Source organism: Spermophilus citellus (assembly GCF_964194105.1).
Source record: "Spermophilus citellus genome assembly, chromosome: 10".
NCBI classification, from domain to species: Eukaryota; Metazoa; Chordata; class Mammalia; order Rodentia; family Sciuridae; genus Spermophilus; species Spermophilus citellus.
In genome coordinates, this window is record NC_138197.1 from 111,580,331 (window position 1) to 112,157,046 (window position 576,716).

The window sequence follows — 576,716 nt, forward strand, 5'->3', positions numbered from 1 at the left end:
CAGATCTGGAGCTCAGAGCTCTGCAGAGGGCAGAGCTGGTTAGTTATTTCTAAATAAAGATAGTATATATCTATTATCACAGCACCCTGGATCATACGATCACACACACACACACACACACACACACACACACGCTTTACACACACTCAGAAAACTAATTATCAGAATCTGCCACGCGTCCCCCAGAGCTGAGACCAGTGGGGGCTGCGTGGCCACATCTCAGGAGTAACCAACAGTGACAGACAGCCCAGGAGAGGAGGCTGCGAACAGCAGGGCCAGTGGGAGAGCAGGTCTAGAGGCGGCGCTGGGAGTGCTGCCTTCCTCTCAGGGGTAAAGGGAAGTTGCTGGAGGCTCTTAGCAGAGGGTGGTAAGACTGGATTCAATCTGGAGACAAAGCATAAAACCAGGGCCAGGCAGGGCCAACCCACAGACTCAGGAAGAAGTTAAGGCCCCTCAGCAATGGAGCTCCAGGGCCTCCCTGGTCTGCTTAAGGCAGTTGGGACATGGGAAGAGCTGGGTGGTGACTTGAATGTGCTCCCCACTCAGAGCAGGTGCTGGGCGTGCACGTGTGCAGCTTGGAAGGGGGGTGATTCTCGGTGGGCTGGGCAAGCTGACCGTCCACAGGTTCAAGCGGGTGTCCTTCCTCACCCCCTTCCCTAAGCAGGTCCAGCTCCGGCCCAGCAATCCTGGAGCCACCTGGAGGACAGCGCGAGAGCCCTGGCTTCACAGATCCAGATGCAGAACCAGGCCCTCAGTAACCCATGGCAACCCCTAGAGGCTGCTCTAACCTCAGCAATGAGGAGCACCACACCCAAGGAGCCTGCAGGCTCCCCAGAAATGGCCAAAGCTGGGTGGCCACGGGCCAAGGCCAGGAAGGCTCTGTGAATTCAGGCAACGCTTGTGGGGGAAGTGCCCTCTCCTCTAACACCCTTCCCTGAGGCGGGGAAGGAGCTCAATTAGAAGAAATGACAGGAGCAAAAGATGCCATTTCTCAGTGGCCAATAACCATGGAACACTGTCTGTTCAAGGGCGGCTCTTCAGCTCTGAGACTGAAAACCATTTGTTGAGAAATAACTAACCAGCCATAATTAGTAAGGTCTCGTAAAGCCTGTCCGGGCTTTGTCATCAGAAGAGCCATGTCTGGGGCAGTTTGGGGAAGAGTGGAGGGGAGGTAGAGGACCATTATCTGTGGGGTCCAGTGATTATGATCTGGAAGATTCTAGGGACTGGTCCCAGGGATTAGTTCTTGGCGATATAAGCTGCATTCTCCATTGCCAATCCTGATGATGTGCAAACGTGCTAGGATGCCATGGGATCAGCAGCAAGTGCCTGAGGCCACCGGCACTTCCCGATGGGCATGTGGATGCTTCCAAAGGGGCCTCTGCTCTGCCTTGTCCCCCATCAGCTCCAGGATCCCTAGTCTCCCGCTGCTCTGAAATCCTCTTCCTGCCTCTCTGTGGGTGGTACCATAGGGACTCTATCTGATGGTTCCCCTAAGCAGCCCACAGTAGCCACTTAAACACACTTGACTTCCAGACAAGTCCCCAGCCCTGCTTCCAACCAGGTCCCTTGTCCCATACCTCCAGAGGGACTGTGGACCTCAGTGGCAAGAGATGCTCTGCTCCCTGTATGACATAGAGCTGAAAGCATGTCACCCACATAGTCCTGAAAGCAGAGGCTGGATGAGAAGGAGGCCAAGGACACCCCAGTTCAAGGGGCACCTCCACTTTGGAAAGAGGGGCTGCCACCTTTCTAGAGCCTTATGGGCTACATATCTTGTCCCCCTCTACTCTCCAGCCACTCTGGGTTCTCCCCCTCACCACCCACCCATTCTCAGGCTCAAGGGACTTACTGAACACTCACCCACCATAACATTTTAAAACGCCCACCACAAAATTTCTCAAAATGCAGCTTCATATTAAAAATTAAAAGTAGTGCCCAGTGAAAGAGACAAGCCAGGGCTTATATGATTTCTGTTGAACACATTCCTTAGAAACAACAATAAAAGAACCTTTTAGTCACTTGGATTTCCCCCTCCCATCCATCAAAAAGTGACCCTGACACTAAAACAGCTGCTTCAAAAATCACTGTGTCAACATGTCATCAAGTGGCTGCTCCCGGCCTGGATGAGGAGTGCTTTATGATACAATTCCTGGCACTGATTCCACCGCTCCACGGGGCTGACAGAGAGGCAGCTTCCATCCACCTTCCTGTTGCCATCCTTAGCACTTTGGCTTTTGGCTCTTACTCTAGTTACCTTGTGGTTACCAGGTGGCTGCCACTGTTCCAGGCATTCTATCCTCATACAAGGCAGGGAGAAAGGGAAAGGGGCAATAGGTAAGTCACTGTTACTATCGTCCTGGGAAAAACTGAACCTAGACCAATGTATTTCCAGTTGAGATGGAAAGATAAAAAATTCTAAGCCATATTTTGAAGGTAGAATCGACAAAACTGAATAGTGACAATGATGAGGGCGGGGGCTCTGATGTTCCAGGGTGGCTGACTAGGTAGGTAGGTGGTGGGGTGCTATCTTTAATGGAAATAAAATACAGAAAGAACAGATTTGGCAAAAGGGGAAAACAATGACCTAGATGTTTTAGTCTGATGCTCTGGGATATCGATATATAGATATCATAAAGGAATTTTTAAAAATATGAACGTATAGCTTAAAGCTAAAGAACTATCAAATTGTGGTAGTATTTGTCACCCTGGGACAGCTGAATGCATGGAGAGTGTGAAGAAAGGAGGAGGAGAGGCCAAATGCAGTGTGCATATCAGCAATCCCAGTAACTCAGGAGGCTGAGGCAGGAGGATCACAACTCAGACCCTGTTTCAAATTTTAAAAATAAAATAAAAATTAAAAGGACTGGTAAAGTACCCCTGGCTTCAATCCCCCATACCACAAAAATTTTAAAAAAATAAATAAATAAGATGGAATAAAGATAAGTGAGCCACAGAGCTCTGCTAATACCAAAAGGGGGAACAAAATGTCAAAGAGCAGGAAGAGGTCTATGATAATGACTGATCTAGAAATCGAGTAATTCCAGGGCTGTGAAATACATGCACCAGTTTGGACAATTAGGTAATCGATGACCTCATTGGGTGGGAGACACTATTCTAGATTATCACAGTTTGAAAAGTCTAAGGCAATAAGGAAGTGGAAACATTCAGGAAACGTGTTGGGAGGGGTGGTTATGTGACCCAGTTCTGGTCTATAGGACATAGGTTGGTCATAGGAGGCCTTCCAGAACAGATTTTTCTCTCTATAAAAGGCATGGAATGAGGAGAGCCTGCAACTCCCTGTTTTTATGTGTGAGGATGTGATGCCTGTATCTGGGGCAGCCATCTTGTGACCAAGAGGAGAGACATTGGTGCACGGAGGTCAGCAAGAGAAAGGATGGACGAACTTGGTCCTCGGCCCTCACTGAGCTGATGAACCAGCCCGCAACTACACACCTCCCAACCTCTTTTTAAGTAAGGAAAACAAATCCCTGTTGCTTAGGTCATGGTTACTTTATTTGAAAGTGGTATGATGAGCACATCACTCATGAGAGGTGAGAACAACGAACTTTCCTGTTGTTCCCATGGTCCCTGGGGGTGACTCAGGGCATACTCTCCCCCTACTTCCAGATGACAGCTCCGCCAGGTCCATGGCTTTGTCCACACCCTAGGTAACAGACAGTCTGAAGCTACTTCCAAAAGAAAAAATAAAAATAAAAACTAAGACAAATAAAAACCCTGAACATGATTTTCCATCACCCCGAGCCCTGCATCAGGCCCGAGGCCCGAAGTAGGAAGGACCTTCGGCTCCCTTCTCCTCTCTTCTGCCTCCTGCTTCTCCTTTTTCCATTCTTGCACCCGACTCTTTTCCCTACCAGCCCGCTGGGTGCGTTGGACCCTTGGGTCGGGACGTGGGGATGGCCAATGTCAAAGTGGAGGGCAGGGTCGTTCTTGCGTGGGGACTGCCATTCATGGGCACTGGTGCTCTAGCCCCAGAAGATGGGAGCTGACGTGGAGTGCTTCTGCGGGTTCTTGGGAGATGGCCACCCAGGGGATCCTCCCTGCGGCTCCTGGACCTGCAGGGAGGACAGGGTGTTGTGTCTACCTCCAACTCCCTCCTGCTGGACTCCCCCTTCCTTCAGCTACACCCCACCCCACTGGGCATGATCCAACTCACCCCACACAGCCTCTCTCCTGTGTGGCCCGTGTCAGCCCAGCAGGACACATGCAGCATCCTTGAGACTGTCCCCAACACAGGCCTCCTCGGTCCCTCTGCTTGGCGGCCACACAGGCTCTGGCTTTTTCACTTCCCTCCAGGCCCATCTCACCCCGACCTCATGGGGAGGGCGGCAGGACCCCATCCCTGCAGGACCCCATCCCTGTCATCTCAGCAGAAATCCACAGAGAGAAAGAAACTCAAGAATGCTTTCTCTCCCCTCCCCTAGTCCTTTTATGCTCTTTTCATTTTATTTTATTTTTGAGGTACTGGGCATGGAACTCAGGGCCTGGTACATGCTGGGCAAATGCTCTGTCACTAAGCCTCCTCATGGCCCCCTTGAAGAGGGTGAGGGGTTCAAGGACCCCGGGGGAGGTATCAGTCACCCTCTGGACATCCTACCTTTGATGACTTCACTTCAGAATTTTGCATTGTGGAGTCTTGCTCAAAGCTTGGATTTAACCACCCACCTTCCAAACGCCTCTTAGTACGAAAAACAAATCTCTATTGTTTTAACTCAATAGTCTATTACTAGCCATGGAAAATGGCTGAACTGCTTCTCCAAGCCAAGCTGGCTTTGTGACTTCCCTGGCACAGGAAGGCCAGAGCTGATCAACATGGCAGTCCTCCAACAACAGGAGATCATCCAAAGGAGACACATATTCAGTGATGAAAAATCATGCAGCCACTTACAATGATACTTTGGAAGAACCCAAGTATAGGAACATTTTTTAAAAGTATATATTTCGTTTAGTACGTGCAAGTGAAAAGACTCACAGGTAAACATATCAGCAAGGTAAAGGTCCAACTGGGTTGAGAAATGGAACCCTCACACGCTGCATACGCACAAAAAATAGCTGGAAGGGTCCACGAGACACAGATACCAGTTGTGGCAGGTGCAGAGGGGTCCAGGTGGGAGGGAGCGTTGCTTCTTGATTTTTCAACCATGGGCCTGTATTCCTTTTTCAAAAGACACTAGTTCTTTGTTTCTTTATTTGTTTTGTCTGCTTGCTTGAAACTTTTGGAGGGAAAAGGATAATGGTTTCCTTTTTTTTTTCAGTTGCAGATGGCCACAGTACTTTATTTATTTATTTTTATGTGGTGCCGAGGATCAAACCCAGGGCCTCACGTGTGCCAGGTGAGCGCTCTACCACTGAGCTACCATGCCAGCCCCAATAATGGTAGAAGAATTAATAGAGAGTTTTGATTCCTTGCCCCTTTATACTTCTTTATAATATTTCCAAGTCATTTTGTAGTACTAAAATAACAGAAAAAAAAAATCCACAAGAAAATTGCTCTTCCCAGCCTTGTTCCCTTCTTGAACAGTTTAGTTCTAAAGTCATCAGTGGTTAGTGGGGCAGAGCAAGCTGGGGACCTATGGGGGAGGGGTCGGTGGCCTGCCCCGGTGCAGTGCTCAAACAGCGGGACTGGAGGGAATCGGCCCAGGAGGGGGAAGAGGCCTCCCTTTGATGGCAGCAGAGCATGGATAAGCAGGGAGCGCAGGCCATCCACGCACTGGGCAACCCAGCTAGGGTGTCAGAGACCCCAGCAGGGTAGGGAGGGTGACCCAGTGGAGCAGCAGCCTGGGGACCCAAATACCACCATGCAGAACAGCTGTGGACAGCAGAGATACGACATATATGCTCAGAACGTTGAGCAAATGGGTAAATACAGATGGTCCCCAACTTAAGATGGTTCGACTTCTACTTTTTTTTTTTTACTTTGACAATGGTGTTCAATAGACACAACACTTCAGAGTTTGAATTTGGGTCTTCCCCTGGGCGGGTGGCATGTGGTATGACATTTCTGATGCTGGGCAGCAGTGGCGAGCCATGCGATCGCCAGGGGAACTCACCCATATTCCGCAGCGTGTGTGCTACTAAGCATGGCATTCAACAGGTTTGGAGTATTAAAATGCATTTCGACGTATGATATTTTCAGCTCAGATGTGCATTATATAGGGATCATTACCTGGGTCTGCTAGGCAGGCCTAGGAGCCCTTCTGGGATGTTCCAATAGAAAGAGCAAAGCTGGCACCAGACCTGGGCTTTGAAATACTGCTTTCCACTGAAAAGAACCTGGGCTCCTTGCAGGGACCCTCAGCTCCAGGTCTGGGGTGGGGAGAGCCTGAAGCACCTTGTGCCAAAAGGATGGTCAAGGATTAACTGAGGAAAGGTCGCCAAACACTGCTTGAGTGAGTTCCCACTGGACAGTCAAGGTGTCAAGCCCTGAAGGACAGGGAAGAGGGAATGCCAGAGAAGAGCTGTCATTAAAACGAATAGTAACCGTGGATTGTAACCCTTCGAATAAAACAGGAAACCACAAGTCCATACTGATACAAGAAAATAAACGAGTAAATTCAGGATAAGAGGAGGAAAGGGAGGTACAAAGGACCTCTCCAGAGAATACTTCTGCAGGGGAAATTGCCTTTACAGTAAGGGTGCTGGGCACACACCACCTTCGTTGAACAGTTGAGATTGTGCTGCATCTATGGGACACAATGAGAAGGTGGTGTCACTTCTGTGATTCTGGCCCTAGACGGATAACTTGAATTAATCCTGAAGAAATATCAGATTGAGGGGGCATTATGCAAAATAACTGGCTTCTAACTTCAAAAGTGCCAATATCCTGACAGTCAGGGAAAGAGGGAACTGTTCAGATAGAAGGAGAGAAAAGAGATAACTAAACGCAAGTAATTCTGAACAGAATTCTTTTGTTGCAAAGGACATTCTCAGGACAACCGTTGAAACTTGAAGGTAGTCTGAGCACTGAGTGTCAATAAGATATCTATTTAATTTCCCAATTTTGATGGCTGTGTTGTGGTTACATAGGAGACTGTTTTTATCTTTAGGAATTATACTGAAGTATTTATAGATGGGGTCTCAGATGGGCAACTTACTCCCCCAGAAGGATCAGGAAAAATATAATTCTTTGCACTGAATGTCCAAATTTTCTTTAATTCTGTGGTAGTTTTAAAATTTAGAAAATTTGAAAAACTGATAAACTCCAATTACATATATAAATCAAACACCCCTAAATATAGTACATGTGATCATACATTACATATTGGTCTTGTTTATACATTAATAGTGTCTAAATATATGATCTAGGTAAATATACAGTTCTGGCACCTGGGAACAGACCTGGACTTCCTTGTGCCAAATGGGAGGTGTCAAGCCCTGAAGTTCAACGAGGTTATAAGGAGAGCAGGATAGCTCTATGACTGCAGCTGGAGGCCACACTCCTGTCCCCAACATCTAGCCATCCTATTCCAAGACAATGGCTTCCGAAATTCAGAAAGTCACAATTTTAATATTCTCTCCCATTGTTCACATGACTCATTGAGATCTCATAAATGATACTATTTCAGGACCCCACACACACGTCACAGACTGTCTGGTGTCCCTGCAAGTGGCCTGATGGTTTGCAGGAGGGGAGGCTCTGGTTCCAACTCCACCATCTCTGTGCAGCCTGATCTTCAAGCGCACAAGGGGATGTGCCCAGGGTGGCTGGGGAGGAAGTGAGATAATGGGGAAGACCTCTAAGCAGATGGCAAATGACATGTTCTGTGAGTAGGAACCGTTTCTTATCACTTCAAAGTTCTCAGTAACTATGTCTCCTTGTTTTGATTCCAGAAATGTGGTCGCTGCTCTGATAAGAGTGATAAGTCGTAGGGTGACTATAGCTACCAGGGATGTCCTGGGTATTTCAAAGCAGCTACTAGAGAGGATCTGAATGTTTTCATCATGAAGAAATGATAATCAAGATGATGAATAGACTCATTCCCCCGATTTGATCATTGCACAATGTATACATGTATGAAAACATCACACTGTACTCCATAAATATGTACAATATGTGTCCACTAAAAATAAAATAAAACCTAAAAAGTTAAAAGCACCCAGAGCCGGTCTTGCTGGGCTCTGAGGTGTCTCTATTTTTAGCCAGGGTGGATCTTGAGCTTGTTCTATGAGACCTGTTTTCTGTCCTCAGAGTTCCTTCTAGTTCAGCGGAGAGAGAATGGGAAGGGCAGGGTGACATGGAGGTCAGTATCAGGGAAAGTGAAGCTGAAAGGAGACTGTTCCCAAGTGGAGGTGCTCTGCTAGAGACCTTTGTCCCTCTGCATTGGGAGGGGTTTGTGGAAGAAGGTTCAAGAACTGAATTCACATTAAATAATATCTGCTGAATACCAACTATCTCAGTATGGCAGATAAAGAAGAAAGAGACGGTCCCAGCCCACCAAGTGCTCAGAAGCCCATGGGGAAAGGAAAACAGCCCACTAGACATTGATTCTCCCAGGAAATGGCTTCTGTGTGCACTGCGCCTAGGGAACGCCACTTACGTGCCTGGCCCTCGGTGATGTCCTGGGAAGAGCCAGATGAGTAAGATATGACTCTAAGACACAAGGAACTCACTGTCTCTCACAGGAGCAGACAGAAAGCAAACACTTCTCCATCACTAGGACAAAGGTATTGTGAGAACCAGGAGGGGACACCCACAAGAGCTTCACAGAGGACAGCTGACTGGCCACAGGAGATGTATGACTGCAGGCACTAGCGTGTCCCCCTAGTTCAGTGGGCCAAGGGCTGGCTCTAGTACCTTGTGGGCTATGCCCCAATTCAGATTTGACTCTGGGCAGTAGGAAGCCACTGAAGGTATAGGAATGGAACAAAGTAATCGGATTTGCATTTTAGAAAGATCATGTGGGAGGTCACATGGGGGAGGTCACACTGGGTTAGGGCAAAACAGGAGAGCATGGGACCATTTAGGTGGCTGTTCCAACTGTCCTGGGGAGAAGCAATGGTGCCTCAAACAAGGTAATGGCAGGTGGGACAGAGTGAGCGGGTAGGTTTGGGGTTTATTTGGAAGAAAGAATTGACATGACTTGATGGTAAGATTTCTAGTTGAGTGGCTGAGTAGATGGCTGTGGAGTCTTCACTGGTAGGAGCTACAAATGAGATTGTAAGTAAGGGCAAAAAAAAAAAAAAGAGAGCCCCCCCTTTTTTTTTACTTTGAGGTGTTTTAAAAGATGTCTAGGTAGAGATGAAGGGCAAATAATTGTAACTGTGGGTCTACGGCTCAAAAGAGAGGCAGGTACTCCTAGTAGAGAGATGGTGGTGCTAGTCACAGATGATGGACAGATCCCGGGGAGTTTGTGCAGAGGTGGCGAAATGGAGATTATGTAGCAAAGAGGGGTCAAGAGGTGGCAGGAGAACCAGAAGAGGAGTGTCAGGATAACATCCAAAGAGAGCAAAATGTTTCAAACGCGAGGGGCATCGCAGTGACAAGGGATGTAGAATTTAAGACGCCTGGAAAAGCACACATTTGATAGGGAACATCAGATCATCAGTGACCCCACCAAGGATCCTTAGGGGAGTGTCTGGGGCTGATGCTGGTTTTTATTTTAGGGGAATGGAAACTATTTCTTTAAGAAACATGGTGGACTGGGGATGTAGCTTAATGGTAGAGCACTTGGTTAGCATGCTCGAGGCCCTGGGTTCAAAAAAGAAAAGTGATAGTGCCTGGTGCTGTGATGCACGTTTCTAATCCCAGCTGCTTGGGAGGCTGAGGCAGGAGGATGGGAAGTTTGAGGCCAGCCTTAGCAATTTAGCAAAACCTTATCTCAAAATGAAAAATAAATAAATAAATAAAGGACTGGGGATACAGCCCAGTGGTGGAGTACTCCTAGGTTCAATCCTCAGCGCACCCCCCCCCTCCCCCCAAAGAAAGAAACATGCTGGTGAAGGGGAAGAGGAGGAGAGTAAACTTCCAATATAGCAAATTAACTTCTTGGATCTTTTCCTCTTTTTTTTTTTTTTTTCAGTTTAATGACACACAGCCCGACAGCCACGTGGACAGGGCTGAGCGGAGCCATCTACCATGGAAATATTTCTAGGTCTCTTCAGAGACTCAGTGCAACAGCAGAGAGCCCTCTAAAGATCAGGGGTGGCTCTGTTTGGAAAGGGGAAGCAGCGATCCTTCTGATGTTCCTGTCCCTTTGGGCTTCAAATGAACAGCATGCAAATGAGCACCTGGCTGTGAGTCAGCAGTGAGTAACCCCTCTGCTCTGTGGGATGCTGGGCCTGTGGCATACAAGGCCTCCCTGGCTCCCCTGCAGCCGGGAGAGCTGCTCAAGGCAGCCTCTGTGCCCCGATCCTGGCCTTTGCGGGAGTCGCCCCTCCCAGACACTGCTCTTGGGTCAGACCAGCTGTTTGCTGCACCTGCCCAGGCTGGTGGGCTCAGTCGATGAAAACTGCTTTACCTGCTTCCTACGGCCTGGGTCCTCCGTGTCATACAGTAATTCAGAAACTTCAATGTTCATTTATTAGCCAAGTATGATGGCGCACACCTGAAGTCCCAGCAACTTGGGAGGCTGAGGAAGGAGGATTGCAAGTTCAAGACCAACCTCAGCAACTTAGTAAGGACCTATCTCAAAATGAAAAATAGAATGGGCAGGGGATGTAGCACAGTGGTAAGCACCCCTGAGTTCAATCCCTAGTACCATTACTAAAAAAAATATATATATATCATTTATTAGGTGACCCTGCCTGTGAAACTGATTTATGCTAACTCAACTGTGACAAGGACATCCCTGAAAAGAAAAAGCAAATGTAGTTATTTACATTCAAATATATATAGCTGCCAAGGAGCTGAATTGCTCTGACCAGCTGGGTAGCTCCGTCTGTTCCCAGGAGGGAGGGTCCCCAAAGGAAGCAAGACACACAGCCTACCACTTGGCTTGGAGCCTGAGCAGAGTGGAGTACCAAACCAGCTCTGGGAACTGGTACCAGGAAGACCCTTGGCAGCTGCCAGGCAGGATTCCTGCCTCCAACAGGACAAGGACATACTGCCGCCTAGCACACCCAGAAAGCCTGCCAGCTGCTTCATGTCCTTCCAGCCTCCTCGTCTCCTTCCAGCCTTTCCTTTGAGAATAGTTGCTGAATGACCCAATGGGTCTCCTCCATTCCTTCTCCACACAGGTTTTCATTGACTTTCTTAGATGACTGTTCCTTGCTGATGGGGGAAACCCTACACATACCAGGAAGCTACCCTGCAATAATTGCCAGGGTAACGTCTGGGGAAGGCCTCCTCCGTGTGAGTCCAGGCCTGTGTTGGGGTTCCTGCTGGCTTGAGCCACTGGGCACGGGCGTTTGTTCTGCCTGAGGCCTGTCTGGGGGTATGTCTTATAGGTCACTGTTCGGTGGAGCTACAGGGCCTGGGCTTTAAGCCACAGGGATGTATAATTTTAGAAGAGGAGTCAAAACCACTTTGAGAGAGGAAACAGCAGGTGGAAAGTTGGGTTAGCTCCACTGCTATGATGTGGGTGGTTCAGAATCAGAGAAGGATCTAAGCCTGGGGCAGAATTCTTTTTTTTTTTTTTTTTTTAAAAGCAAAAGGAGCCAGGCGTGATGGCACATGCCTGTAATCCCTGTGGCTCTGGAAGCTGAGACAGGAGAATCGGGAGTTCAAAGCCAGCCTCAGCAAAAGTGAGGTGTTCAGCAACTCAGTGGGACCCTGTCTCTAAATAAAATACAAAATAGGGCTGGGGACGTGGCTCAGTGGTTGAGTGCCCCTGAGTTCAATCCCCGGTACCAAAAAACAAAACAAAACAAAAAGAACAGCAAAAGGAGTCCCTAACTCCTAGTACAGCCCTCTTCCTACTACTCTATAACTTATTTTTAAGCAGAAGAGGGGGAAAAAAATCTCCAATTCCCAGTGCCTAGGCCAGAGTAGAGTAACCACCAACAGAACAGCTGTTAACACGGCTGACGCTGGTTCCTGTTAACTGCTTGAGTCAAGTTAAAGGCCTGGCAGGGAATAAATTCTGGCTGGCTTAGCAAGAAGAGAAATTTCAGAGGTAGCCACCACAGATGGTAGCAGATGTCATGGAGCTCTGAGCGGAATCCGCCAGGGACTCCACTGTCTCAGTTAAGCAAAAAAGCCAAGAAATATCCAGCCAAGCCAACTGCCAATTACATAGCCCAAGAATCCCAGGAAGCCAGGAAGGGTATAAAAGTTTCTTTAATTAAAATCTTCACTGCTTCATCCATAAATCTGTCAGCCATAGCTCTTCAACGATCTAGTATGTCAGCTCAAATATCTTTGCCTGGCCCAGTGTGGCCAGCAGAAAGTACAAATGTACCATTTGTAACTACAGTATTGACTGCTGTAGTTGTAGGACTCAAAGTAATTCCTTCTAGATCCCAGGGCAGCTATCTGCCTCGTGGGTGCTGGGAGCTACTTGAGAAGCTATTTACTCATTTCCTTCTATTACAGTGCAGGGTAGTGGTTACCAGTGTGGGCTTGAGTCACACAAGCTTGGTGCTGAATAAACAGCTCCACCGCTACCTAGTTACTTAACCACTCTGAACCCCATTTTCGTTATATTTTAAGCAGGGATAATAGTGCCTATCTTACTTGGAGGTTGAGATGATCACATTTGATATTGCATGTAAAGTAACAGTGCATGGAACCCAGGAATGCTCAAAGAATGTTAGGTGGCATTCCGTATCTACAAATGCCTAGAAGGGTACTGTTTGGTACTGCCATGATCCTTATGTGTCCCACAAATTTCTGTATCTCATGGCCACACTTATTAGCAGGCAACTCTATATGTGGGTTTGCAGATAATCTGCAATCTTATAGTTGCCAACTCATAAAAAAGTTATTATGAGATGCTGTTAGACTTTGTTACCTTGTCAAGTTGTGATTATGGACACTCTCAGATGTCCAAGGTAAGTTTTTCTCTTATATTAGGAGTCCATGTGTTACTCAAAATCAGAAAGTACTGCTTTATTCTAGAGCACTATCTTTCATTATTAGCTAGAAATCAACTATTAAACCCCCCTCCCCCCAACCCCAAGGGAAACCCAGACTTGATGTTTTCCCCCAAAGCAACATTTGGGAGTATGCTGGGCTCAACACACACACACAGCCAATCCAATCACTTCTATTTTCTGAATTTGCATCTTCAGGCATCAAATGACAATAGTGTCAAAATAACAGTTGTGTCCCATATGATTTCCAAAGATTCAAATATGCTCTATTTTCCAGGGCAGGGAATGGGCCAATGTCATTAAGAACGTTTCTGTCATACGAGAGAGTTTAGTTATTTTGTTTGTACACAATGGGTGATTAATGGAGAAAACTGCTCAGGACGTCGACTTGCCTGGAAACAGGGCTAAAAAGGCAGGATGGTGAGCAGGCAAAGGCACAGAGCCTGGAAGCCCCGCTTCACTGGCCATACCTTGGGGAAAGTGTGTTGGAGCTCCAATCATCCAGATAATGGTGACAACCTTAGACCGGTCCAGTTGAGTTCACATGCCATAAAATAAAGGTGCTTTGTAAAAACTAAAGTAGTACAAACAAGAACCCCACTGGTGACCTGCTCATTCTTGCCCTGCGTGGTCATGGGCCACCTGAGCCAGCACTGCATCCTTCTTCTCTCCCCGATCCCTGCTCATGAGCTCTGCAGTAGTGCTCATCAGCACTTCCCCTTTCCACAGCCTAGGACTTGTTTCCTAGCATTCCAAGTCTGACTATGAATAACCACCATCTTTCCCTTACCCCAGGGCTCAAGAAATGGACCATACATACATCACATCTTGCCAATGTCTATGGAACAGAGGACTTAAAATTAATTTAAAAACTGATTGGGGAGGACAGGGGTTAGGAATGAATAGACAGAGCACAGAGAATTGTTAGGGCAGTGAAGCTATTCTATATGATGCCATTATACATCTGTCCAAAGCCACAGAACCTGTAACATCATCAAGGTGAACTCTAACAAAACCATGGACTTTGGTTGGCTATGTGTGGATACTGGTTCATGGATTGTAACAATGCACTACTCTGGTAAGGAATGTTGATAACGGGGGAAGCTGTGCCTATGTGGGGGTAGGAGATAGAAATCTGTACGATTTTGCTACAAAATCAAAAACAATATATGTTTTAGGCACCTTTGTCTAAAACTTCTTCAAAAAATAAAGTACATTACAACTGATTTTATACACACATACACATTTGCTACTAAGATGAATCCGGACGAATGTGAAAATTTAAGAAAGCTAACTCTTTATTTAACACCAAAGCTAATGTCAAGTATTTAAAAAAATAATGGCACCTGCTTTGAATTCATTGATGACACCACCATGGGGTGGAGATCTACAGAGAAATTACAATTGTAGGCTGATGTGAAACTATGTAGTATTTCACAAAATGGAAATTCACAAACATCACAATCAACATTTCCAGTTTCTACTTTCAAAGCCGCTAAGTATTGCCTAAATGCATCTTAAACAGCACATTTTGTTGAAACATTTCTCTTAGGACAAACATGGCAGACATGCTTTAAATAAATTAAAACTGCAACACATAAATCATTCCTAGAACAATCAAGGTACATTACTTTCCAGCTTTTTATAAACGGAATTGTATTGACTTCAGAAAACCATAGGTTAGTTCTACCTCTACCTTAGGGGTTACCAAGCTCCTGTTGCCTGGAATTTTTTAAAACTTCTTACTCACTTTTGTTGTGAATAGACCAATCTTATATTGTTTTCAGATTTATCTTTTAGAGACTCACTCCCTTCTAGTGTGTGTGCTTAGCCTTCTTACCTCTCCAGATAAGCCTGAAATTTGAAACAATGCCATGTCTTCACAACCCCAGCCCACTCCTCAAAATTAAAGGAACAAGCAAAATGCGTTGTTTAATCACACATTTTCAGATTAGTATTTGTTTCAAACCAATACAACTCTATCTGCATTTAATGTAAAAAAAAATGAATAAATCGTTCCCATTCAATGCAAAATAATTTGGTATTTAAAATTCAACTGAAAAGGACACATGTAATTAGTTGCCTGAGGGAAACTAGTTCCTTCTTATTATTGAACTTATAATTAAACCTGATATGCTAGAAAAGTGACAGGGCAATAAATACACACTGGGGGCAAAATCTAAATGAAAGTAAGACTGACAAGGCAGGAGGAGGGCTAAAGCCAGGAGAATGCTGATCCACAGGATAATTACCAAGCATCTCCGGCCAAAGTGAAAGGGGTGTTTCAGAAGATTCCACCTTATCAGTGGGCTGTAGGGATCATGCCGGCCTGACACCTGTGTCTGCTGTCCAAAATCAGCCCTGGAGTGCTTTAGGTGCTGCTTCAGTGTGTGTGTGTGTGTGTGGGGGGGGGGGGGTTGTTTGTTTCAAGAAAAGGTTTTGTTCTGGCTTAATCATACCCCAAAGAGGAGCTGAAGTAATTCAAAACCCACAAGAGTTTTTTAAGTTTTTGTCTCTAATGAACCATCATTATCCCTAGTTATCATGATGATAATAGGTCGCCGAACAACCTGCCGCTAGAATCCCGCATCTTAAATGGCTCACTAAGGCTTATGCAGTGACAAGGTACTTCACCCAGCCAACAACCGGTGTTCGTCTTCAGACAGGCACAGGATTTTTACTGCCAAGGAAAGGTGTAAACAAGGGGCCAGTTGACTTAAATGTCAATTAAATCTCCGATTCCAGAATATGTCACAGCCATATCACTATTTTTTAACTGTATATTTATAAGATGTCATTTCATTAAGAGAACAAACAATAAGAGGTATGTTCCTTAAGAGGAGAATAAACCGCAGAGAGTACGGAAAAACATGAGAAAAAAGCTTCATGAGCTTTCCACGAGACATTAAAATAAATGTGCATGTAGGCAGAGCATATCCAAGTGAAAACAATGTTGTTTGACACTCTAATGAGAGTCAGTGGAAATATGAATTTTTAAAAGGAATTCACGATCAAGTCGGATGATTTAGGCCCTCCACTGTTTCCAAATGGAGCCAGTTCTAGGAGGTTCTGTTAATGGCTCCAGACTGGAGGGGGCAGAGCGTGCTGTTTCTCATTTTCTTCTCTCCTCTCTTTGGGGAGAAGACACACAGATTCTAGGTCTGAGATGTGTCAGTCACAGCAAGGGGCTGGGAGAGAGCGGTGTGTGCCCACACAGAATGGTGCTCTCTTCCTGGGTCCTTCCAGAGCTCTCAGCCTCAAAGTAGAAATCCCACTCATTCCCTCTGAACTACCAGCAGCATCGACACCCATCCCACCACTGGCATGTCCAAAGAACCCTTCAGAAAGATCCCCAAGCAGTAAGATGAGCTCAGCTCCACTTAAGGATAAAGGCTGATGCAAGCACACCATTCTTTCTCCTTCCCTGCTCTCCACCCAGAACCCTTGTCTGTCTGCTGGATTCAATGGATCACAGTGTATACAGTCAGCTTGGGAGCCCTGGGGGTGTCTGGCACAGAGAGGGGACATAACCATGCAATGGAGTGGGACTAGTAACTCCCTTGTCTCCGATTACAAAATACTTTATAACCAAAGATTTCATGAAACAATGTTTATTGTTTTAAAAAAGCTTCCGTCTGGAATCTGGGATTTCGGTTGAACAGTTTGTGAATTTACTAAAAACTACTGAATCTTACATTTAAAAAAATAGATAGGTTGAGTCGTGTCTCACGCGCACGTGCTAGTAAATGCTCAACTCTTTCATTCTTTCAAATCATGGCACTGTCACATTTTTTCCAGGAGATTTCCCTAAAAACAATTGTTAGCAAAATATTGCACTTAATTTAAATCCAGGAGAGCTGACGTCTTCTGGAAGAAAATCTACATTAATCTGCATCTTTACACCGGCCTTGGGAAGGTGGGGGTGGTTACAGGAGGAGGAGGAGGGGCTGAATAGCAGTTCTCATTAAAATCGCCTATGTCTTCCTTTTTGTTTTACAGAGAAACAGATTTAAAAAGAAAGTATTATCTGAGCTGAAGATAGAATCCTCCAAACAGGACGAAGATATTAACTTGTGAATGCTTTCCTTCAGTGGCAGGGTGGCAATCTATTACCCTGGAACTTTTCTCAGTGAGATCCTAAGAGACAGATGGCAATCTTGGCTCAAATTCTAGATTTAATTTATTCTATTCTTGCTGGCCTTTCACATCCTTAAAAGGACCCTCTCAATCTCCATCCAGGTGAATGGCTTCCACTCATCTGGTCACAATCCAAATAGACCAAATGTCATATCTTCCTCATGCTTTCAGTTTCAGTGTTCCTACCTCAGTGGATGTTAGCTTTGCAAACTACAATTTTGCTGTCCTTCAAGAAAACACCCTGCAACACAAGCATCATTTGATTTTACTTCCTGAGTAAGTATTGCCATCTTCATAGACCTGAGTAAAACCGATCCCACAAAAATCCCTTCCTCAAAGGGGATTTGTCACAATTAAGGTTTGCCAAAACACAAAACTCTGGAGTGGTTTTCACAGGGCCCAGAATTAACAAAGCCAGTTTGTTGAGGAAATGGAAATATTTCTGCATACTCCAAAGGTTATTTGCTAAGGAATTAAGACAAAATCAGGTGGTGGTTCCCTGGGAATAATCCTAGTGTCTTACCATTTAAAGTGCAACAAAACTTGTAAGAGAGACTGGTTGGATAAACAGGTGTAAGATTTCCACATTATGAGGTCACGTATGATTGACTACTGAACACTGAGTACATAGGGACATATGCTCATCTGTGCCAAGTGGGACAGATTATACAGAGATCTGCTATACTTCCACAGGCCACAAGTGTTCAGCATTGCCAATGCCTATATTTCTTCTCCTCCTCAAATCATGTCATATCCTTGCTGTTTACAGGACACCACACCCACCGAAAAGCTCAACTGTGACAAAAGATTTTAAGGGAAAATAGAGACAGAGGCCCCTTTTCTTCTGGGTTGCTAATAATGCCAAAGGCTCAAGAAATAGGGGTTCACCATGCTGGGCTCGTCAGGTGGGCAGGGAATCTGGTCTGATTAAGGCAGTGAGCCATGTGGGGAGAGCTCTGAAACAGATTCATGTTAACCAAGTACAGGGACTGAGTTGGCAACTGCTACCGAATTAAGAGAATTGTAGTTATTTACACCACACAGTTCCAGTCCTTATAATCTTCAGTCGGCACAACTGTTCATTTAAAAATTTGGTAGTTTGCACAGTTTTCATTAAAATAAAAACTTGGGAAAACATGAAGGCAGGAACCAGTGGCTTCATCTTGGTATTATTATCCTTTCTATGGCACACAGAATGTGGTCCCAGTTTTTGCAGAATATTGCAAGAATCGTCACAGCAAAGAAGGTGCCAAGAATGTGGAAGCGGCTCTTCATCATGGGTGAGACGAACTTGGCGATGGTGGACACGCACACCAGGATGACAGTCATGAAGGCCAGGACCACGTTGATGCACTTCCCCAGGAGCACCCTGGCGTTCACCGCGTCTGTCTGCAGGGTTTGCTGCTCTTGCTGGTGGAGCTCCAGCTTAGAAATGCGAGTCTGGCAGGATTCCAAGGCTTCCTGTGGGCAAGAGGACAGCGAGGATCAAACGCTGCTGAGATCACGGGCAAAACGTGTGCGCACATGCAGACGTGCACACCCCAGCTCAGAACCTCTTAGCGCCTGGGATGCCTCAAATCCCCATGCCAACAATGAGGACGATGACAGACAAAGCCGAAAAACAAGAATCCCAAGGCTTGTTTTATCCTGCTTTTCATGCATTGAATGAGCATGTGCATACAACCAGAAAACACCATAAATGAAGAACTGTGGTTGTTTTTGGACTACACCTGTATTTGAAAGTGAAGTGATTTGAAATTTGGCATCTGTTGGTATCATCAGGGACAAACCAGGGGTGGGAGAGGACTGCATTTTGTGATGGCAGACTGCTTCATTTCTGGCACCTGCGATCCCCCACTGCTAGTTCTCACGTCCACTGCTTAGTCTATACAGTGACTTTGGAGAAAAGTGGCAGGAGGGCGGCAGAAGGAGGCAGGCAGGACAGAGAGCGGGGCAGCTCTGCTCCCACTGGCTCTCTGAATGCTGTGCTCCTCAGGCCACCACCCCAAGCTACCTTCCTAGATGTTGTGCATTCCAAGGTCCAATACCTAAGACACGAGGACTCTGAGTGCACCTCCAGCTGGCAGTCCCCTCCGACACTGTCAGCTCCATCAGAGCTTCCTGAAAGCTCCTCCAATGCAACAGGTCAAGGTGCATTCATATACTGCACCTGCCCAGTGCCTGCACTGAACCCTCCCCTCTTCTTCTCAGACTGTGAGGCACCATGATCCTCACACCAGAAGCTTGAGAGGCACCAACACCCTCTCATCTAATCCATTGCCTGCTCCATCAATGAAACATCCATGTCTATCTCAATAGTCCATCTCTCTCCTTCCAGTTGCCACCCAATCTATGTCACCAGGATCTCCCACCTGCAATGACTATATACAAATCTCCCCACATTCACTCTCGTTTCCCAACCCCATGAATCTATCTTCCTTGTATCAGCCCAAGTGATCTCCTGAAGATCATATCTGTGACACTACTCTTCCTAATACCATTCAAATCTTCACCACAGGCCTTGGGCATCTACGTGCATGGCCAGGTTTGGTTACCCCCTCCTGCCTCACTTAATGCCAGTCACCTCCCTCCCCCCATGCTCTGGGAAAACTGGCTTTTCCCAAGTTCTGAGAAGGAGAATATACTTAACATCCGGGCCTTTATAAAATCTGTACACTCTGCTTGTAGTATGTGTCTTCCCAACTCCTACCTCTCTCTACTTGTTGATCTCCCACTGGTCTTTTAGGTCACATCCTGAAGGGAGATGTCCCTCCAACCAGGGGACATGAGCTGCCTGCAGACAGGGCCTAGGCCCACCACTCCAGCACAAAGCCAGTGCTCCACACAGCATGTCACCTGCTACACACTGGCTGAATATAAAAACCCTGGGTGTCAGGAACAGAATGTGAGGTCCGGGAGAGAAAAGCCAGTGAGTCGCTTGGGAGAAAAGGACGTCACTCTAGAGTAAGGCCCTTTTAGTTCACTAGCCTGATGTCTACATCATTTGCCAGTATCTTTATGCGATTAAAATGTCATCTTTGCAGGTTTTAAGCAAGCATAATGGCTTCAACGTTGATTTTCTTTTCTTCTGCTGAATATACGCTATGGGCTGAAGAACAGGGTTCTGTTACTATAGTAACTTTCATCATACTAGGCTACCAACCAAAAGGATAAAACTTCCTCAGATCTTCACATGCTAAACAGCACTGGCTTTCCGCAGTAGCAGGCACGTGCCCAGGAAGCAGGCATGCTTTCCAACAGCAGGCCCAAGGCTTCCCGCACTACAGACATGGTATAAAAAAGGTGACAGAATGAGGTGGAAAAAAAAATCAAAATTTCAGGCACAATCATTCATCTTTGACTGGGTTGATTAACTGCTTGTACAAATGAATTTTAGAATTGCCTGGAACCACTGTCAATTTTTTTTTTTTAACTAAAAGAAAACCCCAGAAAATTAAGTAGTGAATTGCAAGGAATTTTGATTACAGGACCTATAGATATGAAGCCCCACAATTTTTAGTATTTCTTTGGATCCAGTATTAAACTTACTGGGGATGAGAACACAGGGGTTATCTTTAGATAGTCTTAATTGGGAATTCAGGGCTAAAAGGACGGGGGGACTCTCAATTGCTTAAAACAATAAAACACTGTGTCCCTGAAGGTAACAGCCACCCTCATCCATCCCAGCTCACTCCTGTTACACGCCTGGTTAGAAGAACCAGGGAAACAGGAAGAGGTGAAGTTGGCAGGCCCAACTGCTGCAAGCCCTGAGGACTGTGGCTACTCAACAAGAAAATAAAGTCAGCCAGACGTCTATGCTTTAAATGTATCATCCAGTTTGATCTTCTTGGCCTTTTCAAAAATAGCTCATTAATATTCCGATTTTATAGGTGAGGAAACTGAGGAACAGAACATTAACATCCAGGGTCACACAGACAGTAAACAGTGGAGCTGGGATTTGGTGCCCTGCAGTTATTTACACAGGTGTTCTTTTTACAATTTCAAGCTAGAGCTGAAAACCAGAAAATGCTGAAATGAACGCTTGTGAATATCTCAGTTCCCTTTGTGAAGTCCCTCCCTTCATCTTTACCCCTAGCATGTTTCTTAGAAAAGAGAACAACATTAACTCAAACCATCCCCTAAACAAGGAAACTGAATGTTCAAGGTACAACCCAGTGATACTCCAGGCCTGTTCTAAAATAGAATGACCTAGTAAATGACTGTATCGTCCACTAGGCAACATTTAACAGTTAAAATGGGTTCATATCAAACCAGTGGGTGGTGAAGGTTCAACTAACCTAGGGCAGAGCCAGCAATCCCCCACATGTCTTTGGCACTGTGCTCTCTGATGCTTTGGTTTCCAGAACGGTACAAGCCGACATCTGGGACTGCACAGGCTCAGCCCTCCACACAGGGTAGAATAAAACCTGTGCAGTTGAAACTGCAGCTCGCACACTGCAGGAGAAATCACTATCTTCACATTTCAATTTTCTCCCTTGTAAAGTGAGGTTCACTCAAGACTGCTGGTGGCCACTGTCTCCAAAGAAGAACATTACTGTAAGGCTACATTTTTTTTTTTTTTTTAAAGAAAGGTGATCAAGAAGCCGAGGGCTGTTTCAGGACAGTGGTGGTATCACATTAGGAAATCCTGGATGGGCCTTTGTTCATACAGATCCAGTTATCCCTTTCTTCTATCCACTGGGACCCTACCTGGCCCTTCCAGTCCCACCGTCCTCAGGAGTTTAATTCACATTCATTACTCAGGACAATGTGCAAGACCTTACTCAGGTACTTCACTTCTCTGTGCCTCAGTCTCTATATTTAAGAAGTGGAGCCAATAATAGGAACAACCTTAACAGGCTGTTGAGTAAATGGGGGGAAAAGGAGACGTGTAAAGAAGGGCTTTGCTGACGGAGGTAAATGCCAACCGAGCCTTCATAGGTAGCGGCCACAGGTTTGAAACGGGGCTTGGGAGAGACAGTAAGGACCCACCCGTTGCATTGGTCACCTGGCAAAGGGAAACGAACGGTCACCATTTGCATGGGATACCATCATGGCAGAGAACTGACGTCACCAGACTGCGGCGGAGGAGATAACTTCATTGAAACCTGCGGCTACAGGTGTGTAATTCCCTAGCCTTCCCTCTCCACGCATCGGGGAAACCTTAAGAAAACTTAAGGAAACTCCCAGCTCTCCCATAAGGGCCCCTCCCAGCTCTCCCGTGAGCACGATAGCCAGACCGAGGGAATCAGACGTGGTGCGGGACCCACGGCACGGAACTCCCGGCTACCGCTCCCACCAGTGCCGACAACTGAGGTCTCTTGCACCAGCTACCGGGGGCGTGGCTACCGGGGGGGCAAGTAAAATTCGCTGAGGATTCTCAGCCCCAAGCTCTACAAACTTAGGGTCTGAGGGAATGGCAAACTGGGAGAGTATGCCCAGTCGTTCATGAAAACAGGGCTCCCAGGAGCAGCAGACCTGGCTTGTAGCCAGTATTGTGGTGAGCGGCACCCGTGAGAGGGGCCTGGCTAGAGGAAAAGTGGGGAAGTGACTAGACACAAGAGGAGGCCCTAGGCACTCAGGATTGGAGACTCGCCCAGTCTGGGAGGAGGAGCTGCTGCACAGTGATTGGTTCCCGCGTATTGACAGGGGAAACTTGGCCTGGTGGGCACAGTGCCACCTACTGGAAGAGAAGTTAATCAAACTCTAAGACTGCATTTATTAGTTTTTTTTTTCTCTTTTTTTTTGATTTGGGTTTTTTCTTTCATTTTCATTTTTCTTTCTTGTTTTTTAATTTTTTTTTACAATTTTTTTAAATTTTTTTCTTCTAATTTTAATTTTTTTAAAAAAAATTTTTTTCTTTTTTTATTTCCTATTTTTTTCTTCTTTTGTCTTTTCATTTCTTTTCAATTTTCTTATTCCCCCTTCCTTGAATTCTACCTGCTTACTCTCATTCTTTTTAGTGATTTCTTCCCTTCCCTTCTAATACCTTTCCTCCCAAGCATCAAATAAATTCATAGGAGTAAATAGTAACTCAGCAGTTAAACAGAACAAGAAGTAACATGAGCAGCTTGAAAAAGCAAGGAAGAAAAGGAGTACAAACAATGCAGGACAGCCGAAATACTCAGGAGGACCTAGAGTCATCAGAAAAATGGTCATATAAAGAACTCAAGGAACACCTTAGACAGATGGAATGGAACCTTAAAGAGGATACGAGACAGCAAATTCAAGCAGTGAAAGAACACATTGAGAATGAATTACATAAACAGATAAAAGAAGAAGGTAAGCATCTTTATCAGGAGATAGAGATTATAAAAAATAATCAAACAATAATTCTAGAAATGAAGGAAACGATAAACCAAATTAAAAACTCAATTGAGAGTATCACGAACAGAGTGGAGCAAGTAGAAGCCAGAACGTCAGATAATGAAGACAAAATATATCATCTTGAAAAGAGCCTAGCCAACTCAGAAAGGCTGGTAAAAAATCACGAGAAAAACATCCAAGAGTTATGGGATAACATAAAAAAAGCAAACTTACGAGTCATCGGGATAGAAGAAGGTACAGAGATTCAAACCAAGGGAATGAGTAACCTGCTGAATGAAATTATTACAGAAAACTTTCCAGAAATAAAAAAGGAAACAGATATACAAATTGAAGATGCATACAGGACACCGAGCACACAAAATCACAGTAGACCAACGCCAAGACACATTGTCATGAAGATATCCAATATACAGAACAAAGAGAAAATATTAAAAGCTACAAGAGAAAGGAGACAGATTACATTCAGGGATAAACCAATAAGGTTAACAACGGATTTTTTATCACAGACGCTGAAAGCAAGAAGGTCATGGAACAATGTATTTCAAACACTGAAAGACAATGAATGCCAACCAAGAATTCTGTATCCAGCAAAATTAAGCTTCAGGTATGACAACTCTCACCACTTCTATTTAATTTAGTCCTTGAAATACTAGCCAGAGCAATTAGACAGACAAAAGAAATTAAAGGCATAAAAATAGGAAAAGAAGAACTTAAATTATCACTATTTGCAGATGACATGATTCTATACCTAGAAGACCCAAAAGGGTCTACAAAGAAACTACTAGAACTAATAAATGAATTCAGCAAAGTGGCAGGATATAAAATCAACACGCATAAATCAAAGGCATTTCTGTATATCAGCGACAAAACTTCTGAAACAGAAATGAGGAAAAACACTCCATTCACAATATCCTCAAAAAAATAAAATACTTGGGAATCAACCTAACAAAAGAGGTGAAAGATTTATACAATGAAAACTTCAGAACCCTAAAGAGAGAAGTAGAAGAAGATCTTAGAAGATGGAAAAATATACCCTGTTCATGGATAGGCAGAACTAACATTATCAAAATGGCAATATTACCAAAAGTTCTCTATAGGTTTAATGCAATGCCAATCAAAATCCCAATGGCATTTCTTGTAGAAATAGATAAAGCAATCATGAAATTCATATGGAAAAATAAAAGACCCAGAATAGGAAAAGCAATTCTAAGCAGGAAGTGTGAATCAGGCAGTATAGCGATACCAGATTTCAAACTATATTACAGAGCAATAGTGACAAAAACAGCATGGTACTGGTACCAAAACAGGCGGGTGGACCAATGGTATAGAATAGAGGACACAGAGACTAATCCACAAAGTTACAACTATCTTATATTTGATAAAGGGGCTAAAAGCATGCAATGGAGGAAGGATAGCATCTTCAAAAAATGGTGTTGGGAAAACTGGAAATCCATATGCAACAAAATGAAACTGAATCCCTTTCTCTCGCCATGCACAAAAGTTAACTCAAAATGGATCAAGGAGCTTGATATCAAATCAGAGACTCTGCGTCTGATAGAAGAAAAAGTTGGCTCAGATCTACATATTGTGGGGTCGGGCTCCAAATTCCTTAATAGGACACCCATAGCACAAGAGTTAATAACTAGAATCAACAAATGGGACTTACTTAAACTAAAAAGTTTTTTCTCAGCAAGAGAAACAATAAGAGAGGTAAATAGGGAGCCTACATCCTGGGAACAAATTTTTACTCCTCACACTTCAGATAGAGCCCTAATGTCCAGAGTATACAAAGAACTTAAAAAATTAGACAATAAGATAACAAATATCCCAATCAACAAATGGGCCAAGGACCTGAACAGACACTTCTCAGAGGAGGATATACAATCAATCAACAAGTACATGAAAAAATGCTCACCATCGCTAGCAGTCAGAGAAATGCAAATCAAAACCACCCTAAGATACCATCTCACTCCACTAAGATTGGCAGCCATTATGAAGTCAAACAACAATAAGTGCTGGCGAGGATGTGGAGAAAAGGGTACACTTGTACATTGCTGGTGGGACTGCAAATTGGTGCGGCCAATTTGGAAAGCAGTTTGGAGATTCCTGGGAAAGCTGGGAATGGAACCACAATTTGACCCTGCGATTGCCCTTCTCGGACTATTCCCTGAAGACCTTAAAAGAGCATGCTACAGGGATACTGCCACATCGATGTTCATAGCAGCACAATTCACAATAGCTAGATTGTGGAACCAACCCAGATGCCCTTCAATAGATGAATGGATAAAAAAAATGTGGCATTTATACACCATGTAATATTACACAGCACTAAAAAATGACAAAATCATGGAATTTGCAGGGAAATGGATGGCACTAGAGCAGATTATGCTTAGTGAAGCTAGCCAATCCCTAAAAAACAAATACCAAATGTCTTCTTTAATATAATGAGAGCAACTATGAACAGAGTAGGGAGGAAGAGCAGGAAGAAAAAATTAACTTTAAACAGAGACATGAGATGGGAGGGAAAGGGAGAGAAAAGGGAAATTGCATGGAAATGAGGGGAGACCCTCATTGCTATACAAAATTACATATAAGAGGTTGTGAGGGGAATGGGAAAATAAACAAGGAGAGAAATGAATTACAGTAGATGGGGTAGAGAGAGAAGATGTGAGGGAAGGGGAGTGGGGATAGTAGGGGATAGGAAAGGTAGCAGAATACAACAATTACTAATAGGGCATTATGTAAAATTGTGGATGTGTAACCGACGTGATTTTGCAATCTGCATTTGGGGTAAAATTGGGGGTTCATAACCCACTTCAATCTAATGTATGAAATATGATATGTCAAGAGCTTTGTAATGTTGTGAACAACCAATAAAAATAAATAAATAAATAAATAAATAAATAAATAAATAAAATAATAGGTCTGTAAAATAAAGCATATGAAAATTAAAAAAAAAAAAAAGAAGGGCTTTGCTAGTGTTGTCACACAGGGTGCTCTTGAATGCCTGAAATTCTTACAAGCATGAAAGATACCCTACAGAGGAGCAAACAGGCTTGCTCAGGACCACACATCTGGTAATGGCCGACCTGGGACTGAAGCCTGAGGTTTACCACTGAGTCACCCACCTGCTTCCCTCTGCTGCATTTCTATGGCCTTAGGGTCCGTGCCACTCATCCTGGCCCTTGCTCACACGTCTTGGGCCCCTTGGTGTTGGGTTCTTCACCATCTTAGCATAAAGCTTCTTGAAGGCAAGGTCTTCAGTTAGTGGGGACTGAACTCACCAAGCTAAATTTTACCAGAGCTAAATTCTCAGCTCTTTTAATTTTTTGAGACAGGGTCTCACTAAATTGCAGAGGCTCTGGCCTTGAATGTGCAATCTGCCTGCCTCAAGCTCCTGAGTTTCTGGAATTACAGGTGTGTGCCACCATACCTGGCTTCATATTTTAATTTTTTTAAAAATCATTTTATTATCTTGAGTTAGATAATAAATACTTGTTAACTGAGTTAGGCAGAAAGTGTACAGGATACAGACTTAGCAATGTCTATAACATGCGCTAATGGGGTCAGCAGGTGGAGAAGAAATGTTGTGCAGAGAAAAGATTTTGTCCCCCACACCAGGAATCCCGTAAGCTTTAGGATAATTAGGTCCTCAACACTGAGCCCAGGGGAATTCAGGGGCATGTATGTCTAGCCAGGGGAGGGAAGGCACCTGGATGTCCCTGGAGCGCTCATAGGCCTGGTAGGCCACCTTCTCCTCGGCGCTAGCCAATTCCTGCTTCAGGTTGGCCGTCTCATGCTGGTGCAGGTCGGTCAGGTCATGCAGCTGGTCTTCCAGGCGCTCGTACCTTGACAGAGATGGGAACCCATTCTGAGCGAGGCATTTCACAGGTCTTCTAGCAGCACATTCTAGAATGACGTCCTTTCAATCTTACTGCTGTCAGGGCCCCTTGGCTTGTTTCCACCCCTTGGGAGACCATTTTTCCAAAAATTGTAAATATAGCTTGGGATAGCCCTGAATTCCAGCTCTGGAAAGAACTGGTCTCGGGTCTTAATGTGGTCTTCACCTTCGAGGTTTCGCCCAATCCCAAATCTGGCTTCTCCACCCATGTCACACTAGCACCTGAACTGGTGGCAGGGACAAAGGACAGAACTCATGGGCCCACACATTCACCAGGGCTGTGCAGGACCCTGCCCAAGGCAAGGACCCAGCACATTTGCAGTGGCTTCTCTGTCTTCTGGCCCCACAGTACCTGAGGGTTTATGGCCAGAGCCCACAAGGAAAGAGAGACCGTTACTATCAGCCTCTACTCTGCAGCTAAATTCATCCCTGCCCAGAGTATATACTCATATGGATACGCTTTGTGGCTCTTGGAACTTAAATGTCAATAAAAAAAATTAAACCTGTCACAAAGTACAGATTGGCTTAACAGGTGTCATTTACCAAAAGTCCAAATCTAAAGTAAGAGGACCACCAAGATTCCTGTTCCCATGCTCCGCCCTGTGCAGAGAGGACTTGTCTGTAGTTTGAAACCTTATGTCTGCTTTAAACAGGATGCACTGTTTGGGGAAGATGACTTAGCTTGGGATGACTGTGATCAATGCCAGTTCTAGACGTTTATGTGGGTCACCTAAGAGTTTTTTTTTTTTAAAAAGGAGACAAAAAAGTATGATTCAGATTTAATGATTTTCCTGGTATGGCTATACAGGTGCCAAATGTTGCAATTACTGTAAATAATCCTTTTAAAGGTCTCTTAAGTAATACACAAAGTGATTATATCATAGGTACCACAAACTTTTTTTTTTTTTTTTTTTGGACACCAGGGATTGAAACCAGGGGTGCTTAATCACTAAGCCACATCCCCAACCCATTTTATTTTTATTTTGAGACAGGATCTTGCTAAGTTGCTCAGAGCCTTGCTAAGTTGCTGAGGCTATCCTCAAACTTGTGATCCTCTTGCCTCAGCCTCCTGAGTTGCTGGGATTACAGGAGTGCACCACTGTGCCAAGCTTACGATTACTTTTGAAAACTCTTTATTTATGGTGAAAAAAAATTTAATGAATAAAATACAGCACATAAAAATACATGAAGACTTCAAGACCAACATACCAAATAAAACCTATCTTGTTGTACAATGATTAATTTTTTATATGACTGTTATAATAGAGGAAAATCAAATATATATCTCTGAATTAGTGCTAATAAAACTATAACAGAAGTCTTCTGAATAAGTATCTTAATAGGCGCATGAGTCAGACTGTATAGTGATATTTTAAGAGACCCACGCATGTAATGACTTTCTCCAATTGTTACAAATCATGAAAATTGGAATTATGAAAGATGGAAAGAACTATTGATCCCTAAATGCCTTCTGATCTATATCCATATTTATTGAAAACACGTCACTTTCAAGTAGACAAACTTTGAAGTTAGTAACTCGCACTTCCAAAGAATTCCAGCAGGATGCTTTGACATACCTGTACCTTTCCTCTTGCAGGGTCTGAGAAATGAAACCATATTCCCTCTTAAACTGCACCTTTAGTGCCTCGATGTCCTCTGCCAGCTGGGCCTGGGTGTCCTTGATCTCCCTCAGCTCCTCCAGGATCATGCTGAGCTTGCCCTGGCTGTCCAGCGTGCCAGCCCCACCAGCCCCGAAGGACTGGTTCCCATTGCTGTCAGCCGAACCTGATGTGCCGCTGGAACACTCGTCATCGCTGCCGTACTTGGACTTGTTCACGATGGTAGCGCTGCCCCCGTAGACCCGTGAACTGGCCTCAGGCCTAAACTCCTCTAAGGAATTTTTTAAGTGCGCGATGTTGTCGGCGCTGCCAAACTTATTTCGGATCAAGTTGGCAAACTCTCTGGACTTATTGAAAACGAACACAGGTGGAGTGAGGGATACCCCTGGCATGCCCGACTTACTGCTCTCCAAGCCATGGGGGGCAGTTCGAGACTTCACGTGGGCTTCTTTCAGAGAGTGATGTATGTCCTTCAGGTGGTCTTTGGAAATGTCCTTTGAGCCTCTGGAGGCTCCATTCTGTTCGATCTCTCGGAGCTTTCTGTGATACTGCTCTAACTTCTTCTGCAGCTGAGCAATGGAGTGAGCCGACTTCTGGTTCTTCTTCTCAAAGACCTGCTTGATGCGCCCCGCCTGCTGCTTGTCGGCGCTGCTGACTAGCTTCAAATATTCTGCGACATTCCCATCACGGGATGTTTGCTCAATTTTGATCTGTTCTGTTACCTTCAGAATTTTCTGTCTCAGGTTGTCTGCACTGAGTTTGACCTTGTGGAAGTCCAGGATGCCATCTGGGACGTCAAAGTTGAGGTTGGTGTCCGACCCCCCACGGCGTATGTTCAGGGGCAGGCTTAAGGTATTCATGTCATGACGTTCTACCTGAAAGAGACGGAGGCAAAGCCCTTTAAACCTTCATGTCAAGGAGGCAGTTACTGTGACAGGATCTGTGCACACACGACAAACATACTTTAAGTTTCAGATTTCCAAAGTGCAGGTTTTATGGGATCGACACTCTGTACCATCCAAGTTGAAGGCAGGACAGCCCAACTCTTTCTGACACCCCACGTATACTAACTAGACACGAGAATCATGTCTGCAGGGCATCCCATTTGCTGTCAGAAAATGCAGAATGGAATAAGGTCACCAGTCTGTCCTGGTTTCCAGGTGACTGGGAGGCCTGTCGTGCCCTGTCTCTGTTATGGGAAACGCATCTAATTTAGAAATTACTTGTTGGCCAAGAGAAGGAAGAAGGAAAAAAGGAAGTAAAGATCCAGAAGGTACATCCATCAGCACAAGAAAGTTATTTTTTTTAATAAATAGATGTGATTGGAAAACACAATGCAAGGTAAACTTTAGTCACGAGTAACACAGCAGAATCTAGAAACAGAAACAAGTAACTCCAAACCATAATCAGTGATTTTTTTTTTTTTTAAAGAAATAATGTCAACCCAAAGACCACACGAAATAGCTTTCTCACTCACAGGCCACGGAGGAAAAAGAACTGCAAAGAGCCCTAAGCACCCTCAAGGGGAGCAGGAGCCTACAAGGGAAAGATCATGCCAGGTGACATGGGTGTTTCAACAGACGTCACCTTGTTGGAACCTCATTCCTGTGCTAGGCCAAGGATGGCTAAATCCATAAATGTGTAGAAACTGAGGGTTCCAAGAGTCAGGATTTGAATCCAAATCGCCTAACCCGAGTCTTCTCACCAGTGAATGCACCCTACTCTGACTGTCCTCAGAGGATAAACACTAGGTCTCTGCAGAGTTTAAGCACAATCTCCAAACAACAGAAGATCTAAACTAAGCATCTCAGTTGTCAAGTTGACAATCCTTTGGTTAGAATAATGCCATGATACAGGGTCTTAAGAGAAACCCAATGGAAGACAAAGGAATATTTTCTTAAATTTTTTTTTTAGTTGTAGATGAACACAATACTTTTATTTTATTTGTTCTATTTTTCTGTGTTGCTGGGGATTGAACTCAGTGCCTCACGCATACTAGGCAAGTGCTCTACCACTGAGCCACAAGCCTAGCCCAGACAAAGCAATACTAAGCACAAGTTACTTTTTTTTTTTTTTAAAGGGACTAACAGACTGAGCAGCAAAAACTTAGCAAGGAATTAACTCAATAGACCTCAGAGTGCTTAGAATGAGCCCAATGTGGATACAGACCATTTTTAACAATGATATACACTACGTGATATATCCTGCCCAGTGCTTTGTCCCTCAGAAGGCGCCCAACAGTACAGCAGGATACAATCCCAAGCCAGCGGGTCAGGCCTCCTCCATAACTTAAAAAGCTTGTTAATGTCATTTCTTGGCTTCTCTTCCCATGTTCAATTTGCATAAATGACACTGGTTGCTTTATCTGTCAAAAGCACATCGTGCAGGAAAGGTAAAAGGAAATAAAAGCCAAACTGCTGTAAGCCTAGAAAACAGGATGTACGAAAAAAGTACAGAGGAACTGTGACTTCAAATAGTCAAGGCACAGGGTGAGTGTTGGGGACAAAAGGGTGATCTTCAAGTCCTAGAGGGAGGACCACAGGAAGCTCAAGGAGGCTGTGTACCTGTGGCTTATTAGTGGACCCAAACAGAAATGGGTCTAAGCAATATAACCAAAGAAAGCAGAAAACACAAAAAATGTTCATTTGGAGCAGACGTGGTAATTAACAGTAATAGTACCATCAGTGAACCTAGAAGTTTGATTTTACTAGAGATACCAGTTCTGATCATGCTGCTGCTTAGAAACCCTGGCTCCCTTATGCCTCTCAAATGAAATAATACAACCTGGCCACCGTATAGCTCTATCAACTTTCAGGCCTCACTTGTTTCTGAAGGATGCCAACCAAACCACCCAAAGTTCCCAGAATGAGGAAGAGTAGGAAGAAAAGATTAACATTAAACAGAGACATGAGATGGGAGGGAAAGGGAGAGAAAAGGGAAATTGCATGGAAATGAAGGGAGACCCTCATTGCTATACAAAATTACATATAAGAGGTTGTGAGGGGAATGGGAAAATAAACAAGGAGAGAAATGAATTACAGTAGATGGGGTAGAGAGAGAAGATGGGAGGGGAGGGGAGGGGGGATAGTAGGGGATAGGAAAGGTAGCAGAATACAACAATCACTAATAGGGCATTATGTAAAATTGTGGATGTGTAACCGACGTGATTCTGCAATCTGCATTTGGGGTAAAATTGGGGGTTCATAACCCACTTCAATCTAATGTATGAAATATCATATGTCAAGAGCTTTGTAATGTTGTGAACAACCAATAAAAAAAAAAAGAGAGGAAAAAAAAAAAAAAGTTCCCAGAATGAGTGAGATTTCCTTGTGCATACATTTGCATTGCCGGCCACTCATCTACTACTACTAGTACTATTTTTTTGTGTGTGTGTGTACCAGGGATTGAACCCAGGGTTGCTCAATCACTGAGCCACACTACCAGCCCTTTTTATTTTGAGACGAGGCCTCACTAAGTTGCTGAGGTTGGCTGTGAACTGTGATCCTCCTGCGCCTCTGGGATTATAGGTGTGCACCACCGCACCCAGCCATCTATTGCTTCTTATCAGCCCTTACACATTCTTTTAATTTCAAATGTCCCTTCTTCCAAGAAGCCTTTTCCAATCCCAGAAAACCTGCTTCTCCTTTCTGAGCTCCTCCTGCAGCCCTGGGCTCATCCTGAAGCACCTCTCACCTTCCTCTTATCCCTCATCTGTACTTTAACCCCCAGCAGATTGCAAGGGAGTGACCCAGGAGAGAGGGCATCAGGGCTGCACCCAGCCTGTAGTCGGCACTTCCCTCATCCACAGGAGGCTGTCAATAAATGTTTCAAGAGCTATAGTGATATCATTCTTTACTCCAAGGGGTCTACACTTGTTATAGTCTGTTTTTTTTTGCTGCTGTGACTAAAAGACCTGACCAGAATAATTGTGAAGTAGGAAAAAAGTTATTTAGGGGCTCACAGGTTTTCAGAGGTCTCAAGTTCATAGACCTCTGGCTTCATTCCTCAGGGCTCGAGATGAGGCTGAACATCACACTGGAAGAATGTGGCAGAGGGATCCAGCTCACATGATGATCAGGAAGCAGAAAGAAAGACTCCACTTGCCAGATACAAAACATTTACTCCAAAGGCACGACCCCCAAATGACACCTCTCCAGCAACACCCTACCTTCAGTTACTACTCAATTAATCCCATCAGGGAATTAACTCAATGATTGGGCTAAGGCTCTTATAGCCCAATCATTTCTCCTCTAACCCTTCTTGCAGTCTCACACATGAGCTTTTTGGTGAACACCTCATGTTCAAACCTTAACAACACTGAAGTTATTTAAGATGCATGTTCACAGAATAAAATACAAGGTCTGCCCAGGTAGCCCTGACAATTCCAGGTGGAGATTTCTCCCCAATACCCAGATAATGCATTCTACACCATTTCAAACTGATTCGACTAGAGATTTTTTTCCCCAAATATTAATGTGCAGCAAGCTATAAGAACATGAATAAGGACCTTAAACTTTAACTGAAGTACAACTTACACTCATAAAAAAGCACGTGTAAATAACGCAATGAATTTTTACAAACTGAACATACTGCGTAACTGGCACCCAATTAAAGAAACAGAGCAGAAGCCCTGGGTCCCCTTCAATCACAACTGTATCATCCCCACCACCAGGGTAACCATGATCCCGACCTTAAGAGGTGTACATTAGTTTGCCTGTTACACATATACTCTTATGCTCAACATTCTAAGCTCCATGAGAACTCATTCTTGTCCTCTTGGAGCACATAGATCAGATCAGATTAAGTTGTAAAAAATTTTTGAAAAACCTGTTTGACATTCTCTTTTGGTACTAGAAATTGAACTCCAGGGTGCTCTATCACTTGAGTTACATACTCAGCCCTTTTTAAGACATTTTTTACTTTGAGACAAAATCTTACCAATTTGCTGAGGCTGACCTTGAACTTGTGATCCTCCTGCCTCAAGCCTCTCCAGTCGCTGGTATTTATGAGTGTGTACCATTGTGCCTGGCACCCTGACATTCTCTACTAAGAAATTCTCTTCCCCGTTTGGAGATATAAAGGTTTACACACGTTACCTTACCAAACTGGACAGTAAGTCACCACCTGCTCTTCCTCCTTTAATTCCCTGCTGGGCTGGTCAGCCAACTGGGTGGTCTCCACGCAATGAGCCTGGTTCTCTTACACGCTGCGATCTGGCCAGCTCCTATACACACCAGGGCTTATGCAGAGGGCCGGCTGACTTTTGCCTTACTTCAAAGTCCTAACAATGCCTGGCATGTCCTCAAGAGACAGATTGGGGGAAGCAACAACATTTAAAGTCCAAATCATCAATCTTACTGCTTCAGCAAGTCTCAGTTAAAAATGTTCGATGTGGGTATAAAGGTAGAACTATTTAGGAGCTGTACCTTTCAGCCTTTTATAGCTCCAGCACTGCATGGATAATTGAGGGCCAGCCATAAACATTACTGTTCAATGCTCATAAATTCCTTGAGCACAAACTGAAATTAGCATATGTGCTTGGAAAAGCTGTGAGTTCTGCACGCTTCACCTAACCTGGGCTTGGCACTGGCTCCATACCGTGCACCTGGGCTTCCGCGTCAGGACATGGGGAAGAAGAACAAAGGTTCCCAGATCACCTGGCATCAGCATGCTTGTGGACTATGTGGTTCAGGAGACGTGGGTTTGTTTTGGCACTGACATTTACTAGTTATGTGTTCTTGGGTAAATCAAGTCTGTCAGTGGGCTTCTACTCCCTAATCCATAGAATCAGGAGACAGAACCAAACAAGTCAGCGTTAATACTTGTATAATTCTAGGAAATGTTAATTTAAGCTGTTTTACTATGTGACAAACTGCAACATAGTCAAGATCGCCTGCAATATAATCAAGACAGACTGCTTTGGTTTTCATTGTGCCACTACCTTTATGGGCTGTGTGACCTTGCAAAAATGACTTAACCTCTTTTTGCCTGAGTTTCTTCTTCTAAAGTTGGACATAATGATTTCTCAAAAAGAAACTGTGAGGAATAAATGAGATAATGCATGTAAAGTGATTTTAAGACCTCCCAGCATGTAGAATGATTTTAACATTTTTTTGACAATGATTTTGCTATTTTTATCCAGATTTCATTTTAAAATGTGCCTGTATGTGAAATCTTAAAGGGAAACACGCTTCGAAGTGTTAACAATAGTTACTTTTGCACCATGGGTTACAAGGTGTCATCTTTTTTTTTTCCAATATGCCTTTGTATTTTCCAATTTTTAAACATAAAATGTATTACTGCTTTGGCAGAAAAGATGTTTTAAAAAAATGACAGCTAGCCTCTTTCAGCCCTCCCAGAGCTCCTGATGTTATTACCTTGGATGACAGGCAGACCACCAGCACACCGGGGAAACACCATTGCTACTTGTAATTTCCTTCCGGCAGCAGAGACACTTCTACTGTCACTCAATGTTCTAGAACAAAGGCTGAGGAAGCCTACGTCCTGGACATACATCAAGAGCTGACCCTGAGTCATCCAGCCACAATCCCAGCTCCTGTGCCGCCCCATGTCAGCTTCCCTCCCACAGGGGAGACAGCACAACTCAGTCAGGTGCTGCCTGGAGCACACTGCTCAGGCTTCCAAAGGGGGTGTCTCGCCTCATACTCCGCACTCACCCCCACAGCCCCAGGGGGAACTCCACCATCAGGGATGCATGACCAGTGCAAACACACCACCCACAGCCCCAAGGGATGAACTGGAAGGGAGAAGTGGGGTTCCTGTGGACCCTTGCTATGGTGTAGATGTGGTTTGTCTCCCTCAAGTGCATGTCTAGAAGCCTGGTCTCCACTATGGCAGCATGAGGTGACAGAACCTTAAGAGGTGGGGCCTCGTGGAAGTGATGAGGTCATCGGGGCTCTGCCATAGTGGATGCTTGAATGCTGCTCTCACAGCAGTGTATGGCTTCCCCAAGAGCCAGTTGTCACCTCATACCCTTGGATCCTTCTACACATGACAAGTTCCCTTTCAGCTTCTCTGTAACGTTGTGGTGCAGGCAGGAACCTCACCAGGATGCTGATGCCATGCTTTTTGGACCCTCCAGCCCCCAGAATTATTAAATAAACCCCTTTATAATTTACCCAGTCTCAGGGGTTTTGTTATAGCAACAGAAATTGATAAAGACAGGGCTGGGGTTGTGGCTCAGTGGTGGAACACTTGCCTAGCACAGGTGAGGCACTGGGTTCAATCTTCAGCACCACATAAAAATAAATAAAAGTATAAGTAAACAAGAAATTTAAAGAAATAGAGATAAGACAGTCCTGAATGACGTGGACTGAGGCAGGGGTCCTCTGAGGTTCTGAGGGGCACAGGCAGCAAGAACATGCACAGGCACAGAAAGGTCAGAATGATGGAAGGTGACAACTGCTTGCTTAGTCCCAAGGCCATGTGATGAACCTCTGCCACTATGGCAGAGCCCCGATGACCTCATCACTTCCACGAGGCCCCGCCTCTTAAGAAGGCTGAGCTTAGACATGTAAGGAAGGATGAGGTCCTTCAAATGGCTCCGGTTCCAGGGCCACGGTGTTCCAGAGCACTAGTGGGTGCAGATTTACACACAGCCCACAAGGAGCTCCACGACTAGTATGTAAAGGCTTTTAAAGTCTCTGTGGCCTAGGTGTCCTCATCACTATCTCATTTCAGCTGAACTTTGCTTCAGGACTAGAGCCAAGGCTGTTCCTACAGCTGCCAGTGCCTTTTTTTTTTTTTTTTAAGTCTATTTCTTGCTTGTGCCAACAAGTGTGTGCTCGGCTGTAGGACTCAGGCTGGAGTTTCTGGTGCTGGAGGTGAATCAGTCATAGGATCCTAAGATTCTGCTCAAAGAGACACACCTGTGACTTCCTCTACACTATGCTACCCACTGACTCCCAGGGCAGTACACAGGACAGTACAGCCTCACTCCACGCCCAGGAGTGAAAGGTCACAGTAGTGATAAGTGCAGGATCTTACTATAAGATTAAACACTCTCTGAGGCAGGTTCTGCCATTTTACAAACAAGGAAATTAGGAACAGAGAAGTAAGTGGCGGGGGCGCAGAGCTAGTCAATGGCACAGCAGGATGGAAATGCAGGCCATCTGTCTCCAGAGCCTCTCTAACAACGGAGTGCTTTTATGATGAATCGGACACTATGACCAAGATTGTGGATGTGTTCACACTTTCTTCACATCTGTGTTCTGAGAACACAGAGGCTTGAAAAGAATGCATGTTTCTTGAAGTCCATAGATAATACACAGTTCGGCTGGAGCTCGACTGAGATTTATGACACACAAGACTGACCAAGTGAAAGCCCACTCTGCAGTGCCCCCAGCATGACTGTCCAGGCTTGTGTGGACATGCTGGGCCTAAGTCAAGCACTCTGTGGGAAACCCCCTCAGGCTGGACCAGGTGTCATCATCTCTGCAATGTCCCCTGCACAGCCTATGATTGCTTCCAGAAGCTGCCCCATCTCAGGCTTGATGGAGTCCGGATAGCCTATTCTTCTTGATCCATAGTCTCAAACACTGAGGATAAAAAGCTTACTGCTTTTATTGGAACAATGCCCAGATATTTATAATTGCTCTGAGAATGAGATTAAAAACAAGAGAAAGGACCCAGGGAGGAAGCAAGCCATGTCTAAGGACCTATCAAGGAAGACCTCCATGTGGCTACAGGACAGCAGCTTCCTACTAGTTCTCTACTGGTAACATACACAGAACTCTGAAACAGCTTCCTTCTTGCTCCCCTGTGGACATGTCCAGCCACGCAGTGAACACCTGGTTTTCCTGTTAACTTGGTCTGGAGCTAACCTGTACCGAAATAACTCTGAAGGCTCACCAAGCTGCCTCTCTCATCATCTTCTGATAGAGACGTGTCTGTGGGTTCCTGTGGACACCTGCTCAGACTCCCCAGTTGCTACATTCTTTGGAAGAAGAAAACCAGGCCTTTCCCCCACCATGTGCTAGAAAGGAACAATTTTAGGGATCTTCACCTAGCATTCCAAAGGACATTTTATTAGTGTCTTGGTCAAATGTTTGTTCTGATTTGTTTGGGCAAAGAACCCATTTCCTTGCAGTTCAGTAGCACACGCTGAGCTTTAAGTCAGTGCCCTGCGTGCTGTGGGGGAATGGAGCCGTTGGTTTTACCATGAGGCTTCATTTTGTCCAGCATCCTCCCCTTCCCCTCTCGGCATCACTCACTAAGGAAACTCTGGAGCATCCCAAGGTAGAGTAATATCTGGTTCCCCTGAAATCAAGAACATCTGGAACCAGGGCGAGAGGAGGTGCACCACTGACAGCCCATCCTATCTCTAGAGATGGTGGTGTGCAAATCCATAGTGTAAAGACGATGAGGCAGTGTTTCAGGGTCTCAAAAACAAATTCCTCAAACATCCTCAAGCACCCACACACTAGATACTGTAATTACAAATAATTATCTTCTCATTAAGCCTCTACCAGGTGACACCGATAACCTACTTTGAATTGTCTGCACCGGAAAATACATATTTCTTCAAAATAGCTTATAAGTCACACTTTGAATTAATACAAACTAATCCCTCACAAAATCAGTCTGACTCGGTAAAGACTCGCTACACATTAAATACACACAGGATTAAATGAAAGGGGGAAAGGGCCAGATCGTCCCTGGAAGCACAGCAGGGGTGGGCCATGGTAAGGAAGAACAACTGACCTTGTGCTGAGCACCAACAGCAGGTGAAGAATGGCCATGTCTCTCGGGAGGACACCCTGGAAAAATGACCCCGTGGGGCTGTCTCCAGGAACAGCTCTGGGAACTTGGGCACCTGGAACACGGGTAGTGTGGGAGAGGGACGCATCCTGCCGCCACTGGGCCCCCAGCTCTCCAGGCCTTCCTGAAGGGCGCCGGCTCCCTCCTGTGAGGACAGGGCGGGGCGAGTTCTGGGGAGGAAGCAGGAAGCCCACTTTTAGGACTAAACCCAGAACATATGTCCACTGAGGTTTTTGGCTCCTATCTCAGAAGGAAAGGGAGCCCCAGAGCCCTGGGTCCTACAGGAAAGCCTTGCAGGGGGGCTGCACCTTGCTCACCCACATTTGCTCGTTCCCACTGGTTTCCGGTCAGTCAACAAGATGGAGAGGGCAGCGAGGAAGGCAAGGTGGGAACACCATGTCTGCTCCCAGAGAACCACCCTCATATAATGAGGGAGTGGAGGTGGCTTGAAAGGGTGAGAAAAATGAGTCTCCAAGGCCCTGGGCCAGTAGGTAGAGAAAAAAGGCCAGCTCTGGGGCAGGTCTGCCTACTGCTGAGGACTGTCCTCCTTTGCCTCCCTTACCCCCAAACACACAGAGTGGGCACTCTTGGGAGGCACATGTGCTTAATAGAGATTCTGAAGGACAGACGCCCAGCACCTGTCCTGCAAGGTCTTTCAGCACCTTGGACCCCGAGGAGCTCCATGTGGGGTGCTTTGTATCCTCTCAGACACTATTAGGTTTGGATGTGATGTGTCCCCCCAAAGCTCATATTAGACAATGTAGGAATGTCCAGTTAGATTATGAGACCTGCAACCTAGTCAGTGGATCAATCCATTTGATAGATTAATAATCTGAAAAGACTACTGTGCTGGTGGTAACAGTAGGCAAGTAGGGTGTGGCTGGAAGAAGAGGCCACTGGGATGTGCCCTTGGACTCTATCTTGTCTCTCTGGTTGTAATGACAGCTTCCCTTTTTCCAGGCCCTTCCACCACGATGTTCTGCCTCATATTGGGCCCAGAGCAGTGTAGTTGGCCGATGGTGGACTGAGTCCCCTGAAGCTAAGCCCCAAATTAAAACTGTACCTCCTCTAAGTTGTTCTTGTTGGGTATTTTGGTCATAGTGATGAAGAGCTGACCGACACAGACACACACAACAGACCTGGCCATCGTGATGCTTGGAGCCTGTCTACGTACAACCACCAGAGTGAGGCTGGAGCTGCACACACCCTCCCATGCAGTCCCCACAGCTCCACAAGGCAGGGGTCATTAGCTGTTTTACAGATCTGAAAGTGGGAGGCCTCAAATAATTGTGGCTATAGCCTAAAAAGCAACAAGAGCCAAGAATTATACCAAAGTTTAGTTATCACCCTTAATTATATTCTGTTTGTCTGATAAGCCAGCCGCCCTGAATACTTCAAGAACTTTGTATTTCTATGTTAGCTCCTCTGCCCAGCCCAGGCTTCCAGATCTCCTTTCCAATGTACCTTTCAAAGATTCCCAAACTGTCTTTTCCAGGATGCTTGTGCCGAGCTGGAATCCATGGCTTCCTTTGTGCTTTTCTCAGTTTTGCATTTACCCTGCAGATTGCTTATTCTATTAGGTAAGGTAAGTATTTGCATAACGTTTGCTCCCCATTACTCAGGAGCCTCTCTAAAAAGGAGAGCCTAATAAGCTACCTGTGTCCATCCCATAGGCTTTCTCAATAGGACCTCAGTGCTTGCTGAATGAATTAGTGGTTGACAAACAGCCCACTGGGACAGCTCCTCGTCTCTCCTGTTTACATACTCTCAGCTGTTTGCAATGAAATCAAGAATCTGCAGCTGAAGTTGTGCTCGACTGTGCTCAGTCTGCTTTTCACAGACTGGACTGTGAACTAACTAACCTTTCATGGCTTTGGTTCATGTGAGAGGTCAAATATTCAGGAACTGGGATGTCCCATGGCTCTCCGAAGCTCCAAGCAGAATAAAAGTGATCAACTGCCAAATGATAAACATTAACACAACGTATAGAATATACAACGTATAGAATATGCAGGTGTGGTCCCTTCCTTCCTCAATGGCATTTTCCTCCCAGGTTCAACAGGATCACTACCAAGAACCCAGGTGTTTGCTACTTTATTTATTTATTTATTTATTTATTTATTTATTTATTTATTTATTTATTTTTAAAGAGAGATTGGGGGGGAGGGAGAGAGAGTGGGGGGGGAGGGGGAGGGAGAGAGAGTGGGGGGGAGGGGGGGAGGGAGAGAGAGTGGGGGGGAGGGGGGGAGGGAGAGAGAGTGGGGGGGAGGGAGGGAGAGAGAGTGGGGGGGAGGGAGGGAGAGAGAGTGGGGGGAGGGAGGGAGAGAGAGAGTGGGGGGGAGGGAGGGAGAGAGAGTGGGGGGGAGGGAGGGAGAGAGAGTGGGGGGGAGGGAGGGAGAGAGAGTGGGGGGGAGGGAGGGAGAGAGAGAGTGGGGGGAGGGGGGGAGGGGGGGAGGGAGGGAGGGAGAGAATTTTTCAATATTTATTTTCTAGTTTTCGGCGGACACAACATCTTTGTTCGTATGTCGTGCTGAGGATCGAACGTGGGCCGCAAGCATGCCAGGCGAGCCACATCCCCAGCCCTGTTTGCTACTTTAAACACATTAATATGTTTTGATTCAATCCATTATTTGTGAAGGCATAAAGAAGTCTTGTCTTGAATTAACTGAAAAACTCTGAATTTATCTAATGTACCAGCAAGATTATCAAATATGCTGCAACATGGATGGACCTAGAGATCTTTTTTTTTTTTTTTTTTTAAAGAGAGAGTGAGAGAGGAGAGAGAGAGAGAGAATTTTTAATATTTATTTTTTAGTTCTCAGCGGACACAACATCTTTGTTGGTATGTGGTGCTGAGGATCGAACCCAGGCCGCACGCATGCCAGGCGAGCGCGCTACCTCTTGAGCCACATCCCCAGCCCGACCTAGAGATCTTAATATTAAGTGAAATAAACCAGGCACAGAAAGATCAGTACCACATAATCGCACTTATTTGTGGAATTCTAAAAAAAAGCCGGGCTCATAGGTCTAGGGATCACAGCAGTGGTTATGAGAGGCCAGGCAGAGGAGAGATGGTTTAACAGGTAAAATGTCACAGTCAGATAGGAAGGATAAGTTCTGGTGTTCTATTATATAGAGGGTGATTACAGCTAGCAATTCTACAATTCAAAATACAAGAGTTTTTTTCTTTTTCTTTTTTGGCGGTGCCAGAGATAGAACCCTGGGCCTTGTAATCGCTTGCTAGGTCATCTAGAATATGGAATACATTGCATTATAGCACACAGGAACTTTTTGTCTTTTTGTCTGTGCTGGGGATCAAATCTCTACTACTGAGCTATATCCCCACCCCTAGAAGAGAGGATTTTGAGAGTGATTACCACAAAGAAATAAAATGATTCAGATGGTAGACAATCTAAGTACTGAGAGTCGGTCATCACCCGATTTATAAATGTAGCAACAGATCACACTGTAACTCCTAAAGATGTAAAATTATTATCTGTCAATAAAAAGATTCTCAAATACTTTCTTGTTCCTTAGTGAGGTGGGGTAGAAGAAACAAAAAACAGGTAAAAAGGAGACAAAAGAAAGGACCAGGAAAATCTAACTTTAATCCAACAGCCTTGAAAGTTCTGCCAACCTCTCCTCCACATCAGTGTCTCTCCCAGGCCCGTCACTCCCAAATTCCTGGGAACTATGTAAATCTTAAGAGTTGCTGAAGATTCCTGTCACCACGAGTGACAATTACCCTGTACACTATTAAACAGCCCACTAATACATGTAATTTTAGAACAGACTGGGCGAAGGAACATACGAGATACCCACATATCATATTTCCCCAAATTTCCTTTAAAAGAAGAGCCTAAGAACACCTAAAGCATCCCTCAAGACTGGCCACATTCTCCCCTGAATGTGTTTTTGTCTTCCTAAATAAATCTGTGTCCAATGCATCCTTAAATTTTTCTGCAATGTTTGTCAAGAACCTGACTCATCCTGAGTTTCCAGGACCCTCTCTGGGAACCCTTCTTACCTCCTGCAGTGACATTAGGAAATCACAGTTCAATATAACATGAGCTGAAAAATACAGGTATCCCAGGGCTGGAGGTGTAGCTTTGGTAGAGTGCATGCATGCATCAGCCCTGGGTTTAATCTCCAGCACAGCTCCCCCACAACAAAACAGTTTTCTGTTATAAAGCAATGTACTCCAAATTCTAGATGAGAGCCACAGTAAGAAACACACATTTATGGTGTGTGTGTGTGTGTATACATATATATATATATATATGTATGTATGTGTGTGTGTATACACACACATATGTGCACACATACACATGTAATTGAAACCACGAGTTTTATAAAATAATACTTTACTATATATACATATGTATGTCCTTTTATCTTTCAAACTAAGATGGAAATGACTTGTTTATTAGAAAAGGACAGACCTTAAGAAAAATGACACAAGAGAAAATAGGATCTGGGCAAGATAGTTCAAATTTATTAAAAATATGGCTAGGGATGTGGCTCAGTGGTAGAATACTTGCCCAGCATGTGCAAGGCCCTGGGTTCAATCCCCAACACCACAGAAGATAATAATTAACAAATAAAAGGACTTACTAGTTATTAAGGACTTTATATATAAGCATCAAATAGCTTTCTAAATGTTTCACATACATATATTTTATTTTCCTTTTCAAAAACCTGAGATTAGCATTATTACTCCCATTTTATGGATGGGAAAAGTAAGCGGCTTGTCTGGAATTATCAAGCTGGTAAGTGGCAGAGCTGGGATTCCAGGCTGGGTCTACCTGGCTCCAGGAATATCCTCCCTTTTATTGAGAGTCTACTGCATATGTCAAACCATGGACTAGACACACGTCATCAGACTTTTCTGCTTTAGGCAGTCTTGGTGCCACGAGGCAATTACTGGAGACGTTTTCAAATATGACATTGATGATAAGAGAAGAAAAAAGCTTAAAATCTCAGGATATCTTGCATAATGAAAAATGTAGGTTGCTTCTGTTTTAACCACTAATAATGATTCTCAGTGCCAAACTGTACATAAACTCCCTCCACTGGCTCAAATCCTAGCAGGTTCTGCAGTCACCAAATGCTCTGCTATCAAGATGCAGGTAAGAGGAGACTTCCTTCTCTCAGAGTCAGATTAAAGGCACCAGAGATTCATGTTTTAGGCAGACAGGCATGCTACAGGAACACATTGTTTTGTAGTCTGGGACAAAAGAAGTAAAAGGAACTTTGGACTGTAATTTTTAAGATAAAACACCGAATCACAACCTGACGTAGAACCCAAGTCTATTTTTAGGTTGACTATTTCCAAAACAGAGGGAAGAGCCTGCCAGGGCCCAGTTACAACTCACTACAGTAACCAGGCAGCTCAGATTTCTCAGGCTTCCACAGCCCTCTACACTACACAGAGTCAACTCCCTGGCGGGAGCATAACTTAGTGGCTAAGCGGCAAGAGTTCAGAGCCAGACGGCCTGGGTTCAAATTCCAGCTCTTCCATGTTCTTGTATCCCCTGGGGGAAGCTATTTCCTCTCTGCCTTAATTTCCTCATCTGTAAAATGAGGACAGCTTTCAGTACTTCACAGGGTGACTGGGAGGACTCTGTGAGCTGCTACTGGTGCAGTGCTTGGAACTGGGCCTTGTACAGAGTACGAGCTGTTAGTGATGGCTATCACTTATTAAATCTCACACACCCCAAGTAAGTGGAACTCGAGGACAGGCCAGACTCGAGAGCAAAGATGCTGCTGCCCCATGACTTGAGCGCCTCCAGCAGGAGCTCATCTCCACTGCCCCAACATTCACGGAACTTGCCTGTATGCCTCTTGCAGCAGAAAGGGGTGGGGGTGTGGAGAATGACAAACAGGTCTCAGACGACTCACAGCAGGATAAAGTTTCAATCAAACCTAATCAGTAACTTAAAAATTATTTTCTGGTGCTAGGGATTGAACCCAAGGCCTTGTGCAGGCTAGGCAAGCACTCCCCAGCTGAGCTACATCCGTTTTTATTTACTTACTTTTTATTTTTTGTTGTACTGGGGATTGAGCCCAAGGCCTTGTACATGCTGGGCAAGCACTCTATTACTGAGCTACATCCCTAGCCCACTACAGATAAGTTTTAAAAGAGGCTCTCATACCCAAAAAACCTAATGATAGTGCTTTACAGAAACTAATATTTGACTGATTGAATCTTTTAAAAGGGTTCAGTACATCAAAAGACTAAAATTGAATTCTCAGTATCTGACCCTTAACTTTTTTAAGTAGGTGCCATTGTCTATACTGATATTTTCAGTAAACCTAAGACCCTGGATTAAGACTCTAGACAGATGGCTAACACTTTGTATGGCCAAGACAAAGTAGAAAATCTTACCTAATGATCATACCTTGCTGCTTCCTCTAAAAAGCCTGACTACTTCTTGAGAGTATCAGTATTATGGCACAGAAGTCTGTTCTTTACAGATAATGTGTGGGGTTTTGGACTCGGTTACTCTTACTTTCACGATCTTACGTATCAATGACCTGTCCAGGCTCTCTTCACCCCTTATTCAAAACTATCACTAAATTCTGTTATCTCTGTCCAGTAGTTTTTGTCCAGACTGACCTTCCCTCCCTCTCCTCAGGCCTCCCCAGCTCAATCCAGACCCTCATTTCCTGTCTCCTATACAAAGGGCAGAGAGTTTAACCAGGTTTCATCACTTTCAGCCTTTCATTCCTTCAATCCATCCACAGAAAGTCATTACCCTAATCTAAGCTGCTTTGATGTTCAATGGTTCTTCCTTCAGTAAAGGAACTAGGCTTCTTCTCCAGCTGGTATTAAAGTCCTACATGATTTTCCCAACTGCCCAATGTCTTTTTCCTTCTTTCTCCACCCACCAGATTCCCCTTAGCATTTTAGTACAGCAGACATTAAAAACAAACAAACAAAAAACCTCGATTTTTAACATTATCCCTTTCTGGACACAGGATTTCCATGGCCTCTTATCCAAATCCTACTTTTCCTCCAAACCCTCTCCCATGAGGCCTTTCTCAAGGACTTCTCCTTCCTCACCCATTTTGGATGTTATTTGTACTGTTAAGTCGGTCCCTGCTTGTCTGAGCACACTTGTTGCTGAAAGCATTACTTTTTAAGGTGCCACACAACATTAAGCACAGAACTGACAGTTGTCACTGAGTAGCACTTACCCACTAACCATTTTCTTTATGATATATATATATATATATAGAGAGAGAGAGAGAGAGCAATATGTTGCAAATTCTGGATGAGGCCCACAGCAAGAAATACATATTATCAATGTATACATTCATATATATGCACAAGTACTGGAAATTGAAATGAAATTTTATAAAGTAGTACTTTGCTACATGCAATGTGTATGTATTTTTTAAATACATTTTTTGGGATAACAGTATATAAGGAAATTAATTTGTTAGAAAATTTTATTATGTAGAAAAATTCCTTATTTGCGGATACATATCAGAAGCAAAGTACCCTGGTGTTTGTATATAACTAACTTTGAAAGAGACTACACATATATAACGCAGACCAAATATGAAAATTTGCATTGTTGAATATGGATAAGTAGATGGGCATCTGCTGTGCTGTTCCTTCTATTTTTGTATGTGAAAATAAAATGATACCTGTTACTTATTAAACTTACTTCATGACCAATGAATGAGTTTCAATTCTATTTGAAAAATACTGTTTTATAATTAGGAAAAGGATAAGCCACTATTTCTATGTTTGCCAACTATATCTAAAGAACCTTAAGATTCTGAAGAAAGTTCTCTGGTTACTCCCTGGGCAGTGGGTCAAAGAAAGGCTTAATTTTCTATTGCTTTGTGTCCACTAAGCTTCCCTTCAAAAGTCTTCCTATGAAGGTTTCTATGACCTACTACCACCTTAATAGGAAGGTCTAAGATTAAGGACTAGTTTTTTACTTGCAAACATCACAGAATCAGAATTTACTCCCAGACTCCCCATCCTAAGAAAAATCCTTGTGGTTTTCATCAGGACCACATCTGGGAACACCAAAAGTTCAAGACAATGCCTGGAAACTAAAAATGCTCTAATAAACACTGTACTTGTGAAACTTTCCCCCTTCCTTCTTCAATAATTGGTTTTAATACTAAGTTCTATGAACAGAATCAGTTACATCTCATGAACTAACGCAAAGAGGGAAGTGTTCCAGATAATTTGAATTTTTAAGTCTTGCTGATTACTAATTTCTCAATTTCTAAATGCCAAAAACTGTGTTCCTATTTATTGATCAGGGTCATCCACAGGATCAAGTTTAAGTTGTGACACACAAGTGTCCTGAGGAAGATAACCAAGCCAGATCAACCAGGGGACCTCCGTTTCCGTTAACTCTCCAGAACCTAGGTCCCTGATTTGGGAAAACAAGGTGGCTGAACCCTATGACCTACACAGCCCTCACGGTTCTCATACTCAATAATCCTGTTATTGCTGGGTCTGTAAAGCCGGCAGCCCTCACACAAAATGCCAATGATCTTGTTAATGAACTAAATTACTAGCACATATAAACTGACACATATTGACTATTTATTTACCTTTCCTTCTAAAGAATCTTACCAAAATGAAAACTATGCAAATAGTAGTTAAAAATCAGCAGCAGCAAGTAAAAGGAACAACAAACACAACACAGATGCACATTATGTGTATAATACCTTAAAAAAAAAAGGAACCACACACAAGAATGTACACAAAAAATGTAGGATCATGGTAATTCAGCTGAGAGAAGAGTGGTTACCCTTGCAGGGTAGCGAGAACAATTCACCAGAAGGTGGCACCAGGGAGCACTGGGCACTGACAACATGGATGTAGGTGGTAGTCACCCAGTGCCTACGAAGGTGAGAGGTATGTAATTCCCTACAAGTTATATCTGAAAAAAGTTAAATATAAAATGAAAAAGACTTAGAAAATGAAAATGTAAGAGATGTCAAAATTATGACCTCATAGTACCTATAACATTGCAGGTGCTCAATAAAAAAATTAACATATAATTCAATTCTTCAGGAAAGGATTTGGATTTCATTAGTCTGTCAATTTTGCTGATTTTTTTCAGCTCTTTAACATTTTTAGTTTCCAAAACATTCATGACACTACCTCATAAATATTTGTTTTTAGTACCAGAACACAAAAGAACAAATTGAAAGAAAATGGAAATCTGTATATTAGCGAGCTAGTGGTATCTATGGTGTAATTCAATACATCAGATTTAGACACAAAAATATTTAATTTTAAATTCTGCAAAATACAGAAAAATCTTCAATACCATGCGGATGCAGACTTTTAATGCCTTGTTTCATTACATAATAGTTACTTGGAAAGCCAAAGTTTCTCTGAATTTAACTAAAAGCACACAAAGTACAATTAGGGCTTACTCACTTACTCAGACCAAATTGTTTTTATGATAGCTGACAGAACTGATATAAGTTACAAGCCAGGCCCACCAAAATACAGAATTTCCACTTTTTTTCCCCCAAAATGTTCTTTTGGGTATCTTTTGTGAGCCAGACACTGTGCTAAAAGTGTTGGGATGAGAAATAGGGTTATGATAAATTCAGCCCTAGAAAAGAGTTCACTGGGCAGAGATACGAGAACTACCTGTATATAGGAACACGGAGCCAGGCACAGCAGTGTGCACCACTGTGCACACTTGCACAGTGTGCAACTGTGAGGCTGAGACAAGAGGATCACACGTTCTGGGCAATCAAGCAAAGCTCTGTCCCAAGAGTTAAAAAAAAAAAAAAACACCTAAGACTGTACTTTAGTGGCTGAGTGTCTCTGGGCTCAATCCCAAGTACTGTGCAAAAAAAAAAAAAAGGATAAATGAAATCAAAGTACCACAGAAACGAAGCAGGGTGTCGGTGAGAAGGCTTCTAGGAAGAAGATATTTGACTTGGACTTGGAGGAAGAGGCTCAGACACCAGCCAAGAGAGCTGAGCAAGGAACACAACGCCAAAGCAAAAAAGTAGGCAGAATGTTTGGGGAAATAAAAGTTGCCTGGGGTGTCTAAAATTGAAAATCATTTTAAGTCAGGGCACAACTGAAGGATGAGGCGAAACAGATGTACAGGGAAGTATTTCTTTTTTAAAAAATATTTATTTATTTTTAGTTGTAGTTGGACACAATACCTTTATTTATTTTTATGTGGTAGTGAGGATCAAACCTAGGGCCTCACAGGCGAGCGCTCTACCACTGAGCCACAACCCCAGCCCTAGGGTAAGTATTTCTAAAAGGAAAAATAAGGTACTGAAGAACACAGCCGACAGCAGGTTCTGTGAACCATGCTACACTTGATGTTGATTCTGAAAATAAAACAATGAGAAATAGAGAAGCAGAAACATAAAAAAAAAGAGAAGAAAACAAAAGAACCCATTACATCCTATCTTAAATACAAGTCATTTAAAATATTTTTTGAGACCTGGGGGGTGGGAGTCAGGTCTCATGTTGCCTGTGCTGGGCTTCTAACTCCTAGGCTGAAGAGATCCTCCTGCTTCAGCCTCCCAAGTAGCTGGGACTATAGATGTATATCTAACTGAAACCAGTTAAATACTTACTAATTTTGTAAAATCGCAAAATTTTGATTATACTGTATTTAGGGATTTTGATTTGGTTCATGGGCTGTGCAAAGTCACAGAAGGATAACTAATGTATTTGCATGATTTGGTCAACATATTCCAGGACACTCATACTCCACTGAATACCAATACTATGTGAGTCTCTGTCTGGGATGCCAGGAGCATGCAACCTGATGTACTATTAGGAAAACACACTTGTAGCAGCAGCATCTGACACTAAGAATAATTGAGTTTTCGCCTAAAAGAATATTATCAATCACATGATGAGAAATCAAGCACTCTGTATCATAAATATAAGACTGGTAATCTATGTCATCCCCACTCATTTCTGGGGATCTAAAATCCTAAACAAATTCCAATCATTAGCTGGGTGCACTGGCGCATGCCTGTAATCCCAAGCAGCTTGGGAGACTGTTCAAAGCCAGCATCTGCAATGGCGAGGCACTAAGCAACTCAGTGAGACCCTGTCTCTAAATGAAACATAAAACAGGGCTGGGGATTGGCTGAGTGCCCCCCGAGTTCAATCCTTGATACCAAAACAAACAAACAAACAAACAAACAAACAAACAAAAAAAAACACCAAAAAACCCAAATTCCAATTTATTATCACATCCTTGGTAGTTTGTATCAGGTGGCTGGACAGATTACAAAGAGCAAAGTTTCCAGTGTCAGGAGGCTGGACAGATTACAAAGAGCAAAGTTTCCACCTGGGATGAAAGAAAAGGAAGGACAACCTCCCTGAAAGGTGCAGGTGTGAAAAGAGAAATCCCTGAATGTATGCTGTACATCATATTCTCCCCACAGTAAGCCACAGTTACAAAGGAGCTTCCAGATTGTTCCAGCTGCAGGAGAACACCACAGTGAACCGATTTAACTAAGTACTGTGACTCAAATTCTGTCTGGGGGAAAAAAAAAAACAAATTAGATTAATAAAAGGGGGGAAAAAGTGTGTGTAGGGAGGAGAGAGTAGGCAGTCTGGGAAAGTTTCGATGCCAGATGCTTTTTTCCCTCTTTACTGGGAATTGCAATAGACCAAATCATGGGTCTGTACCTGGCACAGAGCCCTAACTCCCCCAGAGACCATGAGAACTTTTAGATAGGAACACCTGCTCTGAGCTTATTACAGAAGTGTCTGTGTGCAGAATTACCACTTGAAAACATGCTGATTTTATGCCCAAAGGACAAAATGCCTTTCTTAAGAGACTTTATTCATGTTTAGTTCCCTAAAATAATATGAATGATAGAGTTCTTTTTTTTTCTTTGACTTGGGAAAGCTGACTCCAACAGTTGCTAACCACATAATAGTATCTATAATTTGGCACAATTCATTAATTTGACTCAGTCCATCTAATCAGCATTTCGAAATGTTAGAAAACCATCTGCTCAAGATTCACCAACTGAGAACATTATGAAACTTTGTGTCACTCAAGATAATACCCTGAACTTGATGAACTAAGATTTCTTTGATTTCTATACTTTGATGTCTCTGATGCCATTCATTACTTTAGAAGCTAGTATGATTGTTTTATTATTAAGGCCACCGTAACTATATCTGCAAACACTGAAATCTCTGTACCTGAAACACTTGGCTGGACTGATTTCATCCTGATTAAATACAAAGCCAACCACCAGTGAATATACACTTCTTGTTACAGCACTGACTCCAAGTGTTCAATCATACATCATTAGACACAAGGCATATTTATTTTATTAAAGGGAACATCCTTCAAAGGAACTAAACTATATATGTAAACAGAGGGAAAGTGGCAAGCATAATTAGGCAAGAATTAAAGGACAAACACACTTGGGTACAATCATTAACTTTCTACTTACACGGCATCTTTCATCAAAAATTTAAATGAACCAAACTATTCTTGCCCTAACCTAGGATATGATTATCTCAAAGTGTTAGAAATCTGTTCTGAATTTCACATGACAAGAGTGACAGCCATTCAGCCATTAGGACTTATCATGAAGTCTCTCCTCTCCCCTGCCTACAACATTCATGAGTTTTCTTTTGTCTTTCTAATGGATGACTCTTCTTTCTCTTGAGCATCTGACAACTGTCTGGCCAAGCCTTTAAAAATATTGCACATGGGATCATTGTAACAATCTCTCACCCACCTGTTTCCCAGCTGCCTTCTCAACAGTCACACAGACTGTTTTCAGGATGAGGATGAAATTCCTCAAGTTGGACGTCAAGGTCCTCCATGTCTTGGCCCAGTCTTGTCTCTGTCCAGATTTTGTACTCTGGCTTTCTTCCCTAGACCCACTGGTCTGACCCAGGTGAGCCTGATTCAGATCAAGCACAGCAGCCCAGATCACCTGCACCAGCCCCCTGGCCTCTGCTCACTGGCTGACCTTGGGCACAGTCCTTACCACTCCTTATCCTCCACCATGTACTGGATGCCTGCTATATGCCCATCAGTGTGACAGATGTTTGATGTATTTTATCTTTAATTTTCACCTCAATTATGCAAATCATGTTTACTGTATCAAAGAAAATTAAGGAACATGACAAGGTTGTAAATTAGGGAGTGCGAAGGCAGAGTCTGTGTCCAGGTCTGATTCCATAGCTTGTGTGTTTTTTTTTTTCAAAGTCTCAGGCTTCCTGGGATGCCATTCCCAACCTTCTACTTACTAAATTCTTAGGGATCCTTCGCTTATGGCTCAACTTAACCTTTTCCACACAAAGTATATTCTGATCACCCCAACCTAGTAATCAGTGTCGCTGAGAACTCTTGTAGCTAAATCATTTACTACTTCAGATTAATTTTATCTATTTATTTTGGCAGCCTCAGAGCCTCATATTATCTCTTGAACACAGTAGACATTTAATTGTCTTTGTAAATAAACCATTTTGCTACTTTACTATTATTTCCTATGGGTAAAATTCCTTATCAGGCTGATTTCAGTAAGTGAACAAAAGAAGATTCAACAGTAAGGCACTTATTACAATCTTACAAACTAAGATCAGAAAACAGGGCTAATTTGGAGACTTAAAAATATCAAATACCTAAAGTGCTTTCCTTTGTTTTTACTTCACTATCCTCGGAACATTTTATTTGTTCCCTGTGGAGGTACGAGTTCCAGGAATCATATGTAGACAATCCTGGCTATGGATGAAGACACTTCTCTTTATTTTATTAGGAAAGGAAACATTCTCCAGAAACTCAACAGATTTCCTCTTGGGTCCTTTTGGCCAGCACTGAGTCACATGACCATGCCCCAAGTGCAGAAGTGACTGGGGGACAGAATTGAACAGTTCCAATCTCTACTGCAGGAATAGGCTGGGCCAGCCAGGTAAAATTGGCATGTGGACCAGTAACCACTATTTGCATATTTGCAAATATGTCCATGCAATGATAAGCTCTGCACCAGGAAACCCTCCAAGTCCAAACAGGTGGTAATATCATGAGAAAAGTTTGCTAATGAGGTTATAAAAAAAGAATCCTACTAGAGGTAGGAGACAAGGGAACTGGAGCCTTTTGAGTCTTTGGCCACTAAGTTATAAATACAGTCCTTTTCCTCATAATTTGGGTTAAATATCACAATCTCCTTCTCTACCATCATGACCATCACAAGGAAAAAAGGGCGAGGAAGAAAAAAGTCTAGCTCTTCTGAATGTCCATATAGTTCTTAAGGCATCTTAAAACAAACAACTCCAAGACATTTAAAGAACAGAATTTGAGATCAAAGTACGTATGTCTTTTGCCTCTTTTTTCAATTCTTCTTTGCTGCTTCTAACATGATAGTCTGCCGCCACCATCACCATCTGCTTCCAATTCTGGAAACAGCACAGGCATCCATCAATAGTGAGCCACTTTAAAAACTCTAGTACGCTGGAAAATGATGCAGCCACTAAAATGGGAACGGATCTGAATGGGCTACCATGGAAGCTGGCCAAGCTAATCTGGTAAGAGAGAAAAGCAAGATGCAGAGCCATGTGCACAGTGCACATTCAACTGTGCTTTGAAAGAGAAGTGGGGTTTACTGTACTTTATTTGCACGGAATTTTCTAGAAGGATATCCTAAGAATTGTATATGGTAGCTATCTGCAGGAAATAGGACTGGAAATGTGGGAACAGTAGACATATTTTGTTTCATATTATTTTTGATATAATGTATTTGTACTCACTTTATTTTCTATTTTTAAACAAAGTCCCCAATGCCCGCATCTTCATAGTGAGACTAATATACAAACACTGGAAAAATTTCACTAGCACACGCAAGGTACTTGCTTGGCTCCTTTAAGGACCTGTGATTTTACTAATAGCAAAATAATTGGCCTCCTGGATAGCAGAAATTTTTGTAACTACACACTAACAATAATTTTGCTTGTGTGATTACTTTTAGAAAGGTAATCCTCTACTGAAGAGAGGGCTTTTAAATCCAGTTTCCCAAGGAAGTAAATCCAAGCCTTAAAACATAGGTCTTTAGACCTAACTGAAATTGTCAAGTCATAAACACAAGAGACACATAAAAAACACTGTATACTAATATTACTTCTTTCTTACAGAGCTCTTCCTAAAATATCATCTTCTCAAGGGACCAATGCTACTGAAACATTTCTATTAAAATCTAGGTTTCCCAGTGCTCACAGCATTGAATCCTGTACTGCATGGGCAGAGACATTTCTATACAGATTCTTCACCAGGAGCATACCAAGTAGTGTGTGGCTGGGGCATGCAGAGACATATGTTGTAAATGACATTTTTTGTCAATATGACCAAGGACTGCATGTATGCAGGAGTCCCATGGGATCATTCCCATCACCCAGTGATGTCAGAGCTGCCTTAACCGTAGCACAACATATTACTCACATCTTTGTGTTGATGCTGGTTAAACAAACCTAGTGAGCTGACAGTCATTTAAAGTATTGCACATATACTTAGGCACAATATATAACACTTGATGATAATAAAGAATTATGTTATTGGCTTATGTGTTTTTTTATACTTTGTGTGTGTGTGTTGTTGTTGTTTTGTGTGTGTGAATATATATTTATTCCTGGGAATTGAACCCAGGGCCTCCCACACGCTAGGCAAGCACTCTACCACTAAGCTACATTCCCAGCCCTTTATTTATTTTAATTTTATTTTACTTTGAGATAGAGTCCTGCTAAATTGCCCACGCTGGCCTTGAACTTGTGATCCTCTGCCTTGATCTCCTGAGGATTAAAAATATAATCCCCTGGGATTACAGATGTGCACCACCATAGTGGGATATATCTACTACACTTTTTATCATTATTTGAATCAGCTTTCATTTAAAAATGGTTTTCAGTTAAAAAATGGTTAACTATGAAACAATCTCAGGCAGGTCCTTCAGGAAAGACTCCAGAAAGCAGCACTGTTATCATAGAAGAGCACAGCTCCACAAGTGTGTTTGAACTTTTGTGTTAAAAGTTTAAAAGGTAAAAGATAAAAATTAATATTATAGGATAATGATATAAAGAAAATAATTTTGCTCAGCTACACAATGTTTGTCTTTTTATTACAAAAGTGAAAAAGCTTAAAATTAAAAAATTTACAAAGTTATAATAAGCTAAGATTAAATTATTACTGAAGAACAATATTTTTTATAAATTTAGCATTGCCGAAGTGTACAGTGTTCGAAAGTCCACAGTAGTGTACAGTGATATCCTCGGCCTTCACCCCCTCACCACACACGGAATCACCCAAGCAACTCCCAGTTCTGCATGCTCCATGTACGGTAAGTGCCCCACACAGGTGGACCCTTTTTATCTTTTACAGGTATCTTTTTTTGGGTACAGGGTACCGTGGACTGAATTCAGGAGCACTCGAGCCACATCCCCAGCCCTATTTTGTATTATATTTAGAGACAGAGTCTCACTGAGTTGCTTAGCGCCTCGCTGTTGCTAAGACTGGCTTTGAACTCCAGATCCTCCTGCTTTAGCCTCCCAAACTGCTGGGATTACAGGCTTGCACTGGGGTGTTTAATGGTCCACCGAAACAAAACATCTTCTGTAGGTAATATTTAACAGTTTAAAGACATTTTTAAACAAAAACTATGGAATAAATTACACTGTAAAACAAATTAAATGTGTATATCTGTCTCTAAGCTGTAGAATGAATAACATCTTCTTACAATCCTACTGCTCTATCTCTGGCTCTACCTGAACTCTTTGAGTCATAATGTTAAAATCTAAATTGTGACCTGCACTCAAAGGCCCTCAGGCCACCACTGCAATAAGTCCCATCTTCCAGGATCATTATCCTTATTGGGTCAAACTCAGGAATGTGAAGGATAGTCAGGAGAAAGCCCTGCCTTCCCCCCCAGGCCACAGTGCAGATTCCCTACCAGCAAAACCAATTCACTCCCCCTAGGCTGGCTCAGAGGAGAGGAGCCAGGGAGGAGGGCGAGCGCTTCCCCAGAATGGCCTGTCCACCAGTGGCTGGCCTGATGAGCCCTGCCTGCATCTTTATCAACAAGCTGGCACAGAAGGCAACTTCATAAGCAGCACTCCAGGAGTTTGGGAAGCAATTTTCCTTTTCATTCCAACCGAAACTGTACACATCTAACTCTGTCAACTGCTAAACCTACCAGGCTACAAGACTAGGGGATGAAATTTCTAAAGGCCTGGAATAGTGATCAACAATATGCTCTCCTTTGAAATATTCTAGACAAACCTTTGATACAGAATTGGGGGGAAAAAAAAAAAACCTCAGTTAAATGTTTTCAGATATTTCAATGACTAATGAATGAAAGATTACATTTATTATATATTAATTCATTTATTATATATTTATAAAGTAATTAATTAAATAACAAACATATATATTATACAATTTATATACACAAGTCTTCCAAGGCATAGACACACAAGAGGCCACAAGTTGAATACAGATTTCCCATGAGATCAGCAGCTCCTGGGGCAGAATTCACGCGAAACAGAACTTTCACCAAGGCAAGAGCCTCATTTCCCACTGTGAGTGTCCCTGGGATGGCCAGAGGTGCCCTGATTCATTACATGTTCCCCAAGGCTGCTTCCTCTCCACACCCACAGCTCGGCACCCACCACACCCTTCTTCCCCTCAGTGGCAAACAGTAGACTACAATGTAGCCCCATCAGTTTTATGGATGCTCACGTTTCCAGGGAAGGGGGGATCTTGAAGATGCAGCTTGCAGAAAGACCAGATGTTAAAAATACAAGGTTAGATTCCACCTCGGAGCCTGTAAGACCCAGGATTACTTTCCAGCCCGCAGGGAAGTGGGAGGAGAATTGGCTCTTTTCCAGCCAGTAGCTGGCACAGTCAAACCCAGATATTTGTCCATCTCTTAAATAACTCATGCTGGATTTACATTTTTAAAAAGACCAAACAACAAAGGAGTTTGGAATCTATTAGGAGTATAGGCAGTTTAAATACCTACAAACCCACAGAGAAATTAGGGAGGGATTTGGGCAAGCACAAGGATAACTAGGAAGAGTACCAAAATAATCTGTATTTCTTTCTAGCATCTCACAGGATATTAATTACCATAAAGCTCTATGGCGGTGAAGGCGGAGAAGAGACTTACCAAATGCCACACAACAAATCAGGAGCAGATCAGGAGTAGCAGCCAGCTCACCTTCTTGCCCGAGAGGCAGCTGGGTGTGTAGGGCAGAAGGCTAGATATTCTAAATAGCACCTACCAGTGACTCACCCTGGACTTTGGAGATACTGCTCACATTATCTCTGGGTATTCCTGTGTTTGTCTCAGAGAAACCCCACGCTCTGCACTGTGCCCAACACAACTGCCAGCAATAATGCCCTGTATTCATTCAGCACACTGGTGCACAAACAGGGTCTTTGTGCTGCTAGAAGAGGCGATCCACACTCTGGCAGGGAGGTCAACTGCAAGAATGAAGTCCTGCTAATCACACAACTCTGGGGTTGCGAGAGAACGAACCTTCCAACCTTCCACCTGGTATTCCTGGTTTACCAACAAGAAAAAGGGCTCAACTCAACAAACCAGGTTGGGCAGAGCAAATGAAAACAGCGGACAGAGCTGAGGACGCATGAAGGGAGAGTGGGCAGTGAAGTGGCCAGTCAGTGCTGAGGGAGGGCAGAGGCAGCAAGCAGTCAGGAGACCTTTTCCTCTGTTGAGCCTTTCATAGGACAGATGCTCCAGCGCCTCCATGTGCCAGGCGCAGCAAGGCATACTCAAGAGGCAAAGGGGCTCGGCCCTCTCTCAGTCTAGTGCTCAGAGAGGGGAAACAATGACAGCCACTGATAAGCCTGAGGACAGGCATAATTGGTGCTGAAGGAGCACCAGGGAGGGGCTATTGAAAGGGACAGGAGGTGGTTGGCTTCTTTCTAAAGAAGAAAATAGACTTGTCTATCAGAAGCAGCTCCAGGTAAACTGAGTTCTGAATCAAACGGGGGACAGGCAAGGATTTGGAGGTAGGGTTTAAGGCAAAGTTGCTAAGAAAGGAACTGGGAAAGCAGGCAGAGAGTGGACCTTGAACATGCCACTTAAATGACACTGAGGTGTTGGGACTTTATCCAGTAAACCACCTGGCAGCCTGGAGTCCTGGAGATTTAGATGGAAAATATATGTCAGTGCAGCCAACTGGAACTGCACAGCAACCCTGAGAGGAGCATCTGAGGCATAAGAAAAAGTGGTGGAATCGGACGGACCTGGCACCAGCTGAATGTGGGGCAAAGAGGGGGAGTGAGGAAAACCCCACTTCTGTGGACTTCCTTCAGGAGGTTGTGAGATCATTCACAAAGTAGGCCAGAGGATTTGGGGTTAGAAGAAGAAACTTGAGGTTCTCCTGAGACATTTAAGTACAGATGTCCTGACAAGTGCACTAAGAGAGAAAGAGCCTGGGAGCCATCAGGAGCAGTGCTAGGGGACACCTTACTCAGAGGACAAGTCTACCACGCGGCCTGCGCAGTGGTTTCATTAATGAGGTTCTAGGCATTAAGTTAGTTAGAAGAGATCAAAATAAAACACACAAACCAGTACCTTATTTTACATTGCTAGGTCTGAGACGGCTCGCCTCCCTGGTTCCCGCCTCTAGCCGCCCAGCAGGGCAGCGAGGATTACTCTGGGCTAGCAGGAGAGAGAGAGAGCGAACACGCCGGGGAGTAGCCTTTTATTTGGGGGACAAGAGATTTAGGGGAGAATTCCATCCAATGAAGGTTGAGGGGGGGCTGCACTCCAAGGTCAGGGTCAGTGATTGGGTCCCCGGGGTCAGTGGTCAGGCACACCCCCACACGGATGGGCTCTCTCATCAGGAAAGGGTCGGGATAGCTTCGACACAGCCAGAGCGCCTCAGGCCCTTAACGGGAGTCACCCCAGAATGGCTCCCCACAGACAAGCACAGATTTTAGGGTCAGCCAGATCTAATCAAATTTCAACTCTGTCTCTTGGTAGCTGCATGATCCTGGAGGCAAGCAAATTAACCTTCTAAAGACTCAGATTCCACCTACAGAAATTCCTCTTGGGATTTAATGAGATCAGAAAAGGACCTAATGTCACTGTAGTCAGAAGATATTTAATATTTTCCTCTTGCCCTTTTGTGATCATATATACTGCCTTGTATTATAATTTTAGTTCTTAAACTGTGCAGATTACAAGCCATCTTGCTGTCACTCATCTTTAAATCCTGTTTCACCTTTCTTGTATGCACAGATTCTCAAATATTTGAATTGCCACAAGTCATATGAAAAACTCAGGCCAGAGTGGTCCAGGGGACCAGGAATATCCTGCCCTTGACATTAAATAGCTAATGCAAAGATCTCAAAATTGCTATGTGGCTTCAGTGGTATTGATTTAACTCTGTGTTGAGGGTTGAGAAGGGGGGAAAAAGAGCAATGGGGGTTAGAAAAGAGAATTTTGTCAGTCTAATAAAGCCTAGTCAAAGCCACAGAAGTTTACTCTGTGTAAAAGTATGCTGTAATATTTAAGAGGAAGTGTCTACTGAAGTTAATATTGTATAGCCTCTGTCCTCTGGCTCATTTCAAGAACGGGTCTAAAATAATGTTAAATAATAAATCTAGCAAACAGATTTTGCCTTAAACCAAATGTTAAGTCTACAGTACACTTAAAAAATTTTTTTTGGTAGTTACCTTTATTTTATTTGCTTATTTTTGTATGTGGTGCTGAGGATCGAACCCAGTGCCTCACACATGCTAGGCAAGCACTCTGCCACTGAGCCACAACTCCAGCCCCCAACTGTACACTTTGTATATAAGAAATACATGCTTTATTGGGGTGGGGTGGGGGTGGGGCTAAGCTATTTGCTTATTTATAACTCTTAAAATGAACATTTTAAAACTATAGATGGTCTCTGACTTATGGTTTGACTTAAAGAGTTTTTTTTACTTTATGATGAAAACAGTGTGCTCAGTAGAAACAATTTTCAGACCTGGATCTTTTGTTGGGCTAAGGATATGTGACATAACACTCTTGTGATGGTGGGCAGCACAGCAAACTATAGTTCCCATCAGCCACTCTGTCACGAGGGAAACCACCTGTACTCTACAGTGAGCTGTACCAAGCTGATACCTGGTAGTTAGGTGTATTAAAGGCATTTTCAATGTAGGACACTTTCAACTTAGGATGAAAACCCCTCAAAAGTCACAGAGATCTATACATTAAAATTTAAAAGCCAATCTATTAATGTCCTACATAATTCAATTTTGTCTTCAAATTTGGACTCCAACTTGTCCTACCTACTTTATGGATGTTTTACTAATCTGAACTTGTCTTGGAGATTGGAAATTATATTTTATCTCCAACTTACTTGCTAAAACACATGAACAATTACCTCTTCCTTCTTGATCCTTCCATGGTAGCTTCATAAATTCACATTCTTTCACCTACTTTTAATTTTATATCTTGGTTATAAATCTCAAAAAAAAAAATCCACCCAAGTTTCTAATACGAAACTATTGACACTTGCTCTAAGGTCCCTAATCATTTGGCTCATGTAACTAAATTTGGATTAGATGTGGAGAATAATTCAATTTGCAGCTTTTGGTCTTTTGGACTTCTCTTACTCCTGGCCACCCTCTTCCTGGCCACATGTAATGGGGCTCAAACATGACTAGTGTGAGGGCACTTTAGTCCCTAAGCATCAAGGAAAAATATGCACCGTTCACCTCACACTCGTGACTCGTGGTCCTAACTTGAGGTCCCTGCTGTTCCCAGATTGTTCTGGACTCTGGGTAGTTCCCCTTAAACTCACAATATACCTGTCCACCTCTTTCAACCAACCCCTAAGATTTTTGACTGCCCCATGCTATGGTGGAATTCTTCCCTGCTTTCAAAAGACCTAAACTTCCCAGATTTGAATAACAAATGTTTCTGTGTCCACAAAATCCTTGTCTCTTCTGCTGCCAATAGGGGACAAAATGAAGGCAGATAAATGATCAGATTAGATGGTATCTGTGACTAAGCCAGCAACATTCCCATAAGACCAGGCATCTGGTCTGCATTAGTTATTCCTTGGATGCCAAGGTGATGCATGCAGCCTGAATGACAGACTACTGAGTTATAATTCTTTCAACTTAGACATTACTTTGAAATAAACATTTAAAACACACACACACACACACACACACACACACACACACAAAGGTGATAAACCATGACTCACATTAAAGGTGTTTAAAATGAAGAGCATGTCATTACTAAAATGCCTCGACCAAAATAGCCCAATGGCTTCTAATAAAGGATTGGGTCACACCTGGGAAACAGTTCAGCATAATTCAGAGCACAATATTCTCACTATCATATTATACTACAGGATGTTATCTCTCTCTTCAGAATCCAGTTTAGGTCTTACTTTCTTCAGAACTGAGGCTAGGATCTGTGACCTCTGTGACACTAAAGCATTTTCCTCGAAAATTCTACCAAGTCATTATCTACCCCCCTCCCCCATCTCCCTTTGAACATTTAAAATATTTTAAATTCTTTCTTCTCTTTCTCACAGGTATGTCACTTAATTCCTTTAGCCAGAGATTCTTAAATGGGTCTCAGGTCTTGGGTAAGTAGACAGGGATAGGTACCTGCCTGCTTTCTCCATCAGCATCAGCTGAGCCAGGGAAGCTATCAGAAAGTGAAAAGATTTCCCCAGCACACTGGTGCAAGCTTTGGGAGGACAATGTGTTTCTATCTATCCCTTAAAGACCCAATAATTATGCTTTTAGAAATTTATGCATCTATGGGGGACTTGAACTATATATAGCTCAATGATAAAGCACTTGCCTAGCATGTGCAAGACCCTGGGTTCAGTGCCAGGCACTGCATTAAAAAAAACAAAAAAAATGTATCCTATGTGGCTATAGGAAAAAGATATAGAAAAACTTTAAATACAGTATTATAAAGAAAAACAAACATGTGGGTAAAAAAATCCCCGAGGGAACTTAAACTATACATATATCAAGAGAGGACTGGTTAAACAAACAATAAATATATACATTATAAAAAGCTGGAAAGAACAACTTTATATTTCACTTAAAATCCTTAATACTACCGAATTTTTCCCCCATGAACTAACATTTTTTAGAAACATTTAGAAAAAAGTGAATATTCATAATTTAGATTGATGCAGATTATCCATTTTTTTACCTTTATTTTTATTTATTTATTTTTATGTGGTGCTGAGGATCAAACCCAGGGCCTCACACATGCTAGGCCAGTGCTCTTCTGCTGAGCCACAACCCTAGCCCCCAGATTATCTATTAAAATACTTCATTTAACAATGTTATTTAATCTTAAACAAGAAATAGGAAAAAATAGGCACAAATAAACTCTAGAGCAGATACACATTAAAATACTCTCACTTCAGCAGTTAATGATTTAATCATTAAACTCAGACTCTCAGAAAATCGGAGTTTTCTCTAAGGCCCTGGATCTACAGCTATGAACTCTTTTTATAATCCAGGGGCTCTATTTAGCCATCTCCCTTGTTCAAAATAAACCATAAAGATGGTTTTTCTCAGGAGATCAGGGTGGAGTGAGTTTTTAAAGTTTCACCTTAAAACTAAGGATTCAAAAAACCCGAAAAACCTACAAACCTATTCAGATTATAAACAAAACAAAAATATGGGTGCCTAGGCCCTGTGTAGGAGTTATTGAACCTTTGGATCCAACCTACGGATTCAAGGAAACAATATCACACAGCATCAACTTACAAAGGTGTTCACTACTATACTTTGCCAAGTTAAAAAAAAAAAAAAAATTTTTTTTTTTTTTTGATCACTGATGTGAGGTTTGATCACTGATGTGGGGTTTGGATAAGCAAACCCACCAGTTCTCCCTTCATTATATTCTTTTGGCTCCATAGAGGAAACAAGAGGCAGGATGTGGGACAGCCATCTTTGGGGCTGAAAGGGAGCTTGAACAGTGGAGGCATTCCTCAAGTTGTAGATTCCTCACCTTCTAGCCTAGATCAACAGTGCAGGACATGGGAATCTGTGTTTGACAGCCTCCCTTCTCCACCTCTACCCTGTTCTTACACCCAAGTGAAATGTGAAACTGGTATTTCCTGAACATTCCAATTCTAAGATCACCACAGGTACCTACTATCCTCAGCCCACTCCAGACCTAGGGAATAGGAATCCCTAATAAAAAATTTTGTCTCTCAAACCAGGGCCTCTGGTTATTCTTAAAAATGGGGGAGTCTGGGAAACACCAGTTCAAGTCAAACTTCTCTTTTTAAGATAAGGAAATCTAGGCCTAAAGAGTTAGGTAATTCCCCCAAGGATTTACATCTGATTAACCATAGCTGGAAGACCTGAAAGACTGCGGTGAGCTAATTCTTTCCTCTTAGACCAATACTGCTGGCGTTATGTTTAATCATGAAAGCCAGAGTATCTGTCAAGTTTCTGATTCACCACGATGAGGTCATAAGTAAGTGACTAACCAGGTCTGAGACCAAGGTACATGTCAGAACGTGCCACTGGTTTAAAGGATAATTGACATAGTGAAGCTGTCCAACAGCACCGTTTCCTTCCAAGTTCTTTCACTTTCAGTGTCAGTATGAGGAGAAATACATAAATGCACAGAAAAGTAATCCCATCCCCACACAAATACAACCTGGGTGAAGCAGGAGCACAGGATGAATCCAAATTCTTATCATTTTGCTGGTCAAATATTAGTACCTTCAGCAAAAGAACTCTAATAACCTCACAGTTCAGTACCAGCAATAACCTGTACCTTGTAGTGGGGAGACGGACAAGAGTGGCTCCGACAGAGACTCTACACCCATACCCTGGACCAGTGTCTCTACACCAGGATGGGAAGCACCCCCTGCAGCTTGGAAAGCATACGGAGAGCTTTGACTCAGGAAGAGCTCAATCCAGTTATAATTGCTTCTAATTGGCCCTCCCACACGGTCTCACAATTTACAGCTGTAATCAGTTTCACAAAGGATGTGCTATATTTCTTTTCTAACTTTAAAATCAGAATTCTTTCTCCTTAGGTTCTTAACATTACTGTTTTGATTTTTAAAATATACCAAGATATAAAAAAAGGATGAATGAATGAATGAATAAAAGCAAAGGTGCTTTTTTTTTTTTTTTTAAAGAAATAAGCATTGCTCCCTGTGACCTTAATGATAACCCAATGGGATTCAAATTTGTAATGGAGACTGATGCCAACTGGGGAAACCTTTCCATTCTATGGTACGTAGTCCAAAAAACACACGCTCTGATCAGACATTTTCCACACTCTGATTTTTATCTTTCCTGGCATGCTCTACTCTCCTTTAATAAAGTCACAACCCTTTGTTGCCATGGAACCCAATCAGACATGAAGCCTGTTACTATGACTTCCCTGCAGGTCTGAAAAAAGACCAAGTGACCAAAAGATCAGCTTTTTCTTAAAAACGAACAACAACAACAACAACAAAAAAAACCAAACTAAGGCAAAGATGATCCAACATCTTCATATATGCACTGACATTTAAGTTTTCATGCAGGCTGATCTGAACTCTTGAGCCAAAGGCAGCTAATGTTTTCTAAAAATTTTTCTTCTGGGACTTTACAAAGAAGACAAATTGTTAAGTATCTGACAAAGAGGGTAAAAACGATCTTGGAATTTCTTCCATTTTTTTTTCCCTTCTTCTAGGCAAGCTTTCTGAAATTTAAGTAGCTGTTTAGCAAACATGTGTCAATCAGCAGCTACCAAATTGTAATATTCATTTCTACCAGTACTTAATTTTTGCCAAGAGCTCATTATTTCCCTGTAAAGAAAAGATATTCTAAACAATACAATCAATCCTGTGTTCTGCCATATCTAGAACTGGACTAAATCTATAGAGAAAAATATCCAAGACTAATAACAGAGCTATTTAAGGAAAGAGAATTAATATTTGTTGAGTGCCTACCATGAGCCAGGCATTTCTAAGTCACAATCATAACCCTGCAACACAGGCATTTCCATCTCTGTCCTGCCAATAAGGGACCAAGGCTCACAGAACTGTAAGTAGCTTGCTCAGGCTTCCGTGTTTGCTACGATGGTATCTGGCTCCAAAGCCAGGCCGATTCATTCATTGCCAGCATTTATTTCTGGTCTCACAGGTGCTATGCATTTTGTTAGGCTTCTTGTTCTTTATGAGAGAATTCACAGGCTTGTAAACCTGTCTGTAAAGAGGGCACACAGTCTGTTTTCACTGGCACAAGGGCTAGTTCTAGGTATACTCATCTTAACAATTACCACACTTACAAAACAACAGCAGCTACCCTTGGGAGAATCATGAGAAATGTCCCCTCCATTTGACTGCGACTCTGTTGCACCCTTCCGGAGAGTGTGGCCACTGCCTAAAGCCTTCCAGTCCTGGACCACGTGGTAGGGAGAACAGGAAGCTCTATGTGCTTGCTCTTGTCTGATAGCAACACTGAGTACAAGAGTTGAGCTATGCAGACTCTTTAAGTTATTCCGACCCGGTCTGTACAAACTGCTTTAAGAAATGACCAGTAAGAAGTAATATGGCAAAGCATGGAATTTTGAAGTTATATTATTAATTACACCAGTCTCTCAGTTGATATTTTACCTAGTTACCATATAATGAACGCAGCAAAAAGAAATTTTCAAAAACAACACAAAACTGCAATACAGTACCACTTCACACCCACTGGGATGGTTATAATAATAATAAAAAAAAAAAGATAGTAAGTCCTGGTAAGGAAGTGGAGAAACTGGAACACTCATATACTCCTGGTGAGAATGTAAATTGATACAATCACTTTGGAAAACACCAGCAATTCCTTAAAAGGGTGAACAGAATTAGTATATGACCCGCAATTCTATTCCTAGTTATATACTCAAGATAGACATACCCGCACAAAAATCTGTATCCAATGTTCACTGTAGCATTGTTAATAGCCCAAGAGTAGAAGCAGTTCAAATGTCCATCAACTGATAAAATATGGTACTATATCCATACGATACATATTATTCAGCCATAAAAACAAAGTACTGATTCATGCTACAACATGGATTAACCTGGAAAACATACTAACTGAAAGACCACATAATCTGACTCCTTTTATGGAAAAATGTACAGAATAGGCAACTCCATAGAGACACAAGTAGATTGATGGTTGCCTAGGCGTGGGGTTTTGAGGTTGGGGAATGGAGCATAATTACTAATGGGTATCTTTTTGAGGTGATGAAAATTTTCTAAAAAATTGCTTGTGGTAGTGATTATACAACTTTGTGAATATATTAAAAACACACCATGATGTACTTTAAATGAGCAAAGTGTATGGTATATAAACTACATTTCAATAACAAAATTTTTTAAAGGAAAACATAACAAAACCAAACAGCCTAAATGCCAAGACCAGCCAACCCTGGACATGTGACCTTGTAGCCTCTGGGGGTCTCCATTCCTTTGCTAAGCAAACAAGGCTCATGCCTGAACCATACATTGTCTTCTCCCTTACGCAAAGGAATCTGAGACTTTTTCTTTTTACCAAGGATTGAATCTGGGGTGCTCTACCACTCAGCAAATCCCAAGCCCTTTTTATTTTTTATTTAGTGACAGAGTCTCACTAAGGTGCTTAGGGCCTTGTTAAGTTGCTTGCGCTGGCCTTGAATCTGCAATCCTCCTGCCTTAGCCTCCTGAGACACTGGGATTACAGGTGTGCACCACTGCACCCAGTGGAGAAATCTGTGACTTTCCATTGGAGGGGAAAACCACTTGGTGAAAACCTCTCAGGTAAAGACCACGAGGAGGAGTCAGACCCCTCTGTCTGCCAGAGGGTACCCAGCTCCTTCTGGTTCTTCCCTCTCACCCCAGACTTTGTGGTTCAATCAGTTCCTGAACACCTGGCATGTGCAAGGCATGATGCTAGAGCATTTCACTATTTCCAACTCTCAAAACAATCCACAGGGGGTGGGGTGGGCAGATATTAATCAACCAGGTGCAGAAACAGGGCCAGAAAGAGTACACAGGGTAACCATGGTTGCAAAGCTGCAAAGTGGCAGAGACAGAATATGAACTTGGAGCTGAAGTTGGGGATGCTTCTCTTATTCTTACACCTGTTTTGCAAACTGGGTCCATGAGCTTGTTTCTGGGGTTCCATGAGTTTGCTACTTAGAAATACTTAGAAATGTTGCATTTACTTAGATGGTAAAGAATATAACTGCATTTTCAATAATCACAGAGATAACCATTTGCTGGCCAAGAATTGTCCTGGGCCTCCTGGATTCCTACCTCTGCTGGAGCCAGGTATGTAGTCGGTGCAGGTCCATAAGGAAATACCTTAGTTGACTGCATTATTTCTTAGGGCTCCCATAACTTAGGGTACCATGAGCTGAGTGGTTTAAAACAACAGAAATTCATTACCTTACAGTTCTGGGGGTTGGAAGCCTGCAATCAAGGAGTATGCAGGGCCATTCTGCCTCTGAAGATGCTAGGGAAATAAACATTCCATATAAATAAACATTCCATGCCTCTCTGCTTCTGGCAGCCCTCACACACTCCTAGGCTGGCAGATGCACCCTCAGTCTTCTCGGTCCTGCATCTGTCCATCATCTTCCCTCTGTGTGCCCATCTCAATGTCCAAATTCCCCCCTTTTATAAGGACCCCCATCATACTGGAAGAGGGTTTACCCTAACAAGTTTGTTTTAATTGGATTACCTCTGCTTCCAGATAAGGTCACACTGTGAGGTGCTGGGGGCTAGGACTTCAACATGTCTTCTTGGGAGACACAAGTTAATCTATAACACTGGCTTTAACTATAAATGACACTTCAGTTCTGATAAAGAGCAAAGGGTCTCAGAGGGAACAAAGGTGTTACATATAGAATTTTTCTGACACAATTCTAGGATTGAGCCTTTCTATCAGCCAATAAATAATAAAGTATTCCAAACTCAGCTGAAACAGCAGTGGTCACTGCTGTTCTGACAGTGTAAGGAATGCTTCTGATCACCAGGAACTTCAGTTAGTTAGTGCTAACTTAAATTATTACCTTTGTGTTCTGTTTTTGTTTGACATTTTTCAGCACAAAATGCTGAGGAAAAAAATATCCTTAGAAGGCTGATGAAATATGCTAAAACAAATCTTTATTCTTTTTTAAAAAAAATATATTTTTTGGTTATAATTGGACACAATATTTTATTTTCATGTGGTGCTGAGGATCGAACCCAGTACGTCATGCATGCTAGGTGAGTGGTCTACCTCTGAGCCACAACCCCAGGCCCCAAAATCTTTATTCTTGAAGAACATCTTAAGTAAAAACATCAATTAGCATCTAAGAAACGAACATTTTTCTAGAAGCCAGAAGCAGGGAGAAGATAAATTTTAAAATATGGAAATAAGAGTACATGTCTTCCCTAATTAGACTTATTTAAATAAAAAACGTAGCCAAGGCCTTTACTAATCAGTTTGATGTACTTAAACATTGAACTCTGTAAGGAAAAATCCTGATGTCTTGCTGTAATGTGTGAACTCAAATATTATATTAATATCTATGCATAAAATTTTTTTACAGTTAACGTTTTTTAGTTGTAGATGAACACAATACCTTTTTAATTTATTCTTATGTGGTGCTGAGGATAGAACCTAGTGCCTCACACGTGCTAGGTACACGGACTACAATCCCAGCCCAGGAAATTCGTAATACAGTCTTTCCTTCCTTGCTTCCTCCCTCATTTCTCTGCCCATCCAAACATTTATTTTGCATTGTGTGGCAAGCATTGGAGAGATGACCCCTACCCACATCTGGGTACAGGCAGTGAGCAAACCACAAGTTACTAGATGCAAAGGCTCACAATAGATTAGGTGCAGGGTGGGTGGAGGAGCTCCCAACCTGGCTGTAAGTTGAGAAAGGGAATCAGGAAAGGCCTCTGTGTACATTGTCTTACATAAGCCTCCAGCACCCTTATAAGGAAAGAATTATTCTTATTGTTTCACACGAGGAGTGTGACGCTCAAATGGCTTGGGCAAGTTGGCTAAGATGACTTCACACAGCTTGTGAGAGGAATAACCAGGATTTAAAAACCAGGCCTGTTGTCCCCAAAGCCCTAGCACTACACTGCCGCCTCACTTTACCATGCAGAACTCTCAGCACTTTGAAGGAGGGCTATAATGCAGCCTGAATTTAGGAGATCTGACCACTTACCACCTCCATGGCTATCATTCTAGTCCAAGCCACTGTTGTCACTCCCTATGGGTCTCTCTGGGCCAGCATGCCCATCTGTATTCTCTCTGTAATCCATCAATCAAGGACGTCCATGTGTTGGCCCATACACTGGCCTTCCCATACCTCTAAGGCCCCGGGTCCTCCTCCTGACTCCAGCCACAGCCTCCTGATGTGCCTTAAGCTCTGCAGGTTCTCTCTTGCCTGGGGATGTGTCTACATCTGCTATTTCCTTCCTGGACCACTCTTCCCTTAGGTAGCTGCACAACTTACTTCAAAGGTTCTTCCCTCTATGTCATCTCTGAGAGGAGTTTTCCCTTAGTCTTTGGTTTGGATGTGAGCTGTCCCCCAAAAGCTCACATGTGAGACAATACAAGAAGGTTTGGAGGAGAAATGATTGGGCTCTAACCTTAATCTAATCAATGAATTAACACCCCCCCCCCATGGGATTAACTGCGAGGCAGCTGGAGGCAGGGGGATGTGGCTATGGGGTATATATATTTTATATCTGGTGAGTGGAGTCTCTCTCTGTTTTCTAATCACCAAGTGATCAGGGCTGCTTGCCTCTGCCACGCTCTTCTGCCTCACCTCAAGCCCTAAGGAACAGAGCCGGCTTCTATGGACTAAGACATCTGACTAAACTGTGAGCCCTCAAATAAACTTTTCCTCTTAAAATTGTTCTGGTCAGATACTTTAGTCACAGCCGTGAAAAAGCTGACCTAAACAGTCTATTTAAAACTGTGTGAGCCTCCCAGTCCTCTTCCCAACTTTGCTTTTTCAATAATGCACTGACTACCACTTAACATGCAGGGGATTTTATCTATGACTCTGCGCTGTCTGCCTTGCACTACTAGAATCAGGCCCAACTACAGCAAGAATTTTTGTTTTATCCCTTGGAATGTCTGGCACATAGCAGGTGCTCAATGCTTACTAAATGAATGTGCTGAATGAGGCTGGAAGCTGAGCTCATGAGTTACAAGCATGAGCCACAGAGTGCTGCACGAAAGAATTCTAGCCTGACATCCCCACATACCACGTTCCTTGACTTGGAATAAAGATGGGTGAAAAGGGGACAATTTGGTGGTGGGGAGGGACAAGAAGCCAATCTAAGAGGCCAAAAGGAGTTCATTCTTCAATTCAGTGCCAGGAAAGAGTGCCTGAGAGATTCCTTTTCCATGTCACATGCTGGGGACATGCAGGTACCAATCTCAGTATTTACTCTCCAAGGAAGCACTCACTGTCTTCTCTTCCACTGGGGCCAATAGTCCCAGAGCAAGCAAGCTCCAGGTGTGGTCCAGGGAAGGAGTCTCCAGGCCAAGATATTAAGGGAAGTAATGAGTAGATTGTTTTTGACTTTTCTGATCAAAGTTCTCATCATTAAAAAACACTGCTTAAGCACTCAAGGAGGTCTCTGTTTTCTCTAGCTAAGCTCCACCTATTCACATGAAGGCTCTTTTTCTGCCTTTTGTACCCCCAGTGAAACCTCACCAGAGCTACCAAGGGTTTCCACAAGGGTTCAATTCTCCAGGAGGTCTTAGGCAGCCCAGAGTGGGCTGTGAACTTGTCTACATAGATTGCAGGAATGAGATACCCTGAGCATCTCAGCACCCGATGGATGTTGAAAAAACAAGCATAAGACTTCACCAGGTCAAAGAGCAAAACAGGCGAAAGATGGGAGATGGAATACTTTGCAGAGGAGGAGCCTGTGCCACAGAATGTAGAATGCCTGCCAAACTCCATACTCAACTTCATTCTATGTCTCTTATGGATCAGGTTGTTGTTGTTATTGTTGTTGTTGTTGTTGTTGGTGGTGGTGGTGGGAAATGGGAGTGACAAATAACAGTAATGGGAAAGCTTTAAGTGCCCGACTTCCGTAAAATTATAGGGCACTCAAAGGGTGCTTTTTGGTTCTGAAATTCTTTGAAGGGACTGAAATCGCTATAAAATCCAAAAAGCAAATCCAACCCCACCCCCCCACCACCAAGAAAAATGCTACTATAATTTGAGTTTGTATCAGTCTGTGTTCTGCAGTTTGCAAAAAGGTGACGGATTTGGGTTACAAAGGCAGTGTTCCACTATAAAAACCTGCTGGTTGCCATGACAATTAACATCCCTGTTCCTCCCTTTTGTGCACATCTTCCATCTGAGTAAAATCAAAGAACCTATCTGCAAGACGCAGGATATTTAGTATTTCCTTTGCAGAAGGATAATACACACACACACACACACACACACACACACACACACATACACAATACACATCAAAGGGCTGGCTAATCAGAGGTGAACCAAACCCTTGAACATTGGTACCATCTGTTCTCTTCTCCCACAAATGCCCTACAAACCACAGGAGACACTCCTGCAGGAGGGTGGGCTGGGAAGACTTAACAGCTGACACCCACTCATCAGGTCCAGAACCTCTCAGGGTAGATTTGGGTCTGTTCTCCTATAGGGGACCCTGTGAAGCCAGGGCTCCCTGGAGAACAGTCCCTGCCATCCTGCAGCACCATGATCCATCACAGACCTGCCCTTGTCTGAGTACCTCAAGGGGCTGATCTCAGGCCTAGCACAGTGCTGAGCACCTGGTGATGCCCTGAGGACGCTGAAGGGAACTGTGGGACAGTGCCACCTCTCTTTTATATTTTCTCCCACATTCTTTGACTAGGCCTAGCCTGTCTCAGATCAGCCCTGATTTGGAAGAAGGCCAGGGGAGAATTCTAGGCCCTGTTCTGGGGAGTGACCTTGGGTTACCCACAACCTGGCGCTGCCACTAGCTCCCATTTTGTGGTCACCAATCTTGACCACTGACCCAGGTGAGGAGCTCAGTGATGAATAAATCAGACTAAATTAATTCATGTGAGTTATTCTCTCTTTCTCAGGACAAAGGCTGCTCATCTAAATGTATAAGATCACATGGAGACCTGCCTATTTAACCATCATTACCACTCTTTGTTAAAAGTTCTTATAAAAAGTTATACATGTTCTTGGGCTGGGGTTGTGGCTCAGTGGTAGAGTGCTTGCTTCATATGCATGAGGACCTGGGTTCAATCCTCAGCACCGCATAAAAAATAGATAAATAAAAATAAAGACATTGTGTCCATCCACAACTAAAAGAATTTTTTTTAAGTTATACATGTTCTCATTTAACTACCATGAATTATAAAACCTACTTATTTTAGAAGATACAAGAGGAAAATAAAACACCCAGCAGAGGTAAACAGTACCTGCTACCCTTTCTGACTTTGGGCAATTCCACCTACTGGGTGGGGGCAAAGGCTCAGGAATGTGGATCTACCTGGGATTACTAAATTCCAGCCTTTACACTTAGTGGTATGATCTTGGACATGATAGCTGACCTCTATATGAGCCTTAGTTCTTCATTCACAACATGAGTATAATTTTATACACTTCTTGATACTGTGGTGAGGATTGTTTTAAAGCCTTGTCATAGCACTAGTACAAAATACCTACTTACCTACGCCAGCTTTACTAATGTTCTGTTATGCATATTCCATATTTTTAAGCAAAAATGGTACTTTGTGTATGATATTTTGTATGCTTTTTCAATCAACATAAAAGCATGACCTCTTGACATGTCAACAAATGTATAACGTTGGGCTGGGGATGTGGCTCAAGCGGTAGCGCGCTCGCCTGACATGCGTGCGGCCCGAGTTCAATCCTCAGCACCACATACCAACAAAGATGTTGTGTCCGCCGAAAACTAAAAAATAAATATTAAAAAAAATTCTCTCTCTCTCTCTTTTTAAAAAAAAATGTATAATGTTGATGGTTATAATTCTGAAACCAGAGCTTACAGTTGACCACTGGTTCTCTATTATTATTTTTTTTAATGGTCACCTGCCACCATGGAAAATCATTCCAAAGGAAGTTGGAGAATTTTTCCCTAAAAATATGCACATCTATGTGTCACAGATAAAACCCACAGACCCTAGGAGTTTATGGGCCGAGTTGTGTCCTCCTAAAAAAATCCTATGTTGAAGTCCTAACCTCAGTACCTCGGAATTTAACTATATTTCAAGATAAAGTCTTTAAAGAGGTAATTAAGTTAAAATGAGATGATTAGGGTGGGCCTCAATCAGTATTATCAGCATCCTTCTGAGAGGAGGATACGTGGATACAGACACAAAGGGAAGTTGATGTGAAGACAAAGAAAAGAAGGTGGACCACAAGCACAGGAGGCCTAGGTCCTCGTGGTCCTCAGAAGAAATGACCTGCCAACACCTTGATCTCAGACTTTCAGCCTCTAGAAATATACAAAGAAATTTTGTTTAAGCAACCCAGTCTGTGGTATTTTGTTAGAGAAGGTCTAGTGAATTAACTCACAAGGTTAACACAAAATACCAGCTCTAACCTCACGCAGTATAGGTAAGAATATTCAATGTTACACGTTCTATATTTTGAAGTAACAAAACATTTTAAAACTAACAAGAGGGGCTGGGGTTGTGGTTCGGTGGCAAAGCACTTGCCTTGCACATGTGAGGCACTGAATTTGAGCCTAAGCACCACCTTAAAAAAATAAAAATAAACAAACAAAATAAAGATATTGTGTCCATGTATAACTAAAAAAATTTTAAAAAACTAACAAGATTATAAATTGATACTCTAAACTTCCCATAACGCTGCTGTAATTACATAAGAAAAACAAATGCAACCACCCATGAAGTATGGGATTTCAGTCATTTTTCATCTCTGTCCATACATGCACACTTCAGTTCTCTTAAAGTGCACTGGAGCTGGGAGCTGGGAGCAGGCAGTGGCAGACACCTGGCTACTCAGGAGGCTGAGGCAGAGGATCATTAAGTTCAAGGCAACTCAGCAAGACCTTGTCTCAAAATAAAAAAATTAAAAAGGGCTGGGGAGGGGCTGGGGTTGTGGCTCAGTGGTAGAGCACTTGCCTAGCTTGTGCGAGGCCCTGGGTTCAATCCCCAGCACCACCACATTTAAAAAAAAAAAAAAAAAGTATTGTGTCCAACTACAACTAAAAAAAGGAGCAGGGGGCGGGGGATCTGGGGATGTGGCTCAGTGGTAGAGGCCCCTGAATTCAATCCCGAATACCACCAGAAAAAAAAAAAAAAAGGAGAAGAAGGGTTGTATAAACACACTGGTTCAGGGAATGAAGGTACCATGTTGAAAAAATAGCAAGTTACAAGAGATGTCATTTATGCAAAATTTTAACTCAAGAAACAACATTTTGCTTATTAATTCAGTCAAGGTGTAAAAACACATAAAGAAATAACACCTAACAACTTCAGGTTAGAGAGATCTCCGAGGAAGTAGGAAGGAAGATGCACCCATGTAACTGTACCTGGGACCATTTATTTCTTACAAATAAGTAACTGAAATCAGATGCAGACAAGTCAAAAGGCTAACAACATCCGTTGACTCGGGGAGGCAGGAATATGGGTCTCACTGTTTTTAAAATGCCTTTTTTCCATATGTGAAAGATTTAAGATTTAGTAACTAATCATGAATTTGTCTACTTCCTGTATTTAATCAGAACCACTTGGCTCTGCTTTGACATGGATTTTCTTTCTTTCTTTTTTTTTTTTTTTTATTGGTTGTTCAAAACATTACAAAGCTCATGACATATCATCTTTCATACATTTGACTCAAGTGGGTTATGAACTCCCATTTTTACCCCAATTGACATGGATTTTCTTCAGGCTCAGAACATTGTCCCCTTTGTGAAACAGCTGCTATTTCTCATAGGCCTCTTCCTTACCTTATAATTCTGGAATCTGATGTCACTGCATTTATGTCCAGAGGTCATTAATATCAACCTTAAATTCAACAACCAAAGTATTCATAAACATAAGAAAATTAAAATCCACTGAGAGTTTAATAAGTTAGTTGCCCTAGAAAAACCATCAGGCTCATTTCAGGCGGCTGAGTAAATAGTAAACTAAGAAGCAATTATTTTAAAGAATGAATTACTAACAAAGTAACTGATTTCTGCAATGTCCAAAGTATCAGAAAACATAAAATACCTTTGTATCCAGAATTAGTATCTCTTTGTCTTTCAACAGTATATATATATTATTCTTATTTATCAATCTGTTACCATTAAAATTACCCCAAACACACAACTTATTTTAAAACTAAGGATTTAAGGAAAGTCACAAGAACACAGGCTTATTATGTTTATTTCCTAAAGAAATAAAAGTTTCAAAAGAATGTTGGAGCCCTGGACTCACTGTGCAAAACTGGCCTTACACAGCAAAGCTCCAGATCTCATTTTAAGTCTATAAAATCAGAGCTTAATGCGAGTCTTGAGTACTTCAACAACTTTCTTGCTTTTGGCCCATTTTAAATGGCTAGACTGCTGGTCAAATTTCTCAGCAGTGGTTTAATGTCCTCCACCCACCCAAAGGGCAGAGTACTTCTAGGAGCGCAGTTAACGATCTGTGTGAGTATCCCCACTGCTATTGGGAGGGCACACACGAGCCAGCTGAATGAAGACCCTGGCTTGTCCTCTGGTGCCCAAACGCTCAAGAGACGCCAACTCAGGGAGTGCTTCTAAACTGCCCTCACATGAGGTAAGCTTTGGCGGACTCTACACAACAAATATTACGTGATAATTTGCTTAGGTCAGGAGGCTTTTATAGGCACAGTGCTGTTTGCAAACAAAAGCATATGTAATAAAAGCACCTTCACTCCACCCTTAATATGCTCTTAGGTAAGGTTATGAAATGTTAAGTGTTAGCACAGCCAACAAACAGCTTTAGCTTCCCTCTGGGTCAGAAGCAGAGATAAGGGCAGCTGGATGGTTCAGTAATTATCAAAGGTGCACAGAGCCACCCCTAAATAGCTATTAACAAGGCACAGGGGTAGCATACAAGTAAGACTAATAAACCAGATAAAGAAACAGCTTCCTCCCTCAAAACCCGAAATTTTGTGGTATTTGTATCCTAACAGAAATGACAAATCACTGTGGGCTGGGGCTGTAGCTCAGTGGTAGAGCACCTGCCTCGCATGTCTGGGGCACTGGGTTTAAGCTTCAGTACCACATAAAAATAAATAAATAAAGCTATTGTGTCCATCCGCAACTAAAAATAAAAAATATATTTTTTAAAAAAGGAAAGAAAAATGACAAATCACCTTAAAATTTCTCAGTACAGGGCCCAACTCAAGGATCCTACATACACTTACCAAATGAGAAAATGAGCCTGACAAAGCAGCAGTCCTGGACCCTACAGGACAAAAAGTTAGGCTGGGTTTCTGCCCTTCTTTCTCCCCAGCTGGGATGATAAGCCACCAATTCTTTAGAGAAGCAATGGTGGTTTGGAAAACAATGCACATTCTTTATGTGGTAGCAGATTTTTGGCAAATGATGGGAGGTCAGGATTATTCTTATTATTATTTAAAAGACAGCTATGTTGCCCAGGCTGGTCTCTAACTCCTGGGCTCAAGTGATCCTCCTGCCTCAGCTTCCTGAGTAGCTGGGATGCCAGGTACATGCCACCATATCCAGCTTAAAGGACAGGATTTTATAATGTTAAACAGAATTTGTTGAGAGGTGACATTTCATTCAAAAGAGAACTAAAAGGAAAAGTTAAACTCACACACGCCCCTTTACTATCCTTTCTCCCCTCCACTTTTGTTCTTCCCTAATGTAAATGATATCGGAGTCAGGCCTGTTTGAAAATTTCTAAATATAAGAGCTGGAGTTCTCAAAATACTCACATCAAATCCTAGGGGGGCAGGAGGCAGGCGCTATCAATCCAGAATAGACACTCCAGAATCACAACCTTCTGAGTGCATTAGTTTTAAAACTCAGAGAAAAGGCAAACACTTATAAAAATAAAACTAGATACATGTGGACAGCAGTATTTTTAAAGACAAGTAACTATTCAAAAAATAATATTGGGATAACTGCATAGACATCCGAAAGGGAATCCAATAATTTTAACTGGTTCAAGCATAAAAATAAAAATCATAAAATATATTAGGAGAACATGGGTGTGTTAGCTTTTTTTAAAAAGGATCTCAAAGTACAAAGGCCTCTGTAAGAATGACACAATCTATAATCATTAACATTTTCAAATTTCTTCATGATGAAATCTCATTAATATATGTTCATATTTTTAATGTGCAACCTCTGTGTTCAGCACAAGCAAAACAATGACACCAGCAACCGGAAGAATTCTATGACAGCCCCCACGTTAGGATCTCCCTTGTAGGAGCAAGATTTGTGAACACGATGGGATTTCATTCCCATGACTAGGTTATCTCATATGGCAAAGCTGAAATTTTTTTTCAGATATAATTAAGGCCCCTAATCAGTTGACTTTAATCAAGGTAGCATGCTGGGTGGGTCTGACCTAAGCAGGTGAGCTTTTATAAAAAGAGGATCTAAGGGTAAAAGATAAAATGCCTCAGTGACTATTGTCCCACAGGCTTGAAGAAACATTGCCATGTTCTCCAGAGCACCATGTGTCAGGGGACAGTGGGAAGCCTCAGGGGGATAAGAGCCTCAGTCCAACAGCTCTAAGGAACTTAATTCTGTAATCCACCAATGAGCCTGGAAACAGAGCCAAAGTCTTAACAGAGGGTGCAGGCAAGCTGCCACTGAACTCTAGGCCCGTGGAAACTGTGAGATTAAAAAAAAAAAAAAAAAAAAAAGACAGCACCCATTAAGTTTGTAATTTGTTATACAATAGTAAAAAATTAACATAATCCAGGAATAACAAATTGGGAAACATGTATGTGCAATTTGTTTAATAAGTGAAAAACTGCCATAAATCTTTAAAGAGATCAACAGATAAATGGCCAGAATACATTATGTAAAAATGTGAATATGTAACAGATGTGATTCTGCAATCTATATTTGGGGTGAAAATGGGAGTTCAAAACACAATTTGAGTCTAATGTATGAAAGATGATATATCATGAGCTATGTAATGCTTTAAATAATCAATAAAAAAATTAAAAATAAATAAATAAATAAATAAATAAATAAATAAATGGCCAGAATATGTAAACAGTTGACAAACTGGTTTTTTTTGTTTTGTTTTGGTACCGGGCACTCGACCACTGACTAAAAACCCAGCCCTATTTTTATTTAGAGACAGGCTCTCACTGAGTTGTTTGACCCCTAGCTATTGCTGAGGCTGGCTTTGAAATGGGATCCTCCTGTCTCAGCCTCCCGAGCCGCTGGGATTACAGGTGTATGCCACGGCACCACGGCACCTGGCAACAAACTGTTTTTTAAGTATAAGAAAATCTGATCAATTAATGTATTATAATTAACTACTGGAGAAGCTGGCTGAGGGGTGCCTGGGACATTTCTACTATTTTCTGCAACTTCCTGATATTTAAATATTTCAAAGTAAAAAAATGTAAAATATGATCAACCTCATTTATAAGAGGAAAAAAATTAAAATAAGGTACCAGTTTTCGGGCTGGGGATGTGGCTCAAGCGGTAGCGCGCTCGCCTGGCATGCGTGCAGCCCGGGTTCGATCTTCAGCACCACATACAAATAAAGATGTTGTGTCCGCCGAAAACTAAAAGAATAAATAAATATTTTAAAAAAAGGTACCAGTTTTCATCTCTCAGATTGGCAAGGATCAAAAATCTTGATAATATCAACATTGCACTGGAAGGATGTGAGTTGAGGCATGTTCACACATTCCGGGTAGTTATATAAACTGTCACCAGTTTGCTCACTGCTGTACCCCAGTTCCTGGTGTTTTGACACAAAGTAGGTACCGTGTTCGATTTGGCAATATCATAATTTAAAATGCATGTGCCCCTTAGCTGAGCAATCCCACTGTGAGGGATTTAGCTTACTAGCATATCTTTATATGTGCAGAAAGAAGTATGTCCAAGCCACTGGTGTGTCTGTAATCACCAAAGATTGAAAGCCATATGTCCTTTTATAAGGAAATGGTTAAATAAATGATGGAATCACCATATGCTGGAATCTTGTGCCACAATTAAGAAGAATTAATCTGCACTGAGATGGATCAAGAGCAGAACCCGCTTTCCAGCTTCTGAGCCCCACGGTGCAGTTTCCCAGCAGACTCATTCGGCTACTATTTCCAAACCCCACCCATGTGCCAGGCTGCATGCCTCAATACAAAGAACACAATCAACCCCAGAGAGGAGAGGAGAGGTGCCCACAGACACAGCTCTTACTGAATGGGCCTCATATTGTTAGATAAATTAAAATCTATGCCAGCTAGTGATTCAGTCTCAAATAGAGGCCACCTGTTCCAATTAGTGAGATTAAAATAGTACACTGCTAATATCTGAAGTCAAGTTCAGGCCTTTGGGCTGATCACAATAGCTTTACAAAGAGATAAAAGGGACTTCTGGTCCCCAACCCACAGCTGGACACACCAAGGACACGTACTTAGGTGCTGAAGCACTGTCTCCAGTAAGAGCATGGCATGCTTTATTTTTGGACAAGAGCTTATATCCAAATTTCTCTGAAGGGCTGCAGCTCCAGGCACTATTTAATGTCTTCACATTACCAACAATCCTACATACATATCTTTAGGTTCAACTTTACTTCATAAAAAAACAGCTGAAATTTCTTCACTGTCCCCAATCTCTCCTTGCCTGAAATTCCCAAAGAATCCCCATCTTCTTGATGTTCTATAGTTTGGCCTAAGGTCTTCTACTACCTGCCTCAGTTTTTCTCAGGTGCTCAGAAGACCAAAGTCATGTGGAGACACCCCTCCTGCAGTGAGCAGCACTCATTTCCAATCTCCCTCTAGGGTGCCCACCCAGACAAGACTGCCATCCACTTACCAGAGTACTTCTCATCCAAAACATCATTTATAAATATTAAATCAACTGATGTATACTCCTTCTGGTACACAAAGGATTCAGGGTGCATTAAAGGAAACACACATTCAGATGGTCCTTGGATTGTGATGGTCTGATGTATGATTTTTCAACTTTAGGATTGTGTGAAACTGACACACATTCAGCAGAAATTGAACTTCAAATTTTGATCTTTTTTGACATGTGTTCATAAATCAATGACATTCTACAATATGCTACTGCTTCCCAATAAACCCATTTTAATTTGAATGTAACATGTTGGAAGTATATAGAATACACCTACCCTATCAGGCACCACAGCCTAGCCCATGATATTCTGCTGCATCACCACCACTGCAAAATGTACATTCACGAGTAGTCTCTGCATCCTAATCTTGCACCAAAGATAGTTTAATAAATGATTTTAAAGTAATACCAGCACATTTTTTTAAAAAAGCTTCACATAAGGGTTGTACCCCACTTTAAAAATTTGGCATAAAATCTGTGAGTACTGTGCAGTGAAATATGATACTTTAAACATGCTCAGAACAAATCATCTAACACAAAGCCTATTTTATAATAAAGTGTTGAATGGCTCATATAATTTATCAAACCCTGTAAACATACATAAATGTAAGTGTACATGCATGCACATGCCCACAGACACACATTCTTACTTTAAAACCAGACCACATAAAATATGCATTTCAAAAGAAAGTCAAAAGCAGGATGTAAATATGCAGAAGGCCCTGGGTTCAATCCCTAGCAACACACACACACACACACACACACACACACACACACCCAGATATAAAAATAAGCAGTCCATAATATCTCACTCAGTTTTTTTGAAATTTGAATTTGAGTTGCCTATTGACCAAAGAAAAAAGAGAAATAGTTAATAACTCAAATTTTCATAATCCACTAGGGGTTAAAGTATTTCTAAGCATCTTCCAGGCCACAGGTCTAGAAGAAAGGATATATTAAGATTAGTGTTTTTCTAAATGATCTTCAATTACTTTAGGTGGCCTAAGACAGAAGCTTTAAAGAGCAGAGTCACTGTGAACGGGTGATTCCCTCTTCAACCCTCAATCCCAACCAGCTGTTTCAGTCTGGGAGGAACACTCTGTGGGGTCAAAAGCTCCCCAGCAATGCTCTAGCACTCACTAGCTACTGATTCTGGCACTGCAGGCCCCAAACTCAAGTGATATTTAGCTGGAATAGTAACAATGATACTTTAAAAACAAATTTAAGTTAAGGAGTGAACTGATTTAGAAATATCAGGTAAATTATAGACCAGGTGGTAACAAGCGACATGTAGGAGGTACGGGGTGATTGAAGGCTGGGGAACTCTGTGGTAGGCCGTGCGTGACTCAACACCAGAACAACTAAGGCTGTTAGTAATGGGTTTCCTAACACCACTTCCCGTGGTTGCTCACACAGCTGGTAAGTGAAAGAGTTGACTTTCAAGTTTGACTCCTGAGTCCACTGAGTCAGTAAAGCTGGAGATCATGAGGAAAAGGTGTCTGGGCAACATCTAAGATGTAAACCACGGGACTGCAGGTTGGGGAGATTGAGGAAGCCTCCCAGGTTTGGGGACTGGTTGGATGGGAAGAGACTAATTGGGAACCAGGAGATTGAGAGAATGATGTCTGACAAACAGACTTTGATATGCATGTGGGACTTCTTGGTGGAAATAAATGTTTTGTATTTTGCAATAAAAGCCACACCTTACTATTGGGTTGGGCTCAAGTCAGTGTGTAGGGCAGAAGTCACACGGATTTCCCCTCAGCAGTGCACTACAGTAGGGCTAGGCACTGGACATACCATCTCTCAGTAAACCATTGTGACTCAACAGGCCATTAGCAGCTGTGACTGTCTTCCTCACAGTGCTGAGCAGATAATACTTCCATTGGCCAAGAAACAGATTAAGGTTTTGGTTTGGGTTTAAGGAATGTGTTGTTTAAGTTATATACATGTTGAGCATCCCTAATCCCCAAACTTTAAATGCTCCAAAATCTGAAATTTTTTGAACACTGACATGATGCCGTAACTGGAAAATTCAACCTGAACTTTATATGACAGGTTGCAAAGGACAGGCACACAAAACAATACCGTATAAAATTATCTTCAGGCTATGTGTATACATGTATATGAAAAGTCAGTCAACTTTGTGTCTAGATACAGGTCCCATCCCAAACTATCTCACTGTGCATATGCAAATACTCCAGAATTAAAAAGCAAATCCAAAATCTAAAACACTTTTAGTCTCAAGCATTGTAAGTAAGAGATAACCAACCTGTATACCCAAAACACTAGGTACTGGGAGACGCTCTCAATCAGAGACTCACAGGAATTGAACATTTCAAAGGCAACAGCAGACTTAGGTGGAATTCTAGGTTCCAGAATATAAGCAGTCTACAGCTTAAGCATCTGCATACCCTTTCTCCAAACATCCCATCCCCAACTGGTGGACTCATCTCACAAAAATTTACACTGAAAAATACAAAGACACTAAAAGGCACCTCCGAAATTACAATTTTTAAAAAGTGGCAACAATCCAGAGCAGCTATGTAGCTTTATGCTGTCACCCTTCTTCAGTTCAGCCCTGATCCCCACAAAAATCTGGAATGATAATAACCTAAAAATAAATCACTCAAACACACATTTTCACCTAGAAAATTAAAAATTTTAAACTGTTCATTGATTTTTTCCTGAAAATAATTTTAAGTTCTCAATTTACCTAGTTTAATCAAAGAAAATTAAGCAATTAATTTGGTAGGCCCAATCCCCAGCACATGTGTGCATGTGCATACACACTCTCTCTTTTGTCTGAGTGTGTGTGTGGGGGGGGGTATCAAGGTAAACAGATATATGTCTATACAAAGTTCTCTTTTAAGACAGATAGGATAATGGTTAGTCCTAATCAATCTGTATTAGTTACATGATTTTACTGGTTCTAATCTGGCTGACATACTTTTTCTACTTCTGCAAATGAAATGATGTGAAGTTAACATCTAAGTTCCTTTCCAGGGTCTAGGGGTAGTTCAGTGGTGGAGTACGTGTTCAGCATGTATGATATCCCAGGTTCAAGCACCAGGATTTAAAAAAAAAAAAAATGAATGAATAAATAAATAAAATTCTCTAAGGAAACCAGGAACAGTTCTCCAAGGGAAGAATTATAACACTTTGTTAAAAAAAAAAAAAAAAAACCTAGTAACATGCCTGAGGGTATTAAATAAATTTCCTTCCACTTCTAACATGTTGAAAACACAAAAACACATGGAGTCTAATCTCCCAACCCTCTTCCTTTGAGAGGACTGTGCCTTCAATCCAGTCCAGCCAGGATCCCACAGAGAGTTCTGGTGAGGCCACTGGAGTATTTTTTTCTCAGTTCCCTTAAACTGTCCTAGTGTTTTCAGTTATCAGGAGCCCCTCAGACCTGAGGCAGACACAAGTTTGCAACCATCATTTAGATGTGGCTTCCTGTGGGTTCTTCAAGAAACAGTCCTTCAAAAGATCTGGTCTCCGAAGAAAACGCAAAGTAATAGAAATCACACCTATAGTCTGCACTCAACCGCACCTCCTACAACGGCGGACAGTTACATTGCTCTTAGGTGTTTTATTATTATTCCTTTCCCATCTTGATATTAACTGATTGGCTAGCAGGTGCTGGCTGGACAATGCTTCTACATCCTACATCATTTATTTCTCACAACAGTCTCCAAAGGGAAGCATCATGACACTACTGGTAAAAAGGGTAACTTTGGTAACATGCCCAAGGGAGACTTGTGGGGAGGATGGCTAAAGAACTGGAACTCTGGACCACTCCAGTGCCTGTCCCTCAAATGTGATGTGCTGTGGGGAGACACAAGAAGCAGTGGCTAAATATTATGAAGGATTTCCCAGAAAGATCACCAGGTGACTGATTATGTGGCACAAGAAAACAGAAGATGTGGATATGCAGTTCAGTCACAGGGATCTACTAAGGAGACATGTATCTGCAGCCACATTTTGAACTCAATGGTTACAAGGAAAACCCAGAGTCATAATGCTCTTCAGTGGCTCATCCTCTTGAAACAAAGTATCAGGCTTCAGAATGTTTTTCTCATGCTCTTAAATCATGACCTTATTTAACCGCCTTTAAGACTTCCCCAAACTGTGGGCAAATTCTTATATCCTAGATGTTACAAAATGTTCATAAACTATCATTCAAAACCAGCATTGGTTCAAAAGTTTATGAGTATATGACTATGTGCAAAGACTGGCAAAATGTGTTATAAGAATCTAGAGCACATAATTTGGGTAGGTGTTCTGCTGAAGCTGTTCCGTCATTTCCCAATAGCCACAAGACCTCGAACAAATTAGTAACCAGGCTGGTCTTCAGCCTCCTCAACTGTAAAATGGAGCTGTAAGCAGGATACTGTGAAGATCAAGGAGATAGTGAATTTGAAGTACTTTCCATCGCCTGGTGTACATTCAGTAATCAGTGCATATTAACTACTACTGGTGAGCATTCTTTTGTGCTCTGTTTGCCTCCTTACAGAGAAATAATCAACAAGTTCACTGTTTTGCTTCACATAGCATCCCTCCCAAGTCCATGAAGTGGCTGGATTAGGCACAAATCATACATCCTGATGCTCCTTTTCTAAGGAATGAAAAGTCCTCATTCTGATTCACAGTACAGTGATTCATGGTTCTCTTCCTTTTTTCTCACCACCCCCTCTATTGAAAACACAAAAACACCAGAAACAGCAGGGCTGAACGCGGCAGATTCGCCTAAAGTCAAGATGTGGGCAATTTTCATCTAGTGCTCAGTTGATTTCTAACCTTAGCAGCAGCCCTGGAAACTCAAGCCCAGGGTCTGAAGCAAAACACATCCTGTGATCCAGTCAGGTAGCAGCTGTCTTGGTGCTCAACAGCGGATGTGACAGGCGGGTGTGCTGGTGGTGGTTGGCAATTCATTCTCCTCTGAAGGAGGATCCACAGCTCAAAAAACACTTGCCCTATCAATCTAGTCATCCCAAATATAAGAAAAGTCTGGCCTGCAACACCATTCATTATTCACAGTCTCTTTAATGAATTCTTTAGAATGAAACAAGTCACTGGCTAGAAGAATATTCACAGACTGCTCTGTTCACATTTCGTAAATATCATTGCAGTTATTCCTTACAACACCCATCTTGTGTAGAAGATGAAACTAAGCCTGAGAATGAGTAGAGAGCTCAAAGTCTTGCCAGTAGCAAGTTTCACTACAGTGAGATCTGTTTTCTGAAGATGAAACTAATGAAAGTGGGTCTGTGGGGTAAATAACCTGGGTCCTTACAGGTACGATGGATAGAAGTTAGTGAAGGTCCTTATGGCTGAACTGGGTAGGAGGTGACTGGGGGTACAGAAGGAAGGAACCAATTCCAGAAAAATGTCAGAGAAAGACCTAGGTTAGAGAGATGGGGGAAAGCAGGCACTCAAAATGACTAGCAGTTCTGAGTAATCAAGGCACCAACAGAATAAGAAAAAAATTCACCTTACATACAGATAAAAATAGCTAACATTTGAGTGCACACAATCTTTATTTATTTATTTATTTTTGTACTGAGGATTGAACCCAGGGGTGCTTAACTAGTGAGCCAGGGTCTCACTAAGTTGCTGAGGCTAGCCTCAAACTTTTAATCCTCCTGCCTCAGCCTCCCAAGTTGCTGGGATTATAGATGTGCACCACATCTGGCTCAATCTTAACTTTTTTTTTTAAACAACACTCTTATGTAAGACTCATAGTCACTCCCTGAAGAATGGACTAATATCATACTTTTTATTTATTTTCCAAGTTTTTTTTTTTTTGCAGTTCTGGGGAATTGAACCCCATACGCTTGTACATGCTGGACAAGTACTATACCAGCATGTTTAGTACATGTATTAAACATGTTTAATACATGTTTAGTCTTATTTTTATTTTGAGGTAGGGTCTCACTAAGTTAACCAGCCTGGCCTTAAAAACTCTTTCATTTTTTAAATTAATTAATTATTTTTGGAACTGAAGAATCTAGGGACACTCTATTACTGAGCTACATCCGCAGCCCCTTTTTAATCTGAGTCAGGGTCTAAGTTGCCAAGGCTAGCCTCAAATTTACAATTCAGCCTCAGTTTTCAAAGTAACTAGAATTACAGGTGTGTGCCATCCTACCTGGCTCATCACCTCTTTTTTTTTTTTTTTTTTTTAAATAGATGGCTAACTACAGGCTCAGAAAGATTATTTAGGACACTGTCTTGGTGACCAATTGGTAACTGTGAAGAGCAAGAACATGATCCAGACTGGCCTAAACCTGGAGCCCCAGTTGCTCATAGCTACACTCAAATGGCTGGAAGTGACACTTTCAAACATTTAAATGAAAACGGTACTAACAAAAATTTGATTCACACGTAATTTTTAACATGAAAAATAAACCAGTTACTGTAAAGAAAGAAGACTGCCCATATTCTTAAAAAGATGATAAGCTTTAATAATATAGGACAAGAAAAAAAAGGATTCTAATTATGTATGCTCTTTCTTTTAAAGTAGAGATGTATTATGTATGTCAAGCTAACAAGCACTATTTCTGAGTTGTACAAGATAAAATTTTAAAATGTGAATGATTCTGACTTGTTAGCTTAGACACAATCACATAATTCATTGGTTTCATTACATTTTTGCTGAAGGTAAGGGGGATCTAGGTCAGTCCACCTGACTATAAAAATAGACTTTTGCAATATTAAAATAGCACACTGCCTCATTATTATTCCAGTTACAGAGGCTTAAACAAGACTAGCAAAAGAGATGTGTGTATTTTTCCTGTTATCTCAACAGGGTATCAACTTTGAATTTTTTTAAAAAAATGACCATTTGATAACAAAGAACATGTTCTCAAAAGAGTGGCTCCTATCTGGGAGGAAACTGCATATTACTAAAAAATTCATCACCTCTTCCTAGGCATCCCCAATTGTTATTTTAGGGAAGCTAATTTATCAAATGAGACCATTAGGGGTTAAATCCTAATTTACACTAGTTTATTCCCAAGGAGAGGGTGCCATTGAGAAATTAATCCCTAATACCATCTGATGTCTCCCTTTTGCATCACATACTCTCTGGGTGTAAATATGAAATGTCTTTATAGCTGCACCTAATTGAATTCCACAAAACAGAAGCTAAAATCATGGAATGAATACTTCCTATGCAGGGAAACTGCTTTGGCTTTCCCTTCATTAGAGTAGACTTAATGCAGCCTTAAAGACAGGTTCAAAATTACATCAGACCCTTGGGGCTGGGACTATAGCTCAGTGTTAGAGCACTTGCCTAGTACATACGAGGCCCTAGGTTCAATCCTCAGCAACATGTTAAAGAAATAAAATAAAGTTATTGTTCTAAAAAAAAAAAATACATCAGGCCCACTGGAGAAAAGTTCTTTAGAGTTTGCAAGATTTCACTAGTTCTCCTGATTCCTCACAATGTCAACAATAAAACCCCTAAGAGCAGAAAGGTAAAAAGTTTAGTCTGGACTCTTAAGAAGTCCAGCACTGCTACTATAGAACCTGTGATCTTTTCTACTAAAGTTCTAGTCACCTTCTCTGCCTTTCTTCTAGTTCTCACTGGATATCTCATTTCCCCAGTAGACAAATTTAGGAAAAGTGGTACATACAAAGTCTAAGTTGGTTTTTAAACACACCCTATTTCAAATCAGGTATCTCCATGCTAACAAAACAATGTAGCCCACATAGCATGTGAGCAGACTTTTAAAGAAAATAAAGATGCCCAGTCCAATACAGTGGTGGCACTTTCACACAACATAGATGTGGAAGTCGAACTATGACAGAAACAGCAGAGATAAACTCCTCCTGCAGTTCAGTTACACTTTCCATCTAAGTACTTGAAGTAGAGACTTTCTCACCTGTTTTAAAAGTGAGTTTTCCAAAGTTTCATGAATTCTACCAATTGCTTAAATGAGCTGGGCCATCCATCCCTTGAAATTACTGTTTACACAATCGTACTGTTTACACAAATATCAGCACAGTTATACCAAGAGAAACCAAGCCTCTACATTTTTTAAGTCTGAAATTTCTTCTGTCAACTGCAACACTAACTTTATAGACTGCACAATCACAAATTAGAAAAACATCTTCGGTTAGCTGTATTATTGAGCAGTCACCCTTAAAGAAACTTCTAACTGTAGGTAACCAAAAGTTGTTCTCTTCCAAACAGTGTTTCTGATTATTTTCATAACAAGTTATGAGCTTTTAAAGAAAGGGGGGTGGGAATAGGGGTAAGTGGGAAGACAAGAGGTATTATTCCACCAAATATATTCAAACTGCCAAAACCTGAAATTATCTTGTTAAATTAACAAGTGCCAAAAAGAAAAAAGGAAAATGTTCTAGGGGCTAATTACTTCACTTCTGGGGTAACTGATGACTACTTGGGACTATGACTGAACACCCTTCCTGCAGAAGGCTCACAACCATTCCTTTCACTGTTGTTACTATCTCCATCTGGTTTGTCTTTGGATATTGAAGGTGGCAGGCCTGAAACTGATTCTGTTCTACCTCCTTGAACTTTATACAGGGAAGCTGACACCCAGATCCCCAGTTCTCTCGGACAAGCACAACTCCAGGTATTTCTTTTCAGAACAGATGCCAGGGTGGAGGAGGTACTACATTTTAAATGGCACTTCAATCAGCCACGAGGCGAACAGATTTCGGAGCCTCTTATCCAGCCGCGAGGATTAAGCTGCCAGGGAGGGCACAGGTATTTCCCGGAGAGACCAGTGCTCTGGCTGCGGCCTCCGTCTTTAAATTGAAGCACTATAGGGCTCGTCCCGCAGAATGCCTGGAAGAGCTATTTTCGCCCACAGCCAAAATCAGCAACGGCAAATTACACTGCAAACAATGGCGAGGGCGCCTGCTCCGAACGGCTTGAAACTCCGGAGAGGCAGTGCAAAGACTGACTTTTCACTCGAGCAGAAGCGGGCCCGCCGCCTCCCGAGGGCGAGACACGCGGCGGCGCCGGGAGGTTGGGAGCGAGGGTGGCAGAGCCCGGCCGAGAGACCTCCAGCGCCGGGTGGCGGGATTCCCTCGCCTCCAGGCTGAGGGCGCGCCCTGGCGGGGAGGGCGACGAGCGCGGGCCGTCGGGGAGCCTCGGGCGCCCGGGACAGCGCGGGGCCGAGCGGCGGCGCGGGCTGGTTCTGCTCCCCACCTGGGCGGCGGACGCGGGCTCGGGGCCCCTCCAGGTCGGTGATTCGGGAAAGCAAGGACCCCAGCAGAGGGAGAGGCGGCGGCGGAGCGAGTTAACACCGAGCCCAAGCCCCGCCCGGCCTCGCCCCCCGGCCCCGCGCGCCCTCCCCGGAGCTCGGCGCCCCCGCCGCCGCCCTGCCGCGGCTCTCACCCGGCTCTTGCAGCGGTGGTGCCGGCCGGGGTCGGAGTAGGTCCGGTCCACGGTGAGCGCCGTGTCGCTGCCTGGCATCTCGGCGCCCAGACTGCGAACTTTCCGTCTCCTGGGGCCGTGCGCCGCACAGCGCCGCTGGCTGCCAGCCGTGCTCGGGCTCGCCCGGGGAGCCGCGGCCGAGGGGGCGGTGCGGGCTGCTGCAGCTGTTGCCGACACCCGCGCGGCCGCCCTGCTCCGCAGCCACCGCCGCCGCGGGGTGGGGGGAGGCGGGACCGGGAGACGAGTCTCCGCCCCCTCCCCTTGGCCGCCCCGCCCAGCGCCCGGACCCCGTCCAGGTGCAAGTTCTTTGCCTCGCTCCCTGGAAGACACTAGTTCCACCCCCTCCCACTCTGCCCTCTTTCTCCTCAAAAGATAAGCGACATCGACACTGCTGACTTATTTGTGTTTATGATAAAAGATGACTTTGAGAGCAGGATGTTAATGATGGCTTTCAATGCTTCCTTTTAGGTTATTATTCACTCAACGGGGACTTACTGAGCTACTACCATGAAACAGACCCTGGGCTAAGGACCGGAGATGAAAGAAACAAAAATCAACCAAAAAAAAAAAAAAGCCATTTCTTTCCTTTTGTGATTCCACAGAGTGTACATTAAGCTCCTACTGTGTTGTGTATTTTAATTTTTTGCATGTCTGACTCACCATGTTGTAAGCTACTTGAAAGTCCGGACATATTTTAGCATTCGCCATTCCCAATGAACTGCCCCATCTACAAAGAATTTGGAGTCTGGAAGAGAAAGGACTGATTGGAGAGCAATTAAAATTTCAGTTTCCTAAATCAAAATTCAAAGCATCTGGTGCGGTTCTGTATGGCATGCCAAAGGGAGACTGGGTTGACAGGTTTAAAGCGCTCTTCCAGAGAGAACCAACCCCAGTGCACTGTGACTAGCCCAAGGCAAGGATTTGCTCCTCCCCTTGGAACAGTTGAAAGGATCAGGCTGAAGGAAAATACAGAAGTATATTTGGAAAACCTCAGGTCGACTTAGGGGGCTTCTTCAGGAGCAGATGGACAGTACAAAAAATTCATGGAGACCACGTGGGCTCTACTTCCAAGGGTAAGAAGTTCAGTCTCATTCTGTGGGTGTTGAGCAGCTGCTGGAGTTTCTGAACAGGGAAATGACAACATGAGAATAGAAATTTAAGGTGAATCACTGATTAAAGATGGGTAAGAAACACTGATTAGAAAGCCATTGCAAAGACTGAGAATACCCAAATGTCCTTCAGAAGGAGACTAAATAACTAAATCGAGGTAAGTCCATCCAGCAAGTAATAAAAGGAAGCAGCCCTCTATGTATAGCTATGTAATTATTTCTAACATATATAGTTAAGTGAAAAATGCAACCGCAGAATAATATATACGGTATTCCACCATTTATGTAAAAACAGAATGCATATATTTATATATCCTTATACATACACATAATTTATTTCTAATATAATAACCAAGAAACTACAAAAATAAATAGACAAGAAACTGAAGCCAGGAGTAGGGGAAGCAGGCAGCTTAGAAGGCAGAGATGGGAGGGAGATTTATTTTGATTATGTATGCTTCTTAAACTTGAATGGTTGTATTGTGGGCACATATTACTATTCAAAACATAAATAAAATAAGAGGGTAAACTTACTAAAACCAACTTAAGAATCAGAAAATCTAATCTTAAAGCCAGTCGAGATGTTCAATCAGCACTTGAAAAATGCCCCCCTTCCCAATGCACACCTAGCTAACACCAGGCCCAGAAGTTTTTCAGGTAAGTACTTCTGAAAAAGAAAAAAGAGATGACCCAGAGGGTGTGTGTAAGTGACAGAGGAAGATTTTTTAGCTAAGGTGGTCAGAGACAGTCCCATAATAAGGCAACATTTGAGTAGAGACTTGGGACATGAGGGAATCAGTAATGTAGTAATCTGGAAATATCAGAACAGCAGGTCATGTGCCCTAAAAAATGGGGAGTGTTCAAGGAAGAGCAAGATGTCCAGTATTCCCTGGACGAGGTATAGGAGATGAGGCAGAGATGTTTCAGAGAGCCAGATTACACAGGGCCTTTCGGCCACTTTAAGAATTTTGACTTAACTAGAGAAAGATGGGAAGATGTAGAAATTTTTGAGCAAAGGAGAAGCGTGATTTCCTTTTAATTTAAGGAGGAAACAAAAAAGATCCCTACCTCACAGCATACACAAAAAATCAATATCAGATAAGTCAAAGAACTAAAGGAGAAAAAACCCACAAAATTATCAGAAGAAAATGGGAGAAGTTCATTATGGTCTCAAGTTATAAAAGGCAAGTCATGGAAAGCATAACCCATAAAGGGTTAACAACACTAAAAATTTTAAAACTTCTGTACATGAAAAGAAGAAATAAAGTAAAAAGATAAGCCACAGGCTGAACTCCAGCTGAAAAATCAATATGGTGAATTTCACAAACAATACTTAGAAACCAAAAAAGCAAGCCACAGAAAATTGCATACAGTAAAATTTTTTTTCATGGTAAAATTAAAAAAAAAATAAACAATTTGTTTAGGAAAAGAAAGACAGTAAAACTACTAAGAAAAGCAAGAATATGCTAAACACAAGTTTAAGGACAGTATTTATCTCTGGTGGAGACATCAAGAAGGATTCCATAGGAGAAAGGTACAAGATTATAAATATCGGGGCTGGGGATGTGGCTCAAGCGGTAGCGCGCTTGCCTGGCATGCGTGCAGCCCGGGTTTGATCCTCAGCACCACATACAAAGATGTTGTGTCCACCGATAACTAAAAAATAAATATTAAAAAAAATTCTCTCTCTCTCTCTCTCCTCTCACTCTATCTTTAAAAAAAAAAGATTATAAATAATACTCTAATAAATTATTGTTGGTACATGGGGTACAGATTGATCCATACACACACAAATATACATACAATCTTTGAGAATAATTAAAAAATTTAAAGGCAACAAGTGTGATGGAATCCTTAATCCTGGAATTCAGATCACTAAATAATTAAACATAATAGCACTTTTATAATTATAAAACTTGCTATAAATGCAAGATAGTCTATTACTGTTAACTAAAAGTCATTATGTCAAATTGATCTTTTTAAAAAAATATTTTTTCATTGTAGTTGGACACAATACCTTCATTTTAATTATTTATTTTTTATGTGGTGCTGAGGATCAAACCCAGGGCCTCACACATGCTAGGCGAGCACTCTACTGCTGAGCCACAACTCTAGCCCCTCAAATTGGTCTTTCAAATCCAGTCTTGAAAATCAGTGAGAATCCATCTCTGAATTTCCCTCTCATTTTCCTGATACTCTAGTTTTCTTTCCTCAGCTACATGAAGTATATTACATAGGGATATGTGTGTGTGTGTGTGTGTGTGTGTGTGTGTGTGAATAAATTTAGAAGGGCCAGACCTAAGTTAAGTCTCCTACAACAGTTGGGTTTTCAGTTGACGCAAACAGGCATCTACTTTCCCTTTCTATTACTATCTGGGTTCCCTAGGAGAACTCCATCCCCCAATCTTAGAATGCTGACCCTCAATGAGAAGGATTAATTAAAACGTTATCAGGCTCACTTAAATTGCAATTAACAGAAGATGTTCTTTTTTAGATCATTTAGATTTATTTCATAAGCTGGTTGCCCAAAAGCTGCTCTGCTGGGCACTCTTACAGAATAATTTTTTTAAAAAAATACACAAATTAGGCTGGGGATGTGGCTCAAGCGGTAGCACGCTTGCCTGGCATGCGTGTGGCCTGGGTTCGATCCTCAGCACCACATACAAAGATGTTGTGTCCGCCGAAAACTAAAAAATAAATATTAAAAAAAATTTTCTCTCTCACTCTATCTTTAAAAAAAAAAATACACAAATTAAACAGCACAAGAGCAAGCTCCCTAGAAAAGAAAGAAAACAAGCAGTGCTCATCACCATCTGGCTCTTTTTGGGGGGATGTAGGACCCAAGGGGAAAATAGACCTTTTGTATGGAGGTAATGCCAATGCCTAGGTTTTGAAAATCCAGAGGTTGGGGGAGGGGGGTGAACAGAAAGACTGTCTTAACAATTCTTTGTCTCTAATGATACTTTCAGAAGTCTCTCTCTGTAGAAAGTAGTGAAAAATATTACACTGTTAAAGTAACAAATACAGTTGGAACAATAAGGAATATAAAGGTTCACACCTAGGGCATGAAATAAGAATTTTCCCCCCAAGTATAAGGAGCACGAGGCAACATCTGCTAAGCCCCAAAGAACTGGAGCAGGCCTAAAGTTTGGAATATTGGGATAAGGCTTCATACAAGTAGTGGAGTACACATGACTTTTGTGGTTTTGTCTACCCAGCATCCAGCCCCTTATTCTGGAAACAGCACCTAGATTTTCTTTGAGGTCCTGTAGCTCTACTCTTGTTAACCCAAGTTGTTTAGGTGAGGCAGACCACCCCCTATCCCAGGCTCCAAGGAGAGGGCAAGATCTAGCCTTGGCCGATCAGTTATTGTGATTTGTGCAGGGAGGAGCATACAACCTAATCAGAGCCAATCAGAGTCACCTGAGTTTTGGTGGAGGTGCTGGTAAATAGCTATACCCTTGCAGTGGGCATTGCTAAGCTGGGACAATGTAAGCCTGCTGTCATGTTTGACATCCGTGCTACCATACAGATAGCCTCCCTGTGAAAGCACAGTCATGAAATGAAGCAAGATTCCTTAATGAATTGTTAGAGCACCAGAGCTAGCCTTTTCCGTTACTTATTGCTACACAACAAACAACCCTATAAGGCATTAGCATACAACAATAACTACCATTCATTTGCTCAGGATTCTGCAGTTGGCAGCCCTCCAAAGGAGGTGGCTTTTCTCCGCTCCATGTGGTACTGCTGGGGTTGGAGTGTGCAAGCTGGCTTCATTCACATGTCAGTTCCTATACGAATGGAGTAGTTGTAATGCCTGGACTAGCCAGGCCTCTATCCCTATTTTTATATGTTTAAAAATTAAATGTTTTTATATTATATAGTCTCTTAGATTCCAGGGGTCCCCTCTCTCCATCAGGGTAGTTGGACTCCTTTACATGGAGGCTGGCTTCCGAGAGAGCAAAACCCAAAGCTGTCAGATCTCTCTCAGCCTAACCTATAACTGGCAATGTCACTTTCATCACATTCTATTGGTCCAGAGGAGACAAAAACTGTTTGCATACAGGTGCTGGCTACCATCTTGATTGTGGATCCATCATGCCAGGCCTGCCTAGACCCTCCTTTCAGTGCTATGAAACAATACATTTCTTTTTTTGTTTATTTGTTTGTTTAGGCTCGTTTAGAGATGGAGTTTTGACTCCAGTAACCCGAAGAATCCTGACCAATACAACATCTAGTGCTGGGTATGGGCAAAGACAGGACAAAGGGCAGCATTTCAAGAGAAGGCAAGAACTCTGGACAGCATGAATAGAGAGACAGAGATTTTCAGCAGGGGTCTGGAGTTTCCTCAGCCACTAACTGCAACCTTCACTGGTCTCCATGCCAGATGACCTCCTGTGAGCTGTTAAACTAATTGTAGTATGTACTACTTATTTTAATACAAAAGCTATGTTATTTAAATATTTCAGGTGATCATTTCTATGTGCCCCCTCCCACAAAATGCAGGTTACCTGAAGGAAAGGACTATGCCTTCCAGGTTAGTGTGTATATTCCTGACAGTCCTCAACACAGTATACAAGACTTACTTGCTGAATGAACAAATGGATGAATAAGTTTGAATTAAACATTTATTAAATATCTACTCATTTTCTAGACACTAAAGTTTTATAAAGTGACTAAGATGTAAGAAAAAGATAGCTTTTGCCCTTACACAGATGGAATGAATAATATATAATGATAAAAACTTGCTGAATGATGAGTGTTGTCAATTTTCAGATATTGAGTAGTTATTGAAGTTTCTGAATTCGGTTATTTATTAAGCACCTTTAATGTGATAGGCTCTGTGCCTGATTCTAGGAATGAAAGAATGAGTAAGACATTCTGAAGGAACATCTCATTTAGATAGAGAGACACCCCCAATAAGTTGCTCTAGCTACCAGGACAATCATGTCCTGGGCACAGTGGTAGGACAAAGGAAGGGAATGATCTCCCCAGGTCTTGGTCTACTGTATAATCACAGCAGAGAGAAGAAAAGAAACTAAGAAAAGGCTGATTGTGAAAATGCAAACCAAGCCTCTTATAAAAAGTAAAGGAAAATGCGATTCTTTAATATTCCATTTTAATTAAATAGTACAGGGAAGTGTTCCCTTAGGGGAAGAGATTTATAAAAGAATAATATTTTTCCCCTAAGAATATAAGGACAGAGAGAACAAAGGAAATAAATCAGATTTTAAAAATTTATTCAACTAGATTGAAGTGAATGCATGCTGATCAGATACACATCTGATGCCTGATAGCAATATTAAAAAGTGTTTATGTTAAAGATCAGAAGCTTCCTGGCCTGTTGCAAATATGAAGCTCTAATTTTAACTGCATAGTTTACAGCCAACTGTAAATGATCACTCTTAACACTTGCATGTAATTTCTAACATGGCATATTTCATATGACTGTAAGGCAACAATCACTGCTATTTACTTAGCATTGGCAATTATCTGGCACATTATCTGGCATAGAAGCCCCAAACTTGCACTTGGCAAGAATTTGATAAAAACAGGAAAGTACAAAGACTTAACTGAAACTCAGCCGGCTACTAAGCTTGCCTTCTTTCTCTCCTTTTTTGGCAACTGCAAAAATTTGGTGCCATTAATTTCTCAAGTGCAATGATTATCAAAGAAGATTCTACAGACAGCCATCAAGGGTTCTGGAAGCTGGTGGCCAACATTGGCCTTCCCTACAGACTTGAGGCTACGTTAAGAAATACAAAAATGTATTTCCCTTAACACATTAAAAATGGTTGCTTTGCCAAAGGCCCTGTTAAGAAGATTAAAAGACAAGATGGGGAGAAAATATTTGTAAACCTATATATCCAAAAAGCATAAGGATCTAGAATACAGTAAGAATTCTCTAAACTCAATAGTTTAAAAAAAAACAATAATAACAATTCAATTTAAAAGTGAATAAAAGCCATGAACAGAAATTTCACTGAAAAGGATATATGGATGGCATATAAACATACAAAAATATTTCAATGTCATTATCCATAGGGAAATGCAAATTCAAAACCAAAGGAGAAGTCATTACATACCTATCAGAATGGCTAAAATAGGAAGAGTTATAACACCAAATGCTGGCTAGGATGTAGGTAATTCCTACAGTGCTGGTGGGGCTGTAAAGTGGTTCAGCCTCTCTAGAAAGCGGTTTGGTGGTTTTTCATAAAACTAAAATATGCAAATACCATTCAACCCAGCAATTGTACTTGTGGCATTTATCCCAGAGAAAAGAAAACATGTACACACGACACCTTTACATGAAGGTTCACAGCAACTTTGTTCATAACTGAAAAATCTGGAAATAGCCTAGACATCCCAACAGGTGAATAAACATCCATACCATGGAATAAAACTCAGAGACAAAAGGGAGCAGTTATTGATATGCAACAGCTTTGAGGAATCTCTAGGGAATTATGGTGAGTAAAAAAAGCCAATCCCTAAAGGTTACCTATAGTATGGTTGCTTTTATATAGCATCAATGAAATGATGAAACTATAGAAACGCAAAATAGATGAACAGTTGCCAGTAGCTAGGCCCTGGAGGGAGTGTTTGCAGGAGGGAGGTGGGTGTGGTTATAAAAGGGCAACTCCAGGGATCTTATGCTATTGAAACAGTTCTGTATCTCCAGAGTGGTGGTGGATAGAACCTACTTATGTGATAAAACGACACAGAACTAAATACACACAAATGCCCACACACACTAAATTGAGCCACTAATGATGGCTCAATTTAGGATTTTTCAACTTTATCCAGGCTAGCAATATGCAGTTCTATACTCTCTTGTGATGCTGGGCAGAGGCAGAAAGCTGCAGCTCCCAGCTGAGCACACCACCACTAGAGTAAACGACCCATTCACTGTAGTGGACTGGACAGTTGAACTTACAATGGGGCTATGGCGGTATAACCCCATCATAAGTCAAGGAGCATCTATGCAAGTAAAACTGGGGAAGTCTGAATAAGTGGTAGATTGTGCGAATATTAACATGGCATATGTAATAAAGTTTTGAAAGATATGACCATTGGGGGAAACTAGGTAAAGGATTCATGTGATTTACTTGTGTTATTTCTTAAAACAGTACCTGAACCTACAATAACCTCAAAATTAAAAGTTCAGTTAAAGTGCACTGTAAATTTAGGCGCAACTGTGGTCATTTTCATAGGAAAAACTTTGGATTTGGGGAAGGGAAGGGAAAAATACAGCAAGGAGGAGTGGCTGGTATATGGATTGTTGTCTGGACAAGTCTAGTTTCAGAACAAAGTTCTTCCAGGTTCTGGACCCTTGCTGCTAGAGAAGTGGACCTGCTATATACACCAAGGACAAGGAAATGCTGCGGGTGATGCTCATAAATATGACCATGAACACAAGTACCTGGTCACAGGCTATGCTATGTCTTTTTAAAAAAATATTTATTTTTTAGTTGTAGGTAGACACAATATGCTTATTTTTATGTATTTATATGTGGTGCTGAGAATTGAACCCAGGGCCTCACTTGTGCTAGGCGAGCGCTCTACCACTGAACCACAACCCCAGCCCTATGCTGTGTCTTAAGAAGTGCGAACAAGTTAAAGAGTTCAGGGCAACGTCTTTTATCCTTGACCCACTGGTGCTAAGTACAGAACCTGGCACAAAGTGGTAATTCTGTAAGGTTTTATAAGCAAATGATTGAAAATTAAGTCCTGTTTTGTTGGGAACATATATTAAAGTTTACAAATTTGATTTAGGTTTGAAATGACTCCTTACATACTGAGTTATTTAATAAAAAATGTACATTTTAAGGTTGAGGAGCATATTCCACAAATTTATGTGCAGTTTACTCTGGGGGCTCCCACATTGATTTTGTTTTCTACCATGTACACACAGGTGTACCATGTAACATGAGTGCTATTATTTCTAACCTCTTGACCCTGTTGTTCAGAAGGAAAGAGTTTAACTGTCTGATTCAGTATATGACTCTTAGCTATTTGCAGTTTCCCAGAAGTCCAGAACAATGTTAGAAAACCTTCCCTTGTACTAAGCACAGAACGTTCCACTCAGTTAATTCTGCACTGGAGCTGTGATGCTGTTGGCTCCTACCTCACGCAACCACAGGGAAAGCTGTTCTCCAGGGGACTCTAGCTGACTCCTTTCTAGGCATGGCTGGCCCAAGAGAATTCTTTTTCATTAAACCCATAGTGAATCTGAAGGATGAACTAACTACACACCAGGCACACAATGTCCGTGAATTCACTTAGTATTTTATCAACTCACTTTGCAAGATAAGGACAGTGGGAAATGAAACTGCCAGAGAAAGCTGATGTAATGCTTAAACAGTCCAAGTCAGGGTCCTATCAACAGGGAGGATGCTGCCTGCTGAGACCCTCCTTGTCCACCAAGCTCCTCTCTCCTGTCTCTGAATTCTGGCAGCATTCATTCTTCAGAATGAATGATAAGTGATTTCTGTGTTGTTTCGAGGATGCAGAATGGTACGCTGAGACTGACTGGATTCAAATCTTGGAGCTGCTACTTACTAGCTATAAGCCTTGGTTCTGGCATTCATAAGCCACGTGTGACAGCTCGCTGAAGATCTGATGTGATAATCATGTTGAGCACTTACAAAATAAGAGCTCAATAAAGGTCTGTTGAAAACTAAACCAAGGGCTGGGGAGGTGGCTCAAGCAGTAATGCGCTTGACTGGCATGCGCGGGGCGCTGGGTTCGATCCTCAGCACCACATAAAAATAAAATAAAGATGTCCGCCGAAAACTGAAAAATAAATATTAAAAAATTCTCTCTCTTTAAAAAAAAAGAAAGAAAGAAAGAAAACCAAACCAAACCTAAAGCCTTCCTTCACGTAAATACCTTTCCTCCTACAGCAAGACCTCCAGGATATGTGCTGCTATCCTGAAAAGTGCTCATTAAGGAGGAGGATGGATTTCAGTGACATACATCATCATCATCATAAGTTTGTTAGTGAAACTAGGAAGGAAGCAGAAGTCCCAGCTGAGCTCTGGGCCTGGCTCAGCCTGGTTCCGAACCCCAGTCAGTCCTCTCCCCTTCAGCCTTTGCTCACACTGTTGCTATCATCTCAGCGTCTGCAAACCAGCAGAAGGCAAGGAGGGGAACTTCCTCCCTGCCACCACCCTTCAGCCCTCTTCATTCTCCAGGCACTTGCTCCCACACAAAACAGTTTCTTTTTGCTTGTACACTTGGAACAAATAATGCACTTCTAGTAATCTGTCCTGTAAAATAATACAACACGGGAAAAGCTTTGATCATTGAGCAAAGGCTGGGACGATTCATAATTACTTAAGAAAAACAAAGGACTAATGATATAAATGATGATATAGCCATACCAGAACTGAAGTACAGCTATTGAAAATTATACTTTGGAAGCATATGTAATCATATGAGGAAACACATATAATTGATGTTATAAAACATTATAATAATAATAATAATAGGGAATCAGGATAACCCTATCAGGTTGACAAAAATTAAAAGTATGACCTTTAGTGCAGGGAATGGCCTGGAGCAGCAGGCCATTTCAGCTGCTCCACTCCTCTGTGTATACCCTAGAGGACATGTGCCACCCAGGACACAGGTCCAAGTACATTCATTCACAGTGGGAACAGGTTTCACCTGGAAGCAACCCACTGTCATCAACAGCAGAATGGGAAAATGCAGTAGTTACTTCCCGATTAAGGAGAGTCATCTATTGCCAAAAATCAAATGACCTATATGAAAATGCTAACTGGCGCCTATTAACTCAATTTACCAAGTAGGGTTTTTCCTGCATATGTAATTAAATGGACTGCTACCGAGACTAGGAAAATGCCTGGTGCAAAGACCAGAAAGACCAACATTTTGGTCTATCTAACCCCAAATGTTCAGGCAAAATGGTCACCAGAAGTCCAAAATATTTTGCTATTGAAGAGTACAAAAAAACAACTCCTTCATTGCTTTTGTGTTCCTATAGCAAGCATCTCTGTAGTACTCAGCATAGACGCAGCAAATGACAATAGTTATTATTTACTCAATCTACCTCATCTGCACCAGGTACTTCAAATACATCAACTCTAAATTACTGCCAAACCTTTGCCTGCTGTATTTATGATGGTAAATGCTATTATGTTTCCAGTTTACTGAGCAGCAACTGGGGCCCCTAAGTAGATTAAGTGATTTGTCAAAGGGTATCCAATCAATAACTAGCAAAACTAGAGTCCAAATCCCAGGTCAATCTGACTCCAAACCTCATTTATTAGATTTATCTCTTTTATTTAACCTCCACAGGCCTCAACTGTCTCACTGCAGAATGGGGACGATTTTATTCATTAAACAATCATGGTCTATGTCGGCACTGTTGAGAATATGGCCAGGGAGGAACCTCAGTACTTAAGCAAACTCCACTATTACAGGCCTCCTCTCAAAAACACTTGACTCCTATGAACTTACCTTGTCTCCACCAGCTACCCGACCTTTTCCTGCTTCTTTCCAAATAATTCAACGAATACTGCCCTATTTCTAATAACCTGTGAAGATGATGTCCACATTCTAATAAGTATTTTTGTTTCCTGTTCTTCCCCAGAAGAGAGAAAAAAAAAATAGAGTTTTTTTTTAAATAGAAAATTACATCACTATGACTTTATCCTTTAACTGAAGGCTCCTTGTAAATCTTTTCTACCATTTCCAAGTACTTCAAGATCTTCAGGTTCACCTTTCAAGTTTCAGAAAATGAGAAATCAATTCTCAAATCACTGCAGAATGGGGATGAAGTAAAGGTTCGATTTCCTGCAAGTATTCAGAAGTACTCACTGTCCTAGCTGACAGTTTGAAAGATATTCTACAATTCCTTATTTCTCATCTCTTCTTCCCAGATCGGCTGTGGTTCATATACTCCCCCCTGGTTAGTACTTCTAACATTCCACTGATTTTCTTACCATTAACAGGAATGTCTTCATGAAAGGAGACAAATGCTGCATCAGGCACAAGATACAGGGTACCTAGCAGGCAAGCATACTGTCTCCCACACGTGCACACGCTTAATGCACATATAAAGGAATTATCAAATGCTATTTTGAATGCAACTTGTAGGGTTTTCAGAATTTGGAGTTAACAACAACAAAAACATTATTCCTTTCAACTGCTAACAGTGATCCTCAGAGGTAACAGAAGGAAAAATAAAAATCCAAGAATAGGCTGCCCAGTTTATATAGCTCAATTTTGAATTTCTGCTCCACCCAAAGAAACAGAAAGTCCATAAAATCACTGAGACTTCTGGGCACTCATGATTGCAAAACTGTTCTCTAGACAAGGCTCTACTGAAATTAGGCTTTCCCCATTTTTCATTGTTTCCTTTTAATCTTTTCACAAATGGAATAACTCTTTCATCTGAAAATATCAGAATGTTTTAGATATAATCAATTAGAATATAGATTACCAGGCAGAAAATATTTTATTCACGAAACCCAGATTCAGAAACACTTTTAGTTATTAACTATTGCCTTAAATATTTTCTCTCATTTAGATATCAAGATTAACTGTACAATAAATGATTGTCCCAAAATGTATTGTCTAATAGAGTAGTCAAGAGTCCCCAAGCCACATTTGAATTGTGCCTACTGTTATTCAGGAGCTGAGTTTTAAATTTTACTTAATGTCTACATTGAAGACTGGTACAAAAAACGAATGCAAAATATTTCCTTTATACAGGTTGAGTATCCCTTATTCAAAATGCTTGGGACCAGAAGTGCTTCAGATTTCAGATTTTTTCAGATTTTATAATATCTGCATGTACATAATGAGGTATCTTAGGAATGAGACCCATGTCTAAACCTGAAGTTATTTGTTTTGTATACACCTTAGATACATAGCCTGAAGGTAATTTTGTAATTTTTGCTCAAAAATTTCAAGTTTTGGAGCATCTTGAATTTTGGGATATTCACCTTATATTTTTCTTCCTTTTTTTGCTACTTGAAATTAAACCCAGGGGTGATCAGCCACTAAGTCACATCCCCAGCCCTTTTTATGTTTTGAGACAGGGTCTTACTAAGTTTCTTAGGGCCTTGTTAAGGCACTGAGGCTGGCTTTGAACTCACAATCTTTCTGTCTCGGCCTCCCAAGCTGCTGGGATTACAGGCATACATCACTGTGCCCGCCTCAACTTGTAATTTTTTATCAACTACATGAAAACATAAACAAAAAATTCCACTTTTATTTAGCTATCAAAATATGAAAACACACAGGCCAATAAGTATTACTATAAGCATAGTAATACTAGTATTATGCATCGTTTTTTTCTGAAAAATGGTCTCTCAGGTCAAAGTAAATCTGCCTTCCCCGGTAGCAGGCTAAGTATAACCTTGACAAAGTATTTATCACAGTCTGGTATATTAAAATTTCATAAATCATTCCACATTCCCTCTCACAGACTATGATTTTTTTTCAAACAGAGGACTCACTTGCTCATTTTAAAAGTCCGTCAGTCCTCAGCATGATTCCTGCAATGGAAATCCTTTCATAAATGTTTGAGGATTTGAATACTGTGTATACTGATGTGTCTTAAACTTTCATTTTTCTACAAAAGAAAGCCTAAAACTAATATTGAGGTACTCAATGGAGGGAAGGAAAAGATGCAGTATTAAACAGATGTCGACTTTCTCTAAATCAGAACTCAGTCAAAAATGGATTTGTTTTAAAGCCTAATAAGCTTATTTTTAAATTTAACAGAAGAAAAAAGACAACTTGGAGGAAAACAGCATGGAGAGTGGGAGCAGGCACCCAGAGTGCACCCTCCTTATCAGAGCACTGGATGTTTTATCAGCCATAGTAATTAAGTTCCCACGACGAGGAACAGGGATACAGGCCAGTGAAGAGAGAGCTCAGAAATATGCTCATGTGTCTACAGAAGCACAGTCTAGCACACAGGCAGCTATAATAATGGGGAATGGAAACAACTGGTAATTCATACAGAAAAGAAACGAAACTGCAATAGATTGCTGAGTACCAAACCATAATAAAAAATTCAGGTACAATTTTTTTATCTTTGAAAATTATATATCATATTTTTTATTACTGAGAATTTACTGGGAATTCCAATTGGACTGTGTAATACAAAAATTACATATTGATATCCATTATTCCTATCCGATCAATAGACATAAATAGGAATAAATCAACAGAAATTAAAAAAAAAAGAAATGATGGTTTTTAAGAACTTATCTAGAAGATGCCTGCACAGCGGGGTATGTAAACCATGTTCTTTTTTCTTCTTTAATGTAATGAATTAAGCAGAAGTCACTTTTGGCTTTCTAAAGGTCAAACTTTCAGAACTGAGGTGGAAGACACCAAATACAAGGGAGGACTCAGTGACTGCACAAAGCACTTGCAATGACTTTTTTGAAGCTAACTGTGTGAAGCTGTGACCACCATCCATGAACAGTGACTGCTCCATACTGTTCATAGCCCCTCCCCATGTGCCTCTGTCTGCGTCCTTGGCAATTGAGACCAGCTAGGTTTCATCTCTACTCACCCGAACCTAGTTGGATTATCCTCAGCATAACTCCAACCACCGGATATTCTGAGTATTCAGCATCAATGTGGTGACGGCTGTCTTTGGATGCTGTGGGCTTGTTACATTTTGGCATGCCTAAGCCTGTTATGACATTTCTTCCTTTGGTAGAAAAAGAAGGTTTCAAGCACGTTATGTTCTCGGTCAGTTCTCTCCTGAGTTTACTTTCCACTTGAGAGTTGTTTCACCGTTTTCTAGATCGCTGTCTTGGAGTCTCCTGTTTGAACCCTGGTGGTCTATAATGCACAACTGGTACTGCTGTGCATAGCTGCAGTAAGCCGGCTTGGGTTGACATGACAAACCACCACAGACTGGTGGCTTAAACAACAGAAGTTTGTTCTCTCTCAGTCTGAAGTCTGGAATTTCAAGATCAAGGTGGCACCAGGTTTGGGGTCCCTGGCACCCTCTCCTTGACATGCTGATAGAGGTATCGTCACTGTGAGAACATGACACCCTGGTGTTTCTCAGTGTGGCTACCTTCCTCTTCTTATAGGGACATCAGTCATATGGATTAAGGCCCAATCTAACAGGCTTGTTTCAACTTAATCTCCCTTTAAAGGCCCTAACTCCAAATACATTTGAGGTGCTGGCAGTTTGGGTTTCACTGTGTGAATTTTAGAGGACAGAATTCAGGCCCTAACACCACTTATGTGATAATTCACTTTGGCAGGTATATGTAAGTAGCTGTGCTGAGAGACAAGGAGCAGAGACAGCTGGGGAATGAGAGAGAAGGGATTCCTAAACCCACAGAGAAATGCCATGACTCTGGGAATATAAAACCCTGACTTCTTTGGTTGAAATGCTCATTTTGATTGGGTGCTCTCTTCAACTCTTACTTTAATTTTACATAAAGACAGAGTTACATAAAGAATTCCATCAAAAGATAACTAGAGAGGTAATTATCCATTAAATGTCTTTGACAGTTCCTCCGGAACCCTTCTTTTTTCCTTCGGAACAGTTACAATTCTCAGAGTGCTACCTACCTCTCTGCATAAAACGTGAAATGTCTCATGATGAGTGGACATAAAGGAAGTGTGGGCAGAGGAAAAGAAGAGGGGGACAAGGGAAGCCAGTGAATGGAGATTTGCAAAGAAAGACATTCAGTCAGAAAAATGCACTTGCTACTGAGAGGTAGCACCCTGCTACCGGGGCACTGATTTGAATGCGATGCCAGGCAGCCCTGAGAAAAAGAAGTACCAAGTTTTTATAAGACCCAGTGGTTCATTTAGGAAGTGAAATGTAAATCTATTCAACAAAACCTGGGAGACAATGTCATAGCAATTGGCGGGCAAGAGTAAAGTTCTGCCATTATGGTTGGGCTTCTCAGATCAAATGAAAGTATCCCCAAGATTTGGCCATAAGGTTAGCAAAGGATTTGACAGTCCTAGATTCTGGTATTACAAGCCTATAACATGCCTAAATCAATATATTTAAGGAGCTGTGACCAAAGATAGGATTTTATAATTAGAAATTGATTTATATTGGATTTCTTGGTCTGCTTCAGAATTTGGACTCTCTCCAGGATTATTTCCCTGCCAATTTCTAGGTAGCTTATAGCAATTTTAAAGTACCTCCAAATATACATTTTCAACAGATGGGATTATTTAATGCCTAGTGCAAACAATGATCCATAGATGTGTTACCACCCACTAGTAGACAAAGCAGAGCTTCTTTCTGCTCCACTCTCATTCCAATAAATATTTACACCCTTTCAATTACTCATTTCAAAACTGCAGGATATGGAATTCCATTGCTCTTTTAAGGTGAATACAAGAAATTGTTAATGCTTTCTGTATTTCCCAATAAATTTGTTCTCTGAAGAATCTTTAGCATAAAGAATACATATAGTTCATGGTTGGTACCTATTTTCATTTACATATCACCCATAGGAATAATTTGTTTAAATATTTACGTTTTTTGTTTTTGTTTTTGCAGTATTAAACCTAGGGCCTCACACATGCTAGGAAGGAAGTATTCTACCAACTGAGCTTCATCCCCAGCCCTTTGTTTTTATTTTTTTAGACAGGGTCCTGCTAAGTTGACCAGGCTGGCCTCAAATTTCTGATCCTTCTGACTCAGCCTCCCAAGTAGCTGGGATTACATGTATACATCACTACTCCTTGCTTTAAATATTTACCTTAAGCCTAGAATTATCAAACTTTTCAGAATGAATTTGTGATCCAGCCTTTCTTTCTTCTTTTGTAAATATTTATTTTTAGTTTTAGGTGGACACAATACCTTTATTTTATTTTTATGTGGTGCTGAGGCTCAAACCCAGTGCCCTATGCACTCTACCACTGAGACACAACCCCAGCCCCAAGCCTTTCTTTCTTAGATGAGAAAACTGAAGTGTGTAAAATGACTTCCTACTAAGTGGCAGAGCTGCAGCAGGAGGCAGGAGAAGAGGGAGAAGAGACACGTGGGAACATGGAGGGATCAATAAAGCTGGTGGGTGGCCAGGTCTGAGTCTATGTGCTTTCACAGACACACCTTGCAGTAAGCATCCTTGTCACAGGCTAAAAGCAGTGGGGCTGAATCTGAGAGAGGTTAAGAAACTTACCCTCTCGGGGTAATTGATTTAAATCCAAGTCTGTCTGACACCCCAACCCAAGGCTTTTCAACTTCCCTATACTTTCTAAGAAAATAAACAGAACCAAGTTAGATTACTAAATTCAAAACTGATATTTACAATCACGTTATATAACATTTGAATCAATGGCTTCTCAAATCCTTAAGTTTATTTCTTACTATTCAACCTCTAGATTGTTAATGGCTTCTGTTTTGGCAGCATAACTGACATTTAATTAAGAAAGTATGAATTAATACATAATGAGGTGCAAATCAAGTGAAATATTGGCTTTTAACCTTAATTACTTAATGATGAAAAATGTCACGATATTTTGGGCCTTTTTATTTTGACATTATTTAAATGAAAATGTAATGCAGCACTCTTTAGCATGTCTTACCTGAAAAGAAAATTTACCAAGTATGTCTTACACGCCTACAACCTAACATTCATGTTGAGACACATGAAAAGGTACAAAAATCAGCCAGTAACAGACTCAAACTCAAGACTATCTGACCCTGGAAAGTATGTCTTTTTATTCTATAACATCTCCCTGGTAAAAGGACAAATATACACACAAAAATATAGAATGCATGTTTAAAACAAGAAGACTTAGAAGTGAAAGCTCCCTGGAACCTAGTATTTTGCAGAACTTAACAGTCTTAGTTGGAAGATGTCTTATCAAACTGGGCACTTGGTGCTTGATTTCTGTGATCCTATTAATTAGAAATATTTTCACTTGGCAGAGAGAATAAATAGTTTGGCAACTTATTCATCCACATCTGAACTATCAAAATAGTTGTACCACAGTAACGAGACCTACTGTTCCACACCTATTGACCCAAAGTACTACGGACACAAAGGTCATCCTTAAATCCCCAGATGGAGTATCTGAATTGCATGAGTGATTGGGTGAGAGTGTGACCTATTACCACTGACATAAATACAGCTTAAAGGGCATGTGCTCTTGTCGGGAGCCAATGACATACATAATATTAGTTTTCAAATGGCAGCAGGTAATACTCATGAGGAAACTTTTTGTGCTCTGCTCACATTTAATGTACAATTTAGAGTCTAAGATTAAAGCTGTTTTCCCTTAATAATACTTAATTTTCTTTTGAATCACAGAGAAAATCTAAGTCCGTCCCTGGGTCATCATCAGTAGAATAGAAACCTGGAAAGGAATGGGCCCCTTTGTTTCATGTCATCATGGCCATAATTAGGCAGTGTTTTTTCAGAAGAGAACAAAAAGGTTCCAGGAACAATGACCTTGTTGCAGTTTGGTAATCTAGACTGGTGTACTGGCAAGCCCCATTATTATTCTTTTGAAATCTCAAGACAGCCTCTCAGTTGCCAAGAGTATATTCCGTAAATTAAATCTACTTCCTCTCAGCATTTTAAATCCCATTTGTATCCCGGGAGAAACACACATTTCCTGAAGAAAAGGAGACAGGTCTTGAAAAAGGAAGCTGATAAGCTGGAGACGGGCTTTTCCAAAAGGGAAGAAACCTGGCAGGCTCAGCCTACCCCAGAGGAGCCCGGAAGCCTGTCCTTCATTTCGTGAATATTACCATACAAAATGCAAAATGACTGGTGCCCCAGCAATCAACTCCACGTGATGTATCTGTAGCTTCAGACGGCAACCTGGGGGGGGGGGGGGGGACAAGAAAACATCTTTAGGTTTGGGGGTTTGTGAAGATACTTTCTATTTTCATGATCCCTGATGCCCCTTTGACCCCCAATTCAGGGAAAGCACTTTGAGTGTTCAGGCCTACGTGGTGAGGAACCCTATTTTGCTGGATTAGGTATATGAAGTCTTTAGTTTATAAAACAGTACCAAGTGAAATGAAGCTCATAAAAAGACACAGACGTAAAACTAACTGTACCTCCATGTGATTATTTCAACTTTCCTGTCCTTATTTCACCACCTGCCTTTGGAAACCTGCTTCCACTTCTGAAATGGCGCAGTTAGGACAACTACTGTTCTTTTCTCCTGATAATGAGATGCATCAGCAGATCAATGAGAATGGCAATTTCCATCTTCACTTGGCAAACACTTTACAAAACACCCTCACATTCACATTAAAACTCAAGCAAAAGAGACAGGTCAATACTCACTAGAATGGCAATATGTAAATCAATGGAAGTGTAACTGATGTGATACAGCAATCGGTATACGGGGTAAAAATGGGAGTTCATAACCCACTTGAATCAAATTGTGAAATATGATATATTAAGAACTTTGTAATGTTTTGAACGACCAACAATAAATTAAAAAAAAAATAAAAAAAAAAATACTTCCTGAGGGCCTTGGGGGGTGCAGGGATACGGAAGCTGAGGAGAGACCAGCAACACAGCCTGGCTGAACAGCACTGGTCAGGGAAAACCGACACCAAACAGGGGCACTGTGAAAAGAAAGAGGGAAGAAAACAGAGGGTGTGATGTGGGCATGTCAGGGGAGAATTCACCAGATCTAGGAGTTGGGAAGGATTCCTGATGCCATGGTCAGGATCGGTTGGGCCCCCAGAAGCTCATATTCAAAGGCAATGGGACCTTTTTTTTTTTTAATATTTATTTATTTATTTTAGTTCTCAGCAGGCGAACACAACATCTTTGTTTGTATGTGGTGCTGAGGTTTGAACCCGGGCCGCACGCATGCCAGGCGAGCGCGCTACCACTTGAGCCACATCCCCAGCCCGGCAATGGGACCTTTAAGAAGTGGGGCCTAGTAGGAGGTAACAGGGTCATGACCATCATTGTGAAGGGATAAATTCTGGTTTCAAGGAGTGGATTTGTTCTCATGAGAGTAGGTTGCTATAAAAAAGTGAGCCTGACCCCTACCCACTTTCTTGCTTCTTCTTTCACTCCATGCAGCCAAGGGGCCCTGGCCAGATGCCAGTGCCATGCTGTCATGGTCTTTGACCTTTCCAGTCACTAGAATCATGAACCAAATAAACCTCTTTCCTTTATACACTACCCAGCCTTGGTTATTTTGTTATAGTGACAAAATGGGTGAAGACACCTGATAATGAGATGTTTAAGTTGGTGCCTAGGGGAAGAACAATTTTTAAGTGGGTGCAGAAGAGGTACAGAAAGACAGGTAATACACAGATTTAATGTAATTCCTATTAAAATTCCAATGATATTCTTCATAGAAATAGAAAAAGCAATCATGAAATTTGTATGGAAAAATAAGAGGCTTTGAATAGCCAAAGCAATCTTCAGCAAGAAAAGTAAAGCAGGATGCATCACAATACCAAACCTTAAATTATTCTACAGAGCTATAGTAACAAAACCAGCATGGCACCAAAACAAACATGAAGACCAATGGTACAGAATAGAAGACATAGAGACATACCCATGTAAATACAAAGGTGCCATAAACATACATTGAAGGAGAGATAGCCTCTTCAACAAATGGTGCTGGGAAAACTGGAAATCCATATGTAGAAAAATGAAATGAACCCCTATCTCTGCACAACTATCAACTCAAAGTGGATCAAGGAGTTAGGCATTAGACCAGAGACCCTGCATCTACTAGAAGAAAACGAAGGCCCAACTTTCCATCACATCAGCCTAAGAACCAACTTCCTCAACAAGACTCCTAAAGTTCAAGAAGTAAAATCAAGAACCAATAAGTGGGATGGTATCAAACAAAAAAGCTTCTTCACAGCAAACAATCAATAACATGAAGAGAGAGCCTACAGGAAAGAATCTTTGCTACCTGTATCTCAGATTGAGCATTAATCCCTATGATTTATAAATAACTCAAAAACCTTAACACAAATAATAATAATAATAACCTAATCAATAAATGGGCAAAGGAACCAAAAGGCACTTCACAGAAGAAGAAATGCAAGTGGTCAACAAATACACAAAAAAATATTCAACTTCTCCAGCAATTACAGAAACTACACTCAAATTTCCTCTCACTCCAGTCAGAATGGAAATTACCAAGAAAACAAATAACAGCTGGGTATGGTGGCTATGCCTGTAGTCCAAAGCAGCTTGGGAGGCTGAGGCAGGAAGATCTCAAGTCCAAAGCCAGCCCCAACAACTCAGCAAGGCCCCAAGCAACTCAGCGAGACTCTGTCTCTAATAAAATATAAAAAAGGACTGGGGATGTGGCTCAGTGGTTAAGTACCCCTGGGTTCAATCCCTGGTACCCCCCAAAAAAAAATACAAGTAACAATAAATTTTGGTGAGGATGTGGAGTAAAAGGTATATTCATACAATGTGGGTGGCAAATTTATGCAGCCATCTGGAAAGCAGAAACTTGGAAGGGAACCACCATTTGACCCAGTTATCTTACTTCTTGGTATATACCCAAAGGACTTAAAATCAACATAGTATAGTGACTCAGCAACAAAAATGTTTAGAGCAACTCAATTCACAATACCTAAGCCATAGAACCAACATAGGTGCCTTTCAACAGATGAAAGGATAAAGAGAATGTGGTATATATACACAGTATTACTCAGCCATAAAGAAGATTGAAATTATGTCATTTACTGATAAATGGATGAATTTGGAGATGATCATGCTAAGTGAAATAAGCCAATCCCCCAAAACCAAGGCCCAGTGTTCTCTCTGATTTGTGAATGTTAACATACAATAAGGGACAGAGGGAAGAATAGAAGTTCACTGGATTAGACAAAGGGAAGGGAGGAGGAATGGGAATAGGAAAGACAGTAGAATGAATCAGACATTACTTTCCTATGTTCATATATGAATATACCACCAGTGTAACTCCACATCATGTATAACCACAAGAATGGGATCCTAATTAGAATAAGTTGTACTCCACATATGTATGCCAAAATTCACTCTGTCATGTTTATCTAAAAAGAACAAATTCAAAAAAGAGAAATACAGTTGAAGGGAAAATGATACATAATTGAGAAATGGAAACAAGCCTAGAATAGCAGGAAAGGGCTAAGGGTGTGGCTGGGGAGAAGGCAAGTACAAGAGGGCTTAGGGCCTGGTGGGCCAGATGAGAAAATAGGGCATCAATGCACAGCAACTGAAAGTAATTGGCTGGTTCCACGCAGAGGAGTCGTATGATCAGATTGTCATAATTATTTGTTGTTTTAGATCGCTCTGGCTGCAGCTGGCATAAATCTGGAAACTATGCTGTGTTAGCTTTCTTTCTAGTAAAATTAAATAAAGAAGTAAACAAGCATATTAAAAAACTTCTTAATTAGGTAGTGAGGTGCTCTGAGTAACAGGATATAGGTATAAAACTATTATCCAAAACAACAAAGAAATAGGCTTCCTGTGATCAAGGAAAGATGCTGAAATTCTTATTGGAGGTTAAAAAAAAAGCAAGCATTTTTGATTCTGGGAAAGAACACGCTGGTCATGCAAATGTTAGTGGGGTACCTACCGACCCTTGGGTAGCTCTCCACTCCAGATAATCCAAAAGCACACACTTGAGATGTTATCCAGGTTGCTTTACTAACTACAAAGCTGCCCCCATGTGAGAAAGGCACATCTTTAGAATTTCTTTCTACTGCTCCTCACGGAATTCTACCTCTTTTTACAGATCATTTGATATTCCATCTGCAGCCGGGGTGTGGACCAGGTGCAGCCACCTGGCAGGAGTTACTGCTCTAGGCTGGGCAAGAAGTGAGCGAGGCTTGAGATGAGAGAGCCGCTGGGTGCATGCATCTGAGAGATGTTTGTGGACAGAAACAACAGGGCTCAGTGGTTCCCTGGATGTGAAGTGTTACAGGAAGGATGTTCCATTATGTTCAACAAAAAGCCAGTCTCAGAAAATCAAGGCTTGTATGTTTTTCTCTCATATGTGTGAGGTGGGGGGAGATCACATGAAAATAGGAAAGAGACTAGAAGAGTAGAGGAAGGGAGCCCAGGAGAGTGAAAGGGGAAGTTCTAGGGATTAGAATGGACTAAATTACACGCATGTATAAATATGTCACAATAAATTCTACTATTGTGTACAATGACAGTAAAATAATGAAGGGGGAGACATATCAACCTAAATGAATACATAAATAAATACATCAATCAATGAATAAAGAATGGATGCTCCACCAAAAAAAAAAAAATGCTCTAAAGAGGACTCCTAAGCGGATAGTTGGGTGCCACTTGCAGAAATGTGGGACAGGTAGGTCAGAGAGGTGGAGAAGCACTGATGACCTGTGGGTGTACTAAGCACAACCCCTGTGTAGTTGGAAGTAGGCAGACAGATACGTAAGGCTGGAAGGCTAAAGAGACACTGGAACAAGACTTCAGAAACAGACACTATTTCAAGCCAGGTGTGGTCTAGAAGAGAGGGAAAGATGGAAAAGGAGGGGCCGGGACAGATGCAGAGAAATGCTGGACTGTTTCAACAGTCTCCTACCCAGGCTCCTGCTTCCACCCTGCATCCCTCACAAAGTCCTTACTCTGCCTGAAAAACACCACACGACCTTCTCTGATAAGGAGGCTTCTCTGACCTCCTCTTCACCCACCTCCATACCCACCCTGTCCCTGGCTCACTCTGCTCCAGCCATACTGGCTTTCTTGCTGTTCTCAAATAGATAAAGAATTCCCTCCCTCAAGGACTGCACACCGGAATGACTGTTTTCTAGACTACATGTATCACTCCTTCACTCCCCTTAGGTCTTTAGTTAATATCCCAGCTAATTGGTGAGGACCTCCCAGTCTTATTGTAAATTACAACACCCAACCATCCTTCTTTCTCTGCCTTCTGAAACTTAGCATCTTCATATAATATATATTGTTATATAGCATAATAAATATATCTATAACAAATATATAATGTATAACGTAACTATAATAATGACATATCCTAACATACACTATGATACATGTTATGCCATTTACAATGGTCACCCCTTACCTGTGGTTTTGCTTTTGGCATCAACCACCATCCAAAAATATTAAATGGAAAATTCCAGAAAAAAAATAATTCATAAGTTTTAAATTGTGTACCATTCTCAGTAGCGTAATGAAATGTTTACACCATCCTGCACATTCAGCCTGGGACATGCATCATCCCTTTGTCCAGTTTATTCACACTGCACATGCCACCCACCTATTAGTCACAAACTACAGATCAACTGTCACAGTATCATAGTGCTTGTGTTCTAGTAACTCTATTTTTACTTAATAATAGCCCCAAAGCACAAGAGTGGTAATGCTGACAACTTTTTTATTTTAATATTATTATAACTTCTATATTATATTATTATTCCTAATCTCTTACTGTGCCTAATTTATAAATGAAACTTATCATAGGTATGTATGCATGTATGAGAAAAAAACAGTACACACAGTATATACAAGGCTCAGTACTACTCAGTTTCAGGCATTCACTGAGGGTCTTAGAACATGTCCCCCATGAATAAGGGGGCTCTACCACACATACATCATTATATGGTATATTATACAGTAATTATTAAAATTTCCCACCTACAGGGCTGGGGCTGGGATTCAGTGATAGAGCGCATGCCTAGTACAGGTGAGGTACTGGGTTTGATCCTCAGCACCACATAAAATATATATATATGATTCCCACCTCCAAATATAACTCCATGCTCATTGCTATATTAAGCCAATAAAATTTCTTGGCATGATATAAAGTGTTGTAGAATGAAAAAAAAAATCCAATGCTTTATAAAAGCATAGAGGAATAAAAGGGATCAGAGGTATAGAGGAAAATAAGAAAATACAGTGTCACAGAAACCAAAAGCAGAGCGTGTGGCTGGAAGCAGAAGTTACCACTTCTTGGCTGCTTATCCCTGCAGCAGACACTGTGTTCATCACCTCCCACAAACCATCTCATTTAGACAGCATTACAATCCTGTGAGGAAGTGCTACCCTCATTTTACAAATAATTTAGAAAAGTAACTCTCCCAAGGACACAATGTGTACTAGTTCTGATAAACAGAGGAAGCAAACTGCACCTTAAGACTGTTCGTTGAATTGGTTCTCCTGGAGACTACTGATGACCTTCACAGAAACTTCCAGACTGGAGAAGAGCAATCAAGGGGAGGGAGGTGAGGAAATGAGAACAGGAGTCAGCCAACTCTCTCCACAGTCAGCTGAGAAGAGGAGGAGGAGGGGGGGGGATAGGGCGATAGTTTGGGGAGCGAGGGTGTCTAAGAATAAAGTTTTATTATTTTGGATGACAACAAAATAATTTGAATTTCTAAAACCCAACCCCTTTCTGAACGCTGGTTAGCACCTCTACCGTGAGGAATCAGCATAGATGATGTATTTGTTTTCACTGCTCCCTGCTCCAAAGAAATTTGAATTTTGCTTCTAGGTGTGGTTTTTAAAAAATCCTTAGTTATGTGTTAAATTTGCTTTCCACATCCAAGAAGATGATGAAATCTACAGAAGAGAAGGTGTGTTATTGGGTACACATAACAAAGAAACAAAAAGATGAGTTACTTTGGTTTTCTTGGGAAGGTGAAATATCAGGACTTAAGAAAAATCAATCAAGTCATACTACTTGGTAGCCATGTGGTGGCCCACACTTGATACCTCTAGGCAGATGACCTAGATGGCTGCTCCTTCTGGGCTACTTGCTGTCTGATTTTGTCACTTTGTGCAAGTGGCCCACTTCAATGTCAGTATCTTCTATGGATCAAGTGGATCATTTTATATGTTCTCTTGGTTCTGGGAAAAAACAGATGAGGCGGGACCAGTAAGAGTCCCCTATGTGAATGCAGAGAATTCCAAATATCTATTGTGATTGAAGGTAAGTGTTAAAAGAGACTTAAAATGTCCACAAGCCTGCTTTGATGTGCATCCAAACATTCAGCACCCAATTCAAGATTAAAAACAAAATTCAATGGTAGCTTGACAATGCCAAATACCGCATGTTGGAAAAGACCTGCGTATTTATTTTGCATTTCTACAACTGGTGCTGTTGAAGGAGATTTACTGCAAATCAGGTCAATCCAGGCCTAAGCTTGTGGCCATGTCCGTTCTCTAAAAAATGCTCATAATGGGACATACTTTCCCTGGATTTGACAATATACCTATTCTAGACCCAACTCCTGCCAGAGGTGATTCTCATCCTTGAGTTTATTGACCAAAGAAAAACCAGTATGTCCAGTTTAATTAAAGACCAGCCAAGCTTCAAGACTCTCCCTTAAATACCTCCCATATCAGGCTTCTCTTAGGACAAGACTACACATGACTGAAGCTCTGTATAATTCCCTAGCCGTCCATTTCTGACAGAAACATACATCTGGCCTTCTCCAGCTACAGGGACAAAGAAAAAACAGAACAATTAGGCATTTATTTTTTATCCTCTTCTAATTTTAAAATATTCAGTCCTTCCCTTTAGCAGTCATCATTCATTACAAATATTGAAAAGAGGGAAAGCGGATGAAGGTGGTTGATTGTGTTATAGGGACCAAACATATCAAGCACTTCCCTTATGTAACATCCTGGGTTCCAAGAACCTCTGAATGGGAGTGAATCAATCCCACTTATAAGAATGAGATATCAGTTAAAATCACCAGCTCGGCATAAGTCTTTAGGACATTCTCTTGTATCTCTACCAAAGGAGACTGGCTCCCTTCCTCTTCCTGTCTCCCACCCTCAGCAATGCCTGGAGCCCTAGACTGCCCCATGACAGTCACACCCACATTATCAGTTAGCCTTTAAAACTCAAAGGAATTCTTATCTTGTGATTCTTGGTGAGGATCAAAAGTATTATAAATGTAAAAAAAAAAAAAAAAAAGCATATTTTGTTTAGTGACTACTGGATTCTGGATTATATGACCATCACTGGGGCAGGAGTGTAGCTCAGTGGCAGGGTGCTTGCCTGGCATGTGTGAAGCTCTAGCACCTGCCAAACTCCTTCTAATGGTCTCTCCTATGGTCCCTCACCTGCTGTACCTTGGCCATGCTGCGGCAATCACCACCCGCTACCCACCCGCCTCCTAGCTTGTGCTCCTGCTGGATGGAATGACCCTCCTCCCTCACAGAAGCTCTTCCTCATCTTAAGTGTAAGAGTTAAGTGACAAAGAGCCTTCCTGGGGGAAGACCGGAAGCACCAATCAAACCTGAGTGCTTTTTATAATGGCCTGCTGAGGAGTGGACAATTGGGGAGGAATACGACGGAGCAAAGGGTAGGAGGAAAGTGGAGTCAGCTGGGGAGAACACAGCAAGGCCTGTTCACTGGAGTCTTCTCCCTGTGCCTCTATCTTCAGGGATAAGGATACAGGGCAGTCACCTCTCCCACAAGGGTCTTCAAGTGCTCTTCAAGAGAGAGGAGCAGAGGGAAAGTCAGAGTAACCATCCTGCTTCTGCTGATTCTCAAATTTATTCAGCTTCAAATATTCAATGTGCTAGGGTGCCATGTTTTGGGGTAGTATGTCCTAAACCCCATCAAGGGCACATAGAAAGTATTACATGAGTGTTTGCTATTATTATTGGATGGTCATGTGACCCAAACCTGTCAACAATACTCAGTTCTAGACTTCTCTGGAAACTACTGGGAAAGAGATGTTCCTGCAAGTGGTGCTAAATAATAAATATGTAAGCAGAGGACCACCAGACGCCACCCGTGGAAAAAGCCCTCCTGAGAGTAAGACTCTCATAGAGGAACGGGGCTGAGATGGAGACAGAGTGTGAGACCTGTACGCAGTCATGCCTGGACATCTAGTGTGGGGTTTTGCAATGATATGGGCTATTAGCTTTTCTTCCATGTGTAAGCCAGTTTTAGTTTTTTTTTTTTTATCTCCTACAAATAACAGGATTCTGACCTCACTTTATTAAGATATAATTCACATGGCATACATTTTATCTAACAAAGCCTACAATTCAGCAGATTCTATGCATACTCATAGAATTGTGCAACCACCACAACATAGGAGTTTTGATCCAAAAGTCTTCCAAGAATGCTCCTCAGGCATATGCCAATCTGCCACCAGTTTTTTGTTTGTTTGTTTTAAAGAATTTAATCTTGATTTTATTCATCTGTTTTTATGTGGTGCCTCATCTTGCTAGGCAAGCATTCTAATGAGCCCCAGCCCTCAAGCCACCATTTTTTTTTTCCAGTACTGGGGATTGAACCTAGCGGCGCTCTATCACTGAACCACATCCCCAGTCCTTTCTGTTTTTTGGAAACAGAGTCTCACTAAGTTGCCCAGGCTTCCAGGGAGACATGGAAGCCACTGGGTAGGAAAGTCTGGTATCTGAGACCTCCCAGTGGCAATCCTGCTGGTTTGAGACTGCCTACTACAGTGACTTCCTACTCAGCTCTGTCAGGTTCAGCACTGCACTGGAGATGTGGTAACCAGCTAGAGTCACAGAGCCACTGAGCCACCCAGCCTCTCAGAGATGGGTGTGGCTTGCCAAGATGCCAATCAACCTGTTTGCAGCAAGACTCCTCCCACTTATCCCTGCCTTTGACTACTCCCTAAAATAAAGAACCTGAGCCATTTTCTAGTTGTTCAGTTTCAGCTCCTAACAGGACTGGAGAATCTATCAGGCGCTCCTCTTTGAACCTAATTTCTGGCTCTGTATCTTATTTCTTTACTAATTATTTCAGACTTTCTTTTTCTCAGGTGGCTTATAACCTTCTGAGCAGGAAACTACCCTGGCAAGGTACTGGCCACCCCATGATACAGGCTGGCCTCAAATTTGTGATCCTCCTGTCTCAGCCTCCCAAGTAGCTGGGATTACAAGGCTGTGCTGACATTCCCAGCTCCAAAGTCACCACAAATTGAAATTACTTTTGAAATTGGAATCCTTGGCTTTTTGACTTGAAAGTAACTTAAAGCTCACCACCCTGTAATGGGAAAGTAATGAACCAGGACTTAGAACTCCTACTTTCTTTTGAGAAACATTAGAAAATCCCTTGGTATCTTCATATTTTAAATAATTCTACAATGTTATTCCAGGTCTCTCATATTTCAGATAAGGACCAGTAAGGTTGAGAATATTGCCTAAGTTCACCGAGGTACTCAGCTCTTAGATGCATTAAGAATTCAGTTCAGTTTTCTGTATCACTATTTTTAAGCAGTTCTTATTTTTTTCCCATAGGACTTCATATTCAAAATGCAGATCATAGTATCTTTTTAGAAATGCTTGGAGATTAAAAGCATCTTTGAAACACTAATCAAACATTTATTCATTTATTCATTCATCCATCCATCCATTCAAGAAATGCAGTCTGATTAAGGCTATCCCTATACTGATGTTCAATCCAATAGCTATCTCTTTAGATAAGACCTGGAGGGAAAAGAATATACTTTGTAATTCCCTACCATGTCCTGCTTAGGCAGTTATTCTGCACCATTCAGTGGGTTAACTTGGTTAACAGATCAGTGAGTTTCTACAAACATTTGTACAATGACATTAGTTTGTATGACCAGGAGAGTGAAGTGCAAAGAAGGGCTGCTAAGGATGAGAATGGATGAGGGGTAAGGGAATAACTGCACTCTTCATTTGATGAAAATAAAGAGATTTGATACCCAAACTATAAATTTAGAAAATTTGACTTAACGGCCCTTGGGGCTTCAGAAGACTTAGCAAAACATAAAGAACGACTTTTTAGCTATTACTAATGACAAAATCTGTGCATCTGGCCACAAAAGATCTCTTTACACAGGTTCTGGAAAGTTTTAGACATACACTTCCTGGAAGAACCTGAATCTAGCCAGAAAAATATAATCATTCGTAGCAGGATGCACTGTACTAAGCTGTATTCAAGGACAGAAAGGCATTTGTGTTATCTGGGATATCCTGTGAAAACACATTAAGAACACCCAGGGAAATATCATCAGCAGGGATGTTATTTGTGGTCATCTTTTTAATGTGTTTTTTCCTTAGCGAACTCTAGACACAGTCATTCGAACCTTATGAAAAATTAGCGGATGTTTTATTCAAATTATAAGCAAGAGGTGGCACAATTTTTAAACTGAGTTCATGGGCAAGGTTCTTGGATACATTTTAAGGAGAAAATACAAAAAGGAAGAAATAAAGGCATCCATAATTCCACCACCTTGAAAGAACAACTCCGAGGGTTTTCATTCCTTTTTGTTCACGGTTCTTCCAAGTGTTCATCGAGTACAAATGTAAATAGGAAAAGAGAAAGTTCTAAAGTCCTGAAAAGACCCCTCCCACTTCCCCCCAGCACATATATTCTCAGCCTTCAAAACCAATAAGACCAATCCCATCGTGTCCTTTACCCCTGTTATAAGACCCGCTTCTCCGGGGATGCTGGCAAATAAACATCATTACCAGACTCTCACCCACTAAGTTCTGAGCAGCCAATGCCCCAAACCCTTCCACTGCATCCTTGGAACCCACCGTCTTGTCTTCAACAAAGTCCTCTTTATCCTCAAACTTGGGACATTTTCTTCACTTCCTTATTCTAACTGAAGGCCTGTGGAACCCACTTCCTTTGCTGTTTCTCTCCCATTCCTTTTGCACCATGGCCCCAGGCACCACGGTTGGCCTCCTGCTCTTCTGAATCAATGAGCTTCCTTCCTTTCTCTCTACAGCTGCCAGTTCTGAAGCACTGCTGCTATCAGACTATGCCAATGGCTACCTCTTCTTGTTGCAGTTATCAGCAGAACCCCACCGGCCACTCCTCTCTCATTCTTAAGATTTTAGACCTTGACTCACTGTTATCCTTGACTACCTTACTTGTATTTGATGAAATTATTTGGTGATAACAAAACCTACAGAGGGGACTCCCAATATCCCTGCTTCTAGGTTCCTTGACCACTTTCCCACCAAATATCTTGTTCTCCATCCTATCTCAGCTTTCCCCACAGTCCTATTTTAGACCATATCATTATCCAAAAAAACACACTGTCTCCATCAACTTCAAGCCTCCCTACCACCACTTTTAAGGATTTTAGCCCATTCCCTTTAGCTCCCTTCCAATCCAAGGAGGGCCAGAAATGTACCGGTCCCACCATCTTTGCACTGTTAAGACCCTTCATATCCTTATTTTGCAACTTAAATAGCTTATCATCATTTTATCTAGACCCCCAACTCCCTGTCTCTCTTTCCCTTCATAACATTCACCCAGCAAAACCTTCACCTGGATTAAGCCTAACTCTACTTACTCGGTGCCTACACCCACAAAGCTCAACATGGCTGGAGAAGAGCATAGCACTCTATAGCTGGTGTCATTTTAAATTCCATAAAACAGGACTGCCACCTGTAATCCTACCACATTTCCCTGAGTCATTTAGACTCCCACCCTCCTGGACAGTTAATTCATACTTGTGTTAATCAGCTTTCTTTTGCCCTAACAAACACCTAAGAAAATGAACTTATAAAGAGGAAATATATATATATTTATTTAGGGGTGGCATAGTATCATGGCAGGAGCATGTGCTGGAGGAGGCCCGTTTACCTCCTGGCTGAGACAGAAAAGAAAGAGAGAGAGAAGAGACTGGGGTCCCACAATCCCCTTTGAAGGCCCACCTCCATGAGGTCCCTCCTCTTACAGGTTCTACCGCCTCCCAATAGTACCACAAACTGGGCACATGGGCCTTTATATACATGGGCCTTAGAAGGACATTTAAGATCCATACTAGAGCAACATTCTCTCTCTTATAACCTCCCATGCCTCTTCCTCCCCATTTTTACTCTTGGCTCAAGACTGTTTCTACTTTCCTGGAAAAAACACCTGAAGCAATCTGAAGAGAACTTCTGTGACTGCCCACTTACCTGCACCTGTGCCACGGGCACTCTGCCTTCCCACCTGTTGCGGGGACGAACTGTCTGTGAACCTGGGGCACCCCTCTCCTGTGCTCCATCCTCCAGCCCCTCTTCTCTCCCCAGGGCGGGCATCACACCACCAACTCTTCCCTTTCTTCCCTGTACTGGATTTCCACTCTCTATGGAGGTATTTGGGTCTATGGAGGTATCTGTATCATTTAGAATATCACACCAGCGTGATGTTAATTTTCCTGGTCCTTCAAAATCCCTTCCTTGACCTAATTAACCTCTGTTAAAGAAGATGCATCTTGTCATTGCTGCTCAAAGCCTCCTATGCTCCCATGTCACGGAGGGAAAAGCCAAAACCCCGCACAGTCGGACCCCACCTGCCACTGGACCTTTGTGCCCCAGCCCTGCTACTACTTTCACTTCTCCTGGAACACACACCAGACATGCTCCTGCTCAGGGCTTTCCTCTTTGCTGTTTCCTGGATTGCGCTCTTTCAAGATATTTGAATGTTTATTCTCGTATTTCATATCTTTATTCAAATGTCATCTTTTACTAGAGGCTTTTTTTTTGGACTTTCCTATGTAAAAAGGGATGAGATACTCTCTTCCCTGCTTTATATTTCTTCTTAGCACTTACCACTCCCTAACTACCATATAATGTACTTGCTGTACGTTTATTAACTGTTTCCCTCTTTAGAACAGAAACACCACAGCAGCAGGTTTCTTGTCTGTTGTGTTTACTGCCAAATGTATCTTTAGCACTACAGTGCTTGGCACATAGTAGGTGCTCAAAAAATATCACTTGAATGAATGAGTTTTCACAGTTGTCCTCATTTTTATTTATAACCTCCACATTAGAGTTCTCTGAATCAAACACTTGAACGTTCTTTTTACCATGTTCTACTAAAAAAACATGTCTTTTTGTCTTTCAAGTACAATTTGACTTCACGGTAAGAAAGTCAAGAACCTGGAGTGCTGTTAGCAACTCACTCAGTATCTTTCCTCCTGGTTTACACTGAATTTGGTTCACAGGGAAGAGGCCTTTGTGTCTGTCTTGGGGAGACAGCCTGAAAGACCTGGGGGGATTTCAGAATTTGGCAATAGAAAGGATGATTCAGAGCCTCAACATGAAGCCTCCACAGAGGTGAGAGGGGAAAAATAGGAGCTTGAAAGAGAAGGCATGCCTGAGAATGTAGTTCTCCTTATCAGAAGGAACATTTAGGTCCAAAGCAGCTTCAAAAGATCAAAGAAGTGCCCTTCCACAAAGGAATGCTGATTTTAGCTGTGATTAAAAATGAAAAGAAAAACAAAACCACAACAGGATAGAGATTCCAAAACAATAGAGAGTCAGAGATCTCTAGAGACACACCTCTTGAGGTTGGCTCCACTGCCTTCCAGTGCTGGACACAGTCCTGGGGTTACTGCAGATTCTCCTGCAAGCCCCAAGCACTATCTCACTTGATGGATGTTGGCAGTTTCCCCCACCTCAATCTCCCTGTATCCCCAGAGGCCAGCACTACATAAGACACAGAAGGGATGCTCAACAAATGTGACTTTGATGAACACATGAGAAATGCAGGAGGAATAACTTTATACCAGACTTCTCAGATTCACTTGCTTTCTTTCATTTTGCTTAACCCATTCCCAAAACCACCTTCATCGACCCCACAATGGAACTGGAACTTGCTAAGATGTGAATTCCTGACTGCCACATGTAGATTTCCATTTGAAAACACTGCATTTCAGCCAAAAAACATGGACCAAGGGCGCACTGTGCAGATTCTAGCTTCCATTTATCACTCTATATGGGCAGATTTTTTTTTTTTTGGTAGTAGGTTCTTGTTCTCCTCTGAGGAAAGCTTGTTTCCATAGGAGGATTTCCCCTCTTTGTGTTCATTCTTCATTCACAATTTTAGTGCTTACTTTTGCTTTTTATCTTCGCATAATCTTTGCTGCTTTAAGAACATAATCTTTGCTGCTTTAAGTAGAACACCTCACCCTTCCCTCCACTATCTCTGGTTCATGCCAATTGTGGCAGACACATTTCCCTGGCTTTCCTCCACATCTTTGTCATGTGAAAGGGTGCTGGTAAATCAAGTGGATGAGCCTCAGATAACCTAGTGTTTGTTTATGGGACCTTTTCAGCAATTCTTTCAGCCAAGACTCTGAGCAACAATAAGTTCATTTTAATGGAGTTCCTGGAGAGAAGATTCCAGTTCCCTGTGAGCTACGCAACTGCTGACCTATCTAGAGGCCCTTCAAGGTGCCAGAGGAGTCAGGAAGCCCACTGCCCAGTGAACAGCTGTGCCCGCTGATGTAAACAGCTGACTTCCAGGACCAGCTCAAGCAGTAGGGGACAAGAGCTGGGAATTGTTTGGTGGAGCAAAAAAGAAATGATACCATGAGGGTACCTCTGGCAGATTATAATCCCCAGGAGGGAGAACAGGATGCTTGTTTTGCTCACTATATTTCAGCAAGAAGTTGCATGCATGGCTCAGGAATGGTGGTCACCAATATTTGTGCATCAAATGAGGGAATGAATGAGATAGATAGAGCATCACAAGAATCCCCTTAAATAAGGAGGAGAGTCTTGGAAAGGAGTAAGCTTGCTATTGTCATGTCTAATTTTACTAGAAAATCGCTATAATCCTACTGAAATCCCAGGTTGGTATGGCTTGAAAAAAAAAATAGTCACCAAATTTTATTTATTTATTTTTTTCCAAACAGGACAAACCAGAAAAGGAGACTTTAGGAAAAATCAGTGGTGCCGCCTATGTATGAAATATGGTGCTTCTTAGGAGGCAAGACACTAAGATAGGGACTCGGGCATATGGGGCAATAACTGTGTGATCTATTTGTAGGTAGATATACAGAGTTAAGATTTACTGAGCATTTGCCATATGTCAGACACTATTTAATTCTTCTATCACTAAGATGTTATGGCAGTATTATTTGTTTTACAGACACAGAAATTTAGGCTCTGTGGAGTTTAAAAAATGGCTCACTATAAGGAAGCCTTGAAACTAAGACGATTCCTCATTTCTCTGACGAAAGATTACCTATTCCAAAGATTTCTAGCTAATCAAAAAAAAAAAAATCTCTCAGACATGATAGTACAAAATCTCTTAAGTATTATTCTAAACAAGGTATCTACAAAGGTCATTGACTTGATTTTTCCTTTGGTCAAAAGAAGAGACAGAAATAAACTTATTTTTAAACTTATTTATCACAGAATAGCTGTGCCCACTGATCAAACTTTGTATAATATTTGGAAATTATAGTTCCCAGTTTGAATAATGTTATCCCATGACAATTAATTTGCATGGAATGGTACTTCCATAGGAGATATTATTAAAGTTTAGAACCTCTGTAGTCTCCAAGTGTCCCTAGAGACAATGCCTGAAGGATATCTGACAGTAACTAAACACAGAGCAGAATGTCATTACGGGCAGGTTTTCCGCCTTCAACTTTATCCAGCAGCATTCTTACCATGGTCTCGCCAGTTACTACTCGCTTCTGTCCCAGCCTCTCTTAGAGGCCTGGATTTCTTTAACCGGCAATACTGAAAAGGAAAAAATGCTATTTCAAGCCACAGATAAGACATTTGCTGAGTCTTAATCAGATACACAAACCGCAGATAAATCTAAGGCTGTACCAAAAGAATATGACAATAAATAGATTTTCAAGGAGGGAATGTAGGACCTGGAGTATTTTTTTCTTCCAGAGATGTGAATATCTTCATCATGACTAGAGCCACTCTTTTTTTTGTGTGTGTGTCAGAGATTGAACCTAGGGTGTGCACACTAGACAAGTGTTCTACCACTGAGTTACATCCACAACCCTACAGCTACTTTTTGAGTCAACTAACACAGTTTTCTGGGGTCAGGGGTATAGGTCACTGGTAAAGCATTTGGTTAGCCTGTGCAAGGCCTTCAGTGTGATCCTCAGTAATGCAAAAAACACACAGGTTTCCGGAATCTTTATCTCTGTCTTGTTTTCTCAGTAGAAACACACGGGAATTCAAAAACACCTCATTTTTAAAATAGCTGTATAAACTACTCTAGAACTCATTATGGGTTCTCTAAATTGAACACTGCTTGTTTCTAAATGTTCATGACTACAAAGGGCACTGAAATGAATATCCTTAGGGATAAACTTGTACATAGGCCCTGGATGGGACTGTACAAATGCCCTCAATGGAACTTCGATAGGATATTGGTAAGTTGAAAGATGTACACATCCCTAAAGTTTGTTTACACACATCACCAAACTCTCCAGAAAGATGGTATCTGTGTATATTCTCTCATAAGATAGACGTTTTACTGCATCTATCAAGGTTTGGCTATAATGCTTGATAAACTTTAAAAGAAACCTTTTTTTTCTTTTTTTATTGGTTCTTTGGAGTTATATATAACATTAGGATTTATTTTGACATAATTATAAAAGCATGAAATATAATTTCCTCTAATTCAGTCCCCAGTATTTCACCTTTCCCTCCTCTCTTCTCTTCCCCATTCTCTTTCCTCTATGGATTTGCTATTTATTTTTTAATTGAAATATAAAAGGTAAAGAGTATAATCTAGAGTATACAATCTGATAAATTTTTATACAAGTATACCTCTATACCCATATCAAGATGGAGAAAATATCCACACCCCAAATCCTTTATTATGACTCTTTCAAATCAATACTCCCCCCATGCCCACCCTGGCATAGAGGTAGTTTTGTTTGTTTGTTTGTTTACTTCTTTCTAAAACTATTAAATAGTTCTATCTCATTCTGAACTTCAGGTTTTCCTCTTATATCTGGTTTCTTTCACTCAACATAATATCTTTGAATTTCATCTATGTTTTTGCATGCTTCCTTGGTTCACTATTTTTGAAATGAGTTCATTATTTTTATTGCTATGAAGTATTTCACTAGTATGAATATACCACATCTTATTTTATCATTCCACTGTTATTGTCCAATTGTGTTATTATATTGGGGCTATTAGAAATTAAGCTGCTACATATATAACCCTAGGGACAAAAGCACATATTTCTCTTAGGCGTATACCTTGCTCAAGTTGAATATCTGTGACACGAAATTCCCAACTTCAAAAAGCTCCAAATCTGAACCTTCTGTGTGCCAATATGATACCACAAACAGAAAACTCCACACTTTACCTCACGTAATGGGTCATAATCAAACCACAGGCACACTAAAATTATTGTACAAAATTACCTTCAAGCTGAGTGTATAAAGTTATGTATGAAAAATAAATTTTGTATTTAGGATTGGGTTCCATCCCAGAAGTACCTCATTATGTATATGTAAACATTCCCCAAAAATTAAAAATCTAAAACACTTCTGCTCCCAACCATTTTGGATAATGGGTACTTAAGCTATAGTAGAACTGCTACTCATACAGTGAATATTATTTATCTTTTATGGAAACTGACAGTTTAAGATGGCTGAACCAACTTACATGCCACCAATAATGTGTGAGAGTTTCAGTTATTCCATGTGGTTACCAATATACTGAACAAACCTTATAGTACAATGTAGATATGTGACAGGGTTTTTACATGTTCAACTTGTATTTTGTAATTTATTCTAAGTTTCTGTTGTGATATACAACTATAATAATAAAGGAGGAAGTCTGTACATTTAATTCAAATGGATGATTTCTGGTAGAAACTGTCCCAATTACCACCCTGGCCAATCAGTACATCTGTGACCATCTAAAATGCGAAAACATCACAGAAAAGTCCCTATGACCTTTCAAGTTAAGCTAGTCACCTTTAAGGTGAATCTCTAAGATAGGACAGTCCATCAAATGACAGAGTCAACAATCTATAGAAGCACTTGTATCTCAAATCTAATGTGGGGGATTATGTCTAATTAAGACTTCTCATCTCCTTGAGAAATCTCAAAAAGTGTACAGACTTTTAACTAGTTAAAGACTCACCTGTCCCTGAGAAGGATTTATAACTGTGTTCATTTTATAAATAAAGTAAACTAATGTTGTTTTTTAAAGAAGTATAGGTGATGAGATAATGAGTCAGTCTTGAAGGCTATGTAAAATGTAAATGCAGCAATGCCAATTCTTCATACTCCAACTAAAACACTGCCAGAAATTTTTTCCAAATGCACACTTACAAAAAATAATTTCTGTCTACCTGGTAGATCCAGTCATCTGTTAAAACAGCTGGAGCCAAAAATGTTCCAGTCTACACAAATACCAAATGTGAGAACTGAACTTGCCATCCCACCACACCACCATTTCCCAGGTGTGTCTAGCTAAGTATGGCAGTAGTACTGAGTACCTTCTACCTGCCCCTCAATATCCACTGTACCCTCGGGGGGAGCCCCAAGTTCATGTGCTGCATCCAGGATCTTCCAATGGGCTCAGCCCTGAGGAGTAGCAACATGGAGAAAGAAAAAGATGGGGAGTACTGGGGTGTTCATTTCCCCTGTGCCCTTGTCTATGAATCATTATGGGCTGGCTATACCCCTTAGCTGATGGTCACAGCCAGCCCCCCACCAAAAAAAACACACACAGTCTCCCAGCCCCCAGGTCCTGGTAAGCTTTCTTCTTCAGGTTTAGGGCTAGTGTCAGCCCTTCTGCTACTAGTATGAAGTAGTCCTGCGATATCTCTTGCATTTCACCTTCACCTTTGTAAAGAGTTTCTTTATCCACTCTTGAAATTATCTGGCATGATTGTATCTTCAATTTCCTGCTTGGGCTCTAAATGATACTGAAGTTTTGCCAAAGGCCAAAGCCAAAATATTCATAATAAATGAAAAGAAGGGCCCCATCAGAAATAATGTAAGGTGCACATCTGACCTTGTGAGGCCTGGAGGAGAAAAAAAAAAGGAATAAATAGGCTTTTCCCTACTGAACCATAAATAAGCCACCCACAAAGAGTTGTGATGGAGATACTGGATACTGTGGTGGAGATACTCCTCAATACTGCTGCTACAGAGCAAGGGGTGAAGTGGGTGGGTGGGTGGGTGGAGGAGACAAAGGGACAGGTAACAAGAGCCTATCATGTGCCAGGTCCAGTGAAGCAACTTTTATATTCACCATGTTATCATGTGTTATGTACCCTTGAAAAACTCAGTTCTTCATCTGTAAAATGGGAATAATAATAGGACTAACCTTGTAGTGTTGTTGAGAGAATTAGAGTCTATCCTAGCCAAAAAGGCCAAGAAATAATTACTAAGAAAATAAGATAATACATGCAAAGCACTGAAAACAGAACATAATGGAAGTTCAGTGTTCACTGTTAATAATGATAATGATGATGGTAATGTGAAGAATAAAAACCCTTACAGTGGGGCTGGGGTTGTGGCTCAGAGGTAGAGTGCTCGCCTAGCATGTGTGAGGCACTGGGTTCGATCCTCAGCACCACACAAATATAAAATAAAGATATTGTGTCTACCTATAACTAAAAAATAAAATCCTTACAGTAAACCTCTGAAGTATCACTTGGTCCATTAAACGATGAGGAAACAGAGACTCCATGAGCCATAGCACAAAAAAGAGGCAGAATAGAAATTAATCTGATTCTTGACTGACACCAAATCTGTATCTATCCCCATCACTACCACGTGACACTCAGTTTCCATCCATGTGCCATAACTCACATCAGTACAGGGGATGACATATGTGACCCATGAACTATCCCACTCTTCTTCCAGATGAGCAACAGATGAGGGCCCTCCTTTCAGCTAACTCTCAGAATGCTTCCTAACATACTACCCCAAGCGGACACTAGCAATCAATCAGAATTGACTTGTGAGGTGAATCTAATTTGCTATTCCTGAAGGAAAAACATTAATTCAGAAGAACAGGACAAAGTCAGGTTCACCAAAGAATGTACACACTCCACAGATCAGGAATTTCACTTTCTTCACTCCAGTATCTCCAGGGCCCAGAACAAAGGCTGCTGTGTAGAAAGCACTCGGTGGACTGATTGACTGAATGAATGATGAAAGCTGTTGAATGTAAGTCCCATGTCTTCAGAAGAGAATTTATAGAGAATAAAAAAAAAAAAATAACATAACTCTAATGCAAATTAGTCTGAGCTAGGGACCATAAAAGTATTAACAAATTATAAATAAAATGAGAAAAGAGGGCAGTCAGAATTAGCTAAGTAACCCAGCATTTAAAAAGAAATTCAATATTGCACCGGGCATGCTGGTGCACACCTGTAATCCCAAGAACCTGGGAGGCTGAGGCAGGAGGATCACAAGTTCAAGACCAGCCTTAGCAACTTAGTGAGACCTTGTCTCAAAATTGAAAAAAAAAAAAAAAAAAAAAGGACTGAGGATATAGTTCAGTGGTAAAGCACCCTGATTTCAATCCCCAAACTGTTTTTAATGGAACAGAACAAAACAAAAAACAGTATTGCTTTTGAGCATCTTAAACTAAACTTATTGTCTTTTTAAGCAGGTAGTCAAATGGGCCTGCTTTAATAAACAGATTAAAATAATTTATAATTAGTAACAATACTTGCCTTAAATTGTTGACTACTTAAATTGATAAATCTCTTCTTTTTGAAGAGAGCCAATGAGACTTTGAATGCATGAGTAGGAATAAGCAAGATTTTGAATTCCTTGAACAGGAGTCTGAGAGTTTATCCCTTGTATTTTCCCATTGAAACCTAACAGGGCCCTTGTATAGATATTTTTTCCCCTTTTAAGTCTAAAATGGAAATATCTTTAGTTTTTATTATTATTTTAGGAGTCACATATGATTGTTCTAAAAAGTTCTAAAAATACAAAAGTTTAGAAGCAAACCATCTCCTCTCTTCCCAACTGTCCAATTTATCTCCACCCCACATGATAAATGGAGTCAGTGAACCATGCCAGTGGGCTAACAGCCTGCAGCTGTTGCTGTATAGCCTGTGATATAAGAATGGTTTTTACATTTTAAATAGTTAAAAAAAGAAAAATATTTTGTTTCATGTAAAAATTATGTGACTTTCAGTTTTCAATGTCCATAAATAAATTTTTGTTGGCACACAATCGTGAACATGCATATACATATTGATTATGGCTGCTTTCAGGACAGAGCTGCAGTTGTACCCCTGGTCTAACAGAATAGATCCTAACTCCCTCTTATCCATCCATCTACTGCTTGATACAACGCTTCCTGTTTGTCAGCCTGCTTTTTTCCATTCAACTATGTGGTGTGGCTGTCTTAGCCCATTCAAGCTGCTATAATAAAAGACCATAGACAGGTAGCTTCTACACTACAGGAATTTATTTCTCACAGTTCTTGGAAGTCCCAGAACATGGTGCTGGCAGATGCAGTGTTTAGTGAGAATCTGCTTTCTCACAGTAGCACCTTTTTGCTGCATTCATGTGGCAGAAGTAGTGAACAAGCTCCATCATACTCCATCATGTTGATCATAAAGACACGAGTCACCTGCCAAAGGTTCCACCTCCTACTATCACTGCACTGAGGATAAAGTTTCAAAATGAATGATGAGGGAGTCATAAACATTTAGACTACAGCAGTGGCCATTTTTCCTTAGGTTTTCAAAGACCTATCAACTTCATAGTATTTCACTGCCAGTCAGGCCCTGTGAAGGTGCTCACAGACACCTCACCAGCAGCCACGCATTCAGAGGCATTTCTTCCGTCTCCTCATTTATCCTGCTGGGAACACTGAGCACAAGGAACACACATTGGAACGGGCTCACATGAACTGGGAATAACTACCATGTGACTTCCCTGTGCAATAAACAAATCACGCTGGTAATGACTCTCCAACTTGGCTGCTCAGGTCTGGAAGAATGCACCCTGTAACCATGCTTAGCTGGATTCGCTTGGAAAATGTTTTCAGTGAGTGAAAAGCCCCAAGCAAAAATGTTAGAGTTAGGCTTCTGCCCTTATAGCCAATGTGAGGGACTAAATTTAAGACTGTTTAGTTCTCACACCTAATTTCCAGTGACTCACAGATTGATAAAGAATCTGATTTTACATTGAATTATTTTCTACCAATAAAGCAAAGGTACTTTGTTAATATTTCATGAGCAAATGTGTGGTTTTTTTTTAATTTTAAAAATTTATTATTTTTTAAATCAATAATCAACAAGAAAAAGGGCCAAGAAATTAAATAAAAGGTACAGAATTTGTGAAAGGGATGATCAGAAACTTTGTATTAGTCTTAACTTGCGAACAATCAAGAATCTTCAGTTGGAGAGGCTTGTGACTTGCCCGTGATGTTTCTTAGAAGACTTAATCTAGTCAGAAAATCTGTCAGTACAGTAGGTGGTCTTGTAGTTTACTTTAGTGAGAGAAAAAACATTTTGAATATGCAAAAAATAATTTCTGTGATGGTTTTCAGGGATGGTTTGAATTAAAAGTTAAGTTTTTGCTAGAGGAGACTTTGTTACAGCTCTAATATGACAGAAAATACAAATTTTTTTTACCTCACATGTGATTCTAATTTATGTTGATTAAGCTTAAAAGTTGGCAGGAGTTCCTATTACATAGTTCTATATAACATGCCATTCCAAACTTTAGTGGCTTAAAATACTAGTTGTTGATTTTCTTCAGAAAATCTGCAATTTGGGCAGTGTTTAAAGTGGGCAGAATTCATCTCTCAATTCTTCGACATGATTGGAGCTGGAAGTTCAGCTAGGGCTGGCTGTCAGCCACAGTGCATATTTCCTGTCCATTGGGGCCTCTCCAAGGGCTCCCCAGGCTTCCTCACGGCTTGGCCACTAGGTTCAATGAAGCCAAGGCAGGCTCCGCAAGTCTTCCTCATAAGTCAAACACTTCATCTCCCCCTGAAGAGTCAGCAAGTCATTAAGGCCTGCCCAAATTCAAGGGAGGGGAATTAGACCTCACATACTTAAGAAGGAGTTGCAAAGAATATGGCCATCTCTAAGCCACCACAGCACATATATATAACTGTGGACAAACTGCCCCCATATCTTCATCTACAAAATAAGGGAAATAATGATGTCTATAGCAGTTTGGGGAAATTTGCTTTTAGTTTAAAAAAAAACTTTAACTGTTATATGTAATATATGCACAGAAAGTGCACAATAATAAGTGTTCTATCAGTTTTTACAAACTGGACTTCTTTGACCACCACCACACAAACCAAGAAACAGAACACTGCCAGGCTGGGGAAACAACAGGGAGTGACAGGGTCTTTGGCAAACAGGAGTCAGCAGACTTTTTGCTCTTGCTAGTGACTGTTATGTAGGAGTAAAGGTGGGATGTGTGGGCTGAACACAAGCCAGGGGCCCAAATTTAGGCTACAGGCCCCTATTTGGGACTCTGTTAGGAGATTTTAGCAGAGCATGTGACATGAAGAATATGGGGAGGATTTTGAATAGCTGCAGGCGATAGGGAGATAGAAGGGGACAGAAGAACAAAAAAGGAGTAACAACATGAGCGAAGTTGACATTTTAGGCTCAGCTGAGCATGGCAGTGATGATGGGCATGGACTTAACTTGACTCAAGTTTCTGGAAAGAACCTTGGCTTGAAATTGTCCTAACAGAGAAGAAAGGCTTCCAGATGCTAGACCTGGAGACAAACTTCTCACTGTCACCTGTTTTAACCACAATAAAGCACCTAGAGGAGTTGTGTTCCCATGTGAAATTGTCCCAAATCTTTCTGCTCCACTCCTTTTGCTCTTTCCCACACAGAGGGGGACTTTTGCTTTCTTTCCTTTCCTCACTGTCTTGTCTTGCTTTTGTATATATCGTCCTTCTGTGTGGAGTTGCTAAGGTTTCTCCCATTTATGAAATCTGAGCACACGTACTACTGGAAGATTTTGGACACTTCAAATTCTTTTTTGCAAAGAGACGATGAAAATTAATGAAATGAAATTAAAATCCTGTTCACAACTCTGGCTATGAAATCCAAGGCATGTGGCAGACCTCTTCAAAAGAGCCCTCCCAGGGCTGGGGTTGCAGCTCAGTGGCAGAGCACTTGCCTAGCATGCGCGAGGCACTGGGTTTGATCTTCAGCACCGCATATAAATAAATAAAAAATAAAGGTACATCAATCAACAACTAAAAACTATTTTTTAAAAAAAGAGCCTTCTCCTCACCTTGGCCACAGCTAATGGAATACTCAGCAGAGGTGGGAGGAAGGGAAATATGGAATCATTAGCTACTAACTAGGTAAGTGACAGATCTAGGGATGGCTGCCCAAGAGATGCAGATGGTAAGAGCAACATCAGCAAGAGGATGGATTTATTCAGAAATATTTAGAGCAAACTTCTACCTGAAGCTTACTAAACAAGGCAGCACACAAAAAGCATTTAAGCTTGGTGCCTGGAAAATAGCAGGTGACTTCAACACCCCTCTTTTCCCACCTCTTTTCCTCCCTCCTATTACTCTATTAGATCATAATGGTCACATGAAGCTTTACTGACTTAAGGAGCCTCTTAGTTACTGACGGATCTTCTCCAGCTTTACCCCATACCTGATCTGTTGACACAGTCACCTAGCCACACTGCTGACCCTGGAAGAAAGCTGATTTTTTAATCATTTCATTTATGTAGTAGAGGTGAGATCTCTAGTTTTGAGATCTCAAGTGTCTCTAGAAATATGTTCTATAAATGGACACATGACTATCTTTTATAAATCATCATTACCAGGGAGGCAGCATAAACGTATATAGTTAGTTATTTTTTTCAAGCTCAGTATAATTATGGCTTCAGTTAAAGAGTGAAAATTCTCAATGATTTAGGATGAGTTACAACTTTTATTTAAGAAGGTCAGGATTTGTTACAGACCATTGTGGGTAATACAGCAAGACCCTGTCTGAAACAACAACAACAAAAAGATGTCAAGGTTCATTTTGAGAGAGAGTTTGTGGGTGGTGATGGGAACATACATGGTTTAGGCTCTACAACTAATACTAATTTATGGGACAAGGACAGTTTACATCAGAATTTAGCGCTTGGTTTGGATTTTAAATATTTTCATTTGTGTCTACAGCTTAAGAGTATTTAAAATCTAGCATATGTTCTAGAAGAATATGTGCATACATACATTTTTATATAACTGGACCATATGAAGTCATCTTGAAATATGTTTTTTCAAAAAAGTGAATAATGCAAGTCTATTGGCTACATCTATAACACTGAAGTTAACCAATGAATGTCCAAATGTCCTCCCTTTGGATATTATTATTATTTATTAACTTTTAATTTATTTATTTATATTAACAAACCCTTGTGTGGAAGGCTGACTTTCAGAAAACAGATTGTAGTAAGGGAGTTGCTCTACTCCTCAGGAAACACCGACTTAACAGAAGGCCCTCTAAGCCCTAGCACCAGGTTCCCAACAAATGTGTACGGGATAACTGGAGAGAGGACAGCCCGCTGTGGGGCTGCGTTCCACTTCCCAGGGTGAAGGGTCCTGTTGCACTGCAGAAGTGCTATGTATGGGCAAGTCAAGGCCTAGTGTCTAACAGCGTGGCCAGCGTTTCACTGTTTCAAATAGAGCTTATGTATATCTTTATATGCCTGTCCCATTATTTCCTTAAGACAGTGTCCTAGAAGTGGAGTGACTAACAAAGGTTAAATGCATTTTAAGGCTTGGAATACATATAATTTTTTTAAAAAAGGTCTTGATCTACTTTCTCACTAGTGTGCTGCTCCTCATGTCCTTGCGTGAGGGTACGTATGTCCTACTGTACTCAATCCTGTATTTCTTTAGTATCTCTACCATCTTGTTGCCATCAGCTTAATTCTACCTTTGGTTATTTGGGAAGCTGAACTTTTAGGGGAAGGCTACCGGGGATTGAACTCAGGAGCACTCAACCCTTAAGCCACATCCTCAGCCCTATTGTATTTTATTTATAGACAGGATCTCACTGAGTTGCTTAGCACCTCGCTGTTGCTGAGGCTGGTTTTGAACTTGCAATCTTCCTGCCTCAGCCTCTGGAGCCACTGGGATTACAGGCACCTGTCACCATGCCCGGCTGGGAAGTTGAATTTTTAAAATACATTAATGGCTGTCTGCTTTTCTTCTTTTGTGAACTCTCTGTTCAGGACCTAAGTTGGAATGGGATCTTATCTGTGGTTTTATCATATACGTTCTTCATGGATAACAAACATCTATCGGCAGGCCTCCAATGAAAGCCTGTATACACTTTTGGCGATTCTGGGTGTAACATATAAGAAGAGAAAAAAAATCAAAGCCTCAAACCAAGCTCTTACTTCTTGTGTTTGGTAAGTAAGTAAAACTTGCTCTCCAATGTGGTTTGGATTGACAAAACTAGAACTTCAAGCTAAAGAAAAAGAGCCGACTTTGGCTGCTGAGTCAAATTCATAATGTTCCACTTGGCAGCATGACTAAATCCTCCCGCAAATAAAGAGGGACTTACTGATGCTCCAAGCAATGTGTCAATGACAATAGGATAAATACAGCCCCAAAGAGAAATATATACATGAGAAGTCCAGCTATTTATACAAAGCTCAATAACTATTTTATTATTTAATCCAGTTAATCTTTCCTTCTTAAATTAGGATTTAAATGCCAGATACTGCAGGGCTGGAGAACGTTTTAAACAAAGACATATGAGATCTAATAGCCCTTTCTGGGTATTTATCACTTTGTGTTAAATGGTATTTCATAGGCATGGATGTATCCCTGGTAACCCAAGTTCATTATTTCCTTCTTTAAACCTCCTATATTCATTATTTCTATTCACTGGTGAGGCTACCTCTCCATATACTCAGGCCAAAGACTCACATAAGCTTTATCTCTCCTTTTCCCTTGCTTTCTACAACTACTCCAGTTGCCAAATTCTAGAGATTGTCTTTCTTCCCTACTTTTGGAGTACTGGGATTGAACCTAGGACCTTGCACATGCAATGCAGATGCTTTGTCACTGAGTTACAACTCCAGTCCTTTTTATTTTTAAATAAGGACTTGCTAAGTTGCTGAGGCTGAATTCAAACTTGTGATCCTCCTGCTTCAGCCTTTCAGGTAGCTGTGATTATAAGGCAAGCGCTACCACACCCAGCTCCTTTCTTCTTCTTCTTTTTTAATGTAGGGGTTTTAAATCTGTTTTAGATTTACAGTGAAGTTGTAAACATATACAGAGTTCCCCGGTCTCCTAATCTAGACCATCCCCCAATGTTAACGCTTAACATCACCATGGGATACCAGTCACAACCAAGGAACCCACATCAACATATTATCATTGACTAAATTAACACTTTATTCAGGTGTCACTAGGTTTTTCCCTACTGTATGTAGCTTTTCTGTCCCAGGATCCTTGCTCTAGGATATCACATTATGTTTGGTCACCATATCCTCTTAGTCTCCTCCAGTCTGTGGCAGTTTTTCCAGACTGCCCTTGTTTTTAATGACCTTGACAGTCTTGAGGAGTACAGGTCAGGGAGTACAGGTCAGGGATTTAGCAGATTATCCCTGGGTTTACCTGGTATTTTCTCACGTTCACACTGGCATGACAGGGTTTAGGAGGACAATCACAGACATGAAGTGCCATTTTCATCAGATCATATCAAGGATAGGTGCATCAACATGACTCTAAGCTGTTTTTACAGCACTTCTACCCCAAATGTGTGGGATTTTTTTCCTGACACCAGGCAATTCTCCAAGTCTCTATACACCAACAGAGTGTCCTATAATTCAATTCACTTCTGACACTAACTAACCAAACTAGGCACAGACCCCACAGGTTACAGGCTCAGTCCACAGACTTTCCCCACTCAGATACTAAACACAAGTACTGGGCCTTCCATACTCCTGACTGACTGGCTATAAATTGAAGGGATCCCAGGACTCTATCAAGTTCAATACTTTGCTAGACTGGCTCACAGAATTTAGGAAGGCATTTTACTTAAATGGTTATCAGTTTATTTGGAAGGATACAGGTGAACAGCTAGATGAAGAAGCAGATAGGTTGAGGTCCAGAAGAGTTCCCCAGCACAGAAGCTCTGTGCCTGTGGAGCTGGGGTGTGTCACCCTCTGAAACCTGGCTGCCTTCATCTACCTGGAAGCTCTAAGAACCCTGTCATTCAGGGTTTTTTAAAAGGAAGTTCCAGACAGAGGTGTGTTTGATTAAATCACTGACTGTTGGTGACTGACTCAATCTCCAAGGTCCAACCAGGCTCCAGAGATGGGGTTCCTAAAAGTTTCACCTTCTGATCACATGGCTGGTTGCCCTGGCAACCAGTCCAATCCTGAAGCAATCTAGAAGCCAACCAGAGTTACCTCATTAGTATAATCTCAGGCATGGCTGAAAGGGTTTATTATGGATAACACCAGATGTTCTCTCACCCCATCACTCAGGAAATTCCAGAGGCTTTAGAATCTCTGTGTCAGGAACCTGTAACAAAGACAAATCTATTTATCATTCTTATATCGACCTATCACTGATGATGTTACCCTTCATATTACCTGGCCCAGGTAGTGTTTGCCAGGTTTCTCTACCCTAAAGTTATTTTCTTCCTTCCTTTCCTATAATCATTTTTAACATGGGGAAACTGAGGTTCAGAAGTTAAATGATTATTGCAAGGCTAAAATGTAGTATAACTGGAATTAGAACTACAAGTTTCTCGCTCCTAGTTCTGAGTCTTTTCCATTAACCCAGGAGTCAGCAACTAGGATGGTTCATAGGCCAAAACACCCTCCACCTTTTTCATAAGGTCCACAGGCTAAGCATGGTTTTTATATTTTTAAATTGTTGAAAAAGTAATAAGAAATATTTCATGAAATGAAAAACTTACATGAACTTAAACTTTCAATCACCATAAAGTTTACTAGAACACAGCTACGCTGTTTATACATTGCCTAGGTTGCTTTCATGAAACATCAGCCAAGTTGAGTAGTTGGGACAGAGATTGTGTAACCCATGAAGCTTGATGTACTGTACTTAGTATGTGACCCTTTATAGAAAATGTTTGGCAACTCTCCCTGATACCAAGATGCTAACTATACACTAGACAGCCTTTTTTTTTTTTTTTTTTGGTTAGAGTTGGATGAGAGAAGAAGAGAGGAAGAGATGCAGAGATAGGGACAGAGCAGAGGCATACATTGTTCTGGACATTAGTAATGGTGGTGAAGGGAGGTTCCTCTCACATAAAATTTGTGCAATGAGCTTAAAAGAAAAAAAAAGAGTATTCCGGAAGACCGATAGGCCAGGGGTCTTTTTAAATGCAAATACTGAGGTCTTCCTTGTAGGCATGCTGCTAAGGCATTCTTAGAATGTTTCCAAGCCCCAGCAGCTCTACTGTGCTCCAGAGAACGCCTCGCCCCGCCCAGCCTGCTCCCTCGCTCAGAGCATGACCCTCATCATTCCTATCCACAAAGGACAAACTGGCTACTTGCCCAGCTCCAAAATTGTTCTGTTTATTTCTAACTCAAGGAAATGACAGAGATGTCCCGTGATAACTGTATGCTGGGATGGTATTTTAAGTATCTGACTTGTGTTGTGTATTTATCACAGAAAAAGACTTTTGTTTTGCTCAATATCTTTTATGAAGAGTCATTTTTCTTTTTCCAAGTTCCTATTTACTGTCTATGAATTTCTTGTTAAGGCTTCTCTTTTAAAGAAGATTTTGCAAAGCAGACAAAAAACTGGCATGTTGAAGAATCAGAAAAATGGGATCGTTTTTTTTTTGGAGAGGCAAATCCAACTGTCACAAAAAGACAAAGGAAAAAGGGAGGGCCAGTTGAGGATAAGTTCATGGAGGCAGATAACAGGCAAAACAAATAATTTTAGAAAGTTCAAGGTGAAAGACATGATTGAGGCTGTGTAACCAGACTGATCTAAAGAACTCTGCATTTGACACTTGTACTTTTAAAAATGTGTCCAATTATTAGAGCAACCCTGTAAGGTTAAGAGTCTAGCTTCATTTTTCAAGTAAATTAAATGGTTCACTTAAGTTACCTCCATGAGGTCAGAGCTCCATATGTTGAATTCATCATTATACAAACACTAAGAACCATCATGCCTTGGAACACAGCAGGTGCTCAAGAAAGAATTGTTGGGAATGTCACTTGGGCAAATGATACATCCCCACATCTTCTGCCTCCAGCTATTTACATTGCTAATGGATTAATAACTAACTAACTTCAAGATGCAATGTGTGGGTTCAAGACTTGCCAGTCCAGGCATCATCAAAGGGCAGCTTTGTCACTCTGCAGGTAGAAAGCCCGGAGAAGATCTCAACATCCTATTTCTTAAGCACTTTAATTCCAATACAGAGGGTGGGTTATACAAATTGCAAAAGGCAAAGATAGAGACCACAGTATTTATAGAGGATCAGTGTGTACAGAGGAGACACACATTTTAATTATTAAATCTTAAAGCTGACTTCCAAACCTACAGATGGAATTGGCTTTACTTAGCAGTTTAGCAATAAGAAAATGAAGTGCAACATGAGAATTCCGTAGAATTCTCTAGATTAGCCTTCCATTGGAAATCATACCTGTAAAGTAGAATGCATATGAGGATGCACACAAAAGGAAAAAATCCAGCTAGCTGTCTTTTTGTTGTTTTCTCATAAAACAGTCAAACTCTCAATCATGGTATACTTCTGGTTTATTAAAACCTATTTTTGTAGTGACCAAGGGTTGTTTGAAGCTGCAATTTTCCATGCAGGAGGCATGGTTTTAAAGTAAACACCTACAAAATGCTACTCAAGAATGAGGACCCTGAGTGGACAATGGCATGGACTTACTGAGCCCCTTTTAAAAATTTCCTTTTTCCATCTCTAGAATAAAAAGGGACTTTCTGGTAATGCCATCTAACCTTGTATTTTGAAGGCATGCTGAAGATAACAAGGCATGAAATTGCTTTGCAAAAAAAATCATTTTTCTGATTCAATAAATGGTGCTGGGGTTTAGAGAAGTCTATTCAATACTTGATAGAAATTAGGGAGAGCAAAGAAAATCTTTAATGTTATTCAAGTTCATCCCAGACTGAGATATTGGTTCTGAGAGATGATTAGAAAAGAACTTGTTTGAAAAGAAAACCTGAAGAGCAGTTGATCACAAGAGAGAGACTGATTTTTATTCCCAAGAAAACAGTATATTGTCCCCACTAGGACACCCAGCTATGCAGGAATAACTAGATATATAAAGTCTAGCGTCTGCCACAGGCAAACTGGTTCCTCAGACAAAGTCACTAGCTTGACAGCAGAAGCAGCGGCATTTTTCACTAAGAAAAGGGAGCTCTAGTCCCCCGAAAGAAAAAGCAACTGTCATCAACATTGGTCAAAAGTGCAATCTTTCGCAACAATGCAGCACAGGCTTCCTCCCCCATCCTACAAGGCAGGAAACAAAACTGTATTCACACAATGAATGAATGTTTTAATAATACTCATATTATCTGATAAATGTGACATTAAAATTGTTGACTTCCCTTTGCTACAAGAAACAGGGACAAACTGAATGGACTACATGTGCAGATTTTGTTTTACATCCATCTGTCTACTATTGAATCTCAAAATTATTAAGACTAGAAAGAACCCAGAAAGGTCACTGGATGCACAACTGTATCCCCTTGCTTCCAAGTGTGGCCCTTGGATCCACAGCACTGGCATCCTCTGAGAGAATATTAGAAATGCAGCATCCTCGGGCCCACCTCAGATCCAGCAAATCAGAAACTGCTTCTGTACAAGACCCTCATGTAATCTGTATGCACAGTTGTATCTGAGTTTGAGAAGAACTCATCTAGGCTACAGAAAGATTAGTGGCATGGGTGGTGGTGGTGGCTGAGAACCAGAATGGCTTTGACTGACAGGCCAAGCCTGGGTGGCATGCTCACCCCTGGAAGAAGGCAGGGCCCTTGAACTTGTGGATTGAGAGCTAGGAAATAAATTAAGGTACTATTTATTATTAGAAGAACAGGGAATGGATGACAAGCAAGCAAACCAAAAAATGTTTCCAAGAGTGACCACTATTAAGGATGAGTCCCTGACCCAGTCAGATCAATGAGAAGTGACTCGGGGACATTTGCTGCATCTACAGAGAAGGGGAGGCTCTTTGTTGTAAGGTTATAAATAGAATATAGATAGAATATAAATCTACAACTACAACTAGGAGAGCTTAGAAAAAGTCTTGCCTGAGAACAAAGCAACCCCCAAAGACATAGGGCTGAGAAATGTGAAGAGACAAGTCCTCACAATCTCAATTGTGCCCCTGAAATACAGCCCCTAACTCTAGGGAGCCCCATTCGCACTCTTCTAATAGACTTATGCATGCACCCCAGGAAGCTGTTGAACAACATGGTAGCTCTCCCTCAAATCATCTATGCCTGAAGCACATTTTGACCCTGGACCTTTGTTACACATGCCAATAAATGTCTTGACTTTTTTTTTTTTTTTTTAATAAGGTGCTGAGGACCGAACCCAGTGCCTCAAATGTGCTAGGCAAGCAAGCACTCTATCACTGAGCCACAACCACAGCCCAATGTCTTTAACTTTTTTTTTTTCCAGCTTAAATTAGTTTGAGGTAGATTTTCTGTGACTTGCTATTGAAAGACTGCTAACATCCATAGTGTGAGCTTTCAAAACAATAATGTTCATATCCAGACTGAAATCATTTTCCTTTCAAAAACAGACTCTGATATGGCCTAGAGAGGGATGGGGACAGGGAAAAAGACCTTAGGGATATGCTCTCTTATGTACTGCTGGGCAGGTGTAAAGGAAAAAATCCTCTTGAGGAGGGCAATTTGGCAAGCTCTACTCATACTAGAAAGTACATGCCTTTTGATTGAGCAATTCCATTTGTGCCATCTGATTCTATAAATCAGCACGTGCGCTCAAAGACGCATGTTCAAGGATATACCATTAACTGTTGCTGAGATGGCAAAAGATTGTACAATCCAAACATTCAACAATTAAAACCTGGCTAAATAAGCAATGGTCCATCTAAACAATGCCATGTTCTGTTCTGTAGCTACTGAAAAAGGATATGGCAGCTCTACATGTGCTATTGTAGAACAACCCCTAAGATCATTTTTTAAAATAAATTCAACCTTTATTTATTTATTTATTTGCTTGTCTATTTATTTATTTATGTGGTGCTGAGGATCGAACCCAAGGCCTCACCCATGCTAGGGGAGTGCTCTACCACTGAGCCACAACCCCAGCCCCTCTAAGATCAATTTTAAAATAATGTGTAACAGTATGTTACTATTTGTGTCAATAAAAAGGGTATATAATTAAACAGATAAACAAATACATATGTGTGTGTGTGTGTGTGTGTGTGTGTGTGTGTGTGAATATATAATCTCTGTAGGAATAGACATAAAGTTAATACTGGTTATTTCTGGGACGTGTACAGGGTTTGGAAAGGGACTTATGTCTTTTAAATTCTGTAACTACTATATGTATCTGTTATATATTTAATGGTTGGCAGATATGGAACTTTTCCTTTCTTTTTCTTTTTGAGCTACTGGCCCATAGAAAATGAGACCTGCATATCCCAATCAAGAGGTCTAGAGATTGAGCAACCAGGAACCCCCTCTACAAATTAGGCCACAAGCTAAGCATATCACAGCCACTCAAAAATTCTTGAAAAAAACACTGAAAGAACTAAATGTAATCAGGGTTGAGCTGCAGTAGGAAGGGGAATTATTTTCCCCAGCAGCAGAGGTGCACAAAGATTCACCATGGGAACACCCATCCTGCTGTTTAGATGCTGCAGGGCAAACTGCAAGAACAGCTGCCAGCTACTGCCCATCAAGGCAATCCTATCATCAGTTCCTCCTCTAGTGTAGCCAGAGTCTTCAGGGCTTCTGGCATTCAGAATTACTGAGCCCTCCTTCAAAACAAATTTCAATTTCTTGTCTTATTCCTCTTTGACCCCCCACACTGATACATGCATACCTGGGAACACTGCACACTTCAATCACAGTTTAAATGAAGAGCATAAGGCGTGCACTGGTTCTTAAGATCTGACTCTCCTGATGGTCTAAAGGTCAGATGGTACCTGCTGTGAGTCCAGGTGACATGCAGTGGCCACTGTTACTCACTGATGATGAAACAGCAAACCCAGGAACACATCAGGGTGAACTGAGACACTCGCAGCCAAGACCACCCCCACAGTGACAGCTGATGTTGGGGGAGGCTCGAGGTCTGGCATTTGAGTCTACTATCATTTTACTGATTAAAAATGTGCAACGCAAGCATGATGATGCTATAGTTTCGTCAAGCTACACAGTTCACCTGCAAATTAACTTCACTGCACTGATTCAATTAAAAAATGCTCTAGAAGACATTTAATCCCAACTTTTGGGGTTGGAGCTCATTTTCCTCCTTTTCCCAGTGAAGTTCCTCCCCCACTGTATGTTCCACTGATTGTAACAGTAATTTTGTTTTTACATTGTAAAATTGATGAGTATCTAGGTGTGTGAATGGATGGGGTAGGGTCGGGCAGGGTGGTGTGGGGGTGAGTGGGGAAGGTGGCACATGTTGGTTACTAGAGAACCTACAACTGATTTAGATATTTTCCTTCATGCATTCTTGAAGTTTGTAATTTTCACCTTCCCAGGCTCAGACTTCTCATTTGCCCACCCTCTAGAGGGAATGAGAGAGATGGTGTCAAAGTTTCCTCCACTACTCCATCAGCACTTGGACCAAAAGCAGCAAAAGAGGAGGCGTGGCATCTAAATGATCTCCAAGTTTTGTTGCTCTCATTATATTTCATTATTCAAAATGGACTAGAGTCTACTATTTGTTACAGTTTATTGGAGGCTGAGAGAAATATGTGGTCCTTTCCATTTGAAGGATTTTAACAATTACACAGATAGTTCAGTTTAAACCACCTTGCTAGGAGACTCTCACTTAAAGCCGACTAAGAAGCAAGCCCCAAGAGGGAAGGACATTTGTGTTTTGGTGTCTGGGAAAATAGTTTTCCTTTGCTTCACTCTAAACCTTCCCCATCCTCCTCTATCCCAAAAGACATGACAGAAAGCCACAATGGGTGCCAGACGCCCCATCTGTCCAGAAATTTCTTTAAGCAGATCAGTATATGTGCAGCCACAAAAAGAATTGACCTTGTTTACTTTACATCCAGTCAGTTAGCATGGGGTTAGGTTAGACTGTATTAGGAACAGCAATCCTAGCAAAAAAATATCCTGGACAGTCAGCAACCAGGTCTGAGTCACTACACTTCCAGCAAAGGTATCAATGGAATATAGCAGGCACTCAATAAAACCAAGCTGAATGAATGAATAAAGAAAGGAACAGGACAATTCCTTTTTAAGAAACTTACTATGCCAAACCTTCACCAGCATCTAACTTTAATACAAAGAGATGAATTTTAAAGCTCTGTGACTGGAGGCTGTGTGCAAATGAGAGTAATGGCTGATAATTTCATATTCAGCATTTTCACTTCTATCTCATTTAATTCAGACAGTAATCTTATAAATAAGTTAAACAGGTATTATTGTCCTTATTTTACAGATGAGAAAACTTAAGATTCAGAGAAGTTGTAAACGTTTAACATCTTTATGTTAAACAGAGCTAGGATTCAAACTCCAATGCCTTTTTACTTTACCAGGAAGCTACAATTACTGCTGTTTAGTTTTTTTAGTATGATTTATCATCATCATCATTACTGTTATTTTGCAGTGCTGGGAATTGAACCTAGGTCCTTGCCGGAGTCCGACTGGGCAAAATAACCGGGAGGTGACAAGCAACTTGAAGGTTGAACTGGGAACTGCTTTATTGCGGGGAAACTCAGCGGGAACTGAGCAGGAACTAAAGGTAGCGGGCACCCAAGGTAGCAGGAGCTACCTTATTGCAAAACAGCAGAGGTGCATATATATATATATAAAACTGGTTACACACAGCTCGACTCAATTAGCATCATCCAGTTACGGCAATCAGCCAATAAGGAATCTCCATCAACTTAATGGCTCCCTGGTGTTGCTTCACAAACCACTCCTCCTGGCAAACTGCCAGGCGCCATCTTGACTTGATTTGCGGTCCCCAACAGGTCCTTATGCATGCTAGGCAAGCCCTCTGCCTCTGAGATATGCCCTCAGCCCCCCCCCACCCCACCCCCACCCCCACTTTTTTAAATTATTGTTTCTTTATTTAGTTTTTGGTGGGATTGAACAATTGAACTCAGGGGTACTTTACCACTGAGCTCCAACCTCAGTTCTTTCATTTTGAGAGAGTCTTGCTAAATTGCTGAGGCTAGCCTTGAATTGCAATCCTCCTGTCTCTGCCTCCCAAGTCTCAGGCATGCACCACCACATACCTGGCTCCTGCTTATTTTTAGAAACTAATGTACATGAAAATGTACTCTGAAGCACACTCCATTCTGAAATATTCCTTCATCAATGGCTGCTTCCATGTCTCCACCTACTGTTCTGTTAGGCAGACAAACCTGGGTTCTTATCCCATTTACTATCTATGTGATTTTGGACAAATTCAACTTCTCTAAACCTTTGCCTAACCTCTCTCTCTCAACCTCTCCAGGCCTTCACTTCTACATCTGTAAAATGAGAATAAAAACACCTCAGGGTTACTTTTAAAATGAAATGAGATAATGCAGGTAAAATGTTTAATATAATGTTTGACACAAAGTTGACATTCAGTGAATGACAATTTTCATTCATTATTATGATGAAATGACAGGGAGAAAAGGTAATTTGGGACTATGCGTTTGAGTTGAGGGCTACATAGCCTAATTTGTAGTAACAGGTAGTTCTTAGTTTCACACGATTCCCAGCTGAGAAAAATTAGTATCACCGAATATAAGCAATATAAAACAAGAATCTAGCAATGTATTGAGACATACATATGTATGTATATACATACATGCACACTGGGGAAACATAAACTTCAACACATTAAACTGCATGACGAATGACGAAAACTGACTTACAAAAATAATAGCCCAATGGGTTTATTGTCACCACAAATGAACACTGTGTCAGAGTAAGACTCATTTTTATATGAATCTAGACCCACTACAGGTGAAATTTTAACCCTTGAAAGCAGTAACGCACAATAAAAATGTGATCAAATTTCTTGAAGTCTGAAATTAATTCTGACACTATCATGTTTTGTATTCCTCCAAAATCGATGTTGAAACTTAATCCTCAATACAATAGTATTAAAAGGTGGGGCCTTTGAGGAAATAATTAAATAACAAGGGCTCATCCCTATGAATGGGAATAAGGCCCTTACAGAACAGGCTTCAGAGAGCTTTGCTCTTCTACTGTTTGAGTACACAGTATTCACTGCTTCTGCCTTTCTGCCACGTGGGAATACTACAAGAAGGCACTGTCTGTGAAGTATGGGCCTTTAGCAGACACTAAATCTGCCAGCCCCTCAATCTTGGACTTTTCAGCCCCCCAAAATTGTGAGAGATAAACCTCTATTATATATAAATTACCCAGAATATTTGTTATAACAGCCCAATGGACTAAGACAGCCAACTACAATATGATATCGTATCTGTTGGAAGCCCAGTGTGTTTCATATTGATACTTTGCAGTAGACCCCAGGGATATGGACAGTTGACAACAATTAACCATCTATTTTTTTCTTTAAATTGAAAGCCACTAACACAATACATCTATGAGCCAATAGATTCTTTAGTAATAATTTCATAATGAACTCAGACTCTGAGGTTGAACTGAGTTCAAATCCAGTTGGTACTGCTGCTGTCTAACTCTGTGATTTAAAGCAAATTATTTAATCTCTGTGCTTCCATTTCCTACTAAAAGGCAAATAATAAGAGCATATAATCCATAAGGACACTGTGACTATTAGATGAGATAATTGATATAGAAGTTTCAGAAAGACACTTGGCACATGATAATTAATAGCAAGTGCTACCTATCATTATTGGATCTATGCGCAGAACATGCACACTTAACAAAGGCTCAATATTCTAATCATAAACCCATCCTTCCTCAGTGCCCAACTTTCATGTTTCCACCAGCACAACTGATTATGTTGCATTCCCTGCTCCCAAGTGCCTGATACTGAACCTTGCACAGAGTAATTGCCCAAAAATATTAGACTAGAGAATGAAATGATGATGGCAATATTTTATAGTACTTTGAAAATGTCATAAAAAGTACAATATTTATTGTGTTTCTTAAAGGTTAAGGGAGAAAGAAAAGGGATTATCAGCTAGATTGTTTTTCTTCTTCACAATGGAATAAAAGAGAAAAGAACAATAGCAGAGATTAAAAGGTGCATGGAAATCAAATTGTGTCAATTTCCCAGCATGATAACAGAAAGCAGTCATCCTGGAGCCAAAGCTGGTCACCTATTCATTTACCCTTTCTTTTAAAAGGAACTGACTCTCTCACACAAATTTTCTCTCTTACCAATATACCTTAGTTACCAAGAATTCTTTTCATATAAAAATCACAAAAAAGCAATAGGAATTCAATGCTTTTTTGAAACACTGCTGTCTCAAACGTTTGGCCCACAAATAGCATGTAACAGATACTGAATTTCTACCAGGTTTTACAATTGTCTGACAGCAAGATTCTGTGGAGATTAGGGCCTGCCATGGCTTAAATGACCCTATGGTCCCACGGTGGTACCACTAAGAGGTTACTGGGTCATGACTGCTTTGCTCTCATGAATGGATTAATGAATCAATGGGTAACTGTGGGAGTGGCTTTTCTCTGAGGTGCTTGCTTGGTTCACTGTGTGATACCCTGCCTAGCCTCATGGCTCTACAGAGTCCCCATCAGCAAGAAGGCTATCACCTTATGAGGACTTCTGACCGTGGACTTTTCAGTCTCCAGAACTGTAATTTAAAATAAATAAATAAATTACCCAGTCTGTGGTATTCAGTGAGAGAAACAGCAAACAGACTAAAGGCTGATGCTTCACATGGGGAGGGAATCCTATGCTAGGAAAGAATCATAATGAGATGAGTAGGAACTTCCAAGAGCTGTAATTAAAGCTCTGGCCAAAGCTCATAGAAACACCAGGTTTCAAATACCAGGTATTCAGCCCCAAAAGCCAAAATTATTCCTTGGGGGTACAGAAGTTACACTACTATAGATTCTACTACTATTTTCCTCTGTGGGAAAAAACAGTATCAACTGTTGCAGCATAAAATCAAATGGCAAAATGTCCATGATAGATTAAAAGATAAAGTTATAGACAATATGTACAACGAGTCTATTTAATTAAGTAAAGATAAAACCAAACCCTCTCCACTATTCTCCTTTCTTTCTATAATTCATACACTGAAAACTTCCTGGAAGTATTTATCAAATCGTTAGTATTCATTACTACTGAAAAGTTAAGTGAGGGGACATTTGACTTTTATTTAATTTTTTTATCACAGAAAAAGTGAATAATGTAACGAACCTCTGAGAGCCCACTTGGCTTCCACAATTATCAGTTCAGGACCGATTTTATTTCATCTATTTGCCACTCATTCCCAGCAAATCCAAGACACCATATTATATCATCCTTAAATATTTCAATGTTAGGCTAAAAGACAAGGACTCTTTTTTGAAAACATAAAACACCCATTGTATTTAAAAAGTGTCAACAATAGGACGTTAATATTTCTAGTACAGTATCCAGTGCTTAAATTTCCAAATGCCTCAAAAATTTTTTGATAAAATGGAAAGCTTTAGGCAAATTAAATTTTACTTAGTTTAACTGACAATGATTCATAACATTGGGCAGCATTCAGAATCAGAAGAGGTTCAGTTGGCCCTAAGCTTTGCAATATGTATTAATGATGGGCAGGGAGTATTTAGAGACAGAAAATAGAACTGAGGTACAGAAAGACTTGATTTGTTAGGGCTTGCCACTGCCTTATTTGGGTATGGTCTAATCAGCTGGCAGCCTGTGTGTGACTGGCTGAAGTTTAGCTGCTGTGATTGGCTGACACTCAGCTCTCTATTACAAAATAAACTCCTAAATTTGACTTTATTCAAATCTGTTTGTAAGAAATAGAAAGTCCAGTGGTCCATTTTCAGAATACAGTGTTCAGCTTTAAATGTAAAATGACTTGGGATGTAAGAAAGGCAGGTGGAGGGAGAGCAGAATGAAAAGTTACAAGCAGTTAACCTGAGTATAAAACTTCACAGCGCCCCCACCTGGTCAACAGAGATAAACTGTGCCCAAAGGCACTCAAACCAAGGGGACTTTCCTCCCACAAGAGAACAAAGGGAGGGCTGGAGTTGTGGCTCAGTGGTAGAGCAGTTGCCAGGCATTCGTGAGGGCCTGGGTTTGATCCTCAGCGCTGAATATAAGTAAATAAAAGATCTATTAACAACTAAAACAAAACAAAACAAAACACACACACACACACACACACACACATATATATATATATAACAAGAGAGAGAGAGAGAGACAGAGAACAAAGGGAGGTGGATACAGCTAAAGGTGTGTGGGTGTGTGTGTGTGTGTGTATGTGTATATATATATATTTATATTTTTTTTTAAAATAACCCAAGAGGAGAGACAGTAAAACTTAGATGATATTGGGGAAGACTGAGCACCCCACAGTGCTCAGCCAATGAGGAAAGTGCGGGGGGATCTTGTGCTCTAGGGGATAAACACTGTTGTACTCAGTCTGTGGGTCCTTTACCACCAGACACCTAACCGTGTAAGACCATCATTAAAGTAAAGCCTCGATTTTTGCTGTAACTTGTGTCTCTTAGTTCATTCTCTGGGCTTGGAGGGTGACTGTGTTTTTCATGGTTATCTGCTAAGTTAGATTGTGATTAATTAAGTAGTGATTTAGGGCATGGAGGCAGCCTTAGGTCAAATTTAGTTGAATTTAATATTTGTTTTCTGGTTTATTTAAATAAAGATTCAAATAAGATCCATATGCAGTTATTGGTAGACAAGTTCTTTAAGTCTCTCAATCTACAGGTTCTCCTATCTTATTATTTTCGTGCAAATTGTTTGTTACATTTAAAATGTACTTATTATTAAAACTGACCACAAATATGTCTTTAAATAAGTCAGGACAAAGGAAAAATTAAATGGCTGAGAGTACAGCATTGATTTCCTTAAATAATCAAAACTAGAAAAGTAAACAGTGGTAAAAGCAGCAGCTGTTTTCAGGTAGACTTCTTCTGTTCCTCAAAAAGCAACTGAACAAGAGTGTACCAACACACTGACTTCTTTAAGAGGTAAGTTTACAAACCTAGTGAATTATCAGTACAGTAGTATGCAAAATGGCATCAGAGATGTCCTCAGAATCCCATCTGATGCAGCAAATTAGTTTACCTTTGAGTTTGTCCTGATTTTGCTCTAGTGAAGAATATCTGCTTTCCTAGACGAGTAATTTCCACAATGTGGATGCTGTGATTACATGTCCACAGTCTTTGTTATTATTTTTTATTACAAGTGTAATTCAGGTTCACTACAGACAATTTAGCAAATACAGTTAAATAATGATAAAATGAAACATGTAACCTCACCACCCATAATAACCACCATATTGATCAGTAAGGAGGCTTTGGGTTTTAAGCCAATGAAGATCTAAGTCAAACTGACTTAATAAGAAGGAGAGTTATATATTTGGAAAATTCAGAAACCTAGCAAATGGGTGATGTCACAAAATGCTGATTTTTTTTTCCATTTCTCCACTTTTTTTTTTTTTTTAGTGTTAGATCTGCTTGAAACTAGCCTTATTATAGATGCATAATAGCTACCAATCCTAGGATCACAAATTTCTTGCTCACATCAAGCAACAACAAGACTAAGTCTGTTCTAGTCTTCCCAGTGACAATCCTGAAATACACTCTCAGAGTTGCAGCTTAGTCCATGTGATTACCTTTGAACTCATGGCAACAAGAGGCCCAAAATGTATAAATTAGCTCAGCCTAACACTCAAGCTGCACCTCCTGATTAAGGTACAGTTAGCTTCCACACATATCCCTAAGTAAAAATGGGAGTTACTAAGAAGATAGAGACATATTAGGGAGGCAACCAATGACAGTCTACTGCCACTGCTATTTATATTTGTAGTGCTGACTCTGTTTTTAAACATAGAAGATGTTGCCAACATTGAGATTAATTACCAACCAGTAGAAATTTGGGGAGAGAAGATTTTCAACTTTCAAAGAACAGGGTGATGTCTCACACTTGGTAGATACTAGAAACATTTGTTGAATTGGATATAAACAGCTTTAAAAAATTTTTAAAGGCAGAAAATCCAATGGTGATTCAGACTACAAGACTAAGTAACTCCACCTGCATTAAAAAACATAATCCTTATTTACATAAATATCTGAATCTCTTGGTTGATGAGGCAAAACAAGTAGCTCACGGTAGTGCAAATATTTGGCATGATGTCTTTCCTTATAATAGAAATTGAAAAATCATGCCATTAGACTCATGGAAGGAGTATAATGGTGATTACCAGAGGCTGGGAATGGGTGGATGGGGAAGGGAGAGAATTTGGTCAAAGGGTACAGTTTGAATCAGCAGGGATAAGTTTTAGTGATCTATTGCATAGAATGGTGACAAGAATCAACAATGTATCATATATTTCAAAAATAACAGATTTTAAATATTCTCACAACAAAAAGAAACTATGTGATGACAAACATGTTAATTAGCTTAATTTGGGAGGTCGGTACTGGGGATTAAACTCAGGGGCACTCAACCATTGAGTCACATCCCCAGCCCTATTTTGTATTTTATTTAGAGAAAGGATCTCAGTTGCTTAGCACCTGGCTGTTGCTGAGGCTGGCTTTGAACTCTCGATCCTCCCGCCTCAGCCTCCCGAACTGCTGGGATTACACCACTGTGCCCAGCTAATTAGCTTAATTATTCTACAATGTAACCACATTATCAAAACAGCTCATCATATCCCATAAAGATATGTAACTATTACCTGTCAATAAAAATTAGGTAAATAATTGTGATAATCCTAGATTCTTAACACTCTTTTAAAAAGTCCTATAACACACATTACTTTAATCAAGGTGGAAGCTGGTTGGGCCTGATGGAATAAGAGCAGAGGGCTTCAAACCTTCCCACCGACCTAGTCCTACCTCCCACTTCATACCAGCACTTCTTTCACAGTATCAGCTTGAACACATTTAGTAACAGGGAGTTTGCTACTCCTAGGACATAATTTTTTTTCTAATCTCAGTTCCTGGTGCTAAAATGATTTCTTACTATTCAACCAAAGTCTGGTTTCTATAATGCCTGCTCAGGGGTCCAAATCCTCTTATATGAATTGATTTTTTCAAGTATCTTAAATTAACAGCTTTCATCTGGCTTAGTTCTCCAGCTTTTTCTGAGCTCAATGTCCCTAGTTCTTTCATGGCTACTGGACACAGTCTTTGTTCTTTCTCATCTTTCTCACCTTCCATTGGGTATGTTTTGGGGACTTTGAGAAAATGCCCTTGATCCAGAAAAGTGTACCAACTACTCAGTGTCTGTTGAATTTATTTTGCAACTGGCTTTGATCAACACACCTTTGTTCTGCCTCTGTCAGACAATCCTATTTCTATCTTTTAGCCATAAGCCTAAGAGGAGGTTCATCAAAACTCTTTTTGACCATTGCCTTACTTCCTGAATTTGGATTATCTTGGGTTGTACACTCTTCACACTGCTACTGTCCCCAGACTGATAATTCATGGCAACTGTCCTGTGCCTGTGGTCTGCTCCAACAGATAGAAATGCCTGGGCATTGGCTGCCTGTATTGACATTGCCACCCTTCAGCTGAGTCCAAAGACTTGGAAAAATGTTTCCTCATGTCTGGATCCTTCCTAAAACACAAAGTGGTGCTCCAGATGTGCCTTAACTGACTCAGACCTCAGTGGGCCTGCTCTTTTCCCACAACATACTACAACTTCTCTTTAAGCAGATGGAGAGTTATTAGTGATCTTGTTCATGGATTTTTGCTACTGCCCTTCTCTGTTGGCTCATCTCAAGCTCAAAGTTGGCTGTCAGTCTCCATTGGCTGTAGCTACTCCCAGCTGTCTCCACTGAGGTAGCAACCTAAGGACTCAGTGAGGTCCTGAGCCAATGACAGCCAGGACTGATGAAATAGTAAGACAAAGGCTCTCGATTCTAGCTGCACATTAGAATAATTTGGAGAGCTTTAAAAACTATTAATGCCTGAGTCCAGGCACAGAGATTTGAATTCAGTGGATCTGGGTATCCTTTTAAAACATGAGGTTTGGGGGGGTTTTTTTGTTTGTTTGTTTGTTTTAAAAAGCTCTGAATGTAATTCTAATGTACAGCCAGGATTCAGTCACTGCAACAAGTAATGCACTGTGGATTTCATCTAAAAGTCTAAACAGACACCAATTCATATCTATCTGCAAATAGAGACCAAAGTAGAAATTCTACTATACAAGAGACTGTGCTCACTTAATAATTTAATCCTTCTAATGATTCTGTGAGCTCCAGAAATGTCAAGTAATCCATCCTAGGCACACAGTTTGAGGAAAAGTGATGAATACAGAGTTTCTACCAAAAATAGTGTCCTGTAACCCTGGTACATATTCTCCCCTGTTCCCTGGCCTCATTGAGAGACTTAGGTCTTGTTCCCAGATCCCTGGAACTGAACTCCCTGCAGCTCCGAGGAGTGATCTGGAGTACAACCTTGAACTTCTCCCAAGCTAGTTCCTACCAGTCCTTGTCTATCGCTTCTGGTATTTTCTTTCTCTTGATGTATCCTGGAGCCTCAAAATCTAGCCACAGGTCAGCCCTTTGAATTCCCTGTGTTCACTGACTTCCACCAGCTTCCTGCCCACTCTACCATTTCCTCCCAGACTCTGCCCACTATTGGTCCTGGTTGACTCCCAGTTGCTTGAGAGCTAAAGGGAAAGGCCTAGCCCATTACAGCAGCAATTAACCCTGCTCCCCTCGCCCCCATTTTCTTTTCACATGAACTGCCATTAAAGCTGTTCCTCTTACATCTTATACATTTATAGTTATTCTTTCAGATATAAATATAGGACTACATAATTGTTGCTTTTAACTCAGTTTTATTAGTTTAGGCCCGTTGTTCCAGCATTTCCATATAATCTGAAACTGAACTCTCACTTATCATAATGAGGTATCCCTCCAAGACCTTATTATCTAAAACAAAAATTATTAAAGGTCACATATTTTTATCCAAGTACTAATAAAAATTACTTTTCACTATAGGCATTATTTAGTTTGGCCTCAAACCAACAGAATTAACATTCTCCAGCAAAAACCACACTCCAGGCAATTTTCAACAATCCAATGTTATTTTCATAAAAATCGGGAAAAAAAAGGGTTTTTTGAGTGCTTTGCTAAAATTAAAATTAAGTAACAGTATGTTGTTCCCTGAGCCAGGTTTATCATAATGGGTGTTCTTAGTGAATCCTTACTGGCTCCAGTGATCTCTTCATTTTTTTTCTAATTGCTGCATCTAATTGAGAACCCATTACAGACTTGTCAGGGATTTAATGAAATGTCAAATATCACTTGTAAAAAATGGAATGGCATTTTACCACTTTTAAGCATAATTCCTATTCTTCACAACTTATCAGAATTTCTAATAGTTGCTCAGTGGTCAGCCTGTTTGCATCTGAAATGTAATCAGACCAAGTTTTCTTAATATCTTTCCACCTATTCAGGGGGAATAGGTGGAAACCTCAGGGTTTCATTTATCTTTTTTAAATTGAATACTGAAGTGAGATCCTGGTAGCTTCACATAAAGTTATAATAAATAACACAGAGAGATCATTTGTACACTTTTCCAAGTTTCCTCCTATAGTTTTTGCAAAACTATAAATAACACTGACATTGAAACAGCTCCCTATCTTATCAGATGTACGTGTGTGTGTGTGTGTGTGTGTGTGTGTGTGTGTATTGAGTCCTATGCAATTTTATCACACTGTAAAAATCATGTATCCAGTTAAGATACTTCCCCCATCTAACTCTACAGGGATCCCTCTTGTTGCCTATTCATCAATGTTTTAAACATTAGCTTGGTACAGTGACATACTCCTATAATCCCACCTATTCAGGAGACTGAGACAGGAGAATCACAAAGTTCAAGACCATCCCAGGCAACAAAGCAAGACCTTGTTTCAAAAAATACAAAAATTAAAAACTAACATTGTCTTCTCTACTCCTTTTGGTTTTTAGATCAATTCCATTAAGGAAAAAAGGGAGGAAAGAGTTGAGAGGTTGTGTGTTCATGGAACTATCTGTTACCATTATCAATCCCTCCCTTTTTGAGCATGGTTTCTTAAACTGCATAAATTTGATTTTTGAATAATATGAAATTTTTTTCCTGGAACTTAAAAAATGTCCTTAAGATTCTCCATTTTATATTCATTTCTATAATTTCCCTGGAACATAGTTTTGATAAATTGGTAGAGGTTTTCTTCCTACTTTGTAGTCAAAGAAAAAAATAGCTTTCAATTATAAGTAGGCATAAGACATCTTTCATTTGATTATTAAACTGCAACCAGCATTTGTAGCTATTTTTATATATCAAAATAACACTTCCCCCCCCTACTTTCTTTGAAGATAGAAGCACATTCTACACCTCTCCTGTCTCCAGTGGCTGCTGCGCTTGCCCATTCACCGCCCATACATTCCAGATGATCCATCTAAGTCAGACTGGTGCTATGTCCATAAAAGGCAGATGGTAAATACTGTAGGCTTTGTGGGACACACATCTCTTCACAACTACTCAACGCTGCTACTGTAGTACAAAAGTAGTTAGAAACACGATGCAAACAATGGTTGTGCCAATAAAACTTTATAAAAAGGTGTGGCCAACGGTAATGTGCCAACCCTTGGTTTAGGCCAATCATCACAGTTCCATTTCCTCAGCCAGTGACTGGCTTACAAATGGACATGTGAGCCAATTCTGGTGAATCGGATGTGAGGACAATCTCTTAGGGGGCTTCTGGGAAAGATTATCTCACATTTAAGACACACAAAAGAAAAGACAATTCCTCTTTTTTCCTGTGGATGTTATCAAATCTGGATGTAATCTCTGCAAATGCTGCAGCCAGCCATCTTGCTCCTGATCGAAAGATGGAGTTAGTCGTCAAACATTAGGAGGACAGAGCCATGAGAATCAGAGAGAGAGCAGGAGCTTGCATACTATGCCTGGAGACTGCTCCATTTCTTACGTAAGACAACAAATTTTCTTGTTATCCAAACCAATGAACTGACCAAAAAGTATCCTAATTAGAGCAGCGCCTTCGTCCTTCAGCATTTAGCAAAGTACTTCACAGAGAAATAGATGTTCAGTAAACAACATTTGTTGGTCTGGCTTAACAATCTGAAGCATAAAATTCTGCAAATTAGAATTCTTTCCACTGTAAATAAGCTAGTGCTTCTAATTGGGGGTTTTTCTTCAAAAAAATCTTAATACAAAAACACCAATGACAGGAAATAACAGTACACTTATATTTAAGATGAGCAGAAATCAAAAACTGATAAGTTTTCATTTTTCCAAAAAGCAATGTGTTTCCACTTTATCTCCTCCCTGTTGTTCTCCTCCCCTCACTTTGAGCCTGTCCCCCCTGGCTGGCCCTTGGAAGGCATGCTGTATGCAAATGTGTGTACTCATCAGTCTTATTAGGCATAGTTCCAACTGGCCGCCCCACATGAACACAATTAAAAGTTAAACATCAATTAAAATTCACAGAATCCATTTAGTTCTCTGAAAAAGCACTAAATAACTGAACATATTTGGGGTACAAATTAATCTACATTGTTTCCTTTATCACTCTTTAGTTATCAAACACACTGGGCCTCATTTTAGACTCTGTTAATTGCTCATTCAGCCCATACTGAGGAGGCAATGAAAAACAAGCCTAGGACAAATGGTAACAACAAAGTGCCAGACGGATCAGTATAGTTGGCAGGTGGTCCTGTCAGGGACAGAGAGACACCACAGAGGTTCTATGGGAGGCCAGACTTGCCCCAGGAAGAGAGGACACACATATCATCTCTCTTCTGAGACCGATGCTTCAACATTGAGCTGCTTGTTCAAAATGGACTTAGAAGCTCAATAGGCATCTCAAATTGTTACATGTCCCAAGCAGAATTCATAGTTTCCCTCCTAAATCTGTCTCTTTTTTTTTAAATATTTACTTTTTGTTTTTTAGGTGGACACAATGTCTTTATTTTATTTTTATGTGGTGCTGAGGATCGAACTCAGTGCTTCACGCATGCCAGGCGAGCACGTTACCACTTGAGCCACATCCCCAACCCCCTAAATCTCTCTTTTCCAGCCTTTCTCCACTTCAATAAATGTCCCCAGTTGCATAAGCCCCAATTCAGCATCACTGGATTTCTTTTTCTGTATATTCACAACTAAGCCAGCAGCAGTTCCTAGTGGCTCTGTTTCCAAACCCTGAATAGTTTTCTCCATCTACTACTGAAGCCAAAATTAGACAGGCAGATAGGCAAGGGTCGGATCCAGAGAATGGGGGGATTGAAATGTTAATTCCTTCAGAGCCCTTCCTCCACCCTTACCAAGATGACCTATCCCTGCTTCAACCTGTTGTCCCAGTGAATGTCCATCCCTACAGGGAATTGTTAATTACGCCCTCTTCCTGCCCAGATCACTCTACTTTGGCCTCTCCAGCCTATCTACTTCTCACCTTTTGGCCATTCCACTGAGCATCTCCTGGGCCTAGTCTCCTATGCAGGAAGGAGAGAGATAAGGGGAAGACAGGAAGAGAACAAAGGAAGCCTAAGACCTATAAAAAAGGCAGAATGCTCTCACTTCTTGGGATACCAGGATACCAACTATGGCCCCCTTCTCTGTCCCGGGAGAAGTCTGTTACCCTTTTTAAATAAAACCTGCTTTATATGCTTGCCTCGGTGTGCTTCTCTAATGTCATACTTCAACATGTGAGGAGCAGGACTCCGTATAACCGGCAGTATCACTACCACCTCCTTAATCCCAGCCTCTGTCAGTTCTCTCCTGAGACCACAGCCTCCTAAAATGCCTTCCTGTTGCCCACCTGACTCTCAACAGCCCATTCTTTGAAAAACAAAGTATGATCCCCTTGTCCCTGTTTAAATTCCTCCACTAGCTTCCCGATGCATTTTAGAATTAATTTTAGAATTAGAAACTAATACTAGTTTCTTATTTTTTTAATATTTATTTCATTTCTTAGTTTTAGGTGGACACAATATCTTTATTTTACATGTATGTGGTTCTGAGGATTGAACCCAGAGCCTCATGCATGCTAGTCGAGCGCTCTACCACTGAGCCACAACCCCAGCCCCCACTAGTTTCTTATTCTTGCTATAACAAATCACAACGATTTAGTAGCTCAAAACAACACAAATGTATTTTCTTACCGTTCTGCCTGGAACTGAGCAGCTTTTCTCTGCCACGCCCTTCACTATGATGTTCTGCCTGGACTCAAGCCCAGGGCAATGGAGCTGGCTGACCATGGACTGAACCTCTGAAACCGTGAGCCCAAATCAGGAGCCCAAAATAAACATTTTCTCCTCTAAGTTGTTTTTGTCAGATATTTTGATCATGGAAACTAAACGCTGACTAACAGTTTCCTTGCCCTTTCTCGGCATCTAGAGGCTACCTGCATTCTTGGTGCATATTCCTTTCCTCGTGGGTTCTGACTCTGAGCCTCCTGCACCTCTCTTATAAGGGCCTCTGTGATTACTACACTGGGTCTACTGGATCACCTTCCATCTCCAAATCCTTTACCTAATATCTGCAAAGTTCCTTTTACTATGTCAGGTAACATATTCAGAGGTTGTAGAAACAGGACAAGGATATTTGGGGGTGGAGGATATACTAAGCCTATCACAAAAAGAAAACCATCATACAGCACAAAACACAAAATACCTCCTCACTGTACCTCACTCAGTCCTATGTGGCCCAGCCTTGCGGGTCTCTCTTGCCTTCTCCCTTCACACATACCCTCCTTCTACGCAGGCTTCTGTCTTCACCTTCAACTTGCCCCACCTGATCTTTCCTCAGGGCCTTTAGGCTGTGGTTCCCTTCCCCTGGAACATTCTTCCTCCAGGGCTCACAGAGCTGGTCCGTTTCTCACTTATATCTCAGTACTTCCATTCTCCCTGTCAATAAATAAACTCCATGGGGAGAGTCCATATCTGCCTTGCTGACTATACCACCTGGAATATTGATTGACGTGTGGCCACAAAAATGTAATATTTGTTGAGTGAATAAACTATCTAATTTCAAAACGCAAGTGATCTCCCTATATCAAACAACTTAATAACCCATTTGGTTTTATGATCCTATTTAAGTCAGCTTTTTGTGTCACTGTGACCAAAAGACCTGACAAGAACAATTTTAGAGGAGGAAAAGTGCATTTGGAGCTCATGGTTTCAGAGGTCTCAGTCCACAGACAGCCAATTCCATTGCTCTGGACCCAGGGTAAGGCAGAGGAAAGCAGCTACGGACATGGCACCAGGAAGCAGAGATAGCTCTGCTCACCAGGGACAAAATATAAACCCCAAAGGCATGCTCCAGTGACCCCCTCCCCCAGCCACACCCTACCTGCCTACAAGTTACCACCCAGTTAATTAAATCAAGTGGATTAAAGCACTGATTAGGTTAAGACTCTCATAACCCAATCAGTTCACCTCTGAACTTTGCATTGTCTCACCATGAGCTTTTCAGGGACATATTGTCTCTACACCTTAACAGATCCATACAGTTATATAAATAACTTCTTAAACTCATTAATATCATCCTTAGATCAATTCTTAGGATAAGATTCAAAAGATGAAATATAAAAAACAAACTATCAAGCCTACAAAACATTGAGGGGAAGTGGAGTGAGGGATGGGCTTAAGAAACATATGAATAACATAATTACTATGTAAAGAAGACTTAGAAGGATTAATTATAGTCAATTCTAAACCCGATATGACTTGTCAGTGGGATAAGGCCACCAAAACAGGACCTGTGGGTGCTCTGGAGGTTTTGAAGGGAAGAGGACCACTGCTGCTTGAATGCACTTTTTTCCCAATCAACATGTTGTAACTGTCCCTATTCATGGGCTACAGTGATGATTTCATCCATTATACTATGTGTAATGATAAAATCAGTGTAATCAACATTTCTATCTCTGTAAACAGATATCCTTTGTTTGTGTTGGGAATGTTTGAATCTCTACTGTGCTATAGAACACAAGCATTTATTCCACTAACTCTATTTTGGTACCTGTTATCCCATCTCCCCTCTCTCCCTCCCCTTTTATCCCTTCTAGGCTCTTCTATGGGGTAACATTTTTAGCTTCCACATATGAGAACATGAGTATTTGTCTCTCTGTGCTTGTCTTACTTCACTTAACATAATTTCCTCCAGTTCCACTGGATATACTTTATTAACAAAAAATATGTAGCATTTACATAGGGCATAATATGAGCTGGGCACTAGAGTAACAGCTTGTACCTCATCAAATCCTCAAAATCTTATTATGGAGGAGGCACTATTCTTACCTCTTACTTGAACTCTTCAAAGAGTTTACCCAAGTTTATAGAATTTGTGTAAGAATGAAGATTCTTTGTTCAAAGTTTGCATGTTGATCCTAATGAATGCTTTACTCTAAAACATTTTACAGTAAAACTCAGGTTTTATTGATTATGCTGGATTCAACTAAGAGTTGAAGAGAAAACACAAAACTACTCTTAAGAAAAGGTGGATTAAGAATGTGAATAGCCCTGTGCTGCTGGGGGAAACTAAAAACCTAAGGGCCAGAGATGAAGAATTTACCTGTTTAGAATAGCAACAGGTTGCTTAGCTCCAAAAACATGACTATCTCCCAGAAGTTCCAGCTGCATATTTCAAAGGGAACTGACTTCCTTCTACTTTATTCTGTGTCCACTGAATCATGAACTCTTGCCACCAATTCCTCTAATAGTTCTTTTTATAATTATTTTATTTCAAAAAATAGAAATACTCAAGATGGTCCAACACTATAGACAATAAAAGTCTCCCTCCCATTCTGTATCCTCTTCCAGAGATGAGAGCTATTTTAAAAACACATACACATATGTGGGGAAAGGAATGATAAGACCTCTGGACAGAGGAGGAGGAGACGTGCAATTGAGCCTAAGCACCTGGAGTCCTCCACAACGTTCCCACAGATCATGATGGGATTCCAAAGTGATAATATGGCAATTTAAAGAACTTTATGAATTTAAAGGATGGGCACAGGACCATTTGGTATAGCCAGTGTCTGGACTGGGGGATGCAAGAGAGGAAAGAGTCTGGAATGCCTGTCTCGGGAGCCTGGTTTGATAATGGTGCTATTTCACTGGAGAGAAACAGGAAGAACCAGTTGATGTGTTCAGGTTTGTTTGCATTTGTGGTATCCCAGAGATATAGAAGACAGGTTGAAACGAGGGTCTGGAGCCCAAGAAAAGCTGAGCTGCAGCAAAGGGTTCTGCTGAATCTGTGGATGAGTTCCCATGACACCTGGTGGCATGGGAGGGAGGATGAGAGGCATGGGCTCTCCCGGTCTTGAAGAATGGGCAGCAGAAGCCTTGTTGCAGGTGTCATCACAACCACATGGCCCATGAAGAATTTTCACTTCCTGACCTTCCAGAAACCTATTTTTATCTGGAGACATGTTTTTGGCACTTGGTTATAATCAGTCCTGTTTTGCTTTTCTACTGTTTCATATGTGTATGCCCTGTTGTCCCACAACATTTACCATCCATTCGAAGATTTGATTTGAGCAGGTTTTAGATGTAAGAAATACAGCATTTCTGCACTGCAGACAAATTTTCTTAAATCAGGGTGTGCAGCCACCTGCAGTCAGGTTGTGTTTGAGCACTATAACAAGCAGAGGGCAGAAATGTGCACGCACTATTGGCCTTACTGTCTTGTGCTTCTGCCCTTGCCGAGAGAACTGCCCCATCCAGCCAGGCCTCAGAGTAGGAATGAGACTGGAGCAGAGCTGCTGGGTGACCCACAGACATGAAAATGAGATATCAATGCTTACTGTTACTAAGTGTCACTGAGATGTTGTGCTTGTCATGCAGCATGTGTCCCTTTTCTATTGAAATATAATTTATATACAATGAAAGGTTCAGATCCTAAATATTCTCAATCAGTCTTGACAAATGCATACACTTGTACCCAACACCCTAGCAAGTCACAGAACATTGCCATAACCCCATAGAGTATCTGCTGGCCCTTTCAAGTCAATCCTACCTCAGCCCCAGAAGCAAACACTGGCTTCTGTCATGATGGTTCAGATTTTGTACAGCATATTTTGAAGTGACAGTTTACCAGGGCTTGTCCAAATCCAGCCCACAGCCTGTTTTTGTATGATCCAAAATCTAAGAATGGTTTTCATATTTCCAAATGGTTGAAAAGAAAATCAAAAGCAGAATATTTTGTAACATGTGAAAATACACCAAATTCAAACACCCAGGGGGCTGGGATTGTGGCTCAGTGGCAGAGCACTCGCCTAGCATGTGTGAGGCACTGGGTCTGATTCTCGACACCACATAAAAATAAATAAAATAAAGGTATTGTGTCTACTACTAAAACCAAAATAAAATATCAGTGCCTATGCTAAGGTCTTACTGGCACACAGTTTATCCCCATTTGTTTCCATACTAAGGCTGCTTTTGTACTATAGCTACAGAGATCGTATGTCCATGAAGCCCAAAGCATTTCCTACCTTGCCCCAGTCATCATTCAACAAAACAATTCACGCTCGTGAAAAGTTCAGATCCTACCAAATACATAGCATGGAAAGTGAGAGCCTCTCCTATGCCCAACATGCAAGGAAAACATGCCACACTAACATTCCACAGAAAACTAAAACCAAGTTACAAATCATAACCTAATTGTCATTGTCCTGATTCATTTTCATGAGGGCCAGTATTAGCAAGATCAGCTTAAAACAGGAATAGTGAAACAATACCTAGGAACAGGCCATGACTGAACACTGAGGAAAGGGCTGGATGTGCCACCATCTCATCTGTGAAGTATAGCAGAAACATTTGGACCTCCAGATTAACATGACAATTCAATTAACATCCAATTCAAGCCAGGCTCCATTCAAAGGTCCAAGGGGAAAATCAGGTATCTAAGCAAGGAAGCAGAGTACCCCCTGGGTGGAGGGCAGGATCTGGAGATGCCATTACACTGTGCTATCTCAGGTTTGCCACACTGTGAGGGAGTGTGGATGGCCCTGCCACATCAATGGCTTGGTTCTTACCCTAGAAAGCAAAGTATGTTCCCTTTTGGCCAACATAGTGCAATGCTGTCCCTCTGCTGGGACCACTGATAGCATTTATGTTATACTTTTAGGAACAATGTCATCTGGAGACATCCTTGAATAATGTGACTTTTGGTCAATCAATACAGTTCTAAAAAGCCCATTTCTTCAAATTTTGTCCAAATACCTCAACCTACTTCAATGGAAATACTTCACTTTTTCACAAATAACAGAACGAAGGGGTGAAGGATCATACATCAGTACATCTGCAAGGCTTTGTCATGCTAACTGGCAAACATAAGTGAGTCAGAGTTGAATTTCTTGGGCTACCCATGGAAAAGTGGGGTTTTATCTTCTCTCCAGGCCATCCAACCCCATCCCATCTACCCATCCATGGGTATCAAATTATGAGCCAGCTAGAAATGTCCACGTGTCTCAGGGGGTTGATTCTGGTCATGGGTGTATAAGTATCTCAAAAAAAGCTTTAGATCCTTTCTGCAAAATAATAATAATACACACACACACACACATCTCACATATTAATTCATGGGGCCCTTGAACTCCTGGTGCATGGCCAGGAATTCAAGTTAAGGAACCTTTCTACAGTGTGAGTGTACTATGATGGACTGCTGTGGAGATACTCTGTGAAGTCTGTGAGTACCCCAGCAGCTCATTTTTCTTGTTTCTAGGTTCACCAGTGTGCTCGTGGTATGATTACCAGTGAATCTGGCCCTCCATAGAGTATGCACTGGATTGCAAATAGTTGTTTTTTTCCAGTATGATATGAACGAACAGCCTTTTAAATTATAACTTAGCTTGTCTTTGGAGAAAGAATTCAAGTGTTTGAGAGTACATTAACAAATGTTATTCTAATATTGTGTGTTTGTGTGTATGTGCACGTGCATGTACATGTACAGTGTGCTATGTGCATGTGCCCCTGAGAGATGAATCTTGCATTTCCTCTGGGTCTGCCGTTTTTTGGTCTGCCAAACCAGCAGTGAATTCACTCCGGTCTAAGAGCCAGCCTGTGGGTCTGTAGGCGGCCCATCCCAGAGGAGCTCAGTTAGGGGTACCATCGTGTCGAGAAGACACCCACACTGAAGCCTTTTCAGCAACTCTGAAAAGTTCCAATTCCTTCTTATCATGAAAAACTAATCTGCTGCTTATCGTTAAGCCGCTTTAAACTACATCCCACTGTGAGGCCTAAAGGGGATTACCAGCTGTCATGTAGCTTTTATCTTTCCACCTACCCAACAGCAGACAGAGGGCTCAAAATGTGACAGAAAGAAGAACCAAGAGTAAAGGAATTCCCAAAGGGGGAATCTGTGTCTCTGAGGCACTGAAAACATCCTATACAAAATGTTAAAACATGAATCTGGGGTTTTCCTGAAGTTCCCCTTCTTTTCTTGGCTGAAAACATGAGACTGATAAATAAATATCTGCCAACTTCCAGTTCTGACCAGCAAAGAAAATCAAATCGGGAAAAGAAAATCAAATCACAAAAGGCAAGCAAGCATGGACTTTCATGTGGGTAAACACACACACACACACACACACACTTGGGGAGAAAGGAAAGAACAGGCCACCACCCTTCCTGAATTTTCTGCGATAGACCTATAATTGTTTCTGAGGGTAGTTCTAGACAACACAGGAATTCCTGAGAGTTCAACTAAGGAAAGAGAACATTTTCATTCCTTAGGATTTTCAGATGTTGGCTCTTTCTATGTATATGGGCACACAGAGACTAACAAATAATCCCACCGTCCTATGGCAGCAAAGGCCACTCAGCTGACCAGCACTCTAGTTTATTTTCCCAGGTCTGATTTCTTTTCCAGCAACCCTTGAGACCCATAGAATGATCAGCAGAGAAAGATAAAAGACCTTTTCATCCAGAGCCAAGGGGCCCAAATCACCCCAAATAGCTTTTTTAAATGGGCATTGCTTAAAAAATTTCCCAGTTTCTTCACCAAATACTTTAATGGTCCAAACAGCCGCACTTTTGAGAATAAAAGTCAGTGCTACAGGTAAGGCCAGGGCAATAGCCATATAACTAGGCTGTCTATACTGAGAGACCAGACCATGATCTCTCTGACAGGCTTGTAACCCCCTTCTCGCACCATGCCCTGCTGGCTCTCTCCTCTAGCCACACTGACTTCTCTCATTCTTGGAAAGGGGCAAGCTTTCTCTACCCTCCTGGCCCTTGACATGTGCTTTCCTCTACCTGTTCCATGGGTTCATAGCTTTTCACCTGGCTCCCTCCTACTCATGATCTGGGTGTGGCTTGGGTAAGGAGGTCTCCTCTGACCCAAAGCCTTCTTACAGGCTTTCAGAGCATCTACAATCACTTACTTAGGGGCTGCTGCCACTGCTACAGATGTACAATGTCCCTTCTCAGTGAATAAACCACAAGCTTGGTTTTCTCACTGCTCAATCTTCAGTCCCTTGTGCTGTGAGTGACACAAGGAGACGCTGGATTCTGCAGTCTCAGGTACCTACTCTGAGATGCTGCCCATACTGTTGTGAGAGAAGAGCTATCCTGAGTGTTCTTCTGGACACCAGTGGCCTCTGATCCAGCCCTCATCAAGCTGGACTGACCTTAGCCGACTCGGAGCTCTCAAAGTATCTCCGAAGTGAAGCCTGTAATCCATTCAACTAGGTATGGTTCTGTGGATGAGGAAGATGTCCCAAAAAGAAACACAGTACCACAACCCCTCATCTGAAACTTGGGGCTCAGACGTGTTTCAGAATTCAGAAATTTTCATTTGAACACAATAATATTATGTAATATTGCCAGTGGGGCTGGGGTAACACCCTGTAATCAGCCACACTGATACTTCTTCAGCAAAATCTGTGAATAGTTACACTGAGTAGCTAAATCAAGCACCAAAATCCCCCTCACATCCCTTCAGGTCAGGCTCTGCAGGTCATTTAGTTCAGACCAGGTCAGGTCAGAATTTCTGCCAAAGTTATGATGAATCTGGTTTCAAAGAGCTTTTGGATTTTAAAATTGTGTAAAAGGAACTATGAAAGTCTAACAGAGGACATTTCATTAATACTGATGTTTCAGGCACTATTCCAAGTTATATATAGTATACAGTATACGTGCCACATATACTACAACATCAATATACGTTGCATATAATATGTAAACATGCCATCTCATTCCTCAAACAATCCTACTGTATGTTTTTTACCATATGTGGGAATTAAAGAGTAAAAAGGAGGGCTGGGGCTTTGGCTTAGTGGTGGCGCTTGCTTAGCATGTGTAAGGCACTGGGTTCGATTCTCAGCACCACATATAAATAAATGAATAAAATAAAGGTCCATCAACAAATTATATATATATATATATATACACACACACACACACACACACACACACACACACACACACACACACATATTTTAAAAAGAGTAAAAATGAAAAGAACAGTAGGAGGTATCACAAGAAAATCCAAGGCAGACCAGTGGAATAAGAGGAAGGCAACTGGGATAGGGAGAAGGGGAGGGAAAGGGGAAATACTGGGGAATGATACTGACCAAATTATATTGTTATGCCATATGAACATACAAATAGTTAACAATGAATGCCACTATGATGTATAATTATAATGCACTAATAAAAGTATGGAAAAAACAGTCCTTCAAAGTATTATCACTACTAAGGTTTCAGATAAGGACTGAGGCATAGAGAATAAAATGAACATATAGAGAACAAGTAACAGAGCTCAAAACTGGACCTAAGACCCTCGGCGATGCTCAGAGGTTACTGACCAAGGGAGCATGACTGTATATGTACTATACAGAGAAGTGGATTTGAAGTTGTTAAGTTCAAAAGTGTGAAACTGCTGAGGTGACCTCGTCAATTTCTGTAGGATTATCTATCTCAACGCCCTCTTCTAGGCATTGCTTTTTTTCCAAAAAAGGATTACAACGAGGCCCACCCTCCTGGTCACAGTTGGCTGGTGCTGGGCAGGCTCCCGACCCAAGTTAGAGCAAAGACAACAATCCCCTGGGATTTGGGAACTGGAACCTCAGTCATTCTCTCTCAAGGTACCTGGACTGGAACACATCTCAGAGAGCTTCAATATCTGAATACAGAATGACATATTCTAGTGGGCAGCCTATGCTTTCTAATTTTTCCCTTCAAATAAAACATGAGCTAGCACATGGGAACTAGTGGGCCAGTTGGGACTGCCTCTGCTGCTGATATTTACAGATTATTGTTGAGAGTCATTTGGTAATTAAATTATTCCGCCAACATCACTGTGTACCTACTATGGGCCAGGCACTCTGCTAAGCAAATGGTAAACAAGACAGGCATGGTTCACAGTGGAAAGTAAAATAACAACAGTGTGAGTGTTATGATCCAGGGAATATAAGGGCAACAGAGAGGAAACAGAGCAGTAGGTTTAAATCAATTACTAACTGGAACTGAAGTGGAACAAAAATTAATTATACTATTTATGAGCTGTTAAGTTTAATTCCAACAAATTCATATCTAAAAACTGAGCAATTGTAAAGAACTACTGATATAAGCACTAAAGATGTGAACAAAGTTTCCATATGCACACTGAAGCCTTCTAACATTCATATGTTGTGCATTGGCCACACACACTATTATGGCTAACAGAAGAGTAACAAGATTTGCATACATATTATGAATGTTTGATTAAATTGCTCAATAGTGGGAAAACTAACATTACGAGAGTGTGGTTTTCAGAAAACAGTCCAACCAATATCTTTTCTCCCTTTATTTTTTTTTTTAATTTTAATATTTATTTATTTATTTTAGTTTTCAGCGGACACAACATCTTTGTTTGTATGTGGTGCTGAGGATCGAACCCGGGCCGCACGCGTGCCAGGCGAGCGCGCTACCGCTTGAGCCACATCCCCAGCCCTCTTTTCTCCCTTTAAAGCTAAACTTATCCAATTAAAACTGCATTCTGTAGAAAGAAAGCACTTTGCAAAAATATTAGTGGAATATATTTGAATTTCAAGAGACAAAAGAGTAACACTACAGGGATTTTAGTAAACAGGATGAGTTCTCAATTGAGACATATCTGATATAAATATGACAGGCCCTGTTAGCTGTGGGTACACTAACATATACTTCTTTCTTCCTTGTAAATGTCAGCCCAATTTTGCACAGGACATTAATATGACCTGCTAAGTTCTTTTCTGTCCTCCCTTAAAGTAACAGATGGCCATGAATCATGGTTCTGGTGAAAGAGCCTAAGTCAAGTTTGTTTCTAGTTTCCTAATAAAAGAAGATAGTGGTGATAAGAGGAGCTCTTTCCATACCCTTCTTCTCCCTTTCATGTGAATCTGAGGATGAGACCGTGTTGTCACCATGACAAGACAGCTAGCATGCATGTTAAGTGGCTCTGATGAGAAGCTGAACCAGCCTCCTTCTAGACTTGGTATCATGTAAGCAAATACACTGACTTGTTTAAACCACGGTTCTTTGGTGTTTGTTATTTGTAACCAAGCACTCCTATTAGAGTGCACAAGATAGAAGGAAGTATTTAAAAGTGTGAACCTTGGGCAACTATAGTTACAGAGACTGAGAATTCTCTGCAATTAGTGACTCAGTGTGGATGCCAGGAAGCAACTAGTCTGTCATGGTACAGCATGGAATATCAACTGTCATAGGCACTAAGTCAGAACTGTGGCAGAGGCTGCTGATTGTGTATTCAATCTATGTTCCTCTTATTGTTTCTCACAAGCAGCATCCTAAATGTGTTCCTATGTGGCACCCACATGTGCTTTCCTAGACCCAGAGCAAGCCATATTTCAGTCACCTGAGCAAAGTCTACCAGAAGATGTTACAGTTACTCGGTCCAGGAACTGTGCTCTGACCACTGTATTGTCAGCTACTTCTGGCCCCACCAAAGGTGCAAGAGATTTCCATGCAGAACATAGCTCTAATGTGTGACTGACTTCAGGGCATGTCAGGTTACATGGTTAGCACCTTCTGGCCTTTTTTGGGGTTTGGTAGAAGTAGGTTTATAGGTGCCTAATATATTTAATACAGGGTCATTACTTTTCTTAGACTCAACTGTAGCTTTTTAAAGTGATACCATAAAAACACATATACTTCCCCTGAATTCAACAATCTCTCCACCCCAACACCACCTTTCTGGGGGAACGGGGGTTTGAACCCAGGGCTTTGCACTTGCTAAGCACATGCTTGACTGCTGGGCTGGACCTCCAGCCCTCCTTTCCTTTTCTGTAGCTTGAGAAGTGCTCTATGCTTTTTCAGTCTTGTGTTAAGGCTTCATTTGTAAATAAGACGATGATTTTGCATATCACACACTGAAGGGTGATGTTTATTCCAGAAGCAAAGAGGAGCCACTGAAGGATTTTAAACAAGGGAATGACACGGCCAGATATTTTTAAAAAATAAATCCCTGGGCTGTACTCTGGGGAAGCACCCTATAAGTTGGCACAAGGAGACCAGTACAAGACAGTAAAATGACACAGGCCGGATGGAGGCCATGGCAGTGGGCAGACTTGAGAGGGATTTAGGAGGTATCAGAGAAAGGGTTTGGTGACTGATTAGATTTAGGAGGTAAAGAACAAGAAGGAGTTAAAGTGACTCCCAGATTTTTTTTTTTTTTTTTGGTTGTAGTTGGACACAACATCTTTATTTATTTGCTTGTTTGTTTGCTTGTTTTTAAGTGGTACAGAGGATGGAACCAGGAGCCTTGCACATGCCAGGCAAGCACTGTACCACTGAGCCGCAACCCCAGCCTGACTCCCAGATTTGACACAGGGTGGTTGGTGATGCCATCCACAGACACAGGAAATGTGGGAGAGTCAGGAGAATGGGGGTGTTAAGGAGGGCTGAGAGACACACGGTATGTGCAGTTTTGTTCACTGTGGGACATCTCATGGAGATGACACTGGAAAGAAAAAGAGGTGGGTCAGGCACTCTGATGTGAGCAGTTTTCACTATAATGTAAATGCAAACAGATACGATTAAAGTCGTGGGACTTACTGAGATCATCTCCTGAAAATGAGCAAAATGGAAGGTGCCTAAGTGAAGCCCAGGGAACACTAACATCAGCAACCACAAAGAAAAAAAGGAATGGCCAGAGGGGCAGAAAGAAAACCTTAGAGGAGGTGGGGTAGGGGAGCAGGGGGGAGCTCAGGAAGAAGAGCTGTAAGAATTGGGTGGTCTGCTGTGCTCACTGCCAGAGTTTCACTCATATGACCCCAGGGGCCCATCCTCCCCAGTGCACATGTGTGCATGAGACTCTCCTCCCATGGCCACAGTTAGCTGGCCTCGGTGCAGGTATCACTGACCCAAGAAGGACAGGACCCATCCCTGAATGCACAGGCAGAGACAGGCCAGACCTGGGAGTCATGGGTGTTATCCGCCTCCGTGTAATGGTCTGGACTCAATTCTCTGTGCTAAAGGCTTGGTCACCAGCCCATGGTACTATAGAGAAGTGGAACCTTTAGAGGTGGGGCCCAGTGGATGGACGTCATGGGGGGCATGCCCTTGACAGGGATACTGGGATCCCAGCCCTTTCTCTTTCTCTCTCCCTTTGCTTCCAGGTACCATGGGGTGAACATCTTTGCTTCACCACACACTACCTCACCACAGATCCAAATGCAAGAGAGCCAATCAACCATGGGCTAAAACCTCTCACAGGTTGATTTTCTCAGGTATTTTGTCAAAGTGATGGTAAGTTGACTAATACATACTGCCACATGGATTAGGAAAAAGAGAGAAGTGGAGCAGAGAGCCAGGGTGTCTGGGGAAGACCCCCTGCATTCTGATAAATGACTCTTTCATGCTATGGCTGGTTCCAGTCTGTATGACTTACTTGGAACTATCCCAAATACACCCAACAAGACGCACAGAAATGTCAAGGGCTGTATTACCTGACAGCATAAAATATGTGCCAAATGGAAATATAAGAGGTGGCTCTGGGAGCTCAGGAGAAGGGGAAATTAATTTTTGCTGAGTTGAAACAATGCTCCCAGAAGAGAGGTGACATCTGAGCTGGCACTTTAAGGATTAGGAGGATTGTATGGGGAGATAAAATAAAAGAGTGCATTCTAGCTGAAGGAAAAGCACCAGCAAATGCAGAGAAGCATGAAAGAACATGGAGTATTAAGGGGAAGTGTAGGTGAGGCCACACTCTTGCCAGTCTCCTGTTCCGGTGAACTCTCGTGTGCCTTTTGGGACCCCAGGAAGTCTTCCTGCCCTCCCACAGCACCCTGGCCAACCCATCATCACCTTTCTTATATTGTGTTGAAATACTCCAGTGATTGGTCTGCGTTTCTCCCCAGTCTTTTGCATCTGTCCCTCTCTGTGCATCCCATCCCTGGCATAAGCTTGGGCTCAATACAGTCTTGAGAATCTCAAGGAACTACTACTCAACCCATCAGAGTCTGAGACCATGAGCCAAATAAACTTTTCCAAGGTCAGGCAGGCTTAGTTTGTGATGACTCACAGGCCAGAGAACATTAAAACAGCTTACATTTTTAAAAAGTTAAATAAAATATATACAATATAAAGTTCACCAGTTTAACCATTTTTAAGTGTTCACTTGTATTTAGGACATTCACACTGTTGTGGAATCATCAATACTATCCACCTTTAGAACTTATTCATTATCCCAAAATGAAATTCATTAAACAATACCCATTAAACAACAATTCTCCATCTCACTTCCCCTAGTCCCTGGCAACCACCATTTGACTTTCATCTTTATGAATGTTGCTTCTCTATGTAACTCATATAGTGGGATCATGCAGTATTTGCTCTTTTGAAAACAACTTAAATTTTAATGTGCTTTAAACTGTAAATTTACCAAGTGTTATCATTTCCTCCCTGCAAGCTAGGTAGGGAAGGAACTATTGATCTGGTTTTCAAGAAGCTGAAGCTCAGGAAGGAAAAATGATTGTCCAAGTCTCAGTTTAAGGGATGATAAGGGCCATGAGATACCAGGCTTAGCTAATCCTCATGCACCCATAGAGGCTCTTTCAGAATCTGGATTATTGCAGGGTCACTACCACAACCTGCAACTCATTCTGGTGGCTTTTCTGGGTCCACAGACATGGTTTGAGCACTACAGATCAGCAATAGGAACAGGAAATGACCAACATAGAAGGATCTATCTGTAAGGAAGCTCAGCCAAGTATGTCTTTCTATGGTCGGGTGCAGAGATGGCTGGATTAAAACTTTGGCTTTTCATTACTCTCCATTCATGGCCATGCTGGCATATTTGGCTAACCCAGAGATGATTAGAGAGGTCAAAGCCAATGATAGCATTAAAAATTAATCTACACAGTCATTTGGAGTCCACTGGAATAGGTAGTACAGTAAAGTCACAGCGGAAGACACTAAAAGACTAACGCTCCTTCTGAGGACCCAACTCTTGGGTGAGCTCTCTTCGTAACTGAACGTCAGGAGAAACAGTTGCTTTCCATACTCAGATCAAAAAGTCGGCTCACTTTTTTTTCCCTGCAAGGTAGTATGTAACACTAAAGACCTATTTGCCACCTTCGAAGAGACTGTAGCATTTCTTTAGATTTGTTTTCTGGAATCAGAAATGGCTCGAACTGTTTATTATCTTCCAAATCATGCAGAGAGCTCTCAGTGAGCCTGAAGAGAGTGAGTGGCATACACTTTGTTCTTATTAGTATCTACTAAAATAATTTATTTGAGGATTGTTACATAAAGTCTGCTATCTGCTTAGGAAAAAAGGGGGGGGGCTCAAGTAAAGACTGGGTTAGCTGTGGAAATAAAAGCTATACTTTATTTTGCAAATAAGAATTGTGTGAAAAAATTTCTCCCCTATTACAAGACTAATAGTTATTGCCTACTTTCCATGTACTGAGTTCTTTACATACATTATCATCATTTTGTCATTTAAACCTTTTGTAGGAGACACTAATACTTTCCCATTCACAAAAGAGGAAACTACAGCTTAGACAGGTTGAGGTAGAGTAGTGTTACTACAGTTTCATAGATAGCAGGTATCTGGGCCTTTACAGGAGCTCACAGACCAATGGAGCACAAAACACATAAAGAGAGACATTTATACCAAGTGTAAGGGCAGAAGTATGTGCAGGAAGTTAAGAGACCGTGTAGAGAGGCTTAAAAATTCAGCACTGGCACACCAGGAAAAGCTTCCTAGAGATGATGCCCCTAGCTTATTTTGTAAGATACTACTAATATACAACAAAATGTCCAGGAGTTATGTATTCCATTTGATAAGTTCTAACAATTGCATACATTTGTGCCGCCACCATTAAAAATCACTTAGAACATTTCCTGACAGGTCCTTTGTGCCCCTCTCCTCTCAACCCCACTTCCTTCCCCAGTTTCTGACTTTTATCTGATTGATACTGGGGTTTTTTTAGTATTAATTTTTATTTTATTATTTTTATGTATTTATTTTTTAAAATGACTGATTAGTTTTGAATGCCCTTGGACTTCATAAAAATAGAATCTTCTAAATCATGTATGTTTTTATTCTAATTTCTTTTGCCAAGAGGAGTCTTAAACAAGGTACAGAGCTTTAGCTGAGCAGCATAAAACAGAAGCAGAGGCAAGAAATGACCTGGTGTTTGGAGGCTGGGGTGATATGGCCGAAGACTGGAGCACGGAGTAGAAAGTACTGGAAGTGGAAAGGAAGACAAGGGGAGGGGCCAGTCATGAAGGGCCTAGAACCCCAGGTTTTGATCTTCAGCTTTATTCCAAGGGCAAAAAGGGGCTAATGAAGAATTACATCAGCTCTGGATGCACAGGTTTGTACACTACTTTACCTGTTAGCATATGCTAAACTCAATCATCTTAGAACATGAATATGGGAGGTTATACTGGGAATTTAATCAAGGGGCAATTTACCACTGAGTCACTTCTCCCTGCACTTTTTTTTTTTTTTTTTTTTTTGGAAAAAAAAAATTTTGACAGAGGGCCTTGCTAAGTTGCTGAGGCTGACTCTGAACTTGCAATCCCCGTCTGAGCCTCCTGAGCCACTGGGATTACAGGGTGGACACTGTGCCCACAGAACATGGATAATAATAATAATAATATGTATTTTGCAGATGATCAAACTGAGGCTGAGAGAAGTAAAATTTCCTAAGTGATAAGGCAGGTTTAAAACCTAACCTGATTCCATAAAGTAAAGGGAGGGAAGCCAGTTTACACTACGAACTACCGCAGGTGAAAGGCAGTGAAGATGCTGTTGAGGATCAAGAGCTTCCCTGTACTGGCGGTGGGAGCCAGTGGAGTGCCACCCGGCAGGGGAAAATGAAGACTAAAAGGGTAAAATCCTGGCAGGACCGATGCGGGGAGCCGGGCATCTCCTGAAATCCCACTTCTCTTATTTAAGGTGCTGCTAATGACTCAACTCAAATCCCTAGAGAGCAATGGGTACGACTTAAAGAGATGTAGCCATTCCTTTCTGGATCCTCCTGACAATCAGTTTCACACCCAGTGTACACAGTCCTCTCCACTGACCAATTAGACTCTGCAACCTTACAGATAGGCTAAAAATATCCCTAAGATTATAAAAATTTTTATCAAATCTATATTTAAAAAAAAATTAAAACCAATTGACCTTCTTATCCCTTGTTTTTTTTTCACGAACATCATTTTTTCTATAACGAACCAAAATTGGTTTTTAGCAAATGTCCTCAGAATTACCTTCCTCCTATTCAAACTTAAAATATGCTCCAAAATGTGATAAGAAATAATAATAAGGAAAAGGAAGACTGATATTTTTAAACAAGAAAAAATATGAAATTTGCCTGTTATACAACTCAGTGGCACTGAGATTAACATTTTAAGGCCCAGGGCTCTGGAGAAAGTCTAGCAATATGGTACGTGGGGGAAAAAAATTGACAAAAGCTTGGGCTAGGTCAAAATCTGTTAAGCTTTCCTAGTATCATTTAACCATAATGTCTTTTTTCCCAGAAAAAAAAAATACTAGCACCTCATGGCACACAGACATGCTTTGGGAAGTTGAAATGTGTTTCCTTTACCTGGAAAGCTTCCTCCCTCATCTTTCTATTCCTCTCTCCCCAGTTAGCACCTATTTCCTCTTCAGTTCTGTGCTTGGAATGACTTCCTTATAGAGACCCCTCTGGAAGTACCCCACATGTCACAGGGCCACATCAGTGTTCCTCCTATGTTCCATTCAATCCTCACGGCAAGGATCTCTACTGTACCTGCCAGTGTACCCTGCTGCCTCCAGAGTCTTCGGAAACTTCTTCAAGTCAATGACTGTGTTTTATTCATCATTATTTACATTCATAATACCTAATGCAGTGCTAATAATAAATATTTGTGTAATGATAGGTTGACCATTGACAGACTGGTACCCTACAAAGAATATGTACAACCTTAGATATCAGAAACTTGGGTGGGGGAAGACATTTGCCATCTATCAGGCAACACCAAGCACAACACAGAAGAGGAGGAAATCAGGACGCAGTTGGTTAGGAGAATTGAGACACGCAAGTCCAACTTGATGAGGGTTGCAAAGTCAAGCAATGATATTTTTAAAAAAAGAAAAAAAGTACGGTAGATACTCCTTTAATGCGAGCTGGAACACCAAAGGCTGGCCAAATTCTACCTCTAAATGGATGTGGGACTTGGAAAGAGCTCCTCATCACTTCTCTGAGTTTCACTTAATTATGATATAATGAGAAGGGGAGAAAAGTGGAAATTTCAAGAATCTTTTTGTATGCCTTCACATATAATTTAATGAACCATCTTTTGATATTTTTTATAAAAATGATATACTCATTTTAGAAAATGCTTTTCTTAAACCAGTAAAGGAGAAATAATTCTATAATCTCATTTATAATCCAATCACATAAAGCTTCAGGACTTTTAAAGTAGGTGACAGGAAGTTAAGAGTCACTGTAACTTTATAGAATATAAAGTATTGAAAATGTAAAACAAAATAATGAATCATTCAGAAATAAAATTTTTGAGTAGTTCTTCCAGTTTTAAAAAATTTATATGATCACGTATTTTATGTTTTAATGTGGTCATGTCATAAATGTCATTCTGCAAACTACATTTTCATTAACATTAAGTGGTGGACCCTTTGGTATGACTGATCCAATTGTAATTTCCAACCTTCATGTTGTCATTTGAAAAGCTAGATACTTTGTTATCATCTCTTGTAATCAGAAATTGAAATGTGACATTATTTTGGCCAACAGGATGCCAAAAGAAAAAGTCAGGTATGGGTTTCTGAGAAAATTTTTGCTTTCTAGATTAAACAGTGGAGAAGCAGCTGTTGGCACCACTGTTTCCTCTCTGCTCTCAAGGTAGACTGGATGGCCGAGGCTGCAGCAGCTTTCATGTGAACATGAGGTGTCCAACATCAAAATGGCAGAGTTGTTGGTCTTGATGTCACTGAACCAACTGAACCAAGGCCAGAAGCTGCCTATGCTGGTCTTCCTGTTATGTGAGAAAAATTAACACCTTTTTATTTCAGCCATGGTACATAATTTTTAATTAGCTGTATTCCTGACATAAAATGTAACAAAACATCTTTTCATGACATTAAATATCTCTCCTACAATATCACCTTAAAAGTTTACATAGTAGTCTATCAAATAGATGTACTACAATTCATTTAAACAATTTTCAACATGAATCATTTCCCATTAAACTTTTATAAACACTTCATGAATATTTTTGTAGACAAAACCTTTGCACACATCTATGACTATTTTCTTAGAATAAACTACTAGAAATGGAATTTCTTAGTCAAAAGGCATGCATATTTTTAAGACCAATACCAATATGTATATCCTCATTCTCAACTTCATACAGGGAATATCATTTTTTAAAGTTTAAAAGACCAGATGGGTCAAAAACAATACTTCAGGGGCTGGGGTGGTGGCTCAGCAGTAGAGCGCTTGCCTCGAACGTGTGAGACCCTGGGTTCGATCCTCAGCACCACATAAAAATAAATAAGTGAAATCAAGGTATTGTGTCCAACTACAACTAAAAAAAAAATAAATATTAAAAAAACACTTCATTAGTACATCATTTCTAAGGTTCCTTTTATGATAAAACACCTATGGTTCAATTTGTAAAAAATAAATGAAGGTTTGATGTGGGTTTTATTTAATTAATTTATGTTTCTTTTTTTTTTTTTTTTTGTATCAGGGACTGAACCCAGGGGTACTCAACCATTGAGCCACATCCCCAGCCCTTTTCATTATTTCTTTTGAGACAGGTCTCACTAAGTTGCTGAGGGTCCAGATAAGTTGCTGAGGCTGGCTTTGAATTTGTGATCCTCCTGCATCAGCTTCCGGAGCTGCTGGCATTACAGCATGTGCCACTGTGCCTGGCAGGATATGGGTTTTAAAGGACTGATAGCTGACTTTGGACTTGAGATTCAATTCCACAGCAATGAAAACACTGTGTGCACGCCACTCTAATCCAGACAAACCCCACCACCACCACTGTGAACCCAGTCTCCTCTCAGCAAGAGAGGGCTCCCCAACCAACAGCCACTGCAGAACACCTGTGGGAGCTCAGAGCAGAGTCACAAAGACAAATGAGTGGAACATGGAACCTGGAGAGGTCAGCTGGTCTCTGGGAAGAATCACATTTTAAAGGAATAAAGAGAGAAGAAAGGAAGACAGCACCAGAAACCAGCTTGCAGGCTCACCCTCCTGGCACTGGCCTTCTGGTTTCCCTGGGCATGGCTGCTTTGGCTCCGCAGTGCCCTCTGTTTGGACAGCTGCTCCTCTCCAGGGCAGCAGTTGGCTCTGCCTTGTCCTTCAAGGCTCAGCTCCAACATCCCCTCCTCAGGGGATCTTCTCCAACACCAACCTGATTGCCCTGTGTGACGTTCTTCTGAGCACTTATCGTCACCTGAAATGGTCTTGCTTACTGATACATGTAATAGTCCCTCAGGGCGGACCTGAGTAGAACCTCACTGCTGGACCCTCAGCATCTAGAGTGGCACTCAGTCAATATTTGCTGAATGAGCCAGTGAACAAACTGATGATTTCCCAACCTCTAACCAAATAAGTCAAAAGATGATCATGGAATGCAGTGGGTGGACTATCACTCTGGAGTGTGGTGAGTTTGTAGCTCTTGAAATAGCATAGCTTTGGAGAAGTAACAGAGCTGTGGAGAGTCCAAGGTCCATGGCAGCAGCCACCTCTGGGCACCTCTAGGGTCCAGGCAGGGATGGGAGGTGTTACTATTATGTAGGGCTTTTCACATTTATTTCTGTTTTTTTTGTTCCCATTGGTCTTCTAAATGTTATTTAAATTTTTTTCTTAGGATAATTTTCAAACAAACAAGGTAAAGGGAATAGTATAATGAACCCCATGGGGGTATCACCCTTTCTATTTTAAATCCTCTCAAACTTTCTATAAATGTGCTGGAATATTTTAAAGCAAATACACTAATATCTTTTTTTAGCATTTAATTTTTTTAAAAAATTCTAATTTGCTATATATGACAGCAGAATGCAATACAATTCATATTACACATATAAGAGCACAAGTTTTCCTATCTCTGATTGTATAGAAGCTATATTCACACCATTGGCCAGACACAAATATCTTAAACACATTTTTAATATTCTTATGCCCTGAGACTGCATTTAGAAGGGACAGAACCTCAGAAATGCCTGCAACATATACAGAGTACCAACAGGTAAAAGCTACTTGCTGATACCCAATCTATGGCAGCACGCTGCTTTTTTCTCATTGACCTGCATGAACAGGAAGACCTCCAGCTAACTGCTTAAAAACATACTGAGAGCAAGCAAAGCCTTTGATCCCTGTGGAAAGCTTAGAATTCAGGCAATTGTCCAAAAGCACTCGACTCCAAACAGTAATAAGCCAGGTCAAATGGACATTTCTGTCTGACACCTGGTTATTTCAGCTGTCACCTCGCTGGTTACTTAATTTCCCAGCTTAATTCCTTCTAGATCCTGGGAAGAGCCTTGTTCACTAACTGGTACTGCCTTTTCTTTTTCTAAAATCACATGAACAAAAGGGGAATGTTAATTACAGGTGCTTCAGAACAAGTGAGAGGCATGCCTTTGCAGCTAGCCTTGGTGAGGTGGTGACTCCAGGAGGCAGGGGGCTGGGCTCTCTGAAAGAGGACCAGTCAACAGTGGACAGACACACAGATGCAACTGACACTTGCCCAAGCACAACGCCTGGAACAGGCAAGCATGAAATGAACTAATGAATTAATGAACTGGAACTAAAGAAGTTGGAGAAGCCTACAATGCTGGAATCCTCACCACCCATCCAATGTACTGTAAACAACAAATGACTTAAACAAAACATACCAAATAACTCATTAAAATAAGCCTTCAACTTCATCACTTTAACACAAGAGTTATTTTTCATTTTCTGTGTAAGTTTTAAGCCTTTGTCCTGTGTGGATTAGTTTTTTCACTGGAATCTTGGCATATCGGCAATTTTAAGTACACTCCACTTAACATAGCAAATATATTCCCATGGTAGAAGTCTCCTGAAAATTATTTTAAATGCTGCATGGTTCACAGGTTTGTCAACAAATCCTAACTTAAGTTCCTTCTCTGCTCTGTTCCTTTCCTTTTTCTTTGCATACTCATCTCCTCTTTTAGGAGTTAAAGGAAACTTTCTTTTTTGTCTTAGGTCTATGCTATCTCCAATCCTTTTCTTCCAGAAGGCACCTGCAACGTGCTGTTGGCTCTATATGCAATGTTCTCTGGCAGCCCCCTCCTTTGACTGACCTAGTCCTACCTACGGGGTCAGACTTAGGTAACTTATACCCAGAAGCCCACTCTGACCCTCCTAGATGGCCTTACCCTCCTGTACTTAGGGAGTTATGGTTCTCATCACAGTCTGCACTGCAATTGCTAGTCTTAGGATCGATTTGTTTGCCATACGGAGAGCAGGACCCATTTTCCTGAGCCCATTTAGCTGAGTGGTCTTGGTCTCCCTTGAGCCTCAGTGTCCTCACCCGTAAAAGGGAAGAGTAATACAGGCTCTCCCACCTACCAACAAGCACGCTAAGAAGAACACATGTGGCAGTTACCTTGGTACGGCATGGAGTGCTATAAAAATGTTGATAAATATTACAAATTATATATCTGCTGCTAATTCTAAATAACAAAGGGCAATCATATCATCGTAGCCTTTTGAGGCTCCAGACTCAGACATATAATGATAGCCAACACCTATGGAATGTTTATGGATCTTGTATTAGACAGTTTATATGCATTTTTATCACTGCACCCTCATTGTGAATTAATGGGATAAGACCCTGTATTATTCTCAGTTTCCAGAGACTCAGAAGAGTTAAATGTTTTACTCAAGGCTACACTGCTTCAGAATTTAATACTAAGAATCAGTGCAAGACTTTTCCCAGAAGAAAATAAATGCCCATACATACATCCACACAAAACAGTACATATAATTTTCAGAAGTTCATGAACCCCCTGAAACTCATCTTCTTTGGTTCTAGGCCTTGCATGCAGCAAAGTGAATTGTGCAGAAAAGCTGGAAGATTTATACCCCCCACAAGGCTGGAAGGTTATGGGAGTAAACTGTGTCAGCAAGAATTCGAGAGAAAACCTTGCAGCCTGGGAACAGGTAGTAAATCTTGAAGTCTCACTAGACATTGTTTCCTTGGCAACTTAAGTCACTGGGCTGATTGAAGATTTTCGGCCCAAGTCAGAACCACATGGCATAAATACTGCACTCTGATAAATCAGGGTCTAGGGGAAGCCGAGGGTGCTGTCAAACTTCAGCCCCCCGCAACAATGGGTAGGCACTTATGGTATAAATAGTCTCTGAGGACACTCACTGCTTGATGTACTCCACAAACCAGAGACACAATAGTTACAAGAGGCCCAAAGGAGCTGAAGTAGGAGCAGGAACAAGAGTGGGTAAAACCATCTTGCTGTGGCCTCTCCTAATCTCAGACAGGCTTTGGAAACAATGAGGCATCACTGAAGGTGTGAAAAGTGAGTCTGGCACTGAATAGGGTGAAAGACAACTCCCTGGTACGAGGTACAGGCAAACATACCCCTGTGCAGGATCCAGCCACGAGCCAAATAAGCGATGAAAACATGAAGAGCAAGCCTGTGTGCCGACTGCATTTTCAGTGTGGCACGGTGCGGGCAAAGCCTCAAAGACCACCTGGGAGTGGGAGGAGATGAGCCAAGATGGTTTCCATGGTGAATGCTCGCCAAACTAAGAAACAAAGGCCTGGGGAGTGTGCCACGTCCAGAAAAGAAGACTGTGAGCAGCCTGAGTGGCAAAAGTCCCTCCCCACACAGACCCTGATGGAAAAAAAGCCGTTCTCCAGATCCACCCAGTACAAAAGAAAGGGAAGCTGGCTGGAGGAACTGGCTGGGGTGAGAGTGGGGGCAGGGGCAGGGAGAACGCCCCACCCAAGACCACCAGCTTGGAACTAAGCTACCATGGGGTCACACGCAGGAATGGTGCAGCCCCAAGTGTCAGGAAGTCAGGGCCCTCCATGGAAACAAAGTTTATTTTGCTTCTACTAAGGGACAGGAGGTTCTTTTCTCAAACACGTTTTTGGTGCCCCACAAGTTAATATTTGTGCCAGTGCAAAAAGGGAGAAAATTTCAAGTCTATCATTCTTCATTTGTAATTCTGAAACCCAAAAGGTTCTGAAAAGAAAATTGTTTTCCCTTAAGTGTATGCAAGCCATTTGGTAGCAAAAAAAAAAAAAAAAAAAAAAAATGGCCTGAAATGACATGAAGGTAATACAATCTTACTTATCCCTATCTAATAGGAATTATCATGTCTTACTGATGATATATCAATATGCTTCATTGCAGTGTTAACCCCAAGTTCCACCAGAAGTTGTGCAATTTAAGGTGTAAAAAGAGAAGAATTTCCTCAAAAATTTCAGATAAGTGATTGAGGACACATACGTCCTTTTCATGTTTGACCATATGCAATAAGGTGAATACGATCAAAAAAGAACCTGCAAAGGCTGGGGTTGTGACTCAGTGGTAGAGCACTTGCCTAGCACGTGTGAGGCTGGTTTTGACTCTCAGCACTGGTTTTGACTCTCAGCACTGCATATAAATAAATAAAATATTCATCATCAACTAAAAAATATTTTAAAAAACATGCAAGGTCACTTTGGCCTCTAGGTAGAAGGACAACTTTGGGGCAGTCTGTGTTGTATATGTCCTCATGGGTTTCACAGACCAACCCACCCTTATGTTTCTGGTTCTAGTTCATAATTTACCTATGATGTTTAGTTCTTTTAGCTAAACATCTAGCTCTGCACCATCTCAACCAAAGCCACACTAGACCTTTCATGTATGCAGTGAAATCTGGAAGCCCTTCTACTGCAACTGTGAGAATGAGTGGCATAGTCATGGGGTCTCCATTTCATTTCCTAGAAGAAGATAAACCTGATCCCTTGTCCCACCAAGTGGCTATGATTTTAGGAGGGAAGAAAAAAAGTCACAAAGATGATATGGTTACTTCAGGATTCCAACAGTGTCTCACTGAACAGAGGGGACTCTAGGCTCTTCCATCCAATGTTCCACAGTGGGGCTGGGGGCAAGAAAGGAGGATGAGGGCTGGGGATGTGGCTCAAGCAGTGGTGCACTCGCCTGGCATGCTTGCGGCCCGGGTTTGATCCTCGGCACCACATGCAGACAAGGATGTTGTGTCTCCCGAAAACTAAAAAATAAATAAATAAATTCTCATTCTCTCTCTCTCTCTCTTAAAAAAAAAAGGAGAATGAAAAAAGGAGTATAGATGGATTATAAAAAATGACCCGGGGCTGGGGCTGGGGCTGGGGCTGTAGCTCAGTGGTAGAGCGTTTGCCTAGTATGTGTGAGGCACTGGGTTTGATTCTCAGCACCACATATGAATATAAAATAAAGGTCCATCAACAACTTGAAAAAATATTTTTTAAAAAATGACCTGGATTCATGGCCAGGCACCACCATCTAACAGCTGTGTGGCCTTGGGAAGTTTATCTCCCTGGGGCTGAATATCATCTCAAACCTGGAGAAAAACCATATTTTCCCCACAGGGTTTTTTTTTTTTTTTAAGAGAGAGTGAGAGAGGGGAGAGAGGGGAGAGAGAGAGAGAGAGAGAGAGAGAGAGAGAGAGAGAGAGAGAGAGAGAGAATTTTTAATATTTATTTTTTAGTTCTCGGCGGACACAACATCTTTGTTGGTATGTGGTGCTGAGGATGGAACCCGGGCCGCACGCATGCCAGGCGAGTGCACTACCGCTTGAGCCACATCCCCAGCCCCCCCACAGGGTTTTAAGAGTGTTACATTAAAGGTAAAACATTCAACACATGGCAGGCACTCCATAGATGAACGCTGTTATTGTTGCTCCTGATCCGGCATCTGAGCTGGGCCTGGCTTCACTTCTGACTTCACCAGATTGCCTGGCTCAGCCAACGCAGGGGATGTTGACTTCAGGAGCACAGAGCCAGTGGATAATGAAATCACATCAGCAAACCAATCTTCCTCTGCTCATAACTGCTTCCCAGTCTTCTGCATTGGCTTTGTTAGAGGAACTAAAGAGTTCCTAACACCTATGAAATCCAGTCATCTAGAAGAGGGGAACTTCATCAGCACTGGTTTCTATAGAAGAGCCTGGTACTATGGGAGAGGCCCACAAAGCCATTACTTCAGAGGGAAGCTAAACAGAAAAGACCTGTAGGTCCTTCCAGTACCTATAACTTGTGCTTATGCCCCCGGGCATGTTTTCTGAGAGCACTGCCTCCCATCCTTGCAGGCGACAAGCACCTCGTGAGTATACACCACGTACCAGGTACTGTCGTAGGTAGTGGGGCACAAAAATGAAAAGACACACTGAATGATGAAAAAGAACTCAGGCTTGGGGTGAGAAGAAGGCATATGTCAGTTATTGTGGTACAGGCTGTGCATGCTAACCAGAGAGGTACACACACAGTGGCACAGATGAGCGCCATCTAAAATAGATATTTCCATAATGTCAGTGTTTTTCCATAATGGTGAAATTTTATATAGTAAACATGTTACTTCTGAAATCAGAAAAAAAATATTTAAAGGCAGAATAAAGAACTCAAAATCCAGCAGTACGGGCATATTATTTAAAAAAAAAATAATACTCAAAAGACATGAGGGCCAAAATTTGGGAATGTTGCAATATTCTGGTGGGACACTTCAGAAGAAAGCAGGGGTCCTGACATTGCCAGGAGCAAGGGGAGTGAATCAGGCTCCCTGTAAAGTGACCCTTACGCTGCGACTTGAAGACTGAAGGGTGGATTGTCAACAGGAGTGAAGTTAGTATACTCAGAGGGCAACCTAGCAATATTTTAATCAGTACTTAAAAGGTATATATTCCTTGACTCAGTTGTTCCTCTTCGAAATACTAGGAAACATACTCAAAAAAGTCCATGTAAAAAGATGTTTATGTATCACTGTATGCAGTAATGAAATACTGGAAATAAATGTCCATCAAAAAGAGTTTAAATAAATTATGACATAGCCATGTACCAGAACAATAAATCCATGAGAAAGAATGAAATAAAATTTATATGGTGTATTGAGTGTAAAAATGCATTTTAGTCCACTTTTTCACTGCTACAACCAAAAGACCTGACAAGAACAATGTTAGAGGAGGGAAAGTTTATTTGGGGGCTCCGGGTTTCAGAGGTCCATAGACAGCCAGCCCCATTCCTTAGGGCCCAAGGTGAGGCAAAACATCAGGGCAGAAGGATGTGGTGGTTACCACCTAGTTAATCCCTATCAAGGGATTAACACGCGGATTAGGTTAAGACTCTCACAATCTAATCATTCCACCTCTAAAGCTTCTTGCATTGTCTCACACTTGAGCTTTTGGGGGACAGGGACACCTCACATCTAAACCGTAACAGTAAGTTACATAATGTGATCTTATTTTTGTAGAAATAACTCAACATATTTTTATACATAAAAATGTTGACATATGAATGAAAATATTTTAAAAGATCCAACCATTAAGGCACATTAAAACTGGGAGGGTCTGGAGTAGGGAGAAGGAGTTTTGTTTTCTCATTTACTTTTTTTTTTTTTTTAACTGGAGGGCAGAGGTGCATTCTATTCAGGAGTCCAGGTGAAAATATATTCCTTTTATATTTTAAAAATGATCTTTAAAAAAAAAAAAAAGCTTACTACTTGACAAGTTTTAGATTTTCCAGAAAGTACATGTTCAGAAGCAGTTCAGTGCTTTATTAATTCAGGAAGCCTAAGTCGGGAATCAGGGCTGGAGGAAGGCTTTGAAGAGACAGACATGTGGAGTTAGTGCTCAGAAGTGGAGGAACACAGTAAGAGTGGGGAAGAGTTGGAGCCCACCAGGAAAGCGTGTGAACCAAAGGACAGGGCTCAGAGAGACAAGGACGAGGACACGCATACACAGTAGACCAGCAATTTTAAAGAGCAGCAAGTTGCTGCTCTACTCAGGCATCTGGAGGGCAGAGGTGCATTCTATTCAGGAGCCATGAGCCACCAAACTTCCCTAATAGCTACTGAAACCTTGTTGGTTTGGCCATAGAGCCAGAGGGGGACAGAGAATTCTTTCAGGCAGCAGACCATCAGGAAATGCAGAGAACATTTTACCGAAAAACAAATTAGAAGAAGTAATTAAAATGCCAAGTAATTCACAAATTATTCCATTACAAATACCCCTGACACCATGGAAAAGGCCCCTGAGACGCAGACCCTCATACAGGGGTGAGTTTCAGTCCAAAGGACTGTTCTACACCCCAGCTTCTCCTCTCTGGGTCTTCTTTCTTCTCAGCTCACTTGGTCCCCTTTTGGGAACCTAATCCTCCTCTCAGAAAGACCCAGTGTCAGTCACCTGTGCTTTAGTGTGAATTTATGAGAATTCATCCCTTTCCGTGCACTTTCATAGCCCACCCTGCTCTAAATAAAAGTTCTTTCTTTATAGAGGGCCTATCTTTTTAGAGCATCAGGCAACAGGTGGACAAGCAGCAGAAGGTCATCCACGTTGAGAAGCTACTCCTCTTTTCCCGCAGCTAAACAACTCAGAAAAGCCCCTCTCAGAACTGCTGCTTTGGTCCAGCTTCCAAACACTGAGTCCTATAACACTGCTGGAGTGGAGGGAATGACCTCCTCAAAACACATCCCCGTGCCAACAGAGGACATCACAATGTTCTGGTTAATCTAGTCAGTCCTAGGCAAGAAAACTAGATAATTCTGCCGAGAAAGTATCCCTATGCTGGTTAAACCATCTCTCTGGCTGTCTACACCCATCAAATTAACTTGTGAACTCTAAGCTTTCATTTTATATTGTACGAATATTACTCTGGCAAGTTTAAATGCTGAGGACCCAAGCATCTCACCATCATCTCAGGATAGTGTAACAGCTGAAGAGCAACCCCTTCCTTCAGGAGAGTCTAACACCAAACGGGCCCTTGAAGGGTACCAGAAATGGCTAAGTTCAAACACTGCTCACTTTTGTATTGCAGCTTTAATTAGAAAATACGATTTACACTGCTTTAAGTGACTATACATTTCCTATTCCAAAAATAAATCATTTTAAGGCAGATGGAACTGGCAAGGAGAATAAATGTATGGAGGATTAATTTTCCTTCATTGCCAATATTTAAAACAATAATAAAGTGGTATTACAAACAGGTGGCAGGCGTATTTATTAAAAGTCTAACATCACCAGTAGGACTAACATGAGTTGTTTTTTTTTTAACCTATCAGAAGGACAAAAACATTTTAAAAATTCTTTCCAACGTGGGAGAGTATTTAAGAAAGCAGATGCTGGTGGGAGTAAAGATTGTCACGTTCTTTCAAAGAGTAATTTGAAGTAGTGTTTAAAACACTTTATAAATGTGTATCCTACTTCTAGGAATGTATCCTAATAAAATAACTAAGTACACAAAGACACATTTACAAAGATAAACTTTATATTGAGACCTACAGTGGTAAAAAGTTATACAAACCACATATATCCATTAAGAGTGAGCTAAGAGTAAATTATGTTAATAGATGGAATATTATGCAGTCACTAAAACTGCAGATTTGGAAATAAATTCATAAAATTATTAATGAAGAAAGAGGGCTACAAAACATACAGCAGGTGACTCCATGTTAAGTACCATACACATATAATGAATATAAAATATTAAACAATTTATACACAAAACGCATATATAAATTGAAAAATGCCTGATTCTCTTCAAAATAAACACAATAAAAATTAAACATCATAACCAGCATGATATATAGATGTGTGCGTTTAAATTTATACTTGAAGGGCAGTTCTTTAGTGGCAGTTCATTAGACTGATGAAGGTTGGACACTCTGGAGGGATTTATAAAAACAGGGCTTCATCTACCTTTATCTTTGATTAATATCAGAGGGTTTGTTCATAGGCATAACAGACACCAGAAATGGGTTTTATTGACAAAGAGACAGGTGTCTCAGCCTGAAATGTTGTATAAGCCACTCTGATTTCTTGTGACCAGGGGATGAGAATTAAGTCAGCCTAGTAGCCTGTCTCCCCAACCCTGTGCTGGGAGGCTTCTGTGGCCCAAGCCACTTGAGACTAGTGGAATGTCAGGGTGACATTACTGCTGCTCATGTCACAAGAAAGCTTTTCATGCATGGTGCTCATCTGAGTGGGGATAGAAGAAGGCTGGAGCTGGAGCCTCCTCAGCACAGGCTGTGCACCCACTTGCTCATATATGTCTGTCCCTTCAGTAGGATCTGGTGTGAGAACTGTTTTGCTTTATCCTTGGTCCTCACATCCGATGACCTGCAATTATTCAAAGCTACTGATAACAATTACAATAAGTAGGTAAAACTGGTGTGGTCAGTTTGCAACAAAGACTATACTATCTGTAGTTCAGCAGTGATTATCTACAGATGGTGGGACCATGTGATTTCCAGTCTCTCAATCCCTGCTTGCTTCTATTTTCTAACGTTTCCTATAATGAATGCATTTCATGTGTGATTTTCAAACAGTAACCAGAAAACAGGGAACCTAAACTGCACAGACAGCTGTTGTCGCCACCTGCTGGCGAGCTCTGAGAAGACCACTGTCGTGTAAAGTAAACTGTTTAATAGTGGAGACGGCAGGTTTAGAGTTCCAACTCTTGATTTCAAGTTGTTTTTAAACTTCCAAGCATAACATCTCGAGTTGAGGGTCAGGGGAAGAACCCCTTCTTCAATGGAATTTGGTCAAATGCATCTTCAAAAAGGTCTTCCTTAATTTCTCCAAAGAGAATTAAAAGTTCTTCCTCTGTGGTCCTCAGATTTTACTGCTCTCTTTCTTACAGCATTCCTTTCAGTCTAACTTACATGATACGGACGTAATAGGGAGTCACAAGCCTGAGTAGACATGGACACATCTCACTCATAGCAACCCCCATAATGTCTGACAAAGTAACAGGTACCCCATAAATATCCACTGAGTATTTGTTAAGGGAAACTGTGATTCGATTATTTGCCCCAGATTTGAACATCAATACTGGAGCTACTGACTTGGACAGGCATGAGCACCCGCGCGCACATGGACACCAACATGCTCAGTTGGTGACAGATTGTACTGACCCCCAGTAACAATATCACCCAGGGAAATGGCTTCAAATGGGAAGCTGAAAGACTGAAGATGGATTATAAACAGTTTAGGTCGCTTTTAAGACTCTGGTTTTTAGATGCTTTTAACTAGGCAATTACTAAAGCTGAACAATTAGTAAGGTTTTCATCTCGTAGGCTTCATATCTGCTGAATGTCTAACAGGGACCTAAGAGCCTCAGCCCCAGCTTTGGGTTGTGTAAGCAAAGAAAACTCAGCACAGACACAAAGGGCAGGAAAAGGCAGCAGTTACACCAGTGCTGCAATAAGCTGACTGCTTTTCAGGGTGATGTCTGGGTGAGAGAGGCTTCCTTGTGTTCAGCTGCACTTGACTTTTGGAACCTTCCACAAATCGCCAGCCAACCCCTGCTCCCTTCCTCCAGAAGCCATGGCACTTCTGAGACAGGTGTCTCATCCTGAAATGTTGTAAAAGTCACTCTTTCTTAACCACCAGGGGAGGAGAGTTAAGTGACTCACGCATGCAACTCACCATTATATCAGTATCAGGTAAGTTAAACTGAAAGTGCTAAAAGAAAGAGCAATAAAGTCTTTGAGGACCACAGAGGAAGAAACTTTTAATTCTACTGGGAGAAATTAAGGAAGGCCAAATCCAACTAAAGGTACAAACATATATGAGCAAGCAGGTACACAGCCTGTGCTGGGTAGGCTCCAGCTCCAGAGCTTGAAATGGCACCACTACAGGAAACACAGAGGCTGCTGCTCTCAAAGTTCATCCTGCCATCTAGGAGACACCACCTCAGACCTTCCCATCCCTTCCTCTCTCCAGTGGAAGAAGTTGCTACAGGCACACCTTCCCACCCCTCTCTACACCACTGATCATATCTATAAATTTACACATCCCTTTTCATTATAAATATGGTACCGGAGTCCGTATCTGAAGTTAAACAGAGTACTCAAATCCATTTACAGAAAGGGTGGTACAACACATCAGCATTTGCATTAGGAATCAGAATGTTCACATATACACTCGAGCACACACGCGTACCCACACAATGAGATTTTCTGCCCCTGCTACTATTCACATAGAAGGAAAAAATTTTTCCCATGACTATTAAATCTACTGGCCACTCTGAAAGGGACCATAAAGGTCCTCTACGAGCAGAAATAGGTCCTAACTTTGCTATCCCAAGGCAGATGAAATTGCCTCCTCCACACGATCACTACCTCATAATGAAAAGAGGGAACACGGGGTTGCAACACTACATTTTGCCAAGTTGAGGATTTTTAAATCTAATCACCATCTACTTTGGGAAAAGGTAGTTTAATATCAAAAGGGATGTTCTGTGGGAATGGCAATGAGTTACGTGTCATCTTACGGAAACCTGGCTTCACTGCATTTACTTGGTCATGGATCAGCACTCACCTGGGAATGGGCTCTTGGGAAACAGTGAAACTCAGCCAAGAAATATGGTTAACAACAGCAAGCCAGAGGCACAGTGGATCAGAAGGGAGGAAAAGCAGTGTCCTAACTTCTCCCTCGTAGCCAGGGGGCTCCAAAATTTCAGATCCTTCAAGAAGCGCCCTCGTAAAATAACTACACTATTATACGCTTAGTATGTTTATGAAATAAACTTGTATAGTTTTATTTTAAAAGGAAGCTTGGAATCACTTCCTTAAAGAAATATCAATACCATTTGCCACAAATAAAAGGCAACCCACAAATAAATACAATAAAAGTAAAACACGTTATTAAATTTCAGCTAATGGTGTTGCTTGCTGAGGAATAAAATCTGGCAAGTATTACAGCAGCCACCAAACCAAGAAAAAAAAAAAACAGAAAGATTAAAAACAAACTGAAAATAAATCACTTCTCTACAATATTATCTAGTGCTGGATCCAGGCCCCCTCTGAAATCACCTCTGGTGATTCACATCTCACTCTTAGAAGAGCACTGAGCCAGACGCTTTGGTCTCTTTAACTAATCCATTCTTTAAACACATTTACAGGGCACCTGCTAGGCTCTAAGGGCTGAACACAACAGAACAGAGGAATGAACACCACAGACATGATCCCTCTTATAAAGGGTATCTTCTTGTATTGAAATATGCGTCGAATGAATTGTGTTTGTGGTGTGTGTGTGTGTGTGTATGCACATATGCAAGTTCATGAACATATGCACGTGATGTGTATTTGTGTATGAATAGATGTGTGTGTATATCCACCTACAGACACACACTTAGATGTATGCACAAATTTGGTAAGAGCTATAAACAAAATATAAGGTAGTACAATGCAGTTTAGTAGCCAGACACTGCCTAGATAAAGAGGATCACGGAAGATGTGTATGAGGCGACAATAACCAGGCTGAGACCTACAGGAAGAGCGAGACACCATGCTGCAAGGGTGGAGGTGGGGGCAGAAGTGTGGAGTGTCATAGGACATTCCAGGGAGGGGTAAGGACAATAGGAGAAAGAGTTTGACTCCTTCAGAGAACAGAAAGAACAAACGTGGCTGAAGGGCAGTGAGCAAGGTCAAAGTGAAATCAGGACAGAAAAGGCGGTCTTTTGCCTAGAAGCCAGAAACTTCCTACCTCTCCCTGCAAACATCATTTTCCATTTTGCATAGCTCCCTCTCAGTGTTTCCTTATAGAAATCTGTGTACTGTTTCACACACTCGTGTATCAGTCCAACCCCTCTGCACCAAGCACAGTAAAAGTTTAATCCCTCCTCCACAGGGTGGCCTTCACATATCCACAGTCAGTAGCGTTGTTCCTGAGCCTTCTCTTCCAAGATAACACCACCAGAATTCCTAGTTTCCCTGCTGTCTGTACATTTTAAAGGGAATGTAGATTTTCCAGTGTCCACTTCTGTTACAGAATTTGAATTTCCTTCTCCTCATATAATCTAAAATTGACTTTCAGTCTTGGAATTTTTAAAAAACTGTTTCCAACTGTTTGTCTGGACAATATCCAGGTTAAGTTCTGGTCAGTCACGCCTGAATTCCTTGAGAATGAGGAAATCACAAATGTATGCCATTGGTAATATTTATTTCTTCTTTTTTGTCTCTTTCCTGCACTTGGAAGGCAAATTCTGTTTGCAAGGGTGGGCTCAGGATCTTTTTCACATAATGGCAGTGGACATTTATTAACAGTAATCGCAAAGGAATTCCAAAGTTTGTGATAGGAAAAAATACAGGATTTACTATTCAAACCAATTATTCCCTCATCTGGAGGGGCACGGGGATGCTACATTCAGGGAAGGTGACGGTGATGCACAAACCTGCTCTTGATTGCTTCAGCTCAGGCCCACACTCCCTGGAAACTAGGGAGAGGCTGAGAGGTGGGTGCTGAGGGCAGCAAAAACAGAGCATTCTGCCAGGTGGGGATCAATCTCACAGCTCCCTGCTGTGAGAAAAAGCTCACCAACGGGAAAATTTTTTATGAATAAACATAGCAGCCCTAACGTGCTGAATGAAAGGTAAATGGCCTTTATGAGCACATTTCATAAGTCAAAACCTCTCCATATCCCTACTGTTCTCCTCCCCACTCTCTCCCCTTAGAGCTCTTTTATCATATGGGGCCAGATTTCTAGGATTTCTTGCCAGAACTGTCCCAGGGAGAAAGCACTGGCTTCCAGATTCCTCGTTACTCAAGTTTTCTCCTCTTACTGCTCTTGATGCTTTCACCAAATGTGGCCCTGTGTGGCCTGAGGACAGAAGGTGATATTCAGAGATGGGAAGCTGCTTCTCCACATGATTGCTGATATAAGAGACTGAATATAATGGAGAAACTCCGGTTTCAGAGCTTTAGGTTGCTTTTCTTGGAAATTTCTATCCTTTCCTCATTAGCTTGCCTATAAAAATTCAATCTCTATACATCATCAGAAGAAACAGCATGCAGAAATATTCTTCAAATATAAAGAAATAAAATTCTATACAGCATTAAAGCTTGACTGACGTTAGTGAGGAGTGGAAGGCTTCTCTCGTGGGAAGTGCCTGCCATGTACATCAAGACAGTGTCTGCCGGGCTGGGGATGTGGCTCAAGCGGTAGCGCGCTCGCCTTGCATGCGTGCGGCCCAGGTTCGATCCTCAGCACCACATACCAACAAAGATGTTGTGTCCGCCGAGAACTAAAAAAAATAAATATTAAAAAAAAAAAGACAGTGTCTGCCATTAAATTACTGATCCCTGGAGAACGAGGACCGTGTCTGTTCATCTGTACCTTCCTTCAGTGGGCGGCCCAACCTACAGATTAACTGTTCAACAAAAAATCCAGCATGAATTTGGATCTTAATACAAACATTTACAGATATTAAAAGGTAGTTATCTTTTCAAGGGTAAAATGAAGGCTATTTTTACTTCTGACTTTGCTTTTTCCATCCTGGTTTTTCTTGAATAAAAGTGAATAAATTTATTTAGAAAGTTATTAAAAATATTTTTTGGAATTGGAAGGGGCTGGAGAAATTAATCCAATCCTCTTACTTCTTCTACACAACACATCCAAAGTCGCTCAGCTTGCCAGCAAGGAAGCTGGAAGAAAGGCGAGGCCATCTGTGTCCATCAGCCCCGTCCTCTTTCTTCCAGCACGTCCTTTGTTTCCCCTGAAAAGACGTTGTTTTAGTAAAACTAATCTACTGCCTTTAAAAGCCTAAAGCCCAATCTAAAAGCAAACTCTGCACCTCAGTGAGCTTATCTCCACAGAAGACCTTATCTCAGAAAGCACAAAGTGCGGTTTAAACGTCAGTAAGTAAAACATCCTCTGCTGCTGTTACTCCTTGATGGCAGAGGCCCACGCAGTAACCCACCCCAGAACAGGAATGCTAACACCCGAGAGTGCTGAACACGAGCACCATGTGAAACAGGAGGGTGCGAAGCCAGCTCGCTTCTCCAGAAGTGAAAAAACTTTGGAGATATCCACTAGGGGCTCATCTCCCAGTTGGTGTGCGAACTTCAAACACTGCGTTATGAAAATGTTGAACACATGAAAAGAGAATATTAAAAATGGATCCCCACATAACTGTTACGCAGCTTTAACAAATACTTACAGTCATTCTCCCAACCACCACCAGTCATGGATAATCCTGAAATCAATTCCAAGCACCATATCATTTTATCCACAGTACTTTATTTAATGTATCTCTTAAAGATAAGGACCCATTTTAAAAACATAACCACACAACTGATATCACACCTAAAGTATTTGATAATAAATTCTTTTATATATACATTTTTTACCTTTATTGGTTTATTTTTATGCAGTGCCAGGGATCGAACCCAGTGCCTCACACATGCTAGGCAAGTGCTCTACCACTGAGCCACAACCCTGGCCCCTGATAATAAATTCTTACTGTAACCAAATATCCTGTTTTCCAATTTCCACAATTAGCTTACTGATTTTTTACAACTTAATGCGTATATCAGACACTGTGTATTATCTCAGTTAATCCTTACAATACACTTAAAGAGAGACATTATACAAATCTCATTTTACCAGTGAAACGGAGGCACTGAGAGGTGGATTAATTTGTTCAAGGATACCATTGGCAGGTGACAGAGTTAGAATTTGAAACCAGGACTCCCTGACCCTGCAGCCCAGGCCCTTCACTGTTACCACTCTACCGTCTCCTTCTAGCACATTCACTGGTTCCAAAGCAAAAATAAAAGTTAATTCTCTTTTGGAGTTTAGGGTCTGTTGGGAGCCACGTACATGGAAAAGGACAGCTCCTTCCCGAGGCCGTGGGACCTGGGGGGGGGGGGGGCAGGCCTACACCTAGAGAACACAAAAGCACCGGTAAGCACATCAGTCCCCAGAACTTGCCTGGAGTCAGGGTTATCAAGACTGGTCCTGCAAAGCTCCACTCACCACAGTCTCACCAAGGCCACTCTGCCAGGGACCCCTGTGGACCAGACCCTGATCTCCTGTTCCGTGGGCAGAACATCCCAGATTCCACCAGGAAGAAGGCAGATTTTTCAAACATAGTTCCTGCTAGAAATAGATGGCAATCACAAATTATGCAGTTTGAAGTGAGATTATAACTTATTTACAAGGGAATAAGCAGGGGAGAGAGAGATCTCTGTAGGTCTTCAAGAAATGGTATAGCACCCCAGGACTGGCAAGGTAAAGGGAAGGGCATTTACTTGACCCTGGAAGGAGAGGGCCTTCCTGACAGGAGCTGAAATCAGGGCTCAAGGGACTCAGGAGCCAGAGATGACTGGACAGGGAGGATGTTGGGGGAAACCTAACCCAACATCACCTCCTCCCACTGGCCTTCCTCTTGGCTGAAACTGATGAGAAACCAGAGGCTGAGGGAAACTGTGAACTGGCTCCTACAAGTCAGCCTCCTAGATCTCAGGTGGATCCAGAGCAGTCAAAGGAAGCTGGCCAGCACCTGGGGACTCACAGCACCCTTCCTGACTATACTGAGCAAAGCTTAACTGCACGAGTATTTAACACCACCAAGAATTCTAGCTCTCCAACTATTTCAAGGGGCAGTCTTCTCTTCACAACTGCCTTTCACTCCTCAGTTTAAAATACTCCAGTCATTTCCATCTCACAATAAAATTCAAAGTCCTGGCTTGGCCTGCATGGCCCTATATGATCGGCTTCCTGCCTACCTCTCTAACTGATCACCCCTCTAACTTGATCCTGAGCCTCACTCTGCTGGGTTCATGAAGCATTGGCTTCTTTTCTTTCTCCTTCAAAAAAGCCAAGCTTGTTCCTATCTGAGGACCTTTCCAGGTGCTGGGTTTTTCTGCGTGCTATTTCCATGGCTGTCAACTTGTTATTAGAGATCATGCCTGACCACCCAATCCCTCTCTTATCAAGGCACCTTGGGCTTAAGTTCTTCATAACACTTGTTATTATCCAAAATTCTCTGTTGGCTAGTCTTTCCTTGCTATGTAACAAGCTTTATGACAATTAGTTCCTCACTGTGGAGCTCAGGCTCTTGTATCTACAGCCCCAGCACAGACTGGCAAGGCTAAGCGCTGTACAGGAATCTGCTCGATTAATAAATGCACAAGCAGACACTAACAAAAGTGCAGTCCTGTCTCATTGGAGCTCCACTCCTGAGCTCTCACCTCCACACCCCAGGCCCTTAGCCAAACTGCACTTACCTCTCTTGTTAATGGCTTTCTGTAACTATAAAGGTGACAACATTTTCCTTGTAGAAAAACTTGGGAGTTCACAAAGAACAAATACTGACTAAAATAACTTCAAGAAAGTCACTGTCAACACTGTGTTTATGCATATATTTACTATATGAAACTGGAATCCCTGTATTGTAATTGATTTGTGACTGTTTCCATTTAATGATGTGGTGTTAACATTTCACAGATTACTTAACTCTTTCAAAATACATTGTTTCAAGGCTGTCCTGTACTTCACTGTATGGCCAGACAAGGTTGTCACTAACTTGTCCACACTGCTGGACATCACATTTGATCCCCACCCCCTGCCTTTTTTGGCTATCATAATAATAAACATTCTTACACATTTACACATATTTCCATTATTATATCCTCCAGATAGATTCCTATAAGTGAAATTTCTTGGCAAATGGATATAAATTAGATTATTTATAAGTATTGCTAAATTGCTCTCCAGGGCAACTGTATCAATTAATACTTCCAGCAACAGTGATTAAGACTGTTCATCTCCTTTTTTCCTTTAATATTTTTAAAATCTATAATACTATGTTGTAACTTTGTTAGTTATTCATCTATTATCTCACAGATTTTTTTGAAAGAACTTTCTTTTACTTCTGTGTTATTACTGGCATGTAGCAGTACTATGGATGGTTGGGTAGATAGATGGATGGACAGACGAACAAGTGGATGGATTGAGTGATTTCATCAAGGAATACAAGGAAAGACATTTGGATACATTAATGAGTTGTCGTTTTTCCAGTTTCTAGAACTCTCCTGACCAGCTGTGTGTGTACCATGAGGACAGTCCCTCCTCCCTAGTTAAAGTCTGCCCAGTATCCACGTGCTTTTGGGTCTGGAGCATTAAGCTCATACCTTACCAGATGTGGCTCTCCCTCCTATTTAGCTTCATCAGAAAAGGTATAAGAATTACGATTTGGGGCTTACTTGATGTTTACTGCTCTAAGTATAACTAATTAATGTTTTAGCAGCAGAATAACAAGTCCCAATTTCCCTCAGCAAAGCAAAACTGAGCACAAACCCACAGTGGACTGGCCCACAGTATCCAAACCTACCAACTGGAAAGATCCAATCACCAGGGGCTGAATCTGACCCAGAATTTTAAATCTGAGAGAAATTTAACCCAATAATGCTATGCCAGAGAGCTGCCTACTGCCCACTCACCCCCATGTGAGATCCCAGTTTGTCAACCCTCAGGAATCCTTCACGGGTAGGACAAGTCCTCACTTGGTATAACCCAGGTGCCCAGCACTGCTTGACATATGGTAAATACCTACTAAACATCTGGTAAACAAGCAGACACCTAAAAGAAAGAATATAAGGTTTAAGAAAGCCTGTTGGAGGGCTGGGGATGTGGCTCAAGTGGTAATGTGCTCGCCTGGCATGCGTGGGGCACTGGGTTCGATCCTCAGCACCACATAAAAATAATAAAGATGTATGTCCACCGAAAACTTAAAAAAAAAAATTAAAAAATTCTCTCTCTCTCTCTCTCTCTCTCTCTAAAAAAAAGAAAAGAAAAGAAAGAAAGCCTGTTGGAGGTGGAGTAGGTTAAGGTGCATCCCTCATGTTTGTCACTGTCATCTGCATGGAATAGAAGGAATGGACATGGGAGTGGTGGAGAGAACAGCTGGGGCCACAGCTGGGCAGTTACATGGCTCACAAATTCTGGAACTTGACTTTGGACCTACGTCAGAAACAATCTTATTCACTTTCTTTTGTGCTGCCTTCCAACATTAGAAAAATGTTTAATGTCTTCTGAGAATTTGCTATACTAAATAATGTGCATCAGAGTTTTAAAATGAAAAGGCCTCAGTTATCACCCACATTCCCACTACCCCAAAGAGGTTCTCACACAACATTCTTCCTGACTTTTAAGTGGTTCTTAAATGCTAAAAAAGACGCAAGTGAGAACTATTATCTACCACAACAAATCAACAGTAAAGTCACAGGTTTCTTAAGTGGGAAAGGCAGAAAGCAAAATGATGTTCTTTTGAATTTTTTTTTTTTTTAACGTGTACCCTTTTTGGCTGGAGACAAGAAGTAATCATTTTAATGACATTAAATGCCAATGACAGTTTATGTGCAAAAATGGCAGAAGTATATTCACTCATTTACTTGAGTTAGGCACTATGGAAACAAAGACAGCAGGTTCTTCCCTGTATTCAGGAAGCTTATTGTCAGTGAAGGACTTCCACAAGCAACCTATCATAAGACAGAGTGGTAGGAGTTAAGGAACCCTGTGCCTATAGCGGTAGAAGTAGCGTTTTTTTAAACCTGGTTTCAAGGCAGTGAGAAAACAAATTGAGGAAAAGTGAAAGGAATAAATAACTATGTTAGTTGATAATATATATTAATAATAGTTACAGGGGCTGGGGATGTGGCTCAAGCGGTAGCGCGCTCGCCTGGCATGCGTGCGGCCCGGGTTCGATCCTCAGCACCACATACCAACAAAGATGTTGTGTCCGCCGACAACTAAAAAATAAATATTAAAATTACTAAAAAATAAATATTAAAAAAAATTTTAAAAAAATAATAGTTATAATTACCCATTTATTGGGTACTTTACTATGAACCAGATACCCATAACAACTCAGGGAGGAAGAATCTGAGGATTAGAAGATCTATTCCCAAGATGCCTCAGTCAAATATCTAATGACAGTTTCCTTACCATGTGGGTCTCTCCATGTGGGTTCAGTGAACTCCTGACACTATAGCTGGCTTCCCCCAGGCCCAGTAAGTCAAGAGAGAGCAAAACAGAAGCCACAATGCCCTTTAAGATCTAGTCTCTAAAATCTAACATTGTTACTTCTTAACTGTCAATTAACTAGAAGTAAGCCATCAAATACAGCCCACACTCAAGGGGAAGAACACTAGGCTCCACCTTTGAAATGGTGCCAACAGCAAGTCAATGTACCTCCTCTCTCTCCCTCACCTTCCCTAACTCCCCATCCTTCTCTCCCCAGGGCAAGGGGAGGGCCCCTAGAACTCTGAGCTGCATGGAAACAGCAGCATTTCTAGATGAGGGACATCTGGGAAGGAACTGTAGCAGCGATTTCCTGTAGCTCCTGAATTCCCACCTTTCTGAGACCACAGTTTCATGTGCAATGGTCCTGTATTCAACAGCAGCTCTTTCAAATTCCAGAAATGAGGTCAATGGATGCCACCAGAGGCCTCCCAGGAATTCTGGGGAATGGGACTGAGGACAGATGTAAAGGCTTCACAGGAATAAAGGGTGGGGAAATCATCCCTCCGGGGCTTTTCTCTGCTATGCTCCATGTCCCAAGCCACAGAGTTTAATATAAACTTGTGACCAGCAGGGTATAATTTTATGGGCCTTGTGAAGAGAACAAACAGGTATGAGAAGATACACAAAAACAAGTTGATGGAAGACTAACTGCCATTTCCCCAGTACACAGCTAAATGCCAATAGGTTGAGTGGCCACCGTGGGCCTCTCATCCCCATTTTCCAGCAGGGAAGGAAATGAGCTATCATCCACGGCTGGTTAGAGTGCTGAGGTCAGAAGCAGGCTGAAATTCCCCTTCCAATTCTGCTCCTTCAGCCTTTTTATATCTCATCAGGGAAATCCTCCTTGATGCTCCCCAATACTTCGCCAGCCAAACTGGGGCCTCTAGGCCCATGCTTTACCCAGATAATAACTGGAGCACTTTTCTAAAAGCTGGCAAGTCCAACTTTATTAAACTGACAATCGGCAAATGTAAAACCTTCATGAACTCATCCCTCTCTGGAGCTAACTAGGTCTTTCAGAGAACAGTATGAGGGACTTAGCACTTTGTTGCAGACCCTGCCTTCTTGGAAGCCAATTTGTTCTGAATTCTTAAAGGAAAAACAGAGGATGCTGCTATTTACTTTTAATAACAAAACCCCTTGGTGTCTTAAGCTCATATCTTAGTTTGAAAAAGAATGGTTATTGTGATTATAGGGTAAGACCTGACCCTAAATCTGTCTCCAGTGGACACATCACCAGACACTAATATGCAGGAACTATTTGGGTCCTCCATGGACTAGAAGCATTTTTAAAGTAATCAATTTGTTTATTTATTTATTTACACTGAGGATAAACCCAGGGCCTTGTGCACTAGCTAGGAAGTGCTCTGCCACTGAGCCACACCCCCAGCCCTCCATGGAGTTAGGAAAGAAACAATCACATATCCATCAGGTTTCTATGACTGATTTGGGCCATCAACTGCTGGATGTGGCCAAGCAAGGAGGAATTTCTGAAGTTCTCTGAGCAATACTTTCCTCAGCCTCAACTAGTAACAAGCACAATCAATATTTTCAGAGCCCTTAAGTGCCACACATGGTTCTAGGTCTTCATGTGTATTATCTCTCCTATTTTTCACAACTACCCTAAGGGATAGGTTCTATTATCACCCTGCTACTTTACAAATGCAAAAACAGACGCACAGAGAGGATGGATAAGGAAGACCCCACAGTTGAAAAGGGTGAGGAGCTGAGATTTGAGCTCCCATCTGGCCCCAAGGCCACTCACTTGCCACAAGGTTATTCAAACTGGTTTACTGCATTCTGTATGTTTCTTTTTTTCCCATGAATTTGAGGATTAAGCCCTTCCCTCTCTCCTCTTCTGGTATTCTAGAAAGACGCTGGTGTTATGATTAGGATCTGGAATGTCCCCCAAAAGCTCATGTGCCAGGCAATGCAGCAGTGCTCAGAGGGGGAAAGTCCGGATCATGAGCGACCTGATCCCATCAGGTGGATTAATCCATTTGATGCAGTAACCATTTGAATGGATTGCTGGAGACACATGTAGGCAGGTGGGGAATGGCTGGAGGAAGTAGATCATAGAGGGCATGGCCTTGGGGACTGAATCTGTCCCTGGCCCCTGCCCGCTTCCTGGCTGCTGTGCTGAGCAGCGTTCCTCTGCCAGGCCCTTCACCACCACGTTTCTGCCTTGGAGCCAGATTAACCTCTGAAACCATGAGCCAAATAAATCTTTCCTCTCCTAATTTGTTCTTGTCAGGTGTTTTGGTCATAGCAACGAATAGCTAACACAACACATCTGGCATCAGATGGTGACCATCTAATACTTGCTGCTTGGGGACCATGCCTTGGCTGTTTCTGCACTGAAAGGACAGCTGCTTCATGATTTTTTTAAACTTAATATTGCCTCTTTCAAAATTCTTACCCTTAAGAAGCAGAAAAAAATAGTGCAACATAGGTTTTGAAGACAAAGAAAAGCCCTTCTACTACTTCAAGATGAGTGAGTGACCTTGGGCAAGTGATTTAATGTCTGCCTTAGATTTCTTGCCCATAATATATATGGGTAGCCATACTTAGCAGCCTTTAAACATTGTTATGAAAAAGAAAGGATATAAAGTATACACAGCACCTATTACATGCAATAAAAAGTAACTCCTCAAGGCTCTTTTCTGTTGTGACAGTCTATAACTATTCAGCTTTACTGCTTGAATGGTTATACACACTCAAGAAAAAGAAGGTCCAAGTTTGCTGGCCTTTTCAGTCTAAAGCATGTCTCGTGGGTGTGAAAAATCAACAATTATTAATACCTGTGAGTTGTGCATCCCCGTGCTAAGCCCAAGAGACTTACATTCCAGGAAGCACTGAGGCACTTGCACGAGAAGATAACCAAACATTCCAAGAGGAAAATGACAGAACAGGAAACTATAGAAGGAGAAGACAGACACTTGCCACTGGGCCCTGGCTGAGGAAAGAGGATAGAAATGTTGAGGAAACAACAGACCGGGACAGGCAGAGAAGAAGAGGTGGAAACAATTTCAGGAAGCACACAGAGAACATGTGCACGCAATGCGCAGTGAGGTCTGGGGTATAAAGATGGAGCACCACGAAATATTCCCACTCAACAGTGAGTAAAGACAGTTGGCCAGGCAGGAGGCTTACGCCATGAGTGGGATTACATAAGCAATCAGTGGTGTGTGCACGGCTGCGTTTTGCCCTACCATTCACCAAATGCTTTACCTATGTATCCTACTTAATCCTCACAAGCCCTTAGCCAAGCCTGTGCTTTCCCCACTGCAGCTGAGGAGTCACGTTCACTCAGATCCACAGTATTCCACGTGAAAGATGGGCAGGGCGAGCCTTACCTCCATTTCAGAAAATGGCCAACTGAGGCTCTCAGAGCCCAATGATCCACCTAAGTCATTCTCAATGCTGAAGATCCACCACCTTTTTATAATTAACATTCACGATCACACTTTTATTATTTTTAAGAGAAATAAATCTCAAAAATAAAATAACACTCCTGACAGTGACACTACCCCCATATCCAGGTACCTTGGGGAATAAAAGCTGCGAGTGAAACTCATCCAAAGCCAAAGTGGGCCAGGAGTTAAGCCCAGGTCTCCTGAATTTCTTGAAAAGGTGAGACAAGACTTGCAAGGCTCTTCCTCCTTGAAAAGGAGGACACAGACCATGAGAGCTAGGACTGAGAAGCTGAACACCAGCTTCTTGCCCCTCTCATGTCTATGTTGACCACAGTGTTGAGAAAATGACGTTTACATCACATTCACTCACATCCTCAGTTCCTTAATCTCTAAAGCTCATCTTGCTGAAATGGAAATTAAGCTTTCATCATCTATCCTGTCATGAAACATATTCCACATTCTAGCTCTGACCAAAAAAAACCCCACAGGAACTCAACTTAAATCAACTTATAGTACAAAATAAGACAAGAGGAAACAAGATCTTTGTTTTAAAAGTTTTTGCGTGCTCCCATGTTTACTGCTGCAAAATTCACAATACCCAAGATGGGAGACCACCTAGATATCCACCAACAGATGAATGGATAAAGAAAATTTGGAATATATACACAATGGAGTACTATCCAACCATAAAAAGGAATGAAATTCTGTCACTTGTAGCAACATAGATGGAACTGGAGGAAATTATGTTAAGGGAAATAAGTTAGGCACAGAGACAAATATTACATGTTCTAGTTGACCTAAAAAAAAAAAATGTACAGGGCTGGGGCTGGGGCTCAGCAGTAGCGCACTTGCCTGGCATGTATGAGGCACTGGGTTCAATGCTCAGCACCATGTAAAATAAATAAAGGACCATCAACAACAAAAAAAATTTTTTAAAGTACAGAATAAAACAGTGTTAGCAGTGCTTGGAAAAGGTGTGGGAAGGAGGATGGAGAAAGGATGGTTGATGGGCACAGAGGTGTGACAGGGGAGGAACAATAGCTTCTACTGTTCTGTAGCACAGTAGGGTAACGAGTGGCAAAAATTAATTGTATATTTCAAAATAGCTAGTAGAGAAGATTTTGAATGTTTCCAACACAAAGAAATGATAAATGTCTAGGTAAAGGATATACAAATTATCCCAATCTGATCATTACACATTGTACACATGTATCGAAATGTTGCAGTGTACCTCATAAATACCTACAATTATTATGTGTCAAAAAAAATTTTTAAACATTTTAAATAAATAAAAGTCTGTGCATGGTCTGAATTAGATTCGTCTTTCTCTTGGTCTAACCACCTGACGGGACTGATGGTTTTGATCAACCTGCCAACAAAAACCAAAAAGACATCCAGAGCTCATATTCCAAAGGTGCCTTTGGGAGCTTTTGGATTGACAAATATTATTCACAGATTCTCAGGAAGAAAAGTCAAACATTATTTTCATTCTTGAGGCTTAATTTGTGTGATTTAACACCATGTGAGCATGCTTGTAAACCTATGTCATGATCGATCAAACAGGAAGCAGTGTGCATCTCTCAGCAGCATGCCGCTGTGTAACATGATTTTAGCAGACACTGGATAACAAAAGCACAGCCAATACGCAGAAATTGCTCTTCTCTGGCTTGTGTCCTTAAGTTCCACACACTCAAAGTTACTCATTCAACAAATGACTACTAACCACCTATCCAGCACAAGGCACTGTGAAAAGTTTAAAGCTACCCCTGGTCCTCTAAGAATCCCACAATCTGGGGAAGAGAATAAGCCAGGGCACGAGACTCTATGTGAAGGGGGACCATAAAGGTAAAGGGAACAGAGTCCCATTGTGAGTGGCCATGTGTAACCAAAGCCAGGAATGTTGTGCATAAATAAATTAGTTTTGTGAACAGATTTAACAGGTGAAAAATGTTTCAAACAATTAATAACAGGCAAATCTTTCTCAATTAATCTTTTTATTGCAATAGTTAGTGGTACTAGGAATGGAACCCAGAGCCTCGCACACACCATGAAAGTGTTCTACCACAGAGCTACATCCCAGTCCCCAATTAGGCTCTAACCACACCTAATAATGAGCCTAAATTGACTTATTGAACAGAGGGAAGAGAGACTGGTTTTCAAAGGTCAGTTGAGCATCAGGGACCAAACACCAACTGAGGAAGAAGACAGCGATATGCAGGAGAGAGAGGACTCCAGACAGGAGCTCTAGAGATACAGTGACATGGCGCACAGAGGTTTCCTACAAAGCCAGAGAGAGACATGCGCCAAGGAAGAGACGCAAAAAATATCCTTAAGGTTGGATGAAGTTCTCAGATGCAAAGCTCAATTTCATTAATTCAGTCCTTACTTGTGAAAGAAAAACATGTTGCATTTTTAGAAAATGGAAAAATGTTATTACCAGAATTTGTTATTGCCAATAATTTCATATCTTAAAAACTTGAATAACAAAATATTTTAATTTTCTTTTTTCCCTGAATTTTCAATGACAAATTTCCTAATTTCTTCTCCACAGACAGAGCACAGAATTCTATTTCATGGAGGACTAAAAAAACAAAAGACCGCTTCAGGACACAGCCTCTCACCTTGTGGCTTACTGGAATAGCGCCACTGTTTCCCCAAACAGCTTTATTGATAAATAATTTACATACCATAAAGTTAACCCATTTAAATATAGAAGTCAATGGTTTTTAGTATATCTAACATATTGCAACCACCACTATAATCCGATTTTAGAACTTTCATCATCCCCATTTCCCACACCTCCCAAATCCTAGGTAACCACTAATTTGCTGTTTCTATATATTGCCTATTCTGGACATTTTGTATAAATAGGATTTCATGATATGTGGTGTTTTGTGATCGCCTTATTTCACTTAGCATGCTTTTTAGGTTCACTCATTTTACAGAATGTATCAGTAATTAACTCTTTTTATTAACAAATAACCTTCCCTTATGGGAATATACTACATTTTGCTTATTCATTTATTAATTAAAGAAAATCTGGGTTGGTTTATACACTTTTTGGCTATTATGCATAATGTTGGTGTGAATAATTATGTACAAGTTTTTGTGTGAACACGTTTTCCATTTCTCTTGAGCATAACATAACTGAGTCATAGGTAACTTTACATTTAGCATTTTGAGGAAATGATAAACTGTTTTCAAAGTGACTACTATTTAACCTTTCCACAAGCACTGTATGAGGTTCCCAATTTCTCCTCCTCAACACTTGTTATTGACTATCTTTTTAATTACAGCCATCCTACTGGGTATGAAGTTGTATCTCATTGTGGTTTTGTTTTGCATATTCATGACAACCAATGATACCGAACATCTTTTCACGCGTTGATTGGCTATTTGTATATCTTCTTTGGAGAAATGTCTCCTCAGATCCTTTGCCTATTTTTAAATTGGGTTATTTGTCTCTTTGTTGTTATTACATTCTTTATATATTCTGGATATAAGTCACTCATATGATGTGCAAATACTTCCAATGTACGAGTTGAATTGTCGCTTTCTTGATGGTGTCCTTTAAGTCACAAGTTCTTAATTCTGATGATGCTGAAGATTTTTAAAGTACCTCCTGATGCACATCCTGCAGGGGAGGTGTGATTACAGTGAGGGTGTACTGTATATCCATGTACATATGGATATATAGTACGCAACAGTGTATATACAGTGTTACAACAGCCAAAAAGGGAAGCAACCCAAGTAGCCATCAATAGATAAATGGGCAAACAAATCAGCTTTTCATCTCTGTGGCAAAATAACTAGAAAAATTTAGAGAAGAGATTTATTTTGGCTCAAGATTTCAGAGGTCTCAATACATCATTGGCTGGCTCCACTGTTTCCCGGCCTGCGATGAGGCAGAGGAGGAAGCGTGTAGCAGAGGACAGCCGCTCACCTCTTGGCAGTCAGGATGTAGGGAGGCAGCAAAGAGGAGGCTGAGACAAAGGCAAAGTCCTGCAGCGGTGACTGACTTCCTCCAGCCAGGCCACACCTTCTGCAATTCCCACCAACTTCCAGTAATAATGCCACCAAATTATTAATCCATCCATGGATTAATCTACTGAGGAGGTTAGAGCACATGATTCCATCACCTTCCCAAAGCCTCACCTCTGAACACTGCTGCAGCGGGGACCAAGCCTTCAACTCATGAGACTCTGGGGACATTTCAGATCCAAAGCACAACATGTGGAAATGGAATGATATACAGCCTTAAAAGGAAGGAACCTTTGACACATACTACGACATGGATGGATCTTTTTTTAATCTTTTTGTATTTTTATGTGGTGCTGAGGATCAGATCCAGTGCCTCTCGCATGCCAGGTGAGTGCGCTACCACTTGAGCCACATCAGGAGCCCAAGGATGGATGTTGAAGGCATCATGCTAAGTCTAATAAGCCAGTCACAAAAGGACAGATACTGCATGATTCCATTTTTATCAGGTACCTACAGTATTCGTATTCAGACAGAGAGTAGAATGGTGGTTGCCAGGGAACAGGGAAAGGGGGGGAGTATTGTTAAGCTTCGGTTTGAGAAGATGGAAGAAGATAGAAAGGTGACAGCTGCACAGCCATGTCGATGTAGGCAATGCCACAGAGCTGTGCACTGACAACACAGTCAACATGGCCAAAATAGGTATCACCTTGTTCTTTCCTGCCAACTTCTGTTACCAATAAGTAATGTGCTGAAGGCACAAAAAGGGGTTAGAACAAACCAATAATAGGGTTAGAACAAACCAATAATAAGCAGATTTGGAGTTAAATGAGGCAGCAAAACGTGAAAACAAAACCCTTCCGTTAACTCTCGTATTTGAGGAGGGTCTACACCATGTGAGGAACCGTGGGGAGTGCTGAGGATTCAAAGGGACCTAAAATAAGGACCTTGCATCCTAGAGAATTTTCAAATGAGGAATATATTTTCTGTTCCATGAATAAGGTTCAATTAAATTCAACCTGCACACTTTCTGAATGGGAATTCTGTGAAGACTGAACAACGACGCAATCAGAATCTGACTATATCTCAGAAAGCTCCAGTTTCTTGCTTTAGCCTCCTCTGACACAGCAGCACATCTTTCAATTCCATGAAAATTCATAATCTCTGTTTCATCTGTTAAATATAAAAGGAGAATGATTATGCAGTTTGGGACCCAGATAGTCATTTTTCTGAATGAATTCGTGCATATGCTTGTTTACAGCAATCTCATTTTCCCTCTACTGCATGTAAAAGATCACCACAGCTTAATAGCATGCAAGTCTATTCATACTGTGGAGTCATTAACAGCAGAGCCAACCTGCTGAGAGTTAAGAGGAAGTGCCCTATATGACCAAAGACTAAACTATCCACCCAATCAAGTCTTTGGAAATTACAGACATATCTGACATACTTGACACCAAGATAAGAATAAGTTATACCACATATAGTGGTTAGAATAACCTACACCAAAAAGAGCTCTAAAAAGTAGCAGAAATGGATTTTGGATAGATATGGGAGTTTATTCAATAACTCAACAAATATTTATTAAGCACTTACTATATGAACCAGGCACTGTGCTAGGTTTGGACAATATAATAATAATACTCAAACACACTCCCCCTTTTGGGTTGTGTTTACCATGGGGTTGTGGGGGCAAGTAAGCAACACATTCAATAAGGTGTGATAAACACTGTAACAGAAGATGCACACGGTGCTGTTAAGGCAGCAGGATTATGGCATAGTGTGGAAGAGTGAAGGAAGGCTGTGGATGGAGTGGTGCAGAGAAGTCACTGGGCAAAGGTGGTCCAGACAGTAGGTGTTCCTGGGAGAAAGAACAGCACATATAAGGGGAATAGCTCACCTACACAAAGATATTAGGCTCCAGAGTCAGGAAGAACCAGGATAGAGTCCACCTCTACCACTCTTTAGATAGGTGACCCTGGCAAGTTAATCTTTTCTGGCCTCAATTTTCTAATCTATAAAATGTGATAACAATTTTAACTATTCATAAAGGATTGAATGAGATAAGCACACAAGAGCTTGATAAAAAGCTATTATCACAAAAATAATTTCTTTTTTAAGTAGAAAAGATATATAGTAAGAAAGGAATTAAAAGAAGTATTTGAACCTTACAATTTGCTTTGATTTGATCTCAACTTTCAACTTAACCATGAAATTTTCATGTCCAATAAATGTGTTTACACACACACACACACACACACACACTATTAATATAGTCTTTTTTGCATGAACACATTTAAATCAGGATTATTTGGGCTGTAATAGATATAAAATAATAATTTAAATAAAATAAAAACACATTTCTCTCATATGAGAAAGTCCACAGGCAGGCAACACACTGTCAAGTTTGCAAGCTCTGGTCCATGAAGTCTTCACAGAACCCAAAGATTTCCAACTTGCCATTCCACATCTTAGAGTCTGGCCCTTGCTCCTGTGATCCAATATGGTGGCTAGAGCTTTAGCATCACTACTGTGATCTAGAGAACAGGGTGAATGAAGGTATAAACAAGAAAGAGCAGAGAACATACATGAGTTTATTTTTAAAGGATGCCAGGAACCACCAAATGACTCTTCTAGTCACATTGTTTGGGCCATAATGAGTCACCTGGCCTCCTCTGGCTGCAAAGGAAACTGGCCAGTGTAGTCTTTGTTCCTAATGGCCATGTACCCACCTAAATGTGTGGCTTCTGAAGAAAATGGATGTTGGGGAAAACTAGCAGCCCCAGCAACACCAGTCATTATGCTAGAAACTAAAAATGTCATAAATGGGTATTTTAAAAGGAGGGCATCACTGACATCACTAAGTTCTAATTATGAGAAATTTCAGAGCTTTAGTTGCAAAGACTGAAAGAATATCAGGAAAACTGTAGACAGAGATGTGCCACAAAGGAGATGGAAAGAGCTGTCGATAAATTGAAGAGGCTCCAAGAGGAGGATGTGAAAGTCACCTCACACCTTTAGAAAGGGCTACAATAGTAAAGGTGGCTATATCCTTTCATCTAGTAAACCTATTTCTTGCTATTTTCTTTAAAAAAAAAAATCCCTGTGCACAAATGCATTCATTAAAGAATATTCAATAAGAGAAAAATAGGCATTTAACTCTACAAAACACAGCAACACATTACACAGACATAAACAAAGAAAACCGTGTTCAAACATCTTACTCTGGAGTGATAAATGTTTATAAAAGTCAACATAAATTTAACTCAGACTCATTTGTTAGATTTCAACTCAAACATGATTTGCTTTCTTTTTTCTTTTGTGTGTGATGGGAACTGAACACAGGGCATCAATGCTAAGCACCCAAGCAAGGCTTTCTTGGGGCAACCTTCTAAAGCCTAGAATAGCTTCGGTCTCCGTGTTTAAAGCGCCAACAGCACCACACACCTTTTTCGAGGCCAACCAATACAGTTGTAACACGACAGGTTTTGTGTGAGCTTCTCCCACAGGTCTTGAAGTTCCCTGAATGCAGGGACATGTAGTAGGCACCAATGGCTTTTCCTGACCCACATATCTCCTCCTTCAATCTCAGAACCTTGATTCAACCGTTCCAGTGGTGGGCCACGTCCCAGGTCTGACAATCCGCCCATTCCATGCCCAGCTGCTTTGTACCATGAGCCTCCTGAGAGTTGAGTCCTTGTTTATCTTTGCCTTGCAGGAGACTAGCAGAGCAAGCTTCCTGTGAATGTCTGAAATCCATGAATGGATAAATGGAGGCTCTTCCATTAAGCCAGTACTGTGCAAACTTGATCAGACAGACAAGTGAGTTGAGGCTTTGAAGGAAAAATGCAATACTGAATGAAAAAAAAATGCTCAGGAGTAAAACTTTATTTTATTCAAATTGAATTCAAGGATTGTTCTGACCTGGGCTTCAGACCCAGCTAGGCTGTCTCTAAGTGACACCTCTTAAGTGACATGATTTTCAGAATCATGTCACTTAAGTCAAATAGGGCCTGTTCATTCACTAGCAGGGAAAATCGCAATGGTTACTTCACGTGACTGTGCTCAGGTCATATGCAGAGTTTAGCACAAAGAAATCTCAAATGTCTGTGGTCGTATTACTATTACAAGTGGCATGTAATCCCCAGAACAGGCCAAAGGCAAACATGTACAATGTGGATGGCGTTTCTCTGACACTACATACATGGGGTTATATCTAACTTCTCTCTCACTTTTCCTGAAAATCTCACAGGGCTGCATCTCAGTTTCTTCCACAGTGATGTTTGGCTTTTTGCCAGACCTGGACTGGACAGGTTAGAACCCATCTAGGAACCACCCCCTTCCCATCCTTACTCAGGAAACTTATCTCCAGCCCAGGGTTCGGAACCATACAAGGGGCTGACAGTACTAGGATGGTGCAGAGTAGGGATTTTTTTCCCCTTTGCAGACAGACAACAATTTCAAAGCTGATTACTCACCACCACCACCACCCCCCAAAAATGCTTAAAATCAAAACAGCAGCCAATAAAACTCACATGCCTGGAGACTACTATCGAGAATCCAGTCATTGCAGGGTGGGGCCTGGCAGTGTGGACTTTTCAAAAGTTCCCCTGGGTGATTCTGAAACTACTCCCAGGCTTGGGAACTCCAGGAATAAAATACCCTCAGTCTTCTTCCAACTTAATGATTAACCCAAGCACAGAACCTTCACTTTTTAAGTTACAGATGGACACAATATCTTTATTTTATTTGTACGCGGTGCCTCACACATGCTAGGCAAGCCTCTACCACTGAGCTACAACCCAGCCCGAGAACTTTCACTTTTTCATGTTGACCTACCAGCTAGGGGCTCCACTCCCCAGCCCAGTGCACAGCTAGATGGGCTTTTCACAAAGTCCAAGGGACTTTTAAGAATGAGTAATTCTCCATTCTGTGGTCTTAGAGAATAAATTTTTTTGGACACAATATCTTTGTTTTATTTATTTATTTTTTAATGTGGTGCTGAGGATCAAACCCAGTGCCTCATGCATGCAAGGCAAGCACTCTACCACTGAGCTACAACCCCAGCCCAATAAATATTTTTTTACTCAATAGCACGAACTTAGTTACAATGACATACCATAGATGACTACCAGAACTGTAATCAGTTACAAAGCTGACTATTCTGAATTGACCTCCTTTTCCTTGTCTCTATCTCCTGATGGCACTAAAAACTAGCAGACTATGAAGCAAAGAAATAACTGTAACAGTTAAAGAAACGGCAGAGGGCAAGTAAGAAAACTGAAAGATCAAAACTACTTCATAAACTCCAGAATAACAAAGATTTACAGAATTTTTTAAAATTCTGCCTTCTTTTGAGAAACTGACATGTTCTTACCTTCCCTAACTTATGAGTTATATACCTAATTATGTTTCCCTTTTTGCCATGGCTACCAGGACTCTCTTCTTTTCTTGGTCCTGATTTTCAATTTCTAGATCCTAGCATCATTATTGAACATCTGTTGAAAGTCACTTCAAATTCTTTTTACAAAGGTGCAGGGTTAGTCACATAAACTCCATTACCTTTTCTGGTCTACTGAAATAGCACAGAGCTTAACCCCCCCTAAGCACATTCATCTGAACTATCCACACTACTCAAGGCTCTTTTGGCAACACTTCTTTTCTGGGACTAATTTGGTATTCAAAGGCCACAGCAAAATTTATATTCATTATAGAACTCACTGCTCAACTTGGCCATGCCAGCTGACACATCTTCACAATATCCCCAGGAGACATTCTGCCTTACAACTCAAACACCACGTTTCATCCTGATACAGAGCCTGTGGCTGGGAAGTGATTGCTGTCATTTTCTATTCATGTTTTCTGATCAGACAAAAAGTACATTTTCTCATAATTCTCTATCACAGAAAATTCAAGCCATCTTATGCAGGCCCCTTTAAAACAGTGAGCTGGCTTCCTTTGTAAAGACAATTGATTTCTCCTGCATACATTATTTTACAAGATACAGGACAAAGGGAAAAATACCAAGAGATTCAATAGTTCCTTCTGGTTTTATTTAAAGGAAAAACTATCCTCTCCTCTCTAAAAGGACACATATTGCTTTTCCTTTCCTGCCATTGTTTTATGTTTTGAAAACCATGTAAGATATGCATAATCCCAAACCTACAGAAATACAATAAGGTTCTCATGAAAACTAATTATTGTTTTAGCACACAGAGAGGATTTCTGACACATCATTTGGTGGCACACTCGTTTATTAATTTCCTCTGGTAAATATTAATCAAGCTCCTATTATGTGCCAGGCAGAAGGCAGGCATAAACCCCACCTGCCTTTTTCCCACACAATGTAATTTGGGGGAACACAGAGAGATTGGTTCAGAATTGCTTTTTTGTAGCAGGCTGCATTCTGGTTATGCCAGTTTTTAAGATTTTTAAATATTCTTGTACCACTAGTCCCTTCAGTACCCCCTATCAACCGGTCTCTTCCCCAGACTACTCCCCTACTCTCCCTCCCTGGGCCCATGAATGGCCCAGATGAGACTTCAGGGCCTGCCCAGCACAGTGGCCCACAGCAGTTCTGAGGGCTAGTGCTGCCAATACCTGTTGACAAATATTTTTAGGAGCATCTCTGGGTTTGCTCCTCCTTCCTGGCCTGCAGACCCAACAATGGATTCCCACTCTCCCTCTTCACCCATTTGGTCCCGTCTTCTCGTGCCAATTCTTCCTCTTGCCTGGACACAGAAAGCTCTGTGGAGATCAAAGACTTTTTCACTTCACCTTTCTGGAGAGGATCAGGTGCTCAGTTTCTCCACTGCACTGTAACTTAAGACCAGCCAGAACACCCTCCCCCTCCCCACCCGAGGTCATGCTCAAAATGTCCACCCACTAGTCAGAGATATCAACCAGGGTACAGTGTCCTTCCTCTTATTATTCTGGCAAATGTAGAAACATCATAGGGACTCTTAAAACAAAACTGTGCCATAAGTAAAAAACAACTGTAGGAGACTAAAGGATTCACATCAGGGTTTGAAAATGATTAAAACCAGTACCAGAACTCTGCACAGGCAGTATCCCAAACAAGGGCTCTGCAGGGTGAGAGTGGCAGATGCCAAACCCGAGGAACCATTCCAGCAATGATTATGCAAAGCACTGGCCTTTCATGCTTTGATGGTAATGCACTCATTTCTCCAACTTCCAGCACTCTAAATGCATGCGTAGCTTAATGACAGCAACTGGATTGAAAGGTAATTGGGATCTGAAAATAGAGACTTTGCTTCATTATAATAAGTCTACCAGAAATGTTTGTCAAAAAGCACTATTCCCTGAGCTCCAGTTTAAAGGAATAGCCATTAAAGATTTTAAGGGAGTAAGCATTAACAGTGTTTTCAAGCTATGAATGCTAAGGCTATGAAAAAACAGATATCAGGGACCAGGATAATCAAATTCATTTCAGGTAAATAAGATGTGAGAGAAATAAATTCAAACCATGAGTCAATTCTGCTTACCTGATTTCCTCTAATCCTTTCATTACCTACTCTCCCCTTTTCCTTTCTACTCCCCTATCTCAGGCACACCATCCCCCCCGCCAATACCTCATATGATCTCTCGGAAGAGGCAGGATGTACAGAGGAAGAGAAAAAGACCAAAACCTTCAATATTTCTTCTCTCCCACCAACCCATACCTACAGTCATGAGGAAACTTGGGGATGATATAATGGTAAAGATAACAACTACTACAACATATCTACTGTGTTCCAAACACATTAAGAAATATTTTCTCTCTAGTTCTCACGAAAACTCAATAAGGAATAAACACTATGCAAACATTTTCTTTTTTTGGTTGCAAGTAATAGAAAATGTGGCTAATAGGAGAATGCATAAATAGGGGTCTATTTTCCTTACATAACAAGGAATCCAGATAAAGACAGTTCCAGGGAGGCTAAGGAGGCTCGGTGATGGTAGGACACAGGGCTGGCATCTCTGATTTTCTTTTCTCCTCCGTCACAGTCATGAACTGGCTGCAGCAGCCCTGAGCATTGCATTTCAACAGAGCTGCATTCAAAGAAAGGAGCAGAGAGACGCACAGGCAGAGCTGCTGCTTCTCTGCTTCCTCCTAACATAGAAGAAAACCTCTCCCCCAACAGACTTCCCTTTCCCTCCCCAGGACCAGAAAGCACTCACTTGTCAGTTCCTAGGGACAGGGGCAAGGCCCATCTTGCAGAGCTTAAGTAACATCTTCCTGGCTTAATTAGGAAGGAAAGAGTGTCATCTTTGGGCCAAGTGACAGTCTGCCATGGCAGCACCATCTCTAACCTACAGCTCAGGAAACTGGACTGCAGTGAGGTGACATAACACACCAAAGCTGTGTTCCACCCAGAGGCCTCTCTGCCTGCGGTAGCATCTCGCTGGGCTCAGTCACCCCTCTGCAGCACTACTCTCCCTTTTTTCTTTTGTTATATATTCATTATTTTCTTAAGATAACTATATTAAATCTGTGAATTCAAATGAAAAAGTGTTCAAATGTCACTCAGGACTGTTCAGGTCTGCCCCCCCCAACCACTTCTAAGAACTAAGTGCAAATCAGTCAGGTCAAGAGCACCCCAAGGTGTGACAGAAACCTGCTGTGCAGGAACAGCCTGCCCCAGGGGCTGGAAAGCTCTCACAGGTCACCAGGGAGCAGCAACCATGTTAACCGAGCCACAGAAACTTGCTGGCTACTGAGAGCAAGCAGAGCCTGACAAAAAATGTTGTCCTCAAAAATATGATGGGGTAGAAAGCCTTCCGGAAAATGCTGAAAACTTCAGCCTTTGCCTCCACCATGTCTGGGTTAGGCTGGACTCAGCACTTAAGCACTCTACCTCCTGGAGGTGGTGGTGGAACAGGGAGGCCAGAATCCCAAGGCAGATACTTTCTGCTGGATTTCTTAACTACCCAGGGCTTCCCTGTCCTTAATGGTAAAATGGAGGTAACACTGGAATCTATCTCAGGGCATTTTTTTTTTTTTGAAACATAAAAGCCATAATATATATTATGGAATTAGAAAATGTTTGCTCCATGAACACTGGTGGGTTGGTAAGAGTGGAGGCAGCATCACCAGGAGTAGAAATAACATCAGAAGGAAGGCCTGTAACAACTAGGATTATAAAGACTTAAAGCTATTAACTTGCAAATTGTCTATCACCTCAAAGCTTAAACTAGCTACCTTCTCCCTCAACTCATTCAACAATGAACAATCACCTCAAAGAGCAAACTAGCGTAAAAGTGTAAAATTTGACATGACGCAATATCATGCTTTATTTTTATTTTACTCTGTGTACATTATTTTATTTCTTCTGGTAAAACAGCCCAATAAATCCAAAGGAATCCTAACATGTAGGCACATTTTAAATAAAAGAACAATAATGAAACATTCATACACCAATTTCACAGCTGAGAAATAGTATAAAATACATCTTTGAAGCCAGGCATCTTTCTATGACCTCCCCCACCCCCATGCAGATAACCACCAATCTGAATTTTGAATTAATCATCCCTTTGCTTTTCTTTATATTTTCATCAAATATCTATGTGTCCTCAGGCAATAAATGATTTAACTTTGCTTAAATCAGTTAAATTTTCATAAATGGAATTATACAGTAGGTACCCCTCTGCAATTTGCTTTCCCATTCAACATTTATTTGGAGCTTTATCCATATTTAACACAGATAATTATACTTCATTCATTTCACATTTCAGATATAATAGTATCTGGAATATCCTGCTTATGGATCTTTGCCCTGTTTCTGGTCTGACTCCTCATCTCAGGATGGTCCTATGCAGACCTGAAATGGGAGACCTTTCAGAGGCAAAGGAAATGCTATTAAAGGCTGACAGAAGGCAACAGGCCTAAACCAGACTGGATGGTCACTCCACTGATAATAGTGAATACCGTCTCAAGATTTCCTTATCACCCCCTGAAGTGCAGACCAAGGCATTTAAACCCAACCCTGTTTAACCAATGGCGAGTTCACATTCAAATGTCATCAGCTTCCACATTTGCAGTACAACCTTGAAGGAAAGCCAATTACTCCTCCTATCCTAGGAAGTAAAGCAAATTCTTTTTAGGGGTAAGATGGAGAAAATGTACAGCTTCCCAGCTTCTGATGTCTCATTCACAATTCATCATCATGCTTGAAGACAATTCTAGTTACAATGGTAACAGTAGCCAAGATAAAATGTAAAAGGCCTTAAGGTCTGAAGTCTGCATCCTTTTTCTGAACCAAGACAGAACTAAGTACATAGCATCCTTATTTAAGATTTACTACAACCCTATGTGGCAGGTACGGAACACAAAACTCGGAGAAGCAGAGTAACTTGTCTGAGGTCACAATGCACCTAAGTGGCAGAACCTCAATCACCATGTCTAAGTAGGGGACCTTATAACTCATCATAAAAGCCAGGACATTACTAGGACCCAAGGAGGTGTTATTAACAGTGGCACCACAAGAACAGGTGTAAGTGGAACTGCCCTAGGCACAGCAGGATTGTGATACCCTCAGTCTGTCCAACTTCATAATATGCTCTTGAAATCTTCAAAAGGTAGAGATAAATGATTTAGGGGTCTGACCAAATTTGGGACCTGAATCTCTGTAGTTGACTCTGTGTGTGAAGATATGCTTCTGTCACAGAGTGTAAAGATGTACACGCTCCCTTGCCCCTTCCTCTACCTGGTAGACATCCAGTGGCATCCTGCCACTCGGCACAGCAGGCTGAAGAGGATCATGACATGCTTCCCTGAGATTCATAATTAAATTAGAGAAACATTCTTCCTCCTGAAGCTGCTCCTGTTGGTAGCTGCCAGCAACAGAGTTAATGTCCCATTCACTGAAGCAAGCATCCCTCCAAGAGGGACTTCTTCTGATGTGGAGATCTACAGCCCTTCCCTTCAGCAGAGATCCCAACTGTGTTCCTTTCTGGAAGCACACAGTACATGTCACACACACACACACACACACACACACACACACACACACACAAATAGTTTCAAATAAATATTTTAGACACAGAAAAACAGAGAATTACATAACCACATCCCAGGCCTAAAGTACATGTTATCTTTTTCTGTACAAAAGTGTTCCAAACTGCACCATTCACTGGAGTCACAAACCAGAAACAACATAAAAGTCCATCAACAACAGTAAAATGATGAATTGTGGTGTGGTCATACAAGATGAATGCTCTCCAGAAATAAAAGTGCACAAATCACTGCTACACAAAATAAATTACTCTCAGAATCAAATGTTGAGGGAAAGGAGAAAAATTAATAAGGAATATGTCCACAAAAATTTCATTTACATAAGGTTCAAAAACAGGCAAACAGGATCTATAATGTTAGGAATGAGGAAGGCTCATCTTGTGGAGGTGAAGGATGTTGACAGGCAGGGACCTGGAGGATGTTTTACATGGATAATAGTCCATTCCTTGACTGGATGGTGCTACTGAGGTGGGAACTACGACAATTCATCAAATAATACCATTAAAGGTGTGTGCACTTTTCTGTATCTACATTACACATGAAGGAAAAAGGATTACTAAACAAAAACCTAGAATTAAAACCCATTTTAGTCAACTATCCTGTTACTGATGCCTAAATTATCTTTACACTGAAGCTATCTGCGGCCTTTGGCAGGCCACTTTGCTGAGTGCCTATTTCTTTATCTGTAGCAGCATGCGATGTTTAGGGCTGGTATGAGAAGTACTTCATTTAAATATATGCAACAATAAAATAAAAAATATATATATATGCAACAGGCTTAGCAAATGCTTGACACATGAGTCAGCACTCAAAAATGCAAGCTACTTAAGCCAGGTCTCACCTACACCTGCCCTCCTCATACTTAGGGCCTGTCACCATTTGTCTTATCCTTCTGGAATGGGGCAGGGTATACTGAAATGGACATGTTCACCTATCCTTGTTGGAGAGTGAAGGGAGAGATGAGTGAACCCCTCCTAGAGGACCAAGCACCCAGAAGACATCTGTACCCAGTAATTCCACCCGAGGCATCTACGCCAGCCGAGGAGATGAGACAAGAAAAAAGACGTGTGTACTGAGGTGCTGTTGTGTACGTGCAAATGCATGTTATTTAAAAAGTGAAAAACTAGAAACAATTCATTACATCAGAAAGTGGTCAACCAAAATAATAGTGATTAGAACTTTTTTTAAAAAAAATTTTTATAGTTGTAGATGGACAGCATGCCTTTGTTTTTATTTGTTTATTTTCATGTGGTGCTGACGATAGAACCCAGGACTTCATGTGCTAGGCAAGTGCTCTGCTACGGAGCCACAGCCTAATTAGTCCAATTAGAAATTTTAGCAACATAAAAAACAGTTGAACATAAAAGCAAAAGGTCCACCTGTATTGATTTTTAAGACAATAACAAATACATATATAGAAAAGACTATGGGAAACAAAACCAAAATTTAAGCTAATTATTTATGGGTAGTATTATTACAGGAATTTAAATTTTTCTTCCTTATGTTTTCTGTGTTTTTCAACATTGTTCTTTGAGTATATACTACTGCAAACACAAATGTTGAAAAAAGGATTGGTATCATTTTCTCCGAAGGCCTTCGTTTCTGTTGTCAAGGTGAGCACCAGCAGCAATCTGTCACGTTTTAGGAAAGACATTGCACAATGGAATGTGTCTGAAGGAAGGTGACTGACAGCCTGGCAAAAGGCTTCAAAAATAAAAGTCAGGAGGAATGGCTGAAGGAACAAGGATGTGAACTTGAGGAGGACCAGTTAACACGTCAGCTGCCTTAGAATATCTGTCATGTGAAGAGTGATTACGCTTGTTCTACGAGGCTCCAGAGGCTGGGACCAAGATCAATGAATCAGAGAAGAAAGGGGAGGAGGAGGATTAGAGCTCAAGGAGCAAGCAAGCTTTATGATCCCTACCAAGCCCCGCTTCCTTTCTTGTCCAACAGTAAGGCGCTCCTCTGGAGGGGCCCAACAAGTCATCTTGTCAGCATTTGGGCACAGGCAGGAGCATTCCAAGGCTGTCCTTCTCTGTCTCCCAGACCAGCCTGTTCTGTGGACAGCCATGTGAGTCAGGACCCGATGACTGAAACCAAACACCACCATGGAAATAAATACCTGCTCTCCTTTTAATCCCTCTTCCTTGACCTCTAACAAGCTCTTCAAAATTACATAAACTGATCTACTTCTCTCCATGTTTTACCATTTGACTCTTAGTCCAAAAAGAGGTCTCTTTGAACGGCTCCCTGACTGGTTCCTCTTTTCGACTCTTGTCATCCCTGCTCCAAGTCCATTTGCTACAGAGAAGCTAAAGTTATGATTTTCTAGGATTAAAAAAAAATCATTAACAGACTATAGGATTCAAAATGGAGACTCGTCTCTAGTCTTCACTGGCCCCTTCTTCCTCACACAGTTATTATATTCCAATCAAACTAGCCTTTTAGGTTCCATGTCCATTCCCAAATCTTTCTACCTCAGGGCACTTGCACATGCTGAAACACTCTCCCCATCACCCACTTTCCAAATCCTTCTACAGTTCAAATCTCAGGTGTCATTCCCCAATTTTAATCCAATGATAGAATCCCAGTCCCTAAGGATCCTTTACGTGGTTTATATGGCTTTTCATGCTCTGGCCACAACTGACCAGTCTTTGTCCATTGCCTGTCCATTGTCTTTCACTAAGCAGAATGCCTCTGAGTTCCTCAAATGTACCAGCATCTCCTAAGTCCCTCTGTCTTTATGTATGATACTTCCTCTGCCTAGAAAAAATCTTCTTGTTCCTAATTCCTATCATTTTTAGGACATGGTTTGAAATTCCCCTTCTTGGAAAGCATTCCCTTGCCTCCAAATGCAGGGCTAGGTGTCTCTCCCCATTGTGTGTTTACAACACCTGGAATTATTTCATCACAGCATTTTTAATATTCAGTCGTAACCGAAATTTCCTACTAAATGGTAAACCATATTAAGGCAGGAATCACAATTCTATTGCCCAAAACTGTTGAGTGAATGACTTCCTTTTTTTAAATAATACTTTCATCAAAGATTTTTAAAAATAGGAAAATAACACATCTCCATGGGAAGCATTCTAATAAGTGGTATTTTCTTCCTGGAATAATGAAGCAAATCTAGACTTCACTCAATTCCCCTGTTCAAGGCAAAGTTTCATGTGTTGTCACTTTTACTAACCAGCACAGTAATTATTCTTTACTAGCATTCGAATGCCCAGGGGCAATCCTCAGTGCATACACAAAAGGATCAATAGGTACTAAATAGACTAAAAAGACGTATAATATTGAATTCATAAAATGGCAGGATATAAAGAAAAAATAAATTGGGAACACACTGGAGGACAAAAGACTAATAATCAAAAAATAAATCTTCCACAGTCTGCTTCCCCAAAGGCATAAATGGTTCCTGCTAATTTGTTAAAATTGCTTCATGAGAAAGACCTTTAGAACCCTAAGCCCAAAGCCCTGACCTTGGTATAAATTCAGGGCAGAAGTACAACAAAGAAATGTGTCAGGGACAGCACCTTGTGTCTCCATTATGCCTCCGTAATCTGGAAGACTGGGCAAGTCACAAGTCTTTCCTGAATTTCAGTTCCTTTACCTAAAAGAGACCAGATATACTTGAGAGGGTAGAAAACTGAAATTTTTCCACTCATCCTTATCCTCTCCTTTCTTGGTAATAGAATCTGATTTTTAGCTGGGCACATTAATGTCCCACCAAAACATCACATTTCTCAGCCAACCCCTCCAATCAGGTAGCCAGACCTGCCGGGCAGGTCTTCCAGAAAGTCCTGGAAGAAGAAGTCACACTGTTTTCCTTCCCACTGCCTGGCACAAAGATGAGATGGCAGAAGTCCTTTTTGTACTATAAAGACAAAGGTGACATCTGAGGATCCATGGAGAGAACAGCCTGCAGGAGCCAGAGCCCTGATGGCCCCCTGGGACCTCCATAATTAACTCTGGACCATAAACCTCCAGCCTCCTCTATCCTAGCAGGAAACACTCTGCCATCCCATTCTGTATTGCACAGCCTCATGACAAAGATTGCCTCATGAAAATCTTTAGCCCAAGCTGACCTACTTCAGGACACTGGTACTGGCTTGCTGCTCGAGCAAGATATTCCATCCAACGCCTTCTACACGTCAACCCTTCAAATGTCCACAAACACTGGGATTTGCTCTATGGAAATCTGGGTCTCCATGTAATCTTTGGCAAGTAGCTTAAGTGCTCTGATCTTCACTCACTGTCCAAAAAACAAAGATTCCTTCCTTCCCTCTATATTTGCCTAAAAATGTCAGAAGAAGGAGCATAGGTTTGTGAATCAGATACAGATTCAAATTGCTTCATGGCAAGCTGCATCCATTATCACATCTTTAAAGTATCTTACTTCACAGTCATGTATTTCTAGGACTTTCTAAGGACTAGATAAGATGACACTTAATGGAGGCTTGCATTTGTCAGCCCCATATCCTAATATGAAATCGTTGTCCCGTCCTTCTTCATTCTGTAGGGCTATACCATAGGCCAACAGCAGCCAACCATTACAAGGTGCTCATTATACCAGGAGTTGTTCAAGCACCTTTCATGTATTAAGTCGCGTACTTCACATGACAATGCGGTAAATAACTGCTATTTCCCCATTCCACAGATGAGGGAACTAATCCACAAAACATCAATTACCTTGCCAAGATCATAGCCAGAAAGGGAGACCATGCAGTCTGAGCCCTGCTCTTTACTGCCAGAATACGCCATATTGCTTCCTCGCTGGAGGTAGTACCATGTCTCCCCAAGCAACTTGTGAGCTTTCTCAGGCCACGATCTGCATCATATTCATCTTAGTGTCCTTGCTGGTGGCCAGCAGAGAACCTTGCCCACCACTGTTGAGGGCTGCGATCAAGTCAAGATGGCACCTGGCAATTTGCCAGGAGGAGTGGTTTGTGAGGCAACGCCACCGAGCCATTAAGATGATGGGGATTCCTTATTGGCTGACTACTGTATCTAGATGATGCTAATTGAGACAAGCTGTGTGTAATCAGTAAGGTATATATACCTCTGCTGTCCCGCAATAAAGTGGTTCCTGCTACCTTGAGTTCCCGCTACCTTGAGTTCCCGCTCAGTTTCCCCGCAATAAAGCAGTTCCCACTTCAACCTTCAAGTTGCTTGTCACCTCTCGGTTATTTTGCCCAGCTGGACTGCGGCACACCACAAAAGCTCCCGGATGCTGTGATAACTGATTGGCAAACAAGTAAAAATTGAGCCATCTTCCAAAATGCCTATATTGTCCGATGACCTTGAGGAAGACATCTGTTGACTGAACCCAGGTGTGTCTGAAATGAAACAGAGAATCCCTGCCACAGAAAGCAGAAGACCCCTTCACTCAAAGAGCATCTCTTGAGTCTTCAGAGTCATACCCCTAAAGACTCAAAGACTTCTGAGAACAATTCTGACTAATGTTTCCATGTTTCCAGCGTCTGAACTAAGTTTAAGGCCTTCACCATTCATTCAAATTAAAATATCTGCCACACAGTATGAAATGAGCTAGCATACTGGTCTAAAGAGGGCTACCATTTTCCTCTTGGTGCTGGTGGGCAACAACAGCCATCTAAAACACAACAATTTATGTTGTCCTCACTAGGGATACTATTTGAGTATGCAATGGCATAAATTAGGTGCTGGGGATGCATGAGATATGGCACAAACCTCACTAACACAGACTATGTTGATCTAGAATATGTGATAATTCTTAGTGCTGAATTTTATTTTTCCATGATCAATAAAGAAAAATAATATGTAAAATAACCAACATGTAATATAGAAAGAACCAATTCATCCATTCTGCTAATATCTATTGTAAGTCCACTATGCGCCTGTATTAGGTTATAGTAATAAACCATTCCACGCATTCTCATTAAGAAAAAAACTCTGTAGTGTAAAAAGTAATATCTCCATGTCAAAATAAGTTAGAAGTCTGGAAAATTAGATTATGGTACATCAATACAATGGAATGCTATGAAATTATAATAAAACTAGTGGGGTAGATCAGTTGATGCTAATATCTTAACAAGAATGACCACTGAATTAAAAAGCAAGAGATGGAACCTTCTATAAAGTATCCCATTTGTATGGAAAGGCAAAAGAAGATAATAATTATATATACATACATCAGCGGATTTGCAGGAAAATTCTCAGAAGGAAGGTCAAAACCTGATGGTATGGGATAGGAAGGAAACTCATTTTTCTGATAATTTACATAATACTAAGACTAACTAGAAGAGGTCAGCATGAATTAAGACGTATTGGTCCATGCCTACTAGTGTCAGGCACATATGGCATTCCAGTATTTATTGAATGAATATTAATAAAAGATACTATTAATTATCATTTAAGCATACTTATCTTTTTTATTCAGGAAAACAGTTCACTGACTCCCACATGCCCCCAAAAGGGGACTGGAATTAAGAAATGCTTTGCTGACATTAATAAAAGTTCAGGTTGGTCAAAAAGTTTCTAAACACATGCTGATTTGAGGACAGCCGGTCCATACCACCCATTACCACTTAATGAGCACTACCAATTACTTTTCCAAGTATATTCTGAAAGGAGTTGATGTGGATTTATTTGAAGAAAAAAAATCTGAATTATTCCTAGCAGCAACCATAAAAATGTCCTAGAGAGCCAGAGTAACCTCTAAGCACCCTGAAGGTCTCTCAACACTGAACGTGCTGATAAGAAGTTCTTAGGTATACCTGACACACCACGCTGCCTCCTCCACTGTCTTGAGCCACATGAGTGATGGCAAACTGGGGAATGGGAAATTGACAGTTTTGTTTTCTCGGTGCTGATAAAGGGGAACAAATTATGTATTTGCCCTGAGTGTGCAGTCTGCCGTTTTAGGTTGTTTTGTTGGCATTTTTCCCCTACTAGCAGCAACTAGAAGTGGGGGGAGGACATCTGGTAACTTCTTCAGGGAAAATCTTAACAGATTTGTGGGTGTAACTCTAGTCTATCTGTTGTGTAAATAAACCCCAGGCAATGGCATCAATTAAAATTCTTTTTTTTTTAAATGGTTCTAACAAAAGCAATACCCTGAAAACTATGGTCCCAATATAATAATCATAAGAGCCCCCAGGTATGGAACTCTCATTATGTACTGTCCTGTGCAAAGTACTGTAGAGGCAAGGGGCAGTTCAACTGTCACAGCTTTATGGGGTGCTTTATCCCCATTTGGCAGTTGAAGAGACTGAGGTTCACTGAGATGAATTAGCTTGCCTGAAGTCATACAGCTAGTGAGCAGCAGAACTGAGATCCAAACCTAGTTCTGAAGAACTCCTAAGCATTCTGTAGGGTGGTTTTCCATCTATGCTCAACAGGCTCATCAGGGAGAGAACAGTATTGGCGAGATGAGGAAGGAGCCCGTCTCTGCCCAGAACTGATCTCCTATGTGCCAGACAAAACAACAGGCCTGGCATTAGGAATTCTGGAATTGCCTTCTACCATGGGGAAAAAACCTGCCTGTGTCACTCAGACAGTCCAAGACTGGTTCTGCACATTCCCCAGCTCTAAAACCGCACCTCTGCAAAAACAAGTATGTGGAGATGATGTTGCTGGAATGGTAAAGTAGGAGAAAGTCAATTCTAAGCCACAGGGTATACAGCTGGATAAATGATGTTCACCTTGCCAAGAAAAACCCTGACAGACGGTATTAATCAATAGCCAGCTTGTAATGTAACAGCTCCAATGACCTCTAGTGGCCATTGCTAAATCCAGTGGTCAGTTTTTGGTCATATGAGTGGACAGATCAGCAGCCTTGGACAGAGTTGAAAGTTTTTCTTCACGTGACTTCTGAGATATCACCCTCTACTAGACTGTCCTCTACCTCATAGACTACTTCTTCCACATCACCTTTGCTACTTCATCCTCATCCCCCAACTCCTGGAGTGCCCCAGGATTTAGTCTGGAACCTCGTCTACACTGTCTTTGTGCTTTCATTCAATTTCATGGATTTAAATGTGATCCACATTAATCACTAAGTGTGTATCTGCATCCCAGAACCATTAACACTCAGCTACTTACTTAACATTGCTGTTGCGATGACTAATGGATATCTTGTGTCCTAAAATGAGCTCCTAAATCCACCCAACTCTGTCCTCCTCCATCCTTCTAGGTGCTCAAGGCATGTAGGGTAATTAAAGCCAAAGTCCTTCCAAGATTTTATCCTTCCTCACCCCAGTTACCTCTCTGAACACATGTCCAATTACTCTTCCCCAACCACCCGTCTCCAGTCAGCTGGACTTATGCACGTACTATTGGCTCTACTTAAAACACTTTCCTCAGGTGCCCACAAGGTTCCCTCCTTCACTTACCCCAATATTTCCCAAATATGACCTATTCAGTGAGGCCTTTCCCTGACCCTTATATCTTAAAGTGCAGCCTGCCCTTCAAAGCACTTTCTTTCTTCCCTCTTAAGGTTTTAATATCTTATTTTATGTTTGACTCATATAGTTCTTTATCACCTATATTCTACAACTAGAATTAAGCTACAGTACAGTTTAGAAAGGGCTTGTCAGTTTTAGTCACTATATTTCCAACAGTGCCTGGAACATAGTAGACATTCTTTGGAGAAAAGAGAATCTACAAGCATCCATGCATAGCTTGGGCAAACCAGGGTAGTTGTTTTCTGTAAGAGATAGGAAATGATGAAATTTCCATCTCAGACACTGGTTTCTTTTCCTCTTTTCTAAAAACAGTGGTCATTTGTGGATTCAAAGAGAAGTATGATGCTATATTGTAACTAGACTTCACACACCCAAATAACAAAAAGAAAATATACTTAAAAATAACTGTTTTAAAGTATCTAAATTAGAATCAGTGTGTTTTTTCATATGTAGGATTATTTTTAACATATAGATGATACATAATGTATATGTATTTTTATTCTTTTTAGTTGGGGAACTAATATCAGGATTCCTGTGATAATAAGAAAACTTTTTGTTTATCAACATCCACTGATGATATTTGTTTATTCATGGCAGGTTTGCTGTCTTTACTTTTATTTATTTATTTTTTTTTTTTTTGGTTCACATCTCTTTAATGAGATCAAAGGCTCCTGCGGATGTCTTTGGGGAGGACAAAACTAGCACAGTCCCCCAATACTGCCCCTCTCCTCAGGGCTCCAGCCCCTTCAGGCAGATTCTAGGAGGGTAGGGAGGACCCAAGGAGGAATTTGAGGCCAGGGCTGTTTGTGATGAGCCAGTGGTCCACCCACCCTCCCAAAACTACTTATGGGATGTCCCCTTCACTGGAAGCCAGCCCCATGGGAGAGACCTGTGGCAAGGGGTCTGGGGGCAGTGTACAAGGGGACTGGTCCTCCAGATCTGGTGGGATGGCACTAGCCCTCACCTCCCTGATTGGGTCAACCTCACTGGAATCAGGCAAGGGCAGAGCTCAATACCCGAGTCACCAGTCAGGCGACCATAGCGGCAAGAGGGAGGTGTGTGGGCTGGGCTGACCCTTGCCCTAGGCTCACTCTCCTGATGAGGGGAGGCACTCTCGTGGGAGGAAACACCTTCCACGTTTGTCCCCTCGCAGTGGGCAGGGCAGTTGGATGCAGAGGAACAGCGGGTGCATTCACTGGAAGCAGTTAAGGGGTGGCCAGGGGCCATAGTATAAGGAGGTGGTGGTGTGCCTGGGCGGTGAACCACATCCTCATAGGCAGGGGGTTTGAAGGCGCTGAGGAGGCGAAGGTCAAGCAGTGAACCGGCAGGGACAGGGCCAGCCCCATGGCATGCCCCATGGTAGGCCAACAAGTTGATCTCACGTTGCCGCTGCTGTTGTTGCAGCCGGAGTTTAGCTCGTCGGTGGCGGAAGGCGCAACAGCAGCTAAAGAGGATGAGGACAGTCCAGAGCAGCCAGAACCACCAGAGTTCATAGTAGTAGGTACAGCAGCCAGTCTCCCCGCAGCAATGACCACTCTCACAGAGGTAGGGCTGGTGGTTCACTCCTGGGCACAGCTCTCGAAGCTGCTGTTGCGGCGCTTGAAGTGCCCCCCAGGCCTCCTCGCTGCCGTTCCCGCTGCTGGCCCGAGCCATGCCTCCACCTACAGCCCCCTGAACACCACAGCCTCCTCTACCGCCAGCTGCCCCGCCCCTGCCACCTCTGCTGGCACCGCCATGGTCCCTGTCCGGCCCATGTTCGCTGCCGCCACCATCACTCCGCGGCCGGAGCTTCCATCCGGGGTCTTTACTTTTATTATCTCTCTTTTTTATTGGTTTTTCAAGTCTGAAATCTATCTTTCACCCATCATCATCTTGTAATGGCAAATGTGAGCACTACGTATGTCAGTCAGGTTTCCATTGCTATAACAAAATACCAGAGACTACAAATTTGTAAAGAGAGGAGGTTTATTTTGATTCACAATTTCAGAGTTTTCAGTCCATGGTTAGTTGCATTTAGGCCTGTGGCAGCAGAGTACATCATGGCAGCCAGGAAGCAAGAGAAGAATAGGAAGAAGTGGAGTCCCACTATTCTCTTAAATGGCATACCCTCAATGAAGAGAAGACCTCCCACTAGTCCACACCTCTTATTAAATTTCCCACCATCTCCCAATAGCACCCAGCCTTTAACACATGGCCTTTGGGAGACATTCCAGATCTAAATGATAGCATCAATTAAGTGGTCAAAGCTCAGACATTAGTGCCTGAGTCCAAGTCACAGGTCTACCATACACTATCTCCAAGAACTCTGCCAGCTTACCTAACTGCCTTGATCATTCACTTGCTCTTCTGTAAACTGGATAAGACAGCCATCTAGTAAGACTTCTTTGAAGATCAATGAAAAAAATACACATAAAACAATTGGCATGGCATAACAAATAGAAATATTCAATATAAGCAACTATCAGGACTAATCTTCAGACCTCATCTGAAGGCTTTGGCTGTCCAATTTTGAAGCTCAAGTCCCGTCAGCTACAAGTACATAGTCTCCTTTCAGTTTATGCCTAATGAAAATACATCCATTTCTAGCAAGAATAAACAAATAAAATTACCTCAAATGTCCTACAGAGATATGCGAATGTGGATTTTAAAAGACAAAATTCTCAAGGGGTTAGGAACTGGCTGATGATAAATAAAATAGGCTCTCACATCTGAAATAACATGGAAGGTGGCAAAGAAAAAGAATTACCCAACAAAGGGTGAATCTGAAATGTTTATTTCTTCAATACTTAGAGCAATGTCAACCTTTTAAAATAGGGTCACAGGACAGGTAAACCAGGAGAGAGCTCCAAATTCCATGCTTACCAATGCATTCTTCTCTGATATTAACAATAATAATAAATAACATACCTACAGATAGCACCATGTGCCAGGCTTTATGTATCTTGGCCTATTTCATGCTCACAGCAGAGGGTACCATTAACAGTTCCTGTTACAGCTGAGGAAACCCAGGCACAGAAGGTAATGTGTTTAAGGTCCAACAAGCTGGCAAGTGGCAGAGTCAGGATCAAGCCCAGGCAGTGCAGCTCCAGAGCCCAGGCTCAGCCCCCAGTGCACGCTCCCTCGTGTGTTCTGATTTTAGAGAGGTTAAGCGTGTGTTACCATTCTCTGGAGAACTGCTCCTTTCCCCTGACCCTCTGTGATTCTGGAAGAGTTGAATCTACCCCCTACCATACTTAAGCCACAAGGGTGGAATGTGTGACCAAAAATGATCAAGCAGATGAATAGATAAAGAAAATGTGATATACAGACACAATAAAATATGACCCAGTCTTTAAAAGGAAGGAAATCCTGTCGTGTGACAACATGGACGAACCCAGAAGACATTACATTAAGTGAAATAAGGCCAGCATAGAAAGACAAACACAGCAAGATCTCACTTATATGTGGAACCTAAGAAAATTAAACTCACAGAAACTGAAAATAGAACTGGTTGCCAGGGGTTGTGTATGGGAAAATAGAGAGGTATTGGCCAAAGGATAGAAATCTTCAGTTATAAGATGAATAAGTTCTGGTGGCCTGATGTATGGTATGGTGATTATAGTTTATAACAATGTCTTATGTACCTGAAATCTGCTAAAAGAGTAGGGAGATCCTAGGTATCCTCATCACACACACCCTCCCCACACACACACACAAAAGGAACTATGAGAGGTGACTGATAGGCTAGTTTTATTATGGTAATAACTTTATACTGTAAACCAAAACAGCATGCTATAAAACTTAAATAACTTTAATAAATATTATTTTCCAGTTGTATCTCAAAAAAAACCTGGGGAAAATAAATAAATAAAAACCAGGCTCTCAGGAGCCATGTCATACAAAATGGCACACAGCAGGGACACTCCAGGAGTTAGTCCTCCACTAAAGCAACCACTGGACTGTCAGGAGCATTTGGAATGAGCCACTTAAAAACTCTGGAACCTAACCAGACACTCAGAACCAGGGGTGTGCCCGTGAAGGCCGAGACTGTTGATCTTAAGTGAGCCTCCTACTGAACCAGCCTCCAGCCTCATTCCTCCCAGCTCTGGGGTAGCAGCCATGTTCCTGAAGTGGTTGGCTGGTACCAGAGTGGGCAGTAGGACTTTGTCCTCCAAAACTTTGGTGATGTGCATTTTGGTTGGGGTGGCAATACCTGAGGGACTGACACTGATGCCTGCCTTGGCGCTGGCCCTCACGGGGAGCAGCAGCTTCCCCTGAGAGCATCAACTGGGAAATCTTAAGAAATGACACCTACCCCTACCCCCAGTCCCCCTAAGAGCATGTTTTCCCCTTTTTGGAGCCAGACATTAAGAAAGTCTTTTCAGGTCACTGGCTGACACAAGAGGAACTTCACTGATCACACAAAATGAGAAACATATCCCTAAAAACAGCTTAGAAAAGTCACAAATGGACAACACCCCCGACAACAAAACAGCCTAAACTCCGAAGAGTGGGAAAATGAGTTTTCCAGAGTTAACCTGTTGTAACACTCAGAATGTCTAAATTTCAGTGAAAAATCATGAAGCACGTAACAGGTAAATGTGTCACTCACAGGAAAAAAAGGAATCTGTCAGAAACCACTGATGAGGAAACCCAGACTAGAATCACTAATCAAAGATGTTAAATCAACTGTATCAATACAGTAGCCCTGTTGTCTGCAGCTTCAGTGTCTGTGGTTGCAGCTACCAGTGTCAACTTCATTCTCAAATATTAAATGGAAAATGCCAAACATAAACAATTCAACAGTCTTTAAATTTTGTGACTTTCTTGTTAGAGTAATTAAGTCTTTTACCTTCTGCTCCGTCCTGACTGTGACGTGAACCATCCCTTTGTTCAGTGTATCCTTGATGTGTATACTTAGTCACCAGATCAATCAACTCACACCATCACAGCATTCAAACAACCCTGATTTTACTGAATATTGGCTCCAAAGTGCGAGAGTAGTTTTGCTGGCAATTCAGATGTGCTGAAGAGAAGTCAAAAAGTGCCTCCTGTAAGTGAAAAGGCAAAAGTCCTCAATAAAAACAGGGCAAAAAAAATGTGCACTAAAATTACAAAGCTCTTACCTAAGAGCAAATCTTCTGTCCATGAAATTGTGAAGGAAAAATTAATTTTTATTAGTTCTGATTCCTCACCTTCAAACCGCAAAAGTTACAGCTATAATATGTGATAAGTGCTTAGTTAAAAAGGATAAAACATTAAATTATAGAGTTTGGTACTATCTACGGTTTCAGGCATCAAATGAGGGTTTTGAAACCTGTTCACAAACAAAGGGGAACTGCTGTATTCTCAACGAGCTAAAGGGAACCACAGACAAAGAACTAAAGGAAGTCAGGAAAGCAATCTATGAATAAAATGAGAATATTAATAGATAGATATTATAAAAGGAGCGAAACAGAAATTCTGGAGCTGAAAAGTACAATGACTACAATGAAAAATTTCCTAGAGGGGTTCAACAGCAGATCTGAACAGGCAGAAAAGAGAATCAATAAACTCGGAGAGAAGACAACTGAAGTGAACCAATTTAAGGAGCAGAAAGAAAAGCGAATGAAGAGAAGTCGACAAAGCCTAAGGGACGTGTGGGGCACTATCAAGCAAATCAGTGTGTGCACTGTCAGCACCCAGAGGGGAAAAGGGAGAGGAGGCGGCACACCAAGTAGCAAGATGGATCTTGGGGAGCACTGGGGAGCACTGCCAGGTTACAGTTAGGGCTCAGTTTGGCTGCTAGAGCCAGAAGCCCTGCCCACCAACTTAAAATGGACCTTCATACAGAATTCCCCAGGAAGACACTGGCTCCTGGCCCTTCTCTCCCTGTTTTTCTTTAAAGTTGATTCAACCAACAAAGGCACTGGCTTTATGGCTAGGGCCTACCATGAAGTCATCTGTGTCTTCTTAAACTGTGACCATTCTCACTGCAGCCTGTAGAGTTTTCTCTTTAATTTTTAAAAGCAAGATGCAGGGGGCTGGGGTTGTGGCTCAGTGGTGGAGTGCTTGCCTAGCATATGTGAGGCACTGGGGTCGATTCTCAGCACTACATATAAATAAACAAAATAGGGCTGGGGATATAGGACTGGTAGAATGCTTGCTTTACCTGCACAAGGCCCTGGGGTCTAATCCCTGGCACCATAAATAAATAAATAAATATGCATTGACAACTTAAACATATTTACAAAAAACAAGAAGCAAGAAACCACTTTTCCTGTCATAGCTTAAGAAATGATCACTGGAAGCTCTTACCACCTCCCTACTTGATAACATCTTGATGAGGACAGGGAATCAGAGCTCCATCATCTTTGCATCCTTAGCATCAAACACAGATCAAAGAAAATTTCATTTTTACTGTATTTACTAATGTCTAAAAATTCCAAATTAGAAGTTTAAAAAAAACTCTGATATCTAAAGGAGAATTAATTACAAAATCAATTATATAATGCATCCTACCTAGGATTTTATGAACATCAGTTTTATGTCAAAATTAAAGAAACTGTAAGACCTGCTTTGCTATTCACTGTTTTATGAACATCAACCCAATAATGAATTCTAGCTCTCATTATTAGAAAATGTCTACTATAATCTTATTTGTAAAATAGTAGTAAAAATAACAGCTACCTTGTCGCATTCTTTTAAGAATTAAATGACTAACATATGTTTGATACTTAGAATAGGCATGGGGCTGGGGCTCAGTGGTAGAGCACTTGCCTAGCAAGTGTGAGGCACTGGATCCAATTCTCAACATCACATATAAATAAATGAATAAAATCAAGGTCCATCAACATCTATTAAAAAAAAAAAGATTAGTGCCAGGCACATTGTGACCACTTAAGAAATGTTAGCTAATATTATTATAACTATCAGGCACTGCCCTAACACTTTAACATAGTTTTTTTTTTTTTAAAAAGTTCATTTAATTAATCTGCCCATAAAAATATTAATAGAAGCAAAATTCACAAATAACCTGTCCTCTCAACAAAATTTGCCCTTATATTTTTAGATGCCTTCTAAAAGTCATTAATGAATTCTCAACGTAAGAATTGCCTCTCATAGTTTATTTTCTAGAATCCAATTTCCCCTTAAGGCAGAAAAATATATTTAGCAGACCCTAAATGTATGCCAGAAAGAACTGAATCAATAGCTTCATTAATAGTTTCCTTATTAAAAAAAAAAAAAAAAACAAAAACACAAGGATTACCTTCTCTTCAAACCAGATGATGCTGCTAATCCTGCAAGATTTGGGGCACTTCTATCTAATATGAGCCCATGAATCTATGAGAATTTCAAATGAATACTGCTTGGGTTAAAAATAATCACCGAGAAACAAAAAGCAGAAGTATTTACAAGATTGCTCCATTTGCGCTCTCCCACTGTGGGTGTTTTCCTGTTTCTCAAACCACTGACCTTTAGCCCAAGCAAGTACCAAATGATCCAACACAGGGTACTATGGTCGAGTAAGTTTGGGAAATATACTTCTCACTAGAATAGCTACAATATCCACTAACATATTAAAGGCCCTAAGCCCCTTTGAGGAGGGGGGACACCTGTTTAGTTGTGCTCAACCCATTGTTCGAAAATTTACTTAACCACACAAACTCCCTTTTCCAAAGAACAACTGCTAGAATCTAGGTTTTGGAAAGGCTGAAAGTAAAGTTAATCACTTCTTCACACCTCGGAACGACTATGGGCTTATTCACTTGGCCTTGCCTGGACAGGTCAACACTATTTAACAGCAGATGGGAAAGAATGTTTGACCCTACGCATACTCATGGCCCCTGATTCTGTGTACTTTTTTCATGAAGAGGCCTATCATGGGTCAAGTAAAAAGGAAACTATCCTTGGGAGCTATCTATCCAAGGTGATTCCCACACCCAGGGAACTCATCAGTAAATCCATGGGAATAGCTCACAGGAAACATGAATTCAGAAAATCAGAATAAGAAAAAGACAACAGCATGGGCTGGGGATGTGGCTCAAGTGGTAGCGCGCTCGCCTGGCATGCGTGAGGCACTGGGTTCGATCCTCAGCACCACATAAAAATAAAATAAAGATATTTATTTTTTAGCTTTAGGTGAAAACAATATTTTTTAAAAAAGAAAAAGACAGGGGCTGGGGATGTGGCTCAAGCAGTAGCGCGCTCGCCTGGCATGCGTGCGGCCCAGGTTCGATCCTCAGCACCACATACCAACAAAGATGTTGTGTCCGCCAAAAACTGAAAAATAAATATTACAAAATTCTCAAAAAAAAAAAAAAAAAAAAGAAAAAGACAACAGCATAAGAGCAATTCTGCCAACACAAGGACTTTATTCTCCTCCTATTTGTTAAGTCAAAGAGAAGAATGCTAGAATGTGTTCAAAATCACCAGAGAGAAATCGACTGGTGACTGATGCCAGATTAATAGTCTCACAAGCAGAGAGGCATGGTCAGGGGGAAGAAGTCCTTGTTAAACTATCTCCCAAATCTCCCATCTCTAGGACATTATCTTGTTCTGTAATTGGAAGTTTCCAGAATCTTCAATGTCTGTTTGCAACGTAAGTTTCCTTTTTTCTAAACCAAATCTCAGAAAATTAGGGAGTTGCTTCCCTTCCTAGGCCACTGTGAAAGTCACCTAACCAAAACTATGCCAAGAGGCCCCTACTGGTCACGTAAAATGGCCAAGTTTATTACAAAGGCACAGTGTGACCAGAGAGGAAGCTGGAAGTTCTGAAATAACAATAGCAACAAAGAAAAAACACATCCTAGAATATGTAAATCCTTGTTTCTCAAGATTTAAAGCACTCAAGAATCTTGGGCCTAAGTATTACCCCAGAAGGACAAGAGAGGTGCTGGAAAGGGGCTACTCAACTGAGTGTCTATAAAAGCCTCACCTCACGGGCTCCACAGTTGAAGAAAAGTCACGTGAAATGATCCAGAGCTAACAACACTTTCTGCAGTGATGACGATGTTGTCTATCACACTGTCTAATGTGATAGACACACTAACCAGTCACATGTCTACTCAGCACTTGAAATGTGTCTAGAACAACTGAGGAACTTTTACTTTAATTTTAATAACCACATGGATGCTGTATTAGATAGTGCAACTAGTCTGAACAAAGTTTTTTCCACAAGAATTCTACAAAAATAGATGTTTAGGAACCAAGGAAGGATTTCTCCTGAGGTTGTGAAAAACAGACTATTTTACTTAACAAAAGAAGCAGAGAAAATCTACTTGCTCATAAGTTGTGTACACTGCTGAGATGGCTCAAGATAAGCATCATTCCCATTTTACCAAACAAAGAAACTGAGATACAGGTCAATTAAATGACCACTCTTTGTAGAACCTCTACATGAGCAAAGGGTGTTATATGCTGTCTTTGCAAAAATACTCCAATATACACATTATCTCTTTTTACAGATGTGGAAACTGAGGAGATTAAGTGGCTTAGGAAAGACTACATACACAGCAGAGCTAAGATCTGAACTCAGCTCTAACTTCAAAGCCCACACAAAATACTGTTTAGGTCTTTAGCAAAAGTAAGATTCCTTTCTTAGATTTTATCAACAAGATTTTTTTGTTTGTTTTTGAGCACCTATTACACACATCACACCATGCTAAGTTCTAGAGTAAATGTAGGGTAGGGAAACCAAACTCAACAAAGAAAACCACCAATAAACTGAACCTCAGAGTTGTGTGGGCTTACTGTTCTTCAATGACAAAGGTAGATTAATATTTTAATTACTTACAGCTAACTCCTCTGGCATATTACAGCAACCAACCAGCCCAGAATAAAAAAATGAGCTAACAGTTTTAGCACTTCAAAAACATACAGAACCAAACACATAAGTTACAAGAGAAAAAAATTTATTAGACTTCATCACAATTAAAATCTTTTGTGCAAAGGATATCATTAACAAAGTGGAAAAAAACGTCCACAGAATAGGAGGAAATATTTGCAAATCATATATCTAATAAGGGATTTATGTCCAAACTATTATTTGTAAAAGAAACTCTTACAACTCAACAATAAAAAGACAAATAATTAGACACATTTTTGTGTGAACAAATTTTTATTTCTCTTGGTTTTATATCTTGGAATGGAATGCTGGGTCATATAATAATTCTATGCTTAATATTTTGAGAAAGTGCCAAGCTAACATAGCTATACCATCTTATAGGCCCTTGGCAGGGTATTAGAGTTCCGATTTCTCTACATCCTCATTGACATTTGCTTGTCTTTTTAATTTTAGCCACTCACAGAATTATGAAGTAGATCTCATGATGGTTTAATTTTCCTTTCCTAATCACCAGTGATGTTCAGCATACCTTCATGAGCTTACTAGCAACCCATGTCATCTCTGAAGAAATGCCTACTTAAATCATTTGCCAATTTCTCAATGATTTGCTTTCATTAAGTTGCAGTAGTCATTCATATACTCTAGATACAAGGTTTTTTTTGTCAGGTATATTGATACATCATTTGCAAATATTTTCTCCTATTTTGAATCTGTTTTTTGAGTCAAGTCAGGTTCTCCAGAATTGCTCAGGAAAATGAAAACCACAACACTTTTTAAATTAGCATCTCACTGAAGACTTGAATTGGGTGTCAACATACTTTATATACAAACAGAGATGTGAAAAATTGTGGTTTATATGTATATGAAGAATTGTAATGCAAAAAAAAACAAAGTACATGTAGGCATAAATTGGTGTGAACATACTTTATATACAGAGATACGAAAAATTGTGCTCTGTATGTGTAATAAGAATTGTAATGCATTCTACTGCTGTCATGAATGGAAAAAAAAATTAGCATCTCACTTTCTGATGAGGAGCAGTTGAGAGACCCAAGTCCACAGCATGGAAAGGGCCCTAATGACTTGAAAATAATCATTCAGACTGCAAAAGGAGGGACATGGAGGAGTACATGGACATAAACACAGAAACTGCCCCTGGGTGTTCCTTCTACACAACTACCTCCACTGTGAACTAGCCAAAATCAAAATATATCTGAGAGGAGAGGAGACCCAGATAGGAACTAGATATGCAAACTTCTCTTAATAGATAAACCAAGAAAAGGGAAGAAACAAGATTCATTCAAAGTGATCCCAAAGGCAAATCTTGTGGGGAAACCCAACAAGATAAATACAGTAAGTTCTCAAAAGAGCCTAGTTATGAGTGTTACCATAATATTAAACAATACTATTAAGTATAAATCCCTGCATTTATGTTTGAAACAGCAGTTATATAAGAAGACATAATGGAGAACTGGCTTGACCAAAGTCCATAGAAGGAAAAAAATGGTGTTTTGATCAACCAAAAATCAATGAATACCAACAGTGCAGCACAGCTGCTAAGCAGTTAATATCGCCAGGCAGTCCCTGTTCACACCAAAGGAACAGACAGGTCCACCAAACCTTCCCAGCCACTTAACCTCCTTGAACCTCAGCTTCCACTGACCCACTTGGTGTCTACACATGGGCTGAATTTGGATACAAAAGACACAATCAAAATCATGTCCAGAAAAAAGTGACCGAAGTGGCTATAAGTCTGGAATCTAAATTAAATATACAACAATTGATAGAAAGAAGGTATTTGTACAGGTGAAGGCTTAAAGTAGTTGAATAACTTCAAATTAAGAATGGTGCTTGGGGCTGGGGATGTGGCTCAAGCGGTAGTGCGCCCATCTGGCATGCGTGCGGCCTGAGTTCGATCCTCAGCACCACATACAAAGATGTTGTGTCTGCCGAAAACTGGGAAATAAAATGTTAAAAATTCTCTCTCTCTCTCTTTCTCTCTCTCTCTCTTTCTCCTCAAAAAAAAAAAAAAAAAAAAAAAAAAAGAATGGTGCTTGCGGTTTTGTATCACCGATGGGTGAAAATTACAGGTGAGCTGGGGTTGTGGTTCAGTAGCAAAGTGCTTTCCTAGCACATGTGAGGCTAGATTAAATCCATAGCAGCACATTAAAAATAAATAAGGGGCTGGGGTTGAGCCTCAGTGGTAGAGCACTCGCCTAGTTTGTGTGAGACTCTGGGTTTGAGCTTCAGCACAACATAAAAATAAATAAATTAAATAAAGGTATTTTGTCCAACTACAACTAAAAAGTATATAAATAAATAAATAAAATAAAGTTATTTAAAAAAAATTACAGGCAAGGCCAAGTTAGGCTCCATACCAAAAATAATTTTCTTATCCAGGAATGGATCCTATGGGCTAGAGAAATAATAAGCTCTTTCTTGTTGGAAATGCCTGGGAGCTACACGGGGTTATCTGACAACATGAGCAATCTAAGGAATCCTCTGGTGGGCAAAGGGATATAAAGTCTTAACCCTTTCCAACACTGACCACCTGTGTATCTTTGATCCATTCTGCTTATGGTTGAGGTTCATCAAATTAGTGGACAGAGCCCAGGGTTAACCTCTTCTCCAGCCCACCTTGGCAGACCCTGGGGCTGGGGGTGGGAGGAGAGACTGACTGCAAGTAGGCACAAGGCAACTTCTTACAGTAATGAAAATGTCCTAAAAGTGGATTATGGAGTTGAATGCGTAACTCCACAAATTCCACACACACACACACAAAAAAGATCACTGAATTTACAATGGGTGAATTTTATTATCTATAAATTATACCTCAATAAAGCTCTTTAAAAGTTGTAGCCCTAATGGGGATGTGGCTCCTGAGTTCAATTCCCAGAACCAAAATAAATAAATAAATAAATAAATAAAATAAATAAAGCCGTAGCCCTGAGATACATGAAACACTGGGCCTGGTTCAAAGGGCAAATGTTTTGGTCACATTCATTAGTATAAAGGCAGAAATATAATGGAGTGGAAGAACCATTTTCCCTTCTATTTTATTTATTAAAAACAATCTCACAGCTAGATACATGACACATGCCTTTAATACCAGCAACTTGGTAGGCTGAGGCAGGAAGATTGCAAGTTCAAGACCAGCCTCAGCAATTCAGTGAGACCCTGATTCAAAAACACAAAACAAAAAAAGGGCTGTGTATGAGCTCAGTGGTAAAATGCCTGCTTGACATACAAAAGCCCTGAGTTCATGCCCCAGTACCATAAGAAAAATAAAATTCTTCAAGTATTTCAAAACTTAAAGCTGTAAGTATGTGAATTCTAATTTTGGAGGTAGTCTAAAAACCAGCTTTCTTGATGACAAGCTTTTAGCATGTTCCCTAAACAGAGTATGCTTTCTAGAATATGGTAAAGAACAAATGCTGGGGTTAGTAATTTTACTGTTAACACATTACCATTCACATCACCATGACCCCATCTCTCTCGAGATTTAAAAACTTGAGCAACATGAACATGTCCTCAATGTACATTTAGTGCTTCATTATCACTAAACTCAATTTAACTCACCACCCAAACACAACCAAGTTTCCTTGCAACCCTCAATCATCATCTTAGGGACTTATACTTTGAAATAAAGTGCCCAAATCATTTTTCTGAATAGAACAAAAGCCATACTACACTCTGGCTAGAATCAAGGTATGTTCCAAATCAACAATAGAAAAAAAAATTTAAATAGGTACATTTTTGTTGTTTGTTTCTTTCTGACACAACTGTACAAGGAAGAACATGGGAAATGGGGAAAATAACACAAGAAAAATAAAGCCATCTGCCAGAGGAGCTGGCACAATAACACAATTACTAGGCCCTGCACCAGAGCATCCGTCACTGCAGAATCAAGCAAAGGGCTGAAGTATAGTACAGGCTGCTTCAGGGTAAGAGCTGAAACTCAGCCAAGTTCAAAAACCCTTCGCTTTTTTTTTTTTTAAGTCTTACGTGAAAAGAGAAGGGAAACAGTACTCGGGTGAATTCTATTCTCAAAGGCAAACATCTTCTGGTTCTCCTTTCCTTTATTCTGGGCAGGGGATGGGGGAAACAAGTATCTGGAAAAATATCTGTGGCACCAGGCTTCATCACTGATGTCAGGAAAAGTACAGAGGTCACCTCTGGCTTGTCCCGCCTGCCTCACCAGCCCACCCATACACCACAGCTAAAAACACCCGCTGCCCCAGCACATCCCTCTACAAACACCTCAAAGAACATCTAGGGAGACTCACATAATGTGGCAGGGGGCCTGGAGTCTGCACCAGGGAGGGACAATGACCCTGCAGTCCCCACACTTGCTGGTCAGCCACAAAAGCCCCACGACCTCAAAACATTCAATGGAAATATGTCATGGAGTTTACCTGTCATGAGCACAGCTCCAACTCAGCATCCAAGGAAACCTCACGGCTTCTGTGGGGACTTCCCCTGGATACCATCTAGCCCTAACTGAACAAAATAGCACAACTTCCTGGCAGAACTGTCCATCATGGCCAAATGTAAGTGACCCTGAAATCTGAGTGGACAATAATGCTCCTATCATCTGGACCTGTCTTTGAATGCTATCTCTGTTTTGGTGTTTCTGCTGCAAAGTTCCTAGAACAAGAGTGCTGAGAAGGCCTACGAGGCCTCAGAGAGGTGAACTAACTTACCAAAGGGTACAGAGCAGGAAAGCGGCCCAGCCAAGACTAACACCCAGCTTTATCACCCAAAATTGGAAAACGTTATTGTTCTGGATTACGAGCGACCCTATCCCTTAAAGAGGACATCCTCCACCCAGAAAGAAAGTGCTCACAAGGGAATCCAGTCCTGAGTCTAGGCTGATGCTAAGGTTCAATCATTTATCAGGATTGAAGTCCTATCCTTTTATAAGGTGCATGACCAGGGCAAGTTCCTTAACCTCCATTTGCTTACCATTATTAAGGGGCTAATAACAGCATCAACCCTGTATTCTCAGGATGGAATATGTCATAAAGAGTTTCTACATAACTTACTTTATATACAACCAGAGATATGAAAAATTGTGCTCTATATGTGTAATATGAAGTGTAATGCATTCCACTGTCATATATTAAATAAATAAATAGAAAGAAGAAAGAAAGAAAGAAAGAAAGAAAGAAAGAAAGAAAGAAAGAAAGAAAGAAAGAAAGAAGAAAACAGAATAGTTGCCCCCACTGGAGGCAAGATATGGGCAGCACTGTGTTCTACCCTCTCAGCCTGAGACCATTCTCTGACCCCAGCTAGGACCAAAACTTCCTTCTTTTGACATCTAGATGAGAGAAACAGGTCTGCTAATTCTAGAATTGCTGACAGATGCAAACCAGAACCCAGAGAGAACTTCCGGTGGGGTCTACGATGACTGAGTTAACAGGGAGCAGAGGAGGAGAAGGGGAGGTTCTGGGGAGTGAAACTAACCAAATTATATTGTAATATTGTGTGCACGTACAAATATGCAACAACTAATCCTGCTGTATTATGTATAATGGTAGTGCACAGATTTAAAAAAAGAAGAGAAAAAAATGAGAGGAATCTAAAAGAAAAAGAAAGACTGTGTTAATCTGGCACCCTTCTCAGCAAATCTGTCTCTCTTATCTTCAGTCCCCACCCCTCCAGCTGGAGTTCCCAACTTGCTATGGTTTGGATGTGGATTGTCCCCAAGGGTTCATGTATTAGAAGGTGATTCCCAATGAGGCAATCTGAGAGATGACAGAAACTTCAAGAGGTGGGGTGGTAATTAGGTCTGCCCTTAGGAGGAATTAATGTAGTTTCTGTGGGAAAGTTGTTACAAAGGAGCAAGTCCAACCCTGAAATGCTCTGGCTTCTTATCTTGCCTTGCTATGTCTCTTCCACATGCATCCCCCACCTTGTTCTCTTCCATGATGTGATTCAGCCAGAGGAGGATAGGGCAGCTTCAGCAGAGTGAGTGCTATGCTATTCAGACTTTCAGACTCAAAAAAAAAAAAACCTCTTACACTGGAAGTTTATTTAGCTCCAAAACGGTAAGCTCATGGTTTTGGAGCTCCATTCTTTATAAAGTACCCAGTCTCAGATATGCCATTATAGCCACTGAAAACAGACTAATAAACTTCATTTACAGAGATTCCTTGTAGCTCTTAAGAAATGGTGGTTAGAAAACATAAGATGAAGAACAGACTTCACAGAGCAGTAATGAGGCCCCCCACTCCTGTTTGGGGCCTCATTCTCCTCCAACGTACCCTGTTATCACTGAACAATCATCTTTCTCCCATGCATGGCATTTCTACACCTTTCCCAACACGGCCTTTTTTGAGTAGCAACCTGGGATTACAGCATGTTAAGGTTTATCTAGATCATCATTCAGTTCTCCCATCCCACAAATGAGAAAAATTAGACAGAAAAAAAGGAGGCCTCTATGACTGGACCTATCAAAGTCAGATGAGATGATGCTCTTTCCCAAGGAAGAGAGAAAGGATCTCGCAAAGGAAGCCTTTGTCCTCCTATAGCCTCATGCACTGTTTCAGCAGCCACCATGGGAAAGGGCCAAGAGGGTCAAGGAGGCCTAATCTGTCTCAGTCTACTGTGCCAATATCCGCCTCCAACTGCCCAGGATGAGTGTGTGAGAAGAGTAGGCCCCAGTTTGTTTACACTGCTGTTGGCTCAATTTTCTTTGGTTTACAGCCAAAACCAGTCCTAATCTACTATCCATGCTCATTCTCATCAAAAATGCTTAAAATCATTTCCCACAAAAAAAGTTATCAGGCAAAAGTGATGCTATATTATCATTATAGCTCATGACTATTGTTTTAAACACATAGACACAGAAATATGGGTGTATTTATATATACATAAAATATATATGAGTGCTCCTCTCCTCAATTTATAATGTGGTCACAAACCAATAAATTCATCATAAGTTGAAACATGATAAAATGAAAGTGCATTTAATATGCCTAATCTACCCAACATTACAGCTGAGCCTAACCTACTTTAAGTAGGCTCAGGACACGTACATAGCCTATAGCTGGGCAAAGTCATTTAACACAAGGCCTATTTCATAATAAAGTATTGAATATTTCAAGTAAACCCCGAAGACAGGATGGGATGTGAAATCACAACATCCAAAAAGTGATGACAACAGAGAGCACTGTAGAGCACCGGTGGTTTACCCTCAGGATCACATGGCTGCTGCCTGGATGGCAAGAAAGTATCTCCTGCACATTGCCAGCCCAGGAAAACATCCCAATTCAAATTCAAAGTACGTTCTCTACTGAGTGTGGGTCCCTTTCACACCAGCACAAAGTCAAAAAAAGATCACAAGACAAACCATTTTGAGTCTGGGACTGTCTGTTCCATCTTCCAATAAAAGAAACAGGGGCTTCTCGAAGAAATGGCTTACTCAAGACTGGAGCAAGAAAAATACAAGATAAGCTTAGAGCATCTTGGAACGCTAGGAAGTAAGAAAGTGCTTAAAAGTACAGTGGGTGGGGAGAGAGACAGGGGCATGTCAAATAGACATACGAGTCAAATGATGAAGAGTTTCCAGTAGCCACAGCTGGAACAACTGGGGTAAAAAACAAAAACAAACACAAAAGATTGTTTTAGATTATGACCCAAAGAATAAAACAAATATCCATGAGCCCATAGTGGTATAAATATGGCTAGACAAGTAAATATAACAGAAGGGTGAAATCTTCTTTACGAAAGATTTCCAAATAATAAATGCAGAAGGAATGAGGGAAATAGAAAATCACCATTAAAACACCATAGTAATAACTGCTCTAGAAAAAGCCATAGATGAATACTAAAGTTAACAAGGGAAACTTTATAAAGAAATAGAATATTTGCACAGAATATTTTAAATATCTGCCTAAAATATTTTTAAAATATTATTAATTACTATGATTAATATATGCCCCCAAATTATTTAATACTCCTCCTTCCGGGAGATGAAGTTTAATTTCCCTCCCCATGAGTGTGGGTTGCACTTAGTAATTTCTTTCCAATCAATTAATGATGGAAAGGGGGAAAACAGCAGATTTACGGTAAGCATAAGCTGGCAGACACTGTCTTATAACAAGGAGTCAGGGTTATAACCAATGGGAACCCATGCTGATATCATGTAGTCCACGACTGAATGCAGTAAAAAGGGCCCATCATCCCTATTAGATTCTTCCCCAAAATTCATAACCTCAGCCTAATCATGAGGAAACACTAGACTATCCCAATTAAGGGACATTCCACAAAGTACATGAACACTATTCTTCAAATATGCCAAGGTCATACAAAACGAGAGGAGATTAAAAAAAAAAAAAAAAAAAAAACTTCTTACGCTGGAGGAGACAAAGGAGCTATAACAGCCAAATACAATGTGAACTGTCTCCTGGAACAGAAAGAACATTAATGGAAAAACTGTGAAAATCTGAATAAAGTCTGTGGCGAACAATTAAAGTTTATAGTGTTATACTGATGCAAATGTCTTAGTTTTGATAGGTGTGCCATGGTCATTTAAGATATTAATATGAAGGGAAGCCAAGTAGAAAACTATATAAGAACTTCAAACCACATTTGCAACCTATAATGGTTAATTTGGGGTGTCAGCTTGACTTGGTGAGGGATTCTTTGATAGCAGGTGAAGCATAATTTCTAGGTGTGTCTTAAGGATGTTTCCAAGAGATTGGTAATGCGAGTCAGTGGATTCAGAGGATTCTCTCCTTCCCCAAGCAGTTTGCTCTTCTCTGCTGCCCCTGGACATCAGATTCCAGCTTCTGGACTCTGGGGACTTAAATTAAAGGTCCCTCGGGGGCTCCTGGACTGGGGGTTACTCCTGAGTGATTCCCACTCCTTCCATACCTCTGAAGCATCCCAATTCAGACTGAGTTGCACTATCAGCTTCTCTGGTTCTAAAAATCATGGAAATTTTCAGTCCTATATCCGTGTGAGCCAACTGCCCTTATAAATTTCTTCTCACATAAGCAACTGGTTCTGTCTCTGGAGAAATGCTAACAAACAACTCTTATGTAAATCTAAAATTGCTTCAAAATAAATACCTTAAAAACATAAAAACAAAACGATGTTCTCAGAAAATAGATCATGCTCATCCTAAAGTTTCAGATCCCCACAAGTCCCCTAAGGGTGCCCAGTCACTCCCGGATAAGAAGCATCAGAAACCTCTCCACTATCAACTCTCTGCAAACGATGCCACAGCCCGGAGGACCACACATCAGGAGGGAAGGGGGTTGTCATCTTAGTTACACATCTGAGTCTTCACACCAAGGTTTCTTCCTAAATCCCACTCCTGAGGGACAAAGGATGAAAACAGTAGGGAAGCCCTGCCCACAGCAAGGGTCCAGCCTGTTGCTTCTGGATTTGGTTCCAGCACTCAGCACCATGTTGAGACCTACGCAGGATGAGTGACCAGCACACCCAAAGGAGAGTGCCTCAATATTAACTCATTTTCAGGGAGAGTTTGTTTCCTTCCTTTCTAAAACAACTTGATTACGCTTAGTGCTACTTCGAGAGATACAAGCTGTCCCTAAACTCTCAACCAGCCATGAATAAGAAGATAGAATCTTCCCAATAAACTTGAGGTTACTGAAAAGGTCCCATCACCTGAACATGTGACATGTACTTCATGATCATTTCTGTCATCTCTGGGTAAGAGACGTTTTGATTTTTAAAATATAGTGACCAATTATTTGCAAAAAGTGGCCTTAAGTTCTCCATCCCTCATCCTTGTATCCACATCCTCTATTCAGCATGATCATGTGGCTTCTTTCAGCACAGGAGAGAGCTGACTTACCAAAACTTCAAGCTAGGGGGCTGGGGTTGTGGCTCAGTGACAGAGCGCTCGCCTACCCCATGCGAGGCCCTGGGTTCAATTCTCAGCACCACATAAAAATAAATAAATAAATAAATGATATTGTGTTCAACTAAAAAATAAATATTAAAAAAAAAAAACCAGGGCTGGGGATGTGGCTCAAGTGGTAGCACGCTCGCTTGGCATGTGTGCGGCCCGGGTTCGATCTTCAGCACCACATACAAAAAAACACAAAAGATGTTGTGTCTGCCGAAAACTAAAAAATAAATATTAAAATTCTCTCTCTCTCTCTCTCTCTCTCTCTCTCTCAAAAAATAAATAAATAAATAAAACTTAAAGCTAGGATGTAAACCACTTTGGCCAACAGGATGTGGCAAAATTAATGATGTGCCAGTTTTAAAGCTGAGTTCCTGCTCACTCACTTGGAAGCCTGCTCTACAACCATCAGAATGAGACAGGGCTAGCCTGCTACAGGATGAGAACACATATACCATAAAGATGAGCTGAAGTCACCCAGCCAGGCCCCAGCCAACCCACCAAGCGACTCAGATACATGAGCAGTCCCAGTTAAGACAAGAACTGCCCATGAGACCAGTTCCCACTTCTGGCCTGCAGAATCGTAAGCTAAATCATTTATTTGTGTTTAAATCATATCATTTTAGGACAGTTCATTATACAGCAAAATCTAACTGATACATCTTAAGTGTGCAATTTTAATGTTCTTAATTTTTTCTGATATTAGAAATATTATCTACTTACTGGAGAAAAGTCAGAAATACAAAAAAGGAGAAAATCACCAATAACCTATACTAGAAGAAAACCAACAGCCTGATTTCTTGCATTTTAGTGTACAAATGTGAGTAAATTAAAATGGGATGAATTTTGTTTTAATTCTGTATCTTGGTTTTTTTTCCCTACTGAACATCCAATAGGGAATTGTTTTTATGTCGTTTGTCTCTGAAAACAGAATTTTAATGGTTTCACAATATTCTGTTTATCATGGACACACGATAAATCAAACCTGTGCCACATATTTCGGTAGTTATTTTTTATTGTTGTAAGTAACGTGCTGTGATCTGAACTCAGAAAATTCTGTTCACTTCTGTGACTATTTTCTCTAAAATCAACTTCTAGAACTGAAATTCTTGATTCAAAGAGTATGAACTGCTAGTCACAAAGCCAGTCCCTGCATAACACACACACATCATCTTCTTTACTGCAAACAAACATTCCATCACGTTTTTCACCCTATGTTCTACCATGTGCTCAGAGTGCCCCTCCTCCAGCAAAGGAGAGGAATATCTTGACTGTCCAAGCTGTGGGCTGCTTAATCTAGCCCCATCTGTTTTTGTACCCGCCATTTACCACGACTCTGGCCAGTAACACATGAGAAGTCTTCTGGGGGAGCTTTTGGAAAAGACTTCCCTTATGAAAAGAAACCCATCGAAAAAGGTGTGATCTCTTTTCTCAACTCTAGATGTGTGAAGATGTGATGCGTGGAACTGATGCAACCTTCTTGTGATGATCAGGAGCTAAACCAAAGGAGATGAGCCCATACACAGAGGACATTAGAGCAGGAAAACGAAAGGATACAAGTCCTTTATGATGTTACTGACCTGCTGAATCCCCTGGAAACACTCCACTTCTGGACAGTGAGACAATAAACCTAAACCTCTTATTGTTTAAATCATTTGTGGCCAAATTTTATGTTTCTTGCAGGCAAGGGACAGAGACTCTTTCTAGGTTTTCGGCACCTATTACCATACTGAGCTCCAAAAGACTGTAGCAACAAACCTCACCTTTTCTGCAGCACTATATGGGCTTACATAAAATTCCCAATGTGATTGGGGAAAAAAAAAATGCAAAATATCCACTCTTCTAACATCCAGAAACTTATTTAATCCTCATTAATTCAAATTTTTTAAAAAAACATCTACAAGTTAATGTTCCTTTGTTTGCATAGGTCAAACAGTGTGTTCTACGAGATTTTTCTGTGGAGTTTATGCTTTGGGATATTACTGAGAATGGGAGCATTTTCCCATTAGAGCTAACAGATTATTGCTGGTATAAAGTTAGTTAAACTCATGAGTTTAACTGAGCTCCCAGTAATTCTTGATTTTCTTACTTTTATTGGTATGTAATTATATTGGTTATTTTTAAAGATTTTTCTTCTTCCTACTATCAGCTACGCTTTATATGTTTCATGCTTTCTTGCACTGGCAAAATAGTCCAGAACAATAATGATTACCATGCTGGGTCTTTTATTTAAAACTTTAGGGGCTGGGGATGTGGCTCAAGCGGTAGCGCGCTCGCCTGGCATGCGTGCGGCCCGGGTTCGATCCTCAGCACCACATACCAACAAAGATGTTGTGTCCGCCGAGAACTAAAAAATAAATATTAAAAAATTCTCTCTCTCTCTCTCACTCTCCTCTCTCACTCTCTCTTTAAAAAAAAATAAATAAATAAAACTTTAAAGAAAATCACTAGTGTTTCACTACTAAGTATAATGTTAGATGTTTAAGATTTATGTACATGTATGTAGATGCACACCCTTTTTTTTTAAAGAGAGAGAGAGAGAATTTTTTAATATTTATTTTTCAGTTTTCGGTGGACACAATATCCTTATTTTATGTGGTGCTGAGGATCGAACCCAATGCCCCGCGCATGCCAGGCGAGTGTGTTACCGCTTGAGCCACATCCCCAGCCCCACACATATTATTTTTGATTTACAATATTCTTACATCATTTTAAATAATATCCTATAAGATAATTTTTAATTGTTTTTAGCTGTAGATGGACACCTTTATTTTATTGGTTTATTTTTATGTGGTGCCAGGGATTGAACCAGTGCCTCACACATGCTAGGCAAGTGCTATACCACTGAGCCACAACCCCGGCCCTATAATTTTTAAGAAAAGGATGTTATCAAATGCATTTAGGCATCTATTGGCATCATCATATGATTTATCTTACTAAAAGTGACCAAAGGGTCCTTTACAAACTTCCCCCAAAAAGTTGAGTTACTTGGATAAAATATTCTGAATTCTTTTATTAGTGTATCTTTCAAACTTCTTAATGTGCTTTGTTAATTTTTTTTGCATCAAGTGGCCAGCACAGTTCTCTCACTTGAGTATGACAGCAATCATAAAGCATGAGAATTATCTCATATTTGGAAATTTGAATAAATTCATAAGTAAAATTATAATAGCAACCCATGATCCCACAGTAAGATGGGAAAAATCCCAAAAGATTAAGTTAAACAGCTCCCAGAGGAAAGGGCAGCCATCTCTGAAATGAGAGTATTGTGTACATAGACACTTCTACACTCTGCTACCTTCAGTCCGTGCCTAAGGTTTACTTTTCCTTTTAGCATCTAACCAACTGTGCAGTATTTTCTGATGCTGGGACTTAGTTCTAGCTGGTTTGTTTTATTCTTTTCTTTTGTACCAGAAATACTTCTCCATGTTTTTAAACAGTCATACAGGACAAGAAAGAAAACTCTGATTTCTCCATTTCTGAACACAGAGCCATCGACCTGTCCATTTTCCATCATCCCCATTGGTATCCATTATCTTTTCGCAATAATTCTGCAGAAAGAATTATCAGAAAACCTTCCTAGCCCACAACAGCCAGTGTTTAACAGCTCAGGTGTCCAGAGCAGTAAGTTGGGTGGTTCTGCTGAGCTTGGCTGGAATGACTTACCCTGGTGTCATTATCAGTCAGGGGGTCAGATGGTTGCTGGGTGAATTAGGAAATGCTTGGCCAGGAAAAGCAGGCCCATTTTAGCTCTGTTATGAGCGTGTTCTCTTGGCAATGTTGGATATGAAAGGGAGACAGGAGAAAGGGGCAAGCTTCTTGAGGCCTGGCATACATCCATCACTAGTAGTACATCCCACTGCATCCCACTGGCCAAAGCCAAAGTCACAAGGCCAGCCAGGCTCAAGGGGTGAGAACACAAACTGTCTGTCTCTTTGGTTAGAACTGTAAGACACAGACAGAGGGAGAGGAGGAGAACTGGCTACGGAGCTATCCACGCACTCTACCACCCGCATCTCCTCTCCATCTTCAGCTCACGGTCTGCCCACCAGTGAACCTATATCCTTTCTTCACACAATCTCCTTCCCATAGCAAATCCTTCCCTCCACAAGAGGGAGGGCTGGTTTATTAGTCCCACACTTCAGCTGTCTCAGAGAGCCAAGGAAGTGGCACGGCCTCTGGTCATGGTAAAGAGCAAGAACTGCTCAGTGAGCCAAGCAGGAATCCCCCAGGTGGGAGTCTGGGACAGATAACAGACAACATAGCAGAACACGGGGGCATGGTGGGAAGCAAAGGAGGATGAGTGACTGCTGGGGAACCATGTTCCACATGTTTGCCTTTTAGTCAGTCAAGAATATAGGGGAAAAAAACCTGGTGTAGTGGTCTACACTTGTAATCCCAGCTACTCAGGAGGCTGAGGCAGGAGGATCACAATTTCAAGGCCTTCTTTGGCAATTTAACAAGACCTGTCTCAACATAAAAATGGGCTGGGGATGAAGCTTTATTATAGAGTACTTGCTTAGCATATGTAAGCCCCTGGGTTTGATCTTCAATATGAAAAAAATAGAAAAAAGAAAAGTTTAGAACATACAGAATAATACTCACTAGAGGCACAGCCTCATCCATGTCAGCAGTGTGGGCAAAGGTGAGCAGGTCTAAGTTAAGGCTTTGTCACTGCTAGCTGCCTAACCTACAGATACCTTTTAGGAAACAGAAAACTAAGGTGCTAGACAAGTCTCAGTGAGGCTTCCAGCAGCTATAGATCTTGTTTTATCAAACTTAACTATCTTCACATATATTAATTCTTAAGGTGACTTGTAGTATGACTACTTACACAATTTCCAAAATCAGAAGGAACACTGCCAACAGCACAACATGCAAACCAACCTCTCGAGGTGGATGTTACATCACTTTAGATGATCAAAAGCTGACAAAGAAATATTATTCTGCTAAAAAATCTTCCTGTGAAGGGAACTAAACACGTACATTTTTCAAAGCAGCACAGGTTCACCTGTAATTGAAGAAAGATTCAGATCTATTTCAAACAACTATTCTTTGAATTTTTTCACACAAGGGATTACCATTATTTTCCTCATTTCAGTTGTTTTTTAAAAATTCAATTTGTTTTTTGAACAGATGATACATGTACATAGCACTAAATTCATAAGCTACTAATTTACATAAACTGCCTCTTTCATCTTTATCTCTAAGCCACTCAATTATCCTCCTAAGTTACAGTTTCCAAATGTTCTATACAAAGAAACAAATGTGTGTATAAGCAAACATGTGTACATGCTATTCTTTTAAAACTATTAAATGGTATATATCAGTGTACTCCCCCCCCACACACACACACACTTCATGGTATATCTCAAGCATTAATCCATGCCATAGGCTTTAAAAAGACTCTTATCATATACTGTTGTATAGATATCCTAACCAGAACCTGTTAATGAATGTTTAGATTGCTTTCAATGTTTTGTTATTTCAACTTTGTACACAGGTCACTTTGAATAGCTATATTTGCATCTCTAAGATAAATTTCTGCAAATAGAATTGCTCAGTCTATGGTAACTGGGCATTTGTAATTTAGACAGATACAGCTAAACTACCTTCCAGAGACTTAGACCAGGGCATAGTTAATAATGATCCACAGGCCAAATCAAACCCGTGATGTCTTTATATTTCTAGAGAGTTGTTTAAAAAATAAAAGAAGAAAGAGGAAGAGGAGGAAAAGGGAAGAATATATGACAGAGACTTTACATGGCCCATAAAGCCTAAAATATTTCCAATCTGGCTTTTTATGGAAAAAAAATGTATAAGCTGGATACAATGGTGTACATCAATTGTCCCAACTATTCAGGAGGTTGAGGAAGAAGGATCACTTGAGCCCAGGAGCTCAAGGCCAGCCTATGCAATTCCCATCTCAAAAGGAAAAAAAATTTTGCTGACCCCTACACTAAGCCAACTTACATCCCCACCAGCAATGTACACCAGCAAAGGTTTCTCCACTATTGCTGTTCTAATCTTTGGTTAAATTAAGATTTAAATAAATGCTTCAGGTTTTATTCCAAAGAAAATAAGGCACCCATAATATTTATATATGGGCACTACGATTTTTTTCTGGGCAAAAGTACAGCTTGTTCCAGGATGCAAATATAAACTGACACTTGAATTTCTCACCTCACAGTCACAAGTGGAAAGAAAAGGTTAGAATCCCCAACTGCTAGAACTGGAAGGAATTTTAAAGGTCATTCAGTCTGAGTAGAGATTCTGTGTACCATTAAAATTTCAAAAAGAATTTAAAGGATTGAAACATTGTTGCCAACCTTTTATTTTGCCAAGTCAAGTCATTATAAAAGAAAAGCAATCCAACCACTATCTGCTTTCATTATCACTTAAAAAAAGAATTAAAACAAAAAAGAATGGACCCAATATTAGAATAAAGGAGAGTCTATTAAACTGAGTACACTTAGCATCATGAAAAGTCAATCACGCAGCCATTTTCCTTCTGCCAATTTTGCTTCAGATTGAGGAAAAGTCCATATCATATCACATTTGGTAGCCAACCTTGTTGTTTTCTAAATAATCTAAAGCCCTTGCATCCAAATGACATGCTCAAGGTTCAATTCTGATGGTAATCAATTTTTGGCAGACCCAGAACTAGAACATAAGACCTCTGCCTCACAGCCCCATGGTCCAGCCACTACCCAGCCCAGTCATCTCCTTCCCCATCTCATTGCTCTTCTCTCTGGGGTCTGATCAGCTTGTCTCTCATCCAAATGTGTTTTTAGTCCTTTTCACTGAGGGTTGGGGGAGCAAAGCAACAACAAAACAGAAAAATCCCTCTCTTCCAAGTAGCAGGAGAATCCTAAATTCATGCATGCCCAAACAACACGCACTCACCCACTCCAGTCAGGTCTGGTGTCCCCCCTGCCATCACTGATCCTTATAAACAGTCTCCAGCTCATTCTTAGCCATCATGCTGCCCATGGCAGAGAGGAAGAGGGAAAGTACATGCATGAGTCTCTACATGCATTTGAGAATTAATCAGCTTCCCCTGAATTTCAGAGCCAAGGAATGACCCTTGAGTAGGGAGCTAAAGAAACAGCCCAACTACACCGGACCCAAGCCACGGCCCTCCTCTGCCCTCGCCTGGTGCTCTTTCAGCTTTCTCCTGTGTGCCAGGTTGTTTTCTTGAGCCCCTGGGATGCTCACCCATGTCCTGACAGAGGCCAGCCTCATTTTGTACCACCTACTCCATGGGCACAACACTGTGGCCCAGCTCCTCAGCCTCTCCACTGAGACACGCAACCACTGAGCTGGCACTGTTGTTTCCAGCTAGCCCTGAAACACAGGTTGAATGATGCTCTGGACTACAAAGCTTCCTGCGGTCCTTCCTGCATCAGGAAAAGGATGCACTGGAGAGCGGTGAGCGCTGATGACAACTTCAACACACAAGGATTGGCTCAATCATTCTAATTTCAATGAAGATTTTAGCTCTCACACAGCAAGCCTCTAATAGAAATCTTGAGCCTAAGAATTTGTGACACCTTTTTTAATGAACCAAGCAGGACTCTTGCTGCCAATCCAGGTGGTGGTGGTTGTTTTTAAGTCGTCCCATCTCCCACACAACTGAAGATAATTCTTATCCTCTTACAACACAATACAACTCCTGCCCCTCCATTAATTAGCTTCTCATTTCTTTTAACTTTTTGTAGATGGACATAATAACTCTATTTTACTTATGTATTTTAATGTGGTGCTGAAGATCAAACCCAGTGCCTCACATGTGCTAGGCAAGTGCTCTACCACTGAGCTACAGCCCCAGCCCCAGCTTCTCAATTCTTTATAAAGCTTTTTAACAGAAATACTAATCCAGGAGAAAAACTAATTCATAAATGGAAATTTTTTTATTCCTTGTAACAGGTTATGAACAAAAGTATCCAAATTCTCACCAAGACACCAAGAAATGAAACACAAGTATACTGAACACAGGCAAAGGGAGCTGATCTCTTTGCCAATACTTCAAGCTTCCCTCAAAACAACTTCTTCAGGTTTTGGCAGCAGGTTCTGGATAGCATCACATCTCTATAAATCAGCTCAGTCATGCAAACTCAGTTATTTATTCTCCAGAACAGGATATGGATTTAAATTTGATGTTACTGATAAAGGAGGAGGTCAGCCCCAGGGACTCTGGCCTCCTTATTGTGGAAGAGGGGGGACTATCTTACTCACTACAGCAGGCGTTAGCTTCCTAGTTTGTGGTTGAAGTTTTCCAATTAAAGAGCAGCGGATGGCATGACTCAAATTGGTCCTCAGAGTCATGAAATGACAGAGGCAGAAGACACAGAAGTTATCAGGAAAAGCAGTGAGTTAAAGAGACACATCATAGAACGGTGAATAACATAGAACATATATGTATGCATGCATGCAGAAAATTCCCAATTTTCTGTGATATGGTACATGGTTAGCACCTTTTCTCCATGTTTCATTTATTCATCTATTAACTCATTTAACACAAATAGTTATTAAGTGCTCACTGGGTACCAGGTATTAGTATTAAGCACTGAGAATATGGTGGTGAACTAGACATTTCCTCAGAACTTACAGTCCAGGGTTTACAGTTTAGTTAATAAACAACTGGGGAAATGGAGAGCAGGGGGGAGAATTACCATATGCACCAAAAATGGATTCTCAATTTCCAAAGAAGTAGACATACCTATAAGTAGTCTATTTATAGATGAGTAAACCAAAATAATAATTCCATTCATTCAGAAAATGTTCACTGGGGGTGAACTATGTGTTAGTCACTGTATTAAAAGGTAAATTAAAAAAATGACTGATGAAATTCCTGGCCTCAATGGGCTCACCAGCTAAATGAGAACATGAAAAAAAGTCACACAGAGTTTTTAATATAGGTAGCAACGACTTTCATGAAGATGGAGAAAATGCTGAGAATGGGGTAAGGCAGGTAAGAGGGCTAGTAGGAGGAGGACAGCCCTGGAGACTGAGCAGTCTCCAAGGATGAGTGAGGGGATGCCAGGAGGCAAAGGCGAGGCTCACATCTGATGGAGGGAACAGCGTGTACATTCCAACTGAAAACAGTGCCTTCAGGGTGAGCAGAGAGTGCATCTGGGCAGCAGCCAAAGACAAGGCTAGAAAGGGAAACAGATGCCACGTCCTGAAGGGCTCTGTATTCCCCAACTATGTGACTGGTCTTTGTCTTGCAGGAGACTGAAGCCCCTGCTGTTCTGAGTAGTGAGGGATTAGATCTGCAGGCTGAGAGCATTAACTTGGCTGAAGTAAGAGGTACTGCGTATGCTGCTGAAAGTGTGGCTGGAGACGCAAAGACCAGGTAAGCAATGGACAGCCACAGCTGTACCATATGCAACAGTGCCTGAGGCTGGTCTTGAACTTGCAATTCTCCTGCCTCAACCTCCTGAGTCACTGAGATTACAGACATGTGCCACCACACCTGGCTTGTCATTTCTTTCCCTTGCTACCTTGGTTCTAAATCAAAGAGAATTTAACTGAAAATGAAAAAAAAAAAAAAAAAACATTATCTAAAAAGAGCTCATACATTACCACTAGGTGTGGCCTCTTCATTTAAAAAAAAAAAATACTTACAATCATATTACAAGAGGAATAAAACTACTTAACCTAGGAATTTCATTAAGGAATTCCCCAAAAAACAATCTAGATGAAAAAATAATTTTGCTCAAAGATGTTTTTAACTACACTAGTCAAAATAGCCAATAAATGAAATTAATCCAAATATCAAAAACAAGGAATGATGAGGCCAAATGTCATCTATCAACATGTCTAAATATTACACGAACATTAAAATAACTATATCTATTCATGGGAATGTCTACTGGGAATAAAAAGCAAACTCCAAAACATGATGCAGGTTGAATAGTCCTTATCCAAAATGCTTGGGACCAGAAGTGTTTTGGATTCCAGATTTTTTTTGGATTTTGGAATATTTGCATACATATACAATCTCAGGAATGGAATGCAAGTCTAAACACTAAATTATGTTTCATATACATCTTATACAGAGTCCAAAAGTAGTTTTATACAATTTTTTAAGAATTTTAATATTAAAAAAAAAAGAATTTTAATTTTTTTTTTTTTTTTTTAGTTTTCGGGGGACACAACATCTTTGTTTGTATGTGGTGCTGAGGATCGAACCCGGGGCCACACACATGCCAGGCGAGCGCGCTACTGCTTGAGCCACATCCCCAGCCCAGTTTTATACAATTTTAAACAATTCTGTGCATGAAACAAAGATTCACACTGGGGAATTTTCCACTTGTGGTCTCATACTGGCCCTCAAAATTTTTTGGATTTTGGATCATATCAGATTTCAGACTTTCAGATTAGGGATGCTCAACCTGTACATACAATGACTACAACCACAAGTACTATTATATGTCAAGCAGAATGATAAGTTTTGGGAACAAATATAAGCCAAATATAAGTAAGACATGGTCCCTATCTTCCAAGCTCTCGTCATCCACTGAGAAAGTCACACAAGTATAACTACATGCACAAAAAGTTCTAGAGCAAAGCATGGCACTATGAGAGCCCAGAGGTGGACTCACCTAACTCAAAGCCAACATACAAGCAGAGCATAAATGTGGATGCTAAAATCTGAGGCAGAACCCATACCAGTTACAATTCTTGATAACCCCAAACATATGCCTGTTAATTTTGTTAATTACCCTGGACAGAAAAAGAAAAATTCTTTTTTCAAAACTTATGACAGAGCACACACACAAATCCCCAAGAATATTTGCATGGAGTCCCTTTGGGAACCAAAGATCTAAAAGTAGGAGAGTGGAAGGGAAAGATGATCAAGACATGCCAGCAGCATCTGGCTCCTGGTGCTCCTGACAAGAGAAGAAGAGGCAAAGATGACGACATAAGCTTGACACCTCGGCATCCATGAGAATGGCAATATGGCGCCCAAAGCAAGGAACCCAAATACAGGATCAGGTGTAAGAGCAAGAGTAAGTTCCACTTCTCATACACTGAGTATTCAGCACTCTGCTAGGAATTTATCACTGGAGATCTGGAGGCAGTATAGACTCATCATCCCAAAGGCATCTTCCAGAATAGATGAAGCTCAAAATGGATGGAGCGTTCTGACTCAGGGGAGGAGTGCTTGCCTAGCATGCGTGAGGCACTGGATTCAATCCTCAGCACCACATAAAAATAAGTAAATAAAATAAAGGATATTTGTGTCCACCTACAATGGAAAAAAAGAAAAATGGGTGGAATAAAGGTGTGAACACACCTGACATGGCTGAGTGTAAAAGATACTCCCCCTTTAATCATTTACTTACTTTCAAAAGCATGTTGCCAAGGGCTAGGGCTGTAGCTCAGTGGCACAGCGCTTGTCTAGGATGTGTGAGGCAGAGGGTTCAATGCTAAGCACCACATAAAAATAAACAAATAAAATAAAGGTATTCTGTCTATCCACAACTACAAAAAATTTTTTAAACATGTTGCCATAAAAATACTAAAAATAGCAACACAAAGACGACACACTGACCTCATCTTTCCCATGGGAAAAAAAATTCTCTATTTTATAATGAGTATAAGTTTGAAATACAACTTAATTAAAATAAACTAACAAAGCTAACTTTTCTACAGTGATTTATTTCCTTAACATTTTCTTACCAGCCTGTGAACTTCTGAGATAAGTTCTTAGAACTTCTGCAGTTCTAACAAAGTACCTTGAGAAATGCTCAAGACTATCTATATAGGACAATGCTCTCCCTACTCCTAAGAATTCTGCAAGCAGAAACACTTTGTTATAGTTCTCAACACCAGGAAGCTATAGAGTAGTATATGGGAGCATTTGTGTGTCTATACATACTGCCGAATTTTACTGCCAAAAACAACCTGCGCTGCCAACATGAAGGTGGATGCTTTCCCTCATTTGAAACCTACAACTACTCACATGTAAATGAGTGGCAATGAAGAAAATGTGAGAAATTCAGACCAGTTTATCTTTTCATACCACTGAGATTTTTTTGTTTATGATCACTTATGTGCCAACATTACAATAGTGCTATTTCCAAAAATAACTCCAAAAGGCATTTTCAATTATGAGCCTTGTGTAGCAAAACTGGCAAGGATTGTAAATCTGTTGCAGATCCAAGATATACAGAATCTCAGACTTTCTTTCACAAACATGCTTCAATGAGAAGAAGGTAAAAACAATGCCATAAATTCCAGTGTTGCAGAGGGAGAACTCAAAGAGGAGAAGAAAAAACTGGGTTTATAATTCTGGGTACTTAGCCCTGAAATACCAGCTCTCACTATTTCATATATATTTCATATAGACATCCATAAGAAGATAAGGTGAGGATAATTCTTGTTCTTCCTGACCCTCTTTCTTCCATGTCTCTTACTATTTTAGAGTGAAGGCCAAGATAGAATAAGAAGGAAGTACTGGATTACTTAACCCCCTCATTAAGTATTGTGATTTCCTCCTGGGAAACTTTTTACAAACAAAGAAATCTAGGTCCTGTCACAGGAATTCTAATGCTATAAGTCTAGGGTCAGCTTGGGAATCTCAGGATACCCAGATGGGTTTGTGAGCCATGAAAAGGAGACTACACTAAGCCTTAGCAAATAGCAGTAACGGCTTTCACCTCTGTAATGGTTAATCTGAATGGTCAACTTGATTAGATTAAGAGATGTTGCAGATTAATAAGAGTCTTCTGGGTGTGTCATCTAGGAATGATTGGCATGTGGGATACCAAACTAAAGTGGAGACCCTCCCTAAGCATGGGCAGCACTTGGGAAGAATAAGGAAGCAGCAGCAGATGCAAGCTCGATTCTTCTTGAATGGGTTCTTGATTGCTGCTGCAATCACCTGAGGATATCACACTCTGGCTCCTTCACTCTTCCAAAGTGGACTCTGCCAGTGATTCTCCAGGGAGTTTCCAAAAGCCTTCAGTCTAGGGTAGCACTGTTGTTCCCTCTTATTCTGAGGCTTCAGACTCTTAGACTGCACAGCTACTAGATTCCTCCAGCTCTCTAGCCTGCAGACAACCATGTGGACTATCCAGCTTCTGGTCATTGAAGCCAATCTAATAAATCCCCTTTCTATAATGATACTTCCTGTTGATTCCACTCCTCCAGAGAACCCTGACTAATACAACCTCTTCATGGTTTACAAAATAGCTTTCACATAAGCTATTTCACTTTATCCTGACAAGTCAAGTGCTTGTCAATCATCCCCATTTCACAGACAAGAAAAATAAGTCACAAGCCTGTATGCATCAGACCTCAGTTCAGATGTCATCGCACAATGCTATTTCTACTACACCATTAACAAAATATCAAATTTCTGAACACAGGTGAACTCTAACCTGACCTTGGGCCTCATCTCACAGACAATTCATACAACCAAATCAACTATTAATTGTAGTGTGCTTGAACAATTCCTGCTTGTGTCCATAGTTCAAAAAGACCCTATATATGGGACTGGGGTTGTGGCTCAGGGGTTATGTGCTTTCCAAGCATGCGTGAGACATTGGGTTCGATTCTCAGCACCACACACAAATAGAATAAATGTCCATCAACAACTAAAAAATATTTTTAAAAAAGACCCTTTGTATCCTAATAAGCCACTTTTCACTATATAAGCACCAAAAAAGTCCATTCAAATAGAACCATAATAAATTTGAGATAAAGTACACAGCTTGTAGCACTCTAATTTTATAATCTGTTAATGAGAAATTATCTGAAAAAAAGAAAAGGAATGTATCTCATCAAATCCACTTCTGTAAAGGAAACAATGTTACTGCCCTCACTACTAATTTCTATAATGTTGTGACTATTAATTGCTTTATTTTAATGAATAAGTCTAAATTTCTACTTAATGTACCCTAATAGGATCCAAAGAATAGGAAAAGGTGCCACGAGCATCAAGCAGGGGTGTAGGGTTGTGTGTGTGAGGAGGCAGCAAAAGAGGCAGGCAGGGGACTGAGGTTGTTTTTTGGTTTGCAATGGGTTTCTGGTTTCTCTCCAGGTAGCTGTGCATGACCCACTGAATGTAAGGACAGGCTATGGCAGAAAAATATGACTTGCCTACCAGAAAACAAAGTGCAGATACACCAAGAACACGGTGGACCACTAGGGCTTCAGCATATAGGCAACAAATTATGGTTCAGAGAGCAATAACAGCCCATGACTTGTTTTAGTCAGGCCCACAAGCTAAGAATTTTTTTTCATTTCCAAATGATTGGGAAAATCAGAATAATAGGTTATGACGTGAATATTATTAGAAATTCATGTTCAGTGTCCATAAATAAAGTTTTATTGGAACACAGCCACAATTGTTCATTTTTTGTGCCACCTATGACTGCTTTCACATGATAAAGCAGAGTTAAGTTGATGCAACAAGAGACCATATAACCCTTGAAGCCATATAACCCTTGAAGCTAAAATATTTACTATCTGCCCCTTCCTTCAAAGAAGTTTATCAACCTCTGCTTTAGGGCAAAGGGGTGGAAGACTATTAGGCCACTTCTTGATAACTGATTCTGATCTAGCCTTCATTTGCTAAATATGAAATAAAATACTGAACTCAGAATCATCTCAAATACACTGTCTTTGACACTGACCTATAAAGTCATTATCCCTGCCTGAGTGTCCCAACAACTGAGATTATTCCTGTGGTTTCCTAGCCCAGAGCAGGGGCAAAAAGGGCTTCTGCACGTTCAATTCCATTATTACAATGATGGATGCCTAAAGAGAGGCAGCCAAGCATACTAATCCAGCAGGGCCCTCTGCATGGCTGTGTATGAGCCTCGTTTTATTGAGAATCGGGTAGCTCTACTCTATCAAGCACTGTCACCATTTTCCCAGAATCAATATTCAAAAATCAGAAATGCAGCATAGAAAGCATAATTCAAAATATAATGGCAGGAGGGTAGCTCGTCGGAGTCCAGACAGTTGTAGTCCAATACCAGCAGCCTAATTTCTTCCATCTCTGAAGGCAACACAAATTATGAAACATTTGCTATTGTTGCACCAGTCAGCTAATTCAATTGTCAGAATATTTCAAACCCTGTAATTTGGATGGAAAAGAGAGGGAGACTAGCTCTTTTGAACTGCCTGTTGGACTATTCCATGTCACAGCTTGCTTAGGGGTGGAAATGAGACCCTCTCCATCAGGAAATTTATGTTTGTAAGTATCCTGGGAAGCCAAATAAGCTGTATAATGGTTTAGAATAAAAGTGACTGGGTGGTTTATTATTAACATTGCACAAGTTCTAATTTGCAGTTTTATCCCACATATGGTTCAACTCTCATAGTATTTTACTCACATTTCAAACTCCACAAATTCCAGCCCTCTTTCTCAGTGTTTTTACCTAAACCCTCTGCGAATGACACTTTCTCGTTTCATGACATAACTAGTCCTTAGATTCCAAGGTAATAAAGGATCCCTTATACCAAAGAACTCTGTGAGCTTGTGAGCTTGCTTCCCCATGGAAGACTTGAATACACTTCAGTGAGCCAGTACACCACCTAATACTGGCTCTTGTGAGGGGACATCACATTTCATTTCATCTCTACCCAAAAACTGGGATTAATGCCTCTACCTCAAATTTGGTTTTGACTCAGTAGTAAATTTACTTAAAAATAAATCACTGAATTATATACTTTAAATGGCTCGATGTTATAATACCTAAATCATTCTTCAATAAAACTGTCTAAATTTTTAATTTTAAAAACTCTTTTAGGAGGAAGTCATAGATAAGAAACCATCAGTGAACAAAAAAGAGAGAAAAGCCTACAGAATGAGGAGCACAACTGTAACAATCAGGAAGACATGCTACTTGAGAAGAAAAGAACAGGAGAAGGCTGAGGTAGATAAATCAGGCTTGGCAAGAGCAAGTGAATGCATGGATGTACTGAGGAGTCCTGTCCTGCTTCAACTCTCACCTTCCCGAATCCCCAACACAACAAGTCCTCTCCCTTGCCCTACAAACTTAATCACCTTTCACATGACCTGCACTTTGGATACATTTTTGACAGTGTACCCATCACACCCCATGGTAACTATTTGTTTAAATGTCTGCTCCTCACTGAAGTGTGAGTTCCTGGAGCTCAAGGGCTGCACATTTTGGTAATTCTAGTCCCTAATTCAGCCCAAGGGCTCAAAAATGTTAGGTGAATGGGGGCTGGGGCTAGGGCTCAGCAGTAGCGTGCTCACTGGCACGTACGAGACCCTAGGTTGGATCTTCAGCACCATATAAATATAAATAAAGAAATAAAAAGGTATTGTGGGCTGGGTTGTGGCTCAGCAGTATAGCACTCATCTAGCAACTACACCTAAAAAATAAACATGAAAAAAGGGTATTCTGTCCAATTACAACTAAACAAATAAAATATTTTTAAAAAATGTTAGATGAATGAATGAATAAAGACTGCAAGCTCCAAAAGGGGATAGTTTTGAAAAGCCAATTAAGCATATATGCCTACATGCAAAATATGGGATCTGTATTAGCACAACATCTTGCACAATGCAAGCATTAAGCAAATGGTAGTTCTCTATTACCAAACATGCCAAGAACTATGCTACAGAAAGAAAGCCTTTGGTGGGGGTGGGAGGGTATAGAGTTACTAGGGGCTGAAGTCAGGGGAGCTCTTCCATTGAGCTACACCCAGTCATTTTTTTGAGACAGAACCTAGCTAAGTTGCTGGGGCTAGCCTCAAACCTGCAATCATCCTGCCTCAAGCCTCCAGAGTCGCTGGGATTACAGCCACAGCGCCAAGAAGTCTCTTTTAAAGTAATAGTAATCTATGAAATAAAGATGTTCAAAAGCATGGAAAACAAGTAAACCTAATTTTAGATGATCCTCTGCCCCATCTTCCAGGCTTAAGGGCCCAGATTTTGGCCAGCCTTCAAAAGACCTCACAGAACTATCTACAATTGTAACAGAATCCTGCATGGGCTTGCAGGCTTGCATCCACACTGTGCAGCAGTTGTTGGGTTTAACTGAGGATTAATTCAAGATCCTAGTATGAATGAGTAGGGACAAGAAGTAACAGAGCAATTAAAAACTAGAAGCAAAAGACAGTTATTCTTAACACTCTCCTTCACTCCAAAGTAAAATACCATGCAGCATGTCAGGGGACTGTTAGATTACTTATTTACCTGGTCTCAGATGGAATCCCTTCAATAGATCAATAGACATTTATTGAGTTCCTAATACTGCTTTAGATGCTAGATACTTAAATGAACAAAATATTTAAACATGCTCAAGAAAGGTAAGAGTGGTTCTGCTTATCTAATTTAGGACTTAGTTACAACTAAGAACTGAATAAAGAGCACAGAGCCACGTGCAGTTAATGACAGAGATTCGGGAGGCTGACAGAGGAAGATCTAAAGTTCAAGACCAGCCTCAGCAACTTAGCAAGACTCTTAGCAATTTAGCAAGACCCAGTCTTGTTAAATAAACAATATATATAAAAAATTTTAAAAAAATAAGTAAAAAGGACTGGGGATACAGTTCAGTGGTTAAAGGACCACAGGTTCAATCCCCAATACCAAAATACACATACACACACACACACACACACACACACACACACACACACTTTTTTTTAACTTAATTTTATTTGTTTATTTATATGTGGTGCTGAGGATCGAACCCAGGGCCCTGCACATGCTAGGCAAGCGCTCTACCACTAAGCCACAACCTCAGCCCACATACACATATTTTCCATATTTAAAAATTTAATATATGACAAGGGTGGCATTGCACATTAGTAGAGAGGGATGATAATCAAGTGTTACTAGAATAACTGGTTATTGATACAGAAAGAAACCTGAACCCCTAAATTTATTTCTAAGAGTATTAGTTCAAAATAGTAAAATATTAAAGCTGAAACTTTGACTCTTATTTAAAAACAGGTGATTATCTTTAGTCTGTGGGAATGGGATGATTCCCTATGAAACCAAAGAATAAATTGATATCGTCAGATTCATGAATGTATTGCCACTCAGTGAGAGAATGATAACCCCAAAGAGAAATGGTCAAAAATTATGAACAGAAGAGAAAACTCAAAAATGAATCCATTAAATATGTCCAGCCCATACTAGTAGAATCACAAAAGCATAGTGAGATGTCATATCCATAAGATTTGTAAAAAAGTTTAAAATCTAATAGTACCCAGTGGTAAATATCTGACCATTCCCACACTTTTGGCAAATTTCTTGGAGAAAAATACAGCAACATCTAACAGCATTGACAGTGTGCTTATCCTATCACCAGCCACTCTATCCCAAAATGCCTTACCACTGACATACAAGTAGGTTAAAAAAAAGAAACATAGCAACACTACTTAAAACCACCTAAATATGTGGCAAAAAGAGAAAGAATAACTTACCAGGTATTCCATTACACAAATATATTTAACTCTAAAAATGTATGATTAGCTACTGGTATCAAGTGGACAAATGTATATATAATGCTGAGCAAGAAATCAAGTTTCAAAAGAATACATACATACTTGAGTCACAACATACGTATATGTACATATATGTTATGACATATAGACATGCAAAACACCAGTATATATATATCATTTAAAGACGAATAATATGCATAATAAAAATATAGTGAAAGATAATATGTAGTGAAAGATACATATGTGTAGTATATGTAGTGAAAGTATTTAAATGCACAAATGTGTTAAATTCAGAATAGTGACTACCTCTGGAAGAGGGTACTCAGAGTTCCTTTTCTATGGAGTATTTTATTAATGATAGTGATATGCACATATCTTAAGTGGACAGTTAGAGAGGTTTTGTTTCTGTTTTTGTTTGTTTATTGTTTGTTTGTTTTTGAGCACTGGGGATAGAACTCAGGGGCACTCAGCCACTGAGGCTGGCTCTGAACTCAGGATCCTCCTGCCTCAGTCTCCCAAGTGGTTGGGATTACAGGCATGCGCCACCAGGCCTGGCCCACAGTTAGAGTTTTGACCAACATATAAATGCATATAAACCACAGTTACGAGAAGTCAAAACATTTTTATCATCCTAGAAAGTTTCCTCATGCCCCTTCCTCATCAATCCTTCCCCAGAAACCACTGTTTGGATTTTGATGTTAAACATAACTTGGTACTCCCCACTCTAGAATTTGTCATTAATGGAATCACACAGTGCGCATCTTTTGTTATCTGGATTGAGATCCATCCACATACATGCACATATAATGAGTAGTCTGGTTCCTTTTTATAGCTGAGTACATTACATTTTATAAATACACATCAGTTTATTCCGTTTTGGGGGAGGTCTTTTTTTTTTCATTTTTTTACTTTTAAGTTGTATAGGGTACACGGAACATGGCTATCAATTTTTTTTTCTTTTTTGGCAGTGCTGGGGATCAAACCCAGGATTCTACTGAGTCACACTCCCAGCTCCTTTACTCTCTTTATAATCTAAATATTCCCTTTTTTAAAGTGTATGCCTCTAAGTGCTAGAGATTTTCTAGGACCTACACACAGAGGTGAAATAGCAGAGTTGTAGATTGTGTGTGTTGTCAAGTCTACTGGATATTGTAGGTTCCAATTTTGGGCTATATGTCTTCTGAATCAGCACCTCATAAGATATTGCCTGGGAATCTCATTTTAATAAGCTCCCAAAAGATTCTGCTGTATAACAGGTTGTTTAAATCACTGCTTATAAGTTCTCTAGGTGGCTTTCTATAACCCCAACGGCTTCAACTGTTAACACCTATATGCCAGTAACTCTTAAGTTTATAATTTTTTTGACAGGATTAAATCCAGGGGTACCTTACTACTGAGCTACATCCCCAGAACTTTTTATTTTTAGACACAGACTCATTCAGTTGCTGAGGGTCTAGCTAAATTTTTGAGGCTGGCCTCAAACTTACAATCTTCCTGCCTCAGTCTCCCAAATCGCTGGGATTATAGACATGTGCCATCATGCCCAGATGTAAGTTTATAAATTTAAATACAACTTCTAAGCTGCAGACCTCAAAAACCATCTGGCTACCCAAAGGACTTGAGGAATCTAAACTCAAAGTATATAAAACAGAAGCAACCTGTCCAATGCCATCACTTGATTTTTCTTCCAGTGCTTTAGGTCTCATTTCATGTCACCACCACACACTCAGTCTCCTTCAGCTAGAAACCTGAGAGTCAGCTGATCTTCACCACTCTCCTCCCTTTCCTTCCACGTCCTATCAGTCACCAAGTACTTTTGATTCTACTGCCAAAGCACCTCTTGAATAGAGCACACTCCTGCATTCTCCTAACCATCTCCTTTGTTAGGCCTCTGGTGACTGTAACACCTCCTAACTAGTCTTCCACCTCCAATCTTGCCCCTCCAATCCATTCTATATCTAGTAGCCAAAGAAAACTCTGGAAACAAATATCTGATTTTCAAAACTCTGCTGAAATATTCTTTCACTGCCCCATGACACTTCATAGCACAACTCACATGGCCATTCCTGACCTGGATAGCCTCACTCTGCCTTTCCAGACATTCCAACCTCAACTCTTGCCCTTGCATCTTTGTCCTTGACCCATGTTTCCAGCCACTCCAAATGCACCTGACTTCCTTAAATGTGCTACTGTTCTCTTCCCTTTTGCATATGCTGTTGGTTCTACCTGTAATACAGTCTTCCTCCCCTTTCTCTGGCTGTCCTTTCAAGTCTCAACCATTGCCTCATTCAATAAGGCTTATGAACTACCCTGATGAGGCAAAGAAGTCCCACCATAAGAAACTTTAGTACTTTATTTACTAGTACTTTACTAGTACTTTATTCTTCCTTTGCAATAGTATGAACCACAATTCACAGTACTATTTACCTATCTTTGGGAGAGACAGCAAACTCCACGGGATAAGGGCCATGCAGAACTCACCCACAATGGATTCCTGGAACATAACAGGAGGGTCATTTTAAATGTTTGATGTTTGATGAGTCTTGCCCTATTACCTTTATTCTACATGCCAACAATGCGTATATAGCAGCCTTAGAGCTCCTTCAACTGGAGATATGCACAATTCTAAATGCAGAGAGTTATACGTTTTCTGCAGTGTCCACATTTTATTCTCCTACAGCTTTGGCAAACAGTGTCTCTGCCAAGGGTGGCAAGACTTAAAACTAGCCATCTTGACTGCAAAACTTTAAAAAAGAAAAAAAAAAGCCCCATGTATTTTTCAACAGTGTTTCACCTCAGTTACAAGGGAGGCACAATGCCTGAAATCTTGTTAGGATTACAATGATTGAAGTGAAAAGGCTCTTGGCAAAAGGATTGGAAGTTTATATTTTCTGTGTGCTGGGATTTTCAGTCTAAATCACAGCTGGGTGTACTCAGCTGCTGCCAAGGATGGAGGACACATGTAAGTTCATCAACCGTTTACCCAGAGGAGAAGCTATCAATTTTACATCCCCTCCTTCCATCCCTTTTTTCTTTTATTTTCTTTTTAGCCTAAACATTAAGAGCACAGACTCTGATGCCAGAAGCCTGGTTTTACAACCTCTGCTACATCAATTCTTAGCTGTCATATGTTGGGTCAACTACTTAGCATTCAGTGACAAGCTTCCTCATTTGAAAATGGGAATAAAAAAGCACCCATTTCATGGGTCTATTGTGAGAAGGAAATGATTAATTACATGTAAGACAGGGCACCTGGAGCTCAGTAACATTACCTTTTCTTATAATCGGACATACTAGGCTGGTAGGAATGGGTCTGGAGAAGAAGGGATGTGAAACGGAACAGCAGAAGCAAAGTAATCTGCTATGCAATAATAACTAAGCACTTTCCAAGATCATCATCAGGACCTCAGAAAAATGCTTGACCTCAGGTCAAGCAGTCCAATCACAGCTAGTCAAGAACAGCGCTGAATTCAACCCAGGCAGGACTTCCTCCAGAGATCAAGTCTGGAACCACTAAGAAACCCTGTCTTCCATCTTCGAAACTTCCCCTTTGGGAAATGGAATTCCCAAAGTATAAGGGAGAAGGTGAACCAAAAGGATGTAAGGAAGAAAGCATAAACAAAATAAGGGCAGACTCACCTATTTTCACAATTTTAAAGAGGTAAAGTGATAGGTTTCCCTTCCTCATCCCTTTGCAGTCATCAAAGAGCCTGCTGTCTTTGTGGTCAGTTTACTCTGAATCCAGTAGGCCAGGTTAAAATAAAAACCACTGCTACAGACTTCAACAGACTGACAGATCCTTCTCAACCCAGTCGGACGGATTCAAATGTGAAACAGAAATGACAGACATGAAATAGAAGGCTGCCTAGGGTAACAAGACGTGCAGAGGTACTCTGGAGTCAAACTGACAAAGGATTCAAAGCCTAGCTTGGCTCTGTCACACCAGAAAAAAGACATGACCTTCCTGAGAGCTTTCTTCATCTGTAAAATGGGAATAGGAACATTTGCCTCTCCATAGATAAACCACTTTGATACCTTTCCAAGAAGAACAGGGAGACAGGCACTTCATACTGGTAGAAGTAGAAATTAGTTCAATCTCTTTAGAGGCATTTTGGCAATCTCTCTCCCCATCTCCTTCAATTCAGCAAACTTACGTAGCACTTAAAACATGCCAGGCGGGCTGGGGTTGTGGCTCAATGGTAGAGTGCTTGCCTTACATGCATGAGGCACTAGGTTCAATCCTCAGCACCACATAAAATAAGCAAATAAAGGTATTGTGTTCATCTACAACCAAAAACAAAACAAAACAAAAGTTAAAAATAAAAATAAAACATGCCAGGCACTACACTAGGCACTTGACAAATATTAACTTATTCCATTCTTACAGTAGGTTGTTTGTAAAAATAAGCAGGATGACTCCCGACTCCTTTCAATGTATCCTTGTTCTTGGAGAGTCCCTCCCCTCCCACAGACTCTGAGCTTGGCCTCTGACTTGGTTTGGGATAATAGCAAATGTAACTCAGCAAAGTCTTGAAATGTGTTCATGCTTTGACCTCTTATGCTGCTGTATAGAACCCTGAGACCACCATGAGAAGAAGCCTGAGAAAGTCCAAAGAGCATGAGAAAGCACGTGCTATCCCAAATTAGATCCTCAAAGACCAACTCCTCTGTAATCACCAGACTTGAGAGAGGCTATCCTATACCATCCAGCTACCAGCTGACCACAGAAGCATAAAAGAATCCAGCAGAGATCCCTGGGTGAGCCCAGACTACCAAGCCAACTCACAGTTGTGAATTAAATAAAGTAGTTACTGTTTTAAGCAACTAAGTTTTGGGGTGATTTGTTATGAAATACAAACTGATATACTCCTATTAGGTAGTTAACATAATTACCCCCATTTTGCAAAAACGCAACCGAGACAAGTGGGGCTAAACTACTTGCACAGGTTGTAAACAGCAGAGCCAAGACTGAACCCTGGGCAATTGGTGTTCTTAATCCCTACATGATACCGCTTTTTAAAAAGTTTTCATATCACTTGACTCAGAAATTCCACTGTAATTTAATCATATAGACATACTCACACACACGCAAAATCAGATATGTATAAGTTTATTTACTGTAGTATTATTAATAAGAAAACACCAGATACTACATATCCATACAAAAAGTATCCCATATGCAACTATGAAAAAAGCAAGTAGACCTATAAATTCTCTTGTTGCAAGGTTCAGAAGAGTGTAGTTATATGCTACCATGTGCATAAAAAAGGGAAAAAAGTAAAAACATAATTGCATATATAGAACATACATACATATAAAATTTTTGGAAGGACACAAGAAATGGACTGAACATCAATTACACTGGGGAAGGAAACCACTGCAACGGAATAAGAGACACAATTTTCACTGTAAACCTTTTAATATCTTTGAAATCTTAAATTGTGTAATCTATCATCTATTAATTTTTTACTCAAAAGGTTATGAAAATGAAGGGAGACAGCAGTAGATGCCTGGCACAAAGAAAGCATTCACTAAATAGTAGCTACTATTATATTTTTCCACATCTGATTTTTAACTCTTAACAAAAATAAGGCTTTGTTTGGTGCATGTGTGGGGGGGTGTAGTACTGGAGATCAAATTCAGGGGCTCTGACACTGAGCTATACATACTCAGTCCTTTTTTCTTTGAGAGAGGATCTCACTAGGGTGCCCATAGTGGCCTTGAATTTGCCATCCTCCTGCCTCAGCTTTCTGAGCAGCCAGAATTACAGGCGTGCACCACCATGCCCAGCTAACACAAGTTACGTTTTTTTTTAAAGCAACCAATGCTCTTGAATTCCTGGCTCTGCATAGGAGAGAGCTAATTTTGTATTCAAAAAATAAGGAATAAACCATTAGCTTGCAGTGTTCATGACATAAGGGTCAAAGCACTGTCAGCTTCTTGTCTTAGAACATTCGGGTTGCTACAACAACATACCACAGACTGGGTAGCTTATAAACAATAGAAGTGCATTTCTAACAGTGTGGTAGCTGGGAAGTCCAGGATGGAGGCCCTGGCAGATTCAGTGCCTGCTAAGGGCCTGCTGTCTGGTTCATAAGTGTCTTCTCCCTATGACCTCACACAGGTAGATGGAGGAAGCTCCATGGGGCATCTTTTATAAGAGCACTAAGCCTCAGGGTTCTGCCCTCATGAACTAATCACCTCCCAAAGGTCCCACCTCTTGAGGGCCTCTTGTGGGTCAGAAATTCAACATATGAGCATGGGGTGGGGGACACAAACCACAGCACCACTATCAGAGAAACCCAATCATTGGGTATTTTCTATTCTTCATTCTAATAGCAAATCTGCTCTCTTTCTATAGTTATGCTGATCTGCCACAGGTGAAAGACTGCCACATGATTAACCAAACTGTTAAATTATCTGCTTCTCCAGAACCAGGAATGGTCTGTGGCAGGGAAAAAAGTTTGTAAGCAGTGGAACATAATGTCAAGAACCAGAGCTTTGGAGTCAGGCAAAGCTGGGTACAAATTCTAGCTATAGCCAGGCATGGTGGTACACGCCTACAATCCCACAGGCTTGGGAGGCTGAAACAGGAGGATTGTGAGTTCAGCAAAAAGAGCTGCTCAACAACTCAGTGACACCCTATCTCTAAATAAAATACAAAATAGGGCTGGGGATGTGGCTTAGTGACCCTATATTCAATCCCCAGAATCCCCCCCGCAAAAAAAAAAAAAATTAGCTCCAACATTCAGCTGAGTGGACTAGAGCAACACACTCAACCTTTCTGAGCTTACTATCTCACTGTAAAGTGATACCAGTTTCCATTTCACAGGACTCTTACTAATGTATGTACCGAAGAACAAGATACACAATATATGTACACTGAAAGCTACTTTTATTATCATTTAGAGCTGAGGTCCAGCCACTTTCTTCTCTTTTTCTTCCTCTAACATACACACACACACACACACACACACACCAACAATTAACAACCTTAGGATTCCCATCTCTCTTTCCTCTCCCATCAACAAGTTCAGCTGACTCTCTACATCTCTCCATAACCCCTGCACACAAAGATGGTTTCCCTTCTCCACCACCATCCCATTCCATAATCCATTCTACACACAACAGCCACAGGAACATTAAAAAAAAAAAAAAAAAAAAAGCAAACTAGATCACACCACTCCATTCTTCCACTTAAAATTCTCTAAATTGCATCCCTATACACTTAGCTGAAATCCAGATTTCTTACCATGGCTAACATGGCCCTCCACCTCTCTCCAACCTCCACTCCTACACATTTTATTGTGCTCCAGCCCTGGTGTCCTCATTCTGCTTCTCACACAGACTCACCTGCTCCTGCCTCAGAGCCTTTGCATCTAGAACACTCTTTCCCAAACCTGCACAAAGCTGACTTCATTTCACCAAGGAGCCCACAGTTAAAAATGCCAACTCCTCAGAAATGTCTTCCCTGGCCACACAACTAAAAGACTTCCCTCCCTAACTCACTCTCCATTGCATTATCATCTTGCTTCATTTTCTTAGCAGCACTCAACACGAAGATTATTTGTTTTTGTGTACACCTTAATTATCTAATTTCTCTTCTAGAATGCAGTCTCCAAGAGAATAAGGCTCTTGGTTGTCATGCTCCCCACCGTGCAAACTTAGAGCTTAAAACAGTGTCTGTCTGTAGTAGGTACTTGATGTATGTCCTGTGGTGAGTGGTGATTTAAAATTCAGATTATAGGGCTGGGTTGTGGCTCCGAAGTAGAGCGCTCGCCTAGCACGTGCAAGGCCCTGGGTTCGATCCTCAGCACCACATAAAAATAAAGATATAAGGGCTGGGGATGTGGCTCAAGTGGTAGCGCGCTCGCCTGGCATGCGTGCGGCCCGGGTTTGATCCTCAGCACCACATACAAACAAAGATGTTGTGTCCGCCAAAAACTAAAAAATAAATATATTAAAAATTCTCTCTCTCTCTCTCTCTCTCTCTCTCTCTCTCTTTGAAAAAAAAAATAAAGATATAAAAAAATTAAATAAATAAAAAATTAATTAAATAAAATGCAGATTACTGAGCTACAGTCCCAGAGATTCCTATTCAAAAGGCAAAAAGTATGGTCCGGGAATGCACATTTGTGAAAGCATCCATCTCAAGGCAGGTAGTATGCAAATCATACGTTAAGACACTCTGGTCAATGCCCTCTATCTCCAGATGTTGATGCTCCCTCTAACACGCACAACTTAGGCCTACAGATCCTATCTCTGCCTCCTTCCTTAATTACATTGGTGGCAATGGAGTAAAAGGACATTACTGACCCCTGAATTTGGAATTCAGACAAATAATCCCATCAAGGCCAGTTTCCATTTCCACTGTTCCACCAATGTCAGGCATGCCAAATAGCTGGGCAACCTGGCTGGAATCCTGTTCACCCCAGAAACACCTGAGAAGATTTGGACTCATTCCAAAGGTAAGTCAGGTAAATTTCCATATCAGCTCAACAGCGTTTCCAGAGGAAATTGGGATCAATTCCTACTTGCTCTCTACACCCTCCAAATATCTATCAGTGTCTCTCTCTCTCTCTCTCTCTCTCTCTCTCTCTCTCTCTCTCTCACATACACACACACACACACACACACACACACACGGAAGATTTAATTCCATGCACCAACAAAAAGACCCGAGTTCCTTTTGAAGCAACCTAGCAACTTCGAGGCAGAAATGGTTGGAGGGGCTGCTTCAGGTGACCAAAATAACAGGCAAATGCAAACCTTACACATGCCAATCCCAAACTCCAAATAAAATAAATGAATGGGCTCTGTCTGGGAAACAGCCTTACTCCGTTTTTCCCATTGCTTCTCAGTCTTGCGTCTTCGGGAAACACCCACCCACCCCTTCTTTAGCATGCAAACTCATCAGAGTTGGCCTTGGGTCCTTCAAGAGAGTGCTGAGTAGCCTTCCTTAAGTTTCTTTCACGACTCTTCCACACTCCAAGTGCCAATATCCTGCATCTGATTAAGTGTCCACCCCAAAGTTAAAATCCAACAGGACTGGTAACCTCCGATGGCACTAACACCTTACGTAAATTAGCTGGCCCAGAGAGGTAAGATGCAGCTGCACTAGGCCCTGCGTGCTCCCGGGCTGTCCTTAAGGTGGACTAAACCCCGCAGCTGAGCCTTTTATTTTCGTTTTCCCACTGAAAACTCTGGCTGCAAGGGAGGGCGAGCGCAGGGGCCCTCACACCTGCTGCAGGGAAGTGGCGGCTGCACCCCAGGGCCACCCCCCAGCCACGTGCCGGGCCCCCCTCGGGAACTCCGCGCGAGTTGCCGCTCGCTGCACCCAAGGATTCTCAGGAGGACATTCCTGAAGGCGACCCGCGAGGACCCCCCAGTCTACACCCACCGTCCCCGCCCCGGCCGGTCCTCCTGACCTTCTTGGGCTTACCCTTCCCACCCGCCCCCTCTGGGTAGGCGCCAAGGGAGGCCAAGAGACGCCTGCAAAGTTTCCGAGGCTTCCCAGGAAAAAGCGGGGTGCGGAGCAGCAGCACGCAGCCTCTAAACAGACAGAGGGGCATGCGAAGAACCGAGGAAAGGGCTCCCCTAGAAGCCGGAGGCGCGGCATGGGCACAGTAACCCCGGCCCCGAGGGCCAAGGCACGGGCGCGACCGAGGCGGGAGGTTCCCCGGGGGCCACCTCTCTCCCACGCCGTCCCTGGGGTGCCCGCTTCCCGCCGGCGTGGGGCCCCGCGCGACCCCGCCTCGCCTCAGCCCTTCCCGCCCGGCTTCCCTGCGAGCTCTCCCGCCGGCGGGCGGGGAGGGACGCGCTCCAACGCGGGCCGACCGCTCGCCACCTGCCCCTCGCGCGTGTCTGCGACGGCGCACTCACCCTCCGCATGGTGCCGGGACGTCCGGGTCGGGCGCGGCGGCGACGCGGACGAGACGAACAGGCGGGCGGCGGCGGCAGGCGGCCGGTCCGGAGCTCCGCGCTCCTCCGCGCGCACACGCGTGCGCCGCGGCCGCCGAGCGGGCAGGGGCGGGGCGGGCGGGGGCGCGCCGGGGCTGCGGCGGCGGCGCGGGGCCGGGACCCTGAGCGCCCTTCTCGGGGCGCCCAGCCCTTCTTTCCTCTCCCTCGAGTTCCCGCACCGCTGAGCCCTAAAAAGTTAGAGCTGAACGTTGGGCCCAGCTGCGGGGAGCCAAGTTTGAGGAGCGAGAGGCACCGGCTCAGAGCCAAGGTGGGACTTCTCACCACCTCCAGAGAACTTTTCCCCCCCGCTGGAGAGAAAGTGGCCCGCCCATCAATGCCCGTCCCTACTCTGAAGATTCTGCGATTGTGTTTTGGAAGTCCTGAGCATTCGTAAGGTTCTAGGGGATAGGTTGGGGTGAGAGTTAATCCCGAATTGACCCAGGGCAGGAGGAAAGAATCACACGAAACAGACAACTTGTTCCCGTTAAGAAAAAGCTCTCAGCAGAAAAGGGGCCCGCACCTCCATTCCTCAAAACCCACAGGTCTGTCTGGCAAATCCTGGGTGTGAAGATTTCTCATCACAAACGCCTCCCCACCCCCACCCACTCCTCTAAACCACGTGGAAAGTTCATCTCCAAATGCTAATGCTTTTGGAGGAAACAAGATGCTGGAGTTGGGGGGATATACTCTTGCTGGTCATGTAAACGCTACACATTTTTGAGCTAGGAGAGTCTAGGATCCAAATCCACAAGAAAAAGGGCAGGATGGTGAGTGAGAGTCTTTGGGAAGAAACCTGCCCTTTCTCTGCTTTGAGTGCTGAACAAAGTAACGCAAAGGGCGCAGAATTCAAGACAGTCTGGATTCTGTGTAGGAAAATATACAAATAAATATAAACATCCGTCCTTGTTTGCCAAAGGATCCTTTGTAATGAATATAAGGACGCTTGCCTTTCAAAGCCGGCTGTGACAGGTTAGCAGGCAGACAGCAGTGGGCTTGGTAAACACTTATAATGAAAGCCTTAGCTTTTGCATTATCTGGCTGCCAATTATTCTGGCTGATCAGCATTTATCACCACTGTCAAAGAAATACCGTTATAATTTTCCAACATTGATAAAGAGTCAGCAGCACTACAGAGACCATAGTATTACACAAAATGAGTACCTATGGTCTAATGAATAAAAACTTCTTGGCTGGATTTCTCTTTGGTGTCTAATAGCACAGATAAGGGGAGGAGCGACTGATATGGGGGAGGGCGATAAAGAAAGAAAATTAATAAAGCCTGCTATATCCCTTTTTACTTTCTTTTATGATCTGCCTACAGTGGGTTTATTCCTCCCTTGATACGAATCTTAGGATTTTTATTTGGTGTTTTGCCTGTGGGAGAATAATAACAACATTTCTAAGTGTATTTACTTTTTAAATTTTTTTTTAGTTGTAGGTGGACACAATAACCTTTATTTTATTTTTATATGGTGCTGAGGATCAAACCCAGTGCCTCATGAGTGCAAAGTGAACACTCTACTGCTGAGCCACAACCCCAACCCTAAGTGTATTTACTTTTGAGTTGTGTGCTTTACTTGTGTTATCACTTGCAACCCACACAACGTATGAAGTATATCTATTATGATTTTATGTTTTTTTTTTCAGAGGAAGATACTGAGGCTCAGAGATGATAGGTAATTTGTCCAAGGTTGCACAGCTTGTTATTGGCACAGCCTGGGTTTCAGCTCAGGCAGCCCACTCACCTAATGCTATGCTTTGCTCCCCTACAATGCTGTTTCTTATCAAAGGTGCAACAATAGAGAGATGTTACTGGAGGTAAAAACACAGATCAGAACAGTCATTTCCCATCTCTGGGACTTAGTTTCCTCATCTGTAAAATGAAAACTTGGACTAAATAGATGCATTAAGGGCCTGTCCAGAAGTTTAAGTTCAAGATTTACAGTGTATTTTGTGCTTAGCTCTGTGGAAAGTCAACCTGGAGAAAAAATGCTTGTTACTTCATTGGTTTATATAATGTCTTCCAAAAGCCCCTTGTTTTAACCCCAGTTTATGCTATTTTCTACAACACTGCCCTTCTCCTCCTTAATTAATATTCTTTGATTTGTAAATGCAGCATCTAATCTAATTGATAGTAATTTCTTACTAAATTTGAATAAGACCCCTGGGTTTTTTTTGGGGGGGGATCACTTTCAATTGAGCAATTGTTAGTGTAATCTTCAAGCATTAGCCTAAATAATTTTTAAACTTTCTTCAGAAACAAAAACAATTATTCAACTGTACCAAATAAATGTCAGACAACACATCAGTTGCTATTGGAATACATTCACACTGCCCATCTAGGGAAATTCTCATGTTTCCAATGCCATTACTAACATGAAAAACTAATTTAAAAGTAAAACTAGATTGAATCAGATTTTCCTTTGAGGAACAGGCATGGGGAGGGGCCTTTGTTTCATATGTTTTAAGAATCTCCCATGTTTTAATGATAGTTTTCTCTGTTTCATGCTATCATACCTCTATTTGCCTTCTAAATTCAGACATATTGTTTCCTTGAAAACCCCTAAGTTTTAAGAACATGGTGTGTTTGTTCCTTTTTTAGTTGTGTAATAGTATCTCCACTTATTGCAAACAGTGATCTTCAAGCTATTGATCTTCAGACTAGATTCATAAGTTGCCATCTTTGATGCTATAGGATGTGGACGTGTACTATTATCAGCAGGTCAACCTAATTTATTTCATAGTTATAAATGTAGATAGACATTTGAAATAAAGTTGAATAAATGGAACCAGTTTATAATCTCACATAAACAGTAAAAGAAAAATGAATAAGTTGTTCAGCTGTTTGTTGATAAGAAATATAACCAATTAGCATAATTTCTTACCAGTTTGTTATCCTCCATTTAGAAATGCATTAGCAATGAAATATTGTTTATCTCTGCCATATTCTTAAATTAGAATCATTCAGAAGGGATCTATTAATACCAACTATGGTGGGAGATGGAAATACATTAATGGTTGAGTCAATTTATGTTTCCCTGAAACAGATCAAGAATAATTTCAAGGAATGTTTATCACAGCTACATGTATTGAGCACTTTTATGTTCTAGGCACTACGACAAGCAATTTTACATGTATCTATTTCATCTTCCAAAATCCTACAAGATAACTGTTAGTATTTCCTCTATAAAGGGTGTATGAAAGATTTAGCAACTAAGATGCATCAATCTTAAATAACTTGCCAAAGGTTGCATGGATCTAACCCAAATCTGTCTGACTCCAGAGCCCAAGAGATTAACCAATGACAGATGAATGATAATATATCACAGACTCTTCTCACTCTGAAATTTCTTCAAAGCAGTGAAAATATGAGCCAAGAATTTTATATCCAGTAAAACTGACTTTCAGGAATTATTCTCAAATAGAATGAGCTAAGAAGGGGTCCTTAAAGAAGATGAATCCTCAGCTTGAAAAGAGTTACAAGGTTAGAACTAGATGAGTGAAGAATATTTTTCATAAAGAAATGAGCAACAATGTGGAGGTGGTTACAGCAGAAGCCAGCTCTGAGGTGCTCCTGAGACACATGATTAGTAAGGTAAGCCCGTTAATGAGGGGCTGGAGATGCTCAGCAGAGGACCATTGTACACATTCCCTACATTTTTAGTGATATATCACAGTTCTCAAAGATATTATGGTCACTTATTTTGTTGTAGAAGATCCATATGACTGCTATGCTATTTCTTTTCCTCTTGCCCTTGTCAAGGGGCCTGTTTGACTTCCCTGAACCACAATCCAGGGGCTGGGCATTCCATCAGTCCTTTTTTATGGGAGGGGACTGAAGAAGCAGAGTGGGGTAGAAATAGCTTACCTATAGCTAATGTGGCATTTGTCAGAGAATTGTGGTTCTGCTCTCTCCTCTGAGGGTCTGTGCCATGGTTTGCCCCTTAATGGATATTTTTTTTTTGAGAGAGAGAGAGAGAGAGAGAGAGAGAGAGAGAATTTTTAATATTTATTTCTTAGTTCTCGGCAGACACAACATCTTTGTTGGTATGTGGTGCTGAGGATCGAACCCGGGCCGCACGCATGCCAGGCGAGCGAGCTACCGCCTGAGCCACATCCCCAGCCCCTTAATGGATATTTTTAAAAGACAAAACTTACCCTCATTCTACCCCAACAATGTTCACATATTTATTTCCATACTGTTTCCTAGTCTTTGTCTACACACATGTCTTTTTGCAATCTGTTTGTGTGGCCATCTCTTCTGCTGGACTTTGAGCTCCTTTAAAGAAGGAACTATCATAATTCCTACATCTCCAGAGCCTATAACAAAAGACATATGTTCCAAACACATTTAATAAATATGTTCAAACTATATTGTAGGCTGCCATTTCCCTCAATATGTGGCTTTCCATGTTTTTTCAAAGCCTTAATAATTACCATTATTGGCTGTTTAGTATACACATCTTGCCAGGTGTGATGGCACACACTTGTAATCTCAGCAACTCAGGAGGTTGAAGCAGGAGAATTGAGAGCTAAAGGCCAGTCTCAGCAATTTAGTGAGGCCCTAAACAAATTGGTGAAACAAATTTGAAACAAACCCTGTCTCAAAATAATAAAAGGGACTGGGGATATAGCTCAGTGGTAAAGCATCTTTGAGTTCAACCTCTAGAACCAAAACAAAACCAAATCACATATCATTGATACATTATTACTTAATAACCATTTATGTTGCCATTTGAGTTGTTCTCACTGTTGAAATTCTCTTGTTAGCTAATAGTTGTGGACATAATATAAGGAGAAAGATTTGAAGAATGACAGTGTGGGCACAGTAGATCAAATGGTCAGAGGTAGGGAGATAAGCTAGGAAGCCAACCTCAGTCACATAAAATCTTGCTGATGAAATATTAAGGCCAGAACCAGGGTGGTGGTTATGGCAATGTGAAGGAAGAAACATTTTCTATAGTCACTGCCAAAGCTGGAAAGACATAGTCATGTATTTACCCCAAATGGGGCTGAATGCATGACAAACAGTGGCAAAATTGTCCCAATGGAAGCACTGTTTTAGCACCATGGACAGCTCCTGGGTTGTAAAGTAGGCGCTCTAGGTGGTTCGTGGCCTTTTTTAATAAACAATAAGTAATATTGATTGAGCATATGCTCAATGAAAACTTTACATGCATTAGCCTATTTAATTCTCATAAGGGAAAAAAATCACATAAAGCTTATACAATGTCATCCAAGTTCATACAGATAACAAATGGCAGAGAAGAGTTATGAACCCAAGTAGTCTGGCTCCAAAACCCATTGCACCTATTATAAAAGACAATTACAATTAGGTATGGTAAATTCCATTACAGAAAAGCACAGAAGAATGATGTCTGAAATATATGACATAAGGCAAGGAAGGGATGGGCATCTGAGAATGCATCCCAAAGAAGAGAATGCTAGAAGTAAGTTTTAAAAGATGGGTGGGATTTAACCATAGTCCAGAGGGCCACTAGGCACCTGAAGCCCTCTGTTGAGAAGGATTCTGAGGTCAGATCTAGGCTCAGCAAAAATATTCCTGCAATAAATTAGCAAATATGGCAAAGAGTGATGGGACACCTGAGGCTAGAGAGGGAGGGAAGCCAAATAAAGAATGATCTTGAGTGTAAGGTAAGAAGTTTAGACATTTTTTCCTAAAAGCTATAAAAAACACTGAATAATTCTAAGAAAGATGTGACAGGATATGATTTAATTTTTTTTACTCATCCTAAGATTTCAGGATAAATATAGCAGAGTAATATATGATCACAGATTCTCCTAACACCTGATGTAATGAACAAAAATTAAAACTTGGAGAGGGGACAATAAACTTATCCTAAGTGTCGGGGAAAAGGCAAAGAGATTTCATCCACACTGTTTGGCAGTTATCTAAAGCTCTGATTAGAGCTGTCCCCACAAAACAAGAGTAAGATGAAAAGAAATTAGATGGTGACCATGTAAATGTGGTAGAGCAAAAAAAAAAAAAAAATGAAATGGAGAGAAAGGAAGATAAAGTATGAACTATCTATGAAGAAACCAGTCTGGAAGAAAACATAATCCCACAAAGTAGGAGGCCCACAAGCCAGGCAGGGTGTCACATGCCTGTAATCCCAGCGGCTCTGGAGGCTGAGGCAGGAGGATGAGAAGTTCAAAGCCAGCCTCAGCAATAGCAAGGTGCTAAGCAACTCAGTGAGACCCTGTCTCTAACATACAAAATAGGGCTGGGGATGTGGCTCAATCATCAAAGTGCCTCTGAATTCAATCCCCAGTACCCACCCCCTCAAATAAAACTTTGCAGTACAAAAACATAAATAAGAATATGAACCTGATGGGGTGGGGTTATAGCGCAGTGGTAGAGCTCTTGCCTAGCATGTGTAAGACACTGGGTTCGATCCTCAGGACCACATATAAATAAATAAATAAAACAGAGGTTTAAAAATCTTTTTTAAAAAAAGAATATGAACCTGAGAAAATAAGACCTCAAAATTGCAATAATAAAATGGTCAAGGAAAAGTAAAAAGGAGATTTTAGAGTTAAGGAAATGAATCAAAAATTGAAACAACACCATTATAGAGCTAATACATATATTACAAAAGCCAAATAACAGGAAAGACATGACTGAAAATTGAATTAATGGCATTATAAAAGGCTTGAGATAATTATGGCAAACACAAAGGGAAAACACAGAGGGAATAAAGCAATTAGGGAAAAGATAATAAGAATATAATAAGAGGACCAAAAGATAATCAAACATAAGGATAATTGGTGTTTCTAATTGATGTAGACAATCCAATAAATGCAATAAAATATGCATTTAGACATGTAATACATTTTTCCTGAAATAAAAGAAGAACTGAATCTGCAGAGGACAATTTATATTATTTGCCAAAAAAAAAACTGACTTTGAACAAACTTCAAGACAAAGCCTAATTGGGTTACTTATTTTCAAGTAAAAATAATTATTTAGACATCTGTGCAGAACAGATATATCATCCATGGAGGGTGGGGTTGGTAGGGGTGGAATCAAGCTGGATACAAATGTGCAAAAAACCTTAATGCTTAATGCTAGAAAACAACATAAAAATGTCTACAGAGCTTGGAGAGAAGCAATGTGACCTAAGAATATTGAAAATAGCCACAGGGAGATAATCTCAAACATGAAAGAACTGGGGGGGGGGGGGGTAAGATAACCACATGTCCTTGAAAAGAAAAGTCCAGCCAATCAGAAGCAAGGTAGGATTTTTTAAAAAAAGAATTTAGAAAGGGAAATATGTTAGTCAGCTATTTGTTACTATGACAGAACACCTGAGATTAACAATTTATAAGGAAAAGAGATTTATGATGGCTCATGGTTTCAGAGATTTCAGTCCACGGGGTCACTTGGCCCTGTGGCTTTAAGCCTTTGGCAGTACTGCATATCATGGTGGAAGTGTGGGGCAGAGGAGGTCTTTCAGGGAATCAGAGAGAGGAAGGGGCTATGGTTCCAATATCCCCATCAGGAGCAAAACTCACCCACATCCTGGAACTGCCTCCCACTCGGCCTTCCACCTCCTCAAGTTTACACCACCTCCAACAGTGCCCCCAGGCTGACACCAAGCTTTCACACATGGGCCTTGGGGGTCTTCAAACTACAGCAGCAAGACAACAAGAGGAAAAAGTGCTGAAGACAATGATAAATCAGCTAATAAACACAAAACTAAGACCAAACAACAGATGGAAGTTTAGCTGTGGGATAAAATGAAAATGTTTCAAATCCTGACAGAGTAAATAATGGAAAAATTTCTAAAATTAGGAGGTAGGAGGAGAGTGGGAGGAGGTATGGGGGTTAATTTCCTCATCTCCTACCTACCTGGAGCAAACCTGTTATAATCACCTAAAACTGAAACTTCAATGGAAAGAAATACTTCACCCTCTTCAAAATTCCATGACATTTTTCCTTAGCCTTGGGAATGTCTTATAAATAACTTTATTCATGGTGTGGGAAAAAAATTATCCAAAACTGAATTATTACTTTTTAATTATAGATTATTTTCTTCCATAAAACAAATTTAAATTCACTAGTTTAGTTAAAAATAACCTTGGTCGGGCTGGGTTTGTAGCTCAGTGGTAGGGTGCTCGCTTAGTACGCGTGAGGCACTGAGTTCGATCCTCAGCACCACATAAAAATGAAATAAAGATACTGTGTCCACCTCCAATTAAAAAATAAATATTTTTTTAAAAAATAATAACCTTGGTGGTCATAAAACTATTTCTCCTCCTGTCTTATTTTTACACATAGACTTCTAGAATTATGTCAGCACTCTTGAAGCTGAGCATTGAAGCCAGATCTCAAGCCCAACTCCCTATTTAATTTCACCTGATCCTTGTCTTCCACAATAATCAAGGTGAAGCACGGTTTCTTTCAGTAAGGTGAGTCTGTAAGCAATGATCAGCAAGAAAGCCTCTAACCTGTCCATTGTGTTATATGCCAGCAGCTTGCATGTGGGCAGACTAATTAGTAACAAAACTAGCCCAAGGAAATAATGATCTTTGTTCTTGAGATTTGCACAACTGAAAAGCATCTCATGACCGGAAATTAGAATCAGATATGCATCATTTGGCCACAAACCTCCTCCTGTGAGAAAGGTCCCCAGTCTGGGATCCCCCATCTGTTATATAAACTACCCTAAATCAACCTCCAGGTAGAATGGCTCTTTAGAATGAGAATCCCCGCCACCTTCTGATCAGCTTGCTCGTTGTAACAAGTATTGCACAGTAACAAGTATTTCTGGGTCATGAGATTTTCAGGAATAGGCGCTTTTATCCCCTGTTACTTTTCTGAATTTTTGCTTGAATTTTTTTTTTAGCAATAAACAGATATTTTTCTTTTAAAATAATTACATTTATCATAAATTAATTTCACTGCTCTATATAATTTGACATGGAAAGATGTCTTTGATAAATTGCTGACTGAAAAGGTTGGTTTCAAAATTGCTCCTACAGTATAATCTCATTTAGTAAAACCTATATATCATACATGCTTATATATGCATTAAAAAGTTTGGAAAGGCAAACACCAAAATTGTAATGGTATTTAAGTAGGAACAGAGAATTAAGGGGAAAACTTAAAATTTCTCAGTATCATTTTTAAGCTTTTTAAAAGTTAAAGCTTCGGGCTGGGGCTGTAGCTCAGTGGTAAAGCGCTTGCCTCACAGCTTGCCTCACACGTGTGAGGCAATGGGTTTGATTCTCAGCACCATATAAAAACAAATAAAGATATTGTGTGTCCATCTACAACTAAATTTTCTTTTTTTAAGTTAAAGCTGGGGGGGCTGGGATTGTGGTTCAGCGGTAGAGTGCTTGCCTAGCTCAGGCACTACCCGGGTTCGATTCTCAGCACCACATAAAAATAAAGGCATTGTGTTGTGTCCATCTACAAAAAAAGATTCTCTCTCTCTCTCTCTCTCTCTCTCTCTCTCTCTCTCTCTTAAAAAAAAAAAACTTGGGGCTGGGGTTGTAGCTCAGTGGTAGAACACTTTTGCCTAGCATATGTGAAGTACTAGGTTCAATTCTCAGCACTGCATTTAAATAAATAAAATAAAGGTCCATCAACAACTAAAAACATTTTTTTTAAAGTTAAAGAGCTGGGATTGTGGCTCAGCAGTGCAGCAGTGGAGCGCTCCCCTAGCATGGGCGGGACCCGGGTTCAATCCTCAGCACCACATTAAAATAAAGCCATTGTGTTGTGTCCATCTACACCTAAAAAATAATAAAATATTTTTAAAATTTTTTTTAAAAGTTAAAGTTTAAAAACACATACAAAATATAAATGTACAACTTATGAATTACTCAGATGACCACCCTTGCAATGGTCACCCAAATAAAAAAAGTCACCTTGCCAAATAACCAGGAAATTCTTCTTGTGCTCCATCCCCTTTCCTCTTCACAGAAGTAAACATTAGCCTGATTTTTTTTTTTTAATGTAGAGACAGGGTCTCACTGAATTGCTTAGATCCTCACCATTGCTGAGGCTGGCTTTGAACTCTCCATCCTCCTGCTTCAGCCTCCTGAACCAATGGGATGTGACTCAGCCTGATTTTTATAGTGCAAACTTCCTTACAATTCTTTATATTTGTGTCAATCGAGTGTGCATTTCAAGATGTCTTATCCATTTTAAAATAATTTGATATGTTAATATCTTTTAATCTATCAGTTTCCCTTCCAATATTTTGTCTTCCTGTATCTGTTAACGAACCCAAGGAAGTTCCTGTAAGCTGGTTTTGGCTGATTGCATTTTTTATGGCGCACATTAACTGGTCCCTCTGTCCTCTGTACTTTACACAGAAAAGGCAAGACAGAAGTTTGATTCTATTCCTTTCTTTGACAGTTTTCAAGATAATGAATCGGTTCCCTGAGTGATCAATTATTTGTATGAATTCATGGATTTAAACATTTTTTGGTATTTTCAATCCTTTGCAATCTTTCTTGAAAGTTCAAATTATCTTGGTATTGACTAGTAAGCACCTCTTCAGCGTGACTTCTGAGGGTTTTTTGCTATGTCCCCCACAGTGTTTGATACTTTCCTTCCCATTGGGTATGACAAAATGTTCTAAATAAGCTGGACACTGTGGCACTTGTCTATAATCCCAGAGGCTATGGAGGCTGAGGCAGGAGGATCCCAAGTTCTAAGCCAGCCTCAACAACTTAGTGAGGCCCCAAGCAACTTACTGAGATTCTGTCTCTAAATAAAAATATTTTAAAAAGGGCTGGGAATGTGACTCAGTCTTTAGGCACCCCTGGGTTCAATCTCTGGTACCAAAAAAAAATGCTCTAAATGCATCTTGTACATTTTTTTGTCCCAAATATGAACTAGCCACTTCTCTGAGAAGTCAGCATTTCTCCAAGAAGGCTTAATTTTTTTTCATGGTAAATTATATTTCCAGACCACAATCGTGGTACTACAGATGCTCTAGTTGCTATCTTGGTCAGAAATGTTAGGCCTCTTCAGGGGACAGAATTAAAACTACAATAATATATATATATATATATATATATATATATATATATATATATATATATATATATACACACACAAAACTATTTGTATATAGTCTATAAACTATATTATTTTAATTATCCATCTATATATTTACACATACACATAGTCTTACATGACACTGATATATGTAGTCTCATATGATGTATATCATACTAATAGTTCCAACTCAGGCATATTTGTTTATATTTAACCTCTTCTGTATTATAAGCATTTCTTCTTTCTCCCAAATAAAATCTTGGCTCTTAAGAACACAGGAGATGATAGAATTAGAATATCTTGCAATTACTCATTTACTTTACCCCACTGCTGTACCAGAATAGGAATACTACTAAACATGAGAATATTTAAGAACATTTTACATTTAATCTCCCCATTTTGCTCCCTCATTTTAAATAATTCTATTTTGTCTACATTATCTGATTATATAGCCCTATATCATGTATATATGATACCCTCTTCATTTGAACAAACATTTTTTCTTTCTCTTTTTCTCTTTTTCTTTTTTGATACCATGGATTGAACCCAGGGGTACTTAACCACTGAGCACATCCCCAGCCCTTTTTATTTTTTATTTTGAGACAGGGTCTTACTTATTTGCTGAGGCTGACCTTGAACTTGCAATCCTCCTGCTTCTGCCTCCAGAGTCGCTGGGATTATAGCCATGTACCACCACACCTGGCCAACCATTTAGTCATAATGCAAAAACACCTGTATTTTTAGTTCTCACCACCAGTTTCTCTTGTCCAAAGCTTGTTCTTAAGTAGAATCCTCTGGAAGGGGTCATGGGAACAACACTCCCTGAGTTCTTACGTTTTGATAACAGTTTCTCTGTTGATAACAGTTGGTAGATAAAATACTTAAATATTTGAAAGTCAGATTTATTGGATATAAAATTCCTGGCTCACATTTCCCATCCTTGAGTATCTTAAATATGTTAAATATGTCACTCTATTTTCTTTTGGGGTAAATCTATGCTCTCAAAAATCTGAAGTTAATATAATTTCTATATTTCTATTGCTGTTTTGTTTCCATGCACAAAAGAAATATTTCTCTTTTTAAAACACCATACTTTTACAGGGAAATGCCTATAAGTGATGGTAGTTATGATACGACATTCCAAAGTGTGCAGCATATTCTTTTCATACGCAGTTTCAAATCTTTTTTTTTTTTTTAAATTTCAGGAGATTTTCCTGGAATTGTTTGTGTTTTGTTCCCTTCCTTCAGTTTTTGCCTTCAGGGCAAACAGGAATCTACTGCCTGAATGTTGGATCTTCTTTTCCTATCTTTAGCATTTGTCGCTTTCTCTTGAAAATTTTAGATTCTTCCTAATTCTTTTTGACTTATAAAAATCCTCCCTTTTGACCTTCTGTTTTTCTTAATGACTTACCTCTTGCATTTATTTTTATTCTTCATTTATATAGTCTTCATTTATTCCCCACTCTTTCCTAAATTCTAGCACCCTACTTTCAAACTTTCTTCTAATTTGATTCAAGTTATTCCTTTATACCTTCTCTCATTTTCCTTGTACCTTTTGGCTGACTTAAATGGAAGGTCATAGTTTGGGTCTGTTCTGGAGGCTTATCTTTCTGGTGTGACTTTACTGCTGCACAGTTGTTATTCTGTTCCATTTATCTTTTTCCTTAAAATAGCTCTGTGTAGGGTTTGATCTGGATAGTTCTCATTGCTTATTTTTATGGAAAATTCATTTTCCTGACTTTTCAGGAAGAAGCATGACCCAAAGTAGCTTTTTCCCACTTTCTAGAACTCCCTCTTTCTGATGTTTATATGAAGAGTTTTAAAAATATATATATGGCAGCTTGCTTTCTGACATGTTTTTGCCTTCTCTCCTTCCATGGTTGGTATCTGGACTTCCTCAAGCTCCCCCTCTGTCCTCCTCCTACTATCACCCACTTCCAGTTTCTCTCTGAAGTTGAACCCTATCCTGGAAGGGACTCCTGGCTGGTCAGTTTGCAGACTCCATTGGGGATGGGCTGCACCCTTGCCCTCACTGCGAACCCCTTCCATTCACTCGCCTCTGGAGCTGGAAACCTCCTCTGGTTGTTACAACTCCTGTTCTCACACCAGCCTACCATTTTTCTCAGTGAATGCCCGTGGACCCCTTTGGGATTCTCCCATTCTCAGGCCCATCAGAAGCCCCACTGCCCACTCCCCCTGCTTTCCCCTGCCAGATGCTAATGTCATCCCTGTCTCCTTGGACTTGGGGTTCTTGTCACCTGCTTTGTTGTCAATATGCTGCTGGGTTTTGGTTTAGCCATCTACTTGGCTCTGGTTTTATTTGGGGATTCAGATGCATTTTTAAAACTATAAAGCAGCTACCATCTTCCCAGCTCACTTTATTATCTTCTATGGCAATTATATTTATCTGGGAGAAAAAAAGCAACATTTTATTTTGGGGAAAAAAAATAAGTCTGGCTGCATTGTATTGGATAACTTTGAGGGAATTAAACAGATAGCATTGGCGGGTATGTATGAGTACAGCTGTACCACTGTTACAAATATAAATACTTCCAGTTAGTAAATAATCCCTGCTCCAACCCGCCTCCCTCAAACATCCCTTCCCTCAGTCCACCTGAGTGTAAAAGGAAATAAAGAGTTAATGTCTGCCCAAGGAGGGGTCCTTTCAGGATCCTGATTCATTGATTCCCATGCTGTAGGGTTGGTTCAATATTTTGAATATTACAAGAGAGACCCCACAGGATCTGGAGCCTGACCATATGTGGGAGGAGACAGGGTGACAAGGACATGCGCCTTTTGACTGGGCCTCAGCTGAATAGTTCAGTCAGCATTTCCTAAGCTCCTCCTGTGTGCAGGCACTATCCAAGGCCTCCAGGGCACAAAGGTTAGAATGCCTCATCCACACTGGGAAGCAGGGCAGGCCAGGCTGAGAGTGACCAATTCCCAAAGCAAGTGAAAGAACTTGCATTAAAAAAAGAATTAAAGAAGCTGGAGCAATTCATCCCCAAGAACTCCTTTTTTTAGTTGTAGTTGGACACAATATCTTTATTTTATTTATTTTATGTGGTGCTGAGGATTGAACCCAGGGCCTCACACATGCTAGTCGAGCACTCTACCGCTGAGCCACAACCCCAGCCCCCTCCAAGAACTCTTTAAGACAAATTTCTCGCTCTTAAAGAGCCCACCATCCAGTGACTCTGGGGCCACTTACCCATCAGGGAAATTAACACAGAGAAACCACTGATATGACGCAGCTCAGAAATCCAGTGGTTCTCATAGCGGAAATGATGCTTAAACAGGAACCAGACATATATTATGAGTAGGACATTATTGTTTATATCTTCAGATGGGACTTCTGAGAATGAACACAGTCAGAGCGGCTTGATTAGTCTGTAGGAGCTTATGGGGCATTTGGGAACCCAAATGTTTCTGAAGCAGAAGAATCAGCCTCTATAAATTGTCATCTGACAAAGTGAGAATATTATATTGGCAACTGCTATCATTAACTTCTAGTAGTAAAGTGATTTGCAATGCAGGAAGGGGACCATCAAAAATCTCAGTGGGAATAGAGTACAGGAAGGGGACTGTGAAGGAAGGAGAAGGAGAGGGTAAGAGGAGGTACTGGAAAATGAGATCAACCAAGTTATGCTGTGTCCATCTACAAATGTATCACAATGAATCCAACCTTTTTGTATAATTATAATGTACTAATTTTAAAATAATGGGGGGGGCTGGGATTGTGACTCAGCGGTAGAGCGCTGGCCTAGCATGGGCAGGACCAGGGTTCAATCCTCAGCACCACATAAAAATAAAGGCATTTATGTCCATCTACACCTAAAAAATAAATATTTTTTAAAAATAATAAAAATAAAAATAATAGGGGGAAGCTCAGTAGAGTAGAAGAAGGTGATCAAACTGAGGGAGGGGACGAGATGAGGGAAAGAGAAGATACTAGGGAATGAAATTGATTGAATTATGTTATATGAATGTACAGATTTGTCACAATGAATCCCACTATTATGTATAATTATAATCCACCAATAAAAACCACTTAAAAATACTTTTCCCTGGGAAAGCAGGGGAAAATAAAAGTTTTTTAGTTATATACCCCCCTGAAGAGATTCTCATATGGTAGTGAGTAAGAACACAAGCTCTAGAATCAGACTCCCTAAATCCAAATCTTGGCTCCAATACTTAATAGTTGCATAACTGGATGAAGTATGTAGTCACTCCACACCTCAGCTGTTTTGTTTTTAAGAAAGGGTCTCACTATTTTGCCCAGGCTTGCTTCAAACTCCAGAGTCTTCTACCTCAGCCTCTTGAGTAACTGGAATTTCAGACACAGGCCACTGTGCTCAGCATGCCTCAGTTTTTGCCTGTGTAGAATGGAAATGATGACATTTGTGGTATCATACAGCTATTTTGAAAGTCAGATAATTTACCATATGTAAAGTACTTAGAACATTACCTCCTTCCCTTCCAAGTCCTGTCCTACTGCTGCCTCTTGCTGACCTACATCAATCATCCTAGAGAGAAGAACCATAACACAATCAAGAGGGGGAAAGAATCTTGGAGGCCTTCTGCTCTTACCCCCTTGTTGAATCCTCACTTAAACCTTGGCCAAGTGACCTGGCTCCTACTTGAACGCACGCTCATGCCGAGGTTTCCTCCCCACTGAATCACCTGCTCCATCTCAGGACATTTGAAGGGTCTTCTTTGCATTGAGCCAGAGTCTGTTTCCTTAGGCCTTGCTTTATCTGTTGGAATCAGAGATAACAGGCTGTTTCCTATGCCTTTAAATGATGGTAAGCAGCTAACACATACCATTCAGCATATGGGCTCTGGGGACAGATTGAATTTCAGTGTCACCATTTACTGGTTGTGAAATCTTAGGCAACTTAATCTCTCTATGCCTTACATTCCTCATTTGCAACATGGGCATGCTAATACTATTAATCTCAAAGGGTAGTGGTGAGGCTCAAGTGAGATAACTTAATGAGCCTGGTATATAAGATTCAGTAAACATTATCATGATGCCGATGCTATTGCTAACCTCCCTGGACTAAACTCAGGCTAAATATCCCTATTTTCTTCATTTATTCCTCAAATAATTCCAAATACCTCTCACCCCTCTCCTCTGCACAGCTCCAGTGGCCAGGAGTCTTCTCTGACCATATCCTCAGAACTGAGCCCAGGACTCTAGTGGACTATTGCCCACCAAGAATAGGGTGAGCCATCCTCGTCCCTTGTTTGGTTCTTTGTTCATTCACTGAGTCATTCATAAATGATTTTAAGGCTCCATATTTTTGTTAAGGGATACTAAGAGACAACTGGCTTTTTTAGCCCACATCTTGCACTTTTGACTCACGCTGAACTTGCAATGGACAGAAAGGGAGTCAGCAAATTCTGTCACAAAAGACAAACAGCACACATCTTGGGCTTTGCAGTCCATATGGTCTCCATTACAACTGCTCAGCGTGGATGATGCAGCATGAGGGCAACCTCAGACAAAGTGCAAGGCCTTAGTTACCAAAACAGGAAACTGACTAAATTTGGCTCATGAGCCATAGTTTTCCAACTTCTGAACCAAAACTTATACTATAAGGAAGTCTTATTTTTCCACCTCTCACCCCCTGGCCAGCTTGTGAAGTTGGTTGTTTTTCTTGTTCATTTTTTTAAATGTAAGTGCAAGGCCTTTCACTTATCCCTGTTCAGCTTTCTTCTGTTGGACGTTGCCATTCCTCCATCCTGTCAAGATCCTTCTGAGCCCTAATTCTGCCACAGTCAAAAGTAATCTCTCTCTCTCATAAAACTCTGAGTCATCTGCCAATGATAAGTTGCCTTGTAGTCAAGCAATTGATTAAAAATTTAAACTGGAGGGGCTGGGGCTGTAGCTCAGTAGTAGAGCACTTGCCTTGCAGGTGTGAGGCCCTAGGTTTAATCCTCAGCACCACATAAAAATAAATAAATAAAGATATTGTGTTGATCTACAACTAAAAAAAATTTAAGCTGGAAAGATCTGAGGATAGTGCCTTGAAGTTTACAACAAGCACCCTCTCTCCTTGTTAATTCTGCTATATTCTTCAGGCTTCAGCCCTGTGTCACCTATTCCAAGATATTTTCTTTACACCCTCTACACATACCTGTCCAGTGTGAGGAGGGTCCCTTTGAATGTAGTTAACACCTTCCAATACTCTAACACTCTAAGTGCCCTGGAATTGTGTCTCTTTCACCAGGCCACATGTTCTGTTCCAGCTGGTGGCACACAGCAGGTGCTCAATAAATGTTGGCAGGACAAATGAATATGTCCCTGTTTTCTTCTAATTACTTCTGTCTTGTTGCCTTCCTTTGAATACCAGCAAGGTTATTGTAATTTGATAAACTAGCTGGAGATAAGGTATAAGTGTGAGAGAGAAGCTCAACGTATTGTCTCTTTCCAGATTACCTGGGAAGTTCTGTTCTAGAAGGATTTTTAATGTTCTTATCACAAAGGTCTGAGTAATATGGCAATTTCAGGGGCCAGGGTTGTAGCTTAGTGGTAGAGCACTTGCCTAGCTAGCATGTGTGAGGCCCTGGGTTATAGCCTCAACACCACATATAAATACGTAAATAAATAAATAAAGGTTCATTGACAACTAATTTTTTTTTAAATATTGCAGTTTTAGGTACCATGGGAGAAAGATTTTGGGAAAAGGATGCAAATATGTTATCATCTTCCTCAAATCATAGTCCATTGTATTTTCTTTATTAGGCCTTTACACAAGAAAAGCCTGGACACAGAATTTTTGCAGAACAAACATAAATGTTTGTAGATTACAAATTATATTAGTAAATATCACCCAGGCCCCATGAAGTTCTTTTAGATTGTCCCCAGAGAGTCTCAAACCAAGCGACTCATATCTTCACTTTTAAAACCAATATCATGCTGTTCAAGTAACAGAACATTGTCCATCTCAAAATCTAGTCTTATCCTGAAAAAAAAAATTCATAAAGGCAGAGCTGCAATTATATTGTTGTCATTGTTAATAAATTATTGAAAATTATTGACTGACTCATTCATACTAGTGATGAGGCAGATCAATTCTTTACCGTGAAGGACTTAGAGAGACTTGATTTCTCTTTGGTCAGAAATTCTATTAAAAGTTTCCTATATCACAAACTGAGGGTGAAGACCTGGGACAGTTCCTCTCGCCCTTGTCCTGCGTGGGTTATGAATTTTGGGTTTCCCTTGCATGAAGTATACTGTCTGAGAAATACAGTGAAACATCACATGACACAGAAAGTAATTTTCAAAAAGCCAGGTGCAGGATAGCTCTCCAACCTTAAGGGTCCTGCTTCCACACTGGAAGGAGAGAGGGAGAAGAGCCCACATTTGCTTTAATTATACAAGGGGGATTCAAAGGATTTCAGTGGAATGTCCTTTTCCCAAATAAGGTAGGAGGAGGGCTGCCGAGCCCAGTGGGTAATTCCTAAGTCCAGAGCTACAGAGCAGCCTCTCTAGCCCAGCAGAGACTGAGGTCACCACGTGCTTTGCAGAACAAGCCACAAAATGACTTGCAATGCCAGACCAAAATCACCTTGGCTCCAACACTGAGTAGAGGCTATTCAAATAGCTCAGGTGTGCCCCCCACTGCCCCCCAGTTTCCCAAACATAACTCACTCAGCTACTTCACTCAGATACTGAAAGAAACACCCAAGCTCAAATCAGAGCAAGGCTTGCAAGGATGCAGCGGCATCCTCAGTACCAGAACCCAAAAGGGAAAAGGTAGCAGAAAACTGACTGTTTCTTAAAAAATTTCAGGCTAGTTGTTCCCTGTGTTTCCAGGGACCTCTTGCCCTCCCTGTGAGTTCCTAATAGAGACCAAAGGAGTGAGACAGTCACCCCCCACAACCCCTAGTCCTAGGTCTTTAGGCAGGACCACCTTTCCTCAACTCCTAAGTCCTGCTAGCCCTCCCTCCTGCCCTCCTTCCCTTTCTTTCCTTCCTTTTCTCTTTATAAGATTTGAGATTGGCTTTTCTTTTTAAAAATATTTGTTTTTAGTTATAGGTAGACACAATACCTTTATTATTTTTTTTTAATGTGGTGCTGAGGATCGAACCCAGTGCCTCACGCATGCTAGGCGAGAGCTCTACTTCTGAGGAGTTGGTTTTTCTTTAGCAGAGGACACACTTCCCCATTTCATCAGAGTTTCTTCTATTCTATTCCCTATTGACTGCTCCACACCAAGCAGCTTTACACATTTAAATTACTTGCCTGTTCTTTGGAACATGGAGCAATTTGCAAAAGGGATGGCTAATTCTAATAGTTATTCTAGAGTATTTACAATGGGCAGGTATTATACTATGTGTATTTTCCACATATTATTTCATATATCCTACAACTTTATGAGGCTAACAACAACAAGAACCAAAACTGCACAGTCTCCATTCCTGTTGCTTAAGCCACCAAGCCTATTATATTTTTTATGGCAGCCTAAACTGATAAACAAGAAAACTTCTGGACTATGTTGTACAGATGAAAACCAAGCTTGCTTATGGAGGGAACTGGAGAAAGACACTCCCTGGATATGAGGCCAGCAGTCTCTAATCTGCTACAGTTTGGCTCAGGCACACAGGTTCCAAGTGGTGCTGTTGGGAGGTAGTGCAACCTTTAAGAGGTGCAACCTAGTGGGGGACTTTCTGGTCATTAGGGACATACCCTTGAAGGGTTCTTCAGCCTTCTTCTGTTTCTGTCTGTCTGTCTCTCTGTGTCTCTCTCACTCTTTTTCTCTCTCTTCCTGTCACAAAGTGAGGAGTTCCTCTGCCATGCACTCCTGTCATGATGTACTACTGCCTTACCACAGGCCCAGAAGCAACAAGCCAACTGACCACAGACTGAATCCTCCAAAACTAAGATGCAAAATAAACCTTTTCTTTAAATTATTTCAGGTATTTTGTTTCAATAATGGAAAGCTGATTAACACAGCATCTAAATTGAACAGTAAGGCCATACCACAGGAAGCAAAACCTAGAAGAAAAAGGCAATCTGTTACAATTTTTCAATATCACAGCTAAGCTGGAGAATTCCTCTATGAGAAACCCGAAGGCAGTAATCAGTAACTCACTAGGTCGTCTTTTCTGTATAAGAAGAAAGCAGGGAGGCACATATATAATGATTCTGCATGTGAAGTTCCATATTATAAATGCAAAAGACATTGAAAGGCTGAGAAAGAATTGTGGGCAATCACAGGGAAATTGCATTAATTGTATACATTTTACCCCTCCTGGCTTACTTTATCTACAAACAGAGATATGAAAAATTGTGGTATATATGTGTAATAAGAATTGTAATGCAAAAAAAAACCAAGTACATGTATACAGACATGAATTGGCGTGAACATACTTTATACAAAGATATGAAAAATTGTGCTCTACATGTGTAATAAGAATTATAATACATTCCGCTGTCATGTATTTAAAAAAAAAAACTAAAGATCTCAATTGCTGAAGGGAACCAGTGTTCCTTAAAGATTCCTCACCACTATTGTTCATCATTTTTCTATTACAAATAAGATCATCAGTGAACTACATAGACAGCCATGCACCCTCTACATAGAAAGGTCTCAATTAACATTTATTGGTAACAGTGGTGCATTAACTTTACTCCCTAAGTTTCCATTAACTGATGCCAGCAAGGGCATTATTCAGTTTGAAATTTAAAAATAAAATTCTCATGGGATCAACCCTACATGCTAAAGTTTTCCTAGAGGTTTCAGGATCTTGCTGATATACCTTTCATTGGTGTGTGACCATTGTGTGCTGAGGGTTTTTAAAAAGAAGTTCCTCCTCCTGTGACATCTCCAATCCAACTGGAAACCAAGCAACCAGATTCCCACTAAGCAGATGAGTTGTCCCAGGCCCTGAGTATATGGCTCGAAGGCTTTGCTCTTTCCCATGAGCAAACCCTCTCCTTGACCCCATGTGTGAGTAGAGCCTGAAACAACTGCTTTGTCCTGGGAAGGACCCTTTTCATATATTTCTGGAAGTTCTGCATAACACATGATAACATACTAGTTTATTTGACATTACATTCAAATAGCAAGGGAAAACACTGGTGATACTATGCCAAGGGAAAATGACCAGTGGACAGGAGTCCATCTGGCTGTCTTGGCATTTGGAGACCTGCTTTCTGCTCCTATTAGCAATAATTATGGCATAGACACCTAAGCTGTCACCTCTATTCCCTTGGACTCTTCCTCAGCCTTATACACTACTTCCGGTTTATACACTATTTCTAGTTTTATATACTATTTCTAGTCTTTTTTATACTCTATTTCTAGTTGTAAGGGTATGCTGCCAGTTTATGAAGGATAGGGACAAGAGCTATGAAGGAGACAAATAAGAACCTCAGTTATAATAAGAGAAATGCAGAGTAAAACTACACTAAGCCACTATGTCTCTCCATCAGATAAGCAAAAAGATAATACTGGATAACACACTTGGTCATTCTGAGGGCAAATAGACATCCTTACACATTGTCAGCAGAAAAGCAAAATGGTACAACTTCCACATGGGGTAGATTGGCAATGTTAAGCAAAGTTTCACATGCATTGGTGCTTGAACCCAGCAAACTGACTCTGAGGGGTTTTCTATTCCAAAAAAGGAAATGAAAGGATCAGAAGATCACTTCTAGGTGACCTCCAATGAAATGAAGGATCTAGACAATGATCATCAGTGCTTCCAAGTATCACAAAAAAAGAGATATCATGTGCTTCCTGATGGATGGTCACAGTACCTTCTGTAAAATATTCTTGCCAAAAAAATCAAAGTCAGTCTGATCAAGACTTTCAATTTAACTACCAAATTATAGAGACTATAAAGGACAGAAGAACAAGTTGAACAACATCATAAGGTATATAATCAACAAAATCCAGACTGTAGGAAATTCTATGAGATAACATAATCTGGCTGAGAATTTTCCAAAATTTATGAAAAATAGGAATCGTCAGATACAGGAATTGCAGTGAATCCTAAGCAAGATATATAGGAAGAAATCCACATTTATAAACATAATATTGAAAATGGTACACAGTAAAAAATAAGGAGATCTTAAAAGTACCCAGAGAGAAAAAAAATATTTCTACAAAAGATAGCTCACAAAAACAGGAGGAATTAATAGATTAGAACCAATATCTATCATTCTTACGTGACATCAGATCTAAGGGCCCCCTCCAGAGAAAGTATGCCTATCTTTGGAGGAGAATATAAATACATAAATCATCTGCTGAAAATCACTTTTTGTTTAAAAATCATTCTTGCCTTCTTTTCTTGTTTCAATTGAAGAATGGGAGGAAACTGTACCTTCAGTGTTCAGGCAGCAGAATTGAAATTAAATTTCACCATGGACCCTTGATTTATACTCTTAGGAAACTAATAAAAGTAGTGAGCTAGGCTCTCTTCCCTGGCAGAATAGGTGGTGCTTGCAGAGATTCGGTTGGTTCCTGAGCAATGATTCTGAGGTCCGCTGCCACCACCAGTAGAACTCACCAGCTCTGGGGTGAGGACTGTTGGGATAAATAAGGAAGCCCATGTGCAGGCTGAAGGCAGGAGCATCAGGGCTACTTCCTGGATGAGGCAACTGATGTGATAGGAGACTGGGGAGGTGCAGAGCTCTCCCGGATGTCTCTTTCTGCTGGGATCCTGAACAGCACGGACTTCCCCTCCCAGGAGAAGCAGTCTTCATTTTGGCAGGCTCCAGCACCACTTGTATGTTGTTGGGCCTTGCTGATCAACCAATCAAAATAGAGCAATACTGGCTCTGGATTGACAAACCATTAAACTGTCACACTTGGTGTGCCAGTGTCAGGCAGGGCCAGAGGTACCCTAACTAGAAAGAACAGAGATCTAAGCTAGATATCCCCTCACCCATCACCCCTGACAGCCATCATCCCATCAACCTGGGTTGCAACCTTCACCTTCCTGCTGGCCATTCCAGTCCTGTGTGTTCCATGCCCCATGCACACAAGATCTCATTTAGTCCAACCCTGTGACAATTGGAAGTGTGTACCTGTCCTGTTTTATGTGGAGAAAGGAACTGAGGTTTAGGATAGCAAATAGCCAGTGGATATGTGGAAAAACTTGCATATCTCTGTGTCTACAGATGCTCTTTCATATCCCTGGGTTCCAGGCCACAGATTTAACCAACTGTAGATAAAAAATACTTGAAAAAAGGAAGTTGCATGTTTATTGAACATGTAACTACTATTTTCTTGTCATTAGTCCCTAAACAATATAGTATAACAACTATTTACATTGTATTAGGTGTTATAAATAGAGACAATTAAAGCACATGGGGGGAATATACATGTCATATGCAAAAATGATGCAAATTTTAATAAGGGACTTGGCCTCCATGTAGGGTGCTGAAACCAGGGGTACAGATACTGAGGAATGGCTGGACAGCACCCACATTATTTCCCACTGCTGTAAAAAGTGTCCACATATTTAAGACTCCTTTTCCTAAGGCCTGTGATAAGGGTAATTCTAGCCAGCACACCCCAACTAATTACATGGGCTTCATCTCTCTAATTATCTTCATTTCTCTCACTCTTCATTAGAAAACCATTCAGCCAGCATCCTTCTAAATATTTACTCTCCAAGAGAGGACAGGCTGTCCTCCAGTGCTTCCTCAATCAACCCTAAGAGTGCCTGGCCTCCATTCCTCAATAATTATACACTACCTTCATTCAAGTCTGTTCAGTGATTCATCTGTCCATTCACAGAACAGCTCAGGCTTCTTTGGCAATGCCCTGTTGTCCGCAGGGTGCAATAAATACCAGGTAGTTGGCACCCCTTATCATCCCCTACTCAAATGGCCCGGGTCTAGGGGTTGAGACCGGCTCCTTGGTTCCCTCAAAGACCAGATAGTAACCTGACATACCCCTGCTCCTTGTTATTCCATATGAATAAAACCTGGTTCACAAGATTTTGAAAAGTTTTCCAATCACCATCACTTGAGCTTCAACCCAGTTAGAGTATCAATCCAGGAGGGTAGAAAGGCAAGGTGATGTTTGTTGTCCTGTGACTACAGCATTCATTCTGGTAACTTCAGATATTGGCAGCAGGATGGATGTAAATGGTGGGGTGTTTGCTTCTCCATGTCTGTGAGGCTCTTGCTTACCCTGAGGTTGTTCTCATTAATCAGTAACTGAGACAGCCATCCCCCAGGAATTTTTTTTAATGGTGTTTTACTGTCACTTTATTTTCCTAAAATGTCAGTTGGACGGCCAAGGAAATTTCCACCCGGAGTCCATGGAGATTGTTCTGAATGGAAATAGCCACCATCATGGTTGGCTGAGCACTAAATGAAAAATAGCATTATATGTCAAATTAATATTTTAGGAAAGAAAATATGCATAGCCTCGCTGGCATGCCCACTGGTGTGATCTCAAGCATTAATTAGTCACAAAGCCACTGAGTGATGACTGGCAGACTAGAGCCACACTGGCCCTCAGTTAGGGAGCTGAAGCAAGAGGGAGAGAAGGAATAACTGTGACCAGGTCTCTATCCATCAAGCGTGGCAGACTGAAGGGGCATGAGAAGGCAAGAGTAATGACATTTTTAAATGGATTCATTTTGTGAGAGGACTGCTGGGTGAAAAGCAGTGGATTGGGACTTGTTAGAAACCACAGCTACAGCCTTAAGAAAAAAATATATTGTAGAAAAATGATGAGGGAAGATCTAACAGTTCCACAAAAAGCAGGTTACAAACTGGATGTTCAATATCATTCAATCTTTTAAAACTATATGAGAGAGTGAGCACATATGCGCGTATCAGTGATTCTTTAATTAATCTGGTTTGACAATAGAATATTCTGGAATGTTTTTTTAAAAATACAGATCCATTGACTATGCCTGTTGAGGTTCTGGTTTGTTAGAGGCAGTTTGGGGCTCAGGTATCTGTTGTTCTAAAAGCTTTTCAGGTGGTTCTCCTTGATAGAGCAGAGATGGCAGGGGAAAGAATAGGGTATTTCTGATTCAATTTTTTTTTTTATCTGTGGTTTCTTATATTTACATATTGTTCTGTGAACAGGCATCACATCTACCATCTGAAAAGGTTATTAATAAAAATTATGATTTGTTAGGAGAAAGAGTCCCAGGCAACAATAATGATAACAATGACTAACATTTATTAAGTGCTCCCGAGTGACAGGTTTTACTAATGATGTCTTTCATTTAGTCTTTACAGTGACTCTGTGACACAGGCACCAGTATTTCAGCCCTCTCGCATATGGAGCAATGAGAGGCCAGAGATTCCAGCTCAGACAACCGGAGAGCAACGTATTATGAACACAGGGACAGTTACCTCTGAGCCTGAGGCTTAGCTCCCACATTCCACTTTATTTATGTGAAAAAAATGAGTAGGGCACTTGCAGCTGTGTCCAGATGCCCTCTGGGGACACTGAGGGGTCCCCTCCAATCACATCATCACCTGTGCCAGCTTTGAGCTTCCCTGGGTCACATGACATTTCCCCTGTGCCTTTCCATCAGTGTCCTGTTCTCTCCAGAAACATCTCAGTATTTGCTAGGTACCTGAAAGGAAGAATGACATCACCACGCAAGTCATGGTGGGGGGAAAAAGAAAGAAGACTGAACACCCCAGGATTCTGGCTGGCTAATAAGCCATGCTATCAGCAATGCTTTGAAAACATTCTTAATTGTTTTTTTTTTTTTTATTGAAGCAGAGAATAAACTCCTCTGAAATGCCCCAAGCCACTGTACAAGGGGATAAGGATGTGAAAACTGCAGGGTTTTCCCCTGGGGAAAGGACAGGGCACCCACTGAGATTATTTCCCCATTTCACGGATGGTGGTGCCAAATCATTCAAGGACTTCCTGCAAGTGAAAATGTTGATGCTCCAGATAAACCAAAGGTCTTTGCTAGTTCAAATGCGTTTGTGGGTTTCAAAGATGTTTAAAAGTCAACAGGCATTTAAATCCATTCTCTCTCATTGTAAATTTACCAGATAAAACACAGCACGTCCAGCTGAATTTGAGGTGTGGATAACAAATAATTTTTTGGTAAGGGACGTCCCAAATATTGCCTGGAAAAAATATATATATATTTCAAAAATTATTTGTTTTTTATCTGAAATTCATATTTACCTGGGAGTCTTGTCTTTTTATTTGCTAAATGTGGCAGCCCTGTTTCATGAGAAATATGATTTTATTTTCTCCTTGGAGACTGTTTTCTCTTCTCAGTGTCACGAGCTCAATGATTTGAAAATGCATAAACCAGAAAATTAATCCCAGCCCATCTTTTTGTACCAAACACCCACAAGGCCTTATTATATATTCCAAATGCATGTGAGCATACCCACCACACGTGCACCCACACCCACCCACACTCCTTCACAGACATGCACACACCCAATACATGCACAATATGAATGGACTTCCATTTCTCCTAACATTCTAAAATAAAAATACCTCACTCCATTCTGATTTTAATGGCTTTTCCAAACCCTGATTTTTCTTTTTGGTCAGTTCCTGGCTATTCAAGAAGAAAGTCATATCTCCAGACCACTTTGTATGCCCAGCTACGCTCACCCGGCTTCCCATAGAGAAGGTTGGCAATAATGAGACTTTATCTCTTGCATTTTAGCAAATTTGAATTTTTCGTTTCTTGCCATTGCATAAAACTGCCTATGTTAGCATAAAGGGAATGAAAGTTGTCTTAGGGTCAGATAATGGATGCAATTTAATAACAAGGAAAAATACAAAATTGAGAATTGAAAACTTGAGCCATGTAATAAAAACATTTGAAAATGAGAGAGAAGAAAATCTTAGAGCATTATGAATCAGCAGTGTTGAAGAGCAGTTAAATGAATAATTCCCACACCCAGGCTACTTGAGTTACCAGCTGGCCAAATTACTTAACTGTATCTGTAAAATGGAAATAATAACAAGAACTGCCCCACAGGGTTGCTGGGATAATTAAGCAAATATATAAAAACTGTGTGAAGTTGCATCCGACACATAGTGTATGCTACCATAATCACCTTTCATTTGCCAGGCACAGCAGTAGCCTTTTCACACATATTATCCCATTCACTTGTCAAAACAAGCCTGTAAGACATGTGAATATGAGGAAATTATGACTCAGAGAGGTTAAGAGTCCTGCCCAAAGTCACACAGTTGGCATACAGCAAAACCAAGGTTCAAATTTTAATCTCAAAATAAAGGCATCATTCTCTCAATGACATAATGTTAAAATGACAAAAGATGGAAAGTACACAGGTGGCAAGGTGGTGGCTCTTTTAGAGAGGTGACAATATTTCCTTTGTGACCATTGCTTTTGGGGGTGGGCATGTGTCAGAACAGGTATATTTGGTGGAGAAGGCAGGACCTGTTTTAGTTACAGACCTTATCTCAGTATCTGCCAGCAAACACTGAAACAAACAAATATGAGGAGCTGCTCTGGAAATACACGCCCTTAAGTCCAGAGCAAGGGATACTGAACAATTATTGTGCCTCTTGGGCTTTACCTCCTTCTGGCTTCAGAAGGAGGCGTTACCCAGTGGGGTTGAGTTACTCTCACCTGTTCCTTTGTAATCCTTCCCCTTTACCCTTTTGGGGATGTTATGCTTGAATTCGGGACCCCCAAAGACCACCAGAGACCCAAGATCGATGTAAGCAGCAAAGAGGTGTTTATTGCGAGCTAGCTCGGTCCTCCGCAGGCACACACAGCAACTGGTGACACTGAGAGGCCCCGAGCCCAGGGTTTGCAGCAGTTTTATACACTCTTTGGAGAGGGCAGGGACTTCACATACATCATAGCAAATCATCACACACCGCGGGAAAATCAAATAACAACTCTAAAACATGATTAGCACATTCACTGGCGGGAACAAGTCGAACGGGGGTGATAGGTCAGTCCAAAAGGGGTATTGGTTTGAACTGATTGGTTTAAGCCAAGAGGGGTGTACGTGCTGAACTACATGGTTTCCCAATATGTTATCAACCACCATAAACTACTGGGAGGGTCATCTGGCATCCCAGGTATTTCCCTGTCTCACGCTGATTGGTGGCTGCTAGGGGGTTGCTATGGATCTCCACCTAGCCTGACTGAGTCAGGGACACCTGGGGCAGCAGATCTCACCTGTTATTTGTAGATAAACAACTCAGCAGGGTGGGAATGTGCCTAGGAGTGCTCTATGGGTTTTTCCAAGGACAAAGGTCATGTCCCTTTCTTGGACAGGCTTTGCTCTGAGATAGAGGCCGGTTTTTCAGGGATAGAATGTTCCATGGAATCTCCCTTTGTGTGTCCCCTATATAAGAATAAAGAATTCCAGTGGCTCTTTCTTTCCATGGACCCCTAAGGTCAGAGAGCCATCCCAGATTTTGAAAAGGTAATTCTGTGTGTGTCTGCATGCTTTCTTCATTGTCTTCTTAAGTTATTAGAATAGTCAGATTTGTGAACCCAGCATAGGTCGCCAGCTAGGAGAAATGACAATAAACAAACATCTGCCAGCCAGGAGAGGACCTCACTTTCTTGTGACCTCTCCAGGAAAGTCCCCAGGAGATGGAAAACCTGTCTGGTCTCTGCCTGACTCTCCATCATTAAGGCAGTGTAAGGCAGAGCTGATCCACCTGTTCTGGGTGAGTGCTGGCCACGTTCCCAGGACTCTTCCTTGACTCTTGTCTATTTACACACGTACAGTTCAATTCAGTCCTTTTAATACCAGTGAGAGGCTGATGATTCTCAGCTTTGCCTCTAGCTCAGCCTTCTCCCCTGAACCCAGACCCACAGCCGCCTACCCAGATCTCCCCTTGGGTATCCAAGAACACCTCGGACTTAACAAATGCAAAACTGATTTTTTCCCCAAAGAAACAGCTTTACCCTGGCTCAGTGTGTGACAACTCCTTTCTTTTGCTTGTGCAGACGCAGTCCTTGAATAGCCCTCCAATCCTTTCTGCTGCCTCTGATAGTCAACCCATCAGCTCTTTCTACTTGCTCTACCTTCAAAACACATCCAGAGCGAGAAAATCCTCACAGCCTCTGCCACCATCCTGCTCCCACCGTCCGCACCCACCGTGGTAGATCCTCGTCTCCCTGATTTCAAGCTTGCCTCCTGACATGCCTGTTCTTCACCCAGCAATCAGAGAACTCCTGAAAAAAAAGTCACATCTCTCTTCTGCTCAAACTCCTCCAAAGCCTTCCATCTCAGAGGAAAACCAAAGCCTTAAAAAGGCCCCAGAGGGGCTGGGGTTGTGGCTCAGCGGTGGAGCGCTTGCTTAGCATGCATGAGGCACTGGGTTCGATTCTCAGCACCACATAAAAATCAAATGAAGGTTATTGTGTCCACCTACAGCTAAAACAAATATTAAAGAAAAAAAAAAAAGCAGAAGCCCTCCCTGATTGGTAGCATTCCCTCAGCTCCATGTGCACCAGCCACAGGACAGCCACAGACATCATTACATTAAGGCCATTGAACTTGCTCTTCTCTCTGCTGGGCACACTCCACCATGATGTCCTTGAACCTCACCAGAGAGGCCTCCACCTGCTAGAGCAGCAGCCTCTAGCCTCATCTGGACACTCCCTCTCCCACATGTTATATTTTCACAGCATTTACCACCTCTCAGTACCTGGTGTGATTTATTTATTTATTTATTTGCTCATTGTCTCCATTTTCCAGAAGGGAAGGTCCATGTGGATAGAGATTTTATCTGTTTTGTCGACTGCTGCATCCTCCAGGCCTAGAAGAATGTGGGCTTACAGTAAGAATTTGGCAAATGCATGAGTAGGAAGGGCCTTCTAGGCATTCCCACGCCCCTCAACAGATCACCTCGTTGACTGCCTCAGCTTCCCAACCAGAAAATTGGATTTTTAGGAGACTCTCAGTTCTGCACTCCTTCCCATCTTAGAAATTAAAACTCTGGGGTGATCCTAAAGAGATCTTCACCAGTTCACTTGCTTTTGTGTTGTGTATCCTGCTTCACTTGATTTGGTAGCAGAGGCTCACGGGCAAAGCCACATGGAGATCTCCCTGTGTATCACAGCCCCCAGGAAGCTCCTAATGGAAACGGGCCTGGGGACGTTATTCTAAAGGTTCCAAACAACCAGCAAATGATGAAAACCTCATTGCTCAAGTGGAGAAGAAAACAAGTCTCTCCACTCCGATGCCCACTTCCATGGCAACTCCAAAGGAGTTCAAAAGACCAGACTGACAATACTGCCAGCATTTATTTTCTTTCTTTGTCACTGCAGGGGATTGTATTTGCAGGCACATGCTGAGAAAAGGAGGACTTTAGAATTGAATGCACCAAGAAGGAAGATTTCCAGAACCTGATTAACCATCTTCCGCAGCATGTGAACAATTATTATGATGGGATAAGTTTGCATCATGCCCTTGGGCACATCCATTAGGGACCTTCCAATCACGTCAAGTATGGTCAGCCCTCTGCACCCATGGACTTGACCAAACCCAGATTCCACCAAGGACAGATCAAAAATTTAAAAATACTGTGTCTGTACTAAACATGTACAGACCTTTTTGTTATAAGTCCATATACAACATAACTGTTTACATAATATGTACAAGGTGTTGCTTATTATAAATAACCTAGAAATGATCTAAAGCATACAGGGGGATTGCATAAGCTATAGGCAAACGCTACGCCATTTTATATAAGGGACTTCAGCATCTGTGGATTTTGGTGCCTGTGGGGAGGTCCTGGAACCAACCCTCCACAGATACTGAGAGATAAATGTATTAGGTCTCTTAGTGCAGAAATTCTTACACTCTTTAATTAAGCAAGGCTGTTAGATAAGGCATTGCTGATTGCGATGGGAACATCTTCCAATCCTCTGGTTTCTACAGCATTTTCTAACAGTCAGAATAAATGAATATTTAACATCCATTCCAAGTGCAAAACACTGGGACATATGATATCTCAGTAAGCTCCTGATAGAAATGTGTCTGGGGACATGTTCCTCAAAGGATGCAGGACTATCCAAAAGTGAATTCATACTTTTCTCCGGAATTATGATTAGTGATGTACTAGGCCAGAGTACCTGTTAATGGGACCCAGGTTCAAGGATACATATTCTATCCACACGCAGAGAAGAGTGCTCTAGTGGAGGTGCTTTTTTTTTTTTAATGGGGACTGAATTCAGGGGCACTTGACCACTGAGCCACATCCCCAGCCCTTTTTATATTTTATTTAGAGACAGGATCTCACTGAATTGCTTAGTGCTTCACTTTTGCTGAGGCTGGCTTTGAACACACAATCCTCCTGTCTCAGCCTCCTGAGCTGCTGGGATTACAGATGTCCACCACCATGTGGGGCTAACTCTGTGCTTTTGACATTAAAATCAGCAATAATGGCTTTAGTATTCCTGAGTGGAAAGGCATTCCCAGCACAAATTTATACTTCATCTCATATATCTATAGAGATATAGATAAAGATCCATTCATACTATATTTTATTTGTCCTCCACAAATAAAATATTAAAGATGCTTAGTAAAGACATTTTTTTACTATTATTTTGTGTAAGACTAAAATAACTGTGCCAATTAAATATGAACAAGTCATTGAATATAAGCTGTGTCCTGGTCACAGATGTTAAATTGTAAAAACAAAAACAAAAAACTGTTGCACTCCTTAGAATTACTTGTGCATGTGCATGTGTATGTAGAGAGAAAGAAAGATGGAATTAAAAAAAACACAACTCACGTAGGTGGTTTGGAGCTGTTTTAATATTTTCATAATTTCTAAGATTTAGGAAAGTAACTGTTATATTACTTTCTTAAATCCACTTATAGAATTTTAATAGAAGTTTAAAAATTATAAACCATATCAAGTTATTTCCTTTGCAACTCTAGTGAACACACACAGATTTCTCTAACGGGGAAATGAATTATGTAATTGCTCTTCCTGCAAAGGACCAAGCCCAGATCTGTGCTGCTGCCTCAGAAGAGTCTGTGATGAAGCAGTGTGGCTCACTGGCTTACACTGTAAGCTCTATGGGGCTTACTATGGAGCTCACTGGATCTCTCATAGCCTCCCTCAAGCCTCTCTTGCCAGTGGTGATTTTCTGGTATATCACTGGTTTCTCATTTGCAGAATCAGAGGGTAGAACTAGATTGATTTTGAAGCACCCTTTCTACTTTAACATTTAGCTTTTTAGTAATTCCAATTGACCTTAAAAGTGTAGGAACCAGCTGACAAATGTTTAATGAACTTATTATAATAAGACAGTCACCACTTTTTGAGCTTTTATTATGTGCAATGTGGTGTGGAAATTGCTTTCTGCATAGCACTTTATTTAATGTGATGTAGATGGTGCAAGGCCCATTTTACAGGTGCAGAAGCTACAAATAAAAAACAAAAGGGGGCTGGGGTCGTGGCTCACTGGTAGAGCACTTCCCTAGTGTGTATGAGGCACTGGGTTCAATCCTCAGCACCACATAAAAAAATTAAATGAGTGAAATAAACATTTTTTTAAAAACAACTGTGGTCATTTATTTTAAAAAAAGGGTCTTCTTTGCTAGTACAGAATTGTTGAGATATACTTCACTTACTCCACAGCTCATCCTTTAAAGTGTAAAATTCAGTGGTTTTTAGTATATTTAAAGAGTTATGCAATCATGCAAACCAAGTTTAGAACCTTTTATCACCCCCAAAGAAACCCATATCCTGTACTCCCAGTTACTCCCCATTCCCACTCTCCCAGCTATTGGCAACCACTAGTCTAATTCCTGTCTCTATAGAATTGCCTCTTCTGGAAACTTCCTGTAAATTGAATAGAAACTGTGTGGTCAATATTTATGGTAGCACAATTCACAGTAGCTAAATAATGGAATCAACCCAGATGCCTGTTAATAGATGAATGGATTGAGAAATTGTCATATATATGACACACATATATATCATATATATATATATATTGGCATATATGTACACACACCCACAATGGAGTTCTACTTAGCCATAAAAAAAGAATGAAATTATGACATTTGCCAGCAAATAGACTAAAATGGAGAATATCATGCTAAGTGACATTAGCCAAACTCAGAAACTCAAAGGCCAAATATTTTCTTTCATAAAGTTAGAGTAAAAATAAGGAAAGGGGGAGGGAAGAATAGGATAACATAAAGAACCAAATACAAATCAACAGCTGAGTAAAAGGAAGTCTAGTAGAGTTATATTACTGTGTATAACTATAGATGATTGCATCTCTGTGGGGTTTTCTCTGTGTCTTCTATTCCATTGATCTTTATGTTTGTTTTGACGTCACTCCATTTAGCCTGCTGTATCTGTTAAGAGCTTAGACACTGGATCCAGGCTGCATAGGTTTGGATCACAGCTCCACAATTTACTTGTTGTTTGACTTAGGAGAATGGGAGAGAGGAGGGAGAACGGGAGAGGGGAGGGAGAATAGGAGGAAAAAAGGAGAAGAAAAAGGTGGGATCGTGAACTGAAATCGATTTACATGCCTGTATGAGTCTGTCAGGATGAACTCAACTACTATGGATAACTATAAAGCTCTAAAAAAAGAAAGAAAATGTATGTGGTCTCTCCAAGTAGGGTCTTGTACCCAAGTTTTTCTGGCTGCAGTATTGTTTACTGCCCAAGTACTACATGCTTTGGAGGACACAGACAAAGTAGGAGATTTGCATTGTCAGGCTCTCCAGAGAAGCAGACTGAAGGCAATGTATAGATACATTAAAAAAATTTGCATTCTTGATGACTGCCATTCTAACTGGAGTGAGATGAAATCTCAATGTAATTTTGATTGGCATTTCCCTGATTGCTAGGGATGTTGAACATTTTTTCAGATATTTGCTGGCTATTCGTATTTCCTCTTATGAGAAATGTTTGTTTAGTTCCTTTGCCTATTATAATGTGATTATTTGGGGATTTTGTTGTTGTTGTGTGGTAAGTTTTTTTGAATTCTTTATATATTCTGGATATTAATTCCCTGTTGGAGGAGCAGCTGGCTCCTATTCCGTGGGCTCTCTCTTCATGCTTTTAATTGTTTTCTATGCTGTGCAGAAGCTTTTTAACTTGATACCATCCCACTTATCGATTCTTGGTTTTATTTCTTATGCTTTAGGGGCTTGTTAAGAAAGTCAATGTCTGCATCAATATGTTGGAATGTGGAGCCTCAAGTTTTCTTCTAGCTGTTGCAACGTTTCGGGTCTAATTCTTAGGTCTTTGATCCACTTTGAGTGACTTTTGTGCAGGGTGAAAGATAGGAATCTAGTTTCTTTTTTTTGGGGGGGGGGCGGGGTCTAGTTTCATTCTTCTACCTATGGATATCCAGTTTTTTCCAGTACTGTTTGTTAAAAAAAGGCTATCTTTTCTCTATATCTGTTTTTGGCATCTTTTTTTGAGTATTAGATAATTGCATCTATGTGGGGTTTTCTCTGTGTCTTCTATTCCATCGGTCTTTATGTTTATTTTGATGCCAACAATAATAAATTCTGGCAAGGATGTGAGGAAAAAGGTACCCTCATCCATTGTAGGTGGAAATGCAAATTAGTATAACCACTCTGGAAAGAAAGCAGTATGTAGACTCCTCAAACACTAGTAACAGAACCGCCATATGACCCAGGTATCCCACTCCTTGGGGTTGATCCAAAAGAACTAAAATCAGCATACTATAGTGATTCAGCCACATCAAGGTTTATAGTAGCAGAATTCATAATAGCCAAATTATGGAACCAGCCCAGGTGAATGGATGGTTAAAGAAAATGTTTTGACCAGTACTTAGGCATCCCTTAGCCTACTGAAGTTGGCATATAACATCGACCATGACAAGACTAATTCCTGCTTGGCTGAGGGAGACACTGGCCACTTGAAATAAGAGCAGACATAAGACAATATACTAATCACTTTGAGACTCAGACTTGACCTGTCTTGTTCACAGCTACAACTCTGCAGCACAAATGGCTGACATGCAATAATGTAATGATAACATTTATTATGTATTTAACACATACCAGATGTTATTTAATCCTCATGCCACTCCTATGACATAATTACTGTTATTGTTGTCATTTTACAAAAGAGAAAACAGGACATAGAGGGTAATCACTTGTCCTAAGTCATACAACAAATGAATTGTGGAGCTGTGATCCAAACCTAGACAGCCTAGATCCAGAATTTAAGCTCTTAACAGCTACAGCAGACTGAATGTAGTAGGAGCTCAATAAACATTCTGTGGATAAAAGAATGGACACCGTTTGGTCATGTCATTGACCCTCTCTGTTGCACTAAACACAGCTGATCACCAGTTCCTCCGTTTCCTTCATGGGCTTCTCTTCCTCACCCGTTTCCCTGTTTCCTTTACAGACCAGCATTCTCCAGGCTTCTGTCCTGTACCAACTGCTCTTCTTCTATGCTCTCCTTGGATCACATCATCCAGTGTCGTGATTGAACCACCACAGTATATACTGATTAGTTCCAGATCCATCAGTCTCTGGCATTGACTGTCCTGGAGGAATGGAGTTGAATGTTCATGGCTTCCTGATACCCCACTTGAGGATTCTTTAAGCATCCCCAAATCAACAAACATAAGATTGGCTTAACTTACTGTATATACCGTCAGATTCATCCCAGCCCAGCTGTGAAGAGTGCCATCTCCTCTTCTCCCGAACAAAACCTACTTCTTCTCTCATATCCCCCACCCAGTTAACATCACCGCCATCTACCCAGTGTCCAAGGCCAACAGGCTGACGGTCATTTTAGAGCTTTCTTCTGTCTCCCCAAAGCCAAGCTATGACAAACTGTTATGGATCCTGCCTCTTTTCTTGCCACTGGTAGGACTTTTGACTCTCTTTTGGAGACTCTATATTCCAATAGTGTCCTAACTCCTGAACCAGTCTCTAGTCTTTCTCTCTCACATCTGTCCTCTGAATGCTACCAGCACGAATACCACACTACAATACAAATAGAACACCCCATTCCAAAAAATATTTAAAAATCCAAATCCAAATGTTGAGCACCAACATGATACCACAAGTGCAAAAATTCTACTTCTGACCTCATGTGATGGGTCACCACCAAAAAACAGGTGCATTAAACATACTGCATAAGACTACCTGTAGAATATGTGCATAAAGTATGCAGGATTCATAAATGAATTTTGTGTTTAGTCTTGGGTTCTATCCCCAAGATATCTCATTAAATATAAGCAAATATTCTAAAATCTGGGGAAAAAAATGTCAGAAACCTAAAGCACCAATGGTCTCAACCATTTTGGACAAGGATTGCTCAACCTATACAAACCTGTTTGCTCAACTCTATGCTCTTGGATGGCTCTGCCATTCACTGCCTTCAGGATGAAGTTCCAGCCTGTCATAAATCAGCCCCGATACAGCCCCTACCCAAACCCAACACCAAGCCTCTGCCCCATTCCCCACCTTTGCTATCTACCACCTTATGCTTTCGAAATGACAAGTTCACTGAATCTTTCCAGGAAAGCTCCTGCAGAGCCATGCTTTGTCCTCGTGGACTAGGGATCAGAGAGAGCCAGTCCATGCGAGAGGAGAGGGCACGTGCTCACGGCTTTTCAGACCTCCATTAGTTTCTCCTTGAGGCCCAGCTGCAGTCCCGCCATTTTGCTTCACCAGACACTCCAAAAGATTTATAATTTAGGTCCTTTTTGGCTTCTGCTGGCTCAAGTTGATGTCGGTACTTGTAACAAAAAGAGTTCCAACAAATGCACTGATGAACTGAAAGGAAAGGCAGCTATTTACATTAAGTGATCCGCATAGAAAGAAAGAAGGAGCCTCTTCACAGGAAGGAGATGGGACGGGGAGGATGGTTCCACCAGCCCCAGCTATTCACATCTGAGCACTGGAATATGAGAAGCTGCAAGCAGACACGAAGGTTCTATTTGACAAAGGGTCCTTCTTGAAGAAGCATGGCCTGTGTGCCCAAGTGACAAAGTGCCCACTGAGCAGAGGCTTCTCCCTCTTCTATGAGGGTGTAATCCAGCTTCGCCACATTTGGATTCCAGGTAACACGAAACTGATCTGGCATCTCAAGGGTTGGCTGCCTGTGGACCACTGAAGGGTGATCCTTATTGATATGATCCTTATCCTTTACAAAGACACCACTTATTTTAATTTTCCCTTGAGGACTCCCAAATATAATTGAGTAAGATTTGAATAGATACTCAAGGTTCTAAAACATAGACATAAGACAGAATCTGCAAAATGTGGGTAATCACTATGAATGTAACCCCATTTCAACCTACAGTCTAGGAAAACCTGAGGAAATCAGGTTCATAACATTAAATTCACTTGAAAAAGTGAAATAAAATAACTTACCAAACCAAAAAATTGAATTACCAATGGAACACTATTCTTCCTTTAAAAATTTTCTCTATGGCTCACAAGATATGTATGAAATTGTCATCTACTAAAAGAAGCAACTTATAATTTAGCTAGCTAAGATTTTTTTTTGTAATTCAGCAAAGTAGAATGGGAATACAGAAAGCTCCTAGGCCAGGCCACTGAAAGTCACCTTTATAAAAATACGGAATCCCCGATTTTGCCCATTTTTCTTAAGCTTAATTGGGAAGAAAGTGGACAGGCATTTCTATAAACTTTCTGTTAGACCTGCATTTTACATAGATTGCTTGACCCAATTGTGAAATGACACACCTTCCACAGCCCACATGAGATTAACACAACTGAATGTCTATCAACTCAATTCACCCACAGAATGGGTGTCAGCTGGACTTAAAGGGAAACTTCTTCTCAAAAGAAAACTTTGAACTAAATCCAACTTGACACTTTTTTTATAGCTTTCATGCTTTTCAACCTCTTTTACATTTTTATTAATTATGAGATGAGTTTTAAATTGAAGCTGATTAATTATTAAAATCTTCCTTTATAACATCTTAACTTTGTCTGTTATCATGGCAGCCTGGAAAGTGAAATGAAGGCCCATCAGTTCCCTGGAAGATGATTTGGGGGAATTAAAATGTTTTTCAGACAAAATTTTTTTTTTCTTTTTAGGTGCTAGGGATTAAATTGGGGCCTTATGCATGGTAAACAAGTACTCTACCACTGAGTTACATCTCCAGCCCTTAGTCAGCTGAGTAAACTAAATCCAGAAATCAAACTTGCTGTATGATAAGGAGCACATCCGAAAGCAAGTCACAGATCCTATGAGCTAAACATTGTTATTGTCCCTGTGTCAGAGTTGAAGAAATAGAGACTTAGAGGGCTCAAGTAACTTACCAAAGGTCCCACGGCCAGGAAGTAGCCAAGCTGGGATTGACAGCAAGCTGATTTCAGAGTCCATGTCCTCACATGTCACAAGCCATCCACGGGCTGTGTGTGAACTATTGCACATAGTAGCCAAATGAGGGGATAGGCCTGGCACTGCGGGTCCCCTGTCAGGGCGTGATCCCATGATGCAAGTACACCTCCCCCTCCAACTCTGCCTAAGATCCCACAGGGCACCTAAGAGGGGTGTGACTGGCCAAGATGTCAATCAATCTGCTGACCATAAGACATTTGGAAGCAAGACTCCACCCTTGAAACCTTATCCCTGTCTCTGATGTCACGGCTATAAAATAATGGAAACAGGGGCTCACGCTCTCTTTTCAGCTCTCTCCTTGCAGTGTGGAAGCAGGACCCTTAAGGTCTCAGAGCCGTCCTGCCCTTGAATGAAAAATTATTTCTGTGTTGTGTGATTGTCTGTCATATCTCTCAGCCAGCACACTTCACACAAGGGAAACTCAAATTCATAGCTCGCGCAGGACGCAGGTGAGCAGTATAAGAATTGGCATTCACAGGACACTAGACAGCGTCCTAGTTCCTACTGGATCCTTTCTTTAGCTAGTGTGTGTGTCTTTGGACTGTTTTGATACTAACTCTAATTGCACCTGTACATGTATTATCTTTCAAGTACTTAAACCCTTCACTAGAAAGTAAGTCTAACTGGCTTAGCTTAAATTATTGTCCACATAAAAATTGTGGGGATGTGAGCTAGAAGGTTCCTCGAATGTACTCACTCCTTTCAATTAGTCCTTTATAATCAGGGCTTGAATAGTGGTAGGAAATAACCTAGAGCGATGAGAAGTGAGAGGACGACTGAGCAGTTGGTTAACTGGCACGTGCCAAGCACTGTGCGGAGTGTTGGAATGTCTTCCCTCACTTATCTTTACAATCAGGACCAAAGACTGTCAACATGCCAATCGCATCTTATTGCTAGTTTTAAAGAATAGTGATGACATAAGACATTGGAGGATCCCAACAGCCCAAAGAGGAATGAGGATAAGGAAAATGGCACAAAGAAAGAGCCCTAAATGAGTAGATTTAAATTTTGAAATGTGTATTCTGAATAGATGTCATATACAAGGGTCCAAAATCCAAAAAATAAGAGGGTTTTTTTTTTTAAAGTATTTAATGAATGAATGAATGAATTTGTTTAGGGGATTGAATCCAAGGCCTTACACATTGACCTACATCCCCAACCTTTTTAAAAATTTTTAATTTTGAGACAAGGTCTATGTCAAGTTGCTGAGGCTGGCCCCAAACTTGTGTCTTCTGCCTCAGCCTCCCAAGTACTTGGGATTATGGGTATGTGCCATTGCTCCTGGCCTAAATTTTTAAAATAAAGTCAAAATAGTTTATTGATAAACTTTTCCTTAGATTAATAGTGGACATTTATCATTAGTTTCTACCTCAAATCTCTTTTTGATAGTTCGTCTGTATTGTAAACCCTATCTATGGGTAGAAACAAATAACAGATTTCCCAAGACTCTTTGCTGCTAGGATATAGACATTGACTATTTTCCAACAAGCTTCAAACCTGAGCAAGATATAGAATATGGTGGAGGGCTGCAGACACACTATCCTCCCAGTAAGCATGGGCACAGAGGCATTTGGTTTCCTGTAGGTGCTCTAATGGGTGTTGTGTTAGTCAAGTATTCATTGCTGTGACCAAAATACCCAACAAAACAACTTAGAAGAGGAAAAATTTGTTTTGGGCTCATGGTTTCAAAGGCCAACTTCATTGCTCTGGGCCCAAGGGGAGGTAGAAAATCATGGTGAAAGGGCGTGGTGGAGGAACACTGCTCGTTTCATGGCAGGGAGGGAGATGGGGAGAAAGAAAGAAACAGAGAGAGAGAGAGAGAGAGAGAGAGAGAAGAAGAAGAAGAAGAAGAAGAGGAGGAGGTGGAGGAGGAGCAACCACGGCCACCAAGGGGACAAGATATAACCCCCAAGGTCATGCCTCCAGTGACCTACCTCCTCCAGCCACACCCCACCTGCCTACTAGTGCACTAGTCCTTTCAAATTATGAATCCATCAAATGGATTAATCTACTGGTGAGGTGACGGCTCTCATATTCTAATCATTTAACTTCTCATCATTCCTGGATTTTCTCATACATGGGCCTTCAGGGAGCATCTCATATCCAAACCATAACAGGTAGCAATCTGGTGGCCAATCCTAGGTTTATAAATATGGAACATCATCTGGCAACTGCAGCAAGACTTCTGCTAGAACAGCCTCAGGATACTTTTGCACACTGTGGTTGGTTGAACATCCTTCTGGCTGTGTAATATCCAGGCTTCAATCCTCGGCCCGTCCAAGAATTCTTACTGCTGTCATGCAATAAAGTACTGTGAAATTACCTGAAGTGGATTCTTTTTCTGAAAGAGATGCCAAGGTGTTAGGAAACAGGGATTAACCAATAATCTGTTTGGATTTGAACATAATAAGAATGATATAGAGGTAAAACATGGCAACCAATGGCAAAAGTCACTAAACTAGTCAGGCAAGGGTGGCACACACCTGTAATCACAGTAACTTGGGAGGCAGAAGCAGAAGGACTGCACATTTGAGGCCATCCTGTGTAATTTGGCAAAATTCTGTCTCAAAATAAAAAATAAAGGGGGCTGGGGATGTGGCTTAGTGATAGAATACCCCTGGGTTCAATCTCCGGTTCCAAAAAAAAAAAAAAGTCACTAAAACTTTTGTTACAGAAATTAGTAATGATAAGACTTCTGCCTCAGTTTGGAGCGAGACATCTACAGATTAAATCTCAGGATGCCAGAATTAAAGTGAGACCAGCCCCCCTCCCCACCCCCTCACCCCTGCCACACAGGGTTTATCATGGGAATGAAGGAGACCCTGTTCCACATCTCCTGGGGCTTTCAGTGAAGTCAAAGAAACAAAAGGGGAGCAGAGTAAGAATTTGGAGGAGCTGGTTGAGGAGAACCCTGTGAGGAGGCTTTTGCTCTGCTGCGAGTCTTCCCCCCTCTGGCCTGGGGCAGAGGTGCTGTCCACCCAAAGCCTGGTGAGGAGCTTTTCAGTAGACCAGCAGGACAGCTTTGCGATGTATGCCCTGCTGTTGGGAGACACAGAGAACTGGAGCCTGACTAATGTGCAGGAAAGTAAAAGCAGCTGTGGACTGACTGCTCCACCAAGGGAATGCAGAAGTTAGCAAGGGCTGGCTGAGCACTCTGCAGAGGGAGCCAGCAGGGCTATCGCACTGGGATCAGCGGGCACTCTTGAGTTTGAGGCAAGAGGCAAAGGAGACCTCCCATGATCATACGTGGGTTGCACAGGAGAAATTCTTGGGTCCTGTCCAAAGGTCCTCTAAAAGGATCTCAGCAGAACAAAGCTGAGGGTGTACAGTTGGATACCCAGAGACCGAGGAAAGAGCTGAATAAGACCACCTAGAACAGAGATATATCCCCTTAGTCAAAGGAACTGCAGGAAAGGGGGCCTGCAGGGAACCTCAAAAATTCCCATGCAAGAACCAAGAGAGAAAGAATCAGCCATGCTATGGGCCTGGGGTCACTGGCTTTTAAAATGTGCAAGGCCCTGACAGCATGCAGCTACCAGATCAAGTAGTCACTCACTTACCCTTTCCACTCTCATCTCTACCCTACCTTCACCCCGGGGAGGAAAGAAAAGAAGAGTTTGCAAGTAGAGGTAAAGGTAAGTGAGGCAGAGAGAAGCCCAGAAGCTGTGGGGAGTTTCATTCAGGGCTAGAGGAAGGTCATCTTCTCTTCAACCCGTGATGAAGTTTAAAGAGTTGGTGGGAGACACACATAAAATTGCATTTTGATCATAGCATGAATCATGCTATGGCACCCAGGGGCAAAACACAAAATTATCCCCCACATTCACACAGAATGAAGTGAGAAGCTCTGGTGGACAGAGTATCATAGGCTAGGATGGGAGCCGTCCCTCTAACTGCATGGAAAAATTTTAAAAGTATAAAGAAAAAAAATGATGGGCTTAGGGATTTCAATTCTCACTTCAAAGACTGGTCAGTGAATGAGGAAGTGCTGTGACCTCCCTAAAATACTGTTATCTCATGCAGGCACAGGGCTAACGAAGCTGAAAATTAGAGACAGAGATGAATCCTGAAGATTGATGAATTACAAAAGAGAGTCTCACCAGTTCTTTCAGGCCACTGATTAGGAAAAAAGTGATTCTTCCCTGAATACTGGAATGAAGATATTTTCTAGGTATCAGAAAACTACAAGAGTCAAAAAACCTCAGAGCTCACAGAGCCTCCCGGGCCAACAGAGGCAGCCCTGCTTCCCATTCTGATGAGGCTGGTCCTGTCTTGCTCCTGGGAGGAGTTCCCAGCTTGGTCACCTTGCAGGGGGATGCCTCATACCCACTGACTCAAGACTCACAACTGGAGTCAAATTCTAGTATGCTCTGAAATATAAATCAAATCTGGGAAGAGATTACACACTAAAAGAATAGTGAGATAATAAGAAAGTATTCCAAGAGTGTTAGGAAGAAGAGAGCATGATTTTGGACTGAGCCAAATTCATCTTACAGGTTCCCTCACCAGAAATTCTGGGTTCCATGTACTAGATCAAACAACTGAAAGAAGTTTCAACTTCTTGTGGGGTTGTCTAAAGCTGAGTCTCTGTGGTGGCCCGAGCTGGAGAAGTTCAGATATCAGACATTCCTTGATGTAATGTCGAGAGGAGACTGATGTCTTCAGAAGTTGGAAAACCCTAGAGTGGATTTATAAGATCTGGTCTACTCACCCACTGCCAGAAAACCACACATTGGCGAGAGGAGACTTAGCATGCTTGGATAGTGACCACGGGTGATAGAGGTGCTCTGATGGAAAAAAAAAAATGCTTCCTAGAGGAGCAAATTTCAGCTTTAATTTTGAGAGGCAAATGCATCCTGATTTCTGAAAAATTATCTGAAGAATTTAACTGTTAGGGATATTTAAAGAAGCCTAACAGATCTGAGGGCCCTCAAATGAAATACATGGATGCTAAAGTCTGATTTACTTTCCTATAACACCAAGGAAATCTAAGTCTGGGGAAGAGAAGACTTAAACTGATGGAAAGTTCAGTACTCACCAGAGTCCCAGACCCAAATCACCTTCCCAACTCAGAGCCCCTTGACTAATGGGGAGACCAGCTGCTCTGGGGAACAACCCTGCAACACACCAGGAGTGCTGGCTGATGTCTTACTCTTCTCCTTCAACAAAGGCTCTTGGAACCATTTACCAGGGTATGTGGGCCCCAGGAAAGGGGTCTGATAGAACTTTCGGGAGTGTTATTATAATCTCCTAACTAAATGCTAATCCCTGGAACCCTCAAATGCCATCTGTGGCTGTCTGGAAGGTAAATGGAAGGTTCTAGAAAACAGATGATAGTGAACTAACTTGTAGTGGGATCATTTACAGTGATCACAGTGGGTCTTTGAACCTAGCCTATAGTTACTTCCTTGGTCATTGGTATTTTTCAGGAATTACATTGAATCTTTAAGGATTTCTTCTCTCTTTTAGACTATGGCATACCCAGAGCTAAGGTCACATGCTGCACACAGGGTTCTCTCAAAAACTGTTGGAATAAATGACCCTACCATATAATAATTACACTAGTTACCTACTTCTGAAAACAAATTATTATAAACTCATCAGCTTGTAACAACACACATTTATTCTCTCACAGTTCTGTGAGCCAGAAGTTATGGCACGGCTTTCTGGGTCTTTTACTCCAGGGTCTCATCTGAGGGTCGCAGTCATAGCTAGGCCAGGATTGCAGTGTCACCTCACTATTTGTCAGGGAAAGGACCCACTCATTGACTCACAGGATGTTTGGAGAATTCAGCTCCTTGTGGGCTGTTGGACTGAGGGCCTAGTTTCTTGCTGGCTGTCAACTGGAAATTACCCTCAGTTCTTGCCACTCGGGCCACTCTACAGGGCAGCTACTTGTGGCGAGGCAACTTGTTTCCCAAAAGCCAGCAAGGAAGAGTCTGCTAGCAAGAAAGATGTCACAGTCTCCTGCAGTGCACTCATGTCCACACAGTCACATCCCCCCTCACATACAGGCCAGAGGGTCCTCATTAGCTCAGCCTTTTAGTCCCTGCTCTTGCCAGATTGCATAGGGAAACAAAAGTCACCTTAAGATGAAAATATCACTAATAAATATTATTGAGTTAGTCCCCACTCCAACACACATTTCACTTCTTAATGCCAGACCTTAATGTAGGTCTCATTTTGTCAGAGCAGCCTCTTGCTAATAGTGTGTGTTTACAGTGTAAATACAACTAAACCAATTACCTAGACACCTCAAAAGAAAATGATTTGAATAGTAGAGCTTGGGAGAAGCCTCTGGGAAAACCTATGAAGCTCAAGTAATTTTGCAAAAATGACTCTTGTTTGGATATGTTGGGAAATTTGAGTATAAAAGATTATGTATTCTGCTATCATGGCATTTGGGGAAAATATTATAAAAATTTTCAGCAAAATATATTATGTTCTTCATTCAAAGAAAATTACCTAGGTACCTAACAGCCTAAATAAACTAACATTAAATATAAGAAAAATAATAACATAGTCCCATGTTTTATTTCAACTGTTTACCATCATTTTTGGTCTTTTGTGAGTGATGCCTGGATTCTAACCCTAGCTATGTCAGTTAACAGCTGTGTGATCTTGGGCAAGTTATTCTACTGTCCTGTACCTCAGTTTACACACCCATCACATGAAGATACCAATGATAATAGTACATGTAGGATGGTTCCACAATTTAGCTATTGTGAATTGTGCTGCTATAAATATTGATGGGGCTGTGTCTCTGTAGTATGCTGTTTTAAAGTCCTTTGGGTATAGACCAAGGGTGGGATAGCTGGGTCAACCAGAGACATGAAAACTTGTGCTCTGTATGTGTACTATGACTTGAATTGCATTCTGCTGTCATATATAACAAATTAGAAAAAAATAATAGTAAATATAGTACCTCCTACCTCCTTTGATCTGAACAATATAGGTGTGAGGTCAGCACTGAGTCAGGTGCCTTTGACTGTGACTTGTGGTTTAGGTAAGGCAACAAGATGCTCCATTTTCATTCCTAAAATATTGATGTTGGCTTTATAAACCAGAGTGGCTAAGTAATCAGGAGAGCCCAGGAGCACTGCAAATTGAGGTTAACCTCTTCATTTAAGAGGAAATGGCTTTGGAAAAAGGCTATGGGACACCAGTCCACTTGAAACAGAGACAACTGACACGATGGACCATTCATAAGATACACAGAAGCAACTTTACCACGGCCAGGCGATCAGGAGGGGCAGAATCAAAGCTACATCTAGCTACCTCCAAAACACAATGAGATGCTTTTTATGGATACTTCTCTTTGAATGGAGGATAAGCAGCAGAGAGAAGAAACCTAGACTGGGAGAAATGCCCAGCACTCAGAAAATAGGGGTGAGCCGGGTGCCAGGTGCAAGCCTATAATCCCAGAAGTTTAGGAAGCTCCATCCAGTTCCATGGCTCTGGATGCAGGATGGGGTTCTAGACAGATGAGTGGTACCCAGGGGAGCTGGTGGAATGCTCAGTGCTTCTCAGCCCACATAAAGGAGGTCTACTCCGCCCACGTCAAACCCTGCACCAGCTGGGCTCAGGGGCGCATGCCCATAATCACAGAGGCTCAGAAGGCTGAGGCTGGGGGATCTCGAGTCCAAAGCCAGCCTCAGCAAAATGAGGCACTAAGCAACTCAGTGAGACTCTGTCTCTAAATAAAATACAAAATAGGGCTGGGGATGTGGCTCAGTGGTCCAGTGCCCCTGAATTCAATCCCTGGTACTCCCCATCCAAAAAAAATAGGGTGAGTTCAGAAGGCAGCCACATCAGCATCCTTGCTTCCCCCCTCCTCCCTCTCCTTCAACAAACCCTCCTGCCCTGAGGAAAAGAGAAACAATCTAAATCAAGAAAGCAAATGAAGGACTGTTGAACCATCTTCCAGCTTTCTGTTTGAACAGACAGAGGAACCCAAAGCAAGGCCCAGCAGTGTTAGAGATCCTTTTCAAAACAGAGTGCATTCTGTGTTCACTGTAATATGCCAGTGGAGCGCGACACAGTTGAGAGAGACACAGGAAAGGGTTACAGGAGACCCAGCTGCATGGGGCTGGGAGGCTCTGACACTCGGGATTCTGAGCGTGAAAGCTGACCTGCCTGCTTTAAGCAAGTCTCCACATCTGCTGCTTCAGACGTGGGTGGAGAACAACCACAACCCTGAGAGTCAGGCTTGGGAAAGAAACTGAAGTGGTGGTATCCACGTAGCATGCCCCTGGAAAATAGGAATGACAGGAGAAGGGACATGTTTTCCCACAGCTGGCGCTGGGGACGATCTGGAGAATATAATAAATACACTGATATCACTGTGGAAATATTTCAGTTCACCTTTGACTAAAAGAGACTCTGTGACATTTTAGATTCATCTAATAATGGTGAGGCTTGAGAAAGAAAGACCTCTCTGACCAAGGAACATGGAAAATTCACAAATGTGGGGTTGTATTTCTTTTCTCAGTAAGATGAGAAAGGGGGATTAGAGAATGTTTGCAACCCTAGAACTTCTAAAAAAAATGAATATTATTCAGGTGGATCAAAGAGCTCAAGTTTAAATATATTTTCATTATCTCTTATAATGCTTTTGGCTATAGTTTAAACATTTAAAGGTAAAAAGACTCTCCAAAATAGTTCAAAGTCTATTACACTTTTGTTTAAACTCTCTGAAATACAGCCTGTAATCTTGAGTTTATGAGAGCTACAATGTTTATAAACAATGTTTGTACATGTGTTAGAATGTCCAGTGTGGGAAGTGGAGGTACTCACCGTTTTGGATCAGATTCCCTGGAAGCAAAGCCCAAGACAGGGATGGGCAGCACATGACCTGTTGGGGGAACTCAGGAGAGAAGGCGAGGGCTGGAGGAGGAGCTCAGCAGGGTGGGGTCTCCAGCTGCATGTGAACTCCAGCCCAATGCCTCGATCCCACAATCCCATGGGCTGCTCATCTCAGAATTGGTCTCTCCTGTGGGCAAGGCAGCCGGCCTCAATGGAAGGCTCTGGTTACACGTGGGGAGAAGGTGGCTTCTCTTTGACTGAGGGAGGTTCTCTGGAGGAGGAGGCTGTGAGTGTTTAGCAGCCCCAATTCACAGCACCTGAAGGATGGGTGCACCTGCCAAATAAAAGGCCCCTGGGCAGTGCACCAATAGCATCCAGGGCACACAGCACAGGTGTGAAAGGGGCGCACCTGGCTTGTGAACACCACCGCACTACCTACAGCCTCGCTAGCCTGGTACCTAGGACTTTCACCACAAATATGGAGGAGGTTTTCACAGACAGTTGCTGGTATTAGCTTTCTCCATTTAAACCTTTTGAAATAAATACTTGCTCTGGCAGAGTCAAATATAAATACAATGGGAATCTTCATGCCCTCCGCCCATGGCTACGGACCAAAACAATTTGAGATATATGAGTTGATGATATAAAGAAAATTAAAGGATTGGAAGAAAAGAAATCAAATCAAAACCTTACCATTCTCAAAGGAGGATGATTTTTAAAGGTGGAAATAAGAAGGAGGGAATCACAGGGGCTAGGGATGTGGCTCAAGCGGTAGCGCGCTCGTGTGGCATGCGTGCGGCCCGGGTTCGATCCTCAGCACCACATACCAACAAAGATGTTGTGTCCACCGAGAACTAAAAAATAAATATTAAAAATTCTCTCTCTCTCTCTCTCTCTCTCTCTCTCTCTCTCTCTCTCTCCTCTCTCACTCTCTCTTTAAAAAAAAAAAAAAAGAAGGAGGGAATCATAACAGAAAAAAATCATCAGGTTTTACTTTATAAAAATATAAAATTTCGGGGCTGGGGTTGTGGCTCAGTGGTAGAGCACTAGCCTAGCATGTGTGAGGCACCACATACAAATAAATAAAATAAAGGTCCATCAACAACTAAAATATGTGTGTATATATATATACATATATATTATATATATATAATATGTATATATAATGTATAATATAATATATATAATGTATATATAATATACATTGTTGGGGGGTGCAAATCAAGTCAAGATGGCGCCTGGCAGTTTGCCAGGAGGAGTGATTTGTGAAGCAACGCCAGCGAGCCATTAAGATGATGAGGATTCCTTATTGGCTGACTGCTGTATCTAGATGATGCTAATTGAGACAAGCTGTGTGTAATCAGTTGGTTATATATTCCTCTGCTGTCCCGCAATAAAGCGGCTCCTGCTACCTCAGTTTGAGTTCTCACTCAGTTCCCGCTGAGTTCACTCACAATAAAGTAGGTCCCGCTTCAACCTTCAAGTTGCTTGTCACCTCTGGGTTATTTTGCCCAGCCAGACTGTGGTAATACATTCATATATATATATATATATATATATATATATATATATATATATATATATATATATAAATATTTCAAACCATCAGGGAAAAAGAAAAACCACACTGCGTAGATAAAATTAAAAGGTAAAGAACAACTAGGGAAGAATATTTCTTCAAATGTGAAAACAAGAATTCCTGGGTTGGGAATGTAGCTCAATGATAGTGCATGAAGCCCTGAGTATGATCCCCAGGACTGTAAAAAACAAATACATAAAAATTAGAATCATAGTAATAATAATATACAAAATTCCTTAACAAATCAAGGCTGCTAGATTGGTTAGGGCAGCATTTTCTCAGTATCCTCCTGGCCTAATTCTGGAGTAAAATGTGTACCCAGCAAAGGACACATAACATGTCTAGTCCTGTTAACATTTTCTGTCACCTTGGATAAGCTGCTTCATAGCTCTATGCTTCAGTTTCTTTACCTTCATATCTCATTACTTCAGTAATGGTAACAACCTCGATTTTGTTACCATAATTAGGGCTACAAGAGTCAGGTGTCCTACTAGGAATTAATGATCTATACATGTAAAAAGAGAAAATGAAGATTTAGAATGAGAAAAGTGAGCTACAGTTGGGGACAGAGCAGAAGTAAGAGGGAGGAATCAGCCGAGGTGTCAGGACATCGGGGCAGGACATCGAGCCTGGTTCTGGCGTGCTCTGGCACGAGGCCACTCTGGCATAGCTAAGGCTCTAACTTAGGTCAAGGAGTGACCAGGGACCCTCAACACTCATGGAGACTTCTGCCTTAGCTACTATAATGGAGATAACATGTGTTTCTTCCTCTTCAAAGGCTCTTTGTAGTTAGGAGAGGATCTATGACAAAACTCTAGCCTATGAATGTGAATGGAAGTGATACATGTCGTTTCTGCACTGGTAAATATCATGGTCCTTCCTTTCCAACCATTGGAAATTAGATGTGGTTCCTCAGCCTGGCCCAAGCAAATGACCACAGGCTCTAGGACAGAGCTACTAGATAGAAAGGGCTTGGAGCAGAGCCACCCGCCAACCTGGACCACTCACATTGCACAGTTCAGGAGGAAGCCGGTTTCATTCTCCCTTAAAGAGCCAAATGACTAGTCTCATTAGAAGAATTTAGTCTGGCCTCATACGGCAGTATTGATCTAAACCCGCTTATAAAAGGTGTTCAGATCTTTTCCCAGAGATACATCCAAGCATCTCAGAATAGTTACCCTTCCAATAAACAGTGGGAGACAGCACACTCACGTGAAAGGCTACTCCTAGAATGTAAAAGTTGCTGCCAAAAGAGCTTCCCCACCCACTTTGGCCTGCGTCAGGTGTTGTCAAACTCTATCTGAAAAGGACAAATAATAGAGACTATTTGGCTATCTGGGCAACTCAATCTCTGTTAAAACTATTCAACTCTTCCTCTTTGTAGCACAAAATCTACTATAAGTACCCAAATGAGTGGGAGGGGCTAAATTCCAATAAGTCAATATTTACACAAACAAGATCAAGGCTATGTTGGGTCTGCAGACCATAGTTTGTTGACTTCTGGCTCACAGGATCCCTGGAATTCCCACTGGTAGAGAATCAATTTTGTGTGTGTGTGTGTGTGTGTGGTCTATACCTGGCAGAATCTTCCTAAAATAAAAAATAAAAACAGGTAGTAAACCAGATGGTAAAAGTTTGCATTTGGGGATTCTAATGACAGCCTTATGTTGTACCTGAGTTTATTGAGAAATTCACATTACAACAAGTTGACATTCCTGACCAAGGGCTAAGACTCAACTTTTATGAAAATATGAGCACCAGGGGCTGGGGCTGGGGCTGGGGCTGGGGCTCAGAGGTAGAGCGCTTGCCTAGCACATGCGAGGCAGTGGGTTCGATCCTCAGCACCACATAAAAAATAAATGAAAAAATAAAGGTCTTGTGTCCAACTCCAACTAAGAAATATTTTAAAAAATAAAATTAGGGGCATCATATTTAATCAATTATTAACTCTTCAACTCTCCAATTGAATTCTTTCTAAAATAGATGAATATCAATTTAACAGGACATTGCAAACACACCAATTTTTAAAAAAATTATTTCTAGAGAAAGTCATGATTTATTGATCAGTTATCATGTCCAGACCCCTAACTGGGTGCTTTAGATACATCATCACAAAAATTTCTAAGATGCCCTACAGAGGGGAGACTGAAGCTTAGGCTCTTTGTCTAAGATTACCAACCAACAGAAAAGCAGCAGAGTGAGAAGAGCCAAATGTCAAAGCCTCTAGTTCTACACTGCAGTGTCCTGGACAGGAGAAGGGAGGGCTGGGCAGAAGGTTGACGGGAAACCAGAGGTCCTTTGAGTTCTGGATCTTAGGGATAGGTTTCCACGGTCAACAGCATCCAGAGGAATGCCCGCGGTGTAGCTAAGTGGTAGAGCATGTGCTCAGCATGTGCAGGGTCCTGGGTTTAATCCCCAGAACAAGCCCTCCCCCAAGTCATCCAGAAGCCACTGTGTGGTGTTAATGGATCACACTAACTGACTGGTGAGCTTTCCACGTGTGAACTGTGAGTAGCTTACAAAGAGTAGACTTGAAATTATTAGATTTTTGAGCACTTACCTGTGTTTCAGGCAGCGTTCTAAATACCTTCCATGTATTTTGTCATGTAATCTTCACAACAGCCCTTTGAGTAAGTGCTATTATTATCATCTCCATTTTAAAATTAGGAAACTGAAACACAGAGAGATTAAGTAACTTTTCCAAGATCAAACCAGAAATGAAAGAGCTAGGATTAATCCTATCATGCTCAAAGTCCACCTCTTCACTTCCTAGGCCATACTGCTTCCTGAAACAGCAAACAGTAAAATTCCCCACTGCTGTAATTATTCATATCACTGTTCCTGCTCATTTCTTTAGACAACTTCCCACAATTTGCAATGATGCAAGTTTTGTTTTCTTTTTTGTCTTTTTCACTAAATAAAAAGCACCATGAGGTGGGAACCATGACTATTTTACCAGCCAATGTCTAGTTCCTAGTACAGTGATTTCTGTGCAGCAGGAAGTGGTTCTCATCCTATTAAAAGTCAAAAGAAGCAAATAAACAGGTTGGGAACCCTTGTGCATGGTTGATGGGAATGTTAAACGGTAGAGCTGCTATGGAAAACAGTTTGGTGGCTCCTCAAAAAGTTAAACACAGAATTACCGCATACCCAGCAATTCCACTGCTAGGTATATAGCTATATATTCCCAAAATTGAAAACAGGGACACAAACAAATACTGTGCACCAATATGTATAGCAGCATTATTTACAATAGCCTCTAGTTCTATACTGCAGTGTCCTAGACAGGAGAAGGGAGGGCTGAAGAAGTGGCCATCAACAGATGAGTAGACAAAAAATGTAGTAAATCCATCAGATGAAATATTAGTCTACCTTAAATAGGAAGGAAATTCTGACACATGCTACAACATGAACAAACCTCAAAAACATATGCTAAGTGAAATAAAACAAAGGGCAAATATTATGATTTTCTTATTTATACCTAGAATAAATAAATTCTAGAGCTTTAAGCATTTTCCCTTTTTTCCACAGTATTGGGGATTAAACCCAGAACCTCATGTATGCTAAGCAAATGCTCCACCATTAAGCTACATCCCCAGCCCTTAGAATCAGAAAACCATAGAGATAGATAAAAGAATAGAGGTTACCAGGGTTGACCCAGGAGAGGAGGCCCTGAGATAGCAAGAGGGAGGTGGACAAGAAAGCTCAGAGGGCACAAAAGATGAGATCTGGATTTTTTCCAAAATTTACTGTCAGATCAGATTGAGCCATCTCACAGTGAGCGCGCAGAGCAGATTCTCAAACCTACCCTTACAACAGGCCTGGAGTCATTGTTACACAGTGCCAAGCAAACATCCCTCTGACCTTTATGTCTCATAAACGCACATGGGGTGTAATGACAAGAGGAACAACATTGGGACTTTGGGGCTGGTCTTGGAGATGAATCCTGTCTCCTTTACTCACAGGCTTAGAAATTCCTTAACTTCCCTGAGTTAGTTAACTCTCATCTACAAAATGAACTAATATCAATTTATTAAGGTAACACCCTATACCATGGTAATATCTATTCAGTAAATAAGTTTTACAGATTGAATGTCTGTGTGCGCCACCCTCAAAGTCATGTTGAAATCCTAACCCCCAGCGTAGTGGTTTTTGGAGGTAGAGATCTCATAAATGGAATTATTGTCCTTATGAGAAGAGGCCATAGAACTAGCTGGTTCACTTTCTGGAGGATGTGAAGAGTCAGCAGTCAGTCTGCAACCTGGAAGCAGATCCTCACCAGGTCCTGACCATGTTGGCCCCTAATCTCAATCTTGCAGCTTCCAGCTTTGAGAAATCAATGTCTGCTGTTTATTAGCTGCCCAGTCTACGATGCTCAGTTATAACATCCCAGAATGATTACAACTGTGGGGAATGCTGAATACCAGGCTGGTATGTTGTTGCATGTTCTGCACGTTCCATTTCTTCCTCCCAACCACACAATTCCAGTCCTGTGCTCTGCCTGTCCTCAAGTAAGCAGAAATTGCTCATTCATTCATTCATTCTGCTCCCTGAATTTGAGACCCAAAAGTCAGTACCTTTTTCTTCTGAGCCAGTGCTGTAAGGAGATATATCTTTGTTATACTACTATTCCTCCTCTGATATTTGCTTGGGACTTGGCACACTGCAGGTGGGAAACATAGACCATGTTTATTTCACCGAGAGGGAGGCTGGAACACAATGCAGAATCAACGATTTTTCCAGAAATATTCAAGAGAAATCTCTAATTTTCTTCCTTCCCCATGATCCAGTCCACCGTTTCGACTGCTTCCTTGGAAACCAGATGAGGTAATGCAGCTAGCAATCAGGGGCCATTTGAGGTCCACAGGAAATGATTAGTAGGGCTGGCTGGGGGTTGATTCGCAGTCATCATATCTTCTGAAATGCTCTCAAAGTGACTCTCCCGAATGATGAAAATTTCAGTTTAAGAGTCATTTCATTCTCAAACAATTGCTAAGTACCAAGTGTCCCCAGCCTGTGGCTCTGGATAAGGAGTGTGTGATGTGCTCCCTCTGATTTATGTCTGTCCCTTTGAGAAAATGCTCCTTGCTCAGTGATGTTAACCTTTTGTATCATCCTCTATTTTTAGCCCCTAAGTCAGTGATGAATCAGGTTATAATCTGACAAATGCTCAAAGACATATTATAGTGAAATTAAATTATGGCTCCTTAGACATCACAACATTTTAAAAGAACAGCTAGAATGTATTAACCTTGCCTAGTTTCAACCCATTCCCATTGTAACATGGGTTTTTAAAATAATGGACTCATATCACAAAATTGAATAAGATTCTAAGATTAACTAAGTTTCTTCCAATTTTAATCAAGTCCCTGGCAGCTCTTTCCAAAAACAAGGGCTAGAAATGATTTCTCTTGAATATTATCATTATGCTGTGAGCCAGACACTGCTGGTTTAGAAACAACAGTCTCCTCACAGACATTTGAGTACCTAGAACATGACAGGCTCTCCTTGGGCCCTGGAGAGCCAGTGATGAGCAAAGGCGAGATGTAATTCTGACCCTTGTGGTGAGCGAGGTGATAGCTGTTAACCAAAAAAATAAATGAATGGCTAGGTCAAGTGTTGAAACTATGTTGTTGGGCTTCTGTTCCTGACTCCCTTTCCACCCGTCCCTTAGCTCTGGTGTTCTCTCTCGTTTCCTTTTCCAGCAAGTTCTCTCCATGTGACTAGGATGGCTGCTTTCAGCTCCTGACTACTGTGGCTCTAATGAATGATAGTTCCAGAGGAATATTTGTCCTGAGAGGTCCAAGAAAGTTCCAGGGAGGATGCAGACCAGCCTGGTTCAGGTCACATGGCTCTTCTGGGGCTCAACTTGGATATCTAGGGCAGAAATCTTCTGATCAGCTGGCCCAGGTCACACGTGCACTTTTAAGGTAGGGAGAGGGAGGAGGTAGAGTTAGTGTCCCTGGCACCATTGGCTAAACAGGGTTCCTGGGGTGCAGGAAAGGGTAATTTCTCAAATGAAAGCATGACAGGGCAACGAGTGTTTGTCCAAAAAAGTGTCAGAGGATTCATGTTTAATGAGGAGTCAAGTAAAAGTATCGTAAGTTATGTTTTTTTCTGTGTCCTTCCTGTTCCTCCAAGTGCCAGGGGTTGAGACTTACAGCGTGGTAGAAAGAGACAGATCTTGAAAACCAGAGAGACAGAGGCTCAAGCTGCCCACACAGGAAGCTTTCTCCATCACTCTTCTCCTCCCTCACTATTCTTATCTCCATGGCCCTGGGCAAGTCATCTAGCCCTCTCTAAAACAGCTTCCTCACTGATGGTGTGGGATAATAATTCCACCCTTGTTCAACTGTCGGTGGATCAAACTTGATAATGTAAACATAGAAATACAGAGAGAGGAGTCTTGGAGGTACCTGATGGACAGTGGAAGAAACATGTTGTATAACAAACATTGTTAACAGGCTCCTAACTTGTGCGGAGGGAGGGGTGAGGGGTGTTTGGAGACAAGAGGAAGAAACTGAAGTGGGCACCCCCTTTCTCCACAGAAAAGCCCGCTTCACCATGGCTGATTTTAGGACTGTCAGCAAAAGAGTCTCTGAGAAAGAGTTCAATGTAGATAAACTTCCTATTTTCATGTCACCCTGTTTATTTGGCCACTGGCCGAGAAGATACCAGCACTCCAGGTGCTGGACACCCCCTTCAAGTTTTTCACAAACGTATCCAGTATAGTACTTTGTAGAAATGTGCAAACAGGGCCTCTGGCCTTGAGCTGGGCTTCACAGAGATGTCTACATCTTTAAGATAAGTTACAATTGGGCTCCATGGTAACGGCTGGCAGGGGGAGGAAAGAAAGGGGAGAAGAAGCTCTCCCCTTCTCAGGTGTTGTCCTTGAAGAGTTAACTTGCCCAGAACAGTGAAAGAAAAAGCTGCTTTTATGTAAACTTTTGCAGATTGTGAACTTCTGAGCCCCTCCCCTTATATGCTGGGTATAAAACTCTGAAACTACCTGAACTTGGGGTTCAGGGGATTAATTGATTACAGAAAAAGCTGTGCCCTCTGAACCTGGCTTGCAGCCAAATAAAACTGTTTCCTATTATCTTTGGTGCCTTGCCTTGTTTGTCCCTACAACGAAACAGCTATACATAAATAAATAAGCAAAAATAAGTGCTCTGATAGAAATAAACAAGGTGACAAAATACAGAATAATAAATGTGGAGGCTTCCTTTAGATAGGCTAGATCAGGAAGGCCTCCCTTGGAGGGAGTAAACTGAAGCCTAAAGGATGAGGACCAGATCGCTGTGCAAAGAGTATGGGGAGAGGAAAAGGCAAGTGCAAAGGCCCTGAGACAGGAAGAGAATGGTTGTGTTCAAAGAACAGAAGGAAAGCGTGTGGTTAGAAAGGTGAGATTGAAGAGGTAGGAATCAGATCATAGGAAGCCCTCCAAGACAAAGGAAGTTTGGGTCTCACACTGAATGACATATCTGGTTAAAGCTCTAATAAGATAATTAAAGCTGTTGGGTGGAGAATAGATTAGATAAGAGTGTGTGGGGGGAGACCATTGGAATTGTCCAGGTAATAGACAATCGGGGTCCAACCTCAGGTGGGGGCAGTGGAGATGGGGAGGAGTAGATGGATTGAAGATCTGTTCTGGTTGTAGGATACAGGTGGGTTTTTATGTGAGAGGGAAGGGAAGGGTGGAATTACAGGTGAATCTTGATTCTGGGGTGAAAATGGGCTCATTTACTGAGGTAACAATCCCTGAGAAGAAACAAATTTCAGAAACTGAGTCCAAGGTTCCTACAGGGACTCCGGTAGAGTAGCAGTGAGGTGGGCAAGTTGGGTCCCAAGGAAGAGGCCAGAGCTGGGGTACAAACTTGCAGCCAGGCACTGGATCTGAGGAGCAGAATGAGAGGGGGCAGTTTCCAGTGTGAGGCTGTCCTGCATGAGCCTTGAGACACATAGAAAAAGTCAGCAACAGAAGAGAAGCCATGAATTGGGAAGGAAACAAGGACAGTTGGAGTGATAGAGATCAAGAGAGGGCAATGTTTCAGAAGGAGGAAGCAGTGGACTCTGATGAAAGCAGATGAGAGATTAGCAAAATGAGGACACGGGATGACCTTCGAATTAAGGAGGGAGAAATCCACCCTCCCCAGGGGTGCTCTCTGGTCTTTTTAAGACAAATCTGGCCGTGTTCCTCCCTTGATTGAGGAACTCAGGGGCTGTCACCCTCTCCCCAGCAGGGCATCTTGATCTGCTTCTTTAGCAGACAACCTGGCTCCCTCTGCTCTCATCCTGCAGCCTCTCATATAAGCAGTGACCAGGTTCCTCCTGCCTTCCCCGCTCCAGGACTGCACACCCTGTGTCTTAGACATGCTCTGCCTTTTTCCTACCCTGATCCATCTGAGCTATCGTTCCATACCCAAAAGCTTCCCTGGTTCTACCTCCAGACAGTGCTGTTGGTACCATTCTCTAGGATGTTTTTCTCTTTTTTTGGATGGTGAGGAATGAATCCAGGAGTGTTTCCCCACTGAGTTATATCCACAGCCCTTCTTATTTTATTTTGAAAAGGAGTCTCTCTAAGTTGCTGAGGCTGACCTCCAACTTACAACCCTCCTGCCTCAGCCTTCCAAGTAGCTGGTATCAGAGGCCTACGCCACTGTGCCTGGCTCTCAGGATTGTGTAGACCTTCTCCTTGATCACAGTACAGTGCTTCTCAGGTTGTGTTCTCATTGTTCTCACACTTGTCTCACCCAGAAGACTCCAAGCCTGTGAGCCGGAGTCAAGTTCATCTTTAGTGCCCAGTGTAGTACCTAATTCATAGTAGATGCTGAATAGGTGTTTGTTGAATAAGGTCCCTAAAGACTGTTTTTTCCAACAGAAGTTCTAACTATTTGCTACAGTTTGGATCTTGAACATCCCCCAAAGGTCACTGTTGTAAAGGCGTGGTCCCAGGGGACACTGTTGGGAGGTGGTGGAACTTAGAGAGGTGGGACCTCATGGGAGGTCTTTAGGTCACTGGAGCATTCTCCCAAAGGGAACTGTAAGTAGGAAATTGGCCCCTTCCTCTTGCTCTTTTTTGCTTCCTGGCCCTAAAGTGAGCAGTTTTGCTTCACCACATACCCCCACCATGATGTGCTGCCTCTCTATAAGCCAAAGAGCAATGCTTTTACCCAATCATGAATTGGAGCCACCAAAACTATGAGCCAAAAAAAGCTTTTCTTTCTATATGTTGATTATCTCAGGTATTTTGTTATAGTAATGAAAAGCTAACATACTATTCTTAAAGAAAAAGCAAAGTTGAAATCTATCTTTTGAATTAGAATTAAACACAAGTTTCCATCACAAATCACCTCAAAGGGTCTAATATTTTAATACCCTCTGTTATGAGTCTAACTATGCCCTGCCCTAATGTTAAGTCCTAACTCCCAGTACCTCAGAATGGTACCTTATTTGGAAATAGATTCTTGACAGAGGACATCAAGTTAAAATGAGGTCAGTAGGCTAAGCAGAGGGAAGAGAGGTAAAGACACAGGGAGAACACTGTGCGAAAATGGAGGAGCAGAGTGGTGCATCTATCTGTGAGCCACTGAGTGGCCTGAGGCTACCTGAAGCTGGAGAGAGGTGCAGAGTGGTTCCTTCCCTAGCAGCCGCAGAGGGAATATGGCCCGCCAACATCTTGATTTGGGCCTTCAGAAAGAAAACAAGAAATCTCTGTTGTTTTAGGCCATTTTATTTGTACCAGACTTAGAAAGCTAATAAACCCTCCCAACCGGAAGAAGATAAAATATATTTTCTTTGATTTTTCCTTTTGTCACTCTAAAATTTTTACTCAGTTTTTTCTACATGGAAGAATAAAAAAGTCTAGGAAACCCCAGATATCTCTGTATACAATTTAGCCTAACATGGAATTAAGAAGAATCCCCAAAGATCTACTTTAATCAGCTTTAATCTGCATTTTATATTTATAGTGATATTAAATTAGCCAAATGCACTTTATAATAGTAATGCACCTAAAGGGTGGGGATTGGATTATATTGAATGCTCTATTTTTATTTAATAAAAGAATGTTATACATTTTCTTCTGCACATTTTATAACCCTGAGGAGACTCATTATAAAATAATGGCCTGTTAATTTAAAAGTTCTTGATGAATACTGTAGTGTTCTGGGCTGAAATCAGTGGGATGGGGAGTGGCCATGGTGAAAATTTCCAAAATCCACATGGTGTGTGTGTGTGTGTGTGTGTGTGTGTGTGTGTGTGTATACTAATTATCCTTGGCTGATTTTGATAGGATGATAGAATAAAAAAAATATGCTGACACTTTTGGAGGCATTAATTAGTCTAACCAGGAGAACAAAAGCCACTTTAAGTGTTTACTTTTATTTTTTTATTTATTTTTAGAGATATTTTTTAATATTTATTTTTTGGTGGACACAACATCTTTATTTTATGTGGTGCTGAGGATGGAACCCAGCACCCCGCACATGCCGGGCAAGCGCGTTACCGCTTGAGCCACATCCCCAGCCCAAGTGTTTACTTTTATTTTTAACTGATATATAAAAATCGAACATATTTATGGGGTACTATGTTTTCATACATGTGTACATTGTGTAATGTTCAGATCAGGGTAAACAGAATTCTAAGCATTTAAACAGAGAGAATTTAATTCAGGGAATTGGTTGCACATAATTAAAGATCTAAGTACCCACAGCAGCAACGAGGCCAACCTGAAATTAACAGCTGAAGGTGCCACTGCTGCCTTCAGGCTACAGCAGGGGTTCTCACAGGGTATTCTTGGCAGTTTGGGTGGGATAATTCTTTGCTGCAGGGGATTGTGCTTTGTAACAGCATATAATTTAGGCTTGGTCCCTGGCCTTTGTCTACTAGACGCCAACATCATCCTCCTGCTCCAGTTTTTTTTAACTCTTTTTTTTCAGTTGTAAATGGACACAATATCTTTATTTTGTTTATTTATTTTTATGTGGTGCTGAGGATCAAACCCAGAGCCTCACACCTGCGTGGCAAGCACTCCACCCCTGAGCCACAACCTCAGCCCCCTCCTGCTTCAGTTTTAACAACCAAAATTGTCTGAAAATTTTGCCAAATGCTCCTTGAGTGTGTGAGTACCTTGAGTGAGCGGAGGGTAGAAAGACATTTCCCCCTTTTGTGAGCAAGCTATGACATTAACTTAGACCCACACATTTATCTTTCCACAAGCTACACCACCATCAGTAGTTGCAATTCACCAAATGCATGTGGGCCACCAGATTCTAGAAGCCAGGTATTCATCAATTCTTTTATTACATTCCAATCTTAATTTTTTATATCTATAATACTCAAGTCACACATCATACTTCACACTATGATATATACTGGTCACAGAAAGACTAAGAAAGAGTTAAGGTGGCCACAGGGTTATAGGATATTGTGCCAAGACCACAGACCGAGAGCAGATATGAATGGAAAGAGCCAAAGAGCCGCTATGGATAGTCAGATAAGAATTGCAATGAACAAGTTCCACAGAGTTGTCAAGACCGAGGGTCCAGACAGACAGAAGTTTTAGGTGTCAGCTGGAAGTGTCATCTTGGGGTGAGCCATGTGATGTTGTCACGGGCAGGAAAGCCACACTGTGCTGAAGCCAAGAGCTATAGAACTAGAAGTTTGTTGCTGATTTTCCTGGGCAAGGCTTGTGCAAGCGACCAGGTGATGGGGTCAGGGTGCTACTGTGTCTAGTCTTGTGGGGGCTTCTCCTTTTATGAGTCTTAGATGAGGGGTTGTAGCAGGAGAGGTTGATAAGCTCCTGTGTCTGGTGTTTCTGATATGATTTGGGATGTCCACATATCCAGGTACTCCTGATTTAGTTTGATAAATTGACACAAATAAGTTATTTATAGACCTGTGCCTATGGTTGTGCTGGGAAGATGGTGGTTGTTTACTCGTAGAAGCAAGGTGTAGTCATTCCACCTTCACACTGTACACGGAAAGCAGTAGCTTACAGCCAACCACTGCTTTACAAAGTGGAGGAACTCCAGGTGAGGCATAGTCTAAAAACTACTATTCTATGCATCATGGAGTAACTCAGAGGAGAGTACAGCCTGCTATCCACACCCCTTGCTGCAAGGACAAAGGAGGAGGTAGTGGTTATTGGAACCCAGGACCAGAATCACCCAAGCAAGAAAGCTGGAACCATAAGCACAGAGGTCTGTCCACGAGAGCTAGCCACAGAGAAGAGGCCTGAGGCAGAGAGGCTTCTCCCTTGTCCCCACATTCTTAGGCAGGTGGGCACTGGCTTCCTGCAAAACAGAACAGAGTGAAGGCAAAGAGAGGAGAATGGTCCTGAAAATACAGGCTTGGGATCAGTACAGGGATTTCCTTAACACTTGGTTTCTGAATTTGGACAAAAATTTAAATCTGACGTCCAACTAGTGCTCATTTGAGATGACAGATTGCCAGATGAATACTACTTCCTTGAGAGCCAGACTCTCAAGCCACACATGCTTAGCCTTTAAAACCCCTCCAAGGTCCTGGGAGGGCCCTAGCAATGTTTTTAACCCAACCTCAGGTCCTAGTAAAATTTGCACCATACATCCCCGCACTTCAGGTAGCATCAGAGTGGCCCAGGCTAGCTTCATTTTGGAGAGCAGACTGCAGGAGATTGCACTGGGTGTCAACACCATCCTGGGACCTGGGCAACAGGATCCTGCCCTGTTCCCACACTTACACAGGCTGCACCCTGGCTTTCCTCCTGCTGAACCCTTCCATTCAGGATGAGAAGTTCACAGGGGAGCATGTGCCCACCCAGAATGTACACCCCCTACTCCCAGTTCTTACCCATACTTTGAGCACCTAGGATCTCAGAATTCCCTGCTCATATGACCCTAAGCCTGCTTCTTGGATTTCCATGGATCCCTCCCCTGAGTTGTCTTCTAAGAGTAGACCATGCTATAGGGGTGACCGCCCCCAGATCCAAATGTGGCCAGAGCATGGCTGTTTGCTGAATGTTGTGCATGACTAAGGGTATCCAAATCCATGCATTGAGAGGTCCCCTTGGTATGGAATAGAGCTGAGGGTAGAAAGAGAAGAAGCGTCATGATCAAGCAAAAAGCAAAAACAAAAACAAATAAACTACATAAATTATTCTGACATTGAGAAGCAAATCTAAGGCAAAGAAAAAAAAGGATTTGTTTTTTTCCAAATTATATCCAAGCAGTAATTCATTAAGAGGAAGACAAGATTCTCCAATCAAAGTAAAGAATGGGCGTTCATATTGTTTGGAAGTGTATTTCTTCTTCATCTTACTTGAAATACTGACATCATAATCAATCAGAACAATGAGGTTACCAGTGATAAACTGAAGGTCATGAATTCAAAGAGTAATTAAGATTAGTAGCAGGCTAGGGATATAGCTCAGTGGTAGAGTGCTTACTGGAAGTTCCATGCCCAGCATTCAAAAAAAAAAAAAAAAAGAGAAAAGAAAGAAAAGGGCTGGGGTTGTGGCTCAGTGGCAGAATACTTGCCTAGCACATGTGAGGCCCTGGGTTCAATCCTCAGCACCACATAAAAGTAAATGAATAAAACAAAGGTATTGTGTCCATCTACAACTAAAAAATATTTTAAAAAAAGAAAGAAAGAAAAGATTAGTCCCTGTGTATGTGTGGGGGGGGCGGGGGTACTTGAGATGCACATGAAATCTTATAGCTTATATATGAAAGAAACTTGATGTAAAGTTTCCTAAATTTGACAACAATTTTAAAAATTTACATGATTTGATAGCCAGGCATGAGGCTAAAAAACCTTTTCTAATTTATCAATTAAAAAATATTCACCCATGCTACAGGAAAGACTGGATTATCTTTCTCTAGACAACGTTACAAAATAGTCTCAGATGAAGATATGTGAAGAGGTATGTAGCTGCGAAGCAGAGAGAAGTATAAGAGATGTGTCAAGTGATCAAATGATTAAGATACCGTTTTTCTGGATTTGTGCAGTATTTGTCAGCTTCTTAGATTTTATAATTTGCTCTAATTTATTTTTTCATTGAAGTGAACATTCAGTTTCACACTCAATTTTACATTCATCATTTTGTGTTCTGTCCTACAGAAGAAGCCCACTACCCCCGATCCATGCTTTAGTTTCCACAGGACCTGGACCTTTCCCGGCGTCGTCCTTTATTACGTGAGTTGTTGGGGTGTGGAAAAGTGAAGTAAGAGGTGCTCAGGGGCTATATCTGGGGAAATTTATAGAAAATTATCTGAAAGGGCAGCTCGTCCTGACCCCCGTGATGTCAAGATGGATCGTTTCAAGGTAAACAAGTCAGCAACTGGCACTTCCTGAAAGCTATTTTCAGATGGCTGAATTACATCCTCATTTCTCCCTGTTTTTGTTCGGTAGTCATGGTGGCAGCTGATAACAAGGGAGATAACTGGGCCAGGGCAGATGACTGTTTAGCTGTGACTCCTCAGCCTCCCACACCAAAGAGAGCAAAGAAAGACAGTGGTTTAAAAAAAAAAAAATTACACACATACACACACACACACACACACACACAAACCTAGCAGCCCCCCAGAACATGCTATCAATCCCAACAAAGAGCTGGTATCTGTTTGGGGGCCCCAAGGACGGATCCCTGCAGCAGGGATGCAGGTCTAAGGGCACACAGGAGCCACAGCAGATTGGTTACACTTGTGCAACTGCAGGCCGCAGAGCCGTGGCTGCTCTCATGGAGCAAAGCACAGGGATTTGTTCCTAGGATGGAATTTATTATTTCTTTTGGAACGAAGATATTTTGCCCTGAAGCGTATTAGGTTTCTGAGTGCTCACATTTCTTCAAAAATAGTTATTAAGATTCACGGATTTAATTTCTGCCTAAGTTGCTATGGTTCAGGGACTTGGAAAAGATAGGCGACCCGGGGCGATGCTGCCTGTCCGTCTCCCAACAAAGCTTCTTTGCTTCCCGGAAGACTTGATGGTTTAAGTGGGTTGAACACAGGCTTTCATCCCTTCTCTCTCCTGAAATCTCAACAGCATGACTGAAAAAGAATAAAACAGGTATAAGAAGGGAATAAATCCTTATGGACAGAGAGAGAGAAAGAGAGAGAGAGAGAGAGAGAGAGAGAGAGAGAGAGAGAGAGAGAGAGAGAGAGGAGAGACACCTGACTGGAGATTTAACAGCATTCTGGAAGCTGTAGAGTAAAGAAATAGGATTTAGCAGGGCAGAGGAAGTGGGATGGGAAATACCTTGCCTCTTTCACTGTCAGGGAAGAACAGAAAGGCTTTTGCAAAATAATATTGAATTTATATATACATATTATATATATATTTGAATTTATGTGTGTGTGTTCTGTACCCAGGAATGTTTTACCACTGAACTACATCCACAGCCCTTTTCTATTTTTATTTTTGAGCAAGGTCCTGCTAAATTGCCCAGACTGCTTTTGAACCAGTGATTCTCATGCCTCAGGCTCCTGAGTTGCTGGGATTACAGACATGCACCCCCTTACCAAATTTGAATGTATACATTATGGGATTATTTTCTTTTGTAATATGGATCACTTAAGGTTATAAAATTAAAAGTTTTTACTTTCTAAATAGGGGCAGTTAATCAGGAGTGGGTTGATTGTTATGCTAGACCTGCTTGCCATCCTAAGCCAAGAATTTCTATTTCTGGAGAGACAGAGCCAGAAAAATCCGACACAGGGAGACTTGGGAGGGATGTCACACTGCAAACAGAGGCTGGGTGGAGTCAGCTCTAACTGAAATGCACAGCCTAAAGGGAGGGAAGATTGGTTTCTGCAGGGGAAAACCGGGGTGATAATAACGCCAGCTTATGTGTAAACTGTGGCCACGTGGTGTTTATAGTGCTTAATGTGCATTGACTCAGTCAACTTCCACAACATCCATACGCTGGAGATTTAGTTACCACTTACATTTTAGTTAAGAAGACCAAGACCCAGAGTTTAAGGAACTTCCTGGCTCACACAGCTAGTAAGTAGCAGGGCTGACAGATGAAGTCATAATCTTATCAAGAGGGGGAAGTGGTTCTTGGGTGACAAAACATGGAGAACCCTGACTTAGGTTCTCAGGCTTTCCTGGTTCACTGTGTGGACTTCATACAGTTTTACTGGGTTTCCACAGTTACAGTGTGGGACCAGGAAATATAATAATACTCAGCTGGTTTCTTCTGAGAGATCCTTTTCTGCAGCATAAGTTTCCCTGTGGATACAGGTCTATGGTAGCCTGAATGATGGTCCCCTGGAAACACCGTGTCTGAGGCCCTAATACCTCTGGTATTGTGTGGTCAAAGGCATTCTTCTAATGTGATTACATTTCAGATCTTGAGATAAGGAGGTGATCTTGGAAGGGATCTCCAGTCTTCATAGAAGAGTATGGGCCCCTTTCACTTCTAAGCTGAGGGGAGGGGCTCACAACTACAAATCCCCCTGCAAATAGTGCACTGATCCCGTATCACAATTCTAACCACAGGTAAGAACCTGGAACAGGATTTCAGCTGGGACATAACGAAATGTGGGCACTGATTACATACTTCATTGGATACCCACTGTCGTCTTCTATTTTCTGTTGCTATGATAAAATACCTGAGACTGGCTAATTGATAAAGAATAGCAGTTTATTTGGCTCCAAGTTCTGGAGAGGGGCAGTCCAAAAGCATGGTACTGGCATCTGCTTGGCATCCAGTGAGGACCTCCCTACAGTAAGCATCACAAGGTGGAGGGTGAGCAAGTGTGTGTTAGCTCATGTCCGTCCTCCTCCTCCTCCTCCTCCTCCTCCTCCTCCTCCTCCTCCTTCTCTTCCTCCACCTCTTCCTTCTTCTCCTCCTCTTCTTCTTTTTTTGAAACTATAGAAAATATGCTTGATTGGAGGTCAGATTATAGATGATTTTAAATGCAAGGACAAAGGAACTTAGATTTTATTCTACAGGTAATATGGGGGCCACCAGTAGTTGCTAAGCCAGGAAATCACATGATTGAAGTGCTATTTTAGAAAGAGTCTTCTGAGGGCTGTGGCTGTGGCTGTGGCTCAGTGGTAGAGCACTTGCGTAGCACATGTGGGGCACTGGGTTTGATCCTCAGCACCACATAAAAAAACAATAATAAGGGCTAGGGCTGGGGCTCAGTGGTAGAGTGCTTTCCTAGCATGTGTGAGGGACTGGGTTCAATCCCCAGCACCACATAAAAAAATAAACAAATAAGTAAAGGTATTGTGTCCATCTACAACTAAAAAAAAATTTATAATAATAATAATAATAATCAACAAATAAAGTAAAGTTACAAAAAAAGCTCTAAAAAAGAAAGATTCATCTGAGAGATGCTATCCAGGCAACTTAGAGTCAGGTGCATTAGAGGACCTAGAAGTCTTAGCATGAAATCATGAGGCCTTAATCTGCCTCTCTCATGGTGATGAAAAAATTGACAAGTTGGAGTCAATGAGGGTGGATTTGGTAGGAACTGTTTTTCTCCTTAGGAATCTGGTCTGGAAAATGGAAGGGTTGCTTGGTGTTCATTTGTTTCTTTTAGGTCTCCTTCTTGCCTTCTGATGTTTCTGGATGTTTGTTTATAGTCAGGCAGGTGTCAGAGGTCTTAGTCCATAGGCAGCCATTGCCTTGCGCCTGAGGTGGGCAGCGCAAAACCTTGGCAGAGGACAGCAGCTCAGGATGTGGCAATCAGGAAGCCGAGAGCCCCTTCTCCGCCTTGTAAAACTACCAGTTCCATGATGGGGGCCCCACTCTGGTGACCTGATCTAATCCTAATGACCTCTCAAGCCATCACTTCTAAGTACCATCAACATATGAATTTAGGGAATAAGTTTCCAAAACAAGAAGTTTGGAAACCATAGCACCCATCCAACAAATGGTTTATGATCACAGAAAGTAAATCTCTCCCATTAAAATCAGGGAGCATACTCTAAAACATTGGTGGCATTCAAACAATATACATTGATTTCACTCAGGAATCAGAATTCTTAGTTTGTTACACAGGCTTTGCTTTGGATTTAAGGAAAGGATCACGAATAAAGCCAGGCTCAGTCATGTCTATAAAAAGGGTGAAATTTGTTAGTCATGGATAAGAATTGGTGTGTAATCAACAGCTCACCTATTCTTTTGGTGAAAACTGTGTCTATTCATATTTAACCTATTTTTAGATTGTAAATTCATGATCCTTAATGACCATTATAGCTGGAGGATGACAGGGGGAGCTTCACTGGTTCCTGTTGAGTCACCAGAAACTTGAGCAGATGGGAGGAACAAACAGTGTAAGCCAGGAAGGGCACTGAGCAAGTCCTTTATCTAGGGTACATCAGTCATTATATCAGTCATTTCAGATCTGCAACAGGACTATGAACCCAATGTGCTCCTTAGAAAGGGGAGAAACTTATTGGGTGCACCCATAGAAGTCATGAAGCAGAAAAGACATTCAGCCAGGAGCTGCAAGCAGACTATGTGACTGGCAGAGGAATGAGGCACAGACCTTGACTAACTCTAAAAACATAAGGCACCCACTCACTCTCTAGCCTCTGCTCATGGCAGACATTACAAAGTGATCACTGCATACATTCTTGCCAAGACAGGAAAGCTCAGAATCTTTCTTAGCACAGGTCTCCAAAGATCTACTCCCTATTGATTGGAGTTGGCCTATAAGATAAAAACTGTTTCTATCCCTGATTTAGATCAAGAGGTAAAGGATCCAAACTTTAGGTAGAATGAAAGCTGTATTAATACCTGTCTTGAGAAATCACTAAAAGCACACTGCATAGAACAAAAATTTGGACAAGAAGAGAAGGGGGCTAAAGCCAAGACAGCATCCAGGAAGTTGCAGGAGGTGACTCTAGCCATACTGAAATCCAGACAGATGTTAGCAAGTATTTCCTCGTGTCTCTTCGTCCTCAATGGGGCCACATGCCTATCCTGAACCCACGGCTATGGTCAGCTTGTGGGTTGAAGTTCGTCAGAGCCCACCTATGAAAGGAAGATCATTTCCACCTAAGCCACATGACTGAGGGGAAAGAGGCAGCTCTAAAAGGAAACCGAGGCACTCTTACATAAAGAAGGGGCAGTGTTGAGGAGTATGCAGTAAATGTTTATTTCCAGAGACTGGAGTCAGAGAGCATCCTGCGAAGGAAGATGAGGTATGTATCTACAGGGCGGTGCGGAGTGGCTTGAAGCCCACGGAAATGATTTCTAGAGACTGGATAGGAAGTACTTTCCTTCTTTAAGGAGACCTAGGGATATGTACTTGCCACAAAAATGGAAGCACATTTAGGTTGTAATTCAGAAGGCTCCCAGACCTAGCTAAGGGGCCAGCTTGAATTTTCCTGGGCTTTTAGCAGTTTAGGCCGATAATCCAACATCAAAGGTTGGAACCACCCAGGACCTAGGTCCTACAGCCCAAAGACAATAACAGTAAGCCATCTCTCAACCCAAGCAAACCCCATTTTTTAAAAAAATATTTTTTTAGTTGTAGATGGATACAACATCTTTCTCTCTCTCATTCATTCATTCTCTCTCTCTCTCTCTCTCTCTCTCTCTCTCTCTTTCTCTCTCCTCGGTGCTGAGGATTGAACCCAGTGCCTCACACCTGCTAGATGAGTGCTGTACCACTGAGCCCCAGCCCCAGCCCATGTTTGTCCTTTGGTTGTTGTTCCTCACAGTGGTTAGCAACAAACTGCAGAAGTCCGGTCCTTCGCGCTTGCCTTCCAGGAAAGGAGAGGAAAAGGAAGCTGGGGGATGGAGTCCTATTTACTTGTCATTTCTGGAAACAGTTCTCCCAAGAATGAAAAGAGAGATGGTGACTTTGAAAAGAAAAAAAGGCTAAATGCTTGGGACCTGTAGAAAAGAAGAAAGGTACAGGAAGGGAGGGATAAGAAGCAGCCAAATGGGCTTAACAGGCAGAAATTTTTGCATTACAGAGGAAAAGGAATCTATAAACAAGAAGAAAATCATCAAAAGAAGAACTGGGAGTCTGCTACAGTTTCTTCACAAGTAGGATCATTTAGGTGAGCTATCTTTCAGCTGTGTTAGTAAACCTTTCTCAAACTGACTTGGAAGAAAACATTTCTTGGATTACTTACTTTAAAAGGACAAATGGAGAATGGACTTTAGTAAGGGTTTGATCCAGCAAAATAAAGATTGTAGTGTCTTCTCATCTGCACTCTCTTCATCCTAAGGCTGGCTCTCCTTATTGTTAAAGATGCCTGTCAGTAGCTCCTGAAGTGGAGGGCATGCTTCCTCATCAATATCAAACAGAAAAGTAAGGCATCTGTGTCCCAAAATTCTTATCAAAGGACCTCTATTGGATTAGCTTAAGTCTTGAACCTACCTTTGAGCCTATCACTGTGTCAAGGAGGAGGAACATTAAGTTCTGACCAGGAGATGGCCTTCTGTAAGAAGAGTGGGAGTGAAGGTATTCCAAAGCAAATGGACATTACTATGCAGAAGGCATAAGAATAGAGGCTGGACTGCCAGCAATGATCTCCTAGTGCCAGCTGTACAGGGAAATGCTAAGTGTATGTAATACACATTCTAAATTAGGGCCTGGGGACATAGCTCAGTTGGTACAATGCTTGCCTCATAATGACAAGGCCCTGGGTTCAATCCCCCCCGTACCGCCCCCCACATGGACATTCTAAATTAAATCAAAAGTAAAAACAAATAGTGAAAGTCTCATGAAAGTGACTTTTGCTAAAAAAAAAAAAAAAAAAAAAGTGACTGGAGTAGAAGGCTCCCATGGTGTGCCTGTGGCCACGCTCAGCTGGCCAACAGCTGTTCCACCACAGGAAATGAGAAGCAGTGAGAACCAACTCCCATGAATAATCACTGAAGATGGATCCTGACATACACTTTACCTAGCATGCTTGGAAGGACTTGTGGATACACCTCAAAGAGTGAGTTAATGTTCTGTTGAGTTCTGGGTTTATTTATTCACAAGGGTGGCTTCCTCCTGAAACCCAGCACTATGTTAACATTCTGCATGTCATTTTGGTTCAACTAAGCCACAGGAAGATGGATCATTGTTCATTCACTAGAGAATTTCCCAAGTTAAGGAAGAGGTATAATTAATAATGTTGGAACAGCCCAGCTAAAACTCTAGCTAGTTATATAAAATAGAAGACAGAGAATAATAACAGTCATTCTTTTGGGGCTTAGAAGAGAAGAGTAAGACAGATTTGATAGCAAGACTATTGTTCTATGGATTTTTTTCCCCACTTTCTGAATGATTGGTCCTAATCCATGCCAGGGGTCTAAGAATCTGAAAGAGTGACATATTTATCTGAAATTGAATTTTCCAACTATTAGGTCAAAATATAACAATAGATTTCAACATCTTTTCTAGTAATGAGGTGATTGCTTAAATAAATTATGATATATCCCTATAATATATTAACTTTGCATGAGGTTCACAGTATATTTTTATTAAGTAGAAAAAGCAGGTTAGAAAATGACATGGAGGTTAGAGTCACACTTTTATAAAATATTCAATATTTAAATTCTTATACAGAAAAAATGAAAAAAATATATTTAAAGGTGTCAACAATTTTTCTCTGGGTGGTGAAATCATGAATACTCTTTTAAAATCTTGTTTATATTTTCTAAATTTTCTACTGTGTACATTTATTACTTTTGTAATTAAAAAATAGAATAGGGATAATCTGTTTAAAGCCCCCCCATATGTTAGTTTTTAAAAATTTGTTCTAATTAGTTATATATAACAGTAGCATGCGTTTTGACACATCGTACATAAATGGAGTATAACTTCTCATTCTTCTGGTTATACATGATGTAGAGTCACACTGGTCTGTTTGACATTTTAATTGTACTTCTATTTAACTTTAAAATTCTCGGTGTTCCCATGAGCAGTCTCGAGTTCTTTGTGGACTCAGGTGGGGAATGAATGCATGTGAGCACGGGGAATGAGTGAGTGGATCAATAAGCACAGTGCCAATTAGAGCAGGAGAGGAAACTCTAGGGAATCCAGTACCAGCCGCTGCTCCCTTCCTTTCACTTAGAACATCTAAGTGAGTTCCTGTTCCCCAGGTAGCCTCATTCCAGGTTAGCAGAGCCAGCCCCACCTGCATGAGGCATTCTGGAGTTTCCAGGTATGCAGATGGAGTTTTCTTGCTTCCAGGAGCAGTATCTCAAAAGTCTAGACTAACTAGGTGCAGTGAGGCAAGCCTCGAATCCCAGCTAGTCTCCTGAGGCAAACTTGACAAAGCAAGCCTGAGACTAGCCTTAGCAACCTTGGAAGACCCTGCCTCAAAATAAAAAATAAAAGGGGCTGGGGGATGTAGCTCAGCGGCAGAGCGCTTGCCTAGCATGTGGAAGACCTTGGGTTTGATCCCCAGCCCTGTGCACACAAAAAAGAATCAGTATATCTGATATTAATGTTGAGATTGACAATCTTTTTGAAATGTAAGATCTTTTGTCACGCACAATTTTCAGTTTAAAGTGTGCTTGGCACACAAATATCTATTGTGAGGTATATATACACACACACACACACACACACATACATACATACACATATGTAATTTCTTTTTCTTTTTCATCCTTGAGCTACATCCCTAGTCTTTTTATTTTTTGAGACAGGTCTTCATTAAGTTGCTCAGGCTGGCCTTGAACTTGTGATCCTCCTGCCTCAGCTTCCTGAGCCACTGGGATGGGTATGCACCACCACACCCAGCTGTGAGTAATTTTTGATAGAAATGATGAGAAGGGGCTGAGCTCTACATGTGGGTTGATGTAGGGTAGAAATGGGAAACATACATGGGACTATAGTAACATTCTGTTGAGTGAGTTAATTTGTCAGAAACGGGAATATGGAAGCAAGGGATATGCTCAGTGATAGAGTACTTGTCTGCCATTTTCAAGGCCCTGAGTTCAGTCCTCAGCAACACACACACACACACACAATGCAAGTATGGAGTCAAAGATTAATCTAAAAGAACTGCTCTATCTGTTCCTGAATCTTTGGATAGATATTGAACTTGCTTCAAATGTGAAGGAGAGAAGACAGCTTGAATCAATTTTATCTAAATTTAAAGGAACAGGAAGATCCCAACTGACATTTGAATTACAGAGCTCATGGTTGCCCTCCCCTCGTCCCCAGCTACATTCCTAGTGACCCTTTACAAAATCTGACATTGCCTCTGCTTTTGCAATTCTGAGAAATCAGGAAGAGCTCAAGTTGGCTGTAATTCTAAAGGATGAATGGATGCAGATGGTGTATCCTAGCAACCGCTGAAAAGAAATCAAGTGATACAAGCTCCATGAGTAGAAGCAAAACATCCACCAAAACACAGTGGAAAGTAACATGGTCTAGCTACTGGTTGTCAGGCTAGAACTGGTGATTGTAGGTTGACCTTGCTGTTAGGACACTGTGAAGATAAAACAAAAGCAAAGGGGTGAGCTGGGTCAAAAGAGGCCTCATAACAATAACTCTAAATCAAAATACTTAAAGTCCAGGTTTGGAGCCACAGCCACAGCCAAATAAAATCATTTCATTTGTAAATAACTAAAGGTCAAAGAAGGCTATTAAATAAATCCCTTTAATCTAATGACAAATGACATTTATTTCTATAAAGCCACATAATATCCAATAAGATGCTAATATTCATACCTCATAAGAATGAAAATGACTCCTTTCCATTGCCTTCCTTATAAATTTGGAAAGCACTGATGGCCAAGTACCAACTCAAGAATACTAATGTCCTATGGCAATAGTCAGGGTTACTTTACTGCAATGAAAGAAACTTAACTGAGGGGGAGAAAAAACAAAAGAGCGGGTGGTTTGTGGGGAAGGAGTCAATCAAAAATTCAAAAGAAGACATCCAAGAATCAGGGTAGCTCTGAGGACCCCACAAAACTAGAAACCAGGTCTGTCTTTCCTTTTCTAAGGGCATTACTTTTATTACCTCAATCTTTTTCTGAAGCTAAAAACATGGTCACCACACCCCTGGAGCTGTCTGTAGTTCTGTGGCCCTGGGAGCAAGGAACACTTTCTCTGCTAGTTTTTCTTGGAAAATAACCTAAGGAAGAATTTGATCAACCTAGCATGGAATACATATGTGCCTACTCCTGGGCACCTTTTTAGGGTCAGGGGAATGCTGCTAGGATCAGTCAGGTGGGCTCGTATGCTCGCCTCTGGTACAAGCACGGGAGGTGGTATATTCTGATTAGTAGGGCTGGTATGGAAAGAAGCAGCCCCTCAAAAGACTTTTCTTGTTTATGCAACTTATTTATTATTTATTTATTTTGTACAGTAGATTGAACCTGGGACCTTATGCATGCTAGGCAATCGCTGTACCCCTGAACTATACCCTGATGTTACTTTCTTTCTTTTTTAGTTGTAGTTGTTAGTACGTTTATTTATTTATTTATTTATTTATTTATTTATTTATTTATTTATTTATTTGGTGCTGAGGATCAAACCCAGGGCCTTGCATATGCTAGGTGAGTGCTCTATCTACCGCTGAGCCACAACCTCAGCCCCCAGATGTTACTTTCAAAAAGGAAAAAAAAAGTGGTGTTAAGCAGACAACAAATGCCCCTCACATTTATTGAATCAGTGATGAGAGTAAATTTCATAACCTGCTACTATCATTAGTTTGTCTATTTTTGTCATGGCAAAGGTAGAACACTACAGAATTCAGAACTGTCTGGAATGTACTGTGAATTTGACATGATCTTCCTAAATCATATATAATTAGCTAGCACAGAAGTTAAGAGATTAGCTGAAAATATCAGATCCCACTTTTCTGACAAATGAAAGAAGGGTACAACAAAGATAAAAGTTAATAATCATAGCTGTATTTTTAATTTTTCCAAATATAACCATTAACTTTTTAAGAACTTTTAGTTCTCGGCGGACACAACATCTTTGTTGGTATGTGGTGCTGAGGATCACAACGCATGCAAGGCGAGCACGCTACCGCTTGAGCCACATCCCCAGCCCTTAAGAACTTTTAAAATCAGCAAATAATTTAAAATTGAGTTTCTATTAAAATTTAAGGGAGGCTGGGGTTGTAGTTCAGTGGCAGAGCGCTTGCTTAGCATGTGTGAGGCACTGGGTTTGATCCTTAACACCACATATGAATGAACAAATAAAATAAAGTCATGCTATTCACCTACAACTACAAAAAAAAAATTTAAACTTAAAGGAATTTTCTACAAAATCATTTCAAAATATCTTTAAGTCATGGTGATCTATAATATTGACATTTAGTGTAAAGTTCAGCTGAACTAGTTATCTATATGATCTATTCATTTAAAATAAATAATAGCAAATAGGCCTAAAATTGATCATGCTTTCAGGAACTCCATATCAGTAAACTTAATGATTATTTTTAATTTTTATTAGGCTTTTGGATTTCTCCTATGTTTTCAGCAAGAAAAGTAAGGTATGAAAATATTAATAACAATGTCTACCAAACGTCAGAGACTTTTCCTGCTAATGACTCTGAGGAGGATTTAATTATCCCTCTGTGGCAGGTGAGTTCCTCCTAGGAGATGACAAGATCCAGTTGACCTAGGTCATTCCAACTTCATAGTCATGTTTCCTTCCAGACTGTCATCTTTTTTTCCTGACTCAACAATGCAGGAGGGAAGAACAAGGCTGTGCAGGAGGTTTGCTAATAAGATATATGTCTAAAAATTGAAAGCTATAAGGCTGGGGATGTGGCTCAAACGGTAGCGCGCTCGCCTGGCATGCGTGTGACCCAGGTTCGATCCTCAGCACCACATACAAACAAAGATGTTGTGTCTGCCGAGAACTAAAAAATAAATATTAAAAAAAATTGAGAGCTATAAAAATAATTATTGAATCACAAATTATGTAAATGTGCTATAGAGTTGATTAAACAAGTTAACTTCCTAATTTTAAAACATTCTTTGGGGTTGAAGATATAGTTTAGGGTTAGAGAGTTTTTTTGACATGTGTGAAGACCTGGGTTTGACCCCCAGCATTGCAAGAAAAAAACAACAAAACATAATAATAACAAATAACCCAATCAGTAAATGGGCAAAGGAACTGAATAGACACTTCACAGAAGAAGAAATGATTGGTCAACAAATATATGAAGAAATGTTCAACATTGCTAGCAATTAGAGAAATGAGATTTTATCTCACTTCAGTCAGAATGGCAATTATCAAAAATACAAGTAACAATAATGTCGGTGAGGATGTGGGGAAAAGGTACACTCATACATTGCTGGTAAGACTGCAAATTGGTGCAACCACCCTGGAAAGCAGTATGGAGATTCCTCAGAAAACTTGGAGTGGAACTACTATTTGACCCAGGTTTCCCACTCCTCAGCATATACCAAAGGCCTTAAGATCAACGTATCATACTGACGCAGCCACATCAATGTTTATAGCAGCTTAATTTACAATAGCTAAGCTATGGAACCATCCTAGGTGCCCTTCAACAGATGAACGGCTAAAGAAAATGTGGTATAGATACACAACGGAATACTACTCAGCCATAAAGAGAAATGAGATTATGGCATTTGCTGGTGAATGGATTGAACTGGATATTATCATGCTAAGTGAAATAAGCCAATCCCCCCAAAACCAAAGGCCAAATGTTTTCTTTCTCTGATATGTGGATGCTAACACACAACAGGCAGGGGCAGGCTGTTAGAAGTACTTTGGATTAGATGAGGGGAATGAAGGGAAGCATGGGGATGAGAATAGAAAGATAGTAGAATGAGGGCTGGGGTTGTGGCTCAGTGGTAGAGTGCTTGCCTAGCATATGAGGTACTGGGTTTGATTCTCAGCACCACATAAAAATAAATAAAGGTCCACCAACAACTAATAAAATATTTTTTTTAAAAAAAAAGCAAGAAAGATAGTAGAATTGAATGGACATTACTTTCCTATGTGCCTATATGAACACATGAGCAATGTAATTCCATATTAGGGTACAACCACAAGAATGGGAAGTTATACTCCATGTATGTATGTATGTCAAAAAATATTCTACTGTGATGTATAACTAAAAAGAATAAGAATTTAAAACTTAAAAAAATAGAATGTGGGGCTGGGGATGTGGCTCAAGCGGTAGCGCGCTCGCCTGGCATGCGTGCGGCCCGGGTTCGATCCTCAGCACCACATACAAACAAAGATGTTGTGCCCGCCGAAAACTAAAAAAAATAAATATTAAAAATAAAAATTTCTCTCTCTCTCTCTCTCTCTCTCTCTCTTTTAAAAAAAAATAGAATGTTCTCCAAAAACAGAATAGACACAACTGCAATGTGTAAAATGAGACAAATGCCAATTCTAGGCCCCTAAAATCTCAACAAACAACTCAGTGAACAAACAAGCAAGAAATAAAGACAACGCGGCCATTACTCAATCAAAAGTAGAAGTGTGCCAAGTGACCACTAGCAAAATGTGAGAATGAAATCTTAGCTCTTCTTCCCCAGTGGAAAATTACTTAAGGGTTTAATGAGGCTGTGGGTGCTGGGTATATAGAGATAGTAAGGGAACTGGGGCAATGGCAGTTATGTGACAAATATTAGTGACCATCTCAATTCTCAACCTGAGAAATTTAGGTCAGTCTATATGGGTAAGCTGCATCCTAACATAACAATCTTTTGGGGGATTGTATAGTAAGGCCCACCTAAGCAAGGGAGGTCACCTGAGGTCACAGAGAAGTACATAATTCTACATAGGAGGGATTTGTCAAAAAAGCTCTACAACTTTTTTTTTTTTTTTTGTACTGGGAATTGGACTCAGGGGCTCTCAACCACTGAGCCACATCCCCAGCCCTATTTTTAGAGACAAGGTCTCACTGAATTGCTTAGTGCTTTGCTAAGTTGCTGAGGCTGGTTTTGAACTCATGATCCTCCTGTCTCAGCCTCCCGAGCCACTGGGATTCCAGGCTTGCACCATCGTGCCTGGCAAGAGCTCTACATTTTTTTAAAATATTTTTTTTAGTTGTAGTTGGACATAATTATGCTCTATATGTGTAATAAGAATTGTAATGCATTCCACTGCTGTCATGTATTTAAAAAAATGATAAAATCAATTAAAAATATTTTTTAGTTGCAGTTGGACATAATATCTTTATTTATTTTTTTGAGGTGCTGAGGATAGAACCTAGTGCCTTGCATGTGCCAGGCGAGCGCTCTACTGCTGAGCCCCAGCCCCAAGAGCTCTACATTTTTAAATAAAGTCTCAGTAAGACAGTTATTTTTTCAGGAAACAAGGCCATTCTCACCCTCTGAGGAATATTACTCACAATACCATATAGCCAGTTGTGTACCACCAAGCTCAGATTAGGGTTTTTTATCAAAGACATTAACTACTCAGCATCACTCCTCCAGCCTTTCTAACGAAACTTTAATTTTGTTCCCCATTTGTCTTCTAACAAGGCCAATTCCTTCTCTAGCTCTATGGATGACTCTTGATTAAAGGCCAAATATGGTGTCTCATGATTCCTGCCCAGTGGTTGATTTAGATGTGGGCATCTGATATAATTCTGGCCAATGAGAACATGAGAGGAAGTCTGCTGAAAGTTTCTAGAAAGATTTCTGTACTCTCAAGAAGGGCTATAAGACAGGTACATCCACATAAAAAAAATTAAAAAATAATGACCCCTGGTCAATAACTGATAATGACCCCTGGAACTGTGCTGGCTGTTTTATAACTACGGAAAGATGGGAAACCAGAGCCCTTGGTAATGTTATTGAACCTAGAAACAATCTAAACTTTGTAAAGCTAACTATAGTCTGTTATGTATGTTATTAAAATGTTTTATTATTTAATGGAAATTAAGATCAGATTTTTTTTAATTTTTATAACTTTATTTTTTTATGTGGTTCTGAGGATTGAACCCAGTGCCTCACCCATGTTAGGCAAGTGCTTTACCACTGAGCTACAGCCCCAGCCTGAAGATCAGGTCTCTTTATAGCCATGGATTCTGAGATTTTCCCCAAACCACAGACATCAAAACTCAATCTCAGGCCACTCTAGTCAGATGATTCTTCTAGCCCTCTGTATTTGGGTGGTTTTATGACGTTTAGAAATCTGTCAACACCATTTTCCCTCCCACCTCCCCCACCCCCTTACTCCATGTCTTACCCACCCCACAAGCCATACTGCACTTACCTTCAGGTAATTAATTTGTAGAAGAAGAAGAAGGAGGCTCAACTCAATCTATAATAAGGAGAGAGAGAGAGAGAGAGAGAGAGAGAGAGAGAGAGAGAGAGAGAGAGAGAGAGAGAGAGAGAGAAAGAAAGAGAGAGAGAGAGAGGGCTAGAGTTGTGGCTCAGTGGCAAAACGTTTGCCTAGCATGTGTGAGGCGCTGGGTTCGATTCTCAACACCACATATAAGTAAATTAATAAACAAAATAAAGGTCCATCGACAATTTGAGAGGGGGGAGGAGGGAGGAACAGAATAATCATATATATAGTGCTCACCCAGGGGACAGAACTGTTGAAGAGGATTACTGCCAATAATCAATCAGAAATGAGTTTTTAAATTGAGATAAACATCATGAGCATAAAGTTCACCTTTCAAACTACTTCATGGTTGTTTTTAGTATCTTCAAAATGTTGTACAACCATAATTACTGATTCCAGAACATGTCTATCATCCCAAAAGAAACCTCATAACTGTTAGCAGTCAAACCTGATTCTCAAATCTTTTTCAATTCATATGTCCTAACAGCCAAGAATTTTACTGAATTTTGTTTCTGTAGTTTGATAATCATGTGAGTTGTTTTGTTTATTTTCTCAATGCAAAATTATGCTTTTATATTATATATGCCTTTTCTAACTATAGATGCTCTCCCAGATTCTGAAGACCAGTCCTGTCCCCCATGGGTGTTACCCTCCTTTAGCTCTGGGTGAGTATAGCTTTATTAGTACTTGTGAAATGTGCGTATTTTGCTTTGATGACTTTCATATGGCTGACTTCTGTGAGTTGTTTTTGTTTTTCTACCCAGCTCAAGTTAGAGCTAATGGTTCTAGTTATTTGTGCTTCCTTAGATAAAATTCTTTTTATTTTTTTTTAGTTATTGATAGACCTTTATTTAATTTATTTATATATGGTGCTGAGAATCAATCAAACCCAGTGCCTCACACAAGCCAGGCAAGTGCTCCATGGCTGAGCCACAGCCTCTGCCCTAGATGAAATTCTTAGTATCCCAAGTTCATTAATGCTGACTGTAAAGAGACAGCTTTTATAAGTGAGAAAATGGTTTTTCATGGTAACTTAATATTAAAATTTCAAATTAGGACACAACTTTGCTTGTGCATAATTTTCCACTCTTTTTTATTGCTTTGAAAGAGTATGATAAATCACCTAAAATGTGGTGTTGGTGCTTAGCCTTATTTAATAACAAAGAATTGACCACCATTTTTTTTTCAATTTTTATTGTGGCTCAAATTTCCAAGACATGCTATAAGCAACCAAATCTGTAGACCTCTCTGTAACTAGAAACATTGGTAGAGTCATCATACATGGGAATTTTAAAGACCTGGATAAATCTTCCAATGTACATGCAGAGACTTCATGGATTATATGCATTCACTTCAACATAACACTTTGAGTTATTAAGATAAAGCAATATATTAGCTTACAGTGATAGATCCTGACAAACATTTCTGGTTCATAATATTTCTATATCTTTAAAATTCATAATTAGGACTGTATTTAATAGGAAATATATCTAATAAGTAAATGCCAGTAACAAACTTCATTACTAGAGGAGAATTAACAAAGTCATAGGATTTTATATTAGTGAGGACATTTGGTGGCAAATGAGAAAAGCCTAAGACAATCTAGATTTAGAAGAAAAAAAGTGAGACTTGTATTCCTGAAGAGTCTGAGTGGAGTGTAGCTTCAGGCACACATGGAGCCACGATGGAATCTGTCTTGCTCCTTCTCTTGGCTCCGCTTCCCTTTACATTTTTTTTTTTTCAGGCTACAGTGGCTCCCAGTGGCACAAGGGACATATCCTCCACTTTTCAAGTTTCGTGGAATGAGAACTTCTATTTTCCAGTGTTTCCAACTAAACTCCTAGACTTGAGTTTCACTGGCCTGTATTAGGTCACTTCTCTCTCTTGGACCCATCACTGAAGTGAGTGGCATATGGCACTCTGAGAACTAGTGGCTGTGATCAAATCCATTGACCCACTGGCCTGCAAGTAGGGGAAGGATGGTCCCCAAGGGAAGCCAGGGTTCTACGGCCAGAAGCAAGGGCAAGCATGAACAGAAATCCTGCACATGCTTTCCAGGAGCCAGGAGTCCTCTGACACAGCCAGTGGGTGGGTGACCCAGAACTAGCATGCTGTCCTACTCCAGGAGACCTTTCACATCATACTCCTGAGAAATGTGAGACATAGTAGCCCCTGCCTATCTCCTCTCCAGGACAGGAGGACTGTTCTTTCCAAAGGATTAAAAAAAAATCTACCACCACGTGTCATTCCTGTATTTCCTTTATATTCATAAATCTTAGTAACACACACAGACATCATCCTCCTGGAGCCAGAGCTGACGGATATGGTTGGATTACTGCCCACTTTGGTCTTAAGTGCATTTCATACTCACAGACACTTGGTACCAGTGCCTGATTAAGTTGTGTTAGAGGACAGCATCATAAATAGGACTTCTCTATACACAGAAGTATGACTTGGAGCAAGATGAAGGTATGGAGGTCACCATCTTTTGGGAAATACAACATGCCAACATGGTAATTAGTGTTTGTTTTCTTTTTCTCCTACAAAAACTGGCAATGTAACTTTACATTTCCTATTTATAACTATCTGCATGCTTTAATATTATTCCCCACAGAGCTTTTACTTTCTGAAGTTTCAGAATTTGCTGTTAAGTGCTGCTGTTGTTTCATTCTAGTCATTATCTCACCTCTAATAAAATGATTACATTTGATCAATACTTCTCTACTTCATGGTCTATTTCTATGGTGTATATTGTGGATAGTGACTAGTGTTCAGTAAATATTGAATACACAGATATTCCCAGGTACTCTTGTTTTTTTTTTTTTTTGTTCCTCCTTAAAAAAAATTTAAAAAAGAACAGGGGCTGCTTTAGACTAAATAGACACAGAATATCCTGCTGAGGAGGTGTAACTGTAAAGTGAGATATCAGTAATAGAAAAGAGAGGGAGCAACACAAATGTTACTAGGCCAGGCAGAAAGAAAAGCAAGGACAAAGCCCCCAGGTCAAGACTGAACCCGGCATTTTGAAGAATGGAAAGAGGCTAGCATCACATCATGAACAACAGAGGGAGAAATGAGAAAGATGTCTGGAGGTCCCAGGGCATGCCTCCAACGTGAGCAGGGCAGGACTCAACAACTGCCTTTTATCTGTGAAGTATGTTTTGTGGCCAAGGGCACTGTCCTGTGGCTATGACAATGCAGCAGGCATAGTTAGCCCATAAATGTGATCTTGGCCAACACATGATAAGGAAATTTCATAGATCTAAATTCAGAATAAGCACCTATTCTCATGGAAACAGATCACCACTCCCTTCCAAATGGAAAATGTCCAATGAAATGAACCTGCTGTCCCTTCACCACTGGGCTTAGTGTATATGTTGAAGACCCCCAGAAGCAGATACTGAGATAGCGTTTGCTCTTCAGAGGTGGTCTCAGTAAGTACCTGGCTGAGTTATAGGATGATAGGTTTAATTCTGAAGGTTAATTTTTTAAGTGCTTCCCAAACTTTTATAGTAATCTTCAATGTTGCTTTCTTCAAGTCTCTAACTAGCAAGTGATTATAGATCCTGACCTCAGGTCATGTTTCCTTCAAGTCAATGTACAGATAAAAGATATTGCTTAGAGCAGGGTATGGTGGTACATTTCTGTAATTCTAGCAACTTGGGAGGCTGAGGCAGGAGGATTTACATCTGAGGCCAGCCTTAGCAATTTAACAAGGCCCTAAGGAATTTAGAGATACTCTGTATCAAAATTTAAAAAAAAAAAAAAGTTGACTCAGTGGTAAAATGTCCCTGGATTCAAGTCCCAGTACAAAAAAAAAAAAAAAAAGTATTACTTAAAATCCTGAGATGTTTGTGTTTGTCCTCTGCTGTCCTTTAAGACAAGGACTTGAAGGGGACTGTGATACACAATAATATACTTGTAGCTGGTCCTACACACTGTCTAATGTCTACAAGCCAGGCTTGCCTTTTTAATTTTCAGTTAATTGAATAGTAACTTACCACAATGGCAAAGGAACAGGGGAGTCAAAGGCATGGACAGAGTGGGCAGAACCTGCTGACACTAAATGTGCCTTTGTGGTCCTGTCTATCAGTCAAGTGATGGAGTGCTACTGGAAATGGTTGACTCTAAGCAACTGAATTAGAGAGCACCTGGTATCCCATCATCTCCAACATCCCTAGTAGTGAATTGGCATTTTTTCTCAAAAGAATAGTAATCTTGGGCTGGGACTTTGGCTCAGTGGTAGCACACTTGCCTTGCAGGTGTGAGGCACTGTGTTCGATTCTCAGCACCACATATAAATAAATAAAATAAAGATCTATCAACAACTAAGGGAAAAATATTAAAAAAAAAGAATAGTAATCTTGAAGCAAGTATGGCCCTGCTCCCAAGTCCTGTGGGCTTCCCTTGTATCCCCTACAGATTTATCTCTAACTTCAGTAAATACCAGATACTTGGAGAGAGCTGAGTAACAAAGCGGCTTGGACTGCCAGGTCACATAAAGGGATGATTTACTCTGCCAGCTTTTTGGGTCCACTGGTAAATGAATAAAAACACCTATATGTGGCTGAGGATGTAGCTCAGCATGTGGGAGGCCCAGGTTCCCAGGGAAACACCTGTATGCTATTGTCTGTCTTGAAAATTCCAGGGTAGCACAAGGTGTTGTGCCTTTCCTGGTTATAGAAGGGTTAGGTGCAGCAGTTTGTCCTGACCATGGAAGGGGCTATCTCAATATGTCCTAGACCCCTGAATCCCTCAGAATTTCACCAAGAAGTCAAGTTATCTATTTCCATGAGATTCAGATCCCAGCTTTTGGCATGCCTATATCCTGGGGTATCTGGGATTTTTTGCTCTGTATCAGCGTAGTGAACTAATGTGACACCTCATTATTTGGGGAGGCATTAAATATCCTCATGTAACAAATCTTGGGTCAGATTTGTATTTCTGTCCCTGTCAGGTAAAAGCAAACAACGGCTGGTGAACTGTACAAACCAAACTGGATAAAACATGAAGTAGATGAAGACTTACGTATAGAATGTCAGAGGCTGTATTAATTTGTTTCAAAAGACCATTTCAGCAATAGCAGCTTTAATCCTGGTCATCTCAAGATTAGGTTTCACTGCAGACCACTGCCATTCTCCACGACCTACCAATCTTTCCCATTAATCACCTGGAAGTACACTGTACATGTGAGAATATAATAGGAATTACCACATTTGTATTTTTCTACCCTTTGATGGTTCTACTGATTTCTATAATTATCTCAAAGATACATTGCCTTTTCACTTATTCTTTGATAGCAAGGCATATTAGTCAATTCTTTGCTGAGTAACTTTATAAAGCAAAGAAGTTTATTTTGGCTCACAGCTCTAGTCCAAGGTAGATGGACAGCATCTGTTGCTGGCTTCTTGCAGCGTTGCTCGTGTTTGGTAGTGGAGGGCATTACACAGTGATAGCCAAGAAGCTTGCAGACATATACTTTTTAGCCTCTTTCCTCCTCCTTATAAAGCAACCAGATACAATCATAGGGTTCCACCCTGATGGCCTTATTAACTCCTAATCACCTCCTAAAGACCCCGACCGCTAGACATCATAATCACAGTAAGTTTCCACTCTCTTAATACTTAACAATGGAGATTCAAATTTAACACAAAAACCCTTGGGGGACACCCTCAAGCTGTATCCAAACCACAAGAGGAGGGAACATTTCCCTGGCTTGCCTTTGGCCCTTCTACCACAGGGACACTTACTCCTCAGAGCAGGGAGCCAATGTTCGGATTCTGCAAAGGATGTCCATGACATCTACTCTGAGAAAATAAACTGTGAGATAGAGGTATGTACGTGTTCACTGTACCATCAGGCTTACAGTGAAATGGGGTTCAAACTCCACTCATCTCCCTTAAGCCTCTGTTCTGACCAGTTGGCCACAGTATTTTCAATCCCACCCCCAAATTAGTTCTAACTAAAAAATGGGAATATTTCTATTTTCCAAATACACATCACTTGAGAAAGTGGCTGGGTAGAAGGGCCATATCTATTATTATAGTAGTACCTATATTTATTATTATAGTAGTCCTTGAATCAAGAGTTAAGAACTTCTAATTATTCACAAGTTTGTCTTGTCAATTTATTTCTAGCGACATTACAAAACAATGTTTTGGGCCTTGACAGAGGAGTTGGTAAAATGGTAGATTAACAGAGCATGTGAAATCTCAATCCAGCACAGGCTGGCTGCCTTTTAGTGTCTGGTTCTATGTTACATTAGCCAACAGCAAATTGCAGACAGCTGCCCAAAACAGCACAATGAATACAGTATCTCCTGAGATCCTGATCCAGCTGAGTATGGGATACATAGTATGGATAAGGCTGTGAACAACTATTGCTTCTTATGACTAAGGAAGAGTTTCTGAACTGCTTTTGGATGTTGACTTCTTCAGCTTAGTAGTTCACAACCTTAGCTGCAAATGGGTGGGCAGTTAAAAATGACTGATGCCTGGATTTCTCCCTCAAAGAAATAAGAATATATTGGACTGGAGCCAGAGATAATTCACAGATTAAAATAAAATGTTAAAGAACCCAAACCTAGGAAAGAGGAAATGTCTGATGACTTTCTCCTTAGAGAGCTACAATAAAAGCCATACAGATCTTAAAAAAAAAAAAAAAAAAAAAAAAAAGCCATACAGTTCTAACGTCTCTGTCTTTGTGTCTCTCCATTTAAGTTTTAAATTTCCATGAGAACATGAGAAAATCTGCTTGGCTCAGCTTGGGTGTCAGTCTTCCCCTGTCAGCCAGCAATGCAGTAAAGGTAATGACTAAGTAAATAACAAAGCACAAACACAACCACTGGAGCTGTTTCCAGAAAATGGGGAACTCTATACCAGGCAGCCACCTATCTGACATCTACTTTAATTACCTACGCTGGTAAGCTCCTATTTTGCAGTTCATGAATGACAAAGTTAAGAAATGAATGACAGAGTTAAGAGCAAAAAGGCACAAAAGACACTACTTGATCAAACAATTTTATTCAAGTTAATGATAAAGCAGGGGAAGTGCAAATTCATGAAAAGTCCCATATGTTACATGTTGAAACCGATTTTCACTCTTTACTTGTGATGTGTTGAAGGTGGGACCCATTCCTGAATCTTCTTTCTGGTGGTGGAATAAGGTACATACTGTTCTGGAGTGCCACTCACGTTGAACTTATGGTTTGTCCAAATGAATTTTCGAGCAGTAGGTGGTTTTGTTGTTGGAGGGTCATCGGTCATACAGTGAAGCCAACGATGCCTTAAAGAGGTGGGAGAAACTATTATGAGAGGCATACTGTGGGAGGAGGGTTAACATGGCAGCTCTAGAGCAACTTTGTTATTTGGGTTAAAATCTCAACTCCAATACTCACTCACTGAACTTCTCTATGCTTTCATTTCAACTCAATATCACTACTTCCTATAGATGGTGTAAGGATCAAATAAGGTAATATAAATAAAGCATCTACAAAAATTTTTACTATTATCATTACTATATTTCATCAAATCTAAGAATCATCAATGTTCAGATATATCATTATTTTATGTGTTTCTCAGAAGGAAAATATTTGGCCAATTAAATTATGACAGACTGTCAACTATAATACATATCTTAATCATAAATGTGAAAATTATTTTAGAGCTGATTAAATGCAGAACTAGCATTACATGCTAGTGGCTGATTCTGAATTTTCAGTATGCTCATGACACTCTGGCTCATGAAGCTATGGTCCAAAATCCATGAGGGTCTTGCTGCACAAGAGGGTCTTGCTACACAAGAAGGTCTCTGCATCCATCTTTAACTCCAGTTTGAGTCCAAACACTATAACATATACAATTTAAAAAAATACATTTTTTTAGTTATAGTTGGGCACAATACCTTTATTTTATTTTTTTATTTTTATGTGGTGCTGAGGATTGAACCCAGCGCCTCACTACCACTGAGCCACAATCCCAGCCCCTAACATATACAATTTATGATATTAAAATATTAAAACACAGCCCCCAAATTCACAACTATTTTGGTTATAAGTGCTTAACAATCTAATTCCAAAGGCTATTTGATGGGAAGTGTGAGAAATCTGGCCTAAAAGCTGAGTACATGGAGAAGAAAGGAAAGAAACAGTGATGACATTGCTAATGACAGAGAAGGAGGAATCAAAGTTCAAGAGACAAACAGTAGAATCAAGCAGGAAGCTAAGCCAAGAAATTTATATGGAAAAGAAGTAGGAGAGAGAATTCCTCAGATCATCCAAGACCTGGAGCTCACAAGACAGCAATGACCCTATGGAGAAAAGAAATGATGGGAACAGACACAGAATTGCAGCTCCAAGGGAAAAAAGGCAATTATCCAGCTGCAGAGAAAAGGATAAGAGGAAGAGGTTTCACTGGAATAAAGCTAAAGCTAATGAGCAAAATTGATAATACTATGTAGGCTGAAAAAAGTCTGCTAGCAATAATTGACAGACATAGCTAGGTAAAACCATGACACATGACAGCTGCTATAGTAAGGTCTGAAGATAACTGCATCATGATCAGCTAACCCAGTGAAGAATGAAGAAGCCTGTACGAGCTGCATTATATCCTCTGAAGGAAACGGGGGTTGTTGAAGTGACCTGGACCAATAAGCCACAACTGTTAACAGAGCACTGAAACCCTCTGAACTGATCCAGGTGAGACAGGCTCCACTAACCACCCAGAGGAGGTAGCTATGAAAAGCAAGGCTGTCACTTATCAAAGGGCTTTATGTGAGCTTGGTGAGTCAGCTTAAGAAATAAATACTTTTATTCAAATAACTGTCAAGACACCTGAAGGTTAAAATATTTGAGGAGCCACAGTTCAAAGCATATAAATGTATCTATTAGGTCACTTAAGACAGGAAATGAAGAACTCATGGAGAGAGAAAATGTACAAGTAAAAGATAATGTATATATCACAATACATAAAATCTGAAAATGTTTATTCTAGAAAGGCTACAGCCCAAAAGACAGGAGATGAGAAAATGAAAGTCTATATTCATTATGGTAGTTTTAAAATAAAGACAAGAAACACACTGTTTATAATCTGTAAGGCTAGTATAATAACCCTTCTGTTGTTACTGTTGTTAAATAAAGGACAAGAAATTTTAACTTATAGATTTCCACACCAAGAATTTTATTTGCAACAGATTTTCAACTGGGTTATTAAAATTTTTAAAAAATTTATTATTACTATTATTTTGTTACCGGAGATCGAATCCAGGAGTGCCTAACCACTGAGCCACATCACCGGCTATTTTTATTTTGAGGCAGCCTTGGTAAGTTGTTTAGAGCCTTGTAAAGTTATTGAGACTGGCCTTGGATTGGCGATTCTCCTGCCTCAGCCTTCACTGGGAATACAGGCATGTATCACCACTCCTGGTTCAAGTCAGTCATTTTTATTCCAACTAAGTAAAAATGTTAATGTACAAACAGCAGTGTCTAGAAAATTCTGTTTTGCTTGGCATTAAACTGACTCAATTTTTTTTTATCACTGGTATTAAAAGACAAAAAAATAAAATTACTTAAACATAATAAAGTCAGTGAGACAAATAGGGAGACTGGGGAAAAATGGAAAAGTTACAAAAGAGAAGAATATAATGAAAATGTATTACATTTTGGGAGAAACTCAGTATTCAAATATCAAAGTTGTGTCAAAATAATTAGAAACAAAGATATTAAATCATAATTACTGTAATCTTGTACACCAAATCCATCCAAACCACAGGATGACATAAATAAATTTAATAAATTAAAAAACCATACATAATTTATTACAAGATGACCAAATCAAATCTTGTTAGCACAGTAACTATTATTTAATTAAATGCTATCTGATTCAAAATCCCATTGGGTTTCCTCTTTAGAATTTGACAATGTATTCTAAGGATCTACTGGTAATTTATCCAAGAAAAAATTGAAAACTCGTAACAGCCAGGAAGGCTGGCATTACCAGATATTAATAAGTCTCAAATATTAGAATGGTATCAAAACTGGTACAAAGTATAACAATAGCCCAGCACAATGGCGCACACCTGTAATCCCAGTGGCTTAGGAGGCTGAGGCAGGAGGATTTCGAGTTCAAAGCTAGCTTCAGCAACTTAACGAGACCCTGTGTCTAAATAAAATATAAAAACGGCTGGGGATGTGGTTAAGTGATTAAGTACTTAAGTACCCTTGGGCTCAATCCCAGGTACAAAAAAAAAAAAAAAAATTATAACAATAAAGTAGAACAAAACCCCTCAAATATGCCAAAGTATACAGAAGGTAAGGCCAGCATTTTGAATCACTGGGGAAAGTATAAAGTTTTCAATAAATTAGTAAATGCCTAATGGTTTTGGTTTAAAAAAAAAATCAAGTTAGACTTCCCAAGTCATACAACTAACAGACTCCAAACAAATTAAAGATGCTCAGATACAATGTGGGTGAATATTTATATTCATAAGATGTAATGATATTCACAAAACATGAACAGTCACTTCTAAGCTTAATATCAAAGGTAAAAAAAATAAAGAAAAATAAAGTTAAAGGATTTTATTACATAAAGTTTGAAATATGTGTCCTAAAACACTGCAAACAAGATTAAAGGCTACAAGAAACAAACAAGTTTTATAATATACAGAAAATGACTCATCTACCACTACAAATCAGAAAGAAAATGTCAAACATCCAATGTGAAATTGGAAAAAGGGATATTAAAAGAGGTTATAAAAAATTAAAATGGCAAACAAAAACAGTTTGAGAAATTCAAATCAAAACAAGATAGGTGTTACTCAGTGGTAGAGAGTATCAAGCATGTTGGAGGCCCTGGGTTTACTACACAGCACCAAACAAAAACAAAACAAAGCGAGTAAGAGAAACTTTACTAGGTAAATTGGCTGATTATTTTTTAATTTTTTAAACAATATAGTCAGTTTTAGTAAAGTTACAATAAAACCAACATTCATATACTGCTGAATGTTTTTACCCTGAGTATAAACTGGCACAGCTTTTTTTTTTTTTTTTTTTGGTATCAGGGATTGAACTCAGGGGCACTCAACCACTGAGCCACATCCCCAGCCCTACTTTGTATTTTTTTTTTTTTTACTTTTATTTTATTTATTTATTTATTTTTTTAAAGAGAGAGTGAAAGAGGAGAGAGAGGAGAGAGAGAGAGAGAATTTTTAATATTTATTTTTTAGTTCTCGGCGGACACAACAACTTTGTTGGTATGTGGTGCTGAGGATCGAACCCGGGCCGCACGCATGCCAGGCGAGCGCGCTACCGCTTGAGCCACATCCCCAGCCCTGGATTTACTTTTTTTTTTTATTGGTTGTTCACAACATTACAAAGCTCTTGACATATCATATTTCATACATTAGATTGAAGTGGGTCTCACTGAATTGCTTAGTGCCTCGCTAAGTTGCTGAGGCTGGCTTTGAGCTCATGATCCTCCTGCCTCAGCCTCCTGAGCTGCTGGAGGTATATAACTTAAATGGCAATTTGACAATAGGTGTAAAAAATACCTGTGAAACATGTATGCTATATGTAATAATTTTACTTACAGGAATTTACCTTAAGGAAATGTGAACACATAGGTAAATGCTTATGTACAGGAAAGATGCTGATCACAGCTTTATTTGTAATATAAATAAATAAATTTGTAATTTATTTGAGAAAATGAAAAGAACAAAACCAAAAATAAAAGGCAATACTTAAATAACTCATGACACACCCACATGACAGAAAAAGTTCACGATAAATTATATGCGTGTGTGTATGTGTGTATGCATGTATTTTTTTTTAAAGAGAGAGAGAATTTTAATATTTATTTTTTAGTCCTCGGCGGACACAACATCCTTATTTGTATGTGGTGCTGGGGATGAACCCAGGTCGCACGCATGCCAGGTGAGCGCGCTACCGCTTGAGCCACATCCCCAGCCCGTATTCATGTATTTTGAGCCACATCCCCAGTGCTTTTTTATTTTTAATTAGTTAATTAATTAATTAATTTTTGGTGCCAGGGATTGAACCCAGGGGCGCTCAAACACTGGGTCTCGCTAAATTGCTTAGGGCCTCGCTAAATTGCTGAGGCTGGCTTTGAATATGTGATCCTCTTGCCTCAGCCTCCTAAGTTACTGGGATCACAGGTGTACAATACCATGCCCAGCTTATTTTTTATTTTGAGATAGGGTCTTGCTAAATTGCTGAAAACTGGCCTTAAACTTGTGATCCATCTCTCTCAGCCTCTGGAGTCACTGGGATTACAGGTAATTGCCACCACACCTGTAATCCCAGTGACTCAGGAGGCTGAGGCAGGAGGATTACAAGTTCAAAGCCACCCTCAGCAATTTAGCAATGTCCTCAGCAACTCAGCAAGACTCTGTCTCTAAATAAAATAGAAAAAGGGGCTAGGGATGTGGCTCAGTGGTTAAGGTTGAGTGCCCCTGGGTTCAACCCTGGTTTAAGAAAAAAAAAAAGTAGGTTGTTTATTTAATTTAAAAATACTACTCAGATAACATTTGTAAATCATGGGCATTGTTCTAAATATTTCATAAATATTAGCTCACTTAATCCTGGTCAACTCTAGAGACACATTTTATAATTTCAATTTAAAGGAAACAAGGGCATCAAGAGTTTATTTAAATAACTTGCCCAAGGTAGTGGAACAGGTGTTCAAACCCAGGCTACCTCTTCAAAGAGTCCCATTACATTAATAACACAAAGAAAAAGATATATGTGCATAGCAAATAAGACTGGAATAAGGGGCTGGGGATGTGGCTCAAGCGGTAGCGCGCTCGCCTGGCATGCGTGCGGCCCGGGTTCGATCCTCAGCACCACATACCAACAAAGATGTTGTGTCCGCCGAGAAATAAAAAATAAATATTAAAAAAAAAATTCTCTCTCTCTCTCTCTCCCCCTCCTCTCTCACTCTCTCTTTAAAAAAAAAAAAGACTGGAATAAAATACAACAAAATGTTAACAATGATTGTTTCTATGTGGTGGGATAATAGGTTATGTTTATTTCCTTAGCTATTTTCTATAATGAACACATATTATCTTATTTTTTAAAAAAAGAAAGTATATTAAAAAGAAAAATTCTCCTAATTCAAACCAACTCTGGAAGTGATTTATAGACCTTTCCCAAGTCATCTGTCATTATTTTGAGACTCTATAGGTTCTATCTACTTCTAACCTAATTTCATCCCACTTAAGCCAACATTAAAAAAAAAAAAAAACTTTTAAGTACTCAAATGTTTTAGTGGCAGTGACTGTTTCTCTCAGTCTACCTTAATGAAAATTTCTTCTAAGTTAATTCTACAATGCCATGTCATTCACTAAAGATTACACAGAAAAAGATCAAAATGACTTTTTAATCTAGAAACCTCAAAATTTTCTACTCATGACTCTCTCTGGCATGTACTTAAGCTGTGATAGCCTGTGATCACAATAAAGATTTATTCTGGTTTGAGGACCACACTTTCAACATGTGAGCTTTTGCAGGGGGCATTGCAGATGCAAACCTTAATACTAAATATTATTTTCCCTTTTTCTGAAGAACTTCTTTTAATATTTCTTGCAAGCTGGCCCTCCAAACTAGATAGAGATGCAAAACCGTAATGAAAGTGAAATATCAAGAAAATGGCCTGTTATTATCAGAGAGCTACAAAAAAAGACTGTACAGTAATTAGCAAAACAAGCTAATTCCATATATATACTTGCTAAATCAAATGTGGATATAACTCAAACAACTTGATCATTCAGGAAATCCCTTTTTATGGATCTAGTCTGACTGAATTCAAGGGGAGAAGTTACAGATTTATGATAAGAAGATTAATAGATTTACAGGGGCTGGGTTGTGGTTCAGTGGTGGAGTGCTTGCCTAACATGCGTCCTCGAGGCACTAGGTTCGATCCTAAGGACCACATAAAAATAAATAAATGAAATAAAGATATTGTGTTCATCTACAATTAAAGTTATATATATATATATATATATATATATATATATATATATATATATATATATATATATTTGTTCACAATGACATAAAAGCAGAAAATCTAATTTTAGGTTAAAAAATCCAGATCAGGCTTATCTTGCAGATTATAACTTTCCTACAGATATCTTCACAAAGTGAACCACAAACAATATCAGAAGAACCCTAGAAAAGGTAATAATAAGACAACAGGATTTACACCTGAAATGCTTGGCTACTGCATGCTGCAGTGGTTGTGCGGCGAACTTCTCTGGGAACAGAACCTAAAGGACCCCATGGCTATCTAGTTGAGTGAGCTCCCTGAGTCAGTGCTGAAGTAGGCTCCTTCCTTGTTGCTGTGAAACAGCCCAATTTTTGATATGTGTTAACAGTTTAGCATATGATAAAAACCCAAACTATTATCAAAGGCTCAAGAAAATTCTGAACTCAACTAGAATACCTTTAGAACCACTGAAATTTTCCACTGAAGGACAATGTACATGTTATATACTCCAACCAATAAAAAAGATGATTCACAAAAGGCTGCTATAAAGCAAGTTAGTCTAAAGCAAAAAAGTAATAGAAAAAGTCCACAACAAGAGAAATGCTAGTCCTTCCCAACATGAAATAAAGTACAAAAAGAGGACAATATGATTGGACTGATGAATAGTGACACAGCTTAGGAAAGCACAACAAGAAGACAAAAATATCACGAGTCTTCAGAACTTCAGAATGAGGTAAGTAGTTTCCTACAGAAATGTAGCTATATGCAATTTCCAAACTCATTTTTAAACCCTATCAAGATTTTACCAGTCCAAATCAGGCATGGTGGTGCATGCCTGTAATCCCAGCAGCTCAGAAGGCTGAGGCAGGAGGATCACGAGTTCAAAGCCAGCCTCAGCAAAAGCAAGGCACCTGTGAGACCTTGTCTCTAAATAAAATACAAAATAGGGATGGGAATATAATTCATTGGTCAAGTGCCCCTGTGTTCAATCCTCAATACCCACCCCCAAAAAAGATTCTTACCAGTCCAGCTGGGTGTGGTAGCACTCACCTGTAATCACAGTGACTTAGGAGGCTGAAGCAGAGGATCACAAGTTTGAGGCCAGCCTCAGCAACTTAACAAGGCCCTAAGCAACTTAGCAAGACCCTGTATCAAAATAAAAAATGAAAAAAGGGCTGGGGATGGGCTCAGTGGTTGAGAGCCCCTCCATTCAATTGGGTTCAATCTCAGGTACAAAAAACAAAAACAAAAACAAAACAAAACAAAAAACCCAAAAAACAAACAAGCAAACAAACAAAGATTTTACCAGTCCAAACATAATCAACAAGTCAAGATCTCCACCTTGGTATACATATACTTCCATGACTGATATGGGGATCACAGATTTAGAAATTTCTACAGAACTGTGGTCTACAACTCTCCAGTTTACTCTTAGTGAAGAGACAAAGGACAAAGGCAGATGTACATCATTATGGCTTTGTCATACTTTTCTTTTTGATAGTAGCATGTGTTGTTTTACATTTTCTTTGAAGATCTAAAATAAAATTCCTTTGATGATTAAAAAAAATTATTCTGGAAATTGGAATCCAGAACAGTTACAGGTTTTTTTGTTCACGAGAAGTAATATATAGTTTATTTCCATATCCTGGTTATGAAAATTTCCAAAAACTCATCTCTGTAAAGTGTTCAAATGAAATCTTTTTTTATAATATATATATATATATATATATATATATGTGTATATATGTACACCATTTTAGTTGTAGATGAACAGAATACCTTTATTTTATATTTATTCTTATGTGGTGCTGAGGATTATCTCTGAGGCTCAGTACCTCACACGTCATAGGCACTGAGCTACAATCCCAACCATCAAATGGATCTTAAATGAAGCACTGTATAACAAGTGAAACATGCTAAAAGATGAATTTTAAAAATCAAAGCACTTTTGTCTTCATTTTATAATGAACATAATTTTAACAGGAAAAAGTTATAAAGAATATAACATTGGAGAATCTACTACAGTCATGCTGTTTGTAGTTTTTTTAGAACATAATCTCTTAACATTCCGATTTTCTATAGCAGAAAATAAAACATTAAGAAAGACCTATTTTGAGAAGAATCATGCAACCCACTGTATTAAGTAATACTTGTTTCAATCCAACCCAATGTACTATATCCCTAATCTGAAAATTTGAGCATCCCTAATACGATAATCTGAAATGCAAAATACTCCAAAATCCAAACTTTTTGAATCCTGATGTGATGCTCAAAAAGTTTCAGATTTTGGAATATATCAAAATTTGGATTTCTAGTTCAGGGATGCTCAACCTTTAAAATCTAGCAAATATTCCCCTTCCAAAAAAAAAACTTTAAAATTGGAAATATTCTCCACTATTGACAGCTGACAATTTATTTAAGGGAATAATATTTATGTTTATACTCATTCATTCAATATTTATTCAGCAACTACCATGTGTTAGGAATTATTCTAACATGGTAGTTAGGGAAACAACAAATTAAATGATACATAATAAGACATCAGGCAGAGGTAGGTAAGTGCTACCAAGTAAAAAAGTCACATAGAGTAGGAGAAGGGGACAATGTGAGAGGAGAACAGAGCTCTTTTATATTAGGTAGTCTTCAAAGCCAATGATAGGGCTGGGATTGTAGCCCAGTGGTAGAGCACTTGCCTTGCATGAGTGAGGCACAGAGTTCGATCCTTAGCACCACATAAGAATAAAAAAATAATAAAGGTACTGTGTCCATCTACAACAACAAAAGAATAAGAGTCAACGGAGTAGGCATCTGAACAAAGTGAAGGTGTATATTATGATTTGGATATGAGGTGTCCCCCTAAAGCTCCTATATTAATAGAGGAATATTCAGAGGTAAGGTGATTAGATTATGAGAGATGTAACCTATTTCTATGGGCTAACTGGGTGGTAGCTGTAGACATGTGGGGCATGGTTGGAGGAGGTGGGTTACTGGGGCATGCCCTAGAAGAGTTCATCTTTCCTGCGGTTCCTTCCCCTTGCATTCTCTGCTTCCTGGCCACCACGAACAGAGCAGCTTTCACCCACCATGTCCTTCTGCCTCACCTTGCGCTCAGAGCAGTGGAGTTGGCTCAACATAGATTGAACCTCTGAAACTGTGACACAAAATAAATCTTTCCTTTCTAAGTTGCTCTCATCAGGTATTGTGGTCACAGTGATGAAAAACTAATACAATGTTAGCCATGCAAAGCCTAAGGAAATAGCTAGTGCACAGAGACTGAGGTGGGAATGTGCTCTCCATTCAAGGATGATGTGGCTAAATCCAAATCAGTAGGGCAGAGAACAGGACAATGTACACAGAGCTAGAAAGGACTGAGAGGACATAAGGTCTTGCAGAACAGTAAAGATTTGGGATTTTTATCATCAATGTGATGGGAAGCCAATAGATAATTCAGAGCGGAGATTCAACGTGGTCTTATGTACATTTAAAAGAATCACTCTAAGCTGAAGGTGTAGCTCAGTGAGTGGTAGAGCACTTACTTAGCATGTATGAGGTCTTGGGTTTGATCCCTGGAACTGTAGAAAGAGAACAAAAAGAAATACTCTAATCATTTAGTAGGTGGAGAATACTAGCGTGTTCCAAGAATCCATCCGTTGGGAGGTGGCTGTTGCAGAAGTCAGGCAGGAGATAACTGAGGCCTGGACAAGGGTAATAGTTATGGGGGTAGTGATGAGATATGGAATATATTCAGAAAGTAAAGTGGGGTGGGAGGATAAGTAGAAGAAGTATTGAGAAGTATGATCAATGCATGAAAAATGCATGCATGGAAATATCACAGTGATTCCCATTAATTTGTACAATAAATATGTGTTAATAATTAAAAAGAAAGTAAAGCAGAAAGAACTTGCCGATACACAGTAGAGAAAGAAGAGCAGAGAATGACCCTTATGTTTCTGATGTGAGTGAACAAGGGTCATTTGAGTGCTTAGGAACATTTTGCTTGATAGGTTTGTTAGTCTAACTGTTCACTGGGCATTTGAAGAACTGGAAAAAAAAAATCAAATATGTTAAATTTATAAATGTAACCTAAAATGCTTAAAGAAATGTAATTAACTAAATTTGCAAATGCTTATAACTGTCTAGGAGAATTTAATCCTTTCCATTGGAGTTTATGAAACATTCATCAAAGAACAAGAGGAAATGATTGTTTTTTATTTTTATGCAAAAAGTATTTAGTATACTAATCTTGTTATCCTATTTATAAACTGAACCTAAAGACTTAAGAAGAAACAGGTTTTAAGACTTACAATTGTAATAGCAGGGTGTTAATTTTAAGCCCAAATTGCCTTTCTACATACAAAACCCTGAGGCACTAAAAAACTCAAATTGACAAGCAGAAAATGTAGTGAGTTGGGAAAGATGTCTGTGATAAATGAGAAGAGGAGGAAGCAAGTCACAAAATACTGTGCATATTATGTAAAAAATGTATATGTACATTGTTGTATATAATCACAAACTTTCTTCTAAAGAGGGTATGACCAATAAACTACAATCTGTTCTCCTCATTGTGATCCTTCTTGGCCGGTGTGGTGGCCTGCACCTGTAGTCCCAGCTACTGGGAGGCTGAGGAAGGAAGATCTCCTGTACCCAGGAGTTCAGGGTAAGCCTAGGCAATATTGAGATACTCCAACACTTAAAAATAACAACAACAAAATATTGCATTTCTATGCAAAAGCAAACCGTTAAATATTTTTTTTTTTAATTTATTTTTTTTTTATTTTATTTTATTTTTTTTTTAAAGAGAGAGTGAGAGAGGGAGAGAGAGAGAGAGAGAGAATTTTTAATATTTATTTTTTTAGTTCTCGGCGGACACAACATCTTTGTTGGTATGTGGTGCTGAGGATCGAACCCGGGCCGCACGCATGCCAGGCCAGCGCGCTACCGCTTGAGCCACATCCCCAGCCCCCCGTTAAATATTTTTTGAATCAGTAAATGAAAGTTTAACAGTGCTTGCTTCCAGGCTGAGAAAGTATGAGTTTGTTTCTATCTCATTTCTCTGGATTTCCAACCTTTTCCAGGACAACTCTTATAATCAGATTTTGTGTGTGTGTGTGTGTGTGTGTGTGTGTGTGTGTGTGTTGGCAGGAAATTTTTATGTGGTAGGTCCAGGGCCTCCAAGTACCCCATCTACTACCGAGCCACACAACAGCCCAGGAAAAAAGTATTTAAAAATAATCAGAGGGACTGCTTTAATAATATGAAACATTACTTATAATATTCATTAAAAAAATAAAACTGAATATAATATGAACACAACTACATTAAAAATACTTTAAAAGAACTAAAGGAAATATGTGGTTCTCTTAGGAGGCTGTAATGATCACCATCCCTTGTCAGTATATTTATAAACTTTTCTGATTTTTCCATGTCTGTTTTTGCTTTTCTGCAGTGCTGATGAAACCCAGGACTTTACACATGCTAGGCATACACCCCCAGTCTCCACATTCTTAAAAAGAAGAGATTCTATACAGATTCAATGAACTTCATATTGTCATATTACATGACACTTCTCTGTCATTATCTTACTCAACCTTTTGGCAACAATAAATACAACCTGTCTTCCCTTCTTGAAGTACTAAAACTCTTTCTTCTACCTTGCTAACCACTTCTCATTCTTCTTTGCTGGTATGACCTATGCCCTAAGTTTCAGATTCATATATTTAACAGTTTACTTGACACATCTATTCACTCGGGCTTCTAACAGGAATGGAAAACTTACTAAATCCAAAAGGAGACTTCCAATTCTTATCTTTCACCCTTCCACCACCTTCCCTTCTCCTAGTATGCCCATGTCAATGAATGGTTCCAACACTACGGTACCAATCACTCAAGTCCAAAACCAATAAATCATCCTTGATTCCTCTGTCACCTACACATAATCCTCTACCTGTAATCCTAGTTCTTTACAAAAGCTTCTAGAACACATCATGCCAACTGAAAAAAAAGTTGACCACAATGATGTTGGATATCCTAAGTTAACCTTAAAAGGGCAAAAATATTTATTAGTTTCACACTGACTCTAAAAAAATCTTTAGAACAAAATTATTTTTTTTTTAAAAAAGAAACCTTTAAGGGCTGGGGATGTGGCTCAAGTGGTGGCGCGCTCGCCTGGCATGAGTGCGGCCCGGGTTCGATCCTCAGCACCACATACCAGCAGAAGATGTTGTGTCCGCCGAGAACTAAAAAATAAATATTGAAAATTCATTCTCTCTCTCTCTCTCTCTCTCTCTCTCCTCTCTCACTCTCTCTTAAAAAAAAAAAAAGAAACCTTTAACATACACAGTTATTATTCTTTCTTTCCTTTTTTTTTTTTTTTTTTTTTTTTGTGGTACCAGGGATCAAACCCAGAGCCTTGTACATGCTGTGCAAGCACAAAAATCACTGAGCTGCATCCCCAACCCTTAAAAAAAGTTTTTATTTTGAGGCAGCATCTCACTAAGTTGCGGGGGTTGGCCTTGTCCTCCTGCCTCAGCCTCCCCAGTAGCTGGGATTATAACTGTGTACCACCGTGTCCAGTTATATACTGTTATTTTTTTAAAGAAGATATTTATGTATTACTTGAGTAATTAAACATTAATTTTAATAAGAAAATCAATCATAAGAAGGAGAGATAAGTGCATTACACTGAGAAGGAACATATTACTTAGAAATGAACAGAAGGTGCCACCAAGTGGGGAAACAGTATATTTGCCATAGAGAAAAATCAAAGCAAGCCATGTTTTATTTTTAACTTGGCTCAAAGGAATTCAAGCTACCAATATTTCAAATCACACACAGACACACACACACACACACACAAAAAAAAACTTTATAAAAGTAAATGAAAACAATAATTTTAAACTGATATGCACAAAATAACCCAAACTTTCTACCTTTCCACACTCAACAAATTTTTACCTCATTGAGTTTCCTGTAGAAACTACTTACTTATGTGGCTTTTATATCCTTCATTTTATGCAGAAGTTAAAGACCATAACAAGAAAAATAAAGGCTTTTGGTGCAACCACTTTGGAAAGCAGTGTGGAGATTCCTCAGGAAACTTGGAATGGAACCACCATTTGACCCAGTTATCCCACTCCTTGGTCTATACCCCAAGGCCTTAAAATAGCATACTATAGTGACATAGCCACATCAATGTTTATAGCAGTTGAATTCACAATAGTTAAACTGTGGGACCAACCTAGATGCCCTTCGATAGATAAATGGAAAAAGAAACTGGTATATATAAACAATGGAATATTACTCAGCATTAAAAGAGAATAAAATAATGGCATTTGCAGGTAAATAGATGGAGTTGGAGAATACTATGCTCAGTGAAGTAAGCCAATCCCCCCAAAACTAAAGGCCAAATGTTTTCTCTGATTAGTGGATGCTGATCTATGAGGGGGTGGGGACAAGGGAAGAATGGAGGAACTTTGGATTGGGCAAAAGGGAGAGTGGGGAGGGTTTATGGGGGTAAGAAAGATGGTAGAATGAGATGGACATCATTACCCTAGGTACATGTATGACTGTATGAATGGTGTGTATCTACACTGTACACAGCCAGAGAATTGAAATATTGCGCTCCATTTACGCTTTGTGTATGATAAATTGAAATGCATTCTGCTATCATGTACAACTAAGTAGAATAAATTAAAAAAATAGAAAAGAAAAAAGAAAAAAAAAAGACTTTTGCAGATGGAACAATTAACTAACTTTAAGATAAAATAGAGGGCTGAGAATATGACTCAGTGGAATACACTTGCGTAGCATGCTCAAGGCCCTGGTTTCAAGCTCAGTACTGAAAATAAGTAAAATAGAGATTAAACAAAAGTGGAACAAAATGATATGTTACCTCCCTAAATACTTTCATGGCTGGGGGTATAGCTCAGTGGTAGAAAGTGTACTTAGTAGGTGCAAGGAGCTAGGTTCAAGTTATCTACACCAAAAATACAAACACAAAACAAAAATGCTCTTTTGAGAACATTCTATTCAATTAAATAAATAAATTCCTGAAGAATTCCTGTTGCTAATCCCATAAAAAATAAAAAGTAGGAAAATGAAAAGGTACTTTAACAAAAACAACAGACACTAAATTATAGTACGATATTAGCCCACCAGCTAATATTCACAAAGTGCCTATAAACTCCAGGAGAACAAGCACCACACATGTTTTTCTCACTAATGTAAATGTATAACCCATCAATATCTGATATGATGGTATTTCAACAGATGAATAAATAGTCTGTAAGCAGAGTGCCGTGCTAGGTTCTAGACGTAAGTTTCTTATTTTCAAGGCGTAACTAGTTCCATTGCTCATCCAAGACATCTGCACCATCATATACACCTTTTGTTTACTGGTTGCTAGCAGATTCAAAGCAAATGCCTCAAGACAAAGGTAAACAAAATGAATCCATTTCCCTGACAGATTTCTATTTTCCCCCCACAAGATTACAGAGAATTAAGTGAACATTAAGTGAGACAGAGATGGTAACTAAAAATCTTCCTTAATTATATCAAAATCACTAATGTCTCCGAAGGGAAATTCATCACCAGGTGAAATTATTCCGCTACTAACAGACATGTCAAAAGACTATCATTAGGGGGCTGGGGCTGGGACTCAGCGGTAGTGCACTTGCCTGGCATGTGTGAGGCACAGGGTTCAATTCTCAGCACCACATATAAATATATATATAGACTATCATTAGGAGCAGAGGCTGAGGCAGGAGGATCACAGGTACAAGTTCAGCCTGGGCAACTCATTAAAACTGTCTCAAAAAAAAAAAAATTGAAAGGGCTGGGGATGTTGGTAGAGTGCCTGTCTAGTACGTATGAGGTACTGGATTCAATCTCCAGTGCTACAAAAAGAATACCATAAGACACCCTTGACACCTGAAAACTCGGAACACAGGACAGGAACCACAGCTTGCCAGATGGGCAACATCAGATGTTCTTCTGACTGGGAGTCTTTGCAGTTGTTCATGCAGGTGACAGCTCACCCGGCCACCTGGGAGCTATGTTCTTTAACTCTCTACATGACACAGCACAAGCTCAAGGGACATGAGAGACACATCAAACAGGTGCAGGAGCTGCCCTGACTTAAAAGCTTCATGCTCCACAATGGCCAATGTCTCGCAAGGTACATGTCAGTCTAAGAGCAGTAGTACTCAGGCAAGCCTAAACACAGCCAACTCATGAAGCTTTCATAATCGTCTCAATCCAGATGCAATTCACCAATCAGAGGTCAATTTTATCTAGCAATACGGTTGATACAAAATCTATCTGGTTTTCAGGAGCAACAGAGCAAAGCATTTAACTGAAGGTCATATTCTCTTTACCATTAATTTGTGATGTTCAACTGTATATTATACTAAGTAAGATCACACTGAGGCTCCTATCTCCAGCATTCTTCTCCATCCTAACTTCCAGACTAGTTTTTTTCATCCGAATACTCACTATGGTGTGTCTATAAGCAGAACAATTTTTTGGTGATACTGGGGATTAAACCCAGGCCCTCATTCATGCTAGGCAAACGTTCTACCACTGAGTTATGCCAATAGTCCAAAAGTACAACTTGCTAACTACCCCTTCCACATCTGCTTTCTCACCACAATGCCTTCCCCATCCCAGTTACTATTCTAATAGTAATTGAGATAAAAAATCTTGACATTTAGGGCTGGGGACATAGCTCAGTTGGTAGAGTGCTTACCTTGAATGCACAAGGCCCTGGGTTCTAATCCCTAGCACCACAACATAAATAAATAAATATAGAAATATATATCTTAAAGTTCACAAGGCACTCAAAGAACTCAACAACAACAACAACAACAACAAATCTGATTTTTAAAATGATCTGAATAAACATTCCTCAGTATAAGACATACAAACGGCCAACTACAGAAAAAAACTTTGAACATCACTAATCATCAGGGAAATGCAAATCAAAACCAAAAATGATCCGGCATACTTGTGCATGCCTGTAATCATAGCTACTTGGGAGGTTGAGGCAGAAGGATCGAAAGTCTAGGATCAGTCAGGGTAACACAGAAAGACCTTGTATCAACATAAAATTGGAGATATAGCTCAGTGGTATAGCACTTGCCCGCATACATAAGGCCTTGGGTTCAATCCCCAGCATTGCAAACAAAACAAAAACACCAAAATGAGATATCATCTTACCCCAGTTTGATGGCTTTTATCAAAAAGACAATAACAAATTCTGGTGAGGATACAGAGGAAAGGAAAACTCAAAAACTGTTGGTGATAATGTAAATTAGTATAGCCATCATGGAAAACAGTAAACAGTAAAACAAACTATGGTATGATACAGCAATTCCACTACTGAGTATGTCTAAAGGAAATGTAATCAGTGTATCAAAGAGAAATCTGCACTCCTATATTTACTGCAGTACTATTCACAAAAGCCAAGATCAACCAAGGTGTCGACCCATGATGAATGTATAAAGAAAATGAGTATACAGACACAACAGAATATCATTCAACCACAAAAAATGATGAAATCTTGTCATTTTAAGGCAACATGAATTGAACTGGAGAATATTTTGCTTAAGTGAAATAAGCCCATTACAGAAAGACAAATATAACATGTTCTCCTTCGTACATGGATGCTAAAAGTTGATTTCATAAGTAGAGAGTATAGTAGTTATTCCTAGAGCCTAGGAAGAAGGGGAAGATGGAGGAAGAATAAAAGGAGGTTATGTAACAGGTACAAAAATGGTTAGATAAGAAGAATTCATTCTAATATTCCATTGCACAGTTTGGTTAGTATAGTTCACAATAATTTATTATATTTTTTATAAAAAAATTAGAAGAGAGAAGTTTGAAGCTCCTAATACACACACATCCCCAAAATAATTAATGATTAAGGAGAGGGAAATGCTAATTACCCTGATTTGATCATTGCACACTGCATAAGTGTATTATCATACTGAACCTCATACATATACAATTACTGTCAACGTAAAAGATTCTGAAAGCTATGCATGACTTTTTTTCCCTCTCAAAATCCAATCAATCAATCAGTACATTTTGTTAACTCTCTTACTTGAAAATATATCCCTGTATCCCTGTGGTAGGCAGCCTGTAAGATGGCTTCCCATGATCACCTCTTCCTCATATTTCATACTTGTGTAAGGTCCTCTCCTTGAGTGGGAACAACCAACTGCCTTGTTTCTAACAAACTTCTGAGATTAAGTTTAAAAACAGTGGGGCTTCTGCGTAAGATGTTCTTTCCATTTATCTCTGATTACTGGCTCTGGACAAGCCAGCTGCAATGTCATGAGGTGGCGTGGGCCTTTCCACCTGTGAGAGACCCTGAGCAAGAAGCACCCAGCTAGATAGCACTTGAATTGCTAACCCACAGGAACTTTGAGTTAACATCTATTGTCTTAAGCTAAATTTGGGATAACTTGTTCTACAATAATAGATTACTACAATCTCAAATTTTTACAGCTTGTATCACTAGCAAGGATAGTTAGGCTTCTATCATCTCCTGCCCTAGCAACTAATTATATATAGTAGCTTCCTGCAGGATTAGCCTGTGGCAGCACCTGCCTCACTCTCTTCCTTTAGTCTTCACAGCAACCAGTCCAAAAGGCAGCAAACAGGGCCAGCATGTAGGCATCTGTGCTTGGTGTAGGCAGGCACCTAGCCCAACAAGGTGTGTCAAAACCTGTAGGGGGAGAGGGGTGTCCTTAGGGTGGGAGAGGGGGTGGCAACCTAGGGTGGGGTGGTGGAGACAAAGTGGGTAAGGAGGAAGTTTACTGGGGGGAGGCAGAATGGAAGCCATGGGAACTTAGTTACATAAATAAAATTGATTCAACAAATAGCTTCATAAAGAAAAAAGATATGGAAAGGGAGAAGGGATACTGTGTTAGCAGGCACGAAAACAACATTAATTTAATTGGACATCAGAGCTAATGAGTAGCAATATTTTGAAAGGAATCTTTAAAAAAAAAAAAGCAGGTCTCAACAGTGGGCTTAAAATATTCAGTAAACCATGATGTAAACTGATATTCTGTTAGACTTTCTTGTTCCATGTATAGACCACAGGTAGATTTCAGTATAATTCTTAAGGGCCCTGGGATTTTCAGAATAGTAAATGAGCACTGGCTTCAATTTAAAATTACCAGATGAATTAGCACCTTACAAGAAAGCCAGTTTACATTTTTAGACTTTTAAGCCAGGCATTGACTTCTCCTCTCTATCTATGAAAGTTCTAGATGGCATCTTCTTCCAATAGGAGTTTGTTTTTATGTTGAAAATGCAGTGTAGCCACCTTCACCTTTATTTCAAGTAGATCTTTTGGATAACTTGCAACAGATTCTCCAGCAGCACTTGCTGCTTCATCTTGTTCTTTATGTTATGAAGATGCTTCTTTTCTTAAACTCATGAACCAACCCTCTGCTAGCTTCCAACTTTTCTTCTGTAGCTTCCTCACTCACATCTCTCAGTCTTCAAAGAATTAAAGAGAGCTGGGACATTTCTCTGGATTAGGCTTAAAGGAATGTTGTGGCAGGTTTGATCTTCTGTTCAGACTACTCAAACTTTCTCCCTATCAGAAATAAGGCTGTTTTGTTTTCTTTTCATTTACGGGTTCACTGGATTGACACTTTAAATTTCCTTCAAAAGTTTCTAGCTGAGTGTAATGGCACAAGCCCATAATCTCAGTGACTTGGAAGGCTGAGGCAGGAGGACTGCAAGTTCAAAACCACCCTTAGCAACTTAGGCCCTAAACAATTTAGCGAGACTCTCTCTCAAAATAAAATATTTAAAAAGGGCTGGGGATGTGACTCATTGGCTGGGTTAAATCCCCAGGACCAAAAAAAAAAAAGAAAAAATCACAACTTTTTCTTTGTATTCATGACTTGGCTTATTGGCCCTAAAGGCCTAAGCTTTAGCCTATCTCAGCTTCACATGCTTTTCTCATTCAGCAGGGGTGAAGGGAGGGGTGGAGAGGTGGGTTACCAGGGATTAAACTCAAAAGCACTTGGCCACTGAGCCACATCCCCAGCCCTATTTTGTATTTTCTTTAGAGACAGGATCTCTCTGAGCTGCTTAGTGCCTTGCTTTTGCTGAGGCTGGCTTTGAACTCTCGATCCTCCTGCCTCAGCCTCCCAAACCACTGGGATTACAGGTATTACTTCTAGCTTTTAAAGAGCGAGTAGTGGGGGCTCTTCCTTTTACTTGAGTGATTAGAGGCCATTGCAGGGTTACTATCAGCCAAATTTCAATATGTAATTTTTCAGGAAAGAGGAAAGACTGAGAGGGAGAAAGATGACGAAATGGTCCCTTGATGGAGCAGTCAGAACACACAATACTTGCTAAGCATGGCGTCATGTACCTGCCCCAGGTAGCCAGGAGGCTGAGGCAGGAGTATCACAATTGTGAGGCCAGCCACAGCAACTTAGCAATATCCTGATTCTAAACAAACAAACAACAACAACAGGGCTGGGGATGTGGCTCAAGCGGTAGCGCGCTAGCCTGGCATGCGTGCGGCCGGGGTTCGATCCTCAGCACCACATACAAACGAAGATGTTGTGTCCGCCGAGAACTAAAAAATAAATATTAAAAAAAAAATTCTCTCTCTCTCTCTCTCTCTCCCCCCCCCCACCCACTCTCTCTTAAAAAAAATAACAACAACAACAAAAAAAACCCTCACGTACACACAATACTTGTTGATAAAGTTTAGCAACTTACATGAGCAAGGTCTGTGGTACCCCAAAACAACTTCAACAGTAACATCAAAGATCACTGATCACAGATCACCATAACACATATAAAGAAAATAATATGTTTTGCAAGAATTACCCAAAGTGAAAAAAAGACAAGAAAGGAGCACATGCTGTTGAAAACATGGTGCCAATAGACTGGGTGGGTATAGGGTTGCTATCCCAGATTACACATTGAACAAAACTTCAATGTGTAAAAAAAATGTAGTATCTGAGAACTGCAGTAAATAAAAGCACAATAAGACAAGGCACCTGCGTACTTATTTTCCCTTGCTTGTCCTGAGAGCATCTGGGAGCACTGAAATCCCAAGAGCAATGAACATACCTTGCATTCAGATTTTAAGTTTTAAATTACCATTCTCCACTACAAAAATCACGCAAGCAAACAGAGGTCCCTTGGAGAAATAGCTATTTCCAAAGCTGAGAAAGGAAACTGTAAGGAACATGGAAGATTTTGAGTCAAAAAGCAAGAAAATGCTCCTAGAATGATGGAAACATTTCAAAAAAACCCAAATGCAGTAGGAATGGGTTCCCACTTAGTCAAACTGAGATCAATTTGAGCAACAAAAAACTACAATAATGTATTATAACCCACTGATTAACATAGGATTTGATACTGAAATAAATAATAATAAAGTTTGATGACTAATGGGATATATAACCTTCAAATATCTCCCCACAAAATGCTAATAAATTACAAAAGGACAATGAATTAACTTTAGAACGGAGAAACCTGGCAGACATCTCTTAAGTAATAAAAGCTTTTGGGCTGGGGTTGTGGCTCAAGCGGTAGCACGCTCACCTGGCGTGCGTATGGCCCGGGTTCGATCCTCAGCACCACATACAAACAAAGATGTTGTGTCCGCCAAAAACTGAAAAATAAATATTAAGAAATTCTCTCTCTCCTCTCTCTCTCTCTCTCTTTAAAAAAAAAAAAAGCTTTCATTAATAACCAAACCATCAAAATTGAGAGCTACTTTATAGAAAGCAACAAAAAACCATGTCATTGCTTCTGTGATACTTCTGTCAAAGAAGCAGTCTGAACCTAGTCTTAATGAAACATTCAATAAACTCACACCAAGGGTCATTTTACAACAACTTTAATGTTATTTTCAAAAGTGTGAAGGTCATGAAAACCAAGAGAAAGCTGAGAATCCACTTCAGTGTGAAGGGAACTAAAGAAATATAAACTTCCATGAAAGGTATGATGAAATCTTGCTATGGACATTGCTGCGACAAAAGGTGAAACTTGAATGGGTTCTGAAGATTAGGGAGTAGCAGCTGAAGTTCAGAATATGCTACCTCAAAATGTGCTGCTGTGGCATATTGACTTTTTGAGTTGAAGGCATTTGAAAAATAGCAGGTACAAGAAGAATGCTTTGATTTTGCTTCTGTTTCTTTTTAATTGTTGATGGATCTTTATTTTATTTATATGTGGTGCTGAAAATTGAACCCAGTGCCTCACACATGCTAGGCAAGTGCTCTATCACTGAGCTACAACCCCAGTCCTTCCTTCTGTTTCTTAAAAGCAGGATATAAAATTGCCATGTAAAAATGCCCTTCCTATACCAAAAGGTGAGCACTGCTCTTCTTCAAGGAGGGGAAGTTGAGGTGGAGGGAAATACATACAAATAAACTTGTTAACCCTATTATATTTCATCATCTCATTTACAGAAAACCTGAAAAACTTAAATTGAGCAAGAAATATACCACTTTTGGTAACTCTGAAATATATTTATGTTTTTAGAGTTCTATTCTTTTGAGATATTCATTGATATTAATTATATCACTTATAATGATAATAAATTATGTAATAAGCTCTAAATTATTATTTACAATCTATTTTAATGCACCTGTGTGAATTTCATTAAAATATTCACTGAATTGAAAACTTGGGACTTAATAGGTTAAACTAATGCTTATCTTCCTAGCCATTCTTCATCCAATTGACTACTCTAGCCCAAGTCAGTTTGCCTTGTCACATTTTCAAAATGCACTACTCTTCAAACAATTTAGTTATTGCAGTCTAGACCCTGAATGTCTCCCAAAGTCTAGGTGTTGTTAAAGGCTTGGTCCCCAGGATGGCACTAAAGGGAAGTGGTGGAAGCTTCTAGGAGTGAAGGCTGGGGGGGAAATAAGACTAGGATTTAGGATTAAGAGAGAGAGGAAATGCCCAGGAGCAACTGAGATGCAGAAAGTGCTCAGAAATAACGAATCCTTCAGTAGAATGAGGGAAATATGCAGGTTCAGGGAAAACTAGTGAGAAGCTGTGCAATTCCATCCTGGCTCCACCTCTAGTCCAGCCCCCAGCACCAGCCTGCTATAAATATTAACATCCCACACCAACAGGTTGCTGTCTCTCCCCTCTGGAGACAGTCCACGTTCAAACACACCAAAGGCATCTCTCTGGCGACTGCCCTCACTTTCCCTTGAATATGTATCTAGCTTTCTAAATAAACGTCTGTCTGTGCCTTAAAAAAAAAAAAAAAAAAAGAGGTGGGACCTATTAGGAGGGCTTTAGGTCACCTTCAAAGTGATAAGGTGACTCTAGCCCCTTCTTCAACCTTTCTTTTGCTTCTTTCCAATGAGGTGAGTGGTTTTGCTTTGCCAATGTACTCTATTTATTTATTTTGTGGTGCTAGGGATTGAACCCAGGGCCTTGTGCATGCTAGGCAAGCACTCTACCAAGTGAGGTAAATCCCCAGCTCCAATGTACTCTTGTCATATTGTGCTTCCCCATCACAGGCCCAAAGCCATGGGGCCAACTGATCATGGACTGGAACTTCCAAAACTGTGAGCCAAAATAAGTTAATCATCTCAGGTATTTTGTTATAGTGATGGAAAGCTGACTAATGCCTCAGCATATAAGTAGTAAACAATAGTGTATCATTTAGTCTTTATTTTCTTATAAGGGCTCGTGTCATGCAAAAATTCTATTAAATAGGGCTGGAGGTGTAGTTCATTGGTACTGTGCTTGTTCAGCAGGTGTGTAACACTGTATTTGATACCAATAAACAAACAAAAAAGCCAAAAAATTATATTATATACATTTGTATGCTTTTCTCCTATTAATCTGAATTTATGTCAATTGAATGCTCAGGCCAACTGAAAAGCCCTAAGAGGATAGGTGCAAAATTTTGCTTCCCCTATATGGTGAATTATTTACTGATGGTTATATAGGAGAATATAGAAATTACACACTGAAGTAGAAATTACACACTGAAGTATTTAGGAGTGATGAGACATCATTTTGGCAATTTACTTTGAAATGATTCAAATACTTGTAATGGCTCTGAAAATCTGGATTGTTCCATCTTAAAAAAAAAAAAGTAAATCAGATCACATCCTATCTACCTTACCTTCCAATGACTTCCAAAGAATTTTTGAAAAAAAGCCAAGATGTTTACCATGGCTTACAAGATGTACATGATCTGGCCCATTTGCTTCTCCTATCTCATTTATTAACATCTTCCCTGTACTCATTACACTCCAGATAACTGACCACATTACTGTTCTTTTAACAGACTGAGCAATACACCTCAACCATACAAGGGTTTTGTACTTGTGATTCCCTTTGCTGGGAATTCTTTTCACCCCTCTTCTAGATCTTTCCTAAAATGTCACTTCCTCAAAGAAGCCTTCCCTGACGCTTATCTTCCTTATATTTATTGTTACCTCAAACATTCCACATATATGGTTTTCTGCCTCCTTCCATGAGAGTAAGTACCATGTTTTACTCAATATTGTACCCTCAATGCCTACAGTAGTGGTAGATAATCAGTAAGTAGTTAAATGAACAAAGATAAGTTGCATTTGTTACTCACTGCCTTTTGTGTACAATAGTATCTAGCCACCTAATTAAAGATAAATCAACCAAACTTCAAATTTATTCATGGATTAAAGAATCCACAAATTAAGAATTCTATAATATATTATACCTAGCAGAGGCAGGGTATGAGAAACAAACAATTAAGCCTCTCTAATACCACTTTTCCTTATGAAAACTCAACATAAACCTTTAAGCTTCCCATACAAGGTACTCGATTTTTCCTGTAATTTTAACTGAGCTTCATTTCACATAATTTAAATCAGAAACCCTAATCCTATCTTCCAAAATGTAGACCATGAGCATCAATGTCACATTAGCATATTAAAGGAGATAAATGCCAATTTGAACTCAAATAAACAAAACTAGGAGGATACCTCAACTTCTAGAGCCTGTTTCCCACTTTATGTGGTCTGATAGTCCTCCTCACAGATGTGCCCTCAGAGGTAAAGCTCTTAAATCTAAAACCACAGCTCCCTAGACATTAACAGAACCACAAATTATTATTTCTCATTAAAAACATCCCAAAATCGGGCTGGAGTTGTGGCTCAGTGGTAGAGTGCTTGCCTAGCACACGTGAGGCACTGGGTTCAAACCCCAGCACCACATAAAAATGAAATAAATATATTATGTCCACCTACAACTAAAAAATAAATATTTAAAAAAATCCCCAAATCAAGTCCCAAATGTAGCACAAGAAAGCTCCTAATCAGTGTTGCTTTCTCACGTTAAGAACTAATTAACTTGAAGATACCAACACTCCCACCTGGACACAGTTGCACAATCCTGTAATCACAGCAGCTCAGAAGGCTAAGGCAGTTAGACTGCAAATTCAAGGCCAGCCTCGACAACTTAGGGAGATCTTAAGCAACTTAGTGAGACCCTGTCTCAAAATAAAAAATAAAAAGGCCTGGAATGTAGGGATGTGGCTCAGTGGTTAAGCATCCCTGAGTTCAATCTCTAGTACCAAAAAAAAAAAAAAAAAAAAAAAGATGCCAAGACTCTCAATTCATGCAAATAGTAGACCAGTTTGAAAACTGGTTCTTGGTGAAATCTTACAGATATGTTTTGCTTAGCCAACAGCATTTCTGAGAAACTCTTTCCTCCAATCAAGTAGACTATTTAAGTAAAAAATTCATTCCTCAGTTGCATTAGCCATATTTTAAAGTGCTCTGGGACACATGAAGTTAGTGGTTACCCTAGTGGACAGCACAGATACAGAACATTTCTGTCACTGTGAAAAGGTCTGTTAGATATGCTGTATTTAAATTTCTGAATACTTTTTTAAAAAGATTAACACTGGGGGCTGGGTTTGTGGCTCAGCAGCAGAGTGTTCGCCTACCACATGCGAGGCCCTGGGTTCGATCCTCAGCACCACATATAAATAAATAAAGGTATTGTGTCCAACTACAACAACAAAAAAAAAGATTAACATTGAAAAAACAAGAACTCTCACAATGAAATAAGATTTCCACCTTCTTTAGAAAAATCATCATCTGGAAAATCTTAGTGGAATTTTTACCTAACGGAATGAGCAGAGTTGAACAGGGCTGCTGCCTTCTTTGATGCAGGGTACTTTTATGCTTTTCGGCTCACTGTGGTTTTCATTACTAACTACCGTATTATAACATGAACTTGGAGAGGCTGCCTTTGCTAAATTAAGTAGTGACCCTTAGGCCTGAAGATGTCCTATGGGTAACTAAAAGCAAAATAAAGCATGGTATCCCTGCCTTCTTTTGTATCTTTCTCCTTTATCACCTTGAATTTTGGGTTGGTGATAAAGGAGAACCCTACTTAGTTCTGCACGCAAACATGCAAATCCTTTAAAGAGTGCTTACCTAAAAACTAGTAACACAAGGTTTATTAGCTCTAAATTTATCCAATCTATTTCACCCCCCTTTAAGACTTAGCATCTTGTTTCAGACTCTTGGAGTGGTACCTAGAAGTCTTCAGTCACTGTCCTACATATTCTAAGAAATCAACCCATGATGAGACTGCCCCTCTAAGCAGAAGCAATCATCTCATGGGAATAGAACTGTTCCCTTCCAGGATCACAGGTTTGATAAACACTCTGAGCAGCAAGTGGAAATTGGCCCCCTCAAGTGATAAGAGCTTCTTCAGAGCCACCTAATAGAATCAGAACTGAGAGAAGGATCAACAAGAGTACAATTTGACCAAGACAGCTTGGTATATATATACCTCTTACCCCCTGCCTCAATTCTTCCTCTATTTAAAACTAAAGTTTCTATGAGCACCTGAAAGACAGGACTGAGATGCCAAATCTCTGCCTTCCTGATGTGGCCATTTTGACTAAAATTCTTTTCCTGCTTTTCACCATTACCTTTTGTTTGGTCTTGTGGGTGAGTGGCTAGGCGAGGTCTATTGAAACCCCTGATGCCTAGGACTCTAGTAATAATATCTGGACTTCACTCCTTTATGTTACATGCCTGGGTTTCTAAGCAAAATGGAACTATTTCTGCTAATTAAGTTCAACTAAAACAAAATGCCATAGCCTGCCTGACATATTTATTTCTAGTTTTTTGGTGAGATTTTTTTAGACCACCTAGAAAGAATGTCCAAAGTTCAATTGTATGTCAACCAATGGTTTTATTTCCGCAATCTACAAAATAGTTAAGTACTTTGCTTGGAAACATTTCATTCAAGAGCATTTAGCATTAGATTTAAAAATATGCATATTATAAAAACAGCTTATAGAGACCTAAGGAATTTTAGGGTTCTCATTTTACAGATGAGGAAACTAAGCTTCAGAAAAATCAAGAAACTCATATAAAGTCAAAATGCTGGAGAAGATCAGAACCAGGGTTCTTTTCACCTTTCCCCTACAAATAGGTAATACATACCACACCATTATAAACCCCAATATATATATGATGTTGGCATGTTTCTACCAAAAGAGTTACAATCTCAGCTACTTGAGAGGCTGAGTCAGGAGGATAACAAGGCCTGCCTGAGCAACCTAGTGAGACACTGTCTCAAAAAATAAAATAGAGGATGAAAACCAATGTTAGCACACTTGCTTACAAAGCAAAAAAAAAGAAAGAAGAGAGAAAGAAAAGAAAGAGCCTATGTTTTCTCCTGTTGAATTTGGGCAGAGGTTTCTAACTGCTTTAACCAATGGAATACAGAAGTGATAGTAGATGATCCAAGAACTAAAATAAGGCACTATGGCTTCTGCCCAGCTTGCTCTTCCTCAGAGTACTTGCCTAAGGAAGCCTAGGCAACATAAAGGTAGCCCAATTCACAGCCTCAGCTATGCCCCCAGCTGACAGTCAGCATTAACTGGCAGGCATCAGGTGAAGAACTCTTCAAATGATTTCAGTTTCCCAGCTGAGGACCCAGACATCTGAGAATCAAGAGAAATCATCCTTGCTTGGCTTGTCTCAACTCCTCACCCACAAAAATGAGAGACAAATAATTGTTGTTTTAAGTCACTAAGCTTTAGGGTAACTTGTTATGCAACCATTGTAATTGGGATAGAGTCTTTCAGAAGATCAATGACTGCCTTATAAATATTCAATAAATATTTGAGTAATGAAATATTGCCCAAGTCAAATGAAATAAAATGGTGGCTTAGCTTACCATTCAGGAGGCACCATGCTTCCATCCACATCCCAGAATGTGTTTTTGCCATTCATTTCAGTAGTATATATAACCCATCGGTGACGGCCTGGGTGGAAAGATGTGAGGAATAAAGGAAATCCTTTTTTTTTAAAGTAATAAATGCATGATATCAAAGAAGACATCCTTGTTATTAAAATATTTTTATGTCCTCTTACATAAGAGGACTATGAGAGGAATAATACCATGGGTGTATTAGTGAAGGCAAGCTCCATCAAGTGTGTGGCTGGCAAGCTTTATCAAAAGCCTGTCTGCCCCCAAGGCAAGATCTCTGAACCAGGGATTAACACAACTCAATGATGTGGGTGGGGCTCTGACCTTTCCCAAAGGGAAGAATCCTTGCTTCTCCCCAGTTCCCTGCAGAGGGCAGTAACAGAAAAGTTTACCGGAATGTATTCACAGCTGCTCAGTTTACTCAGAAAAGTACTCTTCCTGAGATCAGAGCAGAATGTATTCACAGTAATCATACTTGAATTATGTTTCCATACAAATATTAAAAAAAAACATTTCTGATCCTTTTGAAAAAATATGAACTATATATAATAAGCAAATGTTATAAATGATAGGTAAGTAGGACAGTTCATATCATCAAAACAGTATGGCTACATTTTTTAAAAATATATTTATTAGTTTTTTTAGGTGGACACAATATCTATACTTTATTTTTATGTGGTGCTGAGAATCGAACCCAGTGCCTCACGCATGCTAGGTGAGCACACTACCACTTGAGCAACATCCCCAGCCCCATGGCTACATCACATTTCTGTGGTATAGTTGGCGGCTTAACCACTGCTTACAAAACTGTTTCTATTGGGTTCTGAAATAAACACCCAGGTTTCAATCAGAGCTTTGTTACTTACTATCAGGCAAACGTTATAAGCTTCAGTTTCTTTATCTATTAAAAGTAGATGACTAAGGCTGGGGATGTAGCTCAGTTGGTAAAGTGCTTGCCTTGCATGCACAAGGCCCTGGGTTTGATTCCCAGAAAAAAAAAAAAAAAGTAGATGACTATTTCTACATCTTTTGGTTGCTGTGAAAATTAAATATCAAACGCATACACATAGTTCAATATTGGGTGTATAAATACCCAATACATCAGGCACAGGAGTGTATACCTATAATTCCAGTGACTTGGGAAACTGAGGCAGGAGGATTATAGGTTTGAGGCCAGTCTTAGCAACTTAGTGAAGCCCTGAGAAACACAGCAAGAACCTGTTTCAAAATAAAACAGGACTGGGATGTAATTTAGTGGTAAAGTACCCCTGGGTTCATGAGTTCAATCCCCAATACCCCACCACCACCTGCAAAGTGAAGAATAAATAGTAATTCCCTTTACCTCTTCCTCACTGCCACTTACCCTAACCCTCAAGTTGGGAACATTAAATTTATTCCTATAATAGATCTTAAACCAATAAGCAAAAGGTAATCTGCATTTAGTTTACAGGGTTTTCCTAGGTGAATATAAAATCAACAAAGATTGACTAATGTTATTTATATATGACCTTGTTTATTAAAAGAAATACAGATATCAATCAATATATATTTTCACTTTGGAGAAATCAATCTTTTTAAAAAAATTTTAATTGATTTTTAAAAAAATAAATGACAGCAGAATGCATTACAATTCTTATTACACATATACAGCACAATTTTTCATACCTCTGGTTGTATACAAAGTATATTCACATCAATTCAAGTCTTCATACATGTACTCTGGATAATAATGATCATCACTTTCCACCATCCTTGCTAACCCCCTGCCCCCTCCCTTCCCTTCCTATCCCTTTGCCCTATCTAGACATTCATCTATTCCTCCCATGCTCCCCCTCCCTACCCCACTATGAATCAGCCTCCTTATATTAGAGAAAACATTTGTTTTTTTGAGATTGGCTAACTTCATTAGCATTATCTTAAAGAAATCAATCTTAAGGACAGATATGTAGGAGTAAAGTATAATCCTATGAGGCAGGGAAATATGAAGGCAGATGCAGGAAACCTTGAAAAAGGTTTCATATATTAGGCAATGACAATAGAATTAGGCTCCAATGATAGACCTGGGCCTCAAAAATCTAACATTTTGATAGACATCAAACACAATATATTTATCCAAATGTTAGAAGTCCACAGTCAGACCCAGCAATTCCACTTCCAAGAATTTATTCTTAGAATATCTAAATGAATATGGATGTGGTTATAAGCAAGTTCCCTGTAGCAAAAAGTAGAAGGCAGGGGCTGGGGATGTGGCTCAAGTGGTAGCGCGCTCGCCTGGCATGCGTGCGGCCCGGGTTCGATCCTCAGCACCACATACCAACAAGGATGTTGGTCCGCCGAGAACTAAAAAATAAATATTAAAAATTCTCTCTCTCTCTCTCCCCTCTCTCACTCTCTCTTTAAAAAAAAAAAAAGTAGAAGGCAAGCTAAATGTCTATCAACAGTCAAGAGTTTGAAAAAATAACAGTTCTTCTATAGAGTGGAATATTGTGCTAATTAAAAACAGTGCTGTGATTATTTTTTAAATAAAAAAAGAAAACTAGGTATTCAAACAAAAAAAGAACACTGTAGGTTCATTTAGCTAATAAGGAAAAATGATCCATATTTTTTAATGAAAAATATTTCAGTTTACAAATATGCATAATATAATCCTATAAATAAGTGTAGGTTTATACATTCATTAGAGTCTTAAGTATCTAAGTACAAGCTAATTAAAAGAGGTATTTGATTACAAGGGGGGAACATTCTTTTTTTACTTCATACACTAAATTTTAATGTTTTACAACAGTATCATTTTCTTAAATTAGCAGAAACGAAGATAGCTGTATTTTCAATGAAGAAAGAAGAAAGAAGTGAAAGAAGAAAGGAAATTAACTTAATCTTAGTTTATAACAGTGATGAGCAGAAAGAATATTGCCCTGGGCTCTGCCACTGTTTCTATTACTTGGTTAAGTCTCTGGTTAGGACATTTCTTGGACTTTGGTTTCTTCACCTATAGAACAAAAGTTTTTAGATAACCTTTTACAATCTGTTCCAAGTCTAAAATTCTATGGTTTCTATATTGAAAATAGTATGGTTATAGAATATGTAAGAAGTTACTTAATTCTCATAGACCAAACTGCATTCAATGTAACCATAGCATGGTTTCTATACTCCTAAGAAATATCTTTCACTGTCTGGTGATGATGACCTAGTTCCTCATTTGAAAAAATGGGGGAAGTGAGGAGACTAAAGTATTTGCCTCAAAGAAATCTTGAAGATTAAAGTAGTTGATGAATGTTATTTGTTTAGCATAGCACCTAGCTTTGGTAAACACTCAATAAATGCTAGGTCATTACTTCACATTATACATTTTTCCCTTGGATGAAGACTAGTTGTTTTTTCCTCTTTGATACCTTTCATCTCAATCAAGAGAATTTTTTTTTGAGAATCTTTTTATTATTACACAAACAACAAAAGCACATAGTAAAAAAAAAACAACAAACAGCGATTCAAGAAGGTAATAATAACAACAATAATAGCGCTGATATTTACTGAGCACATATGTACCAAGCATTAGGCCCGTGGTTCTCCAGCAATTTTGCCTCACAGGAGGCAAATATCTATAATGCCTGTAGATATTTTTGGTTATCACACCTGTAGAGAGAAAGTGCTACTTGCACCTAGTAGGTATGTGCCAAGAATGCTGTTGCCCATTCTACACCTGGGACAGCATCTCACAACAAAGAATTATCTGGCCATGGTGTTAGTTCGAGGTTGAGAAACCCTCCATTAAGATAAGTTCTTCCTGTTCTCTTTTCATCATTTTTTCATACAACTTTAGATGAGAAGATTGAGGCTTAGTTAAGTTAACCAGGTCACAAAGTTATAAAATGGAGGGACAGAATATTGAACCACCATTGTCTGATTCTAAGTTTCTTGTGTTTGGAAATGTATTATGTAAACCAAGAGTATATATTTTCTTCCTTTGAGGATACCAAACATCGTTCTGCAACTGGAGAACTTTGTTATGTATATCTTTAACATCTTTGTATATAAAATTATAGGTATATCATTCTTTTTTTTAAGAGAGAGAGAGAGAAAGAGAGAGAGAGAGGGAGAATTTTTTATTATTTATTTTTTAATTTTCAGTGGATACACATCTTTATTTTTTTTTATTTTTATATAGTGCTGAGGATCAAACCCAGCGCCCCGCACATGCCAGGCAAACTCGATACTGCTTGAGCCACATTCCCAGCCCAAGGTATATCATTCTTAATAACACAAAAGCATTCTAAAAAGTGTTTAAATTCATCATTATCAACTTATACATGATAATGTTGCTTTTGAGATTTATTACTAAAAGCCTGCTTCAATAAGTGTCTTTGTCTCACAAGACTATTTATAGGATGAATTCTTTTAAGTGCTGAGACAAAAGATAAATGCAGTATAATTTTTCACAAATATTGCCAAACTGTCCTCCAAAATGCCTGAATTAATCTATTCTATCCCTTTCCCCAAACTGGGATATGTCCCTACATGGAAAAGTCCCTCTAACATTGTTAAGTTGCATTCTTGTAATATCACGTGAGGATTAGCATTTCTCATACTTTTGTTAATCATTTAGTTTTTCTCTATTGAGTTTTTCATTTTTTTCCAAGTAACAGCTCCTTTGTATGGTATGAAAAATAGACTCGTATCAAATCCCAAACCCAAATGCCAAAAATACTGCACTCACCAAAAAATTGCTTGTTGTCTTCATAGTATTTGTTTCCATATTTGTCTTCCCCCACTAATGTACCAACTCTCACATCATTTGCTCTGTAATTATCCCAAAGAAAACAGACATTTTAGAATGATTCATTGTTCACAACAAACCAAAATAAAGTGAGAATACCAACTTTCAGACACAAAGGCTGCTTCATCAATTAGAAAAATGAGTTGCTGTGGATGGTCACTGGTTGTATACTTCTAGCCTTCACCTCCAGGCTCTTGCCACTTAATACTGAAGAATCAGCTTTCAGGTTAATAACTCTAGTCTTAAGTTAGCTCATGCTGCCCCCACCGTCCCAGTATCATGCAGACAGGATGGGAAAAGATAAACTAATGCAACTAATGCGCTTAAATTACATTAAAAATACAAATGTAACATATTCAAATTATAGGACTTTTATCTGCAAACAAGTTTGGAATAAGCAAATCCTCCAGGAAGTCAGGGAGCCAAAGTATTTAGTCTTTTATGTATGTATGTATGTATGTATGTATGTACTGGGGATTTATCCCAGGGGGGAATTAACCATTGAGACACACTCCCTGCACTTTTAATTTTTTGAGACAGGGCGCTAAATTGCTGAGACTGGTCTCGAACTTGCAATCCTGTCGCAACCTCCCAAATCGCTGGAGTTACAGTTGTTTGCCACCGTGCCCGGGGCTTCATCTTCTAAAAATGATTCAAATATTTCTTGGTTCTTTCATTCCACTAGGTCTCCAAATCGTTTTCGGGGAACTATGTGCCCGTCAGGGATATTTGGAATAGTGAAGACCATTTTGGTTACCTCCTTCAATCTCTTATCGCCCAGGGAGGGAATTGAAGGATAGTTCAAGGAAAAAACTTTCCCAAGGTCACCATGTGAACGTCTCTGATAATGCTCATTACACTCCAGGGGGCGGGGGTGCTCCGTCTCTAGAGATGGCCTCAGTTCTGTCCAGTGGACCTCCGGGACAGACTTCGACCCGGGGGTTGTAGGCAAAGATTGGGCCGGCTGTCCTTGAGATTCTCCAAGGTGACCCAAGCCTGGGACCCTCCTCAAGGAACCAAGCAATGCAAATCCAGCCCCAGAAACCAAGAGCATAGCTCTAGACGCATACCTGAAGAAAACTCGCAAATAGCCACGGAGACCGCCGTGGCCACTGACCTGCTGCAGCCCGCGTTTCAGGACCTGTAGCAACTCCATCTTGCCTGGCAGGCCCCGCCTTCCGGGTGCGCAGTGCAAAACCCGCCGGGCGGAAGCAGGCACTCAGCCGCAGGGAGCTGACGCGCCGAAGGTTCCGACACTCGGCTCTGAGCGTGCGCAGAACTGCAACTTTCCTGTACGGTGACTTTCCGACTTCCTAAATGGGCGTTGTCGGCTCCTCAGTAAAGCAAAGGCACCTTAAACTTTAATGCTGTCAGAGGTTGCACCTAGAAGGCGAATGTGTGGTGGAAAGCTCGGCTTCACAAGGCTTTCCAATACAAGGGGTTCCTCCTTTGGAAATTTATTTCTTCATTTAAAAAGGTTTGGCTCAGACTATTCCAGAAATCCCTTCCAGCACCAAGATTCCTTAGAAACGAGATAACTATTAAGGAATTTACTACTGACCACATACGATACACATGAAATGGGGTACATATATTGGTGATATGTTGGCAGGGGAGTCTCACCGTTTGCTCTTTCAGACTCCATTCCACCATATCATTTCTTTCAAATGTCAAGATTTATGTTTATTCTGTAATTATAAATTTTCCTAATTTTAAGATAGTTTTAAAAATGGAAACAATATTATTTCTTGAAGGACCAAGTAATAAGACTGCACCCTGAGAAATAATGTAATTTTATGTTAGTAATTCTTCAATTTCAAAGGAGAAATTTCCAATACCAGGATCAAATTTTCCTAGACTCATCAATTGTTCAAAATCGTGTCATATTTGAATTTATATTGAACCGTGATTTATATGCACTTAAAATTTTTTTACCTGAAATATTTTTGAAGTATATCCAAGAACTCTTTCAAAAACATAACTACATCACCATTATACTGCCTTAAAAAGTTAACAGTAATTCCTTAGTATCATTAAATATCCAAAGGAATGTACAAATGTCCCTGGTTGGTCTTTTATTTTCCTAATAATTTCTTTTTTTTTTTTTAGTTTGCCCAAATAAGATCCACACATTGTAAATGGTTGATTTTTTAAAAATATTTTCTTTAAATTTATGGCCTCCCTCTGCTGACTCATAGTGGGGTAGGGAGGGGGAGCATGGGAAGAATAGATGAATTCTAGATAGGGAAGAGGGGATGGAGGGAAAGAGAGGGGGCAGGGGATTAGCAAGGATGGTGGAATGTGATAGACATCATTATCCAAAGTACATGTATGAAGACATGAATTGGGTGTCAACATACTTTATATACAAAAAGATATATGAAAAATTGTGGTATATATGTGTATTAAGAATAGTAATGCTGTTATTTGTTTATCAATAAAAAAGAAAATAAACAAATAAGTAGATTTATAGCCTCCCCCTTTTTTTTCTTCTTTCCTTTTAATTTGTTAAAGAAATAGCCTATTTTTCCTATAATTTTTCATTGCTTGGAGCTTGGTAATTGTGTACTAGTGATACTCTATTCTGTTTTTCCTGTATATTTGTACTTAGACCTAGATATTTGACCAGTTCTGACTTCTTTCTTTTTCTCCCTTTCTTTTTCAGTACTGGAGATTGAACCTAGGGCCTCACACATACTATGTACACTTTCTTCTTCTTCTTTTTTTAAACTCTTTTTTTAATATTTATTTTTTAGGTCTAGATGGACACAACACAATGCCTTTATTTTTATGTGGTGCTGAGGATCGAACCTGGGTCCTGCCCGGGCTAGGTGAGCACTCTACCGCTGAGCCACAATCCCAGCCCCATACTATGTACACTTTCTACCACTGAGTGCCACCTCCAGGTTTTGAGTTATTTTTACTGTTAAGTATACTTCGAAGGTAGCATAGTCTTATTTCAGAGAGCACATGGTGTCTTCACATGGTGCTTTTAGCCATCCTTGATGAGCACTGCCTAAATACTTCCATTCCTTTTCATTTATTAACCACAATTCTTCTATAAAGAGTAACCTGCCCTTAACTATTTGGTTCCTGAGATACTGTTCATATAGGAAAGGCAAGATGTACTTTATTCTCTCCCTTATGCAACAGTCTTAAAAATAACAATTTTGGGCTGGAGTTGTGGCTCAGTGATAGACTGCTTGCCTGGCACGTGTGCACTGGGTTCGATTCTCAGCAATCATATAAATAAATAAATTAAGTAAACGTCCATAGACAACTAAATTTTTTTTTTAAAGAAAAATCTGGCTTCTTAGCAGTGTGCTTTGTGCATGTGTGTGGTAAAAAAAAAAAATTAATCTTTCCAGAGATGGTGCACATGCCTGTAATCCCAGAGACTTAGGAGGCTGAGACCGGAGGATCACAAGTTCAAGACCAGCCTCAGCAATTTAGCAAGGCCTGAAGCGACTCAGTGAGAACTTGTTTCAAAATAAAAACTAAAAAGTGCTAGCGATGTGGCTTAGTGGTAAAGTGCCTGTGAGTTCAATTCCCAGAACCAATCTCCCCTCACCATAAAAAAAAAACCCAACTTAACCATTTTTACATATACAATAATGTTAATTACATGCATATTATTGCACAACATCTCTAGAACTTATTCATCTTGCAAATATTAAATTGTATACCTATTAACAGTCCCCCCTCCTTTATCTCTGGGGAAGACACCATTCTACTTTTTGTTTCCAAGAGTTTGACTACTTCAGACATTTATATAAGTGAATTCATGTAGTAGTTGTCATTTTTGCAATTGGCTTCCTTCACATAGCATAATGTCCACAATGTCCACCCATGTTGTAGTATATGACAGTGTCTTCTTTTTTAAAAAAAGTATTTATTTTTTAGTTGTAGTTGGACACAATACCTTTATTTCACTTAATTATTTTTGTGTGGTGCTGAGGATTGAACCCAGGGTCTCGCACATGTGAGGCAAGCGCTCTAATGCTGAGCCACAAACCCAGCCTGACAGGGTCTTCTTTTAAAAGCCCGAATAATGTTCTGTTACATATATACCAGCTTTTCTTTATCATTCATTTGTCCATGTCATTTAGGTTGCTTCCCCCTCTTGGCTGTTTTGAATACTGCTACAGTGAACATGAGTGTGCAAATATCTCTAAGATCCTGTTTTCAATTCTTTTCAATGTATATCTAGACGTGGGATTGCTGGATCATATGGTAATCTTATTTTTAATTTTAAAGGAAACTCCATATTGTTTTCCATGGTGCCTGGCTCATTTATACTCCTACCTGCTACAATGTGCAAGAGTTTCAATTTCTCCCCATCCTCACTGACATTTGTCTCATACACACACACACACACACACACACACACACACACACGTTTTAATAGTGGCCATCCTGATGGGTGTGATATTTCAATGTGTGTGTGTGTGTGTGTACTGGGAATTGAAACCAGGAGTACTTAACAACTGAGCCACATCTCTACCTGCCCCCCACCACTTTTTTTGTGTGTATTTTATTTATTAGAGACAGGGTCTCACTGAGTTGGTTAGGGCCTTGCTAAATTGCTGAGACTGGCTTTGAACTGGGAGATTCTCCCTGTCTCAGCCTCCTGAGGGATTACAGGCGTGTGCCACCCAGCCAGGCTTATTTGTGTTTAATCTATTTCAGTAATGTCTTATAGTTTTCAATGTTCAAGTCTTCTACTTCCTATGTTGATTTTATTTTTTGATGCTGTTGTAAATGTGTTGTCTTAAATATTTTTGAATTGTCATTGTTGGTATATAGAGTACAACTGACTGTTTTGTGTTTTTTATCCTCTAACTAACTTTACTAAATTTATTCTAACCTTTTTTCTTTTCCCCTTGGCAGTGCTGAGGATTGAACCAAGGGCCTAGGATCTGCTAGGCAAGCAATCTATTAGTGAGCAACATCCCCTGCCTTTGGTGAAATTCTTAGGATTTTCTACATACAAGTTACATCATCTGAGGAACAGAAATAATTTTACTTCTTTTCCAGTACTGATGCTTTTCTTTTTCTTGCCTAATTGCTGTGGCTATGACTTCCACTAATATGTTAAATAGGAGTGGGCATCCTTGCCTGTCCCTAATCTTGGAAAACATTTTCAGTTTTTCACTGTTGAGTATTTTGTTTTAGGTTTTCACTCGGTCTTTTTGAGTTCCTTTCCCTAGTTTATTTATTTTTTATCATAAAAGAACATTTAATTTTGTCTGTATTGAGATGATTATGTAGTTTTCTTCTTCATTCTATTTATGTCGTAGATTCCACTGATTTTTTTTTTTTGTATGTTGAACCACCCACAGATTTATTCCGGGAATAAATCTGCTGGTTATGGACTATAATCCTTTGAATGTGCTGTCAAATTCAGTTTGTTAGTATTTAGCTGAGTTTTTTTTTGCATTGATAGCCATCAGGGGTATTGGTTTGTAGTTTTCTTGAGTCTTTTCTGATTTTAGTATCAGAGTAGTGCTAGCTTAGAAAGTGATTTTGGAAATGTTCCTTTCTCTTTGATTTTCTGGAAGAATTTGAGGATTGGTATTCATTCTTTCAATATTCAGTAGAATAATCTAGTGAAGCCATCTGTTCCTGGTCCTGGTCCTTTCTTTATTTTTGATTGTTGATTTCATCTCCTTATTAGTTTTAAGTCTGTTCATATTTTTTATTTCTTCGTTATTCTTTCTTAGCATGTTTCTGGGAATTTATTCATTTTCCAAGATATCCAATTTATTGGTACAGAATTACTTTTTTTAAAAACTTTTTTTTAGTTGTAGATGGACAAATAAATATCTTTATTTTTTTTAAAGAGAGAGTGAGAGAGGAGAGAGAGAGAGAGAGAGAGAGAGGGAGAGAGAATTTTTAATATTTATTTTTTTAGTTTTTTAGTTTAGTTTTTTAGCGGACACAACATCTTTGTTGGTATGTGGTGCTGAGGATCGAACCCTGGCCGCACGCATGCCAGGCGAGTGCGCTACCGCTTGAGCCACATCCCCAGCCCCTATCTTTATTTATTTTTATGTGATGCTGAGGATTGAACCCAGGGCCTCACACGTTCATGGCAGGCACCCTACCACTGAGCCCCAGCCCCTCGTGTTTTTAATTAATAAACATTTTTTTCTTTCTTTCTTTTTTTTTTTTTTTTTTGAGAGAGAGAGAGAGAGAGAGAGAGAGAGAGAGAGAGAATTTTTAAAATATTTATTTCTTAGTTTTTGGCAGACACAACATCTCTGTTTGTATGTGGTGCTGTGGATCGAACCCAGGCCGCACGCTTGCCAGGCGAGCGCGCTACCACTTGAGCCACATCCCCAGCCCCAACATTTTATTTCTTGGCATCAATTGTAATTAATGTCTCCTTTTGTTTCTTTTTCATCTTTTATTCTTAGTCTAGCTAAAGATTTGGCAAATTTGATTTTCTCAAAAACCAACTATTTTTTCATTTCTTTATTATTCCTTCTGCTAACTTTTGTTTTCCCTCAAAGTATAAAGTTAATATTCATTATAGTCAGGAAAGATTTTTTTGGGGGGGTATCAGGGATTGAACTCAGGGGCACTCGGCCACTGAGCCTCGTCCCCAGCCCTGTTTTATATTTTATTTAGAGACAGGGTCTTACTGAGTTGCTTAGTGCCACACTTTTGCTGAGGCTGACTTTGAACTCGCGATCCTCCTGTCTCAGCCTCTCGAGCTGCTGCGATTACAGGCATGTGTCACCATGCCCAAGGAAAAGATATTTTTAATAGTCTCCTTAAAATTTGTCAAAACTTGTTTTATAGGCGGGTGGAATTCTCCTGTAATTTCAGCTACTCAGGAAACAGAATTGCTTGAGCCCAAGTTCAAAGATAACTTAGGTAACATAGGAAAAACCTGATTCAAAACAAAACCAAAAACAAACATGTTTAGTAATATAACATTTGATCTGTCCTGGAGAATGTTCTATGTATGTTTGAGAGGAATACGTATTATGCTGTTGTTGAGTGCCCTTCTTCAGTTAGATCTAATTGGTCTAAGTGTTGCTCAAGTCCTCCATTTTCTGATTCATCTTTCATCTGGTTGTTCTATCCATTATTGAAAGTGGGATTTCAAAATCTCCTACAAATTTATTGTTCTATTTTTTTTTTCAGTTCTGTCAGTGTTCACTTATATTTGGGTATTCCAATGTTAGGTACATAAATAATTGTTATATCTTCCTGGAGAAATCGATCCTTTTATCACTATACAATTTTTTTTAGTCTCTTGTGGGTGATGATTTTCAACTTAGTCTATTTTGTTATATATTTGGCTATCCTACACTTTCAATTATCATCTGCATGGATTTTTTTCAGCTGTGTGTGCTTACTTATCATGTCCTTTGTCCATACAAAGGTTTATACATATGTATGTTTTTATATTTTGAGAAAAGGCCTTGCTATGTTACCCAGGCTGGTCTCAATCTCCTGGGCTCAGTAAACTTCCTATCTCAGCCTTCAGAGTAGCTGGGATTATAAGCATATGCCACTATACCTAGCTAAGGGTGTGTACTTCATTTTAAGAATCTACAATCCAGCTTAACAAACAGAATACTGTGACAATGTATTTTCTAAAAATTACTTAAACTTTCCTCTTTTTTTTTTTTTTTTTGTTCCAGGAATTGAATTTAGGGGCACTTAACCACTAAGCCACATTCCCAGTCTTATTTTGTATTTTATTTAGAGAAAGGGTCTCACTGAGTTGCTTAGCACCTTGCTAAATTGCTGAGCCTGGCTTTGAACGCTATCCTCCTGTCTTGGCCTCCTGAGCTGCTGGGATTACAGTGTGTGCCACCACGCCTGGCTCCCCAAATTTTAAAGAGAATTTTTGCCACTCTTCTATTATGAGGTATAGTTTTGGAAGCTGGGAGTGTAGCTCAGGGGTAAACGCTTGCCTAGCATGCATTTGGCCCTGGATTTGCTTAACGATCTCTCTCTCTATCTCACACACACACACACACACACACACAAACGTACACTTTAATGCTCCTCGAATGTTGGTAGGCCTTTGCCTCAATGAACAAAATGGCAAGTAAGTGATATTGTTTGGTTTGAGAATAGGCGAAAAAAGACAAATCACTTCCCCATTGTACTCCCTCTTAACATCTGCCCCAGTAGCCACAAGGATATTACAAGAGGCCAGGCACATAGCAGAGTAGTTTCTTTGGCAGTCTTCCTGCCAGCATAAAGGGCTCTTTTTTTTTTTTTTTTTTAATATTTATTTTTTAGTTCTCGGCGGACACAACATCTTTGTTGGTATGTGGTGCTGAGGATCGAACCCGGGCCGCACGCATGCCAGGCGAGCGTGCTACCGCTTGAGCCACATCCCCAGCCCTAAAGGGCTCTTTTAATTTGTTCTATTCTTTATCTTTTAGTCCATAGCGATACGATAGCTTAAACTTTATAAAATTTCATTATGTATCAATTTATAAGCAATCCATATAGACTAAAGTCATGCCTCCCACCCCCCATCTTGTCTGGATAACCCCTTCTTTACCTCGGCCTTCTAAGTGAGGTTGCTGAGATACAACATCCTTTCCTCAAAATGGCCAATACACTTCTGGCTCCACATGTTCTTCTAGAAGCTTGCTACACCTCCTCCCCAAGAGATGCAGAGTATTTCCCCTCCTTTTTAAAGTACAGACTTTTATGGTGTCTTTGATGAACAGAGTACAGCAGATACAGTGGATGGCTTCTAATGACACGTGACAAAAGGCAGTATGGCTTCTACCTGGCTGTCTACTCTTGTTCTTAGAAATGTCACTATTGTGAAGAAGCAAACAAAGGGAGCGTGTACTGTGTATACATTCTGGCTTTAGTCCCACCTCAGCAAATGGCCACCATCAACTTCCAGACATGTGATTTCAAAGATTCCAAACCCACCCTTTGAGCAGACCCAGATTTGGCTGAATGCAGCAGAGACAAGCTGTTCCTATCAGGCTGTCCAGGTTGTAGATTTATAAGCAAATATATGTTCTTTCAGGCTTTGGGGAGGTTAGGAAGCAATAGATAACTGGAGCACTATTGATACTTTTGAAGACCCTTATATATCCCTTCTTGTTTGCACTTTCCTACTCCACTAGAAATAAGTAGTATTCTAAATTAAGTATTACTAAGTCTCTTGCCTTTTTTTTTTTTTTTTGGTACCAGGGATTGAACTCAGGAGTACTTAACCACTGAGCCACTCACTGTCTTGCCCTATTTTTTTTTTTTTTTTAATTTAGAGACAGGGTTTCACTCAGCTGCTTAGCACCTTGCCATTGCTGAGGCTAGCTTTGAACTTGCAATCCTCCTGCCTCAGCCCCTCAAGCTGCTGGGATTACAGATGTGTGCTACCACACCCAGGAAGTCTGTTGCTTTTTTAAACTCAGTTTTACCACATAAGTACTACTCTTCAAGAGTATACCCCCCCCCCCCCAATGAACTGGTTAAGTTATACTCTTCTGTATAATTCTGGGATTGCTTTTTCCATATTTTTGGGATTCATCCACATTGACAATTTACTCCTTTTTGGTGTTGCGTAGTATTTCACTGGGTACCATACACAATTTACTTATCCATTTCCCCATCAATGGATATGATCTGCTACTGCAGATTGAACCCAGGGGTGCTTTACCACTGCACTAAATCCCCACTCCTTTTTTTTCAGACAGTGTCTCAGTCACTGAGGCTGGTCTGCAATTTGTAATCCTCTTGTCTCAAGTCCTTCAAATCCCTGGGATTACAGGTATGCACTATTTACTGTGCCTGACTTATCCAAATACTTAGCAAATAAACACTGAAATAAAATATACTGGCAGGATACAGAAATTTGTAATGCAAGTCACATTTTAATATAGTTTTAAAAACACTTCCAAATATATCTACAAATTTAATCAGGAAAAATACCTGAAAGTAACAATGTAATTAATCATTAGTACATTATTTTAAAGAATTATTTTTCTGAATCCTTGGCTTACTACCTTGGATTAAAAAGGTATCAACCTACTGACTTTTCCAGGTGGGCATTTTATATTAAATGAAGCTTTTCACAGCTGATAATTATAAAATAAAGGTGACAAAAATTATGATTTAATTTAAGTAGTGAAAAAATTTCCCTTAATACACTGGTAAAAAGCGTAAGTTGATACTTTTGAAACTTTTTGGCTACTACTAAAATAGTAATTAGTAAAATCTGCATCACCTGCAAATTTTGACTTTTCCTCTATTGTAAAATTCCTTATTAAAAAATGTAATGAGTGCAATAAAATCTTTATATTTGTGTTTGAAAAACCAACAAGCAATTTATCAAAATAATTCATCATGAAAGCAGAGTAAAGAGATTTAACAGAACCAGCTGTGCTTGTAACAGTACTCTGAAAGGCATCCCAGAAGTCTGAGATGCTGTTTTGGCAACACCACAGTTTCAGGGTGAGCCTCAACTACTGCTAAAGCAGCTCTCCTCCATTTGACAGTGAAAAATCAGTGCATATTCCTTTATCTTTAAAAGTGATCAATTGCTTTTTTGTTTAACTCGCTTTGGAAACATGGATGGGCTCTGATAAATCCATTATTTAACAAATTTAGGGTATTTTTTAATTACCTAAAAGGAATTGGCTAAAACCCAGAGCAGGGACAAGAAGCTACAACACAGATCAGAAAAGAGGGAAAGGACAGAGTTATTTTATGGAATAGAACAATAATTTTAATACCTATTTTGAAATACTGAAACATTTTGGGTTCAGTTAGTCTCTACTATGTTTAAAACACAGCAGTAAACCAAAAAAATTAAACCACAAATGCCACCTTATTCTCAAAACCAATTCTCAGAACCATTTGCTGCCATGTAAATAAAAAGTGCTTGTAACTAATAAGGTATAATAACACTAAAAATCACAAATGACCTATATCTCACTGCCAGCAATGAGTGGTATATGCTTAAGGATATCATATTTACAAAAGTAAAAAAAATACATATTCAATTATTATTTCCTACAGTTCTAATTTTATCATACCATTGCGCATAAAATAATCTTTTGATATGGCAATTAAACAGATTACATTATGAAGAATAAAATGCAAGGAATTCTCTGTAAGGATATTTGACCACTAAGTGTTCATACTAGTTCAAAATGAAGCTAAATATGAATAGAACACAATTTGGGGGAAAAAAAGAGACTAATTTATTTGCTTTATAAAATAAAATAGAAATCTTAGTTTAAATGGTCTGGAGGTGACAGCTTCAGATGTCATCTTTACCAAGAATAAATCCATAGTATTTCTTATTTATTTAAGACAGAAATGGATATTTAATTCCTGCTGACTGCCCAGTCACTTCAAAAAGTCTTCTTTGAAGGAAGCTAAAATAAAAATTCCTTGAATTTTGGTTAGTCTTTTTTTTTTTTTGAGAATTTTTTTTTTTGGGGGGGGGGAGAGAGAGAGAGAGAGAGAGAGAGAGAGAGAAATTTTTTTTAATATTTATTTTTTAGGTTTCGGCGGACACAACATCTTTGTTTTATTGTATGTGGTGCTGAGGATTGAACCAGGGCCGCACACATGCCAGGCGAGTGCGCTACCACTTGAGCCACATCCCCAGCCCTTGGTTAGTCTTTAAAGTCAAAATTTGCACATACTATGGAAGCAATGAGTACAATTTGGTGTTTTCCTGTGTTCTGGAAAAGAACAATAAGTTTATAGCACTATGATCTCAGCTTTTCAAATGCTGTGACCAATTATTTGAGAGTTGTAATCTGCAGGTTCCATTTTTAAAATATGTGGGATGACACTGTCAATCCGTACATTTCCAATGAGACCTTTGAAAAATAATTCTTCCGTGATGGTAGCATTCATCAGTCTCAAAGCTGGCAACCTGAGAAGGAGTCTCGATAATCTAAAATGAAAAAGAAAAAAGGGGGCAGGGGAACAAAGTTGAAAATACTAGAGATTTTGTAGAAAGATATTAGTAATTTATGCATGTCTATTACTTGTAGAGTAATTTAATAAAGATCTACTTTTTGTGTGTAAAACCTATGACAGTCACCTGGATACCAGTGTAGTCTAAAAGGCTCTACATGAAAGCCTTGTTCTCAACTGTTGTCCCACTTGGATCTAAGGACCAGGTAACTAAATTATTAAACCATGGGTCAGGTTATACAATTAAGAATGACTTAGCAACTCCTTTCAGATTGTACAAATGCAATGTTTTGTGTTATCATGATATATGAGATTCAATAAGTTTTCTTGATTATGCTCTGCAAAAAAATATTGGAAATGGTGTAACAGATAGCAGTTGTTATAGAACATGGAATCAAGACCACTGGAACCAAACCTTGATTCAACTGCCCCTTATGACAAAACCTCCTCTGGCCTTGCCTTAACAACTGAGACCAAATGAGACAAGAGCTCCTGTATAGCACATTTCTACTACTAAAATTACTCAGTTCCTGTTTGTTCCCAGCAGGTGAGCCCCATCCACAGGACTGAAAGGAAGCAGGGTAGGAAAACTAGTCAGATAAACCAAGGCTGGTTTTCTTGATGGAATTGGTTTATAAATCTACATGACTTGGTATAACACACTGTTATACATAAAATGTTTAGTAGTTTGAAATATGCTAAACTGTTTTATTCATTATATATAAGCACACTTACATAGCTCTTACTGCATACCAGGTGTGCTTCTAAGCACTTCACACATATGAACTGACTTAATCCTTATCACACAGTAGTTCCCCCTCATCGGTGGAGTTAAGTTCCAGGATTGCCAGTGGATGCCTCAAAAACAGTGACCCTGAACAAGTTACTTATCCTGTCTCTCTTACCATATAAAATGTGAGAACTGATGAATATAGTATACGTAAAGCACTCACAACAATGAACTGTTCCTTGATTTTCCCCTCTGGTGTTAGGGATCAGCCCAGGGCCTCCCACATGCCAGGCAAGTGCTCCACCACAGAGCCACATCCCAGTCACGCTACTGCTTCCAGTAGCATTAGCTAGTCCAAAGATAAATGCTGCTGAAAACATTTGATTATTCTTATATTGGAAAATAATGAAATAATAAGATTCACAAAATATTTTTAAATGAATTTAATTATATAGTATTTAAGATTTAGATACCTGTAAGTGTCATCTGGATATGTTCTGGTTATATAATCTTGAAATTCCACATAAGCCTTTTCCTGAAATTTCTCAATCTGTTCCATGTTTTCTAGGCCTGGATGATCTGAAACAATAAAGAATATATTGTTACCCTAGTTCTGAATGTTCATTTAATGAAATCCTGAAAGTGGAGATGAAAATATAGTTTAGTCAAAAAAGAAGCCAATTTATATAATGTGCTGCACTTTTATTACACAAATATTTATTAAGCCCACCTATTATATACCAAACACTGGACTTTACATACTTGAATTATTTTCTCTCATATACATATTCTAGCATCTAATAAAAAAATGGGATCACTGGATGTTACCAAAATAAATAGTTTTCTTGGGGTGGGGTAGTGGCTCAGCAATACAGCACTGCCAAGCATGTGTGAGGCATGAGTTCGATCCTCAGCACCACATAAAAAATCTATAACTAAAAACAAAACAAAAACAAAAGTTTTCTTTCTGTTCCAAAGACAGTGAGATTTTGACCATTGTATGGTTTTAAAAAGGAATGAACAACCAAAATGATACAGCTTAAAAAGTATCTTTTATTCATAGTATGTGCATTTAGAAGGTATTTTAGTATTTTTTTTTTTAGAGAGGTGAGAGAGAGAGAGAGAGAGAGAGAGAGAGAGAGAGACAGACACACAGAGAGAATTTTTAATATTTATTTTTTAGTTTTTGGCGGACACAACATCTTTGTTTGTATGTGGTGCTGAGGATTGAACCCAGGCCCCACACATGCCAGGCGAGCGCGCTACCACTTGAGCCACATCCCCAGCCCAGTATTTTTTTTTCCTTAAGGAAAAAACCCTACTATTGTTAGGTAACAAAGTACTTATGAAATTGTGAAACATAAACATTATCACTATCAAAAAATGTAAAATAATCTACATAAGCATTTCTTTTACATATTGCTTTTTTAGTTGTAGATGAACACACAAGTATATTTATTTTTATGTGGTGCTGAGGATGGAACCCAGTGTCTCCTCACACATGCGAGGCAAGTGCTTTACTACTGAACTACAGCTCCAGCCCCTACACAAGCATTTCACTGGTCACTGTAACATTTCACAAAACTGGGAATACTAAAAGAACTTCATAAAAATGATGCATTCAACTTTCATCTATAGAAAATGAAGGTGGCACACTGCCTGTGATAAAAATGGAGACATATGATGGCTGCAAGTATAGTTCAGTGGCAGAGCACTTGCCTAATATGTGCAAGGCCCTGGTTCAATCTCTAGCACCATTGAAAAATGGAGACACGTTACTAAATCATGTGAACATTAGAATAAATAGTACAAATAAGCTCTAATTATCTTACTGTTATCACTGAGAAATTTGTTCAGATAATTTCATTATGACACACAGGGACAGAAATACATAGCAAAATGAAAAACAGACCCTAATAAAAACTCTTAAATTTTTCCTATTCATAAATTGATCATTGAAAGCTTTCTGTCATTTGTCTTTGGAAAACTAGAAAAGTGGCAGGAAAGTAAGAAACTAGCTAATAAGATGTTTGAGAATTTATCCCCCTGACATGGCAACAATTGTTTCTCATTCTTTTTTTTTTTTTTTTTTAAAGAGAGAGTGAGAGAGGGACAGAGAGAGAGAGAATTTTAACATTTATTTATTTTTTCTTAGTTCTTGGCGGACACAACATCTTCGTTTGTATGTGGTGCTGAGGATTGAACCCAGGCCGCACACACGCTAGGCGAGGGTGCTACCGCTTGAGCCACATCCCCAGCCCAATTGTTTCTCATTCTGGTATTTATTATGTCTAACAAAATATACTTACAAAATTTCAATGTTGACCTGACAACCCAAATAAATACAGTCTATACATGCCTTCACTGCTTTTCCAACCTTCCTTTTCATTCTCAGATGTCTAACACCCTTAAAATTCTCCAATATAAAGAATACAAGGATGATTTTTTGGTAAGAGTTGTGCAATCATCACCACAATCTAATTTTAGAACATTTTGTCCTTCCAAAAAGAAACTTTCTACCTATTAGGAGATACTCCTCAGTGTCCTAGCTCTTTAGACCCTATTGACCACGGTTATGTACTTAATTTCTCTTCACATCTGCCCACACTGCATTATTTTATATAAATGGAATCAAACAATATGTGTTCCACTGTGACTGGCTTCCTTCACTTAGATGTTTTCAATGTTCATCATATTATAGAGCACATATCAGAATTTCACATATTGTCATGGCTGAATGATACTCCATGGTATATATGTATGCTGATTCTTCAGTCATCTGTTGATGGACACTTGAGTTGTTTCTATTTTTGGGCTATTATTAACAATGCTGCTATAAAACATTGATACCCACATTTTTAAAAAATATTTTTTAAGTTGTAGATGGATACAATCTTTATTTATTTTTTTATGTGCTGCTGAGGATCAAACCCAGTGCCTCATGTGTACAAGGCAAGCACTTTACCACAGAGCTACAACCCCAGCCCTGATATGCATATTTTTGTGTAGATACATATTTTCACTTCTCTCAGACTGACAGGAATGCAGCTTCCAGTCATAGTGGTAATTCCAGGATTATTATTTTGAAGAACTACTGAACTCTTCTCCAAGACAACTGCACCATTTTACATTCCAACCAGCAATGTATGAGGGTTTCAATTTCTCCATTTCCTTAAACACTGTACTTTAATTAAGAAGTAAATGTTTATATACCTGGACTGAAGAGTACTATTGCCTTCAGATAGGCATATTCATATCCATCAATGCAGAGTTTAACCATGCTGTTACAAAACTCCTGTAGCTTGAAGATGTGCTCCATCAACAATTTTCTCCTTTCTGGTGACATTTTATCTTTAATTAAAAAACAAACACTTCTAGTTTTCATCTAAAACATAAGACTATTTCGATGCATGATATTTCCTTCTTACTGATTTCTAACTTTGAATATAATCAATCTATAAATGTTTAAAATTCAGAATATAATTATAGATGAAACTAATCATCTTCAGATATTGCTCATTCAAAAACTAAACTGTTATTACAGTAACACTTAAGGTAACATTTTCTTTCAATAAACATCTTTGAGAAGGAAAGGTTTAGAGACAATCATCCCCAAAATTGGCCAAAGTACAAAAGACTCCAAATATAGTAACAGTATTTTACTTAAGCTCATATTGATCGAAAAAATAATGCACAAACCCATCTTTAAGAATTAGCAATACTACTATAATGAAACAAATATTTAGCAAAACAAACAAACAAACAAACCCTGCCAAGATAAAAGAAAAACTGAGAAAAAAAATTTTACAGTAAATATTTTAGTATACTGTGGGAGGATGTGTATAAGACATTAGTAATTAGTCAACCATAGCCCTTCTGAAGGTAGGTGGCATGTGGCAAACTACAAGTATACAAGAAAAGAATTAGGAATAGAAGTATATAAATAAGATGGAAATGTGGTACTGCCTTCTAGTAGATATACTGAAAATGAGATTTTTAAGGTGATTTGTCTGCCCTTAAATATGAGGAAAAAGCAGATGATTTAAAGATAATGTAAGGGTTGGGGTTGTGGCTCAGAAGTAGAGCACTCCCCTCACACGTGCCTGACCCTGGGTTCAATCCTCAGCACCACATAAAAATAAATTAAGTGAAATAAAGGTATTGTATCCTACTACAACTAAAAAGTAAATATTAAAAAAAAATAAAGATAATGTAAAATAGTGAAAACCAAATATAGTAAGGAACTAAAAAGTAGTCCCCAATGTAAAAAGCATTCCTGAGCTCAAAAGGCTGAAACACCCTCCTGGTTATAGTGATAAGCCATTCTAAAGTTAAGTACTTTATAAACCAGTTATTGCCTGTTTCCTGAAATGAATGACAATTGTAATCACCTTGGCATCTAGCAAAGGAAAAAGAAAGTAAAAGTTGTTCCATGACTCTTCCTTTCTGCACATGAGAGAATATACTCTGTTGAACTGATATGAAACCAGCCTATACTGGGAATCAAAGGGCTATAATGAAGCAAAGCAGTTTTAAAATTGGGAAATATATATTTTAGAGATTTGAGCACCTTTACATTAGCTTTTTGGATTCTGTACTGTAGTATTAAAATACACAGGGTCTGATCAAAAATAGTCTGGGCTATGTTATGGATGTGATCTGTCCCATCATGTTGCAACTTGAGTGCCAATGTAGGGGTGTTAGGAGGTAAGGCTTTTTAAGAAGGATTAATGTCTTCCTCAAGACTGAAATTCATTCTTTAGAGAGCAGGTTGTTATAAAATCAAGTCTGGCTTCCTTGACTTTCTCTGGCTTCCTCACTAGCTATGTGCTCTCTTTCCTAAAGGTACCTGCCTGCCCTTCTGCTTTTCTACTATGAGGCCCTTACAAGAAGAGGATCAGATGGCAGTGCCAGGTTGTTCTACCTCCAGAATCATGAGCCAAAATAAACCTCTTTCTTACAAATAACTCCAATTCAGGCATTCTGCTTCAGCAACAGGAAATGGACTAGGATAGCCTGCCAGACTTAAATATCCTAGTTTTCTATTTTGCTGCACTCTCATTTAACAGTATTTTCGGATGATTAATAAATCTTATCTAAAATGTAAAAATTGTGGGGCTGGGTTATGGCTGAGCAGTAGAGCACTTGCTTAGCACATGCAAGGCCCTGGGTTCAATCCTCAGCACCACGTAAAAATAAATAAATAAATAAATAAATAAATAAATAAATAAAGGTATTGTGTCCAACTACAACTAAAAAAATAAATATTTAAAAAAGAAAATATAAAAATTGTATTAAAAGGGTAGGTACCTAAAACATTAATATAATCATCAAGATATCTAACTTTAGTCATAACCTTCTATAAAATGGATGCCTCCTTCTATATCCTGGAAAAGGAATAAATAAGGTGCTTTTTACCTTGTTGAAGGCTACTGTGAAGACAATTGACAAATGTTGCTAATATAGTTGCCACATTCATCACTTGCCAGCACTGGGCAAGGCCAAGAGTAAAAAGTTCATTCCAGTAAGCTTTTACCAATGATATGCTGTTTTCTTGCCTATTAAAAAACAAAAACAAAAGTATAAATCAAGTATTAAAATAAATTTTATAAACTTCACAACTGATCCATGTACTTAAAAATATTACTGAACTAAAATTACTTAGAAACACCAACTGAGCAAGGATTTATCAATTCTATGTTTTGCATAGCTGAGGGCAACTGATTAAAAGTGCTTAGAATTTAAATATTAGCTCATTACCAGTTAGTTTCTACGAATAATTAAAAGTAATATTATAAACTTAAAATAAGACAGGAGGAACAGAAGTTTTTGGCCAGTCTCAGCAAGTCAGCAAGGGCCTCAGCAATAAAAATAAAAAGGATTGGGATGTAACTCAGTGGTAAAGTACCCCTGAGTTAAATTCTGAGTACCCTCCCCACTGAAAAAAGCATGTGTGTATGTGTATATATACCAATTAGCCTTTTGTGTTTGTGTGTGTGTGTGCTGCTGGGGATTGAGTCCAGGGCCTTATGCATACAAGGCAAGCACTCTACCAACTGAGCTATATCCCTAGCCTGGCTTTCTTTTCCTTTAAATTTATAAAGAGGTAACTGAATTATTTGGCAGTAGGAAAGCAATAAATTTGGTGGAGAAATGATTCATTCTATAATTCAGAAGAGGCATTAGTATCCCTGTGAAGGAGATACCCATAATTTTACTATGAATAACACAAAAAGCCAAAGTCCTTTCCTGAATTTCTGAATAAGAACTCTCTTCACAGCATAAGAAAATAGAAAAAGTATTTAGAAGTACAAAGCACTATGGTTTAAAAAATCAGTTATCCATTTGAAATTAGACAAGTAAGCTCCCCAGGTCTCAGGCTGCATAACTTTCTAAAATGCAGAGACACTGTACGTACTATATCATGCTTAAAATTATAAAGAGGTGCATGTTTTCACTTATATACAGAAGCTAAAAGTTGACCTCAAAGAAGTATAGAATAGTGGTTACCAGATCCTGGAGGGGGTATGAGGAAGGAAGTGATGAAGGAAGGTTAATGGTCTCAGGGGTGCAGGGGTGCAGCTATTAAAAACAAAAACAAGAGTATAAATCGATACTTGCAATCTCAGTTATTCAGAAAGCCGAGGCAGGAAAATCCCAAGTTCAAGATCTACCTGAGCAATCTAATGTTCTGTAGTGCAATAGTATAACTATGGTGGATAATAATTGAATATTTCAAAACAGCTAGTAGAGAGGATTTTGAATGTTCCTAACACAAAGAAATGATACGTATCTAAGGTGACAGATATGACAGTTACCATGATCAACTGATTATAAGTGTAATAAAATGTCACAATGCACCCCATAAATGTGTGTAATTACAATGCATCAATTAAAAAATATGACTATATTGAGAAACAGATCATAACATGCTAAGTTCTCTCTGAGGCATTGGAGAACTAGCAGTTAACAAGATATATTACGTATGCCTTCATGAAAAAGAAGGGAAACACTACAGATGTATAATTTCAAACACTCTATATAAACACTATATATATGTGTGATTATACACATAGTAAGTTTCAGGTAGTGACAATTCTACATTGCTATAAAGTAGTTTGATACATAAGAAAATGACGAGGTTTAGCTAAGGTGGTTAAAGAAGCCATTGCTGGGCTGGGGATGTGGCTCAAGTGGTAAAGCGCTCGCCTGGCATGCGTGCAGCCCGGGTTCAATCCTCAGCACCACATACAAACAAAGATCTTGTGACTTCCGAAAACTAAAAAATAAACATTAAAATTCTCTCTAAGCCATTGCTGAGGCAGTGAAATTTCAGTAATTTTAAGATGGCAGAGAAATTTTTTAAAAATATGGGGCTGGGGATGTAACTTGGTGGTAGAGTGCTTGCCTAGCATGTGTGAGGCCATAGGTTTGATACACTCATACATGCATGCACACAAGCAATATCTATGAGAATAATATTCCAGGAAGAAAAAAATAAATGCAGATGCTATGATGATAACAAGTGTATAATAGGTGTTCAATAAAAAAGTGTTGTGTGGGCTGGATATGGTGGGCACTCACTTGCAATCTCAGCTATTCAGAAAGCTGAGGCAGGAAAATCCTAAATTCAAGATCTACCCGAGCCACCTAACAAGATGTTGTCTCAAAATAAAAAAACATAAAGGTCTGAGGCTGTAGCTCAGTGGTAGAGTGCACCTGGGTTCAATTCCCAGGACAGAAGAAAAAACAGTGTTGAGTGAATTACTTAAAAGTGGTCTTCTTGAAATGTTCTTCCCTGCACTGAATGTTTTCTTTGATTCAAGGAGGCTGATTCATTGTGGGATAGGGAGAGGGAATATGGGAGGAAGAGACGAACTTTAGATTGGGCAGAGGGGTTGGAGGGGAAGGGAGGGGACATGGAGTTATTAATGATGGTGAAATGTGATGATTATTATCCAAAGTACATGTATGAAGACACGAATGGTGTAAATATATTTTGTATACAACCAGAGATATGAAAAATTGTGCTCTATATGTGTAATAAGAATTGTAGGGCTGGGGATATGGCTCAAGTGGTAGCGCGCTTGCCTGGCATGTGTTCCGCCCGGGTTCTATCCTCAGCACCACATACAAACAAAGATGTTGTGTCCACCGAAAACTAAAAAATAAGTTAAATATTAAAAAATTCTCTCTCTCTAAAAAAAAAGATAAAAAAAAAAAGAATTGTAATGCATTCCACTGTCATATATAAATTAAAAAAAAAGAAAAAAAGAAATGTTCTTCCCTGCGTTGTTTTCCTGGTTAATAGGGTTATTTGACCCTTAACATATTTCAAAGTTAACTTTCTTTTTTTTTTTTTTTTTTTTTAAAGAGAGAGAGAGAGAGGAGAGAGAGAGAGAGAGAGAGAATTTTTAATATTTATTTTTTTTTTAGTTCTCGGCGGACACAACATCTTTGGTGGTATGTGGTGCTGAGGATCGAACCCAGGCCGCACGCATGCCAGGCAAGTGCGTTACTGCTTGAGCCACATCCCCAGCCCAAAGTTAACTTTCTTGAAGAAACATTCTCTTGCAACATTCCTCTCCCTTCCTTGGTGCTAACTATATGTTCATATTTTATACATAGTTCATAGTATCCTAATTCTGTCTCCCATATTACATAAATCCTCACTGAAGGCAATGTTCTCTTGTGTTTCTCAATCTCAGTGAACAGCACAGTACATGGCATACAGAAGGAATTCAACACATGTTTTCTGATTTTGGGGGACATACAGCAGGTACAAGTTAAGACTTAGAAAAGACAGTTAGAAAACCTGTGGGGTATGGGCCCTTCTACAATCAAGCAATCTTTAAACCAAACCTATAAATTTTATTTTAAGATAATGAAATTATAAGATTGGTTTTCTTTGTCCAAAGAGTTCTCAGTTGGTAAGAACATCCTGATCAGAAATATGTGCATCCTAATGAATGGTACTTACTTTTTTTTCCCTTCTAAAAAAACTTTAAAAATTAAGATCATCAGTGTGTTCAACAGAAATCATTAAGAATCACAGCTTTCTTTGTTACATTACATTTTATTAAAAAATAGAATAGGCCGGGTGCGGTGGCACATGCCTGTAATCCCAGTGGCTCAGGAGGCTGAGACAGGAGGATTGCAAGTTCAAAAACAGCCTCAAGAGAGCACTCGCCTTGCATGTGTGAGAGGGATTTGATCCTCAGCACCACATTAAAAAAAAAAAAAAAAAAAAAGCCTCAAGCAATGGTGAGGTGCTAAGCAACTCAGTGAGACCCTGTCTCTAATTAAAACACAAAATAGGGCTGGGGTTGTAGCTCAATGGCAGAGTATAGAAATAATACACAGGTAGGCAAAAATGTGCATTATAGCACTGGATATAACAACAAAGAAAACTGGCAATAACTTAAATGTCTACAAACAAAATACAAGTAAGTTAGTTTATAATAAACCCATAAAATGGAATAGTGGGTAGCCATTAAGAAAAACAGGGTAAATTACATGTCCTGACATAGGAAGAAGTCTAGAATATATGTGAAAAAGCAAGGCAAAAAATAGGTTATGTAAATGTGTGTTCTGAAGGTTTAATAAAGGTGTCACAGAAAAAATCTAGGATATCAAACTATTAACAGTGGGGTTAGTTACATCTGGAGAGTGAGGCTTAACTTGATAGTTCTATACTTCAGTATTATTTTAAACATGAGGAAATGTTAAAAGTGAACCAGTTTTCACCTTGACCTCTAATTCTGAAATTTTAAATAGGAAACAGCTAAACAAGGTAATTATCTAGTGAACACAGGAAAGGAAATAAATAAAAGTGGCCTGTGCTATACCCCTTATAAGAAAGTACCTTGAACATGTATGAATATATGAATACACCAGTTAATCTCACCATTGTGTACATATACAAGACAGATCCTAATTAAAATAAGATATATTCCAAACTTGTATAAATACATCAAAATGGTTTCTACTATCATATAACTAAAAAGAATAAAAATTAAAAATATATGGAATCAGGACATAAATTTGATGTAGATCCAATTTTTATTATGTTTATCAATATGACTGTAATGCTGTACAAAAAATTTTCTGATTTATTATATCAACAGTGAATTATTTAAAACTGTGTTCAATTTTCACAAAGTTGAGAATATTTGTTATTCTTTATTTCTAGCCTTGTTCCTACTTATAATTTATAGTTTAATTTAACTATTGTCATGAAATATATCCGAATGACTTAAAAAAAAAAAAAAGGAAAAAAAAGTACCCTGACATTATTGGGAAGGCTCAGAGAAAAGGTTGATAAGTACCATTGCAGAAGATGAGAAACACCAAAATTGTTACTAAAGAAATAAGATAAAACTGGTGATTAAGGAATAAATTACCAGGTAATTTTGTTTTCAAAGGAAAAGTCAAAGAGTTAATAATAGAAATCAATTACAGAAAGCTCTCTGTCTGCATTTGGAGTCAAAACAAAACCCCCCAAACCCCTGGTACTCTAGCTAGTTATGTTGTTTAAGTGTTTTTTAAAAGTTCATTCCATTAGGAGAGAAAAACAAGAACCCTCTTTAAAAAAGGTTCCTAAGAGTATGAAGAAAAATGACCACGTCGTACTTTGTAGCAGGCAGAGGATTAAATTTACATTCATTATCTCACATAAGTGCATAACTCATAAGCAAGTGTCTGCTCCTAATCTAGAGGTGGGGGAAATTAGTCTCATTTAAGTAACCCAGTCCAAAAACATGTAAGTTGCAGAGGAATTAGAACCAGGATTTAAACCCAGATGTTTAAAGGCTATGCTTTTTTTCTTTTAAAATAATAATTCCTTACCTAAGTTAGCAGGTAAACTACGAAAGTAAAATTTCTCAGTAGAGACACCTCATTTAAAGCTAATACTTTGGGATGGTAAGGGCATGTTGGCTATCAGTTTCTGTTTTTGTTTTTCCCTGTTAGGAAAAAAATTAACAAATGACTATTGTAGTCACATTCTACTACCTATTTCCAAAACATCTTTCTTTTGAGAAGCAGAAGGAGCTGGGTAGCAAATGAAGTTAAGGTACCTTCAAGCACTCAGAAAGCAATATAGGTTATAACGATATCAAAAAAAGGCACTGGAGCTGGGATTGTAGCTCACTGATACAGCACTTGCCCACCATGCACAAGGCCCTGAGTTTAATCCCCAGCACTTCAGAAAAGCATTAAGTTGACTAAATCACCTATACTCCATCATTTGTAATCTACACAAATAACTCATCACATTATTCTTTCCCTGGCACCATCTATTTCAATTGAAGGCATGTCCTTGGGGGAAAATAATCAATGATATGGCAATAAGCCCACAAAGTTACCAGTATATTAGATTGTTTATGGTATTTTAAAAGATTCAACTTTCAGGATTAACATTTCATGGAAGGTTGCTTAAATTACTTAATAGTCTCCTGTGGCAAACAGTGTTTTTCAGATTTTTTTTTATCTTTATTTTATTTTTATGTGGTGCTGAGGATCAAACCCAGTGCTTCATGCGTGCTAGGTGAGTGCTCTACCTCTGAGCCACAACTCTAGCCTCTTGTTTCGGAATTTTGGTGACATAATATAAAGAATCTAGGTGGAAAGGACTATTGCCATACGTACTCCAGGCAAATCAGGCATAGTGCCCCCAATGCCCTTCAACAGAATGTCCTATGACTATGTAGAGCTTCACTTGAATTATGAAGAAAGAACTAAAAAAAAACCCCCGAATTCCTTTAAGTACAGAAATTATCTTTAGAAAATACAAATAACTACACAATTAAAAAAATTTTAAAGCTACTATCCTCTTCCACTAAGTCATCAAATAACAAACTGCTTATCTGTTTCTCTCTGTAAAATTATGTTGTTTTTTTTGCCAACTTCTGTATCTAGCAATAAAAATGCAGCTCATGCCAGTTCCTAGATTTAGAAGTTTTTATTTCTACATAATACTCTTCCATCATTAGTATCTAGTCCTTATCCATCTGATTAAGTCAGCATAAGATCTATATCTAGACAGGCAATAAGATATAAGAGTTTATGTACCACCTAATGGTCTTGACCGCTATCTTAGTAATTATTCTAATCGTAAAGAATCCTGTGGTTGTTACATTGAAAGTGATTTTCAATAAAGACCTCTCAGGGAAATGTGATAATCACACTAAAATTATTTTATAACCAGAAACTTCGGGCTGCCCCCCAACATCTGGATTATTTGCAATAGGATAATCATACTCAAAAGAAGCACTGAAGATCAATGATGTCATGACTAATCCATGGAGTTGAAATTACACCCCAAATTCCTTTCTTAGTTGACATACTACAATAAAATACACCAGGTTGTTTTTCTGGCTTAAGTATACCAGTTATGATCTTAACGAACTAAGCTTTTTTTTTTTAAGGTACTAGGGATTGAAAACAAGGACCTTGCTCTACCACTGAAATAGATTCCTAGCCCTTTATTTTACTTTAGAGACAGGGTCTCGTAAATTGATTAAGCTGGCCTCAAATTTACAATCCTGCTGCCTCGCCTCTTGAGTAGCTGGGATTACAGACGTGTGTCACAGTGTCAGGATAGTTTATTACTTTAAAAATATTAAGTATACAGTGAGATTTGGTGCAATTTAGTGAGATCCTGCCTGAAGAAAAAAGGGGTGGGGTACAGTTTACTGCCTGAAGCCCTGAGTTCAATCCCCAGTACTAGGGGTGTTGGGGAAGGAAATAATAAACTGATATTGTGTAAAATTTTACACTGTGTTGAGAGAAGGAGCTAACAGCATTTTAATAGTTATCACTCTAAATCAGGTTTTTAGCCTATGTAATTGTACTACTTAATTCATGATTGAATACACTGATAGCTATGTCTGACACTGATTAGTAATAACAGTTTCAAATATGTCTTTTACTGTCATGTTTCAGTTGTTTCTTAGTTACACTCAAAATACTGTCTATCGGGATGGGTAGAGACATCCAAAAGGAAAAACAGATGGAAAGGATGTGAAAGTAAACTGTTTAGAATACAGATGTACTCTTCAGTGGTAAGATCAACTCTCTAAATCATTGTAATTGTACTATGGGGTTTACATTTTCATTCTTTCTCTTTTTCTACTGAACCACACAATTAGAAAAATAATTATCTCTATTTTTAAACATAACCTTTGTAAGCAAACTTTAGCTCCCAAAAACATGGCTGGAATGAATACTGCAAGGGTGATGGTGGGAGGAGAAACAACCTGGGGCAATCCTACAGCTGCACTGTCCTCGACACAATCAAAGGCGGCCATTATCAATGCCAGCCATGATCTATCAACTCTAATACTTATTATATTCCAACTAAAGTTGTTAACTTGGTCAGTAAACTATGAAATATGGATACTCTCCCACATAAAAATAATATAGAGAAATTGTTAGTTAGCTGCCATAATTTGTCATATAAATGACACAATTTAAAAGTCACAATGTTACACGTTTTTATTCCTTTAATGCAAATTCTCCCAAAATAAAAGGTTTTTGCTTAATGTACATTTGTGCTACAAAATCACATTTACACTCAAGGACTTCAAAACACTCACCCTAGTGCCTGGAAAGAAGGAATCGAAAGTGCCCAGTGCATTGATAAGAACAGCAGTCTGGAGGCAGACTCCCCAATGTAGTGCACATTCAGGTACTCAGGCATAGGAGAAGGCATGGTGAGCTAGTATGAACAGGGATTTAGGTAAATTATCTTATGACTGAAAGTTCTAAATTATCATTTCTTTGAAAAATTTGAATGTAAACAGAACACATCAATATGAATCTAATATGCTCATAAAAATCTTGAAATTTTCCAAGTTACTGGATTTTAAGTTAACAAAAGGGTTTATAAATGAGATCACAGTTTCTATCAAAGCAATATTCAGAAAAGCAGAATCTAACTTAATAAATATCAACCACGGTATTATTTGGTTGTGTTTTTAAGTTACTTCCTATCTTGGTTCATCAATGCGCTTTTTTTTTCTCCTTCCCTCCTAACAATAGTACACAATAAATTCAGGTGCAATCCTGTTTCATTTAGACTACAGAGTTAATACATTCAAATGCTTACAGAGGTAGGAAAGTTAACAAGTAAAGCAGAAATACCGGTGCCAAATGGGGAGAGCATACTCCCAGACAAACGGCATTGCAGTGACTTGAATCCAGCATAAATAAAACATGAGAATTTGGGCTCAACACTGCCATTCCTTCAATTTTTCAAAAAGCTCAGGATCTTTGTAAAGTCTTATTTAAAAAGGGGGTCTGGAGATGTCACTCAGTGGTACAGCACTAGCCTGGCATACTTGACGTTCTGAGTTTGAATCCCAGTATCACCATAAAAAAAAAAAAAAAAAAAAAGTACTAAATAAAAAAGTACTAAAAAAATTATTCTGCCTCCAATATGGGTCATAAGTAATCTTAATCCAAAAATCAGAAATCTGAAACACTTCATAGCTCAAAAATTTCTAGATTTTGGAGCACTGTGGATTTTCATATTAGGAATGAACAACTAGTAAGGTCTCTGTCAATATTCCAAAATCCAAAAAAATTGGCAAAATTTGAAACACTCTGGGTCCAAGCATTTCAGATAAAGGATACTCAGTCTGTATTTCTATTCCAGAAAAATTCATGCTCACACACACACAAAAAAGCACATATCACGGGCATCGTGGTGCGCAACTCTACTTGCAGTTACTCAGGAGGCTTAGGAAGAAGGATCAAATAAGCCCAGGAGTTGAAGACCAACTAAAGATATTCTCTGTAGCTCTACTTCTAATGGTGAAACTAAATGCTGGCAACAACCCCAAATTTCCTCAAGGGAAAAGAATAATTCATATTACAGAACAGAATACCTTGTAGGTATTAAAAAATATAAACTGAGATGCAAAAACTAGAAAAAATATCTTGCAGACATCTAAGTGAAAAAATTACAAAACAGAATGTTGATGATCTGACTTATAATACAGAGTATATTTAAGTGTTCATACATATATATGTATATAGAAAGGACAAAGGAAAGCACAGTACACAGGAAATAGTGACTAACTCTGAGGTGGGGTAGGTAGATGTGCACAAATGTATTTTTCTGGGGAATGTATGTTTAGCTTTCACCAGGTTCTCCAAGATACTTATGATGATAAACATCAAAGTTTACATCAAAATGATGTAAAAATTCTCTAGAAATGCTAGATAAAAATGTAAAGCACATGCTCTACCACTGAGCTACATGCTCAGACCTAAGAAGAAAAAATCTGAAATGTTTCATAATGTTTACTGAGGCAGTGAAACAAAATACAACTGAGACAATTCTTTTTTTTTGGTTGGGAGGGGCACTTGACCACCATGCCACATCCCCAGCCCTATTTTGTATTTTATTTAGAGATGGGGTCTCACTGAATTGCTTAGCATCTCAGTGTTGCTAAGGCTGGCTTTGAACTCTCATTCCTCCTGCCTCAGCCTCCTTAGCTGCTGGGATTACAGGCGTGAGGCACTGCGCCTGATGAGACAATTCTTAACATGTCAAGCAAACTTAAACATCTTAAACATTTAAGACACAACTGTCTCTACACATGAACATATATATTTTAAAATTGAGAACTATCATACCTTTTCAGAATTTCTCAAGGTGAGTAGGGGAAAAAAAGCCTGAAAATTTTGGGGAATTACCAAACATTTCTAGTTTTATGGGGGAGGAATGAGTAAAAAGCAAAACAACAATAAAAAAAATACCCTTTACTAAATAGTTTTAAATGGCCTTTAAATAAATAAAATACTTGCAACATGTAAAAACTAGGTACAATGGCTTTAATTCCCACAACAGTGGTGATAATGTAAAACTTTTCCATGTTTTAATCACAAAAGTTGAAATAATTTGCAATATACACTAAAGAAGCTCATCATTAAAAAAAAAACTATCATGCTATATTATTTTGGAAAAAGAGGAAATGTTTTATGATTTATCTTTTATAGACTTTAATATGCCTCTACTGTTATGATCAGAAAGTTAATGTGGATGAAGAAACAACATTTTCTTTATACATATATATAAGTTTCTACTACAAAGCTGTTAAAGCTTCCCCAAAATGTCTGTGGATCTTCATTTTTATAAACAGAATGATACATATTTTCTAAACTATAGAAAATTAATAAATTGAACTGATTTTTTAAGGGGTATAGACAAGACCTAAACTTGACCAATCTATTTTAGAGGTTATCACTTGCCTTTGCAATTATCCTTCTAACACTATTTCTGTATGGGATTCTGCTAATAGTATACATGATGTAGGCTTTACGATACTTTAGTTAGGGTATGGATTCTAACTTTTAACTCTTTATTAATTATTTATATGACTATGTAGATTGTTCATCTGAAAACCATTTACAGAAAGCATCCCTGTGCTACTATTTCAGTAGAGGAATAAAATGAAAATGGCTAAGCTAGGAAATGATACACCTGTGAGAAATAATGGGCAGTTGGATCAAAATGTGGAGGGCCCTAAAATGAACTTAGTTCCATATGGGTAAGAGAAGCTACTGAAAGTTTTATTAAATTTTTTAATTAATTTATTATTATTATTATTTTGTAGTAGGAATTGGACACAGAACCTTACACATGCCAGGTCAAGGCTCTACCACTGAACTGAATCACCAGATGTTTTTAAATCTTGAGATGGGGTCTGATAAGTTGCCCAGGGTGGTCTCAAACTTGAGGATCTCCTGCCTCAGCCTCCCACATTGCTGGGATTACAGGTGTGTGCCACTATACCTGGTTTAATTAAAAAATCGGCACTGGATGCAGTAAAATCACAGTGATTTGAGATGCTGAGGCAGAAAAATTGCAAGTTTGTGAGCAACCTGAGGAACTCAGTGAGGCCCTAAGGATTTAGTGAGACCCTGTCTCAAAATAAAACTCAAAGGGCTGGGGCTCAGTGGTTAAGTAACCCTGGGTTTGATCCCAGGTACAAAAAAAAAAAAAAAAAAAAAAAAAAAAAAAAAAAAAAAAAATTAGCAGCCCAGGGATCAAACCCAAGACCTCCCACATGCTAAGTGGAAGCTCTACCACTGAGCTACACTCTCAGCTCAAGGCTTACAAATAGCCAAGTGGCATTATTAGATTGATTTTTTTTTTTTTTTTAAAGCAAGTATCACTCTAATACCAATGCACAGGACAAGATGAAGAAGACAGACTGGAAACGATATTACTGTTAATATTTCAAGCTGGAGATTTTAAAAGGTCTAAAATATGGTGACAGGAATAAGCAGAAAGGGACAAACTCAAAAATACCAGAAAGGTTAAATTTCAGTTATGGTATGGATAGGAATAAGGCATGGGGAGAATGACAAGGAATTCCAAGATGCAAACACTGGTTACTAAAAACACTGTGATTCTAATATTGAGAAAACTCAAACAAAAGAAGAAAAGTTTTGGAAATCATCTTCTGTCTCATAAGTTGATTTCTAAAATGGAAATACTATCTATATTGATTATTCTTAAAAGAAATTTTCACAAAAATTGTGCTCTATATGTATAACAAGAATTGTAATGCATTCTGCTGTCATTTATTGTTTTAAAAATCAATAAAAAATTGATTAAAAAATAATTAAAAAAAAGAAATTTTCACAATCAAGTGAAATAGGTATATGAAATCAAACCCAAGACTCGAGCTTAATAAAACTATTATACATTATTATCATCCTAGATTTTTTAACTTCCAGTTTCATCAGAAAATTTTTCTATTATTCTATTTTTCTATTTATTATTCTATTTTTCTTGACTATGTAGGTCATTTTGAAAAAGACACTGAAAAATTTCTTAATATCTTCATCTACAAAGTGAGAATAAAAATTCAAATGTCCCCAGAAGACTGTAGTGAGACTTAAGGGAAGAAATGTATGTGAAAATGTGCTGTAAAAAAATTGAAGAACATGCTATAATTTAGCCTAGCAAATAAGAGAACTGAGCTATCTCATTACAGATATCAGTCTTCAAGTCATGACCAGTAAATTTCAATGAGAGAACCAACCATGAAATGACCTGGCTCTAGGAACTAAGAGAAATCAAGGAAACATAAAACTCTCAACATAACAGAACTGTAAATAATAATCAAAACAAGCTGTCCTTTTCAGCAGCAAAGAAGCTTCACAGTGCTAACTCTGAGGACACACGGGGTATAACAGTCAAAGATAGAATGGAAAAAAGCCAATTCCAGAAAGAAAAACAAAATTCTAGTTTTTCCAATTCATCTGTTTAAAACTCTTATTTCAAGGAAGCAAAAATCTTGAGGACCAACATCAAAGACAAAAAAGTTGAACAACTTCTTTCTAAACAAGTCCTTTGTCCTTTTTTCCTCACACTGGGTCCTCTTCCTGCATTTGTCTCATTATGTCCTTCTTGCCATTTAAGTAGAAGAGCAGAAAATAAAACTAACAAAAGAATATCTTTTATTTAGAATAAAAACAACACTGAGAAAAAATAATCAAAATCTGCCTTGCTCCACCCTTGTTTATACCTAGCATAATTTTTTTTTTTTTAAGAGAGAGTGATAGAGGGAGAGAGAGAGAGAGAATTTTTTTTTAAATATTTATTTTTTAGTTCTCGGCGGACACAACATCTTTGTTGGTATGTGGTGCTGAGGATCGAACCCGGGCCACACGCATGCCAGGCGAGCGCGCTACCGCTTGAGCCACATCCCCAGCCCTCCATGTAAGTTTTTATATGAAAATTTTATATGAAAATTGGCTTCACTAATATATTTTACTAAATTAAATTATAGCAATCTGCCATTATTAAAGTCACAATGCATTTTCTCTAGCTGTTTCTATAAACTGAATTTTACAAAAAGACATTATCATACACAGTTTTGGCTAATGTTATATTTATTTTATGTTCATTATTTCTACTGGTAATACACTTATTTATATGATAACTGTGCAAGTTTTCCTAAGAAATTTGTTATAATCTACCATAAAATTATGAGCAATCACCCTTAGGCATTACAGAATAGTTAGGCCCTGCATTGATTGCTAAGGAAAACCTCCCATGTATATTCAATCACTTTACATACACCTTGCTAACATCAGCCACAGCTGGCAGAGATACAGAGTGGTTAAGATGGAGCACCAAATAATAGGTTCTTAAAGTGAGGTCTCAATAGTGAACATATTTATAACTCTGGAACAGATAACATTTGAAAACAAAACAAATACTAAAAAGTGACTTTTTAGTATACTACATATATTGTTTCTAGTATTCTATGTGTATAGTTTCCATTCTGAAGAATATATTTAGGGCAAAAAAATAAATGTGTCTCCTCCAAAATGGTTAAAAACCAAAAGCTAGGGCTGGGGTTGAAGCTCAGTTGTGGAGCTCTTGTCTAGCACGTGTGAGGCACTTGGTTCAATCCCCAGCACCATGTAATAACAAATAAATAAAATAAAGGTATTGTGTCCATCTACAACTAAAAAATTTTAAAAATTAAGTAGCATTAAAAAAAAACTAATATTATTAAAATTTTATACCTTCTTATAACAACACTGAAAGTTAATTAGAGTGATAAAAAAAAGGAGTTCTTTGTAGTACCACAGAATATCTGGTTCTTAGTTATTGATTTACACCAAAGTAGTAGTAGCCAGGCATTGAACAAAAAGCAGTGCACTTAAAACATCATTAAAGCCAATGCTTAAACTTCAAAATAAAAAAACAATTATGGTTAAAGAGCTGTAAAAGCTAACTTTTTAAGACTTAAGCACACTAATTACTATCATAACAGGATGCTTTATTGAGCATCTTTTCTAGCCAGATGTGTACATTAGTTTTAGTTTTGGAATTCTAACCAGGGATATTTTTTAGTTTAAAAGTACAACAAACACTTTCATTTTTTGAAAGGAATATCAGAATCAAATAACACAATAAGAAAATTTAAAAATATATAGAAATACCCTGAAAGCTACATGAGAATCACTGAGAAGCGGCCCCTCTTTTTCGATGTAATTTATGCTTGAATCTCCAGCAATTAGGTGTACACTTCCTTCCATTCCCTCTACAGTGCTCTCTCCAGGATTCAATGCTTTTGCAAGAGTGTCAAATGCCCTAAAAAGAGACATCAGAAGCTGTGAGCTTGACCAATCTCCAAGAGTAAAATAAAAATTCTACAGAAAATTGTGGAATTGTGACCTAAGCCTAGTGGTTCAGTGATAGAACATTTGCTTAGCATGCAGGAGGCCCACCCTTCCCCACAAAGATTTAAGACCTAAAATATTCTTTAGAAAATAGGTTGGGTATGTGGTGTTAAGTGGTACAGTGCTTGCCTTTATGCATGAGGTCCCAGGTTTAATTCCCCAGCACCACAAAACAAAAACAAAACAAAACAAAACAACCTCCACAACTTTAGAAAATAGATATCTGCTATATCAACAGTTTATTTTAATGACTTGTATGATTCTCTTCAAACTCAACAAATTAAACTTCATACGTAAGGTATGAAACACTATATTATCAGATTAATGTAATATCAAGGAATTAAGTTTCTTCTAAAAAAAATCTTAGGGGGGGGAATTCTTGTGCTCTATTTACAGAGTTGGGACTTAAAAATTCAGAGAATAATTTAAAATCTGTGGTTACATAGGTAAATGTAAAAACTGTTAAGCATTTGAAATAAGAATAATTAACTATTAGCAAATAATTATTCAAAGTAACACCCCATATTTTTCAATGATATGCCTTCTAGAGCTCCTTAAAATCTCATTTTAAATAAAGTACTTACTGTGATTCAATCGCAGTTTATCAATATTTTATTTTACTTATTTTCTGGTGCTAACGTTTGAACCCAGGGTCTTGGGCATGCTAGGCGAGTGCTTTACCACTGTGCTACAGCCCAGAACAATATTTAATATTTTAGGTGACAGAACTACAAGAAAAGTTTGAAGAAATTTGGTTTCTAAATCCTAAGCGTTAACACTAACAGAATAAAAAACAGAATTCTGCATTATTTTCCTCAAGTGTAGTTCATTCAACTGGGTGTCTTTTACATTTATTTTTATCACTAAAAATTATTGTATGTGGAATCAATAAGACTGTTTAGAAAGAAAATATTTTGTGCTTACATAAACAGAAGATAAAATCTAGCAATTAAAGTATCAGATGCAAATTACCACTCAAGAGGGAAAATATTCCTAAATTTTATGAATACATTCTAATCTTATTCACTTATTGCTTATTATTTAGAATGTAATTTGCTCAACATTTTATATTAAATGCAGTTTTTCAGTTAAAACTTACTACACTTTAAATTTTCTAAGTCTAATAGAAATACGTTTCCTGAAACTTTAATCAACAGTGTTTAAAACAAATATATACCAGTAAATGCTGAAACATTTAAAAAGACACTTATTATTAATTAAGATAAACCTTACCTTGAAACATCACCATTGCTTTGTGTTTCTTGAAATTCACACAAAGATGAATCACCATTGCCTAAACTTTCCATCATAGATATTTCATTACTATTTTGAGAAAGATCTTTAGTTTTTCCAAGATTTGCTAATGAGGTAACCACACTGGCCAATGTACTTAAATCTCCCTGACATGATTCAGCCTAAAAAAAAAAAAAAAAGTATTAAAATTCTGCAAATTGGCATCAATTTATTTTAAAATCTGAATGTCCAGTTCTAGATTACAAAACGCTGTAAGTGCACTAAGATAAATGAATGCTTGCCTGGCATGATTAAGCCTCTGGGTTCAAACACCCTCACACTCCCTTTTCAAAAAAAAAAAAAAAAAAAATCACCCAATCCCATGTTCTTTTTTTATTGGAGTTGAACAATCTTTATACAGGGTTAAGATGTTGGCTTTTTCTTACACAACACACTTTCCCCCATTTGACTTCATTTTTTATGTTTGCTAACAACTATAGAATATATCCTGTATGCATTAGCTGTAATTCATTAGAAACAATTTTTTTCCTTAACTCTTCACTTAGTAAATATAACTAAGTGCTTCATTTTCTTCATCAATTTTTCAGAGCAATGAATTGATACTTTAGCAACTTCTAATGGTGACAGATTTTCCTGAGTATTATTTTCTTTTTAAATATTTTTTTAGTTGTAGATGGACACAATATCTTTATTGTATTTATTTTTTTATGTGGTGCTGAGGATTGAACGAAGTGCCTCACACTTGCTAGGCAAGTGCTCTACCCCTGAGCCACGACCCCAGCCCCTGCGTATCATTTTCAATTAATACATTTTTAGATATCTGAATTTGTTACATTATTAAAAAATTTTTTCTTAGTTTAGTTGAACATAATACTTTTATTTATTTATTTATTTTTGTGTGGTGCTGAGGATCAAACCCAGCGCCTCGCACATCCTAGATGAGCACTCTACCACTGAACCACAACCCCAGCCCCTTGTTACATTCTTTCTTTAATGCTCAAATCATCCCATCAAACCTAATGAGAGGACTTCCAAACCTCCTTCTATGGCCTACTGGCAAGATCCTTTAATAATATTTTTTCAATTAGTACTTTATGATTTTTATTCATACTGCTTTTAATATTTATTTTTTAGTTGTAGTTGGACACAATATCTTTATTTTATTTATTTATTTTTATGTGGTGCTGTGGATGGAACCCAGGGCCTCATACATGGTAGGTGAGCCACAATCCCAGCCCCTCATACTGTTCTTTTTTTTTTTTAATATTTATTTTTTAATTGGACACATACCTTTATTTCACTTATTTATTTTTATGTGGTGCTGAGGATCAAACCCAGGATCTCACACATGTGAAGCGAGTGCTCTACCACTGAGCCACAACCCCAGACCCCTCATACTGTTCTTAATCCTAAAATAATAACTGTGTTTCTGTTGTTTCATTTGTTCTATTGATTCTCTATGTGAATGAAGTTGATTTTGGTGAATGTATAGCAAAACAATTTCTGTGCTCTCCTCAAATTAATCAGTAGGCAGATAATTATTTAATAAATATTAATTACATGACTACTATTTCCATGTGTATTTTACTTAATCTTCATAACAACCCTGTCAGACAGGAATCACCATCCCTCTATCATCAACAAAAGAATGATCCTCTAAAATCAGGCAGTAAAAAGCAGAGGCGGGACAGGAAGTCAAGTCTATATGACTGTACTCCATGCTTGCAGCCACTGCTCCAAACAGCCTTCTTATATATGAGTAAACAGTTGTAACTTTTAAGTATTATAATTTTCAGCTAAAACTTAAAGACACATATATTCTCCTTCCATGAAACAACGTATACAGCTAGATTCTCAAGTTTTTGTGCTGGTGATTGAAGCCTGGGCATAGCATACTCTCTTCTGAATTATAATCTGAGTCCTTTGGGCCTGTTTGTAAGAGAAACTTAATACAAAGACAAATAGTAAAGCACAGTGTCTGGGCAGATAGTAATTAAACAAAAGTTAGTTCCCTTCCTTTCTTAAAGGAATTATTATATTTTAAAAATTTAGCTTTAAATTGCCCTAAACACACCTTATCTGGTGTCATCAGCACAGTTGACTCAGTTTTTATTCCAGACTGATGAATATTCACAAACATTCCTGAATCCAACAGTCCTGTTGACCTGTAACAAATAAGTTTATGTCTCAGTATCACTGGGAAAAACAAATGACTAACTACTTAATGTTTGTTTTACTATACCTTGCAGTTTCACTATCTGTTACAAAAGTTGGAGTTGCAGCTAATGGGCTTCGAAGGTCTTTTCGGATATAGATTTTCTCTGTTGAAGCAGCACAGTTAGAAGATTTTTCTCGGGATACTTCAATGGGTTTTCTTTCACACTGAACAGCTATAAAAACGGATTGATTATATCATAATACAGAACTCATGCCTATTATAAATGTAAGCTTAGGTCAACAATCCTGCTAATAATGGAAGACAAGGCCACCACACTGAATTCCACAGATAACCATCAATACTTAAAATACAAGCAAATTTTTCAAAATTGCTTCATATTTGTAAAATAAGCCAGTTGCATCTCTCAGTTTCCTGTCTCTCCTCCACTCCTGTGGTAGAAATACAGAGGAATTTTTATTTTTTAAAAGCTCACTGACACAAAGTTAGGAATCCCTCATGTATCTATGAGTTTAAACAAAAAAATGAAATAAATTGTGACCAATTAAAAATTATACTAATAAACACAGAAAAGTCTAAGATCTTTTTTAAGCTAAGGGCAAGGAGATTTTTTTTTTTTTAACAAATATTTCAACTGTCTGGTCTTTATTTATAATATATATATTGTAACATATATTAAATTCACGTAGGTATACATAGTACTTATAAGAATTTTATTTCATATTACTTAATAGATAAAGTAGTATGGTTGTAAACTGTACATTTTCTGGCAAATTGCCAGCATTCAAAAAAATTAAAAAACAATTGCCAGCATTCAAAGCCAAGCTGTGCTCCTTATTAATTGTATACCTTGGGTAAGTTTTTCAACATCTGTCTAGTAAAATGTAAAATGGATAACAACAGTATCTTCTGTAGAGAACTGCCCTGAGAGGAAATTAATATATATGCTAAGTGTAGTATTTGTATACTGAGAGCTTTTATTAGCCATTATCATTATCTTATTAAGTCACTTTTTAGTAGTTTAATCAAAAAGCAAACTGGGGTTTATAGCTTAGAGAGGTAAAGTGCTTGCCTAGCACATGTGAGGTTTTGGGTCTGATCCCCAGGCACTATTAGGGGGAAAAAAAAAAAAGTAAACTCGAATCTAGTTAGTCATATTTTTTTGGGTGCCAACTTCAAATTACAAATATATACTAGATATATTAACAGTCAAAAAATGTTTGTTGAATAATACACATATGTACATATTCTTATATTCTTAGTTGGAAAACTGAAATGAGAAAGTATATATATTTGACATTTTTAATGTGTTAATTTGAATATAATTCTAGTTTGCTGGAATTCTTAAAAGTATTTTCTCCTTTAAAGCTAATACATACAGTCTTGTTTCATTCCAAACGCAATACATCTCTGTAACCTGCAGTATTGACAGCGGTTTCGATGGTGTTTATTGATAATACAGTCCTTTGATCCTCGACATGAATATACTAAATTTTTTCGGATGCTTCTTTTAAAAAATCCTTTACAGCCTTCACAAGTTACTGCTCCATAATGACGCCCTAGAGATAAAATGTTAAGACAACATAAAAGTCACGTCTCGTATTTTAGAACAGAAATGAAATAAACGCATTTCTTCCTTTAAATAATAAATTTGATAAAACTAAGATTATTGATTCTGACGTGCAAAACTTTTTTAGGAACTATTAAACAGAATGAAATAATTATACTTTGTGATAAATTATAAAAAATATGAAAATTTTAATTTTATAATGTAAGCCCAACAATGTTAAAGAAAATTTGGGAAAGAGAAATCACCCATAATCCCCTTTTGTTTTTTTAATTAGTTGCTCAAGACAATACAATGATCTTGACATATCATACATTTGATTCAAATGGGGTATAAATTCTTATTTTTCCATGTGTACAGATTGCAGGATCACATTGGTTATATAGCCACGTTTATACGTAGAGCAATACTAGTGTCTGTTGTATTGTGCTGCCCTCCCTATCCCTCCTCCCCTCCCCTCTCTCTACCCAATCTACTGTGACACATCTCTTTTATTTCTTCCCCTTCACACCATCATATATGCAATTTTATATAACAATGAGGGTCTCCTTCCATTTTCCGTGCAATTCCCCTTCTCCCTCCCATTCCCTCCCACCTCTCTTCCCTGTTTAGTGGTAATCTTCTTTAAATTCCTTAATAGGACACCTATAGCACAAGAGTTAAAATCAAGAATCAACAAATGGGATGTATTCAAACTAAAAAGTTTTTTCTCAGCAAGAGAAATAATAAGTGAGGTAAATAGGGAGCCTACATCCTGGGAACAAATTTTTACCCCTCACACTTCAGATAGAGCTCTAATCTCCAGAGTATACAAAGAACTCAAAAATTAAACAACAAGAAAACAAATAACCCAATCAACAAAGGGGCCAAGGATCTGAACAGACACTTCTCAGAGGAGGATATAAAATCAATCAACAATTACACGAAAAAATGCTCACCATCTCTAGCAATCAGAGAAATGCAAATTAAAACCACTCTAAGAAACCATCTCCCTCCAGTAAGAATGGCAGCCATTATGAAGTCAAACAACAACAAGTGCTGGTGAGGATGTGGGGAAAAAGGCACACTTGTACATTGCTGGTGGGACTGCAAATTGTTGCAGCCAATTTGGAAAGCAGGATGGAGATTCCTTTGAAAGCTGGGAATGGAACCACCATTTGACCCAGCTATTCCCCTTCTTGGAATATACCTAAAAGACCTAGAAAGAGCATACTACAGGGACACAGCTACATCAATGTTCATAGTAGCACAATTCACAATAGCTAGACTGTGGAACCAACCTAGATGCCCTTCAACAGATGAATAGATAAAAAAAATGTGGCATTTATACACAATGGAATATTACTCAACACTAAAAAATAACAAAATCATGGCATTTGCAAGGAAATAGATGGCATTAGAGCAGATTATGCTAAGTGAAGTTAGCCAATCCCTAAAAAAACAAATGCCGAATGTCTTCTTTGATATAAGGGGGGGGGTGACTCAAAACATAATCCCCTTTTCTAACATAGAAAGTTTTCGTTTCTTTTTTCTTAATATTTATTTTTTAGTTGTAGTTGGACAAAATACCTTTATTATTTTTTATGTGGTGCTGAGAATTGAACCCAGGGCCTGAACATGCTAGGCAAGTGCTCTACCGCTGAGCCACATCCCCAACCCGAAAGTTTTCATTTATAAGATCACTTATTAACTAGTTTTATTATATACTTTAATCTGAATACTATATACACCAGAAAGGAAGATAAAATGTAGGCTAGTATTTGAAATATAATCATCTCTACTCATGAGTTTCACTTTTGAAATTTCTGAAGAAATCTGTTACATTTTGATTATCCCGTGATAATTTCTTTTGCATACTTACTAACAAACTGAACATACTCTGGGAAAAGTTCTAATGGAGATTTTCATAAAGAAGCTTTAGAAAAGAGTAACAAACTTAAAACTCTTAAATTGTATACCACTGGCATCTGTGAACATGTATGAGCAGATATGAGTATATTTCTGGCATGAAATAATAATGATCAGAATGAAAGTGACTTAACCCCAAGTACCAGTAATAAGCTTTGAGAACAATCTTCTCAGTTACACAGAACACCGAATAAAGATTCCCCAAAGCTTTTTTCACTTCAATAATTCAAATTACTCTGTATTCCCAGAAGTTAACAACTGACGTAATATATTACTAAAAATCACATCTTATTTAAAAATAATACACTGAAAAAAATAATAAAGTGATTCCTTTGACAAATTCTCCAATTTTAATTTTCAAAAATGTCTACGTGTACACTTAAAGTAAAACTTGCCATGATTCATTGAAATAATCATTTTATATCACTACAAATCAAACTGCACTGAAGTAGGTGAAAGAAAAGCTCTGGGGAAAAATTAGCTACATTTTGAGCAGGGCGCAGTGGTGCATACCTATAATACCAGCTACCTGAGAGGCTAAGAGAGGAGGATCACAAGTTTGAAGCCAGCCTTGGCAACTCTTTGAGACTCTGTCTCAAAATAAAATTTAAAAAGGACTGAGGATGTAACTCAGTGGTAGAGTGTTTGTCTGGTATGTGGGAAGCCCTAGGTTCAATCACCAATAGTGGGGGAATAATCACATAAAGTCATATGTCACCATAAAAATGACACATTCCTTTTTCTTTTTTGCAGTGCTGGGGATGAATTCAGGGCCTCACACATGCTAGGCAAGCATTGTAACACTGGGCCACACACCTAGAACTATTTTTGTTTTTATTTTTAGAAGAAAGATAGTATGTATTTTAACAAAACAATACATATAGGTAATTTTTAATGTTACCTGAAGCTTTGTCTCCACATACTACACAAAGATCAAAAACCTTATTTGGTCCCTGGTCTGGGGAAGAATTATCTGTTAAGAGCTTAAAAAAAGAGAGAAAAGAAAAATGTTATTACTCGGTAACAATCTCATTCTGTTAAAATAATTAAAGAATATTCAGTCTTTTTACTTAAGTTAATCTTAAACTGTGAACTCATATCAATTAAACTATTCTTATATATAGGTGAAAATTTCAACTATTATAAAAAACAAGGACAGCAAGAATATCTTTTCAATTTGTTCCATAACAACTCCATTAAAAAATCAAATTCAACACACAATTACATTAATATCTTTTTGATGTTGGTTTTCTTTTTTTGAGACAAGGGTTTTGCTAGGTTGCCCAGGCTAACCTTGAACTTGAGGCCCTTCTGTCTCAAACTCCCAAGTACCAGGGATTCCAGGTATATACCTCTATACCCAGCTACATAAATTGTTTTCTAAATGCATTTTAACCATAAACACTAATATTATTTCAAAGTTATTTTTATTTGTTCTTTTTAGTTATACATGACAATAGATTTTTTTTTTTTTTTTTTTTTGGTTTGGGTATTTGGGATTGAACTCAAGGGCACTGAACTGAACCACATTCCCAGCCCTATTTTGTATTTTATTTAGAGACAGGGTCTCATTGAGTTGTTTAGCACCTTGCTTCTGCTGAGGCTGGCTTTGAACTAGTGATTCTCCTGCCTCAGTCTCCTGAGCCACTGGGATTACAGGTGTGTGCCACTGCACTTGGCTTGAATGTACTTTGATATATCTTACATATGTCGAGGACAACTTCCTATTCTGTGGTTGTACAGGATGTGGAATTACACTGATCATATATTCATACATGAACATAGAAAAGTTACATCCAATTCATTCCACTATCTTTCCCATTCCCATCTCCATCTCCACACCCTTCCCCGCATTCCTCTATCCAGTCCCAATCCTGTGAACCTCCACTCCTCCCTCCACACCCTCCCAATGTGACCCTTCCCCATTGTGAGTTAACACTGACCTTTGGTTTTTTTGGGACTGGTTTATTTCATTTTAACATGATAGCCTCCAATTCCATCCATTCAATGGCAAATGCCATAATTTCATTCTGTATGACAGTAATATTCCTTTGTGTGTACGTACCACATTTTCTTTATCCATTCAACTATTGAAGGGCACCTAGGTTGGTTCTATAACTTAGCTATTGTGAACTGAGCTGCTATGAATATTGACATGGCTGTGTCACTGTAGTATGCTGATTTTAGTCCTTTCGGCATATGCTGAGGAGTGGGATAACTAGGTCAAATGATGGTTCCGTTCCAGGTTTTCTGAGGACTCTCTATACTGCTTTACAGAGTAGTTTTATAAATTTGCAGTCTCAGCAGTAAGGTATGAGTGCACTTTTTCCTCACATCCACACCAACATTTATTGTGACTTGTATTCTTAATAACTGTGATATTTTTTGTGTGTGTGTGTGTGGTACTGGGGATTGAACCCATGGCCTTGTGCATGTGAGGCAAGCACTCTACCAACTGAGCAATATCCCCAGCCCAATAACTGTGATTTTGACTGGAGATAAATTCTCAGTGTAGTTTTAATTTTTATTTCTCTAATTGCTAGTGATGTTGAATATTTTTTCATGTATCTTTTGACCATCTGTATTTCTTCTTCTGTGAAGTATCCGTTCAGTTCCTTTGCCCATTTATTTTTTATTTTTAATTATCTCGAAAAAAAATTTTTAAAATTATTTTTTAGTTGTCATTGGACACAATATCTTTATTTTATTTGTTTACTTTTAATGTGGTGCTGAGGATCAAACCCAGGGCCTCACACATGCTAGGTGAGCATTCTACCACTGAGCCACAATCTCAGCCCCTAAAAAAATATTTTTTAAAGTGGGGGAGAGGGCTGGGGATGTGGCTCAAGTGGTAGCGCGCTCGCCTGGCATGCGTGCGGCCCTAGTTCGATCCTCAACACCACATACAAAGATGTTGTGTCCACCGAAAACTAAAAAATAAATATTAAAAAAAAATAATTCCCCCTCTCTCTTAAAATAAATAAATAAATAAAGTGGGGGAGAGAGAGAGGGAGGGAGGGGTATAGATGGACACAACACAATGCCTTTATTTTTATGTGGTGCTGAAAATGGAACCCAGGTCCCACCCGTGCTAGGCAGGCACTCTACCTCTGAGCCACATTCCCAGCCCCAGCCTTTGCCCATTTATTGATTGGGTTGTTTGCTTTTTGGTGTTAAGTTTTTTGAGTTCTTTATATATCCTGGAGAGTAATGCTCTGAGGTGCAAGTGCCTAAGATTTTTTTCCCATTCTTTAGGCTCTCTCTTCATATTCTTGATTGCTTCCCTTTGCTATGAAGAAGCTTTTTAGTTTGATACAATCCCATTTATTGATTCTTGATTTCTTGTGCTTTAGGAGTCTTGTTGAGGAATTTGGTTCCTAAGCCATCATGATGGAGATTTGGGCCTACCACTTCTTCTAGTAGGTGCAGGGTCTCTGGACTAATGCCTAGGTCCTTGGTCCACTTTGAGCTGAGTTTTGTGCAGGGTGAGAGATGGGGTACTAGTATTATTCATATAGAATGTCAAATTATTATGGCAGACATTAATGTTTATAGCAGCTCAATCCATGACAGCTAAGCTATGGAACCAACCTAGGTGCTCTTCAACATATAAATGGATAAAAAAAAAAAGTGGTAAATATACACAATATAATATTACTCAGTTATAAAGAAGAATGGAATTCTGGCATTTGCTGGCAAATGGATGGAACTGGAGACTATCATGCTAAGTGAAATAAGCCAATCCCAAAAAACCAAAGGCTGAATGTTCTCTCTGATATGCAGATGCTAACACACAATGGGGGTGGGGGAGGGACATAAGTTCTTTGGATTAGACAAAGGAAAATGAAGGGAAGCAGGGGCGAGTGAGAAGAGTAAAGACAGTAGAATGAAAGTGGACATAACTTTCCTATGTTCATAAATGAATATACGACCAGGGTGACTCCATATTCTGTACAACCACAAAAATGGGAAGTTATACTCCATGTATATACAGTATGTCAAAATACATTCTACTGTCATGTATAACTAAAAAGAACAACAACACAACAGAAAACCAAAACAAAAAAATCATTGCAGCAGTTACTAATCCTATCATGACACGTCTTTTTTTGTTTTGTTTTAATATTTTTTAGTTGTCAATGGACCTTTATTTTATTTTATTTGTATGTGGTGCTGAGAATCAAACCCAGTGCCTCACACATGCTAGGCAAGCGCTCTACCACTAAGCCAAAAATCCAGCCCCCATGACATGTCTTTGAAGAGCTTAGAAACTGGGCTGGGGATGTGGCTCAAGCGGTAGCGCGCTCGCCCGGCATGCGTGTGGCCCGGGTTCGATCCTCAGCACCACATACAAAGATGTTGTGTCCGCCAAATACTAAAAAATAAATATTAAAATTCTCTCTCTCCCTCCCTCCCTCTCACTCTCTCTTAAAAAAAAAAAAAAAAAAAAAAAAAAAAAGCTTAGAAACTTTCCATATGGAATGGCCTGACAAAAACTTTTAAGAGCATAAAAAGTCCTGAACTTTTTGAGGGGAAATGGGTTATTATAAACAAATTTTGATGATATAATTAATCATAACTTTGAAAATATGATCAACATACAAAATTCAGACTTTGTACTAATAAACAAATTTTGATGATATAATTAATCATAACTTTGAAAATATGATCAACATACAAAATTCAGACTTTGTATTAATGAGGTATGACTGGGGACATGTGCAGGTTGAGATCATGGGCTCTGGTCTGATGAACAGTAGCTCCTAAATGACTAGAAGTGAAATTCGGTGGGATGGTCTTGGGCAAATTACCAGGCCTTTTAAATTATATAAAGAGCTCATCACTAAGCAGGAGGAATGTGAAGCTAGCAAAGGAACAATAGTTTCTTCTGTTTTAGGGGTATCTGCCAACCTTCATATTTTTTTCCCCAAAGTTTTGAAATACTAACAAATCATCAATGTGGTCCAAAAACAATGATATAGCATTTAAACACCTTCTCTTGCTACTTGAAAACCCCTGTAAATCGCCACCTTTTTCTCTCCATTTAGGAGTGTGAATGTCTTCATCAATAATTTTCATTTGACAACTTTAAATGGAGGATAAAAAAACTTTAAATGGTAAACTTTAAATGATTCTTAAAATGACTGTCCCTTCCTATGTAATATAAGGTATTATTTCTTTCTATATCACCTCAAAAATCAGTCTTCAATAAGTACATTAAAAAATTCAACACCAAGCATGGCGGTATATACTTGTGATGCCAGCTACTAAGAAGGCTGAGGCAGAAGGATCAGGAGCTGGAGGCCCGCTTAAGCAACACAGTGAGACCCCATCAAAGAAAAAAAAAAAAAAAGTAATAACAAGTGAACAAAAATTTCTGATAAGTAGATGTCCTCTGAAAGGACCTATGACAAGTATCACACTTCCTTAATGGCATACTGATCACAAATGGTGCTTATCTTTTAGAGGCTATTATTTTAATACAAAGAAGTTAAAAAGACTGCTCATATTTGAATCAAATCTTCTCAGTCTAGGGGAACTGTAACCTATATCTGTTTCTCTTTTATTTTCCTCAGAGAGAATCCATAAAGTAGGCAAGTTCCAATATGATCTTTATTTTAAAAGTAGAGATTTTTTTTTAAATTTTAATATTTATTTTTTTTAGTTTTCGGTGGACACAACATCTTTGTTTGTATGTGGCGCTGAGGATCAAACCTTGGCCACACGCTTGCCAGGCCAGTGCGCTACTGCTTGAGCCACATCCCCAAGCCCAATTTTTTTTTTTTTTAAAGCAGTAACTTTACAATGAAGAAACATGACATAACAGCACTTCAGCCAGGTGATCAAATTTACCTCACCATCCATATTACACTGACAACAAATACTTTTTTTTTTTTTGGTACTGGGGATTGAACTCAGGTGTGCTTACCCATTGAGCCACATCCCCATCCTTTTTTTACGTTTTATTTAGAGACAGGGTCTCACTGAGTTGCTTAGGGCCTCAATGAGTTGCCAAGTCTGGTTTTGAACTCAAGATCCTCCTGCCTCAGCCTCCTGAGCTGCTGGGATTATAGGCCTGTGCCACTGCTCCCAGCAGTAAGTACTTTTGATAAATGATGAACTAGCATTTAACTCCCATAATCTTTTCCACACAAAACTATACCCACCTCAAAACTGTCAAGGCCATCAAAAACAAGTAAGAAACCATCAAAGTTAAAGCCACCACTATAAACCTTTTAAACTATCAATTCTACTTCCGTGAAATTCTATCCTCTATAGAAACAAACAGATAAAGGTGTGAGAGTAAAAGCAGACAATTAATGGATTGCTTGTTATGTCAATGAAGGTGTGGTTGAAGTAGGAACAATGCTGTTATGACAATGAAGTAGGAACAATGCTGAAGCCAGCAGCACTTCCTAGTTCTTGATCTGGCAGCTTGCTATGAGTACCATAGGAAGCCTGGTTCCAGACACCACAGCTATAAAAGTTGTTCCTGAATTTGACAATGTCTACTTTGAACCTCAGAAGTTGGAGGGGACTCTCAGAACCAAATTTTGTAGCATGCTCTAATAGTTATTCTTAGAAATTTGGCCTAGAACTTTATTCATTATTAAATTGCTCCCTAGCCAAACTAGCTAGAATGGATCTTCCGGATATAACTAAGAACTGCCCAAAATATCTGGGCGTGAGGGAGGGTTATGAGTCAAAGTACAATGGCCCACAGGAAAAAGCAGTCACCACAGACACACTGAACACAATTTACACAATATTATACTCTACATAATATGCATATATTTGAAGTCTTTATGGCAGGACTTTAAGCTTTTTAATTTTTTATAAGTGTAAAAGGGAGATACTTCTACAGTTATTTACCTGGAGATGTGGTGCAGACAGATCAGGAGTTGTAAAAAATAACTGGTTAACACCAGCTGCATCTGGAGTTGTGAGGAAAACTTTTCCTGGAGTGGAATCTTGTCTGGCCAGAATGACCTTGCTTGGAGTAGAACCATCATGATTTGTCAGAATGAACTGCTTGCCTTGTGTATTATGATCAAGTGCTGTCACAATCTGGATTTTTTGCCCAGTTTGCTGCTCTGTAACAATCTAACACAATCAGGTTAAATTAATAATCGATTCAGCATTATATTTTGTTTTTCTTAGTGATACAATTTTCTTATATTCTCAAAGCTAGAAAAGCCACCACTATAAACTTTTTTTTTTTTAAAGAGAGAGTGAGAGAGGAGGGAGAGAGAGGGAGAGAGAGGGGGAGAGAGAGAGAGAGAGAGAGAGAGAGAGAGAGAGAGAGAGAGAATTTTTAATATTTATTTTATTTTTTAATTCTCGGCGGACACAACATCTTTGTTGGTATGTGGTGCTGAGGATCGAACCCGGGCCGCACGCATGCCAGGCGAGCGCGCTACCGCTTGAGCCACATCCCCAGCCCACTATAAACCTTTTAAACTAGCAATTCTACTTCCATTTTACCCTATGGAAACAAACTGATAAAGGTATGATAGTAAATCATTTGACCTTATTGTTTTGGTATGACAGTAAATTATTTGACCTTATATTATTTTGATTTCTTTTTCCCTCTTCTTTCCCACCTTAATTTAGACAAACAACATTTGTTGTTCTGAATTCTGGGGGGACATAGCAGAGAATGAAACAAAAATCTCTGCCCTCATAAAGCTTTTACTTCAGTGTAAAAAGATATAAAAAAATAATAATATTGTAGGTATTACTATGAAGAAAAACAAAGCAAGATAAGGTGAGATCTGAGCAACAGCTCAGATTTTTATGAAAAATAAGTTTATGTTCCAAACAGTATTTAGTAGAGACAATAGCACTATTTTACATTTTTTGCAAATTCTTTATGTCTGGTTAATAGGACTTGGAATTTCATGTCTGCCTCTTCATTCAGTCTGTTGAAATATGTTGTTTGGATTATATAAAGCAAGCACAGTCTTACATTCAGTATATAAGTGGAGCATGGTATTTTTATAGCCTTCTCAAACTGTGGAAACTGTTTTTCTGTTTGTTTAAAGTTTTTTTTTTTAAACTATTTTTTATTTATTTTTATGTGATGCTGAGGATCAAACCCAGTGTCTCATAGAGGCAAGGACTCTACCATTTAGCTACAACTCCAGCCTGGAAACTGTTCTTTGATATAACACCAAAACTTGACAAGGGCTGACTTCTCAGAGGTTCACTGTAATATCGTAAAATCCACTGGTCTATTCTACAATTTGAATGGATCCTTTATGTATGCATGATTTTGTAACATTATGCATTGCATTGTTCACTTGGAAAACACTCGTTCAGTGAATAATATACATCTTACAAATGTTGACACATTTCACCACAGGATAATATCATATCATGTAGCTTCTAAAAACTTCTACTGTATATTTGTGAAAGAACAATAAAGATAAGATAAATAATATTTTAGTACTATTATGAGAACAGTTTGACCTTGCTGCCTTTGTGAAAAGGTCCCTAGATGATACTTTGAGAACATCTGGATGACGGTACTGTGTGTCTAGGAAAAGCAGTATTTGAGGGATTTCTGAAAAATTCTTATATCACTATCAACATAGAAGACTTGTGACCTGAAAACATGAGAGGATTTTTCCCCACTAGCAAGTAGGCAGTTTTGCAGTAGACATCAACTGGGGGTCTTCTAACTTATTTTAATTCTAACACAATCTACCCTGAAATAGGGTTAGATCCCACAGGTTGAGGCTTCAGTCTTCATCTAACACTATTCCCATTTTAGATCTAGTTAGAAGTCTAGGTACTCTTCCCCCCTCTAGTACTGGGCATTGATTCCAAGGCCTCAGGCTAGGCAAGTGCTCTATCACTTGAGCTACAACCCAAGCTCTCCACCCCACCCCACCCTACCCCCACCCCAAAAGAAACCTCTTTTTGAGACAAAAGTTTTATTTCTCACCAAGTTATCCAGGTTGGCCTTGAACTTGAAAACCTCATGTCTGGGCATCCTCTTGTGATTTCTGGCAGGGAGTTTAAGTTTGGGTTTTTATGACCTCTTTAGGTTTGATTAATTTGTACCACAGCTTGTAAAACTCAGGGAAACATGTTTACCAGTTTATCATAAAGAATGTTTTAGAGGACAGGAATAAGAAGCCAAATGAAGAGATACAAAAGGTGAAGTATAGAAAGGTCCTGAATGAAGGAGCTTTTGTCCCCATAGAGCTGGGATGAAACATTCTTCTGGCATGTGAAGTTGAGTTTTTGTTTGCCATTTTGTGAGGCTCTATATGTTAAGCTTTTCTTTATTAAAAAAAAAACAAAAAACCACCACCAACAACAACAACAACAAACCAACTTTTTTTTTTTTTTTTTTAGTTGTAGATGGATACAATACCTTAATTTTATTTATTTATTTTTATGTGGTGCTGAGGATGGACCAGTGTCTCACACATGCCAGACGAGTGTTCTACCACTGAGCCACAACCCCAGTTCTATCTTTTGGAGTTTTATAGAGACTTCATTGTACAAGTATGACATAATCATGTCAAAATATGATTGGACAAAAAGGGTATTATCTAATACTAACAGAATGAGTGGGGAAACCCAGCAAGGTTTTTGGGTTTTCAAAAGAGCATTCTTTTCTTGGGGGTATGGTGCAGGACCCCTTCTGTAATTAGGGTCTTATCAGATAACTTATTTTTTATGCCAGCTGCAAAACAGATTTATTTCTATGGCTTGCATTGGGGAATTAAAAAAAAAAAAAGAGTAGGCAAAAGGAGGGTAGAAGAAAATCACAGAATGAGACTTTCTTTTCTGAAGCCTACATGAAGCCTAAAGTGTTTCAAAACCCATGGGAGTAATGAGCCATGTACTCTGAATAAAACCTAAAAACATATCCTACCACAGGCCATTCTCCGATTTCTGAACATGGATCCCTTATAGCAAAACAATCATTATCTGTCAGGGTATCTGCGTACGTTGCAGAATTCGTAGAACAGATATAGCACTAATAATAACAAAAATATATCCATAATATGGAGAAGCCAGTGTGGGGTCAGGAGAAATAAAAAGAAACTAATTTGTCTTATGTCATTATAAACATTTTTATATTTTTGTACTAGTCAATTATTATTTGTACCTTGTAATGAACTTGAGTTGATCAATTTATAAAAATCAACTGATTGGATTTAATATCCCCTCGGGCCAGTCATTTTTTACAGGTAGTATATCCTAAGGAGGCTTCAACTTAATTTTTAATCAATTTCATTATCAATATTAAAAAATTTATATAAGGACATTGAATCTTACCAATGCCACCAGTATTATACCATACTGAAATATGGTTATGGTGTAATTTTTGTGGAATTATGGATATATTTACTTTATCTTTCTAACACAATCTACCCTTAAATATATACTAGGTATTATTAAAGATAAGTGTTGGGCTGGGGATGTGGCTCAAGCGGTGGTGCACTCGCCTGGCATGCGTGCGGCCCGGGTTTGATCCTCAGCACCACATAAAAACAAAGATGTTGTGTCTGCCGAAAACTAAAAAATAAACATTAAAAAATCTCTCTCTCTCTCTCTCTTAAAAAAAAAAAAAAAAATAAGTGTTACCACAGTTGGCTATAACTTGGTTATTTTTGGATTTTATGTTAATTGGGGACAAAATCAATTACCCTGACTCATCTTATAGGCTTAGACTGAGACTGGGTTTTCTTGGGTACCTCGGGTTAGCAGGTTGATTTCCCTCCTAAAGGGAGGACATGAGTAGTGAAGGGATTGGGGCGTGTGTAAGAGTAAGTTATAGACTGCTTTCTGAAGCATGTTTCTGAGGTATGAAATGCTAATATTATTCTTGTTACTTAAAAAACAACATTAGAGGGCTGGGGATATAGCTCAGTTGGTAGAGCGCTTGCTTTGTATGCACAAGGCAATCCCCAGCACCACATACACTCAAAACAACAACAATAACAACAAAACTTTAGATAGGGTAAAGGGGAAAAAAGGAGGAGGGGGCATGGGGGTAGAATAGATAGGGTAATAAGGTGGACATCATTACCCAAAGTACATGTATGAAAACATGAATGTTGTGACTCCACCTTGTATACAACCAGAGACATGAAAAATTGCGCTCTATTTGTGTAATATAAATTGAATTGCATTCTGCTGTCATATATAACAAATTAGAATTAAAAAAAAAACCATATTTGACTGTGGGAATAATGAGCCACAAAATACATCATTTAATAGGTACCTTTTGCTAAAGAATAGGATAAAACCATTTAAAAATAAATTTGTAGCCAGCTGTAGTGGTACATGCCTGTAATCCCAGCTACTCAGGAGGGTGAGGCAGGAGAACTGCAAGTTAAAGGCCAGCCTGGGCAACTTAGTAAGACTCTGTCCCAAAATTTAAAAAATAAAAGGGTAGAGATACAGCTCAGTGGCAGAGCATTCCTGGATTCAATTACTTCCCAGTACAAGGAAAAAAAAAAGTCATCTATACGGTCTATACTGACATAGAATAATTCTTACAGGTCTATCAAGACTGACCTCAGATTTTACACCCTCCAAAATGCATCCCCTGGTTAGGTCCTCACCAACTCTACACTCTCCATTAGTTGTTTTTCTTTTGTGCTCTCCAGCACACTACACAGGTTATCTATCATATTCTTATACTATATTGTGACTGATTATTCAACTAACTCTCAGAAGACTGAAAAGCTATCTTAAAGTTGGGGGTATAATTTATCTTTGTACCTTCAGAACTTAGCATATACATTTAGCATAAATAATAAAAGTTTGATGAGTCAGTACCCATCGTAGACATACCTCTCCCATCTGTTGTTCAATAATTTGATGTGCAATTTCTTCTATGGTTGCCATGATCTAATTGTCAAAATGACCTGCCAAAAATAAAAGACACATACTTTTTTTACAATGATACCCATAAAAACACATTTATAGGGAAATTTATAAACTTAAGATTTGCTTAAAAGTAACTCAGTTTGGGTGGGTGGAAGTAGAAGAGAACAGACAAGATTGGTCTTGTTTTGACAACTGCTAAACATCTTATCAGCTGGTGACTTTCTGCTTTGCATGTTCTGAAATGTCTATTGACAAAACTATTCCAGCACCAACAATTTACTTTTCAAATAGACTAGACAGGAGAACTTTGAGTTGTAGTTTATTAATTTAAATAAAGGCACACCTGTGAACAAACCTGATAGTTCTTTTATCAATATTTTATAAAAAAAATTATAAAAACTGATAGTTGATTCAATACATTAAAAAATTTCCCAGGCTGGGGTTGTGGCTCTGCAGTGCCTTGCATGTGCGAAAGAGACCCTGGGTTTGATCCTCAGCACCACATAAAAATAAATAAAGATATTGTGTATACACACACACACACACACACACACACACACACACACAGACAATCTCTCGAATTTTGCAACTCTTCTTTAGTGGCAATTTTCTATACATATTAAGGTTAACTTGAATTTAATGCCTGTCTCCAAATAAATTTGAGAAACTGAAAGAAAAAAAAAGAGAGAAACTGAAACATCAATGGCTTGACTTCAAATTAAGGTTAACTTGAATTTAATGCATAACTGTCTCCAAATGAATTTGAGAGACTGAAACATCAATGGCTTGACTTCAACTTTGCATTTTCTCTACATTTTACAGTCAAAATTCAAAAACTTTGTGATTTTATCTTATACATTGTTTGTCATATATATTTACTAATATTCTCCAAATATAATTACTATTAGCTGCCAAATTATCTGAATTGTTTTTATCTTTTTTTTCAGTTGTAGATGGACATAATACCTTTATTTTATTTATTTTTATGTGGTGCTGAGGATCGAACCAATGAATGCCTCACACATGCCAGACTAGCATATTATCTATCACTGAGCCCCAGCCCCAGCCTTGAATTGCTTTTTTCTTTTAATTATTTAGAATATCTTAAGTTTTAATTAGTTGTGCTAAAAGCAATATTCAATATTTAGCTTCATTATTCAACTCTCTCTTACTAGATTGAACAGGAGTAGCCCTAACTTCTCTGGAACCATCAGAGGAGGAGACAGCCCTAGCATTCTAGGAATAGTTCCTTCTGAGCTGTTGTGATAGTGTAGGTAGCCTTGACAACCTCTGAGACACCCTTGGTGTCATTCTTCCCTTTTAATAAAAAGACAACAATGTTTGTAGCTAGATAATTATACTAGTCTGTTCTGCAATCTCAGAAGTTCAATAGTCTTTCTTTTTCATCTCATCACTGTCCCCTTGAGATTGGTAGCATTTCAACAACTCTACTGGTCTCCCATGCAGTTCATGGAATCCAAAGACAAGAGTCCTCTGCAGATCTTTCATGGATAATCATATTTCTACGCTATTTCCAGTTTCAATGAGATGGCTGCTGGATCTATAAGTCGTATACCCCCAATCTCTTGAAAGATGGTTGTTCAGGCACAATCCTTTTTTTTAAAAAAACATTTTTAGTTATAGATGAACACTACCTGTATTTTATGTATTTTTTTAATGTAGTGCTGAGGATCAAACCCAGTGCCTCACACTGCAGGCAAGTGCTCTACCACTAAGCCATAATCCTCAGGCACAATCTTGATAATTGCTCCATAACATGCTTTATGGATCTCTGTGTGTTGGGGGTTGGGGGAGTTACTGGGGATAGAACCCAGGGATTCATACATACCTGACAAGTGCTCTACCATGAACAATACCTCTAGCTCCCACTTTCATATTTTTCACAGTAGGAATAAGCTAAGAATTTTCCAAATCTTCAAGATGTCATTTCCTTACCAAAATCCTTTTTTTAAAAACAATTTTTAGTTGTAAATGGACACAATACCTTTATTTATTTTTATGTGGTGCTGAGGATTGAACCCAGTGCCTCACACATGCAAGGCAAGCGCTCCACCACTGAGCCACACTCCAAGCCCACCAATTCCTTTTTTGCTGGGTGTGGTGGTGCATGCCTGTAATCCCACCAACACCAGAGGCTAAAAGGAGAAGATCATAAATTCAAGGTCATCTGAGGCAATTTACTGACACCTTGTCTCAAAATAAAAAAGGGCTAGAGACAAAGCTCCATGATGAAACACCCTTGGGTTCAATCCTCAGTACAGTAGGGAAACAAATAAATAAACCTTTTCCAGTTTATCTTTCCTCTTAAACTTTACTATAAGCATCAAGGAAAAACCAGACTGTGCCTTCAATATTTTGCTTAATAATATTCTCATGTATGAATCCCAGTTCACCTCTTACAAATTCTACCTTCCACAAAACACTAGAACACAATTCAGCCAAGTTGTCACTTTATAACAAGAATCATCTTTCCTTCAGTGTCCAGCATGTTCCTCATTTCCATCTGAGACTTCACAAGAAACACCTTTAATGTTCACATTTCTATCAACCATCTGATCATGACTTATCTCCATGATGAGAGAAACTTTCTCTACAGCTTTCTTCTTTTCTTCCTGAATCCTCACCTCTGTAATATAAAATATCCATATTTCTATCAAGTCTTTTCAAGGCAACCTAGACTTTTTTTCTACCACATACCTCAGATCTTTCCTAGTTTCTACCTATTACTAAGCTCCAAATTTTTAAATATTTCTATCCATTTCCCAGTATCTGGAGACATAAATAATTATGAATATATCCCATAAAGAACAACAAACTATACCTGGAAGGAAACATAAGAAAATGGTTACCCAGGGTTCAGTCCTCAGTTCTGCAAAAAGAAAAAAAAAAAAAAAAAAAAAGGAAAAAAAAAGGATATAATGACCACTTCCAAGAGTGGTAACTTATTTTTCACTGAATAAGTATTTCTTTAAAATTTGCCTAAATGTAAGAATTACACATGATTATTGCTTGCTTACTTAAGTAAGTGTATAAATAGGAAAGCCTGAATTTTAAATATCAGTTCAATTATAACAACTGTGCTAAGACTTTTTAAAAAAATATTTATTTTTTAGTTGTAGCTGGACACAATACCGTTATTTTATTTATTTATTTTTATTTGGTGCTGAGGATCAAACCAAGGGCCTTCCACATGCTAGGCGAGCGCTCTACCTCTGAGTCACAATCCCAGCCCAATTGTGCTAAGATGTAAAAAGAAAAAATTGGGGTGTCAACATACTTTATATACAGAGATACAAAAATTGTGGTATATGTGTATTAAGAATTATAATGCAAAAAAAACCCATTAATGTGGCTGTGTCACTAAAAATGATAAAAAAATAAATAAAATAAAAATTGAGGGCTGGGAGAGAGATGAAATAATCATTGTTAGTATAACAAGCAGAGATGACCTTGGAGAAAACTAAAAAAAGGGTCTCAAGACACAGCCAAGTATCTTCTCTATTGTCAGCTTCTATGTTGGTAATTTTCAAATTTGTAGTAAAGAATGAAATGTATTCTTATTTCAATGAAATGAAAAGTATTCTTATTTCAATTTTAAAGTCCTAGTAATGGATTCTGATTAGCCCAGTCTAAGTTATGAGCTTATGTCTAGGATTAATCACTAGGTAAGCCAGGAAAAAAGGTTACTGGAATAGGCAGCTTCCATTTTTGGAAGGAATAGGCAGCTTCCATATTTGAAAGTCCCATTTCTCAAATGATGAAGACTAGCACAGACATGCTACTGACTGTATGAATTCAGCCTGACATGACAGCAGCCACCCTAACTCATAACCCCATGACTGCCCCAGAGTAAACTTAATCAGTTTTTCCTGCAGTTTTCCATCAAATTATACATAAGACCATTAGAGTCTGGTATGTAGAAATTTACAACTGGTCCCTAGCACCATGAATATACCTGCTCTTTGACAAGAGCTTAAAATAGGCCAGGTAATTTCCAGTTTGGATGAAGTCACTTCTGTTTGAACCAATATATACACCCCTATTTCTGACCCAAATTATGCAGATCCACTGGTCCTGCTACAGCCTAAGATCAGCCTTCTTCAAGTCCCTCAACTGACTGCTCTCTGTGAAATCCTGGATCATCTATCTCATGGCATCTTGGGGCTCACTCTCATATACTGGGACTGGGTAGTTTCAGAATGGCCAGGCAACCACTTTAATTTGCTTCTACTACTGATAAAAGAACACCACTAAACTACTCAAAAACTTAATTTGCTATTTATTCCAATTTTCTCTATTAGAGAAATCTCAAAAAGAAGTGAGGATGGGGGATGAAACCCCTAATAAAATACTAAATATTGTTTTGGGCTTCATTTAGATCAAGGTCCTTTAATTTCTTGCTTTCTGAGTTCTTTAGTAAATAATAACTTTAAGAGGTATGTTGTATTAGATAATCTCCAAAGTTTCTAGAGAATTCTCAGAATTTTCCCCAAGATAAACATACCAGACTCCTCTCTGCCTTAATTGGTAAAAGGGCATAAGTAGTGATGGTAAGGCAGCTTTGAAATTCTCAATACTAAAAACTTGAAGATTGATTGGATGCAGGGGTGCATGACTATAATTCCAGCTACCCAGGAGGCTGACACAGGATTACAAATTTGAGGTCAGCCTGAAAAACTTAGTAAGACTATGGGACAAAATTAATTTAAAAAAAAAAAAAATAAAAATAAGGGCTGGGGATGTGGCTCAAGCGGTAGTATGCTCGCCTGGCATGCACGGGGCGCTGGGTTCGATCCTCAGCACCACGTAAAAATAAAGATGTTGTGTCCACTGAAAACTAAAAAATAAATATTAAAAAATTCTCTCTCGCACTTGCCTAGCATGTGTGAGGCACACACCACATACAAATCAATAAAATAAAGGTCCATTGACAACTAAAAAATTATTAAATAAATAAATAAAAGAAAGGGGGGCTGGGTATGTATCTCAGTGATAGAACATGTAGGCAAGACCTTGGGTTCAATGTCCAGTAACCCCCAACCCCAAAACCTTGAAGACTTGATATTTTAAGACCTTGCTATTATACTTTCTCATGTAACAAAGGACATCAAAGATTACCAATTGCCCTGATATACTGATGTACTGAATTTTCTTTATGGGGAAAAACTACTGTTAGAGTAAGAAAAGAACCAATTTTATCTACAGTTTCAAAGAAAAGCTAATAAATGAGGAGGTTCATCAATGGGAACTCAATAACACAGACACAGTTTTTAATTTTGTCTAGGGAAAACTTAAGTAAATTATTGTTAATGAATAAAAGAATTTTTAAAAAATCAAATGAACGTGAAAATACGTTTTTCGTGTGTGTGTGTGCGCGCGCGCTGGTTATAATATGAGTAATTTATCAAGATCTCCAGGACACTGTTGATGTTCTAGCACTCTGAAAAAAGCATATTTATGATCCCAGCTACTCAGAAGGTGGTACATGCCTGTAATGTCCCTTTTCTTTTCTTAAATTATCTTTATTTTATTTTTATGTGGTGCTGAGGAAAGAACCCAGTGCCTCACGCATGGTAGGCAAGTGCTTTACCTCTGAACCAAAACCCCAGCCCGTAATGTCCCTTTTCTACCATCAACATGGATGACTTGTGTCCACAAGAATAGACAAATTATAACCAATCTAGTCTCCAAGTTTCTTGACCTCAAAACCTCATATGGTTCAGCTAACTGCTACTTGAATACTTTGCAGCCAGACTGCTCTGGCATATAGATCTTGTTGGGCTCAGTGGGGCATGCTTGTAATGCCAGCAACCCAAGAAGCTGAGGCAGGAGAGTCACAAGTTCAAGGCTGGCCTGGGCAACTTTCAAGACCCTCAGAAACTTAGCAATATCCTGTCTCAAAAAATAAAAAGTGGGAATATAGTTAGTCATAGCACTCCTGGGTTCAATCCCCAATACTCTTAATATTCTTCACAGATTTCCCTTATCTATAAGGATCTGAGGTGTCATTTGTTAAACTACACATTCTAGCTGTACATATTATTATAATTCCTTGAGTTTAACCATGTTGTTTCATACTGCCACGTCTTTGCTAATGGCTTTTCTCTGTACCATAAATACCAGGGAATCAGTAGATCAATACTTACTTTCCAAGACTAATTCAGCACAAAAGATGAGGCAAAACAGGTATTCTTTACAGATAGCTGGTAGAAAACTAAACTGTTTTAACCTTCCTAGAAAAGTAATTTGCCATTGCGCATCAAGAACTTTAAAAATGTTCAAACTTATTATCCAACAATTTATTCTACAGTCTTGCATTCAACAAATACTCATTGGGCACATTTTATAGGCCAGGAAATTTTCTAGGAGATGGGGATACAGGAGAGGATCTTAAACACATCAGGGCTACGGCTGTAGCACAGTGGCAGAGCACTTGCCTATCATGTGTGAGGCACTGGGTTTAATCCACAGCACCACATATAAATAAACAAATAAATAAAAATACAGGTTCATCCACAACTAAAAAAAAAATATTAAACAACAACAAAAACAAACACATCTTCCCCTTGTTACATTTATGTATTGGTGGGTAAACAGAAACAAAGAAATAAATAAAATACAGTATCATCACCTAGTCTTGTTTCTGTTGCAAAACAGAACACCCAAATTTGGATTAAGTTATAAAGAAAAAAGGTTTATTGTTGGGTGTAGTGGTGCACACCTGTAGTTCTAGGAGCTCAGGAAGCTGAGGCAGAAGGATCTCAAGTTCGAAGTCAGCTTCAGTGACTTAGAGAGGCCCTTAGTGAGACCCTGTCTCAAAATAAAAAATATAAAGGACTGCGGATGTGGCTCAGTGGTTAAGCACCCATGGGTTCAATCTCTGGTACAAAAAAAAAAAAAAAAAAAAAGTTTTACTTAGCTCACTATTCCTTAAAAAGTACTGAATTAACAAAGTGTTCCCTAAATGAACGGGAGTAGTGTTAAAGATGATCAACCCTAAAAGAGGAGGTCCCAGGTAATCTATTAGAAGAGACTTGAGTTACTGAAGGATAAGTGTTTTTACCAGCCTGAGAGAGAAAGCAAAACACATGAGAATGCTGTCTTTACTACTCCAGAGCTAATTAACAGAAGGCACAGAAACCTACATCATCCCTTGTTCAGTTACCTTCACATCTTTCCCACAGAAATAGATTAAAAAAGAAAAAGCCTATGATGTAGATGGTGCCATCCTTTTCCATTCAGATTAGGAAACTTAACATTGCTTTTTGACTCAACTTCTATATCTGATACGGTTAATTTATTTTCCTAACATCTGCTCCTTGTCTCCATTCTTTCCAGTCCCACTCCCATACTCAATATAGGCTACTATCACCCAAAGCACTATTTTGCAATCTTTGTATTGTGACCTGTTTATGCATGGGTAAATTAATTTAGTAGACCACAACTAGAATAGAAAGAAGAAGGGAGAGAATCAAACACAGTGCATAAAAAATATATACTATATAGAAAATAGCATATCAGATTTTTAAGGGACAGAAATCCTGAAGAAAACTATTTCAACTTGGTATATATTATGCAAAACTTATTTGTGTGGTATGTTGTCATAAGATTTGAAAATATGATATAAAATAACAATTCTCTTTTTTCTTCTGTGGAGGTGGAATGGGTCCCTTTGAAAATCTGATGGAGTTAAGGTTTCCCCCAGCAGAAAAACCCAAGTTCACATTCATTCATACTACAAACCATTTTAAGTGCTATAATTTTTAAAAAACCAGCCCAAGAACCCCAACTTAGGAATTCTTGAGGTAAAATTTTGGGAGTTGATTATATATAACTGAAACCATGGAAAGGACAATCCCAGATAAGGGGGATTTCTATTATTCCTGAATATACCATTTTGATTTCCTCTTCCCTCATTTAAATTCAACTTGACCTTTGAGATTTAGTTCTAACACTTTTTTACCCAATTTTTCTTTCTTCTTGCTTTTTACTTTTTGCCCTTTTCCTGTGGTACTGGGGATGAACCCAGAGCCATAAAATAATGCTAGAAGTGTTCTCCCACTTAACTATACTCTCAACGTTTAATAAAAAAAAAATATATATATATATGTGTGTGTGTGTGTGTATATATATATATATATATATATTTTAGTTGTAGATGGGCACAATATCTTTATTTATTTTTATGTGGTGTTGAGGATTGAACCCAGTGCCTCACACATGCGAGGCAAGTGCTCTACCACTAAGCTACAACCCCAGCCCACTCTCAGCCCTTTTAATTTTGACACAGGGTCTCACTGAGATGTCCATGTTGGCCTCAAACTTGTGATCCTGTTTCTGCCTCTAGAATAACAGAAATTATAGGCATGTGCCACCACACCTGGCTTACCCAATATGTCTAGATTGGTGTAGCATTCATTGTGTACAGTAAGATTGTTAACAAGGATTCAGGAAGAGACTTCCATTAATTACTAACATGTAAAATTTTTATATAGAGTTGCAATTTTCTAAAGATGGTTCCTAAAATATTTAAAAAGACTGTAGGTCATGACTCAATAAAGACAAAAAATTCATACATATACCATTACTTATTGTATGCTGTTTTTTCTTTAGTCTTTCTTATTTCCCTTGGATAGGCACTGTATACTTTGTGTGGCACACACCATCATAGGTTTCTCAGGAAACATTGACTTGTGTCTTCCTCAAAACCCTTAAGATACCAAAATGTTCTACAATGAATAATGAACTGAGTTACATTTCATGTGATACCCTGCACCCCCTGGATAGCTGGGACTGAACTCTGGGGCACTCGACCACTGAGTCACATTCCCAGCCCTATTTTGTATTTTATTTAGGGATAGGGTATCACTGAGTTGCTTAGTGCTTCACTTTTGCTGAGGCTGGCTTTGAACTCCCGATTCTCCTCTCTCAGCCTCCAGAGCAGCTGAGCTGGAATTACACCTGTGTGCACCTGGGGCCCAGGGTTCAAATGGTACTTTTTTTTTTTTTTTTTTTTAATACGTGGTGCTGAGAATAGAACCCAGTGCCTCACACAGGATAGGCAAGTGTGCAACCGCTGAGCCCCAGCCTCAGCCTCAGCCCCAGCCCCTTCCCGTGATACTTTTTATAACAAACAGAAAAATTTTTGTTAATACAATGAAAGCAACACTGTTAAGATCTTTCAAAATTGGTGTGGAAGCCATAAAGGAAGCAGGACTCAAGCTGCTGCCTAGGAATGTGAACTTCGGTCACCTCCATACTTTGACCACAAGACTCTGGAATGACCACAACAACTGGAAAATTACATTATACTCACAGATTCAAGATGCATACCAAAATATTATTAGACCCTTGTTTTATGGGCCTTTTTACTAAGCATATATGTTCCTTTTTGTATCTTTGTAGTTCATTGAACCCTTGTTTTTTCAACATTCAACAACTCACGTAAGTGCTCACCTTCCTTGAAACACGGATTCAGAGCTATTTGAATATGTGTCTCCCCAACTGCAAATTTCTAAGACCCCAAAGTTCATTTTCTTTTCATTGTCTTGAGTTGAACTGATCCACAATCTCTCTTTCAGATCCAACAACTGCACATATAAACCAAAATCAAAATCAACCGTGCATCTTTCAACACACAAGTAGACAATGCTAAAATAACCTCAAAATCCGAGGTATACTTACAACTTCCGGAGAAGCAAAAGCCCTAAAGACCTTAACTTCAAGCCTGCTTTTCTCTTCCAGTTACTTTACACGCTGACCTACTTACTGAAGGTTACGGGGCGAGTTGGCAACATTTGTATTTCATAAAGTGATGTTTGCGCGAGTTGGAGGCAGAGTTCTTAACAAAAGAGCTACTGGTAGCTTGGACATGTCCACTGCAGAGAGGACCCTGGGCCATTCCGGTTTTTTTCTAAAACTCAGAGATCCAAAGGCAGAGGCTACTCTCGCCTCTATTTGTCGTGAGAGAAAAGTGAAAGTGGAGAGCGCCATTCTGTCTTTACTGTGTAAGCTCGGAATCAGTCCGCGGCCACGGAGAAAGGGTTCCGCGCCCAGAGAAGGAGATGCACCTCTCCAGCTTCTCGCCCGCCGCCGTCGCCATGCGCCCTCGGCTTCCCGGGGCGGGGAAAGCGGCGGCGGTGGCACCGCCGAGACGGAAGTTTTTCCTGTAGGTGAAAGGTCAGAGGTGCCGCGGGAGAGGGAGCGGTGTGCACCGCGCCGCTCGCCTGCAGTCCCCGCGCCCGGCCGCCCCGGTCTCTAGCCCGACGCCGCGTCCTGCCGCGACTACGGCATCAACCTCTCTGGGGGCCCCGGCGCTCCGGCCACTCCTCGCACCCGCGGCCCGACCCGAGCAGCCCGCCGCGGCACTCCGAACAGATCGGCAGGGCCGGGAGGCGACCGCAGGCAGTGCGAACGCGCTAGGGCTGCGTCCGTTGGCAGTTGGGATAAAGGGGCACTCCCGACCCCTTCCCAGGCGCCGCCAAGGCCCTGTCCCCCCTCCCGGCACTTCTTACCCGCGTCTCTCCGTTGCACTAACTCCTCAGGCGGGCGCCGACCCGACAGTCCCGCTGCGGCGGCAGCTGGGTGGGGAGACGCCCCGGGAGGAGGGTTGGAGAAAGCTGAAGGGACTGGGGAAGCGAGGCGAAGTAGGGGTAAACAGCTTTCTGGGTTTGTGTTTTTGGTGGGGGGTCAGAGTTCGTGACCCCTCCCTCGGCTCGGCCGTGAGCTCTCCAATCCACGCCTGCGCAATAACGACGTGGAGAAGCAGCGAGAGGGGGTCGTGACGTTCCCTGGGTGGAGCGGAGAGACTGGAGAGTGGAGCAGCGCCCCTGAGAGTCGACCGCCCCCTGTCGGCTTGGAGGGAAATGGCTCGCCAGATCTGCTTGCCATCAGCCACTTTTACAAGTGATGCGCGCCCTTTAGCATAGTGTTTGCCAAATGTAGTCTATTGAAGGCATTTTTGGGTCAATGTTTCAGATTTGAGTAATAACATTAACCGACTAGGATTTATGCTGTTCTATTTCTAATTTCTGGAAAACTGGATTCCGGTAAATGCTCTTACATTACAAGAACAAACGAGTCTGGGTATATCCCAGATATTTAAATTTCCCTTAATATAACAATCTGAGGCAGAATCAGGTAATAAAGAAATAGTAGAGTTTGCTTAACTATTGTGCATAAAGAAATAATAATGACTAATGGAGCAATAATATCACTAGAATGTTAAGTTTCTGATGGTGTATTTCAAGTACGCGAGACAGTCAATACCTGCTGGCCTCAAGATTTGTGAAATGAAATGGCACTACCAGAACCTCACATTCTGACAGTGGCTGCTTGTGATATGAAGCCCAGCCCTGTCTTCAAAGTACTGTGTAGTTTAAACTTTAGGATAAGCTCTCCTTGAAATTTCTTCGGCATTTAACATAAATCAGCTATAGGAAAACAGCCACAGATTCAGGGTGGAAATCCATGTTAGGTAAAACAAATATAGAGGAGAGTGGTGGCCCACACTTGTAATCCTAGCTACTCTGAGGAAGCTGAGGCAGGAAAATAAAAAATTCGAAGCCAGCCTCAGCAACTTAGCAAAACCCTGTCTCAAATAAATAAATAAATAAATAGGGTTGGGAATGTAGCTTCTGGTGATTTAGCATCCCTGGATTCAATCCCTATTACTGAAGAAAAAAAAAAACTGAAAAATGGTAGGGTTTAAAAGACATCACACCAGTAGTAATATTATAGTAGATTTATTTTGTATACATATAATACATATTTACTTACAATGCTAATTTTTATTTATAAATGATCTGTATATGGACAATAAGATACAAATTATAGTCACTTTAAGTAGAAAGTATTTCTAGAAATACAAATAAAAAAATAGTTTTTCAAGATTGGTTCTTATATGCTATGACCAACTCCTATTCCAAAGGAAAAGGAATTTGATATTTAGGTTTTTTACTAACTCTATCTTTAAGACAAAATTCTAGCAGAAACTATCTCTTATATGGGAAAGTTCATAGATAATATTTTCCTTTAGAAAATTACATTAAAAGTTTCATAGACAGGGGCTGGGGGTGTGGCTCAGTGGTAAAGCAATTGCCAAGCGTGTGTGTGGGTTCAATTTTCAGCATCACATAAAAATAAATAGAATAAAGGTATTGTGTCCACTTACAACTGAAAAAAAAAATTTTTTAAGTGTCATAGACAACAGAATGATGTGTACTGGAGACACTTTAGAGATCCATAAGCAGGAATCCATGTCAACAACAAACACTATTAATGCATGCAAGTCACTATACCAGAAGTGGTGGGGCAATCTCAAACAAACAAGAAAAGTTGCTCTCAAGGACAGAATGTGATAAGAATCATATGAAAGTTTATGAACTATAAGACTATAGGAGGGCTGGGGATGTGGCTCAAGCGGTAGCGCGCTCAGCTGGCATGCGTGTGGCCCGGGTTCGATCCTCAGCACCACATACAAACAAAGATGATGTGTCCGCCGATAACTAAAAAATAAATATTAAAATTCTCTCCCTCTCAAAAAAAAAAAAAAAAAGACTATAGGAGCATAGAGGAGAATCTACTCAAACTGAACAAGGAAGAAAGGACTAGAATCAACTGTTATAGAGAAATCTGGGATAAACAGGCAAAGATGGGGATGAGGTATAAAGGAAAACAAGAAGAAATAGTGTGGACAGAGAGAGGCTGGATTGTATGGTTCCTGAGGATTGGTTCCATGCTGAACCACTGGGAATGCCACTGAAGTCTGCAAGAGTAGGAATGAATCAAGACTGGAATTATGCTTTAGAAAAATTGCTCAGGCAATGTTTAAAATGGACCACACAATGAAGGCAATGAAGAAAAATAAGTGTGTTTTTTTAAAAATAATTTTTTTCCAGTTCTGGGGATTGAAGCCAGGGCCTCTCCCATGCTAGGCAAGTGCTTCACCCACAGAGTTACATTCCCAGCCAAGAAGAAAAGTTACTGCAATCACTAGGAAGAGGTAACAAGGACTTGGGCCAGTCCTATGCAAAAACAACAGCAGGACAACAAGGAGGAAAAGGATACAAGAGGAATTACAGAGTCGTTTTTGAGATCTGGAGCCTCATGTGTTATCTTTCTATTACAAAGGAAAATAAACATTTGAATAGGAAGAAAATGAGTTCAGTGTTAGTTAACACAAAATTTAATCTGCTTGAGGACTCATGAAGATATCCCAACAGGCAGTTGCAAACGTGGCCTTGCAGGATAATGGAGAGAGTAGTGTATGGTCTAAGTTAGAACAGGGAATTAGGTTATGTTTAAATTGTTGATAAGAGGGCTGGGGATGGGCTCAAGCGGTAGCGCGCTCGCCTGGCATGCATGCGGCCTGGGTTCAATCCTCAGCACCACATACCAACAAAGATGTTGTGTCCGCAGAGAACTAAAAAATAAATATTAAAAATTCTTTCTCTCTCTCTCTCTCTCTCTCTCTCCCCTCTCTCACTCTCTCTTAAAAAAAAAAAAAACAAAAAAAATTCTCTCTCTCCTCTCTTTAAAAAAAATTAAAAAAAAAAATTGTCGATAAGAATTCTGTTCTACTTTTTCCAGTTCAATGTTTTCTCTGAAAAGACCCAAGGAAGTACTGTGGGAGAAACCAATATATAAATACAGCATCTGCCTTCAAGGAGTGTACAGTACAGTAAGAGAAACAGGGTTTACCTCTCTGAAAATCATGGTAACTATATTTGACTATGATGAACCTCAAACTTCAAAACCTTAACACATGGAAGCATATTCAAAGATAATAACAACACATGCTGTGGTAATATTTATATTTTAACTAAATTATTAAAATAGGAGGCTTTCCCTTCTTCTAGCCAAATATAAAATATACATTTGGTTAACAGAACTATAAAGTCTTCATCACTTAGTAATATCATTATAAATTATGATTAATCAAGGGTTTGTCTGATGTTCTCATTTATAGAAATGCTGCTGGGACAGGGGATATAGCTCTGTGGAAGAGCATTTGCCTAGTGCAAGGCCCTGGGTTTGATGCCCAATAACCCCCCACCAAAAAAAATTAAAAGCTAGTTGCCTAGGCAGGATAGTACATACCTGTAATCCTCGCAAATCAGAGAACCGAGGCAGGAAGATCACAAGTTTGAGTCCAGCCTGGGGAACTTAGTGAGCCCTGTCTCAAAATCAAATGAACAAAGAGGGGCTGGGGGGCGTATCTCAGTGATGGAGTACTTGTCTAGCATGTGTAGGCCCTGGATTCAATCCCAATACAACAAATATAAAACAGCAAAAATCCCCACACAAAACAAAACAAAAAACTACTAAATATTCAAACATTCAGTTGGAGAAGAGGGAAGTATGTATCTTGGGCAGCCAAAGCACAGTAGGAGGATATTGGCTACATTAGAAAACAGGAAAAGAGATTGGAAAGAGGTTCAGACAAGTGAAATCATGACAACCTTTCCATTTTCTTTGGACTCTGGTGGTCCTCTGCATTTAAAGCTGCTACATATAAAAGAAGACTGTTGGTTGGGATACTTGCAAGAATGTTGTCTTTCCCCTAGTTTAGCTGGCATCTTGTCTAGATTATTTTCAGCATCCTTTTTTCAGCTTAGATATATAACTGCCTCTCTCCTTATAAACAAAAGGAGACACTAAAAAGAGTTTCATGGAAACACATGTATCTGTAATAAATATAGTACTCTTGGGATCTAGAGACTTATACTTTCTCCACACTTATAGACTGTACCCCATATCATTTTTTTCCTTTAAAATGTTAGCTATCAAGAGATGTTTTTAAAAATAGTTTACAACAGATTGTAAGTAACTGGGTTCTTAGTTAGCACTGAGTGAGCCAGATTAAATAAATAATAATTGATCATGGGCTGGGGATGTGGCTCAAGCGGTAGCGCGCTCGCCTGGCATGCGTGCGGCCCGGGTTCGATCCTCAGCACCACATACCAATAAAGATGTTGTGTCCGCCGAGAACTAAAAAATAAATATTTAAAAAAAAATAATTGATCATCTTTAGTAAGTTATCAAGGACTGATATGGGGGGCGGGAGAGAATCTAACACTATTTAACAAACTACTTTATGGGGATGAATAATCTGATGCCTTCTATTTTATATTTTTCAAAATGGCTAAGAGAATAGTTATACATGAGTTTCACATGTAATTAAAGTCTGTGCTAGCTTTGTCTTCTCTATGTATGTTTACTTTGTGTGTGTCTGGGTGGGTACAAAAGGTTAAACTCAGGGGTGGTTAACCACTGAGCTATAGTCCCAGCTCTTTTATTTATTTATTGAATTCTTTTGTTGTAGTTGGACACAATACCTTTATTTCACTTCTTTATTTTTATGTAGTGCTGAGGATAGAACCCTGGGTCTTGCATGTGCAAGGTGAGTGTTCTCCCGCTGAGCCACAACCCCAGCCCCCAGCCCTTTTTATTTTTTGAGACAGGGTCTTGCTAAATTGCTTAGGGCTTTGCTAAATTGCCAAGACTGTCCTCAAACTTGCAATCCTCCTGCTTCAGCTTCCCAAATTGATGGGATTATAGATGCAAGCCACTACACTGGGCTAGTCTGGTACTTTATTCAGCCAGATGTCAAAGATAGAATAGTCTGGCTGATAATTTTTAGATCCTGAGATTTATGCCGAATTTTAAAGGCCAAGAACTCAAGGAGGAATAAGAACCCCAAATAATCTGTTGTATTGCTAAATGCCACACAGTGCAACAGAAGGAAATATTTATTAGACATTCATTGGCCTCCAAAAAGAATATACTAAAAATGCAGAGGTGTTAAGGTGGAAAACTTAATTTATGTGATCTTGATTAAAGTGAGCTACAAAGAAATATCAGTTTACCCGATGTGACAAAAATACTTGGGAGGATAGCATGTTAGGATTGTGTGGAAGGCTGCATAGGGATTATGACAATGCCATAGCAGGAAATAGCCAGAAAAGACTATAGCTACTAACTCTAGATCTAGTTTGTTTGCATCTAAAAGGCCCCGTGAAGGCATTCAGGATGTAATTCTTTTGACTATCAGTATCACAATGAATTAGAAAATCCTTTACAATGAAGCAGAAAATTCTTATACCCTTTAATGATATAGTCTATAGATAACCTTGCCTTTTAAGATAATTTATAATTTAAACTCAGTAGACAAAGTGTATATTATGAATATCAGGAACAACTTTAATCACTGTACTGATTTCATTTTTCTTTTTCTTAAATTTTTTTTGTTATAGATGGACACAATACCTTTATTTTACTTATTTATTATGTGGTGCTGAGTATCAAACCCAGTGCCTCACACATGCTAGGCAAGGACTCTACCACTGATCCACAACCTCAGCCATTGATTTTATTTTTCTATTGTTGATGCACAATTTTATGCATAAGATGGTTCATATATTAAACAATAGTATGCCAGAATTAGCAATGTAGGTGCACAGATAGTTAAAAAAAGGTATTTTTATTACCAAGGTCACATCACAAATGGTATAAAAAGACCTGAAAAAGAATACTATACAATTTCAGTTGATATTGGCTTAGAATTTGTGCTTTTCTAACGTGGTAATTCCAGTTCATTTTTTTTAAAGCTCAACATTATGGGAAATGTAACACTTATAAATACCTGACTTGGGCTCAGAATTCTCAAAATAGCAGGGAATATTATATAAAATAATACTTGCCATATTTTGCTATTTAAAAAAATACTCAATTAATGAAAAGCCCATAGAGTTGATTACTTGTGTCTCTGCAAATGAAAACATCCTCATTCCTACTCACAGTTTGATAAAAGTCATATTTCTATTCCTTTGTTATAATTCTTTGATGATTAATATTAACTCATGCCAGAAGACATACATAAGGTAGAAATACTTTAGACAATTTTTTAAAAGAATTTTTTAATATTTATTTATTTATTTTAGTTATTGGCGGACACAACATCTTTGTATGTGGTGCTGAGGATCGAACCCGGGCCGCACGCATGCCAGGTGAGCGCGCTACCGCTTGAGCCACATCCCCAGCCCTACTTTAGACAATTTACTGAAATTTCATTTCACAGTTACTGAGGTAGAAGCTAGCCATATATTTTTCATTGAAAGATTAAAAAAATTCATCTAACTTATTAATTCAAAGATATGCATTTTTCACCAGCATTTTTATGATAATCTTAATTTCTAAACCAAGCACCACATGGAAATTTGCTTCTTGATGTGTGTGTGTGTGTGTGTGTGTGTGTGTGTGTGTGTTTTAACTTACAAAGATTTGTCACTACTGAAAATGTCACAGTGTAAAAGCAGAGAAAATGATGTGGACTATGTCACAAATAATTAACACTGTATATAATATTAAGGTAAGTTTTCTGGTCTCTAAAGAAATGGTACTTTAGAATTCAGTGTGAATCTCAGAAACAATTCTGACCATTAAGTAAACATCACAACTTTAATAAATAACATACATGAAAAAGCAAACATTATTAAAAAAACTCCTTATACCTAACAAAATAATTTCTTATATCTGATGAAGTGTTTGGTTGGATTTATCTTGACAGTGTTTATTTTTATAAAATGCTTGAATTGCTTTTACTCCATTCTGATGAAATTCCACTTCCTTGGAATCACAGAAAAGATGAAACCAATACTGCTATAATATTGTGCCTTCCTGAAATGCTTCTATCCACCTGTTAATAAGAGAAATCTGTTAGATGTGTAAAACCCAGTCATCTGATATATGTGAGCACAATATGGATCATAACTGGGCCTGTAGACTGGATTACCATGACAGGATATTTAAGATCTTAGGGCAAACTAAAATCCTTGTATACATGGAACTGCTTTTTATTTGGTAATATGGTTCAAAATTTGGCCTGCCAAATGTCTCTCTTATGATTATGAGGCAGGCGAAAGGGAACATTTCATGTGTAAAAAGTTCTATAAAGTCCCGATGCTCCCATGTAATTGGTTATGGAAGTAGCTATATCAGCAAAGGCTTTTATTACAACTCCTTTTCTCTTTTCTGGTGTTCTGACTCAGTACTAGTAAGAACAGTAGCTGTGTGCCTGTTTCCTCCTCCTTTGACCTTACCAGAATTTCTTTGGATATCTCCTACCCTACTCCAGACTGGTCCCAATACTTTTCATTAAAGGACATCAATATGGCATTTAGTCCACTCCCAATTGATCAAAATTCTACATGCAATATGAAAGCTTTTCAAAATTTCACAGAAGTCTTTCCAAAATTCTTTAGTCTCAATGTTTTAATTCGACAATAAACACAGCTGTAATTATTCATTAGGCACTGGGGGTAGTTTGTTTTCCATACCTATTAGTCTTATTGCTTCTGAACTTATTTTTCCCTTTTTTCCTGAAATACAATTTCTTACAGTAATAGGTTAAAGAAAAAGAGTCCAGCCTGGTGCTATGGTGCACACTTCTAACTCAGCAACTTGAAGACTGAGGTAGGAGGATTGCAAGTCGGCAACTTAGCAAGACCCCATCTCAAAAAATAAAAAGGGTATGGGGTTGTGGCTCAGTGATGGAGTACTTGCCTAGCACATGTGAGGTACTGGGTTCGATCCTCAGTACCACATGAAAATAAATACATAAAATAAAGTCATTTTAAAATGTCATCTTTGCCTTATTCAAAGCTGGCGGTAGGGGTGGCTGGAGGTATAACTCAGTTAGTGGTAGAGTGCCCCTGGATTCAATCCCCAGAACGACGACAACAACAACAACAACAAATAATGGTGGTGGGGGGGGCGGGAGTCCAGGCAACTATGAACATTTGAAATCACCCATTTTAATTAGTAAGAACACCCCATAATAGATTCTGGTCAAATTTCAAGGGCAAAATTTAAAAATTTTTGAATTTTGTACGTAAATAGCCTATAAGTTATAATAGCAAAACTTTTAAAGTGTCTCACAATTTTCCAGTAACATTAACACATTTTAATATTCTGTCATGTACAAAAAATGTAATCCATATGATATAAATAGCTTCAAAGAGAAACTTACAATTTAGCTTGGATCAATTCTAAATTATAAGTAAGTTGATTTTTTTCACCCAATTACATTTAATTCTGTTTTAACAGCCTTTCAGCTGAGTCAACTTAATGGTATAAGCAAAAGATCATATATTTGAAAAGCAATAATTTTTATCGGTTTCATGATAAATATAAATGAAAATTATGAGAAAGACAATATGTTGCAGAATCTTAGGGTGATTACTAGTTTGTCCAAATTTTTTTTTTTAAAGAGAGAGAGAGAGAGAGGAGAGAGAGAGAGAGATTTTTTAATATATATATATATTTTTTTTAGTTCTCGGCGGACACAACATCTTTGTTGGTATGTGGTGCTGAGGATCGAACCCGGCCGCACACATTCCAGGCGAGCGCGCTACCGCTTGAGCCACATCCCCAGACCTGTCCAAATATTTTTTACAGAAAAAAAGAGTAAAGTAATATAATTTTAAAATATTTTTCAATACCCACAGAGAATTATTTAGAAAAACAGGGGATGAGGATGTGGCTCAAGTGGTAGCGTGCTCGCCTAGCATGCATGCGGCCTGGGTTCGATCCTCAGCACCACATACAAACAAAGATGTTGTGTCCGCCGAGAACTAAAAAATAAATATTAAAAAAAAAAAAAAGAACCAGAAAAACAGCTATGTACTACAGAACATCCTAAAACTGGCCAGGGGTGGAGGGTGGGGGCAGCCTTACAGCATGGTTTTTTTAGTTGTAGATGGACACAATATCTTTATTTTTATTTATTTAAAAACTTTTTTTTTTGTAGTTGTAGATGGACAGAATGCCTTTGTTTTATTTGTTAACTGTTATGTGGTGCTGAGGATCAAACCCAGTGCCTCATGCATGCTAGGCAAGCACTTTGCCACTAAGCTACACTGTATGTATCTGGTTAGCAGTCAGAACACAGGCAATTCTGATATGTAGATTCTAATTGCCTTAAGAAACCACCAGACTTGCTTATTCAAAGCACTCTTTTTTTTTTTTAAATCTTCAAGCACATTAAAGCCCACTGAGAAAACATGAACATACATCTCTTCTGAAAAACACAAAAGTGTATTTTGTGAGCCAAAGTACAACTCAAATGAAAAAGAGGTGAACTGATCTACTTTGTTCAGCAGGGATCCTGATTTCACAAAGATACATACACCTCCTCTAATCTGTTAAACAACTTTATAACATCTAAATAAATCAAGATTCCTGTTGGAATGTTGAAGAGGCTTTCAGCTTTCACCATCTAAAATGATATCCATTTCCTTCTACTCAGTCACTGAAAACAGCATGGAGCCCTATTTACATGTTTGACCTTTTTCTCAGAGAAGTAAGTTTGTAAGCAGCTGTTTCAACTCCTGCTGTTGCACAGCATAATTGAATCACTGGATGGCCAAAGCCCTGGAATGTTTCAAGGGAAGATTCTTAGCCTCAGTGATGGAGAGGTCAGATGCCTCAGCTTCCCTTCCTCAGAAGAGCTGCACCATGCTGCTTCCTCTGAGGTCATGTGTGGACAGAATACTTTGGACAGGACTACCCATTTTCTTTTCCCATCTGTCTCCTGAAACTATTCCAGATACCCTTGCTTTCCTTGTTTTAGAACAATTCTAAAGAGTTTGAATAATATATTAAATCTGTCTAATTTGTACCCATGGTTTAAATTCTGAGTTGTCCCCATGCCTTAAAGAAGGTAATCTTTTTTTTTTTTTTTTTTTTTTTAAGAGAGAGTGAGAGAGGAGAGAGAGAGAGAGAAAGAGAGAGGGAGAATTTTTAATATTTATTTTTTAGTTCTCGGCGGACACAACATCTTTGTTGGTATGTGGTGCTGAGGATTGAACCCGGGCCGCACGCATGCCAGGCGAGCGCGCTACCGCTTGAGCCACATCCCCAGCCCAAAGAAGGTAATCTTAAAGTCAATCATTTAAATAGGAAACTTGAAATCTCACATATAAAAGGAAAATAAGTCTACATTACTTACTTCTGAGCTGAGTGAGCATCATCTGCTTTGAACACATAAAATAACATGTTTTTGTGCAGTAACTGAAATACTTTAGACTCTGAATTCTCATCTTTGACTTGAGTGACAGTGAATCCTAATAAAGGCTGGCTCTCCAAAGCTGCCACATCCTAATTTAAAAATAGACAAATAAAGATGGGTTTTTAAACTGAGACACAATTCAGACTTGAGAGCTTTTGATCAATGTAGCTCCAAATTCATATACATATATGTAAAAAAATTCTATTATGCATTTTTAATTTATTCCACAATATTTATCGAGCCATCCACTCCCCACCTCCAGATACTGTGCTAGAAAATTTCAGCATGTTCACATTCATTGAATTTCACATTATTTTCACTACAGCCAAGGAAAGTAAGTGACTATATCACTTTAATTTTATGGATGGAGAAACACAGCTTGGAAAGGTGAGTTACCCAGATCCTCCTAAGGAACAGCTTGGACCCTGGAGGTTTTTCTAGGCTGTGAGAACACCAGGGGCTTTGGGTAGAAGAAAAGGACAGAATTTCAGCAACAGCTAGAAACTGTTCATAACCCAAAGCCGATTTTATTATGCTGAGGCCTGACCAATATAATCAGCGGACTGTTGGATATGGAAAACGACAAACCCCAAAATAATGTGGCCTAGGGAGAAGGAATGAGGGAGAAGGCAATACATTGATCCTTTCCCGAGACAGTCTTTCCCAGTGACAAGACAGGCCCTGGGGAGGAGATATTTATCAAGTCTGAAATGATAGTTTCTGGGAAGAGGCCAGAACATTGATTCCACCTTAAACAAATTCTTTCCCAGACACTAACCACTAACATAACATCCTCCATTTGGCCCAGTAAAGACAGCCCAAACTGACATGCTCATTAATTAAGTCACTTCTCAGTGTAATCAATATAAGCCTAAACGCCCCCTCTGGCCCGTGGCTCATTTTCAAAAAGAAAGTGGGTCCATTAGAGGCGTCACTCCATCCCTAAATAAAAGTGGTGCTGATCCATGAAGTTTGCATCAAGCTCAGTCCCTTTTGTGTTAACAGGTACAGTCCTGAGTGTGTCACTCAAGAGAGCTGGACAGAAAGTGATACTGGTGCAGTGGAGATCAGGAATGGGTTCTTGTTTCCCAGTGTTGAAGAACTCACACCAGAGAAACGCCAAAGCAAGTATAGCAAGTTTTATTTAAGAAAGTGATAGAGACAGATTTCTTTAAAGAGAAGGGGGCCTTGGAGCCGAAAGCCTGTGGGAGGGAGTGGACTTGCCTTTCTTATAGACCTCATAACCCCACTCTTTAATCACTGCCTTCTCTTTCTTCCCTGTGTAAGTGACTGGGAGCAGGAGCATGGAAGTTAACTGTTAGCAACCCAGAGTGCAGAGGAGCACAAGAGGAGGTTAGCCATTAGCAACCCATTGTTCTCTCTTTGAAAACCAGTCCTCAGCCTCTTGACCTGACCCCCATTGTTCATTACCTACACTGACTGCCTGACCTTTGTCTCTGCCTCAAAGGGATAAGAAGCTCTGCCTTTAGTGAAGTGGTAGTAGTCACCCAGGAAGACTTGTACTTTATTACTGTGGAAAATTCTTAACAGGTGAGTAAGGTGACTAAGAGCTCTCTACTAGGTACCCATTAAAAATGACACCACCTTGGTCCAAACCAAAGCAACAAGGAGCTGGGGGAGGGCCTGGATTCTACCCCCACCAACACAAAAACCAAACCAAACAAACAAACAAAAGCAGAGCAATAAAACGTACACAAACTAAAACAAGACACCCAAATTACTCATCTTTAGATTTCACATCTTACCTCACTTGCAGCATATGTATACAACACTTTATTTTTTATGACAAACCACAAGTGTTTCCATGGTTTCTTATTGCCCTTTGATCTGTACAAATAGCCACTCATAGAAGAATCTTCTGTGTTTGCTGATACCTGTAAGTAAGCCCATACATTAATGGTTTTTGGACAAATTGTAAAGAACAGCAAAGTTGCTTGTCATCATTAAGAATTAATAGCAATCACCATAACAACAGAATCTTTCAGAATGAAATTGTGCATTTTCAAAGTGTGCTACAATACAAATTTGCATGAGCATAAAAATCCTTGCTCTTAGAAACAAGTTCTAGAACTTTACCTATTACCATGCTTGCACATGTGTGTGTGTGTGTGTGTGTGTGTGTATGTGTGTGTGTCTGTCTGTCTGTCTTAGTAGGATCCTCTGTATTTTCTGTTTTGGTAGGAGAAGAAAAATAACCCAAAAGCCTTCCATGCTTTTCTCTGAAGATGCATTTTGAGACTGCATATGTTATCTACTGCTTTTCTTGCAAATATTAGGGGGAAATTATTTAAATTGTTAACTCCATTTCTGAAGTGACTTTTTGGACTTCTAAAAACCAATCAATGAATAGTAAGTAGAAAATCCCCTCAACCCCAATGAGGATCTAACCCAGGGCCTTACAATGCTAGACATTGAGATAAAAAGCCTGAAAATTCTATTAATGGAAGTTATTTTGAGGATCAATCTTGCTCCCCAAACTATGTTCTGAAAGAGAAGAAGCTATCGAGGCATGGTAGTACATGCCTGAAATTCTAGTTACTCTGGAGGCTGAGGCAGGAGGATCATGATTAGTTCAAGGTCAGCATATGCAACTTAGACCTGACCTCAAAATACAATAAATAAATAAATAAAGACTGAAGATGTAGCTCAATGTAGAGTGCTGGCATAGCATGTGTGAAGCCCTGGGTTCAATCCCCAGTACAAAATCAAAAGGAAGAAGAAAAGAAACAGCAGCTTATTTTTGTTTTATAAAAGTTGAAAATGCACCTGGGGTTGTGGCTCAGTGGTAGAGCGCTTGTCTAGCATGTGTGAGGCACTGGGTTCAATTCTCAGCACCACATATAAATAAAATAAAGAAGGTTCATCAGCAAAAAAAAAAAAAAAAAAAAATATATATATATATATAAAAGTTGAAAATGGTCAAATTTGGGCTGGGGATGTGGCTCAAGCGGTAGCGCGCTCGCCTGGCATGCATGCGGCCGGGGTTCGATCCTCAGCACCACATACAAACAAAGATGTTGTGTCCGCCGATAACTAAAATATTAAAAAAATTCCCTCTCTCTCTCTCTCTCTTTCTCTTTCTTAAAAAAAAAAAAAAAGAAAATGTTTAAATTTTTATGGAAAAAAGCATCAGTGATTATAATCTGGCAATTTAAAGTGCTTTTTTTTTTTTTAAAATCATGTTTAGGATTTGCCTTATTAGAAGTGTGGCAGGCAGACTCTGTGTGTGTGTGTGGTTGTGTATGTGTGGGTGTGTTGCTGGGAATCCACATGGCTCATAGGCAAGCACTCTAGCCAGGTGGGTAGACTCTTAAGGTGACTTCCTATGATCCTTTCCTCTGACAGTCACAGTGTCGTGCTTCCTCCTATTGAGCAAGGACAGAACCTATGACTTACTTCTAATGAAAAGAATCTGATGGGGGTGGGAAAGGGAAAGACAGTAGAATGAATTGGACATAACTCTCTTATGTTCATATCTGAATACATGACCTGTGTAACTCTACATCATGTATAACCACAAAAGTGGGAATTTATAGTTCATGTATGTATAATACATCAAAATACATCCCACTGTTCATGTATAACTGAAAAGAACAAATAAAAAAAAAAAAAAATCTGATGAAGGTGATGGGATGTCACCTCATGATTATGCTACATTATATAAGACTCCCTCAAGCTAGAAAACTGACCACAGAGACTTTTCCCTTTGTAGTTATGTTGAAAGGTCCACTGGCAAGGGGCTGAGGATGACCATTAGCAGAAAGCAGCTTCTTAAGAAGCTAGGCTTTCAGTCTGCAACAGCAAGGAAATGAATTCTCCAAAAAACCTGAAAGAGCTCTGAAACAGCCCCTTTCCCAGTTGAAGCTCCAGATGAGAATTCAACACTGGCCAAACCTTGATTATGGTGCTGCAGAAGTCCCAGCTAAAACATGCCTGGACTCCTGAGATAGTAAATGCATGTTATTTCAAACTACCAAGTTTGTGGTAATTTGTTATACAGCTATGGAAAACTATTAAGGCCGGGGGAGGGGGCGGGTGAGAGGGATTCTTTAATTTTATATTTGTAGTGCCAGGGCCTTGTTCATGCTAGGTAAGTGTCCTATCGCTACCCAGCCTTGTGAGTTTTATTTTATCTAAATTTAAGTTTTTTATGATACTGGGAATTGAACCTAGGGATGTTCTACCACTGAATTATATCCCCAGCCCTTTTTATTTTTTATTTTGAGACAGGGTCTTAAATTAGTTGTTACTAATCAAAAGTTACTTGAACTTTTGATTCTCCTGCCTCAGTCTCTCAAGTAGCTGGGATTACATGTACACACCACTGTGCCTGACTAGCCCTGTGAATTTTAAAAATATATCTTTAATTATGCATTAATGGATGAATTATATGAATTTCTTATAAATTTCACAAAAGGATTTCATATTGTTTACTGGAAATTTTAAGATCTAACACTAAGTTACAAATGTCAATTAAGTGAAAGTAGACTTGTGTAAAAAAAAAAAAAAAAGCATCCTTTAAAAGTCTATCAAGTAGGGCTGGGGTTTAGGCTCAGTGGCAGAGAGAGCTTGCCTGGCACATTAAAAAGTAATATTGGTGTTAACAATTTAACCACCTGATTCACTAAGGCTTTTTTTTTTTTTTTTTAAGAGGGAGAGAGAATTTTAATATTTATTTTTTTTTTTAAGTTTTCAGCGAACACAACATCTTTGTTTGTATGTGGTGCTGAGGATCGAAGCCGGGCCGCACACATGCCAGGCCAGCGCGCTACCGCTTGAGCCACATCCCCAGCCCCAGTGGTAGAGTGCTCGCCTAGCATGCATGAGGCCCTGGGTTCGAACCTCAGCACCACATAAATGTAAAATAAAGATATATGCCCACCTAAAACTAAAAAACAAATATTTAAAATAAATAAATAAATAAATAATACTCAAAGAGCAGTCTGTCATTTCTAAGGGTACCAAGAATCTGAATGTAATTCTAAAACAGAGGGTTTTCTAAAAATTTTCTAATTTCACTGAAATAAGGGCTGGGATGCATGTAGCTCATTGGTTAAAGTGCTTGTCTAGCATGTGTGAGGCCCTGAGTTCAATCCCCAGTACCACAAAACAAAACAAAGCTTCTCAGATATATGAAAATGTATGTCTACACAGAAATCTGTACATAGATATTCATAGCCTGTAAGAGCCAAAAGGTGGAAAGATCTCAAATGTCCATCAAGGGATGAATGGATAAATTGTGGAATACAGATAAAACGAATATGATTTAGACATAAAAGATATGAAGTGGGGCTGGAGTTATGGCTCAGTGGTAGAGCACTTGCCTGGCATGAGTGAGGCCCTGGGTTCAATCCTCAGCACCACATATAAGTAAATAAATAAAATAAAACAATATTAAACTAAAACATATTTTAAAAAAAGAAATGACATGCATGATGCATGCTATAATACTGACACATGCTGTAATTTCGACAAACCTTGAAAACACTGTGGTAATTGAAAAGAACCTGGATATGAAAGTCACATAGTCTACGATTTCTTTTTCATGATATAACCAGAATAGGCAACTCCAGAGAGACAGAAGCAGATTAGAGGTTGCTAGAGGGTGGGAGGAGGGGAAAAGGGACTGATTACTGAATGTACAAAGGATGTTTATATGGAATGATGAAGAGGTTTTGAAACTAGAAAGATATGGTGGTTACCCAACATTGCCAGCACACTGAATGCCACTAACTGTATACTTTAAAATGGGTAATTACATGTTATGTGAATTTCACTTCAATTAAGTAAAACAAAACCAAAGAACATAGCTTCCCAAGGAAAATACTATAGTTTGATGTTTACAACACTTAAATATACATATTAACTTCTCCGGTATGACTATAAAGGTCAAAGAAGTAGCTCTCAAACATTAGCACGCATGTGAATCACCAGGGTGCTTGCTAGAATTTCTAATTTTGTAGACTTTGGGTGAGGCCTGAGAATTTCCAAGTTCTCAGGAGATAACTGATGCAACCGGTCTCGGAGCCACTTAGAAAATCAGTTGACTAAAGGAGGAAATGGCTGTATTCAAGAACTGGAGGGCAGCATAAAACAGGACTAGAGTTAGACTGAATCTAGGCTATATTCTAAGAGTTTTGTAACTAATGCTGACAAATTTCAACTGAAGACGGGAGCAAATTGAAAGAATTGTATTTAGAAACTAGTATGACATTGGAGAAGTTAAAAATTATAGAGAATTGAGAACCACTTCAGTTGATTAAGAAACTTAAGGCAGGTAGGTTATTTATTTATTTTATTCATTCATTCATTCATTTATTTGTAGACAAGGGGTCTTGCTGTTTTGCCCAGGCTGGCCCCAAACTCCTGGGCTGAAGGGATCCTCTCTCCTCAGCTTCCCAAGTAGCTGGGACCTCAAGGGTGAATGACAGCACATGGCAAGAACCTCAAAGTTATGAATGCAGGTTTATACTTGGGAACTGAGGGATAGAAGAGACAGTTTAGAGGTGCTCACTAAATTGGCTTAACCAGTTTCACTTAAAGCTTGGCAATTAGAAACTTCAAATCCTTATTATTTCATCAGATAAGTTATCAATCACTGGGAATACACTCTTAGTTTTACCTACGAATCATGATCCTCATCAAAATTTTAAAGTTGTTTGCTTCCACTTTGTATAACAGAACACCTTCATGGTAAACAAGCAGGAGAATCAAAAACCCTAGTCAGATCTGGGGTTAGTGGCATGTACCTACAGTCCCAGCTACTTGCGAGACTGAGGCAGGAGGACCCCTTAAGCACAGGAGTTTGGGGCTAGCCTGGGCAACACAGTGAGACCGCATGTCAAAACAATACTAAACAGCTGGGTGTGGCAGCACACACCTGTAATCCCAGTGACTCGGGAGGTTAAGGCAAGAAATGACAAGTTAGAGGCCAGCCTCAGCAATTTAGCAAGGCCCTAAGCAACTTAGCAAGATCCTGTCTCAAAATAAAAAATAAAAAGGGTTGGGATGTATATCAGTAGTAAAGTGGCCCTGGGGATTCAATCCCCAGTACCGAAACAACATGGACAACAACAGATAAAAGCTACCAGCTCTGTGGGCTATACTACTAGCACAAGAGGAACTAATGAATAACTAATTGTGATGGGAGGGGCCAGAATGGCAATGCTGTCTGCTCTCTGGCACTTGTTGATTGACACTTACATTTGAGGAACTGTGATAAGGTATCAGTGTTGCCTATGGATTTTACTGCTGGCAGATAGCAGCCACTGTTTAATAAAATTTTTTTTGCTACCAGGGTTGTTTTTCTTTTTAAATATATATATTTTTAGTTGTTGATAGACGATTATTTTATTTACATATTTATATGTGGTGCTGAGAATCGAACCCAGTGCTTCACACATGACAGGCAAGTATGCTACCACTGAGCCCCAGCCCCATCCTGACTGTTTAAAAATTTAAGATTAAAGGATGTCAACAAATAACAAACCATGTAAATCAGTAAATGCTAACAAAGGGCACCCATTATTCTATGAACTCCTTCCCTTTGGAAAGAGGCCTCCTTGAAGTAATTTTAAAAATTCAAATGTGTTCATCTTAGCTTTATTCTCTATCATTACTATAAAAGGTTCTCCGAAGCTTTCAACAGCCATTTTCTAAATGACTCAGGTCATAAGGGAGACCAAGCAAGATTGTAAGAAATCAGCCATCTCCATCACCAGTATTAAAATTCATATTTTAATAGCAATGGGAAATAACATCCTCCTTTATGAAATAAAAACAGCATGTTATATGCATATGAATAATTCAACCTCTATCTCATTATAAGTTTAATGGAAACACTTACTTCTTTGAGAGCAGCTGGGATTTTTTTCTGTTTCCTCCCTGATGGAATACTATGTAAGACTGATGATAAGGCACTTGAAGGAGATTTGTGATTCCCAGGAGATCCAACCTTAGGGGAGTGCTGGCGATCTACAACAAACCAGATACAAACTTACGTAGCCAATGGTGAGGGGCATTCTGCGCTTCAACTTAATTCAAATCAATAAACACATTGTACAAAATAGCCATAAAAGGATGCTTGAGAAATGGATGACATCCATGGCCCTGGAAAAAGGAAGATGATTGCTGAGAGCTGAGTGAGAGGAAGACTCCACTGTCTGATTTTCTACTTTTTGAACTTTAAACCACATGAAGAAATTATCCTTTTGAGCCTTTAAATTTCTGAAACATACGAATGTCCTGCCAAATGGAAAAAATACCCCCCCCCAAAACTTCCCTACTGACTTAAAAAATACCTAACTTTATTCAGTGTCTAGATACTTAACCAAGTAACAACATTACAATGAACAAGGTACTAAAGAGGAGCTCTGTAGGATACAAAGGAGGGAACAATTAATTCTGACTGCAAAGGAAACCCTAGGAAGAGAAGGAGACATTTACATTGGACACTGAGGGGTAAGTAGTTTGCCAGGTATAAGAGGGGGTAGAACACTCCACGCGGAAGTCAGCGTGAGCAACTGCATTATAAAATAAGGAAGCTAGGAAAAAAGGGACCTGGAATGCTCTTTAGGTTGGGTGTGTCAAGACCAGATCAAATTTAGAAATTAAATCTGGCAGTAGTCAGGAGAGATTTGCAACAAAGAAAACTCATAAGAAAATTATTAAAGTAATTTAGACCTCATTAGGACTGATACAAAATCAACACAGACTATTTGAGAAGAAGCTGACAAGATTTAATAACCAAATAGGTGTGTTATGATTAGAAAGGAAGATTCAAAGATGAATTTAGAATGTCTACAGTTCATACTATGGGTTCAAAGAACAAAGAGAGGAACAGAAAGGCTGGCAAAGGAACAGGGGATGTGTCTACATGGAAAATGTACAGACTATAATGTACCGTTAATTCACAAATACATGGATTCTGAAACAGGATGTCATCTACTTTTTTTTTTCCCACATAGATATTCCTATCTGCTGAGGAGAAGTTATTTTTCATGGAATAAAGGACAATCTTTTCAAGATTTAGATTCTATATGTTTCAGAAATTTAATTACATTTCCCCATCCAAAATGTAGACTTGAATGGTCCTACTTCCGTTCGCTTGGCCTGGAGGATGCTTGAAAATAACTAGAGAACATGTATGAAGCATCATTTTGTATTTGTTCAAAAATCTACAATAAAATCTTATTAAAAGTGTTGCCAGGCATGTTTCCATAGAGCATGACTTTATAAATAGTTAGAAAATGATTCTTACTAGCACACTATTATGGGAAACAAGAAACTTCAAAATAACTTGCAAGTTAAAGTTCCCGTTTGTTTTAAGTATTTAATTTTGTAATTTTATACAATTGGTTTTCTTAGCAAAACATTTTCACACTGTAAAAAAAAAAATTTCAGTCCAAGTTTTCTTGGAAATTACCACAAAGTATGAGTTAAGAAAGCTTAATACTAATTTTAAGATAAGCATCAACAATGCTAATGTACCAAAGATGATTCTTTCAGAAGCCTATTGGAAAGCATCTAGGGAAAAATGGAATTTTTGGTCAAATCTTTACTTATACATTACCTAGTTTCTGCAACTCTTGGAAACAGTGTTCACATACTCTTGCTGGCTGATTTTTCAGGTAATCTAAGCCATACTTATTTGATGAACAAGCTTGGCATACAATCTGAAAACACATTACAATTATTTTGTTTATAATAACTTTTGTTTCCAAACTGTAATCTAAGCCATACTTATTTGATGAACAAGCTTGGCATACAATCTGAAAACACATTACAATTATTTTGTTTATAATAACTTTTGTTTCCAAACTATAAAGTAGGTCTTACAGCACTGTCCACTTTTCAAAACAGTTACATGCTCATGTTATCTTACTTAACCTCATGGAGTTCAGGCATACAGTGAACTAGCATGTGATATCACACTTGAAAGACAGGCCACAAATCATCACAGAGCAACTACTATGTAAAATAATGCAGTCAAAGAGCTAACATGCATCAAGTGCTTAGAACAGTGCCTAGCATGCAGTAAGTCCTGATAGCTGCACTGACCATTATCATCATCATCATCGCCATCACAGCTGCAGCAATGACCACTTCTATGCTCCTCTGCCAAGTGTCTGGCTCCGTACCAAGTGCTCTCTAAATGGGACCTTGTTCCTTGTTTAATCATTTTCTTTTTTGGTACTAGGGATTGAATTTAAGGGCACCCAACCACTGAGCCACATCCCCGTCCCTATTTTTTGTATTTTATTTAGAAACAGGGTCTTACTGAGTTGCTTAGTGCCTCGCATTTGCTGAGGCTGGCTCTGAATTCATGATCAAAGCCTGCCTCAGCCTCCCAAGCTGCTAGGATTACAGGCATATGCCACTGCACCTGGCTTGTTTAATCTTTAGAGTAATGTGGATATCATTGTTATTAAGCTCACATTACTGATGTCAAGAAGGCTTATGCTATAGTTTGGATCTGGAAAGTACCCCAAAGGCCTATGATTGAAAGCACTGGTCCCCAGATTGGGTGTATTGGGGGTAGTGGAACCTGTAAAAGGGGGGGCCTCGTGGGAGGTTTTAAGTTATGGAGATATGTCCTCATAGGAAATTGTGGAACCCTGGTCTCTTCCTCTTTTTAAAAATGTTTTTCCTGGCCATGAACAGTAAACAGCTGAGGTGAATAGGTTTTCTCTGCTGTGTGCTCTGCTCCTACTCCAACCATGATGTGCACCACAGGCAAAACCATGAGCCAAATAAACCTCCAAAACCATGAGACCAAATAAACCTTTTCTCTTTCTAAATTGATTTTTTTCAGGTATTTGTTATTGCAATGGAAAGCTGACTAAAAAAACTAACAAGTGTCATTAGGGGTAATTTGACCACTGGAAGTTCCCCTTGCTAAATATTTAGTATGTAGACAGAGGTGGTTTAAATAACTAGCTATAAATGTGAGGATCGTTTAATCATGGATTTGTTAGTTTTGGTTTCTGAATGTAAGTTCTCTATTACTGACATCAGAAAGTACATTTGGGGTGAGAGGAGGGAAGTTCCCTAACAAGATTTCCCTTCCCCTGTTCCTAAATATTTAGAGAAGACAATATCCATGTTTTCTACCACAACAATCTTGGTTATTTTTTCTTTTGCTGTGATGACTGCAGGGGTTTCTAAGGCAGAATATACTTCCCCACTGTGCACAGCCTAGTGAGAGGAGAAATCACAATGCAGATGGGTTGTCCTCTCTGACCTTTCCACAGGCCCGGCAGTGGTGTCGTCTCCAGGTCAGAGTAAATTCGCTTGTGCAGATCATACACATTGTGGCTCTGGTATCAGGAATCCAGATGGGAGCCTTTGATCCAAGGGGACTAACTTCATCTTTATTTTCTGAGTCAGCCTGCGGGAAAAGAATGACTTCTGATTACCTCCATGCACACAGCCTGCGTCAGAACGGAGGCTTTTTTAGCTAGTGATGGTGCCGTCTCCAGGTGCTGATGGTATCATTAAAGATGTAGGAGGAGGGGCTGGGGTTGTGGCTCAGTCATAGAGTGCTTGCCTCACATGTGCGAGGCACTGGGTTCAATTCTCAGCCCCACGTATAAATAAATGAATAAAATAAAGGTCCATCAACACTAAAAAATATTTTTAAAAAAAGATGTAGGAGGAAACATGGGCTATTCTATTTTTTGTGTTCTCAGGATATTGAGGTTAGCTATATTCTAAAAATCCTCTTACTGCAAAATTAACTTTAAAAGTAGGATAACAGCTGATTAGCTTCTTCCTTAAACTATTTTGTACTTTCTAAATTTCCTACAATGGGGACTAGGGGTATAACTCAGTGCAAAGCATGTGTTCAGCATGCATGAGGCCATGGATTCCTCCCTAGCCCCCCCCCCACACACACACACACACACACACACACACACACACAGTAAATAAATTTCCTACAATTAAGTTTTATAACTAGAAAAAAACAAGAGTATGCTACATGTTACCACAGACTCGAAGTTAGACATTCACAGATGGATAAACATGTACTGCTAAAATTAGACACCCACCTCTGATCCTTCTCTGCAACATGTTGCTTCACTAAACCCCTGTGACATGTTTCTTTAAGGTAAAAAACTGTTTGAAGTACACTGGGAAAAGAAACAAGGAAAGATAATACCTCCTCCAGACTCCTACTAGGACAGAAGGTGGTTCTTTTCTTGGCATACTCTTCTATTGACCTGGAAATTGCTTCTAGCCATTCATCCCTTTCAGTGGCAGAACTGTTGGGGGCAAGAGAAGGTTCTATCAACCAGATGTCAGCTTTGACTTTTTGCCTTTTTCTTGCTTCTGTTAGTTCTCTCATGGCAACCAACTCCACCACCCTCCAACACTACTCATCAAAAGCAGCAACTTGGAGGTTTATGTGAACAAATAATCAGAGCAGGCAATAGGAAACCCAAAGCATTTTAGCAAATGCAATGCTTTTGTCTTTTCTAAAAGTACTGCATTATATTAAGTAGCTTCTGAAGTCTCCTAAATTTACAAGTATCTTTGTTTGGTTTATGGGCTAACTGTCCCAATTCATAATTACAATTATTTACATAACCAAAGAGTTTCCTAAGACATAATCCTAGAATTTAGAAATATACCAAGAAATTATGTTTCAAACACCTACATACAGCACAGAATATTAAATACCTTTAGATTATTAACATATTACCAAAAATTTCTAGAAAGGATAGCGAGGTGAAGGGAATATATTTTTAATATCATAAAACAGATGGTAAAAAAAAGAAAAAATAAAAAAAAAAACCCAGATATTGAAGGAGTGGTTAATAAGGGAAAAAGCCCACGGCTGTTTTGAGGGCTCCTCTCCCTACTTGGCCACCAGGTTTTCTGTTCCTTCCTCTGAATCATCAGGTGAATCTTTACCTCAACTCTAATGGGAATGGGCCAAAGAAGGGAAAGCCTGTCCAGAAAAGGGCATTCTTGTTCTGCAGTTTCGCTACCATGCCTCTCCCCCCAAAACTCTGTCATAACTCCCAATCATCACTGGTATCAGGACATTTAAGAAGCTATTTAAAAATTTTTGTTTGGCATATTCAAAACTGAGAGGCATATATTAAGTAACATAAATATATTAATTTATATATATACATGGGGGGAAGAGAAAAGGAATGGGAGAGATAGACTTTAACAATCAACTTAAAAATCCATCATAATAAAATAAAATCCATTCATTATAGATTTGTGACTGTGTAAGAAAATGTCCACTTTCTAAAATACTTTAGAAAATCATAAATTAGAAAACTGAATAGCACCGGGCATGGTGGTGCACTCCTGTAATCTCTGCAACTCGGGAGACTGAGGCAAGAGGATGGCAAGTTAGAGGACAGCCTGGGCAACTTGGCAAGACTCTATCTCAAAAATAAAAATAAAAAGGAATAGGAACATAGTTCAGTGGTAAAGTACTCCTGGGTTCAATTCCCAATACCAGGAAAAAAAAAAAGAAAGAAAATTATGCAGCAGTCTTGATGATTTTTGCATCAAGTGATTAAATGCAGCACAGTATATTAGTCACTATAATATTAAGTATAAAACCTCCATCATAAGTAATGGCACATATAGGGCTGGGGTTATGGCTCAGCGGCAGAGCGCTCACCCAGCACATGTGAGGCCCTGGGTTCGATCCTCGGCACCACATAAAAATAAAATAAAGATAAATAATGGCACGTATAAACATACAATGCTGCATTGAATATTTTTCACAGGGTTGGGAATTGAATCTAGGTCCTTGCCCATATTAAGCAAGTGCTCTACCACTGAGCTATATTCCCAGCCCCCTTAAAACTATATTTTGAAAGGCCCAGAGCAGATCAAGAAGATACTAGAAACCACTCATCTTTTATACAATAATCACTCTCAGAAATGTACCTCCCTATTAAATAGCTTTGAGTGCCATTTAGAATATTCAGTATTAAGTATATAAAAAGGTAGGAATACGGTTTACAAAAAAAAAGTTTAAAACTAATATATTTTTCAAATATCCATTACACACAAAGAACAAAACAACAAAAAAAGAAACACCTCTCTCTAAACTAAACCTACCTCAGTTATCTCTACTATTTTAGCATTACTGCCCCAAACAGCTACTATCTACTAATGAGTATATGTCAGCCTGTAAGAGTACTTCCAAATGTCATCATGCCTCACCCTCAGAGTGACCCTATGGAATAGATACTGAATCTCACACACACCCATCTCCCCTCTATGACACCATCACTCATCATCTCCATTTACTGATAAGGAAACTGAAGATTAGCCATGTTAGATAACTGGCTTTATAGACAACAGGCTACTACCCCATAATCTGGTATTAGACCCAAGTGTAATTTAAGACTGAACCCTTCACAATCGGGTCATTGCCAGCTTGTTCAAGTTCTTTGATGGACTACACTATGGCGACACATGCTCAGGCTTCTAGGCAAACATTCATATGATATTACTCTCTCTCCCTCCCTCCCCTTGGCTCTTTACTGGAAGAAGTAACAGAAAACAGAGGCAGATGGCTAATTTGAGAATGGCTGTCGGATTTTTCTGGAGCCCTGGGAGCATGTGGAAAGTGACTCAACTGTGCAAATCATGTCGCATATGCTGTTCTCTCATTTAATCATTCCTGGCTCTCTCTTGTGTGGGGTCTGCCAAGACGATGTTTACCAGCTCTTGATAACACTTCCCTCACAGACCACACACACTTGCCCACAGCATCCAGAGGAGACATTCAGGCTCTCTTTTTGTAACATGATTAGTCGAAGAATAGGCATCTTTCTTGGACTGGGAAACGGGACATTCTTTTGTAGAATTTGTATAGAACTAGAATTCAAAGTTCTGTCAAGCGAGTACCATTTTTCTGTTATTTTATTTTTTTTTTTAAAGACATGGCAACTTTTGACTTGCTTTCTTTGGTCAAGCACCATGTCATAAGGACAGTTGAGTCTTTATTTTTTATTTTTTAAAGAGAGAGTGAAAGAGGAGAGAGAGAGAGAGAGAGAGAGAGAGAGAGAGAGAGAGAGAAAATTTTTAATATTTATTTTTTAGTTCTCGGCAGACACAACATCTTTGTTGGTATGTGGTGCTGAGGATCGAACCCGGGCCGCACGCATCCCAGGCGAGCGTGCTACTGCTTGAGCCACATCCCCAGCCCCTTTTCTGTTAATTGAGATGAATTATCAAGGGGAAAAAAACTCTTCAATCAAAGGGACTGCGGGTGCATTAGACAAAGCTACACCACTTTTTGTACTAACTGTGGGATGCTACTGTGAGGTTCAAAGACTAGACATCACTTTGAAGCATCTGAGTAACATTTACAGGGAGAATATTAAGGGCCAGAAACTAAACCAGAAACTGGGCACACATAACACACCTCACTTTTAAAGGCTCACATCCAACTGAGACGAGAAAAGCAAATAACATAAGATAGAACAAATGTAAGGCAGATAAATAACAGAAGGGATAAATTACTTATTTAGGTGTCAGGGAAGGTTGCAGAGGTGATGACCAAGTTAGAACTTGAAGAATTACAAGAGTTAGACAGGGAACTGCAGTCTTTCTGTGCAGCCTCATTAAAGTCTTCTAGCTTTATTTACCATCCCAACTGATGACACCCAAATGTATACCTGTAGCCCAGGCTTCCTCCTGACGTCCAGATCCTTACATAAACTACTCTGACAGCTCCACACAGACCTTACTCACATTTAATGTGCATTTCTGAAACTAAATGCCTGACTTCCCCCTGAAGCTGCTCCTTTCTCAGCGTTCCTCTGCATAGTGAGTGGTCCCACCACATACAGACTGGAGACTCCTGAGGAATAACCCCTTTCTCTCCTATCCACATCCAATTAAATGCTTCCTTTAGTCCACCTCCCAACTGTGTTCTCAGTAGCACATCATTCCCTGGTATAAACTATTCAGTGGCTTCCTGTGGCTCTTAAGCTAAAGACCCAAATCCATAAGGTGATTCTGTAAAATCTATCCCACTAGTCCTTCCAGGCTGGTCACTCTCCTTGTCATGTTCTAGCTCATGCTACACTGGCCTTTCAGTTCTTTGAATACCCCATGCTCCCTTTTGTTTCGGGATCTTCATACTCATTGTTTCTAATGACCAGGAGGCTCTTCCAGCACCTACTCATCCTTCTTAAGTCAATATGCACAGCAGGCCTGTGGGGTTTGTCCTCCTATCCTCTCTCTAAAAATCTAGCTCAAGCTCCTTTGTTTTATAGTTTCATAGTACCTAGGACTTCTACTGTGTACAATTAATCACAATAATACCTACTAGTGGTGATAGTTGCTAAGTCTTTCATTTGTCTTCCCTAATGAAATGTAAGCTCCCTAAAGGAAGGGACTTTTTAATTACCCACTGTATCCTGATGCCTACTGCAATGCCTGCCAGGCTTGAGGATCCAAATTAATTACTGAATGAAGGAGTGAATTCCAGGTGGGGTAGCTACCTGGGCAAGGCAGAAAGATAGTAGCATGCATGGAGACTGCATGGAAACTTTGAAACCAGGCATTGACTTCTCTCTAGAAAGTACTATACGGCACCTTCTTCTTCTATAAGGCTGTTTCAACTACATTAAAAATCTAGCAGTGCCCAGATGTGGTGGTGCATACCTGTAATATCAGTGGCTCAGGAGACTGAGGCAGGAGGATTACAAGTTCAAAGTCAGCCTCAGCAACTTGGCGAGACCCTAAGCAACTCAGCAAGATACTGTCTCAAAAAATAAAAAGTGGGGCTGGGAATGTGGCTCAGTGGTTACGTGCCTCTGAATTCAATCCCCAGTAGCAAAACAACAGGTTTGTTTGTTTGTTTTTTTGGTTTTTTGCCTGCAATCCCAATGACTTGGTTGAGGCAGGAGGATCTCAAGTTCAAGGCCAGCCCCTGTGAGTTAGCAAGGCCCTAAGCAACTTAGTATGACTCTGTGTCAAAATAAAATGAAAACAGCTGGAGATGGGACTCAGTGGTAAAGTAACCCTGGATGCAATCCCTAGTACCCCCAAAACAAAACACAAACAAACAAAACTTCCCTGTCATGTAGTGTAACCACTTTCATCTTTACCTCAGCTAGATCTCAGCCAGACCTTCTAGATAACTTGCAGCAGATTCTCCAGCAGCACTTGCTGCTTCACCTTGTACTTTACGTTATAAAGATGCATCTTTCCTTAAATTCATGAACGAACCTCTGTTAGTCACAAACTTTTCTTCTGTAGCTTCCTTACCTCTCTCAGCCTTCAAAGAATTAAAGAGAGTTAGGGCCTTTCTCTGGAGTAGGCTTTAGCTGAAAGCCTACTTTGGCTTAAAGCCTGTGGCAGGTTTGATCTTCTATCCAGACTACTCAAACTTTCTCCCTGTTGATAAGATTTCATTCATGCATCCACTGGAGCAGCACTTTGAGTTTCCTTTAAGAACTCTTCCTTTTCATTAACACCCTGGTTAACTCACTTTTAGCCTGTCCTGGTTTTCAAGATACCTTCCTCAATAAACTTAGTCATTTTTAGCTTTTGATTTAAAATGAGATATGTGTGGCTCTTCCTTTCACCAGAACACTTAGAAGATATTGTAGGGTTACTAATTAGTTTAATTTCAATATTGTTGTGTCTCAGTGAATATGGAGGCCCCATGAGAGTGACAGGGGTAGAGGAATGACAGGTCGATGGAGTAGTCAGAACACATACAACATTTATTCATTAAGTCTTCCATCTCATGTGGGTATGTTCATGGTGCCCCCAAACAACAAACAGATCAAAGATAACTGATCACAGATTACCGCAATATATAAAATAATAATGGAAAAAGTTTAAAATATTGAGAGGGCTGGTGGTGTAGCTCAATGGAGGGCACTTGTCTAGCATGCACAAGACTCTGGGTTCAATCTCTAGCACTGCAAAAATAAGTCAAATCAAATCAAATCAAATCAGATATTGTGTGAACTGCCAAAATGTGAGTCAGACACAAAGTATGCACTTGCTGTCAGAAAAATAGCACTAACAGATTTGCAGGTTGCCACAAAATTTCAATTAGTAAAAAATGCAGTATCTGTGAAGCACAGTAAAGAGAGGTACGTCTATATGAGTCACACAGCTTCAGTTTTCCTTACTGCTTGATTAACATTATGGTAGTGTGTTTTGATTAACACAAGTCACGGCAGATTTCAGTTTTAGGTAATTGGTATCATAAAAAACAATGCATTTTAAAGCAAAAGACTTCAAATTGTATCCTAGCTTCACCAGCTCTGTATCCATGAAAGGGAAACTCAACTTTTCTATAATTTGGCTTCCTCATTTTCAAGGTGAGATGACACCTACCTCATACATTTGCTATGCCTTTAAATGAAATGTGAAAACTTTCTAGTAAACTATAAAGCACTAGTTGTTTTTAAAAATCTTATGTTTCACTGTAAAAATATTTGAAATTGTCATGTTTAGATCTGGAATGTCCTTCAAAGACCCATGTATTAACATTTTGGTCCTTAGTGCTACTGGGAGGTGGTAAAACCTTTTAAGAGGTGGAACGTAGTAGAATAAAGCTAGGATTGGGATGTGCTCTTAAAGAGGATACTAGTACTCTGGCCCCTTCCTTTTTCTCTCACTTCCTGGCTGTGATGAGGTGGGCAGCCTCCTCTACCACATGCTCCCATCATAATGTGCTGCCTTGCTATGGGCACTACAGCAATGGGTCCACAGACCAAAGAATGAAACCTCTGCAACTGTGAGCCAAAATAAATGTTTTGTCTTCTAAGTTTATTTCTGACTGGTATTTGTTACAGTGGTGGAAAGCTGACTAATACAGAAATAGTCACTCAAAAAAAAAAAAAAAATCAGTGAGGCTGGTAGTGGTAGCTCAGTGGTAGAGTGTTTGCTTAACACGTGTGAGGCCCTGGACTGGAACCCTGGCATTATCAACAAAAACAAAAAGATCATTTTACAGCAGTGTTGTCCTACTTTGAAGGATATTTTTATCTTTGTGCTTCTATTATACTATTATATCAGTTGTCAGTCATTTATGTGCATGTAAGTCAACTTTGGAAAAAATCAGTTTTAGGAAAGAAAAGGAAGAAATAAAAAGTCTAGTAAACAACCTAAATGTAAAAAAAAAAAAAAAATGCAGGAGATATGACATTGTCTTACTGGCAAAAATTCATCTAAATGTGTACATTTTAAAAAAAAAATTTACCTGGCTGAGAGAATGAAGGAACGTTCAACACTTTCAATCTTTAACTCATTCTGATATGCTTCCTGGGTGGGTTTTCTGACCTGGAAGAAAGCATAAAAACCTGAGCAAATTCATCCTATTGTAAATCCCAACTCTGAATTGCAGCTGAAGTTACCTAGTTGCTAACATCCAGGACCAACATTCCTACTCAGCTTGATCTCCATCTCCATCATCTAATCTCCATCACCTACTCTATGCTTCAGATGAATACCCACATCCAGGCCAAATTTCCCAAACCCTATGAACCATACTTTAAGGCTGATTGGCTCTTCTGTCTTAGACTTCCTTGATTATCCTTTTTCCTAGATGTCTATCAAAAATATGCATGCCAGTTCCTTCACTATGCCCATCAAAAGATGTGTGTTTATTTTATAAATTCCTAAATACCTTTCACTATGTCTTTACAGTGATATTTATTACTGTCTACTGTATAGTGTATTATCTTTCTAACTGTGTACTCAATCTTGCTGGGGAGGGAGGCTGAGGTAGACAAAAAGAATCATTCTTCAACTCATCCTCCTATTTTCATCAAACCTACTACCATGTTTTGTTTATAGTCATTCTCAATAAATATGGTAGAAATAAATTAATGCATGAGTGAACAAATGACATGAATGAATAAGCAGATGCATGAACAGTAGCAAAGGACAGAGAAGAGTTAATGACATGAGAAAGATGATTTCTTAGGGATTCTTCTCTGCATATATAAACATGTCTGAGTAAAAAAAAAAAATGTTCTAGGGCTGGGGATGAAACTCAGTGTTAAAGCACTAGTCTAGCATGCAGGAGGCCCTGAATTTGATCTCCAGCACCACAAACAAAGCAAAGCAAAGCAAAACAAACGAACAAACACAAAAAACCTCTAACAGATGCACTGACCTTCATTCCAGCCAATGAGAGCATGTTGTTCAGTTTATACATCCCAGATTGTACCGGTGTTGTATACAACAGGGCATCATTAAACTGAAAGTAGAAATATTTCATAGGACAAATTACAGAAAATAATACTAGCTACAATGATACTGATATGATAAAAAAATAAAGGGAAAATATTACCTCATGTTAATAGCTCTCTGAACAAAACACTTATGTTCTGCTGATATATACTAAAACCATCTAAAATGTTTTAGGAGAATATTATTCAAAAGGCAATTTCTAGAAAATGTGTTTCCTTTCTGAGTTCTATAACAGATTTAATGTTTTCTGAATTCTAAGTCCTACCAAGGTTTCAGTCTCCCTGAAAAAATAACTGATTTTTTAAAAACAGTTCTACCAATCTAGAAATTAAACTAAATTCCAAAAGAAAATCATTTTCTGATATGCATCATAACAGACCTTATTTTCTATACTTGAAATGAAACTAAATAATATGGCCAAAGACTCCACTAAAACTGGTATTTGAATGTGTTGTGTATGTGTGTTGTATATAAATGTCTTGTTACATTAAGCAATGATCTGGACACATCAGAGTTACATGTGGCCTCTTACCAGGAAAAACATTCGGGGCTGCATGACCTTCCGGGATAGCTTCTTCAGAATTCCTTCTTTGAGAAAAACCTGATTCATTCAAGCAAAAACTCAGTTATTCCAATATACATACAATTTCTTTTTCATTTTTCTTCCCTAAGAATTTTTTTTTTCTTTTTTTTTGGTGGGAGCCTGGAACAACTAGGACAAATTTCCCTGTGACTTTTTATAGTCATGCCTTTTTTCTATTGTGGTGCTGGTGATCAAGCCCAGGTCCTCCTGCAAGTGCTCTATCACTGAGCTACAATCCTGCCCACCCCCAATACTTTTCTTTTTAAACCCTGTAAGTCACTTAGAAACTGGACAAAAGGAAAGATTTTAAAAAAAGCCAGAAAATAAAAGGAAAACAAAACAAGAATAGGATTAGATAAGCATACAAAGTTTCATAAATCATATATTAGCCCCAGGGGCACTATGTGGACTGATATGTAATTGAGTGCGTACTTAGTCCTGAGGCATATACAGCATCCGGATAACTGCATTTTGTAATTTTCCTGAATTCATTCCCCAGGCCACTTCTGTGCTCTATGAGGAGCATCAAAATATCAATTTTCTCCCTCCCTTCATAATCCTCTTTGCATCAAAGATTTTAAGTACAATTGACTTCAAAGCTGTGTGAGGTCAGCTGGTATTACAAAATAAAAATGATCCCATTAAATCATTTTATTGGGACTCTGTGGGGTCCCTTGCCTTTCTCCTAATTGAATTGGACTTCTTGTCATGATGACTTACGTTATAAATGTTTTGAATGGATGGAGCAATCCATATTAGGTCAGCGAAGACTAACAATAATGAGTAACCTATTTTCATAAGTAAAATAAAAATTAGCTACAGATGGTGCCTGAGTACGTGTTAAATTTGCAAAAGGTAGTCTATAACACTTACCCGTCCAGGCTGCACTATTTCATGGTGTCCATTTAAGCTGTACTGAATTTGCATAAGTTTCTGAAAGTTGTCCTAGAGAAAGACAATGTAGAGCACGTGAAGGCCCAGGCTCCCAGGTTGAACAGTGTACTAGTCAATGATAAGATACTTACTCCTTGCTTCATGGTGTCGTTGGCATGGTTTGCTACCTCTATTACAACTGCAAGGGCATCTAAAATAGAAGGGGGCTTCTGGTTATTACCATTGACACACACAGTTTGCAACATTAAGCATTTCCAGATGACAGGGCAGTTATTTCATAGCAACCAAACTCTGGTAGAGCTGGGTTAACTGTGAGTAGGCGGAAACATAGACAATAAGGTTCAATCGGGGTGTATCCAAGGAAAACAAGCAAAACATAATACCTGTGAACAAAAATGAGCCACAGAAAGACTCTAAAGAGACAGGGTAGACCATGTTTATCAATAACATAATTTCAGGGTTTCTTTGTGCTGGGATTTGTTGCCCTCTGGAAGTTTACAAGGGTTAGAATAGGATTTTACCAGGAAGCAAAGGACCACATCAATATAGACTGTCACAGGGAAGAGGGATCATGAGAGACAAGGATCCTGGTATAGGAAACAAGAACTATGAGAAAAATTATTTAAAAGGCTCAAGGGTTGGGGTATCTAGTCTGCTTCAAAGAGGTGTGGGTTAGAAAGGAGAGAAATCTAAGATCTAATGTGCTTCTATGTGGCATTTCTGGAAGCACATTAGATCTTAGGAACATACAAGCATCATTTTTTGAGCTGGCTTATTCAGCTTCATAGATCAATCTATGTTTTATACTTTACTTTCGCCTCTTGCCTTCTGCAGTCTTTTGCAAAGTATTTTTTGAATACTCTAGTCTTGTCACCTTTAGAACTGGATATAAAGGATAAAGTCTGCCTTTTGTCTGCTTTTGGGAAGTACTTGTTTTCTATCCAAGGCAGCAGCACTCCCTAGGGACATGTGGACATGTGTAAAGACAACTGGTGGTCATCACAATGACCAGGAAGGTCACTGGCCTTTAGTGGGTAGAAGACAGGGATTCTAAACACCCTGCAGTACTCAGAAATCCACAGAAATTATCCTGTATGACAGTGACATCATCAACTGAGAAAAAATGAACACATGATGAATAGTCGTGCCCTTCTGAGGCTTTGTGGAAGTGATGATGTTTATCAATGATAAAAAAAATAAAAGACCAATTTTTTAAAAGGGGTTGAGATTTTTTGGTTTAATTATCATAACTCATCAAGAGACTCTCTAAAAATAACCCTGAAACTTTCCATAGTCTTTAAACATATTACTACGGTGTGTGTGTGTGTGTGTGTGTGTGAGTGAGAGAGAGAGAGAGAGAGAGAGAGATATGTTGGGGATCAAACCATGGCCTTGCTCAAGCTAGGACAGAGTTCTAGCTACACTCCCAGCCCTTTCACTGTTATTAAAGATAAGCAGAGGGGCTGGGGTTGTGGCTCAGTGGTAGCCCGCTTGCCTAGCATGTGTGAGGCACTGGGTTCGATCCTCAGCACCACATAAAAAAAAAACAAATAAAATAAAAGGTATTGTGTCCATTAAAAAAAAGATAAGCAGCATTTCCTTATATAGCAATCCCAACCATACATCAGAATTTATGCACCTGGCACGATCATCAGAGCACATATTCCATGTTACCTGTGTTCCCTGCTTTCTGGCCTGATGGGGATCCCAGTGGGCAGAGCAGAGAAGCCTTGGGATGTAAGAAGTGCATGAATGATAAAACGGCTGTGACCTGGTCACCTGGCCTCCAAGCTCTGTCTTCTCCAGTCCATTCTGCAATTCTGCTTTCCCCACATCATCTCTACAAGAGGGCCTGGTGACTCTTCATCTGGCTGTCAGCTTACCTCGCAAAGGTGTATTTTATCTCATCTCCCTCACCCTCAGGCAACCTAATCCGCAGCGGCCCACCACACTCTTCTGGTGGCCTGTAGGTATATAGTGCACCTTACTGTTCCCTGTTTATTCTAATTTATGCCTTTGTGAAAGTGTGTAATTTCCATTAAACAAGCTTCTTAATCTCTGGCCCTATATTTGTTTCATCCACAAAATGGAGCTAAAAACTCACTTTATTTGAAGGCAGAAGTTCTGGGACATGGAACAGATGTCTCTTGAGGTCCCATTTGCCAAGATCTCTTTACTATTTTTGTTCTTTCTTTTTTTCCTGGTGCTAAGGATTGAACCCAGAGCCTACAGCCTGCCAAGTATGTGCTACCACTGAGCTAACCCCCAACCTCTGCCAACAATCGTTATCTTCACAGTACAGACTTTGTTCAGCAATGCTCACTCTTCTTCTTGCCCACCCTTTAGCTCCTCTCCAGATCTCTTCTTTCTAAGCAAATCTTCCTGCCTCTCCAACTATCACCTTTCTCCTTCTCTCAAATCATTCTGTACTTCGCAGGCATCCTCACCCTCAACCATCTGCTGGGCTGGGACACAGCTCAGTGGTAGTGTTGCCCAGTATGCAGGAAGCCTAGGTTCAATCCTCAGCACTGGGAGGAAAAAAATAAAAGAAGGAAGAGGAGGAACAAAAGGAGGAGTGGAAAAAAGCCATTTGCTTTCATTTCTTTTCTTTGAGTACTAGGGATTGAACCTAGCAGCACTCTACCACGGAGTTACATTCCCACACCTTTAAAAATTTTGAGACAGGGTCTCATTAACTAGCCCACATGGGCCTCCAACTTGCCATCCTCCTGTCTCAGTTTACCAAGTAGCTGGGATTACAGGCATGCACCATTGTGCTCAGCCCATCTGCTTTATTCTTTATTTCATGGGGATTATAGATTTCTTCATCAATTAGATTATATGTTCACAGAATAGAAGAAGCAGGTCATACTGCTTTTCCTTTAAAAAGAAATGGAACTTTACAAAATATATCATCATTAAAGAATCCCAAAATAACATGGTATTTTAGACTATTCTTGATTCATATAGCTTAGGCACTTCATGGACTCATAACCTTCAAGCTTAAAAGAACCCTGCAGATCTTCTCATTCAATCGCTATGTTTGAAAGATGAAGAAGTGGACATCTACAGAACTTGAATAGGGGCACAGAGTGACTGAGCACATTCAGGAGTGTCCTGACGCCAGGCCATGCCAGGGCCACTCTCTCAGGAACCTGGCTCTTGTGTAGGGCTGCCCATGATCTCTAGAGACCCCTACAGTCTCTCCGTTACTAGCCACATTTTACTACTTTACTTGGTTCTATTTTAATCTGTCCAAAAGAGTTTTTTAAAAGCTTCAAGCCTTCTTATGAACTGAACAATTTTGTACAAGGGTTTTGCTATCAGTATATTTTTACTTTCCTGGTCTAAATAAAACATGATACAGAAACGTTTGCAACATGGGATGGCAAAAGTTATTTACCTTGAGTGTCTCTGTAATCTCCAGAATCTTCTAAGAGATTCTTCAAATAATCTAGAAAAAAAAATATTATAGCCTTTAGCACAATGAAGTACTGAGCCTCCAAACACTTATCTTCTTATTCAGTATTCCACTTGGTTTTGTTATTCTCCAACTTGTGCTGACTTTCTAAAAACATGGAAAAATAAAGCCTTGAAAATAAAATTGAAATCAGGACTTAGAATCAGAGCTGCACAAACCCTTAGAAGTCACTTCTATCGTTGTGAAGGAATCAGATAATTGAGTGAAAGAACTCACTCAAATCACATGATCTCTTTGTTCCAGAGCCAGGACCAGAATCCAGGTCTCCTGGTGCCTGTTCAGTTGTTCTTTTGCCTCAACATACGTCAAACATCTTAACGGCCAAATCTAGTAATATAATATATATACATATACATATGTATGTATATACATATACACATATACATATGTATGTATGTGTGTGTGTGTGTGTGTGTAATATTTATGGTACTGGAGACTGAACCTATGAACCCTCTGCCACTGAGCCACATCCACAGCTCTTTCTATTTTCTATTTTAATAGGAACTTGCTAAGTTGCCCAAAATAGCCTTGAACTTATGCTTCTCCTGCCTCCAGTTTCTGCTGGAATTATAGGCATATAATTTGGCACTGCACCCAGTCAGATCTAGGATAAAATTCTAAGACAATTAATTTAAGCATCCTTCAATGCCCAGGGTACCAAAGGAACTTAATACATGTGTCTGAATCAGTGGTTTTCAAGTGGGAACACATTTACTCACCAGGGGACATCTGCTAATGTCTGGAGACATTTTTAGTTGTCACAATTAGGGCTAAGGGGGTGCTACTGGCAGCTGGTGGCTAGAGGCTATGGATGCTGCTAAACACCCTGTAATACAGCCTGACAACAAAGAATTATCTGGTCAGTATGCCTGAGGCTGAGAAATCCTGGTCTATATGATGATGGCTGTACTTCTGAAAAGACAGACGAAACCGAAGCAAACGGTTGTATGTTACAAATCTTCAACACCAAAGAATGTCACAGGAGTTCAAGGGAACACCTCCTTCTCTGCTGAGAAACACAGGATGGCTTCCCTGTATCTATCAAATCAGTGCAAATTCCTTTCCATGAAATTTACCATACCCCACTGCCTGGTCCCTTTCCATTCATCTGACCCTTTGTCCTTAACCACATAATTCCTTCAACACTCCCCAAGTTTCCTTGCTCCATGCTCTTTGTCTCTAGGACTCCTTTCTTCTAAATCCTTTTCTTTGTCACTGTATATAATTCAAGTCATATTCTGTGTGTGTATGTGTGTGTGTGTGTGTGTGGGGGGGGTGTATGTGCGTGTGTGTTTGTGTGTGTGTGCGCTGGGGATTGAGTCCAGGGCTTCTGCATGCTAGCATGTGGTCTCCCACTGAGCTATACGCCTAGCTTTCAACTCAAATTTTTCAAGGATTATCTCAAATTTTTGTTCTCCTACAAAACTTTCCATTTGAAAGAACCATTTTCTCCCTGTGAATAGGATCTGACATGGCAGTTACTTGTTTTATGCCTTCTATCATCTTCTTTTTCACTGGATTCAGAGCTCCTTGAGGACAGGATCCACATCACCTTTATCTCTAAGTTTTATCTCTGAGTTTTGCACACAGGGGATAACAAATGCTTAATGAGTTAAAAAAAAACTTTTTTTTTTAAACTGGGAACTGAACCCAGGGCCTTGCCCATGCTAAACACGTGTTCTACCTCTGAGCTACACTCCAGTCCCCCAACAATTTATTTAAAGGCAGGATTGCGTCTTAGTTTAGGTAAAAGGCAATAAAGGCAGAAAACAATCTGAATGCCAGTAGGAGTCCACAAAATAAAAGGAGGAAAGGCATGTTCAAAGACTGAATGCATTGCTATCAGACCCAATCTCTATTTAGCAACACTATGGAACAGATACAGTTTCATCCTGTTGATTCTGAAGTCATGCTCAAAGGCACAAAGGAAAACTTGGATGTCAGTGCCAGCTTTTTGAACGTAATAATGACCCACACACGCCCAACTGCTGAAACTTCCTAAGTCATTGAGACACTGATCCAAGAGCCTGTGTAAGTCTAGACATGCATATTATCAACACCCAGCACTGGCAGTGAGCTGTGGTGAGACATTGTGTATAACCACACTGAGGTTCCCTGCACCGGGGTCTAGGCTCCATCCTGGGTGGAATCACTTCACTATTTACATCTTAAAGTAATCTCAACTCACAGGTTGAAGAGCATGCCTCTGATGGAAGAGCTACTGAAAACCACAGAAATTAACAAAATACATTAATATACATTACACTTAGCTCTACTTAGAAATGAAAAAAAAATAACCTTATTCTCATTCTGATTCCTTCTGTACATAAGCCATGTTTGGCAAATCCAACTGTTTAATAATCCTTGTGGCTGGGAGTGATGTGGTTCAGACAAACTTACCTTTCTTGTTAGAGGTTCTCAATGCCTGAGATAATGAATCAAAAATAATTTTCTTTAAGCTTTTAGTCAGTTGAAGTGTATGGAAAGGAAAGCAGGTTTGCTTAAATACCAGATACATGACAAATTTCAATTTTGTCTTCAAGACTGAAGTATATTTGAGCAAACAGAGATTTCTCTACACCAACGGCTCCCTAGAAGATGTCCATATTAGGAAATTCTGACCTCAGAATCACTGTGCTGAGTGAGCCTGATAAGCTCACTTTTGAGCTGCTTTTTGTTTTGCTTATAATTAAGTTCTACCACAGCCTGTCAATCTGAACTTTTAAGAACCAAGTCTATGTACACAAATTGGCTAAGCAGAAAACTTGCCACAAAGGTGTTGCAACATCATGCTATCGTGGAAGTGATGGATTTAAGTCTGCTCTCTTTGCCAATTTTGGAAAACCTCTTTAATGTTTTCCAAGATCCAATTTTCCAACTTATCCCTCCATGTATGCTTTTAGGGTTGTGTAGCCATATATCCTTCTGAGAACTTCTACCTTTTCAAGAAGACAGGAATATGATCCCCTTAAACAGTTATGAATCACCCAGTGCCTTAGATGCAGCATGATAAGTGTCTGACTGATCACCTTGAGTCAGACGGGAGGAGCACTGAAACCATGAGCTGCCCCAGTGACTGCTATAACCAAGGTGGAACCCAGGAGAGGAGACTAGACAGACAGGCTTGCATTGGTCATGGGAATTATTTACCACCTACCACTTAGGACCAAGCTTCCTGGAGAAACTTTCATAATAACAATGGGGAGAACAGTCATTTCACTTTGCCATGTGAGACTTGTAGTATCTTATGGCTTTCCTGCTCCTGCCCAAACAAACTAAGTGAGCACTGTTCGAAATTTCACTAATAAAAGTGCATCAGATGTCGCTCACTTTTTTTTGTTGTTGTTTCTTTAATCAATGAAAAATGAAAACTGGTGCAGTGTATGGGCACCACAAAATGTATCCTCTGGCCACCAGGTGGCACCGTTGATTTATAAGTTAATTAACTCCTGATCAAAGCCTGTCAGTAGCACAAAAGTAACAGAAACACACCAAGTGCAATCTCCAGGGATACATGCAAATTAGCTTTTTACTCATGCAAGGCCAAGGATGAAAAGAGGAGGGCCTAGCAAATACAACACCTGGTTAAAGGTCTAACTTTTCTCTGTAAGTGTTCCTAGTAAGCCTTAGTACTTCTAGATTACCTCATCAGTCATTAGCCAACTGAAAAGAGAAACTATTCCGAAGCTCTACAGTTAACCTTTACTAAAAATTAGTCATCAGTGGGAAGCTGGGACTTTCTACATTGAACTCCCAGTCGGATTCCTAGACTGTGTGCTGAAAAAGTGTTGGTGGCAGAGCACAGAGGAAATTGAGCATATGAGGGGGTAACATTCCAGAGACAAGTGTTTCAAATTTAAGTATATTTCTTGCTTTGTATTATTCAGATTTCTTCCTCCCTTCATAAATATTTAGTGAGCTCAGCAACACATACAGAATTACAGGATCCTGAGAAATCCTGGCTTGTAAAACAAAGTACAGACCATTTAAAAAACCCAAACAAACATCTAAGCATCAAGTTACAAGACTGACATCTTCAAGGCAGCTTGGTGAAGTAGTTGAGAGCCTTGAAAGGAAATCAGAAGATGGAAATTCTTACGCCCCTGGTCTAGTCATGTTGAGTCAAGGTTCTGTCCCTTAAAAATGCATTTTTATTCTTTTTTTATTTAATTTTGTGGTGTTGGGGAACAAACCCAGGGCCTAACACATGCTAAGCAAGTGCTCTAACCACCGAGCTGCACCTCCAGCCTCCACAGCATTTGTCAATATCCCCATACATAAAAGAATCAGGCTGGCAGGTTGGAAAATTGTCTAATGACTCTCACTCTAAAGCACTGTGAGGCACACTTTGTTTAATTCTAAAATGCATTAGGAGAAATTTGGAGATTCAAAAACAAAAGAGAAAACTTAAACCACGAATAACACCTCTCTAAAATAATGAGTACAATTTTCAACCATTTCCTTTTCTTATAAATGCTCAATTTGACATAGTAATATATAGAACTTTATACTCCACTTTTGCCCATGATGACCTTCCCTTACATCTGTTGTCCAGGCAATAATTATAAATACCATTCTTTTTTGCTCTTGAAAGTTAACAGGTTCAGATGATAAGTGGTAAGTAGTGTTTGTTTGTTGTAGTACTGGTTCTTGAACCCAGGGGCTCTCTACCACTAAGCTACATCCCCAGCCCTTTTTATTTTTTTTAATTTTGAGACAGGGTCTTGTGAAGTTGGTGAGGTTGGCCTTGTGACCTTCCTGCCTTAGCCTCTTAAGACACTGGGATTACGGGTGTGCACTAACACACCTGACCCAAGGTATGCACAAATGCTAAAACTGTGGGTTTTGCAAGGATAAGAAGGCCGAATCAATTTATCCTTACATCCCCAGCACCTACAACAAGATCTGATACATATTTAATCAACATTTGCTGAATTTACAATGAACTAAATGACACTCTACAGTTACCATTTCTTGCTTCAGATTTTACTAGGCAGGTGAGAGGATATTTGGAAGGTGTCATTTCAAATTAAAAAGTGCTATGTCCTTGGCTGTAATTTTTCTGTTTCTCAAATACTAGTTCAGTTCTGGTTCCTAAATATGTGGCCCAGGCCTGCCTCTTGTACATGTAGTATTGTCCTAAGGGGGGAAAAAAGTGCCCCTTTTGGATTCTCAGCCTCTAGGCTAATGGCTTGGAAAGCAAGCAGTACCTTTCTGTGAATAAGAAAAGGCTCCTTCCTTGGGCAGATGCACCCCTCAGCAGGGTACAAAATATGGCCACAGAGCACAGGCTGCACTCGGATGTCACTCAGGTACCCTGGGGCAGAGTACAGCCACACAAGGAAGCTCGTGTCTGTACTAGACTTTGATAACTGTAGTCCCAAAGTTGTACCCCCCAGAGGACGTAGGAACCAAAATTGACTCCAGGCTCATCCTAGGTTACTTTTGCAGCAGATCTCACAATGGACAGAAGAATTTCCCCAGGCTAGGCATACCCAAAATGCCTTAGATGATGAGTCAAACCCACAGAAGTCTCTCACGGAAAGTAAACACCCATTATTTTGCCTTGGCTGAGACTATGCTTCTTAGTGGATACATTTTCCAATCAGTAAGGCTGCCAGTTTATCAAGTGAGAATCGTTAAAGAGTACAGAAATGGCCTTGGCATAGTTAACCCACACTTAAAAAAGCTCTTATCCGTATTTGTCCCCACTATCCTATCAACAAAGAGTAAATTTAGGTTTATAGCATATTTTGCTATCCAACAGCCCAGTGAAGAATAAAGAAAATATAAGCACAAAGTAAGTTCAAATTTAACTAAATTTCAGTGTTTTCTCCAGTTGGAACAGTTCCTGATGGGAGCCCATGATTCCGACAAAAACTGTGAGAGAAACTCTAGCAACAAATTCTGCTTGCTAAATCTTTGCCAAGACAAGTCCCAGCAACCGAGGCATTTGGCTACTTCCAGGGAATCTGGGTCAAATCTGTACTCAGAATTGGAATAAGAATGGTTTTGCAGTAAGGTCTATGGGGAGAAGTCAGGGTCTCAGCAATCTTGGATGGGCAGAAACAAGCACATGAATATGTAACTGAAATACAGATTTTTCTTTCCACAGTGAATGGTAGGCAGCCAACCTACATACCTATGACATATCACCATGGAAATCAAGGTATTTTAAATAACACCTCACAGTTGCAGCAGAAAACTCAAAATATTATTGATTCTTACCATTACCTTAAATAGCATATTAATTATTGGATCTGCCACCAGATCTTATTTCATGAAGTCCTAAAGAAGCACAGGTATTACTATGCCACACTTTTAAGATATTTTAGGGCAACAAATTAGAATAAATAAAATTTTTTTTAAAAAGCTAGCAGGTAATAACTTCACATTTACTTTAGCTTTATTCAAATTCATTGTTTCTTTCATGCATTGTAATGAATCAAATCTATTTAAAGGTCAGTTTGAATATATTTAAAAATTAATTTCCCTTTATTAAGTAAGAAAGCTGCATATTTAGCTTTTAGGTCAAATTAATTAAATGAACAGTATGATGTCATTAATTTTCACTAATAAGAATAAAAAAGAAAATTTCAGTAAAAAAAAAATATATATATATATATTTTAGGGCTGAGGGTATGCTTAGCATGCACAAGGCCCTGGGAGTTCTGTCCCCAGTCTAAATAAACAAACAAATAAATAAATAAATTTAATAACTGTTTTTCAGCACAATTAGTTTTCCTCTCAATCTTATGTAATTAATCCTATAACTTAAAAAGTTTTTCTGAGAGAGACACAGGCTGTGTTAAGATTTCCAGCTAGATCCAAGCACAAAAAAAGTGAAGAATTCCTGTTCTACGAAGAAAGTGAGATTACATTGAAAAGCTCTAAGGAAACAGAACAGATACAAAAGTGTGTTTACCTCTGATATCCTAAAGTCTTTCCACAGTATTAAAATACTTCACAGATATAAATTATTTAGTAACATCTTTCTCAAAACACATTGTTCAAAACCACAATTCAAAATGACTTGCAGCAGAGCAAGAGCTGAGCTAATTCACAGCAGCAGTTCTGAATGGTATCATCCTCCTATTTCACATGGACAGAACTGCCTTATTTCAGGGCCTTTGGGCTCATCAGAAACTAAATTCCTTGGCTGTAGTCCAGGACAGCCTCACTTTCTATCAAGTTCTGCCCCTAGAGAAAGTGACTTATATTAGCCCTGGATTTTTAAAACAAATACTTACTTAACAGAAGTTTTGTTTTTTAGTGTGTGTGTGTGTGTGTGTTTTAAGAGTAATCCACTAGTTTGAGTGCTTGAATCTGATTATAAGCCTGTTCACAGCTAAGTTTATAGCACCAGAAAACTGTAACAGATGTGTTTAATAACCCAGGTTCTACCGACATGGGAAATCCTGGATTCCTAAAACCTAAGGGAATTAATACCATCCTAGACAAAAGGAAAACACTACAGGAAAAAGTAATATGATATATTGTTAAAGCAACTTTATTTAATATAAATATTTTGAACAAGATCAAAGAAACTACCTGATCCACATTGAATCAAAGTTCAAAGGACTGTTTCTCCCTTCTAAATATACAAGTGGAAAAGATTTTTCAGAGGAATTTTTAAATTATATTTTTCATTATATTTTCCCTTCTGTGATCCTCACTGATTCAACTTGTTTCAGCACCAATGTAGTAACTTTCCACAAGTGAAAGGCTCTTTATTGAAAAAAAACATTATACAACATATAACACAGGTAGAGGAAAAAAACTAAAAGAATCTATTTTTTTTTTTAAAGAGAGAGTGAGAGAGGAGAGAGTTAGAGAGAGAGAATTTTTAATATTTATTTTTTAGTTCTCGGCGGACACAACATCTTTGTTGGTATGTGGTGCTGAGGGTCGAACCCGGGCCGCACGCATGCCAGACGAGCGCGCTACCGCCTGAGCCACATCCCCAGCCCTAAAAGAATCTATGATAGTCATCTCTGGATGGCAGAAGATGAAAAGGGATTTTGCTTTTTTACATAACCTGTATATTTGCGTACCATAAAATATTCATTCAAAGCAAAAAAAAAAAAAAAAAAAGTGACCCTTGCAGAAATAATAAATGACCAGAACATTCTCACTCAAAATGAGCAAATAGCTGTGTGACTGCTATTTGCACTTATTTTGCCTCTGACTTAAATGGCTTTACAATCTAGTTGAGAAGACCTAACACAAATTTGTAGAATAATTAAATCATTGAAAGATGCAGTCACATAACAAATGGTGAGAACAAGGATTTTTAGGATTGAGGGGAAGAAGAGCTCAGTGGGAGCCTAAGCAGTTGGGTGAAGCCTCAGAGAGGAGGCTGTAAGCCCCACTGGGGCAGGAGCCACTGCTGAGCTGTCTGCCAGTGTCCAGCTCAGGGTGGCTCATATTCATATCTGCTGAGTGAGTGGTGAATGTGAGAATGTGGCCTTGAAGGACATGTTTCAGGAGATTGTGAGAAACCTTCTGCAGTTAGAGCAAAGGAAAAAAAAAAAAGGTTTGGAATTCTGGGTTATAAACTACTACAGATAAGGACATTTTCAACTTTTATAGTTAACAGAATGAAAGTGTGTCCTAGGCAAAGGCCTTAAGCAATAATATGCTAAGTGACACAGGGTGTGATAAGATGTGGCCAGACCAGTAGGGAAGGGATTGCTGCAAGTGCTCTGTGTTGAGAAAGGCTGATCTGGATCATCACAAGGAAATGGAAAGAACAGGGATCAGAGGAGCAAGAAAACTTGTTGGTAGATCCTACTGGGAAGAGGTGAGAGGGAAGGATTTCAGTCCTTCCCACAATCTCGTGCCTGGGAGACATGAAGAATGCTTTGACTCCTCAGTGTTTCTTCGTGATCCAGCCAGCCAGCAAACATTCATTGGTGCTACTGCATGAGGGTTGTGAACCTCATAAGAAGGAGCAATTTTTCACTTCCCTGAGGCTTTTTTTTTAAATATTTTTTTTAGTTGTAGTTGGACACAATATCTTTATTTATTTTTATATGGTGCTGAGGATCGAACCCATTGCCTCACACATGCAAAGCAGGTGCTCTACCACTGAGCTATGGCCCCCAGTCCTTTCCCTGAGGCTTTCAATTGACTGAGTCCCCAACATGTGTCGTGATCTGTGCCAGACATAATGGGGGACAGTAAAGACAATTCCTACCCTGCAGACACATGAGGGTAGGAAACAAGCATCAAAAGTAAATTAATGTGGCTCCTAGACAATGTCTGCTTCCCTCCTGATTGCTGCTTCTTGATCTCCATTCTTCACAACCTAAAATAGGATCTGAACCCCAAACAGACTTAATCTAGCCCAATGCCCTGGCACAGAGTAACCAGTATGAAAGAAAATTTACAAGCTTTTAGGCTTAAATTAAGTAAATCACTTTATTTTTCCTTAAATATTTCATTATATAACTGTACATATTCTCCTAGATCCCATATGTGGCTTAATTAATACTATTTAGGTGAACTTTGCAGGACATGTCACCTCTCCAGATGTGCTAGATCCTACTTGGAGTTGATTAAAAAAAAAAAAATTCTACCAAGAATTCATTTTATTCATTCATTCAACTTTTGCTGTTTGGAGGACTGAGCTTGTGAATGCAAGGCAAATGCTCCCCTACTGATAATTTAGTTGGAAGATTTTTGCTACAATAAAGGAAGAGATAGGCTCAGTAGAATACCCCAAAGAACCTAAAATTGTCCAGGAAAAAAAAAACGGTGCAAAACAAAAGGATGGTTATTTGAACAAGAGTGAGGACTGCTGTTAGCAGGGGATTTCCACTTAATCTTTCTCTAAAGAATTCCAAAAGAAATCCTACTTTATCAGTCCTTTATCTATGCATTTCTCAATCTTCCCCTCCAAAGAAAGCAAACTGGGTACAAATCTCTACACTCCAAGGCAGGCACAGGAACCATCCCCCATTCTGCCTAAAATATGTGATAAATTAACATTACTACAAGGAGTTGTCTCAAATAAATTCTCATTCTTCCTTTCTGCTCCTATACATCTTATGCATCTGGAATACCTTTAAATTCCAAAACATAAATCAAAGTACTTATTTTAACAAGGTTATTTTGCAGGACTAAATCAATTGAGTTGTTTATCCATTGGGGACCCATTTAATTAACATACTTAAAAAGATGCAAACTTAAGACTTAAAGTCTAAACATAAGTGTGTAGACAGGGTCATGTTGGCAGTAGCAGTAGAAAAACATCTTACAAAATAGGGAACAATCAGATCATAACAATCAATAAATGGGCCAAGGAACTGAACAGACACTTCTCACAAGATGATAAACAATCAATCAACAAATACATGAAAAAATGTCCAACATCTTTACCAATTAGAGAAATGCAAATCAAAACTACATTAAGATTTCATCTCACTCTAGACAGAATGGAAGCTATTAAGAATACAAACAACAATAAGTCTTGGCGAGGATGTGGGGGAAAAGGCACACTCATACATTGCTGGTGGGACTGCAAATTTGTGCAGCCAATCTAGAAAGCAGTATGGAGATTCCTTGGAAAATTTGGAATTGCACTACCATTTGACCAAGCTATCCCCCTCCTTGGTTTATACCCAAAGGACTTAAAAACAGCATACTACAGTGATGCAGCCACATCAACGTTTATAGCAGCACAATTCACAATAGCTAAATTATGGAACCAACCTAGATGCCCTTTTATAGATGAATGGGCAAAGAAACTGTGGTATCTACATACAATGGAATATTGCTCAGCATTAAAAGAGAAAAAAATCATGATATTTGCAGGGAAATGGATGGAGTTGGAGAATATCATGCTAAGTGAAGTTAGCCAATCCCAAAAAACCCAAGACCAAATATTTTCTCTGATATGTGGATGCTGATCCATAATGGGGGTGGGGGATGGGAGAACATGGGAGGAATGGAGGAACTTTAGATAGGGCAAAGAGGAGGGAGGAGAAGAGAGGATGGGCATGGGGGTAGGAAAGAGGGTAGAATGAGATGGACATCATTACCCTAGGAACATGTATGAAGACACGAATGGTGTGACTCTACTTTGTGTACAGAGACATGAAAAATTGAGTTCTATATATGTTCTATGAATTGAAATGTATTCTGCTGTCATGTATAACAAATTAGAATAAATAAATAAATTTAAAATTTCCCGGATAGCTTTCTGGAATCTAACACTGATCTAATTTTTTTAGGAGAAGGGGTGTGGGTGTCACTATATTACAGATAAAAGATGTAGTCCCTGACCTCAAGAGTTTATAAGCAAATTAAGGAAGTCATTATTTCAAGTGGCATAAATATTAGCAAATTTACAAAGTATCACATGAATATCTGCTAAGTCACATGGTACTGATACTAAAGGGTCACAGAAATGGGGGAAATTGGAGATGGCTTCAAAGATAATGGAGGACTTCAGCTCAGGCTTGGAGGAAGGGAACAGTCTGAATTCATGGAAAGAAAAGACACTGGAAAAATAATTCAGCTTATTTTTTTTAGTTCTAACTTTGTGACCTCAAACAAGCCATTCATCATCTTTGCCCCTCAACCAATCTGCCGTTACTGAGGGCTTGCTATATATAAGGTATTATGCATCACTTGAATAATGGGTAAGATTTTCCACTTTAAAAAACAGGGGAAACTGGTTTAAGATTAAGCAGAGGCAAATCAAAACTAAAAATAACTCTAAGTTCACATGATGTAGGTATTATAAAACAAATCAAATCTGTTTTCTTAAAAAGAATTTTTAAAACTGGCTTCTACCAATTCACCATTTCACAAAAATAAACTCAGCATGCAACCTAAATTAACCACAGGTAGCTTTTTTACTATTCATATCAACCATAGAGTGGGGAAAATTTGTTTTTCCCATTATATTTTCGAAATCATGATGCTTCTTTCTCACATTTGAAACCACAGTTGTCTTTTGCCACTAAAAACAGTACTCATTCGACAGCTGTGGAAATAGCCTGTGCTATTCAATAGCTAGTTTATGACAGGGCATTGGATTTATCTAGCAAAAACACAACATGTGTATCAGTACTTCCTTTTGCCCTGTGTATTCAAAATCTCTGCCAAAAATGAAAGAAAGTGCAGATGGCCAGGATATCCTTCAATTATTTGGTTTGCTTTATGTCATTCCAGAGAGAAATCTAGTGACCAATTCACAGTTAGAAATTAAAATTAAATATTTGACATGCCTTGGGTAGCAGGTCCTGGGGCTAAAAGGCTTGCCTTTCTCATCTGCAGTCTATCTGTCACTAGCAAGGTTGGAAGGCCTAAAACCTTTGTGTAAAGGGAAATGGGGATATCCTGGTTTTCCAGGATTCACGTACTACCTCCTCTATAGCTCTTTTTAAGATAAAGCGATTAAGGAGAAAAACATGCACATCATTTCCTAAAGACACTAACTGGAGCCAAGTACCTCAAAAATCTGTTTACATAAAATTACAAAAATTAACTAGAAAGTTAAGGTGGCATTTCAATGTTCTTCTCCACTTTGAAACAAGTATATGTATATTATATGCACATGTATATGTATATTAAGCCACTGCACATGCAATACATTTCAGCAAATATTCCAGGGCACCTAGTAGTATGTGTTATATATTGTGTTTGGTATGGAGACTATGTCCATTAGTTTTTTTTTTTTTAATTTTTATTCTAATTTGTTATATATGAGAGCAGAATGCATTAAAATTCATATTACATATATAGAGTGCAATTTTCCACATTTCTGCTTATATACAAAGTATAGTCACACCATTTGTCTCTTCATATATGTACTTAGGGTAATGATGTCCATCTCATTCCACCATTTTTTTTTTACCCCCTTGTCTCTTCCCTCCCTATCCCTCCCCTTTGCCCTATCTAGTCCATTAGCTTTTTTGTGGAGCCAAACCACTTAATCTCTAAAAGCTTTGTTATGGTTTGAATATGGGGTGACCCCCTAAAAACTCCTGCAGGAATATGTTAATGCAGGAATATTCAAAAGTAAAACGACAGATATGAAAACTATAACCTAATCAGTCCATCCTAGTTTGAATGGACTGACCGGGTGGTAACTGAGGCAGGTGGGGCATGGCTAGAGGAGGTGGGTCACTGGGGGCATGCCCTGAGGGGGTTATCTTCCTCCTTCCCCTTTCTCTCTCTGCTTCTTGAATAGAGTAGCTTCCCTCCAACATGCCCTTCTGCCATGATGGTCTGCCTTACTGTGGGCTCAGAGTAATGGAGCTGGCCCACCATGGACTGAACCTCTGAAATTGACAAAAATGAACTTTTCCTCCTATAAGTTGCCCTTCTTAGGTATCTTTTGGGGATTAATAATATTAATCATGAATGATTCAAGGTTGTTGTGGGGTTGGGATGGTGAAAGATGATCACAGCAAAAGGAGTTACATGTATGAATGCCCAGAGGTAAGAGTGCTCAGGAAAAAACAAAGATCTAAAAGTAGGTCAATTCAGGGGAATGTATGTGTGAAATATATAAACATACCATAAATTCATGCATTAAGTAGAGTGGCTACTGGAAATCATAGAAAAAGACATTCTGAGGAAAGGCAGAGCTTCGTCAGGGCAATAGGGTTGGGTGGCTGGTGAAGCATGGAGAAGCCCACCTGTCAGCAGCAGCCTGTACTGAGGGATCCTCTGAACTGGCTTGAGCAGGTAGTGCTTGAGGGCCAGATTAGCACAACGCGGGCTCATCTGAAAGGAAGAGACATCCAGAGTAAACACCATGTTGCCTAAGAAGCAAGAGACGCAGGTTCAAGAGCTCAGGAAGCCAAACTTGAAACAGCCAGCAACTGTGAAGGGGACTCAGAGATGCTCCCTTTCATGGTGAGGGACAGCTATTCACACTGTTCACAGCTATCATGCTGCAAGGGAAGCCATAGCCAGACTCACCACCAAGGCCCATCTCTCCTGAAGGAGATCTCTGAAACCCCTGCTCCCAGGGAATACTTATTCTCCGCTCTCTCACAGAACATGATGGCCACAGTCTGCGTTCCCTACTCAGGAGTTCCCACACAGAGGTAAATTTGCCAATGTAGTTCTAATTACAAACCCCAAAGGACTAAGAAGGAAATGCTCAGCCCCCCAAATAAGGTGGCAGAAATAAAACCTCTGAGAATTGGACTCACATGATAATCAGGGCCTTGGGGTCAATATGCTCATAACAACAACAGAGTGGTGGTAGGGAGACCCATAGAAATTAAAGATAACCCCAAGAGCAGACTTGTAAGCATGCTTTCTCTTACAAGGCTGAGGATGCAAAAACCTTTTTCAGCTGGGCATATAGCTCAGTTGGTAGGGTGCTTGCCTCAAGTGCACAAGGCCCTAAGTTCCATCCCCACCACCACTTAAAAAAAAAAAAAAAAAAAAGCCAGCCTCAGCAAAAAGAAAGGTTCTAGTCTCTGAATAAAACACAAAAACCTTTTTCAGATGAATGACCCTATAAAAATCAGTTGCCAAATAAAAGTATATGTAGGATGTAGGATACAGGTGTGGTACACTTGTCTGTAATCCCAGTGATTTGGGAGGCTGATGCAGGAGAATCGCAGGTTCAAGGCCAGCCTCAGCAAATTTACAAGGTCCTAAGCAACTAATAGAGTTTTCAAAAGAAAAAAATTTAAAAAGGGCTGGGGATGTGACTTGGAGGTAATCCCCACTACTCAATCCCCACTACAAAAAAAAAATAAGTACATACAGGAACTTTGATGGTGCTGGGGGTCAAACATACGGCCTTACACATACTAAGTATATACTCTACCACTAAGCCACATCCCAAACCTGGGACCACATTCTGAATTGACCTTAAAAGCATCTAATTCTGCCTTCAAAGCTCTTTTCCTCATTATTTATAACAGACATACTGAAGCTCACCCATTCTCCAATCCAAGAGTTTACTTGGAGGTGGTATCAAAATGGCCAAGTAAAAACAATTCTGCATTCATTTTATTTGTACAGGGGCACACTACCACTGAGTTATGAACCCGTGCCTTTTAAAATTTTGTATTTTGAGTCAGGATCTTGCTGAATTGCCAAGGATAGCCTCAAACTTGCAATCCTTCAGCCTCAGCCTCCAGAGTGGCTAGGATAACAGACATGTGCTACAGCACCCAGCTTATACTTTATTTTTGGTAGCATAAAGACACCACAGGAGAGGAAAAGAAGAAAAATGGACTGCAAGTGATTTTAAGTCAAATTATTTGTCTATTGCACAAGTGAGAAATAAGTAATGTTGTTATATTTTTGAAGAATAGCTGGAATTCACTTACTCTTTTAGTTTTGAAACAAAGAAATAAATGCAAAATATAGTAATCCAATCAGTAGAGTGGACTTACCTTACTTTAAAAATTAAGTGTCATTTTATCCCTTAGAGCTTTGAATCAAAACAAGAAGTTTCAGATGACACATGCAATAGGCAGATGCTTAATTTTTCTTAACTTTGACATTGAAACTGCTATTTATTTATCTAAAGGAAAATGTAAATTCTATTTCCCTCTCACAGGTACAGGTTGTTGGGCAAATAAAAAAGTTAAAAATAAAAAATGCTTCCTAGAGAACTCAGATTCATTGAGACAGAAAGCAGAGGGTGTGTGAGGGCTGGGGGAGAGGAAGGTAAGAGTCAATGTTTAATGATTACAGGGTCTCAAGTGCTATAAGATAGAAAGCATTCTAGAGGTATGGTTGCAAAATGATGTCCATAACCTTCCCAAACTGCACGCTTAAACATAAAAAACGCCAGTGTGGTAGTGCACACCTGTGATCCCAGCAACTCCAGAGGCTGAGGCAGGAGGATCATAACTCAGGGAGAATCTGTCTCAAAATAAAACATTTTTAAAAAGGGCTCAGGATGGAGCACCCCTGGGTTCAATCCCCGCTATTAAAAAAATAAATAAATAAAGAAGCTAAGATGGTAAATTTATGTTTTGTATTTTACCAAAATTTTATAAAAGTCCTATCAAAATACTGTTTTCCAAGACAAAATAGTTCAAAGGGCAATAACAGATTTTCAGAATTAAATCCTGTACACTGAGTTTTCACTATTTGATTTGACTAATTCCTTCTTTGATTTAGAAGGTATTCTATTTTAACACATTTTGGGTTGCAAGCTTCATTTTCAATGACCTTAAATTATTATTAAAGCTCTAAAAAAAATAAGGAAAAGGAAATGTTCAACATTAGATGGTACAAATACCTCAAATTCTCTAACAACAGCAGCAAAGCCTGGGTTTTTCTTGCATTGCTCATCCAGCAAAGCTATATTCTTATCAAATTCTTTGATATATGTAGAATACATTTTTAGATATGGTCCCTTCTTTACAAAGATATCAGCAATTCTTTGTTGTTCGGTCCTATGGATAGAGGAGAGAGAAACAAAAATATAAAAGGAGCGAATGTTATTAGTGTATCCAAAACACATCCAGTCATGTGCATGGAAGCCACCGGCTATCTCCCTCTCTTCTTATAAGACACATCCCCAATCTACTCTTCTCAAGTTCCCCTTCCGCCATCACATTTTGCCTGAACTCTGCCAGATGACTGGTCTCCCTACTTCCATCCTTGTCCCCTATAGCCCATTCTTGAGTGCAACCTGAGAGTCTAAGAAATGTACATTTCCTGTGCCCTCGAATGATCCTCTATCACACTTAGGATAACAAACTCCTTTTTAATTAATTAATTAATTAATTAATTAATTAAATTTATTTTCCCCCTTTTTTGCAGTGCTAGGGATTTGGAGCACGATAGGCAAGTGCTCTACTACTGAGTGCACCCTTATACCTAAAAATAAACTCCTTATCTTGGGGTGTAAAGCCCTCCAGGGACCGCTGCTGCCCACCTTTTGACCCAGGCCACCCTTCTCTCCCCTCTCCCACTATTCTCTAAAACAGTGGCCCTCTTAATACTCTTTGAATGTACCAGAGTTCATTCCCACTTCAGGCTTTCACTGTGGATGCCCAGGCCTGGACATACAGAACATGGCTGGCTCCTCCTTTACACTCTGACGTCAGTTTACACACTCCTCCTTCTCAGAGGGCCTTTCTTGGCCACCCAGTCCTCACACACTACTCCAGCATTGTATTCATCTCTGAAGATCAGAAACTGCTTCTGATATTTGCCTTGTCTATTTTCTGGTCCTTCCTCTCTAAAATGTCTGGAAGCAAGTGCCTTGATGTTTTGTTTTTTTCCGGTGCTAAGGATGGAACCCAGGACAAGTGCTCTACCACTAAGCTACATGCCTAGCCCCATCCTGTCTATTCTGTGAACTATGATATGCTCTGCATACTACAAGCACAGACTAGAACACAATATATATAAACTCTTGTTGAATGTAAAGTGAAATATTTCATTAACTGTTATTAAGAGTCAATGGGGGGGCTGAGATCATAGCACAGTGGTAGAGCACTTGCTTAGCATGTGTGAGGCATGGGTTCGATTCTTAGCACCAAATATAAATAATAAATAAATAAAGGTTCATTGACAACCAAAAAATATATTAAAAAAATAAAGTCAATGGGAAAGTTGGGTGCAGTGGCATACACCTGTAATCCCAGTGACTTGGGAGTCTGAGGCAGGAGGATCAAAAGTTCAAAGCCAGCCTCAACAACTGGCCCTAAGCAACTTAGTGAGATCCTGTTTCAAAATTTAAAATGTAAGGGCGGGGGTGGGGTGGGGGTGTGTGACTCAGAGGTAAATTGCCTCTGGGTTAAATTCCCAGTACCCCCCCCCCCACAAAAAAAATGTCAATGGAAAAATGTTATGTCAGAAACTTAGAAAAATAAAGAAAATGCTCCCAACCAAGTACTGGGGATTGAAACTTGAACATGTTCTACCACTGAGCTACATCCCAAACCCCACAAAATATGTCAATTCAAAGACTTCTTAGAAGAAAAATATTTTATTAGAAAATATCTTTTTTTTGGGGCTGGGGATGTGGCTCAAGTGGTAGTGCGCTCGCCTGGCATGCGTGCAGCCTGGGTTCAGTTCTCAGCACCACATACAAAGAAAGATGTTGTGTCCGCCGATAACTAAAAAATAAATATTAAAATTCTCTCTCTCTCTCTCACTCTCTCTTTAAAAAAAAAAAAGAAAATATGTTTTTTTTAAAGATGTTGATAAATCTTTATTTTATTCATTTATTTATATGTGGTGCTAAGAATCGAACCCAGTGCCTCGCACCTGCTAGGCAAACTCTCTACCACTGAGCCACAACCCCAGCCCCAGTAGAATATATCTTAACCAAGGATTTGAAGAATTTTATATTAGCATAAGGGAAGCTTTTTCCATATTTGTAGTTTTCATTATCCTAGTTTTTAGGAATGCTTAATATTTTCATACAGAACATCTATGGATCTAAATTTGAGGTAACTTTTAGTAAAAGCAAAAAATAAACAAAAAGAAGCAAAAATATATTTAAATCCCCAAACACTTGTAGAAATATGCATATATTTTAAAGAGAATTCATATTTTAAAAATATTTTTATAAGGAAAAAATAAAGCATGTATAAGAATGTTTTTTTAATTATACTTTATTTCTATTATGACTTTTAAAAACTACTTTTAGTCATCCCTCAGTCCTTAATTGTGTTATTTTATACTCACGCTATAAATAAGTATTAATTGCTTATCTAACATGGTTCCCAACATGTAGAGGCACAACATTTCTAACATAGGCAAAGGTATTTTTCTGGATTGGGAAACTTTATCAAGAAACTAAGTGATGCTATTCTTCTTTTTTTTTTTTTTTTTTGTGGTATTGGAGATAGAACCAAGGGCCTCCTGCAAGATAGGCAAGTGCTCTGCCACTGAGCTACATCCCCAGCCCATTATTTTGTGACTCTTACCATTTTGTATTCCCCAATGGGCTTCAATAATATGTTCAATCCTCCTAGACCAATCTTTCTACAAATTTCCACAATGTCACTAAAGTTTCTGCTTCTTTTCCTCAATCTAATATAGACAGCCTCCAATAATACCTTTTAGTATTTTCTTCCTGTTCTGAAATCTATAGTTTCTATAATGTCACATCTGTAATTTTGTCTTTGGCAAACAAAACAAACAAAAACAGTGAATGATCTCTTTCAAAATGCATGGGGCTGGGGTTGTGGCTCAGTGGTAGCATGCACGAGGCACTGGGTTCGATCCTCAGCACCACATAAATGTAAAATAAAGATTTTGTGTCCACCTAAAACTTAAGAATAACATTTTTTAAAAAATGCAGTTAGTTTCCTGACCTAAAACTCTAGAAGATATATAAAACATTTAAAAACTTCTCTAGCGTGAAAATATTGATGGGGCATATAGCTAAGTGTTAGAACACATGCATGCATGAGGCCCTGGGTTCCATGCTCAGCACCAAAAAGGAAAAAAGAAAAAAAAAAAAAAAACTTCATCATCAAAGGTCCCTTATAGAAAGTTAAGTCCATGGTGGGGTGTGTGTATGGGGGGAGTTAAGTCTACCGAGTGCGGGCCCTTCTTGTCTGAGCAAGCATTACTGAAGAATTGTTTAAGTGGTATGTGTTGAACTCAGTGGGCCAAGGTTATGAATTCTGGCCACTCCAAATCGTCAATCTACAAGTAATTGTCAAGAAAATTCAGTCTATTAAAACAAGGTAAGAACAACACCTTCCTGTCACAGATGGGGTTATGGCTTCACTTAAAATTGGAAAATTTTGGAGAGCCCAAAACTCAGTATATTATTTTTACCAATTCAACATTCTTTCCTCCAGTTCTTTCAGGAGATCCCGGTTGAGCTCATAGAGCTGAGGCAAGTAGTACAAGATCTGATTTAGGATCCGGTCCTCAATCACTGGCTTCCCAAGTTGCCTGGAAGCATGGGCTACAGCATCCCGGAAATCCTATTATAGTTCAGAGGAGGAAAAAGAATATTATATATATATATATATAAAACTTTATAAAAAGTATTCCCCCCATCACCCTCTTCCCTAAAATGATATAAACTGCAAAGTTCTATTTCCCACACAGAATAACAAATCAAAAGAACTCAATTCTTGCTATCCCACTCAGCAGACAGGAAATTTTTAAGAAATTACAAGGCTAGGGCAGATATTTGATTTTAAAACAGACTATGATGTTTCTCTTAAACCTTTTAGTTTCGTCAGGAAGGTGTCTAGAAATTATATTGCAATTCTAGATTTTAAAAATACTCCAAAATCATAATATAAACACAACCATTTAAAAAAGTCCTTAGGAGATCTTAACTGTCAGAAATATGAAGTCCATGTGGTCTGTTTTCAGAATATTGTATTTAGCTTTAATTGGGATGTAGCCCTTCCCTTTGCCCACCCCAATTTTAAAAATAGAAATTGTGGGGGTGGGGTTGTGGCTCAGAAGTAGAATACTTGCCTAGCAAGTGTGAGGCCCTGGATTTGATCCTCAGCACCACATAAAAATAAATAAAATAAAGGTATTGTGTCCAACTACAACTAAAAAATAAGTATTTTTAAAAAATTAGCCAATTGTGTGAATCACAACTCCTGGCTCCTCCTATCAGGGTGAGGGGGCAGTGCTGCCTTAAGGATAAAAACAAGGGGGCTTCTCTCCCAAGTGTGCTTGCTCGCCAGACTTTGCTCCGTAGCACACCCTTCTACAGAAGTAAAGTTTGCTTTGCCTACTTCCAAGCATGTTTAATTCCTTGTGGTACTCTGGTATTTCTAACATTAACTAATTTTATTATTTTTCTTCCTTCCTTTCTTTTTTTTTTTTTCCTCTTGGTACCAGGGATTGAACCCAGGGGCACTTAACCACTGAGCCACATCCCCAGCCCTTTATATATTTTTTCTTTTTAGACAGGTTTCACTAAGTTGCTGAGGATGGCTTTGAACTTGAAATCCTCCTGTCTCAGCCTCCTGAGCAGCCGGGATTACAGGTGTGCACCACCACACCAAACTAATTTTATTCTGGATTTAAAAGTCCCTCTTTTCATTTTCAGTGATCATTTTCCAACAACCAAAGCATTCTAGGTGAGGCATGCAGCCTCGTTTTTCTCATCTGTTGAAGGGGTATAATGGTTATGAGACTTCAATTAGATACTACACAAAATCTTTTGCCATGCATATCATGTACCCTGCACCAACAAAACATTTTAACTTTAGATCTTAATTTCTCCCCTCCCTTTAGCTAACCTTTCAATATATACTAGGATTTGGACTTTTCACAAATAAGAAAATTTCTCTTCACATATTTTTTCATTTTCTGTGCCCCATAAACCATCTGTACTGTGTTTTAATATGTCAACCCCATCACGCCCTATCACTCCAGATCTTGGAAAGGGTGGGGTAGTAGATAACTATTTGCCTAGATTTCCTTGTTCCCTGAGGGTGGGCCCGAGATGCAAGTGAAACAACAGTGGAATCTGAACGGAGGTCCAGAGGATTCAAAACATTTGTTCCTTTTTAGAAACAGTAGTTTTCAGCTGGGTATGGTGGTACACAGCTGTAATCCCAGTGATTTGGAAGGCTGAGGCAGGAGGATCACAAGTCCGAGGCCAGTCTCAGCAACTTAGCAAGGGCCTAAGCAATTTAGCAAGACCCTGTCTCAAAATAAAAAATAAAAAGAACTGGGGATGTGGCTCAGTAGTAAATTGCCCCTGGGTTAAATCCCCAGTGCCTAATAATAATAATAATAATAATAATAATAATAATAAACAACAATAGAAAAAAATTATTTTCATTAAAATCTTAAAGCTAAAGTAGGGTGAAATGATTCTCATCATGCTTTATTTTCTTTTACCTTTATTTCCAACTGCTTTCCTTTACGGATTCACTGGACAAATCAAATAAACAAAAGATACCATTTCCTCTCCTGATCCCTTCATGCCCCCAACCCATACATATGTTAGCCATATTTCTTCTGGATAAAGCAAAAACAAAACAAACAAAACCTCATGATCTAAAAGTACACAAAGAAATTTCTAAAGTATGGTTATTTTTTTCTTATTTTTTTTTAATTTTTATTTTTTTGCAACACTGGGGACTGAACCCAGGACCTTGCACATGCCAGTCAAGTGCTGACCACTGAGACATGTCCCCTCCCCTAAGTATGGCTAGTCTAGATAAGTCAAACCTATATTTAACAAGTGCTAAACCTCCCTCACTTAGGACTCAATACCTGAGATCATCTTTATTGGTTTTATTGTCACACTGGCCCAAAGGAAGCAGCTATAAACCAAAAGAACTAACCAAATTAAAAGAACTAACTTGTATAATTTAAAACAAGAATTTATAACTTGCATCAGCTCCAATCCAGAAAAACCACACAAAACATCTCCAGGAACCCAGTGGCTATTGGCCAAATTCCACCTCCCAACAGCTTGTTTCAATCATCACTCCCAATTACTAGGAGAAAATAGAGCTACTTAACACTTTTGAGAGTCATCAGATTGTCTGCTCTCAGGCAGACCTGTAGAATACAATGACAAATAACTGCCCAAGTTGTGAATATGTTAAAAACCCAGACATCTTCTTCAGTGTTGCTTTTTTTTTTTTTTTTAAACCAGGTTAGCAATTGGTAAAATTTAGACACAAGAGCTCCTTGCTCAGCAAAGCAGTGAACACTGCCCTTTCTTCTGGTAGAAGAAGGGATGTCTATGTTTGTCACTTGGCAGCATGGTAGCTTTTGTTTTCCAGTTGGAAAGTATTTCCTCAGCCATGACAAGGACAGTAGATGTTAGCTGCTAAGTAACTTAAGGACTCGGTCTGACACAGCTTCTGCCCGACTCTGCATTCCATGTCTGTCACCTCTGCCAAAAAGGAAACTTGTTTATTTAAGACACATTTAACAGAGACCGGCCATATCCAAAGTGGGCTGACCAGTGAGATGGCCATCTCTGAATGGAGGCCCTTGACACATACCATACAAAACTCTGCTTTCCCCAGCATTCCTAGATGTTTGTAGGCATCTCAGAAAGAACTGATGTACCATTGTGGGTTTTTGTTGTTGTTTTCGTTTGGTACTGGGGATTTAACAGAGGGATGCTTAACCACTGAAGGACATCTCCTGCCCTTTCTGTTTGTTTATTTAGAGACAAGGTCACGCTAAGTTGCTTAGGGCCTCACTAAATTGCTGAGGCTGGCCTTGAACCCGAGATCCTCTGACTCAGCCTCCTGAGTAAATGGATTATAGGTATGTGCTACCATGCCTGGCTCCATGAGGTCTTTTTTTTTTTTTTTTTAATTATGAGTAATATGTCAGAATAAAATAGAAAATTTAATACTTAAAAGAGCAAAAGACCAACATTTAATAAAGACTATAGGAATTTTGAGAGTATATACCCATAAGGCCTAGAAAGTTACATATTCTAAGCAGCACTTGACAAAGACTCTATGCTTGACCAAAGTAATCAGGTTCCTGAACCTTTTCTTAGGTCCACCTGTGTACTTTCCCTGTCAAATCCATCTTTAGTAAAAATCTTCAGCCCATGGTATCTGGCCCTGTTCCTCATCTGCCATCATCCCTCAGGTGATATGTGATCATGTTGGCCAATCTTCAGCAAGAATCCTGCTAAGCTGGCTTTGTTAGATAGAGCACCCTTAATGCTGAGGTTCCCTGTCGGTCATTTTCCATTCACTGATTCCCACTATGCTCCTTGGCTACAAACTCCCACTTTTCCATGCTGTGTTAGGGGTTAAGCCCACGCTTTCTCTGCCACTACAAAATCCCACTGCAATGGTCCCTAAGACTACATTGATAATTCTGGAGGAAACTGGCCTTACATGCTTTAACAAGTCTTATTGGATGATTTTTTTCTCCTGAGGATATCTGTGGATTTCTTGGTGCCTTTCTTAAAACAGAAAAGAGCACTGTGGCTGGGGGTGTAGTTCAGTAGTAGAGTACATACATGCTTAGCATATGTGATTCCTGGGTTCGATCCCCAGTACCCTCCCCCCCCAAAAAAAAAGAGCATTCCTTCCTCTGGGCCAATACAATTCACACACCAAGGCCTCCGACTTGGAATTTATGACCTCCATAATTACACAAAGCAGCAATGACCCCAATCTCACTCCCTCACTTCTTGGGCCACCATCCTCTGAAAGTAGTGCACTCTGCCCCACTGCCAGATGTAACTCATCACACAGGAACTACACACAGACTCCTTAATTTCTCAGCTCGTCATGAACCTCAGCCATTGCCAAAACTGGTGCCACTGGAAGGAGGTAACATCCTATTTTTTTATAAAAAGGATGATTACAACATATGTCTGGTTATTTTTCTAAATGTTAACAGCCAGGATAATTTGGGAAAGTGTGATGACACTTAAGAGCCAGAGGCAAAGCTATTTTGGACTAGAAGAATCTAAATTCACCAACACCTCGGAGACATCCATGAGGATGCAAGACGGCAGAATGAGCAGTTTGAAAATTAGATTCAGAGTTGACTTTTCCACTATAGGAAAAGTGGGTAATGAAAATAAAGGTCTAGGGGGGAAAAAGTGTGAAAATGTTAGGCAAGCTATAGAGATTACTGGTATCAACTAACTCACTCTGCTTCAGTCTTTCTAATATAAAATCCACCATAGTCTCTGCAAAATTTAACCACTCTTAGTTTTTGGTTCCACTAACCAAATTGCTTGTTCAAGTGGAATTTATAGAGATAAAAATGGACCTAAACATATCTTAATATCCTTAATAATTTTCCAAAAACATATAAATAAGAACCAGAATAACTTTAAATGGATCTTTAATTCCTTTAAGGTATTAACCTACTAGCCTTGACAGCTCTCATCACTTGGGGAAGACCCAGGGAAAAATCAATGCAAATAAAATCAAGTATGAATATCCGAGGCAATGAAGCACAAAACAGATGGCTTTGTTCATGGGGTCAGCCTTTATATCTCCAGAGCCACAGAAGAGAGACTTAATCACCAGCTGTCCCCGGTAGGATTCCTGACCTCCAGGCATTACTTAACCACTATCATGATGCAGTGGATTACAAAGACCACATGGACATACGAACAGGAAGCTCTGTAAGTAAAAATCATAAAGAACCACTTCATGTTACATAAGAGCAAAGCAGCTACTGAGGTCTAAGAGTCATGATAAATATGCAGTAATGAGTGAGAAAACACAAAGTAAAACTACAAAGGGGCAGTCCCCATCTTGACAATTTTTGACTTTGTTTTTAAAATGAAAAATATTTTCACAATGAAATTATTCTTCTGTTCCTTATGCACAGACCTGCTAATATCATTCAGAATCATCAAGGCAAAACTGTATAAAACATGACTGAAACCAACCCTTCATCTCAAGTTTCCAATCCCCTTTAAATAAGATTAGTAAGTAAAGATCATACTGTATCCCAAGTAACAAAGGTCTAGCTTCATTACCATCTTTAGAAGATGAAAGACTAGCATTTCTCTCATTTCCTAGGCAACTGAAAGAAATCTAAAAGCAAGCTAAAATGCCTCAGGAGACACCACATCCTATATAGCATGGTCGAAATTTCAAGAAACAATTTTTAATCAATTTCTACACAATCACAAAAGGCAAGAAGTCAGACAGATCAGACTTCAAAGCCTGGCTTTCACATTTAGTAGAGGCTTTCTTTTGACAGCTAGCTTATGCTCCTCACTTAAAAACTGGAAATAACACCCATTTGATATGAGGATTAAAACAGATAATTTGTGTAACATAGTTATACAATATAAGGGCCTTCAATAGAGGTCATTTATTGAATTAAAAGATTTGACAGTTTCAATGATCACATGAACCTCATTTAAGATCCACAAGGCCTTGGAAGCTCTGAAACAAGAGGCACATAGAAAGAGGGAAATACCAAACCAACATGGGAAAGGAGCCTCTGCAGCAAGACAAAGGCGCTCTTGACTATGAAACTTCATCAGTGAAGGGCCGTCCTATCAAGAACAAAGCTGCTCAGGAGTGAGGTTAGATGGCTACGTCATTACAACTCAACAGTAAATGATAATTAAATGGTTCCCAAGACTCAAAACAGGGTGCATTTAGTAGAACAGGATGAAGATTTTAAGATGAGACAAACATGGGAAATGAGGAAGCCTTCTATTCATTTTATAATGCAATTAAAAACAAATAAAAGATACAGACTATTTAGTATTAGGAATCAGAATGTTCAGGTGACCTTGCCTCCAGCTCTAAGATTTTATTTTTAAATTTGTTTTGTTTTGTTTTGTGATACAAGGGGCTGAACCCATGGCCTTGCACATGATAAGCAATTGCTGTGTACCACTAAGCTACATGTCCAGTCCTTACTATTTTATTTTCAGACAAGGTATCGCTAAGTTGCCTTGAACTTGAGATTCACCTGCCTCAGCCTTTTGAGCACCTGCAATTATAGGCATGCACCACTGCACCTGTCTACTCCATGGATTTTATTGAAAGTTTCTTAAATTTCCATTGGGATGATTCTCTCCACTTAAAAAAATTAGCGGCACAAAGATGGCTTATTACTAGTACTACTTAAGTATAACTTAACCAGACCATTGTTGTCTACAAGACCCCCAAGTCTATGATTGTTCCCTTTCAAATTATCTTTTATTCATATTATTTACTTGGATATGGTGATGCATACCTATGGATTTTCCAGCAATTTGGGAAGCTGAGGCAGGAGGATCACAAGTTGGAGGCCAGCCTCAGCAATTTAGTGAGTCTCAAAATAAAAAAATAAAAAGAGTAATCTCAGTGGCTCGGGAAGCTGAGACAGGAAGATAGTGAGTTCAAAGCCAGCCTCAGTAACAGCAAGGCACTAAACAACTCAGTGAGACCCTGTCTCTAATAAAATACAAAACTGGGGGGACTGGGGTTGTGGCTCAGTGGTAACTCACTTGCGTGAGGCACTGGGTTCGATTCTCAGCACCACATACAAATAAACAAAATAAAGGTCCATCAACAACTAAAAAATATTTTTAAAACAATACAAAACTGGGCTGGGTATGTGGCTCAGTGGTTGAGTACTCCTGAGTTCAATCCCTGGTACCACCCTCCAAAAAAAAAAAAAAATAAATAAAAAGGACTGGGAATGTAATGCAATGGTACAGCACTCCTGGATTCAATCCCCAGTACCAAAAAGCAAATAACATAACAAACAACAACACAACAAAAACCCAAACAAGCAAACCAACCAACCAACCAAACAAAAAACCACATCATATTATTTTATTTCATTACATCAGATGTCTAAGTTTCAGTGGGAGTATTTGGGGCACAGCAGCAAATGTACATTTAACTTGAAACTCAAACAATATGTTTGGGCAATAGAATATTGTGTTTACTTATTTTTAAAATAAATTACCAAAAAAAAAAAAAAAAAAACCAACCTTACCAATATAGTCAACAGCTAATTGGAGAAACTATTCATGTGGAATTATTTCTTGAAACCAATTAGCAGTGTGAAGGAAATTTTTAGAAAATGTTCCCAAAGCCAGAGATTCTTCATTCAGGAATTAGGCCTGTATGTTTCCAATGGACCAAGCAAACAGTGAAGGGGAATCATTTAGATAATAGCAATCATGCAACCCCTTTTTCATGTTCATCTGTATTTGTTAAGAGGAAAAATGAAGCCAGGTATGTTGGCATATGCCTGTAATCCTAGCTTCTCATGAGGCTGAGGCAGTAATACAGCAAGTTCAAGGCCAGCCTATGCAACTTAGCAAGACCCTATCTCAAAATTAAAAATAAAAAGGACTGAGAATGCAGTTCAGAAGTAGAGTACTTGCCTAGCATTTGCAAGACCTAGGTTTTAATTCCCAATACCATGGGAATTAAAGAAAAATGAAAACAATTACACTCACTGCAGGGACATAATGGGTATATATTTTGTGAAACTTCTTTTCTCAGCTATTAAGTTTAATTTATGATGATAATAATTACATCACATTAAGTAAAACTCCACTTCAAATTCTGTTTCATTGTTTCTTCTACTTTAGCCCTTTCTTATTGTTAAGTCTTAATATTTTACTGAAACATAATTGGAATAAAGTAACACTAAAAGCACTTTAACTGCAAATGCATAGTGAAACTTGTAAAAACTTGCAAGTACAAAGGAATGCATGAGAAAAAGGAATATGTGGTCAGAAGCATATAATTGTTTCCCAACAGGTCTGTTAAGTGTTGACAAGTAAAAAATTGAAAATAGAACTTTAAAAAGTTAGCTGTAAAAATGTTATTCCAAGTGTCTGTTCTTACAAGCTATTCAGCTAAGAGAAAAACAGTTTTGAACAAAAAAGAGAACATTCTTTCTACGCTGCTAATGCAAAATTCTACTAACAGCAGGTGACTTCTGCAAATGTCCAAGGAGATATATTATCACTTTGAAAACTCAATTTTATTATGAAGGCTGGGGATGCAGCTCAGTGCTACAGTAGAGTGCTTATCATGTATGAGGCCCTGGGTTTGATCTCCAGCACCACAAAAGGAAAATAGGAAAGAAAGTAGGAAGGAACGAAAGAAAGAAGGATGAAACAAAAGAAGCTTCTTTATTATGAAGATAGAAAGATTGAAGACTTTGGAGATACGAAAATAAAGGCTTTATTTTTTAGAAATCATCTGCATTTATCTACAAATACACAAGATACATACGTTTTAGAAAATGCCTACTTTTACATATGTGTGTGTGAATTTAAAGTCATAACCAGGTATTAGAAAACGTATGCATTGAATTCATTTAAGTTAGTTATGTTGAAAACTTTTTGGGGTAGGAAAGGTGCAAAAGGGGAAAGTCTTAGAGTTGAAAAAACTAGCAGATACTTACAATATGCAGAAGTTTTAACACATCCACAAATCTGCAAAACAAAACAAAACAAAACAAAAAACAGCAATGAAAAAATGTTTTAAATGAGCCAATGAAGAAAACAACAGTCCTCTGAATAGTAAACTAGATACCTACACTTTCTCTGAGCTCATGATCTCCTTGGCAATATGATGAACTTTACTTTTGATCCCAGCATCTTCATCCTGTGGATAAGAGTTCATTAAGAGAGCATAAGTCTAGGCCATACCACCCTAAATACACCTGATCTCGTATGATCTCAGAAAAGATCATGAACTCATGAAAGGATAAAGGAGGTCAGCTATTAGCAGTCAGGAATGAATTTCAGTTCTGATCTTACAAGTTTCCTACTAACATATGGTTCACACTGATTTAGAACATCTCAAAGGCCAACATGGAGCATTAGATGAGAGATACTCCCTGACACAGAAGTAGCTGAGAGCCGTGGGTAATAGGATTAATGGACTATACTGGGGAGCCCCAGGGCCTTGGTGCAGCAAAGCCATCAAGGTTTCAAAATGGAAAAGTTACATTCTGCAATGGAAAGGACCCTGATAGCTATTATATGAGTCCTTCAGGTACACATAAATAGCCACATAATTATTAATGAAATATCCAATGGGAATGCATAAAACGCTTCACCCTAAGTCCTTCTAACAGAGAAACAGGAGTACGATCTGAACAGGGTTCCTCATACCAAACACTAATTACAATGTAGCCACAGGATCTCTTAATTTCCTTAAAATCCCTTTTGGATATATGCTGTTAGAGTCAAGGCCATTTTACTCTAAAGATCCAAAATAAAATTCTGCTTTGTTCTTTCTAAGATGAGGTGTACCATGTTGTCCAGGCTGATCTCAAATTCCAGGGCTCAACCTTCAACAGATGAATGAATTTAAAAAATGTGGTACATACACGTGATGGAATATTATTCAACCATTAAGAAGAATGGAATTATGGCATTTGCTGGCATATGGATGGAACTGGAGAATATCAAGCTAAATGAAATAAGCCAATCCCAAAGAATCAAAGGCAGAATAGCTGAAATGAAATTTTTTTTTTTACTTCTTTGTATGTAAACTAAATGCCCTAGAGGGACAAAAAAATGTGCAGGTTTGAAATAAATAATAATACAGATGCCTCAAAAATAGATCTTAGTATTTTGTTGTTTTTAGTTTAAACATTGATAGAGCTGGCTTTGGCTCCAGGGAATTAGAGAAAATGTTTCTGTTTCTTTTTTTTTATAAAGAGATTCCTTTATTTTGTTCATTTATTTATAAATAGTGCTAAGAATTGAACCCAGTGCCTCACACATGCCAGGCAAGCGTTCTACCACTGAGCCAAAACTCCAGCTCCTTCATTTTTGTTTCTATGAAAGATCTGAACATGCAGTTCCTCAGTGAAGGGCAAAAAAGACTAAATAAGGAATAAGCAATTATGACATTTTAGATAGCTAGAGGTGAAAATTATGATTGCTGAATGAAAGAAAACCCAACCAATAGCAGAAGACCAAGAAGACCCACTTAAAACAGGAATCAGCCAAGGTCCAAAGTTCATTATTAGAAGAACTAGGGCGGACATGGGGATTAGCTCAGTGGACGAGAATTTTGAGACCCTGGGTTTGATCTCCCGCACTGCAAACTGTACACAAACACATGCAAAAGCATTGGGAAGAGATCCCAAATTTCCCAATATCTAACCAAAGAATTACTGTATTACACACTGAATTTCCCTTCAATATCTATGAGTGACCTTGTCATAGCCTCACAAACATTCACTGCTGAACATAAACCCACATTCCCACTCCCCTAGCAAGATTCAACAAATCCAAATATTCTGCAGTATTTGCATAATTTTTGTTTTTGTACCAGGAATTGAACGCGGGTACTTGAGCACTGAACTACACCCCAAGCCCTATTTTGTACTTTATTTAGAGACAGGGTCTCACTGAGTTGCTTAGTACCTTGAAGTTGCTGAGGCTGGCTTTGAATTCTCAATTCTCCTGTCTTAGCCTCCCAAGCCTCTGGGATACAGGCATGCACCACCACACCCAGCTGCATAAAATTTTTTTAATGAAACAAATTGTTAATTATAACATTAAAGTTCTCTTCTCTTTCTCCAGAAGTGACCACTAATCTTGCAATTACTGTATTTGTTCCTTCTAGGTTTTCATACTTTATCACAGAAGAGTTTACATGCAATAACAAGAAACCCTGACCTTTCTGTCAGAATGTAAATACGGTTAATTGTGAAAATAATCTTTAAAGGACAGTCAATTACTAGTCAAAGTATAGAACAACCTAGTACTAGCCTAGGATATCTGCCTTGCTCCTGGCTTGACCTTAGCTCTCACATTTATCGTTAAAGGGATAGTTAAATGAAGGTTGACCTCTAACCCTGTTATCATTCCTCTCTTCTAAGATAAGGTGTTGAATGATTGAGACTAATAGGTTGCATTAAGACTCAACTCCATTCATTCACCTTTTAAACTATGCTTAAAAAAAAAAAAAAAAGAGGGAGAGAGCAGGTATAGTGGCACAGGCCTATAATCCCAGCTACTTTAGAGGCTAAGGCAGGAGGATAACAAATTCATGGCCAGCCTGAGCAACTTAGCAAGAACACCCTCTTAAAAGAGCTGGGGATGCAGCTTAGTGGTGGAACACTTGGCTAGCATGTGCAAGACCCTTGGATTCAATCCCTAGCACCATACACACCACACAGACCATACACCTACAAACAGAGAGAGAGAGAAAGAAACTATATAGCTAACATCCCTGGGGAAGTCATAAGTGCAATCTGATCTTACAGATCACGTATCAATCATGCTTTAATAACCACAATTGCATACACATACATACCATACACACACTTGGATCACTATTATTTTGGAAAAATATTTAGCAAATCATTGCTTTTATATTATAATGGGTTTATCAGTATCATCTGTAGCTAGAAAGTTTAATGCTTATAAAATACAGTATAACTTTTAGAATTAGAAGTACATTAAGGGGAGCTGGGTGTAATGGTGCACATCTGTAATCTCAGTGAACTGGGAGGCTGAGTTGGAAGATCACAAGTTCAAAGGCAGCCTCAGCAACTTACTGAAGCCCTAAGCAACTTAGTGAGACCCTGTCTCATAATAAAAAATAAAAAGGATGAGGATGTGGCTCAGTGGTAAAGTACCCCTAGGTTCAATCCCCAGTACCGAGAGAGAGAGAGAGAGAGAGAGAGAGAGAGAGAGAGAGAGAGAGAGAGAGAAGAGGAGGGGAGGGGAGGGGAGGGGAAGGGAGGGGGAGAGGGGTGTGAACAGGATTTCAGCAAAGACATAAAAATGGCCAACAAATATATGAAAAGTTGCCTGACATAATTACTTAATAGGGAAATGTAAGTTAAAACCAATGAGATACAGCTTCACACCCACAGAATGGCTATATTTAAAAAAATAAATAAATAAAAGGTGTTGGCAAGGTTGTGGAAATAGTAGAACCTTTACACATTGCAGAGGGGCACAGTAGCCCTTGCTTATACTCTTTGATTCACACTTTCTGCTGTCACCTGATATCATTGAGGACAGAGTTTGTACTTCTTATCTTCCTTGTTATTCTGAGGTCATTTCCAAGAAAGAGGAGTCAGTACTATTTTATGCTGTCAATGTAAAATCTGAAGTTAGTAATTGATTTGCTAACATTTGATAGCAAGGTGATTAAAACAGCTCCCCACCAGCTGATTCACTGTTACATGGCTAAGCCTGACATGACCAATCATTAGGATAACCAGCTACGCTTAAATTTCAGATTCCCAGGCACCTGTCTTGGTCAGAGATGGAACATAAAAGTGTGTATTAGTGGGGGTTGGGGTTGTGGCTCAGAGGTAGAGCGCTCACCTAGCATGCATGAGGCACTGGATTCAATCCTCAGCACCACATAAAACAAAGATATTGCGTCCATCCAAAACTAAAAAATAAATATTAAAAAAAACAGTGTGTGTGAGAAGAGGGAATTAAAGACAGAGCCTTCAAGAAGCAAATAAGAGAGTAAATATGTACATTAATGATATATAAGGCCAACTATGAACCTGACATCTTGAAGGAAAGAAAGATCATAACCAGGTGGGTATGAAATCAGGACCAGCTTCACAAACGGTAAAGCATCTAATGAACTTCAATCATTTTTTTAAACAATCCATCAAACTTGCTTCCTAGTGTTAAGGCTCATAAAACAATACCCCAAAGCATGATGCTGTGACATGCTGACCACTTTGAATTATAGGAAACTGGAGGCCTATGAAGCAGCCTTAGACTCAAGGTCTCTCTAACCTTTTCTTATTTCTATCCACCCTCAAGCACAGGGAGGGGTTCTCACTGAAATTTGCTTAACTAACTAAAGAAAGTTCTTCCAAAAGAAATACAATTGCCTGGTTGGGGGTGGGGGTGGGGGGGTGGGGGGTTGTGGCTCAGAGGTAGAGCGCTGGCCTACCATGCTTGAGGCACTGGGTTCCATCCCCAGCACCACATAAAAATAAAATAAAGATATTGTGTCCACCTACAACTAAATAATAAATATTTAAAAAAAAAAAGAAATACAATTGTCTTGAATTTCCTCCTTAAAATCTCATTAATTGGAAAAAACTAACCCACAGAGTATAGTAAAAGGTCTTCATATATATTTACACTTCCCTCTATTCTTCTGAGAACTTCTACCTGAGAGACTGTGTCTGCATTATAAGACTACCTTTGTTCACAGTAATATCCTGCCCTCCCCCAATTTCATTTTCCCCTATGAGGAGGATGTTGAAGTTTCAACTATCTGGCCCTCTGCATATCATATTTTGTGTGGCTCCTATGGGATCACTAACAAATTTGCATGTTTTTCTTGTTGCTGATCTGTCCATTATCAGTTTATTTCAGCAGACTCAAATATGGAATCTTTAGATAGAAAAGTTTAGACTTTCCTATTCTAGCTACTGTACATACCCATAGATTAAAACCAGAAACATGAACTCTTCTTTCTTTTCTTTTCTTTTTTTTTGGGGGGGATACTGGGGAACCCAGGGGCACTTTACCACTGAGCTACACCCCTAGCATCCCTGGCCTTCTTTACGTAGAGATAGGGTATTGCTAAATTGCGGAGGCTGGCTTTGAACTTTTGATCCTCCTGCCTCAGCCTCCTGAGTCACTGGGGTTACAGGTACCGCCACACCTGGCCTGAACTCTTCTTTCTTGCCTCAGAGCCATCTTTTATCATTCACACCAGAATTGACAAGGCCTGTCAATTCATCCTTCTGAATATTTCTTTATTTTTTTTCCCATTGTTAGATTTCCATCATGTGGCAAAATACCTGAGATAAAAAACTTGAAGGGAGGAAATGTTCATGGTCTCTGCAGTTTGGATCCATGGTCACTTAGTGTTGCTTTGGGTCCATGGCAACATGACAGAAGCATGTAGCAGAGGAGCTGCTCAGCTCCTGGCAGCCAGGAAACACAGAGAGAAAGACAGGAAGGGGCCAGGGTTCCCAAAGTCCCTTAAAGGGCATGCACCCAATGACCTACCTTCCTTCCACCAGACCTCACCTTTGAAAGGTCCTACCACCTCCCAACAGTGCCACAGCCAGGCAACCAAGTCTTTACCACATGGGCCTTTGGGGATTCAAACAACAGCACTGTCCTTCAACCCTGCCTCCTTATCTTGCTTGTGCTATCACAGTAGCCTGTCTGGTTTACTCGGCTACAGACTAAATGCTCTGCCATCTATGCTCTACATCACCACAAGGAAAATATCCTAAAATGCAAATACAATAATGCTAGTTTTTGAACTCATCGCAGCCCCCTGTCACATATGGATAACCAAGACCAAACTTTCCTTTGCCATGTAAGTGAGGCACCTCACAAAGCATCAGCCATCCCTGGCTGCTCTCTCCCACCCCTCCACATTGTGTACTCAACTCCAGCCAAACTGGAATCAACCACCTTGTGACTGCAGTGTGCTCCCTTACCTGTCTCCTTCACATGTACCTTTCTTTTGGTTTTGACATCCGGCCAACCATTTCTGCCTGTTATGTTCCAGTGCATCCTTTAAGATAACACCCAAAGGTCTTCTCTTTATGAGGGCTGCCTTGATATTCTCTTCCTGCCACCCCCCAAAGGAAAAGATCACTCTCTTGTTCACAGAATATGTACAGGGCTTTACTCGGTGGATTGTGTTTATTTCCTGAAATGTCCCAATTCCCTCTAGTCTATGACTTTACTCACCCTGGTACCTGCAGATAGCTCGGCACCTGAGCTTCTGCATGGTTAAAATTCAGGCTTAAGTAAATGTGAACAAGGGTGGCTGCCACCTTCTCGGAATCGGAAGACCAGGACATTGTTTTTACTATATACTGCCTAACATAAAAATGCAAATGTAAATAAACTAAAAACTTCTGTCACTTAAAGGAGTAGCATGCTGCACTAGATGATTAGGCCTTTTCCAATTTCAGAATAATGGAAGTCTATTTATTCAATTATCTATTTTGCCTCTTAAACTAGGAAAAGTAACAAGCTAAATAAAGAAAGATGATTATTAGAAAATGAATCAATGGATTACAATCCTTTTCAAAGAACACAAAAAGTCTGAGATAATAAAAAGTCAAAAGAAAATGTGAAGTTTCTAGAGTACCTCCAACTTGTACAAATAAGGGACTGATTCTGACCAACTCGAACAATGATGAAAACACACCTCACAGTAAACCTCAAGAAAGGCCAAGTTTGGCATCTCAAATTTTCGGTTAATCAAAATTCTCACTTAAATGGTATCATATTTCAAAGCAGACTGCCTGTTAAATAACAGCATCTTCCAGAAATACACTGCTGTGGAAGTTGCAACATGAGACACAAACAAATGAAATTACTTTGTCAAGGTCATAAAGCAAATCAAACACATTCCAGAGCAGAACCTTTAATCTGAAATCTAGTTGTATGCTCTGATCTCAGTAATGGCCCAACTTGTTAAGTTCTTAACTATGTTCTTCTCTTTTCATATTTGTTCACTATGGTGCTTCATAAAATGTATCCACTACTCTTTGACAGAATTATTAAAAGGCCTCTTTCTATCCTACTCAAGAGATTTAATAAAATGAAACAATGTTAACCTCCAGACCTACCTGACAGCATCTCTTGTTCCTTAAGTTACCCCAAAGATGAGGTGAATCATGACCAATATCTAAAGGACAATGCTCTCTTCAGTTCTCACCCTTCTATTCTGGAGGGAATACACGACAAGCTATTTTACACAGATGATTTGGAAAAGGACAAGAAAACAAGCAGAACAAAAAGGGTGAATATTCTAACCATGAAGAAGCAGAATAAATCCCTCATTTTTTCCCCCTTCAGTACTGGAGATTGAACCGTGAGCACTTTATCACTGAGCCACATCCCCAGCCCCTTTTATGTTTTGAGAGAAGGCCTCACTAAGTTAATGAGGCTGGCCTTGAATTTGTGATCCTCCCGCCTCAGCCTCCTGAGTTGTGTGCATCACCATGCCTGGCCACCTCAATTTTTAAACAAACAATTATCAAGTGCTGAAAGGAAACAATGAAAAATATAAAACTAAGAAAATTTGGAAAAAGAGACAACAGAGAACAGCATGGCTCATTACCGCACCTGTTATAATTTGGATATAAGAGTCCCCCAAAGGCTCATGTATTAAAGACTTGGTCCCCAATGCAGCAATGTTCAATGGTGGGGATTTTGGGGGAAGTGATTGGATCATGAGGGCTCTGACATCATGGAGGGATTACTGCAATGAGGGATTCATAATTTGATGGCATTATTAGGAGGTGCTAAAAACTGTGGAAGTGGGGTCTTCTTGGAGAAAGTGGTCATGGGGGGAACACCCTAGAAGGGTATGTTTTGACCCTGAACACTTCTGTGCTCCCTCTCTGGTTCCCAGCTGCCATGAGCTGAGCAGCTCTCCTCCACCATGCTCTTCCACAATGATGCTCTCAGCCCCACCTCGGGCCCAAAGCAATGGAGCTACCAACCCTGGACTAAAACCTCGGAACCCCTAAGCTAAAATAAATATTTCCTTCTTTTTTTTTTGAATTTTTAATATTTATTTTTTAGTTCTCAGTGGACACAACATCTTTGTTGGTATGTGGTGCTGAGGATCGAACCCGGGCCGCACGCATGCCAGGCGAGCGTGCTACCGCTTGAGCCACATCCCCAGCCCCAATATTTCCTTCTTTAAATTGTTTTTCTCAGACATTTTGTCACAGTGATGAGAAGCTGACTAATTTACCAACCCAAACATGTCCCATTGAGCTTTCTGAGAATGATGTACCAATTTGTTAATAGAGATAGATTTGGGTCAAAAACCCCAATTCAGGGCATTCTAAGGCAAATTACTTAACCTATCTAAAACTCTTTTTCTTCATGGGAAACAAACAGGACATGGGTCAGATGTTTATAATAGAGTGTTATGATGTGCAGCCACAGCACAGGGACAAGCAACGACACACAGGAGTGGGAGAATGCTAATTTCCATTTCTTTTTTTTTTTAATAGCTTTATTTTATTTATTTATTTTTATGTGGTGCTGAGGTTTGGACCCAGATCCTTCGCACATCCTAGGTGAGCACTCTCCCGCTGAGCTACAACCCCAGCCCCTAATTTCCATTTCTTGTGTGGTACCATTTTTACCATTAAGGAGAGTAACTTTTTGAATTCCTACTTGCTTTTTCTTCACAAAAGACAAATAAGGGCACAACAGTTCCTACCCTTTCTTTTTCCTCTTACAAATTTGGGCAAGTTCATGAGGAAAATATTACTGGCATCTAGATATACATCAGTGATTAGCACTGACAGACACACTGGTTATACGTCCAGGATATATGCCACCTGAAATAGTTTGAACTCTATCTCCTTAAGAGGTCCCAATGCATTTGGAAATAGGGTCATTGCAGATAAGGCAAAGTGAGGTCATACTGACATCCAATATGCAGATAGAAAACCGGTAACTCCATTACTATTTGTCGACATCCAGGTTTTTTTTTTTTTTTGGTGGTGGGGGGGTGTACTAAGGATTGAACCCAGCGGTGCTTAACCACTGAGTCACATCCCCAGCCCTTTTTATTTTATATTTTGAGACAGGGTCTCCCCAGTTGCTCGAGATCTTGCTAAATTGCTGAGGCTGGCTTTGAACTTGCAAGCCACCTGCTTCAGCCTCCTGAGCAGCTGGGATTATTGGCATGCACCACCACACCCCCAGCTAACATCCTGATTTTTTTTTTACTTTTTTGTGTGACATAACTTTTTTTGTTCAGTCACCTGAAATTCACGTGGATAGAGAGACTGGTATAAACAAACTGATTTTAAAAAACTATTTAACCAAAGTCATTCAGCTAGTAAGTGGCAGAACTGAGGCTGAAACATAGGTCTTAGGATAGTAACTTTCAAAATTTCTATTAAAACACAATAGTACCTTATATATAAACAAATTTCATATTTACATTAAAGAGAAGGCAAACGATATGTATTTATTGGTAAGGTTACATAAAGCTTGATTTGTGATGTTTAAGATCTTGTTCATTTGTTTTAATATAAACCAATAATTATATTTTAATATAAACTTCTAAAGGAGGAAAACTATTATCCCTGGCATCAGGTGAAAATGTTACATGATTAACTAAGAGACAGACCACTTTTAACAGGGATATTGCACTGCGGCACAACTAAGGACATAAAACAATAAAATAAATACAGGAAGGGAAATGAAAGGCAGGCACTAATACAAAGGAAGAAACTCTGGGAGTCTCCATGACCACAGAATGACTGAGTCAACCAGACAGTGTTAGGACAGGCGGCTGTGAAGAGGCAGATACAACAAGGTTAGCAATTACTCCTCCTTCACACCATGTATCAGCACCGTCCCCTGTAGACATGGAAAACAATTTTGGTCACTACTTCAAGTATGTGGAGAAACTGGAAAAAGGCTCAAGCAAGAGAAATGAAAAGAACAAAACAGGGGCTGGGGATGTGGCTCAAGCGGTAGCGCGCTCGCCTGGCATGCGTGCGGCCCGGGTTCGATCCTCAGCACCACATACCAACAAAGATGTTGTGTCCGCCGAGAACTAAAAAATAAATAAATAAATATTAAAAATAAAAAATAAAAAGAACTTCTTTAAAAAAAAAAAAAAAAGAACAAAACAATAGGTATTTGTTAGGAAGTGAAAGAACATGAGGTTGCTTATTAAGGAGAGTAAAAGTTGATTTAATTATGACCCTTAGAGAAGACCGTTTGAATGCTCTTCTTCAAATATGTCACAGGTTCTGGCTTTTACCAGTCATTTAAATTTCAAACAAATATCAGTTTCTCAGATGCTTTTTCCAAAGCAGCCTCCTCAGTTTCTGGCATGTCCTCTGTTTTGTTCCCTGCATTGGTTATAACCCTGAAATTCTTCTTGAATGTGTACTACAAAAGCACGGATGGTAAGCACAGCTTATTTCTGGTTAATACCGGTGGCACTGGGAACTTGGTGGGTATTCTACACAGGTGTGTAGAATCCCGTCCAAGAGGCACCAACATGCCAACATGAAAAATGAGTTTTCAAATTAATGCATGACCAATACTGTCAAGGCACAGGAATCATTACTTGACAGTCAAAACAAAACCCACAGACTGCTGTGGGATGCAGTGAATCCTTGGATCAGTCATGCATCTGTCTTAGGAGTTTTACAAAATCCATTCACCTAAATAATTTCTAGTGGTGACTCCCAACACCATGATCAATACTTGAGAGCATAGAAATGAAGTCTCATTAGCAATAAATCATTGATTGATAAGTTCTTACTGCGTACTGGACAGGGTTCTACAGTTTTTCATATATCAACTTGATTAATCCTTATAATTCTATAAGTACTAACCTATTTTTCATCTACAAAGTGGCATCTTTAAGCTAAAGAGGTTGAAAAATCAGCCTGCAGTTACCCAGTTTGTAGCTGGTAAACTCTGGGACTCAGATTCAGATAACTGCACTTGTGCCATTCATTAAAGGTGGAAGTGAATTTAAACACAGAAAAAAATGTTCAACAGGAAGCATAGCAGATCGATTAATTATGGCACAGGAGTTAGGTGACGCGGACTTTCTGCATGGCTTGACTTACTGTGAGGATTCTTTCAGATTTCATCTTTCTGTAACCTTGCAGTATATCATGGGGATATTGCTACTGTACTAATTTTCTCCCTTTCAAAATGTCTTTATTCAAAAATGTAAAATAAATATTCATGTCAAACTGCGGCATTATAATTAATTTCCCCATGACACATTTTAAACAATGACCAACACACAGACAATCTTCATATATGCCATGTTCCTCCCAAACATACACACATACTGGATGATTTCAAAGCAAATGATGATTGTACCGGAACAGCGATCTTTAGTCTATCCCTAAAAAGATGTGTTTGAGTTTGAAATGCATATAATTCCTTTCCTTCAAGAAATCTAAGAACTGGTAGCAGTATCAGGAGTAATCCAAACAGGGGTTTTTATTATCCAAAAAAAAAAAAAAAGGTAAAAGACATTGGTAAAAACAATTTCTCAAAAATCACTAAGTCTTTATTTGGAAACATGATGACATTTTAGGTGCTACATTAGAACAGGAATTAAGTTTAAACTTGACAAATGTTGTAAAAGATTTAAGAAGCTCACTAGGGTTTTTGTGTCTATCGTGCTGACAAACATTATTCCAAGCACGGTGACAGCCAGAAAGCACATAAGTAGAAACAATTAATCACCAAAACACACCTGTTTATCCTCCAGTGGGTCAGGCTCTCCTTTGCTGGATTCAGAGCTGACATCATCTTCATCAGAACTGTCAATGACTTCCTCCTCCTCATCAGAGGGTAGGTCACCAAGACCAAGGTCGAAATCATCCTGTTCCTCCTGGGATGTTCCAGAACTGCTTCAATAGAAAGTATGATTCAGTCACCTTTAGTAACAAGTGCTGGCAAAACTAAACCAAAATCAACCACCTAATCCTTGTGATGTGAGCAAAGCACATATCTAACGGGTTGGTTCTGAGGGATGGAAATGGTCAGATTGGGCCCATTCCCCTTCCCTTTCCCTGACTTGGCTGTCAAATGCATTCATATTCATGTTGGGTTTAAAATTTAATTCAACACCAATTTAATATCGCTTTGATGACAGGGAGGTGGATGAGAAGCAAGTTTCCCAGTTGTCACCATCCTGTGCTTCCATTCACTTTCCCCTAGAAGATCAGGCCTTTCCTCCCATTATAAACCAACAAGCCCCACAGGGGTCGGCTGGCTTACCACAAAGGGCACTGGGAGCACGGGTTCACCAGAAGCGTAACTGCCTCCTTGGGTCTCAGTGTTTAACAACAACAAAACCAAGTACCAAATCTATGCGGGCTGGGAGTAAATAATAATAATAGTAATGATAAATAATCAGCAATGTATGTGCTACTGTGAACAAGTGCCCACCTTCCTGGTTCTCGCTGGTTTGTATGCACATCACAAGACATGGACAGGAATAGGGAAATGCTACAAATTCTCAGGCTCCACTCCACTCTAGACCTGCTGAATCAGAAACCCTAGAGGTGCAGGACCCAGCAAATTGCATTTTAACAAACCTTCCAGGTGATGCTGATTCAGGCCAAAGTCTGAAAACCACAGTAGGCCATTTACCAAGTCCCCCTTGCCAGCCTGATATCAAGGTTTCCCAGTTTGTACTGAGACAGACCTCATGAATCAACAGTCAGAGTTGCAATCCAAACTGTAGGGGGAATTCCACCGGAAAGTTCCCCAGGAAGATGATGGAAATAGTTCTTTCCAGTGTTGGCTGTCAAGACTCAGAAAAAAAAATTGCCTTCAGAAGACGTTTTTTGCTGTCAGTCTACAGGAATATCCGCAGAACAGAAGACTATAGGTGGGGCCAGTAAAAGACCCAAAGAAAACCACAGGGGGAAGCACTCCAGCAGAATAAAGACACTTGCATTCCACTCTGGCTGGCTCTTTCAGCAGGTCACGGGCAGGTCACTCAACTGCCAAGGCTTCAAGTTATGTCTAATGGGAATCTTAAAAACTAAAGATAAAGCTTTTGCCAGTTCCAGATTACACATCGTAGGATACAGATTTGGTCAGAAACCATCCCTGCAGCCCAGGTGGTTGGATGCAGGCAGAAGGCCAAAACGAATGCCTTCCACCATCCAGCATGGGATTTCCTATTACTCAGTGGCCCGGGCCTCAGGGACTCTTATCTCTCAACTAGGTGAGTACACACCTTATCATATCTTTCCGTGACTTGGAGGAGACTCACACCCTGGGGGTGGGGTGAAGAGCAGAAGCTTTCCAGTCAAATCACTGGCAAGATTACTGTCTCTGGGTGCAGGGATAAGAGCCAACCCAGTCTGGTTGTTAGCTGTTGATTTAGATTGGAAAGAATAAATGAGTGTTACTGGGCACAGTGGCTCATGCCTGTAATCCCAGCTACCTGGAAGGCTGAGGCAGGAGGATGGTAAGTTCAAGGTCAGTCTCAGTAAGTTCAAAGCCAGCTTGGGCAACTGAGTGAGAGACCCCTGTTTCAAAATTAAAAATTAAACAAAAATTAAATTAAATTAAATTAATTAAAATCAGAAGGGTTGGGGCTGGGCGCAGTGGCACACACCTAATCCCAGCAGTTTGGGAGGCTGAGACAGGAGGACCACAAGTTCAAAGCCAGCCTCAGCAAAAGCAAGGTGCTAAGCAACTCAGTGAAACCCTGTCACTAAATAAAATACAAAAATGGGCTTGGGATATGGCTCAGTGGTAGAGTGCCCCTGGCCAATCCTCAGTACCAAAAAAAGGCGGGGATCTGGGGGTATGGCTCATCAGTAGAGTGCCCCTGCCTTCAATCCCCAGCACATAAATAAATAGTTAACAAAATATAGGCTTTAAAGTCCATCCACACAGACAGAAGAAATCATACCTTTACTTGTTTGTTTTTCCAGTGCTGGGGCTTGAACCCAGGGCCTTGTGCATACAGGGAAGTTTTCTACCACTTACCACACCCCAGCCCTACTTGTCTTCATCTTAATTTCTTATCTCTTTACATCTCCTAAAACCCTGTCAACATATGTTTGATTTCTGAGCAGCATCAGCATCACCTACAAGCTTTTTTTTTTTTTAAGAGAGAGGCAGAGAGAGAGAGAGAGAGAGAGAGAGAGAGAGAGAGAGAGAGAAAATTTTTTAATATTTATTTTTCAGTTTTTGGCGGACACAACATCTTTGTTTGTATGTGGTGCTGAGGATCGAACCCGGGCCGCACGCATGCCAGGCAAGCACGCTACCGCTTGAGCCACATCCCCAGCCCACCTACAAGCTTCTTAAAAATGCAAAATCTCAGCCCCTACTCCAACCTACTGAATCAGAATCCGTTACAACAAAACTCAGGTGACAGGTGAGAAGTTCTGCTCTAAGGGCTTTACAATCAGCACATCTGTGGACTGTTATGGATGCCATGGCATAAGAATTTTGGAGAATTAGAACAGGGCTGTGGCACTGTGAAGAAATCAGATTTATTTTGTCTAGGGAGCTGAAAGGTTTTTCTTCTTCACACATTTTGAAGGCTACTATTAAGACAGCTAACACATCCATTAGGGATACAAAAGGGATTAAAGTACAAGAGTTAACATTTAAGATCAAGGAGATGGCTGGATGCAGGGCGCATCCATATAACAGCTGGGTGAGTCTAATGTTTTTGTGTTTTTCAGTGCTTTTCATGTATTTTATGTATAAATCACAAAGTTGAATTTCGACTATTTTTAAGACAAAAGTCTGTTAAGCTTTTTTACTGTAAAGAATTGTTATGCATATCTATTATTTTGTGATATTTATTGCAAAAGACTGGAAATGCTTTTGTCTGAATATAACAAAATATCAATACTTAATGGGAAGTGAAGTGACAGGAAGAAAGTATTATGTAACTATAATGCAGAAAATATATTAATTAATAATTTTAAAAAACCATAATGCCATGAAATAGCAGCAGACTTTTAGTTCTCCAAATTCTTTCCCTGCTGAAAAGCTTCCCTGACCTCCTTCTGTGTATCCCAAATTGGCCCACTGTCTCTTCTGAATCCTATTCCATCTCATTCCACTGGTGACATATTGTTTTCCTCATTAAAATGCAAACTCCCAAGGATCAGGAAATTGTGTTTCTTACCAGAATCCCTAGCAGACTGCCTGAAATACAACAGGCCCCCAAGGATTTCTCCCCACTTCTCAGTAGTGCAGGTGCCCCGAATCAGAGTGGTTACATTAGGGGAATAGAGATGAAGGAATGGATGTAAGGAAAAAACCTATGGAAGACTTGCAGGCTTCAAATACACGTCACTAGCAAGATAAGTGACAGCAACTGAAACAAATAGGAACAGGAACCTACCTAGTTTTAAAGGAAAAAAAATAAAGAGTTTACCAGCAAATCAGGAAAGACGGCATCTAGGATCCACATTTATATATTCGTTTCTAAAACAATTAAATTGTTTCCTTACATAATTGTTTAAAGCTTTTTAATCAACTTAGATTAAAATTTTAGACTTCTGATAAAGAAACACAGATTACCTTTTCTTTTTGGAGGGTACTAGGAATTTAATCTGGGGTGCTTTACCACTGAGCCACATCCCTAGCCCCTTTTTATTTTTAAATCTTGAGACTTAGGGTCTCACTAAGTTGTTTACGATCTTGCTAAATTGATGAGGCTGGTCTTTAATTTGCAATCCTCCTGCCTCAGTCTCCCGAGTTGCTGGGATTACAGGTGTGCATCACTGCACCCAGTTCTAGAAACACGGATTCCTTACTGATACCACTCATGTAGTTAGGGCACTTCTTTTATTCTTTTTATTTCCTTCCCAATGTCACGGAAATAACACCCCAAAACTGTCTGCTTGGTGAGTTAAAGTAACAGGACATAGTGCTTTCTCCACATCTTCCTGCCTAGTTAGTTCACGATTTGATAGTTAGAAGTACAAGGAAAGTGAGACGCAACAGAAACTAGAACAAAGGCCCAGCTCTATTTGCCCAGACCATCCTCCCTAACTCAAATATGCTTCTGAAGGGAGCCCAGTGTCTAGAAAATTTAAAAAAGCCAGAGACATCATTCCTACTGATAGGCTCTGTCCTTCAGTTCCACATGTCAAGATCTATACAGTTGGAGTGAGAAATACTCAATGCCATCACTTTTTAAAAAATATATGCTTGATTTTTTTCTAGGTTTTCTATATTGAAACAGAACATCCTTCATTGGAAGTACACCAGATTTCTCTTTCAGGTAACATGTCTTATCAACAGTTCTGTCTGAGACAGAATTGTCTTTTGAAAAAATATTTAGCCAATTTCCTCTAGGAGTTTTTAGGAACATAAAACCTGCATGGTGTTGAGCCAGGCCTAAGGGTTGCCAGGGTTCATCACAAAAACGTCCTTGTGAACCTCCACTAAATTGAAAATCCCAGCAAGGGTTAGAGGGAGAAGAACAAGGACAGCAGCCAGAAGGGAAGGAAGCCAAGTTAACTGCAGAAAGATCTCAAAGCTCTGTTACGGACATTTTTAAGTTACCTTGTTCACCCTGATTTGACTCTAAATCCCTTAACCGAAGAACACTGTATATAATTCCTCCACATTTGAAGTTCAAAAGAAATTCATCCCAATACCCTCACCTTCAGAAGTTTCTTTCATTTCCAAGTTACAACGTGTAAATCTGAATTTCTGTGGTCTTCCTCTTCCTCTGCCGTCTACTGCTGGCCCAAACTGAACAGAACCCACTAGTCCTCAGGATGTTGTTACAATTCATTTCGAATGCTGTCTCATTGTGATTTTGTGATTATGTGTTTCCTTTGGCTGCTTTCAAATTTATCACAGAATGAGTGGAAAAAACTCTCAAAGACCCAAAGGATGGACATGACATGGAAAACTTAGCAAAATATTTTTAAAATAAAATATATAATAATTAGTTATGATAATATGCTAACAGCATAAATATTTTTAAGAGAGAGTGAGAGAGGAGAGAGAGTGAGAGAGAGAGAGAGAGAATTTTTTTTAATATTTATTTTTTAGTTCTCGGCGGACACAACATCTTTGTATGTGGTGTTGAGGATTGAACCCGGGCCGCACGCATGCCAGGCGAGCGCGCTACCGCTTGAGCCACATCCCCAGCCCCTAACAGCATAAATTTGGTTCACAATTTTCACAGACCATTATTCCTATTTAGTTTCACCAAAAACCTTTATACTCTACTACTTTCATTTCCTTATAAAACTATAGATTCCAGTGTCATGGTGAAACCATGCATCAAGTCAATAGAAAACTTCAATTTAAGCACCTTTCTTATTCTCCTTTTCGAGTCCTCCTTGCAATTACACAGAATTTCTCGAATTTTCTCCATTCTCCACTCAAATGATTTTCTTGGGAATGACCCCTAAAAATGAGGAAGGCATTGCTCTAATTCTTTTTTTTTTTTTTAATGTTTTGTTTTGTTTTTTTTTAAGAGAGAGAGACAGAGAGATATTAATATTTATTTTTTAGCTTTTGGCGGACACAACATCTTTCTTGGTATGTGGTGCTGAGGATCGAACCCAGGCCGCACGTATGCCAGGTAAGCGTGCTATCGCTTGAGCCACATCCCGAGCCCCCATTGCTCTAATTCTTTTAGGGAACATGATACAACTTGTGAAATAAGCACACGTGACCATTTTATCCTCTAATAGAACAGGAATCACATATTCATGTCCTGTCTTTAGGTTTTCCACACAGAGGATCTTGCATAATTATGTCAAATATGTGCAGAGCCTGTGTGACAGAACATAGAAGCCAAGAGATAATACAGAGTTTGAGGCAAAATTATCTGACCTGAATAACATCAGGTTCAACAAGTAAAACTCCTCTGCAGGGAGGTAAACCAGATGATCTGGTAGGTCTTCCCCAGAGCTGAGACCAAAAGAAACATGTAAAGGATCATGGAAAATAGTGGGTGCTGATGCTCTTACTAGACAGTACAAGAACAGAAATCCTTCCCCCCCAAAAAAGAAGTATGTATATAAATTGTTAATCTTGCCTAAATATTTTTGCCTAAAATTTTTACTTAAAGGTTAAAGCAAACTTTATTTTGTTTAAGAAAATGAATGATTTAATTACCTTGATCTCAGATAAAACAAACAAAAAAATCTGGAGCACATATGAATAGTGTAATAACTATTTTGAGTTAAACTATTTAATATAGAATTAAAGTAAATAAAATCATTAAAATACTTATAAGGAGGGCTGGGATTGTGGCTCAGTGGCAAAGTGCTCACCCAGCACGTGCAAGGCCCTGGGTTCGATCCTCAATACAACATAAAAATAAAGGTATTATGTATAACTACAACTAAAAAATAAATATTAAAAAAAAATTTATGGGCTGGGGATGTGGCTCAAGCGGTAGTGCACATGGCCTAGCATGTGCAGGGCGCTGGGTTCAATCTTCAGCACCACATAAAAATAAAATAAAGGGGCTGGGGATGTGGCTCAAGCAGCAGCGCGCTCGCCTGGAATGCGTGCGACCCGGGTTCGATCCTCAGCACCACATACAAACAAAGATGTTGTGTCCGCCGAAAACTAAAAAATAAATATTAAAAAAATTTAAAAAAAAATAAAGATGTATCTACCGAAAACTAAAAAAATAAATATTAAAAAATTCTCTCTGTCTCTCTCTCTCTCTTTAAAAAAAAATATTTATAAGGATAAGCACAACAGGAGTTTGTTAACCAAAAGAAAGAAGGAGTAAATGAAAAGCATTAGATGTTTTCATTAGTGTTTTATTTTTGGTCATAAATTTTAGAGGTGTTAACAACCAAGCCTTGAAAACTAGCAAGCAAAGCTTCTATGGCTTCTGAAAGAGAAGCCACACAAAAATACACAGCTTCCCTGAAATATGAACTAGAGACTGTTCAAAACTACTCTGGGTGACCTTGTTAGGAAGGGTACCAGGTTTCGAGGACTTTGAGAGGCAGGCCTGATTCGCTTTTCAGGGCCTATCTCCTCCACCCTTAGGAATGCCCACACCATTGCCCTCCCCAGGAATGCATTTATGATCAGGATTCTTAAAACTGTACCCTACTGATTAAAAACAAAATTACCTTCTGTATCATTTTAAATAGTCCTCACAGGGCAACTCTAAAAAGGGCTTGAAAAGCAAATGGCTTTCAGCATTTCTTAAAGTAGAAGAGTGCCTATCAAGAAGCCTGCATTCCTTTTATGTAATTATATTTGAAAGTCATTAGGTTTAATTACAAAAAAAAAGCCATTTTAAAAGAGTTTACAGCAATGGCCAGTAATAGGGGACTGGTTAAGTGAATAAACTGGGGTATTTCCAAAAAAACAAACTGCCAAGCAACCATCTAAAAAATGAGGCAGGACTATGCACCGAAACATGACTGCTCTCCAGGAAATACTGCTAGGCTAAAAAGAAAAGAGCAGGGCTGGGGCTGTAGCTCAGTGGCAGAGCACTGGCCCAGCATGAGTAAGGCACCTTGGAAAAATAAATAAATACAATAAAGGTATTATGTCCATAAAAAAGAAAAGAGCAGGGGTAGGGGTTGTGGCTCAGCGGTAGAGTGTTCGCCTAGCATGTGCAAAGTCCTGGGTTCAATCCTCAGCACCAAATCAAAATGAATAAAACAAAGGTATTGTGTCCAACTACAACTAAAAAATATTTTAAAAAAGAGCATAGAGTGCTCCCATTTGTGTATATGTGTGTGTGTATATATATGTATTTACAGTATATATGCATGTATATATAAATACACATACACACAACACCACACAATTAAAAAATGTGTTTTTGGGGGACTAGGGATGTAGTTGAGTTGAAAGAATGCTTGTCTAATATATGAGAGGCCATGGGTTTTATCCCCACTGCATTAAAAAAAAAAAAATGCTATCTACTACTACTTGGTACTTTACTACTGAGATCCATCCCCATCCCTTTATATTTTTTAATGTGAGACAGAGTCTCGCTAAGTTGCTGAGGTGGCCTTGGACATGTGATTCTTCTGCCTCAGTCTCCCCAGTGCCTAGATTACAGACATGTGCTACCATGTCCAGCTAAAAAAGTGCTTTTTAAATATACATAAGAACATATACTCATGTACAAATATGCTACCATATCCACAGGCTATCCCTGGAAAGACTCACAAGAAAGTGCCTTTGCGACTAAAGTCCTGAGGTGAGAGGAGGACTTCATTATCTACCCTTTGGTGTATTTTTAAAAAATGTTATCACACGCATTATCCCTTTTTCAAAGACCACCCCAATACCGCACAGAGAAATTCTGAAAAGTCTCTCTCACTCACACACACACACACACACACACACACACACACACATTTCTGTCATATGTCTACAAACTCTTTGGGGATATTTTATTTCCTTTCCACAGTGATGAAAATTAAAAAGAAAAATATTCTTGCCCTGTTCTTCCCCTTTTATCTGCCCAACCCACAGGCTTAGAAGTTTGCCTATTTTCATGGTTGCCTTTAAAGAAAAACAAAACAACAACAACTTTTAACTCTTAGGTTGCTAATATGTAAATATGGCCCTCTCTTAGTCTATAGGGGTTTGTCAGGGAGAATCACTAGCATAGGTCTTTAAATAATGGAAGGAGTCCCTTCTTCTAGGTTATAGAGGACTTTACAAAGGAAAAAAGAGGTCAGTGTGTAGGGGTCACAGAATAACCACAACACACCGTCAGTGTGGGCATCTCCCACAGCACCCTGCCTTGTGGAAGAGCTGCCTGGCCTGCAAGGGAAGAAGGCCATGCCCTCCAGGCTCCCGGTTCTCTCTTTATGACGCAGGCAGAGTCCACAGTTGAACACAGTCCAACAGACACTCTTGCCCCAGCTGACCCAGGTCAGGCCTGAGCTGTTCTAGTTAGAAATGAATAAACTGTTATGAACATGTATCCTAAAACAAGCACTAGCTAAAATAATTATCACATTTAATTGCCAGCAATTTTGCTATCTTAGAATTTGGAGGGCTTTAGGGAATGACTCCTTAAGATGCTCTTCAAGAGATGTGTACTGGCCTGGGGTTGTGGCTCAGCAGTAGAAAGCTTGCCTAGCACTTGTGAGGCCCTGGGTTCAATTCTCAGCACCACATAAAAATAAATAAATAAAATAAAGGTATTGTGTCCAACTACAACTAAAAAATAAATGGCTTCGGAGGCTGAGGCAAGAGGATCCTGAGTTCAAAGTCAGCCCTGGCAACTCAAAGAGGCCCTAAGCAACTCAGTGAGATCCTGTCTCTAAATAAAATATTAAAGAGGGCTGGGGATGTGGTTCAGTAGTTAAGCACCCCTGGGTTCAATCCCTGGTACAAAATAACCAAAAAAAAAGAAATGCAGACTAAAATGTTTTTGTTAATACAAATAGAAAAGTATTCTACTGAGCTTAAAACTGCCTTCAATAAAATGCAGATTTCCAATGCAGTTTTGTCACTGTAGCAAAGATGATATTATTTTTATTGAAAAATAAAAAGGTTTTAGATAAAGTCAGGTTGGCCTAACATCATTTCTCCCCTTTGTCTCCCCATGATGAAAGTATAACTACTTAGCATCAGAACAAATAAAGGCCACTAGAAATAAACAATGAGGATGAGATGGCTACATGAGAGTGCTTCATATTTACACACCCATTCCCTCTCAAGCATATATTTATATATACATATATATGTATTTTATAACACTTAAATATATAAAGTAACTATACCATTTCTTTTTTTCCCTGTAATACTGAGGACTGAACTCAGGGGTATTTTACAACTGAGCTACACCCATCCCCAGCCCATTTAAATTTTCTTTTCCTTTTTTTTAATTTTTGAGACAGGGTTTCACTAAGTTACAGAGGCTGCCTTGAACTTGAATTCTCCTGTCTTAGCCTTACTCTCTCAATAATTCTCCTGTCAAGTAGCTGGGATTACAGGCATGTGCTACCAGGCCTGGCCATTTTTTTGTTATGCCTTTTATTTCAATTAAATATTTATTTAGGGCCTATTATGTTTCATTTGTTTTAGGGCCTCATTTAGGCCCTAAATCATCTATTAGGTGCAGATCATCTATTAGAATTACTTGTAGATAATGTTAAAACATAAATTCTAACATGACTTCTTTTTATTTTCCTGTTGAATGAGACTTTCCTAAACAGATAAATTAAAAAGGACTTTGGGATAACCATGGTAATTAAGATGAAGGCAGGGACTACTTTCTAAAAAAGAAAATAAGGTTAGGGATATAGCTCACTGATAGAGTTCTTGCCCAGCATTCGAGAGTACGTGGGTTCAATGCCCAGCACATCAAAAAATAATAATCATGCATGCATGAAATAATCAGCATACACGAGGCCCAATATGCTGGGTTCAGTCCTGGGGGTGGGGATGGGGAACAATGAAGAAAAGAAAATAACTAAAAGTTAGTGCATGCTAAATGTTAAATGCAGACACTAAGAACTATGGAGCCAGAGACAGAAGAGACCGAAAGTACCTTATCCAGGGTGCAGCAGTCATTGAGATTCAAAGTGACTGCACTTGAGAAGTGACTCTAACAAATGAAGGAGGAGCAAGATATTCTGAGTGGGAGAGGCCTGGAGGGGAGGTGTGACAGAGGGCTTAGAGGCAGGATGGAAGTGATGTGGAAGGGGACCTGGATGCGGGTGCATGGGAAAAGTGTGGGGAGGGCATTTCTGCACCATGTGAGGTGAGAGACCACCAGGAGACACAGAGAGGTAGCTATTGCCAACATGGTTGGCAAGCAGCTGAGGTAGAAGAACAGCATCCATCCACAATGGCAGATCCAAACTCAACCCTTCCAGCGGCTGTGCCAGGTGCTAACACCAGGGTAAGGAACCTACCAGGGGAGCTGGCCTGGTTGTTGAGAAAGTGAAGAAAAGGCTCACTTTTGATTACCTTCTCTAACAGCCCTGGCCTGTGTCGGGTGCACACGCCACACGGTTTCCTCTAATATCTTGTCATAATCCTAACTGACCACTGGAAAGTGGTGAGACTTCTGGAAAAAATGACCACATCCTATGCTCTTGATCATGACTCAGTAGAAAACCACTGCAGTGGCAGGCATTAAGGCCCAGTAATACATTCTGCCTTGACAACAACTGGGGGAAACCAGGAGCCCCTGAACAGCCTAGCCCCAAGTTCCCCTTCCCACCGTTTCCGGGGAAAAGTTCTCCTGGTCAAATAACCCTGTTTATCCTTGAATGATGGGCTTTAGTGCCCTGCAAGCCCCTGGGATTACTCAAATGAGCCAATTGTATACTCCTGTAAGCACCAGAGGGTGGGTGCATGAGACACCTACCTTTTTAATACCACAAAGCCTGCCTCCCACAGCCCCTGGGTGTTTATTTTGTCCCAAGTGTAATCCTCAGGTAGCACTGCTGGTATGTGTGTCCTCCTCCTGAAGCCTATGAACACAGATGACGAATAAACTGTTGTTGGTCTTCCAGTGTTTGACCATCACCATGACCTAGGACGGGGTTCCCTCCCTCACTAATGTGGTGAAGAGAAAGTAATTAAGCAGAGCACTGATGGTTTTTAATAGGATTATCCTAAGAAGTCACATTGAGGGGTGTTCTAAAGTTAGCTTCGTTTATACCTGATTATATTTTGCATAAACATCCAAAAGACTCTGCCATGATAAACTGAAGCAAGTTTCCAATCAAAGACATTAACATTAGCTGTTACAGAAATCTGACATTCTCCACTTATGTTAAATGTTACATCAAATACAGACCCCTCTATAGTAACAGTGAATTACAAGGAAATCAGTAGTTTAACCCAAAGAATGTCTGCTTTCTAATAGGAACCACAAACACAAATGGGATTTCTCTCTGTCATGGAGAAAAGGGTAGGAGGCTTCATTGGGAGCCCATTAAGAACCAGAGAAGTGGGAATTAAACTGTGCCTCATGAATAAATTCAATCCCTTCCTTATTTACAACTAGGTAGGAACATTCCATTTGCCACTTCTCTTTCTGAGGTAGATCCACAAAAGATCTCTCTTAAAGATCTACTGTAGACCAGGAATGAATCACCAACCATCCCAGAGACCTACATGAAACCTCTTTCTTTCTGAGAGCACTGTGGACACAGGTCCATTTTCTCAAAATTGGAGGTTGAAGAGGCACAGGGGAAGGGCATGGCTTTCTTCTGCCACTCTTATCCTACACACCAGTGTATCATTCCACCAGCTACAATGTTGACGAGCTCCCCGTGTTTATTTTTAGCTTCTTTGACCTGGAAATTAAAGAAAAACCAAAACATTTCTATAACTGAGATAACATGAAAGAGCTGGAGTCAGTGAAAATGGAAGGGAAGTGAAAATATGTATTCAGGAAGTGAAATACACAGATCCACTTTTGACAGGATCGCAAACATTTCTTCATATTTTCATAGATTTCTAGGCACAAAGGAAAGGCTATAGAGAAGAGGTACCAGTTTCAGTCTCAGACAGACCTGCATTTGAAGCTGGGCTCCACCAATCACCTGGCTAATAGTAACTGATTAGCTATTTAGGTTACTTAAATCTACACTCCGCTCAACTATAAAATTGAGATACGAGTCCCTGCTGTGAAGATTAAATAAGATAATGTGAATGTGTCTGATACATGCAATGGACAAAATTTTAAAAAACAGACATGAGAAGAAAGAGACCATCAGGGTTCCTTAAGTAAGCAAAATGACAAGAGGAACTAGAATATTTGTTCTTGTTCACCTCTGGTAATCCCAGAACTTAGTATGATACCTGATCTATCTCTTACATGAAATGTACAAATGAATAAACTTTATCTTAATGTTTCACATGTATATGTATACAGTCTAGTATGAGTAGGTAAACCCAACCTGCTGCCTCTCTGCATAATGCATACAATCTAAGAATATTTTTTTTGCACTTTTAAAGAGTGGGAAAAAAATATAACATGAAAATTATGTAAAATCTAAAAATCAGTGTCTACAAATAAAGTTTTATTGGAATACAAACATGTTCATTTGTTTTATACTGTATGTGGCTGATTTTGCACTACACTGGTAAAGCTGAATAGCTAAACAGAAAAACTATGGCCTACAAAGTCTAAATATTTTTCACCTAGCCCTTTATGGAAAATGTTTGCTGAGCTTTGATATAATAGATTACCTGCAAGAAGCAGTATATTTGCTTTGGACCCAAACTGCCTGTGTTTTGAGTCTTGGCCACTTACTAGTTTAATGAAATTTTAGTAAGTCTTTAACCTCCACGTGCATCAATTTTCTCATGCATAAAACGGGGATGATAACAGTGCCTACCTGTTTTTTGTTTGTTTGTTTGTTTTTTTGGTGAGGGTCTGCTTTTTTACTTCCCTCATATATATTTAGAAAAATATATATGAAATAGAGAAAAACAAATTATTGCTGTAGACACTTAAAAATCTATGCATGTATACAAAGCTGCTTCAGAGAGAAGCTTCTGCATTACCAGTCATGTGAAATAGTTTATCATCAGCTTGAATGTTTGAGTAAGGAACTCCTACACAGAGGTCATATGGTCACAGTTTTATAACAAGTCACTCCTAGAGCTTGGTTGCCATGCTAATTTCTCCATTGCTTCTAGATAGTTTACTGCTGTAAAGTAATACTCATAACTCCAAATTACAGTTAGATGCATATCACAATATTATCTCTTATTATTTGTAAAAGAATTTCAGTTGCTAGCATAAATTGGTTACTTTAGAGGATTCATCTACTTTTCAAGCAATTTTTAATTTTTTTTTTTGTTCTTGTAGATGGACAGAATGTCTTTATTTGTTTATTTATTTAATGTGGTGCTAAGGATTGAACCCAGTGCCTTACACATGCTAGGCAAGCACTCTGCCACTGAGCTACAGCCCAGCCCCTTTCAAACAGTTTTAGTCCCTCTTTGGTTAATAATGACCATTTCAATAAGTGACAAAGGCAGAAAAGGGCCTAGGAATGACATTGTCAGTATGTGTTCTGTATGCAAAAAAGCAGCTGATTCCTTTGGAAAATGTGAACTTCATTCTGGAACGGAAAGCAAAGTACCCTTACTTCTTTTCTAAATACAATTTTTTTTCATACTGGACCAAAGTGGAAAGAGCCCAGCAGATTGCATTTCACAACACTGATCACCTGCTCCTAGTCTGGAACCAAAAGCACAAAACAAGGGGAGAAGAAGGAAGGATGAAATTAACATACCAGAAAATTGTAAGAAAAGAAGCAAAGAAGAGAGAAATAAGAGGCAGGTGGAAAGAAAGAGCACCATCCAGATATGTGGGTGCATGTGGCACACGTTCCCATAGACATTTACTAAAGTGCCAGTTGGTCAGACTGTGAATGGCACACAAACCTCAGGGGAGGAAAACAGGGTTCCTGCCCTGGGGAAACTGTGCTGTCAGCCTGTCTTTCTGTATTCCTCAAAGAGAATTAACAGCCTTCTTGGGACACAGTCTGACCACTCCTGAACTTTCCACTTATTCTAAATCTTTCCATATTAAAAATGAAAACAAACAGAACAAAAAAATGCAAATAAAAAACAAAACAAAACCAAAAAACCTTTGGGGAATAATGGGAAAGAAGGGACATTTTATTTTTCACTTTAACTTCAACAACGACAAGAAAGGATTCTATATAATTTTTATAATTAAACAAATTAATACATAATAGAATTGAACATCCCCATTTTTGGGCTGGGGTTGTGGCTCAGCAGTAGAGTGCTTGGCTAGCATGTGTGAATCCCTGGGTTAGATCCTCAGCACCACATATAAATAAATAAAATAAAGATATTGTGTCTACCTACAATTAAATTTTTTTAAAAACAACATTCTCCTTTCAATAATATTAATCTTAATAATTTCAAGCATCCCTTATCCCTTATTAACCACTTTTTTTTTTAAAATACTTGGGAAGAAAGAGTTAAAGACACAGTAGAGGAAGTGTTGGAGACAGGTATCCCCATCTGATGTTTCCCCAAATGCAAAATAATCAGAACATGGTGACATGTGGATTATGGTAAGGGTTTTCAGTACACTTCCTGTAGGCAGTCTCTACATGAACTCTTTTGATTCCCCTATGTACCTCCCACCCCCAGGAAAAATGATAAATTTCCTGTATTTTCTAAGGTACACCCAAGGAAGAAAGACAGTTTTCATCCACAGTTGCAGGTAAGTATGGTAAAGTGGAAGCGTCTGAAAGGCCTACACCTTATGTTCATGGTCATGGAGTTTATTTACAGAATACTCCCAGGATATTAGTAGAATAGACAAGATCTCAAGGAGCAGACTGAAAAGACATAATTTTTAGAATAGTGTACAGAAATACTTTTGCTGCTGCAGTGTTTTGTTTTGGCATCACTGGGGATGGGACCTAGGGCCTCACACATGTGGCAAGTGCTCTGGCACAGAGCCCTTACTTTTTGCTCCTTAAAAGTATGAGGGCTCAGTTAAGAATTTAAAAAGTTTAGAATTACTACTTTCAAGAGTCAATCTAGCTAGGTGTGGTGGTGCATGTCTGTAATCCCAGTGGTTGGGAGGCTGAGGCAGGAGGATCCTAAATTCAAAACCAGCCCCAGCAACTTATCAAGGCCCTAAAGAACTTGGAGAGACCCCATCTCTAAATAAAATTTTTAAAAGGGCTGGGGATATAACTCAGTGGTAAGCATCCCTGGGTTCAATCCCCAGTACAAAAAAAAAGAGTCAATCTAATAAAGTCATATTCAAGAAAATGGCTTAGGCTGGGTGTGGTGGCACATGCCTCTAATCCCAACTTGGGAGGCTGAGGCAGGAGGAGCCAGAGTTCAAAACCAGCCTCAGCAACTTAGTGACACCCTGTCTCTAAATAAAATAAGATGGGGAGGTGGTCCAGTGGTTTCAGTTCCTGGTATTAAAAAAAAAAAAAAAAAAAAGAAAATGGCAATGGTACAAGCCTGTAATTTCAACTACTCAGGAGGATGAGGCAGGAGGATGGCAAATTCAATCTCAGCAATTTAGTGAAACTGTCCCAAAATACAATAAAAATTTTGGCTGGAGAGGTAGCTCAATGATAAAGTGAAGATCTAGCATGTATGAGGCCCTGGATATGATCCCCAGTATCAAACACATTAATAAATAAATAGATACATAGATAGATAAGGGAAAACAGCTAAAATCTCCTTTTATTTATTGTATGAAAGCATCTACAGTTAATCAACTAATTCAGGGGCATAAAAACAAACCAAAGCTAAGGGTGTAGCTCAGTGGTCAAGCATGTTTGCCACGAGCAAGGTCCTAGGTTTGATTCCTAACACCATCAAAAAACTAAAAAAAAAAAAAAAAAAAAAAATATCTTAAGTCATTTTACTATCCCCCCCAAAAAAAGCTCTTGAACTTAGCTACACCTAATATGTTGTGCAATATTTAAATTTCCCACTGCTAAAAGATTTCATGAAAGTATTTTAATGAGATCAAAGTCATTAATAGTCATAGAAAACTTTCATCCTTCATTTTATATTCTTCACTTAAGTAGTAGGGACAATTTTCATTGCAAAAACTTCTTTTAAACTTCCAAAAGATGATGCTCCACACACAGTGAATGTGCAATGAGCACTTGTAAACTACAAATAGTATTTAAAATATTACGAGGAAAGATGTAATCTATGAAGGAGCTTCCACCTGTTGTCTTTGAAAACCCACAAGCACAATTACCTATCTAGGTAAATAGACAAGACATGGCATTTTGTATGTTGTACAGTGAAATAAAAATATGACTTTTCTTAACATTTTTCTAAAAGATGTGGTAGTTCTCTAAGGTAATATTCTTATATATTTTCCATAACAATACTGGATTAGTTCATTCTGGGGTTTGCAGAACACTTTATTTTATTTAAGCCATACTTATGTGTTGTATGGAGACAACAGAGCAAAGAATCTAAAATAGTGTATTTTGGCAGACAGCATGTTCAACTACTGAAACATTTATATGGATTCTCTTGTATTTATATACAAGAGAAAGTGTGTCTTCTATAGCTAAATGATTCTCATCATTTTCCCACAGATACAAAAATTTACCAAGCCCTTCCCTAGGATGAGTTCTGCTAACTCCAAAGTTACCTACGCATTGCCTGATTTTTTCACTTTCAGTCTTACTACTGGGATAGTTCATAGTTCCTTCTTTCAAAATTAGTTTCTTCAAACTTCATATTTTCTTTTTAGTAATAACAATCATCTTTGCATTTTCTGACAAGCACGTGAAGATACCTTAAGATCTATATGACTTAAGACACTGTTAAAAGCTGACTTTGATTGGTGTGGGTATTTAGACCCTATGTCTTCTTTTGGGAAAGAGGTCTGAGTTACACAATCAATGCTTTTTTGCTTAACCATTCCACGATACAACAGATGCTCACTATGTAGTAAATAAAGACAGACACATGTAAGGTCTTTTAACTTAATTTCTTTTCTCCAAGGGAGCTTTGTTTTACCAAATGGCAGTAATTCTCCCAATCAGTGTAACAGCTTTCCAAAATTAACAGATGTTTCCTGTGCATTCTGTAGTCTAGTCAGTGGGACACTAGTTTACTCAAAATGCAGCTGGATTCTGACCTCACAAGTAAAAGCAATATTTAACCTTACCACTATTTGCTCAGATGTGATCACCTAATTTGTGCCAGGTATCTGCTGGGGCCAAGGATACAAAGGTGCTTGTAATCTCTCACAATATTTATTCTTAGAGATATTTTTTTTTGCAGGGAGAGCAGGGGAAGATTAACAAGTGTTAGAACAGAATGATGAGTTAGTAGTGCTATGCAGTAGTAAAAGCCCAAGGAAAGGGGTGATTTGTTCTGCTGGATATGTAATAAAATCATACAGTAAATGTAATCTATTACTTTTATTATGCTATGAACAGCATATGTCAGGCGACATGTTATGGAAGGGACAGGGGACAAAAATATACAAAAATTCACTGCCTCATTCACTCTTTTAATAAATTTTTACTAAGCAGCTATTATGTGTCAGGCATAATAGGTACTGTGAATAAAGCAACTCATGCAGGCAGTATTTTAGGAGAGATTCATGATCAAATAGATAATATACTAAAGGGAACAGCAAGTTTGACAAAGAAAATTAGAACTGGACAAATGGATAGAGAGAAACAAAATGGATGTAGGGGTATTTCTGATACTTTTCCTACATTTGAAGGGGAGATTGACACAAAAGGTTGACATCTGAGATAAGTTTAGAGGGATGAGAAATAGCATCATCCTTAGGCACAAGACATCTTCATGCATTGTTTAGAAGGGCTTCTTGGGCAGTGGAACAAAGCTATGGAAGGGAATGGGGTGTTTAGGAATGTGGTCAGTTTTTGTTTGTTTTTTGTTTTTGGTACTGAAGATTGAATCCAGCGACACTTTGCCCCTAAATTTTTATTTTGAGACAGGGTCTTGCTAAATTGCTGAGGCTAGTCTGGATGGAACCTGCAATACTCCTGCCACAGCCTCCCAAATTACTGGGATTACAGGCATGCACTACCATGCCTGGTGTAGTTACTTTTTGTAATAAGTTTCTGGTTAAGTGCATAATAAGATTATGAGATTGGGATGGCAGAGTGTGGCCAGGCCATAAAAAATCCTAACTACAGAGTTAGAATTTTATTTTCTAGGGACTGGGACACCAAAAGATGCTTAATACAAAGTAATTCTTTAAAAAACAAAAAAACAAAACAAGACTTGTTAGTAGAAAATAGGCAAAAGAAATAGCAGTGGTGCAAGCCTGTATCTCAGCAGCTCAGGAGGCTGAGGCAGGAGGACTGTGAGTTCAAAGTCAGCCTCAGTAACTAGCGAGGCCCTAAGCAACTTAGTGAGACACTGTCTTTAAATAAAAAAATAAAATAAAAAGGGGTGGGGATGTGGCTCAGCGGTAAGCACCTCTGGGTTGAATCCTTGGTACCAAAAAAAAAAAAAAGAAAGAAAGAAAGAAAAAAAAAAGAAAAAAAAAGCAGAGGGCTGTGCAAGTACCTCTGAGGAAAAACACTTCTTGGCTTAGGCTCCGGGTTCAATCCCCAGGATGGGGACGGCAGGTAGGGATGGGGTGGGGGGTGAGGAGAAAGAGATTTTCACCCAAAAGAATATACAGATGGCACATATTCACATGAAAAGATGTTCAACATCATTAACCATCAAGGAAATGCAAATGAAAGCCACAATGGGATTTCATTACACACCTATCTGAATCTATAAAATAAATAACAGTGACAAACACCAAGTGCTGGTAAGGATGCAAGACACTGGAAAACAGTTTGGCAGTTTCTCATAAAACTAAACATGCAATTACCACACAACCCTCAAATACACTGGTGGACATTTATCCCAGGGAAATGAAAATGTACTGTCACACAAGAATCTGAATACAGATGTTAATTACAGCCTTATTTGTAAGAGTTAAACATTGGAAACTGCCTGGATATCTTTTAACTAGAATAACACAGGGCAATAAAAAGGAAAGAATTATTGATATATACAACTTGGGTACACCTACAGGGAATCATGCTGAATGCAAAGAGCCAATCCCAAAAGATTATGTCCCACACCATTCCATTTTTTTTTTATAACATTTGTTGGTGGTGATGAATCATTCATTATCTTGGCTGTGGAGGTAAATACAAGAACATACACTTGTGATAAAATCAAGTAGAACTGAATACATGCACACACATTTGAACAAGAGTACAAACAGAGAAATCAGTGGACTGTATCAATGTGAACCCATCATGTCCTGCTGGCCTACACATGGGACACATATAAAAACCTATAAAATCTTACAAGTTTATACCTATAAACTTGCTTAATTTAAGTCTTGATAGGTGTCCTATGTACAGGATAATGGGATATAAATACCCTTGTTGTGATGTTTTTCTAGGTTTTACAAAATGTTACCATTGAGAGAAACAAGCTAAAGTGTACTTAGCTTCCCCCTGTGTTATTTTCACTGCATGTGAATCTATAATTGTATCAACAAATTTTTTTCATTAAAAACAATAAACAACCAGATTGTAAATTCTTTCTGAGTACGAACTGCGCTCAACATCTCTGACTTGTAGGCTACATTTCCAAATATTGAGAGCAGCCTGAGATAAGGTCATAATACAAGGTAATTATTGGTTTCTGATATACCTGAGAGAAAATTAAGTTTATTAACTTTCATAAAAGTAAAAAATATACATTTTAAATAAAATATACATTTTACTATAAATTCTACATACAAGTTACTATGTAAATTCTATGAAATAAAATCTAAAAATCCAGCTATCTGTGAAATGCAAATGAAATCCACAATTACCTAGGGAATAAAATCACCTGAAAAGATCCCCACTGGCAGTTAAAATGTCACTACAAATCTGAGACCTTTGAAATCAACTGTCACTAGGCAGGAGTCTCTGGGCAGCAGAGCCATGGAATCCTGGCAGATTGAGGCCACAGGATTTCACCAGGTCTTGGGAGCAGAATCCCATCATGGTCCCTTTTCCATCCTTTGTTTTAATATGTGAAATGGGGGAAGACAAGAGGCAGCAAGCAAGTGATGTAAGGCTGTGGAACACACCTGTGTCCACACCTATAGACTAAACACTGCAAGCCTGTACTTACAGTCTTTAATAAGCAGACTCCTGACCACCAGGCCAACTGGGTAGCTATTTCTGGGTAAATATTAATTTGGATTAAACTGAAATAAAGTATTACAAATTTATTAAAATTCGGAATTATAGGATATTATTAATCAAATACAGTTTGAGTACTTTCACACACTGGTATCAATTTTTTTTTTTTTGGGGGGGGGGTCAAAGGATGAAATCCAGGGCACTCTACCACTGAGTTATGTCCCCAGCCCCTTTTATTTTCTTATTTAAAGACAGGGTCTTGCTAAGTTGCTAAGGCTGGCCTCAAACCTGTGATCCTCCTGCGTTGCTGGGACTATACGCGTGCACTATCATGCATGGCTTGGAAACAAACATTGAGAGCCAAGTAGAGGTCTTATCCAGCTTCCTTTTAGAGAAACCTGTTATAACCAGCACAGTAATTAATTTATGTAAATACAGTGTAAAAATATCCATTGGAGTGTGCACAGAAGGAATTTAAATATACTTCCTATCATATAGTTGGCAGTTTTTAAAACGACAGAAAACAAGTTCAGCTGAGTCTAGGCGAGAGGTTTACAGGGACAAGTTAAAAGTCACAAAGGGACAAAGGATGACTGAACTTCTTCCCTCCTGACTGATGAACTGTGTTAATCCACCTTCACTAAGCCAGTTTGTGTGTCTGATAAGCAGTGGGGAGGGGGTAGGTAACAAGGGGACATCTCAATCAGAAGGAGATTCAGCAATCCTCCTAGGGAACAGGGCCAGTGATGGGCATGTACATCAGCAGTTTCAGCAACAGAGCTAACAGTATCCAGGAACTTCTCTCCACCTATAGCCCAACTGTGTGTGTGCCTTCCGCCAGTGTCCAGGTCTTACCCTCTTATAATTCAAAGTCTCTAGAAAGAGTACCTCCACTAAGAAGTCCTCAGTTCAGTAGTGACAGTGTATCATCTGCCTCTCTGGGGAAAAAAAACTCCTAATATTCATTTAAGTCCACAAATTTTTTCACTAAGATAACAAGGATATTACCTTATTATAAAAGCTCTTTTAACCTTACAAAACTATTTACTTTGGGAATCTATAAATAGTGATTAATCATTAAGGTGTTTTAGAAGTCAAAAAGAACTTGACAGAGTGTGAAATGAGGAGCAGAAATAACAGATAAAAAAGCAATCCTCAGAGCTGGGCACAGTGGTGCATGCCTATAATCCTAGTGCTGGGGAGGCTGAGGCAGGAGGATTGGGAGTTCAGCAACAGTGAGGGACTAAGCAACTCAGTGGGACCCTGTCTCTAAATAAAATACAAAATAGGGCTGGGGATGTGGCTCAGTGGTAGAGTGCCCCTAAGTTCAATCCCTAGTACCCCCCCATCTCCAAAAAGCAATCCTCATGTAAATCAGTGGGGAAATGTGAGACATGCATAATCCTTTCCATGTCACTAATGTCCACATGCAACTAGTAATGACAGAAGGCACATTTAACTTGCTTGAGAGGTGACCATCACTAAATGGACCAAATGCAAATATGCCAGCCTTTGAAACACCTGTTGCCCGACCATCAGAATTTTTCCAATCAATGAGCTCTTCTTGCATGAAAAATCTGGGGTCTCTGAAAATGTTACCAGTGTCTATTCACATCTCTGCAGGTGTCTCTCTTCTTTCCCTCTACATAGTGAACAAACTGGAAACAGATATATATTCCCCATCATGTCTCCTGGGTAGAAAACTCAGAGAACACTACAAATATTAAATATAATAAAAGAAAATAATGTCAAAACCATGGCTCACAGCAAAGAATAAAATGATCATGCTCTGATTTTAAAACTTGTCTCAGAATCTGAATTCTTGGTATTTTACTCAGTTTATCTGCATTATCTATGTGTCCTTGGCAAGTTTCTTAACTTGATAAAGTTTTTATTTCCTCCTCTGTGAAAGAAAAATTATAAAATCTATCTTACAGGGCAGCAGGAACTAAGGAATACATGCAAGAGCTGCTAGCATAACCCTTGGCATACCACAGATATTAAGTAAATAGTAGCTGCTGCTATCATATACTAAATCCATGCTATTTGACACGAACAGCACTCCCAATCTTTGGTAGTGTCTAGTTGAAAGACTTTTAGTGAGGTGGAGAAAAAACTGGATTGATAGGAAGTCAAACAGTTTGGTCAGGAAAGTTGTGTCAACATATATACTAGTGGTAGCATCAGACATTTGTAAATCTAGTTTGGTGGCATGAGGGGACTGAGGAAGGAGGAACACTGGAACCCAAGAGTTTGAGAGACCAGCCTGGGCAACATAGTGAGACACTACTTCTCAAAAAGCAAAAACAAACAAGAAACAAAAACCAGGTGTTGTGGTGCACACCTGGATGACAGGGTAGGATCACTTGAACCCAGGGGCTCAAGACAAGCCTGAGCAACAGAGCAACACCCTTGTCCCCAAAACGAGACAAAATCAGGGCTGGCGATGTAGTTCAGTGGTAGAACACCTGCATAACATGAATAAGGTCTTGGGTTCAGGCTCTAGCAGCTGGGATTTGGGGGTTAGGGGATCCGGGAAGAAAAAAGAAAAGAAAAGCAAGAGTCCTCAGAGGTTGGGTATAGTTCAGTGTAGAGCATGTGCTTAGCATGTGCAAAGCCATGGGATCAATCTCAGGGGAAAAAAAGAAAGGGTGTGTGTGGGGGGGAAGATACTTGTTTGCTCAAAGTTTAACTAAGCATAGTTTGAATATTCAGCTCCCTGAAATCACCATATAAAACACTGAAGCCACATAATTCTGTGTTCCTGTGCAGCTGTGTGCAGCTCTTCTGCCTGCTAGAAGTAACAATACTTGTTACAACCCAAGAGAAAAGGATAATGAGGCAAGTAAACCTGGGTCTTTGCAGTGCCTAAGATCCCCTGAGTCTTCTAAACCCTGCTGATTCTCTCTGCAATGCTTCCCCAGCAGGAGAAGAGACAAGACCATGTTGTGAAGACCATGCTGTGAAGCTCCATGTTGGAACCCTGGTTTTGCAATTTCCCATCTCTGTGGTGGGGAAAGCCAATTATTCTTGCAGAGCTTTGGCTTCATCAGCAAATTAAGAGGCTGGGCTGGATGCTTTGTAATGACCCCTTTAGTTCTAAAATCAAGACATTCTATGAGCATATTCAACCTAAAGCCATTACAAGATATACTTGAGTTTCCAAACTTTTCAAACCAGTTAATTAAAAAAAGGGGGGGCCCTATTTATGTTACCTTACCCCCAAATTTCTAAAAGACTAAGATTTCTGAAATTTGCCATGAAATAAATCATATCTGGATATGTGATCAATCTCATCACTGTCGTCCTTTCCTCATCTCTCCCATCACCTAACTGGGGCGGTAGAACAGACTGTGTTTAAGCCTGGGGTTTTTAGTGGAGATATTAAAAGAAAAATTAAGTGGTGAAAAAGCTATTCATTTAAATTGAAATATCTTGTAATCCCTGTGACTCAGGAGGCTGAGGCAGGAGGATCTCAAGTTTAAGATGAGTTTCAGTGCTGGGGATATAGCTCAGTTGTAGAGTGCTTGCCTCACATGCCTAAGGCCCTGGGTTCAATCCCCAGCACCAAAAAAAAAAAAAAAAAAAAAAAAAAAAAAAAAAAAAGATCAGCTTCAATAACTTAGTGAGATCTTGTCTCAAAATTTAAAAAATTTTTATAAAGGCTGGGAATGTTGCTCAGTGGTCAAGTGAGATGGGTTCAATTTTTGGTATAAATGAATAAATAGAAACTCTCTTTACTTCTGACTGCTAATATATTAAAAAACCAACACAGCCAGGCATGGTGGCACATGCCAGTCTGTAATCCCAGTGGCTTAGGAGGCTGAGGCAGGAGGATCCTGTGTTCAAAGCCAACCTCAGTGATTTACCAAGCCCCTAAGCATCTCATCAAGACCCAGTCTCTAAATAAAATATAAAAAAGGACTGGGATTGTGGCTCAGTGGTTAAGCACCCCTGCATTCAATCCCTGGTACAAAAACAAAAACAAAAACAAAAAACAACCCATAGCTAGTTGTGGTGGTACAGGCCTGTAATCCCAGTGGATTGGGACGCTGACGCAGGAGGATGGAGAGTTCAAAGCCAGTCTCAGCAAAAGCAAGGTGCTAAGCAACTCAGTGAGACCCTGCCTCTAAATAAAATACAAAATAGGACTGGGGATTGTGGCTCAGTGGTAGAGTGCCCCTGAGTTGAATCCCTAGCACGCACCCACCAAAAAAAAAAAAAAAAAAAAAAACAAAACAAAAAAAAAAACCCTAAAGATAAGAGAAAAAGGTACAAATTATTTCTTTTCTACATTGTATCTACTTTCCTGGACTTGAATTATAGTTGCCAAAAAAATAAAAAATAAAAATTGGAACTATTTTTAAGATTTAAAAAACCACCCAAACCAAGCTATTCCAAGAGTATTAAAAACCAAATCTTGGACTGGGATTGTGGCTCAGTGGTAGAGCGCTTATCTCACATGTGCAAAGTACTGGGTTCAATCCTCAGCACTACATAAAATAATAATAATAATAATAATAATAATAAATAAACAAAATAAAATTATTAAAAAAAAAACAAATCTATCTGTAATCCTAGTGGCTTGGGAGGCCTATACAGGAGGATCACCAGTTCAAAGCCAACTTCAGCAACAGCAAGGTACTAAGCAACTTAGTGAGACCCTGTCTCTAAATAAAATACAAAATAGGGCTGGGGATATGGCTCAGTGGTTGAGTGCCCCTGAGTTCAATACCCAGGACGGATAAATAAATAAATATATAAATAAAATCCAAATCTATTCTTTAATTTGTAACATTTCAAATCTAAATATGCCAAGTATTTCCACTGATAGAAATGTCATCAAGAGGCTAACTTAAAAAAAAAAAAAAGATCTCACTAGAATTTACTGTTTTCAACTAAATCCACATGACCTAAAAGAACAAGCAGTTTACACCATTTCAAACACAAAAATGACTAAATGTGTTTGTTTTCCTTTTTTATTTTTATCCAAACATTCAGGGGAAACTGATTTTCTTTGTTCAGTGTTTATTATTTCACCTTTCCTGCAGCAGAAACCAAAATACTTTATAAATGGGACAATCTGTTAAACAGACCCTTGAAGATTAGGGCTCAAGACTACTGATCCTGTACATTTCCACGATCGTCCATTTCCATGAAGTCACTTTAACAACACGACTCATTTATGTATAAGAGGGTATAACAACACCCAATACAGCTTTACTCCAATTCGCACTTACTTAGAACAAAAAGAGATCTATAACATATGCAAACCAGCAAGGCTGAGAAATCTGGGAAAGAGAGCTGCAGAAGACAGCTGTTTTTCCTGGAAATACTATCATGGTACTTTACCACCCCATTGCTAGTCTGTTTGGCCACCCCTGTTTTTACAGCTACAATGACACATTATCTGTGCCCAATGTCAAAACTACTTACAAATACATTTGTTTTTCCTACAGAGATCTACAAATACAATTAAACCAAACCACCAAAGTAGTTTTTCCATACCACCCAGAAGACACTAGGCAATTCCATTCTTGAACTTAACTTTGAAACTCATGCTTTTTAAAAGTTAGTACTTCCCACACCCAAAATGTGTTATTTTGCAAACTGCTCTTTGTACCTAATATAGCTTCAAAAAAGTATTAAAATAAATAAATTGATATACAGATGTCTAGTTTTCTTTTTTAATGCAAAATCCCTTCTCTAAATACCAAATTTATCTATGCAATTCCAGGAAAAGATGATGCATTTAAAAGAAATGTCTAAAGAACATAGAAAGTTTACAAAAGTAATTTACAAGCACAGGCATTACTCAGGAATACCTGATATATGAATATCAAACAGGAGCCTAGGTCCGGAATTCCCCTGAGCCACCTGGAAAATTTTCCAGTCAAAGGTCATCTTCCCCACCTTCATCTGTTCTGTTCCCCATTAGTACTTCCCTCCTCAACACACTAACCTTTTCCAGCATTGCAGAGTCATAAAATCTATTTCTTTTATTGCTATTACATTATTGACAGAGTCTCATTTCCTATCACTTTCTGTTGCGTTTTTCACATAGAAGGCTAGAACCCAACTCCTATTCACTGTTTTGTTTTTTATTTACTGTCAACATGCATCCTGATTTCCAAACATCCTAATTTTAATCCATTCACAGATTGGTCAATTGTCTGATTATCTTTATGTATCAGGTGCTTATCAGAATTGCAAATGCTTAGGAGTGGCCCTTTGGTCACCCTTGCCTCATCTGCCTTTCCCCAAAAAGTTCATACTGGGACTATTTCTTCAGCAAATAGGCAAGATTTCCATTTTTCAAAGCAGTTTCTGTCTCACTACTGTAATTAATTCTAATTTTATGAAAAAAAATCATCATATCCTTGGCCAAATTATAAGATTAAAAATTTAATAAGAACCCAGCAATGGAAAACTTATCAATTAGCTATGAAGATAACAATGCCACCTCTCTGCCACCCCCACTTAAATGTGAAAATTTCATCTACCTCAAAAAAATGCACTGTTACCAATCAGGACAGAAGATGTATGTATGTACACTCACGAACACACTCTTTTAACTCTGCCTACAAATACACCTCTAGTTGCACAAAGCGGCACTCTGGCATATAAAAATAAATATCTGATAAAATATCATTTATCTGCTTTGGCAGGAAATAATACTGAAGCCATAGAGCTGGCTAAATACTATAATTTAACTAATTAATAATATTTGAAAGGAAAAAAGAGATGCTTTATTGACAAGAAATAAAACTAGAGGCCTCTAGCTGCAGTTTCCGGGTAAGTGTATAAACAAGCAGATTTGCCAAAACTGTGTGGCTATGATTCTAACACAAGAAACAAAAAGTTAAAGAGGCATACAAATTTTTGATATTTCCTGAGCTGATGCTGAAAATAACTTAACAGGAAAGGGCTGCTGTTGAGATATATTTGTCCCAACCCCCACCTCTTTGCTGTGTATAATCTTATCTGTGCTGTGACAACATCGAGAAATTGCTCATTAGGGCTCTCAACTTATCCTTCAAACATTATATTAAAATCCAACAATACCACCAGATGGTAAACGCAACCAGAGAGAGATGTCTTCTAGACCAGGTCTGATGATTAAAGTACAAATGCCCTAACAGGATTGGACATGCTGGTAATGCCATTTGGCAGCACTTCAAGCCCAGGCTCATTTGTAACAGAGAGAGAAACACTTGGTTCTTTCCTTCATCAGAGATAAGAGTATGCAGGTCAATGAAAAAGAAATGATTCTGAGATTTAGTTATTTTAAATTCTGTTTCTTAAAGAAGACCAAAAGATAAATGCAAACCTGTGGAAGGATGGGGACTTCTGGGCACAGTTCCAAGGAACAGTAATCCACATTTCTGATTCAACTTCCTCTCTCCATGTGCTCTGCTTTCTCCCCCAAGAGCACCACTAAAGTGCTCTTACCACAGTTAAAAAACAGCCTAAGTGCCAAGTCTAATCCCATCCATTTTAAAAGCCTTGATTCAAGTGTCACTACCCTCTGTAAAGCTTTCTTTTATACCCTGTTCCAGTGTACAACTCACATAAGTACAACTCGGAGAAAGCTTGGATTTATAAAACCCCAGTGTGTTATAACAGATGCCTTACTGGGAGCAGACACCCGTTCTCACCTTTGAATGTACAGTGCTTGACACCTGGTCACTATCTTTAAAATAAATAAGCTGAGTGCTTGCTAGGTTACTCAGGAAACCTAATCACCATACTTTTTCTTCGAAGTGCTTAGCACAATACACAGGAAAAACCTGGAATGTTTCCAGGAAAAGTTTTTTTTTCTCTACCAAGTCAAGAAATCTGCCTCGATTTCAAAAGAAAAATTCTAACATTTGGACATTATTATTTTGCTGATTTGTCTATCCACCTTTAATATCAACCACTCAAAGTTTAGGAACCTTCCTATGAAAATCAAACTCTCTGAAATAAAAGTGGTAGTAAACAAAAACTCCTCACCTGCACATGAGTAAACTAGAAATGTCCATTGCTTGCTAGGTATTTCAGTTTTATGATATTTGAAACATTTGGGGGAAGAGGTCTCATAAATATATAGCACAGTGGAATACTCCAGAGAGCTCACAATCTGACTTCCAACAAAACTGCCTCTGAGACCCCAGCGCAGTGACCAAATGATAAACTATCTGGAAACACCCATTGCTTCTACAGCCATGAGACCGCTCCTTCGACTCCTTTCACCTTCAGATGGGGCTGTTAGTCCTTCCCCACTCTGGGCTTCTGGATACATCTGCTTTACCCCACCCAAAGTCCTCCCCCATTTCTTCTTCTCACTCTTGTCTAGGGTCAGAAATTTAATTAGCAGAACTTTTTAGTCAGCAAAGGAGAAGTGGGAAGGAAAGAGAGAAGGGCTCTGGATTATAAAAGAAAAGGAGGTAAAGAAATCCTTTGCTTACTAGTTTCCAATCACCCCACCCTTCCTTCTCCTTTTCACTCCCCAAGCCTTAACAATCTTCTCCAGCAAGCCCAGCCCCCAATTTCCTCATTCTTCTTTGGTCACCTCACCCTTTGCCAAACCCTGCAGCCTCAGACCTGTGGATCTGTCCTCTGAGATGTCAGGTGCTCACTCCATCCTGGCCAGCACTCCAGACTGAGCCCCAGCCTGCAACACAGTGGAGCACACAAAAGGGCCAAGAAAATTCCCCTGGGGGCAGGCTCTGACAGTGAAGATTAATATAACCTGGGGCTAAACTGGGACCTTCACCACCATTTCCAAAACTTTATTCCGGAAATACACTGTCTCTAATTGACGTGAGTTTTTAGAATACCAACAAATTTAGAACTGGGGACTCACTACCATTATTCCTAATAAACGATAAGCTGTTGGATTTATGACACATCTATATTTTAAAGACAATGACCCAACCTTGCCAAATGTCTGTTTACTCATCCAGAATTATTATTTTTTAAAATATGTAGCTAGTGATTCTTTGATCCAGCACCCTAGGCAAGACCTAGACTCTCCTCCTCGAAGGCTGAGAAAATGTTAGAGATACTCTGCCAATGACTATAGCATAAAAATCTTATGAAAAAATGGAAATGAACCCTGTTAAGATTTTAGAATTCCAGGCAGCATGTTGGATTTTGGATTAATTATTGCAAGGCACAGGTCTATGTTTACAGCACCCAGACTTCCATATAGGATTCCCATTTGAATCATTTTCTGCTCACCTGAAATATATGCCCTGCATATATTTATTTTATTTTCAGGTGTCCTCCTTATGAAGACTTGGATTTGGCTTTCTCTTGATTATTCAAGAGAAATAATGTTGTTCACAAAAGGAAAGATCTCCCAGGCAATACTGCTGAATGAAGGCTTTTGATTCAGCTGGCACATTTTAGAAGTCTCAAAATCTGTTTAGGGCTCCCTGCTCCAGGCCTAAACAAAAACCTCTAGGGAAGCAAAATTCAAAAGCAGAGCTCTCTCACCCTTTACCAGGCTGCCTGCAACCTGTCCAAAACCGCCCTCAGTGTCCTGCGGCCTCCAGAAAGACCCCCCCTGTATGAATGAATGCCTGCCCAATTGCACTGGCTGGCAGTGTATACTCACCCCTTCAACCTGGTTCCCCCCAATTCAGCAGCAAGGCCCTAAGCCAGGCCTTGAAATAAGAAGCAAGCCGGTCAAAGAACAAGTTTCAGAAGTGAAGAACCTGTGTCACAGCTAAAGCTAAGCCCTTGAGACTTAAACCCAAGGGCCCACAGGACACTTATCCCAAGGGTAAAACCTCCAATTTCAAGAAAGAAGTTTAGCTCAGCCAAGAGTAACAGTATATGTGGAGAGCAGGTTGGGCTCAGCTGAGTCACTCTGTGAGTAGAGAACAGTAGTTTTCAGGTTGTGCTTGAACCTTGATTACTCCATTTTGTAAAGCAGTAGTTTGCCATAAGCTACTCCATTTTGAGTTTAAGTGCTAAGGTGGAATGACCCTACACTTTGTACAAGTGAACAACCCATCATCTGCCTGGCACAATCATAAGGAATAAACTATAAGTAAATTAACTGTGCTAATAAGAATGACCACCTGTGAACTCATGGATGCATGGATGTATCAAACTCAAATTGGATTAACCAGGCCCATGACCTTATTGATCACACCAGTCCACCAAATGATGCAACTCCCTCATTAGAGACCCACAAATGGATGTTCTTCACATCCTGAGAACAGACATGTTGGCAATGGGACTCTATCACCTAGTCACCCATCACAAGTCTTGCCCAGGAAAATCACCACAGTGACAATCTCCGAATCTCTGTCCTTGGGTTTTGGGAGAGTATGACTTCTCCTGTGGGTAATGACCACATAAGTCCCACTATACTATGAAACTGCCCACCTCCAGAACTTGTCCTAGAATAAGTTCCTGCTTTGACAGCTCTGCACCCTGAGCAAGTTCTTTGGCTGCTTTCTAATCTTGCCTGACCACCTACAGTAACTCTGCTCTCTGCCTTTGCTCCCTTTCAGCCTTCTGAACTCCTATAGCTGCCTTAACCCTTTCTTAGCCTTTCTGTAACCTATAAATGTAAAATTGTATGAAGTGTAATATGTGACTTGAGTGTTACAGATACTAGAAATTAAGACTGGAATAAAGAAACCTGTGATTGCCAGGCTTATGATTTCCAAGTGACCCACAAGTATTCAGTGAACTACCACTGATGAAAGTGGTGTAGCCTATGAATTTATTGTTATTCAATTAATTCTGATATTGTGGAAAGGCACAAATGTGTTTGGTCTATGTTAATGACGGAGCACACTCAGGACAGTATATCTTAAAGAAACCAATAAAATTCATGACATACGCACAAACACATATGGAAATGCATGTTAAGAGAGGCCAATACCAAAAAAAAATTGCCCTGTAGAGAAAACATCAAGCATGAAAAAAGAGAAAAATTTAAAATAGATGGATAATTAACATCAGTTCTCTGTTGAAATATTTATGCCAAGGAAGAAGCTTTTGCCTAGGTACCAATGTGTAGGGAGTAGACTAATGTAAAAGCACAAACAAGCAAAAATGGGGTTAGATGAGAGAAAAATTAAGCAAGGGAGGTGAGGAGCTTTTCACGGGTAAAAGGAGAAAATAGAGGATGACGGGTAAAGAAATTAACACGAGAAAAGCATCTGGAAGTTGAAGCATCTAAAAACACTTTCATGATACACTGACTTGCTTGACAATTCAATGTGTTTGATTCACAAGCTAATGATCCCCCCTCCCCTTTATTAGCCCCCATTTGCTGGGTGGGACAGTCTTCCTATAAAAAGTATCACTTTAGGAGCTGAGTATTTATTTAAAAACCTGATGTTGGTGGCCTAAAAATAATGTGAAGACCTCAAAAGGGTCTGTGCTAGTCAACTTTTTGTCACTATGACCCAAAGATCTAACAAGAACAACTTAGAGGAGAAAAAGTTTATTTTGACCCCTCATTTTTAGAGGTCTCAGTTCATGATCAGCCAGTTCTTTCCCTCTGGGCTAGAGGTGAGGCAGAACATCATAACAAAAGGGCGTAGTGGAAGAAAGCTGCCCCGCTCCTGGAGGTCAGGAAGCAGAGGGGCAGTAAGGGGTCAGGGGCTACAGGGAAGAGGAACCTTTCTGGGACACACCTCAGTGACCCATTTCTTCCAGCCATACCCCACCTGCCAACAGTTGACCATCAGTCAGTCCATTCAAAATAGAATGGGCTGATTAGGTTACAGTTCTCATGACCCTCGTCATCTCACCACTGAATATTCCTGCTTAACACAGGAGCTTTGGGGGGCAGGGGGACACCTCACATCCAAACTAAAACAGTCTGTTTTTTGTTAAGCACAAATTGAACACTTATTTCCTTTGCCTCTTTTTTATTTGTTTTCTCCTACTGCCATCCCAGGTCTCCTGATCACCTACTGGACTCCTTGCTTGGCCTCATGGAAGATAAAAAGATATGACTAGAACCCTTCATGGAACTTAAAACTGAATGCGGAACATCAGACATACCAATAAAAAAATTATACCATAAGATAGACTCAGGTAAAGGTTATATGCTATAAGAATATCATAGCATAACTGAGGGTTCAGAATGGAAATCACACTTCCCATTAAGTAACTGTAGCTTTATGAAGTCAATGAGCTGAACCATCAAGGTTGGGCACAACTTTAGTAAGAAGGATAAAGTAGGTATTCCAAAGTTAGGAAGTGCATACACAAAAGTGAGAAAGAAAGACTAGTTATGTGTTTCCTGCATTCTCCCTAGGTCTGAGATTGGCAATTAGCCTTCAACAAGCAGAATAAGTAATCCTCAAAGAGCTATAACTTCTGCAAATATAGAGGTTTCATCTCTGAATATGCCCTGACAAGGACATCACAGGTAAATCAATGGATTTCAGTAACTTCAGATTCCCTATATTTAGCAAATAATCTTCACTGAATTAACCAATTTTCTGCCCTTGGTTCCCTGCTGTGACTTCCCTGCTACATCTTCTGAGCTGATGTTTGCAGGCTCTAGGAACTCTCTCTTCCAGGCCATCCTGGTAGTACTACATGGTTATTTAAATTCTTTGAATGAGCTACTAAATAAGTTACCCACTACAAACCTGCAACACAAATACCCATTCCTACTCTATGATATAAGGAGGCTGCACATGGAAATACATATACTTTCTAGATCAGTCCCTTGCTAAGTGATTTTCCCCACTGCATTCCTACTCATGGGGTTGTTGAAGGTTAACTACAATGATGAGTGCCAAAGTGCAACGTTACCTGAAACGCTGATGTCTGGGTCCAAGTTGCCACTGGCCATCTGGAGCTTCATATGGTTCTTCTACCTCATACACATTTGCATCAGTGTCCTCCCCATTGCAGGAATCCTGCCATTCCAACTCTCGAGTTTTCCCTACAGCCATAATAAATGGCAAATTTTCGTACTCTGGTATTTCCTCATAATGGCGTATATTTTCATATTCTGGAGCACAGCTGTTTGTAAGAGACCTGCAAACCACCTGACACGATGACTCCTTGGAGAGCATTTGGTCGTCTAAAGACTCAGCTCTCAGACCATTAGCTGTGCTGGTCTGGCCCCGTGACTTCTTCCTCTTCTTTTGAGATTCCAGGCTGTAATTATCTGCAGAATATGCCTTGATGGGTTTACTTCTCTTCTCTTCTCCCACCATGAGGTCATGCCAGTCACTTTCAGTCCCTTTCTGCTCCCCACAACTGCCTGTGTTTGTCTCTCCGAGCTGGCTACTCTTGGACCAAAACTTCTGAAAATCACTCTTCATGAAAGAGATGGACAGTTTCATATTGAGCCACTTCTTAAGAGAGGTTTTCTTTGGAGAATCTTTACAAGGCTTAGTGCACCTGTCCATATCCACAGCAGATAATGATTTTGCTCTAGGCTTGGTGAGGGAAGTGGGAGGCTCACTATGTGAGGATGTAGTAACAGACTTTAAGGATTCTGGGTTCCCTAAAAAGGGTAAAATAGGATGAGGTAATTTCCACACAGGCTTTTCTGAAGTTCGTTTAGGCATGTCAAAGGGGGATGACATACCATGGTTTGAGGCACACAAATGATTTCTTTCTAGAACCTTCTCTGAATTTTTTTCTTCATTTGAGGGATATGAACTTTTCTCCACAAGTTCCTCCGAGGCAGCCTTTTTAAGTACTCCTGCAGCAGGCAAGCTGTGTCTTTGAGGTTTTCTGGGGACAATTTTTGAGGAACTTTCCTCTTTTACTATAGATTCCTTTTGCATTTGAGGGACAGACACTCCCAAGTTACAGGCAGTAGGCAGATGTTCATTGTACGTTAATTTGAGTTGCTTTGGCAGGCTCAAAGATAGAGTACTGCATCTTATAAAACTGGTCCCTTGGTCCGTGGCAAGTGCCATGCTAGCACTGTCTACTGATGTACCATCAGAACTCAAATTAGAGTCTGTATCTAAAGAAAGTGCCACTTTTTCAGAGGAAGATGTTTCCTGACACATGGCTTGTGAATTGACTAAATCTTGACTGTCATCGTTGGAGTTGCTATTCAGTTCACTATTATTTCCTGGTTTCATTTTGTCCACCTGTTCTTGGTTACACAAAACATCCTGATGAAGAATACTGACTTTGTTGTTCTTCAAACTGTCCTCAATAAGACAAGACGAGCTGTTGTTGAAATTCTCTGGTTCTTCAGTACTTTCACTAGGAGTGTCTATATACTTTTGGCGTAACAGGCGAGCAGGACGTGTCTTTCTGGGCTTGGGAGTTGGAAATCTGGGGGTACATGGTACTAAATGAATTTCTAAGGGACCAAGGTCTTCAACTTCTGTTTTCTTACTAACTCCATCTGAAGATATAAAAGTATTCCTTTTACCATTTTCTAGAGCTTCTTGATCAGATGAATGAAAGTGACTATTGCTTTTTTCACTGCTGTCCTGACAAGTTTCAGGACTTTGAAACTCATCCCTAGGAAGCTGTACGTGGCAGTTGTGATGAACAGGAAGTTTTACAAAGCTCGACAGAGAAGGTGACAAATCTGCAAGTTCAATTCTGAGTTGTCTGTTGGAATTACAGCCACCATTCCTTTCTGGGTTGTCTGTGGATCTGTGCTTCTTCAGGGAACTTACAGGTGACATCTGTTGTGTTAAAACATCTTTGAGCTTTCCTTCTAGGATGCTTGCCTTTAAAACTACCCCACTCTGGTTCTTGTGTTTTTCACCACGAGAATCCCACCTACTCTTGGTTTTTATAGTCAAAGAGGACTCATCAATTTTACTATTTTGTAAATTTTCTTTCATTTCTAGGGGCTCTAAAACAAGCTGCTTTACATATGAATCTTCTCTATTCCCAAGCTTATGGACACACTCAGACCTGCAGGAACATATTGGTAAAATATAATCACTGCTCTGATCCTCAACATTTTTGCAATTAAAGTTGTCAGTGCTTTCAGGTAATTCCAGTTTATGCTCCTCCAGGTTCACAGAGATTGTTCCTGATGATGACTGCCCAACGTCTCGAACAGGTGAGCTCTTCAGAACTTTCGGTTTCGGTGCGATTGCCGGTTTGGTTTTCTTTGTTGATTGTGGACCACTAGCAATCACAATGTCAGGTTTAGGTGCAACGGGTGGAGGAGATGGCTTATTATTTGCTACCACAAACTTTGGCTTGGGGGCCACTGGTGGCTTCTTGATCTCTAGAAAGAAAAGAGTATAATTAAATCATAAAATAACCAAAGCACGAGACAATAGAGGATTATATTGGATAATACTTTTACTTCTATGAATGTACATGTTACTAGGCAGATTATATCACATTATGTAGAGTCAACATTACTTTTGAAGATTCCTTAAATTTCTAGTATATGTAGCTTTGGTATGTTGTATATTATTTAGTAGGTCCAATGCAGTTTTTCCTTCAATGTTGACACTAAATAAAATAATTGATTTCTTCTGTTAGAACCTATACACTAGTTTTCAGTTCATTTGCTGAGTGCTAAGAATTAAATTTGCCTACAGAATTCAACTCTTTAAGTTTCTCATATAAATAAGCCATAGTGTCTTTCTACCTTCATTTCATCAAGAATCTTTTTAGACTCTTCAGCAAATAGAAATCCCAAAACAATTTTAAATAAGAATACAGATATCAGAAATTTCTACCCTTAAAAAATGAAAATGAATTCTTTGGTATTATTTAAACTCATAATAAAGCTGACATTTCTCAGTACAAGTGTTACCAGTCAGGCATTTTCATTATATTCCTCTTGGAGCTTTGTTTTTTAAATATCCAGACATCATTTAGAGTCTCTGATGGTAGAGCTTGGACATCTGTATTTCTTCTCTATTTCATATGTGATTATGTTGTTCATTCTTCTTCTTCTTTTTCTTTTTTAGTTGTAGATGGGCACATACCTTTATTTATTAATTTTTATGGGGTGCTGGGGATCGAACTCAGTGCCTCACACCTGCCAGGCAAGCACTCTGTCACTGAGCCACAATCCCAGCCCTGTTGTTTGTTCTTTGTTAATAACCACTATTCTATTGCATTTAAAAAATCACCACAAGTTCTAGTGTAGCAATTCTTCCTCAACATTCCATATAAAGTATTTAATTATCACCTATTATAAAATGCTGGATTTGTGTAGACCTGTTCCTGGCATATAGGAACTTGATAATAGCTTTACACAAAAGACCTATTAAATAAAAAGGTATATAAAGACTGTATATCTGTATTTCTTAATTTTTTTAAAGATCTCCCACATAAACTGTCACTTATCAACCATATTTACCCAAGGAAACCTGAGGTGAAACATGTTTTATCTTGTACTTCTTATAATTATGCTTATTCCTTTACCAGGATTTAATACTTAATAAAAACCTTACTTATTAGGGAAAAAAATGTTTTCTTAAATATCTGTTGCACAGAACTACTGGACATTGTTAATTTACTTGAACACACAGAGGCTTTGATATTTCATTTTGTGTTGATTTTCTTTTCAACAAAGGAAATTAGTCACAACGTTTGGAAAAATATTACATGGAACTAAGTTAAAAAAAAAAAAAGTAGGGTACTCTACTTCCTTTTCCCAACCAGGAAAGAAATTCCCAAACCTCTAATACTATATGCACAACCAAGATTATACAATAACAGGTATCTTCTCACCCAATTTCTTGATATAATATTATCAAAATTAAGGAGGATAATGAATTTTCAAAATAATGAAAAATTCTACAGAGAGGATGGGGGTGTGTTTGCAATCCCAGAGACTGGGAGGCTGAAACAAAAGGATCTCATGTTCAAGGACAGCCTAGTCAACTTTGTAAAACCCTGTCTCAAAATAAATATAAAAACGGCTGGGGATATAGCTCTGTGGTAAAGCACCCCCAGGTTTGATCCCTAGTAAAGCAAATTCCCAAAGTAGGCAATTTTCATTTATCTGTTCAATAAGCATGTCATTATTCTTGAGGGTTTTTAAGGCAGAAAATAATTTTGCAAAACCCTTCAAAGTCTAGTGATAATGCTGACTGGTCTATTAAACTGTCAATCAATCAAGTTAAATCTTCAGAGAAAGTGTGAATTCCCAACCTCCTATCTTAAAAAGAAACAGACTATCATGTTGATTTCATTTCTGTCATCCTTGAAACATCCTACCTCTGGGATTTTTGATAGAATTCAAAAAATCATTTTACAAGATGAAAAGAGTTCTGGAGATGAGGCTACCCAACAATGTACTTAACATTTATTTCTGAATTGTATACTTATGAATGGTTATGATGATAAATTTATGTGTATTTTACCACAATTTAAAAAATAATCTCATCTAATTAATCTTTTACTTTTTGACCTTTACAGCCTTGTGAGAAGTTTCAGTGTAATTAACCAACCATTTTTGCTTTTTAGTTGAATCATTCTTTTAAAAAATCTCTGGTACCAATTTCAGTCTTTTCTTTGAGTCTTCTTCCAAGAGACATAAATTCTTATTCTCTCTTGGTGTCATAGAAATTAAATCAACCACATATGAGCTGAGGTTGATTTCCAAAAGTAGAGCTCAGCATTATGCTCCTTAAGCCCTTAATGTATACTCACTGAATTAAGCAAATACCTGTGAACTTGGGCTTAGCATTGTTGGTTACCTGTGTATTAAAGGGAGTCAATAATGTAACTCAGGAACTGGCTGACCTAATTGTGTGCTTTTGCAGAACTGGCTGCCTCAGTTTCTCTACTTTTAAGTGGGTGACTTGAAAGATCTATGAAGATTGTACTTCATAGATATCTACTTTGGAGAACGCTGATATGCTGTAGCCTCTTTGTCCCACGTTATTTTTCTTCAATACACCTTTGTCTGTCTTTGCCACTAGAAGGCAAGCTCCAGCAGGTTTCTACTTTCTCTTAGCTAACACATAAATATACTCATTATTATGTCTCAGTGACAGGAAATTCCTTAAAAAATAATCAATATTCATTTTAACCTCACATGATAGTTTGAAAAGTAAGTAGAATCAACCAATAGGATTAGTGAATAATTCCTTAAAATGATTAATAGAAACAAAGGTTCAACTATGTCACTGGTATTGCAATATACAAAATCTTTCATTATTATTTTTTTAATGGCTCTATTTTGAAAGAAACACAACTGGAAGAAACAAGACATTATAATATGGTGTGCCACAATATTAAACTCTTGAAATAAGCGCATAATGTTTGGAAATGAATTCAGCACCTTTGGATTTTAATACAGTATGAACAGTCAACCCCAAAGCTTCTTCAGAGCAATGTAGCAAATCTTTTATTTACACAGCTGTTTGGCTCCAGGGAAATATAAGGTAAGAAAGTGAAACACTAATACAATTTTACTATTACAAACAAACTTGTCTTCTGTTACACACAGATGGCTGTGGCTCACTTGCACTGTCTCTTGGCTACTGGATCAGATAAAATGCAAAGCACAGACATTAATGAGACAATAACTTGTACATGTTCAAAAAGATACAAGACATACACCAATAATTACTTCATCCTTTTCACATACTGCTTTGAATAATTCTAAACTCTATTGAGCATCAATTCTTCCATAGATGTAGAAAAGCAAAGCAAGCTCTTCTTCAGGATACATACAACTTGGATGTTCTACAACATTCCTCTATTTTCTTAAATTAAAACAACGCTCCCAAATGCAATAGATTAGATTCAAAACAAACACTCCTGCCTGCAAACTATAAATAACTTCCCTAAAATTTAACTATTATGCCAAAAAAGCACCACGTGTTTGCAGGTTAGCTTATAAGAACAATGTATATGTAGTTTTATAAGGATGGGATAGAATTAAACCCCAGCTCTCTTCCATAATCTAGACATAATAATAATAACAAATTTTATCAGAGGGTGAGCAAAAAAGTAGCCAATGCTTCTCAGAGAGCCATACCAAAAACCAACTAACTCAGCTATACACAGGAAGTGTTCCTCTTTCAAAAACACCACAAAAATGTCCGTGGATTTCTTTAATTCTAAAGTTGATCAAATATAAAAATAGCTTGCAGTACTTTAGGGTAATTCCAATGAAAGAATCATAAACTTTCAGACTGGGCCCTAGAAATCAAGTTTACATATATAAATGTCAAATGCTTCTGTACCTATTCACTATAAAGTATTAGGATTAAAATTGAACACTGATACCCATATGATGAATATTTTGAATATTTTTGACCCCACAAAGAAGGGAAGATCTATACATGGCCGGAAGGATTGTAAAATTGCTAAGCACCTTTAATTTAATTATATTGGTTCAGTCATTAAAGAAACCTTGACAAGGCACAGAAATTTAGGATGAAAATAATACAATATAAGCTTTCCTTAATAAATAAAAGAAAGCTTATAAATAATTACAATAGAGCTTTATGACATTTCTCATGTACGTTGCACATAACATCAAAAAGGAAAAAAATCCACAAAATCTTCTACAGAAATATTTCACTCCTTGGTTTCTTATTTCTATTGGCTAACTTCTTGCCTCGTTAGTTGTAATCTGATTATTCCTAGCAAACCAACACTCCAGTATATCTAGGCTTTAGAGATAATACAAATCAGAACATTTAGAGTGCTGTTTGACAGTTTCAGGTTGCAGGAATTTTAAACAAATGCCAAGAAAAGCAATCAGAATTTAACATGATACTTAGGTGCTGAATCTACAAATAACTTTTAGGGGAAGATTCAAACTATTTGATTATAAAATTTCTAATCTAAGTTTCTTTCAACATAGACAAAGGTAAAAAAAAAACCACTTAATACATTATTAAGTGGCTGGTTTTAAAATTAACCCATGTTCTTATGAAATGACTGTATCACCACTTTGGTAATTATTTTGTAAAATAAAACTTGTTCCTTAGAATGTTCAGCAATACATTGTCCACCATGGATCGAAAGCCACACAATGGTAAAATAGAGGCTTTGTCATTTGAATAAGGGGAAAAGTCTATAGGAAGCCGACAGAAAACAAGGCTTTGTTTACACTAAGCAGGTAGAACTATTGGGGAAAAAAAATCCCAAAAGAAATGGAGTGAAGATGAGTACAAAAATTTCCAGAGGCAATCCCACTGTACACTCAGGTTATCAGGAGTAAAACCAGGAGGACATGAGCAACAATATTTAAACCTCTTTTATAAGAAATGGAAAGGGTTTTCAGTCCACCCTAGGTTTAAAGCGACTCACCCTAGTGGCTCAGTTCAATACTCTGGGAACATTGCCCTTTCCTAGAATAAATGATTTCTTTTTTTTTTTTTTAAGAGAGAGTGAGAGAGAGAGAGAGAGAGAGAGAGAGAGAGAGAGAGAGAGAGAGAGAGAATTTTTTTTAATATTTATTTTTTAGTTCTCGGCGGACACAACATCTTTGTTGGTATGTGGTGCTGAGGATCGAACCCGGGCTGCACGCATGCCAGGCGAGCGCGCTACCGCTTGAGCCACAACCCCAGCCCATAAGTGATTTCTTAATAGGGGAACCTATGCTACCCTCCCACGCAAAAACAAAGTCACTCCAATTGTAGGAGAAAAGAGCAAATGCTCTCTTTCCATTGCGCGTTTCACCTGGAGTTAAGAGCCCCCAGCACAGGTCTCCCTTTGAAGAGAAGTCCCAAGAGGTCCAACAGCCCTCTCTGAAGGAAGGGACGAGTGAATCCAGCAGCAAACCCCATTCGCTTCGCAATTTGCCGGGATGCTAGGGAAAGGTGCAGGCCACGCGACTCTCCCACCCTATCGGAGAAAGTTGCCGGAGAGCTCCAGCTTGGAAAGCACTCCTTACAAACTTTCCAGCGACAGCGCGAGCGCGGCCACTTACCGGCGGCAGAAGTCATGATTTCCCAGAGCAGCTCGCCTCCCCGCTCGCGCCCCTCAATCCATGTTCCCCTTTCACTCCATTGTTTTCAGAGTTTGGGCAGAAGAGAAAAGCCCCCGCAGAGCCCACATTCTGTCCGGTGCCACCGCGGCGAAACCCGAGCGCCGCACAAAGGATGCAGCCGGCTCCAGCTACCCTACTGCGCTCCCGGGCGCGAGTCGCTGGTAGCAGGCGGGCGAGCACGAGCGCCGCCCTGCCGCGCTCCAGGCAGACGGCCAGGAGCGGGCACGAGCAGAACTCACCGCGGCTCCGCTGGCGCGCGCCCCTCTCAAACTCCAAAAAAAAAAAAATATATCAGTGCGGCGGGCGCCCCCTGTTAGTCGCGGCCGTAAAAGGCAGACAAAAGCCTCAGCGTCTTCCAATCGAAGAGCTATAACTTCATTCTGACCCCGCCCCCACGGTGACCCTCTGCACCAATAAGCGGACCGAAAAAGGGGGCGTGAGCTGCGAGGCATGCTGGGAATTGTAGTTGTCAAGACCTACGGGACGGGCAAGAGCAGAAGCCTCGGTGCACGCCTGTTCTCCAGCCTGCCTTCATTTCCCATCGTGCTGAGGCGGGTGGCATGGCGGAGAAGGATGACACCGGAGTTTGACGAAGAGGTGGTTTTTGAGGTAAAGGGAAAATGGCGCTGGGTGTGGGTTGCCTTTGTTTGAGAAGGACGAAAGGGAAAGCAAGGAGACTGGGCGATCCCGGGGCGAGGGATCGACTGACGCGCTCTTGACGGCCTGGACCACCCAACCCCAGCGATTTTGGGGCCTAGTATTGGCCGCAGCCTGACAGGTGTAGCCCCAGGCACCTCGGCCGCGGCCGGCCTCGTTCTCAGGCCCGCCCAGAATTCCCGGTCAGAGAGGGGTTGCCCGGCCCTAGGGCGGGATCCCAGTCCATTCCTTCCCCGAGACTAAAGCACCGCGGGGGGGAACTGTTCCTGAGCGGGGCCGGAACGTGCATTCCAGATACTATTACAACTCTGCTGTCCCCTTTTACATCCTTGAATTTTTGGGTCGCTATGCAATAGTGCCTTGGGTCACTGTTCACCGTCTAGGTGTGGTTCCCGAAATGAAGGCAGCAGGTGCCACTTTTCTGGCATGGTTTAATCTATGGGTGTGGGACCTGCAGTGAGTGGTTAGGGCTGGGGCGCCTTAGCATCTAGGTTCCATTCTTTTGTCCTTTGCTATTTCGCAAGGTGTAGCCAGTTTTGAAATCAAGGCTCTGGATCATTGCTTTTGTGTAGGACTATTTCAAGGCGCTCTCTGCCATCTTGAATGGAAAAAAAAAAAATCAGGCGAGTGTTTTTGATACCATTTTTCTGTCAGGTAAAAATTCACATCGCTGTTTATATGCATTGCATATGTATACTTTAGCTCATCCTACATTTTAAGAAAAGGAAAATGACCCATGCCCAACAAGATAATGAGGCACTAACTGCGGAATGTTAAATGTTGACATGTTCAACTGTCATTGGAAGATTAATTTGGAAACGGCTGTCTCTTCTTGCAGCCTCCAAGAACTATACCCGGTAAACGAGATCCGAGGTGAATCTTGAATTATGAATCGAATTAGGAAGATGGAAGGGAGAAAAGATATCGTAGGAGAAGAGCTCTGAGTATGCCTAGGGTGGGAGATGTGGAAGTACCTGGTGTGCATTTTTAGGGGCTGGGGTGTGGCAGTTCACTGTGTAAAGTGGTTTGATGTTTCCACAATGTAGAAATTGTGGGAAATGTGGCCATTTCACTATAATGTAGAATCTGGGTGCAAGGAGTTCACTAAATTTTGGAAATGAGAGAAGAAATAATGTAATAATGCTTTGGATAGGCATTTTCAATTGCATATGGGAGTTGAAGGAGGGAGAAATCTGGGTTGCTTAGATTTCTAGAGCAGGGGAAATTGGTAACCATATTTTTTAGCCCATTATTCTTTGATTTTTGAATATAATAGTAATACATGCTCAAAGAACATTTTATTGTGGAAAATAAACACACACACAAAAAATTAAATGACCCATATTCCACCACCCAAAGATGGCCACTACTGACAATATGCTATGTATTCTTATAGACTTTTTGTTCAAATGAATGTTAATGTGTGTGAGATTTGTTAACATAAAACATATACATATTTTATATAAATTTTTCACTTAATTTATCATACATCTTTTTCTACTCATCACTCTTTGAAAACATGATTGTTAATATGCTATCCCATCATGTAACATATCATAACCAGTTTCCCTTTATGAATAGATTGTTTCAAAATACTATAGTAGTCAACCCTGATATAAGTCCATCTTTTACTGAAACTCTGATTTTCCTTAGAATAATTTCTAGGATCTAGTAGGTCAAAGAACATGAACATTTTAAGATTTATTAAGAAAGGTTATGCCAATTCACATTTCTTTTAGGAATAAGAAAGTATTAATTTTATCAAATTATTATCAACAACCTTGTTAGTTTCCTTTAATCTTTGGAGTTTGATAGGCAAAAATAGCATTCCATTGTTCTGATTTACATTTTGGGTATTTATACATTTATTAGCTATTTTTATTTCTTTGCTTGAGTGATTCTCTTCATTCATTTGTCCACTTGATGCTACTCCCCTTTTTTTTTCTGCAAATGCTGGAGATTGAACCCATGGTAAGCATTCCTCCTACCTTGAGCTACATCATACCCAGCTTAGCTTCTTAAAAATTGACTTAGAACTGGGGTGGGTATATGGCTCAGGGGTAGAGTGCCTCCTGCCTAGCTTGTTGCTTAGCATGCTCAAGGCTCTCTAATCAATTGGGGGGTGGGGGAAGGGGTGATGGATGGATGATTTACATGAGTTCTTCAAATACTATTAAGCCTTTATTAAAATGTAGGAAAAAATTTCCATTGCTGCTTATTTACTCTAAGTAATACACATTAATTTGTTTTGTTTTAGTGAGTTTTTTCATTGGTATAGACAAAAAAACTGACAAGAACAATTTTAGAGGAGGAAAAGTTTATATGGGGCTCATGGTTTCACAGGTCTCAAGTCTATAGACAGTGACTCCATTGCTCTGTGCAGCACATCATGGCAGAAGGGCGTGGAGGAGGAAAGGAACTCAAGACCGGAAAACCAGGAAGCACAGAGACAGCTCCTCTTACCATAGACAAAATAGAAAACCCAAAGATGGGTCCCCAATGACCCACCTCCTCCAGCTACACCTTACCTGCCTACAGTTAACATCCAGTTAATGTCTATCAGGAGATTAATGTACTGATTAGATTAAAGTTCTCATAACCCAATTATTTCACCCCTAAACTTTCTTACATTGCTTCACACATGAGCTTTTGGAGGACACCTCATATCTAAACCATAACTATAATATTAGGAATACGCATACATCATAAGTATGCAAAAGACTGATGTATGTACACACATTGCACACACCTGTGTAAGCAGCTTCCAGATGAAGAAACAGAATATCAGGGCTGGGGATGTAGCTCTGAAGTAGAGGGCCATGGGTTCAATCCCTCATATGGCAGAGAGAGAGAGAGAAAGAGAGAGAGAGAGAGAGAGAGAGAGAGAGAGAGAGAGAGAGAGAGAGAGAACGAACATCACTGGGATAATTAGAAACTCCCTTCTCCTTTCAGTGACTACTCCCCACCACAAAGATAAGTTCTATTCAGACTTGTAGTAACTAACCTAGATGACTTTTGTGTATGCGTATTTTGGGGGGTTTGCTTACAGACTTTCCAATTCCTTTTACATTTTCTTTTGTATCTGGCTATTTTTGCTTTCTGGCTTTCTTTGTGAGGTTCATCCACATGATGTCAACATTTTTATTTGGGCATAGTATTCTTTGTGAATATATGAGGATTTAATCTATTATTATTATTTTTTTTAGTATAGTCATGAGGTAAGTTTCCAGTTTGAAACTGTTATGAATACTGCTACTGTGAACTTTTTGGTATGTGCTTTATTAAATGTATTTCTGTTGGATATATACTTCAAAGTGGAATCAGTGAGTCATAGGAAAAACATAAGTTCTCCTTACATATTGTCAAATGTTATTACAAAGTGTTTGTACCAAAGTGTTCTGCCAACAATGTATGAAAGGTTAAGTTCTCACCATGACTTCTTCATTTCAGTCTTTTTACCATTCTGGTGGCTATATCCTGGTATCTTCTTGTGGCTTTAATCTGTATATCCTTGATAAGAAAGTTAAGATATTGGGCTGGGGTTGTCGCTCAGTTGTGGAGCACTTGCCTAGCATGTGTGAGGCACTGGGTTCAATCCTTAGCACTAGATAAATAAAATAAAGTTATTATGTTCATCTACAATTAAAAATATTTATTTAAAAAAAGAAAGTTAAGATGTTTAATATGTTTATTTGCCAATTGTAAAGCCACTTTTGTGAAGCCACTTCAAGTTTCTTGTATTTTTCTATTATTTTGTGTTATTGATTTGAAGAAATTCTTTATGTATGCTAGGTACAAGACCTTTAATGGATATATATACTTTACCTTTAGTGGATATATATACTTTAAATCTCTTATCTCAGTCTTATATACAAGATCTGCACTCTGTTAATAGTGTCTTTCAATGAAGAAGCTCTTAAATTTATTTATTATAATTCAACTTATCTTTTCTTTCTTTCTTTCTTTCTTTTTTTTCTTTTTTTTTTTTTTTGTGGTGCTGGGGATTGAACCCAGGGCTTTGTGCATGCAAGGCAAGCACTCAACCAACTGAGCTATATTACCTTTTCTTTTATAGTTAATGC

The 576,716-nt window shown here is 39.9% G+C and overlaps 6 protein-coding genes across 20 annotated transcripts in view; 1 reads left to right on the forward strand and 5 right to left on the reverse strand.

Moving 5' to 3' along the window:
* Positions 1 to 15,410: 15,410 nt before the first annotated feature.
* On the reverse strand, positions 15,411 to 230,609 carry TMCC3 (transmembrane and coiled-coil domain family 3). Of its 4 annotated transcripts, XM_081310146.1 has the most exons (5): positions 89,187 to 89,449; positions 38,701 to 38,927; positions 28,936 to 29,852; positions 27,170 to 27,305; positions 15,411 to 18,591 (listed from the first exon to the last, which is right to left on the reverse strand). In XM_081310146.1, the coding sequence occupies exons 3-5, from the start codon at positions 29,835 to 29,837 to the stop codon at positions 18,289 to 18,291; spliced, it is 1,341 nt and encodes a 446-aa protein (XP_081166272.1). In that variant the 5' UTR covers positions 29,838 to 29,852; positions 38,701 to 38,927; positions 89,187 to 89,449; the 3' UTR covers positions 15,411 to 18,288. The 4 variants fall into 4 exon arrangements, with proteins under 4 accessions (XP_081166272.1, XP_081166270.1, XP_081166269.1 ...); XM_081310144.1 differs by lacking the exons at positions 38,701 to 38,927; positions 89,187 to 89,449 and adding an exon at positions 230,459 to 230,609; XM_081310143.1 differs by lacking the exon at positions 38,701 to 38,927 and having other exon boundaries at positions 89,187 to 89,404.
* LOC308658629 (WW domain-binding protein 1-like) lies at positions 226,264 to 227,422 on the reverse strand. Its single transcript, XM_081311449.1, is given in 2 exon segments — positions 226,264 to 226,623; positions 226,626 to 227,422. Coding segments are annotated over 2 exon segments (807 nt in total). The 5' UTR covers positions 227,281 to 227,422; the 3' UTR covers positions 226,264 to 226,471.
* Positions 230,610 to 299,032: 68,423 nt separating the features above from the next.
* Positions 299,033 to 392,915, reverse strand: NDUFA12 (NADH:ubiquinone oxidoreductase subunit A12). 5 transcript variants are annotated; one of them, XR_014024207.1, is made up of 7 exons: positions 392,759 to 392,915; positions 391,629 to 391,711; positions 386,882 to 386,969; positions 369,205 to 369,240; positions 368,362 to 368,437; positions 366,719 to 366,814; positions 358,869 to 358,952 (listed from the first exon to the last, which is right to left on the reverse strand). XR_014024207.1 is itself a non-coding variant. In XM_081311395.1 (4 exons), exons 1-4 carry the CDS (start codon positions 392,842 to 392,844, stop codon positions 299,286 to 299,288), a joined length of 303 nt encoding a protein of 100 aa, XP_081167521.1. In that variant the 5' UTR covers positions 392,845 to 392,915; the 3' UTR covers positions 299,033 to 299,285. The 5 variants fall into 5 exon arrangements, 2 of the variants coding, with proteins under 2 accessions (XP_081167521.1, XP_081167520.1); XR_014024206.1 differs by lacking the exon at positions 368,362 to 368,437; XR_014024205.1 differs by lacking the exons at positions 368,362 to 368,437; positions 369,205 to 369,240.
* Positions 392,916 to 403,143: 10,228 nt separating this feature from the next.
* On the reverse strand, positions 403,144 to 454,081 carry NR2C1 (nuclear receptor subfamily 2 group C member 1). 3 transcript variants are annotated; one of them, XM_081309294.1, is made up of 14 exons: positions 453,866 to 454,081; positions 443,295 to 443,368; positions 438,345 to 438,575; positions 432,373 to 432,454; positions 429,376 to 429,555; positions 428,063 to 428,210; positions 427,895 to 427,985; positions 425,800 to 425,981; positions 424,327 to 424,477; positions 417,948 to 418,069; positions 409,768 to 409,907; positions 407,563 to 407,700; positions 404,823 to 404,928; positions 403,144 to 403,596 (listed from the first exon to the last, which is right to left on the reverse strand). In XM_081309294.1, the coding sequence occupies exons 2-14, from the start codon at positions 443,346 to 443,348 to the stop codon at positions 403,422 to 403,424; spliced, it is 1,800 nt and encodes a 599-aa protein (XP_081165420.1). In that variant the 5' UTR covers positions 443,349 to 443,368; positions 453,866 to 454,081; the 3' UTR covers positions 403,144 to 403,421. The 3 variants fall into 3 exon arrangements, with proteins under 3 accessions (XP_081165420.1, XP_081165422.1, XP_081165421.1); XM_081309296.1 differs by lacking the exon at positions 453,866 to 454,081 and adding an exon at positions 453,121 to 453,859; XM_081309295.1 differs by lacking the exon at positions 453,866 to 454,081 and adding an exon at positions 453,036 to 453,859.
* A 6,536-nt stretch (positions 454,082 to 460,617) lies between these two features.
* FGD6 (FYVE, RhoGEF and PH domain containing 6) lies at positions 460,618 to 572,227 on the reverse strand. Of its 2 annotated transcripts, none has more exons than XM_081309293.1 (21): positions 571,918 to 572,227; positions 563,874 to 566,286; positions 530,189 to 530,342; positions 518,526 to 518,593; positions 518,391 to 518,421; positions 509,355 to 509,506; positions 505,846 to 506,002; positions 503,264 to 503,351; positions 489,531 to 489,581; positions 486,259 to 486,317; positions 486,107 to 486,178; positions 485,183 to 485,251; positions 484,574 to 484,657; positions 483,656 to 483,735; positions 476,603 to 476,705; positions 475,685 to 475,831; positions 474,014 to 474,116; positions 472,289 to 472,416; positions 466,188 to 466,316; positions 464,362 to 464,510; positions 460,618 to 461,049 (listed from the first exon to the last, which is right to left on the reverse strand). In XM_081309293.1, the coding sequence occupies exons 1-21, from the start codon at positions 571,931 to 571,933 to the stop codon at positions 461,013 to 461,015; spliced, it is 4,290 nt and encodes a 1,429-aa protein (XP_081165419.1). In that variant the 5' UTR covers positions 571,934 to 572,227; the 3' UTR covers positions 460,618 to 461,012. The 2 variants fall into 2 exon arrangements, with proteins under 2 accessions (XP_081165419.1, XP_081165418.1); XM_081309292.1 differs by having other exon boundaries at positions 530,189 to 530,345.
* Positions 572,228 to 572,446: 219 nt separating this feature from the next.
* The window catches only part of VEZT (vezatin, adherens junctions transmembrane protein), a 70,683-nt gene continuing 66,413 nt past the window's right edge, over positions 572,447 to 576,716 (forward strand). For 2 of the 5 annotated variants that reach the window (XM_081311528.1, XM_081311529.1), the window contains exon 1: positions 572,451 to 572,586. In XM_081311528.1, the coding sequence (XP_081167654.1) occupies positions 572,551 to 572,586 (36 nt within the window). In that variant the 5' untranslated portion in view covers positions 572,451 to 572,550. Of the gene's footprint in view, positions 572,587 to 576,716 lie in introns of all 5 variants that reach the window. The other 3 variants (XM_081311532.1, XM_081311531.1, XM_081311530.1) reach the window with 3 other exon arrangements.

What these genes read in the sequence shown, in the direction of transcription:
- TMCC3 (XM_081310143.1), bottom strand. Translation starts at nt 89,264, where the DNA reads ATGCCAGGCAGCGACACGGCGCTCACCGTGGACCGGACCTACTCCGAC. An exon ending in ACCACCGCTGCAAGAGCCGG is followed by an intron (nt 29,853 to 89,186) that starts GTGAGAGCCGCG and finishes CGTCTCTTTCAG; the next exon opens with GTAGAACGTCATGACATGAA. An exon ending in AGCGCTCCAGGGACATCCAG is followed by an intron (nt 18,592 to 27,169) that starts GTGCCTTCCCTC and finishes TCTTGCCCACAG; the next exon opens with GAAGCCTTGGAATCCTGCCA.
- NDUFA12 (XM_081311394.1), bottom strand. Translation starts at nt 392,844, where the DNA reads ATGGAGTTGCTACAGGTCCTGAAACGCGGGCTGCAGCAGGTCAGTGGC. An exon ending in TATTTGCGAGTTTTCTTCAG is followed by an intron (nt 391,712 to 392,758) that starts GTATGCGTCTAG and finishes GGATAATTACAG; the next exon opens with AGCAAATGATGTGAGAGTTG. An exon ending in AGCATGGTGCCTCCTGAATG is followed by an intron (nt 358,953 to 386,881) that starts GTAAGCTAAGCC and finishes CACCTCTTTAAG; the next exon opens with GCATCGTTGGCTTCACTGTA.
- NR2C1 (XM_081309294.1), bottom strand. Translation starts at nt 443,348, where the DNA reads ATGGCAACCATAGAAGAAATTGCACATCAAATTATTGAACAACAGATG. An exon ending in GTTTGGAATGAAACAAGACT is followed by an intron (nt 428,211 to 429,375) that starts GTATGTATTAGC and finishes CCGTTTTTATAG; the next exon opens with CTGTTCAGTGTGAAAGAAAA. An exon ending in TGCTGATGACACCAGATAAG is followed by an intron (nt 425,982 to 427,894) that starts GTGTGTTTAGGG and finishes TTTTTTTTTTAG; the next exon opens with GCTGAATCATGTCAGGGAGA.
- FGD6 (XM_081309292.1), bottom strand. An exon ending in AGATTACAGAGACACTCAAG is followed by an intron (nt 486,318 to 489,530) that starts GTAAATAACTTT and finishes CTTCTATTTTAG; the next exon opens with ATGCCCTTGCAGTTGTAATA. An exon ending in TCCTTCATTCTCTCAGCCAG is followed by an intron (nt 476,706 to 483,655) that starts GTAAATTTTTTT and finishes TGCCCCCAACAG; the next exon opens with TTCTGCCACTGAAAGGGATG.